This window comes from Thamnophis elegans, chromosome 3 (assembly GCF_009769535.1).
Source record: "Thamnophis elegans isolate rThaEle1 chromosome 3, rThaEle1.pri, whole genome shotgun sequence".
Taxonomy (NCBI): domain Eukaryota; kingdom Metazoa; phylum Chordata; class Lepidosauria; order Squamata; family Colubridae; genus Thamnophis; species Thamnophis elegans.
This window is the reverse complement of record NC_045543.1, coordinates 128,769,596-129,303,224: the sequence shown is the minus strand read 5'-3', so window position 1 is coordinate 129,303,224 and position 533,629 is coordinate 128,769,596. Positions and strand designations below refer to the sequence as shown.

Below are 533,629 nucleotides of genomic sequence, written 5' to 3'. Positions count from 1 at the left end.
AACACAAACACAAACATACACCCAACTTAAATTTACATGAAAGAGAAACCAACTTTCAGCCAATTAGAATTTTTGGCAAACATTTAATCAAGCAGTTCATCATCACCATTGCAACTCTCCTGAATTGAATTTAGCAACCTAAAGACCTAGATATGAATTTTAAAACATCCATATTTTAAAAACAACCCAAATGAAATAAAAATCCCTTGTTTCCAGGCAGACTTTGCTGGGCGTTATGCGCAATGCTAAGCCATCCTTATACAGATGAGCAAAAAGATCTCAAAAACAAAGAGGTAGCTCACACAGAGGTGATCTGTTATGATCACACTAAGAAATAAATTGGGATTTTTTTTATTTTAGCAGCTTGCTTGCTTGTTATATAGGAACTAGAGATTGAAGCTGAAAAGAAACTTACTATAACCTAGCAAAAAACACGAGACTTTGCTGTGATATAGTTTATTTAATAATAGATTGCAAGTTATTTTAAACCACAATTCTTGATTGCACATAAAGGCAAGCCACCAGGAATCTGCTAAAAATTGGGGTTGATTTGTCCTTCCTTGTTGTGTAGGAATGGCTCTCCCCAAAGTTCTTTCTTCTAGTGATGTAGTCCTTGACTTACGATCAAAATTGAGCCCAGAATTTATGTTGATAAGTGATAATCCGTTAAGTGAGTTTTGGCCCATTTTATGACTTTTCTGGTCATGGTGGTTAAGTGAATCACTGCAGTTGTCAATTTAGTACCATGGTTGTTAAGTGAATCTGGCTTTCCCATTGACTTTGCTTTGTCAAAAGGTCGCAAAAGGTGATTACATGATCCTGGGACACTGGAACCGTCATAAATATGAACTAGTTGCCAAGCATCCAAATTTTGATCCCATGACCATGGAGAGGCTGTAATGGTTGTGTGAAAAATGGTCACTAAATGAGTGAATGTAAATCAAGGACTATCTGTATTAATTTGTAATTTATACTGCCTGCAATTATAGCTACTATGAGTTTAAATTAAACTTCTGCAGCTAAATTGTCTGCCAATCCCTGTGTATAACCCTCTAGCATAGGGGCGTCAAACTCAAGGCCTGTGGGCCGATATGGCCCACAGCTTGCTTAGATCAGCCCGCAGGCCCACCCTGGATACAGCAAAGGACTGGCCCATGGTGCCTCTGCCAACGAAAACAGAGCTTGTGGGGGGGGGCATATGCATGCCTCCTGGGCTCCATTTCCGGCCACAATGGCAGCCTCCCGGGCTCCATTTTCACTGGCAGAGGGCTGCAGGAGGCCACCATGGCCAGAAATGGAGCCTCAAGTAATGTCAATCTGGCTACGCCCACCCTTGCCACGCTCACCTGCCCCCCTGAGGTCAAATGCAACCCTGATGTGGCCCTCAATGAAATCGAGTTTGACACCCCTGCTGTAGCAGGAAAGATTTGGGAATCTCTTGACACTGTTAAATATGGACATAGAGATGGAACTCTAGACAGCAGTGCCTATAAAACATGACAAGGTTCAGCTACATTTGTTCTTTCATAGTGAAACTACAGAGCCAAAAATGCTTTCAGGAAGGGGAGTCTTCCAAAATTTGGTTAAATACATTTTTAAAAAAACTGGTTTAAAGACTAAACTTTCTATTCCACTACCACTTTCTCTGTGTTAGCAGCATCTATCTGATAGACCCTGCTCACAGAGAGGAGATGACTTTGTATAAAAATAATACTAACCTGGTGCTTGATTATTTTTTATTAAGAGAAAGAGTATATAAAGAGAATAATGAAAACATTTAATAAATATCGAAAATATAAAAGACCCTTTTTTTAAAAGAGGTCTTCGGGACTAAGAAAGGACAGTTTTTTAAAAAAACAAAAATTGGGATGAGCTTGTGATTTTTGTCCATTTGAAGCTTGCTGTTTCACAGAGCCCGTTTATTTTTTAAAAAATTTAGATTTTTAAATTATATTTTGCATGCATGGTCATGGGAGACAGGAAGGAAAGTTTTAGGCAAGCAGAATAATCTCTGCAATGGGATGCTTGAAGGAAGAGATTAGCCTTTGTGACCTGTTACGTTCCATATGTGGGGACAGGGGTGTGATCCTACCAGTTTAACAACCGGTTCGCTGAGCATGCGTGCACACGTCTTACATGCCTTCCATGTGCTGCACACACGTGCACAGTCACAGGAAAACAGAGTGGATTGCCGTGCCTATCAGCTGGGCTAAAAAACAAGGAAATATAGGTGAGTATAGCCTATAGGACAGGCCTACCTGAAGGTTGGAGCGAACCATAGCTGATCTTTGGAGCTACCCGTTTGCCCAAACCGGGCCGAACCTGTAGAATCCCACACGTAATATGGGGCTCCTAAACCATTATTCCTTTTTCTGCTAGTCAGCAATAATGGGAGAGAGTCCCATGTTTGAAAGAGTCTGACTTCATAGGATGGTGTAAATATAAACATACATTGGTTGTATAGTTGTTGGAACAGTATTTTAATAGCATCTTTGTAAAATAGGACTGAGTTATTCCTTATAGCTGCCAATCTGATATTTCAAGGTTCATTCATTTGTTTCCCAAGATTGTAAAACTACCGAAAGCTACGTTTCATCCTGGCTAATCCTCAGAATTCTGCGGTTATGCCCTGATTTTTTTATTTTATTTCTACAAAATGGTTATTTCATGTAAAATTTGACATTATCCAGTTTAAGCTAAGGTAGCTGGCATTGTCTGATGAAACAAAAGACATTTTCAAGGTTCAATCTCTCAGTTAGATTCAGAGCCACCAAACACTACAGACAAATCTAGGCAGATTAAAAGAGAGATGATTTACAATCGAATTCTCGGATTCAGTGCTGAAATCTTAAGTAAACTGCTGGTCTGAGGGGGAAAGGTTTAGGTTTCTGAGTTTTGACGATCAAATGTGGGAATTATATTTCGATTTATTCAGGCTTATAGCAGACCAACTCATTTTTCATCAGCTGCTGTTCAGAGTTTACAATAGATCTTTACTATCCATCCCCTCTCCCCTTTATAAACCAGTATAGTAAACACTATACTATATTGCTTAATAAAGGGGAATAGGCTCCCTTGTGCTTTTCTAATCTCTCAATTTCTATTCCTTTTGCCTACTCGTGGAATAATTCTCAATGGAAGTAGTTTACTAACGAACAGTCTGTGCATTATGGCTAGTGAAGAGCCTTTCCTCACTTCTAAGTAGATTTAACATAAGCGAGGCCTGCCTTATCTGGGCTGTGGAAATCCAGACAATCACAAGACAGCAGCAAAGAGTTGGAATTTTGTATACTTCTTTGTTTTCATTGTGGATTTTTATAACCCAGATCCAGTAATCCTAATATGAACCACAAACCACTCACAAGCCTGTATTTCCACTGGATGCCTCCTGTCATGTTCCAGGCCAGGGATGGGCAATTAATTTTCCCAAGGGGCCACGTGAGAAACAGACTAACCAAAAGGCCTGTGGAAGGACCTACCCAATAGGCCTGTGAAAGTGTGTAGGCATGCCCGCACGCACATACATAAACTGGGGGAGAAAATAGCAGCCACTCTCAAAATAACAGCAATGAAGTTGTATTGCATGCTTGGCATATACTTATTTACATTTCATTTCTAATTTCCCATTGATCTCATTTGAGCTGGACAGGGACAGCCAAAGGGCCAGATGTAGCCCAGAGGCCATAAAGATCTGTTCCAGACTATATTACAAATGCAAGAATGATAGACTTCCACATGATAGCAATAATGCCCTTTCCAGAGGTAAAACCACCACTACCCTAGATTCTTGCTGTTGCTCAATGGCGCCTTTTGAGGGACATTGTCAAACTGATAACACACACACAAAAAAGCTGGCTTGAAGTTTCTGAAACACATTGAGGATTATCTTAAAAGTGCAACAGGTGAATAAAACCCTCAAAGATTTAAAATTTCAGATTGTTAAGTGGAATTGTTGAGGTTGTAGTGCAGGTATGAATTCCTCTTACCTTCGCTCCCGGTTCAGAACCGGAGCGCTCGCCTGCGGCGCTTCTACACATGTGCAGAACCTTCTGTGCATGCGCACAGCATCTGTGACAGTGGTGGGTTCCTACCTGTTCAGCCGAACCAGTAGTAACTTGGTGGCCTGGGTCACTGGAACCGGCAGTGACCCAGACCTGCCATGCCCCAGAACTGCTTCTTCTGGTGACGCCTCCATCTTGTTTTTTTTCTTTTGCGCATGCACAGCAATTTTTGTTGTACCCTGCATGTGCACGCTGTGTGCATCAAGCATGTGTGCATGGCACGTCCCTTAGAGAACTGGCAGTAACGGCTGATGGAACCCATCCCTGGTCCGTGATGATGTCTGGGCGGGAGGGCGGAGCCTCCCACCACTGCCACTACTGGTTCACTTGAACCGGGGCGAACCGGAAGAATATCTCCTCTGTTGTAGTGACAGTCTCTGAATGGTGAAAGTAAGTAGGCAGGACACTCGCTTAGCTTCTCCTTGGAAAAAGAATAGGAATTAACTCAGTGTGTCTGATGGTGTTTAAAGTAATGCAAAGCTCTTATGTAATCTCTGACTGTACGCAGTAAATGGATGTGCCTTTTTTAATTATTTGTTTCTTGTTTGCGCTAACAAAAAGAAAATCTAGATTAGAGACTGGTGTTTTCTGAAATGTAACTAGAGATATTTTTTATAGCGGTACTGTAATGTGTACAAAGTTAATATTAAATTGTATGGAATAACTTTTACTGTGGTTTGCTTTTGAAAGGATACTATTTTTGGAAAGGGGCTGAAAAGATTTTCATGTAAAGGACTATCATTCCGTGCTGTCACTTTAGGAGGAAATGGTATTACAAAGGGTGACAGTTCTTTAACTTTATACTAACTCTGTTTCTTACAGAAATCATGAGCCATAGAATATTCTCTCTTTGGTGCCTATTCTGAGTTGGCAATTGATGCACCCAGGGTGTGGCTTGAGAAATATTACTTTGTAGGTGTATTTTCAATTAAAAAGCAAATAGTTTTACATTATTCTTTTTGAACAGTGTGGTTTTTTCCTCCTCGGTGAATAATGAGTCTTGAGGTCTGCTAGAATCTACTCCAGGGGTGTCATATTCAGGGCCCGAGGGGTGCTTAGCTCTGGCTTGCCGGGCTGCCATGGAAACAGCGAAGGACTGGCCTGCGATGCCTCTGCCAGCGAAAATGGAGCTCAGGAGGGCTGCATGCTGGTCCTCCCGAGCTCCGTTTTCGCTGGCAGGGGTTGCAGGAGGCTGTTGCAGGTGAAAATGGAGCCCAGAAGCCCGTTTTCGCTGGCACAGCATTTGGGCCACCACAGGCACCCCCAAAACGATTGACGTTGAGCTGGCCACACCCACCCCGTCCACACACCCAATCCGGCCCCCTGAGGTCAAACACAACCCTGATGCAGCCCTCAGTGGAATCGAGCTTGACACCTCTGATCTATACACTTGCTCACACTTAGAATAGTTATTTATTATACATGTTGGCCTTGGTACTAAGAATGCTCACCCAGACAGAAACCTGATTTCATCCAGGAAAGATAAAGGTAAGGATGCTCTTTGTCAACTGATTGCTACGTTTTAACGGGTTTTTTTTGGGGGGGGGGGGCAGAAATCATTTAGCACTGCAGTCTTCCAAAATGTTTTCTTTCAACTTCAGTGTTACTCTCATCATAGCTGAAAAATAACTCTACAAAATGCAGAAAGCAGTAAAAAAATTGCCTATGCCTGTGCTTCAAAATATTATTTATTTGCACCCAGGTAAGAGACGAGAGAAGGTGGAATAATGTGATGTATGTTAACTTACATTAAGCTCTGTTATCTGCCATTTCCCTTTCCATATGCATACACAATCAAACACAATCTTATATTTACACATCACAAAAAGAGAGTGAGCCAGTTTATATTGCATTCTAAGCCAAGATGAAGCAATTAACCATGATTTTACTCATGATTTAGTTGTTAGCTTACCTATAATCATGATCTTATACGTGTTCCAAACTTGAGGAGTTGATCTATCATTAATACCTTATTTCAGTGTCTGGACAGAATCAGTAGCTGAGACTATTCGAGGTGCAGTAGTAGTTTCATTTCACTGGTTCTATTTTGAAATCCTTGGGCATTGGTGGGCTGCAAGGAAATGGAAATCCCAAGAGTGTACAAAGATGCTGGTTTCATATGTCATGACTCCAACTTGATTAAGTTAAGTTCATTCATGAATGGGGGAGTGGAAATATCACCCTATCACCAACCATGAAGTTGGCATAGATTCCGGAGTGGCCAAAAACTGCAACTGAACTTGAGTTGCTATATCATCTGGCATGGAGCCAAGAATAAATCTCTTTTTTTTTTTTTTTTTTTTTTATATAAAATATTTTATTCAATTTTCACATTCCATTTGCAATCATTTATATACAGGGTATTTACTATAAGAAAAGAAAAAAAAAGAAAAAGGGAATAAAACGAACAAATAAAAAGGAAACACAACTCATCATTCACAACCCCACCTAACCCTTGCATCCTCCATACACCCCATCTACCCCCTCCAACTTTCCTTTCTCCCTCTAACACTCCCCTCCTACTTCCCTTTCCCCTCAAACCTTCCTTCTCCCCTTACTCCCCAGACACCCTCCCCTTACTCCTTACATTCCCCTTACTCCTTCCTTACTCCTCCCTCTTCCTTCCCTCTACCTCCCTCCTTGGTGTATGCCTTTATTCGAGTATTGTTTGATCTGATAAAAGTAAAGTGAACCAAGGAAAATAATAATAATAATAATAATAATAATAAAAAAGAACCACCGTATATAAATACATTCTTGTTCTTATTAAAACTATATTAACACCCCCCACCCCACCCCCCACAATCCCCATCCCTAATCCTCCCGACTTCCCAGGGCCCACACCTGGCACTACCTTCTATCTAAAATATCTTGTATACATATGGATTAAAAAATAAAAGTAATATATCAAAAAAAAAAAAAGAAAAGCAGAGAAAGAAAAAAAAAAAAGGAAAAAAAGAAAAGAGAAAAGAGAAAAAAGAAAAAAAAGAAACCACTCTTTGTGTTGATCTCAGCCCCCCATCTTTATCTATGCTTAAATAGTATAAATCATTCTATCTATATTTTATTCTCATCTCTTACTTCTTTGCTATTTACCCCGACCTTCTGTAGGCTCTCCCGTTCCCTTCCTAAACCTCATGATCCCTTCCAATAAGATTTAAGCAACGTGGTTCATGCCATATATTCAAATATAACTTTACAGACAAGTAATCAAACTTTCCCTTCTAGTAAAATTTAAACAACGTAAGTGATCTTTCTTTACCCCTTTTTCAAACAGTAATTCAAAATAATCTAACCAGATTTCCCCTTCTTAGTAAAGTTAAGCAGCGTAGATCAGATATTACTTTACACAGGAATCAATTTCTATCTTAAGATAATTCCAACCGACTTCCCCTTCTAATAGAATTTAAATAACTTAGTTCATTCCACATGTATTTTACCCTCATCCCCCACTTGTCTGATATTTACCACTATCAAATTTATACTACCATTTGTTTAAAATATAACTCAGAGCAATTTGTAGCATAAATCATTCCACATATTCCAATAATACTTTCAGCAAGAGTCAGTTAACCTTCTATTTTAAGGTAGTCGCTTCTAACAAAGTTTAAACAACATAAATCATTCCGCATTCTTTTTACAGTTATCTTAAGATAATCCCAAGCGGCTTCCTATTCTAATAAGCTTTAAACAACATAAATTTTGCCCTCTTCCCTTGCTTGTCTGGTATTTACCTCAAATAACGTAGTTCATTCCACATGCATTTTACCCTCATCTCTTGCTTGTCTAATATTTACCACTATCAAATTTATACTAGCGTTTATTTGAAATGTAACTCAAAACTATTACAACCAACTTTCCCTTCAAATAAAAGTTAAATAGCATGGATCATATTCAAATAATACTTTCAGCAGGAGTCAGTTAACCTTCTATTTTAAAATAGTCCCATCTAACAAAGTTTAAACAACATAAATCATTCCGCATTCTTTTAACCACTATCAAATTTATGCTAACGTTACTTTAGAATCTAGCTCAAAGTAGTTTCACCCAGCTTTCCCTTCTGATAAAAATTAGTCCACTTTTTCTACCGGAGAGAGGTCTCAAACCCCCATTCAGTCCTCAACTTTAGGAAGTCTTTTGAAGTATCTAAATTCTCGATCTGCGTTCTTCTGCTTCTCCGAGGGAGGAGGGGCTACCCCCTCCATCTTGCAGCCGCATGGCCAGCCGTTTGCTTTCTCCTTCCGCTTGTCTCTCCTCTCTTCCAAGCGCATCAGGAAGTCCCGCCTTCAGAATCCTACAATAGAAATCTTGAGCCTCTGAAACAGAGTTAAGACGAAATCTTTGATTCTCAAATGTAACCGTGATGCCGGCAGGGGCCTCCCATCTGTATCGAATCTGTTGACTCCTAAGCTCTTTAGTTAAAAAGGTGTAGTCCCTTCTTGCTTTCAACATCTGGGAAGGTATATCTTTGAAGACAATCACGTCCTGGTCATCAACTCGGAGACTGTTATTATGAAACTTTTGCACAATCGCGTTTCTAGATTCTTTTGTAGAGAAATGTATAATTATATCCCTCGGGAGCTGTCGCTGTTCCGCTATCAATGAGTTCTGGCGATAGATTTTCCGAATCTGCCAATCAAAGTTAAGTCCCGGGCTTCCCAGCGCATGGCTGAAGGCTTCAGCAAAGGTCTGTTTCAAATTCTCTTGCTCCTTTTCACGGAATCCTCTGACTCTTATTGAAAATGCCTTCCTATCAAAATTTAGCATCATAAGCTGTTCTTCGTTATTTCTAATTTTTTCTTGTAAAATTTGAATATTGGTAGTCAAATCAAAATTAGCCTTCTCCAGACTTTCCAATTTGTTCTCTATTTCAGCAGAGTAATCCGACAGGGCAGACACGGCTGCAAACGTATTCGCCTTCATTTGATTAACTTTAGATTTTAGATCATCATAAAGTTGCAATACAAATTCCTTAAGTTCTTGCTTAAAGGCATCAAAGATTTTAAAGAGATATTCCTGTGTTAAAACTTCTCCAGTAGAGGGCGTAGGAGACAAAGGCTGTATTTCCAAAAAAGATTCTTTAAATTCTTTAGACACATTTGTAGCAAGACGCTTCTTTGATCTGGGTGCCATAATAAATAAACAAGTAAGCAGCGCTTCGCTCCCCTCTATTTCCAAAGAAAAAGAGTTTATTTTGTTAAGGAGCGGTCTGCAGGAAGATAAGCCCGGCTAAGTACATCCAGTAATCATCCACGGAGAGAAATCGCCATTTTGAAGTCTATTTAAACAAAGAAGTCTTTAAGACGAATGGTGCTGGTATTTAAGATAGTAATAAAAGCATAAATCTCACAGGGGTGGTACCCTCCCGTATCAAATCTAGCTTGAAAAAAACTTTGTTTTGTCCTGGGGGGGGCTAGCCTGTCTGGGGCTGCCAAAAAAAAAAAAAGGCAGCTGAGAAGAACTGGCCGGAGATAAAAGCTCCGCTTCGGCTGGATCTAATCTCTTCCACAGCCAAAAAAAGAAAAAGGCTGTGGCTTACGAATAGACCCTAGTCTACGGAGCTACCCACCCTGCCCCTTTCTTAGCCAAAAAGGGGTGCTATCTATGATCTTATTTAGATATACAGACCAGATCTCTGAGGAGCTCGGTGGAGCCCTCCTCGGCAACAGGCCACGCCCCCAGGAAGCGCCAAGAATAAATCTCTTAACTATGATTTATACTAAGCTTGACATGTAAACATGCCTTGAATGCATTTACTGTGTTTTTCTGGAAAAATGCATCCCATATATATAATATTGAAAGGAACGTCTTGCCTTTTATTAGCACAAAACCCTATTTCTCACCATAGTCCAGAATAATGCCCTATTTTCATTCCAGTATTTTATCAGAAACCACATGGGAAAAGGTCTAGATTTTGTAGATTGCCCTACAAAAATCCTGATGACTGCTAGATGGCAACAACAATGCAGAAAGTTCTAGCTCCTTACTGTCATCTAATAATCATTTGAATATCTGCAGGCAACCTTACCATAAGATCTTCAGTTAGTCCATATAACCACCCGGAGTTCTTTAGAAAATGACTTCTTCCCAAGTCATGTACCAGCGAGCATAATGCAAATATTCTATCGATATGCAGTCAGTGAAGTGTCTGAGCTGAATCTGATCTTGGTGATAACATTCTTCCTGTTTTCTTAATAAGTGTTTTGCTATTTTCTTCTTCCAGGTTGATTTTTCACATCTAGCTTGATTGTGATAAAATATAAACTTGGTTGCTGGCTTTTACAGAATATTAATATCTCAAACTTTATTAGGTGTTAGGAAATATTAAATTAGTTAAGTACCAACAATATTATTAACTATAGTATTAAAGCATCTGCAGTATTGTATTCTAGTAAAGCAGATAGGTGTGTCCAGATATATTGGATTACAACAAATGTCATTTTTTCTGGCTGGAATTCTATATTGTCATTACATCACATTTGAAAGAAATAATAGTCTCCCTTAAGAATAGCAAAAGACAACTTACAAGATCATCTGCTATTTGCATATATGGAAGAATAGAGAACTCCCCCTGGAGTCCTAGAATAGCAATAGCCCTTAGACTTATATAGCGCTTCATTGTGCGTTACGGCCCTCTCTAAGCGGTTTACAGAGTCAGCATATTGCCCCCAACTATCTGGGTCCTCATTTTACCGACTTCGGAAGGATGGAAGGCTGAGTCAACCCTGAGCCGGTGGGACTTGAACTGCCAAAGTGCTGGCAATCAGCAATCAGCAGAAGTAGCCTGCAGTACTGCACTTTAACCACTGTGCCACCACGGATCTTCCCTCTGTGCACCAATGTCTGCATCTCAAAAGATCCCTCGTGTTAAAATACTGATGTTTGCAGATGATACAACAGTGATTGATCTCATTCGAGAAAACAATGAATCTGCATACGGACGTGAGGTTGAACAACTAGCCTTGTGGTGCAACAGAACAATCTTGAACTAAATACACTCAAAACTGTAGAAATGGTAGATTTTAGGAGAAACCCTCCTATATTACCACCTCTTACAATACAAGACACCACAGTATCAACAGTAGAGACCTTCACGTCTCTAGATTCTATCATTCTAGAAGGATTAGAAGGACTCCTGGATTCCACAAATTGTAACATTCTGTTTTTTCAACTTTATTGCCAAATAGTATATATTTACTGTATTTTCAGAAGCATTGAATCCTGTTCATCCAACTTGTCTTCTTTCAAAATAACAATAGATTTATATACTGCTTCATAGTGCTTTTTCAGCCCTCTCTAAGATGTTTACAGAGTCAGCGTTATGCCTCCAATAATCTGGGTCCTCATCTGGGACCTCAGAAGGATGGAAGGATGAGTCAACATTGAGCCATTCAAAACCGAACTCCTAGTGGTGAGCAGTGAGTTATCCGGCAGTAGTACATTCTAACCACTGCACCACGCCACCAAGGGTTTAGGTTTAGGTTTTATTTGACTTGTATGCCGCCCTATTCCCGAAAGACTCAGGGCGGCTAACAATCAGAAGGGGAGGGGGTACAAAAATAAAAATAGAAAACAGAAGTTTAAAATACAACAACAGTCATAACCTCGAAGGGGGCTGGATAGTTCAACAGCCCCAGGCCTGCCGGAACAGCCAGGTCTTAGTTGCTTTGCGGAAGGGTGGTAAGGGTCCGGATCTCAATGGGGAGATCATTCCAGAGGGCCGTAGCAGTCACAGAGAAGGCCCTCCCCTGGGGAGTCGCCAGCCGACATTGGCCGGCAAAGGGTGCGGTAGGAAGTAGCTATTATTCCAGTGGTGGGTTTCCAATTTTTTTACTACTGGTCCAGGCAGGTGGGCGGAGCCTCCCACCACTTCTACTACCGGTTCGCCTGATCCAGGTCAAACCAGGAGCAACCCACCTCTGTATTATTCCTATAAGTTTTAGAACTTTTTATAGCCTGCTTTCGTAAAACAAGAAAAAGCGTATTCAAAAGAAGTGATTTCAGTGGGACATATTCTGAAGTAGATTTTCATGCAAGGAAACGTATATAGGAATTGATGGTAAGTTGTTGCAGTACAGACAAGTTCATACCAGCTTAAATCAGAGCTGAGCCAACAATTCGGTGTTCTCAATGAAGAACATCATAAACCTTTTGTTATTCTACACACACCCCAGCTACCCAATAAATGCTAATTTTATTCATATTGACTGCATTCACTCAACACATTGAACTCAGTTGTGGAATCAACCCCGTTTCTGTATTCACAAAGTACACTGAAACATAAAGGCAGAGCTTGTACACAAAAAAACAAGTTTTGCATTAATCTATGTAAATAAAAGCAAAAGCCACTCACACTGCGATCACAAAATCTCCAGAACTGTAAAGCCTACAAATTTGAAATGTGGCACGTATGTTCCTCTTGGCTTCCTCTTGGCTTCTAAGAAAGGATTTTTTGAAATGACCATCAGACCATGAGTATTTCTTATATTATTATTAACACGCTCTGATGCTAAGGAGTTACACATTCTACTCCCTTTCCCAACCTGAAAATAACTTGGAGTGAACGGGATAAGATAGGAGAGGATTCTTTGGGGCGCGCCTGAGGGAGAGAACAGGATAGGGTAGGAGAGGCTTCTGGGGGGAAAGCCTGAAGGAGTAAATGGGATAGGATAGGAGAGGTTTCTGGGGGGCAAGCCTGTGGGAGGGAAGGGGATAGTTTGAGTTTGAGTTTATTGGTTTTGTATGCCGCCCACTCCCGAAGGACTCCGGGTGGCTCACAATAAACAGGGGAGGGAATAAATAAGATAATACAAACAATTTTAAAATCCACAACAGTCACAATTAAGACGGGGCTGGGTGCTTTAACAGCCCCCAGCCTGCCGGAACAGCCAGGACTTAGTAGCTTTACGGAAGGCCGGGAGGGTAGTAAGGGTCCGGATCTCCACGGGGAGCTCATTCCAGAGGGCCGGAGCAGCAACAGAGAAGGCTCTCCCCCGGGGGGGTCGCCAGCCGGCATTGGCTGGCAGATGGAACCCGGAGAAGGCCAAGCCTGTGCGATCGAATTGGTCTTTGGGAGGTAATTGGCAGGAGGCGGTCTCTCAGGTACCCAGGTTAGGATAGGAGAGGCCTCTATGCAAGTCTGAGGGAGAGAAGGGGAAAGGATAGGGGAGTCTTCCGTGGGCAAGCCTGAGGGAGAGGCAGATCATAACTACCCATTAATTTTCAAACTGTAAAGTGTTGATTTATAAAGCCCAATCACATAGTTTCATAGCAGAGCACTGGTATTCAGCTAGTCAAACATATTGTGTAAATCCTACTGGGTACTTTGTCTTATTTCAGTAAGTGTGTTGCCTTTCCCCCCTGTCTTTATTCTAGTTTATGTGCCACTCCAATCTTGAAAGTCTGAGGGGCTGTTCATGATTATACAATAAGTATTAAGTTCATTTACTTTCCCCAAGCTCATTTCATTCACTTCCTATTAAAACCCCATTGTTCTTTGTAGTGTGCCCAGAAAACCTGAAGGAAAAATAGAGGGAGTTTACACTGGGCAGAGAATGGAACTTATGCATTGGGCTGTATCTCTTCTTCTCCCCAACCTGCTTATGTGCCTCCAGAGAACAGAATCAACATGAATTCTTCCTATCACTATATATATACAAAACTTCAAAACATCCCAGAATATTGAAGAAATAACAAGGAGTGGACCATTGTACTAAGAAGTGAACAATACCGAGGAGTGAACTTTCTACATCAAACCTAATAATTACTTTTGCCAACACTGAGTGTCATGGAACATGTTTCAACGTAGTTCCATTAAAGAACATGGGATGCTTTTAGTATTTTAGATGAATCAGAGCAGTGCCTCTTTTGACAAGGAATACTATTAAAGTGGTTGCCTAAATTATCCTTTAAATGTAATATAAAAATTTAGATCAGTTGTAATATACACTTTTTTAATTGCCTCACTACAAGAGAGGCTCATCCCCATTAAACAGATTAATATTTTAAAATCATTTGTGGCAAGTGGAAACCCCCTATTTGTTTTGTACTCAAAATTCCAGATTCGGTTACTGGAATGTTAACTATGGATGCAAACAAGTGGCAACATATCTATAGAATATTCAATTAACCTTTGTGTAATTACATACATACATATTTTTTAAAGTCTGGTCTAAGAAAGACCAGAGGGAATTTAAATCTTAATTTCAAATTACACAAACCTTCAGGGAGCTTTTCATAAGTGTCTGATCAGCTGTACATTTATTTTACATGATTCGAGTTACTTGTTATTTATAAAATTTATAGCTCACTTTTCACCTTAGGCAGATTTTTAAAATGATTTAAGATTATGAATATCATGTAAGTAGTTGGCAAGATCATTTTCATGTAAATAACCACTGAGAGTTGCCAGATTACAGTAGGATAAAAATAAAATCAGTGCAGCCAATCGCCTGAAAGGGTATAAGGCAGTGATGGTTAACCATTTCGGCACTGAGTGTGTGTGCTAGAACCCAGAAGAGAGCAGCTGGCCAGTGTGCATATGCGCTGGACAGATGGTCTGGCACACATACACACCAGCCAGCTCTTTTCTAGGTTCCAGCTCGCGCATGTGCGATGGCCAGCTGGCCTTCATACAAAAGCCAGCTGACCAGCGCACATGCATGTGCCAGAACTTGGAAGAGAGCAGCTGCCCTCTGCATACATGCACGCCAGACCAGCTATCCGGTGTGCATGTGCGTGACAGAACCCAGAAGAACAGCTGGCAATGGTGCACGTACCGTCAGAAAGGGCTCTGCATGCCACCTCTGGCACACGTGCTAAAGGTTTGCCATCATGGGACTAGGCCACCAAAGTCTCTTCCAACCTTACGATGTTTCCCCGAAAATACAACAGGGTCTTATATTTTTTGACCCATGAAATATGGCCTTGGGTTTATTAGAGGGGGAGGGCTTATTGTTTTGGGGTTGCCGGGCAGCTGCTCCCTTGTAGCTGGGCTCCCGAAGAACCGGGCACAGCCTCAGGGGCGAAGCATGAGGTGACCATGCTCATGAGCAGCCACCCAGCAAACCCCTTCTCCAGCTGGGTAGAGCACCATTCACTGACCTTGGGAGTATCCCTAAGGCACCAAGCCATGTGGCGCTCTGCCCGCCTCCCAGCTCCCGTGGCTTGACACATTCAGGATAGCCCCTAGTTGAGTGCATGGAGCTCTGCCCGGCTGGAGAGGGGGGTGTTGCACAAGTGCCTGCTCCACCCCCAGCTCTCATGCCTCCAAGCCTCACCATACCTTGGGCCAGCTGTCCTTGCAGCTGCCACCGAGCTCTGAGCAAAACTTCTTGTCCGGCTCCCAACTCGGCTTCCGATTCTTGCAGCAGCGGCCGTTCTAGGAATGTTTTCTATGGTTATGGGCAGGCTGCCGGAGCGGCCACTTCTGGAAGAATTGGAAGCCGAGTTCCAGAGTTTGGAAGCTGGACAAAAAGTTTTGCTTGGAGCTCGGTGGCGGCTGCAAGGACAGCTAGCCCAAGGCATGGTGACGCTGGGAGGCATGAGAGCTGGGGGTGGAGCAGGCACTCACACAACTGCCCTCTCCAGCCGGTTAGAGCACCATTCACTGACCTAGGGCATATTCCGAATGTGCCAAGCAGTGGGAGCTGGGGGGTAGGCAGAGCGCCACATGGCTTGGCGCCTTAGGGATACTCCCTAGGTCAGTGAATGGTGCTCTGTCTGGCTGGAGAGGGGCTTTGCCAGGTGGCTGCTCATGAGCATGGTCACCTCATGGTTGCTTCACCCCTGAGGCTGTGCCCGGCTCTTTGGGAGCCCGCTCGCAAGGGCACAGCCGCCCAGCAACTCCCCCCTCCAGCCAGGCAGAATGCAACTCCCCATCCTACCAGTATCCCGAAGGTGCCAAGCAACCTGAGTGCCTTTCTTCCGCTTCCCCCTTGGCTCTTGCAGCTTGGCGCCTACAGGATACCACTAGGTCAGTGAGAGATGCTCTACCTCACCTGAGGGGGGAGGGTTGTCCAGGGGACTTATTTTGGGGGCGTGGGCTTATATTTTTCCCCACCCGAAAAATGTGGCAAGACTTTAGCTTCAGGACATGTTGTATTTTCAGGGAAACACGGTATTATTCTATGTTCTTTATAAAATCCATAGATAAGCAACCACTCCCACAATTAACTTAGAAGACAACTGGTTGATGTCTGAAGTTGGTCCCAGCAGCAGAGCAAAAGGCACACGATACAAGGGTGTTTCTAAATGGAAAATGGGATTGAATTCTACAGATCAGGTGGCAGCAAAATTGTTGTGGTCAGCAACCAGCAGGTAATTGTGAAGTGAGATTGTGCGTGTGGGCAGGGACACAGTTTTCCAGCGGTGTGTTTCCTGTGCTTTGGCAGCAGAGAGTGTGGGGTTGCTTTAAGCCTGTTTTAGAAAATATGCTGCAGTTGATGGGTGTTTCGTAACTCAGTGGTTGAAATCTGCTGCCAATTAATGCAACTGTTCCCAGAAGATCTGAGGTACTCAAATTGGATTAGGGCACTTTTTTTCCTCCCTGGAGCCTCTGCTTGACTATCTTTTTGCCAGAAACAAGAACTCGGTTATAGAAGAACCCGGGGAGTGGGGGGGAGGGATAGCCTTTCATCTATTATGACCGTGATGGCAAACCTATGGCACGCATGCCACAGGTGGCACACAGAGCCATTTGTTAGGGCACAAGAGGCGCTGCCCTGTCAGCTGGCCAGCGTGCATGCATGCGCTGGCCAGATGATTTCGGCCTTCTTTTGAGGCCATTTTTGTGTGAAAAACCAGACTTACAGCAAACCGGAAGTTTGGGAATGGATTTCCCATTTGGCCATAGGGTCATTTTTTGCCCTCCGGAGCTTTCAGAAGGCTTCCCTGAAGGCAAAAACCAGCCCTACGAGCAAACCGGAAGTCACAATTCCCAAACTTTTGGGTTCCCCATAGTCCATTTTTTGCCCTTTGGAGTCTTCAGGGAATCTCCTAAGGCCTCCGGAAGGTGTCCGGGGGGTGGGAGGTGCTGATTTCACCCTCCCCAGGCTCCTAGAAAGCCTCTGGAACCTGGGGAGGGCAAAAAAACCGTGCCAAAAGCAAGGGGGGGTGTTTGCTGGTCATGCACGCATGCGCGCAAGGTGTGTGTGTGTCACAAACATAGCATTATGGGTATGGCACATCCGCGCACTACCCCCCTACGCTCCCCCCGCTTTTTGGCACTGGATCCAAAAAAAGGTTCGCCACGCTGTTTTATGAAAACTATGCTCTCTAGCAGAGGTGATATTCTGATGGTTCGGACTGGCTCACCCAAACCGGTAGCAGAAATCGTGGCTCGCTCCACCTGCCCACCCCGGCTTTATAGCATCCCATTTAGTCATTTTTTTAGCCAAATCGCCTGCGCGGAAGGCTGAACACATTTGCGGACGTAGCACAGGCGAGCAAAGCGTGGGCATGCGCACATGCACTCACATTTGCGAACCGGTAGGGAAGGTAAGTGAATACCTCTCTTGCTCTCTAGCTATTCTTTTAAAACAACGTTTTAAAATCAATTATGCAGCTAAAAACACCTACAATGCTTTTTTTTTTTTTTTGCCAGAGTTCGCATGGAAATAGAAAGGATCTGTCAGCACTATATTTACTGTTTCTATGTTTTACAAGTGGATGAGGCTGCATCCAGGTATTTGTGAACAAAAGTTATAATTAGCTTAATTAACACAGAGGCTCACCTACACCAGACATTCTCACTGTGCAATTAATCACTAAAAACAGTAGAGCAGAGATTCAGAAGACTAAATATAAAAGCTTGGCTCTCGCTTCTGACACACTTATCCATTGAATATATGTTTTTTTGTGAAATAATAAAAATAAACATTGAATACCATTTTATAAGCAATGTTTTAAGAAATATCCTGAAAAAAGTGCTGTATGGAAAATACATCTCCTGGAAAATATGTTGTAATCGTCTTCAAAATGTAGACATGTTGACTACGAAGGAAGAGGCTAGTGTAAAGGCAGTTGGATTGTAGACTTGTACAAAAGGTAGGAACACTTTCACTGATGTTCTCATCCCAAATATCACTAAAATAACGAATGCTGCGATGGCAATAGCACTTAGACTTGTATACAGCTTCACGGTGCTTTATAGTCCTTTCTAAGCAGTTTACAGTGTCAGCATATCGCTGATACCCCGAGTCTGGTTCCTCATTCTTTCCCTGATGAGATTTTTGGCGAAAGAGGAGATTTGTAGCTCAGGTTTGAAGTGAAATTAGCGCTCTTTGAACTTGGTTGTTTTCTTGCAGATGTTTCATTACCCCAAACTAGGTAACATCATCGTGAGCAATGATGATGTTGTCTAATTTGGGTAATGAAACGTCTGTGAGAAAGCAACCAAGCTCAGAGAGCCTCCTAAAGACTATTCATGCCCTTTGTTTGATGAAAATGGGCCGGTTTTTGCTTGTTTTGGGGGGGCACAAGCCTCCTAAAGGCTATTCATGCCATTTTCGTGAAAAACGGGCCATTTTGGGGAGGTCTGCAGAATGCAAAAACTTTTTTTTTAATTTGCCTCTTCAAAATCTTGGTGCGTCTTATACTCTGGTGCATCTTATATTCCAAAAAAATACTGTAGAATATGCTTCTGCCAAACAATCAGTGCCTCTTTCGGGTTGTCTTGCATTATGAGTTCCTTTTAGGGAACTAAAAACAATAATCAAGTCAAAGTTGGTTTTTGGAGACTACTTGGAGATTTTTCAGCAATGTACCAAATGATTTGCCATTGAACTATCATTATAACTGATAATAACTGGTCTCATAATTGGAGGGGACGAATCAACATACAGGGAAGAAGTCCAGAAGGTATCCGCAGGGTGCTCAAAAAACAACTTCCATCTAAAAACTAGTAACACAAAGGAGATGGTGCTAGATTTCCGGAAGCACAGAGAGGAACCTGCCCCACTGTATATCAAGGGGGGCTTTGTGGAGAGGGTTTCCTCTTTTAAATTCTTGAGAGTGCTTATCAGTCAAGACCTCACCTGGAAAAACAACACATCTCTGGTGATTGGCAAGGCCCAACATTTCCTTAGAATCCTCCAAAAAAATCAGGTGGAACAACAGCTGATGACCTCCTTCTATCTGTCCACCGTAGAAAGTGTCCTCACATACTGCATTACAGTGTGGTATGCTGGTTTAACTGCTGCAGACAGGAAGGCACTACAGAGAATGATCAATTGGCACAAGAAACCATTGATTGCCCTCTAACACCACTGGATGACATCACCAGGTCTTGCTGCTTTAGCAGAGTAAGGAAGATATTCAGAGATGAGTCACACCCTGGTCAGTGTCTCTTCACACTTCTACCATTGGACAGAAGACATCAAAGCATAGACAGAGAAACAAATAGGTTTAAAAATAGTTTCTAGCCTTTGGCTGTCAGACTCTTAAACACAACCACAATCACTCCACACACACACACACACACACACACACACACACACACGCACAGTTGGTCTAAAACCAATTTTATTGCATTTACTTTGTACAATGACAATAAAGGCTATACTATTATAAATCACACAGAACATAAAAAGGTCTCACAACAGAGTTGCACAGCACGATATAGAAAAAAGTGAATGTGTGGCTGTTTCACACAAGGCACTTAAGTCATTATTGCTTCATTCTGGCTTGCCAAACAAACCACAGTTAGCTGGGATCACAAATCATGCTACCATATCCGTCATAATGCAGTGTTGGATTTCCCTGGCTTTCTTCTGTTTGTGTCTCCCACAACAACCATAAACCAACATGCAGCAGGACAACACTGGATCCAATACTCTGTTTTCACAAAACTAGTAAGCTGACCTATGGTGCCCCACATGCTGTTCAATAGCTACATGATACCACCACATGGATATCATCCAGAACTTTGAACTGAGTCGCCTTTAGTAGACTGGTTACACATAGCAACAACTCTCCTTATTATCCAGTCCAAGGAAGCAATTGGCACATTTGGCACATTTGAATACTACCCAAGTTTAATAATTGGATAGATGAGGAAGAACAGGCTGAAATAAAGGAAGGAAGGAAGGAAGGAAGGAAGGAAGGAAGGAAGAAATTTTCAGTCTTTAAACCACCATATAGTTACTATTTGCTTTCCAAGAGCAATATATGTGTAAATATTTACGCATGATAGTTTACCTAGATCTTTTAATTGATTCATTTTTACTTTTGTTGAACTTTTTAAATGCTTTAGTCCTATCCCCTCCACCCCCATGTAGAAATAGTACTTGGAGTTATATACCGCTTCACAGTGCTTTACAGCCCGCTCTAAGCAGTCTACAGAGTCAGCCTATTGCCCCCAACAATTTAGATCCTCATTTTACCAACCTTGGAAGGAAGGAAGGCTGAGTCTACCCTGAGCCTGGTGAGAATCGAACTGTTGGCAGTCAGCAGAATTAGCCTGCAATACTGCATGCTAAACAGTTTGCCACCACAGCTGCACGATTTACTGTTGTATTATTTGAATAATGTTTTAGAATTTCTTGCATTGCCTTCCTGCAATGCCAATTACCTCCCTACGACCAATTAGATCCCACAGATTAGGCCTCCTCCGAATACCATCAGCTAGCCAATGTGACTGTCGACCCCTCGGGGGAGGGCCTTCTCTGTGGCTGCTCTGGCCCTTTGGAACGATCTCCCCATGGAGATTCGGACCCTCACCACCCTTCTGGCTTTCCGCAAAGCTGTCAAGACCTGGCTATTTCGGCAGGCCTGAGGCTGATGAGTTCCCAGCCCCACTTGAATTGCTGTGACTGTTGTGTTGTTTTTAATCTGTTTTGTGTATCTTGTTTCTGCCTTGTTTGTTTTTTGTATTTCCCCCTTCCCCACTTGTTTGTTAGCCGCCCTGAGTCCCTCGGGAATAGGGCGGCATACAAGTATAATAAACATCTAAACATCTAAACATCTGCTGTTTCTGTATATCACCTTGACTTCTCACGCGAATAGCCAATACCCTAAATAAAAGGATAGCCAAGTTCATTATGAAGTCATTTGTAAGGCACATATCATAATTGGTGGTAAGTGAAATGTCTCAGTTCTATAAGGAAACTGTACAGCATTTTCAGTTTAAGACAATTGATTTGTATTGGGTAGTTTTGAGATCCCTCTGGAGTGGCGATTCTGCATGGATTTAAAATGGCCCACAAGATGGAAATTCACCCAAAATTTCTTGCACAAGAAACCTGGGCTGATGAGAACAAATCTCTCTAGCTTGGTGAGAACAGGTGCTGTGTGTGTTCCCATCGGACTTTTGCTCGCTATTTATCGTCAGCTTTGGCCTCCGCATCTTTTCTAACGATATCTGTGCCAAGCTGCACAGTCATTCTGTGAGTTGCATGAATGAATGAACCAAATAAAAAGAGACCACCCATTAAGCCTTCATTTAGCAGCTAAAGCAGGATGTAAAAAAAAAAACACATTCCCGGAAGAATAAATGCCACTGTAGTTCCTGCAAAGAGATCAGGGAGACTTTGCCAAAGTTTTGTGCTTCTCTCCATCTGTGAGTATTGAAGCCTTAGTTGCTAGAAGCCCTTAACAAATCACAGGCATACTTCCTTTAGAAACTGCTAGCTTCTACTGCCACCTTGTGGAAAACAATCTTTTCTTTTATGGAAGGACAACCTGAACATTAAAAAAGATGCATAAAAAGGTAAAGGTTCCCCTCGCACATATGTGCTAGTTGTTCCCGACTCTAGAGAGCAGTGCTCATCTCTGTTTCAAAGCCAAAGAGCCAGCGCTGCCTGAAGACGTCTCCGTGGCCATGTGGCCGGCATGACTAAATGCCGAAGGTGCATGGAGCGCTGCTACCTTCCCACCAAAGGTGGTCCCTATTTTTCTACTTGCATTTTTATATGCTTTTGAACTGCTAGGGTGGCAGAAGCTGGGACAAGTAATGGGAGCTCACCATCTTTACCTTACTTTTCTATCTTCATGGTGCTAAACACAACCAAAGTGTAACTTGCTAGTCAGTGGATGCTGTCATAGTTATGTTCATAAGCCATATTGGGTACTTGTTTTGACTGCTATTTTAAATTTGCTCCCCTTATTTCCCCACAAAGATTTATACTGGACAATTGGTGGGTTTTTAAAAAATTAATAAAGCAACATGTGAAAGATTAAAAATTTGGGATCTTTGAATGGCAATTAACTTGCATAGCTTCTGATCCATCAACCTTGGCTGCCGTGTGGTCCTCTCTCACAGTGCTGGAACTTAGAAGTCCATCAAAACAGAACATGGAGAAATTCAGGACCAAGAAAAGGAAATACTGTTATATACAATTCATTAAGTCTGGAATTTGCTGCTATCATATTTCATATCAAGTTAGATGGGCTTAGAGAGATGAAATCATGTTTGTTTCGTTCATTGAAATGGACACTAAAAAAACTAGATTTATTAACCTCACACTTACAACCCCATAGTCATGTGATCAAAATTCAAGCACTTGGCAATCTGAATGTATTTATGATCCTTGCAACATCCCAGGGCACATGTTCAGAGGTGGGTTGCTCCTGGTTTGACCCGGATCGGTTGAACTGGTAGTAGCGGTGGTGGGAGGTTCCACCCACCCACCTGGATGTGTTCGTGGGAGCAAGCATGGGAGCTCACACCAGAACCGGTAGTAAAAGAATTAGCAACCCACCTCTTCACGTGATCATTATTTGCAACCTTCCCAGCCAGCTTCTGACAAGCAAAGTCAATAGAGGAAGGTAGATTCACTTAATGAATGTGTGCTTCATTTAACAACTGCAGCGATTCGCTTAACAACCATGGCAAAAGAAAAAAGGATTGTCAAATTGGGCTCAACACTTTAACAAATCACCTTGCTTAGCTATGGAAATGGTGGTCTCAGTTGAGGTCCTATGTCAAAGATTACCTATACTAATCATGAGCGCCCTTTGCTACCCCTGAAATCCAGGTTGCATTTCCTATACAGGTATGCCTCAACTTACAATGGCATTTGTCACACTTATGACCATTACAACATCCCCATGGTCATGGGATCAGAATTCAGATGTTTGGCAACTGATTCATGACACGGTATTGTGATCCCATTTCCCAACTTTCTGACAAGCAAAGTCAATTAATGGGATTCCCTTAAAAACCATGTTACTCATTTAACGACTACAGTGATTCACTTAACAACTGTGGCAAGAAAAGTCCTAAAATGGGACAACATGCACTTCACAAATGTCTCCCTTAACAACAGAAATTTTGGGCTCAATTGTGGTCGTAACCTGAGGACTACCTGTATATCAGCTCCTAAGCAAGCAAGCATAAAAGACAGCTATGGCTCTCATGTTCATTTTGCTGAATGAATCCACTTCCCTGTGGTGTAAAGCAGAATGCTAAACAAAGATTGTGAGGTTCTCCTTCTGCTCTTACAGATTATGCCTACTTAATGAAACACCCTCCAATAAGTTATCTATGTATTATATATTTCAGTTAAAGCAACATGTTTCTAATAAAACCGTGATGACGAACCTATGGCACGCGTGCCACAGGTGGCACAAGGAGCTCTCTCTGTGGGCACACGAGCCGTCGCCCAGCTCAGCTCCACCATGCATGCGCATGCGCCTCCCGCTAGCCAGCTGATTTTCAGATCTCTGCTACGCATATGGGAGACGTTCACGCGTGCGTGAGGTGGTGGTAGAGTCATGCACGCATGAGTGGAGGGCAAGGGGAGAACAAGGGGTGCAACACACAAACACCCGCGGCCCATTTTTGGTCCCAGGAGGCTGCAGGGAGGCCTGCTAAGTCCAAAATGGTGCGCGGGGGGAGGAGTCGCACAGGCATGTGGAAGGCAGGGGGAGCACGGGAGTGTCGTGTGTGCATGCGCAGAGGATGGCATGCGGGGCAGTGTCGCATGCAGGGGATTGTCACGCACGCATTGCATTATGGATGTGGGCACGCGCACACACTCTGTTGCACACGTGTACATGCTTTCGGCATGTGAGGACAAAAAGATTAACCATCACTGTAATAAAACATCCAGTAACCTAACTTTTGCAATGCCATGGTTTTTTTGTTAAGGCCACCGTGAGTTGCTTTACAAGGCGGCCAGCGTGGTGCACTCATTTTAGTGGTGGTTTATGACCAGTACGCCCCAGTACTGGCATGATGCTCCGGAGGGCCCACACGCCCGCCTGCTCTCCTTACCTCTATTAGAGCCGGCCGGGGCATTTGCGCCTGCGCGCGGAGTGTACAGCGCCTGCACAATGCTCCATCGAGCAGCTGGAACGTCACTGGCGGTGGTTATACATGCGTGAACTGTACACCTGCGCGTGGTGGGTGCCTGGCCCCGTTGCAGCGTACTGGTTACAATGGGATCCGGAATCTACCACTGACTCATTTATACCCCACAGACTGTGTTGCTTGATGTGACTAACCATAGGAGAACTTGAAGCACTGAATTATGCTACAAACATAGAAAACTGTCTATGACCCATGGTGTTTTGTCAGCCTGAGTTCTAGTGTTATGAATTCATGATTATTAGTCATGGGAATACATCTTTCTCCCTACAACCTCCGGGACTTAGCTGAAGGGTTTTCTTCCCTTAAGGTCATATTACTTGATCAAAGTTAAGTCACAAGTCCACCGGCTATTTAGAAAAATGCAATTGCAGGATGGGCCTCCTCTTATATCGCAGTCCTTTTGTTTCCTCTCCTCTCATATTATGCCAGTTTTAGCTTTGGAAATTGGTCCTTCCCGTCCCTTTTACCGCAGAGGAGCTGAAAGACTATTTTGTTTATAAACCTTCCTTTTCTACCATTGCTTCCCAGAGGAAATGGCAAATTCCCTTGCTATCTCCTTACAACGGCTCTTGCATCAGTCTTCATCTGTAGTTCTATTGACAGAATGGAGTGATGAAATGGCCTATGCATCTGATGCAAGGCTTTAAGCCCTAGGTGGATGATTTGGTTTGAGACTCTGCTATTATAGCTTGCCAGACTGGAAATAGCCCTTCCTGGACCTGTGGTTATCATTTGCTTCTCATTAACCAAATTTGCAGCGCTTTTAAAGCACTCCCTTTGGCAATTGGCTGACACTTAGAGATGAAGTTTCCCCTATTTTTTTAAAATGTGCTATATACTTCCTTTGGCAGCTGAATGCTGGGCACATTTAGTGTAATAATATGCATGGTTTCATATTTAGCAAAAGAATCACAGTTCATTCAGCCCAACAGAGCTACTATCTAAAAGGATAACCGGTTTAGAGTGTCCCCACCCCCACCCCGAGTTAGGTTGTGTGATGGTAAAAGTTTCAAATGGTGAGATTTCTGAAAATATAAGGAAGAATCCTTTACCCATTTTTGATTGTCAGAATGGACAGAAATGCTGGATGTATTAATTCTCTGATCATATAATATCACATTTTTTTCATCATTAATCCTTCTGAGCTTTGAGATAACACAGAAGACTAATAGCTCCAATTCGCACCTGAAAGATTAAACAGGGAGGAAAGTGTTACTCTAAGAAAAAGGCATTGTACTGTGATTTAATTTAAAAACAAGTTTCAAGGATTTGAGTGATTAACAAGAGTGATATACATGACAGAGTTTGTCCTTTAAATCAATTAAAGCTGAAACCGCTGGGCGAGATCATTCGGAGGCACGGGATAAAATACCATCAATACGCGGACGACACACAGTTGTATCTGTCCGCCCCGTGCCAACTCAATGAAGCGGTGGACGTGATGAACCGGGGCCTTGAGGCCGTTAAGAACTGGATGAGAGCTAACAAACTGGTACTCAACCCAGACAAGACCGAGTGGCTGTTGTGCTTCCCTCCCAACAATTTGGCCAGCGTTCCATCACTCAGGCTGGGGGGTCAAAATTTACACCCCTCAGATAGGGTCCGCAACTTGGGAGTCCTCCTGGACCCACAGCTGACTTTTGACCATCATTTGTCAGCTGTGACCAGGGGGGCATTTGCCCAGATTCGCCTGGTACGCCAGTTGCGGCCCTACCTGAATCGGGAGGCCCTCACAACAGTCACTCGAGCCCTTGTGATCTCTAGGCTGGAATACTGCAATGTGCTCTACATGGGGCTGCCCTTGAAGAGCATCCGGCGACTTCAGCTAGTCCAGAATGCGGCCGCGCGAGTGATTGTGGGTGCACCTCGGTTCGCCCACATAACACCTATCCTCCGTGAGCTGCGCTGGCTACCTGTTGATCTCCGGGTGCGCTTCAAGGTGCTACTTACCATTCATAAAGCCCTCCATGGTAGTGGATCTGACTATTTGAGAGACCGCCTTCTGCCGATTACCTCCCTTCGTCCCATCAGATCGCATAGAGTAGGCCTCCTCTGAATTCCATCCGCCAGTCAGTGCCGACTGGCGACTACGCGGAGGAGAGCCTTCTCAGTAGCAGCTCCGACGCTTTGGAACGATCTCCCCGTGGAGATTCGTACCCTCACCACCGTCCAGATCTTCCGCACAGCCCTCAAGATCTGGCTATCCCGTCAGGCCTGGGGATAAGACCCTAATCTCGCCCCACCCGAATGCTGAATGAATGTTGTGTTTTATTGTTTTATTTTATTATACTCCACATTTGCTTTTTGTGTTTTGTCTTGCACTCCCTTCCTACAAATTGTAAGCCGCCCTGAGTCCCCTCAGGGAAAAGGGCGGCCTATAAATGTCAAATAAAATAAAATAAATAAATAAATAAATTTACAAAGCACCAAAATTAACATTTTCAAAGTTTGATAGCAACAATTGAAAATCTTCATTTATAGATAAAGGTACACATATACCTTGTACATATACTCTAGTTGTTCCTAACTCTAGGAGGCAGTGCTCATCTCCATTTCAAAGCCAAAGAGCCAGTGCTGTCCAGAGACATCTCCATGATCATGTGGCCAGCATGACTAAACGCCAAAAATGCACGGAACGCTGTTACTTTCCTACCAAAGGTGGTCCCTATTTTTCTACTTGCATTTTTACATGCTTTCAAACTGCTAGGTTGTCAGAAGCTGGGACAAGTAATGGGAGCTCACTCCATTACACAGCGCTAGGGATTTGAACCACCAAACTGCTGACCTTTCTGATCGACAAGTTCAGCATCTTAGCCACTGAGCCACCACGTCCCTCTTTCCATTTATAAATAGTGTGGATTAAAAAGAATTTTTTTCTTTTTTTGCATTTAACTGAATTACAGGAGAAATATGATAAAACTATTATCCCAGAAATAATTACTGCAGCAATTTTAAAAAAAACATTGACTGAGCTAAATGAAGCTTAAATGAATATTTCCATCCAGTTAAACACCAGGAAAATGTGAGTTAAAAGCCCATTTACTGCTGACACCAAAAGTGAAAAACAGTTAAATGCACCAGAAGCAGATTCACAGTTTTCTTCTGACCCTGTCTTTAAAAATGTAATGAACTCTTCTTGATTATTGTTGGGCGAATTGTAAAAATTGATATTGATATCTTGTCTGAAAAAGCAATTTAGCAGTGTCTTTTGATGCAACGTGTTGTCAAAAGTGACGAACTGGTTTCTCATCTTCATTTCCCCCCCCCCCAAAAATGTACAATAACTAAACTGAATGCCAAATCAGATTTGAGGATAAAGCTCTTTCTTTTGCTTCTTAAATGAAGTTGTCATGTAGTACGAAACATCTTCCTTCTTATAATTCTGCTCTTAGTTAATTAAAAACGGCAAAGTGTGCACATTTAAAATAGCTTCAATACCGAAAATAAATTCATTGGTTTGTGCGTGCGATTTCCTTTTTTAAAATATATATATTTAGTATCACAAAAAGCTATTTTAAAAAAAGGAGGCTTCAAGCTATAGGAAGTTTGACAAACAGTCCTATAAGTTTTAACACTATGAGAACACTGGGGGGGAAATGATAAAGCTCTAGGCGTAAATAGTGTAACCTGAGTAATCTTGGTATCGAAGTATGATGTGCTCATAGTGTGGCTCTGTGACAAGTTTAACGTGTGTGTGAAATTACACCTATGCCTGACAATTAGGTAGAGTGACGTGCAAAGGGAATAGTAGCAAAAATGAATGCAAAAACTTTGGAGTAATTAATTAATTGAGTGTGCCTGGGTCAAAGAAGGAACCATAAAGAGCAGTTTTAAGACAGGATATACGCAAAGCAGATTTTTACTCTTAGACATGTATAGAAGTTTATTTTAAATTACTTGATTTATTTTAAGATTAAGTGAATAAGAATGGCTTTTGGAAAGTTTTGCACAATATGCAGTAGGAGGTTGATTCCTGGTTGCAAAAAAACATTTATCAGCTTTATGTCATATGATGGAAATAAAAAAAAGATTGAAAATAAATGGAACTATGAAAGGAGCATTGTAGTTTGCTTGATTAGGACGCTGGGAGGGAGGTTCGCAAGCTTGTGTTGGAGATCCAAGTGCTCTTGTGGGGCAGGGTTGAGCTCCCATCCTTTGTTCCAGCTCCTGCCAGGATCATGAAAGGCGCTCTCAGCTGGGTATCCCACAGACAATGGGTTGTTGGTTTTTTTTGGCTTTAAATGACCTCGTAATCCCTTGCATGGGGGTGGAGTTGGGGCAACTGAATGTTTATTGGCCGGATGCCCTTCCAGTCGCCAATGTGGAGTTTACGGCAGGTATATTCTCATTGTGCCCAGAGAGAGAACTATCTGCTTCTACCTAGGATCGAACTCACAGCCTCCTGATCATGTGGCGAGAGCTCCACCTCTAGGCCACCGCGCAATTCTCCCAGACCACAATGATGACACCAGCTAATCCTTTCAATCCAGAAGCACCTTGATTACTAAATGGGTAAACACTAAGCAGTGAATGAATGTATGATATCGTCATGGTTGCTTAAAGTTTTTAAGGGCAAATGAGTCACAAATAATGGAGGTGACTTTAAAAGTGTATTGGTTGGGAGTATGAATTATAATTAATTGTGCCCACTCAAAATGTAGCATTCATTTACTATACACATTTGTGTTCAACTCAGAAGATCTGTCTTCATGCATTTTTACTGAAAGGCAAGAAGGAGTTAATCTTCAGTTTGAACTAATGATTCCCAGAAGCTTAATTTACTCTCAGTAAATATTGTTCAGGAAACACACCTCCTTGAAGCATCTGTCTTCCTCTCCACCTCCTCTTCCTTATGCCTCCCACACACCTTGCTCGGCCCTTAATCTTCACGATATTTCTCAATCTCCTGTATGCCAAGCATGAAAAGCTTACCAAATGCCAGTTCAACTGTGTTTCACTGAGTACCAATCCATAATGAAGGAGAATATTGAAATGGACTAATTAACAAAAATAATCGAGACACTAGGCCACCATGTGTCCTTCATTAAGACTAAAATTTGAATCAAAATGGTAAAACTTGTGAACACGGTTACATTTACCTAGTAACAAGAAGGAGAACTGGCTTCCATTAATTAAATTAAGAAAAGTGATATCCCACCTGTCTTCCAGGTGGTGTATGTAGTTCTTCTCCACCCCATCTCTCTGTGTTTAATTTTATAATAACTGGGCTTAAGTTGATTAGGTTTAGAAATAATAATCATCCAATGAACGTTGTGGCTGAATGGTAAGCCTAGGATTTCTCTGTCATATTCAAATATTTCACAACTATGCCACACGGATGCTTTTATATTTTAATTATCATTTCAAGAAATTAGATTAGATCAGAGTTCCCCAACCTTTCTGGCTTTGCAGACTGGTGAGGGGAGGGGGGATGATTCTGCGTGAGTGGTGGGCCCGCAGCTCCTTTTGCATGTTTCCACCACAAAACCGCGTTCGACTAAAGCGCGCTCGACGAAACCGCGTAGCTGACGTCATCACAGGGTGACAACAGTGCGGAGACAGAAGCACGCTGTAAACGCTAAACCTAAAATTAACCCCTAAACCTAACCCCCCTAAACCTAATCCTAAACCTAACCCTAAACCTAACCCTTAACCTAACCCTAAACCTAACCCTAACCCTAACCCTTAACCTAACCCTAAAGCTAACCCTAAAGCTAACCCTAAACCTAACCCTTACCTTAACTTGAATCGGCTTGCTTTCAAAGCGCTGTTTAAAGCGCCCTTCTTTCTCCGCGCTCGCTGTTGTCGCCCTGTTGATGATGTCAGCGATGCGGTTTAATCAGGTGCGCTTTAGTCGAGCGCGGTTTTGTCGTGCCACGCTTTTGCATGACCAGTGGGCACGTATGCCCACTGCTTGCACAAATGGAGGACAATCACCTGATGTTCATGCAAATGGGGATGCAACCTGTATGCATTTGCTCACCCCTACTTCCACAGTCTAGTTCCAAATGGGCCAAGGGCCAGCAATGGGTTGTGGCCCAGGGATTGGGAGCCACTGGATTCAGTGATGAGATACGACCGGTATGCTCCGGTATGGGCGTACCGGTGCCTGCTGGGAGCACCAGGTACCATTCCGGTTCGGTACCCTGGAGGACCCGCCCGCCCGCCCTCCTTATTTGAGCTGATCAGGGCTTTTGCACATGGAGCGTATGGTGCCTGCGCAACGCTCCACCAGGCAGCTGGAGCATCACGGGCAGTAAGTACGCATGCGCGTGCTACACACGTGCAGGTGGTGGACGCCTGGCCCCGTTGCAGCGTACCAGTTGCAACGGGATCCGGAACTCATCACTGACTGGATTAGATTATTTTAATTCTTAGTTAAAAATAACAGCTTTTGTACAGTATGGTAGAAATGGCATATCTCATTTAACCATTGTCAGGGTTCCCAATAACACCCCCAACAAAAGAAGACTCCGAGCCTTGAGTTTCCTCAAAGTTCAATTTTATTAGAGATGTCATATTGGCACATCTGGGAAAGCACCAATCTGAAAGCTTCTAGGTTTTCCCCACCCAAGTGACAGTTCAAGTCCCCGCCCAGCACTCATATGTTCATCACATGGTCCAATCAGGCACCATCCAAAACTGGAGATGCCTCCCAGTCACCTCATAGCTGAATGCCACCTCATGGAGACATTCAAATAAGTGACAGTATGTTGCTGTTGTTATCAGCAGTTTAAAATGATGGGGCTCCTGAAGATTCATTGGAAGCTACAAAGGCTGTCTGGTGGGGATAGAGAAGTCAACTATTCAACGCAATGCATTTAGTTAAAATATAAAATAGGACAAGGATAGGAATAGTAACACAATGGTAGAAGACATACTTTGGATTAAAAGAAACCCAAGATCAATCTTTGAAGGATCCAAGTAAAAAAAGGAAGCAGGTGATTTGAAAGTCCTGGGCCTAAAATCCATGAAAGGCAGTGATTAACGTGATGTAGATTTAAATCAGTACATAGTTTAACCTGATATTCTATGTACTTATTGTTTATCTCAGATGAAAAATATTATACCTTGTCTTTTAGAACAGTAATATTTTTACAACCTGGAACCTCAATCCTAATACGTAGATATGGCAATATCCCTGAATCTGATATCCTCTGGACATGTATAGACAAACTGCCTAGATAATGTAGCAATACGGAGAATTTTAGATATTAATAGTACCATCTCATTGGGAAGTACCAGATTGGAGAGCATTCACATCTCTCGGTTAATGTAATGATACATAATAGCATGACAATAAGACCACTTGGAATATTATATCACACAATTGTAGTCAATCTTAATATACCCATAGGAATTTAGTCCTGTGTAAATATGTTTAGGATTGTGCATTTTATATCCTTCTATAGGAACCGTGTAATATATTGCTTATAGTTGAAAATGAATTAATTACACGTAATCAACCAATGAATGAACACATTAGGACATTTCATTTGTCACTTTACAAATTTGGAATCTCGTTTTTTCATCATATTTCAGATAACAAAAGCTACATTGCTGATTAAGGCATACTTAGTAGAATATATAAGGTAACTGATAAAATGAGGCTTCTATAGTATACATCAAAAAAGGCAGAAGCCTTGCTCAGGCACAGTTACATAGAGAATTAATTGAATAGAATTCTGACTAAAATGGAATCTTAGTTTTTAATTCTGGTTGAGAAAAAAGATTATGGGGTTTATTTATGTGATGTTCCTTTTGCTCTGCTTTGCAAGTATGCAACATTCCCCCCCCCCCCCCCCCCGATTTAACATCAGTTATAAAATACTAAATTATACCACCAGAGGGCAATAATCCTCAAAACTCAAAGTAGGTTTTAATCAAACAGAGCTTAACTTTTTAGAAAAAAACTGAGTACCAGTTTGTCACTTATTCAGCTACTATAAAGAAAACTTCACCTAACTTTGAAAAAAAATCAGATACCACCTTAATGGTATACCCCAGTGGTGGGTTGCAATATTTTTACTACCGGTTTGGCCAAGCAGACAATGTTTCTGTGCATGTGCAGAAGTGTCTGGCAAGTGGGCGGGGTCTCCCACCACTGCTACTACCGGTTTGACCGAATTGAGAGAAACCCACCACTGGTACACCCCACAATGTGACAGGTGCTTCCGGCTAATAAGTTCTCATTTTTTTGTATTTTGTGGGGGACAATAATATCAATACTACTGTTTCATTATTTGTTTATTTACATTGCAAAACCAAGACACAAACATTTATTAGTTCTCTTCTTACAAATATAATTTATTTATATTTCTAAGAAGATAGTGATAAATGTTAATAGTTAATAGATAAATGTTAATAGTATCTATAAGAATGTATATTTGCGAATGTATTTGAAAGGAAATTTTTTTTTGAAAGGTAAACAAAACTTTCTCAATCCTCATAAAATAAGGTCTAATAATAAGAAGCTGAAACATGCTTCTTTGATTTTCTTAATTCCATTATGTTTCAGCCTGATTAGTTTGTTTCAATTTTTTTCAGAGGTTGCTTCCACAAACTACTTTTATTCTTCATTGTACATATGCCTCCCTTTACTCTTTCTCCATTTTGGTTTAAATTAGCAACTGTCAAGGCAGCTTTTCAGGGTACATATTTCCAACGCCATTTAGAAAACAGCAGAAAAATGAAAAATAAATTTCAAAATGTAAAAGCTGCAGGTGACAACTACTGATATTTCAAACCTGAAATATACACTCCAATACACATTTAATTTAGGGAGAAATAATGAATAGTTAAGAGTTTAGCATGAAGGATTAAAAATCCTCTTTAGCTGAACACATCCTAAACTGAAGCTGCCTATTAAGTTTTATCCTGCTTCAATGAACAGCTTTGCTATTTGACGTCAGTATTTTGCAATTGTTAGCTGGCACAAGGACAATTTTTGTAGACTTGTCCTTGGTAAATCTATTTCCTTTCACTCTATTGAAAAAAAGTTGAGGAATAAATATGTCTCATTTTATTAATATACTTACACATGCACTGTAATTCTTTGGGTTTTAACATTTTCCTGCAGTTTTAAATGGCACCAGTTTGACGAATTCATGCTAATTCATGATCTGATTAAACATAATTGAATAATCTGTAATGGATATGTTCATGCAACATATCAGGCTGGATTATCATTATTAATAAACTTTAACACTCTAGTTTGAATCATAGAGTATGCACAAAACGTGGCTGAACAATAATTTAGGGGAGAGTAGGTGATACATTCAGGGACATGGTGGCTCAGTGGCTAAGATGCTGAGCTTGTCGATCAGAAAGGTTGGCAGTTCGGTGGTTCAAATCCCTAGTGCGCCCGTTACTTGTCCCAGCTTCTGCCAACCTAGCAGTTCAAAAGCACATAAAAATGCAAGTAGAAAAATAGGAACCACCTTTGGTGGGAAAGTAATAGCGTTCTGTGCACCTTCGGAGTTTAGTCATACCAACCACATGACCACGGAGACGTCTTTGGACAGCGCTGGCTCTTCAGCTTTAAAATGGAGATGAACACCGCCCCCTAGAATCGGGAATGACTAGCACTTATGTGTGAGGCAAACCTTTACCTTTAGGTGATACATCTCAGTATCATTACAAATTCAAACCCTGTTCTCACAAAATGCAGGGTCAATAAAGGGTTAGTAAGTTGTACAAACATCAAAAGAGATTAATTGATCCAATGAGTTAATTTTCAGGGATTTAAAACTAGTCTCCAAATATATCCAGCCCTACACTCACCAAATGGAGTTACATTAACTCCATTTAGTCAATTCTATCATGGGAACGTAGAGCCGGTTTGATGTAGTGGTTAACACATTCGATTAGAAATCAAGAGACGGTGAGTTTCTAATCCTTCCTTGGCACAAAGCCAGCTTGGTGACCTTAGGGCCAGCCACTCTCTCTCAGCTTTAGAAAGGATGCAATGGAAACCCACTCCTGGGAAGAAAAAAAATAACTTTCCCAGGAACCTGTCCAGTCAGGCACCGGGAATCAAGACTGATTCAAAGGCACACACACACACACACACACACAAAAAAAAACCAAGACAAAGACAAAACCAAAAATCCCAAACTCAGTCAGCTAATCTAATTTGCATACAGCCAAATAATAATAATAATGAGAGAAATGGTGACTGAAACGTGAAGTCTCTTAATGCAAAGCTTGCTACCTAAAAGCTAGATGAACACTCTCAAAGCTTGAAACAAACTATGCCTAAATCTGCCTAGCTGGCTTGTGTGGGGAAAAAAGTTAATAACATCATAAAGTTTTTTAGTACCATCCAGATAGATGACCAAATCCTGGAGAAAGCCGTGACCCATCAAATGCGCGCTCGACAAAAGCGCATCAACAACACCGTGGTGAGAAAACTGCGAGTTCGAAATCGCACCCACAAAATGGCGCCGACAATGCGCGCTGACAAAAGCATGATTAAGGTTAAGGTAAGGGTAAGGGTTAGTGTTAGTGTTAGATTTAGGGTTAGGTTTAGGGTTAGGTTTAGAGTTAGGGTTAGGGTTATTACGTTGTTTTCGCGTTATTTCTTGATGTCGCGCTTTTGTCGGCCCACATTTGTTGGCATTTTTCGGTGCCCTTCTGTGGGCGCGATTTTGACCTAGTGGTTTTCTCGCCGCGGTTTTGTCGGGCGCGCTTTTGTCGAGCGTGCATTTGTCGGTGAACCGGAGAAAGCAAGGAGGACAGAAACGAGGACAGATCTTTAAACCAATTATTGGGAATGTTAGTATCATTGGTAGCATCTATGGGCAAGAGAAACGGTCAGCCTGAAAGAAAATAATGTTGCAGCATTGCAACACAAGCGTCACCTCTTTTGTACAGTATATGCATCATGACGCTGCTTGCAATGCTATAATACTTTTATTATTCTGACAAAAGCAACAACATTCTGTAGGTACCCTTGATTGCCCTTATCACCTGTATGGAAATTTGACAGAGTGGCTGATGGGATGGTGTGCATTGTAGAAACCCAGCCAGATAGTGTTCATTTATCTAGTAAATGGGGGGGGGGTGTCAAAGCGGATTTTTTTGAGGGCTGGATCAGCATTGTAGTTCTCTGCGGGCCGGGGAGGGAGCAGGTGGGCAGACAGGACAGATGCCTCCTGCAGCACCCTGCCAGTCAAAATGGGGTATGGGGGGCATGTGTGGCCCTCTGCTCTGTTTTTGGCCTGAATGGCCTCTAGCAGCACTCTGCCGGCCAAAAATGGTCCACGCGGAGGTCTCGCGAGGCCCCCATGAGGCCTGTTTTTGGCCGGCAGAATGCTATAGGAGGCTGAGGGGGCCAAAAATGGGCTGCATTGGAGCCACACATGGCCTGTTTTGGCTGGCAGAGGCACTGCAGGCCGGTTCTTTGATTTTTCCAGGCCATCCTGTGGGCCTTGAGTTTGACACCCCTGAACTAAATCATAAGGCGATTTACTTAATATTGGTTAAATAGGCTGTTGCCATGTAGCTATTGGGGTTTATTCAAATAAGTGCATAAATTTGGCAGGTGAGGTCCAGGAAAAGAGCTCTTTTCCTCTGGAAAGTCTTGCCACTGGAAATGAGATCCATCCCTATCCTTTTGCCTTTCTGGAAGTGTCTCAAAACTTGGCTCTGCCAAATAGCCTAGGACAGGGGTGTCAAACTCGATGTCATTGAGGGCCACATCAGTGTTATGTTTGACCTCGGGGGGGGACATGGCCAAGGCAGGCATGACCAGGGTGGGTGTGGGCAGTTCAACATCACTCATGTGAGGGGCACCTGTGTTGGCCAAGTGCTAAGGTAGAACTTCCCTCAGACCTTCCCTCATATAACTTCATTATAATCTTCCTTCCTTCCTTTTCTTTTTCATTCCCTCTTCATTCTCCTTTCTTCTTCCTTCCCCTGTTTCCTTATTTTTCCTTCCTTGATCTTTTCCCATCTTCCCTTCTTTTTCTTTCCCTTCCCTCTTTCCCTTTCTCCTTTCTTGTCCCTTCTTGCATGTTCAAATGCAAACGGGGAAACATTTCTCCTTTTGTTTTGTTTTTGGTTGGTTTTGCTAGTTCTCTGCCGTGAAAATGGACCCCATTTTTACTGCAGAGGCATTGCGGGCCGGTCCTTTGCTGTTTCCAGGGCAGCTCCATGGGTAAGATCTTTGACACCCCATGGCCGAGGATCCCTCTACACTAGAGATGGCTGATGAAGACACCATGCCCATACCACTCATGTAGTGGTTCCTAGCTTTATCCAACTTCTGCAAATGTTAATGTTTTTAACGTTTTAAGTATTTTTATGTTCTTGCTTTTATGGTGTTGCAAATCATCCATCTATGTTGATAAAGAGATGGATGGCATATCAGTTAACTAAATGAATAAATAAATAACCATGGTAAATTCAATTATCAGACAATGCTTTATAATACCTAACTCTTGGCTATCTAACATGATTTTTTTTTTAATCCATTAACATTTTCATTGAGTTATAAATCCATGTAAAATACAAAATACAAAGTAAATAGGAAAGCAATGGGAAGGGAAAGGGGAAGGAGAGGTGAGGAAAGATAAGAAAAAGAAAGAAAAAGAAGCGTTGACTTCCAACTCTCTCTGTTACTGTAAAATAATGCATTAACATCAAATCACAACTTTTTGCTTTTTCATAATCATATGAACAAGCCATTTCTATAAAGATCTATTGGTCTACTAATCTGTAAAACCCAGAGTTTTATTCTTCTCCACATCAGGCACTAAGTTCAGAAACGGTCTCCATGTGGAAACTAAAATACTTACCATATTTTTCAGACTATAAGATGCACCGGAGTATAAGATGCACCATGATTTGAAGAGGTAAATTTTTAAAAAAAGTTTTTGCACTCTGCAGGCCTCCCAAACTCTCTACACACCTTGTTTTTTGTACACACAAAAAGGGGGGGCATGCAGAGCTTTGGGAGGCTTGTGGCCCATTTTTGCCTTCCCCAGCTCCCAGGAGCACTTTGCAAGCCTCCCAAACCCTCTGCACATCCAATTTTTGCAAAGGGGGCAGGGTTTCAGTAGGACAAAATTGCTGTATTCAATGTATAAGACGCACCCAGATTTTCACTCTCTTTTTTGGGGGAAAAGGTGCGCCTTATACTCCAAAAAATACGGTATGTTCTTTTCTTTAATCAAAGTGGTCAATTTTGCCATTTCAGGAAATTCCATCAACTTCTGCAACCATTCCTCCATAGTAGGAATCGAAGTGTCCTTCCATTTATGTGCCTACAATAATGACATGATTTTTAAGAGAAGCCTATCATGTCACTTGCTGACCTTATATTTGAGCAGGACTGAACTTTTGATGTCCTCTCGCTGAACATGAGACCAAAAGAATGTGCTCTACCATACTGACTCTGTTGGCGCATGAATACATTAGCAATTGTTATCAGCACACTGTTGCTGCTATCTCTCCCTTGTTACTATCTGCCTAGTTAATTAAGATTGCTGAATGCATTTTTGTTGCAGCTGTTTTATATGATGTATAATCAGCCCCATTCTTGAATTAACTACTCCATTAAATATCCTTACATTACAAATGTAATCTGTTATGGTCAATTCATACAGAGCAAATGGGAAAATGTGTGCCTGTGACAACATTTGGATAGCAATCTTTGATATGAATTCAGTTGAGTCTATTTCCCCTTATTTTATTTATTCTATACAACTATCCTGCCTTACTTAGGCATTTTTATGAATAGAATAGAATAGAATTGAGCAGAGCAGAGCAGAGCAGAATATATTGTCACTTGGAAGGGACCTTGGGAGGTCTTCTAGTCCAAACTCCTGCTCAGGCAGGAAAACCTATACCATTTCAACAAATGGTTGTCCATCTTTTCAGAAAAACTTTCAGGCTGGATCATTCACAACTTCTGGAGGCAAGTTGTTCCACTGATTAATTATTTTAACTGTCAGGAAATTTCTCTTTAGTTCTAAGTTGCTTTCACTCCTTGATTAGTTTCATCCATTGCTTCTGTCTTGTCTTCCGGTGTTTTAGAGAATAGCTTGACTCCCTTTTCTTTGTGGCAACCTCTTAGATATTTAAGTTAGAATCACTATCAATCAGTGGTGGGTTTCAAATTTTTTTCGAAACCTACTCTGTGGGTGTGGCTTGCTGGCCATGTGACCTGGTGGGAGTGGCTTGCTGGCCATGTGTTCTCTCTCTCTCTCTCTCTCTCTCTCTCTCTGTCCCTTTTTTCCTTTTTCTTTTATCTCTCTCTCACTTTTTTCTTTCTTTTTTTCTTATTTATTTCTTCCTTCCTTTCTTTCTCTTTCTCTTTCTCTCTCTGTGTGAGTCTGTGTGTGTGTGTATGTGTCAGTGGTGGGTTTCAAAATTTTTTGGAACCTCTTCTGTAGGTGTGGCCTGCTTTACGGGCCCACTGGTGGTACCTCTTCTAACCGGTTCGGTAGATTTGACAAACCGGTTCTACCGAACTGGTGCGAACTGGTAGAAACCCACTTCTGCTATCAATGCATCTATGATAGATAATAACAAAAATCTAAAAGGAATCAGAGATAAAGCCTTCCTCAAAGATTCATATATCGAGACTGCATTTGAACAAAAGTTTTGCTCAACTGATGGAAAGGAGCAAGGGAACTCATGAGAGAGTACATAATTTGGGTGCAGCTACAGACTATTTCCAGGTCACTTTTATCATAGGTGGACACCCCACCCCCCAAAAAAGCATCCCTATCAGATCTGAGGGAGGAGTTCTGAGCTGTTCGAAATGTTCTTTGATCTAAACTTTGAGTTCTATTGAAGGGCTTGTGGGAGGAATAAAAACTCAAGATGGCACCATGATCACACCATAAAGTCCCATCCCTATTTGTGTTCAGGTGATACACATTAAAAAGAGTCAGGGTTCATGTTACATGATTGCTGTGCCATCTTGCCTCTTCTCTTCCAATCCCTAAGATGTCCAACTTGGTGGTCAGCCCCACTTGGGGCCAGAATTTCTGTTGCTAAGCAAGGCAGATGTTATGAGAGTCGTTGCACCCAATTTTATGACTTTGGCTATGGCTGTTAAGCAAATCACTGCAGTGGTTAAGCAAATCACATGGTTGTTACACAAATCCAGCTTCTACCATTGAGTCGGTTTGTTGGAAGCTGGCTGGGAAGGTTACAAACGGCTATCACATGACCCCAGGACATTGCAACCATTGGACATCCATGCTGGTTGCCCAGCGCATGAATGTTGATCATATGATTACAGGGATGCTGCAACAATAGCAAGGGTGAGGTAGTGACCGGTAATAAGTCACCCTTTTAGTGCCATTGTAACATTGAAGAATTGCTAAATTGTTGTGAGTTGAAGTCTACTGTATATCCCAGTGATGGCAAACTTTTTCGGCACTGAGCACCCAAACTGGAACGTGAGTGTGCATGTGCGTGCCGGAGTGCAGGAAACCCAAAGACCAACTGCTGGTGCGCATGCGCGCAGCGGTCAGCTGCTCTTCTGGTTTCCAACATGCACATGCACGCCGGCCAGCTGGTCTTCAGATTTCCAGTGCTCTGATGCCTGTGAAGACCTGCATGCGTGCCAGACGGCTGGTCTTCACAAGCGTCAGAGCACCGGAAATCTGAAGACCAGCTGGCCGGCGTGCATGTGCAACGCTGGAAATCATACTAGCAGCTGGTGATGGCGTGCGTGCCCATAAAGATTCCACCTCTGGCACATGTGCTATAGGTTCGCCATCATGGATATATCCCATCTGTTCTCTCTTTTATAATGGCAAGGTGCCACATTATTTTCTGCCTTTATTCCGAAATTGTAAATACTTACAGGAAGAAAATCTCAAAGACATCACTTCTGTGCAATGGGTTTAGTGCTTTAATTGTAATTTATTAATTCTGAAAGAACACAGATTTCAATTGGGAAAGAGTTTTTTTTTTTTAAAAAAAAGCCTGTCAGTGAAATTAATGTTACAAGAAGTAGCTCTTCGGTGTGCAATTTTCAATCCCTTGACACATGGTATTTCTTACAAAGGGAAAGGGAAAATACTTCATTAGTATAGTAGTTAGACACTTAAACTAATCATTATCTATTGCTGGATTTTGACAGCTGGTACCATGTATTTCTGTTGGTGGGAGTGGAAGAATGTATTAATTTACTAGCCTGAATGCAAAAAGTCATCCATGATGTAGCATGTAGCAGTTACTTATCCCATGGAACATTTTTATGATTAAAGCACTTTTTTTTCTGGCAAGAACAGAGAAGCAAATCAGAAAACTTTGCATTCCACTTCTTGGAGAATGGACTGTTTTCTAGACCATCCTAAGGTGACCTGGTCCAATGCTTGTAATGTTGTCATCTTCCCAACTATTGTATCATTTATTCTTGATGCAAACTAGGCATCCTTTCTAGTTAATTGGCAATCTTTATGCATTGTATGCAGGACGGATGGTTCAGTGGCTAAGACGTTGAGCTTGTCGATCTGAAAGGTTGGCAGTTCAGCGGTTCAAATCCCTAACGCCGCATAACTGAGTGAGCTCCCATTACTTGTCCCAGCTTCTGCCAACCTAGCAGTTCGAAAGCAGGTAAAAAAATGCAAGTAGAAAAATAGGGACCACCTATGGTGGGAAGGTAACAGTGTTCCGTGCACCTTTGGCGTTTAGTCATGCCGGCCACATGACCAAGGAAACATCTTCGGACAGCGCTGACTCTTCGGCTTTGTAATGGAGATGAGCACCACCCACTAGAGTCCGGAACGACTAGCTCACATGTGCGAGGGGAACCTTACCTTTACCTATGCATTGTATGATAAAACTAATGTTTATGCCTGGTTAAATTTGGCAGTAGGTTTTTTTTTTCTTCCAATCCTACATCTAACTCCTTAACAGCAGCTAAATTTAGATGAAGAATTAATCTTAATGTTGCTTGCTTAAGGTCCCCCCTCCCCCGGGGCTATTTTCAAGAAACAAAAATGGCCAAAAGTGTGAGACTAAGATAAATCAAACAAAACTGACCCCTAAAGTCATTTCTATGCTGGATTATTTAGTCCGTTATGCATATTCCAACATTGCAACAACACAGACCCAGAGTAAGATCATTATTCAGTATCTCCTACTTCCATTTAATTTTATAACAATAGAACATCCTTTAACCTGATATACCTGTCACCTATATAACTCTTACTCTTTTGGTGAGGGACTTTTGTTGTGAAGGAGAGGCTCAGTCTACTGCCAGAGGGAGCACACCTGATGGGGACAGGTGGCTCTCTAATCCTCTTTCATCTTTCAAGGTAAGCGGACCCTGGCCTACAGAATATCTTCTCCATGTAAAAGCCCATAATACATCTGACCTCTACTCAGCCAGGCTGTTCACAGTCCCTCTTTTGCTCTTTCACATTTGAGTCTTTAGGAAGAATGCCAGGGGGGAAATGGGAACAGGGATGGGGGAATGTCTGAAAGCGAGAAAAATGAAGTAATTTTTTGTTTTACCAGTCTTGCCATCAATCCAATCTAGACAGATGGATGCTGTATTTGTTGATATGTAAAGATGAATGGGCACTGGATAAATTATTTTCTTTCACATGCTGAATTCTCTAGGTATGCATATGTGGACTATAGTTGTCATTCTTTCAAATAATTCACGAGGCATATTTTGCATGAATATGAAGAGCCCTGGAGGTCATTGCTCCAATTGGGTTTTTGTTTTTGTCTTATCCAAGAACATTGGCAGTAGAGTCTGGATACCAGTTTCCAGATATTTTTATATAGGTTAACTGGGTAATGGCTTAGTCTTGAAATAGGTATCTGTTTTTATCAATTTTCAGGGACTTTTAATTTCATTGAAGGAAAACGCAATTCTTGTTTAATTACTAGAGGAAATGGAAAAATAATTAACTCTTCCAATTCCACTGGGAATAACTCTTATTTCTACTATTTACTCATGCCTCCTGTCCTGCTGCTTTTTCAAAAACTATGAATATTTAAGCCAAGATATCAAAATAAAAGGGCAAGATATGATGATGTTGTCCATCATGTTCAAAGAGGACCTTGACATCTAATTGAGGGGATGTCAAGACTTGTGTGGAATTGGATTGAAGTAAAGGAGAGTGCGCAGAGTCAGCCTCACTCTCTCTTCCCAGATTCCATCTTGTTTGAAAAGCAAGACAAGAATCAAGACAGTTGGAAATGGGCTGGGTGCAGTGGTTGAGCAGGGCATCTTTCATGTCTTGCCATGCTCTTAGCATACCCACATCACTTGCAGAGCCTGCTTTCATGACTGCTGTCCTATTCTAGTAGGTTCATCCGCTCAATCAGCTGGAATCTGTCTTCACATGCTCGGGATAGACAAGTCCCTATCTCACTAAAGGTCAATGACCCAACGGCTACTCTCAACTTGTTAGTATTTCCTGTGTCAACCCTTGGTGTTAACTTTGTATAGAGATCATCATCTTCTTTAGTACAGAAGTGATTGACAACAATACTGTGCGTCAACAGTATTATGATTATTACTACAATGAAAATATGTTATTATAATTTGGGAGAAGAAATAGCAAACTGAAGACTGCTCCATTAAAGGCAGAGCTGAGGACCACAGCAGAATGAAGAGCCAGTGAGTAAACCAGCTCTTCGTAACTCCTTTCTGGACAAGGAAAGGATTTGAGATTGCTCATAAGTGCTCCAGACAGTTGCTCTTGGTGCAGGGGTGGGTTTCGACCGGTTCGCACCGGTCCCTGCGATCCGGTTGGTCGCCCGAACCCGGAAGTAAGTAACTTCCGGGAACGGCGAAGCCCCCCCGCGCCCGCGCGCGCCCGCACACCCGTGCCCGCTCCTTACCCGGTTTTTACAAATTCTGCGCTTCCACGCATGCGCAGAACGCATACAGCGCCTGCGCGATCCTCCAGGAGCAGCTGGAGCATCGCGCAGATGCTAGTACGCATGCGCGCGCTACGCGCGTGCGTGAGGACGCCGCATGCATGCGCGAGGACGCCGCGTGCATGCGTGAGGACGCCGCGTGCGTGTGCGAGGACGCCGCCGGCCTCGTTCCAACCGAACCGGTTGGAACGGGGCGAGAAACCCACCCCTGTCTTGGTGAGAAGTCTGCTAAACAGCAGTATCAGGTAAGTTTAGAGCTGTGGAAGACAAGGGAGTAGCCATCTTTTTGTTCAAAGTATGGTCTGTGCTTTAAAAAGGATTTCAGGTTTGCATATTGCCATTTCTAATCAAATGTGGAAATTATTGATTGTTTGCTTTTCAGCTATTGGGAACTTTTGGATCAATAATTTGTACAGCATGAGATCAGTTTCTTTTAATGCTTAGCAAACTTTTATACAAGTTTAGGGTTTAAAAAAACAATTTGAATAAACAGCAAAAGGGTCATTAGAATTTTGGTTTTTGGAAAATTACAAATTAAGAGTCCAGATGGTTTTGAAATAAGATTTTAAAACTAAGAATCCTTGCTAGGGGAAATGCTTTTGTTTTGATTAAAACAAAACCATGGATAACTTTCCTATATTGGATTTACAAAAGAGATTTGCTAAACCTCTGACAAATTTATGAGAAGGAAAAAAGAAAAAAAAGAAAAGAAATCAAATTCTGCTATATTATTTGTATGGACTAAAGATCACTTTTGTTAAAAGTAAAAGTAAGGAATATAAAAATAGTTTATTTGATCAAAGTTAAAATAGATGTGTTGTCATGTCCGGTAACCCATAATAGTCTTTTGCTGATCAGGGCTTTAAGGTCTGATTTATAAATAAGAGATTTGATATGGAAAGACGACATCATTTTATTTTAAGAGGTGATATTACTAAAATTGTTTATACTTGTGCTAGAAAAAGTCATTTTTTCCTTTGCTTTACAATATGCTTTTTTCTTTTCCATTTTTTTGGTTTCTGCACTATTTTTTAAGAATATTCTATTATTTTTTTAGTTTGCATTCATTTTTATCTTTTTTAATTGTAATGTTCTAAAAATAAAATTACTATAAAAATATGTTCTTACTGTATGCAAAGATTAATCTTGGGTCTAATCCTATTGAAATAAACAGGCTATTACATCAAACAAGTTAAATGAAATACTTAGTATTTTGCTTCTTAATAGGATTATTAGGATTATCTTTTTAGTAATCTAATTGAGCAGAGATACTGCCTTTTCCTGTCATAAATGATCTGCTAATACATGGCCAGCTATTAAGAAAGTACAATGTTGTTGTGTGCAAATTACAATCAGAATTACAAAAGAAAATTGTAGTAAATTTATATTGCACAACATAATCTCAAAAGTGTTTCATTTCCTCAAAACATGTTCATAGTTCACTGTGACATGATGGAAATACTATAGATCCCACTTCGCTTATTAGCATATTGCCAATTGTAAGCAAGAAGCCCAATCCTCTATATATTTACTCAAAGTATATTGTTGAGTATAGTACACTATTTCCAATAAGTATACGTATCCTAAGTAATTTAGAATTACATATATTTCTTTAGATAAATAGGCAGTCATATTTCCCACAAATTTATCTGTGAATGTAATAAAACAAGTCGTCTGCCATTTGAAAACAATGAACAGTTAATGTTATCTGTTTTCTAAATTACAGAGAATTGAATGATATAATGACATTTGTGGGTAGGGATAGTATCAAAAGCCTAACTTGAAAAAGCTCTCCTTGGCAAATAGTATTTTGTTTTCTATTTGTGTATCAATTTATCACAGTTGATAATGTACAGTAACTCAACAGCATCTACTGTTCTCAGTTGCTTTCAAGAGTAAGACTACCCAAAATATAAAGTAAATGAATTGCATCCTTAGAAAGAGTTCCTGATAACTACAAAAAAAAAACAACACATTAAGGAAAACAAACAACCAACCAACCAAGCATTTGTATATTATGGATTTTTTAATGGGAGAAATTAAGTAGACATTACTGAAGTGCAAATAAACTCAAACAGATGCTGAAACCAAAGAATACGGATGTAATTCACTGCAGGTGTAAAACTAGAAGACCAGCTGCAAAACTCATCTAGATGTCTGTCTGTCGGTCTGTGAATCCTTAAAATAAGAGCAAAGATGGGCATCCTCTGAATACTGTTCTGGGCAAACCTCATCCTGATATATGGGGGACATTGCATCTGCGGTCATAATTCTAGAAGGAAGACACACACAACATCCAATTTTTCTGGTGAAACAAATCACAGCAAGTATCCCTGGTAAACATAGTGATGCTGTGGCTGTCCTTTTGTAATGGCTGGAGGCTGTGGGAGCCTGGATGGGGGACCACGCACAGATATTCGGCATTGTCCAATAGCTATGGATTCTTACTATAGTATCATTTCACTGGGAAATAAGGATTATGATCAGAAACACTGGACACCCCCCCCCCCCCCGATGTTGTAAGATAACATAATAATAGAGTTGAAAGGGACCTTGAGGTTTTCTAGTTCAATCCCTGCTCAAGCAGGAACCCTATACCATTTGAGACAAATGTCCAATCTTTTCTTAAAAACCTCCAGTGTTGGAGCACCCGCAACTTCTGAAGGCAAGCTGTTCCATTGGTCATTCCACTGATTAATTATTCTGTCAGGAAATTTCTCCTTCATTTCTCACTTGATTCTCTCCTTGATTAGTTATGGAGATAATGGTGATAATGGTGAGCTTGCTTCCATAAATAGTCTGGGTTCAAATGTCATACTGTAATGCATTTCTTTGGGTTTCGCTTTCGCATATTGTATTGATCTGGACCCGGGAGGCTTTAAGTTGTGGTTTATGTTTTAACACAGTGTGTGAATAACTAAATTTATATAATGTATCATGATTAAAATAAACAATGGTTAGTGAAGGTATGCTTAATTTCCACTATTTCAAAATCATAAAAAGTGTGATATGGCCAAGATTGTGTGACAGTGTATAAGCTCCCCCCCCCCCTACTTTCCATTCAATCATATACAATTTTTGAAGACTGCCTGGATAAGTCCTGCAATTTTCTTGGCAATGTTTTTCAGAAGTAGTTTGCCATTGCCTCCTTTCTAGGGCCTAAGGTCACTCAACTGGTTTTAAGCCTAAGGCAAGACTATAACCGTTTCTCAGTTTCTAGCTTGTTCTATGCAAACTGCTTTCGTATGTGTTTTAATTTATTGCAATAAACACATATGCGATTTGTTGATCTGGCCCAGTTAAAATAGATATCAAAGTTAATGGTTTGTTTGAGCATTTATAATTAAAATTAGTCTTTGATTTTCTGTTGATTGAATGTTCATGCATTTATTTATACAGTAAGCGCATCAGAAGATGAACATCTGATAATATATACTTTGATGACATGCCATGGAATAAAGAGAAGTAACATCCAAGCGAATAGCCAAATTAAATGATGCAAAAATGGCATACTGCAGTGTGTTAAATTAGTAATTTTAAAACTGTTCATAGGAATCCTGTGAATGATTCCTCAGAATCCTTTAGGGATTTCTCCCTACATAGTGACAGAAAAACATCTGACATTATCTCCTTTCAATCTGTTACCGAATCAGCTATGACAGGGATTTTCAAATTGTGGTGCTACTGACCCACAAAATGACAGAAAAATCCCCTCTGCCTGAACACCCTCATAGCCAAGTCTCAGTTTATACACCAAGTGTATCTAAGTGATAGAAGCCTGCAATCTTGTGAAACAAAATTGTGCACAAATCTGAATTCTGAAACTCACATTCCCTATCAATTGTATGTCCCAAACACATACTGGATTGCCATTTGCAGTAGTTACTGCAAAAAATCCTGACCATAGTTTTCCTCTGTTATTGTTATTATTGTTGTTTTAATTTTAAGGTTAGGGCTTTATTAGAACAACATTAGGGTCAGTCAATCTTTTTTTTTTAAAAAAAAGGAGAAAAGTTTATTGCTGTTTTTCCAATGTGGAGAAAAAGCACTTGATGAAACATAATGAACAATTTAAACTGATAATAATTTAAACCATCAATACACTATGTTGGTATCAATATCTAATAGCAAGCTTGCTGTTGAATTCTGGGAATTGAAGTCCACACATCTCAATGTTGCTAGATTTGAAAAACATTGCTCTTATAGGAGATTCCATTAGACAACCTGGAGGGGGGGGAGTATTTCTTCTATCAATACATTTCCACTTTTTCTGTGGCTAAAATTATCCATTAATCTGCATTAATTTAATAAAAATGGAAGATATGCATCCATGAATGAGAACTATTAAACCTGAGGTAAATTTTGAAGGGCAACAATATGTTTTGGATGGTAGGGTTCAAGTGAACAACAATGACAGTAGCCTGAGGTAAAGAAAAAAAAGAGGGGATTCTTAAAATCCCCACGTTAGGAATTGTGTCATAGGTAAGTCTTAGTGATATTTTTAATAAACTCTGTTATTATTTGGAGTGTGTAAAATATATTAAATTATTTTGGTGATAATGAAGTAAAAAGTTCTTCCCGTCTGTAGGAAAGGTAGTTTTTCCTACAGTCCCAAGTATTTTCTTCACAGTAATGGGAAAAAGGACAAAGGAGTTTAATTTTAAAAATTCCACCCTTGAGGCATTTTTTCATTGAAAGGGCACTTCTTTAACAAATATGACTGAGGAATAAGTGTATTTTGATGGGTCAGGTAACCAACATTTGGTCACTGACCACAATAAAGAATTTTGATTTGATGCCTCAGGGACATAATCTCTCTGAGAGATGGCAACCACCCCTATTTCTCAGTAATTGATAAGTCACATTTTTAAATTTTAATTTTTAATTCAATTCTGAAAATTATGTAGCCGCCATCTCACACACACACTGGATAGCATACAAGAAAATAAGCTGCGGAAACCATCATAAAACCTCATTTAGAAATCATTTAAACACAACTAAGGGTGAGGGGAGGGTAATTTCTAAATGTGCTAAAATATAAGTGCTAGTCAAGCAATCTTGTCATGTGGTACTTTATTTCTCAGCAGTGTATGCTGCTGAGGTACTTAGATATTTACAAGTAAGTAAATGCAACTTTTGAATTTACTCTAACTTTTCAATGGCTTAAGGTTCTTCTCAAGATATGAAAGATGGTTTTTAAGGAAGGATGAGACCTTTGCCCTAAATCTCCTGTGAGATTTAGGCTGGGTCCACACATTGTGCTTATCCCTCATTTGACTCATTTGGTTTCATCTTATTGTAATCACTACAGTATCACTACAGTATATACAGTATACTTTATTAGAAAGGACAGACCTATTTTTCAGAAAGCTGTCATTCAGATTTATTTAATAGTTTATTTTTTGGGGGGATGGGGTTTGCTATTGAATTTTGCTTTGTAAAACAAGATTACCGCATAAATGTAAACAAGTAAGTTTTTTTCCCTTATGAACAACATATTTTCCCCTTTTTCGCGTTTGTCCTTTATTTTTTCCAAGAAAATAGTAGTTACATAACCCCCCCTCCCAAACCAGTGTTGCAGGTCACACATTTGTGTGACCCTGACCAAATTAAATATGAATTAATTTAATACAATGTGGCTAAGGAAACTAGGGCTAAATGTAATGTGTGAATCAGGTCAGGGCAATCTTATATAGATCTACTGTGATGGTGAAACTATGGCACGTGTGCCAGAGGTGGCACGCAGAGCCCTCTCTGTGGGCCCACGCATGGTCGTCAGCTGTCCTTCTGGTTTCTGGCCAGCTGGTATTTGCATGCACCGGAGCGTCGGAAACCGGAAGATGCACCAGCAACTTGGCCTTCAGGCTTCCAGTACTCCAGCGTGCGCAAAGACCAGTTGGCCAGCATCCACGCTGGCCCGCTGGTCTCCGGTTTCCAGCACACATTCCTTTTGGGCACCGGTGCTGAAAAGATTTGCCATCACTGCCCTAAAAGAAGCCCCTCAGTTTAAAAGTAATGCGCAGAATTACATGTAAGCAGGGAAAACATTTCTGCCATTTTTGGTTTTTTAAAATGTTTCTAAATAGAAAATAAGAATACATTCCCACAAAGATACATTTGGTTAATTAAATATTTGGGGACTCTTTTTGAATATGTGGATAAAAAGAACAGAAGCATTATCACATGGAAATCATACTTGGATTTTATTAATATGGTTTGGAAATAAAATGTTTGAAAACAGTTCCTATCAATTTAAATTAACTATTAAAAGTAAAGTCAATTTAAATTAACTATTAAAAGAAGGGTAAAGCGGGACACCACTGATGGGGGGGAGGGGGCCCGGAGCACCTGAGCTGTAAAAAAAAAAGCCTTCCTCTGATTGCCTTCCCCCAACGCCCCCCAACCCTTTCAAAAGCCACCCCCATCGCCAGCCTCTCCCAACCGGATCCCCGCCTGCCTCCCCTCGGCTCACACGGACCAGGTTGCTGACGGCGGCTTGCACGGCATGGCTACAGGGAGAACGGCGCCCGAGAGAAGCGGGCAAAAAAAACCCTTCCGATGGCTGAGCCGCTTGGCCCGGGACCGAGCCTCCTCCTTGCTGCGCTGCTGACGCCGGAAAACCCCTCCACCTGCCGGATGGCTGTCGCAAAAATGTCACACATCGGCACGTGCAGGAGGGAGCCTCGCCCCTCATCGGGCGCTTTGAGCGAGCTAAGCGGAGGGAAACCACTGCCCTCTAAAGGCCACATCGGGAACGACACTTCAGAGAAATACAAACTTTTTTTTTAACGACGTCCTTTTTAAAATTGGTGATTCGGCGTCTTTTCTTTCTTTTGGAAAATCGGGACACGGGACAAATTTTGAAAAATTGTTCCAAAAGCGGGACAGTCACCTTAATTAAGGTGACGTCTGGTCATCTTAATTAAAAGGTAACTAGTAACTCAAGCTCAAGGGATCTATCCCACATGGAACATCATTAAAATCAGACTTATTTTTATATTGGAAAGATAATGTCTGATATTTCTAGTTCAAATAAGTATTTATGTGGAAATGCCAAGTCCAAATGTTCTTGTTAAAGATTAGTGAAATTAGACAAACTGGATATATCAACTTTTAATAAACTGTTTCATTATAAATTATTTGACTGAAAATTTCTATTAAATTATTATTTTACCATCAGGTAAAAAAATGTCTTAAAATGTATTGTTATGAACAAATAATTAAAAAAATTGAAAAGAAACAAGTAGGAAAAAATGGTCATGGATTATTTTTTAAAAATCAATTCTTTATTGTTGGTTGTACTGTCTGAAATAGGTTGTGGTACATTGTTTTTCGAAAAAGAATAAAGGATCACACATTCAGAAAGAGAGGATTTAGTAAGGAAGGAAAGAAAGCACAGTAAGAAAATATTAATTTATTTCTATAAATATTGATTTATCTACTGACTTATTTAAAATATTTCTAGCCTGCCTTTTATCCTGAGGATCTTGATGTAAGGATTGCAGTTTCTTTAATAAATAAAAATAATTTTGTATACTATTGTAAAACACCCCTTGAAAATAATTTTGAAAACATTACATCTAAGATTCATGGTACTGTTCTATAAGGTCTTCAGTATTACATTGCTCAACTTCATCTATACTTTTAGACTGTGTGTGTTATAATATTCAGGAGAATATATTGATAAACATATTTTGAAACTTACCTAATTGTTTTGAGTTGTATAATGCAGTTAGAATGAACATGAAGAAATGAATTGATTTGTCCAAAAAAGAGTCTTTGAAACAAGTAAGAGGATTTGCTATACTTTTTAATTTTTTTCATAGAAGAGAAAACTTTCTATATTTATCATAGTTGCAACATCTGCATGTACATGCAACATATACACATTTCTTGTGCAAGGTATTTAGAATCCGTCATTTTAAAAAGTATGAGTATAATCTAGAGATGTTTAATTAGATATTTCGTCTAATTGATATTTGTTTTAGTAAATTGCTTTTAATAATGTATTAAGTCTTCTAAAACTGATTTAGCCTGTTTCATTTTTTGAGAAACTTGAAAAGGTTTCAACAGAGATAAGAAAATAATAGTAAAGTCCACTTGAAAAACTGTAAGATAAAAATTGATGAAATATTGGAGCCATACATATAATAATATAGTGTTAATCAATTTTTAAAGAAAACTTTCATTGAAAAAATTGCATAGTTGGACACAGTCCAGAGAAAAGTGAGGTTAAATAGTGGTGAATAAGCTTTTGGGACCTAAGAAATCATTAATGCATTTTGGAGCAGATGTATACCAACAGTTCATAATGTTTTTTTATCAACTATGTACTGATTTTACTAATGATATCATTGACAGCTATGTGATTGGGCTGCCAACTCCCTTGATCTTCACAGTCCCCACCTTTCTTTACCTTTCCTTACCTGCCATATGCTGACCCTATGCTTGGCTTCAACTACCATCCCTGTTGAGTTTCCCAGGCCTTTTATTTCCTTATCTCCCTTTAGCCATCCTTCAAGGGCATCATACATTCAGGTAGTTCTCGACTTACAACCACAATTAAGCCCCAAATCTCTGTTGCTAAGTGAGATAGTTATTAAGTGAGTTTGGTCCCATTTTATGTTCTTTGTTTCTACAGTTGTTAAGTGAATCACTGCAGTTGTTAAGTTAGTATATGGTTGTTAAGTGAATCTGGCTTCCCCTTTAATTTTTCTTGTCAGAAAGCCACAAAAGGTGATTACATGACCCTGGAACAGTGCAACCGTCATAAATATGACTTAGTTGCCAAGCATAATTTTGATCAGGTGACCATGGGGATGCTGTAATGGTTGTTAAGTGGGGAAATGATTATAAGTCACTTTTTTCAGTGCTGTTGTAACAGATGGTCACTAAGCATACTGTTGTAAGTCAAGGACTACCTCTCTCTATATATACAACTTCAAGGGTAACAAAAAATGACAGAGAAATTACTGGAACCCAGAGTGGCCTGGCTAAATATGCTGCCCTTGAAACCAAGAATACCGAAGCTTCCTTTCCTTACCTTTCCATAGCTGCTGATGTCCTTGGCTCCCCCCACCCCCCACATTCTATTGAAATATATATGGAACACACATATGTTTATTCAATTTTGTCTCAGAAGACTTTATAAAAAAATCTACAGCCCTAAGACTTTTAAACATAACTACCATTTTACAATCTACTTTCCATGTTATAATTCATAAAATAAAAATCTTTTTGACTACAAACTCATAAATTTAAAATATATATTGCAAAACAAAATTAATTGAGGGCATCAGCTACTTTAAGATTTGCTTTTGATTGTGTAGATTTTGTCTAAATATAGCAAAGCCATTGACTATAATCAAAACTAGAGGCAAAACACTAGCAATCTGAGATATGAAAATGATACCTCTTTTTTAACTGAAAGTACAAAAGACTTCAAAGAGTTCATTATGAAAGAAAAATGGAAAGTTAAAATCTGTATTAGTGCAGAAAGAGGACACATATAATGCCATCCTGGATATTTGGTGAATGTTACAGGCGACTATAGAGAAGTGAAAGTGGTAGAAAAGTAGTTGTGCTCAAGTACAGATAAGATGGACATTATGATGGAAAAACAAAGAGATTATTTACTCTACTGAAGAAAGCAGTGACAAACTTAAACAAGATCCTGAAGGAAAAAGGACATTTCAGTGATAGCAAAGATAAAAATACTTAAAGCGACAACAGTTTTCAATGGTAATGTATCATTAACCTGGACAAGGAGTGAGAGAATTAAGATAAGGCCCTTGAATTATGGATTTGGAGATGATTCTATATTATAAGGAGGACTAATGATCAAATCCTGGATCAAAAATTGACTGCTCCTTAAGGCAATAATTGGGCATTTAATGTCTGTATATGAAAACAAATAAAACTATGTTTGGTGAGTCTAAGAAAATAGATGATTATAGATAACAAAGGATGGATAAGAACAAGATCAAATAATATTTGTAGAGTAAGGACAGGTGAACTTGGTAAGCATTTGAAAAGAAGCTGCCAGAGATTGAGACCAACTTAATGACACCCAATGACTAACTGATTAGTGAGTTTGGTTTAGTGGTTAAGGCATTGGGCTAGAAACACAAGACTGTGATTTCTGATTTTGCCATATACATAAAAGCCAACTGAATGACTTTGGTACAGTCATTCTCTCTCAGGCCAACTCACCTCAGATGGCTGCTGTTTTTGGAAATATAGGAGGAGGAAGGAGTATTAAGTATGTTCATCATCTTGAGTTATCTAGAAAAATAATAAAGGCAGGATAAAAATGCTGAAATAAACTCATTTTTGCTTTAACTAAAATAAATTAAATCCCATTGGAGTTAATGGAATAAGCCAGAAGCAACTAGCAGCTCTTTTTATGAGATGCGCAACCCTATTCTATCCAGGTTTAAACTGTAAAAAAAACCCTTACTCTATTCATTCAGATTTATTTCTAAATAATTGTACAATAATGGCAGCCATATTTGTGGTTTGGGCTTTTAATTTTGGAGTAAATTTATGCTTCTTGATTGATAAGGGTTATTGTACAAGAAGCTTTAAAAGTACAATGGTCAGTATATATTTAATAACAGTTTTCTTACATGCAGTTAATTTAGTTAGAAATCTGAGCAAATCTAGTGTCAGCATGGTTCACGATTAAAGATTCTGGATTGTGGACTGGATTAAAAAAAACTAGGGATTTAAACATTAGGGAAAATTGATGCAAGTGAAATTGCGTTTGAAAATTAGCAATGCTCTACTTCCATTTTTACTATGGATTACAGTATTCTAGATTTCTTATCTTTCAAAATAAAACACCAGGATGTGCTGCACCACAATAAAAGCCAAAACACTGAAACAGAAGACATTTAATTAAGCTGAAATTACTTCCTTTTGATTCATTGCTCCCAAAATTTACATGAATACAAAATATCTTTACAGATTGTCACTATCTTCCCCAATGCATAATGTATGTCAGGAATCAACAAAACCCCCATTATCTAAAGAGGAATGCTTTCACTTCACATTACCTAAAAAAAAAAAAAAGGTTGGGGCAAAAAGCACCTCTATTCTAAAAATCAGAATGTAATGGAAGCTTCAAGTCGTCGAAACCCGAATCAGGCACAAACGTTAATGGGACAGAAAAGCAAGGTACTACAAGGGCGAATAACCTTTCAGCCTTCGAGTTGTGAAAACCCGATGAACAGACTTTCCCAAGAACGATAAGTATTTTTACAAGAAAATATCTTCTAAGATAAGTATTTTTATAAGACACATTTTCTCTTCTATTCTCTTCCATGATACCAAGAGTTTACAAAGAACCTATTTAAAAGGCAAAAAAAAAAGAGGCAAAAAGATACAAGATCTTTACAAAATTATCTCAGGCACGTTACTCATGTTGACAGTTCGCAGGAGTTCTCTTCAGCAGGTCAGACTTTTATCTGTACGCTCCGGCTTTCCTCCGGCACTTCAGAAAGAGAGGCAGGGAAGAAAAAAGAAAGAGAAACTGCGAGGAAGAAGGAAGCCAGGAGCACAACGTTCCGACACGCGACGCAGGGCGGCCATCAGCTGTCGCGAAGAGGCAGCGAACTCCAGATACGGTCCAGCTGTTCTCCTCGGAAGGGAGAAGCCAAACGAGCGAAGCCGACGGCCGCGGCGAGCAAGAGCGAGAAGGGGGAGCTTGTTGGTGTTTGGCGCCGGTGGAGGGAGTCATTCCTCCAACTGCACTTCCGGTCGGCATTTTGTTCTGAGAGGGAGCGAGAGCGACACATTCACGCAGCCTCTTATTTTTTTCCTCCCTCTTCCTTTCCTCCCTCCTCGGTACCGACTCACCGTAACCCAAGCGATCCCCTCCCTGCCCCGCCCCGACCGCGTCCACAGAAGGAGAGGCGGAGGCGGTGACGGCGGCGGAAGAAGAGAAGGAACAAGCCGCGGCCGAGGAGATCCCCCTCCCCTCCGCTCGCTCCTTTCCTCCCTCCCCTCCCGGGGTTGGTCGCTCGGTGGGTGCGTGAGGTGTTTATCGAATCCGGTTCGGCCCGGCCTGTGTGGATGTTGGGGTGAATCAAGCTCGCTGGGAGGACGACGGCAAGAAGGAGAAGGAAGAAGAAAAATAAAAAGAGGAGGAAGAAGAAGAAGAAGAAGAAGACGGTGGCGGCGGCGACTTCAGGGATTCGCTTCGGCCGCTCTCCTCCCCTCCTCGGCTCTACATGTTCGCTGCACTGAGGAGGAGACGGAAGAGGAGCCAGCCCCCCTCCCGGCCCGGATTATTGTTGTTATATTATCTCCCCTCCTCCTCCTCCCGCTCCGCGGCGGCCCAGTGGCGGATCCTCTGAGGAGGGAGGGGGGCGGATTTTTTTTCCTTTCCTCCCCCCCCCCACCGCTTGGTTTTCGGTTGGATTCAGACGACGCTTAGCTCAGGTAAAAGCCCCCGCTCGCGCTTTCCCGTCTCCGGGTTTCTTCTATTCGCTTCAAGATAAGCGGCGAGTTGGGCCTTCTTTCAGGCGAGGCGGCCCAGTCTGGAAGCAGAGCGGGGATTAGCCTTTTCGGCCGGTGTGGGAGAAAAGAGGGGGGGGGTGAATAATGAGTGGCAGCCAGGGGTGTTTCACGTTTCTCTCCGCCTCCTCCTCTCGGGGTTTGGCGGATGAGAGTGGTTTCTGCCGAGCTGCTGGAGATGCCTAGGCCCGGAGGAGGGCGCAGGCCCAGCGGCCAGCGCTTTCACTCCAGCTCGGGGATGAGAGAGTCGAAGTGGTTTCACTGTGACAGGCCTCGGCGCCCGAGAGCAAAAGTGGGAGGAGGAAACAATACAGTTAAACAGCGACTGGGCACCGAACCTGTGCCATATTTACAACTTCGGGAGGGGGGGGGGAGTGCGGAAAGGAAAGAGACGAACGTAATGGTCCTAGTTAGAATAGAGGAGAGACGGGCGCCCGTTTGTTTTCCGTTTGCAACAGTTGCATCTTTTATTTGTCTTAGTTTCAAATTTGTAGTTGGATACGTATGGTTAATATTGTATACATCCCCTCAAATGCGTTGTAAAAGTAAAACTAGTTCCTACTGAATAATTTGCAGAACAAACATATCCAGTTCACTAGGAGTCCATGGGTTGCCTAGTACCATTTATGACATACTTTCTACATACACAGTGAACAGCTATTTTGGTCCTTAAGAAGAAAGAGTTATTTTGTAAGAACAGGTATCCTATTTGAAAAAGGGTTATCTATGTAGCTAGTTGACGTTTTAAAGGTCAGGCCACTGCTATTGTAATTGAGCCTGCCGTTTTAAGTATGTTTATATGGGAATACGTTGTATTTAAGACCGTGATGCATACCTCTGAATAGCCTATGTTATTGGGTTGAAAAATATTCTTACTTTCAAATGTGTCTAGTTTGTGTAACTTTGAATCAGATACCTGAAAGTTAATAATCCTGTAATACTCACAAATAAAGAATGATTTTAGTAAAAACATTAGGATTTTTGAGAAACCAGATAGATAGATGCCTGTAATTTTTTTCCAGTGTAATTCTAATTTCTCATATAGAGAAATCTATATTTCTCCGATATAGAGGTGTAAGGAATTGTGATATTCAGCTGGTCTGATAGCTATTTTTAAAACCAATTTAAATCCTGGGGTGGGTAAGACAAAGTGACATTTAATTGTGCTCAGTTCTTACTAAGTTGTAGATGTTCCAATTTTTTGGGAAGTTAGTCTTACATTTAATATTTCTCAGTAATGTAACTTTTGTTAAGAAAGTACAATTGTGCTTTTATGGCCTGATACATGTTTAAAAGGATGAAGTTAATATAGCTGTCACATAGGAGGCGTGTTTTTAATGCTGTAAATCCATGTAGTAGTCAGCAGTGTGTCCGTGATTTGTATTGGTCAGGCAGCAGTTTGAATTTTAAAAAGCCTGAAGATCCTGCTGAGCCCCAAACCCGGCCTCTCTCCCTCCCTCCCTGTAATCTGCCATTCCTGTCTTTGTGCTGCCTGGGCCTGTTAAACACTGTTTGCAATAGGGCCTCAGGCCTATATGCAAGGGAGAGAAACCATTTTCAGTCTGAAAAAGTAGCTTTTTATTTTTGAACTTTATTATTTCAAGCATGAGCTACAAGTTGCTTTAAAATGCTCTTGTGTGGGGGAGGTTGAGTCTGTCTCTCTGTGTTTAACTGTTTATTTAAAGGTCTGGAATAGTTCTAATTTGCAGAAAATGAGGGTCTGTTCAGAGAATAATCAAATACAGTATTATTCATAATCAGAAAGTAACATATATGAAGATTCTTCTGTTGCTTATATTAAATATTTGGGATTTTGCTTAAGTTGAAATGAGGTTTATCTCATATCTTGTGTCTTCAGTAAATTATTTTAATGTAAAATTTGCTCTTGAATCAGTTTTCTTATAGGTGTATGGGTTTTTCACTGTTCCTTTGTATTTCATTTAAATGTTTCATGTATTTGATAATATCCATACAATGTACTGTGTATTAAAAAGAACTCAGTACATTCAATTTGAAGTGTTTCTAAGATGCCTGAAATTATTTTGATAATAGCCTTGGCATATTTCAGTGTATATAATAAGAAACTATGGTGCCAAAACTGTTGCTCTCAAGCAGCTTAGAGAAAATTGCTAGGACATTTCTTAAAATATAAAATATTTTATTATTCTAATATTTCCAGTGTTTACCATATTTATTAAGTTATAAGGTAAAATACAAAAGTAAATAGGAAGAGGGGGGAGAAAAGGGGAAAGAAAAGTGAGGGACACCTGGAAAAAAGAAAAAAAAGAAACATTGACTTCCGACTCCCTCTGTTGCAGTAAAAAAAGGCATTTAACATCAAACCACAGCTTTTCCCTCTCATAATAATATAAAGTAGCCATTTCTATAAACACATAGAACATAATACACTGTATTTCTCATAACAACCCAAGTAATATAACACTTACTCTGTATTTCTTACACTGTCTAGTCTAATATTTGATTAGAATGCTATAGTTATGGCAATTTCCCCATAATTTCTGAGTATTTATAAAATGATGCACACTTTCAATTATTTGAGTTCTTAAACAATATTTTAAAAATAGGTGAATGGTGTATTGATATATAATATTTATTACAATTTCATAATTCCAATTATACTAATTTTAAATGAAAGCATTGTCTTCCATTAAAATAAATGATAATGAGATAACAAAAGATTGGATTCTTGACAGGAATTTAAATAGATTATTATGTCTGAGAGAGTTTGTTTTGTAAACATTTGAAATAATTTCAGAAACAAAGAGGAATGCATTTAAAAATTAAGTAAAACTTGAGTTTGTCTCAAGTGTAACAGTTTTATATGTCTATTCAACATAGCCACTTTTAAAGTAAAATTTAAGAAGCTGCTCAAAAATTATTCTAGATATTCCTTCTAACAATGGATCTACAGAAGGTGGCATTATGACTAAAAACTTTTGCAATTGTTTATTTTGGTAATGTGTGATATATATATATATATATATATATATATATATATATATATATATATATATATATATGGCAAATGTAGCTTTTGTAGAGCATGTCAACTTACTGAGAATGCAAGAAAATTATTTACAAATTTTGCAGTGATGGTGAAAAAAGTGTCATATTTTATTATAAGAAGCCTCAATGTATTATCATTTTATAATATGTCTTAATCTTTCTATAAAATAACAAAATTAATAAAAATGAACAATATTCAGTGTAGGAAGAAAGGAACTCTAAACTATGCCTTATGTCTGATAAAAAATAATGTATATTTAAAATTGTTTTTTGCTTTTGACTACATAAATTCATTGCCTTATGAAAACAAATCTGATTCGTAATGGTGAAATTTGCTTCCATATATTCCAAGCAGGACAGGAATGCTCTGTTTGTAGGACATTTTGTATCTATGTGTCTATAAACATACAAACACAAACTCAGTAGTAATGGCAAGCTGTATTTGGTCCTGCAGTTATTTGTTCAACTAAACTGAAGACTTGTTTAAAAATGGTAATGATTAAATTTTGTTTGGTTTTACAAAAATTTTGTTACTAAAGTTTAAGAAGAATTATTTAATAAAACATTTTTCTTTATCATATTTAAATGTATCAGATTTGCAGTTGTGTGTGATTTTAAGATGTTAAGATGTATTTTTTGCTTCATTATCGATATGCTTTCAAGTTTTTATTTTAAATCTTTTAAATGTATCTTTTAAGAACAGTCAGTTGAGGTCTTTGAGCTTCTTTTGTAAAAATCACTTGCTGAACATTAAGTTTTGCCAAGATACCTTTGTTAAGAAACCAAAGAAGTTCGTTTCGAATATTGGTGACATGTTTCAAATACTTGGGGATAGTACTTTATGCTAGGACATAATACGCTATATTTCTCATAACAAATCAAATAATGTAACACTTACTTTGTACTTCTTAAACTGTACTAGAGGAGCCAAATAAGTCTCAGCCAGGTTAAAAGTAATTGAGGCAAACTCTTATACGAATTATAATTAAGACTGTACATCAATTTGCCTATGAGTTCATTCAGTGAAAATATCTGCAAAAACTACTCAGATAATCTGTACTTTACCATGCTGAGATCAACTTAACCAGAACTGAGATAAGATCCTGGCTTACTATGTTTAATTTTTGTTTAAAACTATTTTTTTTACCTACAAGGATAGGAAATTAAAGATAAATTATGGCTTCTCTCCTGGAGCATTCTGACTTTGAATGCTGAGCAGGGTGGAGCTATGTTCAAAGAACCTTGGATGTAAATCCCAGATTGAACATAACAAAATGCTTGCATATGCTGAGTTAGGAAATTGATAGAACATTCTCAATTAGGTCTTTGTTTATCTTTATGTACTTATCTGTTATTATACGTGCCGTTGTGGCACGGTGGTCAGAAGGCAGTATTACAGGCCAACTCTGCCCATAGCCTGATGGAGTTCGATCCTGACCAGTTTTTAGTTGATTCAGCCTTCCATCCTTCCAACGTCGGTAAAATAAAACCCAGATTATTGGGGGCAACGTGCTGACATTGTAAACTCTGCTGTAAAGCACTAAGGAGTAGTATATAAGTCTTAAGTGCTATTGTTATTAGGCCAGGATATTGTAATTGTTTATTCTCAGCAAATTCTTGAGGTCTGCTTTAAGAATACAGTACTCCTTATCTGAGAAGATTGTTTGATTGTGATGATATAATAGGTGAATCATTGGCCAATGTTTCATTATACTATATTTTGTTATAATGAATGGTCTTGATTAATTTTATATATGCCACATTTTGTTCAACCAGGCTCTAGTATAATATTCACTGTAATATAATACCAGGTAGAATTAAACAATAATTAATGTGCAGGTGAGATTTATTCCATTTTCTTTATCTTTTGCATACTACTCTATTTTGGTTTATATCAAGATGCAAGTTTAAAAGCCTAAATTGACTTGTGGTCTATCTTTTATTAACTTGTAGTATCAGTACGTTTTTGTTTGCAATTATTGCTACATGTAATACGTGTAATATCATTGAACAGTAAAAATATTTGATTTGAAGTTATTTATCAATTTGAAAAGAAAGCTAGCTTTTGAATGGGTTTACTATGAAAATAATACACATTTTTCTTACAAGTTTTTTTAGGGAATGCTTGAATTCTACATACTAAATGAAAGCTAAAGATACATTCTTATATATCCTTAGCTCTGCATAAATTTTAGAACTTCTTAGTTTCAGTTTTAGAACTCAACTCTACAAGTTAACTCTGAAGTATTATTAAATAATTATCCTTTGTGGGCATTACTATGGTTGGTTTCACAGTCAGCCAGGTGTACAGATAGCATTTGGTATTTTTATCTACCGGTAAACCTATAGATGTTCTTTGATTGCACCCAAAGTGTCTATTAATCTTTGGTACTATTTTTGTTTTCTTTTGCCACAGTACTTTTATTTGCAGGTCTTTGTATTTTGTGATTGTTTTTAGTTGTTTCTCTTCTATTCTGCTATCTCCAACTATTGTAACATCCACTATTGCTATTAATAATATTGTTCATCGTTGAGTCATCCATTTGTTTGGACTGGATATGGCATTTTTATTTACCTATTGAGCCCTTCTCAAGATCTTGAGTTAGGCAGATGTGGTTTGTTAAGGGTGTTAAAGGTATCACAGGATGTAAATGGTTGCAAATAAAGCTGCATTTTACAGTTAATTGATGGTGATTTTATCAATGCTGATGGTGTTCAAGTGGTGCTCAGAATGTTTTGGAGTTGCACCCAAAGTGCCTATTAAATATATTACTATCGATACTATCTTTGCTTTTTTTCTTTTTGCCCCGGCCGTTCTACTATTTTTTGCAGGTGTTTTGCAGGACAGTTGTAAGTTTTAGAGTATTATGTGGGAAGTGCCTTCTGTTTGGATTTTAAAATCCTGCTGCACTTTAGCTTCTTCATTTTCTATTTCTCTTGTGGTCCCATCAATTTTTGCTAGCAGTTCTTCCAATGCATTATTGTTGCTACTTTGTCATGTTGTTGTCATGATCATCAGTCTGTCTGATAATCTTGCTGTAGCTAACTACCATAGGTGGTCCACTGTTTCTTCAGCTTCTTTGCACAGACGGTATTTTGCTCTCTGTTGTTGTCTTCTCAATTCTGACCTTGTGACAAGGTTTGTTTTTTTTAAAGCTTGGTCGTGTGCAGCCAGAATTAGCTCCTCTATTTGTCTCTTCAATTTCCTACTCTTAGCCATTGCCAGGTTGTTATCTACTTTGCCTGCTTTTAAAAAATGTACTGGTCATGTACATTATTTTATTCTCCATTGTGCTGACAGGATAATACAATTCATGGGTTTCTCTCCTTCCTTGCTTTGAGGCTGAGTCAGTCATTTCTTTAGTCCCGCCTCTTTCTACTGCGCATGCCCAGTTTTTGATGCAGCCTTTCATGCAAGAAGAGGCAGGGAGAGGTGCTCCAAAATGATAAGAGTGTTTCCTGCCTGAGCAGAGGGTTGGACTAGAAGACCACCAAGGTCTTTTCCAACTCTGTTATTGTCCTTCAGATATTCTCCCAATGTCCTCCTTTCTTCAACTGTCAGGTTTACTTCGCAACATTCCACACCTGCTACAGGTAGTCCTTGACTTACAACAGTTCATTAAGTGGGCATTCGAAGCTACAGTGGCATTGAAAAAATGACGTTTGACCATTTTTCACACTTATAACCATTGCTGCATTCCCATCATCACCTGATCAGAATTCAGATGCTTAGCAACCAGGTGGATTTGATTTAAATCAAGTGGATGTAAATCATACTTTTTAAAGGGCAACTGTCATCTCTGTCCTGCAGCAGCTCCTCCTCTGACCTGTTGTTGACTCATCGACAGTCCCAATATTGCAGAATATACAGCCTCATGCTACATAACTAAGCCCCATTTCATGCTGAATAAACTAAATTATTAATGTATCTTAAATAGAAAACTATCTTTAGATAGATTTTTTTACTCCAAAAGCATTTTATTAAAATAAATTTGATAAAAATAAAAGAAATTTAAAAAATTGGATTTAAAATTTAAAAATCTGATTTTTTTATTTTTTTCAAAAAAAAAACCCATCAATTTTTATCCACCATGTTAGCAACTGACTCATATTTATGAATCTCAGTGTAGTGCATTGTCCAGGCTCATGTGATTATCTTTTATAACCTCCTGACAAGCAAAGGCAATGGGGAAGCCAGATTCACTTAACAAACATGTTATTAATTTGACATCTGCAGTGATTCACTTAACAACTGTGGCAAGAAATGGGACAAACTTAATTTCTGTCTCATTTAGCAACAAATTTTGGGCTCATTTGTGGTCGTAAGTTGAGGACCACCTATATTCTGCACATGCATCTTCCATAATTCAGTTAATTAACTTAGAGCCAGGAATAGCTTATTATTTTAAAATTAAGGAAGCAGTAAAAGCATAAAGTAGTTGCAGGATATAGTTAACATGCTGTGCCACTATTTCATTCTGGGGCAGCTTCTGTAACAATGGTTGAAATTTTGCTTCTGACACTCAAATTTGAACATACTATGTGTGAGTTTGAAATGTATATTTTATTGTCTGTTGTAATCCAAAATAAAATTTAGATCATCATCTTATATTCAGTTTTAAACTAAACATATAGAATATAGTATTCGTTACAGTTAAGAAGCTGGCATGGTGATTGTGCAGATTCTGGTGACAAAGTCAGAAACTATGCCTTGGTCCCATAAACCACAAACTTATAAAACATAAAAAACTAAAGATTATAAACATGAGATACATCCACCCTAATTAATAGTTGAGGTAATACAGGAATAATAAAACTAAAGTATAAGTGAACTGGTGCTCTTAACAATAAAGATGGCAGAATAATCATATGTATCCCATTGATTCTGCCACTTATGCTTCACAAAAAATGCACGTTCAGTGATAAAAATAATATATTTTCCATTCAAAATGAACTAGAGTAATCTTTCCTGATTTTCCTGAATAATGTTGAACAAGGAACAGGCACAGTATGAATTGCACATAAGTAACTTGTAAATATATTCATAGTATAATTAGCAGTGATTGGCCAGCATTCAATTAAAAAAAACATTCTACCAAATAAAAACACAGATCTTTCTCCCCCCCCAAAAAAATGCATTTCATGCGCCATTGGCGTTTAGTCATGCCGGCCACATGACCATGGAGATGTCTTCGGACAGCATTGGCTCTTTGGTTTTGGAGATGAGCACCACCCCCTAGAGTCGGGAACAATTAGCACATATGTGCGAGGGGGACCTTTATCTTAGAAGAATATAATGTTAATATACTTAAAACAAAAAGTGGAAAAATAACTATGCCTTTCCAAGGACTATCAGTTAAAAATGCTGTGTATAATTACAATTTTTGCACTTAGATGCATCAATATGGAACCTGTAGAGTAATACATTGGTAGTTAGCAGATAAGATTAGGATGTTTCTGTTGGCTGTGATGTGCATCGGCCAAGAATGCTAATATTAGCAGTGTGAAGAAAGTTGAAATATTTCTAAGGAAGTATTTGTGTGTGCATTATGTATGTGATCACTTGTTCTCATAACTCAGTATGGAGGTTAGGCAGCAGCTTGTACCTGCAAATAAATTTTTGGAAAAAAAAGTTTCAATACGTCCTTGCTTTTTTATTTCTCCTAATTCTCTAATTTATTTCCTCTTAATTGTTGTATTCTGTTAAGATCAGATTTTAGCTTATGTGATGATATTGTACTACTGAAATTAGTTTCTATGAATTATGGATAATTTTAAACTTTCATTTGATTTTTTGTGTAATACAAAATAATCAAGTTTTGAGATACTGAGATTCAAAAGTATTGTGCTTGAGTTTTCTACCTATAATATAGCTCCATAATCCTATTTATACACAAATTTGAAAACTCAGCAGGTAATAGTTGGGATACCTCTCAAATATGCTAGGCAGGTGGCTTCAGCATGGAATTTGCCTGCATAACTACATATCTTTGATTATTTCTGCTATATGTGACTGCACATTTCACCTTGGATTTTAAAGCTGTTCTGTGATTTTAAATGTTGGACTCATTGCTGCTGCTATAATATCGCAGGAATACAATTATAATTCAAAGTAATTGATTTAATTCTGCAGTATTTTTGTCCTTCAGCAATAAGTACTATTTTCAGTTTGTTAAAGCAAGATTCATGCAGTTTAAGAACAGACCAATTCTGTTGACTTTAATTTTAGAATTCTTTCTAGGTACAATCTAAGTTTAATAAAGTTATTATCTTTTCCTGAAAAATAGAGCTGCAGTAAAATGAGTAGTTCTGCTTGGAGAGTTATGGTATTGCCTGGGATCTGTTTTTGTGGAAATACAGGGAACTGCTGGCAAAAAGAAAAGCAAAGTTCTATGATTTACTTGTACAGTGTGGACATTATACCCATCATAGTTGCCAAAATAACTTGAAGTTAAATGAAGGTTTATTTCAAGTTAATTCTCAAGTAAATTAGTCAATATAATACTTCTCTAACCTAGCTACAATATTTAGTTTGTAGTTAACATCAGAGAAAAAGCAAGAATTGGTATCAGAATTACGTCCCATCTCTTTTTTCTTTCTTTCAGTGGTTTCTTAGATAAAATGTGTATTATCTATTCTTACATAATAGAACTACACTGCTTTCTTATTAGAGCACAGTTAGAATATGAAAATGGATAAATCTGTTCCTTTAGCTGGGAATCTGTTGAAGTTTATGTTGCAAATTGAATCATATATCAGATTTTGAGTCACAGGGAATGAGTTTAAATGCTGATTCTGAGAAAAGGAATGTAAACATTTTCAAGATTCAGATTCAGTTTGTTTGTGCTTAGTTTGAAAAAAACCATAATTAGAGTTTCCAGGAATGTTTTCATGGACTTGTTGATCATCTGAGACATAGAACTTATAGATTAAGCATATTTTATTTGTGGTCAACATTATTTCTGTTTCCCTCATCCTATACTTTAATGTATAGGCCACATGACCACAGAGACGTCTTCGGATAGCACTGGCTCTTCGGCTTTGAAATGGAGATGAGCGCTGCCCCCTAGAGTCAGGAACAACTAGCACATATGTGCAAAGGGAACCTTTACCTTCTCCATAGTGAGGGGGGAGGAGTATCCAGGATGGGTTGACCTTATCCTCTCGTGATTGGTTTGAGTCAGATAAGCTCTTTGGGCTCCGCCCCCTGGAAGTGAGCCTGCCCAGTTTTCTGACTCAAATCCATCGTGAGAAGTTGCTCATTCGAGAGCTCCAGGAATTTACTAGGATCTAAAGGAAAATTCATTTGGACCCGTCGAGTTTGCCTCCCTGCTTCACACAAAGCCTCCTCCTGCAAGATTGGAACTGCCACTACCCCCCTGGGGCGGCAGGCTGCCCTGGACACTGAGGAGATCCGAAGACTCTCAGTGAGGAGCTTGACCAGGCAGCAGGAGAAAGGGCAAAAGCCTCTAGCAGGCAGCCCTAACCAGGAGGACGGGCACAAGCCTCTAGCAGGCAGCCCCAACCGCTGAGGCTTGTAAGTCGCTGGAGCGCTCCGTTGCTCCCCTCAAGGGTTGAGCGACGAACCAGGGCTTTCAAACGCCCTGGAGCGCCCGCGCTGCCTCCACGTGGCCAGAGGATCGTGAGGAAGCTGAAGAAGCTGTTCCTGGCCACAGCGGCATCGGAGGAGAGGCAGGAGGAAGAGAATCCGGCTGGGAGCGCACGGGGCAAGCTCTCAGGAGCTCAAGCCTCGCTTCAGGCACTTTTAAATTTCGCGCCCCTTTGCAAGCCGGTCGGCGCCATTTTGAAGCCGGGAGGACCCACGTGGTCCAAGATGGCGGCGCCCAGCAACTATCAGGAAGGAGAATCCCAGGCAGTTGCAAGCAGGGACTGCAGCCCCACCGGAGGGGCAGAAGAACAAGCACCCAGGTCAGTGGCTTCCCCAGAGACTGCCCGAGGAGGGGGGGGAAGAGGAAAGGCTAAATGCAAAACCAAGCACCTTTCCCCCAGGGCAGATCCAGAGGAAGGGAGGGGTCACAAGCCTCCCAAGCCCTCTAAATACGAGCGGAGGAGGCATAAGGCTTTGGAGAGGCTTTGCAACCAAGCAGCCAGCCATCAGAACGCCCCAGGCAAAGGGGGGGAAAATTCAGGCACTCCCTTATCCAGCGGAGGCTCAGGGGAGAATCCAGCCCTGCCAACAAGGATCCCTATAGACACCTCGGGGCTTTGGGGCTCCACTCAGGGGTGGCAATCCCCTATCACCCCTACTGTGGGGGCAGCCTTGCCTACTGGCTTTCCCCTTTTGGGCAGCCCCCCCCTGCTCAGGGGGGCTTCAGCCCCAACCCAGCGCCTCCCACAGGAGCCCCCAACTTCCAAGAATTAATGATGCAGGCCTTTCAGCAATACATGGCTGCAGCATTCCAGCAGCCACAGCCTCAGGGGGCCCCCCTCCCCCCCACCCCCAGGGCCCCTGAATTCCCAGAGGCCCAGGAGGAAGAGATTCACAGCTCCTCAGATTCATCCCAGGAGGACAGTGACAATGAAAGTGAGGAAGGCGAGATCAGAGAACTCAAGCTATCAGAGGATGAAGGCATGCCTCCTCCTAAACCCACATTCACTGGGTTGTTCCAGCCCTCACTGTTTGAGTCCCTGCTCTTCAAGGCCAAGGCAACGGTCAAGCTAGGCAACAAAGCAGCGGAAGCCACACCCCAACGCCAGGGCCTCTCAGCAGAGAACATCTTTGATGAGCAGGCCATCGAGGCAGACACTGTTCCTACGCCCAAGACCTTCCTAGGCCTGATAAGGCGCCAATGGGCATCTCCTACAAAGGGCCCCTCACCCTCCTCTTCAGACAGGATGTTCTTCAATGTGGACCAAGAGCTGGCTAAGCTACTTGCACAGCCCACCATAGATGATCCAATCGTGGCTCTTCATACATCCACCAACATGCCTGGGGAGCCAGAGGATGCCTTGAAGGCGGAGGACAAGAAGGCAGACCTCACCTTGCAGAGGGGCCATTTAGCAGCGGCCTGGGCTGTGAAAGCATCCACCACAGCCTCTTTCATCATCAGATCGTCCTTGCTGTGGCTGCAGGAGCTACAGCAACGCACCCCCATAGCAGATGCCCGGTCACATCAGGACATCAACAGGCTGGCAGCGGCCATCCAGTTCTCATCGGATGCCACCCTGGCTGCAGCCAGATTCGCTTCCAGGCCGATCGCATCGTCGGTGGCATCACGCAGGCTGCTGTGGCTTCGACAGTGGCAGGTGGAGGTTCGTCACAAGTGGCGCCTGGCTTCAGCCCCCTTCACAGGGGACTCCCTCTTTGGCTCGGCTCTGGACCGGTTCCTGGTTGAGAACAAGGACAAGAGGAAGGTCCTCGCCACTGCCCAGAAGAAAGGCAGCTTCAGGTCAACTCCATACCCCAGACGCTCCTACTCCCGGGGTCAGGACTCTGGTTCCTTCTTTCGGGGTCAGGACTTCCTTAGGGGGTCAGAGGCAGGTTTCTCAGGAGGCAGGCAGTATCAAGGGGGATTCCCTGCTAGACAGAGGTACCCAGACAGACAGCAAATAGGCAGGCAACAGAAGCGGCCCTTTCGAGGGGGCGGAGGAGGCGGAGGGGGGCGCTCCTTCCGCAAATATTAAAGCTAGGTCCAGCGTTCTCCCCATTGGGGGGTGCTTAGCGCACTTCGCTGACCGCTGGGACCTCACCTCCTCTGACAGATGGGTGCAGAAGACCATCAGGCACGGCCTTTCACTCGAATTTCTTTCCAGTCCCCCGAGCTTCTTCCGGATATGTCCGGTTTCTAAGAACCCGACCCGGAGGCTGCTGATGCAGGAAGCCATCCAACACCTGTTGGAGATCCGGGCGATCCAGCCAGTGCCTCCAGAGCAACAGGGTCAGGGGCACTATTCCATCCTGTTTGTCATCCCCAAGGCCTCTGGGGGCTGGAGAGCGATCCTTGACTTGAAACGCCTGAACCGTTCCATTCGCTATAGGAGGTTCAAGATGCACTCCCTACACTCTATCTTGGAGGGGGTTAGACAAGGAGACTTTCTCACTTCCATAGACCTCACTGAGGCCTATCTGCACATCCCCATTGCCCAGGATCACCGTAGGTATCTCAGGTTCTGCTACATGGGTCACCACTATCAGTACCGGGCCCTCCCCTTCGGGCTGTCTTCGGCCCCGAGGGTATTCACAAAGGTAATGGCAGCGCTGGCAGCGCACCTGAGACAGGTCCCGGTGCGCATCCAATGTTACCTGGATGATCTGCTCCTGCAGTCATCTTCCTTTAGGGGCGCTCTGCGAGACCTAGACATCACCATGTCAGTCCTGAGGGACCATGGGTTTACAGTGAACCTAGCCAAGAGTCACCTCCACCCCTCTACTAGTCTGATTCACCTAGGAGCCAGAATAGACACCCAGGCGGGCATGGTCTTCCTGTCACCCGACAGACAGATAGCGCTTAGACAGCTAGCCTCCTCGATAGCCAGGAAGCGCAAGGTGTCCCTAGCCACTCTGTCTAAACTACTAGGCACCATGGTCTCCGCCATTGGCATCGTCCCGTGGGCTCGCCTCCACACCAGAGATCTCCAATGGTTCCTCTTGCCGTTCCAGCGAAGACGCACGAGCTGTTCGCAGACCAAGGTACTTCTCCCGCTAGACGTCTCCCGCTCCCTGGCTTGGTGGACATCCCCAGCGATCACAAAGGGCGAAACCTTCTGGACACCAGACCGCTTGACGGTAACGACGGACGCCAGTCTGAGTGGGTGGGGTGCCCATCTGCTGGCTCAGATGGCGCAAGGAGAGTGGACTCAGGCGGAAGGGACTCACAACATAAACTGGTTGGAGCTCAGGGCGGTCCGCCTGGCTCTGTTACGGTTCCAGAATTCGGTCAGGGGCCAGCACATATTAGTCCTCACAGACAATATCACCACCAAGGCTCACATAAACAGACAGGGGGGGACAAGATCAAGGGCCCTCATGAAGGAGGCCAAACGTCTGGGTCAGTGGGCCGAAAGGAACCTCCGGTCCTTGAGGGCAGATCACATAGCGGGGGTGGACAACACCAGGGCCGACTGGCTCAGCCGGGCCGAGGTGGACAACTCAGAGTGGAGGCTACAGCCTGCGATATTCGAGGAGGTGGCCGAGCGCTTCGGGCGCCCGGAAGTCGATCTGTTCGCCACTCCCCTCAACACTCAGCTCCCGAGGTTCTTCTCCAGGTACCGGACACGGGGGGCGGAAGGGACGGACACTCTGCGGAGCTCATGGCCCAGGGGTCTTTTGTATGCCTTTCCTCCCTTGCCCCTGATTCCCAGGGTCATCCGGAAGATCCTTCAGGAGGGGGCGGAAGTGGTTCTGTTGGCTCCTCATTGGCCCCGGAGGCCTTGGTTTGCAGATCTCCAGTCTCTGTCGGTGGAGAGGCCCTGGAGAATTCCCCAGGAGAGGATATCCCTCAGCCAGGGGGCGCTGGAGCACCCGGATCCTCAATGGCTCCAGTTGACCGCTTGGCGGTTGAGCGGAGCATCCTGAGGAAAGACCTCTTCTCCCCCAGGGTGATAAGGACTATCCAGGCCGCCCGCAGGCCCTCCACAGAGCGCATCTATGGCTCCACGTGGCGGGCCTTTGACTCTTGGTGCAACTCCCAGGGGTTCAACCCCATCCAGGCTACGGTGCCTCAGGTCCTGGACTTCCTCCAGGCGGGCCTGGATAGAGGGTTAGCTCCTAACACAATTAGGAGACAGGTCTCAGCCATCTCATCAGTTCTCCTGTGTGGCAGAAACCAGAGCCTGACGCACCACCCCATGGTCAGGCAATTCCTTAAGGGGGCCTCCAACCTCAGACCACCTACGGTACACAGGTACCCTTCCTGGGATTTACACAGGGTATTGGACGCTCTAACGGGCGCCCCATTTGAGCCATTACAAACAGTTTCCCTTAAGTTCCTGACCCTGAAGGTGGCTTTCCTGGTGGCCATCACTTCCGCCAGGCGGATATCCGAACTGCAGGCGCTGTCCACCAGGGAGGATCTCTGTGTCTTTCACCAAGATAGGGTGGTGTTACGGCTGGATCCATCCTTCATTCCCAAGGTGTGCTCCTGCTTCCATCGGGCCCAGGAACTGATTTTGCCCAACTTCTGTCCAGACCCTTCTCACCCATTGGAGAGGAAGTGGCACACTCTGGACGTTAGGAGGGCTCTGAGGATTTACCTCAGGAGAACCAGGCCAAACAGGAAATCCGAAGCCCTGTTTGTCTCCTTCCAACCAGGATCCCTGGGTAATAAGGTAACTTCCACCACTATCGGCAGGTGGTTGCGAACCTGCATTGCCACTGCTTACCAATCGCAGGGGTTACAGACACCAAATCATATCACAGCCCACTCCACACGGAGTGCAGCCACATCCACGGCCTGGGCCACACAAGCATCCCTGGCCAAAATCTGCAGGGCAGCCACGTGGGCTTCCCCCTCTCCTTTTGTTAGGAACTATAAGTTGGACTCCTTTGCCTCGGCAGAGGCCTCGTTCGGCCGCAGGGTGTTGCAGGCGGTTCACAGGGCAGGACCCGTGCCTCAACAGGCCTGAGTGGGGGACATATGGCCTCAGGGATCTCCCTCCCTAGGGACGTGCAGGCTTTGGTACGTCCCATCCTGGATACTCCTCCCCCCTCACTATGGAGAAAGGGCGTTGGTACTTACCTGATACGCCTCTTCTCATAGTGGGGGGAGGAGTATCCAGTCCCTCCCTGACTATGTTTGTACAACTAAGTGTTATGTTCATGGTTTATATTGTTATTTAATTATTGATGTTGAAGACAATAAAAGCAAAAAAACTGAATCAAGAGTCTGGAGTGAATGATGCAACGAGTCGGAGAGAGTTCTTTGTCATAAAACTGGGCAGGCTCACTTCCAGGGGGCGGAGCCCAAAGAGCTTATCTGACTCAAACCAATCACGAGAGGATAAGGTCAACCCATCCTGGATACTCCTCCCCCCACTATGAGAAGAGGCGTATCAGGTAAGTACCAACGCCCTTTTACCTATACTTTAATAGTTTGCGAGTTAAGAGAATTTGAGTTGACAGTTTTTGAAATGAGTCTCCTCCACATCTGTAATTTGAATGTATCCTCTTTATTTTAATACAGCATATTAATATTTTTGGTCACTGCTGGTTACATAGTTGTTCAAATTGTTCAGTTCTTTGCTACCACTATCTGATAGAGATATTAAGATGAAATGTGCAGTTGTTTGTTTGCCAAATATGGACTGCTACTGTAACTGCTTTCAAAACGTGTTCTTTAGTAAAGAATCTATGCAGATTGAAGCTCGAAAATTCACTAAGTGTCAAATCTTATAAAAAAATCTGCAAAGCAGGTTAATATTTATAGAGAGTCTTATTTTAATAACATGTATGTGATAAGATTTGAACTTGAGAGAGATACTGATAGTTCTGAAATTGCACTACATGAAAAAGAACAGCAGTTTGTAATACAACTAAAGAAAAACCATTTTTTTAACCAAAATTTATATTATGTGGAACTGTGGAAAGGGAATACCATAGATACCTGGGCCCTCTTTGGGAAAGGTGATCCAGAGTTTCATCTCCAGAGCCAGGTAGAGGAATTTTTAAGCATTTAGAGGATAAAATCACTTGGATTTGTTCGCAATTGGATGCCAAGTATGGTGCAAGTTCTGTGGAATGGCCAGGGAACAGACTTAACAAGTTTCCTGGGAATGGTTTGATTCTGTTAGACCTGAGAAAGTGGACAGGGTCCTGTGGAACTCAAATGCTGTCATCTGCATATTAGAGCCATGCCTCTCCTGACTGGTTAAAGCCACCTGAGAGATGTGGGTGAGTCCATGCATTGGTGAATTCATCCTTGTCAGAGGAAGTGTTTCTGGCTCCTTTTAAAGAGGCTCCTCTACATAAGAAACCATTGCTGGATCTTGTTGCACAATTTTTGTCCAGTCTCTTCCTGTTCTCTTTTTAGGAAAGGTCAGGAAAGTGGTGGTGTTGCAACTTCAGAAGCTCCTAGAGGAAACAGATTTTCTCCATAGTGAGGGGGGAGGAGTATCCTGACTAGGTTGACCTTGTCCTCTCATTGATTGGATTGAGTCAGATAAGCTCTTTGGGACACGCCCCTAGCCACCAGGTACTCCCCAGTTATCGACTCAGTCCACTCACTGGACAGTTCACCATTCTTTATCTCCAGCAAGTCGCAATAAAAGCTAATAACTGGAATAAGAGTCTGGAGTGAATGGTGCAACGAGTCGGATAGAGTTCTTCGCCGATAACTGGGGAGTACCTGCTGGCCAGGGGCATGTCCTAAAGAGCTTATCTGACTCAATTCCAATCAATGAGAGGACAAGGTCAACCCAGTCTGGATACTTCTCCCCCCACTATGAGAAGAGGCGTATCAGGTAAGTACCAACGTCCTATCTAGATCAGGGGCCACCAACCTTTCAGACCTCAGGGACTACTAAATTCATAATTTTAAATCCTGCGGAACACTAATATGATCTGCCTAATGACCAGCTGGGTGAGTGTGGCTAGGTGGTCATGTGACTGGCTGGGTGTGGCCACCTTGATGGTACTCACATCAAGGTGCACCTCACAAGCCTGTACTCGCCCCTCCCCTCCCAGCTATTCCTTGCCTGCCCACCCAGGCTCCCTTGGGCCCCAACAGGAAGCAGTTGTTGGAGCTAAGCAGCCACCATGAGAAAGAGTTGGCAAAACAGCTGGCTCAGTTCAAATTGGATCTGACCAAGAAAGAGGCTCATCAGAAGCAGTCACTGATGACTAGGAGCATAAACTTTCCAAGCAGAGGGAAGACCTGCAGGAGTGTAAGGCCAGATACCAGCCCCTGGAGGCTCACTGGGCTGAGATGGTCAGCCAGTTCCAGGCCATGATGTTGTCCCATTGGAACAATGCCTTTAGCTCTTTGCTACCAGCGGCACTTCCCTCCAGTCTTCGCCCAAAGCCTCGCACTAGGAGAATGAAGCAGGCTCCAAGTCGGAATTTCTTCCCCCCTCTACCTGCACAAAAAGACCCCAAAGAGAGAGACTCTGCAGCAACACAAACGTTCATTGCACATATCCAGCCCAGGGCCATAGTTTGAGGACCCATTATTTAATGCAATATAAAAAATGCAAATAATTTTTCTGCAGACCACCAAAATTTTTCTCACGGACCACCAGTGGTCCATGGACCACCAGTAGGTGACCGCTGATCCAGATTATTTTCAGTCAGGTTTCAGGGCCAGATCATCACTCATGGATGATCTGTGGCAGGAACTCCATGGAGGTGATATATCCATCAGTGCTCTCCTTGACCTCTCAGTGACTTTTGATACCATCGACCATAGTGTCTTTTATGGCTGACCTGAAGGATTGCGTGGCACAGTTTTGTGTTGGTTTACCCCCTTCCTCTAAGGCCAGTCCCAATCAATGTTAATAGGCAGTGAGAGGTCCAGCTCATAGTTCCTCCTTTGTGGGATACTGTGGGACCCAGTGCTCTCTCCATTACTTTCCATCATCTACTTGAGACCTTTGGGTGAGATCATCCATCTTCACAACATGAGGTATCACCAATATACTGATGATACCCAATTATTATCTCTGTCCTGGGTGAAATTATGTTGCAATGGATAGTCTTTTATGATGCCTAGAGACTGTGGAGATCTGGATGGAAACAGCAGGCTTCAGCTGAAACCTGGTAAGACAGGTAGGTCACTCTATCCCAGGAGTTTATAACAATAATAAAAGCACTTAGACTTATATATCACTTCATAGTGCTTTACAGCATTCTGTAAGTTGTTTACGAAGTCAACATATTGCCCCAACAATCTGGATCCTGATTTTACCAACCTCAAAAGGATGAAAAGCTGAGTCAACCTTGATCTGGTCAGGATTAAACTCCTGTCACTGAGCAGAATCAGCCTGTAATACAGCATTCTAAGCACTGTGCCACCATGGCTGCTTCTATCATCTTTGGTCTTGGGTGGGGTTGCACTACCCCAGACCGGGTGTGTAACTTGGGGTTCTTCTTGGAAACGGCTCCTGCTTGAAGAGCAGGTGGTGGCCCTAACTCCATGTTGTGCAACAATTATGCCCTCGACAGGGAGGCTCTTCACTGTGTTACTCATGCCCTGTATCATCTATCAGTTGGACTGTTACAACACTACATAGGACTACCCTTGAAAAGTATTCAGAAGCTTCAGCTGGAGCAGAGTGTGGCTGTACAAGCCATGCTAGGTGCCTGAAGAAGGGCACATATAATAATGTTATAAACTTCAAAAGAGTTAAAAATAACAAAACAAATTGGCCATTTACATTGGTTATTACAGCTAGGCAGAGGGAACTCTCATGCGGCTAGCAAACTCCACGACTGTATGGTCCTCTGTATCCCCACATGAGGCCGCAGAGCAATGTTTGGACCTCTTTAGGGAAGACCAAAAAAGTGGAGGCCTTTCTCACTTCTGGAGGCAGGATGTTCCACAAGGCAGGGGCAGCAGTACAGAATGACCGTTGGCTTACCTGAACGGTCGTTCTCTGGGCATTGCAGGAGAGTCCAAGCATGGGTTAAATTCAGTCTATTCGCCCAAGGACTGAGTTAATTTTCTTAGCCACGCCTCCTCTCCTCATTGAGGACCAGTTAAAAAATGAAGTCGTTGGTCTGTAATGGACGTGTGCACGAAGTGTCTTCTAGTTATGTTCTAGTGTCTTTGCTCCACACCGCTGAAGCAATCCCGAAGAGAGGGAGTAAACCACATGGCGGGGTTGGACTCTCCCGCAGCGTCCAGAGAACGACCGTTCAGGTAAGCCAACAGTTATTCTCCTGTGAGCTGCTTGGAGAGTCCAAGCATGTGACATACCCAAGCTATGCAGTCCCAGGGAGGGAAACAGAAACATCCAAGGTGCGTGGAGTCACTACAACTTGTTGTAACACCCTCCTCCCAAAAGCGGCCTTGGCTGCGGCGTAGGAGTCAATGCGATAGTGTTTAATGAATAAGGTTGGAGAAGTCCATGTGGCTGCCCGACATATTTCCTCCACAGGAGCCTGCGTCTTCCACTTGGCTGTGGTGGCAGCACTCCTTGTAGAGTGTGCCGTTACCCTGGGTGGTACTGCTTTGCCCTGTTGTAGGTAGCCAACTTAATACAAGCCCTCTGCCAGCGAACAGTTGTAGGAGAAACTTTCCGTCCCATTGAGCCTGGCTGAAAGGAGACAAAAAGTGATTCGGATCGGCGAAAACACTCCGTCCTTTTGATGTACCTGCGGACTGTCCGCTGAACGTCTACCCTGTGCCAGGTGTGCTCTTTGGGATGCTGAGGATGAGGGCAGAAGTTAAGAAGCACTACTTCTTGAGTCCTGTGAAACAGAGAGTTCACTTTCGGCAGAAAGGCCGGATCTAACCGGAGAATGATACGGTCAGCATGAAATACACACAAGTCCTCACGAACCGAGAGACCTGCCAGCTCCGACACCCTCATGGCCGATGTAATGGCTATGAGGAAAACAGTTTTCAAGATCAGGTGCCGAAGACCGATGGACCGGATCGGCTCAAATGGAGTTTGGGTGAGAGCTCTGAGAACAAGGGGAAGGTCCCATGTGGGAAACCTATGAACAGTAGGCGGATGTAAATTGGAAGCCCCTTTTAGGAAGCTTTTCACCTAAGGATGCTGCCCCAAGGACACTGAAGAATGTCTAGTTAAGATGGTAGACAGGGCAGCAACTTGACAGCGAAGGGTGTTGGGTGCCAAATCCTTGTCCAACCCCTCCTGCAAAAATTCAAGCAGCTGTGCTACTGTAGCTGAAGCTGCGATGATGTCATGAGACCGGCACCAGGAATCGAAGGCTGCCCAGATGGCGTCATAAATGTGAGTCGTGGAAGGATGACGCAATGCCTGTATGGTACGAATGACTTCGTCAGACAAGTTGTCTTTCCTGAGGAGTTCCCCCTCAAGGACCAGACGGCCAACTGGGATCTGGATGTACTATGGCCCCCTGGCTGAGGGAAAGCATCTCCTGAGGTATCCTCCATGGCCTGAGAGTGGAGAGACTGACAAGGTCTGCGTACCAGGATCTCCTGGGCCAATGAGGTGCGATGAGAAGAACCTCTGCTCCTTCTGCCAGAATCTTCTGGATCACTTGTGGAATGAGCGGCAGTGGTGGGAAGGCATACATGAGGCCTCTCGGCCAACGGCAGCACAGAGCAACGGTCCCCTCTGCTTGCGGAGTGGTGTACCTTGAGAAGAACCTCGGGAGTTGAGAGTTGGCCAGACTGGCAAACAGATTGATCACCGGAAGCCCAAACCTGAGCATGATCTGGTGGAAGGTGGTGAGATGAAGACACCATTCCATGTTGTCGATGGTCGTCTGGCTCAGTCAGTCCGCCCTCACATTGTCCACTCCTGAGATGTGGTCCGCTCGTAGGGAGGCCAGATGATGTTCGGCCCACCTCCCCAGCATCTCTGCTTCTGCCATGAGGGTCCTGGACCTGATGTCCCCCTAGCGGTTTATGTGGGCCTTCGTTGCTATGTTGTCTGTAAATAACAATATGTGGCGGCCCACAATGTCCCTTTGAAAATGGCGCAGGGCTAGCCTGGCTGCCCGTACCTCCAGGAGGTTGATGCTCTGTGTCGCCTCTCTCTGCGACCACTTGCCTTGTGTCACCTGTTCCTGAAAGTGCCCCCCCCCACCCTTGAAGGCTCACATTGGTTGTGACTACCAGCCATTTTGGTTCTCTGAAGAGGCAACCCTTCATTACTGCCCGCGATTCCCACCACTGAAGGGACTGCTTTACCTTCAGGGGGAGCTTGACACGTTTGGGAGTGTTGCTGGCCTTCACCCTCTGGATGGGAAGAAGGAACCATTGTAGTTCATGGGCATGTAGACGTGCCCATGGAAGTATGTTTATGCAAGAAATCATGAGTCCCGGAAGTTGAGAAAGTGACACGATGGATGCCAGCTGGTTTACCCTAGCAGCCTGAGCGTGGGTTGTGAGGTTGCACTCTGCAACATTTCGAATCTTATCAGTGCACTTAGATGCAATATGCGGGTGGACGGCGTAAGCTGACTCTTTTCACCGAGAACCCGTGATGTTGTAGAGTGGAGATGGTGTGTTGGACATCTCTGACGGCTTGGTCGGAGGATGTTGATTGGATCAAGATATCGTCGAGGTAACAGAGTAGTCGTATTGGACCGGAGCGTAGGTGTGCCATTATCACCGCTAATATCTTTGTGAAAGTCCTCAGTGCTGACAACAGGCCAAATGGGAGAGCCCTGTATTGGTAGTGCCTGCTGTTGAAGTGGAACCTGAGGAACCTCCTGTGGGGCCTGCGGATGGGGATGTGCAGGTACGCCTCCTTCATGTCTATAGAGGTCAATCTGTCCCCTCGTCTGATGCAACCCAGGATGGTCTGTAGGGATTGCATCTTAAAACACTTCTAAGCCAGATGTCAGTTTAGAGCTTTGAGGTCCAGAATGCCCCCCCCCCCGGAGCTTTTGGGAAGAAGAAATAGAATTGAGTAGAACCCCTTCTTTTCTTGCTCTACGGAGACTGGCTCTATAGTGTTTATCTGTAGGAGATGTTGAATCTCTGCCTGCATGCGTTCCCTCTTGGGAAGAGATGAGGGGACGGGACACCGGACAAAGGTCCTCGGGGGAAGGGATAGAAACTCCAGGGTTAGGCCCTGCCTGACTGGGTTGAGGACCTACGCGTCCGTGGTGATCAACTCCCAATGGGCGGCATTTAGTTGGAGACGGCCGCCTATAGGAGGATCCAGTTGGTTGTCACTTGGACCTGCGGTAGGAGCGGTTGTTGGAACCACCGCGAAAGGGGCGTCGAAAGGACTGCTGCTGTTGGTGACCCTTGCCCCTGAAATTGGCTCTATCCTGTCCACGGTCATGTCCCTGGGGATATGACCTCTGATAAGAGGTGCCCACATAGGAATGTGAGGAATCAGACCCTCGAAAGGACTGCCTCTGAAAAAAGGAACCCCCCTTCTTGTCTGGCTTCTTAGTGGTGGCAGGAAGAACTTTCCTCTTATCCTTGGTTTTAATTAAGAACTTTTCCAAGGGTTCCCCAAACAGTTGTCCGCTTTTGAAGGGGGCGGAGGCCAACTTCCATTTTGACTTCATGTCTGCCTGCCAGTGACAGAACCACAGCAGACGGCGTGAGGTCACGTTAGATACTAAGGCCCGGGAGGCAAACTTGGCTGCATTGAGTGAAGTGTCAGCCAAATATTCTATAGCCGCAATTATCTTATTAAGATCGTGCCTCAACCTGGACCCTGTTGAGGTGGGGTGAGCTCTCAGCTGCCTCAGCCACAGTAGCGAAGGTCTAGTAAAAAAACGACGCTGAGGAAGAAGCCCTTATGGACCAAATGGCCACTTGGTGGGTTTTGTGGCAAGCTTTCTCTGCCTTTTTGTCCTCGGCTTTGAGGCCCTCAAGGAAGTCAGCGGGAAGGACCGAATTGGAGGTAAGGGAGATAATTGGGGTATCCACCTGTGGCAGTTGCAACAAGTCGTCTAGTTTGCTCTCCACAAAGTAAAGATTTTTTGTCTACTCCGCTGGGATTGGTCAGGGAGCCCTGTTGGGCCCACTGGCACTGAATCACATTTCCAAACATGTCTGGCACTGGAACTAGTTCCTGTGCCGGGGTGGTCTCATCAAAAAGCCCTTCCTTCGGATCCTGAGATTCAGAGGTATTAGTGGAACCCTGGGTAGTAATACCCAATTGGGTAGAAGCCTTGGCCTTATGCAATATTGACTTAAATACGGAAGGGTGAAATAAGCCAGTAAAGGCAAGTTTTTCAGGAGGAGGATTCTCATCCTCTGAAAATTTCTGCTCCTCTGCATTGTCCTCCTCCAGGACAGATTCCTCTGTGGCGATAGAGGTGCCTGGAGAAGGGGGACCTTGTACCTGGTCCTCTGGGACAGGCTTCTGGATAGTCTTGGCAGAAGTGGCTTTGGAGGCCTAGAGCTTCTTTCGAATACCAGCCTCTATGTCCTCTCAATGGCCCTTTTGCATCTGAGAGGACAGGTTGGGGCCCTAATCCTCAGGGCTTCTTGATGTTTCCGGTCCCTCCCTGCCAGCCTGTCTAGAGGGAACTGGATTCTCCTCAAGAGTAGAGCAGCCAAAAGGGCATATTTCTTCCTGGATGGAGGAAGACTCTGGATACCCCAGGGAAGCTGCAGGTGAAGAGGCTTGAAATTCCTCCTCCATAACTGGGAGAGAATTACACTCCCTTGGAGAATCCTGGGGAAAAACCTCTTGCGGCTGGGGCAAGGGACTAGGATTCCTAGATGGCTGTCCAGATGAAATGGACAGTCTTCTGGCCCTTTCAAAGGTCTTTTCTAGAGCCCTATGCCTGTGGACCTCAGCCTTGGATAAGGCCTTGCCACCTCTGGGATTAGGGGTCCTCTTCCCTTTAGTGCCCTTGATCCCCTTTTCCACCTCAGGTGGATCTGGTCTGCTGAGTTTCAATGAGGGTTCTGGATTGTCCTCTGGCGCCCTCTTGCTTCTTTCAGCCTGTAGTCTTCAAGGCTGCAAAAGAAGTAGGCGTGGCACAGGCGTGAGTTGATAGAAGCTGTGCACCATGCAGAAATGTCCCTTGGACGGGAGTATGACCTAGGTGCCAAAGCTCTCCCACGCCGCTCGCTGTAGGTCTTCTTGGGGGGAGGAAGCCTTGCCGGCGCCCCGAACTAAGGCTAAAAAACTCCCCTGCGGCTATCTGCTTGCTGAGAGTGAAAGCGCGGTAGCTGCAGTGGCCGGAGCTCGATAGCGCGCCAAAGCTGCTTCAAAGTGGCTGCTGCACTTCTTCCTCTGGACGATAAGGGAGCTGCCAGACGCAATCCGGAGCCTCTGCTGAGATCTCTGGGCAATAAACAGTTAAATGACAGCTTGGGGGAGGGGAAAGGAAGCCTCCTGCCAGCCCTGCGCTTTCCAGCCGCCGCCGAACAAGCATCCCAATGAACCTTGGCTCCGTTAGCAAACAGAGAGCCAGGAATCTCTGAAGTCCTCTCAGCAGTTTAATAGGAACCTTGTTTTAAAGCATAATTTTTCTCCTGACTATGATGATGACAAAAATAAGAAAAAAACTATCTAACTAGGAGAGTCCCAGTCTGTTCACCCAAAAACTAAGGAACTCCCCAAAAACGCATCCGAACTGGGCTGGACTGAGTTTTTGAACTGGTCCTCAATGAGGAGAGGAGGCATGGCTAAGAAAATTAACTCAGTCCTTGGGCGAATAGACTGAATTTAACCCATGCTTGGACTCTCCAAGCAGCGCACAGGAGAAGGCTTTCTTCCTAAACCCCACCAGATGAAATTCCTTGACTGACTCGGTCTGCAGCAAACCTTCCCTCTCTGAATGAGACAAGTTGATGTGTTGGTGGGGAAAAGCTGGTTCAGTAGGTAACCTGATCCTATGCCACTTAGTGATTTATAGATTATAACCAATATCTTGAACCCAGAAGCAAACTAGTATCCAGTGCAATTTGTAGAACAAGGGTATTCTATAATTTTATTTTTTAAATCTTATCTTAATTTTAGGGTTAATTTTTATATGTTTTATTTATTGATTATATTATATTGTACGCCACCCAGAACACTTCTTTGAGGGAGAGAGCAGTTTAGAAATCTGAAGTATAAATACATTTGATTATTGGTTTAGTACATTCACACACACACACAAAAGTATATGCTGAAATTTCATTCATAATCCAGAATCTGTGGAACTGGAGCTGCATACAGAATGAAGCAATAAATACATATTTTCCCCTGTTAAGTAGATTGTTCTCAGCTAAATTACTGTTGCTGTTATAGTAGCTGCATTTATCAGAATTGGAAATTCACTAGAGTGAGTAGCTATATTAAATCTAATAAGTATAAGCACCATATTTGGGCAGACCATCAGTATTACTAATATTCTGAAACGTGTCAGGATTTTGATTCTCTTAATTTTGTTAGGGTTGCATTTATTTTCCTATGCCCAGCTATGAGTAAACTAATGTTTTATGGGAAATCTGGAGTACAAGTCTCAATACCCAGCTGGTGGCCAAGTTTTTAGTGGACTGATTGCTTCATAAATTTTCTGGGCACTTAGTTGCTTGTACTCTAGCCAAACTCTTACCTTAGATGGTACAGTTATCTATCTTAACTATTCTGATGCAGTGTATGTAATGTAAAATCCCAAAAGTACTGTCTTCTATTACTAGGTGTAATTCAACTTTTATTGTTAAAACTGTTATTGTTATAAAATCTGAATTGTTGATTTGACTGAATCACTAGTGAGGATGTCTCTGTGCTACTTCTGAAGTTTGAAAGTGACAAGTCACTGAATATAGGGAGATAAAGTAGGAGATTACTATTATCCTCATATCTCATTAAACCATTATAGCTCTCAAGAAGCATTATTACATAACATTTGCGCTCATCCAGCAGAGTTTATATCAGTTTGTTGGCTTTCCTCTTGTATAGTCAGTTAACATAATTGAACTTGCTTATGAATAGAACAAAAATTATAGTTAAGGTGAACTAGTTTATTGCTATTGCTATATAAATATTGCTAGCTGAATCTAATATAACAAATTATAATGAACTAAGTGTAGCAGAGACAGGTAATGAATAATATAACATCAAGTTTTTGAACTACTGTAGGCAAAAAATTGTAAGAATTTATTTTACTATTTAGTTTCATTATCGTTTTTGCTTAGGGTACTTAAATATTCATATATATTTTTACCAAAAGCAATTATGTACTAGCTATTTTATACAAGTATAGAAGTAATGACTTGTATTTTTTGATCACATTTTAAAGTGATGTTTCTTCAAGACAGTGACCATGATAAAATTATTAAAAAGTAGAATGTAAAATATTGTCAAATAGTAGAGTAGCATAAAATGCTTATAAAATTTTAAAAGCAAATGCTAGAATTATTTATTTAAAAAATGGACTGAGCCATCAAGGTGTTTAGGCTCCTTTTAAATTGACTGGTGAGATATTTCGTAAAGATGGGGGCCATGCAAAAATTTTGTGGTTTTTTTTATATCACAAAATCCTATCATCCCATTTGATCTTATTTGTGTTTATTAGGCCAAGCTATATTTCCTATTTAAGAATCTGGGCAGTTCGTTCAAGAATGGCAGATTTTCAAATATCCTAATCTCATCCTTATTTAAAGTTTTGAAGGTAGTCATCAATACATTATACTGAACCTAGACATTATGTTTGTAAGTTTAATTAATTAAAATAGCTTAATCATAATTCTGTTATTTATTTGCTATGTGTTGTTGCTAGAAGTTATTTGTAAATTGTTTTTGCATTTTCAAAAAGTCCTTTTTTATTATTGCAAAGAATTGAAGGAAATTTGTGGAAAAATTATTAGATTCTTGTAAAATAATGAATAAAAGACTAAGTCAAGGTAAATTATTAACTGAAAAATTTTATTTTCTCCCAAAATGATATCTAAAAACTATGTAACAGAGCTTTTTAAAAAATCCTATGGTCATTTCAGTTCCTATACTGATAAAAAGCGATTTTTGTAACAGTAAGATAGTTGACCAGCAGTGGTGTTTGTGGTGACTTGATCCCTCTTTGCAATGGCAGAACCGGAATCAGACCTTCAGGACTTTTCTTAGGACAAACAATAAGGGTGATAATGAGTCTCTCTGAAAGATATCTCTGTTAATGTTGACACACATATTTTTCACTTCCAACCAGTAGTTCTGCCTTCCACTCATTTTTTTTCTGTAAACATTTTAATGCTTTTATTAACACTAGTTCTTTCCAAACATTTGATGATCCAACCATGTGGTAATGAATCAAATGCCTTTTTATAATAAATTCAGACCATATATAAATTATTTTTTTGCATTTTGCAATTCTTCAAAACTATTTTATTAATCAGAAGTTGATCTTGCGTACCTCTGTTTTATCTTTTATTTGCTTTCTGTTCTACTGGAATGATGTTACCTTATTCTAAATAATCTTAGATGTTATCTGCTATTATTCCTGTGAGTATATTAAACATTGTAGGCAAGCATGTTATTGGCCTGTAGTTTTCTGATTTTGTTCTTTTTATCATTACTAACCAGTTGCTGATTTTTCTACAGTATGCATTCATTAAGGTGTGTAGCTATAATTGGATATAATCCAGTCAGAATTGAAGCCAGAATTCATGCAGTTGATCATTTCCAGCAGATATTCAGTTTTTAACCCCTTTCAATTTTTAACACTCTGCTGCTGTTATTAATTCTTCCATTTGATTTTTACTAAATTCGATTTGATTCTTTTAGCCATCCAGCATTTTTATTATATTTTTTTTGAGTTTCTGATAGATCTTTCGAAAAAGGATTGTTTCTTTTTGTTTGGTTTTCCATTCTCAGAATTTGTATTTGCCATTAATACTTCAGTAGAATTGCCTCTGGTATGATTGAAATAGCTGATTTTGCCTTAATTGGAGGATTTGTGCCTCATAACATTCATTTTTTCCAGTTATTGCTTGTATTATTTATTGCTTTATAATTCCAATGCTTCTTTAAATTTTCTGTTGCAAAGCCAATATTTTTTTTAATTAGGTTGCCTTTGATCCTTACATTTTTCAATTTCTGGACCTTTATGTTCTTTAAATTCCTTGTATCTGATCTTAATTTCTTTTTCTTGGCCTTATTCTGTAATCTACTTTGGGATTAAAAAGTGATTTTGCTTTGGTTTTTATAATTTTGATATTCAGTTCTTGTATAACCACCATTGTTGTACTGTAGGCAAGCTGATCCAATAAATGGATACATTTATTTTAATCCTTGTAAGTGCCAGCCATAGCTCCTATGTCTCCTGAGTGCTTCCGGGAGAGTGCAAGAATGGGTTGACTCGTCTGTTCCGCTAAGAGACTGAGCTGTCAAACTTGTGGCTGTGCCCCGTCATCACCTTATCTGGTCCAGTTTTCAGCTCAGTCTACACTGAGAAGAAACGTGTCAAATGACTTTGGAATTCTTGCACTCTTCACAGAAGCAGGTTTTTATTGTGATGCGGTGATTTCTGCGGTCAGGGAAACCACTATCAGTGCCGGCTTCAGTTGCACGCTATATAAACGTGCCAGAGCATCGGTTTATTTCCTCCAGTCCAGCTAACCGCCCCAGCCCGACTGAGAAAGCTCGGATCGGCATCGGTTCAGGCAGCTGTGGCCAAAATTGCTAACTTTAAGGCCACTGATCTCAGCGCTACCTGACTCCGACGAGGTGTGCTGGCTAGTCTGGTCTGCCGACAAAGCCATTATCTGTCAAGCAACGGAGTCCCTGCCTAGTTTCGGTTAGGCATACCCTCTAAAGAGGCAGGAAAAAGGCAGCAGCTCAAATTCCAGGCTCCCCTCTGCTTGTAATTGTGACTGACTCCCAAAATGGCTGGAGAGGCTTCAAATCCCAGACAAGCCACAACCATGTCTAAGGCTCCAATATCAAAGAAGTCCACTAAGGCTTCAGAAAAAAATGCAAAAAGAAGACGAAGGGCTTTAGAGAAACAATTTTCCAGGGTTCAGAAGGATCTGACAGAGCAAGCAAGTCAAACTGCTATCACTTTGACAGGAGCTGTCAGTTCCCGCTCTTTTCAGACTGAGCTGTTAATTCCCCCAGCAGGTGTAATTCCTCAAGCCTGGTCAGTAGAGGGAGCTAGGGAGCAATCTCCTCTCTTGTCTCCAAGGCTGCAATGAGATGGGGATAAACCCTTTTTTCTTCCCAGCAACAACTGAGTGGCAGTATGGCTCCAGTGACAGAAGGTCTGCCCCAGCAGCTACCTTCACTCCTACTGCGGCAGGGCTTCGCCAGGACAAAAATTTAATATCTCACTTGTCTGGTAGATATAAAATCATTAATCTCCCAGGCTATTTCATAGGACATTGCTGCAGGATTACAGCAATCTCATGCCCCAACAGGGCTGGCCTCTGAGCCCACTACCATTCTCCAACAGAGTCCTCAGTCAACAGGGATTGGTCCTATTGGCATGGCCCCCTCTTCATATAGTGAGGATTCACTACTTCAATATGAGGGACAAAGAGATGTAGATTTATCCGAGGATGAGGGATTAACTCCCGATATTCCGGCCTTCAGACTTTTTCCTCCTGCCATCTTTAAGTCACTTTTGTGTAAAGCAAAGGCAACATCTGGAATGAGAATAGAATTCAACCCAAGACCCACGGGCCTTAGTGGTCTCAGCGAACAACTTTTCTCTGAGCCAGCCATGGAGCAGGAAGACATACCTGCACCACAACTCTTTATAGATGTGGTTCGGAAACAGTGGGCACAGCCCGGCTCCTTTCCGACTCCAAGCAGAAATGACATGCGCTTTTATGACTTGGCTCCAGATCTGGATGAAGCTCTCCAGTTCCCAGGGCGATTAAGGCGGCCACAGCGGCCTCATTTTTCAATTGGACTTCACTGCTCTGGCTTCACCAGATGCAACAGAGGATCCCACCGCATGAGGCCAGGCTCCAACAGGACTTCAATAAATTAATAGCAGCTACTCAATTATCGGCAGAGGCCACTTTGAATGCTGCAAAATATGCCTCCAGAGCTCTTTCCTCCTCCATGACATCTAGGAGGATGCTTTGGCTCTGTCACTGGCAGACTGTTCCAAAGAACAATGAAAAGAGGGCCCTCATGGGGACTGCCATTCAGCACCTGTTGGATATTCAAGCCATTGAGGCGGTCCCAGAGAGCCAAGGAGGGCAGGGAATTTATTCCATTCTGTTGGTTGTTCCCAAAAATTTGGGGTGGGGTGGGGTGGAGAGCTATTTTTGATCTAAAAATATTAAATGTACATCTGGTCTACAAGAGGTTCAAAATGAACTTGCTCCAATCCATCCTGTAGGGCATTCGGGAGGGCGACTTCCTCACTTCCATTGATTTGACACCCTACCTCCATGTGTCAATTCTATCGGCCTATCATCAGGTTCTATGTTTTTGCTACAGAGGAACTCACTTCCAATACCGAGCATTACATTTCAGCCTGGCATCAACATCCAGAGGCTTCACCAAGGTCCTGGTGGCGCTGGCGGCCTACCTCAGATCAATATCTGTATGTCTGCAATGCTATTTGGAGGATATACTTATCCAGGCATCCTCTCTCAGGAGAGCAACATAGGACTTACAATGATCAGGATCTTACAAGATCACGGCTTCTCCGTCAATTTCCTACCACACGACTCTTGCATCTGGGAGCGGTGATCGACACCAGATTGGGCGAACCCCCAAAAGCTTTGAAGTTGCCTGCAAGTGTGCATGGATTGCCAGTTGAAGACTATTTTAATCTTTCCTGGATCCATTTCCACCCCTCAGCTAGATGTCCGATAGCCCAGGTAGTCCAGACAGGTTTTGTGGAATTTGAATGTCGACAGCTTTGTGTACAGTTTGGTAGCGAGAAACTTCTTCAGTACTTGTTACACTAGCGTCACGTGTTCCTGTAAAGCAGTGGTAGTCAACCTGGTCCCTACCGCCCACTAGTGGACATTCCAGCTTTCATGGTGGGCGGTAGGGGTTTGCTGTAACTCTGCTTTATAAATTTTATAAAGTAAACTTACTTCCCTACTTTATAAATCACCATTACTGTGGAACCGGTGGGCGGTTATAAAATTTTACTACTAACAGAGATACAAAAGTGGGCGGTAGATATAAAAAAGGTTGACTACCCCTGCTCTAAAGTCTCACTGAATATGAGGATTTCATCAAGGTAGACTAGCACCCCTTGGTACAAGTGTTCACGTAGCACTTCATTGATAAGTTGCATGAATACCACAGGGGCTCCTTGTAAGCCGAATGGCATGACTTTGAATTGGAAGTTACTAAGGGGGCAGTTGAATGCAGTTTTCCACTCATCCCCTTCCCTAATTTGAATGCAGTAGTAGATTTCTCTCAGGTCTAACTTCATGAAGATTTTACCCTTGGACAAGTGGTTCAGCATATCCTTCATGAGGGGTAAAGGGTAGTGTTCTCCACGCAGACAGCGTTAATTCCACAAAGGTCAACACAGAGCCTCATCCCCTCCATCCTTCTCTTTAAAGAGTACTGGTGCTGCCACTTTGGACTTTGCAGGTTGAATAACCCCCCTTGCTAAGTTGTCATCAATGTACCTCCTTAGTTCCTCCATCTCTCTTGGAGTCATGGAGTACATCTTTGGTTTTGGTAGTTTGGAACTTTATTGCGCAGTTGGTGGAATGGTGAAGATGGAGAAGGTTGCAATCTTCTTCCCTAAAGACACCTTCAGTATTTGCGGGCAACCGGGCGGGGCCTCCGTTGCAGGGGCAGCAGCCTGTGGCCCATTATTGTTGGTGTGTCTTACAAAGAGTTGGCCTGGGTCTGACTTTACAGGAGGCAGTGACCCAACACCTATAGTCAGCTTTCTATAGCTGCTCTCCCAAGTGATAGTTGGTCCCCACTTGTCTAGCCAGGTGAGACCCAGTATGACGGACTCATTTATTTTGAAGGCTATGACAAATCTGATTCCATGACTAAGGTGGCCAGTACTCTACTGATTAGTATGCTATTGACCTGCTCAAAGCAGATGGGTCACTTGAGGGACCTTGTGCGAATGCTTAGCTGCTTGACCATGGGGAGGCTGATTAGGCATCTGGTGCAACCAGTGTCTATAACAGCTTCTACTTCACCTTGAGCTCCGGTTCCCAGCACTACTATCCGGGTTTTGATAGTAAAGGGAGGGATGGCTACACTGATCATTGGATCGTCCTTCCCACTACTTCCTTCAACCTGTTTTGGTAAGTCTTCCTCGGCTGGAGCATCCTCAACTCTTGGAGACTGGAGTGGAGCCTCCGCAACCTGCTTAGCAAACCTCCCCTTTTCTGCTCTTACGGCTCTTGATCTTAGCCAGTTAAGTGGGGGAGTTTTTCCTTTGCTACAGGTAAAGAGGCTGGTGAGGGAGATAAAGGCTCAGTTGAGGGTGGAAAGCCTCCCCTCCAGATTCTTACCTTTAGAGACCCATTCCGTTCAAGCCCTGCTGGGTGGGGGCTTTTGTGGCCTCAGGTGGCACGCCTCATGCCTGGGATGGAAACTTCTCCAGGCCGTAGTGGAAAATGGATTCCACAGGGTCCAGGAGATCATTTTGCCAGGAGGGCCATCTGCAACATCCCCATAGTCATGTGATTTACATTCAACTGGTTCATATTTATGATGGTTGCAGTGTCCCAGGCTCTGGAATTTTGTGACCTTCGGACAAGCAAAGTCAATGGGAAACCCATATTCACTTAACAACTGTATTACTAATTTAACAACTGCAGTGATTCACTTAACAAATGCTGCAAGAAAGGTTGTAAAAAGGGGCAAAACTCACTTAGCACATTTCTCACTTATCAGCATACATTTTGGGCACAATTGTTGTAAGTCGAGGGCTGATTATCTCTACTCCTGTTTGCCTCCTTTCAGTGTTCTTTTTGTTTTTTTTATCTCCCTTATGCTTTTTGTTTGTCCAGAGTGGTTTCTTTTTGCCTTGCATTTTTCTTGATAGAAAAAATTCTTTTAGAGCTAATACTTTGGATCTGATCTGTTGTAGATTACGTTTTATTTTAACAGCAGTGTTTGCAGAGGGCACTTTCCTAAGTACCCAGAGGTTTTGCTTTGATTAGGTTTAGTTTTGAATTGGGTTTCATTTTTGTCATACTTTTATGCTTTGTTTTGCTTTACTGTACTTTTCTGTATGTTGAATTCACTGCATTGATAGTTACAGATATGCTGATTTTGGAAAATCGACATTTTTGAGGAGATATTTGAATAAAAACCTGGATTCTTGCCCATTTGGCTTCATATAAATAAAAGTGGTCCAAGATTTTACTGTGATACTTCTTACTAGAGCTCTTAACAGACCTTTACTGTGCATCAAAATATGAGGAGGAATATGGAAGAATATGTTGGGAGTCAAAGCCAGTATGCTGAAAATGCTAGTATTAAGCAACAGAGATGAAAACATGATTCTTGTTAAATCATGAGATAATTGGAAGAAGAAGATATCAAGTTTAAACTTGAGAGTTGTAAGAAGAGAGTATAACTCAATTCTGACATGAAGAAACAACTGCTTGGTAGTTTCAGTCTTTGTGTATAATAAAGATTCTTTTACTAGCTGCATATTAAATGTCTGAAATGTCTGGGAAGTTTCACTCACATTTGAATCAATTAAGGAAGAGAATTTGTGATTTTAACAATTTACTTTTATGGGATGAGAGATAAATAGCATTTTACTCAGTTCATCCTTAAATTGTCAGTGGAGTTTGAAACTGAAACTATGAGTGGTGATAGAATAGACCAATATTTCTCAATGTTGGCAACTTTAAGATCTGTGGACTTCAACTCCCAGAATTCCTTGGTCAGCCATGATGTTTCTACTTTTGCCTGCAAAACTTCATTTTTAGTAACTATGTTAAGCTGCATGGTAAAGTCATGTCACCATGCTGAACAGACATGTGAACTCAGTAATCTACTAAATTAGGTTAAATAACATAAAGTTCATTTGAGATAACATTGCAAGGCTTTTCTTTCCAAAGTTAATTCTTTCCATTATTAAAATCTACAAGTCTTGCATCTAATATTTTCAAAATTACCAACTGAAATTTTGACAATCAAAACACAAAAATAGGATGGTTGCATGACTGCAAAGCATCTGTGAAGCTTAACTCAGTAGTTTAAGACAATTAGAATAATAGAAAGAATATAAATAATATAATGGAAGTTATATATAAATAATATAAAGTTGTGTCAGGAAGACCTTGCTTCAAATTGTTCTCAGTCATTGAATTAGGTAACATTTTGTCAGATAAAAGAGGCTATTGCTTCCCTTTCATCATCGTATTTTATTGCTGGGGAGATTTAGCTCTTGGCATTAAAGTTTTGTGTTCAGGTTTTACAGTATTTGTAGTCTTTGTTTAGTGACCACAATTAGGGCCAGCAATTTAGTTGTTAAGCGAAGTGGTCACTAAATGAAACATGAGTGTGTAATCTTTCTTCAACTTTGGTTTTCTTTAAAGACTTGTGAATGTTGTAAATGTGAGGATTGGTCGCAAAATTACATTTCATCACCACTATAATTATGAACAGTCACTAAATGAGGTGTTATTGAATTAGGACTACCTGTGTTATACTTTTGCCATAAATGTGAGCATTATTCATCCACTTTTTTGGGATAAACAATTACATAGAAAAAATTGTTACAAAAATGTTACGAAATTGTTACATTTGCTGTTTAAACATGTTTTATACCTGAAATAATCAGATAGAAATTTTCATCTACTGAATATGGCTCTTGGCATACTACTCAAAGTCCAAATACTAGTTATGTGCAAAATTGAATTGTGTGTTTGTGGAAAATTCATTTTCTAGAATGTTTTTCCCCCCTCATAGAAAGAGTGCTTCTCTAAGCATTATGGAGTAGCTCGTTATTTAGGGGAATGTTTTGTCTGGAAAAGGATGTGGCTCATGATGTTTTCAATGCAACCTAGCCCTGAAATGGAATCAGCCCACTTCGTTTTGCACACCCATACCAAGTGTGAACCGTGATCCGGAAACGTTGTAATTTAGCCTATGGGCAAGTAGTCTATTCACATAGTGCAAGACAAGACATTCTAAAAAGGTACCACTTCTTAGACTAGACTGCCTTTTTGTCATAATCCTTGCTTTCCTCTCTCAGAAGTAGCTTTTTCGGTATGCAGCATCTTCCAGGTTACAAAACAGAGATGAAATTTATTTCTAATTGTCAGATTACTATTGTTTGTCACAGAAGACTACTGACTGCCAGGACTCTGCAATGTATTCGAAAGAACTATTTTGTAAAGCACACAGAGTGAATGAAGTAATTCTCTACAAAGGACTAAAGCAGCCAAATCTTCTAGAAGTCTTTGAAGGCTTTTCCCAGCTATCTTTCTATGAGTATAAATTCACAAACATCATTTCCATTCAGATAACTAGCATTGTGAATTATACGCATATACATGAACTTGGACCTTGGGAAAACGTTCAAGTTGTATGGAGTCTTCTAGAGGACTCTACTGTTTTAAACTTTCAAAGAATACCACTTTGCATGCAACAATATACTCTGGACACTGTCCTTTTCAAATACTTTGTTAAATAAGCATTGCATAGAAGAAATGCTCAAAAAAACATGCTCGTACTAATTAAAAACTCACAACTGCACTTTCAGTGCATTCATAAGATGCATTCACAAAACAGTAAAAACTGTCACAACACAGCCAGAACACATAACACCACAAAGTTCACAGAGAAAACAAACCCTGATTTTAAAAGGTTCCTAAAGGCCTCCTTACCCCAGTGTGTGTACACAAATCTAGAATTAGCAAAGGAGTGTCCCCTGAACTGGCAAATCCTGAACCCACAGCCACTTACTGTTTCTCTGATTGAACTGAAGTCTATTGTTCCCCATTTAAAATTCCCTCCCCATACCTTCTAAACTAAAGGGAAAAATACTGATGGTATCACTTGGTTTTGCAAGGATGGAGTTGAATAATCAACATATTGATGATATTTGACCGTTTAACAGCAGATGACCTCATTCGGTGATTCATATAATTGTAAAATAAGAATGGAGAGAGAGAGTCCTGGGAGACTCTAGAACTGTGATGGCGAACCTATGGCGTGGGTGCCACAGGTGGCACGCAGAGCCATATCTGCTGGCACGTAAGCCGTCAGCTTCAGCGCACATGCGCACTCCATCCAGCTGTTTTTCAGCCTTCCGGAAGGCCGGGAGAGGCCATTTTCACTCTTCCTGGGCTTCAGAAAAGCCTCTAGAGCCTGAGGAAGGTGAAAATTGGCTGCCCCGCCCCCTGAAGGAAATACCAAGCTCAGCTTGGAGGCGGGTAGTGCGGTGTGCCTGTGTAGGGGGTTGTGCGTGCATGCACATGGGCACTTTGCATTATGGGTGCCAGCACACATGCATGCTACCGTGCGCGCACCCTCGCATTTCGGGCACCCAACAACAAAAAGATTAGCTGTCACTGCTCTAGAACATGGGTGTCAAACTCTCCGTGTCATGTTGCTGTCATGTGGTGTTTTGCAATGTTTTTCCCCTTTGCAGAGCTGTGGTGGGCATGGCCTGCATGTGATGTATCTGGCTCGTGGCCACCAGTTCTATACCCCTGCTCTAGAAAGAAGGGATTTCAGGTTAGATCTCTCCTCGCCTACAAACATTGCCTGGAATGGATTCTGGGAGAAGGAGGAGAGCCATCACAATGTCATCTTTCCCAGTCCTAAAGTTTGAAGCTAGCCCTGAAGGATACTGTGATTGGTGATATAAAAAACTGCAGAGATCAAAGAGCTATGTATGTACCACCCCTGTCTTGGTCTTTGCAGACAGCTTTTATAAATGTGATCAATGTTGACTCAGTAATATATTTCTGTCTGAAACCTGACTGAAAGGGATTCAAATAAGCTATTTCTTCCAGCAATTTTAGAGCTGTAAACCAGCCACTTTTTAAACTACCTTTCCTAATAAACTGATGAAAATTGTTCAGTATCATTTTATTGAGAAATGGTTTCTTGGGCAAACAACATACCATCACTTTTTTGCATCCTTAACCAATCAGGAGGGGTGTGCAACTAACATACAACTGGGGTGGCAGTATTTATAACACTGAGGATTCTGTCCATATAATGCCAACAGGTGCAAACTCTTTCTAGAGCTGAATTGGAATATTCTTTCAATTATGACAGAAAGGCAAATAAAAATGAATTCGGCAAATCACTTATAGTTAATTAGCTTTTTGCCAGGTAGACTTTTCTTTGTCTAATCAACAAATTTTATTTAGCATTATAAACAAATATAGTATTGCTAGGAAGATCAGAAGAAACCATTTATTGTTGTCATCCAATAACTTTGCATATTGTTTTGTAAGATTTTAATGAATAAAACAGGTTTTTCTCACATCAATTTCACATCAAGAATAAATGCATCACTCAATTCAACACATTTCTATGTTTTCGTTTGCACTCCAACTTAAGTGAATTATTCAGAACAATGAACTCAAAGGAAGTTCGTTATTTAGAGATTTTTACTGGACAAAATTGTCAAGACGTTGTCAAAGCAAATAAATGTACTTTTTCTAAGATCTCAGCATCTTATTTGTATTGTGGTCAGAACTGGACATAGTATTTCAGATGGGGTCTCACCAGTGCAGTATAAAGAGACACTGCTTTTTGTCATGGTCTTGATGCTATCCCTCTTTTGATGCAGCTTAGGACTACATTGACTTTCCTGACACCTGCACCACATTGCTGGCTCTTACTTAAGTGGTGGTCCACTAGAACAGCTACTACTGTTGAGGCAGGTACTTCCTATTCTATACCTATGCATTTGGGTTTTCCTGCCTAATTTCAGGACTTTACTTTTCTTGCCACTGAACTGCATTTTGGACCCTGTATTCAAGACTGTCAAGATCCTTCTGAATCTAGAGTTTATCTTCCAAATTGTTAGCTACTACCCCTAGTTTGGTGTCATCTTTATATTTGATTAATTCACTCTTGTCCCCTCATCTAGATCATTTATGAAAATGTTGAAGAGTACTAAGCCTAAAATAGAACTTTGAGATACCCCACTGCATGCGTCCCTCCATATAAATGTAGTTCCATTAAGGACTACACTCTGAATACACTTTGCTTTTCAGTAAAAAAAAGTATAATGTGGGGTGTCCTTGATAGTCTGTGAGCTTTGTTGTGTTTCTTGCAGATGTTTTGTTATCCAAACTAGATAGCATCATCATTGCTGTAATCATCACTAACACTGCTGATGTTACCTAGATAATGACATGTCTGCAAGAAAACAAGCTCAGAGAGCACCAAGGACACTTCAACTCTGAGTTATAAATTTTCTTCTTTAAAGTATATGATGTTTTCTTTTGGCTATTTTGTGTTGCCCTGTTTCTTTGTAGTCTTTGGCTTTCACAGAAGAAGAAGAAATAAATATTCCCAGCTCAAAAACTTTCATTTGATGTTGTTTTAAGGTACTGTTTCAAGGTGTAAGCTATTCATGTAAAGCTGCCTTTTGCAATTGACTGATTGTGATTTTGTCAATGCTGATGGTATTCAAATGGTGCTCCAGATGTTTTGGGATTGCACCCCAAATACCTAATACTATTGGTACCATCTTTGCTTTCTTTTGCCACAGTTCTACTTCCATTTGCAGATGTTTGCATTTTATGATCTTTTTTCTAGTTCTTTCCTATTTTGCTATCTCTGGGTACTGCCATGTCCACTATCCAGTCTTCTTTGTATTTATCACCAAATCTGGGATGTTATGTGAGATGTGTTTGTCAGTTTTAATTATAAAGTCCTAGAGCAATTTAGCTTATACATTTTCTATTTTTCTATTTTATGGTACTACCAGTTCTTGCTTGAAGGGAAATGGTATTTCTTACAGATATTCCAATGTACCATTGTTGTGATTTTACTATTGTTTTAGTCATTGTTCGATATTATGGTTTATTGCATGATCAGCCATATGTTGTTATTTTAAATTATAGGAACTGGAAAAAAGGTTTTTATTAAATAAATCACTTCTATTTACACACTTCTCCTTTATCCTGCCACCCTCCAAAGTCTAAATTCATGCAGCTGTAAATGATCTTGTCAAGCCGGCCTCCCTCAGCAACCAAGAAAGAAACCACAACTCCATTTTGCAGAATTAAGAGTACTTTTACTGGTTATGAAAAGATAGCAGCTAAGCAAAGCAAGATCTGAGGCAAAAGCGGGTGAAATCATATGTGACCAACCCCCTCCCCCCGGTAACTCTCATCCAACTGTCCAATCTGCAAATCCCTTAGGTGTCATGTGAGTTTCATCTTCAAGGAGCATCATCAGGTTGGTATGCAGGACGGTTGGCCTTGACCAATACCAAGCACTAATCTCCAGCATGCGCAGGAGATGGTGAGAACAAAACTCCCTTTTTACAATCTCTCCTGTACTTAACCTTTCCCTCCCAAATACCAGCCCCCCCCCCATTTTAATGGCAGCCGATAGCAAATAGCAAAGCAGAGGCTGACATCCGGCTCTCCTTCAGGAAAAGAAGTCATCATTGCAAGAAAATAAAACAATAGAAAAGACAACATAAGATATGTACATTTCAAATATGATCAAGGCTTATCAAGGTACTTAGCGTAGAACTTCTGTAAGAGTCTAGGAGCTCTAACATGAGATTTATCAACCCACTCAGCTTGGGAGGGGGGGAGGCTTCCAGGATACTAGATATTGAATTTTATTCCTATGCTTCCTGGAGTCCAGTATTTCCTTAACCTTAAAATATTGCTCTCCCTCAATAAGAAGAGGGGCAGGGGGTACAGGTAGGGGCGCACGAAAAGAAGAAGTGTGCTCTGGCTTCAACAGGTTTACATGAAACACAGGATAAATCCGCTGAAGATGCTTTGGTAACTCCAATCATACAGAAACAGGATTAATGATTTTCACAATAGGGAAAGGACCGACATACTTCAGCCCCAGTTTCTTTGATTTCTGGATGGTTTGTAGAAACTTGGTGGACAAAAACACTCAATCTCCTACTTTGTACTTCCTTTGCTTCACCCTCTTTTTGTCAGCCTGTTTCTTGTGCGCCTGGTGAGCAGCCTCCAACGTCTTGTGGGTCATGGGCCAAATTTGGCGAAGCCGGTCACTTCACTCGGAGAGGGACAAAATTTGCTTTTTTCTCGAGGCAACTTGGAAATTGGTACAAAGTCCTGCCCAAACACAACTTTAAATGGGGTCAAGCCAGTACTGCTGTGCACAGAGTTGTTGTATGCCACCTCAGCATGTGGTAACAGTTCAGCCCAGTTATCTAGCTGATAATTGATGAAACACCAGAGGTACTGTTCCAAAACAGAATTAGTCTGTTCACAAGCCCCGTTAGTCTGAGGATGGTGAGCGGAGCTTAGCCCCTGGGCGGAGCCAATTAAGTTCAGAAACTCCTTCCAGAAGAGGGAGGTGAACTGGACCCCCCTATCCAAAATTATGCGTTCAGGCACTCCATGTAACTGGTATACATGTGAAATAAACAACTTAGCTAATGACTTAGCTGATGGGATTTTGGAACCGTACAAAATGAACTTGTTTGAAAAACAGGTCGTTACCCAAATCACGGTATTTCCTAGACTCTCTGACAATTCGACAATGAAGTCCATTGATATCTCCTTCCATGGGGCCTCAGGGCGGGCCACACCTTGGAGAAGGCCCTGGGGTTTTCCCGGTGTCACTTTGCGGCAGCACAAATGGGACAACTGGCTACGTAGGACTCAATGTCTTTTTTCAATGAAGGCCAGCAAAATTATCTCTTAACCAGATGTAAAGTCTTTACAAATCCAAAATGGCCTGCCATTCTAGAATCATGGGCCCATTGATGAACAATAGTTTTCAGGTTAGCAAGAACATACAATTTAGCCCGTACCCAAGCCAGTCCATCCTTCATAGTACATTCGTTTGAATGTTACTTGAACCAGTCATCGGACTCAAGGCCTTCCTTGAGTTTGCACATGAGGTCCATCGTGACATCTAAATTCGAAATGCCTTGGCTTCTAGTAATCACCAGGGCAGCTAGACTGGGTGACCTACGTTCAGCTTAGAGCTTTTGTATTGGGGAAGCCTAGACAAAGCATCAGCCATGAAGTTCTTCCCCTCTGGATTGTACTTGAAGGTAAAGCTGAAACAGTTGAAATGTTGCACCCAACACACCTGTTTAGGAGATAGCTTATATGGGATCTTCAATGCTTCCAAATTTTTATGATCAGTCCATACTTCAAAAGGATGTTTCACCCCTTCTAGAAAATGTCGCCAGGTCATCAAAGCCTATTTGACCGCAAAAGCTTCTTTTTCGCATGTAGCCCATTTTCTCTCCATTTCTGTCAGTTTGCAAGAGGTGTAAGCGCATGGCTGCAATTTTCCATCAGTGTTCGTTTGAAGTAATACTGCCCCCACCGCCACATCACTGGCATCAACTTGAACAATAAATGGTACCTCCATATCTGGATGTTTCAAAACGGATTCAGCTGCAAAGAGTCGCTTTAATTTCTCGAAAGCGGCTTGACACTCCATAGTCCAATTCAAAGGCTTACCCGTTCTCCCCTTTTGACTTTAGGAGATTTGTAATGGGCAGAGCAGTGCTGGTGATAAAAATTCACAAAACACAAAAAACTTCGTAATTGTAATTGTAATTATTTGCGGGTGCAAGGAGGTGCCCACTCAGTTTTGCTGGGTCCATTTCGATGCCATTGTGGGAGATTCGGCAGCCCAAGTAATCAATTTTCTCTTGATGAAATTCACATTTAGACAATTTGGCATAAAGTTCTGCAGCCTGGAGTTTCTTGAGTACTGATCGTACTAAAGTCACGTGTTCATTACGTGCTTCCGTGTAGATAAGGATGTCGTCAATGTAGACTGTCACGCCCTTGTACAGGTGTTCATGTAAAACTTCATTTATTAATTGCATGAAAACAACTGGCGGCCCTGTAGGCCAAATGGGAGTACTCTGAATTGAAAACACCTGAGTGGGCAGTTGAAAGCAGTTTTCCATTCATCTCCCTCTTTGATTCTGACTCTGTAGTAGGCCTCTCTTAGGTCCAATTTGATGAAGATCTTCCCTTTACCCAATTGGGCCAACATATCCTTCATCAGAGGGAGGCGGTATACATTTTTCACGCACACACTGTTAAGATTTTTGTAGTTAACACAGAGACAAAAAGAGCCATCTTTCTTTTCTCTAAACAACACAGGGGCGGTACTTGTCTCTGGCTAGATCGATCTCCAAGTCTGCTGCCAGTTCGTACCAGCGTTGCAAGTTATGCCCCCCCCCCCGTTTACACAGTTTTGGTATATATCTTTGTTTAAGCCATCCATAAAACTGTCCATTAAAGCTTCTTCCGACCACTCCCGCATATAAACGGAGCGGGTCATCAAAGCATTTCCTCAGGGCGGCCATTCCAACCTATTATAGTCTCTCAGCAGGGGGGAGTCATCTTTATGCAGGGCAACCATCCATGCCGCTGCCTTGTTCTTAGGTGTCATGTGAGTTTCACTTCCAGGACGCATCTCGGCTCACTCCACCAGGAATGCAGCCACATCAGCTGCTTGGGCCACACAGGCTTCCCTGGAAGAAGTTTTTCGAGCCACCACCTGGGCCCCTTCGTCGCTGTTTATCCACCATTATAAGATAGACAGTTATACATTGGTGGATGCAGCATTTGGCAGGTGGGTTTTGCAGAGAGTTCACAAGCCAGGTGACCCTGGCCCAGACATCTCTCCACCTGTGAGGACAGTCCAGGCTATGGTATGTCCCGTTCCTAGATGCTATCTCCACCAACAATGGCGAATGGGCCTTGGTCTTACCTGAGACACCTGTTCTCTGGGCAGGTGGAGATAGCATCCAGCCCCACCCTGAGGGAGGTCTGGTCCGGTGTTAGCAAGGAGAGAATTTCTACTCATCACACGTCAGTCTGCAGTAATACCTTTGTCAAAAGCTGGGAGGAGCTAGTAGAGGAGGCGGGATATTGAAGTTTGCAGACTTAGTCCGATTGGCTACAGGCGGAGTTAACATTCCTGGATGCTATCTCTACCTATCCAGAGAATGGGCGTCTCAGGTAAGACCAACGCCCAGTCTCCTTCTGAATAGGGGGTTGAACTAGAAGACCTCAAAGGTTCCTTACAATTCTTATTCTGTTTTATTATCCTGTTATGCCAAAAAGCACTTTCTTGTCTCTCTGCACAAGAAGCTTTTTATAGATCTAAAATAACAGGCAAACACAGAAGTTTAACTTATGTGATTCCAGAATTTTGTCAAGGGAAATGTAAAATAAAGTTGAAAAGAATTGGTGATTGAGAGATAGAGTTGTCAGTGGTCTTCTAGTGCACAATTATTAGAAAGATTTGAAGTAGATAAAATAATTTATTGTTTTGAATGTTGTAAGACTGAGTTTGAAATAGAATTGTGTACAAATGATGAACATGTATTTACTAAAATATATACATTTTTATTGAAATTTGAAACAAGAACTAATGAAAGATTATATAATAAAATAGGCCTAAGTTCTGGTTATACACTGATGTAACAATGGGAAAATATAGCTAAAAGGATTAAGCTTTACACTATGTTATACTCTTAAAAGGATTTTTTATAAAATGATATATGTATGTCATTAGATAAATTGTCTAGTGTGAATAGTTTATGCTAGTGTGTTGTATGCTGGAAATGTGAACAAACCAGGGCATTTGATCATGTTTGGTGGATTTTATAAAAAAACTGAAAAATTCAGGATATAAATACATACACTGATTCAGAGGATTTTAAACAGTAATATACATTTGAAGTCAGTTATTTTTATTTTGGGATTGATGGACAAGCAGTTGGGAAAAAAAGTTCTGGATCTTTGTTTTTGTACATGATCCAGATAGTCCTCAAGTTATGGCTATTGTTTTATCATTTATTAATGACCCTGAATGAAGGAACTTGCAAACAGCTATCAACATTCTACTTTCCCATTCTTTCACTCACATCCACCAATGTCCTCTTCCTGGTCTCCCTGCATTCTCACACATGCACTCCCACCCCTCTTTCCCCACTTCCTTGAGCTTGCACTACATAGCAGCAGCACCCCCCCTCCCAAACTCCTTGGGCTCCGTTGCTCATTATCTGGGATTCCCTCTTAACAACCCCTGTATCTTGGGGTTATGCTAAGCTAAGCAATGTGGTTGCATGACATTGTGCTTTACAACAGCATCACTTAGCAACATCAGTCCTGGTCCCAGTTGCTACTGTAACTCAAGCAATACCTGTAGCTACAGCAAGATTATGCCCAAAGATTCAGCAGCACCCACAATTGACAATGGTTGGTAAGGATGATGGATCTTGCTGAGATGGCTAAAATGACTTCTTTGATCAGAGAAAAGAAAATATGTTTATTTCTGACTGAAACCTATTATAATTTGTGTGGAACAAAAACAAATGGACTTATGATTTATGCTTTTGATCATTTGACAGGATATATTATAGAAAAAAGAGAATTAGGTAAATTTATAAATTACTGCTGTAAAGAACATCAGACACTACTTTTTTCTTTTCTATTTTCCTTTTCTATTTAGATTTTCTTTATTTTCTTTATTTCTTTTTCTTTACTTTATAATAATTTGTATTAGTTTCTTTCTATCTTTAAAAAAAATCTTTAATAAAAATTATAAAGCACACAAACATACACAAAATAAAGCAGAAATAAATGCAACACAATATATTTGCCTAATATTTTTCTTTCCCCTTTATCTTGTACCAAAATGGAGGCCTAAAGCTTTTCATGTCAAAAACTTTCCCTGATGTTTTTGTAAAGCAATATAAATGTTATATAAAATATATATTTTTGCAGGATAAAGTGTCTTTGTTCATTATTTCAGGTTTTTGTTTTGTTTTGTATATGGTATCCTTTTCCCTTACTCATCCCAGTTTTATTATGTTTTTGCTGGACTTTTGTGGTGTTAAATTAGTCAGAATTGGCATTTGATAGTGTTCCTTAATAAGAGTAATCTATACCAACTCCTAGGAAGCCGTCTTTGCCTACATGGATTTTTTTTCTAAAGTCAGAGAGATTACTGGTTTGGAAAAACAAAAAACGTTACTCCTTTATGAGAAGAGAATAGAACTTTTGGAGAAGTAAACTGTAGAGATTTCAGTATAATGTATAAATTGCATGAAACAGTGATATGATGAGTTGTTCTGACCTTGTATTAATTAAAAATAATGTGGAAGTTAGTTTTTATAAACCAGTTCTGATTTGTCAGATTAGTAATAGGAATTTCAGTTACACAGCGTGTTGGTTAGCTAGGCAGCAATATGATCTTGGCTGATCTAAAAAATAAGCAGGTTTAGAGCTGATTAATATATGGGTGGGAAGCCTTTAGGAAATACTATGAATAAATGCTAGTCTGAGAAATTGGGGAAAAAAATCTGCCAGAAGGCAAGAGCAAACCACATCTGTGTTATTGTGAAGAAAACTCTCTCCTTTCATTGCTGTTCAAGGGAATATTTAACTTGGTTAATTGGTTTAACTTGTAGTGTAATTTGTTTATTCCTTACATAGAAAGGCCTCTTTTCATACATGTTTTTAGTAGTATTCATTAGGATAATTATAGGTCCAATATATATTCAAATTATTTTAATATATTATTGTCTATATTACTATCTGTGCCCTAGGCCTAGGATATCAACCCATGTAGCAGGGCTGTATTATTAACCTTCTTATCTTTCCTATTACATTATCTATTCCTTTATCATCTTATGACTATCACTTGTTTGTATCTTATGATTTATGTTGATTGCTTTTATTTAGTACCTCATGACTATCACTGAGTTTTGTCTCCTATGATTTATGATGATTGCATTTTATGATTATGATCATGATTTATCACTTGTTGCTTGTATGTACACTGAGAGCTTGTGTACCGGGGACAAATTCCTGTTTGTCCAATCACACTTGACCAATAAAGAATTGTCATCTCCTCTCCCCTCCGCCCTCCCCTCCCCTCTCAAAATTAATCCAATTTAAGTTAAAGTCTGAAGTTTATTGTGACATACAGTTTCATAACCAGTGACAGAAAATAGGATTATATCTTCCATGGCACCTAAAGTAATTTTTATCAAGTTAAAGAAAAATGATAAAAAGGTTGAATACTACTAATAAAATAAGCCTTTATCATCCTGCACTGTGATCCTTGATACCCCAGCTGAACTTAGCTGTCTTCTTGTTCCTGCTCCTGCTGATGAGGTATATCTGGCCTGCTTCCTGAGCTGGTCTGGGCTTTGGCAACAGGAGGGAAAAAAAGGCCAAATGCAACCCTAGAGACATGCTGCAAAACACCCCTTTGTGTTGCTCTCCTGGTTCAGTCTGTTTTTTGAATGTGAAAAAAAATTCCAAACGCAGCCTCTGAGCTGCAGCACGCCAAAAAGCCCTTTGCAAAAAGTTTCTGGAGTGTGGTGCACCAACATGGCCCCCCCCCCAAAAAAAGTTCAGTGGGTTGCTTTTGGCTTTTTTTTTTGCACTGCAAGACCCAGCTTGGCCCAGAAGCATAGTACAGAGAGGCTTTTTGGCATGCCACAGCTCTCGATCTTTTATTTCCCCATGCCAGTGTGAAATCCAGACATATATCAGAACATAAGCAAAGGTAGCTGCCCGGTCATCATTGGATTTTGGTATCAGATATCTACAATATTTAAAAGAAAGTGCCAAGAGCAAAGGAAACAAAGCCACAAAACAAATACAGCTTCTGACCTCTCACGTTTATAAGCAGGTCTCTCTTGATGACCTCACAGAATGAGCAGAATGATTTTGAAAGGCAGTCCTTGATGTAATCTGATACTCATTACTGTAAATAAGAACTTGCAGATAAACATTGGTGTATTGAATTGGATTTACAAATGTACTGATAGTCATTGGAACTACTACAAAATACGTGTTGTGCTATAGTAGCCTCTTTCTTTCTCTCTCTGTCTCTCTGTCTCTGCCTCTCTCTCTTTCCCCCTCCCCCTCCCCCCTCTCTTATCCCATTTATGTTCCATTAAAGGCAGTGTACATGTTTCTGCCTCCTGTTTCCTGCACAACTGTGTGGAGTGAGTTGGTCTGAGAAACAATCATTGGTCTTTCATGTCTAAGCAATACTAGAACGCACAGTCTCCCAATTTCTAGTATTAAAAAACTACATTCAACTATATTTGGTCTTAACTGTCAGTATCACTATAAACCTGGTATTCCCATTAGTGCACTCACATAATGAAGTCAAGCTTCTTCCTGTTCTGTTACTTTATTCACTATCTGTCAGTAGGGCATCAACATCTTCTCTAATTTTCTGCAATTTCTTTTAAGTAGCTCTTATTATTATTTTCCAAAGTGTTTTCCAAAACCATATCTTGGCTGCTGTCTTGGAGTCTCTGAAAGTTCCTCCTCTTCTTCTTCAACACTTATGATCTCCTTTTTGACAACCCTCTCTTTGTTCACAAATCCCTGTGGGTATTTTTCGGAGTATAAGACGCACCAAGGTTTTGAAGAGGCAAATTAAAAAAAAGTTTTTGCACTCTGCAAACCTCCAAAAACAGCAGAAATGCCCCCCCCCCAGGCATAAACAGTCTTTAGGGGGTTTGGAGAGTGCTCCTGGGCGGTGAGCCACCCCCCAAATGAGCAGATAATGGCCCATTTTTCACAAAAACTCACCCATTTTTTGTCAAAAGAATTGCATGCATAGCCTTTAGGAGACTTATAGAGTACTCCTGGAGGCTGTGGGGGCAAAATTGAGTCAAAAACAGCCTGTTTTTCACTCAGTATTTTACCGAGTAAAAGCTAAGTATTTGATTATAATAACCTGCAATCAAAATTTTAACATTTGAATTTACCACATAAGTGTACTCATAATAAAAATAAAAAAAATCAAATTTTCTATTCATTATCACTTTCACAATTGTCTTTCCTGGATATTTGTAAACATTTTTATTACTTGTCTTGGTAATAAAAGAGAGGACTGAAAACATTTTAGTTTATAATCAAATTCTGTAAACTATGTATGCTCATCAATTAGCAAACAATATTTTTAAGGAACTACATTGTTTTTTTTAAATTATTCACTTGCCAGAAATATTACCTCAAATTCAAAGTCACCACAGTAACTTTAAAAAAAAATCCTTATTTTTTGAAATAAAGATACATATGGTCTTTCCCACCAAACTTAGTGACTCAGCTGTTAGTTTCATTAATAGTGTCAATCATTATACACATGCCACATAGCTCTATTATCTCAGTATCTCATGAACAGAATAAGTTTGCTTTCCAATGTCTATGTTTCTGCTGACGTATTGATATTACAGCAGAGGTGTTATTATTATATACCTGTTATGTAGTTGCCCATCAAATTATCAATAAAAGAGAACTAGCAATTAAAGAAGTCTAGAATCCTGCAATGTTATTACCAAAAAAGGGCTTTTAAAATTTTAAGATCTATACAAGCAGCTTTACAGACACAAATGGCAAGCATATCTGTATTTCATATTAGGCCAGCAATATTGACATTTTTAATGCCTTCAAGTCAGTATTGACTCCAAGTGACTTCCCAAAACTAGCCACTGCAGTTTTCTTGACAACATTTTCAGAAGTGGCTTTTCCTAGAGCTGAAAAAAGTACGATTCAATCAAAATCATTGAGCTAGCTTTATGTGTAACACAGGACTAAAATTCATGGTCTCCCAGTTTCTAGTGTCTGATCCGTGAGTCACTATACCAAGCTGCATACCTCATATTAAATACAGTATTTGGCTCTGTTTTTGAAAATCATGAGCTTAAAAATAGGCAACATATTATTTTACAAGTTCTTTTATTAATAAGGAAACATACAATTTCACAATATCAAAAAACTACAGATACAACAGCTAATGTCAGAAAATTGTTTTCTCTTCCCTGTGGCAGCCTTTCAAGTATTGGAAGATTGCTATCAAGTCTCCCCTGAGCTTTGTCTTCATTAGGCTAAACATTGCCATTCATTAGGCTAAACATTAGCAATTCATCATATGATTTAGCCTCCAGACCCCTTATCATCTTTGTTACCCTTTTCTCACCAGCTTGAGGTCGTCTGCAAATTTGATGAGTTTCCCTTCTGTCCCCTTATCTAGATCATTTATGAAGGTGTTGAAGAGCATAGGGCCCAGGATCGAACTTTGAAGTACCCCACTGCATGATTCTCTTTTATGTAGGTATAGCAATAGCAATAGCAATAGCAGTTAGACTTATATACCGCTTCATAGGGCTTTCAGCCCTCTCTAAGCAGTTTACAGAGTCAGCATATCGCCCCCACAGTCTGGGTCCTCATTTTACCCACCTCGGAAGGATGGAAGGCTGAGTCAACCTTGAGCCGGTGAGATTAGAACCACTGAACTGCAGATAACAGTCAGCTGAAGTGGCCTGCAGTACTGCACCCTAACCACTGCGCCACCTCGGTATAATTCCATTGAGGACTACCCTCTGCGTGTATTTGATCAGCCAATTGAAAATCCATCTGGTGGTGGTACTATCCATCTCATATTGTTTTATCTTACCACACCTTAGGTTGTGGACTACTTTGTCAAATGTCTTACTGAAGTCCAAGTATACTATGTACACAACATTTCACTGACCCGCTAATTTAGTTACTATATCAAAAAAGGCAATAAAGTTTGTTTGGCATGATCTGTTTTTAATAAATCTATGCTGGCTTCTACTGATCACCTTCCTTGCTTCTAGATGCTCACGTATTCTCCATTTGAGTATCTTTTCCAGGATTTTTCCAGGTATTAATGTCAGGCTGATTGGCCTATAATTTCCTGGATCCAAACTCTCTTCCTCACCTCCCCACTTTGTAGATTGTTGCCACATCACTTGTTTTCCAGTCCTCTGGTATTTCCCCTGTGCTACATGAGCCTTGAAAAATTACATCTGCCAACTTCTTCCAAACTCTGGGTTGTAAACCATCTGGTCAGGTGATTTGTACTCATCCAAGGTGGATAGCATTCTTTTACTAATTCTTTGCCTATTTGCCATATACCTGTTCTATCTCTCAGTGCTGCTTTTGATAGGTTGGGCATTTCTTCCTTTTGCGGAAGGACAGATGCAAAGAACTAATTAAGCAATTCTGCTTTCTCCTTGCTGCCTATCATATTTTGGCCATCTGTTCCCATTAGTGAGCCTATCGTTTCCTTGACTTTCTTCTTGTCCTTACATAGAGATAGAACTTTTTACATTATTTTTGCCATTGGTTGTCAAAAATATACCATCATTATGGCAGAATCTAGTGTTAGGAGTCCTGATTAGTACAGGAAGCAGAATCCTTTGGAGTTGAACAACTAATAAATTATGAATGAATGAATGAATGAATGAATGAATGAAAGAAAGAAAATGGGAAAGTGGCTACCATTAAAATTCAGAATTTGATTGTAACAAAAGGGCCAAAGCAGCCCAGCATCAGAGCACTTGGGAAACAACTGCTCTCTATTACTGTTTGTCACTGCAACAGAAGAGTTGCAGAGAAGGAGTATGTGGCAGGCAGATAGACCAGAAGACATATATTAGAGGATGAACAGAGCAGTGATGTAATCAACATGAAAGCCATGAAAATCATATACTGAGTAAGGCCTCTCCACATACCTTGATATTGCTTCTATGGCAAGTCATAATTTAGATATAAGGTGGAGAAAATATATGTTTAACTAATATGCAGAGCACTTTAAATACTTTGATTTATAAATCACTTTCAAAGCAGGGCAGTACAGAATACCTGTTTCATGAGCTATCAGACTCTTTCTTTGACTTTCCAGCCAGTCTGGTCATGGAATATAGGCAGAGCTATACAGACATGTAGTACAAATGAAGAATGGGCTATACAGTACTTATGATATTGCAAGGGAGATGTGTGGATCTGGACTACATGAATTTTTGTTCGTTTTCCCTTACCCATAGGCTTATATGTGTGTTCCTGTAATTTGATATCGCGTTTGTCTTGAAAAAGTTAAAATGAGTTTTAGTTTGAGTCAAAATTGTCTTCATTAGGCAACATGCATCTTTTAACTGCATATTCATACTTGAAACACTTGCTTTTAAAAATAAGTATTACTGTAAAGTTTTTGGTTGCATTTTATAAAAATTAATTCCACAACATATAAGTGTTTCTGGCCTGATTTCATTTAGTTATTTATCAAATTTAGATATTGCACATCTCACACTCATTTAATTTGTAGCTTATTGTAACATTGTAATTTGTCAGTTTGCTGAATAATAAAATTATTTTCAACAAATGTTCATTCACATGTTACAGTGGCTGTTTGAACTTTTAAAACTAATCTGTGTGCAACTTAATAAATTGTTTTGAAAAAGTTAAACTTCAGATAATTGAATGTATAAATGTTTTTCAAAACAGAATATTACCGGTAATGCTTTTGTGGTTCTTCAATGTGATATTTTGAAAAGTTCTCTATAAAAGACATGTTTTTGTTTTAGTATAGTCTACTTTAACTGATTTGATTTGCCTATATTTTACATTGATTTTCAAGCTTCCAGAAGGTTTATTATTTATAATGAATCCATTAAAGCTAGTCAGTTAACTAAAATAATAACTATAGTATAAAAATCACTGAAATCTTAGAATAAGCAAGAGCATTTTGTGTGTAGAAGGAACTGAATAAAAGGAACTGTCAGTGTATACAATAGGCATCCTAAAATATTGTTACAGAATTTGTCCTCAACTGTTGAAACTGAAAGAATTTTAAAATTCACTGTTAATAAAACAACATAATACCACTTCAAAACCATAAACCTATGTCAGTATATTTTTTACAAATCACTCAGAGAAGGCAGTAAATGCTACTTACTTGCCAGATAGTGTAAGATGTCCAAGGGGAGACTTTCTGCAATCATTTAGCTTTTGTTATGGTGTGTTAGTTGTGCTTTTAATACTGTAAGTCCCTAGAAAGCATTTTAATGATACAATCATGTGAATAGTTATAACCTTATATAAACAGTTTTTAACTTTTTGTTTGTGAGTTTTACTTCTATGTATGTGCAACTTTAACATTTCTCCCAAATTCCTGGTTACTCCTTGATACTGTGTGTGTGTGTGTGTGTGTGTGTGTGTGTGTGTGTGTGTGTGTGTGTGTGTATGTATGTATGTATGTATATATATATATATATATATATATATATATATATATATGTTATATTTATGCTGATAAATAAATAAAGGGAGACTAGTATAGATCTATATATATATAAATATATATGTGTGTGTGTGTGTGTGTGTTTATTTGTGCTGATAAATAAATAAAGGGAGACTAGTATAGATCTATTTCAAGCTATTTAGCTCTCATCAGCTAGCCATACCCTTACTGGGATTCGAACCTGTGCTGTATTGCATCTTAGGCAAACGTCTTAGCCATTAAGCCATATATATATATATATATATATATATATATATATACTCAATGTACTTTATGCTGATTTTATCTTTGTGATTTCCTCAATTTCTTTTTATGTCTTGGATATAAACATTTCACAATTTCTCTCTTGTAGTCCTTCAGACTTCATTCTGCTTCTTAAACTTAAACTGTTTGCAAAAAATAATTCAATTTGTTTTTTAAACACACTTTAATTCTTTTTCTTTAATTTATGGTTGGCTTGTGTTCTATTCCACAAGGGGGCAGACTTCTCTTATTATGAAAAGCTTAAAGAACACTTGCTTTACATTTTAATTACAAAGATGTTTTGGAGTTGAGCTAGATTACAAATCAAAAGCAAAATGTTGGAGGAATTGAGGATGAAAAGCTCACTTTCATTACTTTGACATCATATGAAAAGTACTAATTCACACATAATGATAATGTGTATTTATATAATTATTTTCAGTTTTAATACTTGTATGGCTACTTTTTAAAAGTAAAGTTAGTTAAGTTAATCTAGTTGGCAAAAGAAATTCATTTTAGGTCCTTTTTTATTAAGAAAATGCAAGTTTTTAACTTTCCCTTATTTTTCTGGATGCAGATAAATCTTCCTTAATGATGCTTCCTATTCCTATAATTTCTATAATTCAGTAAAAGCTGCAGACCACCACATTTGAAGAAAAATAACATTGTTATCTATGGAATATGAAATCCAAGGAGCTCAAAAGATCTGCCATAAACCTTAAAACATTTTATATTAAAAGGGAGTCATATATTCCTGCAGCACTTAAAGTTCAGCCACAATTATAATTTGTTGCTCAGATTGTTATTGTTCAGTCACTAAATCAACTCTTTGCAACCCCATGGACCATAGCACAACAGGACCCCTTATCCTCCACTGTTTCTTGGACTTTGCCCAAATTCATGTTCATTGTGTCGATGACACTGTCTAACCAACTCATCCTTTGCTGTCCCTTCAATCTTTCCCAATATCAGGGTCTTCTCCTCATTAGATGCCCAAAGTATTTGAGTTTCAGCTTCAATATCTTCCCTTCCAAAGGGACGGTCAGGGTTGATTTTAGAATTGACTGATTTGATTTCCTTGCAGTTCAGGGGATTCTGTAGTCTCTCCAAGTACCACAATTCAAAAACCTCAATTCTTTAGCACTTAGCCTTTTTTATGAATGGTCCAACTCTTACAGTCATACATTACTACTGGGATAGTGCTCAGATAGGCCCAAATAATTTTTTTGCTGCTTTGGAAAGGGTACATATTAAGCTCTTCAGGACTTTATTTCAAGCCCCAAAGTTATATTTCAAATGTGATCCTACATCATTAGCTTGGCAGTTGTAAGATTAATTCCATTGCTCATAGTTTCATATATTGTAAATTAAATTGCTGTAATTCCCTGAGACGGTTTTTTCTTGGACTAAAGTGATACTTAAGTCAAGTGAACATACTAGGGTAAGGACATAATGATAGTCCTTGACTTGTGACTTTTTATTCAGCGACCATTCAAAACTACCATGTCACTGAAGAAAGGGACAATTAGATGTACAAAATTTAGGTGTCTTGTAATCTACCTACTCTTATGACTGATTCAGATGCAAATGATTTCATTTCATTAAAAGTAACCAATTTTTATTATATAATACGTAAAATACACAGCAGTTTGACAGATTTGTTAACCTAATAGGTAAATTTTATATATGCAGTGTGTTTTATGGATTGAAATTAACTCAAATAAAGATTCCTCCTCTTCCTCCTCTTCCCCATTCTGTTTTGGATAATAATCCTATGACTTCATTCTAACCCTGGGCATTGGTTAGTTTTCAATTTCACTATGTTTGTGTATAAACAAACTCTTTGTGTGTGTGTGTGTGTGCGTGCGTGCGTGCGTGTGTGTGTGTTTTGCTGGCATATTCCCAGAAGTATTAAAACCTTTATTAGATTTTTCATAGGCAAAGTTTAAAATCATCGGATCTATATTACTATTGCAATCCTAGAGTATGTGAACTGGAGCCACCTGTAGTTTACTGACTAATTGTGCATATATAATCTATGAATTCCAGATAGACTGGGGTTTTATTTTTAGTACCAGTACAGATCTTGCTGTCCAGACTCTTGAAAATCTGTCCTGATTTTCTTTCAAATATTTCAGTTTTAACAACTAATTAACATAATATACTGACTTGATTGACAATAAGTCATTAAGGAAAGTGGTACTCATAAGTAAATATATATAACAATGCATGATTGCCACTGTTAAAAAGTCACAAGCATATTTGCTGGTATGCCGAAAATCATCTTGAGACCTACTGGTAGATCATTATCTACCTCTCCTCATCTGAAGAACTTGGAAGCAATCCCTTTTGATATTTTAGATTGCAATATGAAACCAAAATGTTTACTATGTTTACTTTGGAAATTTGTATCAGATTAATTTGTGAAAGTAATATTAGCAATAGCATGCTATCATGCTTCTTTTGAAAGTAGCACAGGATATAATGCTTTTAATTAAATGGAAGAAGCAGCAATAAGAAAATAAAAAAACAATAACAAAATAAGAACTTTTGATGTATGCATATCAGATTCTAAACAATTTCAATAAAGGATGACCTCATTACATTTATACATAATCTGTCTGACTGCAAATTGTTCATAGACTGCAAGTAATATAAAGCCATCAATTTGGTATATAATTGGGGCCAGGAATCCAGACAGCATAGAGAATCCATTTCTGTTGTCCATTTGTTAATTTCAATGCAAAGTAGTTGAAAAGAATATGGATATTCAAAAATATTAAGTCTTGCACCAAACACAAATTAATGCCTTCTCACAATATAATAACTGAAACATATTTGAATGAAGCATTATTTTCATATCTCTACCAACATGCAATTTGGTCCAATATTTTCAATATACCATCTTCATTGATTAAGCCATAATCTAAAACTGCATTTTTTAGAAGTTCATTTAAACAGCCTCACATTATTTAGGCAAAATCTTGAGTTCTTTAATGCATTCAGTCTAGAGCAATGATGGCGAACCTATGGCACGCATGCCACAGGTGGCACTTGGAGCCATATTTGGTGACATGCCAGCTGTCAGCTCTGGCGCACATGTGTGTGCTGGCCAGCTGGTTTTTCACCCTCCCCAGACTTCAGGAAAGTCTCCGAAGGCTGGGGAGGGTGAAAAACATCCTCAGTGGACCAACCAGAAATTTGGGAATGAACTTCCATTGGGGCCGTTTTTTGCCCTCCCCAGGCTTCAGGAAAGCCTCTGGAGTCTGGGGAGGGTAAAAAACGGCCCCAATGGCCCAACCGGAAGTTTTTCTGAAGCCTGGGGAGGGGAACCCGTTTCCGGGTTCCAGAGAGCTTCTGGGGAAGGTCCTTTTCGCTCTGTCCAGGCTTCAGGAAAGCCTCGGGAGCCTGAGGAGAGGTCGCCTGCGCGGGATGGTGGTGTTGTGCGCACATGTGCAGGGGGGTGGAAAATTGAGTGGATGCGCAATAGTACACGTGCACGCAATTTTGTCATGCCGTAAGAAAAATGTTCACCATTACTTGTCTAGAGCATGATGCATTTTATAGTTTACCTGAGAGCGCATCTGCTGGCCGATCTCAGGAACCAGGTACATATGTAGAAGTTAACATGGGAGAAAAATTGGCTTTGTATGATTTGACGGGTAAGAGACTATGTTTTGCATCAATTCCAAGTTCTTATCTGTGCAAACCAATCCAGGAAATTTCCTTTTCCTAGTCATTGCTTCCATTCCTGAAAGTCTGTCTTGATTGCTAGGAACTCCTTGTTAAATGTTTTTTAGTTTCTTTCTATGAATGACAATGCAAGAGAAAAAAGCATACAGTAATATGTTCCCCCTCTTTCTTTTATAGCCTGGAGTAGTACTTCTCCAACAGCAGTATTGGTCTGGCCATAAACTGCTGGGAGTTGTCAGAGTTGGGGGGAGGGAGGGTTTGAAAGAAAAAGTTGTTTTAATTCTTGGAATGCTGATGTCATGTGTTGTCCAATCAAACTTCCTTCCCTTCTTTAAAAGTTGTGAAGAGCGGCTTAAATATGTTAGCAAATTGAATGATTTTTTTGTAAAAGTTGGCAAGGCCCAAGTTGTGCTGTATATCTTTCACAGTATGAGGAGGATGCAGTATTGTGCTTTAATTATATAGGGGTGTCAAACTTGATTTCATTGAGGGCTGCATCAGGGTTGTGTTTGACCACAGGGGGGCCAAAGGCGTGGGGGCAGCAACATGGCCAGGGTGAGAGTGGCCAGCTCGATGTCACTCATTGAGGCTCTATTTTTGGCTCCATTGACCATCCTGGGTTCCGTTTTAGCCCACGACAACCCTTCTGGACTCCATTTTCAGCCGCAATGATGTTCTGCAGCCCTCTGTCAGCAAAAATGGAACTTGGGGAGGCTGCACACAGCCCGTCCAAGCTCTGTTTTCAGCTGCGATAGCCTCCTGCATCCCTCTGCCAGCGAAAAGGGAGCTCAGGAGGGCCGTGCACGGTCTCCCCGAGCTCCTTTCACTGGCAGAGGCACCACGGGCCAATCCTTCACTATTTCCAGGGTAGGCCCGCGGGCCAGATTTAAGCACGCTGCTGGCCAAATCCGCCCCCCAGGCCTTGAGTTTTATACCTCTGTTATATAGTTTAGCTACTGTAGCTCCTTTATGCCAGATAATCTAACTTTTGCAAATCAAATGCTCACTTTTTCAACTTGGAAAAAGCTTATTGTCTCTCAGTCTTTGCAAAACATTTCTAACATGTGTAACATCAAATGCAGCATCTTCGAAATAGATTACGATGCATCCAAATAAACTATACCATATTTTTAGTTATGTCAAAAATAGCTTTACTTAGTAATCATTCTATATATTTGGAAATAATTCTAAATTTTACTGTTCCCCAAGGCTTTCAATGCACAGTTTTATTAACTTGATGTATTTCCATCAGCCATCCCTATAACTTGGCTATATGTCTGAATTAGGTCTCAATTTTTCCATTGGTTAATGACAATTTTAAATATTAAGTTTTATTGGTATGTTTATTGATGTCTAAACTGATAATTGCAGCATAAGGCTTTTCATTTCTTTTTGTCATTTTTGTAAATAATCACCTTTTACTTTGTGTTCAGAAAGTTAAAGTGAACATATCTATAACTATTTTACTGGATAACGTTTCCTGCTTAATTGTCTAAGTATTGCGTTAAGCAGACACTACATTAAAAATCATAGCATTAATGTGAAAAATGTGGAAAATACACATTAATTGCATATTTGTTTTTATTAAAATAGTATCAATGTTATTCATGCTTGGGCTCTTCAGGGACTACTACAGGTAGTCCGTGATTTATAACCATTTATGTAAAGATAGTTTAATTACAATGGTGTTGGAAAAACTAGCTTATTCTAGTCATCATACTTGTGATTAGTTAGGGTTAGGGTTAGGGTTAGTGTTTTCTGATGAGTTCCCTTCTGTGCCCAAGACCAAACCTTGAAATATTCCACTGCATGCTTCCCTCCATTAGATGTAGTTTCATTGAGAACAGCTGAGTGCTGTTGATTAGGCAGTAGAAAGTTCATCTGGTGGTGGTTCTGTCTATCCTAAATTTCTTACCAAGAAATAGGTTGTTGTGGTCTACTTTGTCAAATGCCTTACTGAAATCCAAGTATACTATGTCCACAGTATTTTGCTGGTCCAATAATTCAGTCACTTTGGCAAAGAATGCAATAAGGTTTATGCCATGATCTGTCTTTGAGTAACACATGTTGGCTTCTAGTAATAGCCTTGCTTCTTTCTAGGTATTTGAAGATCCATTGCTTGGTTATCTTTTCCAGGATCTTCCTAGGTATTAATGTCAGGCTGATTGAGCTATAAGTTACCTGGATCCATTTTCCCTCTTTTTTGAAGATTGGAACCACATCAATTCTCCCAGTCCTTTGATAGTTCTTCAGTGCTCTAGGATTTTTGAAAGATATGGTTCTGGGGTCATCTGCCAGCTCCTTCAGAACCCTGGGATACAAACCATCTAGTCCTGGTGATTTGAAATAATGTAGAGTGGATAGATGTTTTCTTATCATTTTCTTCCCTATTTTGATTTGTATTCCCAATCTGTCTTTTATGGTACTGTTTTTTGTTAGGTCAGACTATTTTTTCCTTTGTGACAGATGCAAAGAATTAATTAAGCAGTTCCACTTTTTGTTACCATTTACCTCCTTGCCATCTTCTCCCAATTGGATCAATTGTTTCCTTGACTTTTTTTCTTGTTTTTTACATGTTGAAAGAAAACTTAAAGAATTTTTTTTTACATTTGTAGCAAGTCTTAGTTCTTTAGAGATCTTCACTTTCCTGACTTCAGTTTTGAAGTTTTGGGCTATTTACTGGCATTCTGCTTTAGTTATGTGTCCCTCTTTCTTTCTTTTTTGTTGTTCTTATTGTCTTTCAGTTTATCAGACAGTTCTTTATGCAACCATGCTGGTTTCATATGGGAGCTCTTATTTTTCTTTCTCAGTGTAATATGCAACCTGGGTTTTTATAATCTGATTTTTCAGAGTTTTTCAAACTTCTTGAATTGTTTTCCTCCTTAATATTTCATCTATGGAATCCTTCCAAAGCTCCTTATAAATTTGTTGGAATCCGCTATCTTAAGATCTAAAACACTGGTTTGACATGCTTGTATTATATTGAAGTCCAATATGATATGGTCCCCAAAGTGCCTGCAACTTCAACCCCTTATACCACTTCATCTCTGTTAGTAAGGATTAAGTTTGGTATAGCTGACCCTTTAGTTCTCTCTATCTTTTGGGTGACAAAGTTGTCTTCTATATTTCTGAATAATCTGTTTTATCTCCCATTGGTGCAGATCTTGTTTTCCAATTGAGCATAATTAAAATCACCAATTACTATTGTAGCATTGTGCTTGCACACCTAAGCTAACTGATTAGCAAAAAGTTCATCTATTGTATATTCTCAGTTTGGTTGGGTGATCAACAGTATTCAATCATGGCAATGCCATTCCTTTTTCTTTTTATATTAATCCAAATACATTCAATAAAGTTTTCATCCTTGTTTTTTTTTTTTTTTCATTTCTATAATGCTGTAGTTGTTTCTCATATACTGGATGTGACCTTATTGATTGCCAGGTTGATTCGGATGATCTGAGGTGACTTACAACCGGTCCTTGAACCTACAACTGCTGCAGCCTTTCCATAGTCACAAAATCAGAATTTGGGCTGTTGGCAACTGCCATGTATTTATGATGGTTTCAGAGTCCTGGGGTCACATGATTGCCATTTGCAACTTTCCCAGCGGCTTTTGACAGCAAAGTCAATGGGGCAATCTGGATTCACTTAACAACCACGTGATTCACCGAATAACTGCAGTTTAACAACTCTGGTCATAAAATTAGGCACAACTCACTTAACAATTGTTTTGCTTAGGAATAGAAATTCTAATTGTTGTCAAAAGTCAAATCAAATCAAGTTTATTACAGTCAAAGACCAGAGCCAGTAGCTATCTGTATGCAAAAAATACTTTGTTTATAGTTAGGTTTATAGTTATTCAGAGGATTTCCAATACATTTAAAGATGAAAATTTAAGAATTTACCATGAGTAATATTAATTTGTGAAGCTCTGTGATGAATGATGTCAGTAGTCATTATGAGAGTGGACCAAACAACAAGAGTATTATTCCTTTGTAACAGGATTGCAAAGCAGATTATTACTTTTCAGTCACATATTACAAAATATTTACTGTATTTTTCGGACGATAAGATGCACTAAATTTACAGGAGGAAAACAAGAAAAAAATAGTTTTTGGCCTCTGCATGTCGCGTTTTCAGCCTCCCCAGCCACCAGAAGGACTCTGCAGTGCTTTGCATGGCCTGTTTTCACCAAAAATGGGCAGTTTTGGGGCTCACAAGCTCGCCATGCATCACATTTTCACCCTCCCAGGCCCCTAGAAGCACTCTGCAGTACTCCGCATGGCCCATTTTTGGCAAAAACATTTTTGGTGAAAACGGGCCATGCGGAGCACTGCAGAGTGTTTCTGGGGGCAGGGAAGGGCAAAAATGTGATGTACAGAGGGCTTGGGAGCCCACAAATGGGCTCATTTTTGTCAAAAATGGGCATGTTTTTGGCAAATGGGACATGTGGAACACTACAGAGTGTTTCTGGGGTCCAGGGAGGGTGAAAACACGACACACAGATGGTTCGGGAGGCCACAAATACCCATATTTGGTCCATTAGACACACCTAAATTTTCACCCACTTTTAGGGGGCGAAAGGTGCGTCTTATACTTTGAAAAATACGGCAAATATATGTGTTCTTTTTTTTTTTCTTGAATTAAATATATCCCAATTTAGCATCCCCCACTGTACACATAGAGAGCAGGACAATTAATGCAAATAAGGCAGGCCTCCTGCATATATACAGTCTTCTGTCTTCCAGGATTCTGCTTCCTTTATGCAGTTTTAATGTCTTACTGTTAACCATGGTTATAGTATTGGTAGCATGCCTTTTAGTGTGTGTGATTTTAATGAAGTTGCACAGCTTTGCATCTAAAGGCAGACAGTTAATATAGTTGTTTATTCCACATAGATTTTCTCATCTCATCTCTTGTCATTTTACAATATCCTCTGTTTGTTTACTTAGGAATAATTTGCTCAGTTCAGTGTAGCTTACTTTTATGTAGTCCAATATAATATGAGGGAGATGAAATATTAAGAAATGTGAAATATAAATAAATTATTTTATGCACAGCAGTAGTTGGGCATAGCAGATTATTCGCAAGCTGCCTGTACCTGAGATAATTTTTTGAGCTATTTCTCATGTTTTGTATTTATTTATTTTATTTTTCTCAAAATTCTGTCTTGCATTCAGCCAAAAGCAAACAACAACATACAGCTAATTAGGAAGGAGTTTTAGCAAGATTACAATTCTAAGACATAGAAAAGGCAAAGGGATGAAAAGACAAGACTTGGTGGACCTGGTGTTCCAATATAACTGGTAGAAAATAATATCGTAATTAATATTTATGATAGGAAAATCTTACTTGTCCAACAGGTAATAATGTATATATGTTTTGCTGAAGTTGTGCCAAATCAAAGGCAGCAGAAATTCTTATTAATTAATTTTCTTTAAAAATACTGTTATTTCCTATATTTATTGAAATTTTCATTATAAAGTTCTGAACATTTTGTATTCAAACAACAGAATTTGCATTATAAACAAATGTAGGTAAGAAACAATTAACTACATTTTTGCTCTTCATTAAAAATAGTTGAAATGCGAAAACTAATGGGTTAGTATCAGAATGTTCACTAGCACTTAATTTGACTGTGTATGTGTTTTATTGCATTGTGTCATGTTATATTTCGTGTGTTTGTATATGTGATTTTATTTATTGTATAAACTCAACCACAGAATTTAGATTTTTTTATATATGCACTCTGAGCTTTTGTATTAAGCTGCTGTTTACTATTTTTTTACAAAACTGATTTAATGCTGACTTTCATTAAGTTTGATCAAATGTATGATGTATTTTCTATATTTCACCTGTTGAATTCTGAATATAATACAACAAATATTATGGACAAAAAGTATACTTTATCTGAAAGTATGTTCTGCGCCCTCTTGTGGACAAATATACACATAGACAAATTTTATCTTATGAATGTGTATAGTTACGTTGTATAATGGGATGGGAAATTAGTAATTAGCCACTAACTTACTACAAATTAAGTTTCATGAGTATTTTTAATATTGCTACTCTTAAGCAAGTTTCTTGGATCTTTATCCTTTTAAAATATATATATATACTACTTGTTTCTTTCTTGTTCTACAATATATAGTGAAAGATGTTTAAGCACATTTAAGCCGATATTTCACTAATCCACAAGAACCTATTCCTGACTTTTCCACTGACAAAGAAAACAATCAGATTTCACACATATATTTTCACCTTTTAAAAATTCTTAATTATTATTCTAGTTATTTTTTTTCATAATATGCCATTGCTGTGTGGAGGAACTATGCTGAGACCAAATTGCCATTCAATAATGGAAATCATTGAGCAATATTTCATCATTGATGATCATTCAGTCTAGCATTGTTCATCAACGGAAGAATGTTGATAGGGGGATAAAATGGGAAGACACTATGGCATATGACACTTTTTGCTCACCAAAGAAAGCATGATACCAATGTAATAATAGCTTCCTACCTGGAAGATTTATCAAGAACAAAGTAAAAGTACCCACAAACCTTTTATCATATCATATTCTAATATTTAATATATGTTTTGATATATGTAACATATTTTAATATAGGTTACAATATTACTGGTATACACGTAGTCCCCACTTAACTACCACAGCAACATCGCTAAGTGATATAGTTTTTAAGTGAGCTATCATATGATTGTGACAGATATAGTGCCTCAGTTCCACTGCTGTCATTAACCAATCCACTCATGGCTGTTAAAGCGACTTGTTATTTTACTGCTGTCTCCATTGACTTCGCTTGTTGGTAGCCAGTTGTAGCCAGCAAACAGCAATCATGTGACTGCGAGATGTGATGCTTGTAAATGCCTGCCAGTTACAAAGCACCCAAATTTTGATCACATGACCACAAAGATGTTGCAATGATTGTAAGTGTGAGGACTGGTCAGAAAGTTATATTTTCAGCAGTGCTGTAACAGTGCTGAAAGTTTGCTAGGGCACTAGTTAAGCAAGGACGACTTGTACTTTTGAATTAAAATTGTTTTGTTCCTTTTTAAAATTCAGCCTTAAAATAGACTAATAACAAGCATATGATTTAGAAGTTAAACAATGTATTATCAATCTTAGGTTTGCTTTTTCTTGTATCTAGAATGGCCAATGGTTATGTTTCAAAAGCACCACTAGAATCATTCAACAAGCTGTAATTATGTCATACAAAAGTGATTCTTAGACTTCTAAGGTGAAATGGCCAAAATGAAAGTGATTATATTTTCCCAAGCTAGAATTGATCCCAAATCTATAGAGTTTATTTAGAGTTCAGTAAATGAACGCTAAAGTGTAAAAACTGTTTTTAAGTGAATATATTTGGTGATTCTATAATAATCAAACATTTCCTAGACTTCTTAGGCTCAATTAGAAGATTTTTTTTCCTTAATAGGAAGTAGCTCTTGTTAATTGCTTTTAATATAGCCCTCAGATTTCACAGCATGGATGCTCTGTCAGCAGTGAGTTTGCCTTGGCCACTACCTCATCCATCACCAGGCAGCAAAGTGGAGACTTTCCATGGTAGGGAGATTTCAGTGATGGGGCAAGGCACCCTACTTAGCATGGTCAACAGAATTCCCATGTTGTAGACTTTGAGGCTGGCCAATGTCAGTATGCCCAGCAGAGGAGAGGCAAGGCAAAGAAGACAGTGAAGAATAGCTGGGGTGATAGTGGGGGGAGGTAATAATAGTGGGTAATGACAGAATACACCAGCTTCTTCATCTCAAGTTATGCTGTGCAGGAAACCAAAAGAGGGCAGAGATTGGGGGGGGGGGATATAGGCAAATGGAAGGAGTTGAAGTAGAGACAGTTTGCACAGAGCACTAGAAAATGACCACAGGATGCTGCCATGTTCATAAATGCAAGCTGGTTGCCAAGTACCCAAAGTTTGATCGTTTGATTGTGGGGAAGCTGCAACAGTTGTATGTGCGAGGATCGATTGTTAGCCCATTTTTTCAGCACACCATTGTAACTTTGAATAGTCACTGAATGAATGGATGTAACACAGGACTGTATATTAACAAGCCAGTTTATGTAAGTAACTTACCCAGATATTGCATCTGTTCCCATAGTGTAGATAGTCTGCTTCTGCTCAGATAATTTCTTGGATTGTTATTGTTGTCTAACAGGCCAGTCTGATAGGAAGTTCATCCTCATCTGGATAAACTCTCTAGCAGAATTAAGAGTAGAAATGGGAGCTACATAAGTAGTCCCTGAAGTTCAGACACATTCTTCTTGGATCAATATAATTTAGACTGTCATCTTGAATATTCAAATGGTTATCATATTTCAACATAGAGTAACTCAGACTAATTATGAAAAAATAGATAGAAGAAACTTTGCATAATATCCTCAGTTCTTTGAAAGAATTCAACAAGGTTCATCAGCATGATCCTAATTCTATCAAAGGGTTCCTGTGCATGCATTCAGTAGCATTTGATCAGTGTTTTAATAACTAGAATATCTAATCCACAAATTATTTGACATCAAGTCCAACCATATTTCTGGAGTGCTTCTGTCATTGTTTTCAATGATTTTGCCTTGCTTCACGCATGCCACGAGACCAAGTCTATATCCATCAGGAAGTCAATATAGGGACCATGATGAATACATAACCCATACAATCTAATGTAACTGCAAAACATGTTGATGAAGAAGTGCACACATCTGTTTTATGATCATCTAAAAGTATTACCGTATTTTGTATGTTCCTTGTTATAGAAATTTATTTTGAAGAATAATTGCTTTTACTATTGAATAATTCAGTTCAGAGATCCTTGAAATACAAGACCAATGAGTTCAAATAAAATAAAAAATTTAATAAATTTTAGCTGCAATGATTTGAATAATACAAAATCTATTTCTGCAGTACTGGGACCACCATGATTCTAATTATCTGCTAGTTAGTTATCTGCTATCATTCTAATAGATAACAGGATTCTGGTTATACAAACGCCTAAAATAATGTACTGCACCAGATTTTTATTGAACTTTCTCTTACTGCTGTATCCAGAAGGGTTAGTAACATCTTATAAACATCTACATGATTGCCCCAATTATTTTTCTTATATTGATCATCTAGACTACTCACTTTATGCAAACTTTACTTTTTTTAGTCTTGTTTATAGTAAATATTAAATAAAACTCTGCTATTACATTTTTTTAGACTTTAAATTTTGTTTTGCTTTGCAAATAGAATCTTTCTTTCTCATTCCAGTGTGTGGGAGATGGGAAGTAATGTTAGCTGGCACCCGAACTAAAATCTGTGTGTAAGCACCACCATCCCAAGCACTTCAGGATGAATGGGGATATGCCTCATGTTCCCATCACTACTCTTGCAGGGATCGCTAGTCTTACTGATCGTAAGTATCTTTCTAAGTTTTTTAAATTAAAACTTAATATAAATTATACTTAATATAGTTATCTTAAGTTATTTATATCAAAATATCTTTGGAACATGATTATCTAAAGAAATGTGTATGTGTATATGAAATAATAAGTTTGAGTGTGTGTGTGTGCAAACACCCCCCCCCCAAAAGATCTGTACCTTATTTTTCTTGGATGGAGGGATGAATAATTTTAAATTTTAAAATCTCAATTTGGCAACAGAGCAAAATATGCAACTGTGTTACAACACAATATTCTTATCCCCAGATCCATCTTGGCAGAGAAGTACTATAATTTGAAATTATTTAATTTTTCAGTTATAAAATACAATTAAGTTGACCTCCTATCCAATAAAAACCTTAGAAATTATTCAGTGGAAATTGTGAACTGGATGGTAAAGAAGTCTCAGCCTAGTATTTTTAAAACCCTGTTCAAGAGGGCACCGATTCAAGCATAACAGATAGCTGGCCAATTCTTGATGCATAATAGATAATTTTCTGGCACTTGATTTTTATACACAAATAAGCAAAAGAAGAGAATAGTAATGTGTAATATGGAAGTAGAACAGGCTTCCTTAAGTTGATGCTCTGTAGGGACATTGGAATTACAACTTCTGGAATTCCTAGCAGGAATATCAATTTGGAAAAGGTGTGGAGTATCAGAAGTATCAATACAGGTAATCCTTGACTTACCGTATATACTCGAGTATAAGCCGAGTTTTTCAACCCACTTTTTGGGCTGAAAAAAGCCGCCTCGGCTTATACTCGAGTCTACAACTGGATCCGGCAGTGCTGTTGCCTGTTGGAGGAGGAGGAGGCGAACCAGCCTGCCATCGCCAGCCACCGCTAGCCCTGCCGCTCTTCCCACCCCCTTCCAAGCCCCACAGTCCAGCGGATGGAGCAGCGAAGCCCCAGGGCTTCGCTACTGCTCCCCGCATTTTCTGCACGGGGATCCCTTGGAGAGGGGATTCCAGCCTGCCATCGCCAGCCACCGCTAGCCCTGCCGCTCTTCCCACCCCCTTCCAAGCCCCACAGTCCAGCGGATGGAGCAGCGAAGCCCCGGGGCTTCGCTACTGCTCCCCGCATTTTCTGCACGGGGATCCCTTGGAGAGGGGATTCCAGCCTGCCATCGCCAGCCACCGCTAGCCCTGCCGCTCTTCCCACCCCCTTCCAAGCCCCACAGTCCAGCGGATGGAGCAGCGAAGCCCCGGGGCTTCGCTACTGCTCCCCGCATTTTCTGCACGGGGATCCCTTGGAGAGGGGATTCCAGCCTGCCATCGCCAGCCACCGCTAGCCCTGCCGCTCTTCCCACCCCCTCCTTGGAAGGGTTAGGGTTAGGGAAGGGGGTGGGAAGAGCGGCAGGGCTAGCGGTGGCTGGCGATGGCAGGCTGGAATCCCCTCTCCAAGGGATCCCCGTGCAGAAAATGCGGGGAGCAGTAGCGAAGCCCCGGGGCTTCGCTGCTCCATCCGCTGGACTGTGGGGCTTGGAAGGGGGTGGGAAGAGCGGCGGGGCTGGCAGTGGCCGGCGATGGCAGGCTGGTTCGCCTCCTCCTCCTCCAACAGCACTGCCGAATATCCGCCCAACGCTGCGGGGGCGCCAGCGGGAGCTTTGGCGGCTTCACCTCAGCCGTAGCGCTGGGCAGCAAATGTGCTGGTGCTGTTGGAGGAGGAGGAGGCGGCGGCAGCAATAGCACCTGAGGACAGGACAAGAAGCAATGGAAACTTGTCAGAAGGAGACTCAAGCTGGAAATAACGAGCAATCTGACAGTAAGAACAATTAAAATCCTAGGAAAATGTCCTTTCATGAAAAATTACTTTTTCAGTTAACTCTGCCTGACATTAGTTGGGTGAACAGAAATATTAGTTGGCCAATTCTAAAAGGGAGCACCAGAAAGAACTTAAAATATTTTTTAAGAGAGCTGGGTTTTTCATTTATATTATATGTATGAACAGAATTAACACAAATTGCAGATACCAATCAAACATAAAGAAAAAAAGGATGAAATAATGCTCATTTTAAAAAACTCAGTGAAAATAAAAACAATATACCAAGAAGGTGGCATACTGGTTGTGATTTGATCTCTTCGGGGGATCCCGGGGATCCCCTATACAAGTATTTTAATATTGCAGACTTGCAGTATTATAAGTCATACTGATATTATAGAACACTTTAATTAAGCGGGTCCCTTGAATAAACATAACTTTGAGTTTCAAATAACACTGATTTTTTATTTTTGAAATTTACCGTAGCTGCTGCATTTCCCACCCTAGGCTTATACTCGAGTCAATAACTTTTCCAGCTTTTTGGGGTAAAATTAGGTGCCTCGGCTTATATTCGGGTCGGCTTATACTCGAGTATATACGGTACAACCACATTTGAGCCCAAAATTTATGTTGCTGAGTGAAAAAAAGTGAATTTTGCCACATTTGTTAAGTGAATCACTGCAGGTGTTAAGTTAGTCACACGGTTGTTAAGTGAATCTGCCTTCCCCATTGACTTTGTTTGTTAGAAGTTCGCAAAAGGAGATCATATGATTCTTGCACACTACAGCAATCATAAATGAGTCAATCGTCAATCATCAATCATCTGACCTTTGCTCATGTGACTGGGAATGCTGCAATGGTTGTGAGTTCAAAAAACTTACAGTGTGGTTATAACTGGACAGTCACTAAATGAACTGTTGTAAGTTGAGCACTACATGTAGTTACTAGTGTCACAGGCATCATTACCAGAAGTGGTCTGAATCACAGTATTTAATATTGTAGGAATGATATATGGGAGAAAAAATAGTTTTCTGAAATGCTGATTTTTAAAAATAGAATAATGTTTTATTTTAAATCTTTTTAAACAGTTTTGAATCAGCTGCCTCTTCCATCACCTTTGCCCGCCACAACTACAAAAAGCCTGCTCTTTAATGGACGAATTGCAGAGGAGGTGAACTGTCTTTTGGCTTGTAGGGATGAAAATCTGGTTTCACAACTTGTACACAGCCTCAACCAGGTGTCAACAGATCACATGTATGTATTTAAAGCAAAGCATTTTAAAATTGACTATTGTATGTGTAAAATTATTAAAGACACTTTATTGATACCACTAGGTTGTACAAACATACAGTTCTAATCCACTCTCACAAAAAATCTTATTTTCATGTTGGGCCAGTAAGATTTTTTTTTTTGCTCAATATAGTTAATAGTGTTGTTGTAGAGCAGTGTAGGAGGAGGGAGCACTTAACATGTGGTGCCTTGAAGTCCTGATGAAAGGCTATACCTTAGTGATTTAGTGAAAAGTGAGTAAAAAACACTTAACAAATTGAGGAAAGTAAAGTAATAGATTGCAACACCAATGTTGTAATTGTATGATTACTTCATGATTTTCAGCATCTTTTTCTGCTTTTGGTTTATGAATAATGGCTTAAAAATACTGAAGCATTGGATTTCAGAAAATTGTTAAATGTGTAGTTTTTAGAGCTCTAAAATGGACTACACATTAAGATGTTAATTTATAAATAAGAAATATATAATGTTTTCAAAAGAGTTCAAAATCATATTAGAGACATAAAATTATTTATATTCCTTCTTTATTATTTTTACAAATAACTCAAGGAAGTGACTGGTCGAAAGTAACTCAACAGGCTTTCATGGCTATGGTGGAACTTGATCTTATAATCTCCTGCTTTCTAGCCTGGTGCCTTAACCATTAGACCAAACTGGCTCTCTAGATTGCTAGAATCACTAGTCTGAAATTATTCCAGATAGCAATAACAGAATAGATTGCAACTCAGATTCGGTTAACAGCTGGGTAAATACACAGGTTTCATTCTGCAGTTGTGACTTGTCAATTATGGGTTTCTTCAGAGAAAAATCCCCGGCAAATGTAGTACCACACAGGAGACACTAGTGCTGTTCTTGAAACCCAGACAAATGCACAAAGTACAGAGTTACTAGTTAACCAGTTCCTAAAATATGATACCTTTTATACAACAGAAGTATCTTAAATTTGCCTTAGTAACAATTGTTAGATCTTGAACTCCTTAAGAAAAGTTGTAGTATGTTCCTGGTGAGTTGCTTCCCTGAGTAAGTTAGATGGGGGATTTTGCACCAGAGTTAGCTTTTGGACCAGTTTCAAAGACAGAACTATTATAAAAGAATATTACAGTAATCAAAATCTGAAGTTAACCAATCCTTATATTCAGGAATTACCATATCCTTTGTAAGGGTTAAGGGATGTGGTGGCTCAGTGGCTAAGACAGTAAGCTTGTCAATCAGAAAGTTGGCAGTTCGGTGGTTCGAATCCCTAGTGCTGCGTAACGGAGTGAGCTCCCGTTACTTATGCCAGCTTCTGTCAACCTAGCAGTTCAAAAACATGTAAAAATGCAAGTAGCAAAATAGGAACTACCTTTGGTGGGAAGGTAACAGAGTTCTGTGCGCCTTCGGCATTTAGTCATGCCGGCCACATGACCATGGAGACGTCTTTGGGCAGCGCTGGCTCTTCATCTTTGAAACGGAGATGAGCACCGCCCCCTAGAGTGAGGAATGACTAACACGTATGTGCGAGAAGAACCTTTACCTTTACCTTGCAATATGTGTATTGATAACAATAGCTTTAGGAGGTTAAAGATAGATAGATAGATAGATAGATAGATAGATAGATAGATAGATAGATAGATAGATAGATAGATAGATAGATAGATAGACAGATAGACAGATAGATAGATAGACAGACAGACAGACAGACAGACAGACAGACTGATGTAGCTCCCAGTCTTTTTTATATTGTCCTGAGATTGTACGTTGAAATTTGGTGACAAAATAGTAACTTTCCGGTGATACTGTTTACTGTCACTTTATTCCACTCCAGCAAGAGAATAAATGCAAAATTAACCAAATTATTTCCAATAACTTGCTCAGGGCCCTTTAAAAAAACACTAAAATTCAAAGGTCAAGTTCTTATCAGCTGCATGCTAAGCATGGGTTTCCTGAGTTTCTAGGCAACAACTGTATCTCAGCTACATCTTTTGGAGACTTCAGAATCTGAACGTAACCCCCCCCCCCCAAAAAAAAAAAACCCACACCAAACTTTTGTCTGTCCCCCAAGCCAAAAATATTGCCATCCCTGATTTGGAATCAATACAGATTGAACAACTATCCTTTGGAGGAAAAATAAAGCTTGTCCAGAAAGAACAGTATTCATAATAAATGGATAAAATCTTTTCCTGTGCACCTCTTGGAGAGTCCAAGCGATGGCTTAAATCAGTCTGGTTGCCCTGGGACTGAGGAATCTTTTTCCTTGGCCACGCCTCCTGGTGTTACTTGGCGCCAGAATTTTTCCTCAGTCTGCCCGTTCAGGACTTATATTTGTGAGCTCTAGCGTAATTTATCTAGGCTTGGACTCTCCTTCTAGTATTTCCTTTTCTTTTTCTTTAATTTTTCCCCCTATAATTAACAGTTCATTTGTCTCCCCTTTTTGCTTCATGTCGTTTGATTTCTCTTAGAGACTCGGAGGTAGCCGTGGTGGTGGGGGGGTGCTCCGCTTGCTGCACTGCCTTTAGACAGCAGCAGAGAGCTGCCACTTTTGCTTTAAAGCGCGGCAGGAGCGGCGAGGTTTCCGGCGGCTGCCGGCGTTTCCCTTTTTTAGTTGAAATTGATATTTTTTTGCGATTTTCTTCCCCTTCTGAGGGTGTAGCCTGCCGTGGAGGGGTGCGCGGCCACTTTAAATATCGCGGCCGCCATCTTCACCTCCTCCTTCTCCCTCGCACCGGAGCAGTGGCCAATTGGGAGAGCTGGAATTCGCGCCTTTTTTCCCATTAGTGTTCCCGCTCATCCACGCTTCTGCAGATAGCCGCAGGGTGGTTAGATGGCCTTGATCGGGTCTCCGGCTGGGTCACCTCCACCCACAACATTTCCCCAAGCGGCGCTGGTGTCTTGGCCACCTGATGGTCATACACCAGCACAGGGAGGGTTTTTATGTAAATTTTTTTGACTTTTATCCACTGATTCTCCCTGATCTATCTGCCTGGTCTTGCAGCCTCGGCTGCTTTTCCACCTTCTCACCTCCCATTGAGTGGCTGGATTCATTGGACTCATTGCAGAGCCCCAGTTTTTTCCCACAAACTGTTCCTGCTTCCACAAATCTGCGTGTCTTCTCATCCAGCACCAGCCACCAGAGTCTCCTTCATCTCCTGACCTCCACCTGTATTGGCCTATTGTCTGAAGTCTGTGCCATCAGGCCATGGAGCATCCTGGCCCATCTGACTCCCCTGATGGTAGACCAGGTCCCTCTCAAGCCCCTAGCAAGGGAACTTCTGCAGGCAGGGGTAAGGGGGTAAGGAAGGGCAGGGTGGCCAGTCAGGATAGCCATCCTTATAAGGCACCTTCCACGGCGGCGACTAGGGATGCAGAGAGGCGGCAGCAGGCTCTCGACAAACAATTCGAGAAGGCTCAACGCCAGGCTGTGAGGGAGTGCTCTCAGCCTACCCCTCCTGTTGGGACAGTCATTCCACCACTTCCATGGGGGGATCGCCTGTCCGTAATTGGTGAGGAAGTGGACTCCCAGGAGCTCTCCCCGGAGAGGTCTCTGGCTGAACCTGCTTTTTCATGTGTTTCTGAGTCAGGGCCCGCCCCCGAGGACCCTAACCCTGGAGGGCTCGCTGATCCCATCCTTGCCCAGCATGTTCCTCCTGCCAGGGACCCCGTTGGTTCGGACTCTGCCATAGCTCAGGTACCTGAGTTATCTGCCCACATGCAGGCATGGCCAAGGAAAAAGATTCTTCAGTCCCAGGGCAACCAGACTGATTTAACCCGTCGCTTGGACTCTCCCGCGGTGCACAGAAAAGGACTCTTCAGCTAAGCCAATGGTCATTCTCTGCATGTCTCTCTGCAGTCCTACCTTATGGTTTTTGGAGCCTCATCCAGGCCACTATAGCATTCAGACACCTGTCAAGGGGCTCTGATTCAGATGATGTTAATGTATAGAGATGAGTAGCATCAATTATTATCATACCTTAATTCCAGCACCTTATTACTCCCCCAAGAGCTTTATATAGATATTAAACAGTAATGAAAAAGAATGGAACCCTGTAGAACCAGGATGGCGAACCTATGGCACGCATGCCACAGGTGGCACGTGGAACCATTTGTCAGGGCATTGCCCTGTCAGCAGCTGAGTTCAGCCTTTTTTAAAGACATTTTTCGCCCTCCCCAGGCTCCAGAGGCTTTATAGGAGCCTGGGGAGGGTGAAAAGAGCCTCCCCCGCTTCACCCGGAGGCCCTCCGGAGGCTTCAGGAGCTTTCCTCCGGAGCACAAAAAACTGGCCCTACGGGCAAACCGGAAGTTCAGGAATGGACTTCCGGTTTGCTCGTAGGGTCAGTTTAAGCCCTCTGGAGGCTTCAAGGACCTTCAGGAGGCTTCCCTGAAGCCTCTGGAGGACTAAAAATGACCCTTCGAAAAAACCGGAAGTCACTTCCGGTTTGCTCGGAGAGTGGGTTTAAGCCCTCCGGAGGCTTCAGGGACCTTCCCTGAAGCTTGCGGAGGACTGAAAAGGACCCTATGAGCCAATCGAAAGTCATTTCCGGTTTGCTCATAGGGTCGTTTTTTGCCCTTCGGAGGCTTCAGGGAGGCATCCTGAAGGTCCCTGAAGCCTCCGGAGGGCCTCCAGAGGGAGGGGGGCTGTTTTTGCCCTCCCCAGGCTTCTATAAAGCCTCTGGAGCCTGTGGGGGGCGAAAAAAGCATGAAAAAATTGAGGGGAGTGCCTCATGCGCGCTGGGGGGTGTCACACATTGCATTATGGGTGCGGCACACCCACGCACAACTCCCCTGTGCTCCCCCCTTATGGCACGCGAGCCAAAAAAGGTTAGCCATTGCTGCTGTAGAACCTCACTGCTTAATTGTCAATAGCCAGAGGTGTTTTCCCCCTAAACATGGCCTATGTAAGTACTATTCAAAGCATAATAATTTAATACATAAATTCCCATTGGTTAAGGCTGATGCAGAAAGATAATACAATCAGTGTATTAAAAACTACTGAAATATTGACAGTCAATCTTCCTTTTAGTTTTAAAAAAATTACAATCTTTGTAAATATTGTTATTTAGTTGAAAAAAATTATAAGTAGAATCTTAAATGTCACTGAAAGTTCATTGCTCTTTTAAAAATTGTGAAATTAAATTGTTAAACGAATTAGTCAATGTTTATCTTATAGAAGTTGTGTGTTATTACATGCTATTTTAAACACATTTTTAGAACAATGTAAAATTAAGAGGAGCAATGTTATTTCTTGATCAAGTGTTTTATTTAACAGGAGAGTTAATAATGGTGAGACTGTTGCTTCAAGTTTGAGAGCCTTTTGTATTAAGATGAAAACAATTGTGCTGTATTTCAGAGAATTTAAATATAGACAGTTCTCAGTTTATGATCATTCAAAGTTACTGTACGACTTAAAATAAATTACTTATGATTTGTCCTCAAAGTTATAACTTATTTTGTTGCTAGGTCATCAGCTCGCATTTATGACAGTTGCAGTGTTTTGTGGTCACATGTTCAAAATTTGCTATTTTTTTTGTTAGTTTCCAGCAAAAATTACTAATGTGGGAGAATGGATTTGCTTAATTACCACACAGTTCGCTTAATGACTCTGTGGATTTATTTTACCACTGTGGTAAACCAAGTCTGGTTTCATAATGCCCCAATTTATGACTGCAACAATTTGTGACCAAAATTCCAGGCTCCTGTATATTTATTTCATGCTACAGACCATGAAGAAGAAGAAACCATTTCCATCTCAGAAAATTTTTATGGGTGTCCTAATTAATAGCTTGCATGCTGGAAAATATACTCATGGATTCCTGTAACTTTTGTTTTCTGTATCTTACATCAGAGAATTGAAAGATAACCTTGGCAGTGATGATCCAGAGGGAGATATACCAGTCTTGCTGCAGGCTGTCCTGGCAAGGAATCCTAATGTTTTCAGGGAAAAAAGCATGCAGAACAGATACGGGGTACAAAGTGGTGAGAGTTTTTATTCATTTCACTATATTTTCTAAAGAAAATTAGAAACTTTCTAGTTTGACAGCACAAATAGATTTTAGGTGTAATTTCAAATGTGTTGGTTTGTTTTGTTTTCAATACATGAGATGTGTATTCTAGCCATTTAAGCCTAGGATTTTGGAAAAAACCTTATTCACACGAATAACAGAATAATAATCCCTTTCAAGCAAGTGCAGTACTCCTAGAAAAAGTTGCTTTGACATGGTCTTACTGTGTTTCCCCGAAAATACTATATGTCCTGATAATAAGGCCATGCCACATTTTTCTGGTGGGCAAAAATATAAGCCCCCCCCCAATAAGCCCCTGGAAAAAACCCCACCTCCGGCCAGGCAGAGCGCCGCTCACCAACCTAGCAGTATTCTGAAGGTGCCAAGCCGCAGGAACCGGGGGGAGGGGGGAGGCAAAGGTGATCACATTGCTTGGCGCTTTCGGGATACCACTAGGTTGGTGAGCAGCGCTGCGCCAGCTGAAGAGGGGGGTTGCTGGGCGGCTGCTCTCTTGCGAACAAGCTCCCAAAGAGCTGGGCACAGACTCATGGGCGAATGGCTGTGTTGTGCTGTCACAACGCGCTCACAAGCAGCCACCCAGCAAACCCCCTTTCCAGCTGGGCATAGCGCCGTTCACTGACCTAGAGGTATCGCCAAGCCGCGTGAGCACCTGTTCGCCGCCGCCCGGCTCCTGCGGCTTGGCACCTTCGAAATGCCAGTGAAAGGCGCTCTGCACGGCTGGAGAGGGGGGTTGCGCGATCAGCTGTTTCGCTCCCACTTGCGCGCCTCCCAGCCTCACGATGCCCTGGCCCAGCTCTCTCTGCAGAGCCAAGGCATCTCCACTGCCGCTGCATGGCTTTTTCGGCGGCTTCCAAACTGAGTCGGCAGTGGCCACTCTGGGCGTACGCTCTATGGTTGTGGGCCAGCTGCCGGCAGAGCGTATTTGACTATGATTGATTGTGAAAACTAAATGGAAAGCACAGAGATGGAAAGATTGAGTACTACTCGCAATGAGAAATGGAAAATACAATATCTATACATATTACTAGAATTCTCTTATAGACACCCCCCCCCCCCAAGAAACAGAGAAACATGAGCTTATGAGTTATGGTTTTGATGATTAGACCGAATAGATTATATAAAAACCATAGAGCAATACATAAATTTATAATTGTTCTTATAACTGCTTTAAAAAAAATCAAAGGCTATGTAGCCTTTTCTTTTTCTTTTAATTCTTTGTTTTCTTTTTCTTTTTTTCACCCTATTTTAATTTCTATTAGTTTTTATTTTCTTTCTTTAACTTGACTGTGCATGGGTATGTACAAAAACACACAATTATTTATCATATATATGTATGTATATATACACATACACATACACATACATATACATATATACATACACACACATACATACACACACATATATATACATATATATATATACATATATACATATGTATATATATATATACATACATATACATACATACATACATACATACATACATACATACATACATATATATATATATATATTTGTTATATTTATGCTGATAAATAAATAAAGGGAGACTAGTATAGATCTATTTCAAGCTATTTAGCTCTCATCAGCTAGCCATACCCAAGTTTTTGGGAATCGAACCTGTGCTCTATTGCCTCCCAGGCAATATATATATATATATACACACACACACACACACACATATACACACATACATATACATATACACACACACACACACACACAAACTTAAATGGACAACTAATCACAATTAATCTACTGGTGTCTCTATATAAGTCCCTCCTATTTGCATTAAACGATTTTAAGAAGTGTCTTCCAAAATTCTGCTAATATTCTATGACTATCCTAGAGGAGAGATATATATTATTGAAAATGAGTCATGCTAGAATTATGTGTATGAACCTTTGTATTCATAAGAATTTGCTCTACATTGGTTGTATGTGCTGCCCATACCTTTTTGCATAATTATTGTTTTTAAATTATGTTATAAAGCTAACAGATAGGGAGATAATTCAGAACAACCTTCTTTTTTTATAGGAATGATGATGCCACAGTACAAACTTTCTCAGAATTCCATGCATGGTAGTCCTGCATCTTCCAATTATCAGCAAACCACTATCTCTCATAGTCCTTCAAGGTATATATAATCTTTTTAGATTTTGTAGTGTGATTTTTTTTAGTCTGTAACAAAAATATTTGTTTTGTTTTGTTTTGTTTTGAGATGATTTAATACTTCACTGAAACCATGATACAATAATTGGGATGGACCTTTAATACTTTTAGCAATGCAATATAATTAAATCATAATTGTTTAGAGATAGAAACCTTATACACACAAACACGCAAATATGCATATGAGGATTTGTACAATATATACAATATAAATATAAAATTATACAATAATATCAATAAAGGATAATCAGGTTTCTTTGTGATTGTCCATCCATAATCTATATAAGTAAACTGTTAATAAAACATATGTGATATCAGGCCTTCAAACCCCTGAGTAATTGGAACCATACATTTTATCTTTTAAATGTTGAAAGACTAATCTCTTAGTAATAATGATGGCACAGAGAATCTTTTTCTGTTGTTCAGCTGTTAGTTTCTCTGTGATACGCATGCAATTAAAAATGAATGTCCAAAATTATTAGTATGAATGTTAAATGATTAACATGATTCTTCTCAGAATATAATAACTATAGGATATTTCAAAAAATATGTTTTTGAAGTATGCCTTCATTGGATCACCAAGAACAAAGTGATTTATATACTTTTTTTCCTTTACAAAATTCAATAAGATCCTAAGGCTGATCTTTTAAAAAAATAAAGAAGACTCTGTTAGTTACTTAAATTTATAGACTCACATTAAGATAGTTCCCCAATATTCAGACATTGGGGTCTTATTACTTACTCCATTCAGTCTGTAAAATTTGCATGTCAGATTGATTTATCAATGACAAATATTTGTAACATGTTATTATAGTTATATAAATGCATTTGCTAGTAAAAGGCAAAAGATTTATGCAATTTGAAGAGAAACCAGAGTAGGGTTGAAAGTTTTAGAAAAAGGATTAGTTAATGCAGTTTATGATCATGCATAAATGTAGTTTTCTAGACAGAAAGTTTCTGCCTTAAAAATGTAGCTATTCCTGTTTTTTCTACACTCCAGAAGTGTTCATAATAAATATTAGTGAATACTTTTTAAGTAAGTAAATTTGGATTCATATAGACACTAGATTCCCTATTTTACATTCTGTTCTGAAGTGTGCTGATTATTATGGTGCAACAGTGTGATTTTATAAACTGACAAACTACAATGCTACATATATCTATCACTAAATTGCTTTGTTGTTTAGTTCTCTGTTCATATCATTTGACTGATTTACCAAGAATGAGAATATTGATAAATGGTGGCTTGGACCCAAGGAACCAAGCACAATTCTTTAGATTCAAAGAATCAAGAAGAGTTAGAGTTACAGAGCTACAAGATAATGACTCTTTATGATACTGTTTTATGTATGTTGTTAAATTATAACAGTACAATTGAAATATGATGTTTAAAGATAGAAGATGTCTAAGGTTAAGTACTATATGTTCTTGAAAAAGGATTTTCATATAATAAAAACTCTGAATTGGTATCCCCTTATTTGGAGACAACAAAATTAATCCTAAATAATGAATTCAGTACTTGATATTTTAATATAATACACTTTTTGTCTGCTTTTGCTGATCAGTATTCTATGATCTATGATTCTATGAAAAGCTTTTTGCTATTCCAAATTCAAATTAATACTCCCAGTTACGTTGACCTATGCCACCGGGTCAAGCAGGGAAAGCGTGCTCTGTATTTCATTGAAGTATTTCAACTGGCAGGATCTAGAAGAAGGACCTTCTCTGCTATTGCCCTTGCTCTGAAATATTTTATCCTCAGAGATGAGGCCAGCATTTACTCTTCAGGTTTTCTGGAAGAGTGTAAAGACATGACTCTTCCCATCAACAAGGAGGTCTAAGTATGATGTAACTCAGGAAATGCTTGGTGACTTGTGGGTACTCCATCTGCCTTATCAACTTTTTACCTTTTTGAAGTTTTAAATTCCACTTTTATAAGTTTTAATTTTGTTCTTAACACTGTCTTTAATCTAATTTTTATTCATCTGCTTATATTATTTTGTTATAAACTGCCCAGAGTCACTTAGGTGAGTTGGCCAGTGTGGAAATGTAATAAATAAAAAAGTAATACAGTAATTAAATAATTAGGGAGACATTATGTTTATATTGGTGCTCTTACAGTATTTCTTTGGATTTTATTTGCAGTCGATTTGTGCCACCACAGTCAAGTTCTGGTAATAGATTCATGGCACCACAAAACAGTCCAGTGCCTAGTCCATATGCTCCTCAGAGCCCTGCAGGATATTTGCCATATTCACATCCTCCAAGTTACACGCCTCACCCACAGATGCAACAAGGTATTTTTCTTATTTTCAGAACATGCTAAATTGTTCCATATGCACTTGGTTAAAGGAATAATTCCTTGATTAAGTTAATAGTTTTTAATAGTGCCAATTGTTAAAGAATTGGAGTTTGTGTGAGAGAAGTAACAGATTATGTGCTATGCTCACTTTAGCACCTACCTTATTCAGTGCTGTCATGCAGTCTATGGCAGATTATTAAAATGGGAATCCTGACTCAAAAATAATACAATTTTCACTGTTCCATCTTAGGCAATGAAGATGTCTAACCTGATAGTTGTTTCCATTTCTTCCTTCCCAGATGTTTCCTTTCAATGTAGTGTACTATTTCTATTACAGGGTTGGAAAGGATATGTTCAGATTATGGCTGACATTATTGTTGGTCGCACAGTCAGCCAGAAGTTTAGACTAGATTTGGCATTTTTATCCACCTATCAATTTTTCCCAAGGATAAACATGTTATTTGATGGTGTTAAAATAATTGCAGAATGTAAGCTGTTTCAGGTTTTAATTATATCATAGTTGGTCGCACTGTCAGCTAGAAATTTAGACTGGATGATGATCATGATGATTGCTTTTTGGAATGGCCTGCTGTTGTCTTGCTAGGTCTGAGAGAGTGACTAGCTGAAGCTGACCTTGTGCTTAAGGTAGAAGTGGTTTTACTTTGGATAACAATACACAAAACCATTACCCATCACAACACAGACGTTTAAGCTGACTTAAAGTTTGCAGTGTTAAAATATATCTGAAAAACTCTAAGATAAAAATCAAGGAAATTACCAATGATGATTTCTTGAAATGACATAAAGATCAATGAAACTGTTTTTATAATACAGATAATCCTTGAGTTACAATTATTCATTCGGTGACTATTCAAAGCTATGAAAGTGCTGAAAGAAAGTGCAAAGTTATGAGCTTGTCCTTGAAGTGATAAGACTTTCTGATAAGCAATTTTGGGTGATGAAGGAGAAAATTTGGGAAGCAGTGATGTAATTTGCCAAGGCAGTGGGCAAGACATGGGTAGTCCCCAAGTTTTATCCACTTTTGGGTAATTTACCCAAATTTCATAAGTATTGCTCTTCCTCCTTCCCTCCCTCAATTCTCAAAATTGCACATGCGCAGTGAGCATTAGAAAACTGCGTGCGTGAAGCGAACCAGTTGTTAAATCTCACCTGGCTTTCATATAAGGAGTTGAATTGTCATGTAAAGAGTTGAATTGTTCAGAATGGAAATCAGACAGGCCTGTAAGGTAAAAAAACAGTGAGGTCTAATGCAAGATATGTAATGTGCTTGCAGAGCTGTTAGAAAATGCTTATATATGTGTTTGTATAATCTTACTTTCAGCTTCAGTATCCAGCCCTATTGTTTCAGGTGGGATGAGGAATATACACGAAAATAAGATTACAAGTCAGTTGGGCAGTTCAACCAATCACCATCCTGATAACACCAGGCATGGCTCTAGTGAAGACTACCTACACATGGTGCACAGAATAAGCAGCGAAGTAAGAGATATTTATGTTAGCCTTTAGTTTTTCTATCTCTTAATAAGGTTAATCATTAGGTAAGTGTTATAAACAAGAAAGAATTATTTTCAGAATTAATTATGTCTTTGTTTTAGTACTTGTATTATTAATTTAAGGTCAGTTTTATCTTTATGCTTTTGCTCTGTGTCCCATTTTATAAATTAGTTGACTAATAGCACTGCTGCTATTTGTCCTATTAAGCATTATATTCCAACAAAATAATCAATCTTTGTCTGATGTTTCTGTGTTCCTATATTATTTAATCATAAACATTCCACTGTATGATAACCTGAATTCTAATTTCCCTGTGCATGTTCAGAATGTTTATGCACACTTTTATTTTCATTGTGAGGCAACTTATAATTGATTTTGTTAAGCCTCATCAAATGTCCTATGAAAAAGTTTCGTTTAAATCTTTCCATGGTACTTTTCTTACTAAAGTCCTAAGTTATCACTAATAACTGTTTCAATCTTTGGATGATACAAAAGGGAATGCAGGAAAAAATGCACAAAATTCTGTAAACTGTGTATATAAATAATATGGGCTAATATTTTCTGTTTTCACTGAAGTATCTCAAGTGGTAGATGAGTTGGCTGTTTAAAACCTTTCTTTTATGTATATGTATTTCTAGTTCTACATTAGATTAAAATTGCTAGCTTTGCCAAAAACCTCTCCACAGAGCAATTGGTCTGATCTTCACATGGTTTTCAGCCTTGTGAATCATCTACTAAGAATTAAGGACAGCTCCTTAATAGCATTCCCATCCCTGTCAAGAAAGATCTATCAGAAGGTTTCATGGCTGCCTAGAAAAGTCTTAATTTTAGTAGCAACAGTTGAAATAAAGTACGGCTGAGATATTTACAAATATTATAAATGATTGTTTAAATAATAATTTTAAAAGTTGTTCATTTCTAATTATCATAGGATGGTGATTCTTCAATAAGGAACACTACATCATTTTCCTTGAGATCACCACAGTCAGTATGTTCTCCTGCTGGAAGTGATGGAACTCCGAAAGGTACTTTTATAGTTTTGTATTCTTCTAGTTTTACTCTTCTAAAAATTCATATAAAGAAGATACTTGATATTTTCAGGAATGTGCAGTCTTGTTTGGGCAGGGTATTGCCCCTCCCTCATGATAAGACTATGACAAAGATATTAGATGGGCCAATACAAAAGAAAACAAAATATGATATTGTCAAATGGCAGTGAAATTAACCACTATTCACTTTTTATCTCCTTAAGAATTAAGTGTCGGCATCACCTTTTGGATTTGGATCCATAAGCGATCCTTGACAGAGATAAATATCTGGTTATTTAAGAAGAATTGATCTTCTGAAATGTAAAATTATTACAAATATTTAAATTCAGTATTAATTTTGAAAAATGGGAATTTTTAAAATTAAAATATTTGAAAATAAAGGTGCAAATTCCCTTTTGTCTATAAGAGAAAGTAAAATTTCATACTCTTAATTGCAGTGCCATTTCAAATTTGAATATATTTATAATTTTGAACAAACTAGCAAAATATACTTTTTCCATTGTTTTGTAATTCCAATCATTCATTTTACATTGAGGTTCTGAAAGGCTACTTTGTGGGCTATTTTTGGTTCTTTACATAGTTGAATACTACAACAATATTAGAAGTGGGGATTATTGTATAAGTGAAGAAAAAAATTCCAGTTTAAAATCATAGTTCCAATTGCTTGCTCAAAGTAGATGAACCACATACAATCTTATTCAAATAATTTGATCATTAACTTCAGTATATTATATATTTTATATTCAGCCCAAGACAGTTCCTCTTCACTCAGTATAGCCCAGGCAAGCTGAAATATTGAACACTCATGATCTAATGGAGGGGTGTCAAACTCACATCATCATGGTGTCATCACATGATGTATCGGGACCTTTCCCCCCCTTTACTCAACTGGGCGTGGGCATGGACAGCACGTGACACGTGGGCCGAGAGTTTGACAGCCCTGATCTAATGAATCAATGTGACCTGACTAAGAATCTGAACAGTCAGTTTACTTTGACTATTGAGTCTATTTGATTTGAACAGTTAATTTGATAAAAAGTTTGTCTTTACATATGCAATTTTCAAGTTTTGAAGCACTGAATCATTTTAAAGGGATGATTTGATTCAACTGCCTTTCAAAGTTTCAAACTGTTCTATCACTTATAGGTGTTACAGAGAGATACAAATCAACCCCCTCAGCAGGTAGTCTGCAGATCTTTGTTCTGCCTTTCTCTGAAGTCGTAATGTTATTATTCAGCAAATGTAGTATTTAAAAACCAAAAAACATCTTTAAAAAAAACTGTATGCCCCTGATCACTGGAAGATTGCCCATCCTTGTTCTAAAAAAAATGGACGTCTGATGTTGTTGATTTTATGGATGAAACTTTTATCTTAAGAATTAATAATTAATATCATAATGCTATCTTAATTCTTTCTAATTAAATTTTATTAACAATAGTAGATATTTATTTTCTTTATTACAATAGCAGATGATAACAAATATAGCATGACTTGTAAAGACTTGTGTCAGCCTTCCAACTAAATGGATCTCTAAATAAACATGTTATTCCTGTGAGGAAAATCAATTGTGCAAGCTAGTTCTACTTTAAAAGAAAGGTATTTTCAACTGGAGAATTAATTATATACATATTTAAAAATATACACATATTCACTTTGGCTTTGATTTTCACTTTAGTACATGCTAAGCTGACAATAGTAATTACAGGAAAAAAGTAAAAGGGGAGTTATCTTGATCATTCATCTACTTCATCTAGAAAACTCTTCTTGGGTGGTCTGAAAGAATGTTCATCGACTAGGCTGCTATATAGAAGATAAAAAAATCTTGGATTACTTTATTGTGTTCATTAAATATTTAGAGAACATTCAGATTTTTATATCATTTTTTATGAATTAAAAAAGTATGATATTTAAACATTCAATAGCTCAACAAATTCTTAGCTTAAATTATATTCTAAGTATTTGTCCCTTAATATGTTTTTGGGTGTGGTATTTGTATACCTATTAACCATTGGTATTAAAATGTTAGTGGAGATGATTTAATTATATTAATCACTACTAAATTAATTATTTTAATTAGTTATAGAATGATAGACATTTTTGTGATTTTTTTGGTGAATTTTCTATTTAAGCATACTGATTTTGTTTGACACATTGGATTTTTTTATTCTTTTCTATAATAAATGCCAGAACTAACATTAGTACTGCACTTACTTTATAAGAAATATCATTTCAGAAAGGATGGCTATTTACTTTTTGGATAGTAACTGATCTTTTCTTAGAGCCTTCAAAAATGATTCATTTCCATTCTATTTATCTCCATCTTGTTAAACCAGAAGTATGCTTTTGTTGCTCAGAAATGTGTACGCTTGTTATTTTTGGTATATTAGGATTTTGTGTATTAGAACTTGTGTATTCATTCTAAAAGTCCTCTTGATTTTAAGAAAAGTCCAAGATTCTGGTACAAATTTTGATAACTTGCTACAGGTAAGTATTTACTCTTTTAATAATCATTGTCACAGAGCTATTACGGTACATTAATCTACATTATGGTAGATTAATTACTGATAAATCCAAAAAATAACACGAGTATTTATACAGTAGAATATGATCATATGATCAGTTTCTCAAATTTGAGTTTATTTTCCTTTGTCCTCTTCCAGGAAGTGAGAGAAAAATATTGAGGGCAGATTATGTATAAAGATATAAAAATGTTTGTGGGGGTAAATATGTTGAATTTTCGTTTGTAACTTACAACTTGTTTCTATTTAATGGAGAAGAGAACATTTAATACTTAAAAGACTGAATTGATTATATACAGTATGCGGCATCAGGCCAAATTTTAAATATTTGTCAGTTTCACTTGTGAAGTTTAATTTATAAAATACTACCTTGTTCTAATATTTCAGTATAAAATTATTTATTTATTTATGCATTCAAATTAATTATGTTACAACTGTATGTCCTTCTTTTAGATCCTGTTGTTGTCAAACCTAAAGTAACGGCTTTGAATAGATTTGAAGTTCATTAACCTGTAAAAGTGTTTTAAGATTTGCATGCTGTGAAATCTCTGAATTGCTGAACTTTATAGATTTCTACAAACCATTCTATTTTGGATAAAATTATTAGTGAATTTATTTAAAAAATCAACTATGGACTGGAGTTCAATAACTAAGAATAGTATTAGTGAATAAAAATGAAGAATGTTGAAATTTTTAAATTATAATAAACAAACATAACTTTTGTGAAAAGGAGGAATTTGGGTTTGGGAATTTAAAGGCGGGGGGGGGAGAATTAAGACGCAATAAGACAGCTCATGATCTGGAACAATGTATTTTCTAGGATTTCCTAAATATATACTAAGTTATCAAACATAAATGTATTGTGCTTTAGAGTGAAATTGACTCACCTGTAAAAACAGTTGAACATTTATTTTAATGGAAGGAAAGGCTATAAGGATCCAATTAAGAAAAGATAAATTAGTGTTTGTTTAATCCACCAACTCCTGGTTGGGAAAAGAAGTAACAAAATGGAATAATAGATTTACTATTGGAATAGCAAAGCATCTCTTGATGAACATTCTAATAGAGCAACCTGAAAATTGCTGATACTAATCAAACTGAGCTATTTATTCAAGTTGCATATGAATCACTTGTTCAAGGCTTAAGAAGCAAAACAGATATAATTAAAAGACCTCTTATTCGCAGTAGGGTTCTTTTTTAAAGATAATCAATCAAGGAAATTTTCAGGTAGATCAAGCTACCTGATAAAATATTTGCAAAAATGTGTTTTTTAATCTAGATAGAGCTGTAGTCTGTATGCTTGTCTTCCTGTATATTTTAGTTGTATTTATTTGCAAAATATTTTTCAAAAGATTGCATATATCAGAGCTTCAGGTTCAGTATTTCCTTTGCTGATTTCTATTTTGTAATATCTCAAAGTTAGTTGGAAGTAAATGGTTAATGTAACTGAAATCTTGTCCAGAATAACTGTACTCAAAGAAGATTTATTAGAAGCTTGTTTTGAAAAAATGTAGAAGAGCAATTCCATAGTCCTTTTATGCAATTTGCTTAGTGGTGTAATTTATTTTCAAGAAAGTTTTCATTAGGAATTCTTACCTCTCCCATCTCCCATTGAGATGAATGCATATGCAAATGCTTTAGTGCTGTTAACATAAATTGCATATTCTTTTTTATTCTTTAAAGAATACCTAATATTCTAATTAATACTGTGTTCTGTAGGTAATTCATTTTTAATGCAAAATAAATGAAAAAAAATGAAACTTCCAGCTTAAAGTTCAAGAGTACATAATGTTTCTTATGATACTTTTTATAAGAGACTGTTCACAATTTATTTTGTACTTTATCTGGGATCCTGAAAACGTGTTGTGAACTCCGTATCATATGCTGGTGTGATTGCTTTGGACAAGGAAGAAATCTACTATACAATTGCTTATATATTAAACTATAAAAATGAAGGTGACAAATACGTACCTGTGTTATATTTAGATTTTGTTTTCCAAGTGTATATATGGAAAGTCACAACCTCTGGTATGCCCAAATATGGGAGGAAGTTCACTGCTTCCATTCTCTGTCCATCGGCTTGTCATAAGAGACCATCCAGACAGAAACCCAATATTTTTACTGTTGCCTTTGTTACATTTGTGTTGTATTTGTGCTGATAGTCTCCCTTTATTTATTTATCAGCACAAATACAACACACACACACACACACACACACATACACACATAATATTATTAAGTAGTGCTTCCTAGTTGCTTCACAGAATATGATGTTTTAAATCAATCTTAAATTTTCATATCTGTGATGCTAGTTGAAAACACAACAGCATCATATAAATTAGCAATCTGTTCCTACCTTATTTCTGAAGAACAGGAAGACCTAACTAAAAAAGCAAAACATTTTAGTTGACAAATAACCATTTGAATAATTGTTTGTTTTTAAATTTTATTTATGAATTTTATCCCCACTTGAATTGTTTAATGGATTCTGGATGATATCCCAGTATTTTATTGAGACAAAAATAAGGTAAAAGTTTGTCAGAGAAAAGAAATGCATTTGTTTTATTAAAAGATGTGATAAGAAATCTACTTTGCTTATTCCCTTGAAATACATTGTCTGAACATTGGAGAGGATGTGATGCTTATAAACAATAACATAATGTACATAATGTTATGGCAACTACTCTCAAGTATGTAAATTTGCAACAATTTGTATGTACAAATGATTTCAGTTAATCACTAAAAAAAGCAAAGGCACGTAATCTGCTAGCCATTAAAAAATATTTTCCTGTGTATAAAATATGAAAGCTTTTTATGTTTGATGTTATGTGTGTATATTGTAATGGAGTTTTATTGTCTATATTTGTGCTTTCATCATTATAGTGTGTGACTAACCATTTCAGGGCTAACCTTGCATTGGCTGATGTTTGTTTAATATTTGTTTCTAATAGCTCACATCCGGAACTGAAATGTGAATGTATTACATCAAAAGTATTGCATTTTTTTTTAGAATGACTTTTCTGCTAGATGTGGATTGCCAGATTGGTAGGCATAGATTTTGTTGTAGTGGTTATTTTCAGAACTCATTTTTTATTTTGTAAATACATATATATGTATTAATATGAATTGTTAATAAAGGTGATTACATTGTGTGTGCTCTCATGAAAATATGAATCTACATAACTACTCAGTTTTTCTAAATTATTGTTCTAGGATCAAGACCACCTTTAATACTTCCATCTCAACCTCCACCTTATTCATCACCTAGAGATGTTCCCCCAGACATATTGTTAGATTCTCCAGAAAGAAAGCAAAAGAAACAAAAGAAAATGAAATTAGTCAAGGATGAAAAAGACCAGACTGAAAAAGCTGCAATGTATGATATTATTAGTTCTCCATCCAAGGACTCGACTAAACTTACATTAAGACTCAGTCGTATAAGATCTTCAGATATGGACCAGCAAGATGACATGCTTTCTGGTTTGGAAAACAGTAATGCATCGGAAGGGGATATTTCTTTTAATGTGCAGTATCCAGGACAGACATCTAAAACGCCAGTTACTCCACAGGATATTAATAGGCCTCTAAATGCTGCTCAGTGTTTACCGCAGCATGAACAAACAGCATTCCTCCAGGCGCAACAAGTGCCTGTTTTACAACCGAACACTTCAGTTTCTGCAAAACAACCTCAAAATCCTTTGGTACAGACACATCCACAGGTTTCACAGCACGGGACTATTACGCCATATGATGAAGTAGAATTGGATGCATTGGCTGAAATTGAACGGATAGAACGGGAATCAGCTATTGAAAGGGAACGGTTTTCAAAAGAAGTGCAAGACAAAGGTAAAAATGCTTGTAGTCTAAAAGATAGTTGAATATCCTTGGTGTGGAAAGATACTATACAATTGCTGCAGGAATACATTTTTGACAATGCACAGCAGGTAGTTTCAAAATATCATAATTGTAGAAGAGTATTATTTCTTATTACATACTGGCAGTTACAAAGAAATGGCCTGTTGCTCAAACCATATCTGTTCACAGTCTACATTCCTAAATCACAAAAAGCTATAGTACCTAAGCGTGCTTTAGCATATACAGGCAGTTCTGGACTTAAGAATACAATTGGGATCAGAATTTCCATTTCTAAGCAATGTGATTGTTAACTGACTCAAACCCGGTTTTACAACTTTTTTTTCCCTGCGGTCATGAAATGAATCACTCTGGTTAAGTGAATCAGATGGTCATTCAGTGAATCTGGCTTTCCCCATTCAATTTGCTTGCTGGAAGCAAGCTGGGAAGGTCATAAATGGCAGTCATGTGGCCCCAGGACACTGCAACTTCCATAAATGTATGTCAATTGCCAAGAACCCAAACCTCAATCATGTGACCATGGGGATGCCGTGATGGTCATAAGTGTACCAATCATAAGTCACTTTTTTCAGCACCGTTGTAACTTCAGACGGTCAATAAAGAGTCATAAACCAAGGATTACATCAAAACTGCCTTCACAGCATCCTAAACTAGAATCAAGCAAAGCCATATTATGGTTTAGTGTGGTGTATGAATCAGGGCAAAGACATGTTGTAAAGATCTATGTCAAACCAACACTAGAATTATGATTGACTAATTCCAAATTCTTAATGTAGGAATTGTTATAGTTTCAGAATTGTAGAGCAATTCCACTCATGTTTATTGAGAAATCTCATTGTATTTGAATGTAGGGATTGAAATTGCCATAGATTTATTACCTCAGATTTTTGAAGAGTAACATCTTCTGCAATTGATCTTGTGGATGCAGAGAGATTTAAATTGTATTTTTCCCCTCAAGGAAGATGTTTTAGAAATACTTCTTGAGAAAATATTAAAACATTTAAAAAGCGCATTAAGAAAAATAGGACTTCCAAAAAAATAATTGTAGATGAATTGAAAATGAATGAAGACAGGAGGAAGGAAAAAAACCCCAAATGACTGGTCCTTGATTAACACCTGCAGTATACCATTATGTAAAATAGTTTTCTCTAATCTGGAACAAAATAAGTTCTATCTGAAGAAAGGTGGCAGATGAAGCTTCCTAAATCAATCCTGATCAGAAGAGTGTGAGATCTATTTATAACAGAAAAAAAGTGTGAAGGGAAAACTAATAATTTTATATTTGAACTCTTGATTTACATTCCATAAATTTATATTAAATATAGTTGAGAATGGAAGAAAAAACATGATCAAATAATTGATCAGTACGATCTAGAATCCAGATAGCAGTACAATAAACAAAGATATCTCTATGATCTGGAACCATTACAAACCTGGGAACATATCATATAATAGTCCCATTTTGATGAAACTATTAAGTGTTGGAAATCAGAGGAAGATTATTCACAAAAATTCCAGGTAATTTCAGAAAAGAAGACAATGCATTGCATAATTAATTCAAACAACTGAATTGCAAAATTGATGATACAGGAACATACCATATCTGAAATCTTAAATTGAACAATAATTATGATTTCAATTCCTCCTTACATGTGAAGAAAAGTTTCAAATAGTCAATCTTATTTTATATGCTAGAACCGTATACCAAAGTACTTGTCATTAAATAGTCATTTTCAGTTAGATTGAATAGTTACTTTAAAGATACATAGTTAATTATTAAATGTTACTAGACTTGGTTCATCCTCCTCTTTTTAGAAATATACTGTGTTGCATCTTCGCCTAAATGACAAAAATACAGACTTGGTAATTTATATCCTAAAACTTTACTTTGTTGCTTGTTCAAAGTACAGTATATTTTAATAATAGATTTTTTAAAAAATTCTGTATAGTTTTTTTTTTTACTTGAAGAGAGCTTAGTAGACAACATGGATTTATTCAGAACAAACCTTGCTAAATTGATTAAATTGTCGTGGAAGAGGCTTAGTTATACTGCTGAACTGAACATACTGAGATTGTAGCAAGGTTTTGTGAAAGTATCAAGATATAATTTGAGAAATGTGAACTAGAAACCTTTGAAGGATTTATATGATATTTGAACATTCATATCTGGAAATAACAGTATTTATCTTATTGTTAAAATTAGACTATTCTTAGGCATTCTTCATGAGCCATACAGATTTTATTACATTTAAATATTTTAATTCTTACTTGGAACAAGATAACATTATATCTATAACTTATATCTAAGTTATACCAAACATAGGTTGAAATTCATCATGAAAATGTAAAATATGATTAAAGCTTATGCAGGTAGTCTTTGACTTATAACCATTTGTTTAGCAACTATTTGAAGATATAATGGCACTGAAAAAAGTGCCTTATGACCAGTTTTGGCAGTTATGATTAATGCAGCATGTCCATGGTTACATGACCAAAATTTGGGTGTTTGGCAATAGGCATATATTTATAATGGTTGCAGATTCCAGGATCATGGGAGCCCCAGCTGTCAAGATCAATGGGGGACAACTGAATTGACTTAACAACTGCATGATTTACTTTATAACTGCAGTGATTTGCTTACCAACCATGACGAAAAAGGTCGTAGCCAGGTGTAACTCACTTAACCATTTTACTAAGCAATGGAAATTCTTGTCCCAGTTATGGTCATATGTCAAGGGCTACCTGTAAATGATATTGTATATTTGAGACTTATATCTGGCCCACATTTCAAGAGAAGGTTGTTTAGAAGGTAGTAGTTGGATCATCAGTACAGGTGCTCCTCAAGTTACAACCATTCATTTAACAAATGGCATTGAAAAAAGAAATTTATGACTTGTCATTGCACTTAAGACAATCACAGCATCCCCACGGTCACATGGTCAAATTCAGGTGCATGGCAACCAGCATGTATTACAATAATTGCCTTATCATTTGGCATTTATAATCTTCATCAAAATTGATGAAGGAAGCTAGATTCTCTTAATTCCCATATAATTCTCTTAAGAAATCTACCAAAAAGATCATAAAATCTGGTGTGTCTCACTTAATAACCACATCAATAATGCAAATTCAGGTCCCAATTATGGTCGTAAATCGAGGACTACCTTTAATGTATACAAAATATCACTTGCTTTGTTACAGTGGCATAGTTACAAGGCTACATGAAATTTTATTTGTAGCATCTGTAGCTAGTGAATTATGAAATGAATTTAATCTCTATAAATCTATTAATTGGTTAGAAACTGTTCAAGGTTAAAAGCTGTTCAAGGTTGTGAACAATCTGATCATTGGAGAGCATGAGCAGATGATGTTTTTCATATCATATATTTTATTTCATGGATTGAGCCAGTGGCTGGAGTTACCTATTGGCTTTCTGCAGATCAAAAATTCTACTCTTCTATTTTAATTTCCAGTTTCTGCTTCATATAAGCCAAATTATGCTCATTAGGTGTTATTTCAACGATATGTCAAAGTGAATTTGTTATTTTTATTTAAAGTGCACTGTTACCTGTCTTGCTTTTGTCATATAGAAATTTTGAAGAACTTTGTTTCCTAGGATTTTATATGTTCTTAATTAGATAACTAATATATTTTAGTAGTGGGCTCTTTAGAGATCTAATTCTAAACTTTAATAATTTAGTACATTTTTACCTTTTGAAATGCAGATTGGGGGGGGGGCAAAAATAAAATTTAAAATATCTCAAACTTGTGGTCTACTCCCACAAAATGTAAGAATGTCTTGCATAAAACCTTTCTTCCTGGAAAATCAAAAACAAATAGTTTGCTAATTAACTAGCAGGCTACATGATATGGGGGATTGTCTTAATCCTGATAGTATTTTATAACTGGGTAGTGCTTAACCTATCAAAAATTGTACATTCACAGCCGTCTACTAATTACGTATTATTTAACACAACAGTAAGTTAATAAATCCATATGGGTAGGTTTCAGTTTATTAAGGATATTTATTATTATTTAATTATAAAATGTATACGCCACTCATCTCGTGTGAAGTGAGTTGAAATATGAACTTTGCAACATTCAGTCCTATTTGAAGAGTTTTAGAGGAGATTTCTAGTCATACATTTGTACCAATCTATATGTTTCTCCTTCTCCCCTTTGTATTTTTTTTTGAGGAGGGGAGCAGTTAGAACCCATGTTTATCATCTGTTTTAGACTTTGTTTAGAACACTGTCATGAGAGAAATGTTCTGTCATTATCTGCCATGCTCAGTATCTTTTCTGCCTTGGTAAGGTTCATCTCATAGATGGTAACATTTGACTACAAATACTTGATACACTTCTTTTCTTTTTTTCACTCTTTTTTGGGAAGATGTTACAGGCCAGGGATCTCTTTCCATCTTTTGGCATTATTTCAGGTATATATTCAGGCCACTTCATTGTACTCAGGAGCTGTTAATCAAACTAGATTCTGGTAGCTGCACAATTCATTGATCTCTGTCCAGCTGGATCCCCCAGCATAACAATTTGTCAATTTCAAACTTAGCTATTCAAGATTTGTCCATTCCCTGCCCAAAATTTCATGTAACCCTGATGTTTTGTCCACACCTAGATGGTCTTTGAATTTTCAGTGCTTTTCCACTGAAAATGTGTTTTCTCATGGAAACAATAAATAGTAAGTGCTATTTATAGTATTTATTTATTTGCTCTAAGCCAAAAGAAGTTGCATAATACTCTCTTAATAGGATATATAATTTTCACCCATTCTGATTATTAATATATTGGAAGACCCATGCTACAGTTATCAGTGTCAAAACTAATATCACAACTTGTATGAAGAACTTCAGATATTAAGCTCCTATTATTTCCTTCCTGCTTCCTCCAATTCATACACTGAAAAATGATGCTAAAATTGGGGCAATACTAGCTACACAGATATGTTCCTTGTAGTGTTTAAGTCTCAACAAAAGACCGCTACATCAATATCAATTTTGCAACCATTGTTAACTTTAAATGTTAAATTAATCTGTCAGTTACTTTGGTATCCCAATAATTCTGGCAGCATTATCAATTCCATTGCTGTATTTACTATGCTTTCAGCCATTGTTACCTCTTTTCTTTTTCCTCTTGCTTTGCCTTCTTCTGAGTAAAATAAAATTTTCTTTAAGCATCTTCTGACTTGGAAGAAGATTAATCAGACTCCAATTGTGATAAATCTTCCTTCCCACCATTGGAGTGGTTAATCAAAACCCAGTATCACATTTAGAGAGGATGTAACCCTACACTGAAAAGTTACTCAGATACACATTTTCCTGCTCTCAGAAAAGTAATAGCTGCTATAGGTTGGCTTGATGTTTCAGCTGTAATTAAAGGTCTACTTGTCTTGATAGGAGTATTAGTGTTCCAAGTGGCCAAGGATTTCTGCAAAAACAGGACTCTGTAGTACCCCTTCCCTCGCTTATTCACACTTGGTCTATAAAAACAGATAACTGATTGACAAAATGAAAAATAAATAAATGTATTTTATAACTATGCTATCATCCTGTAGAACAGATTTACTGGATATGCATAGAATAATAATATATGCATTTTCAATGGGAAGAATGTCTCTACATTTGTGGAGAAGCTTTCTAAAGTTAACAGAGTCAACATTTTTGAAATTAAGATGCCCATCTGACAAAGGAACAAGTCATATTGCTCAGCATATTACGAATTGCTGTAGTAAAATTAGATTATTTAATTGTTCTAAAGTATCATGTATGGCTTTGCACATTCAAATGGACAGTTAGCTAGAATGAGATGAAAAGAATTTCTTCTAAGCAATGCAAAGGTAGGCTGCAATAATTAATAACAATATATAAAATGGTCTTATCTTCTGAACCATCAATTTTATTTATTTACCGGTAGCAATGATTCTATTACATATCATCTCAACGCTTTTCCTAAGGATAAAAAAATCATTGTCTCGCTCAATTTTAAGGGATCTATTTTTTAAATTTTTTTACATATATTCATAAGTGCCATCTTTATATCAATTTATCACTTGATATGCTATACTTTTTATGCGTTATAGGTCTTACAGAGATGCTAAAGAGGATAAATTTCTTCTGCTTATGGGAATCTTTCTTTCAAATGCCCCAGCATCCATTCTTGATAAAGTGTATATTGTCCATGTCTCAAAGGCTATAGAAGGGCTACAGCTTGGCCTTTTGGAAAATATAATAGATTTTGTCAATTAATTTCAGAGCTGCCTGAATTGAGTTACTCTTTTTTCAAACACAAGTTTTCTTTAATAGGATTTAGTAAGATGAAAAGACTAATGGTACAAGAACCCCAGTCTTTTTTTTTACAGTGTTATAGTAGACTAGAAGATGGTGGCTCTTTTTGTAAACAACAGGAAGTCTGCAGTGGATCATTTACATATCAGTAGCTTGAATCCCTATTGGACTGAGAATTACTAGTTTTTACACTTTTCCTTTTGTATTACATGTTGAATCAGAGCTGAAGATGGAAGCCAATTCTGGACTAGAGGCATCATTGTTTTATTTTCAGATAGCAATTGTACTCATTCTGAGTGTCTGGTAAACAGCTGTTGGTCTGAAAAACTCTTAAATTTTTTTTTTTATTGTTTTAAATAAACAAAAACACACAAAAAAGAATCATCCTTCATTACATCCTGTCGAAAGAGTGTTGATTGGTTACAAACAGTTTTTGTGCATTTCTATCATAATTATTACATATATTTCTTTCCCATTGAATAGTACATTTTACATCAAAAATCCAAGTATTTTACTATCAATACACCGCCATTCTCATTTAACTGAAATTATTTAAACGTGCTTTTATCTGATATCATTTGCATTCAAAAACACAACCACCCTCTGGCATTCATTGACAATCTCAACAAATCTTCTATAGCATTACATCATAACATATTCTAAAAGAAAACTCAATTAATAAAATATCTAAGCATTTTCCCCCCTTTCCCCCCTCCAATTCACAATTTAAAGCTTTTATACAATTGCCTTTACCAATGCCAACACATATAAATATCATTGAACATTATCCGTTAACATTTCTTTGATTATTATTGTAGCTAATTAAGAATTATTTATTATGTATATCACATCTTCTCTCATCCGACCCAAAAGAAGAAAAAAAAACCCTACATTTTTATGCATAGTCTAAACAAGAATTTGTTAATAAGTTTTATAAGGTTTTTTTCCCCAGGTCCCAATTTGCAATTTATATCCAAATGGCTTTTACTAGTCATAATCATTATTTCATTACTATTATCATTATTATTATTATTATAAGTAACTAAGGATTATTTACTGTTTATATCACCTCTCCTCTCATTAGACCGAAGAAAAATTTACTTCTTTATAACAAAATCTAAAAAAAAATTATTGATAACATTCATAGTTTTTCCCCCCCTGGTCCCAATTTGCTATTTATATCCAAATTGTTTTAACTGATTTGAGTTATTATTTCATTGTTATTGTCATAATGTATTACTTTTTAATGAATAAACATTTAAAAACAATCTAAGAAAAGTCTATAAAGTATTAAGGTTACTAACTATTAATCACCACAAATTAAATTTTTTATCATCAACGTTCATTATCAACCTGAATCTTTCCAGTAAAAAAGAATCTTGTCTCTTTTGTCAGTTGTTGTGTCAATCTTTTTACTAATTCCTTTATAAAGTTTTTATAAACTTCTCTCCGCACTTTTTTGCTTGAAATATCTCTCAAAAGACCTTGTTGCCCTTGAACTGGTATTAATATTAGCATGTCTTTGATTAAACGTATTTCTGAAGCAGTTTCTCTTCTTAGTTCTATCATCATCACTTCCCCCCCCTCTGTTTTTTGAAAAAAGGGATAGAACTCCTGCATATCAAGTTCACTTTTCCATATTCTTCTATTTCCACCCAAGTTTGCTCCATCATTAAATTCATTTGTTATCTTACCCTTGTCTTCTTCATCTCATTCATTTCTTTATTTTTTGGAACTCCATCATCCTTTATTGTAGGAAATAGCAGTCTATCCAATTTCTTATCAAATTTCTCAGATCTTTCCGATAACTTTTGAATTTCAATCAGCAAATCTTGAAGACTCAGTGTTCCTTCATCTAAAGATTGATGCATTTTTCCAAATGAAAAAGAAGCAAGGAGAAGAAAAAAAATCCTTCCCTTGCCAAGAGTGTTTTAAAAAAGGCAGCTGTAAAAGAAAACTCTAGTTGGTCTGAAAAACTCTTATTTTCTTAGCACCATTTCCATTTGCCTATGTCTTGGTGATGCTCCTTAACTCTTACTAATCACTATTATTCCCCTTAGATTTGCTATGTTACTGCATGTCTTCATTAAATGGGAGCTGTTGCTCACTTCCAAGTATCAATTATTAGATACTATTACATAAAAACTGTCTTTAGAGGCCTCTCTACACATTACAAACTCTTGCTCTATGTTGAAATCACTTTTCACAGGTGAGCTACTCTCTGACTCTGTTTCAGTGCAGAGAAGTTTTCCTTAAATCTGACTCAGATCACCAACTTCATTGGAGTAATGCTGAATATGATAGAAAGTCTCATGGTCTTGCTCCAAGACAAGCCTTGAGCTGAAGTGGACTCTGCTCATGCCTTATCCTGGACCAAGTTCATCACAACAGTTTGAGTGCAACAGATGTGAGTCCAAATGATAGCACAGACTTGATTTCCAACCTTTGCATGCATCTCTGAAATCTTGATTTTTCAAATATTTCATCATTGCCAAACCCAAGAGCAGTTAGAATGTGTATTTGCATCTTAGTGCATTGATCTGTAGAACAATAAACCAGAATTAGCAGTTACTAGTTGAATTTATCTTTGAGCAGATGCAATCATATCATAATATTAAAATAGATGTGTGTTTAAAAGATTAAAAATTTGGCACAGAAATATCAATGAAATTCTATTGTAGACAATACAGCTTTTCACATCAGGATTGAACCAATCTATGTCTGTATTAGATACTGTAGCTTCCCTTTGGAACACCCCCCCCCCCCAGGACATTCTCTTTGTCTGGAAGAACCCTACTCTAATGATTCTTTGAATTGCATTCTAAGCATTCTTAAGAACTGAGATCTTTCAGGAATTTTTTGCACATGTAGAAAGCACAGATGAAACTCATTATAGTACAGCCAAAATTAATGCTTTTGTATTGCGGGGGCATTTTTCTAGGCAAAGTCTTTTTACAGAAATAGAAAAGAATTTTATCTGTTCCTGCAACTCTTAATTATTAGCAAGTAAAATGATTCTGTTCCACTTGGTGAAAGAAGACTGCATTCAACAAGCAGATAATCCAGATTTAAACACACTAGAGTTTTTGGGCACGCCAGCCTTCTGAGTCTTGCGCTGATTGTATGAAACAATCAAGTTTTCACTTATTTTCCCTACAGATCTATGATATTTTTCTTTAGTTTTAAGCGAAGCATATAAAATTGCTATAAATGTAATCCACCACTTCCTTAAGTTCAAACAAACATACATTTGATTCTACCTCTCATTATTCTCCATTAGAGTTCATTTGTCTGCTCTATCTTCTAAGTGGTGTTGACATTCAACTTGAGCCACAACAATATCTGTTGTTGCTGATATATGTGTGCATTTGTAAGATGTGTGTTTAATCTACCTTTCTATGACTGCCTAGAACTTTGGGCATACTTAGTGCACACTCTGGAAGAGTATGTTCATTGCTTTGAAATAATAGTTTTTTATGATGTATAAATTGGCTTGCTGTTCACCATGTATATATACATATGATCTGCAAAAATCATGGTTAACAACAATTTGCTTTTGTATATTTTGGTTCTTGAAATAATTCTCTGTTCATTATAAAAGCTGCAATCCTTATTCATTGACTTGATATTTAAGGTCAAATATTTCCTCTCTTGGCCATCACTGAACTGGAAGAAAACATGAAGCTCAAATTGGTGCCTAAAGATTTCAATTCTAGAATATCTTAACTAAGAGGTTGGTTATGCCAAACTCATAAATGAATAGTCAGGGGATCACTCAACTATTGAAGATACATGTAAGCAACTTGCTTCTTTGGTTTCCTTGATACATTCGAATAGATTTGTGAAACTCAGAATTGAGGAAGTATGATAACTGAAGTATCTTTTACAGTTTCTTCCACAATTATCCATGTGTATAAATTGTTTACAAAGAAATTAGCAAATAGTTAACAAATAATGTTCCAGAGCAATCAAAGTATATAATTGTGTATGAACATATTAAAATACATATGTTTTCACGTGTCTACATAAAGTGTTCTTATCATAAAATGATAAGCACCTTTTAACATTTTTTTCTTTGATCTGCAGATAAGCCTTTAAAGAAACGAAAACAAGATTCCTTTCCACAGGAGGCTGGAGGTGCTACAGGAGGAAATAAACCAGCTTCTCAGGACACAAATTCTGCAGGAAATGGGTCACGACCAGCCTTGATGGTTAGTATCGATCTACAGCAAGCCGGACGGGCGGACTCTCAGGCAGTTCTAACTCAGGACTTGGACATTATCAAAAAGCCTGAAGAGATAAAACAGTGTAATGATGGTTCTCTATTCATTGCCCAAGATGATGTAATTGGAGTACTAAAACTAAAAACTGAAAACTTCCCTGAAACTCTAAGGAAAAAGTCAGATTCTGAAGGTATAAAAATGGAAGTACAACATAATGAGAACAAACAAACAGGAATACAACAAAATGAGGGTAAACGGATAGAAATTAAACACTGTGAAAGCAAGCAAGCAGAAGTCAAACATGAAAGCAAACATGAAAACAGACAGGTGGATGTGAAACAAAATGAGGGCAAGCAAAATAATGGCAAGCAGGAAGCAAGACAAAGACCTGAGACTCCAAAACAAAAAAATGAAGTGAGGCCAGATACTCCAAAACAGAAAAATGAAGGCAGACCAGAAACCCCAAAGCAGAAGAATGAAGGCAGGCCAGAAACCCCTAAACACAGACATGAAAACAGGCGTGATTCTAATAAATCTTCATTGGAAAAGAAGCTCGATGTATCTAAACATAAAATGGACATTAAATCTGATCCATCCAGGGTGAAATCTGAAAAGTCTGACTCATTAAAACAGAGGACTGATGGGCGTTCAATTTCTGATTCTGTAAGACGGGATCATGATGGCCTTAAACAAAAAACTGAGGATAGAGGTGAATCAGAACGATATAGAGGAGATCCATCAAAGTTACGAAGACCAGAATATTTGCGATCTTCAAGTAAAAGCGAACATGATTCTAAACATATCATTAGAACTGATAACACAAAAGCAGAGAGACTAGACAGGAAACACAGACATGAGTCTGGTGAGTCCCGGGATAAGCTGTCATCTGGAGATCAGAGATCAAGACCGGACAGTCCTCGTATTAAACAGGAAAGTAAATTAAGAACTGATAGACCAAGTTTTAAATCACAGAACAGTAAGGATGATCGGAGGACAGATGGTAATAAAAGCAAAATGGATAGTAGTAAAGCACATGGAGATAGTAAAACTGAGTTTCCCAGTTATTTGTTGGGGGGAAGATCTGGGGCTTTAAAACATTTTATCATTCCAAAAATAAAACGTGATAAGGATGGCAATGTCATGCACGAAGTAAGGAAATCAGAATTTAAAGGTGAACCGAAGAATAAGGTTGAGAAGATTGGGCTAGTAGAAGATCTAAATAAAGGAGCTAAACCAGTAGTTGTTCTGCAAAAGCTTTCTTTGGATGATGTACAAAAATTTATTAAGGATAGAGAAGACAAATCAAGAAGCTCTTGTTTCAGATCTAATAAAAACAAGTCATCCAAATCAAGTAAAGGTAAGAGTGCAACATTTTATCCTACGCTTAATGTCTTGATGAGTTTGACTGTAAAAAGTTCCATCCTTGACAATTAAGTTATTAATTACTTGAAAATAAATTGTAAAAATATTAGTTGATTCAACTTATTTTGATTTTTAATTCATATTTCCATGAAAAAATGATGATTATTGTTGTTAGTTATGAAATCTAGTTCTGTGAATCTAGTGAAGTAGTATCTAGATAGCTGCTCATTGAAGCTGTTTCATTTGGATTCCTATACTGAACTGAGAGTTGAATTCAGTGGTCCAAATGGTTCATTTTAATTCAATGACTCTAGTTTTTGGTGGAATAATTTGATCTCTTAATAATCAAGATTTCCAGCTTGCATTTGGCCCACTCCATTTTCATAATGGTTAAAATATTAAAAGTTGCTACATTCATACAAAAAGACAGTGTTGTGGAAATTGCTGTTTATTGTCAATGAGAAAGCATTTGGTTCATGCTACTGGATTGTTCCTGCTTTGTTTTGTTCAACCAGCAGAAATTCAGGCACTCAAACTATGCCAAAGTTTGAATGAAAGGCATATTAAATAATGTGAGCAGCTTATTTTGTATATAAAGTGGAAGAGATAGCTCTACGTTGCTTCAACACAAATTTTTGGGGAAGTTCAGTTCCAGTTTATTGTTCCTGAACAACAAATGCCAGAACCTTGCAAACCACTCCTGGGAGGAAACAATTCAGCTGCATATTTTCTCTTAGAACAAATTAGAATTTAAAATGAGATCCTGAATCATTGTCATGTCTAAGCTTTCTATAGGAAGCAAAACAATGTAATGTGCCACAGCAAAACAAACATATACAAAATGTCTTTGTGTTTACCAGAGTGAATTAGGCATAAAGACCCTATGTAGATAACAAAGTTATAATGTTGACAAGGTAGTTGCACTCAAAAATATCCACCACTCCTTAAAACATCAGTCAGAAGGGTCTCAGGTGAACAATTTACATTTTGTCTTACCTTTGAAACTAATCATTTTAGTTAATCATGTAATCATTTTTTTTCTTTTTATTGGCTTTGTATCTTCTTTAATTTAATTTTTTATAAATGCTTACCATGACTTTCATAATAGCTATTCTATCTAAAGATGTGAATTTAAAAAAATAATCAGAAATAAATATAAAAATTAGGTAAATGAAGAAAAGGTAGTCTGCTAATATTACCACTTTTATTTCTCATGACCACTAGAATTAAATATCTCATTTCTAACATTCAGCCATTATATTCCACAATTGAATTTTTCAGATTTATTTTAGATGGCATTTTATCTTCTATTTTCATATAATTCTTAAAATAAATGTAAACTAGATACGTTCTGAGAGAGATAGAAACATTTTAGACTCTTTTTACAACAGAGTTCTTGTCATGTTTACATTTACTTTCCATTTTTAATAAATAGAAACAGATAATACTGTGTGTTTTTAAGTTACTATACCATTATTAATAATTTATAAATTGGCTTGGGGGTTTGATGTGAAAAGCAGTATAAAATGTTAATTTGTCTTGTAGGTTTTAACAATATTTGAATTTATATTCACTTACATACTCTTGCTTAATAGGTAGCATAGATCAGTCAGTGTTAAAGGAATTACCTCCAGAACTACTAGCAGAAATTGAATCCACCATGCCACTTTGTGAACGAGTGAAAATGAATAAACGTAAGCGTAGCACAGTAAATGAAAAACCAAAATATGCTGAAATTAGTTCTGATGAAGACAATGAAAGTGAAGAGGCCTTTGAAAGTAAGTAGAATGGTGATTTATTTTGATAATGGTAATACATGTATTTAGTAATATGTTTTCTAGCAATTTGAAAGTCAATATTGCTAATTTGATTAAAGCAGTTTACACGGATGAGACCAGGATAGACTGCTGCAATACATGCACACACATCCACAACCACTCACTCACTCACTCACTCACTCACTCACTCACTCACTCACAGACACTTTATGTTAATGGGAATATTAAACCCAGCAAGCTATAATGTTTATTAAGTAATCTGATAAATAGTTTTCTACACTGTGTAAAAGCATATGTAATTTAGTTAAGTAATAGTCAATAATCTCACTTTTTTTTAAAGGCAAATGAAAGAGGCTACAAAGGTGTAATGGGACAGGAGGCTTTAGAGTCAAGTTTATGTGCTGTGACTGGAATACATCAAAAAGAAAAACACTAGGGCTGAGAACTTGAAAATGTAGAATCAAAATTGAATATAAAGTATTTGAGCTAGGGCTGCAAATGTTAATGAATAATTTTGTATAGATATTGGTACAAGGTTTCAAATTAACAAAATAAATGAACATGTGATCTGTAAATGCAATGGCATATTGCTTATATTATTTATTTAAAACTAAGCTATTTACAATGAACTGGTTCTAGCAGCAAAATTATAAAATGAAGTTATAGGGTTTCCTTTATGGAAAATAATAATTTCCTGTGAGATTTATTACAAAGGTTTAAGTAACTGAAATTAGAACTGGGAAGAAAACATTTTAATAACTAAACAAACCATAAAAAATGAACAGGCATTTTGTAATAAACTCTGAAATGATAATTTTAAAATATTGAATATTGAAGCTATTTTTAAATTTTTCATTTAAGATTTACAAATGGGTATTTCTGAATTTTTTCCTCAAAAAGTGCTGCTGTGCCAGGAAAGAACTTTGCATGTTTAATTTCTCATAACTGAAGCCTTGTAGATCTCCTTTGCACTGATAACAGTTGTTATTTCTAGCTTCTCGGAAAAGACATAGAAAAGACCGAAATGATGACAAAGCCTGGGAATATGTAGAACATGACAGACGTTCTGGAGATCATAAAAGGAGTGCCCATTATCATGAAGGAAGGAGGAGTTCTGGTAGCAGCCGATACCGCGGTCGAAGTCCAGAAGATTTCAGACGTGGATGATTATTCTCCTCCTCCTAGTCTTAGTGAAGGTAGTAGGATTGCCAATTGTTTTTATCTGCTAGTGGGTGCACGCCAGGTTTCCTCTCAAGCATTCCCGTTTTTGGGGACCAAGGAAGTATGCCTTCTCTGTTGTGACTTTCACACTCTGAAACAGCATCCACCCAGATATGCAGTTAGTGCCATCTCTCCTGGGATTCCAAAAAGTCTTTAGGTTCTGGCTTTGTTTTCAGATCTGAAGTTAACGTTTGTGAGGTCCTTATTGTGTGGTGTGTGTGTGTGTGTGTGTGTTATTGTTACAGTTCTTTTAGCCCAGTCTGTCTATGGCATATGTTTTTTACTGTTTTATGATTACGTAAGCCTGGACAGCTTACGTAGCTTACGTAATCATAAAACATAAACGTCCTTTTATTAAATTAAATGGGTTAAATTAAATCTTCCACATGAAGATCTAGGATGTATTTACTTGAACAAAGAGGTTGAGTCTGTAATTAGAGCTAATATCACCAAACTTGAGTCTGATAAATTTTACCTGTAATGAGGAGATTCAGACACATTAAATTACAAGGAGAAAGCCTCAGATATGAAAGTAGCTAAATTTTACCAGAATTGGGTCACTAATAAAGGAAAATTAACTCCTTACTATTAATTGGCTTGTTTTCAAGATACAGCTTCAGGTCAAAATTGCATCAAAATAATTCAAAATTATTAGGGGGATGTGCGATTATGCTCCATAACCTTTCTGCAAAATGTGATAAAGCAATGAGAATGGTGCCACACCAATCATTATAAATTTATATTTTTATTGATACCAATAACATAGCTTTCCATTCATTTACTGGTTTTTCATGTAACATTTTCATGCTTTTTGCATGAAAAATTGACCAGCTCTAACATCAGATTAAACGACGAGGTTCCATCTTTATTCAGTATTTAAACTGTGCTTTTCTCTTGTGAATTGCAGTAGGATCATCTCTGGGATGATTCCAACAGTAATCAACAAGTATGGACCAACTCCATTTCCCTTGGTATCTTTTCTCCATGTCTGTGATGTCCTGGAGGACTCTCTTCCTGGAGGACTCTCTTCCCATTCTCATCACTCTGTTCTAAGGGAAATAGTCTAAATGCGAGCATAAGAAGGGAATTTTCAGTAACATGTTTGCATCAAGTGCTTTATAGGACCTAAGCAAATTTTCCACATGTTTTTTCATAATCATTTGCTTTGCTATTTTCAAGAAGTTCAGTTGCCATTCACTTGAAGGCTTTGTACTCTTTCGTGTGGTACCATTTTCATTATTCTGCCATACTTTGTTGAGAAGTTATGGGGCATCATCATCATTAGACACCTTCCTCCCTTTTAAGCAAATATACTCACCTTTGTATAAATCTTTATTGTGAACTATTTTGAAAACTTCAGCCAACCAGCACCTTTATCACCTGTATTCTAATTCATCTAATCAAAATATGTAAGAATTAACACATTTTATCTTGGAAGTTGATAATTTCCCAAAATTTATACACCGGTGTTATCAATACCCAGGTGTTTTGAGGGCAGTAGAAACATTTTTATTTATAGTCTTACCTTATAGAAATTGGTGCTTTCAATGAAATGTTAACTTAAAGGAGTTCTTCCTGTAATATATGTATGTACTATTATTCATGAATTAATGGTGTACTGTACAGTATTTTAAATTCTGTGACTTGTTCTTCAACTATAAATAAATACATATTTAATGTATTTTATACTATTTTAGATATATTATAAACCAACTGTTGAAAAAGCATTTGTATAGTTATAATATACTCTACAGAAAATAACATTTCTTTTAAATATCTAATTTTATAAACTTTATATTTTTAATTTAAAGTGGCTAGAAAAATGAAGAAAAAAGAAAAGCAAAAGAAAAGGAAAGCTTATGAACCAAAGTTAACTCCTGAAGGTATTCTGGCTTTCTAATATTTTTGACATGTCTCCGTTTTGATTATTGCAATTAGTTCTTCATGACTCAAACTATATTGCCTGGTTTTGTAGAAATGATGGATTCTTCTACATTCAAGAAGATTCAGTGCTTCAGTTGAAAATATTTTGGACAACTTGGAGGACATGGATTTACTGCATTTGGTAAATATTTTTAAAGCATAACATTCTCTTGACATGTCTTCCCATGACATTGGTATTTTCTGGTTTAAACTAAGCTATGTACTTTTACTTTTTAAAACATATGTTGTTCCTCAAGGCATACATTTATTAGAAATGTCATATTGGCATATCTGGAGAAACCCGAATCTGAAAGCCCCGGGTTTTCCCCGTTCCCACAGCTTGTCCATCCACCACTGTGACAGCCTGAAGACTCCCAATAAGATGGTTTCAGGCCTCGCAGACACTTATTTAAGATATGTTAGAATGATTGAATTTTGTTACAAAGTGCAAATTTCCTAAAGTATTTTTTCACTTGCCCAACATCTAAGTGCTGCTTAAATGTTGTTGTGGGAAATTATAATCCCTTTGTAATTAGCAATTCATGTGATATGTGAACTCACATATTGCTTGACACGTCAATTTAACTTTTTGAAGTGTTTCATTAATAATAATTTAATAATAATTTATCAGAAATACATATTTCTCTATAATAAGCAGTACAGCTAGTCCTTGACAAGTAGACGTTCCAATAATCACACTCCATGGTCACATGATTGTACTTTGGCACCCACCAACCAGTCTATTTATGATAATTTGCAGCGCCCTACGATCTTCTGAGTGCAAATTATGGTCAAATTGCTTGAAAACCGGCATATATTGTATTTTCGAAGTATAAGATGCACCCAGATTTTCAGACTCTTTTTTGAGGGAAAAGGTGTGTCTTATACTCCGAAAAATACAGTAGTTCCACTTTTAGGCAAAACCATGCCCATAGACAACCATTGGTTTACTTAACCTGTTGTTGTTGTTATTGTTAGTCGTGAAGTCGTGTCCGACAGATTGCAACCCCATGGACAATGTTCTTCCAGGCCTTCTGTCCTCTACCATCCCCTGGAGTCCATTTAAGCGCATGCCTACTGCTTCGGTGACTCCATCCAGCCACCTCGTTCTCTGTCCTCCCCTTCTTCTTTTGCCCTCAATCTTTCCTAGTATTAGGCTCTTCTCCAGTGAGTCCTTCCTTCTCATTAGGTGGCCAAGTATTTGAGTTTCATCTTCAGCATTTGGTCTTCTAAAGAGCAGTCAGGGTTGATTTCCTCTAGGACTGACCTGTTTGATCGACTTTGCAGTCCAAGGGACTCGCAGGAGTCTTTTTCCATCCACCGTAGTTCAAAGACCTCAATTCTTTGGCGCTTCTGCCTTCCTTATGGTCCAACTTTCACAACCATACGTTGCAACTGGGAAAACCATAGCCTTGTCTATACGTCTTTGTTGTCAGGGTGATGTCTCTATTTTTTAGTATGCTGTCTAGATTTGCCATAGCTTTCCTCCCCAGGAGCAAGCGTCTTTTAATTTCTTGGCTGTAGTCCCCATTGCAGTTATCTTGGAGCCCAGGAAAATAAAATCTGTCACTCCCTCCATTTCTTCCCCATCTATTTGCCAGCCATTGAGAGGGCTAGATGCCGTGCCAACTTTTGCACTCTCCTCCTTCACCCACATCAAGAGGCTCTTTAGTTTCTCTTCACTTTCTGCCATTAGAGTGGTATCATCTGCATATCTAAGATTGTTGACATTTTCCAGTAATCTTAATTCCAATTTGTGATTCATCTAGCCCCGCCTTTCTCATAATGTGCTCTGCATATAAGTTAAATAAGCAGGGCAACAGTATACAGCCTTGCGGAACTCCTTTCTCAATTTTGAAACCAATCAATGGTTCCAGGTCCAATTCTCACTGTTGCTTCTTGACCCACATATAGGTTTCTCAAGAGACAAATAAGATGGTCTGGTACTCCCATCATTTAAGAAACTTGCCACAATTTGTTGTGATCCACACAATCAAGGCTTTAGCATTGTCAATGAAGCAGATGTTTTCTAGATTTTTTTTTCTGGATGTTTTTAACAACTGTAGATTCACCCAATGACTGCAGTTATTAGCTCAATGACCACTACAATACGGGGCATAAAATTGGATCAGTCATATCATTGACCTGTTTTATAACTGTCACTAATTATGATCATAATGAGCAGGCTCCACTACTGTCGTTACTCAGGGACTATTTGTACTCTGATATCTTCTCTTTTAAAACTTTAATATACATATCAATAAAGGAGAATATTTGTAGGTCAGGGTTGAAATGAGGGTCCTTGGTGCTCTCTGAACTTGGTTTGTTTTCTTCCAGATGTTTCATTACTCAAAACTAAGTAAACAGAACTGATGATGTTACCTAGTTTGGGTAATAATGAAACGTCTGCAAGAAAAGGAGCAAACTTAGAGAGCAAAGTTTCCCTCATATATATATGGAAACAAATATATAAATTTATATTTATTCTATTACACTCTAGTTTTTATTTTTGTTCTTATTCTGATATTCATAACTTTCAAGTTGCTTTATATCTTTCTTTTTGGTTTAACTCTATCCTATTTAAACAAATTTCTTCCTTGGATTCTTTATTACTATATTTCCATTAATATTGTTACCTTCTGTGTCAAGATTCTGTCACACGCTGGTCTTCCTGATATGGCTTAGCCTCTGGACGTGTCCATTGTGAATGGTTGGTGAATGGTTGGTAGGGAGAAGTGGGAAGAGATGTTTTCCCATACTTTGTCTGGACATAATCCTTCCTCAGCCTCAGCCTATCACTGCTTAGCTACTTAACCTAGCATTGGATGGACAGGGAACTATCTACCATCCTCATTACTTACCTGCTCTCACAGATCTCATGCTGCCATTACCAATATATTTTGCTGATGCCATTCTCCAGTCATTTGACACTGCTACATGGTTCTGGTGGCTCTATACGCAAAAACAGAAGACAGAGAAATCATTTAACATTTAATTTATATATTTTTGTAATGATGCATTATTTAAGTACATCAAAAGGAAAGTGAGTGTATTCTTTTGTTTATTTTTAGGTGACGATGATGAAATGCCTCAGGAGTTATTACTGGGGAAGCAATCAACTAAGTGAATTGGGCAGTGAATCAGCTAAAATTAAGGCCATGGGCATTATGGATAGGTAAGTTACTGCTTCCTTAAAAATGAAGACATAGCAGATGTTATAAGAGACTCTTGTAAAAATCTTTGGTTTGAAATACATTTTGATATTGAGGCCACATGGGAGAGACTGAGAAATACACATCTGTTTTTATCCTTATATTACCAATATGTATGTGTGTGTGTGTGTGTGTGTGTGTATGTTGTGCTTCTCAAAGAATCCAGAGTGAACTCTTGTGAGGTCCTTGGCAAGCTGTTTTTAAAAGTTTAATTCTGAGCAAAATTGAATTAAGCTATTTGCTTTCAATGTTGCATGATGCATAATCTTGGTTTGTCTAATGAATCTAAATGTCAAACAGAAAAGTATTAATTTCTGTTCATGTATTTATTTATTATTTTGGATTTTTTAGCTTTCAACTGAAAAAACAGTGAAAGTCCTGAACATCTTAGAGAAAATATTCAAGACGGCGCAAAGCTTTCAACTCTGCTTAATCATGTAAGCTGTTAAATAGGTTGATGATAGCATATTAATATCACAGGTGCTTTTATTGGAATGTGTAATTATTTTGACATAGGTTTTAAGTCCATCAAGTATTAAATTCAGCATTTAGTAATAAATGCTTTCCAAAAGTACTTGAGAATTCAGTTTTTAACAGCAAACAAGACAACCCACGATTCCTTGGGATGTAGTTTACCTGATCTGTCAGTGCCTTCAACAACAGCAAAGTTTCTAATATAATGCTTTCACTGAAAAAATCCTTAAAAATTCAGGGAGGTATCAAAGATCTATCTATTTTGAAACTAACTGTTGTTGAACTGTGATCATTAGGAGTTGACCATAATAAATGTTTATAATATGTCATAAAATCATTTATGATCATTGTTATATTATAAAATATTTTATATTTTTTTTCCAAATCCAGTTCCATGGATTTGGCAATTACTGTATTCTTGGGATGCTGCAATTCTCATAGATACATTGCAAGTGCCCAAATTTTGATCATGCGAGTGTGGCCATAAGTGTAAGATCTCTGATTTTTACACTGAAGTGTAAAAGTAACTTTTTTTTCAATACCTTGTAACTTAGAATGATTGCTAACAAGGGTTGTAAGTCAAGGACTACCTTTAGTAGCAAATTCCGTCTGTGGTTATCCAGAAGATTATACAGATGTGACTGAAATATTTGGTGTGGATAATGAGATCCCGGATTGCAGGACAATCCTCTTCTAGTTTCCGGTGAAGAGCTTTTTCCAAGTTCACAGATTAAAACTACAAGGAGGTGTCCAATTGAAAGATGTGCATATTTTTACAACTGTGGTTTGAACTAGAATGTGAAACAACAGCCAAAATAATTTTAAATTGTCAATGTGATAATGAAGCATACAGGCTGTCCTCATTTAGTGATCGTAATTGGGATCGACAACTTGGTTGTTCAGCATAAAGTCACTGAATGGGGCAGTTGCTAAATGATTATCTAGTTAGACACCTGGGAATAAATGAATTTAGCCATTATATAGAAATCAAAAATTGTAGGAGAAGAGCAGACAGAACTGAGAGAATCATCAGCCAAGAGGATTCCCTCAGAATGTTAAGGAACTTAACGTTCCCACAAATGGTCTAACTCCAACCTCTCTTGAAATTCCTTTGACTCTTATCTGGCACCAATTTAGTGTTGAACTTTAGTTGACTAGATTCTTGTGTATAGGAACTGCAATTTAATGTTTGAGCCTGACAATACTAATGTTACTTTAGATATAACTAATGGGACAGCACAGCTAGTAATAAGCTGGAAAATATATTTGAGGATTTTTAAATTGAAAACATGAATATTTCATTAAAGTTTATGAAGTGATTTTTTAAACTTTATTGAGATTTTTCCATATTATTGCTGAAAGAGATTTAAGGCTAATAATCTTATTTTTGACAGAATAATGATACTGAAGATGAAGAAGATTGTGGAGAGACTTGATCATGGAGAGAGTCACAAAATCTGCCGATGCCTGTCTTACAGCTATCAACATTATGACATCACCCCACATGCCCAAAGCTGTATATATTGAAGATGTAATAGAAAGAGTTATTCAGTACACTAAGTTTCACTTGCAGAACACAATTTATCCTCAATATGATCCTGTTTATCGATTGGATCCACATGGTGGTTAGTATAAGAATAAATAAATATATTGATTATCCTGAAAGCTATTGGCATTTAAATTGGAGGTAGAGATGTTACTATCTGCCCATTTTAACAAAGAAGCATGGAATTAGAGTGGCTACTTCAACATTTGCCTTGAGCCAAACTTTATTATGATCTTATTTTCATTTTTAAAGGCCCAATTTCTGGGAATTTGCTATAGCTTTTTCCATTCATCAAATGTTCTATAGCTTCTTCTTTGCTATACGGCATCATATTTAATTTTCTTTAATAAAATTTAGCTAAATCCCTATCCTCTTGAGTTGCTGTACCAATTTATATACTAGTTTCCTCAAGTTAGAGCTTTAATTTTTATCTTATTTAAGCTTTCACTTGTTCTGTACCAGTGAAAAACTATTAGCAAAGTTAAGATTACTAAATCTTAATTCATACATGCCTGTTTTACAGATTGCCTTTCTGTCATCTATAATAGTAGTCATTCCGTTTTAAATCATTAGTTTAGTGACATTATTTTAGTTAATTTTATTTCATTCTCTCTTTTTTTCATGAAGACTTTTGATTCCTTTTCCTAAAAATATGTGATGAATTATGATTGGTGAAAGGAAAAAATATAAACCTTAATAAAAATTTTTTGTCTCTCCTCTGATTTGTAATATTTCTAAAATGCAATTTGATTTGTTTTTTTTTAGGTGGTGTGTTAAGCTCAAAAGCAAAGCGTGCCAAGTGTTCCACTCATAAACAGAGGGTAATAGTGATGCTGTATAACAAAATTTGTGACATTGTTAGTAGTTTGGCTGAATTACTAGAGATACAGCTTCTAACTGACACTACAATTCTTCAAGTAAGTTGGATTCATGTCATTCTGATTCCCCCCCACCCCCGCCGCACTTTCCCTACAACTTTACCCTTCAGTAGGTATTTTAATAACTAGAATAGATCGTTCCTCACTGCTTAACAATAAAGCTTTAAACTGTTAGTCTGCTAGAGTAATTCAATATAGTAGTGTGGAAAATCAGTTCTGAATATAATAAGAATAGACAAATATAATTTTGAAGATTACTAACTTCTAGTAACTTCTATATATTCTATCTAACATATATAACAGCATTCTGTGCGCCTTCAACATTTAGTCATATCGGCCACATGACCATGGAGAAGTCTTCGGACAGCACTGGCTCTTTGGCTTTGAAACAAGATGAGCTCCATCCCCTAAAGTCGGGAACGACTAGCACATATGTGCGAGGGGAACCTTTACTTTACCTTTAACTTCTATCTGACTTTCTATCTGGTCAACAATCTGGTAAAAAATTTGGTTTTCTAACCATTGCCAACTCTCTAGATATTTCCAGTTGCCTCCTGTTAACTTTCTAAATGTTCCTCTTATAAAATGATTATACAGGGTTTGAACATAGTTCCTTGTAATTGTATTTCACTAGGCTAATATGGAAGCACAGAACTACTGTACAAACAAATATAATTTGTTTTTTCCCTTCCAATTTGACACTGAACATTTCTTTAAACTTAGCATTATGTTTGTTTAATTGTAACTGTAAACTACTTCATTTAAAAATATACAAATTTAAAATATAAACAATGATTGTATTTAACTTAAAACGTTTTTTATCAATTCGTCAGCCATAATGAATGTATTTTTCCTTTTTTTCTTTATAGATTTCTTCAACGGGAATAACACCTTTCTTTGTAGAAAATGTCAGTGAACTTCAGTTGTGTGCCATCAAACTAGTCACTGCTGTAAGCATACTATTTAAACCAGTATTTCATTTTAAAAATGATTTTGTATTTTCTGTATTTATGTATGTAAAACAATAAGGAATTTCATGAGTTACTTAAATTATTTCTTTACCAAAGCTTTACCATTTAAAACCTAAACTGTAAGTCCTAAAAGCAATTGTAATTTTTAAAAATGGAGAGTGCAAGTGCCAGAATGTACTCTGTCATTCGCATATATTTTCCATTCAACAAAGAATTCTAGTCATTGCTGCATGTAATGTAGATTTCAATCTGAATTACTTTAAAACATAATTATACAATATCTAAATCATCTATAGGGTAATTGGCAATAGTAAGTTAGTTCTACAGGGATGGAGCTAGTTAAGACCATGCAAAATAGGATTGGTAGTTTATTGGGCGAAAAACAGAAAAAAACTGTAATGACATTTTCCATTGTATGCTTTTTCTTTATAAAGAACAATATTTTTTAAAAAAAACATTGATTTTAAACAGGTTTTCTCAAGATACGAAAAACATAGGCAATTAATATTAGAAGAAATTTTTACTTCACTTGCAAGGTTACCAACCAGCAAAAGGAGTTTGAGAAATTTCAGGTAATATATAACAACAAAACACCTATTTGATGCAATATGTATCTTTTATATACATATATATTAGAATTTTTGAGGGTTTAAAGTGTGCTTACCTCTTTTACTGGAATATGGAAATTAATATATGTTTAACTGCATTGGGTCAGTATTAATTTTTGATGAATGGACAGCATAAGGATTATTGAATTATAGTGGTGCAATAACTAGAGCATGGCGGTTATAGAAGAAAAATCAGATATGTTGGGGTAAAGAACCATACTTTGATTGTCACAGAATTGGGACATATTAAGAGATTTTTTTAAAGAAACAAAATAAGTTCTACTTGTACTTTACATGAATTAGTCAATAAAATCCCAAGTGATTTGCTTTGCCAGCTAAATGGAAATTCAGTTAAGAATGACCGATTCTATTAGTGCAATGTAGTCAGTGGTGGGTTGCTCTTACCATACGTACCGGTACACTGCTCACGGGGCCGTGTATCCTGTTCGTGCATATGTGCTGCGCATGCACTGCCCCTGCAATACACAGCTGCTTGTTGGCTCAGGCGTTGTACACGCATGCACAATTGGCTGGTTGCTTTAAAAACAGGTATAGAACGTGGGTGGGAGGATGGACCAAACAAACCACAGTGCCAGTACACTCTCAGTTGCTCCCGGCTACTACCGGTACGGCTGTACTGTACCGTACCTGGAGGAACCCACCACTGAATGTAGTAAATACAATGTTACCGTACAACTGCCCAGACTGGTTCCACTTTTCCTATTAGCTAGTTAATAGGTCTATGTCTTAGTTAAATCTACATACGTACATTGAAAAAATGAAAAGGAGGAGAGCCATGTATGAAACCTAGCTTTTCTACAAATGTACCATATTTTTCAAATGTACCATATTTTTGTGAAAAACGGGGCATGCAGAGAGTTTGGAAGGTCTGAAAAGTACTCCTGGGGGGCGGGGAGGGCAAAAATGCAATGCGTGGGGGGTTTGGGAGGTGAAAAATGGGCCATTTTTTTGTGAAAATGGGGCGTGCAGAGGGTTTGGGAGGCCTCTAGAGAGCTCATGGGGGCTGGGGATGGCAAAAACAAGCAAAAAATGGGGCTTACAGAGAGTTTGGAAGGCCTGCAGACTGCTCCTGGGGGCATAGGAGGGCAAAAACACGGGCCTGTTTTCACTCATTTTTGCCCTCCCCAGCCCCCAGGAGCACTCTACTGGCCTTCCAACCCCCCTGCACACCTCGTTTTTTTGCAAAAAACCAGGCTCGTTTTTGCAAAAAAAGGGCACATTTTTCTCTTGTTTTTGCCCTCCCCAGTAGCACTTTGCAGGCCTCCCAAATTTTGCGAAAAATGGGATGCGTGGGGTGGGGTGGGGTTTCCAAAACTGCTGTATTCAGTGTATAAGATGCACCCGATTTTCACCCTCTTTTTTTTGGGGGGGGAGGTGCGTCATACTTCAAAAATATGGTATTTTTCAGAAATATAAGAAAGAGTTGAGGAAAATATTTTTAATGTGAAGAATGCTTGAATTTCATTGTGAATGAAAACATTAATTTTTTCATAAATTAATATTTGTTCCAGTCATATTCTAGTTTGTGAATATTTTACTCTTCTTGGATTGTTGGATACATTAGCTTTCTATTTACAAATCAGATCTGAAGTTTACTCATAGTAATGGGATGCAATCTTTTCCCCAGGGTTGATTCTGTCTGAACGCAGTCACTATCTGAAAATTTGTCATGGATTCAAATGTTTGTTGTTGATTTTACTTTTGATAAACAATAAAGAGTTTTATATTTGTTCCACAGATTGAACAGCAGTGATACAGATGGGGAACCTATGTATATTCAGATGGTGACTGCATTAGTCCTACAATTAATTCAGTGTGTTGTGCATCTACCATCAGGTGAAAAAGATTCTAATTCTGAAGAGGAATCAAATAAAAAGGTGAGTCAGTTTTGGAAACATGTAACTGTTCCTATGATTACATTAGCTATTGATGTGCATAATGAAAATATGATAACCATAGGAACACATAACAAAGAAGAAAGTTGAGAAAGAAGACAGTGAAGACACTTTCAACAGAAGGAAACAAACTAGAGAAAGTAGAGAAAGAAGGATATGGGAAACAGAACTGATTGATTAAAGGAAATATAACTGTAGTGAAGTGAAACTTATCTTTTCCAACCTTCAACTCAGTTATCTCAGTTTAGCTATCTATTGTTAACTGACACTAGGCCATATGTCCTCTAGAAATTCTGTATGTCTGTCCTTTCTTCATATTTATAACTTGCCCAAGTTCTGTACAATTCTGGGACATGAATAATAACAAAGAACAAAATTATAACACTGTATAACAACAATATAAATAATTATAAACACAAAAATCCTTGACAGAGCCTCTCAATCAAATTTAAAAGGGCTGAAGATTCCCAGACAATGTAAATTACAGATTTTGTTTATGAAATGCTAGCAGGATACAATTGCCTATACCTCTGGAATAAATTGCTCTAAAGATTGGAGGCTATTTTGAGGAATGGCTGTCATCTGGTCTAGTCCTATTTGCTGTTCACAGAGTGGGTGGGGGGGATTACAATCAGATCCTCTTCCCCATGACCTGGCAAATTTAGTTCTGATGTATTTTGCCTAAAAGGGCTTTATAGGTAAAGCCTAGAGCTAGCACATTGAATTATTGCCATTTTGTTCCTCGCCATCTATTGTGAGAACCATATATATTGTATCTGCTATTGCATAAATTTCAATACACGTTTTGTAACTCTGTTCTGTTTTGTTTTAGATTGATCAGGATGTCCTCATTACAAATTCATATGAAACAGCTATGAGGACAGCACAAAACTTCCTTTCTATTTTTCTCAAGAAGTGAGTAGATCTCACATTGTATATTGTAGGACTTATTTTTATTGAATAATTTTAATTTATCCCCATGGAGTTTTTTTATATTCTTTAAGACTATGTGGAAATGAGAAACAAAATAGAGATAGATCTTAATTCTAATCGCAAGGCTCATTGCATATGTTGCTAAAAGTAGTGTAGAAAATTAAGATGATATCTTCAGAGAAAATATTAAAGCTGGAGAGCATTTAAATTAAATACTTAGAAATAACATTCTAACTTGTAATTATTTTTCTTCTTACTCTAAAATTGGAAATATTGTTGTAGGTTTTGATCATTTATCAGAATACTTTTTCAACACTATTTAAACAGTGATCACTGTTAGCATGTAAAAATATTCAGAAATTGATTGGCTGTATGATTCTGTAGCCTAAATATTATTCCTGTATTTTCCCACTATTAAAATTCTAAGTTATAAAACATACATACAGGTAGTCCTCAACTTACAACCATTTGTTTAGTGACAATTCAAGGTTTGATCCCATAGTGATGGGATCAAAATTCTGGCACTTGGCAGCTGACATGTATTTATGACAATTGCATTTTCTGGGGTCATGTGATCATCTTTTGCAACCTTCCCATCCGGCTTTGAACAAGCAAAGTCAATGGGAAAAGCCAGGTTCATTTAACAACTCTAAGATTCATTTAACAACTGCAGTGATTTGCTTAACAACTAGGGCAAAAAGGTAATAAAATGAGGTGAAACTCATTTAACAACTGCCTTCAGCAGTTGAACTCAATTGTAGTTGTACGTTGAGGTCTACCTGTATAGTATTCATTGAGAGATAACGGTCATTTATAAGTAAGTATGATTCAATAAATTAATCAAGTGAAATGGACACCACTGAGTTTTTTCTTTTCTCATTTTTGGTATAAGAATCTTTCTGCAACAGATTGAGTGTATCCAGAAAAGTTCCTTTGGCAGTGTGAATAATGAAACTGTTGTTTTTTCCTACATATGCACCATATATTTGTTATACATCACTTCAGGACCATTTGGAACTTTCTCACCTAACTTTCTTACCATACCTACAGTTGTACCATATGACTAGATTTTGGGTTCTACTGATCAGATTTTTTTTTAAGTGCCATAGTATTAATATATTCTTGATGAATAAAATTTCTTTTTTTAATTGAAATTCTTCATTTTTTACTACTTGTTGGCAAGATAGAAAAATATAGGATAGACAGCATCAACACAAAATGGATTCTTAACAGGCTGACCAACCACACTTAAGGTGTAGTCATAAATTGAATTATATCTACATGGAAGGAAGCACTCAGTGGGATACTGTCTTAGGCCCAATATTCCTCAACATTTTCATAAATGACTAATTGCCATAAATGGCAATTCTCTATATTCCTTGATTCTACTACCATTCAATTGTTCTGGACCTTCTGTTCTATCCCCATGGGACTCTTCACTGGCTGCCAGTTCATATACTGATGTCTATGTTTAGGCCTCTCCACATTTCCCTTGTATCTGTCCTTTATTTATCCCTACAATTCTGCTTATTTGTTACAGGTAGCACTGGACTTACAATCATTTGTTTAGTGATTGTTTGAAGTTACAACAGCACTGAAAAAAATGACTTATAACTGTTTTCACACTTGTGACAGTTGTAGCATCACTGTGCTCACATATCAGAATCGTGGCACTTAGCAACTGGCATGTATTTATGACTGTTGCACTGACCTGGGTTTATGTGATCACCATTTGTAACTTTTGTTACAAAACCTTTGTTACAAAATTAGGACCTAGCTCTTCTGAAGGAAGGAACTTTCCAGAAGACAAGTACTATGACAGAAAAGGCCCATCTATTTAACATTTCTTAGCTGGATGAGACCTGGGGCATGCCTATCTTGCCAGACTGGGTAGGATAGGTAGAAACAACTGGGGAAAGGTTATCCATTAAATAATTCAGTCCTAACTCACGAAGGGCTGTAAATGTGAAAAACATCACCTTGAAATAGATAAGAGAAGCCAGAGATGGTATTCTACCGATTCGGACCAGTTCGCCTGAACCGGTAGTGGAAATCACATTTGCCCCCGCCCACCCCACCCAGTTCTATGGTATCCCATTTAGGCCCCTTTTTCACCAAAAGCTCATGCATGGAAGGCTTAGTGCATGCACGGAGGTGGCGCATGCACTCACATTTGCGAACCGGTAGGGAAGATAAGTAAGTACCACCCCTGCTGGAAGCAAACCAATAACCTGTGCAACTCACAAATCTGTGGTGTCACATACACTGAGTAAGATCCCTGGCACCAGAAGGTCCAAACACCCAAAGCATCTCAGCCTTGTTTAGGTTGAACCATGGGAAAATTGGGAACAGGACAATAAGATTGAAAGTAGGACCTTGTTATATTATCCTACTCTCATTATGATTGGTAGTTTGGGCAGTATTTTATTTTATCATAGATACATGCACACTTTGCAATAGAATATTATGTTCTTTTGTTTATTTTAGTTTTAAACATTGGTTTTATTGATTGTTGTGAACTAATTTTATTGAATGGATTTTGGAACTTATGATTTTTTCTTTTTGCCAGTATAGCGATTTAGTAAAGAGTTGTTACTACTATTTTAATTTAATGTCAGTTTCAACCTCCTATTATTTAGTTCACAACAGCTCCTCTTCACCCATGGATATTGAATCTTGGAGGGGAAATTCAGGACATATTTTAAGATCTATTCATCTGAATTGCCCTCTTTACCATAGGAGTAATGAAAACTAAGACCTTCCCCTTTGTCCATCTCAAGATCACCAAGAGTGGAGCTGATTACATTCTTTAATTCATTTGCTGTACATTTTCCCAACAACAACAATCCAGTGAAGTAGGCTGGCCTGAGAGAATGTGAATGGCCCAAAATCAACCAATGACCTTCCATGTTCAAAAATGAACCTGTGACTTGATCCTTACTGTCTCCCAATAGGTCCCACGTGATTTTCGAGGATGTATCATTGATCTGCTTGATGTTCAACCTTTCATAAACTTAGTCCATGGAGCTCTACTGTCTAGAACGACTCAAACAATTATTACACACATTGACTTTTTCCGTAATCGGGAATTTCATTCATTAAATATGCTTTGGCCTGATTGCATGACATACAGCTTTTTGAAATACTCTCACATCCAAGATTTTTTGTCTCTTTGAAGATGTTCACATATGAGTTGTTAACATCTTCATCATTTTTCATTTGTTTTTTTTTTTATGACTTGAAGATTGCAAAGATTTTTGCCTTTGCCTCTAAACTCTAGGACCTGCTGTCCGTATTAATTTCCCAATGGAGCTTGTGTTCTGAACCTAATTATTTTGTTTCTAAAGCCTCTTTGGTCTATTTGACATCTAATTTTCATTTTCACTTGATGCTAAATTTAAGGATTTTGATACTTTGCCTTATTTTTTCTATATGAATAGTGTATATAGTGTTCCTCCACCAATAAGGTACAATTTGCCTTTTAAATAACTGACTTCTAGTTGTATAATCTCATGGTATCTCATCACAAAGCTCAAGCTGTTCTATTCAGTCCATAGAGCACCTTAGCTTCTAGATCTATTACAAGAAATATTCCTTTATTCCTTTTCAGATTTTCTGATTCGTAAGGACAGTCGATACACACAGAGGAGTTTAAGCTCTATTGCTTATGTGATTCCATATGCTTGAGGCATTTTCAATTTCTTCCCTAATAAGAATCAACCTGTGTGGTTTTCCAACTGCTATTTAAAGGCTACAACTTCACTTATTCTGTCCGTTTTTGGATGTATCTTCTATAGGATTAGTACCTCTATTTCACTTTTCCAGGTATGGACATAACACATCTACTCCTCTCAGTTCAGCCTTGAGTCAAAGAATTCTACTAGTGGCTGATTTCAGAAAATCTCTCTGGAAATGTTCTCTCTGCTTGTTCTCACCACTGATACATCCATGTCCAGGTGAGATGCTCACCTCTGAACAGCCTGCATCTGAGGTGCTTGATCAAGGCATAAAGCATTGCAACACTTCAGTGAGCTTGAGCTCCTTGTAGTTTACATTACATTGGCAGCTTTTTAAGGTTTGTCCCTATGGTCAGCTTTCCATGTTAGACAGTTCCTTGGTAAATATGTACAAGATGACACAAAGCCTGCCCCACTTTTTGCATCTTACAGCATTGATGTATCTGACATGCCATCTTCATCTTGGCAATTCATATGCTTGAAAACAATAACATGTTCATCAAGAATTACAGCTTTACTAGAATAGTGACTTACAAATGAAAGCTATATTGATGATGACCATTATCAGATGCCATATGGTTAACCTGTTTACAAATTGAGACAAGTAATGTGTAATATTTTGCAATAGGCGGTTAAGGAGATCTCTAGACTCTTGGTAATCCATTTTTTCTTGGAATGGCCCTGTTTTAGACATGTTTGTCTAAACATCATCAGTTTCCTGCTGATCAGAATCCTGACAAAAATAAAAATAGATTAACCTGCCATAATGTCATCACACCATGGTGGTATTGGTAGCCATGGTTCACCATTTGCTTTGTCTTGTTTCTACAAATCTCACTGCCTTCTCAAACTCCTCTTGTGGCATTGGGGCAACATTTTCATCCAGTTCTTGAGATACAGGAGAGAATCTTTCTCTTCTATTCTGATATGTGGAAACAGTAATTCCATCCCATGAAATTTCACATCCATTGTTTTTTGTCTTTTACTTGTATTGAAAGAGCAAATTTGGTTGTATTGTCTGTTAGGAGCTACCTTGTAGCTTACCTTGTTTCTTTTTTCTAATCCTTTGGTAAAGTATTTCATGAAGAGTTTAGCATATTTTTCTTTTCTTTTCCTGTACTCCCATATATTTTACAATACCTCATCACTGCTTCTTCATAATATCTCTCCGTTGCTATTGCCAATATTCTCCTCTCATGAAATGTAATCTTTCTAGTAACTGTGACATCAGTTTGTCCAACTAGGAGAATTGTTCGACTAATGAAGAAAGCTTCTATTCTATATTATATTTAGAGAAAAATAGTCTTTTGCCCTGATATTTCTTTCCTTCTGAATCAATGTATCGTATAGTATAGTCTCTTTCCTCACCATTGGAAATGATCACTCCATACCTTAGATGGTTATTATGCTCTTGCTTTTTACGTGTACCACGTGGCACCATTCCTATAGTGAAGTTAAATAAAGTGGCCACTTAGGCTTAGTCTTCCACTTTTTTCAATAGCTACAGACTGGGCCTCTATTCCACTTTGGCATTTGTCTTCAATCACTTCATAATGACAACATAGTCTTCTAGACATGAATCTGTTTTGTTACTCATAGGTGTGGATCACAGAGATCATGATGGTGGAGAATTGGTTACTGAATTGTCAAGTGGTCATTTGGGAAATCAGAAAATTCACTTCCCATTCCTTGTGGTCTCAGATGACCCCATTGTTCCTTCGGATTTTCTGTGTTAGAATTAGGAAGTGAAGAATTTTTGTGACATAGTATTGTCCCCAAACAATTCTGTAAGCACTGGAATGGTGTTTCTCAATCTTGGTGACTTCCAAATGTATGTACTTCAGTTCACAGAATTCCTCAATTAGAGTAGCCATAACTGCCATAACTGGAACTTGCAAATATTGAATTTTCCCAGCTTGAAAACTGCTGTAGAATGTTGTAAGAAATGAACAGAACAGAACAGAATAGAATAACAGAGTTGGGAGGGACCATGGAGGTGTTCTAGTCCAGTGTTTTTCAACCTTTTTTGTGCAAAGACACACTTTTTTCATGAAAAAAATCACGAGGCACACCACCATTAGAAAATGTTAAAAAAATTTAACTCTGTGCCTATATTGACTATATATAAGGTGTTTTTCCCACGGCACACCTTACACTATCTCACGGCACACTAGTGTGCCGCGGCACAGTGGTTGAAAAACACTGTTCTAGTCCATCCCCCTGCTCAGGCAGAAAACCCTAAACCATTTCATACGAATGTTGTCCAATCTCTTCTTAAAAACTTCCAGTTTTGGAGAATTCACAACTTTTGGAGGCAAATGCTTAGCTCTGACTCATAAGTTATATATATGTTTACAGATGATCACTTGAAGAATTGTAGTTATAGACAAATAACACATTTCTTATGAAAAGAAATTGACTTATGTTAGATTTAGCCTAGTCACAAATGTTTGTTCAGCTCAGAAATTGGATAAAATCAAATAATGTTGCTGGTGTTTTTTAAAGCCCTGAAGTAGGACAGTGATATTGGAAGGGCAGCCCAAATTCCTGTCTTACAGAGATCTTTAGAAGCCCTCTGTTACACTTCAACCATACATGACATTAAAACTGAGCTGAGGGTACTTTTTACTGCACTTAAACTGTGAAACTTGTTTTAAGAGACCCATCTTTTTTCCTAATACTCTTTCAGAAGTAATTGCTGTTTTCTGCTTCCTTTTTTTTAACCAGTTATTTTTATTTAAGCTTTAAAATGATTGCTATTGTACTATTCTACTGGTTAGTTTTATATATTGGCATTGAATATGCAGGTATTTTACTTTTTAAAAATGAGTGCCTTTTTATTATATGTTACCTCAAAAATTAAAAAAATAGCAGAATAGAAATATTTTAAATATATAAATAATCTTGCCATGTTCTATATCACTACCAAATGGCAGAGGATTATTACTTGACTCATTTAATTGATGTATTAAATCTTTTTCTTTTTTGATGATTTGAATTATTTAAATTTCCAATTTCATTTACCTCAACAATTCCAAAGTTTATAATGTAGTTTGTGTTTAATATAATTCACATTTCATTTTTTTTAATCAGATGTGGTAGCAAACAAGGTGAAGAAGATTATAGACCACTTTTCGAGAACTTTGTTCAAGATCTTCTTTCCACTGTCAATAAACCAGAATGGCCAGCTGCAGAATTGCTACTTAGTTTACTGGGAAGATTACTGGTAAGTATATGGATTTTTTTTTTTAAGTTTGAATTTTAACGAACACTTGGCTGGCCAGTGAGGAGGTTGGGGAAGAATATGGGCCAGTCCTGAAGTCTGGGGAAGGCTCTGATGAGGACTTTGTGTCGGAGGCAGAGAGGGGGCCAGAGCCATATGCCAGTTATCAGTTCCTTCAGAGTCAGACATCAGTAAAGCAGACGAACAGCTGGAGCCTGTTCCCAGTGTGTGCATGCGCAGAGTTGCCAGACAAAAGGAAGAGCTAAAGAACAGGGGTTGACTTGGGAGTAAGGCCCAGGTGGGTGATGAATGGCACTCCCAGAAGAAATAAAAGAGGAGCGAAAGGGGAGTGGAGTTTGCAGGAGACAATTAGTTCGCTTAATTGGTTTGTGACTTTCCGTGACTCCTTGCCAAATTTTGCAGATACCGGCCTGTCAGCTTTCCAAGCCAAATAAGGTCTGTAACTGTAAATCCTCCCTTGAAAGACTTTGCTGGATGTGAATGAGCAGAATTCACAGTAAATTAATAAAATGGGTTTTTGTCGGGACAAGGAGTTCCTTCATGTTCTTGGGAAGTCTAGATCAGAACAGACTTTTCCTTCATCACAACTTAATACATCATTCTGAACTTCAGATGTTTTTAGTGAAAAGCACAGTCTCAGTGTGCATTTTTATAGGCACATCTTCTACTTTTTTCTTAATTCTGAACAATTGTCTTAGCAGCCCCAGATCCCAGAATATCTATAATCATTCCTCAAATGTAAGGAAAGTCAGTTTTGTGAATGCACAGATGAACACTCATAGAACTATAACAATGGGTAAATTAAAAGTTCAATGTTTAGGAATTTATTTAACAAAAAAATATTAAACAAAGTTATTTACCAAGTTGTAAATATATAAGAGCCAATATTTCTAGTTAGAAAAAAGCCAAAATTTATCTTGATTGGGGAAGAATAGTGCGAGAATTAACTCAATTAAAAAACTTTTTAACATGCAACTTAATACACGCCTGATAAAATATTAATGAAATACAAGATCAAAGACTGCATGTAAATAGATGCAGAATTTGAATATTGTAATAAAGAGTATGTAGCAATAGGAGTTTAAGTTAATATTAAATTTACTTCCAATGTTGTATTCAGAGAAAATTGGTACAAGAAGTTCTATTGTTGGCACATTATTCCATTGTTGATCACCAAACTAAATAATTCATTTTCTAAAAACTATAAAAAATGCAATGAGTAAGCTTGGTCATTTGTTGATATTTGGTAGCAATGTAGAAATGCTCAACCAAATGCCTAATTTTAGAAAATAATTTATATTAGAATTTATATTAGAAAATCTTGAAAGTTGAACTTTCCCTGCAACTTCCCTTTTTACTAAATGTTACTGAAGATATTTTTTATTAAATTTTATTTATCTATCCTGAACTAGCTTCCTATATTTTAGCAGTGGTAAGAATATTAGTACTTCTCATTGAAAAAAAAGTTTTTGAGCTCTTTCTTGGTAGAATGGCTAAACTGTATTATAGAACTATGCTTTGAAATATAAAATAACCTCATATTTAAAAAATAAATCTGTTATGCAATTCAATTTTAATTGGAAAGCATCATCTTTAAATTTTTATGTTTAGAGATTATTTCGGTTTTATAAGAAATTAGATTCTTAGTTTTGATTAATTTGTTATGAACATTTAATCAGTTAGATAACACTCTTTGAAAAGATGCATCAAAATACAAACATTCATCCAGAGTAGCAAGTAGCATTTGTGCAGGTAATAAAAAAGAATATGTTGTTTACTTTTAACTGTGGTTTTTAACTGTGCTTGTCCTTATGTACAACCTGGATATGGATGCATAATCTTGTAAAACTGCCTTTTAGCATATTTTTTGGAAACAATCAGGCAATATACAAAGCATATTGAGGGATATAAGATGGGTGTGACAAAAGTGTTCTGTTTTTGCTAGGTTCATCAATTCAGTAATAAATCAACAGAGATGGCTTTGAGAGTGGCATCACTTGACTATCTTGGAACTGTAGCGGCACGATTGAGAAAAGATGCAGTTACTAGCAAAATGGATCAAGGATCTATAGCTCGAATTTTAAAACAGGTTTGATGCTTTTCTTGGTTCTAAGGAAAAATGTTTGAATAATTATTGTAATAAAATATTTTATTAAGATGTATAATAAAGTATAATAAAAAGTAGCATGATACTGAATATATGTGTTGCTGGAAGAAATTATTTTGTACTTGTATTATTCCAACACATCCATGTTGTCAAATTATTCTTAGCAGAGAATTTAAAAAAAACAACTTTTTAATTTCAAAACAAACATACAAATCCTCCTTCTTTACATACTGTAGAAAGTGTATCAGCTGGTTACAAAAGGCTTTTGTGCATCTCTTCCACCATCATCAAATATAATTCATATTAATTCAAGTATCTTAACTCAAATATTTATTATATTACCATCATCATACCTCCACTTTTATTTGACTATAGTTATTTAAATGTCCTTCATCCTAAAATATACCAAGATTTAATACATAACCACATGCTGACATTTCATTTACTTATTTATAAAACCTCCATTAACATTAAATCCTCATATCCTGTTTTAGCTAAACATCCATAATATTTAATACCAAAATTTTCTAATCCTCCATGTATATAATTTATTATCATTATCCTTTCTTTATTTAACTATATCCTATATCATAACATTTTCCTCCTATTAGTTAAAACTTAAATGTGTCTAATTTTGTTTTTTATTATTATTGCTATTAACAATCTTTATATATAGTCCAAAAATATTTCTAATATTTCCTTCTCATATCCAATTATTACTTATCATAACAGCTCAATATTGTATACATTACTATCATTATCAATTTTTATTTAACTATACCTTTTATCACTGGATTTAACTAAGTTTAGTTAATTTTGAATTATACTCTTCCATCTATCAACCTGTATCTCTCCCAATAGCAAAGCAATCTTTTATCTACTGCCATTTGTGGATCCAATTCTCCAAACATCTTTTTAAACAAGTCTGTACAGAGTCCTCTTTGCACCTTCTTGTTTGTAGTATCTCCCATATAATGTTGACGCCCTCCTTCTGTTTCCTTTGTCAGCTTATCTTTAATTCTCAGCAGTGTTATCAAATATTTTGCAAATAGTATTTCATAGTCCATAAGTTCTTTGATGCCTTCTTCTCCTTCTATGTCCTGTCCTTCGAAATAATTTTTCTCTCCATTTAATTCCTCTTGGAATATTCCACTCTTTCCTCCCTCAGAAATAAACCAATGCCTTGATGCCTTCTTCTCCTTCTATGTCCTGTCCTTCGAAATAATTTTTCTCTCCATTTAATTCCTCTTGGAATATTCCACTCTTTCCTCCCTCAGAAATAAACCAATTGCCACGAATATCAACAGGCTCAAACTGTTTATATTTGTCTTCCATTTCAATTTTTTGAATTTCCATCTTCTTATTTTATATTTGATGAACATACTCAGTTTTTTCATCACATTTTGTTGCTAAATGCACCAAATGGTCCAATTTTTTCTCAATTCTTTCCTCTGTATCAAAGACCCTTTTCAAAACTAAAAGTATCGCTTGAAGAGACGCCATGTTTATACGCAGTTATATTTTTTCTTAGAAGCTCAGCAAGATTGAAACACACTCGCAAGCGAAAACAAACTACAGAGGAACAGCTGTACAATCTTATCAGATCTTAAGCCAGAGCAGCCAAGCAATAAAAGTGTTGAGATGTAAGCAGCCAATTTATAGCTTACAGAGAGTCAGAAGAGATGTTAGGGTAATCCATCCATTTGAAAAGGTTTACTTAGAATCAATCCATGTAAATAACATTTAGAAAGTAAGATAACCACTGTCCAGAACCATTACAAAAATCAAATTCGCCGCTAAGTTCTTCTATTCTTTGATTTAAGTTAGTTTTTAAATTTTATAGGCAGTCCATTTTTTAAAAACAATAAAAGTTTCTTACCAGCTTAACACTTCTCCATATTGCCCTGATTTTGTCAGCCTTGATAGACTGGAATTTTTATTGCCAGCAGAAGACTTTGCCTTGCTTTTCTCGGAGATTTTGCGATATCCCCGAGATCAGCAAGATGTAATCTTCCTGTTCACCATCTCTTCGGGATGATTTAGGTCCATTGGAACCCCTCAGAAATAAAAGTGTCGAGTGCGATCTCAGAGCTTTGAGATCGCGCGTCATCTCGTCATGGCATCAGCCCCTCCCCCTTAGCAGAGAATTTTTGATGTTCCTTATTTCAATTAATTTAACAATAATAATATTGAGAGACGAGCCAGTTTAATGTAGCTGTTAATGCATCAAGTTAGAAACTGGAAAATTCTGAGTATTGGGGGTGTTTTTTAGTGCCTTTGAAGTTATTCTTGACTCCTGGCAGTCTGGACAAGTTTCTGCAGTTTTCTTGGCAAGATTTTAGAAATAATTTGGAATTGCCTCCTTCCTAGGACTAAAAGAAAGTGACTGGCCCAAGGTCCCCTGTCTGGCTTTGCCATCTCCTTAGTTCATTGCAACCTTCTTTTCCCCTTCATGAAAAATCAGGATATGAAAAGAACTTACCTATTTTCTACCAATTCACTTCTGTGAACAGGTTGATAAGTTTTGTTCATTCCCTCACAATATAACTTTGTTAAATACGTGGAGTTTTCCTCTGATTCTTTAAATATCATGGGCATATAGATTGAATTCATGGATGTTTGTTCTCATTTGGAAATTAATTTTTTTAGGGCGACTGCAGTACCGGAAAGACTGATTTTGAGCCCTTTTTTTAATGAACAAAAATGAATTAGTATTGCATTCCAATATCTCATTTCTATCATTGATTAAAATCATAAATGTATTGTATTCCATAGAACCAGAAATTTCCTATGTAGGTAAGATTTTTATAAGCTATGATGCTTATCTTCAGTAAGCAACTTTCTTCAGGTAGTCCAATTGTGTAAATTATCTACTTCTGTTATGAACTGGTGACACAACCGTTAACAGGTTAGCTGCAATATCTGCCAATTCCTTAAAATTGTCTCCTTTCTGGAACTATCATTCCAAGCTTTAAGATTCATCAACCTTACTAGTATTTCTTTGAGTGTAGCTAATGGTAAGAGAGGGAAGATTCATTTCTAACAATATTGGCAAATTGTTTCAAAAGCGATGAAATGCAGGTTGCAGGTTTGCACTCGTGTCAGAAGCACTGAGACTATTTCTGGTTGAAAGGAATAGCCAGTGACATCACCATTGCTCAGGGGATTCCCAGTTAGGGGCTCCTTTCATGTCCCTGGCGGGAGCTGGATTAAAACACAAGCTCACCTGCCCCACAGCAGCACTTGAACACAGGATTGCTAACCTCCAATCTAGCATCTTAACCATAAGAGCTACCATGCTCCAAATCGCAAATTATGCCTCTCTAAATTTCTAAACATGCCTCTACAGCCACAAGTTACTCAACACAAGTAAAAAAAAAAAAAGTTGAAGTCTTGAAATTTAGATAGGCATTGCAAGTTATGACTGTCTAAATTTCAAGACTGCAACATTTATTTTATCAGCGTTGAGTACCTTGAGGCATGTTTAGAACACACAGCCATCTTGGTCTTATGTATTCTGATGTTGGGAAGAATGTCAAATGTATATTTCTATATTTTATAGGTCTCAGGAGGCGACGATGAAATCCAACAGTTGCAAAAGGCATTATTAGATTATTTGGAAGAAAATACAGAAACTGATGCATCATTACTGGTAGGTTGTTAGAATAAAAGTTGATTTAAAATATTTTTCTCAATAAAACTAGGTAGTGAGTTTTTAGACTCATGTATTCTGCTGTTGGGTTTCACTTAAATGGAGGCTGGTATTTTCCTTTCACACTGCTCCTTACTAAGGCCACTTTGGTGGGCTTTGGGTTTATTGTGTCTACTTTTGAGTCTACTGTGGAGGAGGTTCCAGTCATTTATTATTTTTCATTTATTTTGATTATTTATATCCCACCTTCATTCTTTATGCAAATAAATAATGCATAAAGGTGCCAAACATATTACACCTTCCTCCTCCTATTTTTCCCACAACAACCTTGTGTGATGAGTTGGACTGAGAGCCCAATGAGGCTCAATGACCTCAATACTAGCTCTCCCAGTTGCAGTTGTTAAGCAATCATGTGGGTTGTTAAGTGGAGTGCTGAAAAAATGGCCCTTTCCCTGTCTCACAACACCAGAGTGACCCGAGCCTGGGCCCTCTCCCTAACCCACCATGCCTGGTTTCACTTACCTTTGCCTTTTTCTGCAGTTGCAGCCTAGCCAATGCGAGACATGGCCTTCCTACTGAGGCTGCCTTGTGCCATCCTGCAAGTGAGCCCCAATCTCATGATTGTTGGAAGGCTCCTTCTCCAAATTGTATGATTTGGAGAAAGGGCCTCCCAAACAATCATGATAACTAACAACTAATAAGAACTAGCACTGATGATGTTGCCTAGTTTGGTAATGAAACATCTGCAATAAAACAAGCAAGCTCACAGAAAGCTACAAAAGCTACTGAATGCGATATTTCTAAAGAATTAGAAATCTGTTTAGCCTTCAGAATGATGTCATTCACAACACTTGGCAACTGGTTGTAAGTGCACGTGAAATATATTTGTGTGACCATGTTGGCAGCACTGTTTTTTAGTGTCTAGAAGTGCTTTACAGGTTATAAAACACCGATTCCAAGGCTGTCATAATTTTGAGTGATCATTTAAATGACTCTCAAAAATCAAGAACTACCTGCATGATACATAATGCCGCCTTTCCTCTAGAAAGTTCCAATTCAGTGATTATAGGAATTTGCCTTATTTCCAATGAGCACTAGTCCATTTCATGCAGTGTTGTTTACAGCTGATTTTCCCAGTGTAGATTTTTTTAGATTGAGAAAGTAACTTCCATCTTTCCTGACCAGTGGCTATGCTGGATCAACACACGACCTGATTTTACAACCTTTTTTGGTGTTGTTATTAAGCAAGCACTGCAATCATTAAGAGAACCCATTTTCTTCAATAGATGTTTTTTTACTAGAAACCGGAAGTAATTGCTTGAAACCAACAAAAACTGCTGAAAGTTATGGTAACATGACTGTGAAATGCTGCAAATGGCCATAAATGCAAACTGGTGCTGAGCACTCAAAATTCATATAACTGGGGTAGTAATGCTGCTGTTGTAACTACAGAACTGGGTGATAAGTAGCACTGAGCAGGTCCATCATAATTTTGAATGGTCATTACATGAGGATTACCTGTATCTGCTTTAACTGGTAGCAGCTCTCTTGAATTATATTAATATTTTTAATCCCAGGAAATAATATAATGTTGAAAACATTTTTTTAATTGAACAGCCTCTGACTTTTTTCTTTCTTCCCATTCATGGTCCTATTATACCAGTTTTCTCGGAAATTTTATATAGCTCAGTGGTTTCGGGATACTACTATGGAGACTGAGAAAGCAATGAAGTCTCAGAAGGATGAAGACTCATCTGAAGGAACTCACCATTCAAAAGAGGTTGAGACAACAGGACAAATTATGCATCGAGCAGAAGGTCGCAAAAAATTCCTTCGAAAAATCATTAAAACAGCACCATCTCAGTTCAGTACATTAAAGTGAGTTTTCTGGATTGTTCAGTAAAAACAGGTTTATTTATTTTAAGGTCCTTTTTGGCTTTCTTTGTGTCCTGTACTTTTTTCCTTAAAGTCTAAAGTAACTATGTGCAAACTTTGTTACAGGATGAATTCTGATACTGTGGACTACGAAGATGCTTGCTTGGTTGTGCGCTATTTGGCCTCTATGAGGCCGTTTGCCCAGAGCTTCGATATTTATTTGACACAGGTAAACTCTGCTGGAAGTTTTAATGCAGTGAGGATTGTCTCCTGATTCCAAGCACTTAATGCAGTAATGTGCAATATCTGTTCATTGTTGAGCATAGGTATTTAATAGGCTGTGATTACACCACGTTTCCATGGTTCTTTTTATCAGTTACATGAACATTTTTATTTATTCTGCATGCCTTTCATACCTTCCTAAAATGTGATACATTCTATGCATGAGACCATTCAATCGAATCATTGTCTTAAAAGGATAAGGAAGGATAATACCTTTTCATGAACTTCATCTTTATTGATTTGCATTTATTATTAGGGATATGAGCTGTATCATGTTTGCAATTGTTATAGCACTGTCATAAATATAATCTGAATTTAACGAAGTGATTGCTCACATTTCTTGGAGAATGAATTACCAGATATAGACGACCAATATTTTCCCCCATCTGAACTCTGTTTAATCAGTTTATACATCTGCCAAACTTGATTGAGATTTTGAGCATTGAATTAAGAACAAGTGAACAAAAAATAACTGAATCAAAAGGGAAAATATAATAGTTGAGATCAACCATAATAATTCTCTTTCATCTTTAGAGCCGCAGTCCCCAACCTTTCCTCCTCTGCGGACCTGCAGTGGCTGGGGGGCAGGAGAGGGAATGCTTTCACCTTCATACCCACTGCTTGCACAAATGCAGTTTTGTGCACTTCCACGTCATTTCTGCGGCCCAGTTCTAAAGAGGCCAAAGCCGGCACTGGACCACAGACCAGGATTTGGGGACCCCTGCTTTAGAGAATATAACAACTTTCTCCAGTGCTCAGAGTAAAAGTCATGTTTTCAAAGTCTAGTAAAAGGCCATCAGGGTTACAACCTGTTGCATCCTGAGAATGCTGTTCCATAGGGCAGGTCCCATAACAAGAAGGCATGCATCTTACATCCCATCATGTGGTATGACTTCATAGAAAAGACTCAAAGCATGTCAACCCTATTGGATCTTATGGGACATTCAAACATAATTAAAGCCCGGTGGTTCTGTAAATAATCCTGTATCATGTAGGATTTTGTAAATGGTAAACAGTACAGACCCTTGAATTGCACCTGGACGTTTTAAGGATATATGCAGTTGGCAGATCAGATGGATTTGTGCAAAGGCCTTTCTGGCTGCAGCTGCCATCTGCTAAAAATCAGGTGCCAAAGATCTCTCAAATTGTGCATCTTGTCTGTCTGGGGGAATGATACCGTATCTAGATTTAATGATGGAAGATCACCATATTGGGGGCGTGGGGGTGGCTAAGACCCACAGCATTCAGTATGATTAAGTCTAAATCTGTTCTTCTCCATCAGGACTCCTGCAGCCTCCAAATGCTGGGAATTTTTTTTTAAGTATAACTTTATTGGCCGGGGTGGAGAAGCATAATATGCTTCATCCTTACATTAATGATACTTATACCATGCAAATGGATAATCTTGCCAGGAAACCTCATGTAGTTGTTAAATAGAAGTGGGAAATTTTGAATCTTGATCCTCTCTTCTGGGGTGTTAGCAGTTCCTTCACCTCAGACTTTGTATCTTCTGTAGATTTTTATGAATACTGTCTATTCCCTTAACTAAGACATTTACAAAGATAATAAACAGTGCAAGGCTCAAAATCGAATGCTGTGATATTCCACTGCATTCCTTCTCCTATGTGGACATAGACCCATTAAGGATCATAGTTGTTCAATCAAATGTGAAACTATCTGATAGTGGGATCATCCATCACACATTTGGTCTAACTTATCAAATTTTTTACTAAAGTTTAAGTACGCTACATCCACTGTATCTCCTTAGTCTACTAATCTGGTCACATTGTCAAAGAAATATCAACCCTCTATAAGAAAACAATAAAAATTTGTCTCGCACCTATTTTGAACAAATCAATGTTGGTTTCTGATAAACTGTTAGAAACGTAGGGTTCACAAGCCCATTCCTTTCAAGGATTTTGCCAGGTATTGATGTCAAACTATTGTTATAATTCTCTTTGCAAGGTTATGACAGATGATTAAATAGCTACTTTTTATTTTGCTTTAATCTTGGAATGATTCCACTGCATGTTTGTTTTCAGAAAGTAATAAGTAGTGATTAACAAATGCCATTTTTTAAAAATAGATTCTGCGTGTGCTTGGTGAAAATGCAATAGCTGTTCGAACAAAAGCCATGAAGTGTTTGTCTGAAGTAGTTGCTGTGGACCCCAGCATTCTAGCCAGGGTAAGAAAAAGAAAAGGAGAGACAATATCTAACCAGCCATTTGTATTTATTCTCTCAAGCAACTCTTCTGGTTTTGTTTATTTTGCTTGTTGTTTATAGTTGGATATGCAACGAGGTGTTCATGGACGGTTAATGGATAATTCCACAAGTGTGCGAGAAGCAGCTGTGGAGTTACTGGGTCGGTTTGTGCTTTGTCGACCACAGCTTGCCGAACAGTATTATGACATGCTGATTGAGCGAATATTGGTATGAATAGTTTTACATTTTCCTCTGTTATGTATGAGCATTTATAGACTGAAATTTGAAACATAGTTACAGTTTTTGTTAATCCAAGCTTCTTGGATTTTATTATGGTAGATTAGGAGAACTTTGTCATTTGCAGAAATTTTTTAAAAAAGTGCACCATATAACCATAATGTATCAACTATTGGTTGCTATTAAAGTTTTTATATCTGTTTTTTATTTTTATTTTTTAGTTAATAATATGCAATGTTGTAAATTATAGAAAATATGTTTGTCTTCTTTTTCCTCCCTTAGGATACTGGTATTAGTGTCAGAAAAAGAGTAATAAAGATTCTTAGAGATATCTGCATTGAACAACCAACCTTCCCCAAAATTACAGAAATGTGTGTGAAAATGATTCGCAGAGTTAATGATGAAGAAGGCATTAAGGTATATGCAGCATGTGTTGCTTCTGTTATAGCTTGCTTTGATTTTACTTTCCCTTGACTTATACATTCACGTTAAATTGAGCTGAGCTCTTGTGAGCAATGTTACTGTAGCTTGGCTAGTAGTGGTAATAATGCTGCTTATTGAAATTTATACTTACTTCTTTTTCAGGTTTAACGACTTAATTTTCTTAATAGATATATTTTTTATTTACAGAAATTGGTAAATGAGACATTCCAGAAATTATGGTTCACTCCAACCCCACATAATGACAAAGAAGCTATGACCAGAAAAATCCTGAACATCACAGATGTGGTATGAATGGGACTATTTGTAGTAAACATTTATGTCTGTGTTCAAAAGTATATTTTCCTAGTATTTCTTTTTCATCTTTTTAAGACTAAGTGTTACTTCATTGGTGTCACTCAAACAAAAGCAATACAGGTAGTCCATGAGCTTCAACAGCAATTGGGAGTGAACACAATGTAAGTTGTCAAGTGTGACAGCATTGCTTAGCTACAGAAATTCCTATAGTTCCAATTGCCATTTTTAACGGAATCTCACAGTCCTTAGATGGGGTAGCTTTCTGCTGGCACTACCAGACTTCCTGATGGCACAGCCAAAGTCACTGAGGAAGCCGGCAGGAATTTATAGTCCCAGACCCGCAGGCAAGTAAATGGCCATTAAATCAAGGAGGAAATGAAGGAGCGCAGGAGGAGGAAAGGGAGGATGTGTGAGAGGTATGGGAAGGTTGTGAAGTTGGTTTGGGGAGGTTGCTAGGGGATGGTATAGGTTGGAGAGGGTTAGGGGATGCAAGGAGCACCACATGGGAGAGAAGGAGGGGGAGTGCAAGAATAAACTTGCAGGTGGGGGGGGGTGCATAAGTGCAGTGTGTGCTGGGGTGTTGGAGTGTGTGAGAATGGATCAGCGAGGAAGTATGAGAGAAGTTCTACACAGATCATTGAGGATATGAGGGGGTGCATGAGAAAAATCTTAGGGATCAGAAAATTTACCCTGGATGTGACTCAGGGAGGGTGTGAGGGAAACATAGAATCAGGGATGCTGCCTAGGAGTGCACAAGTGGCCAATGCAGCATCAGCATAGAGGGGTTGGGGCAGAATTTGTGCCCCAGCAATTCGTAACCTTCCTTTCTGGCTTCCTATTGACTTTCTAGGGAAGCTGACAGGGAAGATTGCAAATGGTGATGATGGGGCACTTGTCAACTGGTCATTTGAATGAATTGCCAAGCTCCAAGTTCAGAATCACATGACTACAGGAGTGTTGGGTTAGCTGGAACTCCAAGGACCAGCTGTATTAATCATTAATTCAGTGCTGTCATTACTTCAAATGGTTGCTGAATGAATGATTATAGGGCAAGGGCTTCATGTAGTACAAATATTTTATTTTTCTGGTTGGGTTTTGAAAAATCTGAAAAATTGTTTTATTGCTACATGTGCTAAGTAAAGGTTGGCTATTTTATAAAAGAAGGGTAGAGATTTTATTGAATTGTATCTCTCATTAGCTCTAGCTGGCAAAGGGCAAAATATGATAAAAAGGACAGTCTGCCAACATCTGGAGAATTACGCATTATGCACTGCTATTTTACACTCTGCTTTGTTGGATTTTGTGTTTGTGTAGTGTCTGATCCCAACCACTTTGTCTAAGGCATTGTGTTATGTGCTTTGTTGCCTAACAAATTATAGTTGGACCACGATTTAGCACAATATATGTATCCAAACTTTTAGGCACTTATCAATATATTTTAAACATTTGTTTTTATTAGCTAGATTAATATGATGTAGAACTTATTTCCCAATAGGTTTGTGTTTATAAAACTTATAGCATATTTGAATTTTTTAAAATTAGTGAGAAAAATTGGAATAGCATAATGTGGAAGAAAAAAATATATATAATTGCATTATATAATGCTATCAAGTTCAGCTAAGACCCTAATTAAGGATTCTTGAAAACAATCCATTTTACTTGGATATCTTGTTTATTAGGTATAAACAATTAACTTTTTTTGTATGAAAGTTGAAGATGTACAAATGCTTCAGTAGATATTTAATCTGTTAAATGTCAATTAAAATAGTGTTATGAAAATAGCATTGATATGTGCATAGACCAAGCTTCTGGAGGAAAAACATTTGTCCTACTATGTATTAGTTTAGCATTCTATGTTCAAAATTACAGGTTTCTCTCCCCTAATTTGGTGGTTTTCATAGATTATGAACAGCTTTCTGAGAAATTGATGTATTTTATAGATATTCTCTGTGTGTATTAATATGTGAACTCAGAATGTAACAAATAAATTTATTTGCAAATAAATTTTACACTTCTTTTTCATAGGTTGCAGCTTGTAGAGATACAGGATATGATTGGTTTGAACAGCTTCTTCAGAATGTACGTAATGATTCAGATATTCTGGACCTTGATTTCATTCAAATACCTTTTATTTTTATCTTTTTTTCAAACAGAATTGATGCAGCTTTTTAGTAACACAACAAATAGAAAAAGGATATTCAAATTAATCAATACAAAGTGTAAAAATCAATTAACAATCTAATAAGAATTTAGGAGGTCCCATTATCAGTAAAAAATGACTTTCTTACTGGTTTGTAGGTAAATCAAACGAAAGAAATGAAAAGAATCTCTCCCCAATGTATTGGAAATATTGACATGCCTCCTCCATCCATTAGGCAAGACACTATGATAATTCAAAAATGAATTACATTATTTCATGGATGAATATCTTCTTCATATTGCTTATTCATTAATGCTTTTTACATATTATTCTTAATTCTTGAAAGGCTACTTTGCGTAGCTTAGTTTTCTTGACATATTTATTAAGGCATGTATCCTAGTTCAGTTATAAATAATTTAAAAAGCTTTAAGACTTGTAGCCCAGGTTTATGATAAGCAGTAAATGAATATACACATGAATAACAAGCAAAGTGAGTTAGTTCACATTTTTTTTAGAATAATGTATACTATTTGATAAATATTTATTGACTGTTTAAGCTTCTAAATAAAAATCAATTTAAATTAACACTTTAAATAAGTTTCCTTAAAATGTATTTTGGGGTAATCTGTTCTCCATTATTACTTCAAATTAGTGGTTTATTTTTGTTATATCCAGTTAGATGCTGTCTTTAATTTTCTTTTACAAAAGACTATATTCTGTTTATTTTACAGTTGTTAAAATCAGAAGAGGATGCGTCATACAAACCTGTCAAGAAAGCCTGTACTCAACTTGTGGACAATTTGGTTGAGCATATTCTGAAGTATGAGGAATCTTTGGCAGGTAAAGCATCTATGACCATTTCAATCATATACTATTAAAATAGCTTGTTGGTAGCAATTTAAAATTAAGATAGCTTGCTGGTAGCAATTTTTCCTCCTTTCTTTGTGTGCACAGATTTCTCTTTTCCTCTGTTTCTTTTAAACCTGTTATTTTCTGTCTCTTCCTTTATTTCTGCTTCTTATAACATCAGTAGGGAAGCATTTCTGAGCAAACTTATATTAGAGCATTTAGGCAATGTCACTCTTACATAAACAAATCTACCTAATTTGTTAAAAGCCACCAACAGATTAGCCCCTCAGAGACAAGGAAATTTATATCAGTGCAACGAATTAATAGAATGGAGTGGAAGGGAAAGGGAAAGTGGGAAGGAAGGAAGATAAAGAAAGAAAAGAAAACCTTCATCCAGCCTCTCCAGTCTTCTACAAAAAATGCTTGCATAGTACTCCTACTTAGAAGCCACTAGATTTCCTGCGGAAATAGAAAACAACTTTCTTACAAGCCATTGGGTGGCAGCAAAGATTCTCTTCTGGGTGGTTGAAAAATGCCTCCAAAAGAGGCAAAACTTTTTTGATACGCCTATTTTCCTCAAGAAAAGGTTTTCCTTTGCAATTTAAGAGACTAATTTCTCACTGTTTTAATTCGTTAAAAAGTTAAAATGACCACTAATATTAATGGACAGAAGGAATAAATACTGTAATGAATTTTAGACACTTTCTTGTGAGAGTGGACCCTTAGATAAAGGGGTTTTACTTTTCATCACAATTTCAGTTTGTGAGGGGAAATGCTCAATAAAGCATGACATGATGGTTTATCTCAGCCTTGTTTGACATCACAACTTATTTGGTTATTTTATTTATTTCATTACTGCCTTTATTATTTTTACAAATAGTTCAAGGTAATAAACACGTCCAACACATCTTAGTTTTTCTGGTGTAATGTGTTACAGTATCTTGAAATTACATTCCTATTAACTTGGAATGGCTATCATTTGTTGTTGTTCGTTGCGAAGTTGTGTACGACCCATTGCAACCCCATGGACAACGTTCCTCCAGGCCTTCTTGTCCTCTACCATCCCCCAGAGTCCATTTAAACTCATGCTGACTGCTTTAGTGACTCCATCCAGCAACCTTAGTCTCTGTCGTCCCTTTCTTCTTTTGCCCTCAGTCTTTCCCAGCATTAGGCTCTTCTCCAGTGAGTTCTTCCTTCTCATTAGGTGTCCAAAGTACTATCCTTTATGAATAGACAAACTAGAAGTAATTGCATAATTTTTCAGAATTGCAGTGCAAAGGAAGGCCAAATCACATTCAGGTTTTGTTTTATTCTTTAATTATGCTCTTAGTGTTTCTGCCTCAGGCTCTTAGCCACAGTATAGAACTGGAAAGCTTTCAGGAATAGGATATAGTATAAAAAAACTAGATCACTTGATTTGCAGTCACCCAAGAAAGTAGGAGTTCAATCACTTAGGTACTTCTGCTAAAAGTTAAAAGGAACTGTTATGTGAAATATCCATTATCTTTTTGATTCCTTGGGGTCATTCTGAAGAGGAATATGAAAAAGTGGGGGTCTGTCCAGATGAGCTCATATTATTATAATGCAAAGGATCACAATTAAAGTGAGACTTTATAACTATTAAAATGTGCATTGTTAGTTTAATTTACATTGGGAAAATAATATTGGTTTTCTGAATATAGTGTTTCCTATTGCTATATGATTTATTTATTTATTTAAAATATTGTCATGGTGATAATATTGAACGTAAGACCGAATAATATCTGAAATCTATGATAATAGTACTAGCTTTAAGACTGGAATCAGGTTTTGGCCTGATCAATAATATTTCTGTTTGGGCTATCATAAACAGTGGCTTACAAAGCACATGAAAGGATAAAGGAACTGTGTGGTGCCCAGCGCTTTCCCAGTCAGCAATCATTTATTTTTGCAGCACAATATGATGCTACGCATAATCAGGCCAACTATAAATATTCTCACTTGAGAGACTTGATTCAGCTGGCCATTTAGATTAATGATTGATTGGCAGATGAGTGTTTGTGTGGGCTTATATAAATAATGATATTTCTTTTCCAGATTCTGACAACAAGGGTTTGAATTCAAGTCGCTTGGTAGCTTGCATAACCACTTTATTTTTATTCAGCAAAATCAGGCCTCAGTTAATGGTCAAACATGCTATGACCATGCAACCATATCTTACAACTAAATGCAGTGTAAGTATTAACATATCCAGATTGCTTATCTTTATAGTATCTGTTTCAGCTGAAGTTAAGATTAATGTATGGGTAGAAACCACTAAAATCTGCTTTGAGACTATTTAGTTGTCCGCTTCTAGGGTTGTTCTTACTACTATTTAACTTTTATCATTCCCATTGTTGTGTTTTAATAAGCTGCTTTAAAATTCTTTTTGAATTTATTACATCTATTCTTCTAGGTTTTAAATTTGCTTGTTAAATGACTTGTTTTGAAGAATTTTTAGACAATAAGAACAATTTGATAATGGAATTGATTATCCAGAGAGAAGTGAGTTTGGAAATGTGGAAAGTGGAGATGTTCAAAGAGAAACTACGTAGCTTTTTTCTGGGACTTCTTTCATTCATATTCTTGCACTGAGCAGGGGATGGACTTAATTGCCATTTCCAACTTTGTGTTTCTACGTTTTGTATGTTTTTATTTTCATTCTAACATTTCTGCCCCATTTTTCATCATTTAAATGATTCAAAAGTAGGATAGAAACAATCCAGTCTATCAGCCCTTTAAGATTTTCTCAGGTACCTTTTGAGTAATGAGAGTTGCACACTAAAAAAAAGGTACTAGTTCATGTACACAAGTTGTGACTGCTGAGTTGTTATTCCATGGTGTTGTATCATTCAGTAGCATGGATGCTTTATTCTAATGTTGAACTTGAGCTTTTCATGATATAGTAAAGGATCACAATAGACATAATTAATTGAATGCAATATTTTCTATAGAACCAAAATGACTTCATGGTCATCTGCAATGTTGCTAAGATCTTAGAATTGGTAGTGCCACTGATGGAACACCCAAGTGAGACTTTCCTTGCTACAATGGAAGAAGATCTTATGAAGCTCATAATCAAATATGGCATGACAGTAAGGTTTAATTTCTACTTTAAAAATCACCTTGTTTTACTGCGGTAGAAAATGCTGTATTTCAAAGGGAACATTGAAATTGTAGTCATTATGTTGATTTTATGAATATAAAAATATGGTTAGCTAATTCACTTTTTTATTTTAACTATTCATATGCTACTTGAATATTGTTTAAGTAAAACAATATTTTACTTAAAACTATTTGTTTATTTTTGTATACAAGTAAACAAAACTTTGCTTGTTTAAGTAAAGAAGATAGAAATTATTAAAAATAATAAAACTATTTTTAAAATAAAAACTATTTTTATGATGGCCTTGAAGTCTAACTAAATCTGTAAAATAAGAGCAGAACATTGATTTCTCCATTACTCTGCAATAATTTCCCCCCTTTGTTTCTAGGTAGTGCAGCACTGTGTCAGCTGTCTTGGAGCTGTTGTTAACAAAGTCACACAGAATTTTAAATTTGTATGGGCTTGTTTTAATAGATACTATGGTAAGTTAAATATTTAGATTTTTTAAATGAATATTCTTTTAAAGATATACAATGTTTATGAAAACAGCATTATAAAATAGGTTTTCTAATTTAGGTGCACTTTCAAAACTAAAAAGTCAACATCAAGAAGATCCAAATAGCACTATACTTACAGCAAATAAACCAGCACTCCTAAGATCCCTTTTTACTGTTGGAGCTCTATGCCGGCATTTTGATTTTGATCAAGAAGATTTTAAAGGCAACAGTAAGGTAATACAATATTTAAAAGTATATTTGGATGGATGGAAATCTCTAATACAACCATTATTTTTCTGTTTTTAGATATTAATAAATGTCTTTAAATGGAAATGAAACTTTCCTTCACTTTTTAAATTATTGTACCCTTTTCCTTTTTAAACAGGTTAACATAAAGGATAAAGTACTTGAATTGTTAATGTATTTTACCAAACATTCAGATGAGGAGGTACAAACAAAAGCTATCATTGGTCTAGGTAAGATTTTATAACAGATTTGAAATACATTATGTATATCAGTAGTTGCTTGTGATCATTGCAAAATGACTGCTGCTTCAATAAAACAGTCCAAGATAATTTATTAATATAGTTTGGATTATTGTAATAGTCTCTAGCAGCTATATTCAGAAAAGGAAAGATGGTGCAAATTTGCTAGCATGTATTTTTGTATATCTAATTGTGTGCCTTTGATGCAGCTTACTATTGTATAGTTCTGTTTTTTAAAACATATTAATAATTTTGTATTTGTGCAGTTTGCAATAACTATAAAATGTAAATAAGCAGTTGTGGGCAGTTACAGGTATGGCACGAAGTACTGGTACAATCTTTACAAGAAAAAGGTTGCCTGCACTTGTGCTAGTCCTCCTATGCCTAGGTGATGTCAGTGTTGTTAGTTATTGTCAAGTCTGTATTTAGTAAGACCACATTTATTCATCATGAGCGTGTGTGGACTTGTCTTACTTCATAGGAACCTGATTGGGAAGGATGGGGAAATTACCAGATTCAAGATTTATTCACCACTATTCTTTGTGCATCATAGCCCCAATACTGAAATTGGATGGGGTTGAGGCAATAATTTATTGTAAGACCTTTAACTGTCACTAGAGGTGCTGCTATGATTGCCTTCTTGAGGTCCTGATTTCATATTGATAGTGGTATTGAAATCATCTAAGCTTTTATTGGTGAAGTGACTTCTCCATATCTTTGGGTATGAATTCTAGATGGTTTCATGATTTAAAAGCCTCTATAAAAATCAGATGCTTGTTCCAAGTTATTTAGCATGTTACGCAAAATTGGCATTAAGTGGTTTCTGCTTTAACATATGTCCTGGAGAACTTCTTGATATTCTGAAGACCTCTGGGAATTGAGATGGCTCAAGAGATGGCCGGAGTAGTACTAGGTGAAAAACATAAAAAGTGAATTAACTAAACACAGTTACACATCCATGTTTAATACTAAACCATGGTAATAATAGTGGCAAACTGTTTCTACTTGTCTGCTCTTATTACACCTGCAGATTTGCATTCAATAGCCTTGTTTAGGGTTGCCTATATCCTTTTGATAGAGAGGTGGAAGAAGATCTAACCATTAGCTAATGTGACATTTTTGTGAGGTTTGTCAAAGATAAAATTGTCCACATTTCTTCAAATTATATACCAAATGGACAGAGTTTTTCATACCGTTTTGGATTGTTTTTCCAGAGATCAAGGAGCAGAGTTCTCCATAACAGGAGTTGTGCCACCTGTGAGCCAGAGCCTTGCACTGGTTTTTTTCAGTACTTGGTCATAGTATGTGCAACAGTATTCTGGAGTGATAAATGCCTCTTTAAAGGAGGAGAACTATCACATACAGTGAGACCTCGGGTCCCAAACGGCTCAGATGATGAACAATTCGAGTGCCAACCAAAAAAATCTGCTAACACTTTCACTCAAGTCACGAACACATCCTTAGGTGCCGAATAAACACAGCCACAGCAATTTCCCCTGCCGCAGCATTTTTTTTGTGTGTGTGCATGCGCAGTCAGTCTTACTTCTGGTCACGACCAAATCGGGTGCCAACCAAAGTCCTGGAATGGATTATGGTCGGCACCTGAGGTCCCACCGTGACGCGTCAAAACCGCGCTCGATTAAGCCGCGCCCGATTAAACTGCGTCGCTGACGTCATCAACAGGGCGACAAAAGCCAGCGCGGAGAAAGAAGGGCGCTTTAAATAGCGCTTTGAAAGCAAGCCGATTCAACTTAAGGTAAGGGTTAGGTTTAGGGTTAGGTTTAGGGTTAGGTTAAGAGTTAGGGTTAGGTTTAGGGTTAGGTTTAGGGTTAGGTTAAGGGTTAGGGTTAGGTTAAGGGTTAGGATTAGGTTTAGGGTTAGGTTAAGGGTTAGGATTAGGGTTAGGTTTAGGGTTAGGTTTAGGATTAGGTTTAGGGGGGTTAGGGTTAGGTTTAGGGGTTAATTTTAGGTTTAGGATTAGGTTTAGGGGGGTTAGGTTTAGGTTTAGGGGTTAATTTTAGGTTTAGCGTTTACAGCGTGCTTCTGTCTCCGCGCTGTTGTCGCCCTATTGATGACGTCAGCTACGCAGTTTCGTCGAGCGTGGTTTAGTCAAACGCGGTTTTGTGGTGGAACCGAGGTCCCATTGTACCTTGAAGGAGGTAGTGATGTATTCTTTCCTGAATTGAATTATCTCTTGAGCCAATCACTAACCTGATCTCCAGTCTTTCCTTTCTGGGGCTTGAGTTACAGAGGAAACAGATTTTCAGTCTTTCTTTGGATGGAAAAAAGCAGTAGTCACATAGTCAGTGAAGTTTGTTGGTTGGAGGGAAAACACTCTCAACTGATCTTATTAGATCTCTCAAAAGCATTTTATATTATCTACCATTGTATTATTTTAGACCCATGATGGGAAACCTATGGCATGTGTGCCACAGGTGGCATGCAGAGCCATATTTTCCAGCACGCAAGCTGTCAGCTCCAGCGCGCATTCATGTGCTGGCCAGCTTATTTTCGGCCTTCCAGAGCACTGGGGGAGGTTGTTTTCGCCCTCCCCAGTCTTCAGGAAAGTCTCCGTAGCCTGGGGAGTGCCAAAAATGGACCCAACAGGCCAACCAGAAGTTCGGAAACGATCTGTTTCCGGCTTCCAGAGGGCCTCCGGGGGGCTGGGGGAGGCTGTTTTCGCCCTCCCCAGGCTCCAGGAAAGCCTCCGGAGCCTAGGGAGGGTGAAAAAGAGGCCCAACGGGCCAACTGGATGTTTGAATCATTTTGAACTTCCGCACGGGGTGTGTGTGTCATGCGCACATGCACAGGGGTCACATGCGCAGGTAGGCGGAACGCACAATTTTGGCACACATTTACAAAAGGTTTTGCCATCACTGTTCTAGACTATGAGAACTAGAAGCAGAAAACATTCTTTTATGGTGCTTCAACTCCTTCTGGAGTAGAAAATTCTCTTTGGTATTAATGCAAAAAGGTCTTTGTGCTCCTGGCCTCTCTCCAGTGTGGGTGTTTATGGTAGTTTCCTATACTATTCAAAATCTACATGAAACTACTTGGAAAGTTTATTCTGTTTGGGTTGAAGTATCAGTATATTGATGATATTCAATTAGGGAAACTGTAGAGATTCATTCCCCAAAATTCTGTTATGGATCTTAATTCCATATGAGGCAAGAAGACTTTGGCCCTAGAAGCATTCCTTATTAGTGGCATCCACCTGACAATATAATATTTTGGGTCATAAGTGATAGGAAGCCCTCAATTTGCTTGCCCTTTTGCAAAATCTTTAATGCTGCAATACTCCACTGGATATTTATAGTAACAATGAAGCTACTCTTGTAACTTACGTTTATTTGTACCTGGTTTGACATTCTTAATTCTGTTACTTTATGAATAAATCTGAAGTGTTTTGAAGCAGGATAATATCAAAATGTTTGTATAAGTAAGGAGACAATAAAATACAAAGAAACAAAACATTTCCTGTGGTAGAAAGTTAGATATAAAGTTAAGAATTCAACTCTGCAACAAGATTTATTCAGTTGCATTTTCTTATTTTCCTCAGGATTCGCCTTCATACAACACCCAGGTCTAATGTTTGAACAAGAGGTGAAGACATTGTATAATAATATTCTCTCTGATAAAAACTGCTCAGTGAATTTAAAAATCCAGGTGTTGAAAAATCTCCAGACATACCTTCAAGAGGAAGATACACGTATGCAGCAGGCAGATAGAGAATGTGAGTGATAAATACAATTGCATTCAATAAATATTTTCAGTGTAATTGATTATATAGTATCAAGCTAATATTAAGTACCACAATTCAGGGTCCATATGTCTTTTTCAAGAGTGAGATAGGTAAAATGTAATGTTAATAAACTTTCTGTTGGCAACCCATCTAAATATTTCACCTATGTTGAGCTTTATTCACAGTATTCCAAAGTTAAGAAAGTTTGGCAGAAACCCACTCTTTCCTCCTAGTGTGTGTTGCTCAGACTGGGAGGTGTGCTACTCTACCTGATACACTCTTTCTAAAAATTTTCTGCAGCAATATTATAGAAAACATTCTTCATATTTGCCATTACTGAAGACTATTGGAGCATATGTCATCATTTATTTATTATATTCTTTTTTTCCTTTCTCAATTTCCTATTTTCAAATTATGTTTTTATTTTTCCAATATACTTTCCAAAAGGACTCTGGCTATGTGAATATATAATTCTCAACTCTATGGGTTTTGTGATTTAGAAAAGGACATTTGGTAGAATTGACAATTGATTTCACGCCCAAGGAAACCGCTCTATTCTTCAAGAGCACATAATGCAACTGAGCTATTTGTCTCAACCTTGGGTGAACCTTTGTCTGAACCTTGGGTGTGTGACCTTTTGGCTACCTGTGCTGCATTGAGTGAAAAGGAATTGTCTTGGGCCACATATAAAATATATAACATACTTAATGTATATAAATCTCAAAATAATACGGAACCACATTACCAACTGTCCAAGGCAGCATGCAGCTCATGGGCCACAAATTGAATAGATCTGATCTAAATAAAGCTAATCATTATGTTGGTTGATTCTAATGCATGGATAGAAAATCTTGTACCTCTGACCATTTTAGAATTTCAGTTCTGTTTAGAATTCTGGGTTCTGTTTCCAATTTTGGTTTTGAAAGTAAACATATCTGGCAATTCTTGAAACCATTAGAGCATCTCTTTCCATGCATGCATGCATGCATGCGTCCATCAATCCATCCATCTAATTTTATGCTGCCCATCTTCCTTACAAGGTGACTCTGAGTGGCTCTTCCCTAAACTCTTTGCCATAGAATGTTAAATGAAACTAAACTAATTAAATTTAACTGGCCTTCAGTTATTAAACTGAAAGAACTACAGAAGGGTTAAACATTGAAATATGATATTTATTTTTATCAGAACTGGTATTTATGTTGAACTCAGAAATATACCACTATCCAGTGCGATCCCACAGAGTTGGCCTCCTCAAGGGGCCGCCGGCCAGACAGTGTCGGCTAGCGACCCCCAGGGGGAGAGCCTTCTCTGTGGGAGCGCCTTCCCTCTGGAATGAGCTGCCCCCGGAGCTTCGCATAATCCCCGATCTCTGGTCCTTCCGACGCGCCTTAAAAAATTGGCTTTTCCAGCAAGCTGGCCTGGCCTAAATAGAATAAAATATAGGATTAATTTGGTTGTTAATTTAAATTCAATTTTTAAATTTTTATTGTAAATATCAATTGGGTTTTTTTTGGATACTTTATTTAATGTCCCTTTTAATTTTTGTAATATGTGTTTTCTTTTATGTTGTACGCCGCCCTGAGTCCTTGGGAGAAGGGTGGCATATAAATCCAATAAATCTAAACCTAAACCTAAACCTATACCAAAGACCTCAGTTTTGACTGTGATTATTATTTCTTTAACTGACTAAGGCTTTGCATACAACCAGAGGGCTAGGACTTGCAGTTCATACTATTTATCACTTGCTTTGCTCATTTTAGTTGATTCCTTAGATTTATTTCTGACGGTAAAATTTTAGATTGATCACTGTTTTCTGTTCTCTGTTTTCAAATTATGACATAGTTGCTATTTTACAGTCAATCCGTATACTTGTTCTAGAGGTTCGGAAAACGACTTCCTGAAAATAGGAGGGGGGATTCTTCTTGTTTCACTATCTATGTTCAGATACATGTTATACCTATTTGTATTTGATGATAGTTGTGGCACCCGGTATCTGATGCAAGTTATACCTGCCTCATCTGTAATCCTGATTTTTACTTTTAATGGTATGCACAGAGAAATCCTCTTGGATATTTTTGGTTCTTAAAAAACATTTGGAGATATTTCACTAGTGCTAGCTCCAACTTCTTTTTAGGTAAGATTTTTGAGAAGGTAGTCTCAACAGGTAGAGAAGGCCTTTTGCACTTGATTGATGTCAGTGCACATATTTTTTTAAATTGCCATCCAGGATTTTACCATTCTGGCACCTAGTGTGCCTATAGCCATTAGGACCACCATGGCTAGTTTTTGCCATAATCTCCCAATTTTGATTTTCATATTTTGATACTTTGTAGTCTTCTTAAAGACTCATATCTCCAATTATTTATCTTCTATTCTACCATCCCCTGGTATTGCCACCTCAATTATCCCCTTTTTCTTCTCCATTTCAATGCACAATTGTTTCTACTTTGTTATGCCATTGTTTGTAAGACTCTGCAATCTTGCAGCATATTTTATTACTATTATTAAGGGTGGATAATCTATAGTTAGATTCACAGTTTAAAACTGGTGGAAACATAATAAGAATTATTAAGGTAGCATCTAAAAATATAGGCAGTACCAAGCTAGATGGTTTTTTAAAAAATAAAATCAGTGTGCAGATCTGATAAATTCCATATTTCCAGATAGTGAGGATGTCCTTTAGGAATATCTGTGCTTAGATAAAATGAAAAGCTAAAGCACTGGTACTCCATTGCAAAATATATGATACATCCTGTATGCCATCAATCATTAAATGTGAATATTTGTAGTGCAGGGTTGAAATGAAGGGTCCTTGATGCTCTTTGAGCTCGCTTGTTTTCTTGCAGACGTTTCATTATCCTAACTAGGTATCATGAGGCTAGTCCTCAATAATTTCCATTAAATATCTGGACAGAATCAGGCAGATTCACTGAAAGAAGCGTTTCAGAACATGAATGATCAGAGGTTCTTCTTTATGTTTCCCTGCAATTCTTTATTCCTTGTTAACGTCAAACTTTCACTGGGACAACTGGAACAATGCAAACTGCATCCTAATAATGGACAGTGGCCATATGAACCTTGGTTCAAGTTGTTCAACTTGAGCAGAACTGTATTTTCTGTCACTCGAGTAGAGTCTTGGCACCATGATCAAATAACACTATTTTGATATTCAGATTCTTAGGGTTGGCAAATATGATACTTCTGACTCTTTTTGCTGGAAATTTTGAAGCACATTGACATTGCATAGAAAACCAATTGCTTATCAATCAATCTTTGATAATTCTGCTAGCAATCAGCATTTTTATTCTTTTAACTAGATGTTAAAACAATTGGAATATTTCATCAAGGATGTATTATATTTCTAACATCCAAATAAGCTTTTGGTGGTCTTCTCATATTTATTTCACTCCTTGTTTGTTCTGTTATATTGATTTGACCCTAATGGAGCTTCTTTTCAATCAGATACTATATTTATGGAAAGCCATCATTTTCTTTATTTGAATCAAGATACTGTCCTCCCAGTATTCTTTTCACTTTTTGGATGCATATCAGAGTATTCGCTTCTATGTTTAGTACATCATCTATTTTTTCTCTTTTTTCTGCTGTATTTATCTTAATTGTATACACTTATATCTAAGGACACTAGAAGACCTGTTTGCTTAACATGTAATATGCTTCTTCAGGCAGTTTTCATTATAATTATACAGTCTACCCTTCTTTCCCGGGCACATCTCACACCTGATCCCTTTTTCTTGCTTCTTATTGCTGTGACAGATGTTGGGAAGTGAGCACATCCTTTCCCTTAGAAGAAGGTTTTTAGGGTATGTGCGTGCTTTTTTAATAGGCAAATTAAAACTATTTATCTTTACCTACAGCCTTAAATAATCCATCCTATTCAATCTGTTATCTGAAATGGTACAGCCCTTCTGTATTTTTCTTCATGTGTCTAGATTGGTGACTTATGGTAGCTCTTCAAATAGTTTATCAGTTAGTGGAGAATGGTATGTTAATGTGGATGACTCCATCTTTATTAAGTGGGTTTCAATTAGGTGGCACTCCAATTTCTATTGTAAGCAACAGAAATGCAAAATATACATTCAACATGTACACAATATATAAATAATAGATATTATGATAAGATTTCTCCTTTCTTTTCTATTTTTGTAGGGAAGAAAGTAGCAAAGCAAGAAGATCTGAAAGAAATGGGTGATATTTCCTCAGGGATGAGCAGCTCCATCATGCAGCTATATCTCAAACAAGTCCTAGAAGCATTCTTTCACGCACAATCCAGTGTTCGTCATTTTGCGCTCAATGTTATTGCACTCACGTTAAACCAGGGTCTTATCCATCCAGTTCAGGTATATAATTGTATATTTAAGTTCACAATTCTGCAAAATATTGACTGGGAGCAATATACATATAGTTCTTTAGAGCTTACTAATGAGTAAGGAAGTACAGAAATCTGTTGTAATCACTATATTTTTATACTTAAGATGTGGATATTTTTCTGGATGTTCAGCAAAAATTTATTTAAGTATTTATTTTACTTACATAGTTTATTTGGTTTGTTTGTAATGTATCTAATCTGATTTCACAAACTCCAGACAATTCTTATTATTATGTCAATCAATTCAACTTAAAACAAACATTTTTTAAAAGCATAATGTAATGAGCTCCTCAGGTTCCAAAACCTCATCAGATAGGAGAGTATTTATACATCCCATGAATTCTTAATGTGAAATACAGACTTTAGGGATTATTTTAGAGTTAGCAGGCTACAACAGAAAAAAAACACCTTCTGATTCCAGACTTCTAGAATCATTTCCTGGGCTGATTACCCAAAAGCGGCAGACTCTGTTTGGAGAAGATTGGCTTGTAGGTAACATGGCTCCATGCCCAATATTTGTAGTTATCAATTTCTTTTCCCCCTGCTTTTCAGTATCATAAACATTTCCAAGGAGTCTAATAATATAGTAAATAGAAAAAGGCAGCAGTGGTATAGAGAGAACAGCAAAAGGCAGAAGCAATGTAAAATAGTACTGAATTCTTTCTTCCTAACCTTGAGTCTTACTAGATGGGATTGCAAAATATTTTGATGCTGGGTGGCCTTTCATTTGGTTTATGGCTGGGAATACTTTAGAAAGCTCTTTGACCATATTTGCTCAGAGGAAATATGAACTCTTTATCTATTTTCTGAAATTATAGGCTGGGGATCATTTGACATATAAATAAAAGACTCATCTGCTATCCATAGGAGGAAACTATTCTTTCTCATCCTCTTAGTAAGGAATAGTAGATGGGAGAAGAATGTAATTGAGCAATTTATATACCAGAGAGATAACATTTATACTTTTTTTGTTTCCCCTTTCTCTGTTTCCTTCACAAGAAGAAACATGGAATTCTTTCAATGATGTTTTTATCTCTTTTTGCAGTGTGTACCATATTTAATAGCAATGGGCACAGATCCAGAGCCTTCTATGAGGAACAAAGCAGACCAACAGCTGGTGGAAATAGACAAAAAATACGCTGGGTTTATTCATGTATGTTGGCCTCTATTTATCTTAATAAATTAAATATCATTTCTATCTGTTTCCATTTATATAAAAATACACACAATCAGAAGAAGCATAGCATTATCAGTAGGTTATTTTCACAATAAAAAGGATATGGTAATTCAGTTTCTGCAGCTGAAAAAAATGAAACAGAAAATATGTTTCCATTAATATACAAAAATTAAGCACATGCCATTTTATGTGGGTTTTTACTAAAGTTTGCATGTTTCTTCTTGAAAACAAAAGTTATGGCATGCGAGAGATTATGTTTTTAGAAGCAAGGAATATATATACTTCCTTGTAGGAGAAAGATGTATTTCAACCAGACCTGCATAAGTTAGACATGATGAGCCAGTTGTGCTCAAAGAGAAATGTTACATAGTCATTGTTTATCAATATTGGATGTAAGATTTTACTATATGCAGTTGCTCATCCCCTCATGATTAAGAGGTACAGAGTTGAATTCTTCTCTACAAGCCAGTTTTGTTTACATTTTTTCAACCTAAGAGTTTCTTTACAACAAACTTTGTCTATTCTTGTTAATAGTTACAAACAGTTGGAATAGGAACAGCAAGAATCAAAATGAAATTTCGGGAGAGAAGGATATGGAATCTGAAGGGCGGAATAGGGAGTCATTTAGGATATGGCACGGAAGTTGTTTGGCAATAACTTCATTCAGATTGGAGTAAGAAATATGTAGGCATTATACATTTTGTTCAATTTCAGATGAAAGCAGTGGCCGGCATGAAGATGTCTTACCAAGTACAGCAGGCAATCAATACTTGCCGAAAAGATCCTGTGAGGGGCTTTAGACAGGATGAATCTAGCAGTGCTTTGTGCTCCCATCTTTACTCCATGATCCGAGGGAATCGGCAACACCGGCGAGCCTTTCTTATTTCTTTGCTCAACCTCTTTGATGACACAGCTGTAAGTCTTACGCAGGCTTTCCGGGCTTCTCTAGAATGTCCTCCTTGATGGATGCTTTTTCTTTGGCTTAGAATAGCTTCACCATTGGATTTCTATATTTAACTTTTTTGTTGTTAGTTGCGAAGTTGTGTCTGACCCATCACTATCACATGGACAACGTTCCTCCAGGCCTTCCTGTCCTCTACCATCCTCTGGAGTCCATTTAATCTCACACCAACTGCTTTGGTGACTCCATCCAGCCACCTCATTCTCTGTCATCCCCTTCTTCTTTTGCCCTCAACCTTTCCCAACATTAGGCTCTTCTCCAGTGAGTCCTTCCTTCTCATTAGGTGGCCAAAGTATTTGAATTTTTTCTTCAGGATCTGGCCTTCTAAAGAGCAATCAGGGTTGATGATCTCTAGGACTGACCAGTTTGATCACCTTGCAGTTCAAGGGACACACATATTTATGGGTTCATTTATTAATCTGATCTAATCGGATTTGAATTTATTGTGATTATATGCTACCAAATTGGTAGCAACCATATAGATAGATGTTCTCCATGACAACCAGTCCCTAACCTGGTCCTTCAGGCCTTCCAATTTTGCATTTCTTGCCATAGTAATTAAGTGCATCCACCTCACTACTGGTTGTCCTGTTTTCTCTTTGCACCTGTTCCAGCATGAGATGCCTCTTTGGAGGTCTTTGCATAGTAGCTCAAATTATATTAGGATAATTTAACCCTGATCATTTTTACATACATTATAACTGTATACAGGCAGTCCTCAACCTATGACCCATTCATTTAATAGTTCAAATTAACAGTGGCCTCAGAAAAAGCAGTCATGGCCTAAATTTGACCTTGAACTTGCCTTACGGTCACATAATTGTAATTTGGTTGTTTATCAACCAGATTACATTTATGACCAATTGTAGCATCCCATGATCACATGATCCCAATTTGTAATATTTTTTGCTGGTTTCTGCCAAAAAAGAAAACCAGAGGAAAAAGCTATTGGTTAAACTGGATTCAGATTTACAACATATGACTCAACTTGCATCCATGGTAAAAACAGTCATCAAAGACATTCTACCAACCCTGACCCTATCACAAGATGACTCTGTATGATTGCAACACAACACAATTCCAGTTGTCTTTGTAGGACAAGAACTACCTATGTAAAAGTACCTTGCAAATCCCAAATATGTACCAGCAATGTGTACCAGTTTCAATGAATTTAATCATCATTTGTGTAAGATTAATAGAACAGTTGCTCAGAAGGTTCTCTGCTGCATTTTTGTTTGATTCTTCCCTTGCTTAGAAATTGCAGGTAGTCCTTGTTTAGCAACTGCCTTAGATAATAATAGTTTACAAATAAGATGGTAATAAATGACAATAAATTAATTTTCCAACTAGTGCAAATTTAGGATAACAAAAGCCTTCAGTATCAAGCTAATCAGCAGACTTTAATCAATGTCTGCTCAGTTTCAGACAATATTTGGGGTGGATTCTAATCAACTAATTAAGGTGACAGGTCTGAGCTTGTTAACTTGTTAACTTGTTAACGTGATATCACTTTTTAGGGAAGCTGCAGTGTTGTAGAGAAAAGCAGCTGAAGAAGTGATTGCTTCTTTTCTGCTTTGGAAGTGGGGCTGGTGGGGAAGGAAGAAAAACTAGGTCAGGCTCAGGAGGCTGTGTGAGATAACTTTATCTGAATGAATGCGATAGTATGATAGTACGTGGGAATGACTTGGTCCACAAATGGCGAGAGGAAAAACCTGGAAAGTGTTTCAGAAGGAACTCTTTTCTGAAGACTTAAAAGAGAGGAGGGGGAAAACTGTTTCCAGTTTTGTAACATTCTATTTAATGTAACTTTACAATAAAGATTTTGGTAATGCCCCTGGTTGTGCTTTTTGTCTGCTTTACCTTAAAGGGCTAGCAATGAGACAGTAGCCACCAATGATCTCCATGGGGGTCCCTCCCCCTACCCTCTCTTAATAGAAGCTATTTAATTGGAACTAATTGCAGTCACTAAACGAGCAATACCTATTTCAGAATTATCTGTTGATCTCTGGGTCTAAAGAAGTTTCCTCCAGTGCTTGCTGTGCCATTGATACACTATCTGGAAAGGTATTAATAGAACAGAGAATTTCATCCTTGCAGAAGTCCCAGTTACTTAGCGTTAAATAAATCTAGCCACTGTACGTAAAATGTGGATTTGAATGGTTATGTCTTTTATATGCATATCTATATCTTTTTATTTTAACAGAAAACAGAGGTGAATATGCTTTTGTATATAGCCGACAATCTTGGCTGTTTTCCTTATCAGACCCAGGAAGAGCCACTTTTTATAATGCATCATATAGATATTACATTATCAGTTTCTGGTAGCAACCTTCTACAGTCATTTAAAGAGGTCAGTGAAATTCTCTTTTAAAATCTTTATTTTTGATAAGTTATTTCTTACACGTGTATCTTTAATAATTCAATGTGTACTGAAAGATTGGACAGATATTTCCCAAGTGGTCCAAACTAAGGCAGTGCACCTGCATTGCTACTGGCTACAGAGTCCTAGAATAATTTTAATTTTGTCTGAAATTTGACCAAAAGCTGTAATGGAGAAGATGAAAGGAGAATAATATCTTTGTATAAATTTTAAGTCTAAAAAATAATTAGGTGCAGCCTTTCAATCTTAAGTTCTCCAAAAGTTATAATTTTTAAGTTTATAAATTTAATAGAGGCAGTCTTTTACTCATAAACTACATTTTTTAAAATGTTAATTCAGACCCTTCATCTGCTGTCAGGAAGGTGTCAGGAAGAGCATCTGGTCAGTAAACACACAGCTCCATCCAATCACTCCAACTCTATCCCAAATTAAGAGATGTTAAGAAATTAACCCCACCCTTATTTGAGTCCCTGTCTAAAATATATAGAATGTTTTACATGAATTGGTTATTTTTCAATAGGAATATTTAATGTTAAGACACCAAAACTATTTATTTTATGTATTTTTATGATTCAAAACTCACAAAAAATGACTCTGGGCAGCAAATAGTAATAATGACACTGACAAGAAGTGAACAAAAATCCTCATCAGCAAAAAAATATAATCAAGACGCACCAACAAAGACTATACCTCTTATGCTAACATGATTAGGGCTAATAAGCTCTAAAGTCTCTCAGTCTCTCCCTCCCCCCCTCCCCCCCTCTCTCTCACACACACGAATGATTACTCCCATGTAGTGAGACCCATATAGTATGTAGAGAAGAGCCAGCAATATGGATTTTTCTCGTGGAATCCATCTCTCAAACCCACAAGAGGCCAACTTCCTCATATGTGCAGTTTGCCTCTCATAAAATTTACAAGCAATGTGTAAAGCAAAAAGTGAGGAAGTATCTTGTGATGAGTGAAATACTATGCTAGATGTTTTACTCAGAGCCTTCTTTTATTTTTTCAGAATTTGTTTAATAATACCTGCAGAGAATTCATGAGGATTTTAATAGTTATTTTTCTGATGGTTCTTAGATATAAAAAGATAGATGTATTCAGTGAAGAGGCATGCTAAGTGCTACAAAGGACTGCCAGTAACGAAGTTAAGCAGTCTCCTTAGTGGAACATGTCAACTATATTCCAAATTGAAAATGAAATCACTGAGACCTCATGTATATATTTCAACATTGATGTGCGGTTGCACAAAATGTCACCACATTTCTCATAACAAGTATTTCAAACATGAGAAATGTGTTAAAATGACTGTGAAATTATACAGAAGGTATTGTATTGTTAGTAGTCTAAAGGACATGTCTCTCTTTCAGTCTATGGTAAAATATAAGAAAGAAAAAAAGCCTTCCTCTGATGAAGAAAGTGAAAGTGAGAGCAATAGTGAAAGTGACAGTGAGAGCGAGGAGGAAATTCAGAAACCCCGGAAATCATCACGAAAACGTGCAAATTCTGATTCAGACACTGATGAAGAAAATGATATCAATGCAGTCATGAAGTGTTTGCCAGACAATTCAGCTCCTTTGATTGAATTTGCAAATGTCTCCCAGGGCATCTTGTTGCTTTTGATGTTGAAACAGCATTTGAAGAACCTGTGCGGATTTTCTGATACGTAAGGACCATTTTAGCTTATTTTTTTATAAATTGGTAAGATTGTATGTGGGGGATTGAACTCTTGGGAACTTGAATCAATAATACTTAAATATGTACGTTAATATTTGTTTTTATAAGGTTAAAAAAGTTTGACTGATTCAGAATGTCTGTTGTTATTATTTCCTTTAAAGCACACTGGAATTTTTCTTAACAACACTTATTTTATTTTATTAGTAAAATTCAGAAATACTCACCTTCTGAGTCGGCAAAAGTTTATGATAAAGCGATAAACAGAAAAGCAGGAATTCACTTCCACCCAAAACAAACGCTGGACTTCCTTCGAAGTGATATGGCTAATTCCAGGCTCACGGAAGATGTGAAGAGGAATATAGTGAAACAATACTTAGATGTAAGTTTTCACTATTTAAAACATCACTATTTACTACTGGCTGAAGATAGAATTTTTCCACAGGTGCGAAATGAGATAGGTATCAAATTAAATGTAAAACCCATAAAATACTTTTATCATTATACAAGAAAAAAAAGTATGTATGCAAGTAGTCCTTGACTTATTAGGAGCCCAAACTTTCTGTTGCTAGGCAAGACAATTGTTAAGTGAGCTCTGTCACGTTTTACCTTTTTTGCCACAGTTGCTAAGCGAATTACTGCAGTTCTTAAGTGAATCATGTGGTTGTTAAGTGAATCTGACTTCCCACATTGATTTTGCTTGTTAGGCACCAGCTGGACAGGCTACAAATGCTGATCACATGACCCTGGGACACTGCAAATGCCATAAATACAACTGGCACAGTTGTCAAGTGCCTGGATTTTGATGGGGATGTTGCAATGTTTCTGTGAAAAACGGCCGTCCATCACTTTTTTCAGTGCTGTTGTAACTTCAAAGAGTCACTAAGTAATAGTTGTAAGTCAGGGTCTACTTGTAATTGTAGTACAGGAGCCACGGTGGTGCAGTGCTTAGAATGTAGGACTAACTCCCTGCTCACTCCAGAAGTTCAATCTTCACCGGCTCAAGGTTGACTCAGCCTTCCATCCTCCCGAGATTGGACCCAGATTGTTGAGGGCAATAGGCTGACTCTGTAAATCGCTAAGGGAGGGCTGTAAAATATTGTAAAGTGATATATGTCTAGGAATAGCAATATAACTTATTGTAGTCTGTTATTGCTAGTGCTATTGTACAGGTCTGTGCCATTAGATAAAATGGTTTTAAGTAATTAAAGTAGATTATGTTACATATATTTAACACACACACACACAAACACACACACAAACGTGTGTGTGTGTGTGTGTGTATACTGCTTTAAGAACTGCTTTAATCATACAACTCTGGTACTGTATATGAAACATAAAAATCTGTTAATGAATGAAATATAAAGTATTTTAAATAAAAAATATATTAGAATCCATTTCTAGAAGCAGTGACAGAATGATTTAGTTCACATTTTCTGTTTTAAAGTTTCGTGACACATAATAAATTGGCCTTTTCATTTTTCTTGTTATGCAATATTGTCCAGGAATAAGCCAACTAAAATCTTACCCCATCAGAAACATAAAAATTAGGAATATACAAAGCAGACTAGCTGGTTCCTGCACTATTATCTTTCCCCCTAGGATGTTTTTCCCTCCAGATTCTTGGCATGTCTGTTTCCCAAAGCAGAGGTTTCAACAAGGAAGTTGCAACATCACTTAATGTGTGCAGATTGACATATGTCTAAATGTCCCTGATTATAATTTAACAACCATTTTCTTGGATCAGCCCATTTTTTTAGTATCTGGAGGAAGACCAGTGAGAACCAAGTGTTGCAGGGACAAACCATAGTGTTTGGTGTATAACTGTTTTTTAGAAAGACAAATTTTATGTTCTGGAATTCTCTTCATCTGCTACATGTCCATATATCATATACCTTCCATAATTAGAGCGAATTATTTTATTTTGTTCCCCAATGTAAAAAAATTTCTGCACATCATTAGGCATAATTTTTGAATTGCAGATTGTCTACAGATGGATTGAGAGGAAGGGGCAAGTTGCTCCAACTATTTGTGGTTTGGTTGGAGCTGCCGACTAGTTTGTCTGAGGAAGAAAACAAAATTTTGTAACAAATCACTTCTGCTTAAAAGTTTTGACCAAAGGGACTTTATGTAGCATATCTCTTCTGTTTTAAAACAGTTTCTCCTCTCCCCTCCCACCTTCTTTTTTAGTTCAAGCTTCTTATGGAACATTTGGATCCTGACGAAGAGGAAGAAGACGGGGAAGTGTCAGCAAGCACAAATGCTCGTAACAAAGCTATTACCTCGCTGCTCGGAGGTGGCAGCCCTAGGAACAATGCAGCTGAAACAGAGGAGGATGAGAGTGATGGGGAGGATAGAGGAGGAGGCACTTCAGGGGTGAGGCGGAGGAGGAGTCAACGTATTTCGCAGCGTATTACGTAAAATGATTTTATGTGCTTATAAATGTCAGTCTATAATAAAATGTACATTGAGTAATGTAATGCATATAAAAATTGTAGATAGAAATTCTTAACCGTTTATACAACTTTTTGTAGAAAGTTTTAACAAAAACAATAAAAAACATAGAGATTATATCTAGTATAAAAATTTCCTTTGGAATGTATTGTGTGTAACCTTTTTATTGTTGCCAAGTTTTTATGTAGCTTTATGATTCATTTGTACATATAATTTTATATATCAATAAGAGTTTAAAGAGACGGGTACAAATTAAAATATGTGATTTTGCAAGGATATGTTAACCCCTTGGCGCTGGCGGTCGCGTCTCATTGCCGGCAATGGAATGTGTGCCGGAAAATCCCAACTCCCGGCGTCAAGGGATTAAAAGCAATAAAAGCAATAATTTCAATCAAGTTCTTTTGTGTAACACTTGGTCTTTTTTCCCCTCCAATGTTTTAGTCATTGAGAAGGTCAAAACGAAATTCAGACTCTACGGAGTTGGCAGCACAGATGAATGAAAGTGTTGATGTCATGGATGTCATCGCTATTTGCTGTCCAAAGTACAAAGATCGACCACAAATTGCAAGAGTAGTGCAGAAAACCAGCAATGGCTTCAGTGTTCAATGGATGGCAGGCTCCTACAGTGGCTCCTGGACTGAGGCTAAGCGCCGTGATGGCCGCAAACTGGTGCCTTGGGTAGACACTATCAAAGAGTCAGACATTATTTACAAAAAAATTGCTCTAACGAGTGCTAATAAGCTGACTAATAAAGTTGTTCAGACTTTACGATCGCTGTATGCCGCCAAGGATGGAACTTCCAGCTAATAATGCATTTGTACACATGCAGCCAAATTTTACAGGAAAGAACAGAAAAAAAAACTTGAAATTACCAACTTTCTGGCAAAAAATCAATTTAATGAAGAGTAAGAATGACACCTGGGATGCAGGAAACAGAAGGAAATGTTTGGTAAACATTTTTGTGGGAGCTTCCTTCGCTGTTGTGCAGCAGAAACTTCTCAGTTCATTTTTACTCCCACTGTATAATAGTTTAACGAAAAAAAATGTTTATATCTTGAAAAAAACCTTTCTGTTTAAAAAAAATAAACAAGTGAATGTTGGAAATTAGTCTGTTAATGTTCTTAATAAAGTGTTCTTGGAGTTTAACCTAGCAGCGGATGGCTTTCTTTAGCTTAGCCCAGTTTCAAGGAAAGCATCGTTTTTCCAGGCTGTAAAATGGCAGAATTTCCTGGATATATAATTTATTCTGTTGGGGGAAAAAAGCATGCAGTATCTATGACCTACCTGCAGGAGGAGTTTTTGTAAATGTAGATTTTTGATGTATTAGGTCACCCTGAAATAATACAAGAAAAGGGATCCCCAGCAAATCTGGTGGAACGAATACTGCAATAAATTTTTTTACTTCTCTTTGTTACTTGTCTGTTTCCATTTGAATTTCTTATTGTAAAGATCTGTTTAAATCCATTTATATTCTTTTTCAGTCTTTTATGTAAAATTTACTATATCAGTGGTTTTCAAAGCAAGACATAAATATTGTTTATACAGTTTGTATAGGCTGATTTCTGAATAATTGGTATCTTTATCCCTTACAAGGGTGTAAACACACGTTAACTCCAGGGTTTTATTGTATCCTGCAATATTTAGTATTAACTATATATGATTTAGCACTGTGCCAAACACATTTTCAAGAGTACATTTTGATATAAAAAGAAACTATAGTTTATTTCTTGTATGCTTCAATTTCTTTCTAATGCTGTTCATATGGCAATGTTCAAAACATAGGGGGAAAAAACCATCATTCTGTTCTGAGTAAAGAAACATGTATATTTCGTTAGGACATCGAAGTGCATTACACTAGGACATAATGCGCAAAGGCACCCCCTGTATTCTGCTGTTATTGCTTTATGATCCAAGTGGTACTCCCTTACTGAATCAGTTGGAGCCTGCAAATGTCAGGAATCAATATGGATTTGTAACTTATAGTTGCACTAACGTAACCGTTTTCAATGATTTTTTAAAAAAAAGCTGGACAGAAATGGCTGTATTGTAGATAGGCTTTTTTAATTACTTGAAATCTGTTTTCATCTTTTATACACTGAAAATGCTATTTTAAACTGTCTCTGGAGTGGTGCTTCAATGTGTACTTGTCACCATTCTTTCAGAAGCTGTTCTATTTCTGGGTAATAACACAAAAATAATTTTTGCATATTGACAAAAGCAGAAGAAATGAATAGCATAATAATTAGCAAATAACTATTTTAAAGTCTACATTATATTTAAAAGTGGATGTTCATCAAAGATTTTAGATGCATTCAATTCAATTATAAAACTAATATATGGTGGGCTGTGTTTTTATTACATTAATTTACAGAATTCTAGTGTTACTTGATCTGTAGGAAACAGTAACACAATATTCAAATTCATTATCTTGTACAGAATTGAAAAATTAAACTTATATGACTAAAAATTTACCATAATCTAATTGCTCTATGAAATAGTTTTCATTTCCTCTTCTTTGTCGTAGTTGCTGCAAATATTTCTGGGCAAAATCTATTTTTAATGTTGTGAAAGCAAAAGCTGTGCTGCATTCATTCAATTACTATATTTTGCCTAATTCTTTTTTGTACAATACTGAGTTTATTGAGTTTTAAGTTTGAGTTTTATTAGAATTTGTAGGCCGCCCTTTTCCCTGAGGGGACTCAGGGCGGCTCACATAAAACTGGGAAGGGGGGAACACAAACATCAAGATAGAAGACATATAATAAAATGGTAGGCAACATACATTCATCATTCGGGAGGGGTAACTATCCTTATCCCCAGGCCTGACGGGCGAGCCAGTTCTTCAAGGCTATGCGGAAGGCTTGGACGGTGGAGAGGGTACGAATCTCCACGGGGAGCTCGTTCCAAAGGGCCGGGGCTACTGCTGAGAAGGCCCTCCTCCTTGTGGTTGCCAGCCGACACTGGCTGGCCGATGGAATACGGAGGAGGCCTAGTCTATGGGATCTTATTGGTCGCAGGGAGGTAATTGGCAGAAGGCGGTCTCTCAAGTATCCAGATCCACTGCCATGTAGGGCTTTATGGGTGATTAATAGCACCTTGAAGCGCATCCGGAGATCGACAGGCAGCCAGCGCAGCTCGCGGAGGATGGGTGTTATGCAGGTGAATCGAGGTGCACCCGCAATCACTCGCGCGGCTGCGTTCTGAACTAGCTGAAGCCGCCGGATGCTCTTCAAGGGCAGCCCCATGTAGAGCACATTGCAGTATTCCAGCCTAGAGATCACAAGGGCCCGAGTGACTGTTGTGAGAGCCTCCCGATTCAGGTAGGGCCGCAACTGGCGCACCAGGCGAACCTGGGCGAATGCCCCCCTGGTCACAGCCGTTAGGTGGTGGTCAAATGACAGCTGTGGATCCAGGAGGATTCACTCAGTTTACCCCCTGGGTATCTACGAATTGATTTTATTATGTTATATTTTACCAGAAAATTAATCACGTAGCTCCATATTAATTGCTGTGAAATACACTAAGGAGAAATAAGAATTTCTTGATAATGCATTACATGAAGAATTATTCCTATTCCTTAGGGTGATGGGCCCAAAATGTATGTAATTCTTTAAAAAAAATCTAGAGAAAAGTGTTCCAGAGAAGGGGAGTACTGTTGGTGGTTAGTAAATTCTGTTTCTAATTTTCTATGTTGAAGATTCCAGTTCATTCCACTGATTCATATTACATAAATAGATGGGACTTTTTGCCCTATAAACACATGGTAGTTTGTAGACTGAATCTCTGCTAAACCGGAACATTTTAGAAAGGGATATTCCTAAATACCAATAGTGAGATGGGCAGCATATATATTTAATATATAAATCAGCAAGTGGATCCAAAGCCAAATACATTTAAAATGGACATAATTATTGGGCTTTGCTATCTCATATTATCAATATCTTACAAGAAATATGATTCATTCCGCCCGACATCTGACAGTCATTCTAGGGGGATGGGTTCAATTGAACGGGATTATTAGAACCCTAAAAACTAAATTTTAAATATAAATACTGTATAAAATACTAGCTACATGCCCTCAGCTGAATGTTTGTCTGTTATTGTACATATGCAGAATCATTTATGAGTGGGTGACCATTACGTTTGAAATTTTTGTCCAAAACGGGATGGAAACAAAGAATCAGAGTTTAATGGTGAAAAAGTCAAATGATTGCTGGCACCGTGGCACAGACCTATCAAGCAGAGGGCATGTTCTTGATGCACGCCTGGTAGCTTCTCCATCGTGGCAGGAGAGATACTTGACACTGTATCTAAGTCTTCAAGAATTCTGAAAGTTAATTTGAGCTTTTGCAGTCACCTAATCACAATTCACCCATTTGGCCATATTACTCCCAAAATTACCAATTTTCAGCCAGTTAATCTCTTCATTGACTTCTAGTTCCTTCTTGAATAGCTAATCCAGTTGCTATGACTAAATATTTGCCCAATTACCCCAACTGCTTGTTATCCCACATCCGCAGAGGTTACTAAGATGGCAGGAATAGCTAACACTCCAGAAGATAGGCTTCAGATACGGGAAGAATCATGACAGACTTGAACATTGGACGCTATCTAACAACATGAAATTCAATGGTGAAAAAAGTAAGGATCTACATTTAGGCAAAAACCAAATGCACAGGTACATTTGGTACCTCACTCAGTAGTAGCAACTGTGAGAGGGATCTTGAAGTCCTAGTGGACAATCATTTAAATGAGCCAGCCGTGTGTCAAAAAAGCCTTCCATCCTTCCGAGGTGGGTGAAATGAGGACCCAGACTGTGGGGGCAATATGCTGACTCTGTAAACCGCTTAGAGAGGGCTGAAAGCCCTATGAAGCGGTATATAAGTCTAACTGCTATTGCTATTGCTAAGCCAACACAGTACCAGGCTGAGTTAACAGATAGAATCAAGATCACGTGAAGTGTTAATACCACTTTATAATGCCTTGGTAAGGCCACACTTGGAATACTGCATTCAGTTTTGGTCATCACGATGTAGAAAAGATGTGGCGACTCTAGAAAGAGTGCAGAGAAGAGCAACAAAGATGAATAGGGGACTGGAGGCTAAAACATGAACGGTTGCAGCAACTGGGTATGTCTAGTTTAATGAAAAGAAGGACTAGGGGAGACATGATAGCAGTGTTCCAATATCTCAGGGGTTGCCACAAAGAAGAGGGAGTCAAACTATTCTCCAACACGCCTAAATGTAGTAGAAGAAGTAATGGGTGGAAACTAATCAAGGAGAGAAGCAACCTAGAATTAAGGAGAAATTTTCTGACAGTTAAAACAATTAATCAGTGGAACAACTTGCCTCCAGAAGTTGTGAATGCTCCAACACTGGAAGTTTTTAAGAAGAGATTGGATATCCATTTGAAGTGATTTAGGGTTTCCTGCTGAAGCAGGGGGTTGAACTAGAAGACCTTCAAGGTTGCTTCCAACTCTGTTATTCTAAACTGATAATTAAATATAGGATGCAAGCAGATGGACTTGCTATGTATGACTGTAAACATCCATACCTTCCTGCCTCAACTTTGGCTTCAGAAAAAATGAAGCCGACTTAAAGTTTGAAGCTGGTTAATTCTGAGTTAAGAACTGGCAAAATCAAATGTAAAATCTAATAAATTGAAGTCTATGATTTCTCTTGTTCAGAGAATCCTTGTAGGTGTTCTCCTTCTGTAACATTTATCATAAGGTTGTTTTCAATCAATCTCATTTTCAATCAAAGCCAACAAAATTATCTTCCTTAAAAGTTCTAGATTTTCACAGATGTTTCATGGAAATTTGAAATCCAGTTTTAATTTCTTACCTATCTCTTGCTATCTTGAGGGAAATATAATGAGGTCTAAGGGTGATTATAGAGAAGCCCACAAAGGTACATAAATTTTAATATTTTCATTGTAAAGCACTACTTTAGTTAACAAGTCAATGGTAGTTTAAAATCTGCAAAAATAAAACCACACTGTGAAAGTCATAGTTTTAAGAGAAATCATTGGAGTATGCCCATTCCATAAAAATAGCCATTCTTAGCAATTTGATGTATTAACTGGAATTAACATAAGCAATGCTCTCAAGATATGCATTAGTCTGAAGCCATGTTAATCCACTCTATACTGTACAGGTAGTCCTTGATTTACAATCATTTGTTTAATGACCCTTCAAAGTTATAACAGCACTGAAAAAAGTGATTTATAACTAGTGCTTGCAGCTACAACTGCTGCAGCATCCCCACGATCACCTGATGAAAAGGAGTAACTTGGCAACCAGTATGTATTTTTGATGGTTACAGAGTTCTCGGGTCATGTGATCAGAGGTGGTATTCAGTCAGTTCTGACAGGTTCTGGAGAATCGGTAGCAGAAATTTTGAGTAGTTCGGAGAACCATCAAATAGCCTGACCCACGACCCCCCAAACTGATTTTTTGTTGCCCTGCATAGGAGAAGGGAGCTGGAAAGCAGCAGGTAGAGAGGGAATGGGGATTTTGCAGTAACCTTCCCTCAGGAGGGGGGAGGGAATGGGGATTTTGCAGTTTCCTTCCCCTGCCATGCCCACAAAGCCACCCCCACAGAACTGGTAGTAAAAAAAAAAATTGAATTCTACCACTGCGACATGATCACATGTGTGACCTTCCCATTCACTTAACAGCTGCTTGATTCACTTAAAATACAAAAAGGCATACAATTGAGAGGGACTCACTCAACAATTGCCTTGCTTAGGAACAGAAACTCTGTGATCGTAAATTAAGGACTACCTGTATTTACCCTATTAGATACATAAGCATTTTCCATGTCCCCACCAAACTCTAATTGGGACTGGAAACTCTGTTGCTAAGTAATGTCATAAACTGAAATGTTACAACTGCACGGATTTATGTCAGTGCAACAACATATTATTGTGACTTGCAACTTCTCACTGACTTTGCTTGCGGAAAACTGGCTGTGAATGTATCAAATGGTGATCATGTGACTGCAGGATATAAATGCATGCCAATTGCCAAGCATCCAAGTCATTATCACATGACTGCAGGAACATGACAGTTGCAAACTCAAGGACTGGTCATAACTATCCTTTTTGGCATCCTTGTAACTAGTCGTTGAATAAGAAGTCTCTAAGTGGGAACTGTGTATTTCCCTATCCAAGCTCTACACTAGGGGTGTCAAACTGGCGGCCCATGGGCCGGATGCATCACGCACAGGCCATACCTACCCCAGCTCTGTAAAGGGGAAAAACGTCCAATACATCATGTGACGCCACGAGTTTGACACCCGTGCTCTGCACTTTTTTTTTTTTTACAGAGTGTTTTTGTAATAACAGTAATTAGGAGTAGTATTAGGAGAGCAAGGAGGAACAAATCATAATTTTACACTCTTCCATAGATATCTTATTATCAATACGTTAAACAATTGATTCAGTCAAATGTATTGCATATCTAGAATATTGCTGTACAACATCTACAAATACGGATAAAGATGTAATCCTGATTTACAATGTTACATCATCCTGGTATCACAACGTCCATCTCATCCTGCTGTCCGAATCTCCTGAACGGCACCAGATTATCTAATTCTCTTTATCTAAGCACTCTAAAGGTTCTTTCATCCCATTAAAATATAATGGGGGCGTCTTTATTTACAAATCTCATCTTAATTACAAAAGGAATCATCTCACTAGTAATTAGGCAAAAGGATTAGAGTTCATTTCATTACCAAATATAGTAGAAGGAGAATCGTTTAGTTTACAATAGCCCAGTCTAGCAATGTCTGTTCAAAATAGCTATGAAAAGGCACCAGCTTTTGTGAGTGATAGTTAGCTTCATTAGAATCCTCTTCCACCATAGTTTGGAGGCACAGCAACAACAATAGACAAGAAATGAAGAAAACATTAAAAACTCAAACTGGCTTCACCCAAATTCCCAGAGGAATAACAGGTAAAAAGATAAAGTTCCCCTCACACATATGTGCTAGTCATTCTCGACTCTAGGGGGTGGTGCTCATCTCCGTTAGAAGCCAAAGAGCCAGCGCTGTGCGAAGGGTCTCCGTGGTCATATGGCCGGCATGACTAAACGTCAAAGGCGCACAGAGCGCTGTTACCTTCCCACTAAAAGTGGTTCTTATTTTTCTACTTGCATTTTTACATGCTTTCAAACTGCTAGGTTGGTTGGCAGAAGCTGGGACAAGTAACGGGAGCTCACTGAGTTACGTGGCGCTAGGGATTCGAACCACCAACCTTTCTGATTGACAAGCTCAGCATCTTAGCCACTTAGTTCCTCTATAAGAGGACAGGAAGGCAAAACAGCCTTTCAAGATTGTTACTACAACCTATCTACAGCCTAGTCCAGGGGAGTGCCAGTCGTTCTCGGAAGCCTGTTTCCTTAGCTAACCTGTCTCAAAGGGCTGACAATCAGCTACTGTCCAATGGAGAATTTCAGTGTGTGAAAGGGATCCCAAACTAGGAGCCAGAACATGCCTTTATGATAAACTATAACATTGGCAAATTTTGTAAAATGAGTATATGAAATACCTGTTATTTTCTTAGCACGAGCATAAATATTTATCCACTCAGAATGTTTCAACATCTTGCATTTTAAAAGAACTCAAAATTGCTCGAAGGTTCTGATGGAAGATATATTCCGGAAATTTCAAGTATTCCACCAATAAGAATATTAAGAACTAAAAACAAGCCCCTTGTATCCACATTTTCATCTTAAGGTTCAAAGTAGATATGCTGTTAGTATAGCAGCCATCCTAATGAAAAAATTCACCAAGAAAATGAATTTAAAAAATGAAACTGTTTTAAATATTTACATAGTAAAAGAGGCAACATATTTTAAGGCCTGATTATCTTTCACAGACTACCAAAAAAAATAACACAGCAAGAGATACTGGATATCAGCAAAACCTTCAAAACAAATATAGAACACAAACTTATGATATAAGACAAACTTATGATATAACACAAACTTATCACCCACACCAAAACATTTTTAAATGTAACAAAACAAGCCCAAAACATTTTATTATATAAAAATATTTAAATGTTCATAATTTTAAGCAAGATTCATTGAAATTGAGATGCATTCTAATTCTAAACATTCTTTTAGAAATACAATAACACCCGTAGGACCTTATTTGCCAGATTTATTAAACATCTACATATTCTACAAATCCTAAAACGCCATCCTGTGGAACAGCACTACCACCATCAATCAAATTATTCTGAAGGTAATTGTTTTTTTTTAAATTCCTTGAATTTTTCTGTAACATTATGCAGAATTTCCTGAATGGATGAATGTTGTCCCTTGATGTTAATTGTTGTGCCATTGGTTGATGATCTTCCAACTTCACCACCAGTCATTCATTTGCATATTCCATTTAATGTCCTTTTAAAAACCAGAACAGGCAAGATACGTTTTTACTTCTCCTCCACATTTGCTACCATAGCCTCTATGGCATTCCAGTCCAGCTTGCTAAGGATGCTGCTGGTACTTTCACTCATACTGTCAATATTATTAAGACTGGCAATGGAGCAAGCATCTTCTGGAAGTGATTCCTGGAGAGAAAAAGAGAAGCATGATGGAGATAAGAAACAGACCAGTCAAGAGACCTTTTCAAGCCCCAAAAAGTCTTTTCCCGCTTGGGTTAAAATTAGACCACCTAATACGAAAGTATATACTGTATTTTTTGGAGTATAAGATGCATCAGGTTTTGAAGAGGCAAATTAAAAAAAAACCATTTTTGCACTCTGCAGATCTCCTAAAAACGGTCTGTTGTTCGTGAAAACGGGCCCATTTCCCCCCCCCCCGCCAAAAGGGCATGAATAGCCTTTAGGAGGCTTGCAGAGTGCTCCTGGGGGGTGGGACACACACACACACACTTTTTAAAAAAAACTCTGAGACTACAGTCCTATATTTTTTGGAGTAGAAGAGTCACAAGAATTTATCAATTCCAAAAGTAGATTTGGGATCAATATGAAAAAGCACTGTAAACAATGAGACTCTGATCCTTCTCCCAGGAGAGATATAAATACCAAATAAAATGAAGAAGCAAACAAGGAACTATTTCAGAGCTATTGCCTGATTTGTTCTATTTTTGCCATCCTCACCTTCTTGAAATGTACATTCGATGTGCCGTACAGTATTTGTTGGATCTCTTCGGGGACACTCCAGCCACTCACAGTATTGTCATCAGTCTCTTCCGTAGCCTGAGATGTCATAGTAGAAGTGAAGAACCTTTTCTCATTCATTGACTCTCTTGTCTGATCAAAAGCTGGAGGGGAACAAATGATTGAAAGATTTTGTATTTTGGTTTATTTAAATTTCTTACTATTTAAGCATTCAGTAATTTGGACCTAAATTTTGAACCCAATTTGATAAAAGTAAGTTTTAGTGCTGCTTTTTTAGATCTCTTAAACTATCTAAAAGGGACCTTCTAGTTAAGCATTTCTATTTGACTTCAGGTTATTCTCCCATGGTTGACCTTGGTATCTATCCTGCATCTGTTAATCAATGACAGAAACAGAGGACCACTGAAGATCTCACAGGCTTTTCCTCCCAGCTTCAACATCCCAACAATTATGGAGCCATAAAAGGACTGCAAGAGTCCTTGAGCATGAATGGGGGTGGGGGGAGGCTCACTGTCAAGGATATTAGTAACTCTGTCAATCTACATTTTCCTGTTCCTTAATATATGTGTGACTGAATTGGCATCCTTCTCATTCAGGTGTGGGGCATCAAGAGGCAATCCCATATGTTCCTGTAGTTCCTTCATGTCCATTAAAAGAAGACTATGAGCTTCAAAACAGCGTCAATGCTGCCAAGTTATGTTAAAAAGTTATTATAAAGTATGAGTCTATACTGCTCATAATATTGGGATAGAGTATATTTTCCCACAAGCGTTCACAAGCTCAGAAGAAAAACATATATATAGGCTTTGCATAGAATTTACTGTCAGGCCTGCAGCCATCTTTTCTTTTGGATCTTTGGCCTGCCACACTTTCTATTATTCTACTATGCATTTTCTATTGTGGGAAAATGGGAGGGGGGATTGTATGGAGTTAGATGATATGTAGCCATAACAACATTCTTTCTAGAAAGCCAAGGTCATCCTTTGTTTTTGTACCTCTGCACCTGACTGGAATTGGATGGGTGGAACTGCCAGCATTGTAGTGGGAGATTGGACCATGTGATGGACTTGTGGGTGTGGGGGCAAGATCTTGAACTTTCAGCTGGGTGGGGAAAGCCAGGAAGCTTTCAGATTCGGATTTTCCCAGATGTGCCAACATGGCTCTCTTAATAAATTAGAACTTTGAGGAATGCTTTGCCGCATACTCTATTTTGGATGGTATTTGGAATCCTGACGTTTATGTCTATAGCTATCAATTTTTGGACTACAATTATTGCTTGCAGAACTTATTTTTAAATCTCTTTATAATAGTGGTGACTCTCTTTAATGAGGCTTCCAAACAATGTAGGGAAACAGCCCACCCACGCTCCCAAGTTCTGGAAAGCATTCCAACTAAGAAGAGAGGAAGAAATTTATACTGTAAATTCTGCCAATGATCCATTTTGATAAATTTTGACTTCTTCAGCTCATGAGATAAGGTCTTCTGTGAGCTACCTCAGTTCACCTAATGATTGGATTTGTACTAAATGATCACTAAAGTACTCAAAGCCAGTGAACAAGAAAAATTAAAATCTGGAAAAGTTCCATCACTATGAATTCATCCAAACTGAAAAAGCCTAGCAACAGGAGAAGATCTTTTTTCTAAAAAACAGAAGGCATCTAAAGGGACCTTGTAGAGATGAGGGCCAATGAATAGCATTGAGTTTTGTGCCATTACAAACCATGGCTTCTCAGGTCCAGCCTGTTACTCGGCCATTGCCTCTGGTTTCTACGGTTTCTCCCATATGCTTCACCTTGATGGGCTTCTAGTGACATTCTTCTGTAAGGACTTTGGCAGAGTCGACCTTAAGCAAAAAAAAGGCAACAAAACTGTTCCTTTCACATCATGGATTAGGAACTTCAAACAAAGTTACCAGATTACAATTCAGTGGGATCTAGCAATCTTTACTATCTTCACACCATGGCAGAAGTCTAGAGTTTCTTTGCTATATATTTCTGTTTGCATCACCCTAAAATTTCAAGGTTCTATTGAAATGGAATTAAAATAGAATAGAATAACAGAGTTGGAAGAGACCTTGGAGGTCTTCTAGTCCAACCCCCTGCTTAGGCAGAATACCTTATATAATTTCAGACCAATTGTTATCCAACATATTCTTAAAAACTTCCAGTGTTTTGGAGCATTCACAACTTCTGGAGGCAAGTTGTTCCACTGATTAATTGTTCGAACTGTCAGGAAATTTTGTTCTAAGTTGTTTCTCTCCTTGATTCGTTTCCACCCATTGCTTCTTGTCCTACCCTCAGATGCTTTGGAGAATAGCTTGACTCCCTCTTCTTTGTGGCAGCCCCTGAGATATTGAAACACTGTTATCATGTCTCCCCTGGTCCTTCTTTTCATTAAACTAATGTTCCATTTCTCCATAAAGCTTGTTTGCTTATTTCTTTAAACATTATGATGCAAGATATATGTGTAAGTATTACAGTCTATAAAATGCACCATGCACTTTGTACTTACAATTTTGATAACTGGCATGATAAAAAGCAGATCTTTGTTTCTTACCCTTTTTCCGATCTGTGTCACAAGACAGACTTGAGAGGGATCTTGCTGGACCCAAACCAACTTTGGCAAATGGTTTGCTCCTCCCATGGAAACTTCAATAAAAAAATATATTTTTATAATTGCAACGATTATTCTAGAACTTTTTGAAAATACATAAACTGGAATACGTAGGCTGGTTGCAAGGCAAAGGGTGAGGCACAAAAATGAGAAAAATGCCCCGTTTTTCACAAAAACAGGCCCGTTTTTCATTAAAAAAGGGGCGGGGCATGGATAGCCTTTAGGAAGCTTATAGAGTGCTCCTGGGGACTGGGAGGGGGTGAAATTGAACAAATAACAGCTGTTTTTCGCTCATTTCTGCCTTCCCCAGCCCCCAAGAGCTCTCTAAAAGCTTCCTAGAGGCTCTGCACAGCCATTTTGGTGAAAGGGGCGGGGTTTTGGGAGGCCAAATATGCTGTATTCCGTGAATAAGACGCACCCAGATTTTCAGCCTCTTTTTTGAGGGAAAAAGGTGCATCTTATACTCCGAAAAATACGGTAGTTTTTGTCTTTTGCTCCTCTTTTTTTTCTTTTTTTTTAATAAATGTTTTTTAATTTTAGTTTAAAACAGGTACACATCTTTCTTTACATCTGTAAAAAATATATCAATCAATTACAGATAAGTTTTGGTACATCTCCTCCACAGTCAACCAACATAACTCATATTAACTAAGGCATTATTATATATCCATTTTCATTTAACTGTAATTATTATTTAGCAATATTAATGAAAGTAATAATCTTGAACAATCCCTGCCCACACCGGTGGGAGAGGAAAAAAAAAAAAAGAAAAAAAAAAGGACAGATAGAAAATAAAAATTAAAAATAAAAATAAAAAATAAAAATAATACAAAAAGAGACAAAAACGACAAGAGACAAGGCAGGAAAACGAAACAAAGCACAGGTGTCTATCATGAGAAAAAAAAAGAAGTATATCAACTGGTTACAACATGCTTTGGTGCTTCTCTTCCATTAACTCATATTAATTCAAATATCTTAACTCGAATATTTACCATATCAACATCATTATACCTCCAGTTTTAATTACCTATGGTTATTTAAACATCCTTCATCCTTAGCTATGCATTACATAATTAATCCATAACACATGCTGACAATTCATTTACTTATTTATAAAATCCTCTATTATCATCAAATCCTCATATCCTATTTTAGCTGGACATCCATAATATTTAATTATATCATATATCATAACATTTTCCCAGTATTGATTAACATTTGATTGTATGTATTTTATTTAGTTTTTAATAGTGATAATTATTGTAGTTAATACTCTTTATGTATAATCTTCCAATTGTTAGTTATCATATCAACTCCACATTATATACATTACTATCAATATCAATTATTATTCAACTATATTTGTTACAAGAAAAAGCAATTAGGTTTAACTAGTTTTCAATTGTGTTCTTCAATCTATCAGCCAGTTCCAAATTATATATATTACTATCCATATCAGTCATTATACAGCTATATCTATTGCACATTAAGGTAATCAGATTTAGCTAAATTTTAAAATACGTTCTTCCATCTATCAGCCAGTGTCTCTCCAATAGCAAGATCCTCTCCAGCCAATTGCCACACGTTGGATAAATTTACCAAATATTTTCATAATCAAATCCAGACAAAGATATTTTGGCACCTTTGGACTCTGAATATCAGTGATGAAATAATAATAATGTTGTCCTGGGCTTGTAAGATTTTCCAAATTAACTTTAATTCTCAAGGCTGGATTTTCCATTCCTCCTGCACTCTGTCTTTTTAAATGGGTCTTCTTTATAGCTTCCCCCCTCCTTTCTTCCTCTGAGATAGACCAGACACCATTTCTCACATTTTCCGTTTGTGTTTCAGGAGCATTTAAACATTCAACAATCTCAGTTTTTGCTTCATATTTTAAAATCAGATGATCCAATTTTCTTTCCAGTCTTTGATAAGAATCAAAGAGTCCTCTACATGCGGAAAAAAGTCTCTGAAATGAAATCTTAGAGGTATTTTGGGACGCCATGATGTGTGTCGCAGTTAAAAATTGCAAACTCCCTTTTTTTTTTCCACAGACTTCTTAGTCTCTCACAGGCTGTGATTGTAAACAAAGCCGAGTAGTAAAGTAATAAAAGTGTCGAATCGTGACGGGCTAATTAGTAGAAAATAAATTTTACGATCCACTTAAGGAGATTCAGAGGGGGGAGGGTGTCGAGGAGTTTCTTGAAGCATTTAAGAAGTAAAGTAACCACCAGCCATAAATCCATTAGAAAAAGCCAATTCGCCGCTAAATTTCCCTGTTCTTTGGTTTCAGTTATCTTAAGTTTTTAACGCGAACAGTCTCTCTTGGATAATAAAATCAGCTTACCAGATGACATCACTTCTAGCATTCTTAGGGGCAACCTGCAGTTTCAGTTAGCACGCAGCTAATCCAGAAAGGAATTGGCACGAGGAGTTAATACCCCCCCCCCCAAGAGATTTGCGGGTATCTCTGAGGTCCTGGGTCTCTCCTCACCTTCACTGTCTTCTCCGGGACAGCTAGGGTTCAAAGAACCCGTCCAAAAATCCTTCGGTATAGAGGAATTTCAGGAGTAGCCTGAAACTCCATCTTCTCACTGCTAAGCCCCGCCTTCTTTCCTTTTTGCTCCTCTTTCTTGTTTGTCGCCCTTTGACTACCTGACTACCTAATTTGCTTTCTCTGACTCTTGAAATGTATTGGGACTATTTTACTACTCCTTGGACTGTACCGGCATTTTTCAGGCAACCATTCTCTGCTAGGCATTTGAATTACCGTGTTTTCCCGAAAATAAAACCAAGTCTTATATTATTTTTTGCTCCAAAAGATGCATTAGGGCTTATTTTCCAGTTAGGTCTTATTTTGGGGGAAATACACTACTAATTGCGTCCGTCTGGCTGATGATCTTAAGTGGGGCTTATTTTTGGGGTACGGCTTATATTATGAGCATCCTGAAAAATCATGCTAGGGTTTAATTTCCGGTTGGGTCTTATTATTGGGGAAACGGAGTACTTTCCTGTTCACTGCTCACTTCTTAAAACTGTGGTAAATATTTCAACTTTGAAATACTGTGTCTACACCTGCGTGCCAGCAATTTTGAAACAGAACACCCAAAATAAGTGTGTCAACAATCTATCAGTACATTGCCATTGCTATGATACTGGACTACTGTGAAGTTAAAAGTTAAAATTAGTGCTCTAATTTGGCAATACTTTTTTTCCAGGAGTAAGAGCAACTGTGTTCAGAAGCCTTGCATAGGATTGTCACATTGGTAAATCTGAGAATGAAGCAAGAAAATTAATATCAGTACTACTTTGCAATAAGTTACCCTCCAGCAGAAGCGATGCGCGGCTGCTTAAAATCGTAAGTTGATTTTCTTCCAGATGATGGCTTATATTGACTGGAAGGGAGCTGCGCAGTGTCAGACAGCAAGTCATGCATCAGACTGAGAGCTTCGTTGACTCTTAAGTTATGATGTTCAGCTAGCAAGACCCTTCAGAGAAAGCAAATGACCCAGTTTAAGTACTAGCTACTCAACAATTGCAGATATATACATTTTAAACAAACATCCCTTCTAGGTTATTTAAAAGCAATCTAAGTTTGTCACTACTGGGGAGAAAAAGAGACACATAAAAATATTTTGTATACAAGAAAAACATACTAGTAGAAGTACAGGTAGTCCTTGATTTACAACAGCTAATTCAGTGACCGTTCAACTTGACAACATCACTGAAAAAAGTGACTGATGACCATTTTTCATAGTTATGACTGTTGCAGCTTCCCATGGTCATGTGATTAATTAGATGCTTGGCAATTGGTTCATATTTATGATGGTTGCAGTGCAAAACCAAGTCAATGGGGAAGTCGGGTTCACTTAAAAACTGTTACTAATTAACACAACTGTGGCAAGAAAGGTCATAAAATGGGACAAAATTCATTTAACAACTGTCTTACTTAGCAACAGAAATTTTAGTTCAACAATAGTCATAAGTCAAGGACTACCTGTAATCTGTAGGAAAGAGACATTATTTTGATTTTGTCTGTTCTACTTTCATATAATGAAGAAGTTCAGAGACAAGAGGACCAAAAATGTCAAATACTTTAGTAACAACGAAAGTTGCTGAGGAAAATCTGTAGAAAAGTTTTGGTCCATCTTCATCAGGTTTGCATCAGTGATGTATGTTCTCTTAAAATGTAGAAACATGCCAAACAATATGGAATTTGGAATTCCCAAAAGATTCAAGTCTATAGAAGAGTAAATTTACCCACAGAATGAATACAACATAATTGTTTTATAGTGTTCCCAACACAAAGTTTCTCTTTCAACTGGGTTTTAATAGTTCTACTCAAAATGTTCCCAAAATTTTCTTTCATCTTATCCCTGGGGCACATAATTCAAATGCCTTATCCTAGAATTATTTCATTCATAAAATTTGATAGACCAGTGAAAGATATAGGGTGAGATGTAGACAATTTACACTTAATAGCTCAATTGCCACATACAGTGGATTAAAAGTCTAGAAAGTTCCCGAAAAATAACATACTTATCTTTCTCCTTTTTCTTTTTCTGTTGTAATTTAATCTCTCGTGTTGACAGTCCAAGGGGCTATACAAAAAATGCAAACAGATATGTATATCAGTTATCTGGTCTGTAACATTAACTATTCTAATTGAGAACTGAGAGAGTTTAATATTATTTAATATTTACTGATGAAATGCTTACTGTTTATTACGTACATTGCTAGATTTTACTCTGTAACAATTAACATTTGAAACAAGTAAGAGTACTGGGTCTAAGTAATTTTACAGGGAAATAATTCTTTAAATTTCTCTATTTTTTAAATCCCTTTTTTCAGCTTCTGAGTCCCTTTTCCTTTGGTGCATACCCTTAACATTAATATTAAGATGTGTTTACAGAGAGATTTGAATGTTTTAGAATTATAATACTGGGTTAGTAATCCTAGCTTTTAGTCATTGTATATCTCTTATAAGAGAAGGTGTTATTATTAAACGGATGTAATTTTTCTTGATTGTATTTTATGTTAGACGATGACTGAAATAAATATTTGACTCCTAAAGAAAAGCTCACTTTTCAAGCTCATATCAAGATTATTTTTTTAAAGTTTCCCTTGTCCTTAGAGATGACAATTTCTAGCTGTTTGATGTTATTGTTTCATGCAGAAGAATTTTCCATCATGGTCTTGCAGATTTTAAAACTTCATAAAGATTTTAGCAGTCTAAAGTCTCCTGGCAGAACCTGTTCTTCCTGGATAATGGCCATTCCCTCTGAATCATGCTGTCAAAGATTGAGACCTAGAGAAATGTTGAATTACTCTCACTTAGGCTTCTAAGGACAAGGTTCCAGGGACGCGTGGCTCAGTGGCTAAGACATTGAGCTTGTTGAATCCCTAGTGCCACTTAACGGAATGAGCTCCCGTTACTTGTCCCAGCTTCTGCCAACCTAGCAGTTTGAAAGCTTGTAAAAATGTAATTTTTTAAAGGAACTTACAGTGGGTAAATTCATGTTCTAGAATTGTTACTATTATTCATCTTCATGCTTTTTTTTCACATTTGATTTGATAATCGATATGTCATCTTTTTGAAGAGGTAGCCATCCAGATTTAAAAATACAATTTTAGAACAGAGAGATTCATATTGATAAAATTTCTCCTTTTAATCTACTTTTAACAATTCAACACAAATAGCCTTACCATCTTTCTCAAATGGAATGGATTGTGCTCTTTTGCCCGTTTCTCAGACAGAGTTTGCATATATTCAGCAAGCCTCTCTTTTCGTTTTCTTTTCATCCAAGCATGTAACTCTTTTTTATCCTTCTCAGCTTTATAAGTCTGTTTATGTGGTTTATTTGAAAGACTGAAATAACAAAGTCAGAGTCGATGACATTATTGTCTTACATCATGATTCTTAACTAAGATAGGAATAGAGCATCTTTTGCTACCAAATATTTAATGACTCCAGAATCATATAGTGAAAATAAACTATTTGTGAATTTGTAATAACAGCCAGAAGTTGCAAAGGCCATTGTTATTTAAAGTAGGGGGGGGGGAACCAAGTCAAAGTAAAAATATTACAAACTGCTGAAATTTACAGGAAAAAAAGTATGGCTGCTAATCATACATAAAGTGTTGTTTTCCCCTTTTTCTGTTGTTATTTAGAGCAGGGGTGTCAAACTGACGACAGTGTCATGTGACTTTCTTCCCCTTCGCTAAACTGGCTGTGGGTGCGGCCAGGGCGTGATGCATCTGGCCCACAGTCCATGAGTTTGACAGCCCTGATTTGGAGATAACCGCTAGTCCCAATTATTTAATTGACTGGTGGAAATCCTAGGTATGGAAACTAGCAATTCCATCTTCCTATGGATATTGATTCATTCATAGTCTGTCATTGGAGGCACATGAGGTGAGCATCCCTGATCAGAATCACCAGCCACTAGTAGTGGCCACTACACAATTAAAGTTGAACAGTGACTCTCTATGCATCAAGATCGGTGCATCTACAACGAAGTTGGTTTCTTCATGTGTATATAACAAGAATGACTACAGATAGTAAATGCATCAACTTCCTGTTTTTTGCCCTATCCAAAAGCAACTACTGTTTATCATGTCTAAACACCTGGGTGCATCATACAACCTAACATAGGTAGATCAAAGTTATTAAAAGTATCAATGTAACACTACCTGGCTATTTTTTTAGCTTGGATTTCTGAAAGGCCCAGCTCTAAAGGAGAAACCCCATTCTCCACTATAAGATCATTAATGATGTCCAAAACATCACTGAAGCCAGTGATTTGAAGGCGATCGTCTGAACATCTATAGGAAAAAAAAAAAACCTAATTAAATTGCTGCAAGCAGGAAAGCTACTTTTAAAAATATACACAGAGATCAAATAATATCACAATGACACTTCTAAACCTTTACACAAAACAATAACTGGAATATAAGGATGCCATGAATATACAAGCAAAAGATGGATTTTAATCATTTTCTCACACTGCAGGTCATTCTTGCTTAGTGTCTGTTCATTCAGCAATTTCTTGAACTTACAAGGCACTGAACAAATGGATGTTACAGTTGTTACAGCGCCCCATCAGTCACATGATCAGAATTTTCTTGGCAACCAGCCTGCATGTACAACCAGAGCGTGGACTCCAGCTCCCCCACATGTCTCTTTCTTCTGTCTTTTCAGCCACCGTGCATGTTATTGTGGGCTACTCGACACCCCCCCTCCCTGACATTGCCATCTTCTTCCTCCCACTGCTGACCTGGGATTGGGGACTAGGCAAAGGCACAACCCTGGGATGGACACGGTGAGCTTGACAAGGCAGCAGAACCCGATCTGCCAAAGGGAGCTCGCTAGGCCTCGCTAGGGAAGTGGCAGTGGGACAGAGTCAGCAGGCCATACAGGCCAGAAGAAGCATAAGGGCTGCTGCAGGCAGGCGTCCAATGGTGGAAAAAATGGTGGGAGCGATTTCTGATTTCCTACCAGCTTGTCCATTGCTTTTGATTGTGGAAAGTTGGAAAAAAACGTTAGAAATTATGACATGACCATGGCTTGCTGCAACACCAAAATCAGGACTTGTGCACTGAACATCCAGATCGTGATCTGATGACCCCAGGAAAGCAGTGATGACTGGAATCTCTGAACTGATTATAAGTCCCCCTCGTTCAGTTTTATCGTTATCTATGAATGGTTGCTGAATGAGTGATTGTTTGGCTCTTCAACAAAAACTTTAGTAAATGCTCTATAATCACTATAAAAGAACTTCTTCCTATATTTTTGAAATCTGCCATTAAATAGAAGACAGAATCTATTTTATACTGATAACAAAGTGGTAGGAACATCTCCCAATATGACTCCAGTAAATGCTTCTGAAATATTTTCTCATACATACCTCTCATATTGTTCTTCCATTTTAAAACTAATATCTATAAAAACAAAAACAAAAATCATCACTAACTTTTAAGGTTAATAAAAATAAACCAACTTTTAGCCTGGTTTATTAATAAAATTAATTAAAATATTAATCACTTAAAATAGTATTTTCCTTTCATAAGAATGTTATGAGTCAGTGACAGAGACTTCCTTATGCGATAAAAGCTCAAAGGTCCCTTACAGCTCTATTCTGATTGAATTTAATGTAAAAATATGGATATGCTACTAGCAAATAACATATTCTAAGGTAAAGGTTTCCCTCGCACATATGTGCTAGTCGTTCCCAACTCTAGGGGGCGGTGCTCATCTCAGTTTCAAAGCCAAAGAGCCAGTGCTGTCCAAAGACGTCTGCATGGTCATGTGGCTGGCATGACTAAACACCAAAGACACATGGAACGCTGTTACCTTCCCATCAAAGTGGTCCCTATTTTTCTACTTGCATTTTTTACGTGCTTTCAAACTGCTAGGTTGGCAGAAGCTGGAACAAGTAACGGGACCTCACTCTGTTATGTGGCACTAGAGATTCGAACCACTGAACTGCTGACCTTTCTGATCGACAAGCTCAGCATCTTAACTTCAGAGTCCTACGGGATTGGGCGGCATACAAATCTATTAAATTTCAATTTCAATTTCAACCACTGAACCACAGCGTCCCAACATATTCTATAAACAACTAAAAAGATGGTTTACAAAATTACCCAATAAAATGCAAAAAATAAGAAAGAGTAATACCAGCAAACAACTCATTAACCCTGGGATGATTAGCAGCTGATCCTGAAGGTGAAACAGAAGGTGTTTTTAAGGCAATGAAATCCTTTGGGGAAGATTCTGCTTCTAAGAAGTCTTTTTCGTCTGTAAAATTCTCCACTCTTACACGGGTTGAATAACGTTCTAGTTGAACAGAAGAACAGAGTGAAACCAAAGTTAAAAGGAAGATCATATAAAAAGTTATGCGATGTTCAGGATAAAAGCTATGTTCCTCTCTTACAGCAAATACAACAAAGAATTGAGTGCAGATTTATTATGGCATTTGGGTTGATGGGCAGTAAAGGGGTGATAATCCTTTAAAACTCAGGACATGCTTATTGATACCATAGCATCACTTAAAAAAACCAAGAGATTTCAGTAGCATAACAACTCTTATCAACTGCAGCCGTAATGTGAATCAGTCACTCAAGATGAAACTGCAGTCGTTATGTCAATCAGTCACTTATCTTCCATTGGTAGCTTCCCAAATATTTGTGATCTACAACAGAGTTATAAGACTGCTGGTTGGAGTTGGAAGACTAAGTAACATTATAACCAGAATTAATCAGTTTCCATAGCAAATTTCCAAGTTCAGTTCCAGTCTGGCTTTGATCTTTAAAATCTGTCCTGGGATTATGACCATTTGTTCAGTTACTGTTCAAAGGCATGATGGTGCTGAACAAATAGTTCTTATGACTGCTCCTGAGAGTTCCATCTGCTGCAACATCCCTACTGTCACTTGATCACAATCAGGTGACTGATTGTAAAAAGGCAGTCACATGATCATGATTTCTGACATTCCCTGCTTATTTCCACAAGCAAAATCCATGGGGAATCCTGCAGAAAATCATAAATTGCAATCATGTGAACTTAAGGACCCACCTCATCCTTGGGTTATGTTAGGAACCGGTACTGCTTATTAAACTGCCTTTAATAAGCAATGCAGTCAAATGACATTGTGATTAATGACTGCACTGTTTAGTGACGGAAATCCTGATCCCCATTGTAACCTAAGTCCAGACTTCTCTTCTTCCCTATATAGCTACCAAATCTCCTCTATGTGTTCCTATTATGTAAAGGGAGATATATTCTGAATCACCTATTCCCTTCCATATCAAACTGCCATATAGTCATAATATCTTCAACCCAACCCTCGGTTAGTAAACTCACCTGCTTTGCAAAGCTGAACACCTGGTGCAAAGAACAATATGTCATCTTCTTCTTGCTCAGGTATCACTCTGACATCTTTTGAGGTTTCCCCAAACTGTAAAAAAGAGACACTTGTGACATGCAGCATTTCTCACCTACATCTGCATATAATAAATATTACAATTTATATGTCTTTTTCTGAGCATCTCTTTTCCATTTCAATTAATACACAAGTCTAAGGTTAACTCAAATATACTGAAAAAAATACAATTGTTAACATTTTAAAAAAATCTCTCCTTTGCTGATTTTTGTTCACACCTGCAGAAGTTTCTTTTATAAATTGGAAAGTACATCTACGTTTTTAACACTGAGTTTATTGCAGTTTATTATTTTTGTCAATATCTATCCTCACAATGAAAGTAGTAATAAAATTCTACACTTTACATATTGGTTTGCATTTAATTTTCCCCCCCATTAAAATAAATTAAAATTAATTAAAATTAAATTGATTACTGATCAATGAACTATTTTCTTCAATCACAGTAAATTCATTTACATCCCTAACTTTCACACAGTTTTCTAAGCAACTCACTACCAGCCAGAAATCTTGTATCATATCAAAGACATGTGCTTTCTCCTCCAGTTGAAAGTACATACAATTACAATCTATTTAAACAAATACCCTATTCAGGGGTGGGATTCAGCCACCCTTATGCTTCTTCTGTCCTGTATGGGCGAACTGGATGCTAATTTTACATCTGGTTCACTGAACCAGTAGTTGGAAGGATTGACTGGCCCCACCCCACCCCTCCCAGGAGTCTCCATGCAGCCCATTCATCATGCCAGGTAAGTCCAGGACCCACGAAGAGGCTCTGGGAGGCAGAAACAGGCCTCCTGAGAGTTCCAGAAGTCAGGAAATGGGTCTGTTTCCAGCCTCCGGAGCCCGTTTTCACCGTCCCGGAAGCTTGAGGAAAGCCTCCGGAGCCTTGGAAGGACTAACACACACACACTATCATGGTGCAGCAGGCTGAGTAGGCCATGCGCCCCATTGCCATGCCCACCCAGCAACTGGGCAGAGAATTGGTTAAATTTTTTCATCCACCCTTGAACCTGTTACCAAGGAGAGAAGGATTTAAAATAAAAACATTAAGTAAAATATACCAATTTAGTAGTGCTATATTCTTTCTCCATTCTTTCTGTCAAATTTTGTAAGTACGATAGTTGTCTATCCATTTCTTGTAGTTTTCCAGAAAAATGCTCTCTGCTGATCTTTTGCCCCGCGTAAATACTGGAAAAATCTTCATGAAGGAGACTTGACGTAAGAGGATCGCCAGCATTTTCCTCCTCTGTTACACTTGGTGGTAATAGAGATAATTCCATTTCGGGACTCTTGTCTTTCAATCAAAGACAAAAAAAGCGCAAAATATTTCCAAATGCAGATGACTACAGGTAGTTTTCAACATACAACAGTTCAGTTAGTGACCATTCAAAGTTACAAAAGCACTGAAAAAGTGACATCTGACCTTTTTCAGTTACAACTTTTGCAGCATCCCCATGATCATGTGATCAAAATTCAGAGGATTGGCATCTGATTCATCTTTGTGACTGTTGCTCTGTGACCTTCTGACAAGCAAAGTCAATGGGGAAGCCATATTTACTTAACAACCAGGTTACTAATTAATCAACTCCAGTGATTCACTTAACAACTGTGGCAAGAAAGGTTGTAAAAGGGGGCAAAACTCACTTAACAACAGAAATTTTGAGCTCAATTGTGGTCATAAGTTGAGGACTACCTGCAAAGGGTTTAATTGAAAGTCACAATAAAGTTTTATTTATCTACAAAATTTCAAAGCGTACTCACAAAGTGCCACCAAGCTCTCAGTCTAGAGAGATACAGATAAGTACATTTTAAAAGCAAATTATTACGAAACAAAAATTGTAGATGTTTACCTTGTCTCTCAAATTCATCCAGTGGTAATACACTGGCAAAAGAGACTGCTGGATAATACAGCTTTGTAGAAGCTGGCAATTCAGACTTCACAGGTTGCGTGACAATAGGCTGTGCAGTGGGCGCAGATTTAACTGGCAAATTCTTGAGAAGATCACCAGACTCTATATCGGTCACACTGATATATCTCTGTTCAGCCTATACCATATATTAAAACAAACCAACAAACCAAACTGTAAGTAGCAAACATGTTCAACTATGAAATATTTATAAAACTTCGTTGAAGAACTGAACCTCTCCCCTCCTGTAACTGACAAATTTATTGAACAGTTTAGACCAGGGGTGTCAAACTCGATTTCATTGAGGGCCGCATAAGGGTCGGGTTTGACCTCATTGGACCAGGGTTGGGCATTGGCTAGGGTGGGCATGGCCAGCTCGATATCACTTGTGTTGAGGGTGCCTATGGTGACCCAAGCGTTCTGCCAGGGAAAACAGGCTCCCAATCTACTTTTTCGGTTGGGACGGCCTCCTGCAAACCTCTGCCACAAAAACGGAGTTTGGGGGCCCTTTTTTGGTGACAGAGGCACTGTGGGCCAGTCCTTTTCTCTTTCCAGGGAGGCCCTGCAGGCCAGATCTAAGCACCCCGCAGGCTGGATCCGGGCCCCAGGCCTTGAGTTTGACACCCCTGGTTTAGACAGATGGCTGCATTTTCAGGAGACGTTTCTCATTGACTGACCAAATCAGATGAAGATGGCAAAGGTGTCCCTGTCGTTGCACTGGCTGACTTAAAGTTGAAATACAACTCCGGCGGCAAAGTCTGAGGAACGCAAGAAGGCAACAGTTCTAAAGAAGAAGAAAATATGGTTAAAAGTCACCCAAGGTTCAGATGCAACTCGGAGAGCTGAAAAAGACTACTTGGAAAGATGAACAGCATGGCCATGACTCCTGAAATGCTAAAAATGTAATTGCAGAGCAAGGGGCTTTTTTTTTTGACAGCCAAATAAAGTGTAAGCAAGCTTACTTCTAAAGTCATGTGTTTTGTTAAGGCCTTTGAAACATCTTATTTTCGTTTAAAGTTGATGGCTTGGTTTAATTACCATTTAGAAGTTGGAAATACAGGTACATACAAGGAAAAAACCCCACTGTGATGGGAGCCTTAAGCTAAATTTACTTAAAAACAAATGAGCCTCACTTGAAAAAAAAAACTAGAAAATCTTGCGTTTGGGTAGCTGCTTCCTTGTTTCATCCATGGTGACCTTCACCCTCCTTACAAAAAAGATTTGGGTATGATTACAACTATCAAAATGGATGTAGTGGCTCAGTGGCTAAGACGTTGAGCTTGTCGATCAGAAAGGTCGGCAGTTCAAATCCCTAGCGCAGCATAACCGTGTGAGCTCCTGTTATTTGTCCCAGTTTCTGCCAACCTAGCAGTTCAAAAGCATGTAAAAAAGCAAGTAGAAAAAAATAGAGACCACTTTTGGTGGGAAGCAGTGGGAATTCCTACCGGTTCGGATTGGTTTGGCCGAACCGGTAGTGGTTTGGTGGCCTGAGTCACTGGAACTGGCAGCGACCCAGGCCTGCCACATCCCTAAACTGGTTCCCCGGTCAGTGCCATTGGCACCACCATCTTGTTTTTCAGTTCTGCACATGCGCAGAACGATTTTAATTGCACTGTGCATGCACATGCAGTGTGGATCAAGCATGTGTGCATGCAAAGCGTGCACACGAGTGAACCGGCAATAGTCCTGGCTGGAACCCAGTGTTCCATAGTGTTCTGTGCACCTTCACCGTTTAGTCATGGCGGCCACATGACCACGGAGACGTCTTTGGACAGCGCTAGCTCTTTGGCTTTGAAATGGAGATGAGTTGGGAATGACTAGCACATATGTGCGAGGGGAACATTTACCTTTCAACTATTAAAAAGTTTATCATTCTGATCTTAACCTTTAATAAAGATAACAACTGTCGGTATTCTGTTTATGTCTACAAGTGGAAGAAAACTTTGAACATATATTTTAAGTTTTAAACTGCAGGAATAAAACAAACAATACTAAGCATGCTTTGGATACACTAAATTTGTATGCACACCTGTCATTAAAAATTTAATATTAATTTTGAAGAACTCTATATTTTGTACAACAATCACAACTTATGCAGCTAAGAGAACAGTAACATCTAAATTAATGACAGCATTATATAATAGTAATAAAAACAGTAGCCCCACATTCATTAGATAAAATAAAATATTCCTTTACATAATATTATAAAAACTAGTATATAATGTCTATCTTTTAAAATTTAAAGACAGTGAAATTTGGTGATGTATTTTTCAGAGTAGATAAGCAGAATGCACACCTGGTTCAGAAGCAGAAGCAGAAGCGGAAGCAGAAATGATTGGCTGGTTTTTATTAGTTTCACCAATTATTTGTTCTGAGTCTGTTATAACATCCTGATGTGATTTTTCAACTTGATTAATAAGAAAAAACATATATAGTCAGAAACTTTAGCAGAGAAACGTTCTATTTTTCATACACCAGAGATACTTCTGGGAATAATTAGATTTTATAAGAATTTTGAGTATCTTCTGGATAAATTTAAAGTCACAAAAAAAAAATCAATTTAGACCCGCTTGTTTCTTGAATGGATGATCTATCTGCCTTTGATGACTATTTAGAAATATTTCCTGCTCCCAGACAGGAAGGTTGTTTTAATCAGTTCCCCATATAACAGCAGTTGGGAATTTCTCAGGCAGTAGACTTCACAAAATAAACATTTTAAAAGAAAAATCTCAACACCAAGGTCTCGTGATATTGTGAAGTTTTGGCATTTTAATCTAAATTGCTAAATGTTTGTCAATTGCAAAATTTCTGAATTCTCACAATATCTCGTCATTTTTCGCCTTACTTAATTTTATGGCTCCATGTTTTTTATAATTCCTATACAGTTTTCTTCAGTTCCTCTTTAATTCACCCCGGGGATAGCTTTGCAAAGAATAGTAACGAGAGAATAAAACTCAATAAAAAATATTTTTGTCCTTTAAAGTCAACAAAATGTTCATAACTCAGGTCTTGAAACTCTGGAGACCACCAAAATATTTGTTTATTTCTGAAACACAGATTTTTGTGCTTTTTCAAAAATAATTTGAAAGAAAACACACCTGTTACAGACACAGAAGCAGAAGTGACTGATTGATTCCCAACAGATTCATCAATTGATTCTTCTGATACAGTTTGTATATTCTGAGATGATTTCAGAACTTTATTGCCATGAGAAAAAAATAAGATCAAGATAAATCAAGAGGAGAATGTATCCTGCTAAATTATTATAAAGGCGCTTATTCAGGAGTGAAAGGTTAGATAGTTTTTCAGGACAGAACAAATTTGAAATGCAGAAATGAAAGTGTTTGAATGGGCATTAATCTTACACAATTGTTACTTTGCAATCTACCATTCTACACAACCCTACCAGTCAATGTTATTTGAGAAAATGGACATACATTGGTTCTCTTAGAGAACGCAAATTATGTTCGCGGGAAACCATTTCATTATCAAAGCTTTAAGAAAACAGTCACAATAATTTCTTGCAAGAGTTTTACCAGTCTCTGTATTTGTGCTGGCGTCCTGAAGCTCTGCAGTCTTTTTTCCTACAGAAGCCAGGTAATGTAGCGCCGCTGATGAAATATACGTATCTGATTCTAAAATAATAGAAAGATAGGATTATTATTCAATTCAAAAAAACAAAAATACTATTTCATAAGCTATTGCTAATTGCATCACTTTAGCCATTTGCATGAAAGCAGACAAAATCTAGTTATCTGCTTGGACGAGGAGGGGGGCAGAGGTGGGATTCTACAGGTTTGGCTGGGTTAGGTTATGTATCGGTAGCTCCGAAGATCAGCTGAGCACAAACTAGTTTGCTCCGATCTTCAGGGGGGCCTGCCCGCCCGCCCCTGGGCTATATTCACCTATATTTCCTTGTTTTTTACCCCAGCTGCTTTCCTGTGAACTGCGCATGTGCGCTCAGCGAACCGGTTGCTAAACCGGTAGGATCGCACCTCGGGGGGGGGGGGGGGGTTATGAAGAATATGAGCAGAACAGTACCAATGCTTAATTTCTTTCCTCTTCAGGTCTGCCTACCAATTGTGTTTGTCACCTGCATTTTTTCCCTTAATTTTCTAATTCTGAAAACAAGTAGATGGGATCCAAGAGCAAACCTTCTGATGCTTCTCAGAACACTTGTCTTGACGTACCATTGTTCCGAAGTTCGTTGAGGTCAGTAAAGCTCAATTTGGCAGGGTGAGAGACTGAGAGAGGAGAAGGAGATGGATTAAAAAGAGAGACGAGGTAATCAAGCTTTACTGTCCAATGCTAATTCCTCCCAAACCTGGCTGTATTTATGTCCTATGAAATCACTCAAAACGCTTCCCATCCACTGCCTGTGAAGGGAGTTTAATTACTTGAGCTACAGCAATAAATCTGGGAATTACAGCCAGTTTTAAGATGACATTTTATGCATCCTCATTACAAGAGTAAATAAATCTTCATTTCTCTGTTCCGTCCAAGCAACTAGCTGATCAGTTGAGGGTGAGAATTGCTTTTCCTTGTTGAAGAAGCACAGGAAGTATTTTTCCTTCCCATCAACAAAGGGAGTTAGTTGGCCCTCACTCCTCATGTTCAGGAAGATGACAAGCTTTCTAATTATTAACTAATAATGATGATTTTTAATTTAACCTATGCTTTAAATTACAATGTACCATATTTATTTTTATTTTTTATAGTCTGTATTAGGGTGATGCATGGACAAAAGAAATGGGATATGAATTCAATACATGCATAAACAATAAACACTTACTCTGTTCCCTCCTACAGTGGCCCCAATGCTGTTCTAATAAGCATACTTTAAGGGGAAATTAGTAAAACTTATAAGCACAATTGAAACACTAGAACTCTAAGCCAGAACCTGTTTAAAAACCCATCTTACCAGCAATTACACTATCAGTAAAAATAACTTAAATATAGATAGATTTCTGAAAGTTTTCCATGAATCATTTGAGCAAAGGTTAAGGGCTGCTAGTAAGAAATTCCATACCCAGCCTATATAGGTAACCATCACTATTCAACATAAACCTATGATATCCTGGAAAAAACATTCAATCTTTCAAGAGAATTTTGCTGAAAAAACTTACTCGGTAATGAATTGGTATCACACGGGTCAGCACTTAAGTTAGTTTGGGATTCCTGAGGGAAGAACAAGTATGATTAAACGTATACAAGTGATTTAATGTTAGTCATATACTAATATGACTAACTAATAGCATTTTCCAGTATTTATTGCTAGGGAATAAGAAGATTAAGCAAAATTTAATTACAGTCCCAGACCAATAAAACAAATTCAGAATTTAAAATACAGAAACACCAGTAAAACACAACATTCAAAATACAAACAGACACACACACACCATCAAATCTGAAACAATTAATAAGAAGAGGTGCTGAACAAGGGATGCTCGGGAAAGGTATATGAGTTGGAAAGACGTATCCAAGCAACTTCCAACCTTCCCAGCTGCTTTCCCCATTGACTTTATTGTGGGAAGTTGCCATAGAGGGCCACAAATTGTGGTAACTTGATTGTAAGTTGCTGCAATCATAAATGCGAACCAAGCACTCAAATCACAATCATGTGACCATGGAGATGCTGGAATGGCTGAATTTCAAGAATCGGTTATAACCTGCACTCATTCAGCGCTTCAAACAATTGCTGAATGAGTGACTGTTAACGGAGGACAACTTTTTTTTTTTCACTTAACAAAGTTACCATTTTCTATAGCAAATCATTCCACCGCATTTAATCTGCTTCGGTGAGTCCCATCATCAGTCAAAAACAATGCAAAAGGAATATATGAAGCTGCCAAGTTCAAATGTATATACTGCATGCTGAATAGTTTTCTTCATTTGGAAAGTCTACATTCTAACAAGATATATTTGATGCATCTTTCTTAAATAAGGATGATAGAATGTTTTGCTATAGAACTATTATGTATTGACCATATTAAATTTGTATTTACAGACAAATTAGGTTTTTTTTTTCCGGAACATTAGCAAGCACAAATCAAGTCCAGAGTGAAAATGAATGAATGAGAAAAAATGTGGACTAGTGCATCACTTAGTCCACTTCCATACAATATTTTACTATATTGTTATTTTTTTACTACCTTGTTATTTTTCTATATTTTACTTTAAAACCAAACAATATGAGAGAGATAATTATCAATTACCATTTCCTTAGGGCTTGCCTTTGTTGGCTTTACAGTATCAGGAAGAACAGAAGAATCATCTTGTTGATTAGTCACAATGGCTTTTATTTTTTCTTCCTTCTCCTTGATCCGATTTTCAATACGTCTCTTTTGTCTAGTGTGATGATGATAGAGAAATAGGTTGTTTGAAAAATTCCCAGAATGCTCCAGACTGAGTCCTATTTATCTGCCATAGGGCTTCCAAAGCAGTATGATAATTTTGCTTAGACTGGAAGATTGGAAGATGGTGCTAGACATATAATAAGCTGGTGAGACAATACGAGAATAAGTTCCCCTGCATATGTATGCTAGTCGTTTCTGGCTCTGGGGGGCAGTGCTCATCTCAGTTTCAAAGCTGAAGAGCCAGCGCTGTCCAAAGACGTCTGCATGGTCATGTGGCATGACTCAACGCCAAAGGCGCATGAATTGCTGTTACCTTCCCACCAAAGTGGTCCCTATTTTTCTACATGCATTTTGTACATGCTTTCAAACTGCTAGGCTGGCAGAAGCTGGGACAAGTAACGGGAGCTCACCCCATTACGCGGAGCTAGGGATTCGAACTGCTGAACCTTCTGATCGACAAGCTCAGCATCTTACCTATTGAGCCACCGCTTGCTACAATACGAGAATAGAACTAGCTATATCAACTATCAGGTCACACAGAAATGTAATCAATATTTTCTCAACTACACCAGGGGTGGGTTGCAGATGGTAAGCCCCGGGTACACGTGTACCGGAGCCAGCCCAGAGCACCGCATACTGTTCTGGTGCTCTGGAGGGCCCACCCGCCTGCCTGAACGCCTTACTGGAGTTTAAAGGCTTTTGCGCTTCTGCGCAGGCGCATGGCACATACAGCACCTGCGTGACACTCTGCGGAGCAGCTGGAGCATTGCAGAGGCACTTGAACGCATGCGCGCATCCATGAGGACGCTGCTGGCCCCGTTCCAACCGCATCAGTTGGAATGGGATTTGCAACCCAACACTGAACTACACCTACTCTAATTTGCAGCATTTGTTACTTTACAAGAAAAGTTCTCTCTTTAGTGCAAGAATTGCGATAAGATTTTGGTACATAGGATTAAACATTTGGTCTTTACCTTTTCTTATTACTCCTCACTTGTCTTGTTTCATTTACTTTAATGTTAGCTTTCAATAACTGGATCTGCTTGGGGTGATCTTTATACTGTGGGTACTGAACAGAATGCTGGCTTTGTTCAAAGGCAATCAGATCTTGAAGAGGAATGAGTTTCGGTATATGAAACTGTTCATAAAAAGGAAGAGATCATAAATAAATCCCAGTTTCCCTTTCAATATTTGGGGAGCAAATCAAATTGAGAAACACTTCATTTATGAACTTGAATGAAAGGGCTGTTAGGACATCCACACTAAAATAATACACGTATTTTATAAAACCATTACCTTGGTTAGTGGAGGCAAATTAGAGTGTAGCAATGGTAATCCTGTCTGTCCAAGGGATGCTCTGCAATCTGTGTTTTTTGTTGTAAATGTACTTAATGAACATTTGGATTGTGGGCTAGTCTTCAGATATAACAAAGGGATTTCAGTAAAAGGCCCATAGGCTTGATGTGAACTGATTGCATGGTCAACCAATGGTTTTTCTGCCCTCAGACGTTCATGGCAGGGTTGCAACGGTGCTGAATCTTCCTTTGTGCCATATTCATCTACAGGAAACTGTTTGGAAATCCCTGTCTTGACCTGTTCTGCCCAACGCTTTGTCTGCTCTGGTGCCTGGTTTATAACATTTTGATCATAACGGTTCAGGTTTAGATGTGCTCCTGTCTCATTTGTGGGTTCTGACATCTGTAAACCGGGAGGATTTTGTGCCAGAGAAGATGGGAGGCCCCAGGCTTCTCTTGGTCCTGATGATGGTCCAGAAGATCTGCGGGGGGTTACCGGGCAGAAATTGAGTGCCTGAAATTGATAACTTGTTTTTAGCTTAAGCAAAGGAAATCCCTCTGCATTATTTAAGGGTTTTGCCAATGGAATAAGCTTTGGTTTCTTCTCAGCATTAAGGGAAACAGTCAACAGAGGGAATGGCCTGGCTGGATTCTGATGAGGTGAGCTTTGAAGTGGCAGCATCAGTCTTGCACCAACAGACTGACTCTCTCGTAATGCTGAAGGATCATTAATGTGCACAGATCTCTAATAAGGCAAAAGATAACAATGTAAGTTTTTTTAAAAAAAAATATTATTATAGTACTACTTGATGATCAATTATGGCATCTTTCAGAAACCTGACACACATTCAACAAAAACCTGAAATATGAGTTTTAAAGCTTTAAAAATCTCAGCAACTCACCTGGTTCTGATCAGGTAAGTTCTTTTCTTCCTGAGAGCTGTTCTTTTTCTGACCAACATTCCAGCTGTTTTCCAGAGTTGGTATCTGATGGTCAGTAGGTATTTGAACACCACCTGCTGGCTGCACAGGGGGAGATCGATGGATATTATTCCCTTCCGTGCTTGAAGCCCAGTTTCTTCTTAATGGGAAGGGTTGAGGTTGCTGTATCTGCTGTGACGTATTTGGCAAATTGGCAAATCCAACTATCTGCATGAGGCTCAGATAGTTAATCTGCTGTAGCTAGAATATAAGAAATCAATACATTTACTAAAAATGTGTCTTAGCTAAAATCTATTACCAAAAATATTTACAACTATGCAGTTAACATATTAAAACAGGTAAAAGCCAAAATATTATCCTTCTTCAATAATCACATTGTTATGACCCTTGCATCAAGTTTCAGGAAATGTGACCAGTAATTTAAGAATAGGAGATAATTTAAAGGGCAGTAAAGTTAGGAGACAGATAAATACCAAATATTTTATTCCAAAGCCATGTTAGGCATAGTTTTAGCTTATATTTGAAGTATGGGTAGCATGTTTGTGGAATTTTCATTGTGTTTCACTCATCTGTAAAAACATTTCCACTATTCAGAAGTCAATTACTTGTGTCAAACTTCCAGTTGTACATCTAATGAACAGAAGGGTAAATAGGATTGTTCCAAATAGGCTTACTTGCAACTATACCTCTAATCTCTATGAAGTCAGCAGATTATTTGAAGAATAAAGAAACTCTGGCTTCAAACTCAACTAACAGAAATGTGCTATTCTTGGAAGCATTACTGAATCCGTCTGTCATTATCTTCTGGGATGTTTCATCAACCATTGTCTTCCCAGTTTTGCCATCAGCTAAAATACCCAAACACGTACCAACCAAGCTTGATCCTGCCTAGTTTTTAAAGTGGGCCATGGTTGGCTGATGCTGCAAATTTCTGAGACATAATACAGGAGTAGAGCTGTATTGGGCAAAATATTTAATACAATACAATACAATAGCAGAGTTGGAAGGGACCTTGTAGGTCTTCTAGTCCAACCCCCTGCCTAGGCAGGAAACCCTACACCGTTTCACACAAATGGCTATCCAACATAAAGACTTCCAGTGTTGGGGCATTCACAACTTCTGGAGGCAATTGGTTATTTCAAACTTACTGGAAGCATTCTGAATTCAAAGTAGACTTTTCTGGACTTGAAAAATTTCTAATAAGGTGGGAATGACCCTGGAACACTTTTGGTGAGAGTTTAAAAGTCCAGTTCAAGCTCAAAATATTTCAAACTCAAAATATTTACTTCTTCTGCAAAGAAATGTCTTTTTCTATGTTCTGAATTTTACAGAAACATTAGTTCTGGAATCCTTTGGTCTCCTAGGTTCGCCATCCGGCCTTATACAGTGCATCTAATTGTCTTATTTTAAGGAGGAAAAAAATGATAATTTTGTTTTTATTTATGAGGATTTAATTTTTAAAAAAATACACCATCTTAAGAATTTTCAGTTCTTCAAATTCAAATTGAAACGTTTTCTTTGACCAAAGCAAATTACTGATCAAACCATATCTTTAGCAACATCAATGAAGCCACATCAGCTATTCATTAAAAAAAAACTGTGAAATTGTGTGTTTGTAGAGAGAATGATACATACAAACAGATTGACTCCCAAAACAGGTTTTACGCCAAACACATAGAAGCAGAGATTCAAATTGAGAGGCAAAGTCAAGAGACAGTCTCAATTGCTTTTCTATGTATTCGATTTTTTACTGCTTCAGCATCTGCCATATATTGCAAATTGCCTCTGATTTCTATGTATGTCTTGCGAGTATCTCCATATAAGTAATCCATAAATAGATATGAATGAATTATTTATACTACAGAATTTAAATTATACTACAGACATATAAACATCCTTAGACCATTCAATGAATTTAATACATTCTAAGGCAGGGGTCCCCAAACTGTGGCCCACTAGTGGCCCATGGCCTATTGGCCCTTGGGCCATGCGAATAGCTGGCCAGTGCATGAAGGCTCCACTTGTGCAGGCACTTGTGGCCTCACTCATGCAAGCATTGCTGCAAGCATCAAGGGCATTTGCGGCACCACTCACGCAAGCAATGGGTGTTTGGGCACACTCGCATGCGTGCGCCTACCCCTCCCACAAAACCATCCAATTTCCCCTTCCCCCCACTCCGGGCCACCAACCAGGAAAGGTTGGGGAACTCTGTTCGAAGGCATATGCCTATATTTTTCATAATGTTATATTTTCACCTGAATCAGCTTAAACATTTCGTCTTGTAGCATTTGCCCAACAACCTCTGAAGTGTTTGGTGGTTGTGCTGTCGTTTCTCTATTGATCATCTCTGTTTTTACACCAGCATCATTTGAAGGAATGTCTGAAACCTCTGTGAAAGAAAGCTGATCATCTGAAACAGTGATGTCTACACTGCAGATATAAAAAGGGAAATTAGCTGTGATAAACAGAGAAATCAGGAGTCTTAATTTTTTTCTTAGATATGTAATTTATACATAGTTCTGTAGAGCTATACACAAAGTCTGAAATAGCAGGGACAAGCTACTCTAAGGAAAATTGCACATTTAGGATGTACTGTAATTTGCTAATGGTTGAAGACTATGAAACAAATAGTTCCTGCTTAGGAAGTGACTACTCAGAGGGGATCATAGGAGTAGCTGACTCTCTGAAACAGCTATCATAAACAATCCTTAAATAATAAAAGGTATGAAAGTCTGTTTGCTTTGAAAGTCAAGCTGTGGAAGCTGCACACTGGTAAACCCAGATATAAAATTACAAGAGGAACATGAGACAATAAAGTTCCATTACATCTGATATCTCCTTATTATGTCCTTATTTAGGTTCCCCCCTCCCGCTCTGCAAAGTGATAGTGACATTCTTTTGAGTAGTTACAGACATATCTCCAGTTACTCTTTCATAAATCAACATTACAGACAATAATCTCTGCTCTTCAGACACAATTCCAGGAAGCTTATAATAATTAGAAATTTATCAATTTAAAATTTCTCCGTCTGGAATTATTCTTCTTCAAACATTCCATTTTAGGAGAGGAATTAAGTACTGGCACCGCTGCCATGTACTTAAATAACTCCCAGTCTTCCTGGGGCTGCCCAGTCCTTCAAAGGCAGTTCAGAAATAAATCTATGGATAAGCAACCATGAACTCATGACAATGGATTAAATTTCGGAAATAGTGATTTTCAAACTAATAGTAAAATGCTAGAAATTAACAGAATGGGTAAAGGACAGAATTTCATAAATTTTAGAAAATAATTTAGTGACACTTACCTAGTTGTTTCCGCCCTCTTTTCAGAACAAAATGAAAGGGGAAAATCACTGGGAATTACTTCAACTGTAGTGCTGGAGATACAAAAAATATTTATCTTTAACGTATGATAAATCTTGATTTGAATGCATGCAAATGAATTTTAACTAAGCAATTTTAATTAAAAGTTTTTGAAATGTATTACTTACTATTTATTCTTTATCATAGCAGTAAGCTCTTTTGTAAATTCTGTTTTTAAACAAACATTGTTACCCTGTGAACAACTTTGGACTGTTTACATCTGGTCTCTGTAACCAGTAGTAACTAAGTCAACAAAACATCTTGTCAACATCTAAGTGACAAGAATGCTAGGTTGAAATAATAAAAGGTAACTGCTCAAAAAAGAAAAGGAAACCAGTACTATTAAAAGATCAAAAGTTAAATTCTAAAGGGAGTTCCTATATACTTTTTTTCAAGGACAAATTATTCATTTAAATCATTTACAAAAACATCATTAGTTATGGAAAAACAATTTAAAGAGGCTAAAATTAACAAAGAGCATTTTTATGAACCATTTTTGAAATATGTCTTATTACATTGTATATTAATATTGTTAATGATATGTTAATATGTAAATATACTGTATATTAATAGTATATTAAAATTCACAGCTCTCACCAATAAATGTTACATTGTAGGTACAAAAGGACAGAATCCAAAGATGGAAGAGTAATTGTTCTAACCTCTTTATTTCCTAAGCAGCTGAAAGCACTTTGAAGTAAAAAAGCAAGATTTCAGTCATCTTTACTTCCTGGTCTACTTCTAGATTCATGTGGGCTCCAGAACTTTCAAGAAAATAAAGATGTCAATCTGGAAGCACTTCACTGTGGAGCACTCATGGATATTAAAATGATGTACTGTTATTTATTAAGAAAGAAACCCTCAGATATATCAGCAGATAATATGTCGGAATAGATCAGGGCTTCCTACTGCTGATGTAGAACAAAGCTGTGAAACTATTAACCTGCTGGTTAAATTCTGATACATACTTGTAATAATCAGCAAATAAAAATAAAGCGAAGAATGAAACATGCAGACAAGTTATACAGAGTATTAATTTCTCTCACCCATCCAGTTTTGAACATTTTCCCTCAGACGTTTCCATTAAAGGTTCATCCTGTTGACATTCTACTTTTAATTCAGAGAGATGCTGTGATTTAAGGAGTATTTAAGCATATATTAACATGTTATCATTCCACCACTTTAAAATGATAAAATTTACTACTTATTTATTCCAGTAATACTCTAATTGTCAGCCAATTGTTAGAATTTCTTAAATGGTCAATCATGTGATGTGGACATATAGCCAAGGTTATTTGTGCTCATATAATATACAATATTGTTATGAGTATCTTGTAAAACATACAGCTTGCAGTGTCATTTTGCACATTCAATATCTAACAAGACTGAAAAAAAATGAGTTTGAGTAACCTTTTTTGGATGGGGGAGGAAAACCACTTTCAGTCTGTTATACAAGGAATACATTTTTTAAAAAGTTAGAAAAAAATGGAGCAGGGACAAGAAATAAAATATCTGCAAATATTAGTTTCTAATCCATTACTATATTTTATTCAATAGAAAAGTACAGGTCTACCACTTGACCCCCTCAGAGAACAATAATTAAATGCAAAGAAAGTAATCATATTATCAACTTAATTAATTGTAATTTACTGAATATGTATATGTTTTTGATAATTCGAGTCCTAGAAACCAACTACTCAAAAACTGATTATGTTTGGAATTCAAAAATTATTAGAAACAACAGGGAGAATTGAGAAGAGATGGGAAAATATTGAAAATATAAATTTTAATGTAGTAAAACCTGATGGAAAAACAGAAAAAGTGGAGGCTAGAGTCCTAAAACCCCAAGGGAAAAATGAACAAAGAGGCAAGATAACCGTAGATATTGATAGTGAACTGAGTGTGTTTGGAGATGGAAAGAATGGAACAAGGAAAGGGAAGATAGATGGAAAGGTGCTTTACTTCAGATTTCAAGGTATAGAAGAAGAAAAAAGAGAAGAATTGATGGACTTAAGGAGAGAAACTTTGACAAAAACACTACTGATAACCAAAGGTAAGCTGATTAAAGAAGCTGATGAAGGGTTTCAAGATTTTACAAGATATGTAACAAGCAGCAAGTTGCGAAGAGAAGTGCAAATAAATTTGATTAAGGAAATAACCAGAAGACTAATTCCACAAATGGCAAAAAAAATAGAACTACACTATTACTGGAAAGACATAGGTTGAGATATGAAAATCAATAATAAAACACTAGTTAAAGTTAGTTAAAATTAGAGCATTATGTTAAAAATGTAGTTATAATGGATAAAGTTAGGTGAATAATTGATAATGATAACAATGTATACATATGTATTGGTTTGATAAGAGGAAATTTGGTATAAATTTTAAATGGTGAAAAAAGGGGAAAAAGTTCAACTTAGTCAAACTAGTGTTAAATAAATACTGATAATGATAATAATGTAATAATTTGTATTTACATGATAAAAGGGAAATTGGATATAAATCGTAAACAATGATTAAGAAAAGAGGTCTAAAGATTTTGTTAAAATTAGAGCATTATATTAAAAATGTAGTGATAAAATTAAAGTTACATAAATAATTGATAATGATAACAGTGTATATATATATGTATTGGTTTGATAAGAGGAAATTTGGTAAAAATGTTAAATGGTGAAAAAAGGGAAAAAAGTAAGTTAAACTTAGTCAAACTATTGTTGAATAAATGACTGATAATAATAATAATAATAATGTAATAATTTGTATTGACATGATAAAATGGCAATTGGATATAAATTGTAAACAATGATTAAGAAAAGAGGGCTAAAAATTTTGTTATTAAACATAATTAATTTTTATTTTGAATGTGTTATAAAAGTATAATGTGGCTGGATGATATTGAAAATAGATAAGGGAATGCCACTATGTGGTTTTGTTTTGAATTTTGGAATGTTTGCTATAAAGGGACATTAAAACAACTATAGTCATATGAGGGATGAGGTATGATGATAGCAATATATATAAATATATGTGATGTAAAATATATAACTTGAAATGAATCTTAGGTGATGACTGTGGAAGGGATGCACGAAAGTTCTTTGTAACCAATTGACACACTTTCTACAATATGTAATGGAAGATGATTTTAAGGTGTTTGTGTTTATTCAAAAAATAAAAAAATTATAAAAAAACCCCCTGTTTCCTCAGTTTAAAACAGCTTGTGAGTCCTAGCTAAAAATTAAAATTCAAGGACAACCAGTAGCACTTTTCAGAGTAATTTCTGAAGAGCCTCAGAATATAAACTCATGAAATCAAAGAAACTCTGAGAGGCAAAATTGAAGCAGAAAACTGTACCAATTTTAAATTTCGATAAAGAATGAGGAACACTGTTGTGATGAAAAAGTTATTGGACATGGAATATTTGAAACAAAAAACTATAGTTCTTTTTCCCAACTCAAAGAAATGTCCATGATACTTCATTAACAATCTATACACTATCACTCATCATTAATCTGAATTTCTTTTTATTCAGAGTTTATGTTTTTTATGCTATCAGAGAAAGCATAAGTATAGGATATATGTTTCTCCTGATTATTATATATGAAATCTAGACCAAGAATTGTATGAATGAATTTGATTTTGCAGTAACAAGACATGATTCTATAAAAGCCAAGTTAAACAATGCTGAAGGCCTCTGGAATGCGGACGTATTCTAGCATAGTGGTTCTCAACCTCTTCTTCACCATACACCTCCTTTAAATACCTTTTGTGGCCACAGAATATGGCCATGACCCCCAAAACTTCAGTCAATATTTAAATAGTAGCGTTTATTGAAGCTTTTGTGGACCCCGGTGACAACATTATGCCCACCTCTGGGGTCCACAGACCACAGGTTGAGAACCACTGTTGTAGCATATCTACTGATAATGTTATATGTGATGTATAAAGCACAGGTTTTATAAACTGAATGGAGGAAAATACACTTATTTTGAGAACCACTTACCTCTTTTTTCTTTTCTACTGATTTAATACTGACAGAGATGGTAGGATTTATTGAAACTGGATCTTCATTATAGACTTCAAAACAAGCACAGCATTAAAAAGAACAATTAAATAAAGAGAACAATGTATTTCTTTTCCATATCTTCCCCTTTCTTTTCACTAACAATCCTTTTCATTAATTCTCTTGTGTTTATATAAGAGACGATAAACATTTTAACAGTATTTGTTTCTGAATGGCTCTTAAACTCTGATTCATTGAGCCTCTTTAAAAAGGTTGAATTTATTTTCCTCACCTAAAGCACCTATAGCTTTGTAATATTGTTCAAGTTTCCAGAATGAGAAATTTCCAGAATAGAAACACAACTTTCTGATAAAGTTCTCTTCAGCATATACCCATTCACACCTTTATTTTAGGATGTTTATTTACTGTAGTATATTATAATGGTATCAGGTAATAATAATTCACCATTAGGATCCAAAATGCCCAACAATACTGTAGCTGCCAGCAGGTACTAACCATGCTTTTCCTAGATATATACAGGTGCCATGAAGACTAAAAAAAACTGGTGTTTGAGGTAACTCAAGGGCCTACATTGCAACTATGGTTGCCCGGGAGAATCTGTGACTTTTTAAAGAAGATCCTTACCTGCTTCAGATCCAAACATTTATGTCATAAGGTGTCAGAAGAGTGTCTGCCTCAAGCTTACCTATTTATGGCTATCCAGCAGAAAACCCAAAAGAAAAACCATCCTACATAATTCCACACCCTCACAATATTCTAAGTTTCAGAGACCTCAAACAGTTCAATCATTTTATTTGCTTGAGCTGACAAACTGCCAACACCTCAAACTGCCCCCTATTTTGAGTTGATTGATATATTCTCACAAGCTCCATTTAACTCAGCCTTTGTTCTTGCTTCTGTTTTTGTTTTTTAATCCCCTAATCAACTTTACATTTATGACCTTACATTTTCTTCTGTTAATAAGCATCCTGCTCTGGGAAGCTTTCTAACCCCAAACCAATCCTCAAATTTTAAGCTTTTTTACTATCTGGATTTCTTAACCTATTAAAACCTTTCTGTATTCAGCTGTCATTAACACACTATTAGACTTGCTGACCATTTTCTGGTCAGCAAGGGCGTCCCAACATTTATTTTTTCTTTCCTTTACAAATACATATTTTAATTCCTTTGGGAATTCTTCAAGCATAAAGTGACCATTACTGTTTAGTGATGCATCTGTTTTGCCTCTAAATTAGAATCTGTCAATAAGAAAAATATTTATCAGGGAAATACTTAAGAGCTGATCAGCTGCTATGATGCTGTAATGCTGATACAATGGTAGTAATGAGTCAGCAGGGCTATTTAACTGTTATCACTTTAAGAGGCTGTATATATAAGAGAGGCCCTGTGAGGGCGCCCCTCCCTCCCTCCCCTCCCCCCTCTCATATAGTTGATGACTGTTTGCCTGACTTTGCCTAGCATGTGTATGTATATATTCCTTGTAGATAAACCATTACTTGTTTACTGTATTTTGCTCCTGGGTAGTCTAAAAACAGTCACACTATGTGCACTCTGACAATATTAAACACCATTCTGAGGGATCTTTGTTGCTGTCTGAGTTTGGCTGTTCACTTCCACATGACTGTTGCCTAGTTTGGGTAATGAAATGTCTGCAAGAAAACAACCAAGCTCAGAGAGAACCAAGGACACCTGAGCTACAGATATTCTTCTTTATCCAAAACATTATATTTTATGAATAATATGGGCCTCAAAGTGAAGTAAAAGATCTTTTCTTAAAGTGGTCTGTGAGGGCAGAGAGAAATTCCTGTTATAATTTCTCTCTATTCGTGAAAGGGTATCTCTACTTCATCCTACCTCTTCCTTGATTTTATGGATCTAGGGTGTGGCTCTGATCCCTTTGCTTCACTTTAGCTATATATAAATTACATCTGTAACTTTTATTTAGTATCCTATTATAGTTATGCTGATTGCTTATTTAGTACACTATGATTATCACTGTTCTTTCTTATGATTTATGATGATTGTATTTTATGATCATGATCATGACTTCTTGTTTACATGTAAACTGAGAACTTATGTACTGGAGGCAAATTCCTTGTGTCAATCACGTTTGCCAATAAAGGATTCTAATTAAATATGAGAGAACAAATTCTGAAAAAACAAACAAACCATAAGGTTTCAAAGTGATACTAGAGGAAGTAAATACTACATATTCCATGCAAAAATCTCTTTTATTTTACATCAATGGCTTCATATGGATGAAGAAAACATTTTTTTTAACTAACCTTCGGTTTCAGATGGTACAACTATTTCATTTCGTAGAAACTTTGCCACTTTTTCTGCCAGACTGATATCGATAGCTGTACTCCAAGTTTCTATATCAGGTATTATAGAATGATCCCTTTGACTTTCTTTCTTCTTATTTTGTTTTTCAGGTAATGTTCCGCACCTTTAAGAGTGATATTTAAATATATATATAAGATTTTGGCTCTACAACATAATTTTTTTATCCCTTTGGTAATCTATGCCCTTACATCCAACTGAATGATGAATTCTTACCTTGGAATATTTTTAAATGGTTCACTGTATGCCTGTCCATTTTGGATATCAGCTGGAGCTCCCTCCGATGAAGAACTATTTGTACACTCAGCACCATCTTTCTCCAGTTTGGGTATGATAGTGGAAGTTTTTCCCCGCGGTTTCTGTGATTTCTAAAACAACAAACCCCACGTATAATTTTTAAGTTTAAAAAATGATTGGTATTCATGGCTTTGCATTAAAATCCTGTTGTGCACCCTTTCAATAGCTGCTATTGCATCCTAGGAAACCTGTCTGCCTAAGAAAATCCTCAACTGCAGAGGCTATATATTTTTGGATTTGGATTAGAATGTTAAATCTTGTGGGAAAATATGCCATCCTATAAAATAGCCTTTAGTACAAATTACAATTTGATAATATAATTGTTTTGAAAAATTCTATATCAAATTTTAAATTTTCCCTTCACAAAAATTGTCCTCTACCGTATTTCCCCGAAAATTTTCTTTTGCCCCCCGAAATAAGCACTTGGTCTTATTTTCAGGGAGGTCTTATTATTTTTGAGGAGCAGGGGGCAGCGAGTGTAGTCACCTCATGGCTGCTGCTGTGTTGCAATATTTTCGGGGAGGGCTTATTTCAGCACACGCGCTCAAAAGCCCAATTGGGCTTATTATCCAGGGAGGTCTTATTTTCAGGGAAACAGGGTATTAGTTATCCAAAGTCTCCATTTGGTTTTAATTATGTTTCTCCTAATAAATTATAGGCCAAGGTTTCATGAGATAGGTACCATTCCTTAGTATTTTTCAGTAGGTTTCTGCTACCTTCTAAATGTACTACATTACAAAGAATGTCCATGGCTATGGAATGTTTAATGCTGCTTAGCGACTGCTCTTCAAGGAGGTTCATTACTTAACATTCTAAAATCTTGACCTCCACCCCTAACAGTGTGCTAATTAATCAGTAAGAAAACACAGAATGATTGCTACAAATATTTTGAATTAGTACTTATATCTGGTAAAGCAAAACTTTCATACACTGTTTCATACTAATTTTAATTTTTCATATAATTGCATGATCGTAAAATAAAAATGCTATAGAAATTTCATACTTTTCAAGCCCAATTAATGCACATTTACTTTGTAAAATATAAAGTGAAGGAAACAGACAGTTCTTGTTCTAGGAGCATAGCAGATCTTTGGATTCATTTTCCTTACGCCTCATTATCCTGAATAAAAAGCAAACACCTCCAAGACATATTTAATATGAACCTTCACCTCTTATACAATCACAATGCACCAATAATTTAATCTGATGCAGGTAAGATGTGGACATAAAGTGCATAACTTTGTCATTAACCATTGCCTTCTCTGGATGCTAAAAGCTTACAGTTCATATTTTGATATCCCTATGTAAAGTTAAGCAACACAGTGGCACAGTGGCTCAGTGGCTAAGACACTGAACTTGTTGATCAGAAAGGTCTGCAGTTCGAATCCCTAGTGCCACGTAACGGAGTGAGCTCCTGTTACTTGTCCCCGCTTCTGCAAACCTAGCAGTTTGAAAGCACGTAAAAATGTAAGTGGAAAAATAGGGACTTTGGTGGGAAAGTAACAGTGTTCCGGCGTTGAGTCATGCTGGCCACATGATCAGAGACATCTTCAGACAGAGCTGGCTCTTCGGCTTTGAAATGAAGATGAGCACTACCCCCTAGAGGACCTATGTAAAGTTAATATATTTTTCTTTTTCAAAAGTAACTATTTCAAAGCTCACTATTTGCACTGTTACTTAGTGGGGAAAGCTGAGGATGAAATATGTTTGTTCTATCTATGCCAATTTTCAGAGATGATACTGAGAAAAAAATAATTTATTTCCTTTGCTGAGTTGGGAAAACAGCCAAATATGTTCAAATGTATGCAGTTATCAAGTTACAGCAGTTGCATCTCTATATGCCGAAGAAAAGAGAAGGGTATAATTCACTAAAACAGCTTTCTCCAACCTTTCTAGGTTGGTGGCCCGGTGTGGAGGGGCAGGGGTAGGGAAAGGGGGGTAGGTTTTGTGAGAGAGGAAGACGTATGCATGCAGTTTCATTAGTATTGGTGGTGGGCAATTGCAACTGCACGTACTTGCCCACCACTCATGCTGCCCAGTTGCGAATAGGCCCCGGCCTGGTGCGTGGCAGCCCACAGGTTGGGGACCACTGCCTAAAGTACAATAGCATTTAGATTTCTGTTGTGACTCAGCAGATTTCTTATACCTCTCCATAGTGCTTTATAGCACTTTCTGAGTGATTTACAAATGTCAGCAAATTGCTCCCTAGAATATGGGTCCTCATTTTACTGACCTCGGAAGGATGGAAGGCTGAGTCAGTTTTGAGCTTGTCAGAATTGAACTGCAGGCTGTAGGCAGAGTTAGCCTGCAATACTGCATTCTAACCACTGCGCCATCACAAACCACACCACAATAACAACAGACAAGATACTATGAGTGTACAAAATCCTAATAGATAGTAACAACCTTATTCTACAAACAATTTCTCAAAAATAAATACAAATGATTTTAAGTGTTTGTTTATAAGCAAACATTCATATTCATATGCGTACATACTGTATTATACGTAAGAATAAAGTCTCCACTATTTTACATATATTAACACACTATTTGCTTTCCTAGAACTCCCAGAAGAATGGAAGAGTGATTGATTCACTTTATGTATATTTATTATACATATATTCACTATGACTCTGAGCATTTTTATTGCTCTGTCAGGCATTTATCTGAGCTGGGAGATATCCAATTTAGAGCTATTTTCTTTCTATAGGCAGATTTTTGTTTGTAGGCATTTTGAGACACTTTGGCCAAGCTCAAAGATTAGCTTTAGACATGCTCAAAATGATTTCAGTTGCTTACCAAACCGCAATTTTGGTCTTGAAATGTGTTGCCGTAACGTCGCTCTAAAATCCACAACGATGAAAGAATGGCAGATGATGATATTTTCACATGCATCATTGGTTGGCAGTCCTGAAGTGTTCCTGTTGTGATGGGATCCTGAATCATTCTTTTACCGGACCATCTGATCATCCATTCAAGTAAGCGAGAGATATTGTTAAATTTAAGATGTATTTCTGGGACTGGTTCATCTTGTTGGGTGACGTCATTCACTGGTCCAGTTTTGCAGATGTATTTTTGAAAGAGAGCTGTTTTAGGGGTAGACCAACATTGAGCAAATGCTGGTGTGAATGTTAAGGTCTTATTGGAATCATGTGAGTCACTGGCTGATTGCTGGCTTTGCCCAAATAAACCTCTTCTTTCAGTAAGTCCCATGACTGAATCACAATCTGAAAGCTCTAAGGGTTGCTCATCAGCTAAAGTTTCTTTTTCACCATCTTTTTTCTTTTTACCCCATACAGGAGCTAGTTTGCAATCACTAAATCCATAACCAAGGGTGTAGCAAGAACCAGCTCTAAAAGCATTTTGGACTTCAGTTCTGAACTGTCGACGTATCAGGGTTGTGTGAACATCAAAAAGAAGAGAATGGAGCTCATGTTCTCTAAGGAGGGCTGAAAAGCATGTCAGAAAAGGAACAGCCGATTCGCTGTGGTTGAGTGGATCTCTTTCAAGCACGTAAGTTAGGAAGAGGTCTATAAACTTAATATATTCATCATCATCCCGTTCAAATTCCCATTCGCCGACTAGAGGCATATGGAGTTCATTGGGAAGGTCTTTATGGGTCCTTTTTTTAACATCTCCTCCCCCACCGTGGTCCTTTAACTTTTCAGTCCGCTCTTTACGGTTGGAAACATCTATACACGAAGGTAGATCCCTACAAAAAAGTGTAAAAAAAAAACCATATAAAAAGCAAATTCTTTTCCTTCTACAAGCATACCTTCTGTATATCCATAAAGGCAAGAAAGGGGCTTTCAATCCAGGAAAGAAAATTAGTGTTACAAAGTAGCTAAGAATAAAATAAGCCTACATGGCACAATGTCAATCATATGCTAAGTCTTATGAAAAATATTAACATACTGAAAAAATGCATTAAATATGATTTTTATCACAATTTCATGCTTATTGTATTCTTCCACTTTAAGGATTTTCTTATGTGAATTGTGTCAGTCCACTACTGCTTTGCTCAAAAATTTTAGCAAAGGGTTCTCTGCCTGGTTACTGGGTGGGCATGGCCATGGTGGGCATGGCCTAGTCAGCCTCCTGCACCACGGTGGGGGTGGCGCATTTTTGTCTCCCTGGAGGCTCTCCTCGAGTCTCCGGGAGGGCGAAAACAGCCTCCCCAGGCTCCGGAGGCTGGAAACTGGTCCATTCCCAGCCTTCCCAAACTTCTGGTAGGCCTGTTTTTCGCCTTCCCTGAGCCTCCATGCACGCCATGCACTTATCTGCATCCAAAACGGGCTGGGTGGGGACTCCTGGGGGGGCAAGGCCAACCAGGAGTGGGATTTGGGGGTTCTCCAAACTGCACAGAATCTTAGCTAGTTTCGGGAGACCCCCCAGCAGCCCACCACTACTTCGCTCTCACTTTGCTATGGGATTGCCCAGCATAAGAGAAGCAGAACAAGGACATGAGGCTTTTAGGTTGTGATCCAATGCACACTTAAATCCAAGTGAGCCAGATGGAGCTTGATGCAAAATAAATGTGCATAATTTCACAGAATTTAAACAAGATGTTACACAAAATAATATTTTCTCCGATTCAAGACAAAATGTTACAAACACCAATGGTGGGTTTCTGCCGGTTCGCACCGGATCGGGAGAACCAGATGGTGAAATGGACCCGGAAGTAACTTCCGGAACGCCAGCCCCGGCCCTGTCACGCTCCACGCTCACCCCCGCCTGCTGGAGAGGTCCAGCGGCACAATCCACCAGACAGCAGAGGCAAGCTCAGGAGTTTTCTCCTGGATTCCCCTCCGTCTTGCCTCCTCCAATCTCCCAAAGTTCTTTCCCCAGCGTGTGATAGTTTTCTACTGGATTCCCCTCTGTCATGTCTCCACCGATCTCCCAAAGTTCTTTCCCCAGCGTGTGATAGCTTTCTACTGGATTCCCCTCTGTTTTGCCTCCTCCGATCTCCCTAATTTCGGCCCTTAATCCTCCAGTTGTCTATTTTTGGGAGGTTTTCCCCTCTCTTCCTTCCCCACTTTCATAGGATTTCCAAAAAAATTTGCCACATGGCTGGGAGCGGTCATGTGACTGAGTGTGCATGAGTGATGTCAAGTTGGCCATACCTGCCCGGTCACATGAGTGCCAAGCCACACCCACAGAATAGGTTCTAAAAAAATTTGAAACCCACCACTGACAAACACTTACTTGGGATCTTCTTGCCTCAGTTTTCTGGCTTCTTCTGTCACCCCAAACTCAGAAAATGAGTCTGTTGCTTCAGCATTGTTACACCCCTGAAAGTTTCTGAAATCTGAAATTGTGCTTCTGCTTAGAGTAGTCCCCAAAGACAACCGGTCATAGCAGGAACCTCCGGAGTCTTGGATGTCTTCTTCCGGTGGCTCCCAGATATTGGTTTGAATGGGCCCTATGTTTCTTATCACACGTTTCATAGTTTTCACATTCTCTTTGTAAGTAGCCTGTAGTACAACCGACATAATTTCTTCACAATTGGGGCCTAACCATAAAGACAGAAAATGTGTTATTGTTTCTAAAGTGGATCACATTAACTAGTCATTTTAACTGAGATTTCAGATAATTCACATTGTATGATAAATTTTATAGGCAGAGGGTGGGTAATACTATTTTGGGCGTATACAGTATATAAAATTTCCCTTAACCAATAATCTAGAGTAATTTATATTAGTTTTCCATTGATAAGAATACTGGATATTATTGTTCACATTTCTTAAAGGAAGGGTGTCAAACTCAGGGCCTGATGGCCAGATCCAGCCCGTGGGGTGCTTAGATCTGATCCATGGGGCCATCCTGGAAACAGCAAAGGACTAACCCACGATGCCTGTGCCAACGAAAATGGAGCTTGCAAGGGCCGTACACAGTCCTCTCAGGAGGCTGTCCCACCTGAAAACGGTGCTCAGGAGCCTATTTTCGCTGGCAGAGCATTTGTGCCACCACAGATGTCTCCTCCCCGACATGAGTGATGTCATGCTGGCCATGCCCACTCTGACGCAACCCTGATATGGCCCTCAATGAAATCGGGTTTGACACCCCTGACTTAAAGACTAGCATTCACACCATGAATTTATATTTTCATTTTTCAAGGTACTTTCTTTTAAAGAAAAAAAATACTGCTTTGCTTTTATTATTTTGATCTTTGTCATACACTGTACCTTTAACTGTGCAATGCCTAAGTCGTTGGTATAGATCATTATATTTATCCCTTAGTGAGATCCTCACATCTTCAGAGCTAGGGAATGCTTTTACCAAAATTTCTGCCACCTGTACAAAATAAACCAGCATGAAAATAGTTACAATTGCTTCCAGATATTTGGTAAAGTTTCCAAAAATCAGTTGCACGCTTGTAAAAACAAACATCCAAAGGTATATAGATCGTTCACAACTTACAAGCACACTGGGACACGGATCGCTGTTGTTGTTGAAGCAGTTGTTAAGCAACATATCTAGAATTGGGTTCGACCGAGTAGGTAGTAACTCGGCCTGCCACGCCCCCGAACCGATTCCCTCGGAGGCGCCATAGGCGCCATCTTATTTTTTGCTTCTGTGCATGCGCAGAAGCAATTTTTTTTAGTACTGTGCCAGAGGTGGGTTCCTACCAGTTCGTACCTATTTGGTAGAACCGGTTCGTCAAATCTACCGAACCGGTTAGAAGAGGTTCCACCAGTGGACCCGGAAAGCAGGCCAGACCTACAGAAGAGGTTCCAAAAATTTTTGAAAGCCACCACTGGTCCTTGGATATGATTATTCTACACTATCATACTCATATTTATAAAACTCAGTGCTCTGTGAAAGGTAAGGATGACTACTGCGTTTGTGGTGCCATCAGAACATTGCGTGTGTTGAAGTTGTTTTAACGCAAACCAAAGATGCCTTTTAAAAAACAAGTTTACATACATGCCAGTGCTGTGTGTGAGGTAATTTAAGGTGGTTCTGACAAGTGTTGTCGGCATATTCATATCCGGTCACATGGGTGGCAAGCCACTCCCATCCGGTCACATGAGCAGCAAGCCACTCCCACAAAGGAGGCCACACCTACAGAGTAGGTTCGAACAATTTTTGAAACCCACCACTGTACTGTGCATGCACACGTAGTGTGTCCCTGAGCAAACTGGCAGTAGCAGCAGCTGGAACCCGCTCCTGAACATTTCCACGTGACTACTTCACTCAATAACCATAATCTTGGCTGCAACCTCCAGTGTTGCTAAGCAAAAGAGCTGCCTACTGAAGGAATTCAGCTCCATATGGAGCTTGAAACCCTCCTGGCAAGCAGCCTTGTTGTTCTCAAACATTTCTGTGAAGGTTTCCATGCATGGAGGGTAAACTTTTCGACGAACTGCCAAAAGAGATGAAATCCTGACAATTTCAGCACTTTTCCTGCAATTCCACAAAGGATTGCAGCTCCCCTCTATCCCGCCCCCCCACTTGCAACCTTTCTTGATGGCTTCCCCATTGACTTACTGGGGAAGTTGGCAGAGAAAATTGCAAATGATGATGACATAATTGCAAGTCACTGGGCAATTGATTGTAAATGTGAGCCAAGCACCCGAAATATAGCCACATGACCAAGGGAGGGGTTGGTGAAAAGTTTTACAATGGTTGGAAGTGCTTTATGGACCATAAAGAACACTTTCCAAGATTGTTTTAACTTTCAATGGTTGTTAAACAGATTAGGAATACCTGTATAAAAAATGCTAAACTCCTCAATCCTGCATACCTTTTTAATTGGTGGTAATTCCCCAATAAGGCTCAGAATGATATCCTGCACAAGTTCTTCAATGTTCATGAACCGAGCAAAAGGAAGAATTCGGCAAGCCCACTCCAAAGCATCGACAGAGTACTCAACTATGCAAGCATCAAATTCGATCCTGTTGGATTCCTAAAGAAAGAACATCTTGTAATTGGCCTAAAAAGTTAGGTACATGAGATCTAAAGCAGAGGTGGGTTGCTCCCAGTTCTGCCCAGATAGGGTGAACCAGTAGTGGCAGCGGACGCTTCTGCGCATGCGCCGGGAATTGCAACCCACCTCTGATCTAAAGCCATTTTTTAAAACCCTAGTCTCCCACAAAAATATGTGAAATATTAAGAGATTTGAATAAAGCTAATATCAATATTTAATATATGAATAAAAGTAAAGATTGATACAGTTCATCCTCCTGTACTTCCTTTTATGAGTAATTCAGGTAAGTTGGATTTAAATCTACAGATCTGCCATTGTGGTGTATTGTATAAACTTTGACTATTATTATTAAAAATATTTCTGGACAACTTTTAATATAAAACCACTCTCAGGGCTCCTTACAAAAATGGAATATAGTATTAATAAATCCGATATGAAAATAAACATGATTATGATCATTTGTAGGTGAAATCCCAAGTAAAGTAGTCAGATATTTTAAGAGATAAACTTAAAAAGGTAAAGTCTGTGGAATTTGAGGTCAGATGGTACTTCAAATAATTGGGGGATTATTACAAAAATGGACCTCTTTCTCATTTAAACTGACTTAGCTTAAAATTTGTAATTAGAAAGAAGAAAAAAGGTGAAAAGATCATCTCCTATACATGCCACTTAGTCATTTGTGGAGGTGGGCAGCTGTAGAAATCAAGTGATAGATGGATAGATGATAGATAGATAGATAGATAGATAGATAGATAGATAGATAGATAGATAGATAGATATGGGGAAAACGAGAGCAAGATGAAGACAGAGAGAGAAATATGACTTAAAAGGTTCATATTATTTTAATTACATTCCAGTTTTCCAAATTCTCCCTTGCCCTTTGATACCGTCTGCAACTATCAGACAATCTTTCACGAACATGAAGCATCCAGCACAATACACATAATTCTCGAAAGCATCCTGCAAGAGAGACATGGAAAAAATTCAAAGTGGAACAGGCAGTACATCAGAAAATAATTCACATTTCTATATTTTCTCTTAAAATTGTTTCTTTATAAGTAACAGCATCTGCAGGCAATCAGTGTATTTTTTTAATGGCTATATCGTTTACTATCATCAGCTTCTTCACTTTCCTTCTATCAATTAAACTTAACTTGGGGCGGGAGTGCTTTAAAGTAAAATGAAAGGAGCATTATGTATGACACCATGACTTCCTAGAAGATGGTATAGAAATTTATCATATGAAAATAAATTTTAAAATGCGTCCCCAATAGATAAAACCTTATTGTATGAGGTAATCAGTATGAAAACTAGGACTGAGAAAATATTTTCATTTTATAGCAACAGAACCAATACATGCTAATTTACAGATATTTACCCTGTCAACTTGATAATAAGCATAATAATAAGCACTTTGTCTCGAGGCTCGTAAATTAATTAGGGCATCTTTTGTAGACCTGACATACCCAACATATTAGTGACAAGTCACATGAACATTTAAATGTTGCCCTTTCACAAGTGTCTTGTGTCAGGAGATCAATAAGATATACTGAAAAGGAATGGAATATCACAAAAATCAGCAACTAGATTGCTTTCATCTTACAACCCAATTTAGTTCTTAGCTTATTAAAATGGAAACCTTCCTTCTTTTAACACACAGACTCTCTACTTGAATGGGCCAGGAAACTTATTCTTCGCCTGATAGCAGAGGAATATGCAAGGAGCCAGATGGGAATCTCCCACAGGCTCTAAATATACTACAGTGATTCCTCGAAAATAAGACAGGGTCTTACTTTCTTTTGACCCTCAGAATAAGTGCTTGGCTTTATTTTCAAGGAGGTCTTATTATTTTTGAGATGCAGGAAGCGGTGAGCATGGTCACCTCATGGCTGTTGCTGTGTTGCAATATTTTTGGGGAGGGCTTATTTTCAGGGGAGGACTTATTTTAGTACATGCACTCAAAAACCCGATTGGGCTTATTATCCAGGGAGGTCCCTTTTCAGGAAAACAGGGTATTAAACATAGATAACACTGTCCTCATATAACACCTAAACATTTTTTAAGTGCTGTTACAGAGAGACAGGCATTTTTTGCTTTGCATTTTATTCTTTTTTAAACATGTATTGGAACTTTTGCAGACACACACCTATAGTTTTACATGACACAGCATCAAAGGTATGGTCTCCAAAAGAAGAAGGCCTTAAGAACACAGTGTGATATTTGGAATACTTAAGCAAATTTTCTGGAAGATCATTTAAAGGAGGAAGAGCACCCTTTTTGTGAATCTGAAATGAGAAAGAGGGACAAAAACAACAGAGGAAAAAGGAAGACACAATATAAATTACAACATGGCATTGGACTGTTTTAGGTAAAACCAACCTTATTATTATTTATTCCTTCCTATTAGGTCAGCAAGCTAAGCAAGGCATCTTTATGGTCAGTAACTATGAACAATCTGGTTTACTGGGACACAAGGTCCTGGCTCAATCTGATCTTCACCACTCAGGGTCAATTCAGCTTGCTGCATATATTTTCTTACAAGGGCAGTTTGTAAACAGTTTGCATGTGTAAGGGGGAAGCAGGAAGGCATCTCATAGGCTTGACAGTGAGTGCAGCTTACGTGTGTGTGTACCTATTACTACTACACTAGAGATTACATTATGGCAATAAAAGTGGCAAAGCATACTTGTTTCTTCTTCTTCATCTTCTGAATCTGCTAATAGCTAACCAGTGGCTTTTTTGCTGGTGACCCGTTCTTTATTGGGGACGGACAGCACTCATGACCATTTAGTGGGACACTGAGAATGTTCTAGGCCAAGGGTTGGCAGTCTTAAACACTCAAAGAGCCATTTGAACCTGTTTCCCACAGAAAAGAAAACACCGGGAGCCACAAAACCCTTCCCATGCCTGACTATTTCCTGAGCGGCCACAAAACTAGTATATGTACTTGAAGTAAGCATTCTGTTTTCTTCTGAAACTTTTCTTTTCTTGAATTTCACCATGTTTGGCCTACCAAGGGTTGAAAAGCTCAAGAAATCACGTTCCAGCGGGTGTCGCACATTGGCGGGTGTAACGCATATTTTGAGCAACAAGGAGCTGCAGCAGAGGGATAAAAGAGCCACATGTGGCTCCAGAGCCGCAGATTGCTGACCCTTATTCTAGGCAATATCACTGTATAAATCTCTTAGATCCTGTAACTTCTAATGAATTAGACAGGTTTCTCAGGATTACTATCTGGCCAGCTTTTGTCAAGCCTAGTTTGTGAAGATCATTTGGAAAGGGAATATGGTTGGGCATTGGCCTTTCTCAGAGAGGAAGCTGGAAGGAGGAGCCAATGGCGCGACGATATGGATGTGCGGTCTCGATGCTCCAAGATGGATTAAGCTTTCTTCTTCTATTTTTTCTTTTATTGTTTTCTGTAACCTATGGACTAAAGTTTTCCTCTTTCATTGTTGTTGGTGTTTTTCTAACTCATTTAAAGATTGGACTCTTTTTTCTAACTTGAAATACAAAAAAGATATTTTTAGAAATACAGAAATTATCAAATACATATGAGAGGATAGAAAAGAAGTTGGAAGACTTAGAGCACATAATAGCAAAATATGATGAAGAAGTTGAAGATGTTTATCAAATGCAAAATGTGGTGGTTGAAACTCAAAAAATCGAAGTGGAAAATGACTATAAAGAGATTAAATTTGCTGATATTTATGGTGATTGGCTGGTTTCTGAAAATAGAAAGAGTGGAATACTCAAAGAGGAATTAAAGAGGAATTAAAGGGAGGGGAAATTTATCCCAGAGGGCAAGATACAGAAGAAGAAGAAAACAAAGAATCTATGGATTTAAAGAGAGAAATCTCATTAGCAATAGCATGGATAACACTACTGACAATCAAAGATAAGCTGATTAAGGAAACAGAAGAAGGGCATCAAGATTACATGAGAGATCTTATAAGCAAGGAGTTGCTAAGAGGAGTCCATACAAAGTTGATCAAGGAGATGATTAGAGGACTGGCACCACAAATGGCAGAAGATATGAGACTGTTTTGCTATTGGAAAGATACAGGTTGATAGATGGAAGAATATAATTTAAAACTAGTTAAACTTAGTGAAATTTATTGACAATAGATATAGTTTAAATAAATAATTGATAATGTTACTAATATATACAATGTGTAGTGTAAGGCTGAGTATAATTAGATATGAATATGGAATGGTACTCATGTAAGAAAGATTAGAAATCCCTTTGGATTATACATAAAGGTTAATAAAAAAGCGGAACCAATTTAGATACAGTTAAAGTTTTGATTATTAGGGGGAAAATGTTATGATAGCAATAGTAATAGCAATAGCAATAGCAGTTCGACTTATATACCACTTCATAGGGCTTTCAGCCCTCTCTAAGCGGTTTACAGAGTCAGCATATTGCCCCCAACAACAATCCGGGTCCTCATTTCACCCACCTCGGAAGGATGGAAGGCTGAGTCAACCTTGAGCCGGTGAGATTAGAACCGCTGAACTGCAGATAACAGTCAGCTGAAGTGGCCTGCAGTACTGCACCCTAACCACTGCGCCACCTCGGCTCATATGATACAGGATATAGTCAAATAAAGGAGGGATAAGAATAACAACATATTTATAGAAATGGGTATAATACAGAAACTGGATGTAAATTTTAAACAGTGATTCGGAAAGGAGGATTAGAAAACTTGGTTATTAAACTGCTAGCCTTGAAGGAGGGAGTTTTTCTTAAGAGAGCATCGTCAAAACCAATCATCCACAGCAATCTAATCTACAACTCTCCTTTTTGGGAATGGTGTAAAGAAGGTGATCAGGCTACAGCTACATTTCTGCATTAAGAGAGGTGAACAGCTTGGAATTTACTTCTTAAGAAATATAGATGACCAAAAAAGCTTTTGCTAAATTCCAATTATTTCCCACTGTTGGAACAGTCAAGCTATTTCAAGTTTTGCTTCACTGGAACATGGTCAACTTGGAAATATGCCAGTGATTATATGTGCAAACAAATTAGGACATACAATTTGAAGATCTAAATAATAAAAAGCAAATAAACTTCACATGAATCATGGCATATGCCTTCCAGACATTATCATTGAAAATATCACATCTAAAAGAAACATACAAGTTAGCAAAATTCTAGATTTAAGGTAGAGAACAAAAAATAAAACCTAGAGCTGTCATAGAAGCCTATGAAATATATCAAGTCCAAAAAGGTTGTCTTCCATATATTATCATCACTTTGCATACTATTAAAAATAATATGTACCTTTTGCATGACTCTTCGTGCATGTTTCAGCCGCGCAATATACCACTGAGCAGCAGCAAAAGAACAATGAGAAGCCCGGAAAAGAAGAAGAATCCGTTGAATAATTCCAGATATTTTCTGTCTGCAGTCTCTCTCTATTCTTAATGGTACATCACCATATTCTTCCTAGATTATTATAAAATTGAAAAGTTTTACAATATGAACATTCCCAAGGAAAGGGTAAGCCCAAAACAAATTACCCATCCTATTTCCCTAATTCCTTTGATTTACTAAAGTGTGAAAAGAAAAGCACTACAGTTTCCTAGTATTTAAAAATGTGTTTTATGATCATATAAATATAGATAAATATATATACTCAGATCTATATGGTCTATAGCCCTGATGGTGAACCTATGGCACGTGTGCCAGAGCTGGCACGCAGCGCCCTCTCGGTGGGCATGTGAGCTGTCACCCTAGTTCAGCTCCACCACGCATATGCGCATGCCTCCTGCCGGCCAGTTGGTCTATGGGTCTCTGCTGCGCAGGCGCAGGGTGGGTGCGGGGGGTGTGTGTGTGCATGCGTGGGGGGGCAATAGAAAAAATTAGCAAGACAAAAAAAAATTAAGAAAATATTCATGCAACACTGAGATGCATACTTCACTCACAAATGTTGGCTGAGGACAATATAAAGGTGGTGCTGGGAGATATAAGCCATTAGGAACCAAGCTGCAGAATTTTCTACTATGATCCTTGGCAAAATCCATCAAAACCTGAAAGGTTTCTGACAGAATGTCTGCTTCTGCCATAACAGCTGCTTTTAATATTTGTTCTACTGAACTAAAAAGGGCATTTGCATCTTCTTCTTCAATAGGATCTAAGACAAGCAAAAAAGCAATAATAATAAATAATGATAATAAAGACAATAATAAATATAAGATTAAATGTAGAAATATATTTTAGTTCAAAACAATAGCGACTCTGAGTTACTAATATAATTTCCAGAGAGTTTTTCATTTGCATTTTGCAACTGTATACATTTCATTTCATTCAGGCTGCATTCTGTATTCTGAATGTCATGGTACATGTGACAGTTTTTACTTTCAAAGAGCTACCTCACTTATATTAACATGGCTAAGGATCTTTGCTAATGCCAGGAAAATTTTATTCAGAATTTTGATGAGTCTATCAGTTGCTGCATTTGATCCAGAACAAAAAATTGTGGAGCCTTTGTGTTGCCTCTTGCTTAAAATTTTTAACAATAACAATATCACTAGAATAAAAAGATTTTAATATCTCTTTTATAACAATGGCTTATTATGTTAGTTGTAATATTCAGTATATTTCCAGACAAACACTTATAGTGGTGTAACACAAGTATAAGCACAATATTAGTGAATCTAAATATAGAAAAAAAATCTCCAAAAATCATTCATATAGACCAATAAAGTACAGAAAAGGCTTCAGTGAAAAAATGACCAGCAAATTTGATATGTTATTTGATGACACCTTATTAGTAAAAATGAATGATCATAAAATGAGAGCTATTAAACTAATATGTGTATGTTTCTAAAAATCTTTAGAAAATTATCAAAACTTTATTAAAGACATGGCACAGGTATATGAAATACTTGAAGAAATATTTTACCTCTATAAATCTAGTTCAGGAATATATACATTGATAAAAAAATTGTATAAGAATATTTCATCATTTGGAAGAATTGATAGCATGTTGCTCTTGTGAATGTGTATTAAATAAATATGTATAATAAGAAAGGCATAAAAATATTTAAGGATAATTCCAACTTCTTTTAATCTGGAAATCACACATTTGTATAAAGGTATTAGAAATATAATACAATAACAAATTCATATAAAAAACCTGTGCACCTGTCAGTTGTTTGTATCTGAGGTTTCCTTGATTTGTTGTTTCATTGTTGACAGGCTGACCCAAAAAAGATTGTAGCTTTTCTTGAAAAATGTTTGTTGGAGTCAAGTGTAATGGTAGGAATAATTCCACGTTTCCTGACCTGAAATTGTATCAAAAGTACCAGAGTAGCTTACTTCAAACTATTATCTAAATGGTCTCTGCTTAATCATAAAGGGAGTTTACTCAAGGGAATATTTTGCAAAAGAAAAATATTGATTGACGCAAACAATATTTGTCTCATTCAGTATAATATGAAACTCTAAAAGAGGTAATATTGCACAACAACATCAGCAAAAGAAACCTATTTGGAGGGGGGGGAGGGTTCCTTTGAAATCTTAGATAGAGATGTTTCTTACTGACTTGTAAGATTATTGCAACTATCACTTCATCCATTGTAACTGTAAGGACAGAATGCCCAATTGCCATAGATTATTAACACAATATCTGCTGGGTGGCAAAAATAGAAATTATATCCGTAACTCAACAAGGATTGTAATCTCTTAATAATCTGTGTTTAAAACATCAAAATTATTATTCTTTATCTAGGGATCATCTTTGAAGTTTCAAGATATACGATGAATCTCAGACAAGCCAGCTACTTACACAGATTACTACTAAGAGGCCAGTATTTATGGCTGAATCACTACACTGCCCAAAACTATAGTTGCTTACCTATTAGTTACCTATGGTAAGCAACCATAATTGGTTGGTTTGAAATATGCTATGGCAAAACCAAGTAATGTTTATGAGCTACATCACACAATGTGCTAGCAACCTTGTATCATAACATGTCACTAAAATGGAACCAACAGTGATGGGAAAATAGTACAAAAAGAAAACTGCTGTTTTTCTTTCATTTCTATCTGAAGTGGTCCAACAAAAAACTAAGTAGAAAAGTTCATGCTCTATATTTTTAAAAAAAATCTGCTAGATTTGGTAAATATTACTGATTTTAGAGTTACTAACACACACATACAGAGAAAAATACAAAGCTTCTACATCCATCCATCCATCCATCCATCCATCCATCCATCCATCCATCCATCCATCCATCGTATCCATCCAGTCAGCCAGCCATAGTAGTTAAAGTGCTAGTTCATGAGCAGGAAAACCAGGTCTTTGTCCTCCCTTAGGCACAGAAACTAAATTGATGATTTTGGTCATTTTATTTCTTTCGGGATTACACTGATAAATCAAAAAATATCTACCTATCAACCTGCCCTTGACCATTATGGTAGCTTATGTTTCTTAACTTTCAAGTGGAGGCCTTTATCCTGCAATAGATAGATTCAGGATGATAATGATGATGGTATTTATTTATGATAAATATCTATTCATGGTAAATACTATAATACCAATTCATGATAAATAATTATACATTACTGCTTATATATATATATGACTAACCTTGCTAAGTTTTTATTACTTTGACAATATAGTTGATAAGCCACTCCGATTGAAACAGCCATTTTCCAGTCTCCAAGTTTCTGGGCTAGCCACACAGCTTCTGGAATTAGTCCACCGATGAGCAACAAATCAAGAGTATATTCTACAGTCCAAGTACAAGACAGGCCATTATCCCTAACTGCTTCGGTGACTCTGGAATGTTGCAGAGGAATAATACGATGGCACCCATCTATAATAAAAAAATGTACTTGTTGTGAGTTTATTTTATTAAATTGCTCAATGGCCAATCCTTTGCAAGCTTACTTAAAAGTAAGACCAAGTGAGTTCTGAGCCTGTTTTCAGATAAGCTGAACACAACCATTAGAACTGTAGATCATTTGCATCAGATATCCAATCCACCAAACATCCTACTTTTATCACAGAAATTTAGACAGGCAGCTACAATTTTCAGTTCTGCAAGAACAGGATCTGTCACATTGGATGCATTTTTCATTTAGAGAAATGTCAGAGATAAGTATTATGCCATTAGTTTACTTAAAAGAGAAAAGGAGCAGCTAAATAGACTAGATAAATTATAGGTTAGGAAATAACTACAAAATACTATCCAATATCCAATAAAATCCAATCCAGGTTTTGTGCATTTCTATAGGGCAGGAGGAAGGAGATTACCTCTTAATACAGCTGTGTCATTATAGCAGTAAGCAAGCATATGAGACAATATCAAAAGGTACCTGACTTGATATGAAGTGGCGGTAAGATACCAACACTGTGTGGAGGATGTATATAAATTGGCTCATTAGTGAAATAGGCTGCCATGAATCGGGCCAAAGACTGAATCACTGCCAGAGCAGCTTCAGTGTGAATATCTTTTATCCATTCAGCATCTAAAATGAACATTCAAAACAATCTGAGATAACTGAATGAAGTAAAAAGCTCAAAATAAAGTGATTACTGTTCAGCATGTAAGAATCCTTTGGTCTTTCAGAAACAAAAGTCAAAGACTGCAATCTTATACTAATATAAGTCTTACTGATCTTAATGGAACTTACTTCAAATAGAAATAATAACAAAAGTTAACAATAAATGATTTGTGTTGCCCAACACCAGAATAATCCTGAGCAGCTCACAACAGGAAAATAGAGTACACAATGAGTAAGAAGAGAAACCAAGTAAGAACAAGCAAAAATAAAGTTCAAAAATGTCACCCAATATCATAAATATATACATCCTACAAAGGGCTCCAATCAGGTTAGATAGGACTATACTGAACCCCCAAATAGCGACATGCAAAATATTTTGAAGTGAACCATTCTAAATTTCAAATTTCGCCTTGTTTTAATGCATGACAATCAGTGTGCTTTAGGAAAAAAAGAGTTGTAGCAGGTATGCTGGTAGTTATCACAAGATAATAGCCATTTAAGTTTTGAAGACACTGTACAAGTAGTCCTAGGCTTGTTCAAAGTTACAACAGCATTGAAAAAAGTGACTTATGACCATTTTTCACACTTATGCCCGTTGCAGCATCCCCACGGTCATGTGATTTACATTTGGATGCTGGACAACTGGTTCATATTTATGACAGTTGCAGTATCCTGGTCATATCATCTTTTGCGACCTTCTGACAAGCAAAAACCAAGGGGAAGGCAGATTCGCTTAACAACTGTATTATTAATTTAACAGTTTTAGTGATTCACTTAACAAATGTGACCAGAAAAGTCATAAAACAGAGCAAAACTCACTTTACTTTACTTACTTTACTTTAATTTTAATTTACTTTACTTAACAAATTTCTCACTTAACAACATAAACCTTGGGCTCAATTGTGCCCGTAAATTGAGGACTACCTGGTTTCTAAAACCAGATTTGGAGGGAATTTTTGGGAGATTTGGGAGGGAATTTTTGGGAGATTTGGGAGGGAATTATTGGGAGATTTGGGAGGGAAAAGAAGAGTTTAAAAGCAAGCAAATAAAAATGCATAATATAATTCAAAGCAATATTCTATTATCTGTACAGAAATGATGAATAACATATATTTATAACACTAACAAAAATAACAAATTATATGTAACATATAATATGTAATTAAATATTATATATAACTTGAGTGATGAAAGAAGAATTCTACATTTACATACCTGTCATAGCATCTTGGTTTCTTACAGAAATTTGATTTCGTCTTAGGAGTTCATATACCAGGTGATCACACAGACCCTGAGCCTCACTTATATTATAATGATACAGATGGCAATATAAAATAGCAAGATAATATCGAGTTTGAAGAAAGGGTATTCTCTTTCCTCCTATATTTAGAAAGAAAAATAATTGTACAAAAGCTAAAAAGATAAATCTTAATGGTATAAAAATAAACCCCTTGCATATATGAGTGCAAATCTAGTTCTCGGATCCATATTCATAAATGAAAATAGAAATACATGATGCAAATACAATTATTATATTAGAATACATTTCATTTGAATCATTTGATAAACAGTAATTTAAACAAGATTAACTGAATGATTTTTCCACTTGAAAACTCATTAACAGCATTATTGCAAAGAGAAATTAGGATAAACAAACTGTTTTGAATCCCAGTGTTCTAGTTTATAATTATTAAGCTTAACTTTTTAATAATTTTAATTATCTTATTTTTACTTCTGGCTTTTTCTTAGCTGCACCAAATGCTGTATTACTAGATTCTCTGTGTCTGCATACACCTAATAACAAAAGTGAGGGGTAGTTTTAGAAACCTCCCATTCAGGTATGTACACGTATTATCTTTATTTCTATTTCATGCAATCTTTCTCTCTCCCTAGGTTTCCTCAGGTGATCGCAAACCCATTTAGGATAGGAATGTTGTGGTGGAGCTCTACCTTTCTCTCCCTGCAATATAATTACTACTTTAAGAGGCTACATAGGCCGAGTATGAAAGACAGATTAAAGAGAAAATAATATGGTAGGTTGACAAGCACAAAACTATTCTGTGGAAGAGTACACAAAACAATTGCTACGGTGATGATAGGAGAGTGAAAAGGAATTCTAAGGGGTGATAGTATAAGAAGCATCACACATAAGGTACTTAAGGTCTACATGCTGTAAGATTATTAGCTGCAACTACATCATAGTGACAATTTGTACACTTTTATCTTGCCTCGCTATGCTGGATGCAGGCCAATTGTGGAACAGGAGCACGATGAAAAGGCCAGATTGAGACTTGAAATAGAAAGAAATACCAAATTATTAGCTAAGGAATACCGTTCAATACACAATAGCAGATGAATTGCATTGAACGGTATTGAAGGAATTTGCTGAATTCGCTTAACAATGTCAATTGAAATTGGCAACTGTTTCCTTATTCTTTTTGTGCAATAGCACCTTTTTAGATTATCATGTTTCCCTGAAAATAAGACAGGGTCTTATTTTCTTTTGACTCCCTAAATAAACGCTTGGCCTTATTTTTGGGGAGGTCTTATTATTTTTGAGGTGCAGGAGGCCCTTTAACCTTGGCCCATGGTCTGCAGATCAGCTGATCCAGAGAAGGCCAGAAGTTCTGTCTCTGTTTCTGGCACACTCTTGCCAGCCCTAGCATCGCTGGGCCAGCCGTTCTTTTTGCGGCTAGAACTTTGCGGCACGGTAGCTAGTGCGCAGTAGGAGCGGCCTCCGTGAGGTTGTTCCACATGGATGGCAGGTGCAAGTGGGGAGCGTGGTGCATGTTTCCCCCTTTCCTCCCAGAAAATGGCAGGGACCAGCTGTGCATGTGTTTAAATATTTTAGGGGAGGGCTTATTTTCAGTGGAGGGCTTATTTTAGTGCATGCACTCAAAAGCCCGATTGGGCTTAGTATCCGGGAGGTCTTATTTTCAGGGAAACAGGGTTACAGCATAGGATAGAAACAATCATCATAGAAAATAGGGAATATAAAGTCCAAGAAAGGGTATCAGAGTTAGAAAGATCTTGTCACCTACTTTTGGCTTTGGCTGCATTCACTGCTTGCTCTACCTACCATGTCGCTTCAAAGAGACTACAGACAATGTCAGAAAAAAAAGATCACCCATATCTCTTCAAACAAGTAATTTTTGCAGGAAGGACTAACCTTAAAAATGGAACCACTATCTTACCTTTTGCTTTTGTTTCCTGAAAAGCTCTTTCCCAAGCCTCCACAGATTTTCTATATGATCCTATCAGAAACTCTTCCTCACCTTAAAAACAAATTGAAATGTAGCATTTAAACTAATCTTAAACTTCAGGCCAGTTTGCTTGAGATCAGCAACCATGAATTAAGCTTTTAACACATAGATGACATTGACTATTTAGGGGAAAAAATTATCTGTATGAATAAGTTCACTGTGGGTATTGTCAGGAATCAGTTTTGTTTCTCAAAATAGAGTTAATGGGAACTTTAACCCTTTATTGAATATCTCATCCCACTGAATAGGGAATTTAAAGTCAAATCAGTCCCTTAAATTGTACCAATCATTAGCCTTGCAGGTAGTGGAGGATCAATTGCAAATTTACATGTATATATTTATGCAAGGTATATGAAGTGATGGTGGTTTCTTCAAGACACTAACCATTCACCGACTTGAGATTCAGAAGCTGCTCCAAGTTTTCTCCCGAAGACTGTAAGATTGCCTGTATGTGACTTGCAAGTGCTTTGGTCACTGGAATTTCCTGAGCAATTTGGATTTCAGTCATTGATTTGTTTGAGTTATTCATTTTTCTGCTTAATTGTGCCCAATACCAAATCACATGTTTATACAAGTATCGCCAGATTATAGTTAACCTATATTTAAAAAGAATTAAAGTCACAAATTAAAGGATTAATTGACTAATCCTTACATATTCTATGCAGTAGAAGAAATCTTACACTAGTATTTCAAAAGGAAATCACCAGGAAATTCAGGGCTGCAAACCAAGCCCATAAATAATAATTATATTATATTATAATTATTATTATTATTATCAAGATTCAAAGTGTGGATTGTGTGAAGGAACAGTAGATCAGATATTTAGCTCATGCAAGATCACACAAGCTGATTATGAACAATGAGATAACAGTCACCAAAATTATTTAATTAAACATCTGTAAAAAATATCATGGGACACTAATGAAAAATTGGCGGGAACACAGAGTTGAAAAAGTAGTTGAAAATGAGCAAGTTAAATATTGTGGGCTTTCCGAATACAAACTGGTAATGTCTTGGCTCATAACACACAGATATAACTGTGGTTGAAAAAAAGAAAGTGTGATTAATTGATGAGCAATACCAGGAGATAGAATATTGTAGAAGGCAAAGAACTGGAGAAGATCATAAAGTATTAAGATCTGAAAATTGATGTTGAAAGATTATGGCATAAATTGACTATGGTGGTTCCAGTGGTTATCAGCATACTGAGTGTCATACTAAAATCTATTATAGGTGTTAAAAAACCAGAAGGGGTACACAAACTCAAATGCTGCGTTTTACTTGTCCCAGAATTCTTATTTACGATATTTTATTCATGACTCAAGTTACACTATGCATCAAAATAGTAAAATATTTAAAGTAATAATTTTTATACTAGAAGTACCTTTTTTCCTGATTCTCAGTTCGGTTTACCATTGGAAGAGAACACGTTAGCACAGAACGTAATGCACAGTGCTTCTGGTGACTATTCCAATCTGTGTGCCTTTGAAACAGAGGCATATCAATAGAATCTAGTTCCACTTTATTACTACCATTCAGATCTGCTAGAAGAACTTCATACTGTGGTATTGTTTTGGCATTTAAATAATGAATAACCATCTTCAGCAATGAGAAACCTCCCAAAAGATTAGTGGCGAAAAGGTGATCTTGTTGTTCTGTAAGTATCAGTTTCAAGGTCTGCATTGTTAATTTCATTAAATGCCCCAATATTTGTCTGTGTTGATTTTCCCAACTGAGGACAGTCAAAAATTGGTGGAAACAGTTTAAGACACATTGTATCCATGACTGATTCTTGATAGGATGATCTAATTCTTTCAGTTTCACATGCTGGAGAATGTTAAAAAAGTGCACAATACAACGAATGTTAAAATTTAATAATATGTCTTTTTCTTTTATACTTCTTGAAGTGGCCACTCTCCAAGCAGCGATGAGATTCTTTTGAATATGGTTCAGTTCAAACAATGGGCCATCTTTTTTTCTGTCTATCTGTTTTCCGTCATCTATTGCATGAATTGTGTCAAACATTGATGCGAATTCCAGCTGGCCTTCATCACTTAAAGCGAAATCTGCTTTTTGGCTTCCCAAAATGTATGAATTATTTTGAAAAATATTGTCGTCACTGGATTCTTCATTGCATTCCTATATTAAAAATGTTATACATTTGAACTATGATTATTTTGTGACACATGTATCAGTAATAATTATAGATCCACGTATACTAAAATTATATATGTACACACACATAAACACACACACACATACACACATGAAAAAATGGGAAACACAATATTTCTCTAAATGCTGGTGTACAAACTGTTGCAAGTAAGAGATCTAAATAGTTTATCGCTCTATGGCCAGTTTGGCATATGAATGGTTCAATATCTATTCAGCAAAATGTAAATGAATACTGAACCAAGGTAAAATGTTTGATATTTTGTACAGTTTTCTCTAGGTTAAGATTAGGGATCCTGTGTCACATAAATAGCCTTCTGAGTATCAGGAGATAGTAAAGAGTTTTTTAAAAGTAAGATTTATCCTTAACAACGAAAAATCTCAAACATAACTATCTACATTACTATCCTCCAAACAAACAAAATGGCCTTTCTACATGACAATTATTCTAATTCACATTACATTATTAAATATTTTACTATGTATTCATCATGATTTAAAATTATGAACATTAATCATTGAATATTGTAAAGCTATCAGAATACCTGGAATAGTGACACTTCTTCAATTAGTTCAGTGGCTCCCTCTTCTTCTTGTAAAAACTTTGGAGTGCCAGAGAAAGTAGAAAGCTGATTTTCATATTGTAAGAGGTTAGCTCTTAAAGAAGACAATGACTGCAGTGGCTGCTTTTTCCCCTCAGACTATGGAAGAGAACAATAGAACTCTTTTACTGTTAGTATCATCTTTTTTTTTAACCTCAATTTCTGAATGCATTAGTTGAAGCAGATTCTGAAATAATGGTGGATTACAAAATGTATGATTTATATGATTGATCTTTCTGGATATCAGAAACACAAAACACATATAGCATTAACCCTTGCAGAAATGGCAATATGTCCAGAAGAATGAATAATCACAGCACTGCAAATGAAATTGAAAAAGTACGGTATTTTAAAATATTATTTTAAATATTTTAAATTATTATTTTAAATATTTTAAATTATTATTTTAAAATATCTACTAAATAAAACAATTTCCCTATTGCTCTTAAAACAATAAAGGTAGGTCCAAATGTACCCCTCCAGGAGCATATTCTGTAATGACTGTGCTGCTACCAAAAATGGCACACTGGATAGTTACCATGGAAATATTAATTCTGGTGAAGCCGACAAAACCTGTAGTAAATTATCCATTCACTGGTGTAAGAAAAATGGAATAGGTGGTAATAATTCCTGCAGAATAAAAATAGATTCTGTACTCTTGTGATATTTATTTTAAAAATATCAAAGATATCACAGTCAATCCTTCACTTGCAAGAGACGCTGTACTTTTTAGAAATTCTTATGGGATAAAAACGCAGATTCATAATTTTTATCCTGTTATAGTTCTCTTTCTATCTGAAAGATCATGCCAGTTGGTATCTGGAAAATGCCATCTAATTTTTAGACAATTAGACATTAGACAATTCCAATTCTTGGGAAAAGAGAGAGTTAACTCAAAATTGGATGCCTCCTTAAAGAAACAAAAAAAATATTGTACATAGCAACTGTTTTGCGGCCCTTTCCAGAAAGGATTCTATGGACCTTAATTACAAACCAATATTATTTGGTGGTAAAAAATTAAGCAAGCCGTCGTACCTTGTATGTAATCAAATTGTGATGCAACTTTTCTAGTCGTTGGGCTGAATCAAGCAGCAAAGACTTTGTATATGTAGAAGGCGAAAACTCACTGGAAAATTTAAGAACGGTAACCATGTATCCATCAGAGGCAATGAGATAAGGCAAACTTGAGTGACATGTGACAGAAAATCTCTGCCTCATGAAGTCTGCTTCAGAAATGGATGAATCATGAGAATTCAAGAAAGAGTTCTGTGATCTAGCAGACAGAAGAATAAACCAACAAAACAAAAGATTAATGTACAATATCATAATGCAAAAATGTTTATCTTACTTAAAGTATATTAGGCAAAATCCCCACCCTGAATACTAAGCTGTTCTGACCCCCACTTCTCCGTCCAGGAATGAAAGCCAAAAGCCACGTAACTCAAAAGGTTCCTTTTAATCAGTCCAAGCTCTTGCTGGCTGCAAGCCCAAATGAACAAAGATAATAGCTCTGGCAAAAATCCTATAACTCATAACAAAATGCAAACCCGGCTTCTCTATCTCAAAACCACTTATCCAAGTTGGCTTCTCTCGGTTTGTGAACGCAAACAAGAACAATCACTAGAACAGGAATGGAACGTTGACTTCTGCCACCAGGGCGTGGCACCAGCAGTCTCTTTATACTCAAGCGAGTATCCCAATGAGCAACAGCTGCTCGCAATCATCTCCTGTAGTTCCTCCTTTGTCCTTTACGCTGAGTAGACCTAAGCCTGCATGCATCCTGATACAACTCCCAAATGCTTTCAGGAACATTCCCTTTGATCCAATGCTCTGCTGCCACCTGGTGGTCAACCAGTCTCTCCTCGCCCTGCTCGGCGTCGACACCGTGTCCAGGGTCCTCCAAGGCCCACTCATCAGCCCCCTTGCTGTCGGAGTCTGGCGACAGCTCTAACGGCTCCTGCCGGGCCACAACACTAAGCTACATTCATAGAAAATGTGGTCCTTTAAGATGGAGTTAATCTTTCTTGCCGGTAACATTTTTGTTGATTGAGAATACAAGAATAAGTGAAAAAAACACATTTAAAATATGAATATGCCATTGACAAAGAAGAGCAAGACCCCTTGCATATTCCCTCTGGACTATCATGCATACCAACTTTTAATTTTATCTTTTATTTTATTTTATTGAATTTATTGTAATTTCTTTTATTGTTGTGAGCCAGCCAGAGTCAGTGAGGGTTGAGTGGCATACAATAATTAAAAAAATATGGTTACAATTAGAAAATATGTGGAAGAAAAAGATAAAGTTCAGATATTTTTTAAACTGTTTTATTATCTCACCTGTGTGTTATTAATGGATGCAGAGGAATAAATTCTGCTGGTCCAAATTCTACAGAGCAGCCATAAGTAACTAAAGTCATCAATTCACCTAAGCATGTCATTATGATCAGAGATCCACGTTTTAACATGCAAACCAAAAACAGAGTATCGGGAGTCCAGCTCATGTCTGAAATCCAGTAAGACCTTCAACAATACAACAAATAACACCTTCAGGAACATGTAACTAAAATATTCACACTGGATTTCAAAATAACCCCTGGAGGGGGAAATGTGATGTCATACGGACCTTATTAATTTGGATGGAATTTTGGGATACTTGTTACCACAGCCTTTAAGACTCCCTGAAGTAGTAATAAAATTCTTAGTGCTCATAAACAGAATTTGAGATGCCTGAGCATTAGGGGAAAAAAAGGAAAATATGTTTAATATGGACAAATACAAGGATAAAATTTAACAATGTATTAATGTCTCCTCATGTATCTTTATCTTTTTTTAAATTGATTTTCCTTTTATGAGTTATTTGTTGAACATAAATGCTGATTTATGGATAAGATACAAAATTACTCTGTTCCTTGATTACATCGCAAGTCTCTTTGCTGCATATACTGGTTATTTTAAACTTTAAGACGTAAAGAGTCTTAAATTAATATAATTAAATAATTAAATTAAAGACTGCGCTGCCAAAAGGAAGTGGGTGGGGGGTGGGGAGTTTTCTTAAAAATGGGCAGATGAAAGGGTGACTTACCAGTTCAGAGAGATTTCCTTTTTTATTCTATAGCCATGCATGCCAGATAGGTTCTGTGATCATATATAAATGTAAGAAAATGAAGGTTGCCAAGAATTGAAAGGAGAAGGAAATTAAATTCTAGGCATCTTCTTCTACCGGGTTGATACTGGATTATTCAAACCAGGGGTGAAATTCAGCAAGTTCCAAAAGGCTCTGGAGAACTGGTAGCAGAAATTTTGAGTAGTTTGGAGAACCAGCAAATGCCACCTCTGGCTGGCCCCAGAGTGGAGTGGGAATGGAGATTTTGCAATATCCTTCCTAACCCTAACCCTAACCCACCAAGCCACGGCCACAGAACCGGTAGTAAAAAAAATGAATTTCACTACTGATTCAAACTAATTTACAAAGCCAAATTTAATAAAGAGCACAATATTAATAAAGTCACTTTCTCAGTATGCTTTTCACATTGGTACCTGTAGATCCTTTTGATTAAGAGCAACTGCTAGCACAAGTCCATCATGAGAGAATGCAGTAAGCAAAGCACCTCTTGACTTCACTGATTCACAAGAGGGAGACAAATTACGCAAAGAGCATGTTTCTTGTGCCCAATGGATTTGACATGGAACAGAGCTACATTGGATGAAGAAAAAAGTGGAAAAAGGGGAAATAATTTTATTGCTATATATAGTCAAGTTTTCCTTCTTGCTAAGCATGCAGAGGATGTTGTTTTTCAACGCGAACTTCAAAGAATTAAACCAGACTACTTCACCCCCCTCCCATTTTTATTAGCAGTGTATGGAAAATTAAACCTAGATTCTTTGAATTTAAAAGTTACGTTAGTGAGCTGTGCAATTGAAAAATAGTGAAAGAGATGCCATGTTAGGCCAAGGCTTCACTTAAGTTCCTTCTATCTCATCTTCTAAATGTTATGGTTTAATGTAATATCCATCCTAGTTTTGTGGCAGTTGTTACCAACTTTTGGGGAAGGAAACCCAGATTGTACATATTCCTAAAATATACATTCATATGCCAAGGGGAAAATATAATATTTTGTGTCTATCTATTTTTTCATTCAAAATTATGTATTTATCACTCAGTCCCTGCTGTACATGCACACATATAAACAGCAACATTTTCATTCATAAACCAATATGCATTTTACTAAATATCTGATATAAACATCTCCATTTAAAAATCAGAATATTTACCTTGCATTGTTTAAACTGTTCTCCTGCCATTTGATCTTCAAAAATATCAGGACCAGTTGGTCCCCAGAATAAAATGCAAAAGAACCCAAGCAACAATCTCCCAATATCTGTCAATGAAGCAACATTTTTGAAGTATGTATTATCAATTATTTAAATTTATATATAATTATTCATATTTTACCAAGTGGTCAACAATTAACATTGCTTCTATAACAGCAATGTTACAGAAGATTTAATCATTCCCATATTAATCCTTAGAAATTTAAACTGCAGTTATAATGAATTATTTTGCACCATGACCTGTCAAAAGGGCGAATGACAAAACCGCACCTGACTAAACCGCGTCGCTGACATCATCAACGCGGCGACAACAGCCAGCGCGGAGAAAGAAGGGCACTTTAAATAGCGCGTTGAAAGAAAGCCGATTCAACTTAAGGTAAGGGTTAGGTTTAGGTTAAGGGTTAGGTTAAGGGTTAGGTTTAGGTTAAGGGTTAGGGTTAGGTTTAGGGTTAAGTTAAGGGTTAGGTTTAGGATTAGTTTTAGGGTTAGGTTTAGGGTTAGGTTTAGGATTAGGGGTTAAGTTTAGGTTTAGGGTTTACAGCGTGCTTCTGTCTCCGCGCTATTGTCGCCCTGTTGATGATGTCAGCGACGCGGTTTAGTCGGGCGCAGTTTTGTCGTTCGCCCTTTTGTCAGTGAACCACTTTGCACATGCAATATTATGATTAGGATCCTAAGCTCTATTGTGAAAAAAACATGCACAAAACATAGCAGGAAATGCAATAAATTGCCATTGTATACAAGCATGCCAGTACAAATAGGAAACACCAAGATGTTGGGCATTAAATATGTGCCAAGCAGGATCTCTAAAAACTGTTGCCAAGATGGAAGACTTTCTAATCATGTCAGAACAAATTCTTACCATACATACAGGTAGTCTTCAATTTATTACTGTAATTTAGCCTAAAATTATAGTTGTAAGTAGTGCCAAGCTTAGCATTACATTATCAACCTGATTTTACAACACTTTTTTTTGCAGTGATGGTTAAGTGTACGTGTGAGGCAGGTATTAAGTAAACAAAGTGGTTGTTAAGTGAACCTACTGTTTGCAACGGGATTTTTTTGCTTAAAAAAAAAGGAAGTAAAAGCTGTTTTCTGGCAAAAAAAAGTAAATCAAGGTCACATGTCCATGGAATGCTACAAACAGCTCTGAATGTGAGCTGCTTGTTAAGCACCCAAAATATGATCATGTGGCAATGGGGACTATCACTGGAATTTTCAATCCAGGTTGTAAGCATTTTTGTAACTTCAAACAGTTACTAAGCTAGTCATTAACCAAAGACTATTTGTACTTTGTACAAGCCCTCATTTTTTAAAATTGACATGCCATGAAAAATGTGCCACTTGTGGATAAGCCAACCCATCTTTTTCATAGTATTTTGATTAAAAATTCAATGTTTAGCTTATCTGTGGATAGGCTTATATATGTGGAACAGACAGATATTTTAACAAGTATTACCGTATATATTTGCTGATAAGTTCATTGCTGAAATAAGCAAAACCTGGGTTTTTGGGGGTGTATTTTGGCATCTAAAATTCTCGGTTTATCCGAGGTGAGCCTGTCTGGCTGCATAAGCATTATAATTCACAGTCCGAATATGAGAAATACAGGCAACAGACACAGATTCAATGTTAAAACAAATATTTACTTAAGATAAACATATTGATAGTCTTCAACAATAACCAAAATTACATGGCTGTTATAAGAAGTCACCATATATATTTAAAATACTTGACTGTCAAAGAATAAGATGAGATCATATTTATATTTATATTTACCTCATTTTCAATAAAATCAGCACTAACTACAGTTTCCTTCTCTTCTTTGGCTGGTAACATAATTGAAGCTTCAGGAATAATTTGGGACCATTGCCCCTTTGCAGAAATTTGGGAAGGTGTTGCGTTTGATTCTATGCTTTCCCACAATAAGACACAGACTTCTGGAGTAGCAAGAAGTATTTTATTTCCTTTGCCGGAAACACGGAGGCATAACCTCAAGGAATGTTCTAGAAAATAATGCTGTGTTAGAATTATCCTGTTCTTCTAAATCTACTCAAAATATTTAGTTAATTTACAACAACAAAACATATGCTATCACAAACAAGTAGTTTCTTATATGAAATCAGGTAATAGAATAAAAAATTAAAACCAGTATATGTGTTTTATCATGGATGCTTTTACTGCATTAATAAGTAATACACTTTGTGATAATAGCCTCAGTAAGTATACTTTATAGATATTAATGTGTCATTGGCATATAACAAACAATTAGGTAGTTGTCTTGATATTTATGAAAAATACTGTAATAAAAATGACAATTTAAACTACAGTTCTTAATATATATTTTTAAAGTGTTTTTTTTTAAAAAAATAGAAAATAAAAAAAGAAATATTGAACAATCATACCTTGCACTGCCATAGCCACTTTTGTAGATTCCTCAATGGCTGGAACAGTTTTTATAATGTCTCGGTCCTTGTTCCAAAGAAAGAGCTCTCCTGTTTTAAGCATTCCTGCCAACCAAGCTCCTATGTGAAAAAGATTGTGCCATTTCAGAGTGTGATGCACATATACTTATATACAATATAAGCTTCACTCTTTTCAATGAGTTCCCTCTTTCCTTCCCAGTTAAATGTATATTCAACTAATATTTCAAATACATAAGTAATTTTATATCATGAGTGTATTTATGATCAGAAAAAGGAGACCAATTTACATCAGAAACAACTGAAGTAGTGCTAATTTTTGCTATTAGAAACTTCTTTACATTCTATAAAAACAGAAGTTCATACAATCTGGCAGAAAGAATTAACTGTGCAAGACTTACCATTTCTTGAGGTTGATAATACAATAACATTCTTCAGAAAAGTCTGTAATTGGGGAATCTTCTTTTTTGTTTTTCCAGAAAGCAGGTTAATTTCCTGCATGTTTCTGTCATCCAGTAGGAAAACAGCCTCTTTTTCCTATTAAAAGAATGCCAGTCTTTTATTTACATAGTATTATTTTTCTTGCTAATGAATGTCTGGATTAATTCAAGAATTCTGATAGCATTATAAGAAATAAAAGTAAAACATTAAATTGCATAATTGATTCAGAAACTCTTTTTTTGATCTTTACACAAAGATAGAGGTTCGCTGAAAACAAGACTTTTCTGCTGTTCAAGTAGATAATGTTTTTTCTGAGCAAAAAGATGTGATATGGAATTTTAATAACAACAATAACAGTAATAATTTAGATTTATAAGGTATCCAAAATCAGAGATTCAATATAGTTTACAATTAAAAACTCAATAAAAACCAAATAAAAACAAATTGGGTAGTATATAAAAAACAATTTCAACCATCCCACATTAATTATCACTGATTCAGTTATAAGACACCATAATACAAAGCCAGGTTTGAACATATTTTTTTTGCTTTAAAAAAAAGTAGTCAGCGTAGTACAACTCTGAGATTGAAATGAAAAATTCAAGAACTTCATCTTTAATTAATAAAACAAAAGTTTAGATGGGAATGCTTTGTGTTAAGAAAAATCCAAATTTTTGGATTTTCAGCTCTTTTCTAAAGCAAAGTAGATATTTTATACTTCAATGATACATTTTTTCAACTGCTCAGAGAGCTTTTATTGTAATTCCTAATGATGTATAGATTGATTGTTGCTATTGCTATATTACTTAATTTTCACAATGACCTGAAGTTATGCCAGTAATCTTAAATTTTGGAAGAACGTACCTTTAATGTACAATATATTAAAAATTATAATTACCTCTCCCAGCCAGGTGATTCGAGGCCATGGCTTCTTCTGTTTGATACATGTAGAGGCTAGTACCTCTAATTTGATTTTCATGATTAAAACATACGAGAATCCATAAAATTTATCAAAGTTTAAATAGCTTTTAAATGGTTCCTTAATAAAAATTCAACAGCATCTCTGCAAAACAATGTAAAGTCCTTAACTATTGAAATAATCAAACCAGAGATATAATTTCAGTGTGTTCATATAATTATTTCAAAATAACATTCAATATCAGATACCAGCGGGCATGTCAAATAGGCTTTAAGATAGCATCTCAATCCAAAACACCAGCAATCAGGTTCAATGCACTGCCTCAACTTGCATAATTGAATCCCTCTACTACGAGTCTTCCTGCATCTTTTGCTTCACTGGAAAGTGATGGGAACCTGAGCATGCACAGAAGAGTTTTGCCATCTGGATCAAAGCACAGTAGCTGCTCAGACCTGCTGCTTTAAAGGGTACTTGCTCAAAGATTTCTCAAAGCCAAGAAGACTTTTGAATAACTGCATAACCTAGGATCACTGATTCATGAGGATGTTAGGATGAATCGATGATAGCCTTCTTGTGCAAAAATCTGGCAGGTCCAAGATCATATATTATATCAATGACACTATACACAAGATAAAGATATACAAGTCTCCCTTCAACTTCACTGGATGATCCCAAATTCTAGTGTTAGCGATAAGAAAAAAACCTCACTATCTACATTAAGCATACATCTATGAACCTGTACTCCTTTTGCCTTACTTTCCATTTTCCCCTCAATCATTCTTATTGCCAAACTCTGCATTTGTTCAGCTTTTCCAATATAAGATAATCCAAGTATGATCACCATGAAGGCTTATACATAAATATGATATTGGTAGCATCTCTTTTGGTTCTTCTTCAGTCGCCTCCAACATAAAATTTACACTGTTGCTGTACCCCGTTCTTCATCAAACTGCCCATTGCAATTCTAAGATCTTTCTCATTACTCAGTATCTATTTACAGACTTGTATATTTATCAATATATGTGAACACAAACTTGTGAAATTCAGTGCCAAAAGATGTGTCAGTTATCATGGATTTAGAAAGTTTTAAAGGGAAATGTGTCAAGTTCAATGAGGTTTCTAGAGCAGTGTGACTTCCAAGTTACTTCACAATACATATTAATAGAGATCCATTCTTTAGAATGTTAAATCATCAGCATCTCTGTATGACTCCCTTAAAAGCTCTTCTCAGGTGACTTTGCAGGCATGTACATGCAGGCCCATTTTGCTTGTGATGCTATGCAAACAATTTGGATAGTTTATGAAGCAACTGAGAAGTACTTCAGTTGAGCTAACATATAGCAACAGCACTTAGACATATATTGCTTTACAGTGCTTTATAAGCAGTTTACAGAGTCAGCATATTGCCTCCAACAATTTTCACATACTTTTAAAGTCTAGATCCATAAACATATTGGTAAAACTGTACCGTCTGAATGAAGCAACCATGCCTTTGTTTCCTGCCCATAAGGTTCCAAAAAGCATTTTGGCTGGTAAGAATCAGGATGCTTTGCTAGATGAAGCTGTCTTTCTGATCAGGCTGGATGATTCTTCATTTCCAGAACCATTGCTAGTCTGTTGCATATACAAAAATAACTTCTTTATTTACTCTCATTTGTATAGCCGCCCATTCTACATAATGTGACCTTGGGAGATGTACATGGTAATAATCAAGTATATATAAAAACTATTAAAACCACTAGTTTAAATTAAGATGAAAACAAGATAAAAACAAACCAGAAGGAAAACATACAGAAAGGGCATTCCATTAACTGTCATACAACTATCTAACAGATTCCACTCTACCCACAGCTTCCCCAAGCTAGTTGATTTTGTTATTATTTATTTATTTTGATTTATTTGATATTTGTATATCACCTCATCAAGCACATTAACTAATTTAACAGTTGCAAAAAAAAACCTATATCACAATATGAGGTCATCACCATCACTAACAAAATTAAAACCAAACACTAATATCAGCCCAATTGTTTAAGCTAACTTGTCCTAAACTTTATGTTCTCAAGGGAAAGGCACTGATGTAAATGACTAAGAAATTTAATGAAGTTAACTCAGAAATGTACTTCAGACTAACATACATGGCTATTCTCTGTCCCCTGCACAGAATGACAATTTCCACCCAGGAAACTGAACTTACACCTGAGTATCCCAAAGGTGCTTTTTTCAAGAGGCAACTGGACTTCTCTGTTTCTCTTTGAAGATGTTTAGCTTCTCAGCCAAGAAGCTTCTTCAGCTTTGACTGGATGGTGGGGCATGCAAATGACCAGCTGTCTGCAAGGAATATAAATCCTTCCATCTCTCAACATCCAGTCAGAGCTGAAGAAGCTTCTTGGATGAGAAAGGAAACTTCTTCAAAGAAAAACAAAAAAAGTCCAGTTGTCTCTTGAAAAAAACACCTTTGGGATAACCATGATCTGGATGATTGAGAATCTCCATTTACATTTACACTCGAGTGGCAGCATCTAGTTGACTGTGGGTGATCTTAAAAAGCTATACAGTATTAGTCCCTGGTTGACTGGATGGGAGACCATCAGGAAATCAAGGGCAACAGACTAAACTAGGTAATAAAGTATCCTAGAAGGTAATGACATGCTACTTCAATACGGGTAGTCCTCGACTTACAACCACAATTGAGCCCCAAAGTTATGTTGTTAAGTGAGACATTTGTTAAGAGAGTTTTGCTCCATTTTATGATCTTCCTTGCCACAATTGTTAAGAGAATCACTTCAGTTGATAAGTTAATAACCCGGTTGTTAAGTGAATCTGGCTTCTCCATTGACTTTGCTTGCCAGAAGGTTGCAACGGGTGATCACATGACCTTGGGGCACAGCAACAATCATAAGCATGAGTCACTGGCCCAGCATCCGAATTTTGATCGTGTGACCATAGGGATGCTACAAAGGTCATAAGTGTGAAAAATGGTCATAAGTCCATTCAATGCCATTGTAACTTTGAACAGTCACTAAATGAACTGTTGCAAGTTGAGGACTACCTGTAATACTGCTTTAAGAAAAGAACCCACATCACCATGGAATCCCAAGGAATTTCCCTGAATTCATGAAAGAATACTACAGTGTTATTGTGGATGCTCCAACACTGGATCTTTTTAAGAAGTTGTTGTCTGAAGGTGGTGTAGGGTTTCCTGGCTGGGCAGGGAGTTGGACTAGAAGACCTTCCAACTCTGTTATTCTATTCTAACACTTCAGCCTTGGTCCAATCTCAATGAGGCTTCCAAGCACAATCCTGCCCACCTCCTCTCCCGTTTCCTTGTGTGCAATCTGACTTCCAGATCCGTGAAAAATATATATCTATTTAATAGCTTTCTCCCACCCACCCCCCACCCCACCCCACCCACCCACCCACATCTCTTGCTCCTGGAATGACTCGCGCATAGATCCCCAAGCTGGCAAATCCAAATGGAGAAACTGCGGTGCAGTAGATCTAGAGGGCTCCAGGATAGATGGATCCTGTGAGAACCAACATCCTCCTCCAGACACCTTCTCCGCGCGCCCCCCACCCCCCGCCGCTTTCTCGTTATTATGCCTAATTGCCCATCAAGGGCTGCTTTGCAACGGGGCGCGTCCCTCACGCTTCGTGCAGGAGCCTCGCGGCTGCCGGGCTGCCGCCTTTCCTTGGCTCTCCAGTCGCTCGCGGTCGCGAGTTCCCGCGTAAGAGAGAACGGAAGAGAGAGAGAGAGAGAGAGAGAGAGAGAGAGAGAGAGAGAGAGAGAGAGAGAGAGAGACGGGCGCCCCGTTACTCACCGGTTCAGCCCAACGGTTTCCCTTTCAGGACTCAGGAGGCTCCCAAGTTGCCAACCGAGGTGGGTGGAGGAGCGCGAGTACCACGCATGCGCCCCATTCCAACGGTAAACAGGGAAGCTCCGCCCCTCTAACGCGGAGGACGCCTCTTTTTTCGGGTCTGGGCGGTTTTGAGGCGTCTCGTTGCCGGAGCGAAGAGTGGGATTCCGGTTATGTTCGGGTTCCGAACATCTGCTCAAAATATCGGGCGTTTTAACACGACTTAATCCAGCCAAGTACCCCGCAGCCGTCGGTTGAACTCAAGAAGCTAAGCAGGAGACCCAGAGGAAGCCTCAGGATTTAAGATTAGATGGAGAAGTTGGGGCGGGTGTGTGTAAAAGTCCCCTGAAAATGGGAACCGCTACCTGATGATGACTGCCAAGAGAACTAATGGATTTGTTCCTTCAAAGCCATCACTTGACTCGGGGGAAGTCTTAATCTTAAAACAGTTCATCACCGTCAGCAGCCACAGCAAAGAGTACTGGCTGACTAGGATGTGGTTAGTTCTTGGATGGGAGACCACCAGGAAAGCCTAGCTAGCAGTATAAGCTACAACGATAGAATAAAATAAAAAAATCCTGGAAGGAGATGGCAAATTCCCTCAATATTTTTGTATGGAAGGAAAGAAGGAATGAAAAGAAAGAGAACAAAGAATGAAAAGAAAAAGAAAGTTGCAGAGATGTGCACATAAATTTATTGGTAGCGGAGCACAACTAAAAAGACTTGATTTGCTAGCTGGTTTCCTCACTGTGATGGACATCTTGTTCTACATTAGTATGGATGGGAGACCACCAGGAAAGCCTAGCTAGCAGTATAAGCTACAACGATAAAATAAAATAAAAAAATCCTGGAAGGAGATGGCAAATTCCCTCAATATTTTTGTATGGAAGGAAGGAAGGAATGAAAAGAAAGAGAACAAAGAATGAAAAGAAAAAGAAAGTTGCAGAGATGTGCACATAAATTTATTGGTAGCGGAGCACAACTAAAAAGACTTGATTTGCTAGCTGGTTTCCTCACTGTGATGGACATCTTGTTCTACATTAGTATCCTTCAACTGATACATGGGCTTTGATTACAGCTCCACAGGTAAGGAAGAAGGCATAAAGATTTAAGCAGAAACCAATCTGGTGCTCCTAGAGTGGTTGTGCCATCAGCCCCAGCATCTCTAGGCAATTCCTCTGGAAGGCATTTAAACTGGGGAAAAGAGCATAAGCTCTGTGGGTGATGATCTCACCCATAAAAGTAGGTTAGTAAATAAACATGGAGATGGGAGAAGTAGGTTAGTAAATAAACATGGAGATGGGAGAAAATATCTATCTGCTTAAAAGTCCCTGTTGCAGTATAATATATTTGAGGAATGTCATTTTATTTTGGGCTAATAAGTGAAATGGTCTCTCCTTCCTGCTGCACAGAACTGTCAGGACTTCCAGCTAAATGAGATAGGAAACATAACTAGATGAACTAATTTTACTTTATTGTAAAGCTAGGTTGACAGAATCTTGAAAATTGGAAGGAATAAATCTCCCGACACCACTTTTAGCCATCTGATCAATTAGGGTGGGTCATTCTTAGGTTTCTTTCTCTGACCATGAAATCACCATCCCCCATCCTCTCATCTGATCATTTCCTATGCAGCATCCCATTGACACCTAACTATTACATATCTATAGAGGACTGGTTATGAACACGGAGAATTCTAAACCCCAATGAGAATGACCATTGGCTTATCTGAAGGCTCCTTTTCTGTACACTGCGAGAAGAGTCCAAGCATGGGTTAAATTCTGTCTGACTGCCCTGGACTGAATTGAAAGATCTTTAGTCACGCCTCCTCTTCCGGCACCTCAGATTTTTCGGTGAAGGTGTGGACCTGTAACTCTGTTCACAGGTAGTTCCAATGAGTTGTCATAGTTCAAGTCAAGTTTAGATTGCATAAGTCCAATTCAGTAAAGAAGTCACAACCAAGTCAAGTAAGTCTAGATCAAGTTAGAATGGAAGCTGTGAGAGAGACCCTAGGGCGGGCTTGGACTCTCCTCACAGCGTACAGAAAAGGACCCTTCGGGTAAGCCAATTGTCATTTTCCCATACGCTGTTTGGAGAGTCCAAGCATGGGACATACCCAAGCTAAATGTCACTAGGGCGGAAAGAACCTGAGACAATGGTCTCTCCAGCGGCATGAATACCCTGAAGGACCCGTCTCCCAAATGCTGCTTCCATTGATGCAAACTTGTCTAATTTGTAAGTTCGTACAAATTGGGGTGGTGAGGCCCATGTAGCCGTTCTGCAGATCTCTTCTATGGGCGCTTGGGTTGCCCAGGCTCCTGTAGATGCAGCGCTTCTTGTAGAGTGGCCCATGATGCAGTATGGCACCTATTTAGACTGGAGCTGGTAGGCAAGGGCGATACAGGCCCGCAACCATCGGCCGATGGTGGCAGAGATGACTTTACACCCCATGGTAGCAGGTTGAAAGGAAATAAAAAGCGATTCTGAATGCCGCAGTGCGGTTGATACATTTGCGGATGACTCTACGCACATCCAGTTTGTGCCATCTGTTCAGAAGGATGTCTAGGGTGAGGACAAAAGTCCGGGAGAATGACTTCCTGGCTCCGATGAAACCAAGTGTTGACCTTCGGAAGAAAAGAAGGATCCAAGCGTAGAATGACCCTGTCAGGATGCATGACACACAAGTCCTCCCTGACTGACAGGGCTGCCACTTCCGAGATCCTACGTGCAGAGGTGATAGTGGCTAGGAATACTCTCTTGAAGGTTAGATGTTTCAAATCATAAGATCGAAGAGGCTCGAACGGAGGCCCGACTAGAGCCCTAAGTACGATGTTCAACTAAAATGGCCACCAGAAGTTTTCCCTTACTTAAAATGCCCACCGCAATAACTAACTGCTGGAAAAAACGGCGCCAAAATCAAAGCAACAAAGGCGATGGCGCAAATGGCTGGGTCCTCGCATCACTGACCATCGCACCAAAATGCTAAAATATAATGCAAGCGGCTGGGTCCCCTCGCCGCTGACCACTGCGTGAAGAGAAAAGGCGATCACGTTGGCTCTTAAGCCGGCTCACGTCGCCCAGCAAGTCATAAACCGCACACGCCTGGAGAAGCCCAGAACAAGCGCCGGCAACAAACAGCAGCAATAGAATCAATGAGAAGATTTAAAGCAGACCTTTTTTCCTTGCAGAATTAAAATTATTTGGTTGGAAAGTCCAAAATTAAGAGTAAATTTCTGTTGATAGTCTGGAACCACTTAAAACATGTCCATTGGGCTTGACTGAATTGAAAAATCTGAGGTGCCGGAAGAGGAGGCGTGGCTAAAGATCTTTCAATTCAGTCCAGGGCAGTCAGAGAGAATTTAACCCATGCTTGGACTCTCCAAGCAGCATACAGGAAAACTCATTACTTTACTTAGAAATTAAAGGCACCTTATATCAAGCTGGGCTTCTGGACAGATCCATATTGTTTTCTGGATAGTAACATAGTATGGAAATGGTTTGCTACTGTCCTTTTTCTAGGATACTCAATGTTCCCTACTGAATACTAACAAGTGTAAGTAACCCATCTTAGCTTCTTGAGTTGGCTCAGGTTGGCTAATGGCCATTGAACTGAAGACAGTGTAAGTACCATAGTGGATAACTCATGGATTTAACTTGCCTTTTTGGCGTCCCCGAGCAATGGTGATGTCAGTGGTTAATCATAATCATCCTGGAAGCACCTTAAATAGTATCTCCAACAGAAACAGGACAGGAACTTGCATTTTTAAGAATCAATATAGGAATGCAGATTTAGGACTCAGTTATTTTTATAATTGCATGTAGACAGCCTTCACTAATAACTTACTGGCTAGTATAGAAACTGTACTTCAACCCCTTGGATAATCAACAAAGTGCCTACACTAAGATCATAGTAAAATACCAACATTATTTTGATGCTAAACTTAAGTAAAAACCTCTTTGAAAAATTAATTAGTAATGTTACTTATTGCCCAATAGCCTTTCTAAAAAGTTCAGGCCTGCTTCTAAAAAATCCTGATTTTTGAATGTCAGAATATAGTTGGTTTGTTTCTGGGTCCAATTCAAGGTATTGGCTATCCCTTTATATGCCTTTTATGACATGGGACCAGGTTATCTGAGGAACTATCTTGCCCCAATGGGATTGTTCCTCCCCATTTGTTTTGGCAGAAAAAGGTATACTGTAGACCCCTTTGGCAAAGGAATTTTGTCTGGAGGGGTCTAGGAGCAATCCAATTAAGCAGTGGAACAGCTTGCCTTCAGAAGTTGTGGGTGCTCTCATCATGCATGGTTTTTAAAGAAAAGACTGGAGAACCACCTACGGTACTTGAAATGGTATTGGGTCTCCTGCTTGAGCAGGGGGTTGGACTAGAAAACCGCCAATGTCCCTTCCAGCTCTATTCTGTTTGAACCTTCTCTGTTGTCATCTCTGGGCTTTGGAACACCTCACTGCTGGAGATGAGATCTGACCCACCCTTCTGGCCTTCCTTAAACCTGGCTCTGCTGGTGGGCTTGAGACCCTGATGAGGGTGCTCCATAGTAGAGGTGGCTGGAGGAGTAATAGAGAAGATTCCACCTCCATACCGTTATGGTCTTGGTTTGTAGTTTTTTATTTGATTCTTGTTAATTTTAATGTCTTTATTGATTTTACTCTACTGTTAGTTGTCCAGAAACACAGTGAGATGGGTGCATATAAACAATAAAGTATAATGATGAAGAATGTTGATTGAGTAAAAATTATGAATGGCTTGTTTGTTCCCCGGTATTAATTCCTGCTGACATGACCACTGCCAAAATTTCTCATAGTACAGGCAAATAATAATTTGTTTTAAAAGTAAGAGCAGTAGTACACACTGTAGAAACAGAATTTCTGTCTGGAGCATGATGAATTTTAAAATGAAGCACGGTTAATCAATTCCCATTACCTAAACTACCAGCTGGGACTCTACAGAATAATATGGTCAAGCACATTGTACAGATTTACAAAAAAACCAACCCATTTTACAAATAAGTTTAATCGCCAGAACACAATTATACAATGCATCTTAATCCAAAGCATATAAAACAGTTTCACTGTTAGAAAAATTTGGCAGTAGTAAAAAAAAGAACACAATAAAACAATGTTATTTATACATTCTGCTCCGTGTGACATTCATTAAGAAGAGACACTAGAAAACTGATCAGTAGGAAGTTGATTTCCTTTAGTCTTATCAGAATTTTTGCCTTTTCAAGTTCCAGTACATTAACAGCCAATTCACCTGGACAAGTAGACATGCATCACTGTACTTAGTGAAGCCGCTCTAATTTCGCTTGCAGAGATTTAAAGCTCCCTGTAATGGTCTGTACAGCTAGTGTCGGACTTATAGACTGCAATTCAACAAGGTAACGGCTAACAGCATCTAAGCAGATATTTGTGAATCGCCGTCTAAAGAGAAAGAAAACAGATGGATCTTGTTATTATATTCCTTTCCATGCAATTGCTATATAGTGACTTAAAGTCTTGAAACTCATATTCATTAAAAAGTTGGTGGATGGAAGCAGAATAAAAATAAATAGACCTATTAATCCAACATTCATTCTGGGAAGCTGGGTGAAGAGGGACGCATTCAAGAGACACCAAATTTACAATCACACATTTCAGGTAGGGAAATTCCATAATGAAGGGACTACTTCTAAGGAAGCTTGCCTGAAAATAATGCCAAGTTGGCACAAATAATTGCAAGTGCAGTAATTCCTAATGATCCACCACTCATAAGAACATCACGATCCTTGAAGTTATGACTAATGCAATATCCCAGAGTCACATGATCAAAATCCAGGCACTTGAAATTGGTATGTATTTAAGATGGTTGCAGCATCCCAGTCATGTGATTGCCATTTGCAACCTTCCCAGCCAGCGTCCAATAAGAAAGTCAATAGGGGCAGCTGGATTTGCTTAATGACCTTGTGATTCACTTAACAACTGCAATAATTCACTTAACCATGGAAAAAAGGTTGTAAAATTAGGTGTACTTCACTTATTAGTTTGCTTACCAACAAATTTCAACCCTAACTGGTCATAAGTCAAGGATTACCTTGACTTGTCCTTTTTTTGCTAGCTTATTATTCTACTCTTGGCTGATGACATAAATTTTTCAGGTATAAAAATTAACTTGGTTAAAAAAAGAAACAATTTTCTGGGATAGGAAGGTGAAAGACTACTAGATATTTCTTGCCATCCTGCCACATGTCTCTTCTATAAAATGTGTTATTTCAGAAGCGATTGTTTTAAGACTAAAAAATTGATTAAAAATTAGTAAAAGTTAGTAAAAGTCATTACAGGCCTGAAAATGCTCAACATATTGTTAAAAAGCTTGACTGAAGTTTTTTTTTCTTAATTGTGATATGTTTAAACAGGATTGTACGTATTGTCAACATCATCATTCAGCATGTGCTATATTAATAAAACTTCACCTCACTTCCAATGTATATAAACTTTAAAATACCTTTCAAAAGTAGCTACTTTGTTAGGATCTTGCACATATCCTGATAGCAGTACATGTATGCATTCCAAAAGATGTAATGGTTTCTTCATTTTGCTCCAGTAGGGATCCTATAAAAACAAAAATGTGGAAATATATACACATACACATATGTACACATACACGTGTATATGCAAAAATAAAGACTTGTTGGCTTGTACATGTGTTCACTGACCAGTCGACAGCTTAGCGACTGCTGATTCTCCATTGCTACCAAAACAGTAGACTAAACCGTGACAAAGACCAGCAGCCATTATTGCTCAGAAATATACACATTTGATTATCAATCTATATAGATGCTCATCTCAAACAAGGTGACTATGGGCAGTGTACAGTAAAACCTACTATTAAAACATACTACAAAACTACTTGACATACCTGTCAAGTAGGAGCTGAGCCAAGATGAGCTTTCTATTTTCATTGCTATTTTTTTTTAGCAAGAAGTCATTTCCAATAACAATCACCCTCCCCTGCGAACGATCCTGTTTTTGATAGTGGGTAAACACTGCTCTTGCCTGTACCAGCACTGTTGAAAATGTGTTAAACCCCACTCCGCCCAGTGGTCCTTTAATATTTCTCCCATTTGAAAAATTCAATCTATCTATTTTTTTCTGGAACTAAGAAAATCAGGCAAATCCTTTTTTTAGCTCAAAGGCCTCATTTTCACCTAAAGAGGAAAGATATAGCACATCTTTCTTTATACATATTTCTAACTGATAGGTGGCAGAAAATACATTCATAGTTTGGAAACTTAATGATCTGTAACTATAATCACCAAAAAACTTCCTAACTGAGCATCTCATAGTACTGCATTTAAACAGAAGTATTCTCATCCCATGAATTGTTATAATACAGGTCATAAATAAAACGGAAAACTAGATTGTGAACTCATTCATACCCGTGCTTTAAAGAGCTGATCATATACTTCAAGAAGCCGTGGTAGTGGGACACCAATTTCTTGCATTGTATAAGTTACAAATCCCACATCCCAGTTCAAAGAACAAACTTGCTGTTCTAGATATTGTACTAAGAAATCTGAGGAAAAAATAAAATGCAATAAAATATCAAATTCTTGCATAAATTTATGGCAATGATGTTATCCTTTCTTTTTTCATTTTTTTTCATCTATGGAACCAGAGAACATGACAAGACAGGTTGGGACTTAGTCTGTTGGAAAGAAGCTGAGGTTTTTCAACATAATTTCTTCAGTGTCAGTGAGACCAAGAAGTCTTGGGCATAGAAAGAAATAGACATATCTGAGCACATTAGATTAAAAGGGCCAAACCCAGAGTCTTGAGAATTCACACACAGGACACTCTTAGTTGCTACTATCTCGACTAATATCTTTTTTGCTATTTATCAAGGTAATAGCAACTAACAAGGCAAAAGGTAAAATGTAAGTCTTTAAAATATTTGCTTGGATACAATTCCGGAATCGGGTGGCTTCCCTCATTTTCTTTTCCCACTTCTGTTCTGCCTCTTGGTTTTAAATGACAAGCAAAACACTGAAGCCTACAAACAATATTTCTGGATTCTACCATTTGAAAATTTTGAAGCAAGTATATGGCACAGATTCAAGAAAAACAAGCAGTAGGACTTTTTCAAATTTTCTTTCAACTTCCTTCTTGACAACTCTATATTATTCAATATCTAAAATTGACTTATATACCTAAAGGGAAATAGCGTGGTGTTCCAGCATAAATCTTCCCAAGCGTTACCATCTTCAGACTAAGAGACTGCATCCTATCAGGAGCACTCATTGCAAGACTGTCACTCAGTGCTGAAAGAAAAAGGGAAATCTATTACATATGTTCTTTCAAACTTCAACTCAATATAATTAGATACAATAAACTGATGTCCAGGTGATGAAAATTAGATGCCTCCCAATGAGTAGTGATAATACCATGGCAATGACTAACGGCAAGCTTCATTCACTGGAGCGTCTCCAAACAAGGAGAGCCCATTTGTACTCCAGTCGGTTGAAACTAGGTAACCTCATCAGTGCACTGATGACCTTACCTAGATTGGTTAATGAAATGTCTCCAAGAAAAGAACCAAACTCAAAGAATACCAAGGACTTTTGTTTCAAACATGTCCTACAACTCTTCTCCTTTACTGATTAGAACTTTTGCTAAGAGCCCTGAAAAATTAAGTAAATAAAATAACATTTTCATGTGAATGGAAGTTGTTTATTCTATGAAGAAATGCAATATAGATGGAAAGTTGAAAATAAACTTGACAAATATATGAATGAACACTGTAAGGGACTAAAGCTCCAGGCAGGGGAAAAGAGTGAAATTTGCAGAATGATATCAAAACATTTCAAAGGACCTTTGAAATTGGGAGATGGCCATTATTGACAGCAGTGGAAGAGAAAATCTCAAACAGGTAGGAGTATTGGAAAGTAAAGAAACTCTTGCCAAAAGACAGAAATGATTGTTAAAAGTGAAAATATAAATGAGAAATCAAGAGATGAAAAATGATCTGACAAACTTATTCAACTTACAAAAGACCTACCTTTTTCAATTATTTCTTGCCAAAGAGTTTGCACTAAGATAGGATCTGAATGTCCAGCACAATGTATAATGGCCAATTTACACTCAGAGAGTTTGAAAGGATCTGCAAATTCCCCATAGAGCTAAAGATTTAAAAAGGCAAAATAACAATTTGGTCACTTGTAAAAAATGGAAAACATTATTTTACACTAATTAAGTAATGAAAATACTAAATATCATATCTTCACCTGAAATAGCCAATAAGACAGACAGATAGTAAGCCAGCTGCAGTTTTCAAAGTATGAATAGGAAAAATAAATTATTTAAGGTGTAAATATATATTCCAACAAACAAGTTTTTTAGAATTGGAACCTAGAATGGTGAAGTTCAGATACCTTGCTAATTTCCATCAACTCAGAATCCAATTGGGAAACTGCATCTTGCACTGAAGAATGATGAGAACACTGATGGTGTAAGACTTCTTGTATTTGAAACTGTATCCTGGCAACCTGATTAAAAATACAAAAATATTTAAATGAAAAGTTTAAACTTTTTATAATTACTGTGCTTATAATAGTTCTGTGTTTGAATCGCTCCCTTTTGCTCACTTAAAAAAACACCTTTATACTATTTTAACAAATTACTGTTACTGTTACAATAATTTTACTGTTCTGCATCATTTTTATTATCACAAAGGCAATACAAAAGCACAACAAACAAAATTATGTTTTAATTATTGTTTTTAATAAATGAAAGTAATCAGATGAAAGATGTTGATTAAAAATACTTCTTCATTTTTAATTACAACAATATGAAAAAAAAATTACATATCTCCTTCAAGCAACACTGGCATCAATGTAATGTAAATCAGCTTTTACTTACTTCCATTTTCTCTTCCAATTCATGCAAAAACTCCCCATCTGCAGCTATTGGCGATATCGCTGTTGAGCTCTTAGCACTCAAGATGGCACGGGCAATATATTCAAGGCGCTGCTGAAGCGAAATCTCAGTGCTATTAAATAATAAAGCCATGTAATTAATAATCCATAGAATAATAATAATGCAATCATAATTGAAGTCTTGAAAGAAAAAAAGATATATTACCTGTGCATGTCTGCCAATTTTGCGAGCACCCGGGCTGCATTACTAAAACTTCTATTTTTCTCAAAAAATCTCCATAGCAAATCCATATAGCGAACTTTGTTTTGATCAATTTTGGCCATGCGTGCCAAATATGGCTCCAGGAAGGGAGAGTTTACCTAGAAAAATGGAGGTAGGAATCTTATCAATTTGCCATTGCCGTTTTTAATCCATTATTTTTCTGAAACTGAAGCAGAAACTATAGTTATGTGTATCAAGCTGTTCTGTGATCTTACCTGCAGCAGTTTATCTGATAAATCAGCCTGAATCAACCAGCCATAAAGGGCAATACTAAAAAGTTCATCGGTGGACCGTTGAGCCAGTTTAAGCATTTGTTCAAACTAGAATCAGGAAGACAGATACATTTTAAAAGTTATTTGTGAGATCTGCAAGAATGTAAAGCATGCCTTCATTTCTAGAATTAAAAAAGGCTCTTAATAGCCATATACCAAAGTATTAAATACTGAATATGTCAGTATTTACTAAAGTACTAAATACTGAATATTTCTATACTCCAACTAGCTGGATATGGTGAAACTATGTGACCGAGCTATGCAGGATAAATTCGGTTCACAATCCGTTGGCTCAGTGGTGGTCAGTGATTGTAACACATAAGGGAATATCACTCCCCCCCCCCCCCCTTGAGTCCGGAAGCAGTTCCATAGGTGGAAGGCATAGATATTTTGGTGAGGTACCAACGTTTAGTACTGTTAGGAGCCCCAGACCGCTCCTGAATGAAAGAGTGGAACATCTGCCAGTTTGAACTGAGGTAACGGAATATGAGGCAACTGGGAGTTGAAACAGTTCTTTTCAGGTGGGGAGGGGGAGTAGAATGTCTAACTCCTTAGCATCAGAGCATGTTAATATAAGGCAACTGGCAGTTGGAACAGAATTCTTTTCAGGTGGGGAAAGGGAGTAGAACTCCTTAGCATTAGAGTGTGTTAATTACTGTATCAGAATTACTAATGATCTGATGGTCATTTTGAAAAATCCTTTTTAGCGAGCACTTAGAAGCCAAGAGGAACATAAGTGCCAAATTTCAAGTTTGTAGGCTTTACGGTTCTGGAGATTTCGTGATGAGTGAGTGGTATTTGCCTTTTATATATATATAGATTAATCTCTGAAAATCTTGTATGCAAGAAGTTATCATGCTTTAATAAGAAAAATAAATAGATTTTAAAAAACAATCCAAGAAATCCTATTCATCCCTGAAGAACTCCTCAGTATATGACTTGAGTAGCGCTTACATGATGTCCCGCTTCCTCATTGCTCAGCATGTTGGGATCAGAGGACAAAACAGGAGGGCCTGGTTTCTTGGGCACACTGGGAGACTGAGGGGCAGCTTTGCTTTGATTAACCAGCTCCTGAAGGGTGTCTGTGATGCATTTATAACAATTTAACCTGTAAAAAGATGCCAAGTGGAGTAACATGCTCATGAGGGGGGAAAAAAACCAATGTACATCAATGTCTTCAAGTTTTATCATTTTAAGATAACACATATTCCAGGTGACATCTTACTTGAGCATAAGATTAGCAGAGACTGGAATGTATATAAATTTTCTACAATACAAATTTTAAAAAATACTCAATAAATTCAGTAAAGAATTTACAACCTCAATTTACAATTCCTTTTAATGACCATTCGAAGTTACAACAGAACTGAAAAAAGTGACTTGTGAATAGTCCTCGCACTTACAGCATCCCTACAATCATATGATCAAATTTGAGCATTTGACATGTATTTATGATGGGTGCAGCATCCTGAGGTCATGTAATTGCCATGTGTGACTTTCCCAACCAGCTTCTGACAAGCAAAGTCAGTGGGGAGAAGAAGTTGGATTTACTTAATGACTATGTGATTCACTTAACAGCTGCAGTGATATGCTTAACAACCATCTAAAAAAGTTGTAAAATTGGGCGTGACTCAGTTTACAATGGCCTTGCAGAGCAAGGGACATTCTGGTCCCAATTGTGGTCATTAAGTTAAATGTAACCTGTATGTGATGCAGTGGTGGGTTACTGCAAAATCCCCATTTTCTCCCAATCAGCTGGGACTCGGGAGGCAGAGAATAGATGGGGGTGGAGCCAGTCAGGGATGGTATTTACTGATTTCTCCAAACTACTCAAAATTTTTGCTACCAGTTCTCCAGAACTGGTCAGAACCTGCTGAATACCACCTCTGATGTGATGACAACATATCCTTGGGAGTAATATTTCGGTCAGCAGTAATTTAAAGTTTATCCCGTGTATTAGAATTCCCCAATAATATTTTGCTGAAAGTATTTTTTGGGGGGGAAAATCCCTTCTATTTTCCAAAATACTCACCTCTCCTGGAAAGCCTGCCAGCCAGTAACATCCTCTTCTGGTTCATGGTTTTTGTAATAATGAAGTCCGAGGCCCTGGGGATCCTTTTTCTCTGCAGCTGTCAGAGAAAGTTCTACCACACCCTCATAGAAACGCACTTAAAATTAAAAAAAGAGGGAGGAAAAGATATTAGGCAAAATGCCGCATAAATTTAAAACTAATTCAACTATTTGTTTCTCTGTTGTTGTTTTAAAGTCTTGTTAATTGAGTAAATCTGTTTCCGTACTGACACATATCAATAACTGAAATGAAAAAATGTTGATGTGGAAGCTTTTCAGCAAATAACTGCATCTTACCTTGCCTATACTGTACACAGACGTTGGCAAGATCCACCTGAGTGCTAATTTTTTGGTATTCTTTCAATGACTCTCTTAACATTTTATCTTTTTCTGACTTGTTCTGAACTTGTCTGGATCTTTGCAGTAGTTCATTTGCCTGGAATAACATAAGCAGACATCAATTTATTTTCATTCTGTATCTGTCTTTGAACCCCTTGCCTTGAAAGTCAATTTTTCACCACAGGAAATTATTGAGAGAAGATTCTGGTCGTATTCTGTAAGATTTAAAACTGTGAGATTTAAAACAAACATCAAATGGAGAATTAAACATTATTTTACATTACAAGTATCTGTTTTGAATCATATTTGTCATACAAACGTTAAATTTGATTTTTGACCAGGAGAGGGATGTTCTTTTGTATCGGTGTTTTTTGTGTTTCTGTGTGCATGTGTAAGAAGGAGAGAGAGATTGTGCAAAGTATCTTAGCTGCTCCACACACTGCACTCTTCTGGACAGAGAGCTCTGATGTTCCTGGGATTTGTTAGAGTCATTCTCTCAGCTTAGAAGTCACAGGCCCTACGGCTTGTGGTACCACTACTGGGATCACTTTCAGCTTTACCTTCCAATCATCTCTAGTTTTATTTCAGGACCTATTTATTCCAGGTTCTTTTATCTCATGAGACAAAAGAACCTGGAATAAATAAATGACTGAACAAATATATAGTATTCTACATAGTTCATAAAATAATTTAAAAGAAATTATGAATTAAAAAGAAAAAGGAGGGGGAGAGGACAAACTTTTGAAGGTATTAAAGAAATGCAGTGTTATTACACAATATTTGCTGCCTCATCCTTATTGCAGTTAAGGCTACATTATGGGCAATTGTGTCACATACCAGTAATATTCTCCTTGAGAATTCCTTTATGAGAGGCCAAATTAGTACATTGTATAAGTTTTGGGTAGAATTTACAATACAATAGAACATCCTACATGTCTTCTGTGGTTTAGGAATCACAAAGGAAAAGTCATTTGTCGAAGGCATTTTGGAGGATTTACCATCTGTGACTGAATCTAGCCAGTCAATGCAATGTCTATTCTTGATTATCAGCTGGATTGGTGGTAAAAGACAATCTCCCAGAGTTATGCTGCCTTGATGCTAAGCTAATATCTTGTCATCCTAATCTAAAATCTTTTCCTTCAATGACCTTTTGGCCTCATTGTCCATCCTTTGTTTAGAGAAGCCATGGGCTAACTGTTTTCTGTCACATACAAGTAAATGTCTATACAATTTTGTGATAAGGAAAGATGTCTTAACAGTCAACTATTTCTAATCAACTTTGTCTATGAATGCATTTTATGAAAAAACAAGTCATTTTCATAGTATTTATTTTTTTTAAAATATTCAGCCTTATGCATAGCCCGTCCGATAATAAATCTCTTATTAACCTGGATCAGGTAGCATGATGTATCCTTAATTTTAGCTAGTTTAAATAAACTAGATACTCTCAAATACCTTAGAACAGATGGCATCATCTGTGCTGTACAGTAGCGGACAAATGTCTTGTAAATGTGAACTGATGCCATCCACAGCAGCATGGTCTCTGATGTAGCAGTTGATAAGGGAAGCGATAACGGCTCCAGTTAGTTCTTTATCTCTAATGACGAGGTCTCTGAAAGTAGTAATCTTCAGATGTTCTTGAAACTCCTTTAAAAAAAAGCATAATCACATTTCTGCTACACCCCAAATAGCTTGATATACTTTAAGCAGACATTTATGTATTTATGAAAAACTATTTAAGGAAGATGATTTGCAGCACATAGTATGTTGTCCTTAAATATGTACTTGTTTAAAATTGGTTTAATTGTGCTGGCAGAAAAACTGACATAGCCTATTAATCACCCTCTTATATTGTGTTCTGATTAAAATTAGATTTTTATATTCTATTTTAAAATATATTCTGAAAACTTACCTAGATATTTTTTTGTGTGTGTAAATGTGTTTTTATTTTTCATTTTCGTACAGTCACATATATACTGTGCATAACCGGGGCCATATAACATTAAACAATAAACACAGCCATTCCTCTTGTCAACAATACCCCACAAAATAGAAACCCAATGTACCTCTTCGACCCTCCATACAACCTCTTTCGCCCCCCTCCAACTTTCCATCTTCCCTCCATCATTCCCCTCTACCCTATTTCCCCTCCCCCTCTACCACTCCTCTCTCCCGGTACACAATGTACCGGGAAAAAACTTATCTAGATTTTTACAATGGCTTTGTGTTACCCTAATATCAAAAATCACATAAAAAGAAATGTAGCTGTTACATACCTTTGGTAGTTCACCTATAATAATATTGAACTGATGTTCACAAAGAAGCTTCCACAGAGCCAGCGCTTGGCAAGTTTTCCGCACCAGCTGTTGGATGCTTTGTAGGGAAGCTTTCTCAGATAACTGTGCTTCTGCTGCAAAATGAAAACATAGATTGCTGCTTTTTGTTTTCTTGTTGTCTAATCCTTTTCAAGAAACCACAAAGAATATATGACTGTGGGGCTCTCCAAACTCATTCAGTTTTGCCTAAGGGACATTGTCCATCATTTAAGGCAATGTTTCACAACCTCAAAAACATTAAAAAGTATGGACTTCATCTTCCAGAATTCCCTAGCCAACATGACTGGCTAAGGAATTCTGGAAGCTTAAGTCCACACTTTTTAAAAGTTGGTGAGAGTGAGCAGCCTTGAAGGAAATTTATTTAGTTTAGGTCATTTATGTAGTAACGCAATGCAATAAATTTCAACTTGAACACAAATAATTTCTTAGGTTTGGACTGAAGCATTAAAATAGTAAAAAAACATTTAAAATATCTACCGTGTTTCCCTGAAAATACAACAGGGTGTTATATTTTTTTGACCCATGAAATATGGCCTTGGGCTTACTAGAGGGGGTGGGCTTATTGCTTTGGGGTTGCCGGGCTGCTCCCTTGTGAGCAGGCTCCCGAAGAGCTGGGCATAGCCTCAGGGCTAGGGTTAAGCCGCGGGAGCCGGGGGGAGAAGAAAGGCACTCACATTGCTTGGCACCTTTGGGATACTGCTAGGTTGGGCAGTGGCGTTCTGCCTGGCTGGAGGGAAGTTGCGCGAGCGCCTGCTCCACCGCCAAAGAAGAAATTTTGTTCGGAGCTCGGCGGCGGCTGCAAGGGGCATGATGAGGCTGGGAGGCATGCGAGCAGGGGCGGAGCAGACGCTAACGCAACCCCCCTCTCCAGCCAGGCAGAGCTCCATGCACTGACCTAGGGGGTATCCCAAATATGCCAAGCCGCGGCAGCTGGGGGGCGGGCAGAGTGCCACATGGCTTGGCGCCTTAGGGATATTCCCTAGGTCAGTGAATGGTGCTCTGCCCGTCTGGAGAAGGGGTTTGCCGGGTGGCTGCTCGTGAGCATGGTCACCTCATGGCTGCTTCGCTCCTGAGGCTGTGCCTGGCTCTTTGGGAGCCCGCTTGCAAAGGAGCAGCCGCCTGGCAACTCCCCCCTCCAGCCAGGCAGAACGTCACTCCCCAACCTGGCGGTATTCTGAAGGTGCCAAGCAATGTGAGTGCCTTTCTTCCGCCCCCCCCCCCCGGTTCCCGCAGCTTGGCGTCTTCTGGATACCGCTAGGTTGGTGACTGGTGCTCTGCCTCGCCGGGGGGGGGGGGGGTTTGTCCAGCGGGCTTATTTTCGGGCGGGGGCTTATAGTTTTGCCCACTCGAAAAATGTGGCAAGACTTTAGTATATGGGAGTTATTTTATCAATGGTTAGAGAATAAATATGAAAAATAGAAATTAAAGCAGGAGTGAAATAGGACAATTGTATTAATAAAGTTAAATATATTAAGAAAGGGATTGTTATAATAGTATGTTATGTATTAGTTTAAACGTAAGAATAGATAAATAATGAATATGACTGTAATTGTAACTGTCATTGCACAAAATATTTGTACCCAGATGGCACACTGTTTAATGAAAAATGGTATGTTTGTATTAAAATAAAAAACTTTATTAAAAAAAGGATGTTGCATAGCGCAGGGGCTGCTGTAGAAAAATCTGGCCTTCTAGTCCCTGCCAGCCAACATTCTTTGCTTGATAGGATCTGCAGAATGCCCATTCTATCTGTTGATAAGTTGACTTCATTGACCATTATGAGCTCAATATCTTTTGGACAAGACAATTTCTTCTCTATCAATTTTGGGAAAAAACAAACTATTTTTCATCAAGGCGACAACAATTTTTTTTCTCATAACTTTTTCCCCCTAACAAAAATATGATAGTGCCAAAACTCGTGAAAGTTACCATGAAACTTCCTCTGAACTTCTTGCTGCATTTGTTGAGAGCTTCCAACCTCATACTGCATCACTCCAAGTAAACGCTGTTGCAGGGTAGCTGGGTTGATGAAACTTTGTAAAGAAAACAAATGCAACCATGTAAACAACATGCTAAAATTGCAACGAACAAATTGGAGCAGACATAGGTTAACATCCCAATGGCCATGTTGGCTAGGAATGATATCAGTAATCAGCACCCACAAATGTTGAAAACAAAAGGTTGGGACAGCTTTTGTCCCTACAACCCTTCTTACACCAAGTGCTGATCAGCAAAACCAGCAAACAGCAAGAACAGAGCTTGCTTTATCACACTCCAAACTGCCCAGAAATATTTATCAGAATTAGTTTATTATAATTACGGCTGGCAAGAAAATGTATACATTTGAAATGTTTGTTATGGAACCAAAATCAGCTTCAGAAACAGAAACACTCACCATTAAAAAGAACAATTAAAACAATAGCTCCAATGATTTGCTTCAAAATCAATTGTGAGGAATGAAAACCATCTTACCTGGGATTTCTAAGAGATCCTATTGTGGCAAAATGGGAATTCCTGTCCAAAAATTCTTGCAGCCCTTTTAATTCCTGTAGCACTGATTCTAATAGTTGTGGGGGAACACTGCTTTCAACCTATGGTAGAGAAAGGCAAAGGCTTAGGCCCGAATTACTCCTGTTCCCATACCCTTGGTCCCATACCCTTAGGCCAGTGATGGCTAACCTTTTTCTCGTCTCCTAACTCCCTCCATGCATGCGCACAACCCTCTGTGCTCTGTTTTGGGCCTAGCAGGCCTCCCTGAAGCCTCTTGAAACAAAAAACGGGGTGACGGACCCCCTGCGCTCTTGTACATGTGACCCCCCCTCGCATATGCATCCACATCTCTGCATGTGCGGCAGAGACCCCAAAACCAACTGGCTGATGGGAGGGGTGCCCGCATGCGCGGTGGAGTTGAGCTGGGCAACAGTTCTCATGCGCACAGAGGGTTCTACGCGCCACCTGTAGCATGCATGACATAGGTTTGCCATCATGGCCTTAGGCTCTCAAACAGCCACTTTCAGCAGGCCATGCCACAAATAAACACACCATTCTGCTTTTTTCCAAGCAGGGCCTTTAATATATAATGGATATAGAAAGTCTAGACACCTTAGGTTAAAATGCCAGGTTTTTGAAATGTAAAAAAACAAATAAACCCCAGACCAAGAGAAATCACTTCAGAATTATTTCCATCTTTAATATATCATCTCTACAATTCAATTTAAAAACAAACTGAAATTGTTTAGTGGGGAGAAAATAAAAATAAAAAACTGGAATAATGTGACTGCATAAGTATTCATACCCCCTTATAAGTAGGGATGTGGCTGTGTTCAGAATTAACCAATCACATTCCAACTGATGTTAAATAGTAGTCAGTGCATTCCTGCCATCAATTAAAGTGGCTGTGATCAAGCCCACGTAAAGATAAAAGCATTTTGCATATCACAAGTAAAATCTTTAATAAAAATTCTGAGAAGCATGCATTAATACCCATCATCACTTACCGCTACAACTTCTCGATTGCCACTCTTGAAAACTCTCTCCACAACTATACTTCCATCCCAAACGTTTCTGAAAAGCAGGAAAATGCAACTCACCTTTTAATGCTGTCAGAAATCTACTTTGCAAATTTTCATGTTATGTATACCAATCCTACCACCACTTTACAACACACACAGGTTTATTTCATATGCAATAAATGGATGCTTTTTTCCCTAATACTTGCATTGAAAAAGTATTCATGCATTCATCTGTAACAAATTCTGTACATACATTTGACAGTTATTCATTTGAAAAGTTTTTTTCAAAATTTATAAATTCCTTACACTATAAGATGCCCCCCCCTTTTTTTACTCCAAAAGATAACCCATTTGTAATATATGCACTAGTTCCCCTTTCACTACCAAATCTGCAGGCAAACTGTTTTACAGATAATCTTTAAATTAGAAAGGCAATTGGGCTGGAATTTTGTTGTAAAGCATACCAGATGACTATATCGTTCAGCGATGATGGCTTTGGAAAAAACTCAGCCTTGACTCTGGTTTCTGCCTGTGCCTAGCCTTGTGGACTTGCCTTTTGCCTTGTGGACTTCAATTCTGGACCATGCCCCTCATCTTTGGACTTCCCCTCTGTCTTAGCAAATTGGCTTTGATTTGTTGGACTGTGGGTGGCTGTTTTCAGGGAAGTGTGGGGTGAAGCCTTACCAGCTATTGTAGGGCCATTTATTATAGAATTCAACAGAGCAATAAAGGACTCTATTATAGACTGCCTCTGCCCACCCTAGGTCACCTGTGTCATAGCAATAACTAAGCAAAATTTGGATTTTCTTCACATCATTTCAATGAATTATTATAATTGAACTATTAAAATAAAATTTGGAGAATTTATTTTTCTACCATATCAGAGTAATATATTGAAACTTTCACTGAAAGATATTTTGCACAGTAGAGAAAAAATATACGGCTAGTGTAGAGGTCTGCAACCTTAAACACTCAAAGAGCCATTTGGACCAGTTTCCCAAGAAACTGGTCCAAAGTGAAAAGAAATCACTGGGAGCTGTAAAATTGGGTGGGCGTGGTCAACTCAACATCACTCACTCCCACCCAGTTACATGACTCACTTTCTCTCCCTCTCTCTCATCTCTCTCTTTCCCCCCCTCTCTTCCCCATTCTTTCATTTGGGAGGCGAGAGTGAGCCAACAATAACGTTGCTGTTGCCAGGGACAAGTGGAGCAGCGTCACATTGTGGCTCTGCGTTGTAATGGGCTCCAGGAGGAGGGGATCCCATTTTCCCCATTGTAAAGCACGCTAAATTTCACTGTGCTGCACAAGGCACTACTAGAGCAGCAGGCAGGCCATGGAGACAGCAACAGGAAATATATCGTGACAAAGGCGGAATGCTGTTTTGGCAAGTGCAGGTGTACTTTGCTCTCACACAAAGGCTCCGGCCATCACCACCACTGCGACAGGGCAACAGCTCCTTCATCCCTCTGCTGCGACAGGGAGTTGAAGCAGAAGGATGAAAGACACCCGGGCTAGTTTCAAAACTGTTAAGGTTTTTTTCCTCCAAAACAAAAACAATAATGTATCTTCAGCATTTTTTAAAATTAACGTAGAGTGAGCCAATACACATATTATAGCCAAAAATAATTTAATCTATCTAAGACATAGTGTCATGATACTTTAGGTCATGTTCTCCCTGCACAGGCTCATGAAGACTGGATATTTATGCTTTTAACTAAAACAGACTTCATCCTTAAACTTAAATAGGGCTAGTGGAAGGTGAGTTGGTACCACAAACTGAAGCTGCGACTAAACAATCCAGTTAGGCTGAGCACTGTGTGCAGAACTCACTGTTTCAGAGAAAGGCTCTTATTCCACACCTGGAATGCCACAAACCAGATATATTTCTGGAAAACTAACAGACCATCCTCAGAACAGCCAGATACAATATAATCTAGGTGAAAAACACAAAGTTCTGCTGTTGGTGGAATATTCTGTCCTGGAAGAGTGAGTTTTGCATATCCCTGGTAATGCATTAGATTTAGAAGAAAAGCATACTCACCCTATTATTCGGGAAAAGTATAAGCAGACACCATTGTGCTTTCCAGAATATACGATCTCAGGACACATCATCCCACTGATTGAAGCGCCAGGCTGAGTCATATGACCAACTGCAGGATATATTGGAGTGGACATGGTAGGAGGCTGCAAACCTGAAATATTAACCCATTATTTAATGGTGCAGTTTAACCTTAATTATATGCTAAGTTATATACTGTATTTTTCGGAGTATAAGACGCACCTTTTTTTCTCAAAAGAGGCTGAAAATCTGGGTGCGTCTTATACATCGAATACAGTATTTTTTGCCTCCCAAAGCCCTGCCCCCTTCACAAAAATGGCTATGCATATTCTTATGGAGGCTTTCAGAGAGCTCCTGGGGGCTGTGGAGGACAGAAACAAGCAAAAAAGGGCCTTTTTTTGCCCCCCGCAGCCCCCAGCAGCACTCTATAAGCCTCCATAAGGCTATCCATGCAATGTTTTTGACCAAAAACAGTCCCATTTTAGCGAAAAACGGGCCGTTTTCTGCTTTTTCTTGCCCTCCCACCTCCCCAGGAGCACTCTGCAAGCCCCCCCCCCAGGGCTATTCATGCCTTTTATTTGAAAAAAAAGGGCCCTGTTTCACGAAAAACGGGCTGTTTTTCAGAGGTTTGCAGAGTGCAAAAACTTTTTTTTTCTTTTGGAAAGCTCTTTAACTGATGAGAATTACATTGATCAAGTGCTGTGCCAGTGGAAACAGTCTTCAGGTTTGTCAGCGATTTCCTTCTCCAGCACATGGATAAATACACTTGGAAACATCTACCTACCTACCTACCTACCTACCTACCTCTCTCTCCCCGTACCTACCTACTGTATTTCTCTCTATCCCTCTATCTACCTACCTACCTACTCTCTCTCCTTACCTATCCACTTTATCTCTCTCTCTCTATCCCTCTATCTACCTACCTACTCTCTCTCTCTTCCTATCTACTGTATTTCTCTTTCTAGTTCTTTCTCTATTCCTTTACCTACCTACCTACCTACCTACCTACTCTCTCTCCCTACCTACCTACTGTATTTCTCTCTCTCTTTCTATTTCTCTATCCCTCTATCCTTACCTAGACACTCTCTCCCCCTACCTACCTACTGTATTTCTTTCTCTCTATTTCTCTCTCTATATATATCCCTTTATCTACCTACCTACCTACTCTCTCTCCTTACCTATCTACTGTATTTCTCTTTATTTCTCTCCCTCTCTATCCCTCTATCTACCTACCTACTTTTTTTTTTAATTTGCCTCTTCAAAACCTTGGTGCGTCTTATACTCCGGTGTGTCTTATACTCCAAAAAATATGGTATGGATGTAATATGTTTCAATAACTGAAAGAAGTAAAATAAAATACCTTGTGCGGGTGTTGCCAAAAAGCTTGGATTGGAGTAGGGGCTACCAGCAGGCAGAGGTGAACCTAATGCATAAAAATCACAAGGAAACCGCTTTCTGTCAGACATGAATGCAACTAATTTCAGGAGATATATCCCAGGGTTAAGAAGTTTTTGAAAAGCACTATTCTCTTTTGCTTTTTAGTATGCTGTCTAGATTTTACATAGCTTTCCTCCCCAGGAGCGTCTTTTAATTTCTTGGCTGCAGTCCCTATATGCTGTGATCTTGGAGCCCAGGAAAATAGAATCTGTCACTACTTTCCCCCCCATCTATTTGCCAGGAATTGAGAGGGCAGAGACATCACCCTGCCAACAAAAGTGCGTATAGTCAAGGCTATGGTTTTCCCAGTTGCAATGTATGGCTGTGAAAGTTGGACTCTAAGGAAGGCTGAGCACCAAAGAATTGAGGCCTTTGAACTATGGTGCTGGAGAAGACTCCTGCAAGTCCCTTGGACTGCAAGGCGATCAAACCGGTTAGTCCTAGAGGAGATCAACCCTGACTGCTCCTTAGAAGGCCAGATCCTGAATATGAAACTCAAATACTTTTACCACCTAATGAGAAGGAAGGATTCATTGGAGAAGAGTCTAATGCTGGGAATGATTGAGGGCCAAAGAAGAAGGAGACGACAGAGAATGAGGTGGCTGGATGGTCACCGAAGCAGTCGGCATGAGCTTAAATGGACTCCAGGGTATGGTAGAAGACAAGAAGGCCTGGAGGAACGTTGTCCATGGGGTTACGATGGGTCGGACACGACTTTGCAACTAACAACAACAAATTCTTTTTTGAGAAACCCAATCATTCCTTCTCATCCCCAAATGGCCACTATGAAAGCATTGTTTTTGAATTTTAAAGAGATGTGAAAAGTTTTTAAACTTTAAAGAGATGCCATAAGTAAAGGCAGCAGAAAAAAATCTGTGTTTGTACTGAATGTAGGAAAGAAACAGAAATGGAGAGAAAAGTTCAATTTGTACAAATCTGTTGATTGCTTTTCCTTTTTCAATGCTTATATGGAGATGGTATACAAGCAGAGACATGTTAGAGAGAGCGAGAAAGAGGGAGAAATGAATTTAAGCTTCAATTTTTCTTGCCAAAACAAACACTGCCTATTTCTTCTTCTTTAAAGATGGTAGAGAATTCATTCCTTTTTTTCAAAACTGAACAAGAATAAATAGATCCTGATCTCGAGCACTACTACTAATACTTAAAAAGAGAATAAATACAAGATGCTGTAATATAAGATTTAAAAATAAAAAAAAACTCCCAATGAGATAGAGAGACAACATGAACATATAAAGAGTATAAATCATATTTACCACTTACCAGGTAGCAGAGGAGAGCCTAATGTTGTCCCAACATTGCTTGGAGGTGGCAGACTAGAGGGGAACCGCATCTGAGCTTCACCACCATATCTGTGATTGATTAGATGGAAACTCATAATACCACAACCTATTTTTAGATTTTTTTAATAGCATCAAAATGAAGCAAATACGATGCACTTAAATCAAAAAGCAGATTAGAAAACCTTCATATTACAGAGATCAAGGGCAGTAGCATAACTGCCTGGCTTACTGACAGGGAAAAAAAACTCCCAAGGATTTGCTGGAAACTGGGCAGATTCCTTAGACATCTAAAGTGGGCCATCTTAATCAATCCCCATATCCACTGAGATCAGTAGTGGTGAGTAGCTATAGGCTGACAATGTGGTAATGATGAAGTGGGTATGATTGGGGACCAGTCTGCACTGGGAAAAATCCATAGCTACCATGGAGACTATCGATTTCTGAGCCATACTAGATTCCCATACTCAAAAAAGTGGAAGGCTCAGGGGAATCCAACATTAATCCTTTAATGATATTAAGAAGTACAGATGTACCAGCAACAGCCCCAACGTGCTCCTGGACCCCAGCCTTGGGCTTACAAATACATGCCATCTGTAGAGCAGGATGCCTGGTATGCCTATCTATAACTGTCTGGTTTGGTTCTGCAACCCAACAAGACACAGACAGACTTCAGAGGATAATTAGAACTGCAGAGAAAACAATTAGAACTGCAGAAAAACTGCCTTCCATTGAGCACCTGTACACTGCACGAGTCAAAAAGAGGGCTGTGAAAATATTTACAGACCCCTCACATCCTGGATATAAATTGTGTCAACTTCTACCCTCAAAACGATGCTATATAGGGCACTGCACACCAGAACAACTAGACACAACAGTTTTTTTTCTGAACGCCATCACTCTGCTAAACAAATAATTTCCTCAACACCGTGAAACTATTTAATAAGTCTGCATTACTATTACTATTAATCTTCTCATCATTCCTATCACCCATCTCCTCCCACTTATGACTGTATGACTGTAACTTTGGTGCTTACAATTTATATTGTTTCTTAGTATGATTTGATTGCTTATTTTTCCCCTATGGCTATCATTAAGTGTTGTACCTTATGATTCGTGACAAATGTATCTTTTCTTTTATGTACACTGAGAGCATTTGCACCAAAGACAAATTCCTTGTGTGTCCAATCACACTTGGCCAATAAAGAATTCTATTCTATCCTATCCTATCACAAGGGATCATCACCACTACCTTCCCAGATCATAGTGTCATGATAGCAGAAGAACACCAAAATGAGAAATACTTCCCCACCCACTGTGTTTGTTGATTCATGCTAGTCATGATTTTGCTTCCTTCACCAAGTTTTGGAGGCATTTGAACTTATTATATATAGCTCTGGAATTAGCTGTGGGCCTCCAACAAAACAACCCCCAGTTCACTGAGAAGAGTACCAAAAAGGAAAAAAAAATAGCACGAGGAAGCTATGAAAAAAACCCAAAATTTTATATACTCCAGCTAGAAGTCAAAGCAATCCAATTTTGTTGTGATACAACAGATTAACTATCATCTCCCATTCTACTGCAAATATGAACTATTTTTACCTGAAAAATGCTCGAGTAGCCCAGCCAGATACTTCTCTATCACAAGCAGCAGAAGAGCAGGCAAGGATTAGGCAAGTAGCACAAGCTTGTTCTACCTGCAAAAATCACCAGTAAATAATAAGATAAAATGATAGATCTATCTTTATACAATAGTTATGTTAAGAATTAAGAGGCATTTTGCAAGAAAAAGCCTTCACTCAAGCCTTTGGTGAGGACGAATGACAGCCCTTAGGTTCATCACACTTACAATCTTTTACCTTACACTGATTTTAATTACTTTATTATTATGCCCAGTGTCATTGACAGTTAGACCCTATACAAGTTTAAACAACAAAAATAACCCATACTTTTGAATTCCAAATGACTTCAGTGGGACTCAATGACATCGGAGTGCAAATTGAAACTTTTCTCATCAGGTATAAATAATAGGATTCTTACTAAAATTTGTAAATACCTGGTTGTTTATCCAACTATGCAATGTATTTTGTAAAATATTTTTTATAATTATAGTATATTGGGATAAAAATAAATGAATCTATAGAGGAGAATTAAATGCCTTTCTTGCCTTGCTCTACAAAGTAGACTAATATTTATCGCCAATCTTGTAAGAAGTGTTTAGCTGGCCACAACCGTGGTAAAATAGTATTATTTTCTTTAATAACAAATGTGATATTCAACTGGGCTTGAAAATTACAAATATTGTGGAAAGCTTAACACTATTTATAATCTTGTACATCGTGGTGGACTAAAATCCAATATTCTCAGAGCAAGCCCAGATTTTATATTATAGGAATAAACTAAGCTCTGCTAAAATACTCTCTTGCTTCACAGAACGTACTTCTTTTTTCATTATTTTGTGACTTCAGTCACTTATTTATTTGATATGTGCAAATGCATAAACCAACCACTGTAGTCTATAAATCATAATTCATAGCTTCTGTACATGCAAATCAGATACACTAAGACATCAGTATGGCTTAGGGAGAAGTGAAAGCTACTGGACATTTAATGTTTTAGCAGATAAAGATACAATAACTGTTTTCATGTACAAGTTAGCTATCTAGGAGGGAAGGTCACAACTATGATTACTAAACCAGCTACAGTAGCAAGTATCAGATGGATGGCAAATGTTAAAATCCAGGACAGAACACAGGTCTTGGGAACAATTAACAATGATGTGCGAATCAGCTAAGAAGTTAAGAATTCTTACTGGATGAAGTTTAAAAAATCTTTCAATATCTTCTCCATCCCCTCCTGCATTGCACACAAAGAGATGTCTTAGCTGATCCACTGGTCTGAGTTTATGAAACATAAAACTCCCCTAATGGAAAACAAAAGTAGGAAATGGTTGGAAATTTATATAACATTTTTACAGTTCTTATTCAATTTCAGAAAAATTAGGCACCTCATAATTCCATTTTACAAAACTGGAGAATAATGAGTGCAGCAGAAACATCCTCCACATCAATACAGGTCAACTTGAACCTAATATTAAAACATGCAGCTGTAATACCTAACACTTTGAAACTGAATTACTGACAGTGCTTGCGCGTGCGCACGCACACACACACCTTATGTCTATTTGCAGGCATATACCTCTAAACTTTCCCCAATCCTATGCAATTGAGGAACATGTAGAGTTACAAAGCCCAAATCTAATTCTTAAAAGATAAACATTTTTTTTTTTTAAAAAAATCAGTTTATACTATAGACTACAAGCATATTATCTTTATTTTGTACCTATTGTACCCTAAATAGCTAACTATTAAGCAACAGCTATTACATTGAAGGATCTGATAATTTGCAACTCCGACCAAATTTCTTGAGAAATTTGTGAAGCTCAAGGCAGGACATTTTCTTAAATCTAAGTACTTCTGAACAGTTTCAGAAAGCATTTGAGAAACAGATCTTAAAAAATCTTAAAAGCCTTCAAAAGGCTAAGAAACTATATAAAAACAGTAACAGGGTACTACTGCAGAAAATTTATAATGTAGATGAGTTCTTGCACATTACACTATTTCTTCCCATTGCATTTCAATTAAGCTAAATGGAAAATGTCAAACAACTCCATATTGGATCAATAATCACTATGGAACTGTGCATTCTAAATAGTGTGATTAAGTGATTCTGAAAGTGATTCTGAGGAGGACCAGTGTTTCATTTCTTACTATTGAACTTTACATCTTAGTCTTTATAGCATATGTCAGTGGTCCCCAAACTTGGCAACTTTAAAAACTTGTGGACTTCAACTCCCAGAATTCTCCAGCTAGCTCTTCTGGCTGGAGAACTCTGGGAGTTGAAGTCCACAAGTCTTACAGTTGCCAAGTTTGGGGACCACTGGCATATGTAATAGACACACATGCACACAGAGAAAGTTAGATTACTCATAGAAAACAGTAAGAACTGCCTACCTGTGCTGACAGTAGAACAAATTTCTTTGGTGGTAACATATGTTGTTGCACAACCATAGGAGAATCTGTTATTGGAATTAATTCTTTGTTCAGTGGTGTTACAATCTTAGGAACATTTTGTTCATCTATGGCAGCAAGTGCCCAAGAATGCCCATCGACAGCTGTTTTTGTCTGAAACAAAATGTAAAGCATGACGTACATTCCAATTGTTTAGTCTGCCCAAAATGAATTCATTTATTTATTAAATTTATGTCACACATCTCACTATCCAAAGTGAATCTAGACATTGAATCCAGATGAATAGCTCTTAATAGATGTATTTTTCTTCACCTTCTTGAGCTCCTTTTAAACCAGAACTGAATCAAAAGACCTTTTCAACAGGCAATAGTCAACAATCACAGACACACACATTAGTATTAGCAATGAGCAAAGCTGTTTATAATCTGGTATGTGACTACTACACTGTAAGAAAGTTAATGTTAAAAAGGTGCCAATGAATTAGAGCAGCAGGAAAACTTAAATAAACAACCAAATTAAGAAAGATCAAGATGAAAGAAAATGCTAAGTTCTCTGTTACAAATGTTGCTTTCAAAATAACAATGAAGCACAGAATGAAAAATTACCTGGGTTTCCATCATTGGTTTTGGAAAGGGAAAGAATCGTGATTAATACACCACAGGATATCATTATCTTCATTTTCTGAAGCAGCCATAAGGAGAATACCTGGCAGGAAAATAATATTTAGTTTTACATAGGAAAAGAGAAATCTACTATGCCAAGGTAGTATTTAGTATTCCTCTAATTATTAAGTGAATTATCCAATTTTGCTTTTATTTAAATCTGACTTCCCATACCAAATTATCTCCAACTTTTTAAATATAAAAATTCCTATTTCTGATTTCTAACTATTAAAGATCCTCTACTCTGCAGACAGAAAAGCTGCATTCTTCACTGACCCTGTACTGTACCAGATTATACTATAGAATGACAATTAAATGCAGATTCATCACTTAAACATTATCAATTATTTTTCTGTGCACAGCTATATTTATAATCTTGTAAGATGAAGAGTGCTGAAAACTTTTGAGAATTTGTACACTTAGTTGTAAACAAATAGGCTTGATGTTCTTCATATAAGAATTTTGGACTGGATGCAAAAAATGAGTTACCAGTACAAGGATGTGAATGGGTTTACATTTAGTACAATTTGTTTTTATAGCCCTTCTCTTCTATTACTCTTTTCCATACTTTCCATAATGCTGCTTGCATTGAAAAGGAACAATTTAATATACGTATATGTGTATATAAGGATTTTGGGATTTTTCATTGTGAAAATGTGATAGATTCAAATACTGAAATTAATTTTTTTTCCCTTTCTAAGACAAAATAGTTACTTTACAGGGGCTGGTAACTTGCGGCATGTACCCCACTCCAATATTTTATCTGATTTTAATGTGGTTTTCTCCCCAACATTTCAAAAATTGAAATGGAAAACCTCTACTTTTTTCATCCTTGATCCCACTCACAAGCAACATAAATTCCCATAATTGAACAAACTACTTTCCTGCTAAATGTCAATTTGGGGAAGTTGTAATATTTTTGCTCCAAAGATGGTCTGTTCTCACTCCACAATTTGCTTTCTTAAATACTATACAAGCATACATTTAAAAAGAAACTTAAAAAGTTAGCTCCACACTTTCAAAGATATGCCCAGAAAGCTTTTTGTTTAGAGATGCTCAAGTAATGAGAAACAATTCCCACCCCACCCACCCCCCCGGCTTCAGTTCAAAAGAATGTTTCTGCCAAGCAGAGAAGCAAGACAAAAACTTGAATTGTTCTGGATTCAGGCGAAAAAAAAGTTTGGACAGTTTTTGTAGGAAGAGGAGGCCTACTTTACCATCCCCACTGAAGCCCACAAGCATCATATTCAAGCAGCTTGCCTACACCGCCCTCCCCTCTCCAGCCTTCCAGTGACTTTTGGTTTTTCTATTGCCGCGCCATTAATATTTCAGGATTTTTCTGTTCTTGCTCTGCCCCCAAACCTTTGTCTCAGGCACATATCTGGGGCAAAGATTTAAGCCTGAACAAGGACCACAAGAAATTAGTTTTCCATGTTTGGAGTGGTTTGTGCATGGCATCTTTTGCACACTCTTATGACTTTACTGTTAAGAAGGGCAGGAGGTTGTACTGAGGTCCCAGTCTTTCAAATGTTATTCACCCCTGCTCTACTTGATTTACAAAAATGAACATTTGCCAGCTACAACATTTACCTTTGCTATATAAAGCTCGGTGAACCTTTGACGGCTTTTCCACATTAGAAGCTGCAGAAAATCCCGGAGGTAGGCGGATATGAATCAATGTTAAAGTTGAAGGCCGAGCAAAGATGCTTAAATGGACATACACTAAATACATCCGTACACCTGGAGGAAAAAAGATACAATTGTTAAGTAGTAGTGCTAATAGGTTTGACAGAACATGTAAGCTACAGAGATTTATATAATTAATGGCTTTCATAACTTTAATAATGCAGAGATGAGATGTGCATCTACATCCTGTTGTGACAGATTAGGTAATTATTTTTCACTCTTTAAAATATAAAAAGTACACATTTGTTATGTGGATTGTAGCAGGGTGAAGAAAGAAATCAATTACACAAAGGTAAAGAAAGATCAAAGTTGTATTAGGTATTTTTTGAAAGTTGTTACAGAGAAAGGCTGAGGGAGATACCTCATATTATCAAGAACGGCCCAAGTCATATGTTGAACAGATGTTGGAACACAGCACCCTCTAAACAGCTGGAACCATTCTTGCGATTTCTGCTGAATACCCAATATTCACTGCAGAACTTTACTTTATGGCCACAGTTTAGCTTAAGCACCATTTCTTTAACAGAGCTTCCTGCCTCCATGTCTTGCTAGGTCTTTTTTCCCCCTCTCTCAAAATTAATTCACTGTATCTCTGTTTCTTCTAGGTGCCTTGCCACTTAACTTTCCCTTGTGCAAGAGTGTGTTAATGTAGCATTACAGTAAAATACAATTAGCTCATCTGATCATATTTCCTGTCTGGTCTACCTAGTAAGACTGTCATAAATCTTGCAAGCCTGAAAGTACAATTCTTCTGTTGTTTCCTTTAGAGCCCAAGAAACTAGGCAAGGTCCTCTCAGAGCCCCTTGCCCTGCCCATTATCCAGCTACAGGCTACAGTGTTTCTTATCTAATTGTTCCCTAGGCAGGGTTGCTTGGCCATTTCCCCAAGGTCTTTCCCACATACCATTACAATAGCCAACCCAAGTAAGATGTAAGAGCCTTACAAATGCTATACTATTCACAATCACATGCTAGACCAATAAGATAGGATACTGAATTCCTACCTGCATGACTGACTGCCAGTAACTGACAATCTATAGACTCAGAATTTTCAATCACTGCAATCTGGACAATTGGTTTAAACACCGAACGATCGATGTCCTAAGAAAAATTCAAAAGGGCACCTGAATATTTTGTGAAAACAAAATCATCTAAAATAAAACAGTTGGGTCTGTAAGCACATCTTCTTAGGTCACACAATTTACCTGGCAACCCTTCCAGCTGCAGACACAATAGCATTCTGAGAAACAGAAGCAACTCTCACCATCCCTTGGCCATCGGAACCTAAATCATAAACCTGTAATTTAATTATATTGTTTTAGTGGATTTAAAATAAAACCATCTATCATTAATTCCATGCTGCAAAGTGTTGCTTGTATATAGTACTCAACAGAAAGGCAGAATCCATGCTACATGGCTCAATGGAGGAAAGTACGTGAGAGGTTCTTGAATTAAATGCATGCAAGTGTGAAAGAACAAGCATGGGTAGTATAAAAAAAATAACAGGACCAAAGGAAAGGGATATTCAGGATTGATAACACAGCAAACATGGCATTGTTGTACTGCAGGCAAGTCTTGCAAATGAACAGTCAAGCGATGGGAAGAGCATATAAAAATATATAAAAGCATCAGGATGGATAGTAGAAGTGCCTGAAGCAAATGCATACGGTGTATACATTTCTACCCTCAATTCTGCATTAGTTTCAATGGAATTTAGGCATAAAAACAACATGCACTGTGTTGACAATGTGTAACATAAGAAACCCATGAACAATCAGAATATCTAAAAGTCATACCTGTATCACCCCTTTTTCAGAGCGTGTATATAAAATGTTTCGGGAGTTGTCAATGGCTATTTGAACAACTGGGTCTATAAATTAATTTTAAAATTCAGATTATTTGTTGAAGACCTAGAACTTATTTGGAAAAAAAATTATAATATGAATTGCTTCGCTTTTGTAAATCAGCTGCATAGCAAGTCTGAAAAAATATCCAAACTCAGAATCATTATCCAAGGATTTAGTTTTATTATGTTAAAATCAATTAAACTGTTATGTAGTAATAATTTAGGATGTAAAATAAAATCAGTTAATTGGACCAGATGGGCCATACATATTATTGTGTTGTCAACACAAGTATATTTATGCTTTATTGTTACAATAGATTATTCATCACCTACCATCTTCTGAAAACGTGAACTGCAGTAAAGACGGAACAAGAAAAGAAAGAGTGCTCTTCGAGTGATTGATCTTCCTACAGCGCTGACTGAACCAGCTGCTTCTGCCTACAAAAATAAAATTTCATTAGCTACAAACAAGCATGCAAATCCGTGGATTATTTTATTAATTTATTCAGTAATCCCAATTGTTGCAAAAAGCAAATGGTAATTTTAAACAAGGTAAATCAAAATACTTTTAACCAAGGCTGATCCAAAGAGCCTTTGAAGGTATACAAAATAGAATTGCACACTTTGCGTGTTGTGCTTCTCTTTTGGACTCTGCATAAGAAGTTTAATACTTGTGAATTTAAACCATGAAGGCCATTACATTTCTATTCAAAGCTTCAATAGCTTGTCATCTCTGCTTAAGTAGTATTTTTTCTCAGTTGGAAGGTGTAGATTCTTTCTTTTTTTAAAAAAAATAACTTTGTTACATTTCAAGATAAAAAAAAACTACAATCAAGAAAAAGAGTTCATTCCTATCAAAGATGTTTTCAAGCCTGAAGTTTATAATTTTATAAATCCATATTGTTACTTCCACATATCTAATCCTCTGTATATGTGATAATATTTGTGCAAGAAAAAGCAGTTTAATCTCTGTGAAATCTATTAAAGCAACTATTGATATTAAATACAATTCTAAATGTTTTGCAGTTGACAAAGTCTAAAGATTAAGCATAAAATCACTGAAAATGTACTGATGATAATCTCTTAGCACTGTCCATTACAATAAAAAAAATACTCCAACCTTTCTCCTAGGATCCTTAAAAATGCAGTAATTCCTCGCTTTAAACTGAAGAAATGCAACTTCAAACTTGACTTACCTGGTAAGCAACTTCATACAGACAACCATCCTTGCCAGACATAAAAATGCGCCCATTTTCAGCAGAGGTTATAGTCAGCAGATAGGTGTTATCAGTAGGAAGTGAGTAAAGGGGGTCAGGGAGAAGCTGCATTCCACCAGACATACTATCATTCAGCGTTCCAGTGCCTAATGAGACAAAATAAATTATTATTGTTTGGCTTGTTTAAACACCTTCATACTGCAGTAAAGTTATTTTAAAAGCCACCAAGAATCTCATCTATGCACTAGAATTATTAAGTCTTATTTTCTTTCAGTAATCCACTGAAAAGTTAGAACACAAAACCATAGGCTGCAAGGGACTTCAGAGGTCTTCTAGTCCAACCATTAAGCCTACAGGAACAATTTTAAGATCAACGTCTGTGTTAACACACACATTTTCATGTATCAGATCCAATGCTAAAGGCAGCAACATTTAATTCAAAAGAAGCCAAAACAGCCCTATGGATAGTATGTATCTTCCTCAAGGAATGGGAATTTCAGCATTCTGCATAGTATCTTAGTTGTTCCTAACACAGAGCTCCGATGGCATTCCTGGGATCTGTTGGAGCCACTCTCCCAGATTAGAACTCGCAGTTCTGAATGCTTCCTACTAACCACTGGGACCACTTTGGCCTTTACTTTCCACATACTCTCTAGTTCCTCTTTCAAAACCCGATACTTCTCCAAATTATAATTATGGATGGATGGATGAATAGATAGAAAGACAGATAGATAAAATTTATATGGCTGCCCATTTCTGGGTGGCGTACAGAAAGGATATACCTTCAACCTACCTGCTTGCAAGGTAGTATAGCTGAGTCCTAAAATTACTATATCCACAGGAGTAGCTAAAACCAGCAAGTGCCGTATATGTGGCTGAAAGATGCCTGTGAATAAATATATATATATACATAAGAAAACGTGTCCATATACTGATTTTTCACTAATAAAAATATTATTCAAATCTTTAAATAAATAGTGGCCTTTTAAACAAAATTAAAAAGAGGACCCACATACTGCACACTGGTTTGAGGAACAGAACTTTCATAACACCTGGTAGTCTGAATAGAACTTCAAGTCTTGTAACTATTATTTTTCTATCCTGAGGGAGATCCTGTAATCAAACTTCAATCAGGGTGATTATAGGACCATGCAACTCCTTTAAAAAAGGCACACTGCAATGCATGGGAGTGTTTAAAAAGTCTTTTTTTTTCCACCAGTCAAGTTTGTATGACTGCTTGGAAAGCTGCTATCAACTACTTCCATATGCACATATGCTTTTAACCCCTTTGCTTTGAAACATATATAAAGAAGCAACTGGGATAAGCTTACGAAGCAGACACACACAAGCCTGAAGGGATGGGTTTGCTTTAATGATTAGAAGAGAAGCATTGAAAAGTGTCTGTTTGAAAGGATTTGTGCCGCTCTATTAATGTATACAGTACTATCAAAAGTTCACATGACATGGTGAACAAAGCTTAAGGCTTCTTTGGAAATACCTGCTTGAAGCTGCTGGCTTTTTTTTTGCGCATGAACAGAGCTGCAGAATTATCCCTATTAGTTCAGCCTGGTTTGGCACTTCCAAATGTGCTGTACGGCTTGCTCTGGGCAGAAACTATAGAACACCCCCTTCCCCTTCACACTCACAAAACCAACAAACCATGGTGTCTTTATATTGTTCTTGCTACTTTCAAATATGTAAAAAACATGCTTATAACATGGAAGATACTCTGCCAGCTGTGTTTCCATGTTCAGGAGAAGACAGAACTTCTCTCAAAAAATAAGAACACTCCATTCTCTGCCCTGTCCCTTTATGGGCTTGTTTATATAATCCTTTACCTGCTTTGGTTTCACCAATCCAACTGCAAGAATGGTTTCACTGAGACCATCAAATAAGCAAGGTCTCCCCTGTAAAAAGCAACACACACAAAAAAGCTGTATTAAAATATAGAGATTTAGGACATATTTCTCAAGGAACTTGAACTGATAAGTGTAACATTTTGATTTTTATGCAGATCGTAAATACACACCACAGTAAATTTTGAGTTGAATATCTTGTGTATGTGTGTATGTAAACATGTACACAAACATACATTCATTGCAAGATACAAATTCTTCATCTACATACCCATCTTCATAATTCACATAAAGATGTCACTATCGATGGTCAGCCATGCCCTACTGATCTCAGGAAACACTCCCATCATACAATTACACTGCATATCTGAAATACCAAGATTTAAGGAATATATGGAACTTAGAAGACTTTGCCTGATATAAGAAGAGATCAGGGAAACTATATAAATCCAGATTGCAATATTGTGCTGGGCACTCAAACCTGAGAATACAATTTTATGCTACACATATGTTCAACTGCTAAGAGTTTAACATTATGTGCACAAATTTAAATAAAAGTACTTTTTAAAGTCTATTCCAGTGAAGAAAAATTATCCACAGGACAAAATGTCTTATTTTTAACTATATTTTTTAAAAAAATTACCCATATTTCATTCTTCAAAATTAATAAAAGCATACTTTTCTAATATATTTTTCAAACTTTTGAGATAAAATTTGTGTCATTTTCAAATAAAATGTTTTCCATAAAATAAACATTTACAACAAAAAGTGTTCTCTTATGTTTATGTAAACTACTATTGCAAACACTATAAGATTTCTTTACATAGGGTAAAAAGTATTGGCAGTGGCTTTATGTATGTTTAATTCTAAAAAATTGAAAAAACAGAAGACAGAATAAATAAAGGCAACTAACACTATATGCAGATGCTGGTGAAAATATACCAGAGTGAAGAAGAGCCAGCATTTCTCCGAGTCACCCTCCAACCCACCCACCTCACATAATAAAAATCGCATAACATTCACTAATATCAAAACGAGGATACGTCCAAATTGCTCAACAAGTTCATGGGGTAAAGGAACTCTTCGAATTGAGCTTATTTCTGGAAGGCAGGGAATTGAAAGAAAGCCAGGTCCCTGTAATGGATAATCCATATCTGACATGCCAGAAACAGAGGGACTACCTGTAATTGAGGGAAATAAAAAAAGAAACAGTAAGACACAAAAGTACTGCAATATCAATATGTACCTCTGGTAAGATGCATAAATGATTTTCTCAATATTTTTCTGTGTGTTTCCCTATTGACTTCTAAGAAATTATTTCTGAAAAGTCTGAGAGAAATTAGGTGGGGTGGGATGGGGAGACGACACACAATTCACAAAGAAATACATTTTTAAAAAAACGATTAGATCCTTCTGAAACATTAGCCAAATACATGTTCTAAAAGCATGCCACAGTCATTGATACTTTTGAAAATCTGGATCTTCCTTCAGGTATTGGAAGCAAGACATTAGGTAAGTTATTTTGGGAAGCAATAATATCTTTTCTTGTTTTGACTGTGAATTTTGTTCTTAGTTTTGGAATATTTTGATTTGTTTTTATGGCTGCATGCTTAGAGTTACATTTTTGCTAGAGGAATTCACACATACTTGAACAGAATCTTTGATCTGCTTTTCAACTGACTAAATTTGTTTTCTCTCATTCTACTAGACACTTATTTTACCCTAGAAGAGCTTCCTTGGATTAAGATTAAAAAAGATGACATACCAACCATTCTGATTTGAATTGCCCTCTATGATTGATCTTGAAATCAGCCAAAGTTAGCTGGCATCTGTTTAGAAACTGCTTGGCTACCTTATTAAAAATGGCAAATTTAAATCTGGAACATATTTTTATCATATAAGCATGGCAGGTCGGCTGCAAGATAACAGAGGCTTACCTGACATGTATCTTACTCCTTTTTCAAAGCCAAATTAAACTTCTTCCTTCAACCGAATCCTTTAGGTTTTCAAAAGTGAAATTATGTTTTGAAAATCTTTCCACACTGTGTAAATTTTATACTGCAGTTGCCTTGGAAACAATATATTTGCAATCACTTTTAGCTTGCAGCCTAACTATGGTTACCCAAAAAATTAGACCTGACTACTTAGCTTTATAGCTACAGTTGTTAACTGCTTTTATTTTTAATATAGCCTATTTTCCATTCTTAAGTTTCGTAGGATCATTCTATTTTGTCAGACAGCAGAGGAGGGACGGATTGTTTTCCCTGTGTCCCATTATAAAAGTGACTTAAGGCCATTTTTCACACTTATGATCGTTGCAGCATTCCCACCAGTTTGGATGCTTGACAACTGGTTGATATTTATGAGAGTTGCAATGTCCCCGGATCATGTGATCCTCTTGCAACCTCCTGACCATCAAAGTCAATGGAGTCAAAGTCACTTAACCACCACAGTGATTCACTTAACAAATGTGGCCATAAACAGTCGTAAAACGGGGCAAAATTCATTTTAACAAACTTTTCACTTAGCAACATACATTTTGGGCTCAAATGTTAGGGCTACCTGTACTTTTGCCATCGGCAAGTCTACATTAACAGTCTCGGAGAGGCACCCCCAGAAAAGACTTGTGTTGGGAGGAGTGGACACTTAACCATTAGGCTTTACTGCCGGGGAAACCTGGAGGGGCTTCTGAGGTTTCCAATGAAGCGATTTAATCACCGCAAGTCAGAGGTGCGAGAGACTGAAACGGGGTGCCGCTAAACAAGGCGGACAACAGGAAAAAGTGTGTGCCTTGCACAAAACGAGATTACGGGATTCCCAGGCAGCAGGCATTCACCCCGGCCGAGAATTATGGGCGCTGTAGTCGGCCAGGAGACAAACAAGACCTTCCTCACCGGGCGCGGGCACGTTCAGCAACTCCGAGAGGTCCGGGTAGCAACGGTCTTCTGGATCTGCCGCTCGATAATACGCCCCGCGTTTTCCAGGGCTTCCTGCAGGGCCGGGGCGGCCGCGGGGTTCAGAGCGACCGGCATGGCCGCGGCGGAGAAAATCCCGGCCTCTTCAGAGGGCCAACGCGGGCCACTAAGGAACCGCGCGCCTCGCGGGCAATCCCGGCAACCCCCGCGCGCTCGCCCGCCCGCCGCGGCGAACTGGTCAGCGAGGAGCAAAGCCTAGATCGGAATCACAAACGCACACTTCCGGCCTGTCGGGTCGAAGATAGGCGAGGAGTGCTCTCTGACTGGAGGGCGGGGCTGCTGAAGGGCGCGATGGCTTCTTGCCGGGAGGAGCGCGAGACGCCCAGGAAAGTGACAGCAGGATTGGGGGGGGGGGGGAGGGGGGGCAAAAGAGTGTCATTCCCAAATGTTGGTCCCCTGTGGAAATATACTGTTCCTCTTCACGCCACTCAATGCAGATTTGGAGATATAGGTAATCTTTACTATCTATATCTCCAAATATAGAACTCAGAAAGCTGCCCCAGGAGCTGCTGAAGCTGTTCTAACAGAGGAGTTATTGGGACTATCATCTGCACCTCTATAACTGTCTGATTGGGTTCTGCAACCCAATAAGACAGACACAGACTTCAGAGGATAATCGGAACTGCAGAAAAAACAATTGTTACCAACCTGCTTTCCATTGAGGACCTTTACACTGCATAATTCAAAAAGGGGGCTGTGAAAATATTTACAGACCCCTCACATCCTGGACATAAATTGTTTCAACTTCTACCCTCAAAACGACGCTATAGAGCACTGCACACCAGAACAAGTAGACACAAGGACAGTTCCCCCCCCCCAAACGCCATCACTCTGCTAAACAAATAATTCCCTCAACACTGTGAAACTATTTAATAAGTCTGCATTACTATTACTATTAATCTCATCGTTCCTATCACCCATCTCCTCCCTCTTATGACTGTATGACTGTAATTGTGTTGCTTGTATCCTTATGATTTATATTGATTGTTTCTTGGTATGATTTGATTGCTTAGTTGTACCCTATGACTATCATTAATTGGTGTACCTTATGATTCAGGATGAATGTATCTTTTATATACACTGAGCGCATGTGCACCAAAGGCAATCCCTTGTTTGTTCAATCAAACTTGGTCAATTAAAAATTCTATTTTATTCCATTCCATTCTATTCTATTCCATTCCATTCCATTCCATACCATACCATACCATACCATACCATACCATACCATACCATACCATACCATACCATACCATACCATACTATACTATTCTATTATACTCTGGTCTATGACTTTAATAAACTGAATTGAACTCGCTCTCTCTGGTCATTTTCTCCGCCGGCCACTAGAGGCCTCTATACTCTCCCAAGAAGGGAGACGCCCACTTCTTCTACCAAAGCGCCGCTTCCTCCCTGTAGTTTTCTGTGGTGGCTCCGGCAGAGTTTTAGTCTGCGTTTTAGGATGCAGCAGCCCGAGATGGAGAACGGTGAGTGGCGGGGCGGCTTCTCTTGCCTCCTCCACAAAGGCTGGCAGGAAAGAGCGCTGAATGTTTCTGTCTCCTTTCAGAGGCCGAACAGGTGGCAGGACCAGATCCGGAGCTGGCGGCTACGATGGGTTTCTCGGGCTTCGGTAAGTTTTGGAAGAGAACCGCGGAGGACCAGAAGGAGACGGGTGGGGATGGGATGCAAAACGTCGGGCAGATCTTTACGTGAACCGGGGCTCCCATCCGGAGGGGGGGCTCTGGGGAGTGGGGGTATCCTGCAAATCCTGGGCGCCCTTGCTTACCTTGCTTGAAAGTTGCAGGGGCAAGGGTTTTTTTTTAATGTCCCCCACCCCGAAACAGCAAGACTTGGTGATGCTCAAGGGCTCCTGGAGCCCAGGGATGCATAAGATGGAGAGGAGAGGGCTTCCAGATGTTGTTGAGTCCCAAGTTTTGGCAATTTATGGCTGAAAAATATTGTGAATTGCAATTCAGTAACATCCCGAGACTTCAGATTTCTCAGCTTGGCAGCTGTATCTCTGCAGTAATTTTGGAGGCTTTTTTATTGCTCAGATTCCAATTTTAATTGTACTGTGCATGCGCCAAGTGTACTGTGCACGCGCATTAAGTGAGCGCATGAGTGAACTGGCAATAGCCCCTGCGGGAACCCACCCCTGATTGTGTGTTGCACAAAGTTAAAAAATGATTTTTTTAAAAACATGATCTCGCAAAAGCTAGTATATCCCAAAGGTGCTTTTTCAAGAAGCAACTGGACTTCCTTGTTTTTCTTTGAAAACGTTTCGCTTCTCATCCAAGAAGCTTCTTCAGCTCTTTAGCTTGTTGAGTGAGAGTTTTCATCTGATGGTTTGTTTCAGAAATCCAACTGATCATCCTGATTTACTATCTTTAATATTTTAGGCTTGCAGAGATCAAGCATTTGGAATAATATAGCAAAAGTTTTTAATCTGTCAGCATGTTTCTGTTTTGCATATATAATTAACAAAACAATAATGTACTTATTGGGAAGCATTATTTTAAAGTCCATAATTGAGTCTCTTTGAAGTTTCTGATTGCAGGAAACAGATTCTCAGAATCTCCTTTGGTTTGTGAGAGTGGGGCTGTTCTAATAAAAGTTCCAATCTTAAATATATTTACCCCATAATAAGTCCCTTAACTTTGTATGACTTTTTCACAGTATGCAATATAGCAGTGATGGCTGCCTTTTTGTCGTCACGTGCTAAAAGCAGGCAAGTGCGACAGTGCCCACGCGCATGCTCACACACATAATGCAATGCATGCGTGATGCCCCCTCTGCTTCCCTGCACATGCACGTGTGACCCCCTATGCATGCATGCACATCTCCCTCATGTGCCCCCCTGCACATGCGCAGCAGAGACCCAAAAATCAGCTGGCTGTCGGGAGCCATGCGCCCATGCATGGTGGAGGTGAGCTGGTGCGATGGCTTGCATGCCCACAGAGAGGGCTACGCATATCACGTGTCGCACGCATGCCATATTTGCCATCACGACAATATAGGATTGCATTGTAAAAATATATATTATTTACCAGAGCATTCCTTAATCTCCAGGTGTGCTGAATTATTATGTTTGTAATTCTCAATCAGTGTGGCCTGCTGGAAGGTTGTGGGATTCATCCTGGCAAGGAAACCAGTTCTCACTGTGTTTCATAGATTGATTTATATTTTGAGATTAGGGATGTTTTCTTTTAATATAATATCACTTTCTGGGAAATTGGATTTTTTCCCCTTCTATCTAGGAAAGAAAGCTCGAACATTTGACTTCACTGCAATGTTTGAACAAACCCGAAGAACTGCTGTAGAGCGAAGTAGAAAAATTCTCGGTGAGATATGCTGTACACAAAATAATTTTACTTTATTTTGTTTTGCGTATTAAATGTATATTTTCCTGCCTGTATTTACACTGAAGTCCGAGAACCAGGAACATCCCTGGACTGCCACATTGTTAAAAATAAGTTAAGAGTTATCAAAATAAATATGCACCCATATTGTATGAAAACCACAGTGTCTGTGAAAAGCTTGCTAGCATGTTAGATGGAGGTTTAAGTTTTTTTTTCCATTCTGTAATATAAGGCTCACTAGTTATGTTTTTAAAAACTAAAAATATAAATAATTGCATTCATTATTGATCTAGTCCCATTCTACTCCTCTGGCTCAAAGAAAGTACTGAAAATAAAATAAAAATTGCAGCAATGAATAAACAGCAGATCATGGCTAAGGTTTACTCAGCTTGGTGGGTGCGTCTTAGATTGTTTTACTATCCAAAATAGTAATCCAAAATTCTATCCAATTAAAATTTGTGAATATTTGAAAGACTGGAAAAAAATAAATTGAGATGTTTCGGGTTTTTTTTTTTTTAATTGATCTTCTGATAGTTCAGTTCTAAAAACTCTGGGCTGATCTGTTTAATTTATATATTTGGAACAGGAATTTGCAGAGATTTCCCTGAGTTTTTTTTTCCAGTAGGTGGCAGTATTACCAAGAAAACCAGGACTTCATCATCTTTGTTCATGTAATACAATAATATTTGACCCTGTGACTGTATCAATCCCTGTTTCTTTTTGGTAATCCTTTATTATTCAGAAGAACGTGAGAAAGAAGCAGCTGAGAAAGAAGAAGAATTTGCAGGCCAGCAAGGAGGTGCCAATTCATCAGGGGGTGCAGGATCACAACCATTAAAAAAAGTATCTTCCAGGTATAAATAATACAATTTTTTAAAGTTTTGGCAGCATGTGCACTTCATAAATAAATGTTTTTCCCCCAAGCTGAAAGAGAGGAAGCGTCATTCCTCTAATTGCATTCAGCATGTTTTAGAGACAAGATAATTCCTTTTTTCTTAGGGAGATTAGCAGGTTGTTATGGCCCGCCAGTGGCCAGCAGAGTTGGCAGTGAGGAGGTTGGGGAGGAACATGGGCCAGTCCTGGAGTCTGGGGAAGGCATTTAAGAGGGCTCTGTGTTAGAGTCAGAGATGGAACCACGGCTGTATGCCAGTTATCAGCTGCCTTCAGAGTCAGACATCAGTGAGGCAGACAAACAGCTGGAGCCTGTTCCCAGTGTGTGCATGCGCAGAGTTGCCAGACGAAGGGAACAGCTAAAGAACAGGGGTCGACTTAGGAGTAAGGCCACAGGTGGACAATGAATGGCCCCTCCCAGAGGGAATAAAAGAGGAGCAAAAGGAGGGTGGAGTTTGCAAGAGGGAATTAGTTTGCTTAATTGGTTCCTGACTCTCAGCGAGACTCCTTGCCAAGTTTTGCAGATATCGGCCTGGCAGCTCTCCAAGCCAGATAAGGTCTGTGACTGTAAATCCTCCCTTGAAAGACTTTGCTGGATGTGAATGAGAGGAATTCACAGTAAATTAATAAAAAGGATTTTTTGTCGGCACATGGAGTCTGCTTCATGGTTTGGGGAAGCCTAGGTCAGAACACAGGTTACCACAAAGCTCCCAAGGAGAATCATTGTTTTCCTCTTTGCAGAAATGTAAGATGTTGCATAGGGAAACGTATTGCAAGATCAGTTATTTCATTCCCCCCCCCAAACATTTAACTATTTGACAAGCATCACGATTAGCCCATTCGTGTTTGCACATCCCTCTATGCTCTGGCAAACCTTAGGCCGGGGGTGTCAAACTGGATTTGTTTGAGGGCCGGATCAGCATTGTAGTTCTCCGCGGGCTGGCCAGAGGGAGGGAGGAGGTGGGATGGATGCCTCCTGCAGGACCCTACCAACTAAAATGAAACACTGGGGGCCCACATTTGTTCCTCCCTGTGCCCGGTTTTGGCCGCCAGAGGCAATGAAGGCTGGTCGTTTGTTGTTTCCAAGAACTCTGCGTTCTGAATCCGGCTCATAGGCATGGATTTGTCTTGGGTCATCTTTCTTGCCCATTCTCCTTATTTCTTTGCACAGACATCCCCCAGTTCCATTCCAGGCTATCTTTTTTTCATTAGGCCCCTTTGAGAAGCTGAAGCTCCAATGCTTTGGCCACCTAATGAGAAGAGTGGACTCAGTGGAAAAGACCCCAATGTGGGGAAAGATAGAAGGCAAATGGAAAAGGGGACAGCAGAGGATGAGGTTGTTTAAATAATGTCACCAACACAATGAAAATGAATTTGGGCAACTCCAGGAGATAATGGAGAACAGGGGTGCATGCTATGATCTATCCGGTTGCAAAGAGTTGGACATGACTTAGCAACTGAACATAAGAACAACAACAAAGAGAAGGGACAGGTTAGGGCACTGATAGCTAATCTTTTCTGGACTGAATGGGCAAAGCGCAAGTGCGCACCCAAATGTGCACATGCATGCCTGAACTCCCAAAATCCAATGCATGCACGGTCCCAGTGAATGCACCCAGTCCCTGCATGGTCCCTGGTCTAGTGCACATGTGTGCACACGCCCTGGTACTTGCCCTTCACAAGTGCAACAGAGACCTGAAGACCAGCTGGCCGGCAGGAGGCACGTGTGCGCGGCAGAACTGAAGTGGGACAACGGCTCATGTGCCCAGAGAGAGAGTGCTGTGTGCCACCTCTGGCACGCGTGCCATAGGTTCACCATCACAGAGTTAGGGACTTCAACACTTAATAGTCAGAATACCTGCATCAGCTATTTCGTTTCTTATGATTCTTCCATTCAGAGAAATGTCTAGTAGCGAAAGTGAAGACAGTCTGGATGAAGAACTTGTTGGTCCTCCTTTACCACCCAAAGAATCAAGAGATGACTCTGATGAGGAGCTGATTGGCCCACCACTTCCTCCTGACTACAAGAACGAGGAGAAGGAGGACGACGATGATGACGATGATGATGAAAGTGCCCAGGAGGAAGATGAGGTTAGCATTTAGTCTCTCAATCATTGCATGGTGAGAAACCATAATTTCTGCCTCATCCTGTCATCACTCATTATGGGTGTGCCCCTTGCACGTAAGGAGAACATATGATACATAATTTGCTGCAATTACTTTTTCTTGTTCCTAAGCATTATGAAGGTAACCATACATATAAAGAGTAACATTTTATCAATATAAGAATATTTGTAGCTCAGGGTTGAACTCTAGGGTACTTGGTGCTCTCTGAGCTTGATTATTTTCCTGTGGATGTTTCATTACTAAACCAGGTGCCATCATCAGTGTTAGACGAGAGTGGGTTATTTTTAAACAGAGCGGCTGATAAGGTTACCTAGTTGGGTAATGAAATACCTGCAAGAAACCAACCGAGTTCAGAGAGCACCAAGGACTCCCACAGTCACATTTTATTTAGGGCAGTAATCTCATTCCCATTAATTGAAGGGAATGCATGATCTTCACTTGCAATGATCACTTGCTGGATAGAGAAGATTCTGCTGGGAGCATATGGGAGCAACAATATAGAGTTCCAGTATCTTGGTAACTGAATAAAAAAAATAAAGTCCTATCAGGATCTGAGATGTGTTGCATGGTACTAGTTCACAAGAAATTGGACCTATTGTGTGCAAGCTCAACGTATTTTAATTCTCAGTTTCATTACTGAAAGCACTGAAAAGTTTTACATTTGTTCTGGCTACACAGTCCCTGCCTTTCTGCGGCAAAAAAGGACAGGTTCCTTAGCCTTAGAACTTTCTACTCCAATAAGTTGGCTGTCAGGAGACTGCAAACCTTTTCTAGCTCTTGCTAGGCTTTGGGGAAATGCAGACCTTGCATTGTTCCAAAGATACTTTTTCAAAAGGCAACCCTTTGAAAATGTTTTGCTTCTCATTCAAGGAGCTTTTCAGTTCTGACTGAATCAATAGAATAGAATAGCAGAATTGCAAGGGACCTTGGAGGTCTTCTAGTCCAACCCCCTGCTTAGGCAGGAAACCTTATACCATTTTTCAGACAAATGGTTATCCAACATCTTCTTAACAACTTCCAGTGTTGGAGCATTCACAACTTCTGGAGCCAAGTTGTTCCACTGATTAATTGTTCTAACTGTCAGGAAATTTCTCCTTAGCTCTAGGTTGCTTCTCTCCTTGATTAGTTTCCACCCACAGCTTCTTGTCCTGCCCTCAGGTGCTTTGGAGAATAGCTTCTCTCCCTCTTGTTTGTGGCAAGCCCTGAGATATTGGAACACTGCTACCATGTCTCCCCTAGTCCTTCTTTTCATCAAACTAGACATACCCAGTTCCTGTAACCACTCTTCATATGTTTTAGCCTCCAGTCCCCTAATCATCTTTGTTGCTCTTCTCTGCACTCTTTCTAGAGTCTCATTTCTAGAGATCCTTCCATCATCCACCATTCAGTCAGAACTGAAGAAGCTACTTGGATGAGAAAGGAAACATCTAAAAAGGGTGGGTGGGAGTCCAATTGCCTTTTGAAAAGGCATTGGGACAACCATGATCGGAATGACTAAGAATCTCCATAAGACAGACACTATATTCTAAGGCTGCAGCAGTGGTGAGTTCCAGATCCCGTTCCAACCAGTATGGTTGGAAGGGGCCTGGCGGCGTCCACATGGACGTGCACAGTGCGTGAACACACACGTGCAACATGTGCATGTGTCTTAGCGCCTCCGCGAGTCTCTGATGCTCCAGCCATGCATGGCTGGCTGGGGAATTCTGGCCGTTGAAGTCCACAAGTCTTAAAGTTCCCAAGTGTAGACACCCCTGATCTAGATGGAGATCGCGCATGAGAATATTTTTTTTTATTTTGTTTAATTGTGCACAAAAAGTGGTACAAGATGGCCAAGTTTAGTTTCTCTCAACAGAATATTGCTGGAGATATTTTGTCTCAAAGTTGCTGGAACTTCGCAAGTATTGCATCAGCAAATGTAACAGTTTACCAATGTTCATTGGAACACTGAATACCAATGAACATTGATAAACTGGGGATATTGTGCATGTTTACACCAAATTTCATCGAAATCTGTAATGGTCGAGCAGGGCACTTTTCTGAAATCAGACCACTTGACATGGAATGACCCCTTGAGGAGTTACAGAAAAAAATCAGCTCAAAGTTTAGGCTACAGCACAACACATGCAAATGGAGACATGCTGTGTCCTTGCGAACCTCTTTGTTGTTGCCTTTAAGACCCAACTGGGACTTGCTTTTAGAGGGATAGAGATTGGAAAACAAAGGTAGGGAGTTTAGTTTAAACCTCTAGTGGGTGGGTGGGGATTTATGTGATCATGTGATGATGGAGACAGTCAGGTGACCATGGAGATGCTTTGATGGTTGTAAGCACAAGGGCTGATGAGAAGTCACTTTTTTCAATGCTGTTGTAACTTCAAAGTCGCTAAATAAATGGTTACAGGTCAAGGGCTACCTCTAGTTGCATGCAAAGGTTTAGGCACCTCTGGTCAAATTATATATGTCAGTGATTCTGAACCTTTTCTTCACCACGGTCCCCCTTTAAATATCTTCTGTGGCCACTGACCATGGTCACAGACCCCACAAGACCTAACTCATTATTTACCACATTTTCCGGACTTTAAGTCGCACTGGTGTATAAGACGGACCAAGATTTCAAAGAGGTAAGTAAGAAAAAAAGGTTGTTGACATCCCTGGCCCCCAGGAGCACTCTGCAGGCTTCAGCAGGGCTGGGGGAAGGCAAAAACACCCCCGTTTTTGCAAAAAATGGGTGAAAAACATTTCCACACTTTTTTTTGGGGGGGAGGTGTGCCTTATACTCTGAAAAATACAGTAAATCATGACATTTCTTCAAGCCATCATGGACCCCCTGTGATGACATTGTGCCCCCCTCCCCCACAAGGGGTCCACAGACCACAAGTTGAGAAACACTGATCTATGCCAATGAATCTTTCATTGAGTAGAAGTTGATACAACTTCTGCATGGTACAAATTTAAGAAAGAACTTCTTTCTGCAAACATGAATGCCTGCTCACTCCATCTTTCGCCTCAGTAGCAGAGAACAGGAAATTTTACCTGGTTGTGGTAGATAATTCTGTTGTCCCCAGGAGGCCAGTGGTTCTCTTCGCTAATGAAGATGTATTTCTCTTGAGGGGTCATCCCAGAGCAGATTTTATGTGTGGTTTCTCATTCAAGAGGATACGTTTCTCCAAATTATACATGCCGTTTTCAGTTTTTAGATAGGCTTGTTTTAGTTCTCTCCTCAGAGACCCATCCAGTGATCACAGCTCTGTGCTGTGCCAATAAAGGTTAACAACTACTGTATTGTATTGCAGTGGTTTGGAAAGAGAACAGGACTTATGGAATGAAATAGTATGCTGAATACCCGAGATTCATTCCAGTTTGCTGTAATGCTGATTTCTAGCATTGGTTTGTTTCCAGGCATTCAATAATATTTTCTTGGCAGCTATGTTTATGAGCTGCTTTTAACAATTGAACGAAGAGATGAGTGAAGCAACTAAAAAGAATTGGAGATAAACAAATGTTTGCTTATTTATTACATTTATATGCTGCCAAAGGCCTCCCGAAGCCCCGCCCCTGCATCCCATTTTTGTGAAAAACGGAGGCGTTTTTGCCTTCCCTCATCAACCAGCAGGATTCTACAGGCTTCCGCAGGGCTGGGAGAAGGCAAAAACACCTCCATTTTGCGAAAAATGGCCCATTTTCCTCCAGTTTTTTGCAAAAACGGGGGCATTTTTGCCTTCCCCCAGCCCTGCTAAAGCCTGCAGAGTGCTGCTGGGGGCTGAGGGAAAGCAATTTTTTTTCTTAATTACCTTTTCAAAATCTTGGTGCATCTTATACACCGATGCGTCTTATAATCCGAAAAATATGATAAATAAAATTAGGAGCCAAGTTCAGGATCTTCTCAACTATTAAACTAAAATTTTAAATTAGGGCCACATGGGGTCAGATTTAGCCATCAATGCCAGTAAAAATTCTAAAAGTTTTAAAAATAACAAAAAAATTCTCATTATTTTTGTTAGCTTGCAGTTGTTCACTTACATTTCAGTGTATATTACTTATACAAAAGTAAAATTGCTTTTTTTCCCCTCCTGCTTTCTTGGAATGGCAATTCACATGGCTTTTTCAGACGAGCAACATTTGAAAATACTTTAAAATATTTTCCCTTGGAAACCAAAGATATGTATAGAGAAATATATTGCTGGTGGTTGTGTTTTTAAGTAAAACTACAAAAGCACCACAGGCAAAAAATAACATTTTAACATCCTTTCATAAATCATGTTAATTTGTTTTCTCCAAGGAAACAGAAAATCCAAAAAGTTAAGAATCACTTATAAAGAGAACATTTTTGAGATCTGTTTCTCCACCTAACCATATATAAACCTTTCAATTAAAGATAATGTTAGCAAATTTTAAAAATATTAGTATTAATTAATATTTTTTGTTTCTTTTTAAAGTGCAGCTTTTATGAGCACTTACTGGCGAGCTATTATATTATGAAGATATTGTATCAGCAGTGTTTCATAGTGTTAAATGCAATGAAGTTTAAAGATTTAGCCATTCACTTTACTGTATTTTCAGAGCTTTATAATGCAATTCGGGGAGATTTCCATTTAACTCACTGGAACATAGTTCTGAGTGCAGAAGATTGTACTATAAAAAGGAATCGCTTGTAATATGATTGGAACCAAGATCAGTGTTCAGCGTAGCATGGCTTAGTTGTTGTTCTCTTCCCCTACATGTTTCCATGCTTTTCTATATAGATTTCTTTGATGTGAAACTTTTCTAAAAATAAAAGGAAAGCAAATAAGACTTTCTATAGTATTCACAAAACTAATGATTTCTCTCTTAAATTTTTGGATGCCATATGATATAGATTGTATAACATGTAATTTGACATTGTGTCCTTTCGGGCTGAGAAAGAAGGAGTGACCCAAGGTCACCTAGCTGGCTTTGTGCCTAAGCCAGGACTAAAACTCACAGTCTCCTGGTTTCTAGATTGATGCCCTAATTACAATAACAGATAATGTCTCTTTGTTAAGTTTAATGGAAAGAAAAAAAATGATTAGCCTACAGAATCATAGCTATATGGATTTGGGGTGTTCTGGGAGTTAAAAGTCCACACTTATTTCAGGAAAAACAAAACAACAGCTGCTTGAAGATTTCCTCTGTTAAAATCTTGTATGAAGAATGAAAATTAAGAAAGCCAAGTGTCTATGGAGATCCTCAGTCATCTAGACCAGGGGTCAGCAACCTTAAACACTCAAAGAGCCACAAAGGTCCTAACTGGAAGCCCCCCTCCCTGCCCCCATTCAATTCTGAAGCTGATGGGAAGTCCGGTTCCCCTCCTAGGAAGTTTCCTAGTAGCGCGGCCTCCTTTTTCCTCTACCTGTCTTAACTGAAAGCCCTATCAATTGTGGAGCCGACTGGCGACAGGGAGCCGCAGCAGAGGGATGAAAGAGCCATATGCGGCTCCAGAGCCGCAGGTTGCTGACTCCTGATCTAGGTCATGGTTGTGTCAAAGGTACAAATTTTTCAAGAGGCAACTGGATTTTCTGGTTTTCCTTTGAAGTGAAACGTCTTCAAAGAAAAACCAGAAAGTCCAGTTGCCTCTTGGGGAAAAAAAAGCAGCTTTGGGACAAGAAAGCCAAGTGTTCAGAACCATAAAAAGTCTAAGCTGAAAAAAAATCTAGAACGATATTTTCAAAACTTAATCATTAGAAGAAGTATGGACTTGAACTTCCAAGGCCATATAGCTATGATTCTGTAGGCTAATCATTTTTTTTCTTTCCATTAAACTTAAGAAAGAGACATTATCTGATATTGTAATTAGGGCATCAGTCTAGCAACTAAGAGACTGTGAGTTTTAATCCTGGCTTAGGCACAAAGCCAGCTAGATGACCTTGGGCCATTTCTTTTTGCAGTATCAATGGGCCAGTGCATAGTCCTTGTACAATCTAAGCTATCCATTGGATCTTGGCTTTAGAACACTAAATCCACATTTTTGCAGCCCCTCCAAACTTTTTAAATTCTGAACGTGATGGGCACAAATGTCTTCCATGTTGAGGTGGAAAAGCATGCAAACTAGAACGGGAGCCCTAAGTTTGACTTTCTTTAAGCCACGCTGAAGCCTAAGATAACCTTGGCTTTATTTAAAAAGTAAAAAGAGCATGCCAAGAAAACCAGGAAAATCCACAGGTGTCTTGTGGCTCTGTCCACTCTATAGCATTAGCCCACCTATTGTGGCTCTTGAAACTTCCCCTCCCTCACCCTCTTAAAAGAGAGAGCCCAGTCGCTAAAATATTGTTCACCATTCCTACCCCCTCCTATGTGTTTCCTGCCCCCCCCCCCGACCAGTAAGACAGAGGCAGAACACAACTATCTCACAATTTATATTCTCCATAAGTTTTAAAGGCTCTTTGATTAATTGTCCATTAAACTATTAGCCTTAAGGCTTATTTTGAAATTGACAGGCAACCTATGCTTTTCCAACTGTTGCTGCTGGGCTTGTGATGTGAGGATGAGAGAAGAGAAAAGTCATTAAATACATGGGGACTAATCATATTTACTTGTAATTAATTAATTAAATTTTGACAAAATTAAATTAAATAAAACATTGCTTTGTTCCGGCTTCTGGTCTACCTGAAAGCAAAATAATTCTGTACAGGGACCTATTCAAGTGCTGCATGTTAGAGATGTATGTTCTTTCCAAGTCCTTGGTAGATTACATTGATTTTTTAGAAAAACATGTTCTCCACGAGAACAAGATTAAATTTCTTGCCACTCAAAATTCTTCAATCATCAAAATAGATTCAGATTGACCCGTTTTTCCTTGCAATTGACTCATCTATTTGATTTTTTTTAAGTTAAAAGAGCTCACTGAAAAAAGGAGGCTTACATGGGTTTTGTAGTCAGCTGTGCCCTTTTGATCCTGTTATGAAGGACATAGGCATTGCAATAATGAGATCAATTCTTGTTTTCTGTTCCCCAGAAAAAGGCATTCATTGAATGTAAATCAGACAGGCAAAGGCCAGCAGTCTAAATGACTGATGGATTGAATTCTGCATTCAGTGGAGCAGTTTACAATTAAAAATTATGGTATGATTGCATCATTCAGCCAGATGACAGGGTTTGAGCTATACTAGGGAGAGCTGAAGATGGATTTGTGTTCATTTATATATTAAGCTGCATATTTGTGTATATTATTAGTGTATTATATATTTGGATGCCTAACATTTAGAGGGAAAAGTGCTGGCCTAGAAAGCAGGAAACTGGGAATTCTAGTGCCACATAGACATCAAGGCCAGCTAGGTGACTTTGGCTCAGTCAATCCCTCTCAGCCCAGCCCACCTCGCAGAGTTGTTGTTATGAAGGAAAACAGGAGGAGGAAAGAATATTAGGTATGCTCTCCACTTTGAGTTATTTATAAAAAGAATAAAAGTGGAATAAAAACAATAAATAAATGGGTCTAAAAGGAATTGCTAGGGTTTCTGATCCCTTTCCACATTCACATGTAGAGTAGTACTACCCTCTACATGCAGAATTACAGATGCTCAGGTTATCCTATGCAATTGCACTGAGATTTTTTTATAATACTAGTTGACAGCCCAGCACTGCCTGGGTATTTATTTATCCCAACCCTCCTTCCATGAATGTCACCGCAATATCTAATGTTGGATTTTCCCCTTTATCAGAGAGAGCCCCCTTGTGAAGTACTGTGAAGCCATTACTGTGGCAACTCCACAGCACTGTACAGTAGAAGCCATTTTATGGCAGTACAGTAGAAGACATTATAAAGCATAACAGGCTGTATCTTAGTAGAACACACACCCCGAGGGGTGTTAGGAGTGTCTTCCCTCCCCCCCCCCAGTATTTGTTTCCAGAGGGTAAGTAATCTGTGTACCAAGTTTGGTTGAAATTGCTCGAGGCATTCCAGAGTTATGCTAGAACATACATATACACATCCATTTTTATATATATAGAAGAAAGATATAGATAGGCAAGTTGATCTGCTCAAGATCTATCCTTTTGCATCTAGTTGCACCAGCAACCATCTTGAACTTGACTGAAGCTGATGGGCCCTAAAGCTCCAGCTACCAATATAAACAACAGTTTCCATGTATCTGTAGCTTGGAAGAAAGAGCCTACTAAAGGAATGGCTTACTCACTGTAAGGGAAGTCAAGCAATTTCTGGCGATTTAAAGTCTTTTTCAATGGGCCACTTGCCACCCAGAATTTTTAGAATCTTTAAACACCATTATCACCAAACTATCAACTTCTTTTTCAAAACCACAGATTTTTATTTACACAGTGAGAAGAAATATCTGTATACAAGATCGGTAGGTGGACTCCGTGTTCAGAGTTTCAAAACAAAAACGTCTGGAAGAAGAAAGAAAGAAGAAAGGAGAAGGAGGAGGTAGGGGGGAGAAAGAAGGAACTGAGGGATGGAAGGAAGTAAGGAAAAAGCAGCGAGAAAAAAGAACGAAGAAATAGAAAGGAAGAAAAAGAAAGAGGAAGGAGGAGAGGGAAGGAGGTAGGGGGAAAAGGCAGGCAGTGCAGTGAGGAAAGAACGAAAGACAGGAAAGAAAGCAGAACCGAAAAGGAAGGAAGAAGGGAAAGACGTGGGAAGGAAGGAGTGTGAAAAGCAGAAAAAGAAAGAAGAAAAGTAAGGGAAGAAAAAGAAAGAAGGAGGAGTAGGTAGGGGGAAAAAGCAGGCAGGAGGCAGGAAGAAGAAAGAAAGAAAGAAAAAAGGAAGGAAAGAAGGGAAAGAAGACAGGAAGGAAGAGAAAGAAAGAACCTTAGGAGAAAGAAAAGAAAGAAGGAGATAGGGGAAAAGGCAGGCAGGAGGAAAGAAAGAAAAAAGAAAGAGAAAGAAAAGGAAGGAAAGAAGGGCAAGAAGACAGGAAGGAAGAGAAAGAAGAAGGAAAAAAGAAAGAGAGAAAGAAGAAAAGGGGGGAAAAAGAAAAGAATGGAAGGAAGAAAAAGAAAGCCATAATAAATACCTCCCCTTTTAAAAATTTTGATGGCAATATGAGCAGCCTAAAAATTTAATAAATAAAAGAAATCTGCTGTATGACTACTGGAGGCTCTGTTCTTATATATTCATCAGATTATTTTCAATTGATGAGTTTATGTTAGACTCAATCATTAAGCCCTAAGAAAAACTTTGTGGAGCCAAACAGTAAATTCTTGAACATTATCTCAGATATTTTTGAAAGCTTGAGAAACTTCTTACAGGAAGGAAGGGGCAATTTCATATACTGCATGCACAGCTGGTTCCAATTTGATCATTGTTTTGATTAGTGACTCTCCCATGCCACCCATAAATTGCTTTCAAAACATTAATATTCAACCTTCTTATAAACCATCATACAATAGTGCATTTTTATGTAATGCAATATAATAAAATAAGTCACTGAGTAGCTAATGTTCATGCAAAGGAAAAACATGGGGAATGTATGAGACTAACTGTGTAGATGATTCTTTTGTAAGTTAAGGCAGTAACTTCATATGTGCTTTCCAGTAAAGCTACCACATTGCTTTCAATGGGACTTTTTTTTCTGAATAGATATAAGAAAAGTGAAACTGCTCGGTATCTAGCATATCCTCTCTTTGCAAATCTAATCACTATCATCCTCATCATGAGGATGTGATATATTAAACTCACAATGGCTTCAGTTTGGCATGGAGCACACATGGATGCAATTCTATTGCTTGTTGAAACAAGGAATCAAAGGTTTAACACGTCTTCCAACTTTTGATCACAAACAATCCAATTTAATTAAGGAGGAAAAATGGTGCTTTAAAGTAGATTCGGGCTGCACATCCAGTTGGAAAGTGCATCTTCCTGGAATACCTCAATTATACCCCTCTTCTTTTCCTGTTACCCTCACATAATAGAACTGAAATATACTGAAAGAACATCAGATGAACCACACTTCTGCCTGCAGAGTTTCAAATCCAGGCAGTAGAAATAAAATAACACAAAATGAAATAATTTCCCCAGGACTTGAGACCGGGTAAAAGACAATTTTTTGTTTGGTTAGATAGGGATTTGTTGCATTTCAGAAAGCATGTCATCTCTATATTTTTAAACCACCTTTTTATTAGATGAAATAAATCTGAGTGTTCCTTAAATCAATCTAAATAAATAAATAAATATGGAGTGAGAGGTAAAAAGGCACCATTTGGAGCAGTGTTTCTCAACCTTGGCAACTTGAAGATGTCCGGACTTCAACTCCCAGAATTTTAGGAGTTGAAGTCCGGACATCTTCAAGTTGCCAAGGTTGAGAAACACTGATTTGCAGCATATATATGTGTGTGTGTGTGTGTGTGTTATATTTATGCTGATAAATAAATAAAGGGAGACTAGTATAGATCTATTTCAAGCTATTTAGCTCTCATCAGCTAGCCATACCCTTGCTGGGAATCGAACCTGTGTGACCTTCCTCCCATATTTGGGCATACCAGGGGTTGTGACTTTAAATATATATATGTGTTTGTATATGTATATCTAAATGTATATGTATATGTATGTTTTCTGAGGTTTTCGCGGGTGTTAATATGTAGGTCTCTAGTTATTCGGGTTTTCTCCTGCATAAAATTGGAGATGTCTTGGCGACGTTTCGACGAAGTCTCATTCGTCATCTTCAGGCTACTTCAGGCTTGGTGCTTCCAGGAACAATGTGGATTGAATGGAATGGATTGAAATTTCGATTAAATTATAATCTGAAAAAAAAACTTTTATAAAGTGCATCATTGGTACTAAATGGCTGAGAAACTCAAAAATATATAAAGGTGTTTTCAAATATCTGCGGAAATGGAATTTATAAAGAAGATAATTTTTATCATGTTTGATGGACTTGTGATAAAGCAAAGAAATATTGGGGCCAGACTTTGTCGTAATTCAGAAGATTCTTAAAACAAATATAAAACTGAAACCAGAAATTTTTCTTTTAGGACTATAGGATAAAGAACTTTAAAAACAACTTGGAACTTTTTTATTACATATCACATATATTGACTGAAACGAAACTCCTATGTGTGAAAAAATGGAAAAATGCATTAATTTTCACAATGGAGAAATGGATGGAAAAAATGATGGAGTTAGCAAAACTAAGTGCTTTAATTAAAGAAAGGAATTTATCCAGTTTGGTTTCCACATGGAAGCCTCTTCTGGACTTCATGCTCAAAAGAGAAAAATAAATGAAAATTTGATTTTAAGTTTTAACAATAAGATTATTATTTTTTTGTTATAGAAAGGGTTGGTATTTACTAAATAGGTAAAGCAAAAAGTTGAAGTTGTAAACAGTATTTTGAATTTTATTGCACCAAAGAAATTGAAAGTCACTGCCTTTTTAAATTTTCCTTTCACCTTCCTTCTTTACCTTTCCTTTATTCCACGTCATTTATATTTGTATTTATACTAGAATAAACTTTGATTAAAATTACATTAGCATATGAAAGACCAATGACACTTGAAGAGGAGGAAATCCCTTTCTTTCGTGGAAGAAAACCCTTGGATATGGTTCAAAGTTTTTTTTTTAAAAAAACTTGTGCTAAATTCTAATTGTTTGTTGAGGCAGAAGGGGAAATTATTAAGTACATGGGGAATAGTCATATGAACTGTATATATTTCAGTTTAATAATTAATCAGTTGTCGTTGTATATTTCCCCTCCTGCCCGAGTCTGACCTAGTTATCACAGCCATTATGTAGTTTAGTTGAATGTTTAATACAATATATGGCTCCATTCACTCTAGATCATAAATCATTGTCTCTGTTGCAGACCATTGGGTGAGTCTAACCATTATAGCTGATTAAAGAATCCACTGTTATGCAAACTATGGTTAGCACAATGAATGATCCAAGCTATCTTCTTAAGATACAGAATTCTGTCAATGCTTCACCTTTATTCTTCTCCTTAAATGCCAATTAATTCATTTGTTGCTTAGACTTTTGATTAGTGTTACTGGAAATCTTTACCAAGCATCAGTTAAGCCTGATAAAATGGAGCACTTATTGGCCTTAGAAATATACAAAATATTGATCGCAATGCATACTGAAAGCATTTCATATTAGATTTGATGTTAGTGCAGCCTCACAATTAAATTTAATATAAGTAAATAAGGCTGGAAAGAAACCAGCAATTATTTGGATGCACAGAATGGAAAATTAAAAACAACCCAATTATGTGAGTGAATGTAGCTTAGTGGCTTAGAGAGTGAGCCATGAAAGCATTTTTTGAGGTTCAAATCGTGCATCCATCTAAAGTTGTTAGGTCTTCAAGGCCATCTGAGCCATTCACTTGAAAAACAAAAATGGTAGTAGTGATTTAACTAGTAATTCTTTCAAGAAAACAATTGTGTACTAACCGTTTGAACATTTTAAATTCTGTGTTAATGTTTTACTGTAAAAGCCTGGCAGATGTAGAATTTCTGGGAATTTTTAAAGTAACAAAAATGTTTGGAAGGGAAATGAAATTGAGGGGAAATTGCTGTGTGTGCATGTGCGCGCACACACACACACACACACACACACACAAAATGGTACCTTGGCACTCAACTGCTTTGAAACTCATCAAAGTTTGTACCCAATGCATTTTGATGTGAAAATTTTGTCTTGGTTTTCGTTGTTTATTTGGTATTCATACTAGCTAGAAAACAAAGAAATCATCAGCATTGTAGTAATGCAAAAAATTAACATATTTGGAAGTTTGTCCTTTACTATATCAAATATTAAAAGCTGTAATTTTAAGTGGGGGGGGAATTACTTTTTTTGTAAAACCCAGAGTGGAAATATGAAATGTTTGCATAAATGGAAAGATTGCAGATTTTGTGGTTATACTTTAACAAAACATAACCCTCTTTAACTCTTCTGCTTTCCAAGAAGCTTATTTCGCCATAATAACATCAGGCTAATAAATAAATAATAAAAGAATAAATAATTATTTCAAATTTATTACTACCATAGAAACATTTTGAGGGGTCTAACAGATTTCAAAAAAAAAATTTTTTTTCCTCTGAACTAATTGAATTTACTCATAAGAAACATATCTAACATTACTTAATGTCTGAAGCCATTGATTGGGCAAAAAGGACCCCTTTGTTCTCTCTTCTAGATTTCTTATAAATGGTTTATTTTTATCATTTAAAAAGAACTATTTTTATGAAAGAGGAATGCGGGTGGCTAAGATGCTGAGCTTGTCAATCAGAAAGGTCGGCAGTTCGAATCCCTAGCACTGTGTAATGGAGTGAGCGCCTGTTACTTGTCCCAGCTTTTGCCAACCTAGCAGTTGGAAAGCATGTAGCAATAGCAATAGCAGTTAGACTTATATACCACTTCATAGGGCTTTCAGCCCTCTCTAAGCGGTTTATAGAGTCAGCATATCGCCCCCACAGTCTGGGTCCTCATTTCACCCACCTCGGAAGGATGGAAGGCTGAGTCAACCTTGAGCCGGTGAGATTAGAACCGCTGAACTGCAGATAACAGTCAGCTGAAGTGGCCTGCAGTACTGCACCCTAACCACTGCGCCACCTCGGCTTTGTAAAAATCCAAAATAGAAAAATAGGAACCACCTTTGGTGGGAAGATAACAGTGTTCCGTGCACCTTCGGGTTTAGTCATGCCGGCCACATGACCACGGAGAACATCTTCGGACAGCGCTGGATCTTCAGCTTTGAAACCGGGATGAGCACTACACCCTAGAGTCAGGAACAACTAGCACATATGTGCGAGGGGAACTTTTACCTTTACCTTTATTTTTATGAAGTAATAAACCAGCCTCAATAACAGCCTTTTCCAATACGCTCAGTGCTTCTGGAAGAACCTGCAAGGGCATCAGTATTAAATAGTTCTTATTTTATATGTAACCTTTATTATTTTTTTATAAATAACTCAATGTGGCAAACATATATAAATACTTCTCCTTCCTATTTTAGCTACAACAACAAAAGAAAATGATGGGCCCAAAGTCACCTAGTTGGCTTTCATGTCTTAAGGTGGGACTAGAACTCCCAACTTGCCATCATTTCTGAATATCACAAATGAGTGAAGGTCTAAGATTGAGTGCTTTGCCGAAATTAGTGAAGCTTATGATAACACTCAGAATTGTATAGAGTGCCTTCTATCACATGATACATCACTTTTTATAATATACTATTTAAATGTTTTCTTTGGATCTTCAAATGTTTTCTGATGTTCTTAATTTTGTGGGAATAAAACCATTGGGGACATGTCAAATTATAACTGGGTTTGTGTTCATATATAGGCAATTTTTGGGGCGGGTTTGGGATATTTATAGTGTATTCTACAACTTAGGGCTTTTAGTGATATTAAAATAGAATGGGGTCACATTATGATTCTTTGTAAGTATTTGGCTGTTTTGAAGAAATGTTATGCCAAGAGTAGTCCCTTGAGGTTGTTATCTTAATTTTATTTTGGTTAAACAATTTTGTTGAAGACTCAGGAATCCCTTGAGTTGAATGGCTAATAATCTCTCTCCAAAAAGTACTTCAAGTAGTTTGGATTTGGAGTTCCAAAGGATGAATCTGCACTTTTTAAAAAAATGTAGCACAGATAGAAAAAACATTAAGCGTGCTCCTTGATAATGGCCTACATGATCCAGCCCATGAACTTGCCTACAAGTAATTCCGTTAGCTTGGTCAAAGATACCCTAATTTCCCTCTGAATCTTTATAGCAGCACTTTATAGCACTTAGACTTATATACCGTTTTACAGTGCTTTACAAACCTCTCTAAGCAGTTTACCGAGTCATCATATTTCCCCCAACAATTTGGGTCCTTCTTTTACCCACCTCGGAAGGATGGAAAGCTGAGTTAACCTTGAGCCTGGTTAGATTTGAATTGCCAAATTTCAGAAGTGGTCTGCAGTACTGACTCTAACCACTGCACCACCTTGGCTCATCTGATAGACCTCTTTTTACATTTCTTTTCATTTGCCCCATAACTTTCTTGGTTTCCTCCACATGCTCAGTTATTTCTGTTATTAAAATACGTGGATCTTTCTAGTGCTAATCACCCATTTGCAAAATAATTACATCCCATTGTCACCGTACTGAAGATGGATAAATTGGTGGGCTAAACTTTATTCCTTTAAATTAGAAGCTTCATGGCTCATGCATTTTTTGATTTTCCTGTTTACTATATTTTTTCCAAACATTATTGTAAAGTAAAATGGAAACAACTCTACGAAAACATGATACAATACACGGTTCTTTTTTATCCTTTTTATCATTTAATGGGACTTAGACCAAGCTTGGCTCACAGTGCTGGACCCAGTTAAAATAGCAATAACACAATATCATTCCATAGTGTTTTACAGCACCCTTGGGGCTGTTTACAAGTATCAGCCTATTGCCCCAACAATCTGAGTCCTCATTTTACTGACCTCGGAAGGATAGAAGGTTCAGTCAACCTTGAGTGGTCAGGATCAAACTCATGGCTGTGGGCAGAGTTAGCCTGCAATACTGCATTCTAAACACTGCATCAAATCTGTGTAACTTGCTTCTTAAGCAAGTGAAAGAGGATTTTTCCTGCTGTAATCCTTCCTTTTTCCCATTTCTAGAATTATTGTGGTTATATAGATGTTATATCTGTACTTAAAAGTTATTCTGAACAATATTATTTCTCTTAGGATCCTGTGAAGAGGATTCCTGACTCACATGAAATTACTCTCCACCATGGCACAAAAACAGTAAGCATCTTGATATCTCTCTTTCTTAGGTTTAGGATAGAATATGTTGTTCCTGAGAAGAAAATAAATTCTGTGAAAAAAGTAGAAGGAATTAAATCCAGATTTTATCATACATAGAGTAGAAATTTATAAGAATCCAGTTGGTTAATTTAAGAGAAAAAAAATACCGTATTTTTCACACTATAAGATGCACCACTCCATAAGACGCACATTAGCTTTAGAGGAGGCAAACAAGGGGAAAAAATCTGTCTCTGCCTCCCAGCATTCATCTGGCTAGCATCCTTGCAGCAAACAGCCTGGTCAGCTTCAGCATGTTATTGTAGCCCCAGCATGTGGCTTGTCATGGCTCCGCTCCATTGCACCCACCATCAGTCAGCTGAGCTGCCGCTGCCGGGGAATGCTGAAGCCTTTGCTGCGGAGCAGCTGATTGGTGGTTGAATCAGCCTCCCAGAATACCACCAACCAGCTGTTCTAGGCCATAGGGATTAGCGCCTATTGCTGCCGGTTGCCATTGCCACCTATCACCACCGCCATTCAGCCACAATTGGCGGCGAGCAGTGATGGTGATCCCTGCTGCCTAGAACAGCTGATTGGCGGTATTCCAGGAGGCTGATCCAACTGCCGATCAGTTGCTCGGCAGCAAAGGCTCCAGAGTTCCATGGCAGCAGTGAACAGCAGCAGAGGTGACAGGTGGCGGCTGCACCAACCCCCCACCACAATATTCGCTCTATAAGGCACACAGACATTTCCACCCACTTTTTTTTGGGGGGGGGGAGTGTGTCATAGTGAGAAAAATACAGTATATGCACATAGTCGTGAATGAGTGTGTGTGTGTGTGCATACAGTATGTATACTTGACATTAATTTGGTTCACAGTTCATTTTCACATCTTGATTTATAGGTCTCTGCTTTAGGATTGGATCCATCGGGTGCCCGTTTGATAACTGGAGGATATGACTATGATGTTAAATTTTGGGATTTTGCTGGAATGGATGGATCTCTTCAGGCTTTTAGATCTCTGCAACCATGTGAATGGTATGTCATGATGCTTTCCCCCAAATGTATTAATAACTTACTAGAATAATATGCAGGCCAACACCTTTGAGATAAGAAGACTTCGAAATAGGTAGGCATATTTGGAAGAATCTGGACAGCATCACCACCAGATGGATTTATAACTGGCTGACCAACCGCACTCAACGTGTAGTCCTCAATGGAACTGCATCTACATGGAGGGAAGTATGCAGCGGAGTACCCCAAGGCTCTCTTTTAGGCCCACTACTCTTCAACATCTTCATCAATGATTTGGATGAGGGAATAAATGGGGAACTCATCAAATTTGCAGATGATACCAAGATGGCAGGAATAGCCAACACTCCAGAAGACAGGCTTAAGAAGCAGAAGGATCTTGACAAACTTGAACACTGGGCACTATCTAATAAAATGAAATTCAATGGTGAAAAGAGTAAGGTTCTACATTTAGACAACAAAAACGAAATGCACAGGTACAGTATAGGTGGTACCTTGCTCAATAGTAGTAACTGTGAGAGGGATCTCGGAGTCCTAGTGGACAACCATTTAAATATGAGCCAGCAATGTGCAGCAGCTGCCAAAAAAAGCCAACACAGTTCTAGGCTACATAAACAGAGGGATAGAATCAAGATCACGTGAAGTGTTAATACCACTTTATAATGCCTTAGTAAGGCCACACTTAGAATACTGCATTCAGTTTTGATCACCACGATGTAGAAAAGATGTGGAGACTCTAGAAAGAGTGCAGAGAAGAGCAACAAAGATGATTAGGGGACTGGAGACTAAAACATATGAAGAACAGTTGCAGGAACTGAGTATGTCTAGTTTAATGAAAAGAATGACTAGGGGAGACATGATAGCAGTGTTCCAATATCTCAGGGGTTGCCATAAAGAAGAGGGAGTCAAACTATTCTCCAAGCCACCTGAGAGTAGAACAAGAAGCAATGGGTGAAACTAATCAAGGAGAGAAGCAACTTAGAACTGAGGAGAAATTTCCTGACAGAACAATTAATCAGTGGAACAGCTTGCCTCCAGATGTTGTGAATGCCCCAACACTGGAAGTCTTTAAGAAGATATTGGATAGTCATTTGAAACGGTATAGAGTTTCCTGCCTAGGCAGAGAGTTGGACTAGAAGACCTTCAAGGTACCTTCTGAGTCTGCTATTATATTGTATTGAATAACAGTAAAATGACAACTCAACTTATGCTATTTATTTCTCACATATTTATATTTTTAGGTCGTAAAACTCAAAGATGCTTACTTATTTGTTTCTCAAGAAACATCTAGAAATGAGAAATGCTCAAAAACAATAGTCATCGAAATCTTAATGAAGTTAAGATTACAAATAGTTTTGAAATGAAGATGTATCATATAGGTAACACCATTTTGTGAATTGTGGAAAAGAGGAGGAAAGAGAAGGATAAAGATACCCATATGGGTAGTCCTCATTTAGCAACCACAGTCGGAACTGGCAACTCAGTCATTAAGTGAAATGGCAGCTTAACAAAACAGCAACCATGCTTATGATCTTACTTCAACTTTCCTTTGCTTTAGAGACCTGCAAAGGTTGTAAATACAAGGATTGGCCATAAAAGTTACTTTCCATTATTACCATTATAATTGCAAATGATCCCTACATGAAGCAGTCACTAAACAAGGACTATTTGCATTTGGAAAAAATGGATTAGAAATTGCTGTGCATCTACCAAAAATGGATCTGTCAATTATTATTCCACTTGGAGATATTTCATATATTTCCAAAATGATGTAGCATAAAATATTCTGCCATTTTTAAATTTTGTAAGCAAAGACTTGGCAATTATGTATTTAATTGTTAGTATTTAACTTTGGTTCCGTAATTTTTCAGTCACCAGATAAAGTCTTTGCAGTATAGCAGCACGGGAGATGTCATTCTTGTTGTTGCGGGTAATTCTCAAGCTAAGGTCCTTGACAGAGATGGCTTTCCTGTGATGGAGTGTGTGAAGGGGGACCAGTATATTGTAGACATGGCAAACACTAAGGTAAGGAGATAAATTTAGAGCTTGAATAATGTAATTTTAGAGATGTTTTCTCATGTTTTTGTGAAGTATTGTAGCATTCATTGAAAAATATAAAGCATATTTTTCTAAAATATATAATTGTTAAATAAAGCAAACAGATAATTTTTGTTTTGACCTCTGCTACATTCATGTCAAGAGCTCCAAAGCTCTGAGTTGAAAGGAGTGAATCATGACATCTCCAGTGCCCAGGGATGTCCAGTTGGGGGCTCATGATCCCATTAAGTTGCTCATCAAAGTGGTATCCATCTACCTACCCGCAGTCATTTACTTTCAAACTGCTGGGTTGGCAGGAGCTAGAGTGTGTGATGGGAGCTCCCACAGCAGCATATACAAAATTAGAGTGGCATGTTGACTCGTGGGAATTTAAAGCGTTGGGTACTCTCTAATGAACTTATAGACTGAAAGGACAATCATAAAAGCATCTGAGAAGGAAATAGTAATGGGCAGCTTCAGTTGTAGTCACATGGACTGACCAAATGCATATTTTGGACTTGACAAATGATTAAGCCTTGAAACAGCCAGTCTGGAAGCCAACATCACTGTTAACATTGGCCTTAATCTTCAGTATTAATTATAGTCTTGTCCAAAACAGATGAACTAATTGGAAGCAGTGATAATAATTTTGTAAATATAAATGTGGATGTGAATTGTGCTTGCCAATAAAGTGTAGACATTTGACAGCAGAAGAGCAGATCTGCAAAAAATTAAAGAATTGTTGAAAGTAAAGTTGAAAGGGAAAATAAAAACAATCCATTATTTGAACAATGTTTGGAGATAGTTCAGAATTATAAATCTAAAAGATCAGCTCCAAAGTATCCCTGAGACCAAAAATGTTCCAAGAGGTTCAAAAGAACACAGTAATAACTAAGGCGCAAGAACAGATACCGATAAAGTCTAGATAAAAGTCCTCTAAACTTGTTTTCCACATTCAGAACATGCAAATCTTGCCTGAATGCGGGAAAACACAAAGGAGCATAAACGTTGGCAAAAAAAATATGCAAAGAATTGATAAAATATATTTTAAAAAAGAAAACCTCACTTTAAATTGCCCACGGTAAAAGATAAACTTGTACGGCCATTGGACAACTGGCTAATGGGTCTGGCACAGAAGGAATAGCAAAGAGCAGCACTGAAGGGAAAATTAGGACTGAATAAGGTGTTTTATCTCTTAATAGCATACAGGTTGTTAAGTAAGCTCCCCATTGGGAGAGCGAGTACGTTCAGCGAAGCGTTGTGAGAGTTGTGTTGGGGAACACACAAACCAGCATACAGAGATACTGCAGTTTAAATAGGCTTTTACTCTCGTGGAAATAGAGGTATCAGAGTCCATCAAACAGTCCAAGTCATACACGGATAATTCAGTCAGTCATCAATGTCTTTCAGTTAAGGGATAATCCAAATAACATAGTCCAGTATCATATAATCAGTTCAGTACACAAAGTTTGCTAACAGTTGCAAAACTTACAATAGCTCACAGCACTTTCTAACAGCCAGCTTCCAATACACTCAGATCAGATCAGCCCAGCATCTAACAAACAGAGAAAGAACTAACAGTCGTTCTGGCTCCCTCTTATGGCCGATTGAGGAAAACAGCAATCAATCACATTTTACAGTATGCTTTAAAGAAACAGTTACAACATTGTTACATGATTTATATATTGCCAACCCAACCGTTAGAATTATATTCTTAACATTCTCCCCTTTGGAGAATATATAAATCTTACAATCTTAATCCGTATTCCTCGCAACAATGTTTATGCTTTATATTACCTTGGGCCTTGGTAAAGTGGTCTGCAATGTTATCCTCAGACAGTAAAATAGTAACTAATTTACTATTCACACTTTGCCATACATTCAGATATCTTATATCAGTGTGTTTCGAACTAGTTTTTACAGCAAGATTGGATGCCAGCTGAATTGCTGTTTGATTGTCTTCGTAAACAATAATAGGCTCTCGTATGTCAATCCCCATATCAAGTAGGAGTTGTTTATAGCAAACCAAATCCGTACATAATAATGACAGACATGAGAATTCAGCCTCCATAGTCGATAGACTTAAATGTTTTTGTCTAATAGACCGCCATCCAATTAGTGCCTTTCCCAGGAATACAACAAATCCTGATGTTGATTTCCGTGTAGACATCTGTAGCAAAACTTGCATCAGCATATGCAGTTAAGCTCAGATCATCTCTAGGTTCTAAATACAATGCATAATGCACCGTTTGCTTAAGATATCTTAATATCCTCTTAGCAGCTTGCCAGTGCCTTTCAGTAGGTTCAGCATTAAACCTGGCTAATTGATTTACACTATATGCAATGTCGGGCCTTGACCAATTACTCAGATACGATAAGCTACCGATTAATGATTGATAAATACCCTTAACAAACACAGGGCTTTTTACATCATCATGGCTAAATTCCAGACCCATTGGAGTTTTAGCTGGTTTACACAGTTCCATCCTGAACGTTCTGAGTAGCTGGTTAATCTTCTTGGTTTGTGAGATTTTGTATCCTCCCCTAGTTTTATCTATTTGTAAACCAAGATATTGCCTAATCTCACCGAGATGTTTTATACTGAACTTTGTTTTCAACAATGTTATAATCTCAATAGCTTCTTGCTCGGTTTTAGCAATTAGTGCTATGTCATCAGTGAACAATAGCAACAATGAAATCACACCATCACTTTCTTTCTTAAACAAACATGGATCAGCTATGCCAGCTTTAAACCCCATCTTAGTTAACTCCTTCACTATGCATTGATTCCATTCATAGCCTGATTGCTTTAAGCGATAAAGACTCTTTTTTAACTTCCGGCAATCAGTGTTATTACCAGTGTTTAACCCTAAAGGCTTCTTTAAATATATAGTATGTTGCAACGGTGCATGGAGATATGCCGTCTTAACATCTAAATGATTCACTACATATCCATGCCTAGCTGCCCAAACTAATGATGCACATAATGTTGTAGCCTTTAGACTAGGTGCAAATACTTCATCATAGTCACTGCCTGACTGAGCAAACCCTTGTGTTACCAATCTGGCTTTATGGGTAACAGTCCCATTTACACTTGTTTTAATCTTGTAGATCCATTTGCATCCTATGGCATGTTTACCTGGGGGTAACCTTACATGTTCATACACCTCTAAGTTTTGTAAGGATTTCAGTTCCTTTTCCATTGCTGTTTTCCAAACTATCTGCTCCTCCTTAGGATACAGGGTTAATTCATGATAAGTAGCAGGAACTTTATCTACTTGACATGCTATAGTAGCTTGATATCTGTCAGGTGGTTGTGTTACATGGGTTGAACGTCTAGGCAACTCAGGGCTTACCAGTGGACTCTCCTGTTTCACCTGCTTCTGTTCTAGTTCCTCCTGTACCTGCACTCTCCCTTTAATTGCTGGTTTTACTATTTCATCACTAGGGACTATCTGGGTGTCAATAATTACATTGTCAATTGGTTCTAATTTATTTCACCCCATGTGTTCTATAAACATAGCACTAGAGCTATAGTTGCAAGAAAAAGTATGTGAACCCCTTGGGATTACGTGGAGTTTTGCATGAATTGGTCATAAAATGTGCTCTGAACTTCATCTAAGTCACAACAATAGAAAAACACAGTCTGCTGAAAATAATACTACACAAACATTAGATGTTGCCATGGTTTAATTGAACATAACATGTACAACATTCACAGTGCAGGGAGGAAAAGGTATGTGAGCCCCTAGCCTAATGACTTCTCCAAGAGCTAATTGGAGCCAGGAGTGAGCCAACCTTGACTCCAATCAATGTGATGATATTGGATGTATTGCTGACAGCTGTCCTGACCTTTAAAAACACACCTGTTTTGGGTTTACTGGTTTCAAGAAGCACTGTCTGATGTGAACCATGCCTTGCAGAAAAGAGCCCTCAGAAGACCTACGATCAAGAATTGTTGACTTGCATGAAGCTGGAAAGGATTACAAAGGTATCTCCAAATGCCTTGATATTCATGTGTCCACAGTAAGGCAGACTGTCTACAAATGGAGAAAGTGTAGCACTGTTGCTACTTTCCCTACGCATGGTCGTCCTGAAAAAATGACTGCAAGAGCACAGCGCAGAATGCTTCATGAGGTAAAGAAGAATCCTAGAGTGTCAGCTAAAGACCTACAGAAATCTCTGGCACATGCTAACATTTTTGTTGACACATCTACAATAAGGAAAACATTAAACAAGAATGGAGTACATGGGAGGACACCACAGAGGAAGCCATTGCTGTCCAAAAAAAATATTGCAGCACGTTTGAAGTTTGCAAAAGAGCACCTGGATGTTCCACAGCACTACTGGCAAAATATACTGTGGACAGATGAAACCAAAATTGAGTTGTTTGGGAAAAACATACAACACTATGTGTGGAGAAAAAAAGGCAGAGCACACCAACATCAAAACCTCATCCCCACTGTAAAACATGGCGGAGGGAGCATCATAGTTTGGGGCTGCTTTGCTGCCTCAGGGCCTGGACGGATTGTTGTCATTGATGGGAAAATGAATTCCAAGGTTTATCAAGACATTTTGCAGGAAAACGTACGACCATCTGTCTGCCAACTGAAGCTCTGCAGAGGATGGGTGATGCAACAGGACAACGACCCATAGCATACAAGTAAGTCAACAAAAAAAATGGCTTCAACAGCACAGAATACACCTTCTGGAGTGGCCCAGTCAGAGTCCTGACCTCAACCCGATTGAAATGCTGTGGCATGACCTTAAGAGAGTGATTCACACCAGACATCCCAAGAATATTGCTACACTGAAACAGTTTTGTGAAGAGGAGTGGTCCAAAATTACTCCAGATCGTTGTGCAGGTCTGATCTGCAACTACAGGAAATGTTTGGTTGAGGTTAGTATTGCCAAAGGAGGGTCAACCAGTCATTAAGTCCAACAGTTCACATACTTTTTCCTCCCTGCACTGTGAATGTTTACATGTTATGTTCAATTAAACCATGGCAACATCTAATGTTTGTGTAGTATTATTTTCAGCAGACTGTGTTTTTCTATTGTTGTGACTTAGATGAAGTTCAGAGCACATTTTATGACCAATTCATGCAAAACTCCACATAATCCCAAGAGGCTCACATACTTTTTCTTGCAACTGTACAGTGAACCTTAGGTGTGCCTTTTTCCCAAATCTAAACGATCTATGATTGGCCTCGTAACCCACGAAAAATAACTGTCGAGCCCTATGTTGCCCTTTCATTATTACTTGTGAGGGAATATGCCACCCATGCTGGGGCTCCGAATGTATGTAGGTAACTCAAATCTAGTTTTCTGCCATGCCACCTAGTGAATTGCAATTCACCGGTTGTTGTTTTCACCACATTATTTAAAGCATGGTTACTACACATCATAGCTTTACCCCACAGTGTTTCCGGCAAACCTGAATCAGGTATCATAGTTCGAGCCATGGCCTGTAATGTTTGCCCCCTTCATTCTACAAACGAGTTATGTTGTGGCCTATAAGGAGCAGAACGTTTGTGCTCGATTCCAGCTGATCTTAACATCGTTTGGAATTTATAGTTGGTAAACTCCGTCCCATTATCAGTAACTACAGTAATGACCTTGGCTTTCATCTTTCTCTCCGCAAACCTCAGCCAATTAAAGAAATGCTGTAATGTTTCTGTTTTGTTTTTCATGAAATAACAGAAACCGTATGGTGAATAATGATCCATGATACTTAAAACATAACAGGCACCACCCAAACTGGGTTTCTTAGGTCCTATTATATCAGCAAAAACAACCTCCAGAGGTTCCTTTGTTTTAAAATCTGTTTGCAGGAGTAACTTTGCTCTTCTCCTGATTGCAAACATTGCAGTTTAAATATTTACTGCATGGTTTTAATTGTACTCCTGTCAATGTAACATTTGGCAGCATTTTGAAATTAATGTGCCCCACGCATCTATGTAGTAAATGCATACATTCGTCATGGGGTTTAGCATTATCATAAACTGAGTTAGCTATCTAGGCATCAGATATAACATATAAACCGTTCTTTAAAGTAGCAGTAAACCCTGTTATCCTCTTTTTCAATTATATAGTTATCTCCCCTAAAGGTTACTACATAGCCAATGTTAACTAGAGCCCTTACTGATAATAAATTAAATTTCAGTTTAGGTACATATAACATGGATAACTTCTCCTTTAGGAATGAACAACATGCATTACCTTCACCAGCCGCCTTCACCTTCCATCCATTTGCCAAACATACAAGTTCCTTGCTCATGGTCATTTTTACAAACCTTTTTCTATCTCTACCAATGCACTATGATGCTCCACTATCAACAATCCACAAATCATGGGTTACTGGTGCATTGCTAGACATAGTCAAAGTAGACATAGCTAAGTTGACATTAGCATTTTTTCTAGCTCTTCCGGCATTCTGTTGTTTTGCCTTTTTACAGAACCTAGCTATATGTCCCTTAGCCCCACAAGAAAAACATTTTCGAACAGTATAGGCAGTAGACAGTGACTCCTCATGTTGTGGTGGTTTCTCTCTCAGTTGTTCCCTCTCCATCCTTCCCCTTGACTCTTCCAACAGTCGTGCAGTAATGTCAGTCAATGTAAGTTCATTTTAGGTTAGGACCTCAAGAGACGACACAAAAACACCATAACTCTCATCCAGTGAGGAGAGTATGATATAAACTTGATGTAGCTCAGAGAAAATTAGTTCTTTTTCATGTAGATCCTGAAAAACCCCTTTCTTATAGGTTATAGGTTATGAGCTAACATATCATCTCCACCTTTCAGAAGATGCACCCTAAACAGTTTGCGTGTAAGATGTATGTGCACCTTCAGTGTCACGTACATAAATCCTCTTCAAATTCTCCCAGCATCTTGCAGCAGAATTTTCTCCACGAATATGAACTAATTGTTGGTCATTCAGTGTTAGACCAATAATACACAATGCCCGTTCGTTGCTTCGCTGAAAATCTGCTATCTTCTTGGCATCTTCTTCATTATCTGGATTCCAAGCAGTTACATCTGGTGGATTCTGTACAGCATCCCATAAACCTTCCCTACGCAGGAGTAGACTGCATTTCAGTTCTACACCCCCCCCCATCGTCAGTGCAGGAGCCCCTTCCCTTCCCCAGTATGGCAAACTTTGAGGTTTTGGGGTTTGACACCTTATTCTTCAGTTTTCAATGATGTTTATAAGGGTATTGGATTTTTGCATTTGTGTTGGAGGTACTGAAGTACTTCCAGATTGAAAGGATTACCCGGTGACATCACCACTGCCCATAGGGATGCCCAATTTGGGGGTCCTTTCATGTCGCCAGCAGGAGCAAAGGACGGGAGCTCACACCACCCCAGGACAGTATTTGGGTCTCGAACGAGAGCTTGCTGCTGGTTAAATTAGTGTCCTAGCCATGCAAGCCACTGTGTTCCTACATACTATTGGATAATAATTATGTTTGTTTGTTGCACTATTTGGAAAAGAAGAGAACAAATAAATTGTTTGATTAAACATAAATTATTATACATTATATTCACACCTTCTGTTTGTCAATCTAGGGACACACAGCAATGCTTAATTCAGGCTGTTGGCATCCAAAAATAAAAGAAGAGTTTTTAACATGTTCCAATGATGGGTAAGTAATTTTTCAAGTATTCAAAAATTAGACTTTTTATTTTGAATTCCTGCCATTTATTTACTGTTAAAATGTTTACCAACTGGGTCTAATCTAATGCTAAAATATGCTAATTATCTCTAAAGCTAATTTATGAAAGATTCATAGGTTATATCTCTTAATTTGGGAAGCTCAGTTCATATTTAACAGCAAATACAAAGGCTAGGCGTGGTGAAGAAGAACTGCTACTTATTTTGTTTTATCTTTTGCTTAGCTTCTTTTTCCTTGACGTAGTTCTTAGACTTATCCAGTAATTATTATCCATAGAAATGATTGCTCTAAAATAAGATATGTAACCTTTTTAAGATTAAAGATCTTGGCTTACAAATAACATTTCAAGCTGCATTGTTAAAGGATTCTCTGTGGGTGTAGCCAACTTTAGAGGGCTCTGCTTCATCTCTGCTTCTTTAAGCTATTGAGGCAGTTTTGTCCAAATGTTTCCGTGGCATGTGAAAATATGACATCACTCCACAGTGCAAAGCGCATGGCAAAATATGGAACCCTGTTTAACTTTCCTACCGAAAGGGTACCTGTTTATCTACTAGCATTTATATGCTTTCGAACTGCTAGGTTGGCAAGAGCTGAGACAAGTGACAGGAGCTCACTCTATCTCAGAATGGTAGGGCTCGAACTGCCAGAGTTTAGACCCGTGATGGCGAACCTATGGCACGTGTGGCACAGGGGCACACAGAACCATATCTGAGAGCATATGAGGCGTTGCCCTACGTCAGCTCCAGCGCACATGTACACACTGGCCAGCTGATTTTCAGGCTTCCAGAGGGCGGGGGGAGACCGTTTTCACCCTCCCCAGGCCTCAGGAAAGCCTCCGGAGCCTGTGGATGGCGAAAAATTAGTCCAATGGAAGTTCGGAAATGAACTTCCGGTTGGTCTGTTGGGCCGTTTTTCATTCTTCCCAGGCTTTAGGAGGCTTTCCTGAAGCCTAGGGAGGGTGAAAACGGCCTCCCCCAGCCTCTGGAAGTCTGAAAATCAGCTGTCCAGCGTGCGCATGCGTGCTGGAGCCGACATAGGGCAACGCCTATGGTCCTACTTACAGATACAATCAAGGTTTGCACAGGATAGAAATAAGAATGTTATTGCCAAAGATTACACAATATTAGATACAATATTGATACAGACAGAAAACAGGTTGATCAAAGTGTTGTATAGATTTTTGTTGGAACATAAGCTAGAGGAGGAACATGTCAAAGAAACTATGGTCACCTGGGTGAAAAATTTCGGTTATAATGTGGAATTGGCTAAATGGGAAAAACTTTGGAAACTTCATCAGAAACTAACAATGGCTACGGCGTATGAAGAAAATCTTTATAAGATGTTCTACAGATGGCATCTCCCCCCAGCACGGCTCTCCAAAATGTTTAAAAATCTGGCCCCAAATTGTTGGAAGTGTAAAAAAACACCAGGCACTTTTTATCATATGTGGTGGACATGCAATGAGGCAAAAAAATATTGGAAAATGATTCAATCATATTTAGAACAAATGGTGGGGGACCGAATTCTGTTTAAACCAGAAATTTTTCTCCTAGGTAAAATACCGGAAGGGTTTAAGAGGTTCAAGGTTCAAGGTTCATTTTATTTATATGCCGCCCTATTCCCAGCGGGACTCAGGGTGGCGCACAAACCCAAAGGAGGGGAAGGGAAACACAAGGACTACAACAGAAAGTACAGGGAATTTAAAACAAACAACAGCCACACGCTTCAAGAGGGGAAGGGAACTCATCGACCCCAGGCCTGCCGACACGGCCAGTTTTTAACGGCTTTTCAAAGGCCTGGAGAGAGGTGAGGGTCCGAATCTCTGCGGGGAGCTCGTTCCAAAGGGCCGGAGCCGCCACAGAGAAGGCCCTCCCCCGGGTAGTAGCCAGATGACATTGGCTAGTAGACGGAACCCGGAGGAGGCCTAATTTGTGTGATCTAATGGGTCTTTGGGAGGTAATTGGCAGCAGGCGGTCTCTCAAGTACCCAGGTCCAATACCATGAAGGGCTTTATAAGTGATGACTAGCACCTTGAAGCGTATCCGGAGACCAATCGGTAACCAGTGCAGCTCGCGGAGGATAGGTGTAACGTGGGTGTACCGAGGTGTACCCACAATCGCTCGCACGGCTGCATTCTGGACAAGCTGGAAAGATACACTTTATCTAATTATACATGTACTAACTGTGGCGCGCATAACTTACGCACAATATTGGAAAAAAGAAAATGCACCATCAAAGCTAGATATAATTAGAAAAGTATTGGCCTGTGCGGAAGCAGATAGGCTCACTCTTGAACTTAAAAATAAAGGGAAATCAGAATATTTTGAAGTCTGGAACAGATTTTATGATTGGTATAAGACAAGGTGACAAGATTGGAACAAACTGTATATATTGTGATTGGACAGAAGGATAATGTATTAAGTAGGCTAATAGTTAATGGTTGAGACTAGTTGTATATAATGTGAATGTATGGTCACTTTGACTTCGCGGTACTGCATTGTTTTAAATGTAAAAATAATAAAATATATATTCCAAAAGAAAACTATGAAGTTGCTTGAAATGCAAGAGGAAATCCTTCAGACAGAAGTTTTCCATCACTGAGTACTTTTTTCTTGTGTCTGATTGACCAATTATTTAAAACTTCCATGATAGGAAATTAAAAAGATTGATGTTTAGACAATTAAAACAGCAAAATCAAATGTGTCTGGAGGATTTGTTATTGTTTCTAAGCCCAATAAGATATTATGAACGTTCTGTTCTCAGCAGAAAAAGACAAGAAAATTCTTAACATTTCAAAACCCATTAAGTTTCAAACTAATCATTTTTACCACTTAGGATTACAAGCGTTTAAGAATGTTATTATTCCATCAATTTAAAACTTCGAAGGGTTTTTTTTTTTCTTGGAAGATAGCTTTTGACATTGAAAAAAAATTATAAATGTCCAACCTTTCCTGTGTTTTTTTTTCTATATGTTATACCAAATATGGGTTCATTTCATGCTGAAACTTCTACCCTGCTTAATTGTCTAAAACTCAAGTAAACACGAATGGATATATAGTTATATTCCCCAAAACTCCAAATTGCCTTACGTAATAAAAAAAATATTTGAAGCAATTCACTGCTGGCCGTAAGATTTGTATGTTCACATGCCAGAAGTTAGGACTTAAGGTGCAGCAGTGCAGTACCAGACATTTTATAGATTAACAGGAGTAATTTGTCAGAATGACAGAATTACTTTTCATGCTAATTGAAGTGAAAACTTACTCAGACGTTAGCTGTACTTTAACAACGTTTTTTCCAAGCACTCTTTCACTGTGTGTGAAGTTCTTGGAAGGTAGAAGTTTTTTTGTTGTTTACCAAGTTGCAAATGATTTGTTGTTTGGCCAAATAAATAGAAGGTTTTGTAATCCTGCCAAGGATTGGATATGGATATAGGGACAGATCTTCTTGGAGAAAATACGTCTATGTAATCATTATGTAATCACTATATAATCGCTAACCAGTACCAACTTGAAGGCGTATAACCAATCAATAAATGAGACCAATAAACACAAAAGCTAAGCTTCCATGCTTTTCTTTAAGTGTTTGTGTGAATGGCTGGGCCACAAAACAACCAAGGTTATGAGTGCTGCAGCTTCAGTGAATGCAAAAAAAGATTGTATCACTGTTATTTTAGCTTTTGGGAAGCACTTAATGAGTCCTTTAAACATTTGTCTGCACAGCCTAATTTGACAACACAAAGGGAATCAGTGAGACCCCCAAATAAACATGCCACAATGTGCCACATTTAAGCAAATATAATCTGCATAATGTGGATATGGATGTGGGGATAGATCTTCTTGGAGAAAATCTGTCTATGCAATCACTATGTATTCACTATGTAATCACTATAAAATCGCTAACCAATACCAACTTGAAAGCATAAAACCAATCAATGAGACCAAGTCAGCCACGCAGAATCAGTCTGTTACAAAAGATGACAGGATACAATTTCACATCCCAAAGTACATTTAATTTAAAACTGCATGGAAACCTGAGAATCCCCCCCCCCCCCCAATGCTATATGTACACTGTGGCATACTGATTTTTATTCAAGCACATTGCCCCACTAGAGTATGTTTTACTTAGACAGATCCTAGTTGATAGTTTAATATATTCAAATTTCTTAATGCAGATCTTCCATCTGAGGGATAGAATCTCCCGAACTCTTAAACAAATTAAAGAAATTAAAGAAATTGTTTCAGAAATGATGAATTTTGTAAAATAAGATATATATAAAATTCAGCATACATAAATCTCAAACAAACTAAAAGGTTTTTTTAAACAAGGTAATTATTCTTTCTCTGTGAAAGCAGAAAGAAAACATAAGGTTAAGTTTTCTAAAACAAACCTGAAACAGTATTATGGATTAAATTTATATAGCTTTACCAATCCTATTTACTTTTCTTTTTACTTGGGGAGATAGATCTTAAAAGAATATGGTGTACAGATAGTCTTCAATTTACAACCTTAGTTGGGATCAGAATTTCCATTGCTAAGCAATATGGTCGTAAAGTAAGACATTATGTTCCCTGCGCTCAGTTATTCAGTCCCTAGTCATCTCATGACTGGAGTACTGTAATGCGCTCTGTATGGGGCTACCCTTGAAGAGCATTTGGAAGTGCAGAGTGCAGCAGTGCAGGTAGTTTTGGGGATCACAGGTTGTACAGCTTTGTATCTAGAACTTAGTAGTCATAAAATGGGCTTTCGATATCTGTATCAATCCCAATACTTGTGAAGGTGATGGCGATAAGACCTTTTTTGTTTCCTTTTAACTAGAAACATAAATATATAAAATTGAATTTTTGATTTATATGTTTCCATTAGTTGCTTCAATCTTTCTCAGTTATTTTTCACATCATCCATTTTCTTTTTGGCTACATGTTGGTTTCTTGGTACCGAATAGTTTACAACAAATGCTCTTACATAGACGATATTGCCAAAAGTATTCGCTCACCCATCCAAATAATCAGAATCAGGTGTTCCAATCACTTCCATGGCCAGAGGTATATAAAATCAAGTACCTAGGCATGCAGACTGTTTTTACAAACATTGGTGAAAGAATGGGTCGCTCTCAGGAGCTCAGTGAATTCCAGTGTGGAACTGTGATAGGATGCCACCTGTGAAACAAATCCAGTCGTGAAATTTCCTCGCTCCTAAATATTCCACAATCAACTGTCAGCTGTATTATAAGAACGTGGAAGTGTATGGGAACGGCAGCAACTCAGCCACAAAGTGGTAGGCCACGTAAACTTGTCCAACATCAGTGTGTGACCTCCCAAATGCGCTTCTGGAAGAATGGTTAAAAATTCCGATAAACAAACTCCTGAACCTTGTGGGCAGCCTTCCCAAAAGAGTTGAAGCTGTTATAGCTACAAAGGGTGGACCAACATCATATTGAACCCTATGGATTAGGAATGGGATGTTACGTACGGTAAGTTCATATGCGAGTAAAGGCAGGTGAGCGAATAATTTTGGCAATATAGTGACTCCTGGTTGGTGGTGCTCATATGCTGTGTAATATTAACAGCCTTTTATGTTTTTAGAGACAGAATTGGTCTCCCAAAGATTTCTGGTTTTCATCACCTTCAAGAATAGGAACTCCAGGGTTATTCCCGAAGACTCTGTTTTTTTTGGCAGATTGCTTTCTGAGTAGCTAATGGAAACACATTCACCATATTCTTTTAGGGGATATATTTAATGCCCGAGGAAATAATGCATTGTTATTACAGGTACCCAATAATCTATGAGACATGGGTTTTGTTCTGAGGAACAATCAATTTATCTCATTTTTTAAAAAGGTAACTATAGTTTTGAGTGTTTGTTTAAAAAGCAGTAAAAACAAATGAGGAATCAAATCAAAATGAGTACATATTAAATATCCATTTATTATTCCAAAGGCAGATTTGGGGATGATAAATGTGAGTATTCACAGTCATGCAAAGCAAACATAATTGCTTTTGTTGCTGTTGTTACTTTGCACTGAGGAGAAGTTGCAGATATTTTTAAATAACTTAACAAATAAATACAATAGAAAGATGTTCTTAAAAGCTACCCAGTGTAGTTGCAAAATATTATAATCAGTTCTATAACTTATGCAACTATGCTGCTGCAGTTAGAAATATTGACTGTTTTATATAGGTAAAGATTGAAAGACTGAAATAATACAGAGTTCAAATATTAAGTGCTGTACTAAAACCAAATTGAGAGAGCTAAGAGCTGGATGGGATGAGGATGAGGTCTTCTTATCCCATCAGCTATCTATTTATATTGGCACTATATTCTCTGAATCACCATAATTATTTATTTATAAATAAGGCAGTTATTAATTATAAGGCAAATATTTATTTAATAAATGAATAAAATAATAAATGTATAAAATATGTATATAAGCAGATGCTTAGATTGGAAAATACAGATCCATATTCTCTAAGGATTATTCCTCTCTTTAAATGCTTTAAACTCTAAATGTGTTGAGCCTGTATTGGTAGTTTTGAATTAAGTCACATGTGTGTGCTAGACATGAGGAATCCATGAAACTCCCAAGTAAGTTGTCTCTTGTCATTTATAGGATCTCGCATCTTAGTTCGAGCAATAGGAGAGTATTATGTCCCTTCAGATTGTTATCTATGGAGATTCTCAGTCATCTGGGTCATGGTTGTCCCAAAGGTGCTTTTTTCAAAGGCGTTGGAGACGTTTCTCTTCTCATCCAACAAGCTTCTTCAGTTCTGACTGAAAATTTTTCAGTCAGAACTGAAGAAACTTCTTGGATGTCACTTTTGAAAAAGCCCCTTTGGGACCTTCAGATTGTTATGTGAGTGAAAACAGGAGCATCCTAAGTGCTAGTCAGGTGGTCTCCACGTTTGTAACAAAACCAGCATGTGGAAGTTAAGATTTCATTGCCTTTGCACCCCGAAAGTGATACTGCCATAAATCCTATTTTACCAGCTCCATATCTTGATAGGTTCTACTGTTTTATGTACCCAAACCTTATGGGCCATTCAATCTGGCAGCAGCTGAATTGTCATTAAGAAAAACAGCGTTCCTACCTGATAATGTGGTTTAGGAAGACATATTCATTGATTAGTCTTGTTTCTGATATTTTTCTACTCTTTGGCTCCAAATCTTCCTAGTGCTTTATAACAAAAGTTATAGCGAAGCCTTCTGATTCCAAATCAGGCTTTTAATGTTGGAAGTAGGACAAAATATTGCTGTGATGAAATATGCGAAATAAAAAACTTTTGTCTATGAAAGGCTAGGCTAGTATTCATATGAACTCAGTTTAATAGAAAATCTGTTTCTTTACTACTGCTGTGTAAATGTGTAAATTCTATCCAGTAATGAATAAAAATGCTCAGAGAAGCTCTCACTGCCTGTTTCACTAGGCCCATGATGGCAAAACTATGGCATGCGTGCTGGAAGTGGCACACAGAGCCATCTCTCCTGGCACGTGAGCTGTCGCCCGTTGTTTGGCCACCTGGTCTTTACACATATGGGAGCACCAGAAACCGGAAGAGCAGCCACCCAGTACGCATGCGGCTACCTAATCTTCTGGTTGCTGGCGTGCATGCGCATGTGAAGGCCACCTGGCAGGTGCGCCTGTATGTGCCGGAAACTGGAAGATCATCTTTCTGGCGCACACATGTGTACTGTGTGGCTGCTCTTCTGGTGTCTGACATGTGCGCACTCCCCATTTCAGCACTTGGTGCCAAAAAGTTTTCCCAATACTGCATTTAGCTATCTGAACAGCTTCCATTCCGTGGCACAACAAAACCGCGCTCGTCAAAATAGCGGTGATAAAACCGTGTCGCTAAAGCCGCAATGTCATCACCGCCGTGACAACAGCGCGGCGACGGAAGGGCGCTTTAAAACAGCGCGGCGGCAGAAAGCCAATTTAAATTAAGGTAAGGGTTAGGATTAGGTTTAGGGGTTTGCTTTAGGGTTAGGTTTAGGGTTAGGTTTAAGGTTAGGTTTAAGGTTAGGTTTAGGGTTAGGTTTAGGGTTAGGTTTAGGGTGCTGAGTGCTTCGGAAGGCGCGGATTTGCCCTCCACGATTATGTCATCGCGGTAGGGTCGCGTTTTTCCTTAGCGCTTCGAACGGCGTGGATTTGCCCTCCGCACTTACGTCGGCGTGGATAAGGGCTTCGTGGTTTTGTGGTGGAACCCTTCCATTTTAGCAGTTTGCAAGACCTGTAACTGCTAAACATTAGAAAATTGGTAAACCCCTATGGTAAACACAATCCCTTGTGTTTTTTCACTGACTCCTAGTCCTAGATCAAAATCTTTCTTTCCTTAAGTCCCACCAATTGCCCTATGAAAGGTCATGAAGCTGACCACTAATAAAACTCCATAAGCCGCTTTTTCTGAGAAGGAAATTTTATGTTTTACCTGTTTTCTATTTTTATAGCTATCATTTAAGAGGTTTTAAAATGTCATTGACTTAATCCTATAGTTGGACTATTTTGAGTCCCATCTGTATTATTGGTTGATTTAGCCTTTGAATCTGAGGTCTGAGGAGAAGGATTAGTGATGATATCGCTAAATTGCTCCTAATGCTGTTTAGCTAAAGGACATGTAATGCTTTTGATAATGAGTATACAAGCTAGGTAAGAGGAAAGAGGAAACATAATTTGTTTGTTTGTTTATCTTGAATAGGGAAGAAGCAGAAAACCAATTAATAGCTGTTAATTCCCCCCTCCCCCTATATTTGTGGCCAGCAGGGGGTGAACTTAAGTTAAAAGTTATCATGTAGTGATAACTTTGGTACTAACTCTGTTTTAATTAAATTGAGTGACCAAGGCAATTCTTTAGTTAAAAATCGCTCAGGAATTGGTGCTAAGCATTTGGAGCAAATGAATAAGGTAGGTGTAGGGGAACAAGACTTCAAGTTGTCTGTTATTGCCTAAATAATTATTTATAATAAATAAGGCTGATATTTTCCTGTATTTTGCAAGAATTTAAGATGTCATCTGTACCTTTACCACTAAGTGGTTTTAGTATCAGATTGAATTGTCCAAGAAGATGGAACACTAGCTCCTTGACATTAGCTTTAAATCTACCCTGTAGATTTAAACTTTCTAAATTGTGCCAATTGAAAATATGATCTTGGTTTTGACACAAATGATCATTTGGTCCTGTGGCTAAAAGTCCTTTCCCCAAATTAAAATTTATTAACAAAATGTAGTGTGCTATCAGATTTGTGTATAAAGACGCAGAAAAATTGCAACAGAGAGAGGGGGAGGGGGTTGTCTAATTGCTATTCGACAACATGAATTGTGTTGTGCTTTATCTGGCTTTGAAAAGGAGATTGCAAGCTAATGCTTATGAAGAGAGTTTGAGTGACCTGGGTATGTTTAGAACTGAAAAGAGACAGCTGAAAGTGATATTATCTTCAAATCCCTAAAGGGGATGAGCTTCAGGCTGCTATACACAACTCATTCACTCCTTCATTTCTACTTTTGTGAAAGTAGATTAAAAAGTTGATCTCAGAACCTAAGACAAAGTAAAGTTGGAACAACAGGCTGTATGCATCAGGCTGTTTACCCATTCAGGCTGTGATTTATTAAGCTACAAACATTGTTTTAAAATGCCATATGAACATGGCTCATGGGTTGTCACTGAAGTAATAAAAGAACATCTGAAATTTAACATCCAAAGGCTAAAATTGCAAACCAGAGGCATTGCAGACACCATTTCTGTGTCATCAGAGTTTTAGGAGGCAGTAAATTATAGCAAATAGCTAATTTAAGCTGAAACTATTCATACATTCTTACTGATTCTATGGAAGGCTAATATACCATAGTTAACTGTGGAAAGCATTCTGAGGACTTTCTCCTAATCATTGATTTTCTATGTATTTGCAATAAACCTGGATTTCAAATATCCTGTATGACTTGGCCTAATTATAAAATAAAGAAAAATGTAGAGGAAAAAACATATAAATAGGCCACAAAACTGAAAAGTTGGACTGAAAAGCATTTATAAATGCTAAATGAACTGAAAAACATTTATAAATCCTTGTATTTTAGGTTAGAGCAGTGATGTTTCTGCATTCTTTTTTTGAAATTCAATAATAGGCAGAAAATAATTTATGGGATTCCCAAATTCTGGAGCTTTCACATGAAACCAAAATGAGAATAAGAATTGAATTGTCAGGGGACTTCGGTCTATCTGGATTTTTTCTTACCACACGTGATAATTTTTCTCGTGAATAAGCAAGATGGAACTCAGTGATATTAAATTCCCGCACAGCAGGTGTTCTGTGTCCCTAGCCTCTCTCTTCCACACCCCACAGCCCCCCTTCAGAAATAGAATTGCAGCCAATCTTGAAATGTAGCAGTCTTGTGTTTTGTGATTTGTCATCTGAGTCAGTATTGTGGTTTATCTTACAGTTGGTTTATTGTAGAAAAGTCCTTTATAGGATCTGCCTCTTTCTATCTCTTAGATGCCCAGGTTAGTACTTGGACAACTTTTCAAAACAAAACATGTTCTGTTCTACTTCCAAAGGCTGTCTTAGTAATAGATCTGAAGCTAGGTTTTCGGTTTTCACTGACACATGTTTTATATATTCCATTTTTACTTCACTTTTCTCTGAAGAATTCAAGGCAGCAATTTCCTCATCTCCCTATATTCTATCTTCATGTTAACCTTATGAGGTAAGTTAAGCAGAGAGATGAGAAATGTTTTAGTCTCAGCTAGTCTTTTCAAGGTCAATGGAAATAGGATTTTTAACTAAAAGGTAGAATTTATACAGATGACATTTTGGGGCTATGTATACAGGTAGTCCTCGATTTACGACCCAAATTGAGCCCCAAATTTCTGTTGTTAAGTAAGACATTTGTTAAGTAAGTTTTTCCCCATTTTAAGACCTTTCTTGCCACAATTGTTAAGTGAATGACTGCGGTTCATGAGTTAATAACCAGGTTGTTAAATGAACTAAACTTTCCTTGTCAGAAGGTTGCAACAGATGATAACATGATCTTGGGTGACAGCAACGGTCATAAATATGAACCAGTTACCAAGCATCTAAATTTTGGTTACATGATAATCGAGATGCTGCAAAGATTGTAACTGGAAAAAACAGTCACAAGTCACATTTTTCAATGGTGTAACTTTGAACAGTCATTAAAAAAAACTGTTGTAAGTCAAGGACTACCTGTATTGATGAGAAATTAAACTTCCTTCAGTTTTTGACCCGGTAATGAATAATGGCATCATAAGCTGCCTTGTGCCAGTTTTTATTCATTAGGCTAGCAGCCTCTTTGGAGGTTCTCAAACATCACTTGTAATTACTTTGTCATAAGCTGTTCTGAGCAGTTGTTTTGAAGGACATCTCTAGACACTATATAACTAAAATAATGCATTTTAACTAGGGAGGCTAAAATTATACTAAGGAATATTTGGCATGTCAAACACATATCTTAACATTAGCTAAATACTCCTTTACCAAGTTGGCATTCCCATTGTTGGAGAAATATAGAACACTCTATATTTTGACATAGTCTTATCTTGGGAATACAATTTAGCTGACATCCCTATCAGTAACTTGATGGCTTTCGTGAACCTTTCCATCTAAGAACATAAGATAACCCTGCTTGATCAGGCCAAGGCCTATCTTAGGTCAGTGCTTTGTTTCTTGTAGTGGCCAATCAGAAGTTTCTGCAGTGTTCTCAAGCAGAAGATAGAGAAGGTGCCTCCATCCCGTAGCTGTTCTCCTGCAAGTACTATTTGAAGATCTTGCCCCTAATCAGGAGGTATGATGGTGGTCTGTAATCCTACTATCTTTAGAACTATCTGTAATCCTACACCACCACAATATACAGTATGGTCAAAGTTTTGTCTAAAACCTGAGGATAGGTAGACATTTTGGTGAAAGAAACAATATACAAAACTGTGTACTGGCTGTATCTTTAATGAAAACTGACATTTGCTGTTTTTGGTTGGAAAAAAGTTTGGGAACATTTAATACCGTAATGTTTTAAATGCACTTGCTTTAGCAGCAATATTTGTTGATGAATCCTGAACATTGCCGTAGATATATTTTGGCTCATACTTTACAACTGCTTTACTTGATGATATTTGGAGGCTATCCATGAACTGCTGTCTTCAGGTTATACTACACATTTCAATTTGAATAAGGTCAGGGTTTAACTTGGTCATCCCCAAAAGTGATTTTTTTTCCTAGCTATTCTGTTGTTGATTTTGTTGTTTGTCATTGTCATGCTTTATTATCCATATCTGATTAAGCATCACCTCGTGATGCTGATATGCTCCTATAGAATTTGCTAGTTCCATCAATGACAGTTGTTCAAGTCCTGAGGCTGCAAAGCGGTTCCGAACGTCCTATGCTATGAAGTAGGAATAAGGTTCTTTTATTAGAATACTTGGAAACCACTTCTGGACTTTGTGCTTAAAGTGGAAAAAACTGAAACTTAGTTTTTGGATTTCACCAATTGCATAGATTTGTTGATAGAGAAATTGCTAATTATCTCAAAGTAAAAAGTTGAGGTTGGATGCTACTATCTTATTTTACGGCACCAAAGGGAGTCAGGAATCAATGCCTTTTCTTTCTTTTTCCCTTCTTTTCTGCACCCTTCCCTTCTCCTCCCCTATTTTTCCTACTATATTACATAAAAGTTTTATATATATATTATAGACAAGTTTTTTAAACAGTATATAGCAATCGCTCCAACTATATTTCTGAACATTTTAGAAATGAACATTTTGTTAATTGATTTTAGAGCTCATCTTTGAATTCAGGCCAGTACTCAAGGTAGTAATGAAGACTTCATGCCTTCACTTTTAATAACAGTGAGATTTTGGAACAAAATAATTTGTCTTATTTTTTAATCTCTTTTTTCCCCCCAATAAAGTGCTTTGGAAGAATATTCTCTTAAATGAAAATGTTCAAATTATATTCAGTACCAATTGCTATTTAGCCTAAATTCTTTGTCAGTTTCAAAAAAATAGGATGCAAATTTCATGATTCATATACAATTATTCTAAATCTGCCTTATTCCAACCCTTTGTAACCCTACAAATTAGATAATATAACAAAATAAGGTGGGATTATTTTTTTTAGAATTTTCTCACTATTGTCCATCAATTGCTGTTGCTGTGGTGCAGAAAGCTAAAGATGGAATTATTAGCTGAATACCTTCTGCGTCATCGCAGTGGTTGTACAAACATTTTGTGCTTTGTACACAGCTAATACTGGCCAGGCTGAGCAGCTGGAATAGTGGACAAATCACGCCAAAGCGAATATGAGACTTTTGAATAAACACCATATATCGCTGTAGTTTTGCTTAGATATATCATTTGTTTTCACCATTCAAAGACTCCAGAACAGAAAATTAAGCCACTAAATCTTGGTTTAGTTGTCTTAGATTATTTGTTTCAGTGGAAGATCTTTTATAGTTTTGTTATTCTTTCCTGTATCATTCCGTTTGACCTCAGGGTAATAACACGATGAATTCTCTAAACTAAAATGGATTATGTTTAAGGCCGAAAGGTTTATTAGAAAGTATGTCCGACTTAATTGTTCTAATTTTAGAGAAAAACAATGATTTAATGAAGTTAGATTCCAGATTTAATAGATGGGTTTGGAATGTTAAGACATATATTTTGAAATACAGTAAGGTAGTTTGGCTTTCCTTGGAGGCTGCATTTCAGAATTCAATTCAATTCAATTTGCTTTATTTGTATGCCGCCCTTTTCCCTGAGGGGACTCAGGGCGGCTCACAGTTCAGGGGGGGGGGGGGGGACAGACAAGTTACAAACATGAAAACCATACACCGTTAAAAAAGCACAACAGTCATACCATTCGAGTGGGGTTGCAAGTCTTTTAGCCCCAGGCCTGTCGGAACAGCCAGGTTTTAAGGGCTATGCGGAAGGTCTGGAGGGTGGTGAGGGTACGAATCTCCACGGGGAGTTCGTTCCAGAGGGTCAGAGCAGCCACCGAGAAGGCTCTCCTCCGGGTAGTTGCCAGACGACATTGGCCGGCAGATGGAATTCGGAGGAGGCCTAGTCTATGGGTTCTTATCGGTCTAGTGGAGGTAATTGGCAGTAGGCGGTCTCTCAAGAATGGGGCCCTGAACTCTCTAGGAATACCCTTGATCCACACTTTGGTTCATACTGCTTTGGTTCATATTGCATAGGAATCTGAAAGGGCACAGTATGAAAGTATCCATTTATTACATATTTGTCTTTTATTTCTTTTCAGATCTGGGTAGCAATTAATCCTCTTTCTCTGAATACATGTTTATCATCTGGCAGTTTTCTAGGTGTGATGGAACGTGCAGCTGAAGAAGGATTGGAGGAGGGGGGAGGGAATGTCGGCAGTAGCACTGTGGCTTCCCAGGGAGGAGGCAGCATGTTCCAGAAGAGACAGTATAGTCTTGAATTAAATGGAGGAGGAAGGAAAAGGTTCAGAGTAGCCACCTTCTTGAATCTCCCAGGTTATATCTTTTAGGTTCGAAATCTGTAGCTTTACTCTGCCAAGATTCTGTCTATTAGGCATAAGCAAATAAAGAACTGGACTCAATTGAATCTCACTTTGTCCTCTCTGGGCTTGACACTAAGTTAGAGTAAGATGAAGTGATTTCCCCCAAATTATCCAGTAAGTGTCGTAGCTGTTGAGATATGAATCTGGTGCTCCCTGAATCTAGAATTATTGCAGTAATTCTTTTTAAATTTGATTTATCACATAGACAAATGATAAATTTCACTTTAATTCAGCAATGAGATCCCTTGTTGTGCCTTTAATAGTTTGGATCTATCTCAGGAAATGCTGAAAGATAATCAGGCATTGTTCCGTGACATTGTTAGATGCCAGAAAAGCGGCAAAAACCCCAACTACCATTTCTCTGGAGGAGTGTACAACTTTATTGGGATAATTTTTCATTTATTTTAAGTGCTTACCAGCATGTCCCGCAAGCAAGTAAGCCACAAGAGTGTATCCTTACACTTGCCAAATAGACATCCAGCAAATTTGAAACAAGGAAGAAAAATAATGTTCACTTCCTTGAAAAGAAGCCTAATAGAGAGAGAATGACCTGGAACCCGTATTACTAATTAGTTAAGAAGGGTAACCAAAAATGCTTTCCTCTTTGCGTTAGGAAATGCACAGGAGAGAAGGAGAGAGGAAGTCAAACTTCGTCCCTCCCATACCTTCTTTGTCATTTCAGTTCCTTCCATGCATTATCCAGACCCCGATAGAGATGAATTTTGCTGCTTCGCAGTAGTCAGATGAAATACTGCTTGTATATTTCCCTCTGTTATTGTCACCATAAGAACTGCAAACGCTTTGTAAACAAAAACCAAACATTTGGCGAATGGGTTTGGGAATTTTAGTGGTGGGCCCTGCTATTCTCAGCACTTGGCTAAAGCCCTGAGACCAAGAAACAAGCTAAGTGGTTAATCCAGCTGCACTGCTGAGCCTCTCTGCTCTTCAGGCCCCCAAGATGTCTGGAATTGAAAACATGTGCCTTAACTACTGAGTTACAGCTTCTTTGGAGACCTAAAGGATATGAGTCTTATATCTACTTGCAGAAGTTATTCAGAAATCAAGGAAGGAATATATATTATTGCCATCTGCAATGTTTGAAAGATTTCAATTTTGAAGCCTTCCAGTGTAGGATTCTCTTTTATCTTCTCTATGTGTGCATTTTAAAATGCCTCTCATCATACAGGACTGCAAGCAAATTATGCACCACAAAGGCAATGCCCACTTTTCCCTCCCTTTGGATGCATATGGCAAAATGCAAATCTGAGACCAGAGTCCTTTATTGAAATGGGTCAAAAAGCCTTACACATCCAAAGCCTGCAGGGTGAGTTACAATTCTAATCTGCTCTGCTCGTTGCCTGATTTTGCCCAGCTGTATCTATCAATCTAGAACTGTTTTTTTTTAAAGAAATCTGTCCTCTTCACTACAATTGAATTTAACAATAATAAGAAAACTACATTTGTTTTCTTTCTTTAAGAGGAATCCTCTTGAAGCATAACCTAATTTTAACCTAGATCCTACATTATTTATACGTTTAAATTGAAAACGCTCTAAAAATGTGGCTGTGAGCTATGTGAATTTTCAGAGCAGGTGCATGGTATTTATAGTAAGGCTATTTGCACAAAGTAAAAGTTTTCAGGTAATATGAAATGGTATTTGTGGAAACTCTTGTCTTAATACTATAAAGTTTTTGTGTGACTATGTCAAGCTTTTTACCCTGGTTCTCTTACTATTGCTTTATGTTTATTGTATGTTTTAATTTTGTACATAAGAACATTTTCCACCCAGTACTATAATTTTCTAGTATCCCTAAAAAAAGTGTGCGTGTGTACATTTTTAAAGGGGGGAAAAAAGAAGGGAATTTCAGTGGGGTGCACTGAACAAGGATGCAAAGAACAGGAATAGTTCACCTAAGGGGTTGTTATTTTCTCCATCTGTGGATTTTCTTTTTAAAGGCTGGATACCTACCTTCCATGGATAATTTAATTTGTTTTCCTACACGTTTGACTAGAGGAGCCTTGTAGTCCCTTCCAATTCTACAGTCTTTGGGTTCTAACTTGTCAGTTCAGGTTCCTTCTCAGTCACTGCCATATCTGCAAAGCAAGCTGGAATATTTGGGGTATCTTAGATTTTATACAGGCCTACTATGTAGCTTAGTGGTTAAGATGCTGAGTTTGTCGATCATAAAGGTTGGCAGTTCGAATCCCTAGCACCACCTAACGGAGTGAGCTCCTGTTACTTGTCCCAGCTTCTGCCAACCTAGCAGTTCGAAAGCATGTAAAAATGCAAGTAGAAAAATAGGAACCACCTTTGATGGAAAGGTAATAGCATCTGTGTGCCTTTGGCGTTTAGTCATACTGGCCACATTACCACGGAGACGTCTTTGGACAGCGCTGGCTCTTTGGCTTTGAAACGGAGATGAACACCGCCCCCTAGAGTCAGGAACAACTAGCACATATGTGTGAGGGGAACCTTTACCTTTTTACACCAAAGAAAGGAATTACGATCTGATTACATTGAAATACATGCAAAAAATTTAACATGTATGTAATGTTTTTAATATACATTTTGTTGTATAATACTAAGCAATTATGGTATATTTAGCTATAGGAGCCATGGTGGCCAGTGATTACAATCCAGTATTGCAGGCTAATTCTGCCCATAGCCGAGTTCAATCCTAACTGGTGCAAGGTTGACTCAGCCTTCCATCCTTCCGAGGTTGGTAAAATGAGGACCCAAATTGTTGAGGGCCATAGGCTGACATTTGTAAACTGTTCAGAAGTTTCTCTAAAGTTGCCTGAAGCTTTGCTGTTCACAGTGCCTTATATTTGGGGATGTAACTGGTTGATTTTATATTTAATTTTAAAACACAGTGCTAAAATGCTTTTAAAAGAATTCTGTGTCTGACTTCACTTTATTGTTATTCATCCACTTATTACCACTGAAGCTGTTAGAGAGATTTTTTTTTTTAAAGGTTTAATGCATTTACTTGTCTTTCTGCACTTTAGGAAGTTTCTAGTCTGAAACCACAAATTTACATTATGTTATACCGGCTATTTTGAAATGAAAACATTATGATAGATGATCTGCACTTTAGTTCATTTTGCGGTTGTGGAAACTTTCTGCTCAAATCTCTCCATATTGAGATGTACATGGGCTACATGTCAGTGTGATTTAGCATTTACTGGCAAATGTTCTGCTCTTCCAGGGTTGAACTCTAAGATAATATGCAGGTAGGTCTTCCTTTGCCATCATAAAACGACTAGATCCGTGACGGCGAACCTATGATGGCATGTGAGCCATCGCCCCAGTTCAGCTTTGCTGCGCATGCACGCAAACCTCCCACTGGCCATCTGGTCTTTGAGTCGCTGCCGCGCAGGGGGTGGGAACACACACATGCACAGGGATGGCAAGGCACATGTGTGCATGGGGATGGGGTGTACGCAGGCAGGGGAGTTGTGCGTGCATGGGGAGGGTAGGGCATGTGCGGGGGGTTGCGCTTGCTTGCACGAGAGCGGGGCACCATGTGCGCTTGCATGTATGGGCCCATACATGCATTGCATTTTAGGAGTTCGGGCACGTATTCGCACACACGCTTTGGGCACTCAGTCCAGAAAAGGTTAGCCATCACTGTACTAGACCATGTAGATTCTGTCTTCCATAAATACATACTTTATTTGTAATAGTTTGTATCACATTTTGGATTGGACAAAGAATCAGATTAACCAAAACTGTATGAATTCCAAATCAGCAAGAAGTTTTTAAAGGCCTTGTATTTTTGTGCTAAAATGCCAACATTTTACACATGCATTGCTGAGAATTCAGTTGAAAGTTAAGACAGTTGCAGCATCTGATGCTATGGCTTGCCTTCTAAATTTATTACCCAAATCCAAAAAAAGCTCAGAAGTGTTGAGGACAAGTAATTTATGGAAAAGACAGGTGCACAATTAGAAAACAAACAACCTTTCTTGCCTGAAAGTAGAAATTTATTCCCCTCCTCCCTATCCAATTTTTGGTATTCATTATGATTTATTAAATTTCTACATCACCTATTTCATCTAAGTAAGTTTGGGGAATTTTATAACATTACAGTGATATCAAAACAGAGTTAAAAACAGAGTTAAAAGCAGAATTAAGAATAAAGTTAAAAATTAAGATGTAAATAAAATAAGAGGCAGAGAAAGCACCCTCAAGCCACCAACCACTCCCAAGGTTGCATGTCCCTCTTAGATTGTTATACCAATTTGCAGACTTATGTTCGAAGAACAGTCAAAAGATTTCCCAGCAAGTCAGCTAACCTGTTGCACAAAACTGTGAAAAATGGTTCTCACTGTTCTGGCCCGTGTTGAGTGTTATATGTTTACAAAAGGCTTAGTAAAGCTATTTTTGTCTTTATAAACTACGTATGTTTATGTTAATTGCTAGGGTTTGTCTTGATTAAAATGCTAGCTGCTAAGTTGAAAAAGTCCTTCTGGAATCCTTTTGCACTTTAAAGGTATTTTAGTCTACATGAAGAGAGAGAGAGAGAGAAGGCTTTTTTAACATATTAAGGTAGATGAAAACACAGAAAGAATTTTTATGTAGGATTTCCCCCCCTAAACACAGTAATGCAGGAGAAGGTTCCAGAACGATGAAAAAAATGTTCAAATTGAATCATCCTTCTCTTTTCTGATTCTCTTGGCTGTATGTTCTCTCATTACATTCTTTCACGCACATTTGCAGCTGTGTAATTGTAAATACTTATATTTTAAAACATAAAGTGCGGGAGGAGGAGCCAACATCCCAACGGTACGGACGTGCGGTCTCAATGCTTTGAGACTGCTGCCAATACTTTTGCCGCTGGGTGGTCCAATCGGACCTAAACCGTCCCGAAGAGAAGACCATGTCTTGCTGATCTCAGGGAACCCACAAGTCTCTGATCGATCCAAGAGAAGGCCTTCAAGCTGGCGACAAAAGGCAGCCTAGGCTGATGAAGTTGGGACGGCTAAGGAATGGAGGAAATGGAGCTCTACCCCAAATCTCAAGGCACAAAGGAAGAAAAAAGAGAAAAAAATGATGGTTTTAAAGAGAAAAATATTATCAGAAGCACGATTGATAATCAAAGATAAATTAATTAAAGTAGCAAAAGGGTGCTGAGATTACCTGAGAGATGTAACAAGCAACAAGGTGCGGAGAGATGTCCATAAAAACTTTACCAAGGAAATAAACAGAAGATTAACTTCACAAATGGCAAAAGAAATAAGACTATATGCCTTCTGGAAGGACACAGGTTGATATATGAAAATTGATAATAAAAAAATAGCTTGATGATTAGTAAGTAGGAATTTAGTAATTTTTAGTTTTGCTTTGTTAAATAAATAGTTGATAATGGTAACAAGATACATTTCTATGTTGGCTGGAGGTGAGGAAGTTGGATATAAGCCAGTTAACAAATATTAATGATAACAATAATAATGAAATGATAAGGGCAGGGGTGGGTTCCTACCGGTCCTTGCCAGTCCTTGCGGACCAGTTGGTCAGTGAACCCAGAAGTAATTAACTTCCGGGAACACCGGTACCGGTCCTGGCCCCTGTCGCTGCAAAGCGCCCTTGCCAGCGCGTCACAGCTCACTCGCTCGCTCCCCCGCCTGTCCGCACTAAGCCAGCCCAGCCTGCTGCTCACTGATTGGCTGGAGTTTGAAACCCACCACTGGAGAAGAGATATAGTTAACAACATATATATGTACTGGTTTAATATAAGGAATTTGGATATAAATTGTAAAGCGTGACTTGGAAAAAAAGGCTCAGAAATTTTGTTAATTGTTATTTTGAATATGTTATAAAGGTGCAATGTTATTGGATATATGAAAGTTGATAACAAAAAATTAACTAAATCTTATAATAAGTAAGTAGCAATTTAGTAACTTTTAGATTCTTATGTTAAATAAATAATTAATAATTGATAATAACAATAAGATACACACATGTGTTGGCTTGATGAGAAGAAAGTGGATATAAACAGTAAAGGATTTTCGTAAAGAATTTTGTTAACAAATATTGACAACAATAATAATGATAAGAGATGTAGTTATGTATGTATGTATGTATGTATGTATGTATGTATTAGTTTAACATAAGGAATTTGAATATAAACTGCAAACAGTGATTTGGGAAAAAAGGTTTTGAAATTTAGTTAATTAATTCTTATTTTGAATATGTTATAAAGTTGTAATGTTATTGGATATATGAAAGTAGATAACAAAAAATTTAACTAAATGTTATAATTAGTAAGTAGGAATTTAATAACTTATAGATTGTTATGTTAAATAAATAATTGATAAGGGCAATAAGGTACACATATATGTTGGTTTGATGAGAAGAAAATGGATATAAACAGTAAAGGATTTTTTGTTAACCAATATTAATTATAACAACTAATAATGAAATAATAAGGATAAGGGATACAATTAATTTGTGTGTGTGTGTGTGTGTGTGTGTACTATCATAACCTGGAACCTGGACACAAATTGTAAACAGTGACGTTGGGGGGGAAAGGGCTTAGAAACTTTGTCAACTAATCTTTATTTAGAATATGTTATAAAGGTTATTGGATGATTTTGTAATAATTAATGAAATGCCATCAGGTGGTTGTGTTTTTAACTATGGATTATTTTAGGCAAAAAGACACGGAAACAATTTCAGAGGACTATGCTATGTTGATAGTAAGACCCATTAAGAATCTTTGACATTTGATATGAATGTAAGTAATGCCTGTGGAAGAGATGCACGAAAGCTAATTGTAACCAATTGACACACTTTCTACAAGATGTAATGTAAGATGATGATTGTGTGTGTGTGTGTTGTTTGTTTAATAAAAATAAAAAAATTCTTGCAAAAAAAAACCCATAAAGTGCACAGTTGGTCTTCTCTCTGTTGGCACAATTCTTGGTATCTGCAGGTAGTACTGAACCCAATATAGTGTACCCTGCCTTTCTCCCAATGGGAAAAAATGTGGTTTCCCATGGAAGGTTGGTGTCAGGCCTGGAAGCCATCTTTTGCATTGGACCTTCAGGCCTGCCACATTTATTGCGGTGGGAAACTGGGAGTGGGGGATTGTATGGAGTGGATATAGATATAGTCAAAATAACATTCCTTTCTCAGCGAGTCAAGAACATCTTGCCCTGCACCTGGAGTGGCGTGACTGGGAGGCATCTCCAGTTGGGATGGCGTTTGATTGGACCATGTAATGGACATGTGGGTGCTGGGCAGGGACTTGAACTTTTGTTTGGATGGGGAAAACCTGGACATTTTCAGATTCAGGTTTTCCCAGATGTGCCAATATGACATCTCTAATAAAATGGAACTTTGAGGAATCTCAAACCTCGGAGTCTTCTTTCGTTAGGGGTGTTACTTGGAATCCTGACAGTTGGAAGATCCCATTCTCCCCACAGCTACATTCAAGGATGTGTTCAGTGTGAAGAACACAGAGTGCTGGATATATTGTCATGCACCTAACACAAACCATCTATCTAGAACACGAATGTCAAAGTCGATCGTGTCATGTGACGTGACATTTTTTTGCCTTTGCAAAGCTGGGATGGGCGTGGCCTGCGTATGATACATCCGGTCCACGGTTTGACACCCCTGATCTAGAAGAAGGGGGCATAGTGACTGTAATTGTGACTCCAAAGAACAAACCAGCTATGTATCTGCTGAGATACACACATTTTATTTAGACAAAATATGGATGCTCGTCAGTGCCATCTGTTCTGATATAAAACTCTTCATTGCCACAGAAAATAAAATGAAGAGGCAATGATTATTCCTTTAAATAATTAGGTACGTAGAAAAAATGAGAGTACACACCCTGCACCCATCTTAATACATTACCAAACTTTTTATTGTTAATGGGAATGAGAGGTATTTGATCGATAAAATTGTTATCTCTTATGTTTGGATGTTTTCATAATAATTATGTAATTATGTTAGTCTAAGGCTAAGAATAGAATTGTTGGACTGCTAAGAAAGTTATTTCATCCAGCCTCTTGAAATTGTTGTAAGAGTTATGAATCCTTGTAGCATGAGGCTAGCTAACAAAAGCCACTGTTAGGTGAGATTCTTCAAACTGTTAAATTAAGATTTGATGTTAGTTACTTCATTTGCAATCTAATAGCAATAGCAGTTAGACTTATATACCGCTTCATAGAGCTTTCAGCCCTCTCTAAGCAGTTTACAGAGTCAGCATATTGCCCCCAACAATCCGGGTCCTCATTTTACCCACCTCGGAAGGATGGAAGGCTGAGTCAACCTTGAGCCGGTGAGATTTGAACTGCAGAACTGCAGTCAGCTGAAGTAGCCTGCAGTGCTGCATTTTAACCACTGCGCCACCTCAGCTCTAATGAAACAATTTTCTCTCTTCACACACACAACATATGCAACGTAAAGCCTTCTCCTGAATGTGATGTTCTGGGCCTTTGGAGATTATAAGCTTGATTTTTGCTTTGCACGAAATGTTTCTAGCAAGTTTGTCAAAAGTTATTGTGTTAATCTTTTAACTTAATTCAGATGTCTAATTTTAGCCATGTGTGTTGATTTCATGGCTAGCCTCATATTGTTTTGCTGAAATGATAAATGTGGGGTGAAATGGTCTTTTAACCCATGTTCCTAGTTTACATATTTAGTACTGTTCTGTTTAGCAACAGTGCATCAGATAATTATCGTTGGAAAATATTCATTGAATCCAAATCATGAAATGAAAGTTTTGCATCGTGTATCCTGAAGTTTTCATTCCTAGGTCTGAAAATCCTTCCTAGAATTTCTATAACATTATCACTGATCAATCATAGACTTAATAAAAAGCTATCACTGATTTTTTTAAAAATGATCTTGATTTTTTTTAATGTCAGAATTATTATCAGCGGCTCCAAAGGTCATTGAGAGTTCAGCATCATGCCAGTTTAATAAATAATTATTGTCTTCATCATCTTGCATTAAAATGATGTTTAGAGGTAGTCCTTAACTTACTATCATAATTGGGACCAGAATCTCAGCCATTGAGCAAGAGGTCATTAAGTGCTTTGCTCAACGACTGCAATCCCAGCATTCTAGGTTGTGGTAATTAAGCAGTTTTGTGGGTTATAGACAGCATCCCAGGAAAGGAGTGGGGGAAGACCCTAGGAGACTATGCTCATGAGCTGAAAATCTTCCATGCCAAAATCCAAGCAAGATTTTCAGCCCCCTGTGGCCAGCACTGGGCATCCAAGGCTTCCTACCCATTGTGCCCTTTTTTTCCTGTGCTACCTCTTAACTCTGTTTGTATTTCAACTCCCTCTCATCTTTGAAGGATGACTGAATGAGCTGCCTTCCGAAGGAATTCAGCTCCTCTCTGTTTCCAGAAGGGAACTCTTTGACAGGGTGCAGGAACAGAGCTCAGGTCTTCAGAGTTTAGATCCATTTCTGTCCTAGCTGAAGTCGTTCATTTCCCCTCCATGTGTAGAAGGGAACTCCTTCAGCTGGATATAGAAAGATTGCTCAGGATTTGAGCTCCATTATTGCACCCCACTAAATAGTTCACTTCCCCTCACTCACGGAAGGGAATTCCTTTGGCCAGGTGAAGGAACAGAGCTTGTTTCTGCACCCTAAAGGAATTCAGCTCCTTTCAGATGGCAGCTCTTTCAGCAAGTTTGCAAAGAACAAATATTGACTTTCTGGGGAAGTCGTCTGAGAAGATTGCAAATGGTGATCACATGATTGCAGGACATTTGGCAAGTGTTCATAAGTGCAAAGAGGTGTCCAAGTACCCAGAACCCAATCATCTGACTGTGGGGGCAGCGGTGCAACTTTTTGTGATGGCCAGAAGTGCTTTGTGGGCCATAAAGCATCTTTTCCAAGGCCATCTAATTCCATACTATTGTTAAAAGTTGAGGTTTACTTGCAGTTAATGCAGCTGCATTGTTGAGAAAACAAGAAAACAAGGAAGTGGAATCATCTTGGATACAGGTGCAACTAATTATCCTGACCTATCAGTGGGCCATGATTAACTTACATAGGGTTTTTTCCCCCAAATAGCAATACCCAACATTCAGTTCCCCTATTGCCAGATTTTGGCAGCCATAACAAACTTTTGGTGAAATACACCTCATTGTACATTGACAACAATAACCTTACCAAAGAGCCTTTCAACCTATTGGGAAATGTATCATAAAAAGCCGCTCTATTTCCTGAAATGTTAATTATTAATCTGCCCTGATACTAGGGAATTCCATTCTACTTTCCCTATAATTAGTAACAAATAGGAGTCCAGCTGAGCTTCATCCATCAGTGGAGATGGGATATGGAAAGAGAAAGTGACAACGTCAAATATTTCAGCTCAGGAGATTCCAGAACAGTGGAGTTTTTACAGTGTTTTGTTATTGGTGGTTTTGATAAATAAGGTATATGTTCAATCTTATCTTGGAAGATGCCAAATTATTTCCTCCTTGGTTCCAAATTTAATAGATAGATATATAGATGGATGGATGAGAGAGAGAGAGAGAGAGAGAGAGAGAGAGAGAGAGAGAGAGAGAGAGAAGAGAAGAGAGCGTGGGAGGTAGGGAGAGAGAGATAGAGATAATGCAATTCTCCCTAGTTCAGTAACTGAACCAATATATAAATAACGCTCTCAATTTAGCTAATTGGACTGGAGTATTCCAGCAATGTTGACATATGCTTATGTTGTTGGTGCATACCTAATTGCTTTAATGGGCAATTTTCTAGTAAGTTTTGCTAATGCAGTGATATACATGGGTTATAAGTATTTATCTTGGTTTATGTTACTGTCAGCATTTCAGTGGCATTAACCTTCTTTAATTATTATTGCTGCCCAAGGCGTATGTTTACCTACAGTGTGCGTTAGTGTGTGTAGAAATAAATGGAAGTAGAAATTTGCTTTTAGTTAATGGACAAAAATAAGAGTAGTGTCCTGTCCTGGGATGTATGTCAGTTCTTCAGTGCAACTTGGAAACCAGAAGTTGACCATGTTTTATGCACGTGGGTTAGTGAGATTCCCACTGGCCTGTGAGCAATCAACTGCCTTGATTGTAAACTATTTTTGGCCTTCAGAGCATCCGCATGATGTCTACAATAGAATATTAAGGCATTCCCAAATTAAAAACATCTTAAAAGCTGGGCTTTTTACAAAATCTAAATTTGAAGTTCAAAGGCAAAAGGAGAAGGGGACAACAGAGAGATGGTTAGATAGTGTCATTGAAGCAGCGGGCATGAGTTGGGCAGAATCAGGGAGGACAAGGGGACTATGGATACAATTTAGTGACTGAACAATAACAAAAGACGGGATAATGTTCTCTGTTTTAAAAAGCTGTTGAAAGCTAAATAAAACAAAAAAAAATCATTTTTCATTGCTTGACAAAAATTCAGCAAAAATGGAATCAACCTAATCTTTCAAAGGAGGTAGATAATTCCACAATTGAATGCTACTGCAGAAAAAACTCTGGCCAGATTTCCATGAAAATCTCCCTAGTGTCAATGGGATTTTCCGTGGATCACCAGACAAAGTTTGCAAATGTTAAACATGGAGTTATAGGAGAGGAAGTGGCCCAGTGGTGGGATTCAAATAATGTAACAACCGGTTCTCTGCCCTAAAGATTTCTTTCAGTAACCAGTTCACCAAACTGCTCAGAAAGTTAACAACTGGTTCTCCCGAAGTGGTTCGAACTGGCTGAATCCCACCACTGAAGTGGCCTTTATGCTACGGTATCTTCCAACTTCAGAGCTTTATAGAAAAAAGAATCTGAAATTGTATCTGAAATCATAATAGTGGGCTGGAATAGCTGGTTTAAAATCAGTGTATTGTGGTGTAAATCGCATACCGGCTCTTAACTTTTTTAAAACTGCTGTCAAAAAGTCTTCAAGGAAGCATTGTGAGAGTTGTGTTGGAGAACACACAAACCAGCATACAGAGACACTGCAGTTTAAATAGGCTTTTACTCTTGTGGAAATAGAGGTATCAGAGTCCATCAAACAGTCCAAATCATACACGGTTAAGACAGTAAGTCATCAACGCCTTTCAGTTAAGGAATAATCCAAATAACATAGTTAAAATATTTAGACTGACTTTTTTTCAAATATGCTTCCTCCCTCCCTCTTGTTATGTTCCATTTCAGTCATTCTCTTGCAGTAACCCAGTAAATTTCAAATTTGGTTTGCTTTTTAGCAATTGAACCAATAATTAATCATAATGCTAAATGATTCAGCTTGAGATTAAAGCATAATTATGATTCATTCAAAGCCCAATCATAAACTATTTCATTTATTTAGTTAGACGGGATATATAGTACTCCACCTTTTTCAGCTGCATAGAACTTAAGGTGGGTTTGGAAAAATGAAGACAATGCAGTCATAAACATTTTCTAGATTTGGGGGGTTGGAGAGGATATAGCAACCTAGCAACCTCTTAAAACAAATTCTGCATTTGGTCTTATCATGGTTAAAATTGTGAGTTAACATCTGGCTGACCTGCATAAACACACACATCCTCCAAATGTTGAAAGTGACCTATTATACAATTGAAGACAGGGTGTGCATGTATGCTTGATTCCTGTTTAATAAAAAGCATTAATGCTCTCCTGAGTGCCGAATTAAATACCGTATATACTCGAGTATAAGCCGAGTTTTTCAGCCCACTTTTTGGGCTGAAAAAAGCCGGCTCGGCTTATACTCGAGTCTACAACTGGATCCGGCAGTGCTGTTGCCTGTTGGAGGAGGAGGGGATTCCTTCCTGCGAGACCCCGTCCAGAAAAATGCGGGGAGCGGCATTTGTGGGAACTCCGGCCGCTGCCCACCCGTGGGGAGAGAGGGAAGAGCCCCGAGCGAGCCGCCTCGGTTTGGCAACCAAACCCATCCAGCCTTTTACCTCCCGTCCCCCCGCCCGCCCGCTCGCAGCCCCCTCCCCGGGCTGGCGCCAACTCCTCCCCATGCCCGGCCTCCAGCCGAGGCAAGTCGGTGTCTCTTTAAGCTAGAGAGAGGAGGGGAGGGAAGGCAGGGACCAGCCGGCTGACAATGGGCCGGAGCGGCTGAGTTGGAGCAAATTCCGCGGTGGAGGCGGCGTCCCAGCTCCAGCGGCTCCGAGGCGAGCGGCTTGGCCCTTCCGCTGGGCGCTCGGAGATGAAGGCGCGCTGGCGCTGAGTTGAGCGGCAAGCTTGCCGAGCGCGCGGCTCCGGGAAGCCCCCCTTCTGCTCCCTGCTGGAAGCCGAGCGAGCCCCGCCGCCCACGGACTCCCACGGCCGCCCCAGGGCTCCGGGAGGCAGGACCCGGAGGCAGCCCAGCCCTGCCGCCGCCCCGCGCCCTCCACCCGCTGCGCGAGAGGGGACCCCGCTTTCCCCTTGCCGGATGCGTCCCTGGCGGAGCTGAGCCATGCGGCGGAGGCTCCCGCTCTGGTTCCGGAGCTTGCTGTGCCTCTGGCCGGTCCTGGTGGGACCCGCGGCAGGTAAGAGGCGCCGTCGAGCGCCTCGTACAATGATTTATGTATGAGGTTTAAGTGACTGAGACACACTCCTGGCTACGCAGCAATGTTATTTCTGACTTAGTATACTATGAAATCCCCCAAATCCTCCCCACTCCAGGGGTAGGATACTATGAAATCCCCCAAATCCTCCCCACTCCAGGGGTAGGATACTATGAAATCCCCCAAATCCTCCCCACTCCAGGGGTAGGATACTATGAAATCCCCCAAATCCTCCCCACTCCAGGGGTAGGATACTATGAAATCCCCCAAATCCTCCCCACTCCAGGGGAAGGATACTATGAAATCCCCCAAATCCTCCCCACTCCAGGGGAAGGATACTATGAAATCCACATTTCCTCCCCACTCCAGGGGAAGGATACTATGAAATCCCCCAAATCCTCCCCACTCCAGGGGTAGGATACTATGAAATCCCCCAAATCCTCCCCACTCCAGGGGAAGGATACTATGAAATCCCCCAAATCCTCCCCACTCCAGGGGAAGGATACTATGAAATCCCCCAAATCCTCCCCACTCCAGGGGTAGGATACTATGAAATCCCCCAAATCCTCCCCACTCCAGGGTAAGGATACTATGAAATCCCCCAAATCCTCCCCACTCCAGGGGAAGGATACTATGAAATCCCCCAAATCCTCCCCACTCCAGGGGTAGGATACTATGAAATCCCCCAAATCCTCCCCACTCCAGGGGAAGGATACTATGAAATCCCCCAAATCCTCCCCACTCCAGGGGAAGGATACTATGAAATCCCCCAAATCCTCCCCACTCCAGGGGTAGGATACTATGAAATCCCCCAAATCCTCCCCACTCCAGGGGTAGGATACTATGAAATCCCCCAAATCCTCCCCACTCCAGGGGAAGGATACTATGAAATCCACATTTCCTCCCCACTCCAGGGGAAGGATACTATGAAATCCCCCAAATCCTCCCCACTCCAGGGATAGGATACTATGAAAGCCACATTCCCTCCCCACTACAGGGGTAGGATACTGCAAAATCCCCAATTCCTCCCCACTCCAGGGGAAGGATACTATGAAAGCCACATTCCCTCCCCACTCCAGGGGAGGAAATAAATATTCAAAAACATTATTGGTATCTATTTTTATTTTTGAAATTTACCGGTAGCTGCTGCATTTCCCACCCTAGGCTTATACTCGAGTCAATAACTTTTCCAGCTTTTTGGGGTAAAATTAGGTGCCTCGGCTTATATTCGGGTCGGCTTATACTCGAGTATATACGGTATGTGGTGGTGCTTTGTCTGGGTGCTGGCTTCAAGGAGTATTTAAGGCATTGTTATGTTTATGCTGTGTACTCTATTATGTAGTAGAACTTGCAATTCAGGCCCATAGTTGTATTTCCATCTGAAAGTGAGCATCAACAACTGTTTTTCAGAGGTCCTCAGATATCTCCTTTGCTTGAGCTATGACACACTTCCCCTTACCTGTATTGTGAAGATCAGACTTGAGAGTGAATTTTGTTCTATAAACTAAGATAAGTACTCCCCCACATATATCTGAGTATCAGCCCATTGATTGAAAGACCTGATTCTGATTTCCCCTTCAAATAAATTGATAACCCTATACAGGTGCTGACTCCACCCACGACTGGTTTAGCGAAGGGGGGAAAAGTCCCGATATGTCATGTGATGGCGCCGTAACGGTATAGTTTGACACACCTATCCTAGAGGTTGGTTTGTTTATTACAAGAGGGAGTTCATACTTTTGCTACACACAAATATGAGCTTAGGGACATTTTCCTGAGTAAATAAACATCTATAACATTTTTGACTCATTTGCTTAACTGGGTTCTCTTTATCTAGTTTTAGGATTTGTATGGATAATAGAACTTGTTTTAACTCATATTTATACAGAAATATAGAAAATTCAAAAAGGTTCACAAAATTTTAGCCTTGCTATGGTTTTGACCTCTAAGAATACCAGAATGAAACTGAGGTCTATGAAAATATATAATATATATATAAAATCTTTATTAAATTATGGAAGTATTTCTCCATTTTTGGAGTAATTCTTTTTTATATTGTCAGCATTCTTTCTGTGTGGTGAATAATAAGATTTTAGTGAGTATCACATATTCTTCAATCAGTTTCTCACTAAGGATAATGGGCTTCAACACAGCTGCTTACAAATAATGGAAGCCCAACATATTTGAAGGCATCAGATTGGACAAGGCTGAATTATATCAATTCCATGGTATTTAGTGATAATATCACCAACATAGTGGTGTTTTTTTTAATTTGGATACATTTATAGAAGCTTTGCAATACTGTGAGAAATATTGTAGGAATAATTATTAGCTTTTTATACTTAAAACATGTTCATTCATTTTTTTTTCCTTGGTGCTGCTGGCAAAAATTTTGAATCTTATTTTTGAAAATAGAATTTGATTTATGGACTATAGACTGGATACAGGTAGACCTCTACTTACGACTAGTCACTTAGTGACTGTTCAAATCTATGACAGACCTTGTAAAAACTGCTTGCAACTCGATTTTGAAGTTGCTTTAGCCACTTCACTCCCGCTAAGTCGCTTGGCAATCAACTCACCTTGATGGTCATTTGCAGTGTCCCATGACAGTTTCTGGGGGGAACGTTTGGGTAAAATGTTTTTGCTTAATGACCACAGTGTTCGCTTAACAACTGTGGCATTTCCTTAATGACTGCTGGAAAAGTTCCAAAAAATTTGATCTGGTCATGTGATGCCTTGGCTTACAACTTATGACTTTAATTCTGGACTCAATTACAATCATAAGACAAGAGCCGAGGTGGCGCAGTGGGTAGAGTGCAGTACTGCAGGCCACCTCAGCTGACTGCTATTTCAGCAGTTCAGCGGTTCAAATCTCACCGGCTCAGGGTTGACTCAGCCTTCCATCCTTCCGAGGTGGGTAAAATGAGGACCCAGATTGTGGGGGGCGATATGCTGACTCTGTAAACTGCTTAGAGAGGGCTGAAAGTCCTAGGAAGCGGTATATAAGTCTAACTGCTATTGCTATTGCTAATTGTGTATTTGATATTGAGCTCCTGGTGATGAACACGTTCAAGGAGTAATGTACAGACTGAAATAACGCATAACTTTGATGGTTGTTTTAAAGTGCAATAACCATTAGTTTCTTAGCAGCATTCCTATTGAGTTTGAATGTTTAATGTCTCTCATTTGGGGGATATTGAAGGGATTTGAGAACTTCCAGCTTAATAAACAAATGGTCCCACTCATTGTAAAAGGGAAAGGAACCTTTAATATTTCCTTTTCTCATTTCCTATTACAATAACAAACTGGTTCCCTAGAAGCCTCACAGAGGAGTTAAATAAACATATCACATCCAATGTGAAATTGTTCTTTTTCTAAAAAAAAATAATGAATAAAAGGATTGTGTTAAGATTCACTTGTCTTTTGGTTGTAACAATATCAATGTGTGCATGTATCCTGGCCTAAAGTAAAGAACATGGAAAATCTAGCACGGAATGTCCCTGCCTGTTTTATTTTGTTCTGTTTGCTGTTGGAGGGCTTTGATTTCTGTTCATTGTTAATTTAATTGCCTGTGATGGTGAGAAATAAGATGACAGTATATCGGTCTATGAAAGCAAATGGCTAATGCTTACGTTTGCCATTGTACAGATTTCCTTTTGAGAACCTTATCGGGGTTTTTTTAGGTAATGGCTGTTTCATGTCAGTCTCAGTCCAAAGTCCTGATTTCGGTGGAGATAATTCTAAACCCAAATAAACTACAAAGTTATTTACAGCCTTCGCTAATTAGGATCTTCAAGGACTGTTCAATTTTCTCAGTCTTTCACTCTTACTTTCTTTTGTGCAGTGCTGCATCAGACTAGTTTATGATTACTGTATATACTCGAGTATAAGCCTAGTTTTTCAGCCCACTTTTTGGGCTGAAAAAAGCCGCCTCGGCTTATACTCGAGTCAGTGAAAAATTTGCCCGAAATGGAGGAGAAAAAGGGGCGGGGCCATGCCGCTGGGTGACACTCGTGAATGGCCCAGTGCCCCTGTGAGTTTCCCCTCCCTCTGTGTCAGTTTGCCGCGCAGTGCGCACCGCACCATCCCCCCTCCTCACGTTCTAATGTAATGCAGGGCTGTCTTACGATTCCCCTTCCTCCCCCTCCTGCCGCTCTGCAACGATGTCCCACCTCCTCCTTGTTATGGCAAGCAGCCACATAGCGATGTCCCACCTCCTCTGGTACAGTGATCCAATGATAGGAATCACTGTGCCGTGTGTCATAGGAGGCGGGACATCGCTCCCGCGGCTGCACGGGACATCATCATCACAGCGGGACATCAGCATCATGAGGTGAGTGAAGTATTTCATTGAATACACCGCTAGTTTACTGTTTTTCTTTGAAATAAATATTCAAAAACATTATTGGTATCTATTTTTATTTTTGAAATTTACCGGTAGCTGCTGCATTTCCCACCCTAGGCTTATACTCGAGTCAATAACTTTTCCAGTTTTTTGTGGTAAAATTAGGTGCCTCGGCTTATATTCGGGTCGGCCTATACTCGAGTATATACGGTAAATGGTTGATGGTCACTCAAAGTAAACTTCTCAAATGTCCCCTTAATAATAAGGAGACCCTCTTCAAAACTCAATTGCCTGGTATGTCTCTTCATATCCAGGAGAATAGTTTTAAGTAATTTGTGCCTTTAACAGTAGTACACTATTGCTTTGGCTTTTTCCATTTTCTTCATGAGATTAGGGAACAGAGATTGAGTGGTTGAAGATAGCCATTCTGTACTATGTTGCTGAAACTTTAGGAAATGCAGGTAGTCGTCAACGTAAGACCACAATTAGAATTTGGATTGCTAAGCAAGGCAGTTCTTAAGTGAGTCATTCCAAATTTTACCATTTTTTTTTTTGCCACAGTTGTTAAAAGAATCTCTGCAGTTCTTAAGTGAAACATGCGGTCATTATTTTATTTTACATTTTATTTAGTTGGTCAAACATCTACGTAAAAGACAACAGATATAAATATAAATGTAAGTATACAGTAAAGAGTACGAATAAATGGAGAGAATAGGACAGGGAGAGTAGGCACACTGGTGTGCTTATGCATGCCCCTTACAGACCTCTTAGGAATGGGGTGAGGTCAACAGTAGATATCTTAAGTTAAAATTATGGGGGTTCGGGGATGTAACAACAGAGTCAGGTAGTGCAACAGAGCCAGGCACTGAACACTCAGTTGCTGAAATCGTATTTTCTGCAATCAAGTTTGGAGCAGTTTACCTTGAGTTTGTATCTATTCTTTGCTCGTGTATTATTGTGGTTGAAGCTGAGGTAGTCATTGACAGGTAGGACGTTGTAGCAGATAATTTTGTGTACTACCTTTAGATCAGACGATAGCCGGCATTGTTCTAGGTTTTAATTAATTAATTGAACCCTGCTTTCCCCATTTTCTTTGCTTGTTGGAAGCCAGTTGGGTAGGTTGCAAATGGTAGTCACTCTGAGAAGGTGCAACTGTTGTAAATACAAGCCAAATTTTGATCACATGACCCTAGAAATACTGTGATGTGTGAAGACCAATTGTAAGTCACTTTTTCAATGCTGTTGTAATTTTGAACAGTCGCTAAATGAATGGTTTTAATCCAAGACTACCTGTATCCAGACATGTCAATGCTTGAATTATTCTTGTAATATCAATAATGTACTAAAACAAATTTTAAAAAAACCTCAGGGTTGAAACAAGGGGTCCTTGGTGCTCCCTGAGCTTAGTTGTGTACTGATGATGTTACCTAGCTTGAGTAATGAAACATCTGCAAGAAAACCACCAAGTTAAGAGAGGATCAAGGATCCACTTAATAGCGGTATTAATCCTGCTGAAGTCTGAAAACATATGTGATTCCTGAAATACTGAGTTCATCACTGATTAATGGAATATCAGCAAAAGTATTTCCATATTTTGATTTTCCAGTATCTGATGCTAAGAGACATTACCTTTACCAGCAAGCACTCGTATTAAATATAAAAAAAATAAGTATACCAATGATAAGTTATATTTAATCAAAGAAACTATTGGAGAATGATAAAAAAGAACTATGATGACTGTGATGGACAATGATGAACATGATAGCAGTCTTCCAATATTTGTGAGGGTATCACAAAGAAGAGGAGATTAGTCTATTCTCCAAAGCACCTCAGGATAAGAAGTAACACCAGATGGAAGCTTATCAAAGAGAGAGCCGAGGTGGCGCAGTGGTTAGGGTGCAGTACTGCAGGCCACTTCAGCTGATTGTTATCTGCAGTTCAGCGGTTCTAATCTCACCGGCTCAAGGTTGACTCAGCCTTCCATCCTTCCGAGGTGGGTAAAATGAGGACCCAGACTGTGGGGGCGATATGCTGACTCTGTAAACCGCTTAGAGAGGGCTGAAAACCCTATGAAGCGGTATATAAGTCTAACTGCTATTGCTATTGCTATTCAAACTAGAATTAAGAAAAAAATTCCTGACAGTGAGAACAGTTAATCAATCAAATGGCCTACTTTTAGAAGTTGTGGGTGCTTCAACAATGCAAGTTTTTAAGAAGAGAAGCAATTGGGTCTCCTGGTTGGGCAGGGGGTTAAACTAGAAGACCTCCAAGGTCCCTTCTAACTTTGATATTCTGTATTCTGTAAGAATAAACTTGTGTCTCTATTCTTGCCTTTGTAAAAGAAAAAACACTTTCCTTGTACCTAGGGACTCATAATTCTTTAAGAGTGCAATTCTCTTTGGTTCTAAAATGTGTTTGTGGTTTTAGGTTAATTAGTGGTTTTGTGCAGAGGAATTCCTTGGGAATTTATTGGCTATTCCTCCAGTTTGTGAGCACTTTGAAACTTTATGGCTCTCTTTAGTGTAGTAAAGTTAATTAGATAAATTAAACAAGTGGATGCTCTTTATAAAGCCTGGTTGACCTCTTAAAACAGCATGTGGTATGTTCTCTGTGTTTTCCTACAAATAAATGTGAAAGACTCTTGGTATTGTCTTTATAGTAAGAATATTTCTCTCCAAAATTCTATGGAACTCAGAATTTGAATAACAAACAACAGATTTGGACGGGACCTTGGATGTCTTCAGGTCCAAACCCCTACTCAGGCAGGAAGCCTTATACCATTTCAGACAAATGGCTGTCCAATCTGTTCTTAAAAACTTCCAGTGTTGGAGCATTCACAACTTCTGGAGGCAAGTTGTTCCACTGATTAATTGTTCTAACTGTCAGGAAATTTCTCCTTAGTTCTAGGTTGCTTCTCTCCTTGATTAGTTTCCACCCATTGCTTCTTGTCCTGCCTTCAGGTTCTTTGGAGAATAGCTTGACTCCCTCTTGTCCCTCTCTCTCAATACTTCTTGATTTGATAATTGGACTGATGTTGTTCAGATTTTGTCACTGATCTAGAAATTGTGTAGTTGTTTTATGACTTTTTTAAGAGCTGCTTTATTGTTTTATAATTTAATTGCATGTTCACCATATATACCCCAAAAAAAAGTGCAGGAAAAGAATTAGCCTGGAATCCCTTTCATATTCTAAACAATAGTGGTATTAGAACTCTACCATGCTGACACCTCTTTGCACTGTTTGATGAGTTCAAAAGTCTGGATTTTTTTGGCAGAAGGCAATATCAAATCATTCTTCAAGTTAATTTGCTCCAGTTTTTGTAGGCTTATGCTCTGTGACTCTGAACATGATGTTCTTGTATATTAAAGAATTTAGTATGTGTTAAGTTGAAAGTTTTGTAAATAAACTTTAAGAATCTCTCTCTCCCTCTCTTCTACTGCCCCCCCCCCGTGTTTCTTTTATTTATTCCCTGCCTTTATTATTTTTACAAATGATTTAAGGCAGCGAATATATACAACATACCTGGTATTCTGCCGGTTCACCCTGGTTCGGACAAATCGGTAGCTGCAGCGGTGGGAGGCTCCGCCCACCCATTCAGATGTCATCACGACGCTCTGTGCATGAAAAGATAAGAGGAAACCATTACTGACCTTCCTCCTATTTTCCCCACAACAATCCTGTGAGATTGATTGGGCTGAGAGAGAATGACTGGCCCAAAGTCACCCAGCTGGCTTTTATGGCTAAAGTGGGACTTGAACTCACAATCAGCTACTATCTAGTTTGATGTCTTAACCACCAGACTCTGTCTGTCTATCATCTGTCTATCATATATAAACCCATCAGCATGTAGAATAATCATGTTTGAAAATATTTAACACACATGGATGCCTTGATGGTGGACTATGGTGACTATAACCTCTGGTCATTAGTCAAATAGGTTGAGGACACTAGGAACCATAAAAACAACATTGGGGGATTCAGAGTTGATTGATATCCAATTCAGAGACAGTAAATTGCTTAGAATGGGGAGACAATGGCTCATATTTAGCAACACCTCCATCTCTCTCCAACCTCCATATATTCAGATAGGAACTTTAGAAGGACAGAGCAAATACAGCTGTCAGGGTAATCCAGAAATCAAGCTCTTCCTTAAGAGAATATTCTGGAAGTTAGAGAAATATGCGCATAGAGCTATGGACATTCCCTGCTTGCTTCTCGCTTTCTATACTGTGTTTGCTGACCTGTATATTTGAAAGGTTATAGATTGTTCATAATTAGGGCTATGCGACTTCTCTTAGCTGAAAGAGGATATCAAGAGACTAAAAAGTACAATAGACCCCATAAGTTCTTTTTATAGGGATATTCAACATCCCCAACACTCTGTAACATTACAGATTCAAGTCTTGATTATCCAAATCTACCAAACTGAGGCAAAGAATGAGTAAAATACTCTTACATATAGATTTTAATATTTATTAGTTGAGGTTCTCTCTTCCAGTTTTGCTTTATTGTTAATCTTTAACATTTTTCAGTATACGATTAAGAATTCTTCTGTTGCCTGGACTATATTATTGTAATTACATTCAGATGCATAGTTTTCATGTATGAAAATATTTTGCCAAACAAGCATGGCAACAGCTCTGCCTTTCATTGTTGTTTTGGGGTTCTTCTGTTTTGGCCTTTTGTGTCTTTATAAAGCTATAAGGTTTTGTAACACTACAACATCTTGTGTTTCTAATGCATCAGACTTTTATTTTAAAAAGATGTTGGGAATCACCTAATAAAATCTTTTCTAACAGTGCAAACATTCATAGAGTTTCATATTTAATTGGCAAAGACACAGAACTGAATATTCAGGGTTTACTATCTTAGGCTGGCCTCTCATTTGCCTATAATGGTAGATAAAATAATTAATAAAAGAATTGGAAGTGAAGAATTGAACCCTAATTATAGTGATGTAACATCCTTTTTCCATTCATCTGCATCCAGTATTCAACTAGTGTCATTAATTTTGCTTATTGTGTATATTAAATTTATCTTTTTTCTGTTTACTAGTATCAAAGCATTTGTAGTTTTCAGTTTCATCATACAAGATAGTCCCTGACTTCTGAATGGTCATTTAGTGACCATTCAAAGTTACAACTGGCCTTCCCAGGGCTACTTAAGACCTGGATTTGAAGTTCTCATGGCAGTTACATGATTACATTTTTGGCACTTAGATACTGACCCTCATTTATGGCCATTTGCAGTGTTCTGCAGTCACATAACAGCAATTTGCAATGTTTCTTACCAGAAATTTGTATACTTCCTTTTTTGGCAAAAACTGTCCATGGATTCACTTAATGACTGCTTAACAACTGCCACAAAAAGTGTTGTAAAATCAGGCATAGTTACGTGGTGACCTGCTTAACAACCAGCACTGCTTACAACTGTAATTTTGGATACAATTATGGCTGTAACTTGAGAACTACCTGCACTTAGTCATACATGAGGGATGAGTTTGTTATAAATCCTGACTTGAAGTGAGATGTATTTTGACAACAATAAATGTAGCTCTTTTAAATCCCATGATCACTCGTAACAGTAAGGCTGCCTCTGAGTTTTTTCTTTTCATTGTACAACTGATAGGAGGAACACATTGTCTACGAATTCTTCCAAATCTAAAAGGAAATGCAAATTTAGGGGACCTAAAACTGAACCCAGGAACATTGAGTTGTATTCAAAAAATATTTACATTCTCAGGTCATGAATATACGCTTATTGTCTTCCAAAAGAGTATTTCCATCCCTTTTAGAAGTGCTTCAAATCACTTCTTGGCATTCAGAAGCATTTCGAAGAATCTGCTCCACAGATGTAGAACCCACTACTTAAAAAAAAAAAAAAAAAACCAAGTTACATGTAAACAGGGTATGTATTGTGCATTACGTGTCAGCCTTCTGAGCTGAGAAGTGTTGTATAATCGTCAGGATTTTGTTTTTAGCCCTGATACAACGCTGGATTTAAATGCACTTTGTCTAAGGTCAGGGTTTTAGACTGTCTTGTGTTAAAATTTGATAGATCATTTTAATGTTCGGTTTCTACAAATGCTAGCATTTTTCTAATTAGTCCAAGCAATGCACATCCTTCATTGTGTAAATAAAGAAGAAAATGTCAAGTATTTCATTTTCCAATTCTGTTTATAAAAAGAGCAAAGTGATGGATTAATCCCCATCTATTAGATAACATACTTTGCATATTTTGGGCCCTTTTATCCCATTTTTATTCCCACATAGCAAGAATGGGGATCCTATACTCTCACTACTGAGCCAGCTGATAGTAATTCTGGGATTTGTAGTTTCAAAAGCCTCTGCAGGCTAGAGATTCTCCATCTTTGCCATAAAATTGCAATATAATATCTGTGAGGTTCACAAGCAATTTTTCATTCAGGCACTGAGAAGACCTGATTAAGTTCAGGAGATGGTTCTTTCCCATTGTTCTTAATCCACCACGTTTCACTGGCTAAGTCAAGAGGAATAGTTATGCATTAAACAAATAAAGAAATGTATGGAAAAGCAGAGGAAAAGTGAAGTGAAAGATAAATTACTTCATGCTTAGCCATTTTTTTTTATTTAGGTCCCACTTAGGTCCCATTCATTGTTTGACTATTCATCTCTGAATTTTGTATCAAATTCTGGATCTGGAACATTACTTCCATGTTTACTGCCTTCTCAAGACAGCAGATTAGACAGGTGAATCATAGGTACTTTATGCAGAGTTAAAGCTAGCTAGCTAGCTAGCTAGCTAGCTATCATCTATGTTTACTGCCTTCTTAAGACAGCAGATAAGAAAGGTGAATCATAGGTACTTTATGCAGAGTTAAATCTATCTATTTAGATATCTAGTGGGCGCACGGAACACTGTTACCTTCCCACCAAAGTGTTCTCTATTTTTCTACTTGCATTTTACATGCTTTCAAAATGCTGGGTTGGCAGAAGCTGGGACAAGTTACGGGAGCTCACTCCGTTACACAGCATCTGTCTGTCTGTCTGTCTGTCTGTCTGTGTGGCTGATGATGGACTTAAACTGGGACTCTCTAGTCCCATTAACCATTGTACTACCATGATTGTTTGGGCATTTTATTTTTGCTTATTGTAACTTCTTTTTATTTTTATTTTTTTAAGATTTTCAGAATTTCACGAAAGACCTCAGTAGTTTCCCAGTTAAAATTTAGCATTGGATAGAATTTGAAGCAAAAATCCACTTGAAAAAAGAATTTGACAGATTCACCTTATAGCTGTTCTCTCTGTGGCTCAACAAGAGGGAGATACATACGTATCTCTCACTTTTTATTAATTTGATTAATTAAAAGTTAATTGTATTTATGGCTTGCATCATAAGGAAAATCAGATATTTGTGTGTGTGTGTGTATGTGTGTGTGTGTGTTATGTATAGGTATGTATTAGAATGTACTTACCGTCACATCTATACATAATGCATAATGCATTTGCATTATTTCTGTGCTTTTTCCCTAGGACTGTAAGAACATGGGATGTCACTAATGAGAAAAAACATAAAACTGTATTTAAACCACGTTCAGCTCAAGGCAAAAGGGTGATTCCAACAAGCTGCACCTACAGCAGAGATGGTAAACTAATTGCAGCTGGCTGCCAAGATGGGTCCATTCAAATCTGGGATAGGAATATGAATGTAAGTAATCATATTTTCCTAATTCAAATTGATGGTATGATATGCTAAGTGAATTCCTTGCCAGCTTCCACATTTTATTTAATTTTAATAGCTTTACACATGGTCCTCAATTTGTTAAAACTGGAATTTCAGTTGCTACAGTAAGTGTTGTCATTAAATGAGTTGTCATGTGACCAGAGCCAATTTTACATTTCTTTTTTATCATGGTTATTAAGAGAACACAGTTTCCCCAATTAGTTACCGCTTGTTGGAAACTACCTGTGAAGGTCACAAATCACAATCACATGACCACAGGACACTGGTTGTAAATGTGAGCTGATTGCTAAGCATCTATATTGAGATCACATGATGGCGCAGTGGTGTGATGGTTGTGGGACGACAGATCATAAATCACTTTTTCTGAGGCCTTTGTACCTTTGAATCATTGTTAAATCAATGGTCCTAAGTTCAATACTACTTCCGGGCCAAATGTTACCCAATTTATCACAAATCTATGTGATTCAGTGACTACTTTGGGGTCTTAAGCTGAAAATTGGTCCATATCAAGACTGGTTTGTTAGTCCAAGGACTATATTACTGAAATCTTTACATATATCAATAGAAACATTTTAAGTCAAAATGAAGACTATTACAAATATACTGCTAAACGTTTTTTGAAAACCCTGCAAACAGCTATTATATTATTTCATCATTCTATTCATCTACCTAAACTATGTTGATACCTCTGCAATGAAGTTAGGGTTACTGTTAACGTAGAGTTGGAAGTGTTGTGAAGAGCATGGAGAACATCTAGGATCAACCAAACTGAAAAAACTGTTGTAATCCAGCGGTACTGAAACTCCAGGCAGGGTCATCTCTCCTCTCCCACCCTCCATAGTTGAGCTCAGACCCTATCCTGCTATATACAACCGTATGGGGATTCCTTCTCTGCCTTAGGTACTCTGAGAAGGCAAGAACGTAAGAACAGAACACATGCAGCTACCTGGAGTAGATGGGCATCCACCACTGGGAACAAGAAAATGCTGGAGTAGTGCCAGGGAGAATAAAATAGTGGGGATGAGGAGGTCCTGCCCCTTATTGTGATAGAACCTTGATACAAGGTGCTGTCTGAGCCTTCTTTGTGTAGGCACACAATCAGCTGTCTTTTCAGCCTGGAGTCATTGGTTGCAACAACTGTAAGGAACCTATTGAGACCACCAAGCCAAGGAGATCAGTCCCAAGCAAGATCTGCAGTATTTTCCTAAAGAAGCAGCTGCCCTACTATCTTAATATGATAGATCTACATGCATTTCATGATCTTCCAGCATTACCGTTAACAGACGTGCAGAAAGGACGCAGTGCCACTTTGTGTACTTTTGTCAACCACACATCTCTTGGTTGAAAGGAATTTAGCACATAAAAATATGGAGCAAAACAAGTTTATTGCCACTGTCATGGTTATGAGCTCAATTCACATGTTGGCATTTGCACAGTCTTATTTTCTGGGAAACACAGTAGGAATATATAGTACTCTTCTACTAGATCAGGAGTGTCAATCTCAAGGCCTGGTGCTGTATCTGGCCTGCGGGGCGCTTAGATCTGTCCTGAAGGGCCGGCCTGGAAACATTGAAGGACCGACCCAAGGTGCCTCTGCTAGCAAAAACAGAGCTCACTTTTTTACTTTTCCCCATTTTTGCTGGCAGAGGGTTGCAGGAGGCTGTCAGTGCTGGAAACAGAGCACGGGACCCCGTTTTCACTGGCAGAGCACTCGGGCCACCACAGGTGCCCCTGACAAAAGTGGAGCCACACCTACCCTGGTCATGCCCCCCAAAGTCAAACACCACCCTGATGCAGCCCTCAATGAAATCCAGTTTGGCACCCCTGTTCTAAATCATATTTGTTACTATTTGGACTATATATGCCACTTGAATCAATGAATTGTTTTGCCTTTTTAAAAGAAATGTTTCCTTTAGAGTTTTGCCTTGTATTATGCACTTATAAACATTTTGTGCAATTCAAAATGTAAATTCACTGGGTATTTTACTATGGTTATCAATCTTTACTTCTTTTCATATGACAAATGAATGGTTTCATGTGAACCTTTGAAGAACATTTAGCTCCATCTGGAAATTTCTTGAATAAATATAAGATGAAAGACATCCAAATAGACAGTATTTTTTTTTGCAAGCTCAAGATAAAGTTTCCATACCCATAAGTATTCCATATTTTTTTATTCCAGAGGTATGTGTGCCAGACCTCTGCTACAGAACCTGAAAAAAAAATCACATACAGCATGCCAGAAGCAAATATTAGCTATCTCTCTATACACATCTAGTCCTGCCAGTAATTCCTAAGTTCTAGCCTGAAGTTCTCCTCCCTGTTGCTAAAAAAAGACAAAAATGAAACAGTCTTCTATATAAGTGCTTAGATCTTCCATTAATGTCTTTATTCAAATGGATGCTAACAATAATTAAATAAAAAGTTTTTTTTTAAAAAATACATTAAATATATTGTTTATAAAATAAAATCAATTAACAAAATCTGAGGTTTATCTCCATTAAGAGTGGAGGAAAATATTACTTTCTAAAGAATGTATTCTATTGAGTATGAATGAGGCAAGAAAAGGCTGTCCCCCTCCTAGGCCAAGTTATGGGCTTCTGACAAAGGAGACCTCTTTACAAGAGGAGCTACCTAAATTTCCTTGATTCAACTACAGTTTGAAAAAAACAAGGCCAGTTAGTGCTCAGCCTGTTTTTTCCAGTAATAGCTAGATTGCATGCTCCCATTTTTTAAAATATAGCAGTAGACTTATATACCGCTTCATAGGGCTTTCAGCCCTCTCTAAGCGGTTTACAGAGAGTCAGCATATTGCCCCCAACAATCTGGGTCCTCATTTTACCCACCTCGGAAGGATGGAAGGCTGAGTCAACCCTGAGCCGGTGAGATTTGAACCGCTGAACTGCTGATCTAGCAGTAGCCTGCAGTGCTGCATTTAACCACTGCGCCACCTTGGCATACAATACACACAGACACACACACACCCCTACAGAGGTGAGCTGCTGTCGGTTCAGACAGGTTTAAGTGAACCATTAGTTCTGACCAGCGGCTGCTCCCCCTCCCCCCGGTGCTATCCTGTCCTATATAATCGTGGTGTGTTTGCTACCGCACGCATGCACATGCTCACATTTTCGGGTTCTGGGTGAACTGGTTGTTACAGTATGTGACGCCCACCTCTACACAAACACACGCACACGGACTCACGAAGAGACAGACATTGTGATCTCCGGAACTTAAAATATATTACCCACTTAGCTTTCATTAGCCTTTGCTAACATCATCAGAGTGTAACAACTACTATTAAAGAGATAGCTGCCTTTATACATCATTAATCAATTTGGCTATTGCGTGTGTTGCATCCACCCACCTTCCACCTGTAATTAACTTTGTCATTTTTACTTCATACATATTAATTAATGGAGGCTTAGCTACTATTCCTTCCTCCTCTATCGAGCACAGCTTGGACTGCTCATCCCAAGGGAATGAATATACATACATACATATTCATTCATATATGTATATGTGTATGTATGTATGTATGTATGTGTGTACATATATATATATATATATATATATATATATATATATATATATATACATACATACATACATACATACATACATATATACACACACACACACACATACATACATACATACATACATACATACATACAGGTTATTATATACATACAGGTAGTTCTTGACTTACAATAGTTTGCTTAGTGACCATTCAGTTACAACGGCATTGAAAAAAGTGACTTATACCATTTTTCTCACGACCGCCGCAGCATCCCCATGGTCACATGATGTCCCCATGGTCACGTGATTTGCATTGGGATGCTTGACAGTTAGCTCAACATTTATCACGGTTGCAGTGTCCCGGGGCCATGTGCTTTAGCAAAGCAAAGCCAATGGGGAAACCAGATTCCCTTAACAACCATGTTACTAATTTAATAACTCCAGTGATTCACTTAACAAATGTGGGAAGAAAATGGGGCAAAACTCACTTAACAAATGTTTCACTTAGCAACATAAGTTTTGGGCTCAGTTGTGGTCATAAATTGAAGACTACCTGTACTCATTCTTGGGCTACTCCACCTTGACTCCCTCCTTCCTTTTGTCCTTCCCTTCTTTCTGGAACCCAACTATACATAAAACAAATCCTCCTAAGGGGCTCCCAATGGGGCAGCCCTTTTCATGACATCCTTTCTGTGCCAACGCTGTCAGCAAGCAAGTCATCCCTGTGAAGCTTTCCTTTTAAGCATGAGCCCCAGAAGACTAATGTCTGGTGATGAAGTCCTTGGCACAATGCCTCTGCTGGGAGAGCAAAATCTTGATGCTGTCCCTGCAAAAAGATGATGTTTTCTGCAACTTGAGGAAACTTTTGGCAGCTGCAATTGCACAGACAGACAAGATGTAAGATGGTGAAGTACTTTGTGTTTTTTTCTCAGTCTATCCGGGCAAGGTGTTTTTCTCCTTCACCTCAAGTCATCAGAGATGCTGCAATATTTAAAAGCCATCACTCTTCTATAATAAACAACTTATAGTAATACAGTACCAGGTTGTTTGCATTCGCTAATTCAGAGACAAGAGACATAACACAGTTCCATATCTATTCTTCCTACCAAAAATAACTTGCTGAGTTCTTTTTAAATCTGTGAGATTTAAATATATACTTTTGCTAGTGCTTAACCTTTTGAAGACAGCAAAATAGTACTTGTGCTTCTGCTTTTGCCCTTCATGTGCAGGTAGTCCTTGAGTTACGACCACCAATTGAGCCCAACAATTATGTGGCTATGTGAAACGTCTTTTGTGAAGTGAGCTTGCCCCTTTTTACGGATTTTCTTGCCACAATTGTTAAGTGAATCATTGCATTTAACTTAGTGACATGGTGGTTAAGTGGATCTTCTATTGATTTTACTTGTCCGAAGGTCGCAAAAAGCTGATCGCCTGATCCCAAGACACTGCAACTGTCATAAATAAGAACTGTGCAGTGGTTAGAATGTAGTATTGCAGGCTACCTCTGCTGATTGCAGTTTGGCAGTTCAAATCCCACCTGGTTGACTCAGCCTTCTATCCTTCCGAGGTGGGTAAACTGAGCACCCCAATTGTTGGGGCAATAGGCTGACTCTGTAAACCGCTTAGAGAGGGCTGTAAAGCACTTGTAAAGCGGTATATAAGTCTAAGTGCTATTGCTACTGCTAATTACGAACCAGTTGCCAAGCATCTGAATTTTGTGACCACAGGGATGCTGCAACAATCATTGTGAAAAATGGTCATGTCACATTTTTCAATGTTGTTGTAACTTTGAAAGGTCACTAAATGAGCTGTTGTAAGTCCAGAACTACCTGTAGTTTGAAGTTGAAGTTTGAAGTTTTATTTTATTTATATGCCGCCCTATTCCCTAAAAGGGACTCAGGGCGGCGAACAACTCCAACAGGAAGGGGAACATGCAAATACAAAATAGACGTTTAAAATAACCAACAACCACACCTGTCGAGAGGGGAAGGGAGCTCATCAACCCCAGGCCTGCCGACACAGCCAGGTCTTAACGGCTTTTCGGAAAGCCAGGAGAGAGGTGAGGGTCCGAATCTCCGCGGGGAGTTCGTTCCAAAGGGCCGGAGCTGCAACAGAGAAGGCCCTCCCCCGGGTCGTAGCCAGATGGCATTGGCTGGTGGATGGAACCCGGAGGAGGCCGACCCTGTGCGATCTAATGGGTCTTTGGGAGGTAATTGGCAGCAGGCGGTCTCTCAAGTGAAGTGGGGGGGGGGACAAAAGGTAAATTCTAGTTATAGAGTTGCTGCTTTTCTCTTTGTTATAAAGATAACACTATCATCATACAAGGAAAAAGGGAGACTTCTATAAACTGCATGATCCCCCAGGGAATAAGAAGACAGATTATATCCCATTTCCCTCCTCAGAAAATTTGATTTATTTCACTTTTCATTCAGAGTCCTGTCAAAGTGATTAGGCATCTCTTCTGTTAGTAGGAAATATGAAATCCTTTTGAATCAGTGAACGCTTTTAAAATTTCGAAGCGGTGAGCATTTTTACAGAGATGTCTGCTGTGGAGGACATGCTCATTCGCAAAACAGCTGCGGTGCAACAAAACACCAATTTACTAAAAGCAAAACTTGTGGAATGGTTTCCCACCACTCCATGTGGTCTCAAGCCTTACCTTTCTCACCTTCCTTAGCAGGAAGATACATTTTTGAGCAAAATATTTGGAGCGCGTTTCCCTCAGCCGGGGAAGCATGCCCACAGCAAAAATGTTTTCTTCCAATAGAGATGTACACAAAACAGAAACACAGGGGAATATATTTAACAAACATACTGGGACTCAGAAATTCAGCCAGACTATTTCAGCCAAACAAAAGCCTGAACACTTGAGCTTTTACGAGGTTCAGCTGAGAAAAAAATCTGGAAGTATCCTATCCATCAGTCTTTCTAGAATTTTAAACCCTCACCACCATCTTACCTTCCACTCTTAAATTCAAGCACAACATATCTGACTAACCTTCCTCTCTCTGACAGAATGGAAAAGGTGAAACATCTGTTATCTTGTTGTATTATCTGCCACTCATACAAAGCTTTGCTTGTGGCTGATAACTTGAGGCTGGGCAAATAGCTGGGAGAATAAATTAAAGTCTCATTCTCTCACTCACACACATACACACCAGAGATGGGTTCCTACCGGTTCGCACCAGTTCAGTAAAATTGGTTCGTCAAATCTACCGAACCAGAGGTTAGAAGAAGTTCCACCAGTGGACCTGGAAAGCAGGCCACACCTACAGAAGAGGTTCCAAAAATTTTTGAAACCCACCACTGATACACACAATCTCACGGGGAAGGAGAAGTTGAAATAGCTAAGGATCTAATAAAGGAGCATATTTGTGGCTCAGGTTCGCAAACCAAGGGCCCTTGGTCTGAGCTTGGTCTTTTTGTTGCAGATGTTTCATTATCCAAACTAGGTAACGTCATAGTGTAAGGAAACATCTGTAAGAAAACAGCCAAGCTCAGAGACCACCAAGGACCCCTCATAGCTAAGGATCTGGCAAGAAGTATATTATTCAAGATGAGGTCAAAGGAGAAGGGGAAAAAAGGTGAGCAGTTTGGGGTAGCTGGCAAGATGCAGACTGAATCGGAAAATGGTGTTTTCATAATAAGTAGATAAGTTTCCTTAGTGAAGCTATTCCATGTCACAAATGTATAAGATGAAATGATGTTAAATAATCCATTTATTCTTTAGAACTTCTGCCTTCTTCCATTGTTTACTTAAACAGAATAGCAAATGGGGCTTGCAAAATGTTGCAAAATGGACCATTTTAATTTGCTACTCAACTGTATCATCATCTTTTCTCAATCTAATTCCTCTTTCACTAAATTTAGAATACAATGGGCACTTAGCATGCTCCATTTTCACAGTTAGCATGTATATCCCCCCCCCCCAAAAAAAAAACTGACAACCTAAAGAAGTATAGGTTACCACTCCAATGCTATTGCCATGTTGGATGTACTGTACCGTGTTTCCCCCCAAATAAGACAGGGTCTTATTTTCTTAGGATCACTGAAATAAGCGCTTGGCCTTATTTTCGGGGAGGTCTTATTATTTTTGAGGTGCAGGAGGCGGCGATCATGGTCACCTCATGGTTGCTACTGTGTTGCAATATTTTCTGGGGAGGGCTTATTTAGCGCAGGCGCTCAAAAGTCCAATTGGGCTTATTATCTGGGGAGGCCTTTTTTAGATATTACTGTGCCAGTGCAAAAAATTTTGTAGTTTCAAGTATTTTGTTTGTTTTTAATACTTAAATGTAACAACAGGAACTGAATAAAATACAGATAATTAAACCAAAAGCTGGATTTTGGGGGGAAATGCTGTTGGATGATTTTCTCAATTGCTCTAAAATAAAAGTGTCAAAGTCGCGGCATCGCAGCGGCATCACGTGACGTATCAGGAGTTTTTCCCCCTTCGCTAAATGGGTGTGGGTGTGGCCAGCATGTGACGCATCTGGTTCGGGGCCACAGGTTTGATAGACTTGCTCTAAAACATTCAACCCAAAAGAATGAATGATTGGACATTGCCATCAATTTGCACAATCAACTGAGCCATGATGGCACAGTGGATATAATGCAGTATTGTAGACTGATTACTGTTCACAGTCAGGAGTTCAATTCTGACTAGCTCAAGGGTGACTCAGTCGTCCATCCTTCCAAGGATAACCCAGATTGTTGGGGGCAATACGCTGACTCTGTAAACTCCTTAAAAAGGGCTACAACACACTATGAAGTAGTAGAAGTTGCAATTTATATAATTCAATTTATGAATTATCATCATGGCTGATCTTGATGACCTATTGAAAGTTAGGCAAAACAATATTGTGCCAAAAAGAATTCCAGCTAGATTCAAATCCTAAATCATCCTCCCAGGTTGATTTTTATGGTATTCAAGGGAACCTCTTATGCTTAATATGAGAGTTATAAAAATAGTTATGAGAGTCTTTTGATTGTAAATGAAATAGATGCATACCATTCTTAAAATGTTATTGATAGCTGTAATTGGTATGATCTTAGATAGTTTATAACAGATGGTTAAATGAGATGTTAACCATTCAACACAATTACAGTATGTTCAGCACCAACAAGATTTTCTATGAGATTCAACTATTTATCTTTTTGTATTAAAATGCACCTTTATACTTATCAAAGATTGCTTCTTTGATTTTGCATGCATGTACATTTTCAGAATACATACATACATACATACACACATACATACATACATTATTTTACTATCCAGGAGTAATTATCAGCCTAAGCAATAGGAAATTCAGTGCTGACCCAATTTTCCTATCTAGATTTGTCCCCAATTAGTTTCTCATAGTCACTTTAGCTGATATGACCTTAAATGTGCCAGACTTTGTACTTAATTTTTAGTGCTGTGTATACATATGTGTGTGGTCCCAGCTAGCTGCAGTTTGAGGGTATTTTTTTTATGTCAACCAAAATATTATTGAGAAAAGACCCCTGGCTTCAAAATATTCTCTGTATTGTGATTTTGGAGCATGAGGTTTCAGTTTCTTAATTATTTTTGTCCCTCTTGGTTTTCTATTTTCTGAATAATTTTCCAAAATAATACACTACAATTAGCTGCTAATCAAGACTGTTTGTTGAAGAGGAAAGTCAATAAGCTTTTGAGTTTTTATAGTAGAAATTGGTGCAAAAGTACAGAAAATTACGAACACTTAATTCAGATACCAATTTAATTATGAGAGTATGTATACTATACATCAATCTGAACAGAAATCAAGTAATTTTAAAGCTAATTATGTGGCTCTCCGTCCTTCTGAAGTTAGTAAAATGATGACCCAGATTGTTGGGGACAATATTCTGACATTGTTAACTGCCCAGAGAGTGCTACAAAGCACCATAGAGCAGTATTTAAGTGCTTCTGCTGTGTAAGCTATAACAGAGTTGTACAGTTATAGTTACAGATAATCCTCGACTTATGGTCACAATAGAGTCCAAAATTTCTGTGAGTTTTGCTGCATTTTACAATCTTTCTTGCCACAGTTGTTAAATGAGTCACTGCAGTTGTATGATCAGTAGCAATAGCAATAGGACTTTTATATACTGCTTCACAATGGTTTACAGCCCTCTTGAAGAGGTTTACAAAATCAGCATATTGTCCCCAACCATCTGAGTCCTCATTTTACCGACCTCAGAAGGATGGAAGGCTGAATCAACCTTGAGCTGATCAGAATCGAACTGCCAAACTGCTGGCAAATGGCAACCAGCAGAATTAGCCTGCAATACTACATTCTAACCTAACCACTATACCACCACGGCTCTTAACATGGTTGTTTTAGCAAATCTACCTTCCCCATTGACACTGCTTGTCAGAAGGTGACATAAGGTGATCACACAACCCCATTGGCAAGCATCTGAATTTTTATCACATGAGTATGGGGATACTGCCAGGGTCATAAATGTGAAAAAAAAATTAGTCACTTTTTTCAGTGCCCTTGTAACTTCAAACGATCATGGTTATAAATTGAGGACTACCTGTAAAGGACAACCCTTGTCTTGTTTAAAATCAACAATTTTAAGGATACCAGCATAACAGTGATGGGTTCCGGATCCCGTTCCAACCGGTACATGTACAGCCACACATGCATCTTACCGCCTCCGCGACACTCCAGATGCTCAGCGGAGGGTTGCGCAGGTGCTGTATGCGCTGCATGCATGCGCGGAAGCCCCAAAGACTTGAAAGACCAGTAAAGAGCTCGGGCAGGCAGGTGGGCTCTCCGGAGCACCGTACTGGAACGATATCCGGTGCTCTTGCCAGGCTTCGGTATGCCCGTACCGGGGTGTACCACCTGCAACCCACCGCTGCAGCATAACCAGTATAGTACTTTCTGCAATTTCTGTAATTTGGCAGGTTCCTTAGCAGTAAGACCCCATATGCCATAGCAGAAAACTTCACAGTCCCAATCTCTCTTTTTCTTTTGCATCTGATTAGAATCAGGTAGCCACTAATTTACAATCTCAAGAGAAATCAAGCAATTCTAGAGTTGTTTATGTGGCTGCATCAGATCCTTATAAAATTGCCTGTCCTGAAGCAAGACCATCAATCAGGTTTTGGAAAATCTGTGTTTACCAGCTGGCTTTTCAACAAAGCTAAAATAATGATGCTTTGGGTGAATCAAGTCTAAATGAAATATAGCAGTTACTGTCCATTACTACTGATTGTGTGAGATGAGTACAAAGGTAATGCAATTGATACCCTTAAAATGGTTTAGAAACTGAGAGTACCATTAGGACCTTCTCCCACATACCTTCCCTTTCCTGTTGGCTTGCAACTTTTTTTAGACATACCATACATTCCAATGGATTTAATTTAATTTAATTAGGTTTGAAGATGCCAGTGTGAAACTCAATGAATACAGAAGAAATTTGAATACAAGGTGTTGTTTCAGCTGGGAACTGTCTTTAATAAGGAAATATCTCTGTATTAGATTAAATTTTAGCCTACTATGATAGTCCTCCCTTTCACCTTTTTAAATATAGTAATGAGTTTCTAATTATTTCTTAATCCTGTAAAGTTTTGATCAGGTGCAACATCATTTTAAACTTATTGGCAAGATTTGGAGGGCTAGCAAGACAATCAGCTTTCTAAAGCACTACATACAAGAATGAGCAATTTCTATGCATGCCTACTGATACAGAAGTCTCAAGAAGATTTTCAAATTTAGAGAAGCAGTTAAATATACTACTAAATCATGCCATGTATTAGGACTGGCACTTGCAAATACTAGCCAAGTAACAGATCAGTACTTGCCAACTAACATAATTTATACAGAGTGAGTGGTGAGAATTTAATATTTTCAAGTCTATTAACATTTTTCATACTCAACATAAAAATAAAGGGAGGGCAATTGAATTAAATCCAAATGCTTTGTTTTAATTAATGATGTTTATTATTTCATGCTGGCCAATTTGTATTATCACTTTCAGATAAAACAGCTTAGCAATAAATCCAAATGTTTCACATGGGCTTTCTTTTTTAAAAAAATAATATTTGTCATAGCTGAGAATATTTTCCCAGAGAGCAGTTTTGGCTTCTTGATTTTCAAAAAACCAATTATTCTGGATAAAAAAATTGCAGAATGGTGATTTTGTAAGACAAAGGTATTTTATCTTTTTCTAATAATTTTGTTTAGGCTGCTGGCGGGTGTTATTTTTTGTCTTCTATTTCATAATTTTACTAGAGAAATATGTTACACACATTCCCAGATTCCGCTTATAGCCACTCACTTATAGCCTATTTGATCTTGTAAGACCTCCTCCTTTCCCACTCTTTCTACCTGGGTTATCCAGAAAGGTACAGCTAGACCAGATAAAACACAAACTTTATTACTTTTCATTTTTTCTTCTCCCAAAATTCTTCAAAGTTTTAAGAAGCGTCTTTTGTAAATTCAATGTAGGAAGATTATCCAGGTAACTCTCTTGGCTTGTTACTTGCATATTTATTAATCAAATTTATATGCCCATGAAAAGTGTCTCTGAATGGTGTACATTCTCTGCTTATTATGGTGTGGTATAATAAGAAATTTGGTAGCATTTCACTTACTTTGCTAGTTATTACAGTATACAATCCAATAAAACAGTAAATAAATAAAACAATCATCTTAAACCATTATAAAATAATTATTAAAAGAGCGTTAAAAACTATATCGTATTTCTCAGAAAATAAAACCGAGTCTTATTTTCTTTTAGAGTTGAAAATAAGCACTTGGGCTTATTTTCGAGGCGGTCTTACTTTTTTTGAGGTACAGTAGGCCAGACTCGGTGAGCTGGACCTACCGTCTCCTCCATTCCAAAACTTCAGCGTTAGGAATGGAGACTTTTTGGCGAATGGGAGGAAAATGGGAATCCATCCTTCCCTCAGTCTGTACTGAGCTTGAGGAATAGATAACAGGCAGGAAAATCCCCCCTCCCCATTTTCCTCCTGTTCCCCGAAAAGCCTTCCGCGAGTCTCCCCAAAAGAAGGAAAAAGCAAACCAGCTGGCCATGGATCTCCCGGCTTCGGGGAAGTGGCTCAACAAGCAGAAGCGCTGCGTCCAGAGAGAGAAGGGCAAAAGCGGTATTTGCGCTGCCCTTTTTGATTCGTGCAGTGTACAGGTCCTCAATGGAAAGCAGGTTGGTAGCAATTGTTTTTTCTGCAGTTCTGATTATCCTCTGAAGTCTGTGTCTGTCTTGTTGGGTTTCAGTATAATACTGTACTAACTAGTAAAACAAAGTGAAATGCAACCACATTTTTTATTATAGCACACCGTAATAAGCAGAGAAGGATCAGATGCCAGTGAGTTCTATTCCATTCTCCTCATAGTTGAAAATCTTGAAACATCTCTAAGGAACAAAAAGAGCATATTCAAATGAAGAAGGATAAGCATGAGAAAATTTTTCAAATGACTGGTTTGTGTCACATACTTTTGAGTAACCTATAGTTCGATCTGGTGATTAGAAGAAGAAAAAAGAGGATGGAAGATTTCTGTAACTGGATGAATCTGCTTGTAGTGACAATATATTTTTCTCTAAATCAGTGCCTACATCTGGAGAAAATATTTGCTGGGCTGCAGCGTCTATTCATAAACCTAATTGCTTCCAACCTGCCAGGATGAAGGAATTTCTATGCTGTTTTGAACTTAAAAAGTTCTTACGATGAATCAGTTGTCTAATCTAATGGCCAAGGAGTTTCCAAAATTTAAATCAAGAGCTGTTCCAGGAGCTCCTGGAGATGTCAGAGATTTAATGTCTTATATCCTTAATACCTTGGAGTTTGTAACTAAAAAGTCACAGCAAGAGTGCGCCAATGGTAGTCCAGACCATTGGTAATGACTACTACTGCTATTCCTTATAAGTCTGAAGTGAGAGTAACTGCACCTTATTCTGAAGGAAGGGTGGATGACAGTGATGGGTTCTGGATCCCGTTCCAACCGGTATGATTGGAACGGGCCTTGTGACGTCTGCATGGACGCGCGCAGCACGCGCATGTGTCTTTGTGCCTCTGCAAGCCTCCATAATGCTCCAGCTGCTCAGCAGAGCATTGTGCAGGTGCTGTACATGCCATGCACGTGTGCGGAAGCGCCAAAGATTTAAAAGACCGGTAAGGAGTTCAGGCGGGCGGGTGGGCCCTCCGGAGCACCGTACTTGAACGGTATCTGGTGCTCCAGGCAGGCTCCGGTACGCCCGTTCCGGGGTGTACCGCCTGCAACCCACCACTGGTGGACAACCAGTTCAAAGTCCAGTTCTCAAAGCCCAGACCATCCATTCTTTTTTAAAAACTCTCCTGTGATCAAACTTGGAAATGGGGCTTCAAGTAAAAAGTAAAAGTAAAAAAGATGGAAAGATCTATTAGTTGGTTCTGTGGGAAGTTTCTTTCAAAATCACAAATTCTGACTGAAAATTAACCATTTATAAATGCAAAAATAGAGCATGGGATAAAAGATTGGTATTTTGAAAACAAAACTCATAAAAAGATGCAGAGCTGTGCTAGTATCTTAAAAAATGTAGCATATAGAGTACTCTGTGGGTATCCTAACCCATTCTGTAGCTTGATTGTTGGCTTTATATGGAGTTTAGTGCGAGTATCAAAAGAACTGAAAAGTTGCTAGAGATGGTTCTTGACTTTACAGCTGTTTGCTTACCGTAACAACCATTCAAAGTTACAATGGCACTGAAATAGCATGACCGTTTCTCACATGACTGTGGAGGTATCCCCGTTCAGATGCTTGCCACCAACATGTGTCTATGACAGTGTCCCAGGATCATGTCACCATCTTTTGCAATCTTCTGACAAGCAGAGTCAACGCGGAATCCGGATTCACTTAATAACCATGTTACTAACTGGACAACTGCAGTGATTCACTTGACAACTGTGGCAAGAAAGCTTGTAAAATGGAGCAAACTGTAAAATGGGGCAAAACTCAACAACTGTCTTGCTTAGCAATAGAAATGATGGGTTCAATTGTGGTCGTAAATCAAGAACTACCTATAGTCATTTATAATTTTGATTTGGTATGTGTGAGAAATGTGTGTGTGATTGAGGCATTCAGTTTCACAGATCAGAAAGAAGAGTATATTTTTTCCACTACAGTATGAGCTTTGTCATTTTTCCTTCATTTTCCCAGTAAGAGATATGGGGAAGTTATTCTAATATTTTAAAATGTAATCCACATTTATAAAATATATTTCCAAAACATTGCCTCAAAAGGAAAGAGCTTACAAAAAATTGCTCATCTTTTACCCTGTTCCCCCGAAAACAAGACCTCCCTCGATAATAAGCCCAGTCCCAAAATGCATTTTCATAGCAGCATGTAGGAAGCCAAATGACACTCAGATTTTTGGGACTTTAAAAAAAAACTTTAACCCAGGCTTCTTGGCATTTTTCAGGCTTGGCATCAGGGCCGGATTTAGATGAAAAGAGGCCCTAGGCTATTCCACTTATGAGGCCCTTTCACCTCCCATTTTTAAGTTTGTAAATTACATGAGAGACAATAAAATACATCATTACTGTGATTTATATCAATATATATCAATATATATAGCCGGCCTCCTGACGGAGGGCGGCTCTGCTCTGTGGCAAAGGCAGCGAGGCCAGCCACTTCCCCTGCTGCGCTCAGCTGCCCGGCTCGGCCCGCTAGCCCTCACCTGCCTGGCCGCTGGTGGGCTCCGTGTCGACGGGGCGGCTACTGGGAGCGGCCGCGCCTCTTGCCCGACCACCGGTGCTGGGAACGTGGGCGGGCTCCCCAACTTCCACGGCACTGGAACGATCTTAACCAATACATTTTTCGAGTTGTGAGTCCCCCCAGGGAAAAGGGCGGCATATAAATAAACTTCTCAAATATTCTCAAATCTCATTTTTATGTTTGTTTATTAGTCATATGCGTAGAATTTCTCCTTATTTTTGGTTCAGTGTTTTAGTGTTCACTGTTTTTAGAATAGTGTAATTTTAATTTTGCTAACAATTTGAATGTAGGCCCTTCTTGATCTTGAGGCCCTAGGCTGAAGCCTAGTTAGCCTATAGGAAAATCCAGTCCTGCTTGGCATCCAACTTTTCCAGATTTCTTTACTTTCAAGATACATCCAGAAAAAGATAAACTGTTTTGTGGTTTTGAATTTTCTATTCCATAGAAAGGATAGGAATGTTTTCTCCCGATTAAAAATATTTTTATACTCATACATATTTGCCTCTAACTCATATAAAAGAAAGAGATGCATTTACATTACTATTGCATGGTTACATTATTTTAGTTTTGTATCCTAAAGCTAAATATTTGGAAGTGTAACAAATCCTTAGCCTTGCATATACAGTTAAGCTGTTAAATGTATATAAAAGGGGATGAACAAGAATAGCTGAATGTCAGCTGTCATGTTTTCTCTTAATACCCGAGATTATAAAACTGCTTACTAGTTGTTTAATCCAAGAATGCAATAAAAAGTGTTTGATGTTCTCAAAGAACCAGGTGCACTTTGTCTAAAATTAGCAAACCTTTGTAATAATTCATTTGCTCCGCACACAGGTTCATACCAAGTTTCACTGCAGACAAGCACATGCTCCAGGCACCGATACATCAAGTTTGACATTTTCTTATAGTGGTACCGTTCTTGCCAGTCGGGGAGGTAAGTGTCCACATTGCCTTCTATATATAGTGCTGGGTACAAGTTGGTCACAGCTAGTGCTGAATTCATAAAGCAAAATTGGGTTGCCAACCCCGGGGATGGGGGAAGAGAACAAAGGCACTTCTATCCCGCTTTGAAGAAGCTTATGCCTAGTTCCCATTGCCCATTTGCCTGAGGGTGGTTATATGCCTAAAATACACGAGTATCCTCAGTCAGGATATGAGTATGTTAATCAAGCACGTTACAACTTAAGTGCTTAAAAAACGGTGGGGGGGGGGACAAGGAGCAGAAACAGGACCCCAGTAATAGCAGATGTGTTGTCAACAGTCAGACACACCTGCCCAAATGCAAGGGATCAAAGGCAGAATTCTTTTTGGGGTGGAATAAGAACTTCCAATGAAATCCTGGTAGTGCAGACTTAGTCAAATAGTTTGACAGTGTTGAGGGAATTATTTGTTTAGCAGAGTGATGGCGTTCAGGAAAAATCTGTGCTTGTGTCTAGTTGTTCTGGTGTGCAGAGCTCTGTAGCATCGTTTTGAGAGTAGGGATTGAAACAGTTTATGTCCAGGATGTGAGGGGTCTGTAAATCTTTTCACAGCCCTCTTTTTGACTCATGCAGTGTACAGGTCCTCAATGGAAAACAGGCTGGTAGCAATTGTTTTTTCTGCAGCTATAATTCACCTCTGAAGTCTGTGTTTGTCTTGTTGGGTTGCAGTATAATACTGCAGTAACTACTAAAACAAAGTGAAATGCAACCACATTTTTGATTATAGCACACCATAATGTTTGCCTGTTGGAGATGTGAGACCAAAGATGGCTCACTTACATGGACAAAGGGAAAGGAACAACAGAAGAATTGCTTATATGCATTCCTAATTTTATTCCTATTGAGCATGTAAGAGAAATGTAAGAAAGTGATAGTTAAAGAAACACTTCTGACCCTGAAAATAGCTCTTAAAACATTCATGGACTATATAAAATGTAGTATAATAAAAGATGACTAGAAATGTATGCTTATGAGATGTGGTGGCTCAGCGGCTAAGATGCTGAGCTTGTCGATCAGAAATGTCGGTAGTTTGGTGGTTTGAATCCCTAGCTCCAAGTAATGAACTTGTCCCAGCTTCTGCCAACCTAGCAGTTCGAAAGCGTGTAAAAATGCAAGTAGAAAAATAGGAACCACCTTTGGTGGGAAGGTAACAGCATCCCGTGTGCATGACCATGGAGACATCTTTGGACAACGCTGGCTTTTCAGCTTTGAAATGGAAATGAGCACAGCCCCCTAGAGTTGGGAACAACATATGTGCAAGGGGAATCTTTATCTAACGTATGCTTGGCTTGTTCATAAAAATAGGTTGAAATTAAGCTGTAGAGATGTCGTCTTGTCTTTTAATGTGATACAAATTTATGCAGTCAATATATTTTGTTTTAAAATGATTTTACATGTGCAAGTTTTTGATGCCACAAACTGGGTGTAGCTGCTTATGAGTATCTGCTATACTAGGGTTCCACTACCTTTTCTACTCTTTTGGAAATGATGTTAGAGCCATATAAAAAAACGCCAGTAGAAGGGTGAAACGTCTACTTGACATGGTTTGTCACAACAGGATCAATATTGTAAGTTGATTTTTAAAATAGAAAGTTGAAAGTTAAACTGGAAAGTTAGTGCTAAAAGGAAAGAACTTGTTTTAGTGGAGATATGAAGTAAACTAAGAAAATATTTAATTTATATATTAATGATCTAAATGAAGTAAAGGAAAAGAAAATGTTACTGTTACTAAGCGTAAAGAATAGAGAAGAACTGCAATTTGGGGGTTACACTGAATTTGGCAATTAACTATACAAAATTTCAATTTAAGTTTTAAGCCAGAACATTAATAGCAATAAAGCCCTCTCTAAGTAGTTAACAGTGTCAGCGTATTGCCCCAACGATCTGGGTCCTCATTTTATGGACCTCGGAAGGATAGAAGGCTGAGTCAACCTTCAGCTGATCAGAATCAAACTACTGAACTGCTGACAGCCGGCAATCAGTCAGCAGTATTGCATTCTAACCACTGTGCCATCACAGCTCTTAAAAACATTGTTATGGCTATTCACAGATAGCTTCATTTTATAGAAGTAGACTCCAAGTAAAGAAAAGAAAGAGAGGAAAATATTTTCCATACTTGACAGACTTTGGTGATGTCTCTTTTTCTTTTCTTTATTTTAAGACAAATGGTTGCCAAAATTTAACTTTTTTCTCTAGTCCTTAGATTATTTTTCTTTATGTCCTTCTTTTCTACTAAAGCTGAAAGATTAAATATTTATTTCCTCCAATGTTCTCCTTGAGATGTGTTCTCCCTTTGATGCAGGGGTGGGATTCAATTTTTTTTTACTACTGGTTCTATGGGCGTGGCTTGGTAGGCTTGGCTTGGCTTGGTGGACGTGGCAGGGTAAGGGTACTGTAAAATCTCCATTCCCTTCCCACTCCAGGGGAAGGTTACTGCAGAATCCCCATTTCCTCCTGATCAGCTGGGACTCAGGAGACAGAGAATAGATGGTGGCGGGGCCAGTCAGAGGTGGTATTTACCAGTTCTCCAGACTACTCAAAATTCCCGCTACTGGTTCTCCAGAACTGGTCACAACCTGCTGAATACCATCTCTGCTGTGATATGCTGTGAGAGACCGCCTCCTGCCATTTACCTCCCAGAGACCAATAAGATCACACAGATTGGGCCTCCTCCGGGTACCATCGGCCGGTCAATGTCGGTTGGCAGCTCCCCGGGGGAGGGCCTTCTCTGTAGCTGCTCTGGCCCTATGGAACAATCTCCCCGTAGAGATCCGGACCCTTACTACTCTTCTGGCTTTCCGTAAAGCTACTAAGACCTGGCTGTTCCGGCAGGCCTGGGGCTGTTGATTAATATCCAGCCCCACTCTAAGCAGTATGCATGTTGTGTAATTTTAATTATTGTATTCTTATTTTATTTTTTATATATGTCCCTTGTCTTGTCTGTGAGCCGCCCAGAGTCTCTAGGGAGTGGCCGGCATACAAATGTCAATAAATCTAAACCATATAAGATGAGTTGAAAGATGGTATTTGTCAATCACTCAGTGAATATCCAAGGCTGAATAAAATTTCCTGATTCTGGTCAAAGACTTACAGACACAAAAAGAATAGATAAATCTAATTTTAACTATCAGGGAAGAAATAGCAAAATAATCCCTCCAGTTTTGGTTTACAAAGGCTTTTCTATTTACTTTATCTCATACTTTAAAAGTTTTTGAAATATCATCTCTAGGATCAGTTCTGATCAGGATTTTCTATTAACCACACAAACTAGTTTATAATACAGATTTGGAGGAAACTATGATGAACATTAATAGTCATGGTTAATGATGATGATGTAATATTAACTATGATTAAGGCTGGCTGGTGGGGAAGTAGGATGGAAAGCAGTGAAGGAAGAAAACATTTGCTAACATATTTTTAAAAATATAAACAAGAGTCATCTGCCTGAGTTTCTCTCTTTTAGATCATCCCTCCAGAGAAATGATCATGTCAAGGCCTAGTTTGTCAAGGCTGTAGGGACCTTGATTGCGATTTATTTTTTGTGAAAGATATTTGAGCATTTGCCAGATACAGTTGTTCTTCTGCATATATTTCTAAAGTTGAGTTACTTAGTGTTTGGACATAGTGTAGAACTTGTGACTTGAGCACTGCAGTCTTGGTTTGTATTTTTTTTTAAATTTATTATTCAGTTTGCATAGCTACCCATTTCAGATATGTAATACTTAACAGCTCATACTGCCAAAAAACATGCATATAAATAATTACGCAATAACAACAAAAAAAAGCATTAAAACCATTAAAAATGAGTGTGGTCAAGAGATGTATTTCTGGTCCGATTTGCATATTATGTGTTCTCTGTCATGTAGACAGTAATTAAAACAGTTTTGACCTCTCTCAGTTAATTAGAGGAATTTTCTCAACTTCTGTGTACCCATAGAATCATTCATGCCCTCTTGTAACATTGGATAGAGAGCAAATGTGACCCCCTAGCATTCCATTGGATAGAGGATAGAAGTGGCCCTTAATATCCCCTGTAATTTTCAGAGACCCATCAAGTGGATGAGGGGGAAAATGACTCTTTCTTTGATCTTTTAAAGTTTGGCAGGTAAGTTAGTAAACCATGTGTTCCTTTAAATGACCTAAGGCAGTGATGGCTAACCTTTTTGTCATTGTGTGCCGAAAGCACACGGGTGGGGGCACAACAGCATGCACGTGCGTGCCCACACCCATAATGCAATGCACACATGACACACCCCTCTCCCTGCGCCTGTGTGTGAGACCCCCCTTGCCCCCGGTTTTGGGCCTAGCAGGCCTCCCTGCAGCTTCTTGGGACCAAATGGGCTGCAGGGAGGGCGCTGTCCCCCACGCTCTCCCTCTCCACCATACATGCATGCGCAATTCCACCCCCATGCATATGTGTGCGTCTCCCACATGCACCCCAGCCCCCGTCCATGAGTGACAGAGACCCGAAAACCAGCCAGCAAGAGGTGCGTGCACATGCATGGTGGAGCTGAGTTGGGGTGACTGCTTGCGTGCCTGCAGAGGGGGCTCCACATGCCACCTGTGGCATGTGCCATAGGTTCGCCATCACGGACCGAATGTGTTTCGGTATTTTTTTAAAAAAATCCCCAAGACCATCTGGAAAAGGGAGTCCTGGGTTTCATTTCATTTCATTCATCAAAAATACATCGCTGCCCACTTGACAAAAAATGACTGATCAGCAAGAAGTAGAACTATAAAATTGTTAATGTATAAAAAACTATTATTCATTTTAAAAAACCACAGTTAAAAGATAAGAGGGGCAGCAGATGTCAATGATAATGGAGATACTTCAGTAACTTATGATCTCCATACATGATGGCATAACCAGACGTTGAGGGATGCCAGAAAATTAACAGGGATTAATTGCAATTTGGGTGCTCGGCAACCAGCATGCATTTATGCATATATTTAATTTATGTACTTATTTAGCATCCCTTGGTCACATGATCCAATCACGCGAGTGATTGTGGGTGCACCTCGTTTCACCCACATAACACCTATCCTCCGCGAGCTGCACTGGCTACCTGTCGATCTCCGGGTACGCTTCAAGGTGCTACTTGTCACCTACAAAGCCCTTCATGGTAGTGGATCTGGGTACTTGAGAGACCGCCTACTGCCAATTACCTCCACTCGACCAATTAGATCCCATAGATTAGGCCTCCTCCGAGTTCCATCTGCTGGTCAATGTCGACTGGCAACCACGCGGAGGAGAGCCTTCTCGGTGGCAGCTCCAACCCTATGGAGCGATCTCCCCGTGGAGATTCGTACCCTCGCCACCCTCCAGACCTTCCGCACAGCCCTTAAAACCTGGCTGTCCCGTCAGGCGTGGGGTTAAAGACCGTAACCCACCCGAATTGTATGAATGTTGTGCTTTTAATGATGTACTGTCTTATGTGTTAATCTGTTTGTTCTCCCTTCCTTCCGAATTGTGAGCCGCCCTGAGTCCCCCCAGGGAAAAGGGCGGCATATAAATAAACTACTCATACTCATACTCATACTCATACTCATTTGCAACTTTCCCAGCCAGTTTCTGGCAAGAAAGTCAATAAGAAAACTAGCAGGAAATTGGGAAGTGAGGACTACCTATAGATTACCTGTATATTTTATCAAAATCTTACCCACCGTCAAGCAGTAGAAATACAACTTCCTCTTTTCTACCTTTATTCAAAACAATCAAATCTACTGCCAGACGAATATTATTTGATACATGCCTAGTTTTGAATGAACTCAACTGAAGAATTTTTTGCTAAAGAGAACAGTTAAGATTTTAATAGTTAATCAATGAAGTAGGATTACAGTGAACATATAATGTATGATCTTTTCTGGGTTTTGGTGTGACTGTTATATAAACTTCATTAAATGAAGAAATGACATACCATTTTCAATATTTTCTTATAGAGTTGATAGAGCTTAGGAACAAATATACCAATTCTTCTATACCATTTCATAAGAAATGCATTAAATTTCAGTGTTTATAGCTAATATAAATTTTTTATCTCTGCCACAACTGAAGGAGTATGTACAATAATATTATTGAAAGCACGTGCTGTTACTAGTCTATGGAGGAAAATACAAGTTAACTATGATTTGAATAATTTCACAATGATCTGAATACTGTCTTAACATGCTTACCTGTAAGAAAATAGAGAAATGATGAGGAATATAGCGGAAACTTGGCAAATAGTTTGGGGACAAAAAAAAAGAGTAAGAAATCAATACAACCATGATGTGAAGAAGACATTTATATCTGTTGAAGATACCATTTTTCTAATTCAAAAATTGTACTTGACTTACATAGTAAACTTGAAAACCTGTCTGTCGAAGCTTTTAAAGCTAAAATTAGCGTCTCGCATTTAGATCTTTGCCTGTATAAATTCTAATAAATTTTTCAAGAGTTGAATATTTCCTTCAGGCTTGGTTTGTCAAACCACATTTAGAATCATTTTGAATCCCTTAGATTCACCTTTCACTCCAGAATTATCACTGAAAAGGCCAGAGTAGGATTCGTAAACTGGGACATTTCCAATAACACTGAATGACAACCCTCAGTTTCCCACTGTTGGCTGTGCCATCTAAGGTTGCTGGGAGTCAGCCCCCAATACAGTATTTGGGGGAGATTTTACATCCCATTTGAGCACAATGAGAAATTACAGCATTTATAATGAGCCACGGTAGTGCAGTGGTTAGAGTGCAGTACTGCAGGCTACTTCTGCTGGCTGCCTGCAATTTGGCAGTTCAAATCTCACCAGGCTCAAGATTGACTTAGCCTTCCATCCTTCTGAATGGGTAAAATGAGGACCCAGATTATTGGGGGCAATAGGCTGACTCTGTAAACCACTTAGAGAGGGCTGTAAAGCACTGTAAAGCGGTATATAAGTCTAAGTGCTATTGCTATTTCTGCTCTAAGAAAAAATCTTCATTTCACATGAATACCATTTTCTCCTCTTTTGCGCTGGCAGGGGAGGCTCAGAAAACATTTTCTTTTAATTTTAAACTAATCATAATCTTTTGCAAATTTTCAACTAGAACTGTAGTTCATTTATAAGTGTTATTTTGTTTATTCTCTGGAATTGCTCTAGGTCTATTATTTACAATTCTTCTTGGACCAAAACATTTGATGGAGAAAATCACTGAAAAGGTTAATATCTATGCTTTTTAATATAATAATTGCATTTTAACCATTGGATATTTAATGCTTGTTATTTACTAGGTGATGATACCTTAAAAACCTGGGACATCAGACAGTTTAAAGCACCTCTTAATTCTATCAGTGGCTTACCAAGTTTCTTCCCCATGTAAGTAGCTTTTATTATTTTTAGTGAAAAGTGATGTGCAGAAACAGATCAAGATTAGTTCACTGGAGAAACATTTTCTGAATTTAAGTTTGCTTGGCTTGAACTCAACATATCTGCAATTTTGGCTTACCAGTTTTCAAGAAATGGATCAAATTGATAAAGTGTTAAGCTTCCATTTAAAACAGGGATGGGGAACTGTGACTCTTTTACAACTTAACTAAGTATACTGGCTCAGGAATTCTAGGAGTTGAAGTCCATAAGTCATAAAAGGACCATAGTTCCGCATATCTGATTTAAAACATTGGCTGAGTAGTTATGAAATATGAATTACCTTGCAAGGCAATATTTCATAGGACTGTTAAAAGTTGTAAAAGTTGCACTCAACTTACCTCAAGGATCCAAAAATCTTTTCACTTGAAAGAATTCTAGTTTACTTTTTTTTAATAGTATATATGCTCCCCGCCCCCTAAATTGTTAATAGTGAGTTGCATGATGACATAGATTTGAAGGGCTTTTTGGATTTAGTAAAGATGAGCCATATTAATCCAAATAAGGATATAGCACAAGTGGTGTCCAGCATAAGCATGGCTATAACTATGAAACAGTGATAAGTTTGGCCAAGCTGAATGGCCTTGGTTTATTATCGTTTGGCTCTAAAACGTATCATTGCTTCATGGATGATAGCTGTGAAAGCCTGCACCACAGTGGTGGGTTGCAGGTGGTATGCCTCATTACGGGCGTACCAGTGCCTGCTGGGAGCACCCGGCACCGTTCCGGTACGGTGTCCAGAGACCCCACCCGCCCACCTGAGCTCCTTACCTGTATTTGAGCTCTTCAGCGCTTCTGCACACACGCACGGAGTGCATGACACCTGCGCGACGCTCCGCCAAGCAGCTGGAGCATCACAGAGGCATCATGGAGGTAAGGATGCATGCGAGACCGCCTCCTGCCAGTCACCTCCCAAAGACCTATTAGATCCCACAGACTAGGCCTCCTCCGGATTCCATCTGCCGGCCAATGTCGGCTGGCGACTCCCCAGGGGAGGGCCTTCTCTGTGGCTGCTCCGGCCCTATGGAACGATCTCCCCGTTGAGATCTGGACCCTTACTACCCTCCCGGCCTTCCGCAAAGCAACTAAGACCTGGCTGTTCCGGCAGGCCTGGGGCTGTTGAATTATCCAGCCCTATCTGATGTTACGACTGTTGCTGAATTTTTAATTGTTGTTTTCATTTTTGTACCCCCTTCCCTTCTTATTGTTAGCTGCCCTGAGTCTCTCGGGAGTAGGGCGGCATACAAGCTAAATAAACCTAACCTAACCTAACTTCACGCTGCACGCGTTCATGTGGGGGACACCAAGGCCTGTTGCACCGTACCAGTTGCATCAGGATCCGGAATCCACCACTGCTATACCATTATACTGGCTATAGCCACTTTAAAGGTTTGCAAGCTGGGTGAATAATACTTTGCAAGGTCATATGTTTATGGTATTAGATCTCCTCAGTTCCATATCTACTTTGGACAGGAATCATGGTGAATATTAAGCCTTAAAACTTTGATGAACAATGTCACACTACACCTTTTTCAACAATAAACTTCAGATGGAAATTGGCATGGGATGAAAGAAAGGGGGAGAGACCAGGTTTTCCAACAGGGCTTCATTCCAATTTGCTTAGCTTGCAGAGAGCAAGAATTATATCTCCCCCAGATTTTAGGGATAATGCTGTAGCTTTTAAAGCTTTTGATAGAAATTGATTTAGCATATTGCTTTTACTTGCTACTTGTCTATAAGCTCTTAGCTTTCACCTCAAATTAATTTTAAAGAATCTATGTGTTTGTTTATTGCTTTGAGAGGAAATATGAAAAACGGTTTTGAAAATGGGTCTGTTTACCATTTGTCATATAAAATGGTGGGGTATCATATTGCTAGAAATAGACATTATGGCCCACTGAATTATTACTGAATTATAGATTTCAAAACTCTATTTATTTTGTAAAGTAGACACATGACACTTTTTTATTCTGGTTGGTGAAATCTTCAGGAGAAATCTCTATTTGTTCGTTTTTTTAGTTAGGGTTAGTTGGAATGCCGCTTTGATTTTAATTGCCAAATGCAATTATCATTTTAACATAGATTTGAAATATTATATAAATTGGGTTTCAAAAAGATAAACTAATCTGTATTCTATTGTCTACAGGACCGACTGTTGCTTTAGCCCAGATGATCAATTACTTGTTACTGGCACTTCTGTTAAGAAAGGACATGGCAATGCAAAACTTCTCTTTTTTGATCGTGACACGTTTAAAAAAATGTATGAGATTGATGTCACTGATGCGGTAAGCCAAAGTTCAGTATATCACTTATTTTATTGCTGTATGAGAATGATAGTTATTTCTCAGGATGATGAATTTTGAATTTTGTTTATTAACTTTTGATTGCATGCAATTTAAAGCAATTAAATGCAACCTTGATGTTCTAGAAAATTCAGTTAAATGGAGGGATTATAGACATGGTACCAGTAATGGAGGAATTATCCAATTCCTGTATTGGATAATTATGTGATCCCTTATAACAAATTCATCCCATCAGTCAGTAATAATAATGCATGTTTTCTGTAGGGTAGGTGAGTTATGCAGTTCATTAATAACAATACAGTCTGCAAGAAAAATTATTGGAGATTTTAAAGAAGAGATTGGGCCACCATTTGTCTGAAGTGGTATAGGGTCTCCTGCTTGAGCAGAGGGTTGGATTAGAACAGTGTTTTTCAACCTTTTTTGTGCAAAGGCACACTTTTTTCATGAAAAAAATCACGAGGCACACCACCATTAGAAAATGTTAAAATGTTTTAACTCTGTGCCTATATTGACTATATATAAAGTGTTTTTCCCACGGCACACCTTACACTATGTCACGGCACACTAGTGTGCCGCGGCACAGTGGTTGAAAAACACTGGATTAGAAGACCTCCAAAGTCCCTTCTAACTCTGCTATTCTGTTATATTCTGAATTGTATCCCAGTCCCTGTTTGTCCTGGATATCCGACGTTGCATGTGATTGGACTGGGGGTGAGCTTTAAGGCTGATAATGACACCAAGATAGTAGTTTACCATGGAGCTAATGAAACAAGAGAGTAATTAATATTACTTAATGACTTCTGGATCCCAAGTCTTGAAATAGTTAAAGGTTTTAAGGCAATGAACATCATAGAGTCTTCTCATTCCCCTCCAGATACTCTGGGCCAAGCTTGAGGGATCCCTAGCTTAATTTCTCCATATAAAGTTTTTCCTCTTTCACCGTTAGTCTTTTTTCTTAAAGTAGCAATCGCAATAGTACTTAGATTTATATATTGCTTTATAGCCTTCTCTAAGTGGTTTACAAAGTCAGCATATTGCCCCCAACAATCTAGATCCTCATTTTACTGACCTCGAAAGGATGGAAGGTTGAGTCAACCTTGAGCCGGTAAGAATCAAACTGCCAGCAGTTCGGCAGTGAGCAGAATTAGACTGAAGTATTGCATTCTAACCACAGCGCCTCTATGGCTCTATAGTAAATAGTGAATTGATGTGACACTGCCTTGAGGAAACTTTTCAAAATTACCTTATTTCTTTGAGGCTACTGGTAGCTTAATTCTGTTCACAAGAGCAATTTTTCTTTGGTAAACTGCATTAGAAGTGGGGTGGACAACCTACAATGAGTAGTACAGTTGCTTGGAATCATTATATTGTGGCATATTGTAGTTTGTTCCAAACTCCACTGCAAAATGAAGAAATGCGTATTATATCTTTAAGGATGATTAATGGATTTTCCTCTGTAAGCTTTGGGAATAAGGACAACTGGTGAATATTATGAATCAATCAATCAATATGTTAAGAAAGTGAAAGTGTATTTGGATGTTACATATTCAAACTCTATCTGAATAGGATGATGAATATCCAGACAGATGGAGAATATACTAGATATGGATTAGAGCACAGCATTCTTTAAATAATTTGGTCTGAATAATTTTGGAGCACCATACTTATCTCTGTCCCTTGTACTCTGAATGGCTGTTGTCCATCTGTATATTGCTGAGTTCGCTTGCTAGATTAATAGGCATTATTAGGTTCTGTGCTTTGCTTATCTTGCACTTTGCTTTTGAGATGTGATATTATTTGAATGGTTTAGGCTGCAACATTTCAATTATCTGTTTTGGAGTTGGAATCAAAGTCTTCTTGTAGAGGAAATGCAAAAAAAGAAGAATTCAATATCCATTTGCTAACTTTTACAATAAGTTTGGCATATATCCGTGATGGCGAACCTATGGCACGCGTGCCACAGGTGGCAAGCAGCACCCTCTCTGTGGGCACGCGAGCCATCTCCCCGCGTATGTGCACACTCTTCCTGTCGGCCAGCTGGTCTTCAGGTCTCTCAGCGCATGTGTGTGGGATGGGGAGGCATGTGGGGAGGCCGCATGTACATGCACAGGGGGGACAGGCCACATGCGGGGAGGCTGCGAGTGCATGCATAGGAGTGGGGCACATGTGCAGGGCTGCACGCACATTGCATTTTGGGGGTTCCAGGGGCGAGTGTATGCACACACACACTCACACACACAAACACACACACGTACGTGCTTTGGGCATTCGGTCCAGAAAAGGTTAGCCATCACTGGCATATATAATTAAGAAATCAATGGAAAGAAAATACTCCATGCCAGCCAACGAACACTTGTTGCTCCTTAATCATATTTTTAAATAAAAATCAGATGGTTCCTCTGAAATTGAAAGAAGGATAGAGGAATGAGCTTGGGTCCCCCGTTATAGCTCTGGACAGACTAATAACACTTATTGGGTTAAAGGATAAGCTACCTCTAATTGGTTCATTACATGAAACAAGACTGGTAAGCATGTAAAGAAAAACACTTTTTACAGCTGTTTGGTTTTATTTTATCAGACAGCGGGGAGGGGGCTGTCCAGACAACAGAGATAATTTTAAATTGCTTTAGGGCTGTAAACTTACTGTTTAAAACTGCTTGGTAAATAGCCAGTTGATTTTGGCCTGTGAATGAACCTGATGCTTAATGGAAACTTAATGGCCAGTTCTAAATGTTTGACCAAAAAGATGTCTAGCATTTCTTTCTATCTTAATCATGATAGCCTTTGTTCACCAACCCCCACTCCATAGGTTTTTATGGGAAAAGTGCATTATTATTCCAAACTTTTTTCTTCTTCCAGATGGGGTAATGTGAGAACTTACTGGGTTATCCATGGGCATTTAGGCAGTACAGCCCATGCTGTTTTGCAGTCACTAAGACAGCATTACAACTTAGGCGACATCGTGAGATTTATAGGAAAAGAGGTGCAACTTTATATGTTTACTTTTATTTATTAAGAAATTTATGTAGCTGCCCCGCTCATGAGAAGCTGCTTTCATTGTCCCTCCTTCCCCTTCAGGGACAACTTTACCCTCCCTTGTTCCAGAAGTCTTGTTATCAAGCCAGATTTATTTATTTATGAACACTTATACGGCGATCCAACTCCCTGTCAGTGACTCAGGGAGGCTTATAAAGATATAATCCCAATATAAAAGCAATAGTGAGCAATACCCATTCCTTTTACCTTCTGATGACAGTAATCAGTTCATCAAATAAGCCAGATGAGGGGCTCTATTTGAGGTTCCCCAGGCCTGTTGGCAAAGCAGTTCCTCAGGGTTTTGTGAAAGAGTGTCATAGTGGGAGCCAATCTTAATTAGGCAGGGAAGATGTTCCACAAGGATAGAGTCACCACAGGGAAGGCCCTTCTTCTTTGTCCTGTTACATGTACCTCGGGATGAGGAGAATCGTTTTTTGCCAGTTGCAAAAGATCTCACAGATGAAAGTTGGCAATTTCCTGCAGACTTTCGGCAACACAAATTTCCACGTCGAGGGCTTCTATAAACAGGAAGGCAGTTGGTAAATCTAATAAAATGAATCAGAGGAGCTGCAGTTTTTCCCATCCCTTCTCTTCAGAATGGCGTACATGGTGCAGTCTACTTTCAGCCTCACCAGAATTTTGTCAGATAGGTAAAGGTCACATTTGCACCATTCCTACGGTAGTAATTGGGAACATCTTACATCATCATGCATCCTTCCCTAATGGCAGTATATCAGTAATAAAGACAAGCTGTATATTGCCACAGTGATTTGTACGAAGCTACAAATCAACACGTTGGAAAGCTTATGCTGTGTAATTAATAAATGTAACGAGATGTATCACTTTGGCACCAAATGTTCTAATTTACCTACAATATTGGTACCATGTCTATGTCGTAAGTATCCAGTTATAATTTAATAGATGCTAAAACAAGTTATATCAGGGACACAGTGGCTCAGTGGCTAAGATGCTGAGCTTGTCGATCAGAAAGGCCAGCAGTTCGGCGGTTTGAATCCCTAGTGCTGCATAACAGAGTGAGCTCCCGTTACTTGTCCCAGTTTCTGCCAACCTAGCTGTTCAAAAGCATGTAAAATATGCAAGTAGAAAAATAGGAACGACCTTTGGTGGGAAGGTAACAGCATTCCGTGCACCTTTGGTGTTTAGTCATGCCGGCCACATGACCACGGAGACGTCTTGGGACAGTGCTGGCTGGCTCTTCAGCTTTGAAATGGAGATGAGCACCTCCCCCTTGGGAACGACTAGTACATATGTGCAAGGGGAACCTTTACCTTTAAAACAAATTACAATATCTTAGTCGCCTCTATCTACAAACATTTCCAACTCAGCCTTTGTAGCTTTGATGTGTAATGTTACATGCATATTGCTAAACAAATATATACAACTATGAAATTGCAGCCTTTAAAAAGGGGGGAAATATTGGCATATTACTTCTGTAATGTCAAGTTTAGAACCAGTGGCATTTGTCAGGGTTTTTTTTTGGGGGGGGGGGGGGTGTTACTATTTCCCTGGGATGCATCCAAAGTTTGGCTAGTATAGAATAAACTTATGTGGAGTTTTACTAGCTTCTCCATTTTATTTCTTTTTGTAAAATAAATGATGACGTGATGTAATATATCATGGGTTGTTGTTCATCTGAGATTCTATTTATCTACTTTTAAGAACTGTTAAGGACTAAATGATTTTTAGTACAGTATGTCTTGATACGTAGAACTATAGAACTCGAAGAGGGTGTACTTCCTTTTTTACATGTTTGTAATTGCTATGCACATAGTTTTCTTTTGAATCCCTACCTTAAAAAAATAGTTTTAAATGAAAAGTACAGTAATGGGCAGTCTCAGGTTAGCTATAGTAAGCCCACTTTGTGGGCTCTCTCTCTCTCTCTCTCTCTCTCTCTCTCTCTCTCTCTCATCTATCTATCCATCTATCTCCCTTTCCCTCCCTCCTTCTCCCTCCCCCACTCTCTCTTGCTCTCTGTCTGTTCCTCCCTCTCTCCTTCTCTCTCTCTCCATCCCTCCCTCCTTCTCTCTCTCTCTCCCCCTCTCCCTCCCCCTCCTCTCCCTCTCTATCTCCTTCCCTCTCCGTCCCTCCCTCTCTCTCCTCTCTCTCTAGAATGTCAACATAAAGTCCAACTGTCCTTGAACATCTCTCCGTATGTGTTCAGAGCCTTTCTTGCTCATGATCTTCTTATCTTACTACAAGGGCTGCCAAGTACAACAAATCACAACAACATTCTTCAAGCAGTCCCATTGTACAGCTTCACCAGCAGGCAAAGAGTAACTGGTTCTTGAGAAGCAAGCATTTAAAGCCATAATGGTTTCTTAGCAGCAGTTCTTAGTCACTGTTCTATATCATTCTGATCCATGTTGAACTCCACAAGTAGTCATTTTAAAACTATAAACAGGCAGAATGTCTGGGAATCCCAAGGGACCCTGCAAGCTAGTGATATATCTTCTTTAACATTCCTTCATCTGTTATTTCCTTCTTTGTTTTGGGGTTTTTCATAGCTGTTAATGTTTTTATAATTAATGATGATTGCGGTTTTACTTATTTATTCATTTTTCTTAGCTTTATTGTACACCATCCAGAATTTTTTTGGGTGAGATTGGCAGCTATGTAAATTAGATAAATATTAGGGGTGACAGGATAGCAATGTTCTAATATCTCAGGGGTTGCCACAAAGAAGAGAGAGTCAAGCTATTCTCCAAAGCACCTGAAGGCAAGACAAGGAGCAATGGATGGAAACTAATCAAGGAGAGAAGCAACCTAGAACTATGAAGAAATATCCTGACAGAAGAATTAATCAGTGGAACAATTTGCCTCCTGAAGTTATAAATACTCCAACACTGGAAGTTTTTAAGAAGAGATTGGACAACCATTTGTCTGAAATGTTATAGAGTTTCCTGCCTTAAAGAGGAGGGAGGGTGGTCAACCTATTCTCAAAGATCTGAAGGCAGAACAAAAAGTAATGGATGGAAACTAATCAAGGAGAGAACTTGAACTAAGGATAATTTTTCTGACAGTTAGAACAATTAATCAGTGGAACAACTTTCCTCCAGAAGTTGTGAGTGCTCCAACATGGGAGATTTTTAAAAAGAGATCTTACAAGATTTTAGAGTTTTCTGCTTGAGCAGAGGTTGGACTAGAAGACCTTCAAGGTCCCTTCCAATTCTGTTAATCTGTTCATCCACTGCCAGATAAGTGCTGTGTTAATGAAGTATTTTAGCACTAGACCCATTAAGGCATGAGTCAGTAGCCTGTAATAAATAGATGGTGTAGTTAAAAGTCACAAATTTCTTTGTCCCCCCCCAAACTCAAGAGAGTTATTTGGCCAAAGGTCGACTGACTATCTTTAGTGCCTCATTCAGACAGGACAGAATTTCTCTGGAATGGCTCTTTATATTCCTCAGTCTGCAAATGGAAGCCTGGATGCCAGTAAGATGCCTCTTCAATGCAGTCCTTATGTCCTTAAGATGTGTTGGACTTCTACGTCCCTCATGTGCAGCCAGTATTACTTTTCACATTGTCCGTTTCAGATATTTTCATGAAATTGTCATTCCCCTACAACAGCCTCACACTGTATACTTTCAGAGTTAGAAATACCAGTTGGATGTTACAGTTTTCAGATAGTTTCACACTTTTCTACTTCTTCTTGGTAAATGCTGGCCTTTATGCAGGGGTGAGGTTCACAGGGGTTGGGGAGAACCTGTAGCTAAGATTCTGTGCAGTTCGGAGAAGTCCAAAATCCCACTCCTGGCTGGCCCTGCCCATCCCTCCCCTCCCAGGAGTCCCCACTCGACCCATTTTGGATGCAGGTAAGTACAGGGCGCGTGTAGAGGCTCAGGAAGGGCAAACAACAGGCCTAGCAGAAGTTCAGGAAGGCTAGAAACGGGTCCGTTTTTGACTTCCAGAGGGCTCCCGGAGCCTGGGGAGGCCACTTTTGCCCTCCCGGAGGCTCAAAGAAAGTCTCTGGAGCCCGGGGAGGGCAAAAATGCTCCCCCACCATGGTGCAGGAGGCTGACTAGGCCACACCCATCCAGAACCCCTTGCTAAAATTTTTAAAGCCCACTCTTGCCTATATGTGACCCATATTGCTATGATTATGTGGTTTTGCGGTGTGTGCAACCATTTACAACAGTTCAGGTGAATTTGTTTCTCACGGGTAGCAGTTTTTTTGCTGCCTTTATTCCCACAGAGCATGAAAACCCGATAGGACTGGATTTCTCGCCCAAATCCTTCTCCCCTCAGTGAATTCCTTAATATGGGAAAGAGAAGGCATAAAGTCATTGCTGGCAGAATCATTCTTGGAATTTTGGAAATCCTCATTTTGAAAGCCAAAAAAAAAAAAAAAAGCCACCTAAAAACCTGCACATGAAAGGATGCATCATACAAAACTAACTTTCAAGGAATTGATTTGTTTTTTTAAAATACATATCAGGGACCCAATTTGTGCTAAAAGAATGAGTTTGATCTAGGGAATAAAGCGCTGAACAAGGAGCAGGAAATCCTGAGTTCTAGACCTTGTGTTAGACCTAGGAGCTAACTATGTACTTTGGGTCAGGCATTCTCTCTCAGCCCTTGGAAGGTGGTAAGACAAGCAATTTCTGAAATGTTGCTAAGAAAACTACGCAGGTTTGTCTGTGTAATCAACTGGAGTCAAGATTGACATGAAGGGCACAACAACAGCATCAAAACTACTGAAGCTCTTGGATAGAGAAGCTTCTGAAAATCCAAAGAGAAAGCTTTGGATTCTTGTTGTCTAAACTTACACACAGACTTATCACACACCACCAATATCACACTTCATGATAGCAAAACAAATTTGCAATAGGTCCAAATTAATGGAATATATTTAGGTCCATTGCAATATGCAATGAAAATGTTTTACAATATTTTATTTTTCCATGTTATGAAATACATCCACCCTGATTTATAACTCCTGTGGTCAGCAAACTAAGCAGTAGTTTAATGCTAAGCTCAATCAGAATTATAGCACAAAAAATTGTAATTCTGTTTATCTCAGTTTATATGGATGCACAGTATAAATCTTGCATAATCTTCAAAGGTGCTGAGCTATGTATTTTGTGCACTCCAGCAACGATTTAGATCTTCAGACTGTTTACCTGACCTGGACCAAGGCCAAATGTATAAGTGTGACAGAGAGAGATAAGTCTTAAAATCACATCTCCCCAAAATAGATAGCTTTGGCAGTTTTAAATCTCATTCGTAAACTCCTTATAGAGAAGGCCTCACTTTTTTGAACCAATGAACCAGTCACCTTTGTAGCATTCATATGACTTAGTGGAAGAACTGATTGCCATCTTAAAAGAATCAAGACATTTGTTAAAAAGGCAAACAAACTTAATGAAAGTTTGCAGTTCTTCACAGTGTTGTTGTGCTTTCATTGCAAATCAGAAAACAAAATCGGATGAAATGACGTGATTTCTGGCTTATAAATATAGACGAGTCCATGTTTCCCACTGCTGGGTTTGTTTATTGTTCGTATGGGTTTTCCATGGTTGACATGCAGAGAATTTTTCTACTCTTTCTTCTGCTCCCTTTTCCCTTCAGCTAGAATAGGGGTGTCAAACTCAAGGCCACATCCAGGGAGCAGGGTGCTTAAATCTGGCCCATAGGGCTGGCCTGGAAATGGCAAAGGTCCGGCCTGTGGTGCCTCTGGCAGCCAAAACAAGGTGCCAGGGGGGCCCACACGCAGTCCTCTGTGCTCCATTTTCGGCCTGGACAGCCTCCTGCAGCACTTTGCTGGTGAAAGACTCTCTTGATGAACACAGCCAATACAATTATTATATAATCCATATAGGGGCTCATGTGGTAAGACACTGCACTCCGCTGAGGTCGGCAGCTCGGCAGCTCAATTCCCATGAGCGAATAAACTGCGTAGGGACAGGAAAGTAGCATCCCCCGATTGCCTACTGGCATTCAGGCATCCCGCGGACAAGATAACACTGTCTGGAAAAATTCCTTTCACAGAGGCAGCCAGCTACTTCAGTGATCCCTGGCTAACACGTGCCATACGCTAAAAAAAAGAGGGGGGAGGATCCTACAATAATTCCCAAACTATCTTGTTCTCTCCAGCCCCCCCCCCCAATAATTAGTTAGTCATCAGCAATCAAAATATTACACACATTCATCATGTAGCATCCTTTAGAAATGAAAATACTAGTGCAAACCATTTTTTTGCCTCAGCCATTGCTTAATCTTTTCTATCTGCCCAGGGTCTTCTTTCCCCATCTTTGCATCTCTTCTATCAAGTCTCCAAATGCCAGATATATACATTGCTTTCCCCCTATAATTTAGCATTAAATTAATTTAAATTGAATTTCCAGAGTAATCATGAACTATTACTTGCCAGTTTATTTTTTAATGTGGAACTAAAATCAGAAGTGGAAGCCAATAAATGTGAAAAAAGAAAAGTAAGTGATTTTGCTCTTAGGCTTGTGCAAAGCATTTAGGGCTAAATTTACGCCAGCCTTTCTTGAAAGGATGCTTTCTGAATGTGCGTGGCTGTCTCCAATGACAATTTTTTTCCCCCCAAGTACAAAATAATCAACGTGCTGATGCAGTTTTATTGTGTTACAGAGGGAAAAGCTATTTCCCTTTTTCTGCATTTTACAGTGTTTTCCCCTTAGCTTCCTACAGCTTTTAGAAGTAAAATAACACAATGTCAGAAGGAAGGCACATTAAATGTATCACCCTTGGTTTGATCCTTATCATAAATAAGTTATTTTCCGATTACGGTTAGTATCGTTTTCTGTTGCTAGCAGAATTGCAAATCAATTCCTTCAGTCGATCTGTTTTTAAGAAGCAACTGGTAATACTTATGTACAAACCTATACTATGTTGATAAGAATGGTGAAGCATCCTACAGCCTGCTTATCATATGCAAAGATTCCCACCTTGCATCTCTGTCTAAATGAGTTTGCAAGTTGTTTTACAGATAAGGATGTTCTTCTCTGTTTAGGGTTTAGGCTCTTTTAGACACTGTGGTATAAGAGGTGATGTCATGTGTGATAATCTGGGATTTTGTTGAGCTTGTGGAGCCTGAGGAAATGGAAAGCTTTGTGGCTTAACCTCTGCCAGCAGCAGACTTGATATATCCTTGACTCTCAAGAGAGAAATATATCAAAAATATATGCCTTCAGCAGTTGGTTCCGGGAGATAACATTGTATTCATGGAAGATATTAAGCTACCTGTCTTGAAAATTTTCACCCAGTTTCCAAATGTCCTTCTTGGGGAAGGTTGTTGAGAAAATAATGGGGAACCAGCTATAGAGGGCTCTAGAAAAAACAAACACAGAATATCACATTCAAGCTTGATCATGGGACAGAAACAACACTGGCCATGCTGTTGGGTGATGGTTTGTTGGGTCCCTTTTTTATTTATTAAATTTCTTGGTAGCATTTAGTACCATTGACAATGGAGTCCTTCTAGTGTACCTACAAGAGTTGGGTGGTCACTGGCTTTATTTTATAGTGGTTCTCCTCCTACCTAACCAGATGGTGGTGCTTAGAAACACCTGAGCCCTTGCTCCACTGGGAGTTTCCTCAAGACTCAGGGTCCCATCCATCAGTTTGGGATGAGGCGTTATCAGTACATTAATGTTGCTCAGGTTTACATTACAACCTCAGACTATGCCAGAGATGCCGTAGAAGTAAGGTTCTACATTTAGACAAGAAAAACAAAATGCACAGGTACAATATAAGTGGTATCTTGCTCAATAGCAGTAACTGTGAGAGGGATCTTGGAGTCCTAGTGGACAATTGTTTAAATAGGAGCAAGCAGTGTGCAGCAGCTGCCAAATAAGCCAACACAGAGAGAATCAAGATCACGTGAAGTGTTAATACCACTTTATAATGCCTTGGTAAGGCCATACTTGGAATACTTCATTCAGTTTTGGTCACCACGATGTAAAAAAGTTGTGGGGACTCTAGAAACAGTGCAGAGAAGAGCAACAAAGCTGATTAGAGGACTGGAGACTAAAACATGAAGAACAGTTGCAGGAACTGGGTATGTCTAGTTTAATGAAAAGGACTATAGTAGGGGAGACATGATAGCAGTGTTCCAGTATCTCAGGGGTTGTCACAAAGAAGAGGGATTCAAACTATTCTCCAAGGCACCTGAGGGTAGAACAAGAAGCACTGGGTGGAAACTAATTAAGGAGAGAAGCAACTTAGAACTGATTAGAAATTTCCTGCCAGTTAGAACAATTAATCGGTGGAACAACTTGCCTCCAGAAGTTGTGAATGCTCCAATATTGGAAGTCTTTAAGAAGATGTTGGATAGCCATTTGTCTGAAATGGTATAGGTTTCCTTTCTAGGCAGGGGTTGGACTAGAAGACCTCCAAGGTCCCTTCCAACTCTTGTTATGCTATTCTAAATTCTGAATTGGTGCTTGGAGGCCATAGGGCAAAACAATTTCTGTCCAAAACAATTTTAATTCCTGTCAAAACAAGGCAGTTGTTCATCAAAAGACAGCATGACATGCTAATAACACCAATCCTAGTAGATACTTTGGGCAGGGCCACTCACCCCAAAAGGCATTGGCTGTTTACTCATGCTTTCCTGGACTCATTGTTTCTGCAAGTAGAGTCAAGAAATACCCTGAAGACTAGCACTTCTTAGTGTGTGCATGACAGTCTTGGAAAATATTTTCAGATGCTGTGACCTGCCTTTGCCTACCAAGATCAGAATTTTGCACTCTGTATGGAATTTGAAGATGCAAGACAGAAGGAGTTTTTATTGTTTTGAACTTTGTAGGAGAAGAATCTTGGGAGGAAAATTAAGAAAAAGGAATAAATGAATTGCAGAACAAATCAATCCAGAGTTCTTGCTTGAGGGAGAAGTGAGCAGGTTTAGATGACAAAATTTCAGATTTATTATATGAAGAACCAGCTTTTTTTTTTTTTAATAAAGTCCACAATGCTGGGAAATGTGGAAGGAGAGATAAGGAAGGAATTGCTAGAAGTAAGACGAATGGATCTAATTGCTGTGGTGCTTGGTATCTTACCGGGAGATCTGAAGAGTCAAGCTGAGGATAGATTATCTTGGAGAAGGTCTATATGGCTGGCTAACGGTTGACACCAAGTTGATGCCCCTTAATCAATTAATTTAGTTTGCAAACTTATCCTCAAATATAAGAATCACCTTTTATGGTTCTCTAAAGATAAAAGTGAAAGGCTTTTGAAGCAATTTGCATTTCCAAAGTTACCAAGTTTTACATTTTACCTTCAAATGATCAATGATGTTTTTCACAAATCAAAAACAAGAATTTTCAAGTTCACAAACTTAAGAAGCAGGGGCAAGGGCTAGCCCAACATTTTGTACTGACCGAAAAATTGTTTCTGTATGTTGACTTTGGGCAAGAAGCAAAATCTGATTAAGACGTATTTCAAATCCTATAACTGGTGTTTAATTATAGCACTTGCAACAACTCTGACTCAATTAATTGTCTCTTGGGTGCAGTTGAAATATAAGCAACAGCTTTCTCATTTGGAGCTTTGTTGTAAAATATAAAAACGAAGAAAGCAAAGCATTTAATTCATCCTTACAAAAAGGCATAAATGAGAGCCCAGCTCAAGGAAAAGTATGACAGTTGCGATTTTTTTTAATCTCAGAAAATAAGTAGCTTTGCTTTTAGCATTTGTTGATGTCTTTTATTTGGAGATTTTAATTGAGAATCCTGATTTAAGCAATATTGACGGCATATAGTGGTACCGTGTTACTCATTGCTTCAAAACTCATCAAATTTGGTACTCAACACATTTTGACATTAAAATTTTGTCCTAGTAGTCATCATTTGTTTGGTATTCAACACACAAGCTAAAACCTGTCAGTGTTGGCTGCCTTGTGACTCTATATTATTCTTTATGGGAAAAATTTGTTTGTTACTCATCTTTTTTGGTACTCGTTGCACCTCCCGGAATCAATTAATGATGAGTACTAAGTTACCAATGTATAGGTTACACTCTTTTTTTTCATTTTTACATGATGTAGAAGCACTAGTCTTACATCAACTTACAAAATCTGTTGTTGAATACTTTTTGGTGGATGCGATACTTCAAGTAAGTGTTCAATTCCTGGTGACTACTTCGACAACTTCCTACATTTTCTCTGGCAAGATTTCAGAAGTAGCTTGTCATTACTTCTTTCCTAGGGCTGAGGGGGAGAGACTGGCCAAGGTCACCCTGGCTTTGCACCTAAGTTGGGACTAAATTCCCAGTCTCCCAGTTTTGAGCCCGATGCCTTATCCACTACACCAAAGTGGCTGTTCTGATAAATATTAATGGTTTAAAAGGAGTAGAAGGGATGAGAAAGAGATAAACGACAAGAATGCAATAAAGATCTATTTAGCTTTTTTTGTTCTTTTTTTGTGCTTGTTCTTCAGTTTGAATATTAAAATATTTGTGTTGTGCACAACCAGGAAATGTGGCAAATTTAAAATCTAAATGCACAAATAAAATAAACAGCAAATCAAAAGCAATCATTTCAGATATAAGAATTGTTTTTTTTTTCGTCCTCAATCTCATCTTAATATGCCAACTTTGGGCAAAAGGGTTCTGCCCTATTTGCAAACACAAAATAGCAAAAAAATGAAGTATAACATAATGAAGAAAAGGAACACAAGGAAATATGTCCATTAGTACTTACAAAAAGACAGGCATAATAGAATCAAGCAGAAGTACATTGGTTTTCAATACTTGTATAATTGTTCTTGTATCTCTTATGTCCTAGTAAACTGACCAATTCTGTCTTTACTCTTAAGAGGAAATTCTACACTGTTAAGAGCCCAGATACAAATGAACCTGATAACTAAATCTATATTCTCTATGTCTGTGGAGATTCTCAGTCATCCAGATCATGGTTGTCCCAAAAGTGCTTTTTTCAAGAGGCAACCAGATTTTCTGATTTTTCTTTGAAGATGTTTTGCTGTTATCCAAGAAGCCGAAGAAGTTTCCTGGATGAGAAGCAAAACATCTTCGAAGAAAAAATAGAAAGTCCAGTTCCCTCTTGGGGAAAAAACGACAACACCTTTGGGGCTGTATTTTCTATCTTTCTAAATAGCGTTATAGGACTCATGCTTTGTATGTGGCTGTCTCTGTTGAGGGCACAGAATGAAGTGTGCCAAATGCAGGGTGAAAGTACATACAAATCACTATGCCCAGATTTCCTTGTGGCATTTGCTGAAGGTTATGCAATGGCAGCCATTTTCATGTTGTGCGCCATTGTGTTATTAAGATCCGAAACTCTTCTGGACTAGGCTATCCAGGGATGGGATTGAAAATTTTTAGCAACTGGTTCTCTGATTGGTTGCTGGGTAGGTGTGACCACAGGGCTGTGGCCTAGTCGGCTTCCTGCACCGCAGTAGGGGGGGGGGTGTTTTCACCCTCCCCAGGCTTTCCTCGAGCCTCTGGGAGAGTGGAAATGATCTCCCCCAGGCTCCGGAGACCCTCCGGAGGCCAGAAACAGGCCCATTTCCAGAACGACTTGGAGACCCGTTTTTTGCCCTCCCAGAGCCTGCCCACAGGCCCTGCACTTACCTGGCATCCAAAACAGGGCACATAGAGACTCCTGGGAGGGATGGGGCTGGGTGGGCAGGGTCAACCAGTCCTTGAAATTACCGGTTCAGTGAACCAGATTAAGATTAACATCTCGTTTGCCCGAACCGTCTGAATCCCCCCCCCCCCCAGGCTCTCTGAAGAACTACCCTACTTTTACAGACTAATCCCCCTTGCATACTGGAGAAAATATCTAGCTGAAATGTATCACAGCTTGCTAATATTCATTAGTGTGGTGTGGAAGTGAGAATTCTTTCTTGTAGTCATTTCCTCATGGAAATAATTCCAACTGGAGATTAAGGAGTCTTCCAGCTGTGCTAGGTTTTTATTGCAGGGCTGGGCAGTTGATTTCTCCAAGGGGCCACATGAGGAACTGGGACTGTTGTGGAGGACCACTACTGCCCCACATGCTGCTGATGCTGCTCTGCCTCCCTGCCTCCTGCCATTGCCTGTCACCGCAGGCCAGACAGCCTTATGGGCTACAGAATACCCAGGTCTGTTGTATTGGAACTGAAAACCTGTGTGTCCAGATCTTCTGTTGATTTCCATTGTCATCTGACTTTGCAGAGTGTTGTTCGGTGTCTTTGGCATCCCAAACTGAACCAAATCATGGTTGGAACAGGAAATGGATTAGCAAAAGTATACTATGATCCCTTCAAAAGTCAAAGGTAAGTACATTTATTTATTTTTCTCATTTATATGCCACGAAAATGTTATGACCCCCCCTGTTGGTTTAAAACAGGGGTCTGCAACCTTAAACACTCAGAGAGCCATTTGAACCCATTTGTCACAGAAAAGAAAATACCGGGAGCCACAAAACCTGGGTGGGCGTGTCCAACTCAACGTCACTCTCATCCAGCCACATGACACCCCCCCAACATGCCTACTCAGGTTTTATGACTTCCAGTGTTTTCTGTGGGCATTGGGGGTCTCTCTCCCTCCCTCCCTACATGCATCTCCGGAGCCATGGGCTACCGACACATGGTTTAAAATCATAAAACAAAGGTAATAAATTACAATAAAAATCCAGATTACAATTAAAATCTTAAGCGTATGATGCACTAATCCACCTTGCATGGTATCATCTCTCAGAGCCCAGCAGAACAACTTCTGTCCCTGCAGCTTTTATAAAAGCCCCAGGAATTATTATATTGCGATCTGATTTCACAGAAAGTGTGGGATCCTGTTGAAATCTGTTTGCGGTTTTTATTTTATTTTTAAATAGGTTTACAATTTGTGATTCAAAAATACATTGGAACTTCGCATTATCTGCATTAACATTTCTGGAATGCTACATCTAAAAATTGCAGAAGTGTCACCAGTGCAATGAACCAAAAACAACAACTCTATCTGCTGGGTGATTTATTAAACGGAGAATTAAATATCCAGTCCAGGCCCAGCATTCTTGTCCCCAATTGACTTTGGTGCTTGTGAGCATGATAACTTTATTTTTTAAAAAAGAATTTCCCATTATGTCTAAAGTAGAAGATTATGTTTTAATCTTCATTTTTGAGATCAAATCACGTATAGTTAGTTGCTGTCCAGAATAAAACCACTGTTTTTAATTTCAGCATTAATGGGATTTTTTTTTCTGCAAGTAGCAAAGGCAAAAAAGGATTGTCTCTGAATTGATAAAAGCCTGATTCCCAGGTAGTCCCCCCCCCCCAAACATGCATTTGTGTAATATATTTAAGCAGCTGGGCTCTTTACTCAGACAGTAAAGAAATAAAAACAGATTTATGGTCTGTCCCAACTGTTTTTGCAGCTCCTGCCCATTAATGTTACAACAAAAAGTCAATGTGAAAATGAAAAATGTCAAATAGATAGTTCTCCCCCCCCCCAATCTTCTTTTCTTAAATGTAAAACAATTCTATCGTCATTGAATTTGGACACTTGATTTGATTTGATTTGATTTTATTAATATTTGTAGGCCGCCCTTTTCCCTGAGGGGACTCAGGGCGGCTCACATAAAATCAGGGAGGGGGAATACAGACATTGACATAGTGACATATAATAAAATAGTAAGCAACATACACTCATCATTCGGGAGGGGCGGCTATCCTTATCCCCAGGCCTGACGGGCTAGCCAGTTCTTAAGGGCTGTGCGGAAGGCCTGGACGGTGGAGAGGGTACGAATCTCCACGGGGAGCTCGTTCCAAAGGGTCGGGGCTACTACTGAGAAGGCCCTCCTCCTTGTAGTTGCCAGCCGGCACTGGCTGGCCGATGGAATACGGAGGAGGCCTAATCTATGTGATCTTATTGGTCGCAGGGAGGTAATTGGCAGGAGGCGGTCTCTCAAGTATCCGGATCCACTACCATGTAGGGCTTTATGGGTGACTAATAACACCTTGAAGCGCATCCGGAGACCGACAGGCAGCCAGCGCAGCTCGCGGAGGATAGGTGTTATGTGGGTGAACCGAGGTGCACCCACAATCACTCGCGCGGCCGCGTTCTGTACTAGCTGAAGTCGCCGGATGCTCTTCAAGGGCAGCCCCATGTAGAGCACATTGCAGTATTCCAGCCTAGAGGTCACAAGGGCCCGGGTGACTGTTGTGAGAGCCTCCCGATTCAGGTAGGGCCGCAACTGGCGCACCAGGCGAACCTGGGCGAATGCCCCCCTGGTCACAGCCGTCAAGTGGTGGTCAAACGATAGCTGTGGGTCCAGGAGGACTCCCAAGTTGCGAACCCTCTCTGAGGGGTATAGAATTTGACCCCCCAGCCTGAGAGATGGAATATTGGTGGAATCTTTGGGAGGGAAACAAAACAGCCACTCGGTCTTTTCTGGGTTGAGCACAAGCTTGTTAACCCTCATCCAGTCCATAACGGCTTCAAGGCCTCGGTTCATCACGTCTACCGCTTCATTGAGTTGGCACGGGGCGGACAGATACAGTTGAGTATCGTCCGCATATTGATGGTATCTGATCCCGTGCCTGCGGATGATCTCTCCCAGCGGTTTCATGTAGATGTTGAATAGTAGGGGGGATAAGACCGAGCCCTGAGGCACCCCATAAGTTAGGGGCCTAGGGGACGATCTCTGCCCCCCCACTAACACCGACTGCGACCTGTCCGAGAGGTAGGAGGAGAACCACCGCAACACGGTGCCTCCCACTCCCACCTCCCGCAGTCGTCGCAGAAGGATACCATGGTCGATGGTATCGAAAGCCGCTGAGAGGTCAAGGAGGACCAGGATGGAGGAATGTCCTCCATCTCTGGCCCTCCAGAGATCATCGGTCAATGCGACCAAAGCGGTTTCAGTGCTGTAACCGGGTCTGAAGCCTGACTGGAAGGGGTCGAGATAGTTTGCTTCCTCCAAGGACCGTTGGAGCTGGAAGGCCACCACCTTCTCAACAACCTTCCCAAGGAAGGGAAGGTTGGAGACTGGGCGATAGTTATTAAGAACAGCTGGATCCAGAGATGGCTTCTTTAGGAGGGGTCTCACCACCGCCGCTTTCAGAGCGGCGGGGAAGTTCCCCTCCCGAAGAGAGGCGGTCACAACCGCCTGGATCCAGCCTCGTGTCACCTCACTGCTGTTAGTAACCAGCCATGAGGGACACGGGTCCAGTACGCAGGTGGAGGCACTTACAGCCCTCATGGCCTTGTCCACATCCCCGGGGGTAACATCCTGAAACTCAACCCAGAGATGTTCCACCTGATCCTCTTGTGCCTCGGCTGGAACTGCGGGGATGGAGTCCAAGTCCGACCGAAACCGAGCAATTTTGTCCGCTAAGAATTGGGCATAATCCTCAGCTCTGCCCTGCAAGGGTTCCCCCGCTTCCCTTTTATTTAATAGGGAGCGGGTTATCCTAAACAGGGCGGCTGGGCGGGACTCAGCGGACGCAACCAAGGTGGCTATGTGAGATCTTTTCGCTGCCCTAAGTGCCCTGGTGTATTCCTTGGTGCAGGTGGTTACCATTGCTCGGTTCGATTCGGACTTATCGGACCTCCATCGGTGCTCTAGGCATCTCCTCCGGCGCTTCATCTCCCGGAGTTCCTCGGTGAACCAAGGAGGTCTCCGGGATCCGCCGCCTCGGAGGGGCCGTAGTGGCGCAATCCGGTCGAGGGCCTCTGATGCCGCCGAATGCCAAGCGGCAACCAGAGTCTCTACCGGACTGTGGGTGAAAGTATCAGGAATGACCCCAAGCTCTGTCTGGAACCTTAACGGTTCCATAAGTCGCCTGGGGCGGAACCACCTGGTCGGTTCCTCCTCCCTACAGTGGGGGTTTGGTCTCCGGAAGTCGAGCCTCAGTAGGCAGTGGTCTGACCACGACAGGGGTATGATGTCGTTACCCCTCAGACCAAGGTCACAAATCCACTGCTCCGAGAGGAATACGAGGTCAAGCGTGTGACCTGCCGAATGGGTTGGGCCCCGAATTACTTGGGTCAAGCCCATGGCTGTCATGGAAGCCATGAACTCCTGCGCCCCATCAGAGTTTTCACCGAGCGAAGGCAAATGAAAGTCCCCCAGGACCATCAACCTAGGGAACTCAATTGCCAGCTCGGCTACCGACTCGAGGAGCGAGGGGAGGGCTGCTGCAACGCTGTTGGGAGGCAGGTACGTTAACAGCAGACCCACTTGACCCTTGAGGTCCAACTTTATCAGCAGAGACTCACACCCGACAAGCTCCGGAGCAGGGACCCTACGAGGAGCTAACGACTCCCGGATAACAACGGCCACACCCCCACCCCTTCCCTGGGCTCTCGGCAGGACACTTGAACATCTTGCTGTCATTTTGTAGTAATCTAATCATTGCAGAAATATTTTATAGCACTTTCATTTTCCCGAGGGTAGAAAAGGACTTTTTATAGGATAAAATGTAACTTTCCATCTCAAAATAATTTTTAAAAATGCTTATGGGGCAATTAGAGTCATATCTGTGGGAACAAATATAAAACAACTTCCCCACATATGTGATTCTGTAAGTGAAAGGGTGGAAGATTTTCAGAAAAATTGAATGGTTTTGTGGATTAAGATGATTTATTTTAACCCTGCATTGAGAGCCTTATCATTTTCAAAAATTCTGCAGTGGGGGAAGAGTGGTCAAGATGGCTACTGTAGCTTCTTAATTGAAGCCCCAACTTATTTGCATGCATGCCAGTCTTCAATGGCACAATCATTTCAACTTTTTGATTGTACTTCCATTTGTCTGAAATGGTATAGGGCAGGGGTATCAAACTTGATTTCATTGAGGGCCGCATCAGGGTTGTGTTTAACTTGGGGGGGGGGCGGGCATGGCCAGTTTGGGCATGGCCAGCTCAACATGCGACCCTCCCAAGCGCCACTTTCACTGGCAGAGGATTGCAGGAGACCGTCACAGTTGAAAACGGAGCTCAAGGGGGGCACCTGCAGTCTCTAAAGCTCCATTTTCACTGGCAGAGGCACCACGGGCCAGTCCTTTGCTGTTCCTAGGACGGCCCTGTAGGCCAGTTCTAAGCACCTTGAGTTTGACACCCCTGGTATAGGGTTTCCTGTCTAAGCAGGGGGATGGACTAGAAGACCTCCAAGGTCATTTCCAACTCTATTGTTCTGTTCTATTCTATTCTACTAATTATATTCTATTTCATTCTATTCTATATTTTATTCTATTCTATTCTTGGCTTGAAAAAAAATTATGAAAATAAGAAACTAATGTTGTAATACAAAACATGCCAATTCAGAGATCAAAGTCATGATGTTGAATTTATTTTTAGAATCAAGTTGCTAAGCCTTTTCTCATTTGTGAGATATTTAATGCACTCATTCTAAAAGAAGGAATCTGAACGAAAAAGCACACAAGACATATAGAGGTAGTCCTTGGCTTACGTCCTTTTGTTCCGCAACCGTTCAAAATTATCATTAATAAGAGATCCAACCTGAAACTAAGGAGAAATTTCCTATCAGTGAGAACAGGTTAATGAGTAGAATAGCGTGCCCCCAGAAGTTGTAGATGCGCCATCAGTGGAGGTTTTAAAGAAAAGATTGGACAACCATCTGTCTGGAATGGTATAGGATTTCCTGCCTGAGCAGGAAGTTGTACTAGAAGACCTCCAAGATCCCTTCCAACCCTGTTATTCTATGTTCCCTGTGCATCCCTGGTCCTTTCTCTGTGCTACAACGTAGGAAATATAAATAATAAACCTTATTGCTGATTGTCGGATTTTCTCCAGGCATTTTCAGAATGGCACTATGAACCCTTGCTGATTAGGAAATTATAACAATAGGAAAGGCTGTTTTGACAATCTAGTTCTTCACAGATAGACCATTGCTTAAATGACTGCAACTCAGAAAGCCGTTTGGTCAGTAAACGTGGCACCACCTCTCAAGTCTTTGCAATGCCAGGGACTCTTAGAGCTAAGATGGGGTCTTGGGGTAGTCCCCATCTTAGCTCTAAAATATAAATTAGTATCTGATTATACTGTGTCTGATTATACTGTGACCCAGGCAGAGGTGGGTTGCTCCCGGTTCAGCCTGGATCGGGCGAACCGGTAGGGGTGGCGGTGGGAGGCTCCGCCCACCTGCCCGGACACTTCTGTGAATGCACAGAAGCGTCGCACGCACATGTGCACAAGCAAACCAGTAGTAAAAAAATTACCCATCTCTGGACCAGAGGTGGGTTCCTAGTGGTTTGGACCGGTTTGGCCGAACTGGTAGTGGTTTGCCAGCCTGGGTCACCAGAACTTTGAAGATGGGTGGACTTCAACTCCCAGAATTTCTCAACCAGCTTTGCTTTGCTGGCTAGGGAACTCTGGGAGTTGAAGTCCACTCATATTCAAGGGGCCAAGGTTGTGAAACACTGCCCTAGAGCAGTCTTTCTTAACTTCAACAACTTCATGTGTGGACTTCAACTTCCAGAATACACTAATTTGGTCCCCGAACTTGTTAGGCAGATTCTGTGCCAGCAAAAGGCCACATTCCAGCTACTCTTGGTAGAATGTTTTTCCTTGAATCATTAAAATCACAGATTTTTGGTTTTGTTCCACCTAGCTTAGCCAAGGAGAGGAACTTCAGAGGCATTTGTTTCTGCTTTTGAGAAACTATAAACTGCAGAAAGACCCAAAATTATGATTAATCTAAACAAGCCAGCTTCTCTAATGGAAGCTGACTTTCTTTGAAACTAGCGGTGGTAATTATGACCACTGTTCATTGGTCCAGATGACTCAATTGACCATAACCAAACAAAAACAGAAATGCCATTTCTGTTTTTGGACGCACAACTGGAAAAAATGTAGAAATCCTAATTCTTATTGTGTATACTTTGCAAACAGTCCAACTCTTCATTTTAAATTAGTGTGACCTATAAATCTGTTAAATAAAGAAATAAACTGTCCTTTATTTTTGGTGCCTTCAAGTGAGTTTTTGGTGCCTGACGACCACCTGGACAAGTCCTTGCAGTTTTCTTATCAAGTTTGTCATCAGGTTTTTCATTGCTTCCTTTCTGGGCTGAAAGAGGGATTGGTCCAAGGTGACTAAGCTGGCCTTATGACTAAGGTTAGAACAGAACTCACCGTCTCCTGGGTTTTAGCCTGATACCTTAACTCGGGTGTCAGCAACGTGCGGCTCCAGAGCCGCATGCAGCTCTTTCATCCTCCTGCTGTGGCTCCCTGTTGGCTGAACCTACCACTGGCTGGCCGCACCCCGCCCCTCACCCTCCCCTTCCAGTCACTCCTCGCCTGATCTGAGATGAGAGAGGGGGTGGGAGAAAGAGAGACAGACAGACAGAGAAAGAGACAGAGAAAGAAAGACACACACACATACACACACACTCACACACAGATATCCGTTTCCCACAGGAAACACAGGGAGCCACAAAACCTGGGTAGGCATGGTGGAGAGGGTCATGTGACTGGGTGAGAATGAGTGATGTTGAGTAGGCCACACCCAGCCAGCTTTTGTGGCCCTTAGTGTTTTCTTTTCTATTGGAAATGGTCCAAATGGCTCTTTTGAATGTTTAAGGTTAACCACTATACCAAGGTTGCCCTCTTGCTAAGTCTCTAAGGTGGTGCAAACCACCATCATGTTGACCCCCAACACCGAAATCAGGTTAAGTTCATGCATAAATGTTCCAAAGGTGCTTTTTCCAAGAGGCAACTGGACTTCCCTGTTTTTCTTTGAAGACGTTTCGCTTCGCCTTTGTCTTTTAAATGTAGATGGACTGCTGAATAAACACCTGGTAAAACATAGGAGAACACTCATCACGATAAGATTCAGCAGTCCCAACTGCATTTAAAAGACATTCTTTTGAGCAAAGTGGACAGAAAGAACCACTGGTTTGAAAGAGGGGTCAAAGAGGCCATCTACGTCAAAATTGAACAGCCCTCTCTCAATAGAGGGGGATATTATCTCTCTCCAGTCTACAACATAGTCCTTTCAGCAATTCCAAGAAGGCGCCATACCCATTTGCACTACTCAAGTGACCCTGAAAACATAGAAAAACCTCCAACAATTCTCTAAAAGAATGCAAATGACCATCTGTCTGCAAGGAATATAAATCCTTCCACTCCCCATCATTCAATCAGAGCTGAAGAAGCTTCTTGAATGAGAAGCAAAATGTCTTCAAAGAAAAACCAGAAAGTCCAGTTCCCTCTAGAAAAAACACCATTGGGGCAACCATGACCTGGATGACTGAGAATTTCTATAGACATTCATGCATAAAGCCATCTATAGTCTTTGATTGATTACATGCCATCAAGTCATTGTGTCTCTAGACCTCTAGGGATTACATAGATAAATTGGTTGGAAACTAGGCGAAGAGAGAAGCAATCTGGAATTAAGTGGCCTTGGCAAGATTTTTGGGAAGTGGTTTGCCATTGCCTCCTTCCTGGAGTGGAGAGATTTATTTTATTAAAGATTTTTTTAAAAGACCAGCCAATTATAAAAAAAAATTAATATAAACTAGGGGGGGGGGAATCAAAGAGAAAGCTAAAAGTGCAAGAAAGAAAAAGGTAAAAAGAAAAGAAAGAAAACATACAAACAAGTAGTTTCAGATCTTGCAGTTACAAAGACAACTGTACGTTTATCTCTTATTTTATGGTTACAATATAACTCTCTTCTTTCTATAATCTATCTTGTCTAACCCTAAATCATATATTTTTCTTTTTTATGCAAAAAGTCCACAAGAGTTTACCAGTCAGTAATAAATGTAAATACTGCCTTTTATGTGATAAAATAAACCAATTTAGCTATCTCAGCATAATAAGAGAATCATTGATAACTATATCACTCTCAATCAGTTGTTCTCTTAATTTTATTTCACATTCACCCTGACAAAATTGCAGTATTTCATAATAAATTAGCCATTTGTGTTTGCCTGTTATGTCTTGTCGACAAAGTGCTTCTTGTGCTAAAAGAACACCGTAGTGTTTTGAGGTACAACTTGGGTTTCTATATATTCCATATTCTCAATCTGGCATTCTAACATAATGATTTTTAAAATCCACATTAATTTACTTCCTTACAGTTGGTTAGACTTCTCTTATGGATATATACTGTCAATTTTGCTCTTGCTGCATGTTCTTCAATTTTGATCTCCAAAGTCCACAGTTTGCAAAATTTGTCTTCTCCAATGTGCCAAATTTGTTCTTGCATCTTTCAACATAGTAGATCTGTCTGATATTTTTCATTTATGGTTTCTGGAATTATACCTAATTAGACCATTTGTGGTTTTAGTTCAAATGTTATTTTTATGACCTTTCTAAATATTTGGAAGTCTTTCTTCCAATACTTTTGGGAGTAATTTTGCCATGTATGATAAAACATTCCTTCTTTCTTGTGGCATTTATAATAATCTTTTTTTTATTCTTTATCATCCCTAGGGGAGCAAAGCTGTGCGTTGTGAAGACTAAAAGAAAAGAGAGACAAGCAGAGACTCTCACACAAGATTATATTATAACACGTAGGTTCCTTCTGAATCCTTAATAAGTATAGAATTTTTATCTTAATGCATTAAGACCCTAATACAAAGGGTCACAAAATACTTTTTAAAAAGAACTAAAGTCGCTTATCAGCTGTTGGGTGGAGAAGGAGAGGGAAGTGGGTAGCTTTAATCAGCCACTTGTACCACTACTATGTGCTAAACTTTTAAAAAAAGATTCTGCTCAATTTGTCCCAAATATAAGTCCGGAAATGGAATCTTCTCCAAAACCTTTGGCTCGATTTTTAGGGCCAGCTACTAATCCTTACTGGAATACTTTGCTATATTTTGCAAACAATGGAGACCATATGTGGTATTCCAGTTTTGCAGATCCTTTAAAGATACAGTATTTTCCCTTCTGGATGTTGCCTTAAACATGCTGCCTTAAACATGCTGCCTTAAATTAAGACATAGTTACTTAAATTGATTTTTCTCAAAAAGGCTGGCTTAAAGAAGGAATTTCTCTCTTTCTCCCACTTCTGGAGGTTTGCTTGCAACAGTAGCTTATTGGTATGGAATGCATTGGGTTTACAATCCCCAAACACTTGATAGCTATCCTTCCCTTGTTTTTGTTTTCGTTCTTCCAAACTAGAGCAAAATCACAATAAAGTTGGAAGTTCTTTGAAGAATGTATTGGTTTTACTCAGTAGTTCCTACCGGTTCGGACTAGTTCGGCTGAACCGGTAATAGATTGGTGGCCTGGGTCTCTGGAACTGGCAGCGACCCAGGCTTGCCACGCCCCTGAACTAGTTCTCCAGGCAGCACCATAGGCGGCGCCATCTTGTTTTTCGTTTCTGAGCATGCACAGAACATTTTTATTGCACTGCGTATACGTGTGCATCACACCCACAAGCAAACTGGCAGTAGTGCCTGCCGGAACCCACCCTTAGTTTTACTGCTATCACCAAACCTTTCCCTAATTTGAAAACACTTTTGTTTTTCTCTCCTATTTGTATGCAGGTGAAATAGGGAACAAAAATCCTCTTTTTTAATATTTGAAGGGGTGAAGTAAGGTTGTCTTTTTTTCTGTTTTTGTTTTGTTGGGGCTTAAGTCCATTTTGACTTTTAGCAGCTCCCTGGACAAGCCCCCAGATTTTTCTTGCCATTTTTGGAAGTGTTTTGATGCTGTTGCCTTCTTCCTAGAGCTGAAAGAGAGTGACTGTCCCAAAGTCCTTGATTGGCTTTGAGGCCAAAGTACAAAGACACTCTCAGTTTATGATTTGGTGTTAGTAACCACTATGTTACACCGGCTTTCTAACTTTTACTAATATGAAGTTTGTGAAGAGGTTTGGACTAGAAGACCTCCAAGGTCTAGTCCAAAGTTTGGACTAGAACAGTGGTCCCCTACCTTTGCAGCTTGACCTAACCTGCCGGCCTGCCATTCGCACAAGTTGAGCAGTGCGTACACATGTGTTCCAGTCCAACTCTGAATAGGCACAGCCTAGAAGTGGCCTGTGGCCTGGGGATTGGAGACCCCTGAACTAGAAGACCTCCAAAGTCCCTTCCACGTCTGTTATTCTGATTTCTGAGACAGGTACCCCTTAAATTTACAATTTAGGTTAACTTCTTAAGAATATTTTCTGTACTCTCAGAGCAAGACTATACTTAGTAATTTCTACTGTACGAAGTAATTCCCTCAACACTGGCGGCATTCTACACTAGTCCCATGCCTAGACATTATGCCTTGCTTAATCCAGGCTACTCAACTGAATATTCTATGTCTAGAAGACTATGAGACTATCTGCCTAGTTCAAGATTTTCATTTCATGAGGAGACGCAGCCTTGAAGCAGATTTCAATTTCCCGCTCAAAGGAGCAGGAGAAAAAAATTCAAGTAAAAAATCAATTTAATTTAATTTAAAAATTGGGGGGGGAAAATGCCAATTAGTGCTAAAAAGCCAAAATTTGGAGGAGAGATCAATTCTCACAGCTAGTCCAGGTTGGACTGAGTCTAAACTGGGAGGAGTCACCAAGAGCTCGATGGCATCATAAGTGTAGACTCAGTCCAATTGGTTACTGGACAGAGCAACCTAGTCTGACTGCTGTCTCCACGATCAGAGAAGAATGATGGACATTGTGTAACATTTAAAGCTCTTTGCTTTTAAATATGACATTTTCCTTTTTATCCGCATGAAGCTCATGCACTTCCAATGTTTCGTGAACCACGTCAGCGAAGTACAAGAAAACAGCTGGAAAAGGACAGAATGGATCCTGTGAAATCTCACAAACCAGAGCCTCCAGTAGCAGGACCAGGTAACCAGATTTTTGAAATCTGTCAACAAAATAGTGCAAAAGCCATTAGATGCTTACTTCGTACAATCATAGAAAGCAAAATTTGTAAAGTACCTGGGCGATTATCTAATTCAGCTCTCTTTCATGCAAAACCCAATTACTAAAGTACCCTGGACAGATGTCCATCCAATCTTTATTTAAACTTCTATTGCACAAAGTGATTCTACCATCCTGTAGGACAGTCTACTCTGTTGTGGCATAGTTGTTAATGTTGTGGAATTTTTCACAAAGATCATCTGTTCTAATTTATGTTCTAATTTAATCCCATTGTTTCTAGTCTTGTCTTCTTGAAAAATTCTGAACAGCCTTTCCTCATCTAGTTTATTTATTTAATTCATGTATATGCCACTTTGTGTCCAAAGTCTTGAAGCAACTGACAAGTAACAACAGATTCATAAAGTATATTTTATTTCTGTGATAAATAATATTCTCATTGTAGCTGCAAAATTGGAACTTTCTATATGACAGTCTTTCAAATTCTCGACTGCAGCTACAATATATCTCTTAAAATTAAAATCATAATTTCTATTCTCCACACTGAACATGCCCAATTTCTCCACCGATTCCTTATACATTTGGCTTTCCATGTTGCTGAATTAGTTTAGCCATGTTCTTCTTAAAATGGGATGCTAGAACTAGACTGTATATTCTAGGTGCAGTATAATCGAAGAAGGGTTGAGAGGGATAATGACTTTTATGGGGGAAGATCAAATCAACTTGATAAAAGCAAGCATAAACTATATAATATAAAAATTTGAAAATGCTGATGTACTATAACAGGGCCGCATGCGTCACATACTAGCCACGCCCACTCCCGTTTTAGCAAAGGGGGAGAAGTAATGATACGTCATGTGATGAGCCCGCAAGTTTGACACCCCTAGAATATTCACTTTTTCATATCTATATGTATATATAGATATTTTCTTAATGTCTGTCCTATTTGTTCTTACATTTTTCACAACTGATTATTCTTTGTTCTTATTAGGCCGTGGTGGTCGTGTTGGAACTCATGGAGGTACTCTGTCATCATTCATAGTGAAGAATATTGCATTGGATAAAACTGATGATAGTAATCCCCGAGAGGCTATTTTGCGGCATGCAAAAGAAGCAGAAGAAAGTCCCTACTGGGTTGCTCCCGCATATTCCAAGTAAGTAAATTTCATAGAGAAGGGATTGGATAATATGCCTTAAACTCTGGTGAAGAGTATAAGAATATAAGAAATATTAAATATATTATATATAAAATGTATTAAGATATATTATATATAAAATATATTAAGATATATTATATATAAAATAGATCATATATAGATAGATAGATGATAGATAGATAGATAGATAGATAGATAGATAGATAGATAGATAGATAGATAGATAGATAGATAGATAGATAGATGATAGATAGATAGTGTCACAACCCCTGGTATGCCCCAATTATGGGAGGAAGCTAACTGCTTCCATTCTCTGTCTATCGGTTCATCACAGAAACCCAATATTTTTACTGTTGCCTTTGTTACATTTGTTGTATTTTTTCTTATGTTATATATATATGTATGTATGTATGTATGTATGTATGTATGTATGTATGTATGTATGTATATATATATATATATATATATATATATATATATATATATATATATATATATATATATATATATATATATATATATAACATAAGAAAACATTTGTATAACATTTGTATAATTGTACTTCACAGCGACCTGCAATGTGATGGCAAAGAAGCTATTATGAATGAAGGCAAATATATTTGTCCCTGGATAATGTTGCAGGATGCAATCTGGGTGGGTCACTGAGACCAGAGTTTTAGTCTTCCGAGCTTTCGGACTTATACTACAGCCCAGTTTTAGGGAACTTCTCTGTACCGGAAGATGTAAAAGATTCTGGTGAGAGAGAAGTTCCCTGAGGATGGTTGGAGGAGATGATAAAACAACAAATTGAAGCCAGAAATATTTTTGCTGAAACTTATAACAAAAAGAGCACACCTATTTAATTATCCATGTATTAACTGCAGCTAGAATTGTATTTGCACAACATTGGAAGAGTGAATAGATTCCTATTCATGAGAAGGTGATTAAGAAAATATTAGAATGTGCAGAAATGAATAGATTAAAATTAATAATGAAAAAGAACAAACTACCGTACATATTATATGATATGGGAAGTATTTTATCAATGGTTAGAGAAAAAAGGGGACTTGGGAATAGAAGTAGAAGATTAAAGAAGAATAGGAAATAAGTTAAGATGGAGGTATAAACAAGATGATAACTTAATATTATGATGAGGAAGATAATTATGCTTATTATTGTATTTTTATTAGAAGATATGCTAAGAGGAAATGAATAGATTAATCAAGTTCAATTGTTTAATATACCACAATTTTAAGATTAGAGAACTAATATTAACATGAATAATGTTGTAAGTGCTGAAAGCTGTTGCAGAGAGATATTTGTATCCAGACAATGCACTGATGAAATGTTTATATATTGGGAGAAGAAAACTTTTTAAGAAAAGGATTAGCTCCAGCACAATTCCAAAAGCTCAGAAGACTAAACCTCTGATCCCGGTGACCGACCTAGATTGGATCCTGAAGCTATTATGATTTTACTACTGTAAAATAGGCTCGAATACTAAAGTTTTATAAACTACATACTACAGGAAAAGCATAGCCAAGTGGTTGTAAGCATACTTTAAATTCTGTGGATAAAAAGTCGGTCACCAGTCATTATCTTGAGTGACGCCCTATTAAAAGAGAAGAAGGAGAAGGCAGGGGATGGTCATGATGGAAAAGAAGTTAGAAAAAGGAGAAAGCCCAAGATGGAATTAGAGAAGGGCGAGTTAGAATCAGAGCCATCTAACACTGAAATTAGAGCTCATCTGAATGCCAAGTATTGGATTAAATATATTATACAGCCATTCTTCTCGTGAATTATTTTCCCCTTTAGTTAAATACATACAGTAAATGTATACATTAAAAATAAGTAAATATAGACAGCATAAAATTTATAAGAGATTTTCAGCCTTCCTTTTCCATAGGCTTGTACAGTGTAAGGATAAAGAGCTCGGCTTCATGACAGAAATTAGATTAAACCCATTTTACTCCCTGTAGCTGGTCATTTGCATTCTTTTAGAGCATCGTTGAGGTCACCTAGAAGTTTATCTCTGTCCTCAGGGTCACCTGAGAAGTACAAATAGGTGTGGAGTCTCTTTGGAACTGTTGAAAGGACTGTGTTGTACAAAACATATGACCAGCTGTCTGCAAAGAATATAAATCCTCCCATTCCCCACCATCCAGTCAGAGCTGAAGAAGCTTCTTGGATAAGACAAAGAAAACAAGAAAGTCCAGTTATTTCTTGAAAATACACCTTTGAGATAAAAGAGAGGATAGTTAGGTGCTCCAGGGATTCATTTTTCTAAAATTTTGGCCTGATTACAGTTGTGTCACATGAAATATAACTGGAACAAGAATTCCTCAAAAGAGGCAGGGAAATCATTATTTGAAAGATTAAAACAAGATATAATTTACTTACAAGTAAGACATATTAGAAAAGAGGGTATAATATATTTCACTTTAAAAAAAAATTATTGAAGAATTTATTTCAGCAGAAATTAAAAAAAGAAAAGAAATTGTTTTGCATATAAACCTTCAATAACAACCAGATCAAATATTCACTGATAAGTATAGCAGCTATGTTGGGGTTGAAATTACCATATTTTTTGCACTATAAGACATCCCACCCACCCCCACCCGCCCAAAAAAAGTAGGTGGAAATGTCTCTGAATCTTTTAAAGCAAATATTGGGGGGGGGAGTGAGGTTGGTCTCGGCCACCGGAGAACGCTGGTGCCTTCGCTATCAAGCAGCTGATTGGCAATTGGATTTACCTCCCGGAATACTGCCAATGAGCTGTTCTAGGTGCCGCCCATTTGCTTTCGCCCGGTGATTGGCGGCGAATGCATGGTGGCAATCCCTGCCACCTAGAACAGCTGATTGGTGGTATTCTGGGAGGCAAATCCAATCATCTGCTCGGCAGTGAAGGCTCAGGTATTCCCTGGCGGCGGCAGCAGCTCAGCTCAGTTAATCGGTGGTGGGCGCAACAGAGCAGAGCCCTGATGAGCCACGTGCCAGGGCTGCGATAACGTTCTGAAGTTGACCAGGCTGTTTGCAGCAAGAACGTTAGCCAGATGAATGCTGGGAGGCAGAGGGAGATTTTTTTTTCTTGTTTTCCTTCTTGAAAGCATTAGTAAAGTGTATCTTATAGTTCTGAGGATCTTATAGTGTGAAAAATACGGTGTTTGGGGTTAAGACTCTGGTATTGGGAATTTATGCCACAAATGAGGCTAAAGCAATGTTCTACATTAAACCCATGGACAGATTAATTGGCATTTCTTAGGAAAATTGGTGCTAATGGGAGATTGGAATGGAATGATATCCTCAAATTAGACAGAAAAATATTAAAGTTACACAAAGTAGCCACTGTTTCTTTGTTGTTTGATGAACAATTTAGAGCTTGTTGCATGGAGCATAAAAACGACAATATACTTATTATTCAGAAATTCATAGATCAATACTTCTCAACCTTCCCTTCACTACCCTTTAAAAACCTTGTACCACATACAAGGTTTAAATCAACATTTCTTCAAGTCTTTGCAGACCCCCTGTGATGACATTATAGTCCCTCAGAGGTCTGTGGACCATAGGTTGAGAATTATTGATGTAGACCTGTTACAAGAATAGACATGATTTGAATTTTGAAGAATCTGATTACTAAGCTTCATAAAAAACAAAGGTTTTTTTCCAGACCATCATTTGAAATATACCTGAAAAGTAATTGATTTCATTGTCTTTAATAAACTTATTATGGTTATAGTAACACTGCCTGGAGTTTCTTGACTACTAATTAATAAACTATAGTTAAAGTATTGAATAAAATGGAAAATGTTTCAGGAATAAAGAACATCTGCAGTTTGTGTCTAGTAAGGTGTAAAGTTTGTATTATATGCAATATCGTGATCAGACTTTCAGTGTCTTGAGTTTTTCAATTGGATTCAGTTTATGTTCATATGAAAATAGTTATTAGGATAATGTGCAAACATTCATCTAGAGATTTTTCTACTTGTATAATAAGCCTGGTGATAAGATGTACTTTTTTTCCCTGTCAGTTGCCAAAATACAAGATCCCAGAAATTTATTAATAAATGTTGTGAGGTATGTACATGCCTTTGATGTATGTTTTCATATGTCCCCTTAGTTATAATCCAGGTAAAAATCAGATTTCGGTAGATGTGAGCAGAAATTTTCTTAATCAATCAGTAAAGGAGTGATGGAATATTTATTTGGGAGTAGGTTTTTTTTCTCATTTTAAGAGCAAACCTGAACACTTCTGCAGAGCTCTTGTTTAATCATTATTGCTCTTTAATGCTTTTTTAGAACCCAGCCAAAAACAGTTTTTGCAGAAGTAGAATCGGATGAAGATGAAACAGATGACAAGCCAGAGTGGAAAAAACGTAAAATTTGAAGAATTTAAATTGGAGGAGCTTCACAAGGGATTTTGAGACAGATGAATTCTTTTTCCTTATGCAAAAGAAGTCAAATTACTGCAAGCAAAATTGCTTTTACGCACAGGAATATTTCGCCCCTTTGAAAGACTATAATTGCCACAAAGTGAAATAGGGTTGCTTTAGCATAAAATCTGTATTTTATTAAATAACTGAAGTCATAAATAAAAAAGAATTATTTCTTCAAAGGCCTTTGTTTATGTATATGTGTATATTTAGAAGAGTAGATCATATTAACTTTAAAAAATCCCAATTCTCTTTTTTCCTTCCTTAAATTATTTTTTCATTTCTTGCTATATCACCTAAACATTATGAGGAAGTAGACTTTTTTTTTATGATCTCGAATGATTTCTGCTCCATGTTTGAATTCCATATTTTTTTTGTTCATGTATGAAAGCCGCAGGGTATGCCAATAATGTGAATTGTAAATGGTGTGCAGAATCTTATAGGGGGGTAGGCAAAGCATTTATAATTGGAAACATTTCAAATTAAAAATGATTCTTTTGATATGCTGGAAATGCCCCAATGCAATTGTAAGCATTCTGGAATGTTCCAAGTTAAAAAAAAAAGCCGTATGTGGATCTTAAACCATAGATGTTTTAAATGCAGAACATATCTGGAACACTGTACGAATATTCCTGGTGAAATTGGAATGGTCATTTTCAGCTCAAAAAGTTTTGCACAGTGCTAATCTTCTATTGCCAACTTATTTCCACCTGTTGATTGCAGAACAGATATATATCACCCAGATGTCATTTCATAGATACATAGCTCCTTTTTTCTAATGGTATGCAATAGAGTCCCTTTTTAAGGCCAATAGATTGTTAACTTCTCGAAGAAGAAAAATTGCTATCGATGCATTTTATCTCTGCATTTCTTGATTCCTGGTGTTTAGATGTTTGCTGATAATTTAAAGTTCTGGATTGTAATACAGAAATATTCATTTTAAAACCAGTCAATGTTTCACAAAAAAATAAATTGCAAGATACTGGTGAAGAATAGAAGGAAAAAGAAAAAAACATGGTCTTTAGAGTCTATCTTATCTTCTCCTTCTGAAAGTAGGTATTCTTTGTTCTTGCTTCTTAATCAAAATTGTACTGTAACTTCTTTACTATTCTATAGCCAGAGTATTCTGTGTATCCCTTAAATATCACCTTGTAAAGGACCTCATTCATAGCCATCAAGATAGATATCTCTGGGGACTACAATTTTAGCAGTTTAATCCCATCCTATTTGCTAGCCACCATCAATCCCTCTTTTGATTCCTAGCTTGTTCCCAGATGTTTGCTAGAGTGACCTGATTATCTTCTTCAGGACAGTGATCACAACTAAGAGAACATCTGTGTTGAGCTTCTCTATTCATACAGTAGAAAGGGTAGGAACTATTGCCATCATTCAGGTGTTATAAAGTACTAGCCGATAACTTGGCATTGCCCGGGTATTTATTTATAGGGGGAAAATGTCCGAATCAAATGTAATTTTTAATGTTGGATTTTCCCCCTTACCAGAGGGAGCCCCCTTGTGGAATACTGTGAAGCCATTACCATGGCAGCTCCACTGCGCTGTACAATAGAAGCCATTTTACGGCAGTACAGTAAAAGCCATTTTAAGGCACAACAGGCTGTATCTTAACAGAACACACACCCTGAGGGGCTTTAGGGGTGTTTTACCCCCAAAGTATTTGTTTCCAGAGGGTAAGTCATCTGTGTACAAATGTTTGGTTGAAATTGCTCGAGACATTCCAGAGTTATGCTGGAATACACACACACACAGACACAGCCGTTTTTATATATATTTGATGAGAGAGCCTTTTCTAAGGCATTATATTTATCCCTGCTTTTATTTAAAATATTGTAATTTTTTATATTTTTGACTAAGAATAAAATAGAAATCTAATATTTTACAGTATGCATCTTGAGGAAGGTATACGTTATATGATAGAAAGGTAAAGAACAACATTGCATATTTTAAAGGGTTAACGTTTTATTTAAGTGCTTGCCTTGCTGTGTCTGTCACAACTAATGTTTTATAAGGAATTATTGATTTGGAAAGTCATTTGCTTAGAGGAAGTTGTATTTCCTTTTCTAAATAGTTCCAATCCATCAAAATCAAATATATTTAATTTTGTGACTCTTTCAAAAAGTGAAAAGATCATAATGATCTTGATACTTAAAACATTAGCATATTCTAATATTATTGATTTGGAAAGTCATTTGCTTAGAGGAAGTTGTATTTCCTTTTCTAAATAGTTCCAATCCATCAAAATCAAATATATTTAATTTTGTGACTCTTTCAAAAAGTGAAAAGATCATAATGATCTTGATACTTAAAACATTAGCATATTCATACACTACCATGGGTGCTTCATAAACTGCCCTTTTTTTCCTTTCAGAGTAGTATTCTTTTCTAGCAGAGTGCCTTCCAACTGGATGAATATTCAATTTAAAAAGCTGTATCACTTAACTCAGCCTCTTCTTAATCTTCGGCAAGCATAAAATTTATGGCCCTGAAGCTGAACAGTGAGATCAGTAAAAAGTCAAGTGAATTGATGTCAATTTTACTTCTCTTAAGTTCTGAAATATGTGTATAAGAAAATCGCAGCATTTAACTAGGATTCCCAGTTTACCACAAAAATGGCTTTTTCCTCCATAATTTGCCCATTATTTGTAGTTGAAAGCAGTGTGAAAATTTAAAAACTGATTGAGTAATTACTCTGCTTGCCTAAAAACTTTCCTTATTTATATGAATTGTGTTTTATCTAATGATGTTACCTAATTCGGTAATGAAAATCTGCAAGTAAATAGCCAAGTCCAGAGCACCAAGAACTGCATACCTGAGTTAAAGGTATTTTCTTCCATTAAGATGAGAATAATAAGATGGAAAATAAAATGGCCATGAGCATTTTGGATAGAATGGGAGAAAACTAGTAGGATAATGTGGAATGCCATGTCCCCATTTACATGGCATTGTCATCATACATCTGCTTCCCAAATCATTACAACTACATAAAAATATAATTAGCAGGTAAAAAATGAACACTGCATATGTCATTATGAATAGGAAGAGAAGGAAATGAGCAAAAGGATGTATCCATTACAAATATTGGACAATGCAGCTGCAGAAAAAAATATTTAACACCCACCCACATTTTCCCCTTAGGAATGCAGTTTGTACTTCAAATAGAAAATAAGACGTTTTCCAAAATAAAGCTTGATTTACCTTGCACAAATCTTACTATTTTACCTACAGTAAGGGGAAATGGCTACCTTAATTAAAATAGAAATAAAGCCTACAATTCCAGTGTCTGCTGGTTATTAATGTTTTCTTGAAAGAAAATATTCTCTTCCAGTCTTCTGCAACTCAAAATCTACAAATACTGTACGATAGTGTAAGAGCCTTGTCTGTTGTTTCAGTCCTGTATGGCAACAATAATCACCATAGAGATAGACAACATGGGATAAATGAATTTTAAAAAATGTATTTCCTTCCCGTTGGTGGGATAGCATATGAAATATCCTGAAGAGAACAATGAAATCTCTTAAAGAAAACTTGAAATCATTTTCTTTTCCAATTCTTTCCTCCTCAAACACCACTCTTCACAAGTTTTCCCAAGATGTCAATTCAGTGGCATTTTCAGGGTAAAGGTAAAGGTTCCCCTTGCACATATGTGCCAGTCATATCCGACTCTAGGGGGTGGTGCTCATTTCCATTTCAAAGTCGCAGAGCCAGCACTGCCTGAAGATAACTCCGTGGTCATGTGGCCAGCATGACTAGATGCCGAAGGCGCATGGAACGCTGCAGTGGTGGGTTCCGGATCCCATTGCAACCAGTACAGTGCAACGGGGCCTGGTGTCCCCCACATGAACGCGTGCAGCCCGTGCACACACACATATACAACATGCGTAATGCATCCTTACCTCTGCGACACCTCCATGATGCTCGGCGGAGCATTGTGCAGGCACCATAAACCCCATGCGCATGCGCGGAAGCGCTGAATAACTTGAATACAGGTAAGGAGCTCGGGCAGGCAATTGGGCCCTCTGGAGCACCGTACTGGAACGGAACCCGATACACCTGGCAGGCATCGGTACACTTGTACTGGGACGTACTGCCTACAACCCACCACTGGAACGCTGTTACCTTCTCATCAAATGTGATTCCTATTTTTCTACTTGCATTTTTACATGCTTTCGAACATCTAGGTTGGCAGAAGCTGGGACAAGTAACAGGAGCTCACGCCATTATGCGGTGCTAGGGATATGAACTGCTGACTTTTTTGATCAACAAGCTCAGCGTCTTAGCCACTGAGCTAAGTAGAACATAGTAGAAGGGATCTCTATATCTTCAGGGTAAGGGGAAACTAATAATGCAGTCAACATGATGGTTATGGCAGATTGCTAGAAGCCCTGCCCTTTTTGAGTGTCAACATCACAGATATGAAAAAGGGCGGGGCTTAACTTGACCCTACAGCGCAGACAGCATTGCTAATAGCCCTCTAATCATATTTTAAATCAAAACTAGTTTCCGGCAAAGTCTACAGTTTATCCTGTCTACTCAAAGTAAACCTTGTTGGTTTCTCAGCTAAGCTGTAGCTAAGCCCAGAGTTGCTCTGTGAGTGAGAAGGGCGGTTTCTAAATTCAATATAAATAAATCATCTTAAAAGTGCATGTATCTTCCACTCTTCTCCCCCCTCCCTTCTGAACTGTAAGCTATTTGGGGATAGAGGATTTTCTGTTCATACATGTTTGTAATTCTAAGCACCATGAATGCTGTGGGTGTATGCAGCATAAATAAATCATTACTCTGAGTGAAGTGGTTGTGTAGAAAGTTAGAAGCAGTTGTAGTCGTTTGAACATAGTAGAAGGGGTTTTCTACTGCCCACTTACCTTAAGTAACCTAAAAAGAATTTAGTTCCCATCATATTTCATGGATGAGCAAGGCCATCAATTTTTCACCAGTGTGCAATTTTGGCTGACATCCCGCTTGTTCTTAGTTGCATATATAGTTTGTGACAAAATAGGATCCAGAAGGCATTTCCTAGATCCCCATCCATGCTTCACGAGTACTTTCATTTCTAGGTTAATGGTTTCTCATGATGCTGTCCATACTACATGTGTTACTTATTGTAGAACTTCCCCTGCCTGTTTTAATTTTCTTCTCGCCCTAGGAAATGAGTTCTTTGAAGCATTAGCTCTCAATATGTAAACAACTTATTGGATGTTTCAAACAAAATAATACAAGGGCATTTCAAAGGACAACTGGCCTGCCATTCACAGAAAAAATAGCACAACTGTTATGGGAAAGTAGATTTTTACCCGTAAGATCCAGGACTAGCAACATGGATCAGCTGCCCTTGAGCTATGGCTTTGATGCTGTTTGGATTTCAATAAAGTTAATTGGAACATGACATTCATGCTGACAAAAATTTGTATGAGGATGACATGGGATTGTGAGATGTTTCACAAGTGCACTGCATTATAGGTAAAGGTAAATATTCCCCTTGCACATATGTGCTATTCATTCCTGACTCTAGAGGGTGGTGCTCATCTCCGTTTCAAAGCCGAAGAGTCAGCACTGTCCAAAGACGTCTCTGTGGTCATGTGGCCAGCATGACTAAATGCCAAAGGCGCACGGAACGCTGTTACTTTCCCACCAAAGGTGGTTCCCTATTTTCCTACTTGCATTTTTACATGCTTTCAAACGTCTAGGTTGGCAGAATCTGGGGCAAGTAACGGGAGCTCACTCCGTTACACAGCACTAGGGATTCGAACTGCTGATGTTTCTGGTCAACAAGCTCAGTGTTTTAGCCACTGAGCCATCACGTCCTTTGACTACGAGAGGAATGAAAACAAAGGTGGCTTACTGATCATGGATGGTCACCCCCTGCATGCAATTCAGTGCCATCAGTTTTAATATCTTAAATTGTCATTTCTTGAAGTACTATATTAAATGCAGTGTAATCCACCTGGCTCTGAGCTTGTTAGTTTCATATGAATCATAAAAGAATATATAGGGAATTCAGCATATTTTCTGCTATCAGATGAATTTCACAGTATCAACCTAGTGCTGGTACCTGCTGAATTGCTGCGGTGAATTAGTCACTGCAATGGACATAAGGATGAGTCAGTTGCCAGGCATCTGAATTTTGATCATGTGACCATGGGGATACTACAATGGTTGAAAAATAGTCATGTCACTTTTTTCAGGGCCATTGTAACTGTTAGGTAAGCTCCCCGTTGGGAGAGCAAGTACGTTCAGAGAAGCGTTGTGAGAGTTGTGTTGGAGAACACACAAATCAGCATACTGCGGTTTAAATAGGCTTTTATTTTCATGGAAATAGAGGTATCAGAGTCCATCAAACAGTCCAAGTCATACACGGATAAGTCAGTCAGTTATCAACGTTTCTCAGTAAAGGGATAATCCAAATAACATAGTCCAGTATCATATAATCAGTTCAGTACTCAAAGTTTGCTAGCAGTTGCAAAACTTACAATAGCTCACGGCACTTTCTAACAGCCAGCTTCCAAAACACTCAGATCAGAACAGCCCCTAACGCAGCATCTAACGAACAGAACAGCATCTAACGAAACAGAGAGAGCTAACAGTCATTCTGGCTCCCTCTTATGGCTGATTGAGGAAAACAGCAACCAATCACATTTTACAGTATGATTTAAAGAAAAAGGTACAGCATTGCTGTATGATTTATATATTGCCAACCCAACCATTAGATTATATTCCTAACAGTAACTAAATGAACTGTTGTAAATTAAGGATTACCTATAGTAAACTAATACCTTTTCCTTATTCTCTTTTTGTCTATTGGCTTCCTTCCTTCTTTCTTTTTTTCTTTCTCTTTTGATTTTTTTATCCCATCTTTATTACTTTATAGGTAACTCAAAGTGAAAACATACATAATGCTTCTTTCTCCTATTTCCCCCACAACAACAACTTTGTGAAGTTAGCTGGGCTTAGAGAAAGTGACTGGTCCAAAGTCACTCAAATTGTTCTTGTGCTGATGATGGAACTAGAACTTACAGTCTCCTGGTTTCTAACCTGATGCCTTAATCACTTTTTGCACCTATATCCACTTTTTGTTGTTCTTGTTTTGCTTTCAGACTGTCGCTTTTTCTTCAACTACATTTTCTCCTGATGTTTCCTTCCCATATCCCAAATTTAGTAATTTTTCTATTTCCCTTTTAGCATATCCTAGGCATTCATATTCCTCTGAGTCCTTCTTTTCTGGCTGTATAATCCTACTTAACATTGGTGTAAATCAGGGGTGTCAAACTCACATCAGGCACTGGTCATGCCCACCCTCCATTTTAGTGAAAGGGGAAAAAGTCATGATACATCACTTGACGAAAATGGTTCCACCACAAAACCGCGGTAGACTAAAGCGCATGTGACTAAAGCGCGGTGACAAAACCGCACCGTCAAAACCGCGCGACAACAGCGCGCCGACAACAGCGCGCTGTAACATAACCCTAAAAATAACCCTAAACCTAACCCTAAACCTAACCCTAAACCTACCCTAAACCTAACCCTAACCCTAACCCTAACCCTAAACCTAAACCTAACCCTAAACCTAACCCTAAACCTAACCCTAAACCTTACCTTAAGTTAAATAGTGCTTCTGTTGGCGCGCTGTTGTGGGTGCGCTGTTGTGGGCGCGCTTTTGACATCGCGGTTTTAGCACCGCGGTGTTGTCGGCGCGCTTTTGACGTTTGCGGTTATGTCGTGCCACAGACAAAAATGTGACGATGCGAGTTTGACCCGCCTGGTGTAAATTAATTAAAGTCCACAGATTTGACTTCACTCAGATTAAGGTGTGTATTTTTTTAAAAAATAAAGAATATCAGCATTACATGGCTATTTTCCTCCAATGCCGCCACTATTCCTATTTCCTCAGGTAAGTCTTCCCTGTTGGTTAGCGTCAAGTTAAGGATAACTGATCCTCTTGTGCCTTCCTCCGTCCTCCAAAGGAGCAAGTTGTCAGCAAGACAAGTCAGGAATTTCCTGTAAAGCCCATGCTTGGCAGAGTTTATCCCCTAACAGATGTTGGGTTAATTAAAGTCCCACATCACTACTACTTCATGACTCTTTGAAAGAATTGCAGTTTACTTTTGGAAAGCAACAATACATCTTCTCCTTAGTTGGGCTGGCCATAGTAGCCCTCTGACAACATGGCTGTCATTTTTTCTTCTTCTTTTTTTAACCTAGATACTCATCACTTCAGTATCACCAGGTCTGTTCGCTTGGATTTCTATTTTTAACTTACAGTACAAACCCTCCTCCCTCTTTATACCTTCGGCTTCTCCTGAATAAATAATGTCCTCCAATTCCATTTGGAGGAGTCATTCCACCAGATCTACATTATACCTATTAAATCACATTTGTTTTCCTGTACTAAGAGTTTAATCCTGCCGTGTTTATTTCCCATACTCGGGAGTTTTAGCATGTAGACAGTGAAGGCCATGAACTTTAGGAGGCTTCCCCCCACCCCACTGAGTGATTTAATAGGTCCCACGACACTACAAAACACTCCCACTCCTTTCTCTAGTGCACAAGCATCTGAGGTTTTCATTCAAGGTTTGTGTCTCCATCCCCCACAAGATTCATTCTAAAGCCTTTCTGGTTAAACTTTGCCCTACTTCAGGCAAAATATTTTTACTAGTCATGAGAGGTTCAACCAGTTGTGGGATTCATTTTTTTTTACTACCGGTTCTGTGGGCGTGGCTTGGTGGGCATGGCAGGGGAAGGATACTGAAAAATCCCCATTCCCTCCCCACACCACTAACCTGTTTTCCAGCTCTGTTCTCCTGTTCAGAGCAACAAAAGAAGATCATCTGGGAGGCAGCGGGGGCGGGGCCAGCCTATTTGTCGATTCTCCAGACTACTCAAACTTTCTGCTACCGGTTCTGCAGAACCTGTCAGAACTGGCTGAATACCACCTCTGGGTTCAACCCATCTTATGCCATTTGGAGCTCTCATTCCCATAGCTTAAACTACATGCCCAGAAACTAAAATCCTCTACCAAAATCAAAATCTACTGACTTGGAAGGTTGCAAATGGCAACCCATGTCCCCATTGCAACCATCGTAAATACAAGCATCAAAATTTTGATCATGTCACCATGCTTTAATAGTCATACATGCCATAACTGCTAGTAAGTTACTTTTTCAGTTTTGTAACTTCGAATGGTCGCTAAACAAATGGTTGCAAGTCGAGGACTACCTCTATACCAGGGGTGTCAAACTCGCACCGTCACGGCGGCATCACATGATGTATCGTGACTCCCCCCCCCTTCATTAAACCGGGTGTGGCCAGCGGGTGATGCATCTGGCCCATGGACCATGAGTATGACACCCCTCCTCTATACATTAGAGTACAAGGCTTTCCCTTCCCTCTCCCCTCCCTCCCCTTTTGCTCTCCCTCTTTTTCTCTTTCTTCCTCTTCCTGATGGACCAACAAGGAGACGAAGCTCTTCACTGAAAACAGAAAGGTTTACAGCTGGTTGGTTTTTTTAAACACATTTTTCAATCTTATCAATCTGGAAGCCAATTTTTAGTTCAGGTAGATACAACAGTGGGTAAGAATCTGACTGTATTCTTCCTTAGCTACATATTTTTGTATGTTAAAAATATCAAAAGTGCTGCAATGGAAAGAGGAAGAGGTTGACAGTAGAAAATTTCAAAATTCATCTTGGGGCATTCAGTAATTTCCTTAGTGTTCAACTCAAAAGCAAAAACAAAAACGTGTTCTATGAGCTTCAGATATTATTATTAAACATGATTTTACAAAAAGCAGGATAGTAAAGGAAGGAAAAGAAGGCAAAAAGACTGATTTGATATTCAACAGTCTTTGATGACCTGGAGACTTTGCCACCTCATCTAAATGCAAGTAAAGTAACATTCAAATTAATAAACTAGCAATACGGGGCTTGTAATGCATTCTAGTATACTGTGATCACTCAGAACCTAAAATTAGTATATTATTTAAAGGCCTCACATTGTCCATTTGAATAGTTGCAGTCTTGGATTACTGATGTCACTCATCTCTTGTGAGTCTTTCATTATTGTGGAGTTTAGTCAGAGATCGAGACAGATTGAACAGTCATCAACTCATAACCAAATAAAGCATCAGGAATGAAACAGAAGGCTGTAGCCAACCAGGAATGAAGAAACAAATAACATTGCCATCTCGATAAAAGAAAGCATATCTTTTTTATCAAATTTGAATTTGTAGATACACACACAAACACACACACCCAAATATCTATCTATAAAATTTGCAATTTCTGTGAGCATATATGAAAACTTTTCCTACTTTTATCCAATAAAATCTAATGATGTGCATTGATATAATCCATATGTCTCATAGCAGCCAAGCCGAATGTAAGCAAACCCTTTCCAATAACAATCTGCGCACGCATACGAAGAAGAAATGAAATTCGTGCATCAGACGGCACTCCTACTGCACACTTTCTCTCTTGTTTTTATGCCCAGCTCAACTTCTCTTCCTTTTCTTTTGTTTCCTACCTGGGTCCATTTGAAATTGTGCAATTTGACCAATTTCAACTTTGTGATCATTTTTTAAAACCAGTTGTCAGTTGTTGAGGATTAGTTGAAGTTCTATAGGACAATTTGCTGCCCTCCAGATATGTTGGACAATAGATTCTAGACATGCCAGTATGCAGAAATGACCAAATGGTGGTAGGGAGGGCCGTATAACACAGGTAAGAAAGGGGCAGGGCTTCAATGATGTAGTGGCAGCTGCCATCTTGACTTTTTTGACTCACTGTGCAGATACCCTGCTAGGCAGCTTGACTATTGTATCAACTTGGAATTACATTTAATAAATCTCTCTATATAAAAGACAATCACCACTCACTCATCACAAAATCTCCAGAACCATAAAGCCCACAAACTTGACATTTGGCATCTATGTCCCTCTTGACTTCTAGGTACTCGAAGAAAGAATTTTTTGAAATGACCATCAGGTCATTAGTATTTCTTATACAGTAATTAACATACTCTGATGCTAAGGAGTTCTATTCCCTCTCCCCACCAGAAAAGAACTCTGTTACAACTGCCAGTTGTTTTATATTAAAACACTCTGATGCTAAGGAGCTAGACATTCTACTCCCCCTCCCCACCTGAAAAGAACTCTGTTCCAACTGCCAGTTGCCTCACATTCTGTTACCTCAGTTCAAACTGGCAGACGTTCCACTCCTTCACTCAGGAGCGGTCTGGGGCTCTTTATATTACTAAACGTTGGTAACTCACCAAAATGTCTATGCCGTCCACCTATGGAACTGCTTCCGGACTCAAGGTGGTGGGAGCGATATTCCCTTATGTGTTACAATCACCAACCACCACTGAGCCAACAGATTGTGAATGGAATTTCTCCTGCATAGCCCACTCACATAGTTTCATCATGAAGCACGGGTACCCAGCTAGTAATAAATAAACCTCATCCAGTACATGTGGATGGCAGGAGGTTGAAGAAGAATGTCATAGGACAGATCAGTGGATTTTATTTTTAAATTGCAGCTGAGACAATAGTTTGATAAAAGACATGCAAAAGAGGGATGAGGTCAGAGAAAGCATCTCAGAAAGGATCCTCCCTGGCTCTCTGAAAAGTAGAAGCAAGGGACAGAAGAGGTGTCTTCACACTTGGGAGATTCTGTTACTATGACATACAACAAAGGTAATGTTAGTATAAATGGTTTTAATTTCCTGTCTGGACTATCTCAAAGGGCTGACAGCGAATGGAAAAAGATCTGTCTTTTTCTAATTTTTTGAATTGAGCTTTCCTCTTCTTGTTTCATTTTGGTTCTTCTTGTTTTTTCTTTCTGAAATGTTTCCAGGGGACAGTCGCATGTTATATTCAAGGAAAAGGTAAAGGTTCCCCTTGCACATATGTGCCAGCTGTTCCTGACTCTAGGGGGCACTGCTCATCTCTGTTTGAAAGCCGAAGAGCCAGCGTTCTCCAAAGACGTCTCCATGGTCATGTGGCTGGCATGGCTAAATGCTGAAGGCACACGGAACGCTGTTACCTTCCCACCAAAGATGGTCCCTATTTTTCTACTTGCATTTTTACATGCTTTCGAACTGCTAGGTTGACAGAAGCTGGGACAAGTAATGGGAGCTCACTCCGTTATGCGGAGCTAGGGATTCAAACCGCCAAACTGCCGACCTTTCTGATTGACAAGCTCAGCAGGTTAGCCACTGAGCCAACGCATCCCTTGTTATATTCCAGCAGACATCCCAATTAAAATGCTTTCAGCCCCGCCGCTTAAAGACATTTAATTGTAGAACCACAGTAGGTATGTAGATGCACACTCAATGTTATGATAGTTAATGCCTCTCAAGAGAGAAATTAAACACTGTTTTTCTGGGAGCAGTTTTCATTTTAAAACTTCCTGGAAATAACCAACTTCTGTGCATACATACCCATATTAATGTTTAGCATTCCTGTTTCCTTGAATATGCTATTCCACTCACAAACATTTCAAAACATTTTCAGCTGTCTTTCTTTTACATTAGATGGCCAACTTCTACCTAGTGTGCGAACCTTGGCCTGCGCATTGCCAGCTATAAAACATGTTTCAAGAAAGAGAAAAGCATTTACAGTATAACCTTATGGTAAGTGCAGAAAGAGGAATAAAATCATCGGTACCACGTACGGAATGGGGAATTGAAAATAAATTAAGCCCGTTCCTCATTTCCTCTGGAATGACATTTGACCATTTCAAAAGACCTGGCAATAAAACATATGATTGAGTGATCACCAGAGAATGCCTTTGCTATAAAGCAACACATTAGTGGTGTGTTAGGTATGCCACAACTGTACTTGTGGTTAATGCTATTGCGGGCAGCAAATGAGCTTAGACTGAGCCCCAGGGATATCCCAATGGAACTATTTATACTTTTAAGACAGGTGTTACTGTACATTATATAAAGGTTTGATGTGCAGTATTAAACTACATGTTGGGGTTGAGGATTTGTAGAAGAGCTAGAAATGCAATTGAGAACTGATTATTTGGATTCTTTAAAAAAATTCGAACCTGAAGATCCTTTTAAATAGCAATAGTGCTTCGACTCACATACCGCTTCATACTGTTTTACAGCCCTCTCTAAGTGGTTTACAAAATCAGCATTTTGCCCCCAACAATCTGGATCCTTATTTTACCAACTTTGGAAGGATGGAAGGCTGAGTCAATTAAGCCGGTCAGGATCGAACTTCTGGCAATGGACAGAATTAGCCTGCAATACTGCATTCCTACCACTGGACCTGTCTTCTTAAACGTGAAATACAGTATTTGCACAATATTTTCCTTCCTTTTGCATCCATCTGTACATCTTTAAAAAAATTGAGCAGGAGGTGCTGGACATTTCCCTGAATGAATTGGGGAATTAAATACACTGTCCATAGGGTGATATAAGACCAGAGCTTATATTATTTGTTCCCCGACCACAAGTTCCTCTATTTAGTCTTTAACCCTTTGAGTAGTATTTGGAGCATGTGTGTGAAGAATGACAGTTTGATGAAGTCTATTACTGCCAATTCAATTGTATCTTACCCATAAGAAGGAGAGGCAGAAAGGAAAGGAAAAAGAAAGAAAGAAAAGGAAGGAAGGAAAAAAGAAGGAAGGGAGGGAGGAAATGTGCTATCCGTAAAGCAGAAAAAAAAGGCTGCAAATCATGAATACTTGGAAATCATTTATCAGGACTTATTTATGCAACAGAAGGATGGTTGCTGCTATTCCTAGCTAAGGACAAATGCAGATGTGTTTGGCATTGACCTCCTCCTCTTCTTTTGATAGACAGAACAAAGTAGCACTTGATGAAGGTCGATTTCATAAGAATAATATCCAAGGGCTTGACATTCTTACTAGCCCTTCCACTTCTGCCTTAGTGCTTTGAAACTTGGGACCAATTATTTTTCTTGTTGCTATTTATTTCAGAGCTGTCAATGGCCTCCTACCCTGCCCAAAATCTTGGATGACTCGCTCCCACTTCTCTGAGCAAAATCATCTGAAGCTTCCCAGGCTAACATTCCAGGTTTCTTCTTTTAGTTGTCCCTAGAAAGTAGCACATGTCTGAAGGCAGGATCAGCCTTCCCTCTAAATGAGAGAAGAATTGTGAATGTATGTTGTTGAATGTGGCAGCCTTTCAATTCCGGAGCGTGCTCTCTCTCTCTCTCCCTCTCCCTCCCTCTCTCTCTCTCTCTCTCTGTTTCTCTCCCCCCCTCCCTGTTTCTCTCTCCACCTCCCCCCTATCTGTTTCTCCTCTCTCTCTCTTTCTGTCTGTCTCTCTCTGTTTCTCTCCCCTCCCCCTCCCTGTCTCTCTCTCTCTTCTCTCCCCTCCCTCTCTCTTTCTCTCTGTCGGTCTGTTTCTCTCTCTCCCTCTCTCTTCCTCTCTCACTCCCCCTCCCCTATCCCTCCCTCCCTCTCTCTCTTCCTCGATCACTCCTTCTCTCTCCCTCCCTCCTCTCTCCCCCCTCCCGCTTCCTCCATCACTCTCTATCTCTCTTTCTTTCTCTCTCACACACACAGAACTCACCTCTTGCCAAATAAAAACCAGAGCAAGTACATATATCATATCACAAATGCAGGAGGCATGTGGATCATTTGAACAGGATGTTTCAGTCCTATCGTGGTTTGGATCTCTCACTACCGCTAACACAGAAATGTTTGCGCATCCCAGCCTCCAGCATTCTTGCTGTTAAGCTTTCCCTCCAGGCTTTAATGTGGCTGCTTCTGTTGATGGATGAAATTAGCCTCTGAAGTATCAGGAATAGGATGTGCAAAAGATGTGGCATTGCAATATAAATGACTTTTATCCTTCTTCAGTTGTTCTGACCTAATCTGAAATATGGCCACAAAAAGCCATATTTTTAATCTCTAGTTTTAAAAAAAAACAGCTCATAGGTAGGTGGGAATTTAATTTTTTTTATAATTTAGGAAGAATGGTGGGAAAGTTGGCAGCTTTCCTCAAGAATGAAATGGAGATATAAAAAGGATAGTGAGGAGGGAAAAAGACAGCTCCAAAAGAAATAAAACTTGTTGGGTGGTTGAGCTCAAAGTTGGTATGATAATAGATGGGGCATTGTGCTGGCAGACTAGCCAATTTTTTTTCTTTGAGATTTAGTGAGGGTGTGTGAGAGAGATAGAGGCAGAGAATATGAACCCCAAACAGCATAAGTGTCACATGGGATCAAAATCTGTGAATTAGTGCAATGTTTCTCAACCTCAGGAACTTTTAAGATGTATGGACTCCAACTCCAAACATCTTAAGGTTCCTGAGGTTGAGAAACCCTGAGTTGGTGGACAGAACATTGGGAAAGCCACCGAAGCTTTCATGGTGACACTCCACCTGCCACCTTGTCAATTTTTTAAAATAACATTTTATTTGAATTTTAAATCTATATATATATAAACGGCTGTGTGCGTGTGTATGTTCCAGCATAACTCTTGGAACGCCTTGAACAATTTCAACCAAACTTGGTACACAAATGGCTTACTCTCTGGAAACAAATACTGTGAGCGTAAGACACCCCTAAAACCCCTTGGGGTGCATGTTCTGTTAAGATTCAGCATGTTGTGCCTTAAAATGGCTTCTACTGTGCAGCGCAATGGAGTTGCCATGGTACCAGCTTCACAGTACTCTACAAGGGGGCTCCCTCTGGTAAGGGGGAAAATCCAACATTAGAAATTAGGTTTGGTCCAGACATTTCCCCCCTATAAATAAATACATGGGCAACACCGGGTTATCGGCTAGTACACAATAAAATCTAACAAGAACTAATATTAGACTCTTCTGCACCCACCCATTGACATGAAACAAAAAGGGGTGTAATCTCCATTCAGACAGAGGACTTTTGTTAAACTTCCAGCCAATTAGAATTAGAATTGCCAAGAGCTTCCTTTCACAAGGTCCTCTTTAATAGCTCTAGGTCTTCTCCATTTTGAAAGGCATTCCATTTAAATTTCAGCAGGAAAAAACTATTCAGTGGGATCTTATATAACTTTGTAAAAAAGATCTTTCTGTGTCTTTACCTTTGGAAAATTCATAGGATTCTCCTATGCACTGCTACAGTCAATCACATGTGACAGGTAAAATGTCTTGATGAGTGCATGCCATCCCAAGAGCCTCATGAATCAGCGCTCGGGAGAGTTCGTTGGCTTTTGAATTTATCTTTCACGTGTGCTTCAACTAGCTGATTGTCTACAAGTATGTAAAACAAGGCCAGTTGATGGACAGAGGCAGAATTGCCATATATTACCTAAGAAATCAGCCATCAGTCATGTATGTAAGTGGTCCCCAGAGCAATAGATTCCCTCAGCTAATATACAATTGTTTCCCAATAAAGAGATCTGTACTAAACCAGGGCATTTGCAGGGAGAGGTAAAAAAACTCAAGATGGTACCTACAGTGGTGGGATCCTGCTGGTTTAACAACCAGTTTAACAACCGGTTTACCTTCCACATTACTTCTGGGGAGTAACACAGCTGAGCCGCGGCAATCAGCTCTGCCATACAAATCAACTGAGAGGATATAGGTAAGTAAAGCAAAGGGGCGGGTGGGCCAACTTGATCATTGGAGTGAACCGGTTCACTCCCAGCTGATCATAGGAGCTACCGGTTTGCCCGAACTGGTCCGAACCGGCTAAATACCACCCCTGGGGCAGCTACAACCATGTGATCCAGGTTCTGTATGAGTGATGTCACAGGAAAAAGGGTGGAGTATAAATTGCGCAATTGTAACCAACATCTTGGCTTTTTTTCGAGGCAGACAACCCAAAGCCTTAGCTGACTTTGAGATTCCATTCCAAAAAGTCCAGACAAAAGCCATCGTTAAAGTTGTGCAACAATGATAGTAAATTACCTCATAACAATAGAAAGAAGCTTTATTTCATAAAAAGTTTATAAAATGCATATTGTACAAAAATAAAGTCTGTAGAGAACTTTGCTTAACACAAACGGCTGAAATGTCAATTGGAGGTGAAGTAAAAATCCCCAATAACAACAACTATCTGTTTTAATTTTTTTCTTTCAATTCTTATTTCCAGAGTGGGCAAAAATCACCAACTTTACCTTTTTGGTTTGTTAGCATTAGGCTGCCATTAAAGGATGGGACAGGCTGGGGAAACAGGCGGAGGGAAAGCTACTGGTTGCTGAAAGAGGCTCACAGCAAAGGCCAAAGTGATTTCTGTAAAGGTGCTTGAATGACTCATGAAAAGAGATGGAACCTATTGCCCCGGGTTGGTTGGGATTAATATTTTTGAGGGTATCATTTTGCCTTCTGCAGACTTCCCTGTCTGAAAAGATAACTGGACTCATGCATATGGAAAAACTTGAGAATAGGACCCATGATGTTCTTACATCATCAAATCCATTAGATTTTTCCCATTGATGACCGCATAGTACCATATTATGATTAAGGATAAACCAGTCATATAACTACAACCTAGTCCAAACGTGACAGCTAATTGTTCAGAATACATACCAGCCGAATTTATGTCTTGCTGATTTATCTTACAGGGAACAGTACGAGGTTCATGCATTGCACTAAACCATAAACCATGGTTTTAACACAGCAGATAGATAGCTTCACAAAAGCCAAAAAATAAAACATTTAGTAAATTGTGGCTTAATACAAGATGTGAAACTGCTATTGGTCCTGACTTGCCAGAAGCAATCAAGATTTAACAGACTGATTGGTTTGTAACGCAGCCTGTTTGGTAATATTCTTTCCACATTAAGATTCAGATTGTGGAAACTCATTAAAGGATAAACTTTCATGCAGTCTTGTATCCTGTCATATGACCATTCTATCACTATTCCTTCATCATTCCACCCCACCCCCCTTTTGGATAAAATCCAGTAAAATTCCTTTTGTTTCAGTGGGAATATTAAACAAATGTTTAAATCCTCTCTACGAAAGCCAGACTTACAGGAAACATCAAAGGTTCCCTGGAAAGGAAATTAAAACTGGAAGTCAATGTGACAATAATTCTGGCTGAAAGAGTGTTAGGTTGCTCTCCGGAGTAAGTCCCCTTGAATGCAATCAATTTTACTTCTGAGTAGATAGGCATCGATGCCATGAATAACTATTTTTTATGTAGAAATATAGGGTAGCAGCTGGCTGTGTTACTGTAGCTCAATAGTTTTGAATTCAGTGAGTCTTGATCCTCACCAGTGTGGCTGATGGCAAAAGACCTGGCATATTGTAAGTCAAAATATCTGGATGGTCCTAGACTACCTTCCTCTATGCTAAGCTATAGGGCTATGGATGCTTCAAAAAGTATATCAGAAAAGTCCTTTGAACCTTGCACAGTTGCACAAGTGTGAATGCAAGACTGTTAGACAGTAAGGCAGCTCATACGTAGTTGTTCAGGTTACTACCTGAACTTGAAGAAAAGTTACAGCTGCTTTAAGAATCACATACGTCAACTCCTTAAAGCAGTGAGATTGTTCTAGAGTACAGGTGTCAAACTCGCCATGTCACGTTGGCGTCATGTGACGGTTTGTGACGTTTTCCCCATTCACAGAGCTGGGGTGGACGTGGTCTGCATGTAACACATTTGGCCCACGGGCCGCTAGTTTGACACTCCTGTTCTAGAGGCCTGCTAGAGGGGGAGGTGCAGAAAGATTTTTAACAAAAGCGGAGAGCTCTCAAGCTTGTATAAGACATTTGAAGCCCCTTGCCTGAATCATTTTTGAAGCAGGCGCAGCCCTTTTAAACAATTAAAACTAGGGGGATGTGTTCCTTTTCATTTTAAGCGGGAATGCTGCTGAACACAGCAGAATATATCTTTCTAAAATGAACATGGATAACAATAGCCGCACAAATTTCTGGAGCAACATAATAAAAAGTGGCTTCAAGACAAGCATTAGGCAGGCACGTAAGATGTAATCCACAGAAAGGTCAACATCCCTAGGACAAAATCAAAATATTTTGCTGGAAGCTTTAGAAACCTTTTCCCAAATGGATGGAACACATTCTCGATGACAGAGATATACTGAACTGTTGGCTTAAATCCCGCTCAGATCCCATTCTTGCAATAGATATTTCTCAAATGCAAAGGCTGCATGAATGAAGTGTATGCAGAAGCACAGCAAATGTTTCTCGACATTTCCAAAAACAAAGTGCTTGGAATTATTTTTAATATAATTCTCATATACCCACTCCAACTGAATTACTTGACGTTACTTCATTTCAGTGGAATACTAATTTGATGTTCCATTGATTTCAGAAATCTTAATTTTCAATGTTAATAAGAAGAGAGTTATAGCCTGGGATATGATATACAGTGTGTTCTCTAGATTACAGTCATTTATGTTTTATTGGAGACCAACTGTATATAAAAAAATAAAGTCAAAAAGAGATAGAAATTGCACTTAAAATATTTGGATGAAAATTATAGTGGTCCCATGTCTATTATACATTAGTAATGGTAGCAGAGTCAGACATGAAAAAACTGGCATACTTGCAGGTTTAGTCAAAGTTTCAATAACCTCCATGATAATGTAATCAAAGTGCCACTTGTATTTTTATGTGCGCACATAACATGCATAAAAAACAGCTAGGACTTGGAACCAACTATTGTGGCTGCCACCTTCAGGTTATCTCTGCAGGCAAATGATCAGGAACATCAATTCTTCTGTACTTGCTTTCTGGTGTGAAAAAATAAGGCTACATTTTCATAAAACTTTGACTATGGGTTAATTGGTGTCGAGTGTGTTTTTATTTTATTTTTTCATTACTTCATAATCCACATGTGCTCTGTAGTTTTTGGCAGAATGAGATAACATAGTTTCTTTTCTCTTTGGTCTTTATCTTATCAAATTCTGAGGGTTTTTTTCAAATTCCACATTAATTATTATGGTGTTGCAATTCCAATAAATATTCTACCTGCTACATCAAAGTAGTTGTTGAATTTCTACCAAAGAGGTAGCAATAGCAATTAAAAGACAAAGGATTTCTTTTTCTTGGAAGAAACCTCTGAACACTGTAGGACTGGAAGAATTTCTCTTTTGGGTTGTCTCCACATAACAGATTTAACTTAAGAGGGAGATTGTGGAATTCTATTTTATAGTTCCTAGCCATCTCACCTTGGTAAACTGTATATGTTGAGACACAGGTCTTCCTTGCCTTCATAGTCCAACTGAATGAAGGTGGGATTGGCAGATGGTTCAAGTAGGAAATGATGAACATAAAGTTATGTGTCCCAAGAAGCCATAAGTAATCATCCTATGAGATAATATATTGCATGAAAAAATAAAGGTGTGGCAGGAAGAATGGAAAGCTTAATTCAAGAATATATTAAGATTCATGAAAAGTTCCTTTATCTCAGTATGTCTATGGAAATTCTCAGTCATTCAGGTAATGGTTGTCCCAAAGATGCTTTTTCAAAAGGCAACTGGACTTTGTTTTTCCTTGAAGATGTTTTGCTTCTCACCCAAGAAGCTTCTTCAGTTCTCAGACATTGCACTTCAGAACTGAAGAAGCTTCTTGGATGAAAAGCAAAACGTCTTCAAGGAAAAACAAAGTCCAGTTGCCCTTTGAAAAAAGCACCTTTGGGACAATTATATCACAGTAGTAATATGGTAGGCAATAGCAGCAGAAATAGCAAACCAGCTTCAAACATGTAAGATCTTCATTCTCATTTCCTGGGAACTCTGCTTTAAGAACATTAGATAAGAAGCCTTGGAGATCAAACTCTTTTTAGCTATTGTCAGTCAGAATAAAAAAACAGGACAAAATTATCTGGCTTATTATGAACTATTGTCATAAAGTAATAAGGATCCTAAAATTTGCACAATTTAAATCCCCCCCATGCTCCTCTTTAAAAACAAGGAGAGCTCCATTAGAAACGTTGATTCAATTGTTAGGTGTATTTAAACAAAGTTTTAGCAGCTTAAGACCAATTCTAGAAACTAATATCTGCCAAAGACTACAGAAACACTATATACCATATTTTTTGGACTATAAGATGCACCAGAGTATAAGACGCACCTTAGTTTTTGGGGAGGAAAATAAGAAAACAATATTCTGCCTCTATCTACCAGCATCCATGGTATTCATCTGGCTAGCGTCCTGTCAGTGTGTGAGAGAGTTGAGGACTGTTTGGAAACAAACAGTATTTTCTGTGTGAGCAACAAGGAGCCTGGGCGTGGCTTGTTCTGTACTAAAGCTGCATGCTGTGCTGATATCTGAAACTAAAAACTGAAAGTGAAACTTCTCTCCTCTGCTGAACTACCATGTTGGAAAACCTGCTTTTGGTATTGTATATTTACTTAATGTGTTATATTATATGTAAAGGGAAGTTATTGAATCCTGCTGAACCAGTTACTTGTGTGTGTTTTTTGAATGCCTCATGTTTTTGGCTATATTTGGTGTATAAGATGCACCCAAATTTTCACCCTCTTTTTTTTGGGGGGGGGGGAGATGCGTCTTATACTTTAAAATATGGTAATTACTTTTTCATAATGGGTGAAATGTTCAGATAGTATGAATATCTTTCCAGGTGTACGATGCTCTTGACCAATGCTATGCAAGGACATAAAATGCTTCTTGGGAGAAGGGTTTGAGATATGCATCCCAAGAAACATTATGTTCCATCTGAAGTAGAAACAATGTAGAAAATTAAGAGTCGCCAAATTGGGCACTATCAAATCTTGTTCGCTTCACTGAGACAGCATTAAACAAATGCTTAACTTTCTTGTCTTAGTGACCAATGACTAAGCCTTTGCTGCAATGGGTTTGCCTCCCCTCTAAGCCCCTTTCAAATAGATACTTTTATAGTTGCTATTTTAGGAGTAGTGTCAAACAATACAAGCTTGGGCATCCAACAATTTGTATGCAGATTTCCGCTGAAATGCACTTCTTCAGATAATTTAAAAGGACATTGTATTAAAAATGTATGCATGCATGCAGATGATCATCTACTGCAGTGCTTCCCAACTTTAGCAACTTTAAGAAAGGTGGACTTCAACTCCCAGAATTCCTCAGCCACCCTGGCTGAGGAATTCTGGGAGTTGAAGTCCACCTTTCTTAAAATTGATACGGGTGGGAAACTCCGATCTACTGCATCAATTGACCCAGTGGCTTCTTATGGGAGATGATGGTCTTGGGAATGAATATAGCTCAGTCGTTTGATATTTCAAATAGCTCATCTTTGATGGCCTCCAATCACTTCCCTATGCTCAATGTGGCCAAGGAAGAGACATCTCAAAATTAAACCCATTAACATCTGACAGGATATTCAGCTATTAGAATATTATTGATATTTTCTGGTGTTTATGATACTTTGCCCTCTCCCCCACCCTCAAAGGTAACAAAGAATGACATATCCTGAAACGTCAGAAGTTAGGGAACCTCCAAACTTTCAACTAGTTAAAGAAGATGATGAAAGTTTTATCAATGATAAAACATATTGCAATGAGTTTGATGAAGTGCTATCCACCTGGGTGTCCATGATTTTTGTTCAAATGGTAAAGTAAGTGATTTTTTTTAAAAACAACAACAACAGTTTGAATTCCTGATATTAATTCTTAATACTTTTTTTTTTAAAAAGAAGAAAAACTGTATACCTTGATCCCAGCATCACTATCCCATTGTAACTTTGGCACCTCTTTAGAAGAAAGAAGCTTTAAATAAATAATGAAACTGAAACTCATGTCTGAACCATAATAAATAATAATAATAATAACTTAAAATCTCAATAAATATTTTCTCTAGATTTGACTTTAGACAGGATGCATTGCATCAAGTAGTCTTTCTCTTCACTCACGATGACCGCAAATAAAAATGTAGTTCATTAAGTAAGTGATCTTAGTCCTTCTTTAAACCAATAAAAGATCCACATTTTTTTTTAAAATGGCATTTTGCTAGACAGGTGATTAAAAACACAGCCTGCTATGTTGGGAAACAGAAAAGGTACCATCCTTCTCCCTCTTACATTAATCCTTCTTCAGTTACATTCTAAATTAATTAGCTTTTAGAAATCCTCCATCTTTTTCATCATCATTTGTTTAGAATTCAGCAATATACTTAAAAGTTGAGCTTGACTTCTTTCCTATACAGGTACTCCTTGACTTACGTCCACCATCGAGACCAGAAGTTCTGTTGCCAAGCAAGATGGTCGTTAAGTGAGCCCCACTTGATTTCACAACCTTTTCTGTCACAGTTGCTAAGCAAATTACTCCAGTTCTTAAGTGAATCACACGATTAGGTGAACTCGGCTTCACCCATCGACTTTGCTTGTTGGGAGCCAACTGGGACAGTTATCACAGATGGTGATCTCCTGACCTCAAAAATGCTGCAACGGTTGTAAATATAGTATATGCCAGTTGCCAAGCAAGATCATGGGGATACTGCAACGGTCATAAGTGTGAGGACCATTTGTAAATCCCCCTTTTCAGAGCCAATAACTTCAAAAAGGTTGGCACACAAATTATTGTTAATTGAGGACTACCTGTATATAAAAATATGAAATTGCTTTCAATTTACAGCTAGTCCTCAAATTAATGTTGCTAAGGGAAACATTTGTTAAGTGAGTTTGCCCCATTTTATGACTTCTCTTGTCACTGTTGTTAAGTGAATCATTGCAGCTGCTAAGTTAGTAACATGGTTGTTAAGTGAATTTGTTTTCCCCATCGACCTTGCTTGTTAGAAGGTTGGCAAAAGTTTATCCCATGACACCGGGACACTGCAACCGTCGTAAATGAGTCAGTTATCCAGCATCTGAATTTTGATCACATGAAGCGTAGGGATTGCTGCGACAGTTGTAAGTGTGAAAAACGGGCCTAAGTTACTTTTTTCAGTGCCGTTGTAACTTTGAACAGTCATTAAATGAACTATTGTAAGTCAAGGACTACTTGTATGTGTAACTCTACTTGAAGCTTTGTAACTGGAGGACTCTGTTGTGAGTTTCCTTTCTGACCGATTGGTATGGGTAGAATAATTCTGCATTATTCATAAGGCACAGGAAAAGAAGCTTGTTAATGTCTTCACATCACAAAAAAGAGGGATGTTGTGATGTACAATTTAGCTAAGTGGTCTGGCAAATCAAGGGCAGAATTTAAAGTTTAGATTTCGGTGAAGGATTTCTAAAAGAGACTGTTAGCAACGGTAGACAAAACTCTACAATTGCTAGGCTTTCCATAAACAAGTATCAAAAAAGTGCTGAGTGAATTGTTGGGAACTGTCAGTTCTCAAGCTGGACAAATTTAGCCAGCAATTTGTATGAACGCAGAGTTCTGCTAGGATAATTTCCTCCTTTCATCAAGTGTGTTTTCTCCATTATAACATTTCTATATATTCCACTCTTGCATCTCAAATATCCCAATAAATTCCTCAGGATTGCTCACACAGTGGCCTTCTTCAACCTGGGATCTCAGTTTTCCGAATGCTTCAGCCAGTATGGCCATTATGAAGAATTCTGGAAACCCAGTTCATATTAACTGGAGGATGCAAAGCAGGGGTGGGTTCCGGCCGCCATTACTACTGGTTCGGTGCCCGAAAAAGTTTGCACACGCGTGCTCGCTTTGCTCACGCACACACCAGACACGCACTCCATGCGTGTGCCCATTTGCACTTAAAATGATCTGTGCATGTGCACATTTAAAAAGGAATAAAAATTACATTTTTTTCAATGAAGGTTGTTCTGCACATGTGCAAAACAGAAAATCAAGATGGCACCACTGAGGATAGAACCGGTACGGTCACATGTCCGCCAGAGTTACTACCTATTTGACCGAACCGGACCGAATAGGTAGGAACCCACCTCTGATGCAAAATTAGGGAAGGTTTGGATCAGGGGTGTCTACAAGGGATGAAGGTCAACAAGACCGAAATCATGGATGTGGCTGGATAACCGAAGCATCGTTCCTTTTTAACATGCATCAGACATATTTAAAAAGGGTTGGCACTCCAGTCATCATCTAATCATGGTGGCCATTCTGACATTGTTGATTCCATCCCCGGGAGCCCCTGCACCTGATCACAAAACACATTCTTCTCAATATGAAAGACAGATTATGCCTCCAGATTGGGATGAAAGCCTACGATCAATAGTTTAACTTCCATTTGGGGAGGATGGTGGGTGGTAGAAAACAAAGAAGGAAGAAAGGGGGCTTGTGTTGATAAGCACCTGTTCGGCTAAGTTTTATGCCAATGGTGGATCACCTCAAAACCAACGGTGTAAAGTAATTCCCATTCATCCTGGATCTCAGCCCCTGAGCATTGATGTCTATTTGCCTTCCTGTAGAAACCAAAAGCTCCATCATGTTGTAGCTTCACCAAGTATCCCGTGCTGGATTTCCACCAACCAGGCTCGCACAGCTGTTGTTCTCCTGTATGCTTGGTCCTCTTCCTTTATCTGAAGCCAACCTTTTTCCTTTCCTCGGGAGCCTTGGTCCCCTTCTTTGCCCATTTTAGCAGGAATGCAATATCGTAGCCCGTGTCCAAACACACAAGGACATCAAACGCACCCACATTTTTTAGCGGAATGTTTCCTTAGTATGTGATAAGTTGATAGGTCATCGTCCAAAAACGAAAGGTCGTCATCGTAAGCAATGGGTCTGCAACAAGGCTGTGGCCTGATTTTGTCACTGACCAACTTTTTATTTTGGGTTAAATTGTTTAAAATTTGGTCATACAGGGTTACAGCAGTCTCGCACGAACCACTACAATAACGGAAAATCAATTCTTCTTTGGTTGTGTATCCCAATCCCAAGTCAGTCACATTTAAGTGAATCTCACTTAAGACACAATCCCGAGATTTGAGTCTTTGCGCTCTCCGTCCTTTCTTCTTGTTGGAATTATTGTTCCTTCCGGCATTTTGCCGGTTTCTTTCCCGTTTGGAGAAATGTGGTTTATCTGGTGATCTCTTCAGTCTTTTTAAAGTGGTTTGAATAAAATTCATCACCTCCTCAAGTTGGCTGGGATAATCCACAGGCATGTTAGCTGTTGGGAAAAGGAGAAAAACAACTTGTCAAATGATTGCGTATCCATCTTACTTCACATGGAGAAAATGATCTTACTTACTGAAATTTCTAGCAGGCACATGGTTAAATCTGGGAGTGACAACTGCATACGTTAAAGGCTGCAAAATTCAATTTTTAAAATTTGATTTATTACTGGATCCAACTCAACAGTGACACTCGGAGTGATATACACTAACAAAACACAAGCCATAAACCATAGTGTTAAAACAGATATTGTACAATACATAAATACGACATACAGAATATAAATTGATGAAACAATTACCATAATGTAAATAACCAAAAGAAAACTCTGCTCAATTAGACCCAAATTATCCCATGATCATGGTGTTGTGGCCTGCCAGTGGCCAGCAGAGCTGGCAGCAGATTCGGACAGCGAGGAGGTTGGGGAAGAACATGGGCCACTCCTGGAATCTGGAGAAGGCTCTGATGAGGGCTCTATGCGGGAGGCAGAGAGGGGACCAGAGCCGTATGCCAGTTATCAGAGTATGCCTTCAGAGTCAGACATCAGTGAGGCAGACGAACAGCTGGAGCCTGTCCCCAGTGTGCACACGTGCAGAGTTGTCAGATGAAGGGAACAGCTAAAGAACAGGGGTTTATTTGGCATGAATGGCCGCTCCCAGAGGAAATAAAAGAGGAGCGAAAGGGGAGTGGAGTTTGCAGGAGACAATTACTTCGCTTAATTGGTTTGGGACTCTCTGAAATTCCTTGCCAAGTTTTGCAGATATTGGCCTGTCAGCTCTCCAAGCCAGATAAGGTCTGTGACTGTACATCTTCCCTTGAAAGACTTTGCTGGATGTGAATGAGCAGAATTCACACGAAATTAATAAAAGGGTTTTTTGTCGGGACAAGGAATTTGCTTCATACTCTCGGGAAGCCTGGGTCACAGCACATGACAGTTTAACAAAATGTATGTTCTATAGGCATGATTTCAAAGTTCACAAGGATTAACACATTTTTATCAAGACTAAAACCTCCATTGCTTCCTTCTTCTTTTGGGTACAGATGTTGTATAAAGCGATTGTGAAAATTCCAACATTACTTTTGATGTTGAAAGAGGTCCATAAGATAGGCTAACCTATTTAATACATATCCATTGGTTGACTAAGTGTTTCCATGGAAAACTAGATTAAGTGAAATATTAGACTGTGATGTATTCTCACAGCACCTAGTCACTCCTGAACAGACAGAAAACTTCCTTAACTTGATATTCCCAATGCATTGGAGTACAACTGTAATTTCTATCCAGGGGAACCACTGGGAATTATGAAAGTGGTGATCTGATACATTTCGAGGGTTCAGATTACAGAAAATTGGTCTATTCCTTGTCTATGACACTCTATAAGTTGCCTATTCATAGTTCTATCTCATTTCCACAACTGTCTGAGTATTGTTACCCACCTTTTAATGTAAAAATGGGGGAGGAGGACATTTTTATTTGGAGCATGGCAATGACAGAGTGAACAGGATTTAAACGTTGGCTTTCAAATTCATTCAGGTTGGGTTTACAAACAAAAAATGCACTAAGCCTCAAAATATAACTGATCATATTTAAAGTTTGAACACAACTAATGCAAAGAAAAATATGGGATCTGTAAAACAGGTCTTCAGGCCACATCTAGCCCATGGTTCACAAGATTATCATAGGATTACCACTCCTGATTTACTGGAAAATATCTTCCTGGATTCAAGCCACTTTCAATCTATCTATGTTGGAATGCATCTGCTCCTTTGAGTGATACTTGCCCTGGAGAATTGCATTATTAACTAATGCAACTAACTAACATTATATGTTAGGATATGTTTTCAAACTTAAAAATAGTGTAGATGGGACTGTAACCCATAAAGCCAGGTTAGTTGCACAAGGGTTTGCTCAGTCAGCCAATGACTATGATGAGGTCTTTGCGCCTAGTTTAAAGGCTACAACGTTACGTGAAGCATTAGTGTGGGCAGCTAAGAATGAATATATAGCTAATCATTTAGATGTAGAGACAGCATATCTTCATGCACCGTTGCAACATACTAGATATTTACAGAAGCCTGCGGGATTTAAAACTGATAGTAAAACTGATCGTTGGAGGTTGAAAAAGAGTCTGTATGGCTTGAAGCAGTCAGGATATGAATGGAATCAATGTATAGTTAAAGAGTTAACTAAGATAGGTTTTAAAGCTGGCATGGCTGATCCATGTTTGTTTAAGAAAGAAAGTAATGGTGTGATTTCATTGTTGCTATTGTTCACTGATGACATAGCATTAATCACTAAAACTGGGCAAGAAGCTATGAGGATTATAACACTGTTAAGGACGCAGTTCAGTATAAAACATCTGGGTGAGGTTAGGCAATATCTTGGTTTACAGATAGATAAAACTAGGGGAGGGTACAAAATCTCACAAACCAAGAAGATTAATCAGAATGTTTAGGATGGAACTGTGTAAACCAGCTAAAACTCCAATGGGTCAGGAATTTAGCCATGATGATGTAAAAAGCCCTGTGTTTGATAAAGGTATTTATCAATCATTGTTTGGTAGCTTATCTTATCTGAGTAATTGGTCAAGGCCCGACATAGCATATAGTGTAAATCAATTAGCCAGGTTTAATGCTGAACCTACTGAAGGCACTGGCAAGCTGCTAAGAGGATATTAAGATATCTTAAGCAAACAATGCATTATGCATTGTATTTAGAACCTAAAGATGAACTGAGATTAACTGCATAGGCTGATGCAAGTTTTGCTACAAATGTGACTACACGGAAATCAACATCAGGGTTTGTTGTATTCCTGGGAAAAGCACTAATTGGATGGTGGTCTATTAGACAAAAACATTTAAGTTTATCAACCATGGAGGCTGAATTCTCATGTTTGTCATTATTATGTACAGATTTGATTTGTTACAAACAACTCCTACTTGATATGGGGATTGACATACAAAAGCCTATTGTTGTTTATGAAGACAATCAAGCAGCAATTCAGATGGCATCCAATCTTGCTGTAAAAACTAGGTCAAAACACACTGATATAAGATATCTGAAGGTAAGGCAAAGTGTGAATAGTAAATTAGTTTCACTGGAGTACTGCATGTCTGAACATAACATTGCAGATCATTTTACTAAGGCCCAAGGTAATATAAAGCATAAACGTTGTTGCGAGGAATACGGATTAAGATTGTAAGATTTATATATTGTTCTACCCAAAGGGGAGAATGTTAGGAATATAATCTAATGGTTGGGTTGGCAATATATAAATCATGTAACAATACTATACCTGTTTCTTTAAATCATACTATAAAATGTGATTGGTTGCTGTTTTCCTCAATCGGCCATAAGAGGGAGCCAGAATGACTGTTAGCTCTCTGTTTGTTAGATGCTGGGCTGATCTGATCTGAGTGTTTTGGAAGCTGGCTGTTAGAAAGTGCTGTGAGCTATTGTAAGTTTTGCAACTGCTAGCAAACTTTGAGTACCGGACTGTTTGTATGATTATGGACTAAGTTATTTGGATTATCCCTTAACTGAAAGACATTGATGACTGACTGTCTTATCCTTGTATGACTTGGACTGTTTGATGGACTCTGATACCTCTATTTCCACGAGAGTAAAAGCCTATTTAAACTGCAGTGTCTCTGTATGCTGGTTTGTGTGTTCTCCAACACAACTATCACAACGGGGATCTTACCTAACAACATCCCATATCAAAGTAGTTTTAGCCTGCTTGTAGAGTTGATTTCTTGGTCTGGTCTACATGATAAGGTAAAGGTAAAGGTTCCCCTCACACATATGTGCTAGTCATTCCTGACTCTAAGAGGCAGTACTCATCTCCGTTTCAAAGCTGAAGAGCCAAGGCTGTCCGAAGACGTCTCTGTGGTCACGTGGCCGGCATGACTAAATGCCAAAGGCACACGGAACGCTGTTACCTTCCCACCACAGATGGTCCCTATTTTTCTACTTGCATTTTACATGCTTTTAAACTGCTAGGTTGGCAGAAGCTGGGACAAGTAACGGGAGCTCACTCATTACGTGGCACTAGGGATTCGAACCGCCAAACTGCTGACCTTTCTGATCGACAAGTCAGCGTCTTAGCCACTGAGCCACTGCGTCTACATAGTAGGCCTATATAAAACCAAAGATAACCCAAATATTCCAGCCTGCTTTACAGATATGGCAGTGACGGGGAAGGAATCTGAACTGACAAGTTAGAACCTAAAGATTGTAGAATTGGAAGGGACTACAAGCCTCCTCTAGTCAAACCCTCTGCAACATGTAGGGAAACTAATTAAATCATCCATGGCAAGTAGGTATCCAGCCTTAAAAAAAAAAATCCACAGATGGAGAACCAACAACCTCCTTAGGTGAACTATTCCTGTTATTTGCATCCTGATTAAGTATGGAAATCTTCATTGCAAAATGTGCAAGCTTTGGAGGAAATGGAAACATGTTCAGCAATGATGGATGATCTATTAACACTGCTAAGGAAAAACAAACGTTGAATGACTCAAACCCTCCTTGTTCACATACTAAACTAGAAAAGACAGCTGGCCAGCAATCCTTCCTATAATATAAACTAGTACTGTATTTTTTCCCCCATCAAGACGAAAAGTTGCTTCCAATTTCCGAGGCACTGAAAAAATAGGCAGCACAGGCCGATTTATTTGACATTTTTGGTGCCTGTTATAGTTTCTTCTGTGAGACCATCTATGACAAGGCCTGTGGGCCGCAGATCTAGCCCATGGGGCCACCCCGGGAACACCGACGGACCGGCCTGCAGTACCTCTGCCAGCAAAACCAAAGCTCTGGAGGGCCACGCGAGGTCCCCCGAGCTCCGTTTTCAGCTGCAACTGCCTCCTACAACCCTCTACTAGCAAAAACAGAGCTCGGGAGGACTGTGTGCCACCCTCCTAAGTTCCGTTTTTGCTGCCAGAGCGCTCGGGCCACCACAGATATCCCTGACAGGAGTGACATCAAACTGGCCATACTCATCCTGGACATGCCCCCCCCGCCCCCCCAAGGTCAAATGCAAATACTTTTCTGGTCGGAGTGCCCAAAGCGGATGTTCGGGCCAGGACCCCCCAAAATAGAATGCATGCACCCCCCCATATGCGCCCACCCCCATACATGCATGGGAGAGACCCAAAGACTAGCTTGCTGTTGGGAGGCATGTGCACACGCATGGCAGAGCTGAACTGGGGTGATGGCTTGCATGCCATCAGAGAGGGCACTGCGTGCCACCTCTGGCATGCATGCCATAAGTTCACCATCATTGCCCCATACCATTCTAGACAAGTGGCTATCCAGCCTCTTCTTAAAAGCCTCCGGTGATGAAGCACCCACGATTTCTGGAGGCAAGCTGTTCCACTGGTTAATTGTCCTCACTGTTAGGAAATTTCTCCTTAATTCCAGGTTGCTTCTCTCTCTGATTAGTTTCCAACCATTGCTTCTTGTCCTGACCTCCGCTCCTTTGGAGAATAATTTGACCCCGTCTTCTTTGTGGCAGCCCCTCAAACACTGAAACACTGGTATCATGTCACCCCTAATTCTTCTTTTTCTTTAGAGTGGCCAAACCCAGATCTTGCAGCTGTTCTTCATATGCTTTAGTCTCCAGCCTTTTGAGCATTTTAGTTGCTCTTCTCTGAACCTTTTCCAAAGTCTCAACATCTTTTTTTGTAATATGGTGACCAAAATTGGTTGCAGTATAAAATCAGCAACCACAGGTAAAGGTAAAGGTTCTCCTTGCATATATGTGCTAGTCGTTCTCAACTCTAGGGGGCGGTGCTCATCTCCATTTCAAAACTGAAGAGCCAGCGCTGTCCGAAGACGTTGTCTGTGGTCATGTAGCCAGCATGACTAAACACCCAAGGTGGTACCTATTTTTCTGCTTGCATTTTTACATGCTTTCGAACTGTTAGTTGGCAGAAGCTGGGACAAGTAATGGGAGCTCACTCCGTTACGCGACGCTAGAGATTTGAACCACCAAACTGCCGACCTTTCTGATCGACAAGCTCAGCATCTTGCAAAAGAACAACAGATTTTGACCTGCCTTTTTCTATTGAACAGCTGATTTGCCACACCTGTGCAGGGTTGCTGTGCAACTATGACAGAACGCAGGATTTCTCCTACAGAAGATACTGTCTTTTTCCTTTCAGATTTTCTCCCTGACGTATGGTTATATCTAAAGCTGGACATGTTAGTTCCATCAATATCCCTCATGGTTTGCTTGGTGCCAGTAAGGATGGAGATAAAATACTGAAGGAATGCTGCCACATTTGCTGCCAATCTATTGCAGTGTGATGGGGTTCCTTTTTTCGAACTAGAGTGTATTATTTTACAAGGGGGCAGTTGACACACAAAAATATGCATTTTGCTATATAGCGATATTTACAGCATGTATTTAGAGCAAGTATATAACAGTGTTCCGTGCGCCTTCGGTGTTGAGTCATGCCAGCCACATGACCAAGGTGACATCTTCGGACAGCGCTGGCTCTCAGCTTTGAAACAGAGATGGGCACCACCCCCTAGAGTCGGGAACAATTACCACATACACTATATTGCCAAAATTATTCGCTCACCCATCCAAATAATCAGAATCAGGTGTTCCAATCACTTCCACTAAGGGCTTGGCCCCTTAGTTCCAGTGAAAGGAACTCTGAATGCTTCAGCATACCAAGACATTTTGGACAATTCCATGCTCCCAACTCTGTGAGAACAGTTTGGAGCTGGCCCCTTCCTCTTCCAACATGACTGTGCACCAGTGCACAAAGCAAGATCCATAAAGACATGGATGACAGAGTCTAGTGTGGATGAACTTGACTGGCCTGTACAGAGTCCTGACTTCAACCCGATAGAACACCTTTGGGATGAATTAGAGCCGAGACTGAGAGGCGAGCCTTCTCGTCCAACATCAATGTGTGACCTCACAAATGCGCTTCTGGAAGAATGGTCAAAGATTCCCATAAACACACTCCTAAACCTTGGGGACAGCCTTCCCAGAAGAGTTGAAGTTGTTATAGCTGCAAAGGGTGGGCCGAGGTCATATTGAACCTTATGGATTAGGAATGGGATGTTACTTACAGTAAGTTCATATGCGAGTAAAGGCAGGTGAGCGAATACTTTTGGCAATATAGTGTATGTGCGAGGCAGGGGTGGGTTTCAACGCAGCGGTCCCCGCGAACTGGTTGGTTGGCGAACCCGGAAGTAAGTAACTTCCAGGAACGGCGAAGGACCCACCCGCCCGCCCGCACTCCTTACCGGTTTTTGAAGGCTTCTGCGCTTCCACGCAGGTGCATGACACATACAGCGCCTGCGCAATTCTCCGCAAGCAGCTGGATGGCACAAACAGCGCCTGCGCGATTCTCTGCGAGCAGCTGGAGCATCACGCAGGCGCTAAGACGCATGCGTGAACTGTGCGTGTGCACAAGGACGCCGCTGGCCCTGTTCCAACCAAACCAGTTGGAACAGGATTAGCAACCCACCACTGGTGCGAGGGGAACCTTTAATTTTGCCTATAGCACAATACTGGATCCTCCTAAGTCCCCAGAGACTATCCATCTGTGTCTCTCTTGCTTCCTCTCTTTTTCTCTCAATTCCTTCCCCCTTTTACAATAACATGCTAAAGATGGCTTGATCTTCTCCTGCTCAGCTGAATATCTACTGAATATCTTTGCTGGGAGAAGAATCTTTCTCAGGGTCATCTGCCCAGTCCTTCCCCCAGAGACCAGGGCTTTGCCACAAACAGCTGATCATCTCCCCCTTTCCAACCAGGAAATTAAGTGTGTGGTCCACACGTTTAACTTCTCTCTTCAACTTTCTTCTCCTGCCACTCGGTTAATTTTATGCACAGACTTTTTCTCTTCTCTCTCCTCCTTCCCTCTTCTATTTTTAGTCAGACTAGTAGCATGGCCCCCTCAGTGGAGGTGGGTGACACCCCGCCCCAGCTATGTAGCAGACTGGAACAATGGGACTGCTGTCTCCAAAATCTCCTCACAAAAGCTCTGGCCAGCCAGAGCAGCTCATCAGGCCTTGTGATAAGTGCAGTTTCTCTTCAAGGCCGACACTGAAGTTTCTTTTCTCCTTTTTTACTCGCTCCAATAGCTGGCTCATGTCATCAGAACAGCCAACAGGCCAGCCAAAGTAACAACTGAAATTTTACCCAATTTCAATGTAAATGGGTCAAGTTCTACCTGTGCAGAGAAAGAAAGATAGAAGGCCTTATATGTCCTTAATTGTTCTGAAAGTTCCTAGACATTTTCCTACATAGTATCTCTACAACAGGAGGATTGAAAGATTCAGAAGCATACTTTGGTGTACAGGGGCAGCAGTATCACTGTGCACATGAGCAATCATTGAAACAGCAGCTAATAGAGACAACCGCAATCCAAACCAGTGGTGGGTTTCATTTTTTTTTTAGAACCTCTTCTGTAGGTGTGGCCTGCTTTGTGGGAGTGGCTTGCCGGCCATGTAACCAGGTAGGAGTGGCTTGCCGGCCATGTGACCGGATGGGAATGGCTTGCCAGCCATGTGACCGAGTGGGAGTGGCTTGGCAGTCATGTGACTGGGTGGCCATGGCCAACTTGGCAAAACTCACTTAACAATGCTCTTGCTTAGCCACCAAAATGTTGGCTTAGAAACTCTTGCATTCGAAGCACGCAAGTCTTAAAGCTGTCAAGTTACAACACCCTTTCACCCCTAACCCTTTAGAAAAAAAAAAACCCAGGGGTGTTCAAACTTGACAGCTTTAAGACTTGTGGACTTCAACTCCCAGAATTCCTCCTCTCGCTCTTCATCTTGATGATGTGCGGATGGGCGGGGAGAGGGAGCTGGAACCGGTTCTAAACGGCACTGTAGATTTGTGGAACCTCTTCTATAGAAGAGGTTAGAACTGGCAGGAGCCCACCCCTGATCCAAACCATACATATTGTGAATCAAAACCTACCTCAAAGCTTATATAACATTAAATAATAGTTATTCCAGTTTATGAAATATTATTTGGGAGAACAGATCAAAATAGCAATAGCACTTAGACTTATATACCACTTCACAGTGCTGTACAGTCCTCTCTAAGCAGTTTACAGAGTCAACATATTGTCCCCAATAATCTAGGTACTCATTTTACTGAACTTGGAAGGATGGAAGGCTGAGTCAATCTTGAGCTGGTGAGAATCGAACTGCTGGCAGTCAACAGAGTTAGCCTGCAATACTGCATTCTAATCACTGTGCCACCATGGCTCTGTCTCCCCTTAGTGTTTGGGGAGGCTTAGTGAGAGCAACTAGTTATGTTATACTGCTGTTTCATTAGGTTTGATTCTTGTTCAGTGATGTATATTGACTGAGCATGCCTTATCTATCTATCTATCTATCTATCTATCTATCTATCTATCTATCTATCTATCTATCTATCTATCTATTGTGGAGGAAGAAAGCAACTGCAAATATGACTGATTGTGGTTGACTAGACAAAAGAATATCAATGACTCTGTTATATCACATTTTCTAAGCATATTCAACTTTCAAAACAGCAATACTGTGATAAACAGAAACTTGAAGTTTCAGAAGATACTAAATTAATTTTAACCCATTCCCGAATTTAACTATAAAGAAACACCAATGTTAATTTAGATACAATTTTTTTACGAAAACTATTTTTGGTTATTGATAAGCTTCTTTGCAAATACTGTACTTTTCAGAGTATAAGACGCACCAAGATTTTGAAGAGGCAAATTATTTTGCACTCTGCAGACCTCACCAAAATGGCCCATTTTTTGCAAAAACGGGTCCGTTTTTTTAAAATTAAAAAAAGGGTATGCATAGTCTTTAGGAGGCTTATAGAGTGCTCCTGGGGGCTGGGAGGGGCAAAAACAAGCAAAAATGGCCCATTTTTTGGTTATTTTTGCCCTCCCCAGCCCCCCAGGAGCATTCTGGAAGCCTCCTAATGGCTATGCACAGCCATTTTTGCAAAGGGGGCAGGGTTTTGGGGGGCCAAAAATGCTGTATTCAGTGTATAAGATGCACCCAGATTTTCACTCTCTTTTTTGAGGGGCAAAGGTGTGTCTTGTACTCCGAAAAATACGGTAATTGTTTCCTAGCCCAACCTTCACAATGTTAGGTTGATGTATGAAGAAATTAATTAAGATTTGCTAATAGCAATGATCATAATTGACTGAACAATGACAGTTTATTCTGGCATTTATCGTCAGAAATTTTTATTTATGATTTTTCATTATACTACCATATTTCCCTAAAGCAACTAGAGAGGTTCTAAAGAAAAGAGAAACTTGAGACTTTCTAGAAAGTCTATTTGGGTATGAATGCCTTCATCATACAGAAAAGAATCAACAATTGAGTCAAACAGTCAACAATTGAAGAATTATAGTAGTTAGTGTGGTAGAAGGAAGAAAGCATGACAAAAGTTTAAACATTTTGGCTAACTTGCATCATTCCTGTGGCTTCCTTCCAAAAAAAGTGAAGAGGGAAACCCAGGAAAGATTCCAGTGGAAAGACAGAGAAGGAGGAACAGGCAAGGCAGAAAAGTGGAAGAATGCAGATGTGGTTTTGCATCTGTTGGAAAGATGCTGAAGAGGCAAAAATGGCTGAGAATCCCTATGTCACCAGAAAGCAACAGTGGAAGACTACTGTATAATTTGCTACAAGCACAATAAAACCCACCCGAGGACCCCAAGGGGTGGCTACAATTCATGGAGTACATCTCATTTGCTCATAAGAAGCTGCTTTTTGGTCCTCTTTGTGTTACAACAGAGTGAGGCACATCCATTGCAAGGCATAACTATCCGCAATAGTGTTTCACAACCTTGGCAACTAAGATGTGTGGACTTCAAGCTCCATAATTTCCCAGCTTGTAATACTTCTAGAAGTTGAAGTCCACACATTTTAAATTTGCTAAGGTTGACAAACACGGATCACTAGAAAAGCATTATTCTTTTAAAGTTTTGAGGGTGGAAAGGCAAATTGCTGCCACATACATAATATTAAAATCTCATGCAATGTAGTACTCTAGGAAACAGAATCAAGTGCATTGTGCGCAGGTTGCGAACCAGTAGTAAAACCGGCAGCAAGCCATCCCTGATATACATCACCAACTGCATGAATGCTATAGAACAGGGGTGTCAAACTGAAGGCCCTTGGGTGGGATCCGGCCCACGGGGCCAGCCTGGAAACAGCAAAGCACTGGCCCGTGGTGCCTGTACCAGCAAAATGGCCATTTTCGCTGGGAGAAGGCTATCAAAACAAACTAAAAAGAAAACAAAAGGAGAAATGTTTCCCTTTTGCATTTGAGCATGTAAGAAGGGACAGGAAAAAAGAAAGGGAAAGAGGAAAGATGAAGAAAAGAAAGGAAAAGAGGAAAGATGAAGAAAAGGAAGGAAAGATGGGAAGAGAGCAAGGAAGAAAAAATAAGGAAAGAGGAAGGAAAAAGAAAGGAGAATGAAGAAGAAAGGAAAAAGAATAAAAGGAAGGAAGGAAGGGAGGGAGGAAGGAAGGAAGGAAGGAAGGAAGGAAGGAAGGAAAAAAGGAAGGAAAAAAGGAAGGAAAAAAGATTATAATGTGAGGGAGGATCTCTGGGAAGCCCTGCATTAGCACTTGATCACAGCAGGTGCCCCTGAAATGAGTCCCACGTTATGCCCACCATGGCCACGCCCAACCCCTACCCCTCCAAGGTCAAACACAACCCTGATGTGGCCCTCAATGAAATTGAGTTTGACACCCCTGTTAATGAACATGGCCTTCCCTGGATACAGATCACAGTACAATCCTGTTCCCTACTCTATCCATACTTCCACATACATGTGAAGGGAAAGTGAATAGAAAGCTGCACTACGTTCCAAGACAGTCAGCAGTGTATATCGCCAGTGAAAATATTTCATTTCATCATGAAAATCCCAAGATTAATTTGAACTTTGATTTCAATAAAATCTGACTTTCATTCGCAGGATGCAACTCAATGCACATGGGAATTGGCCCAGCTGAATTCGGTAGGTCTTTTTTTTTGTAATAAATTTTTTTATTTTTTCATTTTCATACAAATAACCACATCTATACTGTTACATAATCAACACTATTTTGTATTATTAAATATTTATGTCAATTCTTATGTCTTACCATCAACCCCCAAGAACTATTATTGGCTCTTCTGCTCCCCATACACCATATTTCTACCCTATCCATCACTTTCTTCTCCCTCTCTCCTCCTCCCTACCTCCTTTCTTCCCTCTGTCATCCTTCCCTTCTCTACTTCCCCTTCCTCTCTCCTTCTCCTCTCTCCTCTTTCCACTCCTTCTTTCTCTCCCCTCCTGCCCTCTCTCCTAACCCTCTCTTACTCCTCTTGTCTCTCCTCTCTTCCACACTCTTCATCTCATTTGCATGGTGTATTTGTGTGGGCTCCATTTTATGTTAATGGTATTTATAATTTCATTTCAACAAACATCTTTAATTTTAACATATGTCCTCCTTTTTTTGAAAGAAAAAATTATATTTTTAACTGCCCCCCCCCCCCAACTTATTTTTGGCCAGAATGTGGACCTGGTAACAATTTCCAGTTATTCTCATCATAATATTGTATAGTTATACATCATTATACGCTCCAAATTTTTAGTTCTTTATAATCTCAATAATTTTCCATTATAAGTATGTTTCAAGTTCCCCCTCCATTTTTCCATATCTTTACTTAGCTTACATTTAATTGTCTTTAAATTACAACCTTGCTGTTCAATGCTTATTACAATTCCGTTGATCTGCTATATAAAATAACAAGCAATACGGACCTCACTTTTGTTCATCTTCTTAAAAGTTCTATATGTGTCCATATTTCATATATTTTAACCTATATTTAATTATATTTCCATTATCATATTTAATCAATTAGCAACTCAGTTTAATTATCATGTAAAAGAGTAAATCACATACCTCTACTTTATATTCTCCACATAGCAATTTATAAATATCTGATTTCTTCCTAGTGAGCCTTTTATCCCAAACTCTAAACTACTTTTTCTACTGGGTATATATTTGTTCTTTTCCATCCACTGCTGCATCTTTTGGCATATTCCCTGTCTCCCTGTCTTCTCTTCCTCTTTTCTCTTATCACTCCTTCCTTTCTTCTCTGTCTTCTCTATTCCTGTCTGGCCGTTTCCTTTTCTTTTAATCCTTTATCTATTCTTTGTTGGGACATATCCTCCCTTGACAATTTTCCCTGTGCCACTGTCAAACTCAAATAAGTCTTTTGTCTGCTTTTTATTTTCCATTGTTTCTACCCTTTCATTATTCGGTAGGTCTTGAATAAATAAGACTAAACCTATAAATTGTAATGCTCTTGATCTGAAGCCAATCTCAAGGAAACAATCTCTGCAAGGTGGCTTCTGTTTAACAACTTATACCGAAGACCCAAGCTTCCTGACCAACCCAACTTGGAAAAGATTAGTTTAAAAAAAAAGATATAGGAAGCTAATCTGCTGAAAAGAATAGAATTACAGAGTTGGAAGGGACCTTGGAGGTCTTCCAGTCTAATCCCCTGCTTAAAGGAAACCCTACACCACTTCAGACAAATGGTTATCCAACCTCTTCCTAAAAACATCCAGTATTGGAGCATTTACAACATCTGGAGGCAAGTTGTCCCACTGATTAATTGTTCTAACTGTCAGGAAATTTCTCCTTAGTTCTAGGTTGCTTCTCTCTTTGATTAGTTTCCACCCATTGTTTCTTGTCCTGCCCTCAGGTGCTTTGTAGAATAGCTTGACTCCCTCTTGCCCCTTTGGGGCCACCCCTGAGATATTGGAACACTGCTATTGTGTCACCCTTAGTCCTTCTTTTCATTAAACTAGACATACCCAGTTCCTGCAACTGTTCTTCATATGTTTTAGCCTCCAGTCCCTTAATCATCTTTGTTGCTTTTCTCTGCATTCTTTCTAGACTCTCCACAACTTTTCTACATTGTGGTGACCAAAACTGGATGCAGTATTGCAAGTAAGCAAAGCGGCAGCAACTTGCATCATACTGATTTGCAGGAATGCCTTTAGCTCTAGTCTACCTTGTGCTATGGGGCAACAATGGCAATCCCTTGACTGTTTCTTCCTTAGCCCCCATCTGCCCATCCCCATCTGAGTCTCTGTTGGAGGGCAGAGCTAACTGGATCATCTCAAAAGGACCAAAAAAGAAAGAAAAGACAAGCTGAAGGCCAGTAAGCTACTGTAAAAACAACAAGAAGTGGCAGCAAGAAAGTGGAATGTGTGCTTACAATCCATTGGGCCAGCGTAGGGATTCGGCAGCCTGCTGGTAGTGTGGTCTTCTTCAGCTCTTCCTAGCACTGAGCGGGCCTTTTCAGGAGGTCTCTTACCAGCGGGAAGCGGAAAGGTCGAGATCGAGTTGAGTAGCACCACGCAGACAGTCATCATATCCCATAAATTCATCTTAGAGTCCCTTCCAGCACAAGACCCTGGCAAATGGGAGACATACATTAGTTTTCACCTCTTCTTCCCTTGGAGTGCCATGTGTGTTCAACTCCACCTCTCTTTCCTATCCTGGCCTTCCCTATCTATTGTAAATATATATACTGTATATATATTTATATATAGGGCACTGCACACCAGAACAACTAGACACAAGGAGTTTCCCCCGAATGCCTTCACTCTGCTAAATTCCCACACTGTCAAATAATTTACTAAGACTGTATTACTATTATTCTTCTCATCCTTCTAGTACCTATCTCTTCCCACTTATGACTATAACCATGTTGCTTGTATCTTTATGATTTATATTGTTTTGTTTCCTAGTATAATTTGATTGCTTAATAGTAACCTATGACTATCACTAAGTGTTATAACTTATGATTCTTGATGAATGTATTCTATTTTTTTTTCATGTACACAGAGAGCATATGCACTATAGACAAATTCTTGTGTGTCCAAACACACTTGGCCAATAAAGAATTCTATTCTATTCTATTCCATTTCTATTCTATTCTATTCTACTCTTACTTTACTCTAAATGCAACCATTTTAATGATCGATATAATAGCAAGCACAATGCTTGGCATTTAATTGTTTATTAAAAGTGAGCCATAACTTTTCTTGGTGTCTTTCATTCCAAGACACCACAGCTCTCCATAAAACTGGAGTTCATGTATAAAATCTAGGGGAAACAATGGTTTTAAAAAAAATCTGGAATGGGAATGAGAACTTGATAATAGAATAGGTCAAGATTCTGGAGCTCCATTTATTGTCCCTACTTTTTGGATCCCCCAAATTTTCTGCAATGTTGTCATGGCCATAAGTCCTACTTTATTAGCATTTGTTATTTTTATCTCTCTCTCTCTCCCTCCCTCCCTCTCTCCATCATCATCATTTATCTATCCATCATCATCATCATTACTCATCCATCCATCCATAACCCAATTAATTCTTACTTAAAAATGAAGACCAAAAGAATGAAAAGTTGATCCCTAAAATTGTTCAGCAACCATTTCCATTTGGACAGCAGCAGGTTCCTGGTCACAATTTTGCCCAGTAAAGTGAAAAATACTGTATAAATATCTCTCTACCTTAAAATTATGTCTAACACGTAATATCAATATACATAAGTGGAAAGCATAAATGTGTTCCTTTTTTCTGGAGATGATCTCCTCCTAGCATCATTTAGAAATATGGGAACATTTAGCTGCATGTACCCTTATCTAGTGAATGGTTGTTCTTTGCTATCTGGTAAATCAGAATTCGTCAATGGAAGACAGAAGCCCAGCAGAATAATTGTATCCAGGTTTCTCTTGAACCAAATGACATGCTTTCAAGGTCCTGTCTATTTTGGCAAGACCCATAATCCATATTTTGGATAGTGTATCACAATTGCCTGTTACAAGAGTGTTTTGTTCCAGCAGTTCTTTCACTGTCTAGTCATTAGCCCTGATGAAAAAACCTGTCTGTCTGAGCTGCACCATTTCATATCCTCTTAAACCAGGGGTCCTCAAACTATGGCCTGCGGGCTGGATACGGTTCACTGAAGCCATTAATACGGCTCGCGTGGGACTACAAGGTTGCCCTGCCCACATCACCCCGTCTACCCATTGGCCCTCACCCGCCTTCTGGAGGCCATAGAGGCCAAAAACGGGATGTGTAGAGGCCTCTGGAAGTCAAAAACTGGCCTGTTTTTTGCCTCCCTGTCCAGAGAGAGAGGGAGGGAGGAACACACACACATGCACACACACACAAGTCCCTCATACACAATCCAAGGCAGCCACATCCCTTCCTGAACCTGCTTTCCACTCCCAAGAGCATTGTATATTGTTTGGACTGCTAAATTGGCTATGCTCACCCAGTCACATGACTACTTAGCAATGTCCACCCAGCTTGTCCGGCTCCCCCCAACAGTTTGAGGGACCGTGAATTGGTCCCCTATTTTAAAAGTTTGAGGACCCCTATCTTAAACATTGCCAGAACCTCACCCAATAGTTGCCAATGAAATGCTCCATTTTAATCCTTACAATCCAAAACACTTCAAAATATAGAATTATACCTTGCACACTCAATGATATTAGAAGCACAATTTCTTTGAAGAAAAATCTTTATTGTAGGCAATGATCAGTCCATAAAAACAACTTACATGCATACCAATTCAGTAAACGGGTCAATCAAACTCTCTGCACTTCTTGCATACTGCATGACAAAATTTGGCTATGCTTTAGGAAATAGAATCATTGGAATTTGAAAGGAAAAGTTTTCAATAAAACTAACCTGAGAGACAAACATATTTAATTAGGTGTGGGGTTAACAATTCCCAGTGAAAATCAGTATAACATGGATCATGCCTTTTTCATCGCATAGGCAGAGTCTGGATTTAAATGAGTTGCCTCTGTATCTCCTTCTAAAACCACCAATGGAAGACTATGCCAAGGTTAGGGTCTTCCTTAGCTTGGGAACAGTAATCTGTTTCGGGTATTTAGCTGGACTATATGGAGTACAGGGGCTACTTAAAAATACTACTTTGAAGATGAGATCATTCTATTTTATTATCATTATTCTTGAATCATTGGTGGCCTTAGCATCTGCTCTTAAGGAAAAAAACCACAAAGTTCAAGTTTTGTTATGTACAGGGGTGAAATTCAGCAGGTTCTGACAGGTTCTGGAGAACCGGTAGCAGAAATTTTCAGTAGTTCAAAGAACCAGCAAATGCCACCTCTGATCGGCCCCAGAGTGGGGTGGGAATGGAGATTTTGCAATATCCTCCCCCCAGGAGTGGGGATTTTGCAGTATCCTTCCCCTGGAGTGGGGTGGGAATGGGGATTTTGCAATATCCTTCCCCCAGGAGTGGGAAGGGAGTGGGGATTTTGCAGTGTCCTTCCCCTGGACTGGGGTGGGAATGGGGATTTTGCAATATCCTTCCCCCAGGAGTGTGGATTTTGCAGTATCCTTCCCCTGGAGTGGGTTGGGAATGGAGATTTTGCAATATTCTTCCCCCAGGAGTGGGGAGGGAATGGGGATTTTGCAGTATCCTTCCTCTGCTACGCCCACCAAGCCATGTCCACAGAATGGGTAGTAAAAAAATTTGAATTTCAATTTTTTTTTACTACCCGTTCTGTGGGCATGGCTTGGTGGGCGTGGCAGAGGAAGGATTGGCCCATGTTTCCTTTCCCTCTGCCCAAGAGAATTATCTAACTTAGACAACAACTAATTTTGAGCAGTGGGAAGTATAGCTGGGGGCAGCTATGAGTTCATGATGGCTTCCTGCAATGGATCGGAGGTGGAAGTCACTCCCCATTTGACTGTCGACTGAAATGGTATAAGGTTTCCTACTTGAGCAGGGGCTTTGACTAGAAGACTTCCAGAGGCCCTTCTAACTCTGTTAATCTGTCAAGTTGTTACTCTGCCCTATGTTTAATTAACAATGTTTCTGGGCTGGCACTGCCAGGAGCCTTTGCCACTGCCTTTTTGACCTTCTAATCTGCCACATATACAATAGCTGAGTAGTGATGCCTGAATTTAGAAGAGGATGGTTCCCATTTGTGACAGCTATGACAGACACTAGATTACAGCTCTCTTGCAGAGGATTTCCAAAACTTTTATAATAGAATAACAGAGTTGGAAGGGACCTTGGAGGTCTTCTAGTCCAACCCCCTGCTTTGGCAGGAAACCCTAGACCACTTCAAACAAATGGTTAGCCAACATCTTCTTAAAAACTTCCAGTGATGGAGTATTCACAACTTCTGGAGGCAAGTTGTTCCACTGATTAATTGTTCTGTCAGGAAATTTCTCCTTAGTTCTAAGTTGCTTCTCTCCTTGATTAGTTTCTATCCATTGCTTCTTGTCCTGCCTTCAGGTGCTTTGTAGAATAGTTTGACTCCCTCTTCTTTGTGGCAACCCCTGAGATATTGGAACACTGCTATCATGTCTCCCCTAGTTCTTCTTTTCATTAAACTAGACATACCCAATTCCAGCAATTTTAGTGACAGTTTATAAAAGGTCATGCATCCCTGGTTCCAAAAAGTACGGTAAATCATCTAAACTAATAGCATTATGTCTTAAGAGCCTTTCCATTGACAAAAGAATGAGAAGGTGATAGAGATACCTGTGAATGAATTGGCAATTTATTTTGCAAGGCAGTTTGCATTAATTGATTGTTTCTGCTGTGTGCAACAGATCAGTTCCTTTCAATTAAAGTATTTTCTCCCCAGTGAGGATAGTGAGTCACTAAGATTGAGTTGTGTGGATTATTAGCTTGACTTGGAAGAAAGCAGCTTTTTTTTCCTTCTGAACTTAAGTCATTCGTTTATGCTGCAGCCTCTCACATTCCATTTCTCCTTCATGGACATAAACAGAAGCAGATGAGGCCCATTGAGTGAGCATCTGGATCTACCTTTGCATTACAGAAGAAATACAAAATGCCAAAAAAAAAAAAAATTACAAACTCACTTATGCAAATACCACCATGTGTTTGAAAACTCACCAAGAAAGAAACATGAAAGAGAACAACAACAAAAATAATCTTGGTCACACGTTATAACTTGACACTCTCCTGCAGACTCAAGGTAAAATTAACCTGGTTCCAGGTCAGACCATACAAATTAGTTGCAATTCATAGGATTTCAGGATTTTAACCCAAAAGCACTTTTTGAAAAACACTTCCAATCAGAGGTCGGATTCAACTGGTTCGGACCGGTTCAGGTGAACTGGTTGTTATGGTTTTGCACAGTTCAGAGAACCAGTAAAATTGACCACTGGCTAGCCCCGCCCTGCCCACACCACTCCGCCCCACCCTATATATTATCTTTCTGTCACCACGTGGTCCAGACAGTCCAGCTAATCTCTGTGCCTCGCCTGCTCTGCTCATGCCGCTTGCTTCCCCTTAGTCTCGGGTCGGAGCCCAGGGACATGCCATTCCCTGGCTCTGGCCTTGCTCTGGAGCCGCTGCCCTCGCCACCCACCTCAGCCGGGTCAGAGAATGCACCATTCCCCAGCTCCAGCCTTGCACCGGAGCGGCTGCCCACCTTGGCTGGATCAGGGAATGCGCCATTCCCCAGCTCCAGCCTTGCATGCCATCACCCCCCTCTGGCCTCAAACTACTGGGTGGTTATTATCTAAAGCTCTGCAGCAGAAATCTTGCAGCAGTCCTTTGCCAAAGCTCAATTGCTCGCAGAAATGCTCCATGTGGTCTCCAGGTCAGCAGCTGCTTCTCTTTGCTGCTGCTCTTGCTGGGAGAGAGAGCGTCTCTTGTGTAATTTAGCAGCGGTGAGTCGCCACTTTCCTCTAAGTCCCATCCGGAAAATGCGCAGTACAGATAAGCAGCATTCAACATGGCTGCCGCTTCTCTGTGCCCCGCGCTTTCCAGATGGGACTTAGAGGAAAGTGGCAACTCACAGCTGCTAAATTGCACAAGAGACGCTCTCTCTCCCAGTAAGAGCAGCAGTGGAGAGAAGCAGCAGCTGCCACAGAGAGCAGAGATGGAGCGGAGCAGGCCCCAAAAGGCTGCTCGGTCGACCTCTGCCACCTGGCAGAAGCCGCGCATGCACATGCACTCACATTTTCAGCGAACCAGTTGTTAAGTGAGTTGAATCCCACCACTGCTTCCAATCCAAAAAACTCCCAGATTTCCCACCTTGGTAATAAGGTGTGTGTAAGAAGGTTTACAAGTAAAAGGCAGCAGCAACTCCCTGCTGCCCTGATCAAATTCTGCAAAATAGATGGATTGACTGTCCATAAACCTTAATGCTCAAGATTTCCAGAGTCATTTGCTTTGTTTCCTTCCAAGGAGGAGAAATTCTATTCTTAGCAGGACAACTCCTGTCAGGGAAAGCTATTACAAGCAGCAGAATGGGAGAGCCATTCTCTCATTTCCTTTAGAAGGTTCATCAAAGGTACAGCTGCACCTCTACTAAAGATGCAGAAACCGTACCTCCTTTGCAGATGTTCAACTAATAATATACAACTCGCAGGGTGGAGGGAGGGAGAGAAGAGAGGCTTTAGGATTTTAAATACATCTGTAAAAAATCTCATCTGGGCCCCAGATGTGTGGTTACCTGGTTGGGCGAAGGATAAAACCTTCTGGGCTTGCTCAAACAAAGATTATTATAAATGCCCCATGGAGCTGACGTTTCTTATGGTCTTCGAAATGCACTTCTCGTTCGTTCTTATTCAGTTCAGAGTGGGTTACAGTTTAAGGGCCTCTCGCTTGTTTGCAGAAGAAGGTTCGTCTGCCTTTCACATCAAATAAAGCAACAATTGGGCAACTTCCAAGCATCAAATGTTGTATGGGTACCATGCCTGGTAAGACTGGGATCGGGGGAGTGGTTGAGCAGAGACAAGAACAGGAAAAAGGAGATAAAAAGTCATCTGCAGAGTTGGAAGAAAACGTAGCTTTTTGGCTGAATTTTCCTATCCCCACTGAAGCCATTATCCGCCTTGCAAACAGGCAATCTGGGACCAATCAAGACGTTTCCCATCCTTTCAGATCATTTCACCAGAACAGGCTGGTGTGCAGACTGCCTTAAATTCCACTGGAAATATTTCAAAACTGTCCTTTGATTGGAGACCAGTTTCTTTCATTTGACCCCAGTTTTGGATACGGCAAGCAGTTTGGAGGTCATGGGCAAAGTAGGCAAAAGGGTTTGCAGGTGCTTAATGAGATCCAGCATGCAATACTCCCCATCCAATTTTCCCCCCATTGTCAAGTCTTCAGTCTTTCATGGCAAAAGGCCATGCAGGTAAATCTGCAGCATGCTTATCTCTTAACACTGAACAATTATAAACAGTTTATCAACACGACCTGGATTAAGGCTTCTAAAACAAGGGAACAATAGATTCAAAACAAGCTGGTGAGTGAAGTTCTCTCCTAGTCACTTTGGTTTCAATGGGAATAAAAGCCACAGCCATCCACGATCCACTCAGCACGAGGTTTTAGATTCAACCAGACCAGTAATACTTCCTGAACAAATTACATCATCCTAAATTACGTAAACACTTAAAGGCAACCTCTTCCTGTGCAGGGTTTTTTTAAAAATTATGTATTCCTTCTAGGCTTAATTCTTATTTCTGGATAAATTTTACTTCGTGTTCTAGGTCAGTGATGGCAAACCTTTTTCACATGCTATCACACGGGCTCACGTGCCCATCCCCATAATTTAATGCGCCCCATGCTGTGCCCCCTGTGCACGCATGCATACCCCTCCCCTCTGACCCATGCATGCTGCACGGCTTTCTTGGAGCCTAGGGAGGGTGAAAATGGACCAACACGCAAACCGGAAGTCTGTTTCTGAACTTCCAGTTTGTGCGTTGGGAGGTTTTTCGCCCTCCGGAGGCTTTAGGGAAGCTTCCAAATGGTGACATACGTCCGAAAATCAAGGCCAAAATCAGCTGGCCAGTGCCTGCATGTGCTCTGGAGATGGCGGGGCAACCTATGGCACGCGTGCCATAGGTTCACCATCACGGTTCTAGGTTGAGTCCTGTTATTTTTCCTGACTTAAGCTATCAGAAAGTTAAGAGTTCTAAGCATCTTTAATGCTTGGTCTGGGCTTAGACGGCACTCCAAAATTCAAAAGGACGCCAGAGCTTCAACAACCATCTTTTCAACCAACTTTTATCTGATTGATACCACAAACTAACATGGCCCTTAGATATACAGATCTGTGCATCCTTCATCACAAGTACGCTCCATGGTGTCTGTCTAAGGCTCCAGTGGTTCCCAAACTTGGCAACTTTAAGACTTGTGGACTTCAACTCCCAGCAGAGCTGGCTGGAGAATTCTGGGAGTTGAAGTCCACAAGTCTTAAAGTTGCCAAGTTTGGGAACCACTGGAAGCCTATACAGAAAGTTCCACGGGTTCAGAAGGATAAAGCAAAGGACGCTTAGGAGAGTTATAAAAGAATAAAGTACCAATTTATACTCCTACAGCATTTTGCAAACAAATGTGCATGTGTGTATCAGTCACACTTAGTTGGACAAGACCGAGGGAGCAAGAACTGCACAGATTTCAGTAAGGTATCCTTAATGCCAGCCTTGTGTAAATATTATATCTTGGAAGCAAAGAGGAATGTCCAGTGTTCATTTATAGTGTGTGATTAAATGATTTGAAAAGCTTCTTCCAGGATTTCTTGCCAGCTGGGCTGTGTTGCTGTTTATGAGATAAGCTGCCAACAAAGTCATCCTCTGTGTCTGTTTGTATCTATTCTCCCTTCCATTCTTTGCTCAGCCTTCCCACTCCAAAATAATTGTATGCTAGAAGACTTGTTCCAAAACACCTTCACCACCAGGGCTATGGGACAATTCCTTTCTGTTGATCCCTCAGCTTTTATACTTATTTAATTTAATTTATTGTCATGGTACATACACAGTGCACCCATACAACAAAATTCACATAACATCCAGAGACCAGGCCCAACACACAAAAAAACCCAAACACACCCCCACCCACCAAAAATTCCCCGCCCCTAAACCACCCAAGCATCCACACAACAGACCAAGTAGTGCTGTCCAACAGCCCACTGATGGTGACCCTTTAGTTCATTGTTGAGTGCAATTATAGCTGTGGGATAAAAGCTATTCAGAAGACGTGTGGTCCTAGTTTTAATTGTTCTGTATCTTCTGCCAGAAGGCAGCAGTCCAAAAAGATTGTAAGCAGGATGGGAAGAATCTCTGAAAATGTTGTGCAACTTATAGTATCCTGAACCATGGTTAGCCATGGTTCAGTCACCTAAACCATTTTACTAGCTTCTCATGCTATCATAAGACAAAGAGGTCCTTAAGTGAAGTTTTGCACTTTTGTGTATTTTTCGTGGAAGTATTATGGAAAAAGTTTTGCTATAGCCTTCTTCCAGAATATATATATATATTTATTCCAGCTTTCTAGTCTATCTACCTTACAGTCCTGGAATTCCTTCTTTCAGGTGGTCTCCCATCCAAACATTTACAATCCTGACCCTGCTTAACTTCAAAGCTCAGATGAGGTTGATCAGATACCATCATGGCTGAGACTTATGTGACGTAAAACACCACAAACTAATTGCATACACTGTGTCCATGAAGTGGGAGTGTACAGTCTTGGTCTAGTAATCATATTCTCTCCTCTTGTCCCCTTCCACTTTTGAAAACTCCTCAAAGAAGAGGCTTTTAAATCTTCTTCCTCTCTGGTAGTTCTGTGCTTCCCAAATGCTTTGCCATCGAAGAAAGAAGGGGCAACATCAGTTGTTCAGTATGAATAGTGTGGTACCAGTGGTGGGTTTCAAAAATTGTTCGAACCTACTCTGTGGGTGTGGCCTCCTTTGTGGGAGTGGCTTGCCGCCCATGTGACCAGATGGGAGTGGCTTGCCGCCCATGTGACCGGATATGAAGATGCCGACGACACTTGTCAGAACCACCTTAAAATTACCTCTCACACAGCACTGGCATGCATAAGAATATGATGTAAACTTGTTTTTTAAAAGGCATCTTTGGTTTGCGTTAAAACAACTTCAACACAGGCAATGTTCTGATTGTACCACAAACGCAGTAGTCATCCTTACCTTTCACAGAGGCACTGAGTTTTCTAAATATGAGCATGATAGTGTAGAATAATCATATCCAAGGACCAGTGGTGGGTTTCAAAAATTTTTGGAACCTCTTCTGTAGGTGTGGCCTGCTTTCCGGGTCCACTAGTGGAACCTCTTCTAACCGGTTCGGTAGATTTGACGAACCGGTTCTACCGAATAGGTGCGAACTGGTAGGAACCCACCTCTGTGTGGTACCAAATAATGGTTTGGTACTAGCCAAAGGTACACAACCCACCAGAATCCTGTTTAGAGGCTCCCCCTTCAGTTGCTTCTCTTCACAAATGCAATCTAATTGTTGATGTATTTCTTGCTCCCTGGGCCTCACAAAGATGATGATATGAAGGAAGAACACTAAGCTTTTTATGGTTGGTCTGTTCACCAACTATTTTAGGCAAAGAAGGAGAGGGCAATGATGAGAAAGAAAGAGAAGCAACAACTAGAGTGAAGATTGATTCATGAGTACATTTGCCAGAGGTAATAGAAATAGCAACAGCACTTAGACTTATATACCGCTTCACAGCCCTTTCTAAGCGGTTTCAGAGTCAGCATGTTGCCCCCAAAAATCTGAGTCGTCATTTTACCGACCTCAGAAGGATGGAAAGCTGATTCCATCTTCAGCCTGGTGAGATTCGAACTGCCAAATTGCAGGGAGTCGGCAGTCAGCAGAAGTAGCCTGCAGTACTGCATTTTAACCAGAGGTGGGATTCTACCAGTTTGGGCGAACCGGCAGCTCCAACGATCTGCTGGGAGCGAACCAGTTAGCCCCGATGATCAGAAAGGCCCACCCGTGCTATTTTCCTACCTTTACCTCCTCTGCTGATTCGCCACACGAATCAGCTGTGTTACTCCTCCAAAGAAACCCAGAAGTGAAGATTTCTTCAAACTGTGCATGCGCACACAACATGCGCCCCCGCACAAATTGCGCAATCACTGAACCGGTTGTTAAACCAGGAGGATCCCACCACTGATTCTAACCACTGCGCCACGGTGACTCTGAGTTAAAGACACAGTGGCTATGTTCACAAGTCACATCGAAACAGCCACAATGAAGTGTAGCTGTCATGAGATTCTAGATAGTGGTTACTTTATGGCTGAATGTGTTGTGTAAGTCCTAAAAATTGAGTTATGTAAACCCTGGGTCATGGGTATCTCTAGAGTCCAGTCACATTCAGATCAGAATTATAGCCAACTAATTTCAAAGTATCCAAGGGTAATTGTAAATAATGTTATCGTATCCTTGTGTTGTCTTGAGATCAAAAGACAAAAATTAGCTTGAGGTTATTTCTCCCTTATGGCCTCCAGTTCCAAGGGACTGAGAAAGGAGAGGCCCTGCACAAACTCGTTGCTGCAGACACAATTTCCCCTCCACTTTTAATCTCTTGCACTGTTTACTTATTTATGATTTAGCATAAATATATCAGGGAAGCCTATCAAGAGTCTTACCTAAAACCCATCCATAATACGGAGCAGACATTAAGAAAGAACTGCATTGACACATTTCAGCAATCAAATAAATTTGGACTGAAAAGTACCTATTTCCTTCCCCACACCACAGTCTGCCAGCCTAGAGTCTAGACTTATTGCTTTAAATGAGCTCTAAGGTCCATTTGTAAAAAAAAAAAAAAGTTCAACTACTCATGCAAGGGATGGGATAATGCAGTTAGCATAATCTGAACTTGGACCTTCAGGGATAATATGCCCAAGAGATTGGCATTCAACTCCTCAATGAAGTAGGAAGGAAGGAGGGCTGCTTGGTTCACCTGTTCATTCATACCTTCCCTACTCATCACATAAACAAGACTCTTGAATACCTATGTTCCAGGGTGTGCCTGAAGAAGCATGTGCTCACGCTAAAGTAGGAAGCAAATGTTGCAACATACCCATATTATGAACGTAAAGCGCTCCACTTCTTTTTTTGCAGACAAAATTTATTCCACCTTATTTCAACCCTGGCAATATATCATGACCTTCTCGAATGGGTCTTCTCCTGGCTGGCCTGATTGTGGGACATCAAGTTAAACTTTGACCACCAAACTCACAAGAATATCAATATTTGATATTGATATTGTTCTTCTTCTTTGCTTCCTCTTTTAAGGCTTTGGGTGATGAGGGAATCAATAAGTTACAAGCAAAAAAAAAAAAAAAAGCTAGAGAAAGATGAAAAGTAATTGAGAAGAGGCAGACTTGCTTCCTGGACTTCAGAAGGCCAGATTTTGATGAACTCAAAAGGAAGGAGGTTCAGGCAAGGGTGGGCTGCTGGGGGTTTGCAGGGATTCGGGAGAACCTCTAGCTAAGATTCTGTGCAGCTCAGAGAACACTCAAGTCCCAATCTTGGCTGGCCCCGCCCCGCCCACCCCTCCCCTCCCAAGAGTCCCCACCTGGCCATTTTGGATGCAGGTAAGTGCAGGGCACACGCAGAAGCTCGGGGAGGGTGAAAAATTGTGTACTGGAAGTTTGGGCCCATTTCTGCCTCCGGAGCCTGTGGAGGCAATTTTTGCCCTCCCAGAGGCTCAAGAAAAGCCTCCAGACCCCCGGAAAGGGCAAAAATACCAACTAGGCCATACTCACAATGGCCATGCCCACCCAGCAACCGGACAGAGAACCCCTTGCTAAAATTTTTGAAGCCCACCCCTGGGTTCAGGTGTAATGGCTTCAAATATTTCAGGGGAACAGGCATAAAGGAAATTGCAGGGCAAATAAGGTGCACTTGGAAGCAAGCCCCATGAGAGGTAAAAGCTAGAGAAATCTGAAGATATATAAATAATGCAAAGTTCTCTACCATAGTGAAGTGAAAAAGGAAAGAAATGTGCAAGAAATGGAGAGAAACACAGCCAAAGAAAAATACAAGGTTATCCCCTGAAAATGTAGTAACTTTACCAGAAATATGATAATCAGAAAGGTGATAGCCTCAGAAATCCTGAGTTTTGTGAGACACAGCAAACCCCCCCCCCCGCAAAGAATAAGTTTGGGTTTGCAAGAAATAAAAGAAAGTCAAACATAGTGTGGGTCCATTGTAAGAAGAAAGTAGTAAATGTGTGATGAGGAGGAGGCATCTCTCTCAGAAGAATGACTCAAGCTATTCTCCAAAGCATCTGAGGGCAGGACAAGAGCCGAGGTGGCGCAGTGGTTAAATGCAGCACTGCAGGCTACTTCAGCTGACTGCAGTTCTGCAGTTCAGCGGTTCAAATCTCACCGGCTCAGGGTTGACTCAGCCTTCCATCCTTCCGAGGTGGGTGAAATGAGGACCCAGACTGTGGGGGCAATATGCTGACTCTGTAAACCGCTTAGAGAGGGCTGAAAGCCCTATGAAGCGGTATATAAGTCTAAAAAAAAAAAAAAGGACAAGAAGCAATAGATGGAAACTGATCAAGAAGAGAAGCAACTTAGAACTAAGGAGAAATTTGCTGACAGTTAGAACAATTAATCAGTGGAACAACTTGTCTCCAGAAGTTATAATGCTCTAGCACTGAAAGTTTTTAAGAAGAGATTGGACAACTATTTGTCTGAAATGGTATAGGGCTTCCTGCCTGAGCAGGAAATGTTTTGGGGTGAATAAGAGGAATTACAATTTAGAAGACAGCTTGGATTTTTAAAATCTCCCAAGGCCAGAATGATGAAGGAACCAAATGACCTTCTGAAGTATTTGAGAACTCCTCCTTCAAAACAGGGGAAAAGGAGGATCCCCAAAATTACAGTTCTGTCAGGATGACTTCTGTATGGGCCATCAACTTTAAACATATTACCAAGTTGTGCTGTTTAACATTTTCATCAATGACTTGAATGAGGGAGTGGAGGAGATACCAAACTGGGAGAGGCAGCAAATATTTTGGAAGAAAGAGATAAGATTAAAACAGATCTGGGTAGGCTTGAGCAGTGGGTAGAAATAAACAGGATAGAATGTAATAGGGAGAAAGGTTAAGTTCTGCATCGGGCAGGAAAAATGTAAGCACAAGGACTTGGCAAACACATGAGAAGTGAACTGGGTGTCCTTGTTAACGACAAGTTAAACATGGTCCTACAACACGATGCAATTGGCAATTCTACTTTGAGGGACATTAACAGGATCATAGAGTTCAGCTAAATAGGAAATGAGGAATTGTTTTCACCCAGGGCAGACCTCATTTGGAGTAAAGTACTGATTCTGAGCACCACACTAAAACAATGACAAGATCTGGACCAAGTTGAGAGGAGAGCTGAAAACCAGCCTGCGCATGCGTGCTGGCCAGCTGACTTTTGAACCAGCCATGCATGTGTGCTAGAACCTGGAAGTTTGGAATGCGGCCCCAACGAGTGCACACACGCGTGCGACATTTCCGTGCAAACTTTTCGGCACTTGGTGCCAAAAAGGTTCGCCATCACTTTTATAGGACGTAGTCATATTTGGACTAAGCGCCTCTATGACTCAACAAAGGATGTTGGTGAGAAGAACATCTTGAAAATTATGACCTATTCAGAAATAAGCTACTATTGCTTGAAACCTGTGCTACTCTGCTAATTCTATTCTGAGTGTCTCTAAAACCCCAGAAATGGGATTGTCTGCTTGTTAGATAAAGCCATCGGGAGAGGACGGAAGACTTGAGTCTCCTATTGCACCTAAAGACAGCAACTACAATAGAATTACAAAGTATGTTTTAAGCAAATCTCTGCCCCTCCCTATCTTTCTACTTCTCAATACCCTCCAGCCAGTGGTGGAATTCAAATAATGAAACAACCGTCTCTATGCCCTAATGGTTTCTTCCAACAATCAGTTCACCAAACTGCTCAGAAAATTAACAACTGGTTCTCCCAAAGTGGTGCGAACTGGCTGAATCCCACCACTGCCTCCAGCTTATTTGGTCTAACAGTTGAATTTGCCTTTCTTCTGTCAAAGGATGTAAAGGTACATTTCAGACTAGCAACCCCGAGAGACCTTGCACTGGAATCAAATTGACAATGTCTAAGCAATGTGGAGGCCCCTTGTCTATTTCTTTCCTGGCACCTAGCCTTAGACTTTGCCTTGAGTCTTTGTTTAACTGGCAGCCAAGTGAAACAGACATGGGATTTTTCAGTACAATAAATCATTTCCATGTTGATAGAACGTTAGAAAAAACATTTGCTTCTCTCTTGTGCTATTTGTGATGACTGTCACTGTTAGAGAGGAACAGAAAACGGAAAGAATGCCTAATACATCCTAAGTAGATCAAATATTGCATGCAAACAATTTTAGATCTATTTAGTTCTACAAGTTGAAAAATCTCAAGCACGTCCTTGAGGAAAATTGGGTCTTGCTTATGCTAGTTTACCTTAAAACAAGGGTGGGAAACAAATAGTATTACAAATGTTGATGAACCAGAAGTTAGGAGAACTCTAATCTGCATGGTTAGTAATAAAGTTACTACTTTGCTACTAAAGTAAGTAATAAAATTACTGAATGGTTAGTAGTAAAAGATGCTGGGAGGTGTAGTTCATAAATATTAACAGGCTGCCCATCAAATTAATTTCCATTCTTGCTATAGGTCGGTGACGTGGAAATGTTGCGTGCATGTTTACGCTTGTCAGGGACGCACTCTGGAAAAGCCGAACTTCCAGGTTCTAATACGCATGCGTGTCCAATGGTCAGCTGGCCGGCACGCATGTGCAGACTGGTTTTTGGCACTGCTGTGCACACAAAGGGATCACACTTTATAAAAGCTGAACTTCAGGGTTCTGGCGCGCATGCGCACACTGGTTTTCAACACTGCCGCACTTGTGAAGACGGTTGATCATCAAATACACATGCACACCAGAAAAGCAGGCACGGCCACACGTGCTGGGTGACATGGCTTGTTGTGTCACTTTTGGCACGCATACTATAGGTTCACCATCACAGTTATAGGTCTTTCTCATATCTTCAGAAGCAGAATCTCAGGAAGGTAATAGTATTTTTTCCTCAAAAAGACAGGAGATTTGGCCAGATCTTAACCAAGATATGTCCTGAAAGATCCCAGAATATAAAATTATTCATATTTTTGTAGCACTCAGTCAAGGGTAAGGATTGGATTGGATTGGATTTATTCGATTTGTATGCCGCCTTATTCCCAGAGGGACTCAGGGCGGCTGAACAAAAGCCAAGGGGAGGGGAACAAATACAAAAAGTAAGACAAAAACAAGACAACAATACAAAACAATTTAAAAACACAACAAGCACAACCAAATTCAAGAAGGGGTGGAACTCAAGACCCCCAGGCCTGCTGGGACAGCCAGGACTTAACGGCTAAACGGAAAGCCTGAAGGGTGGCGAGGGTCCAAATCTCCATGGGGAGATCATTCCAAAGGGCCGGAGCAGCCACAGAGAAGGCCCTCCTCCGGGTGGTCGAAAGCCAGCATTGGCCGGCAGATGGAATTCGGAGGAGGCCTAATCTGTGGGATCTAATGGGTCTATGGGAGGTGATTGGCAGAAGGCGGTCTCTCAAGTACCCAGGTCCAATACCATGTAGGGCTTGCTTTATAAGTGACAACTAGTACCTTGAAGCGTATCCGGAGACCAATAGGCAGCCAGTGCAGCTCGCGGAGGATAGGTGTAACGTGGGTGTACCGAGGCACATCCACAATCGCTCTCGCGGCTGCATTCTGGACCAGCTGTAGTCTCCGAATACTCTTCAAGGGCTGCCCCATGTAGAGCGTGTTGCAGTAGTCGTGATTATGGTTTTCAGAGGGATAGCCATGTTTGTCAGCTGTAGAAAAAAAATGTGATTCTTTACAGAGTAACAAATTCATGATGACCTAAGCTTTATATATTATGTACAAAATCTTACCTTGCCTTTAAGATCAATAAGCCTCTTCGCTATTTTTTCCTTTTAGTATGATTTTATTAGATATAAATTTTAAAAGCAGATATAAATTTATCTACTTTTACTTCCACTTTTTCTGTGCTAGGGAATGCTTCTCTGTCCTACAAGTGCGGTTTATATAGTTAATATATTTGTGTTTTAATCCCCCCCCCTTGCAATCTTCAGTTAACTCTTTCCAAGGAAACCAAATTCTGAGTCTTGTGTCCAGAAACATTTCACTGTTAGCCCTGGAATGCACACCATAACAACTTACTACAAACAGGTAACTTTCTGATAACTCACTTTTCTTCTTTTCCATTCTCTGTTCTCCCTTCCCAGAGCCGCATTTTTCTAATCTTATTTCAGTGAATTAATCACGTTATTCTAATAAGATTCCTTCTCCAAGGATGGTGGTGGTGAAGGAACTATAAACCAAAGTGTAGCTCTATTCATTAGAGGCTCTAATAGACTAGAATTGCTCTATGGAAGGAGCAAAATAAATCATTTAGACTTTGGGGGTATAATAGTCTTTCATGGGTCAGGTGGCAACGTTGAGCAACATTCTATCATGGAGAACTGAATGTGCAAGTGATAAATAAAGTTCCTTTATTGTGAGTCACAATTTGGACAATTAAATCCACTCCAGTCTACTCAGGTTGGCCAAGATTTTACCAGAGCTGCAACAGCAAAGACTGTTGTCAGGCTTCCGAGTAACATCCCCAATGAAAGAAGACTCTGAGGCTTTGAGTTTCCTCAAAGTCCCATTTTATTAGAGATGTCATATTGGCACATCTGGGAAAACCCAAATCTGAAAGCTTCCAGGTTTTCCCCACCCAAGTGAAAGTTCAAGTCCCTGCCCAGCACCAACATGTCCATCACATGCAACTGTCCCAACTCGAGATGCCTCCCAATCACGCCACTTTAGGTGCAGGGCAGGATGACCTTGACTCTCTGAGAAAGGAATGTTATTTTGACTATATCTATCCCGCTCCATATAATCCCCCTCCCATTTCCCCACAGTAGAAAATGTGGCAGGCCTGAAGGCCCAATGTAAAAGATGGCTCCCAGGCCTGACAGCTGTTCTTGCATTTATACCTGCCTTTTTAAAAAGAAGCTAAAAATCCAAAGTACTTTATTTATAAATGTCTTGTTTCTCACCAAACCCCTGACATGCAGTGTCTAAACTTCTACTTGGATTGAGGAGTCGGTTGTTTTGATCCACCAGCCTATTTTCCCTGCACTGTGTTCAGCATCCAGAAAAGGGGAAGACCAAATTTCACTCGTTCTCAAATAATTCACATATGAACTTTTCACCGAAAACAAAAATTATTTGAGAGTAAATAGTTTGGATGCAGTGAAATGGGCCTTCCAGTGCTCGTAAAGGCATTAAGCAGGAGTTCCAAGTTTGCTTCCTTTGTAGGAAAAAAAAAATGCAACAAGTCGTGGGGAAGGATGGGATCAGTAACAAACAAAACATCATTCTTAGAACCCCATCCTAAATGCCAAGAATAAAGAAGTGCTAGTGTACGGCACTTACAGGTTTGCCAATAAATTCTCCCACCACTATTAAACCACCAATTTGGACTTCATTCATCTTGGTTTCTATTGTGCCCCTACTTGGATGCTCCAAACCAGATCTGGAGAGCAATTAAATCATGCCACGTCTCTGATTTGGCTGGTGGATCACCATCTTTGATTAATTGTGCACATTTCCTTTTAGGAATTTGAACTAGTTCTGTCTTCCCCAACACATTTGAGGACACCAGGCTAGGAAAGGCTGAGATACTGATTTGTGTAAAAAAAAAAAAACCAACTGTTTGAAACTACCACTAGAGGGTAGTAGAAACCAATTGCTTCTTCCAGTCACTGCACTCAGCTCCTCCCCTTTGTAAATACATAGAACCCGTTAGTCAGTTTGGGATGGATCATGGGTATGCTAACCTATATAGAACTTTAGAAAAGGCAACTTCATATTGCTATGGATACTGTCTTTCAAAGCCTAACCCAAATATGGCAAAATGGTTTAGCAGGGAGAGGGAAGTACTTCCCTCCATACCAGTGGTGGGTTATGGATCCTATTGCAACCGGTACTCTGCGACAGGGCCGGGCATCCACCATGGGCACGCGCGCTGCACACACATGCACATGCCCCCGCCCTGCGATGCTCCAGCTGCTTAGCGGAGGTTGCGCAGGCGCTGTACGCTGCGCCTGCGTGTGCAAATGGCCCGCTAGGTTAAAAACAGATGAGGAATGAGGGCGGGCAGGCCCAGCGGAAACACTGTTCCGGTACAATGGCCACTGCTCCCAGCTGCCACTGGTATGCCCGTACCGCCCGTAAGCCACCACTGCTCAGTACCCATTTCTGAATGTGTAAAATTGAAGCAGTCCAGATGTTCTTCCCAATGGAGGAATCCTGCTTATGTTGCAATATCAACCAGGTAGTTTAGAAAGCACCTTTAATATATTATGAAGAGCTGTGCTGGCGCAGTGGTTAGAATGCAGTACTGCAGGCTAATTCTGCTGACTGCCGACTGTCAGCAGTTCGATTTTCACTGGCTCAGTGAGGTTGGCTCAGGCTTCCATCCTTCTGAGTTTGGTAAAATGAGGAGCCAGATTGTTGGGGGCAACATGCTAACCCTGAAACCGCTTAGAGAAGGCTGTAAAGCACTGTGAAGTGGTGTATAAGTCTATAGCTATTGCTACTCAAGCATTTTAACTCATCTGGCAATAAAGGTTCAGATTTAATTTGCTACGGGTATTAATCATTGCTGCTGAATTTAATGGGCACGTTGAGTGCCTGATGAAATGATAGATTCTGTGGGTCTCTTCCCTTCTGAACCTTAAAATCCCCCAAGATATGACAATAGTTTTCACATAACATACTGAGTCACAGATGACTCAGCCTTGACTCATGGGGCAAACCCAGCCCAGGTACTCTTAGGTCCTGAGGCTCATGAGAACCCAAAAAATCACGTTCATTCTCTAAATCACAGCTTAGGTAACCATGGTTTAACTTGTCATGGGAACAAGTATCTCTTTTTAAGTCAGTGCAAAGTCCCTTAATCAAAGAGGTCAAAAGGGTTAATATTTTGGAAAAAGACCGGCTCAACTTATCATCCAATCTTAGAGACTGTTACTCTGCCTCATGATTTACACAAAGCTGCTCTGAGATATGCTAACTCCATATGAAACTTTTTATTACAGACATAGAGATAACATAACAGGGTTGGAAGGGACACCTAGATCCTTCTCACAGTTACGGTTAAACCAGGTACTACCTGTTCTCTATGTCTATGGAGATTCTCTGTCATCCAGATCACGGTTTTTCAAGAGGCAACTGGACTTTCTGATTTCTCTTTGAAGACTTTTTGCTTCTCATCCAAGAAGCTTCTTCAGCTCTGATGATGAAGGAGTCCAGAGCTGAAGAAGCTTCTTGGATGAGAAGCAAAACGTCTTCAAAGAAAAACCAGAAAGTCCAGTGGCCTCTTGAAAAAGCATCTTTGGGACTACCTATTCTATATCTTTCCACTGGGTTCTGCATGATGCTATTGCCTGCCTTAATGCCACACATAGGACAGGCTTTCAAGTATGCACACATACCTATTACATACATACACATACATCATATTCCTGCTTTGACTAGTCTCCGGGAGGCCCAGCCAAAGTATCTCTCTGCATACTTGGATCTGATTACCTTTTCTAGTGCAGATGCAACAGAGCATATTTGGGCTGGGATTTCCAAGAGACTGAATAAAGGCAGTGAATGGCATACAGGAATGTCTTCCTGTTTTCTGCAAATGGAGGGGAAAGGAGATCAAGACATGTTGGGGGATCGGTGTACTCAGAGAAAGGGGGTATTTAGATTCTTCTCCTGAATGGTTTTGGCTTTTGCTTAGCACAGAGGGCTGCTGTTAATGTCTATCTGCTTGCCTTGGGAAACTCCTTAACCTTGGCAACTTTAAGATGTGTAGATCTTCAATTCCCAGAATTCCCCAGCCAGCCTTGGTTTCTGGGAGTTGAAGTCCACACAGCTTAAAGTTTCCCAGGCTGAGAAACGCTGCCCTAAACACACTTTTAGGCATTTGTCTTTCTCCTCCCTAGCTCTGTTGGGCTCTCTGAAAAAGAGGGGGAAAAAGAGAACATCAAGAGGGAAAAGTCAAGCGGGCTAGAAACTGTTGATGCTACGTTAGCAAAAGCTTTCAATTCTAAACCTTTTTTGACAGGTCTTTAACCTGGTTACCCTAAAAAGGTAAAGGTCCCCCTCGCTTATATGTGCTAGTCGTTCCCGACTCTAGGGGGCGGTGCTCATCTCCGTTTCAAAGCCGAAGAACCAGTGCTGTAAAAAGACGTCTCTGTGGTCATGTGGCCGGCATGAATAAACGCCGAAGGTGCATGGAACGCTGTTACCTTCCCACCAAGGTGGTCCCTATTTTTCTACTTTTTACATGCTTTTGAACTGCTAGGTTGGCAGAAACTGGGACAAGTAACGGGAGCTCACTCCATTACGTGGCACTAAGGATTTGAACTACTGAACTGCTGATCTTCTCATTGACAAGCTCAGCTTCTTAGCCCCTGACCCACCATAACACCGTATATTGTTTTTTCGCCCATCACCTGATCAAGATCTTGAAACTTACAAGCAAGTTTATTGCTGATCCTTAACACACATTTTTTTTCAAAGCTTAATTTTGCAGGGGGGGGGGAAATAAATAGGCAAACTGGGCTCAGTCACGGCCCAGTATTTCTTCTCCCCAAATCAGAAACTAAGGCTAAGAAACAAACTACACACATGTTCCAGATCAGCGCCTTCATGAAAGAATTTGGCAGAACAAAAAAATAAATAAAAAGGAAGCTTTGATGCTAGACTTATTTGGGAGGAAAAAACCCGGAACGGAATCAGTGTTATTTCTGAATAGACAGGGAAGAATGTGATTAATGCACTAATCCATGACCCGATAGCCCTTAACACAAACTCTTCCAGAATATAGAGCTGAAACACCAGATTGGGGGGATGGAGGGGGGGAAGACCCGGTTCCAAGTTCCAAGAAATTCATTGGGTGATTTAGAACCAGTAACCCATCCCTCAGTTTTATCTACCTTGCATGACTGACCCAAAGATAAAAGTAGAAGAGGGACAATCTCAACTAAGAGGGACAGAAATGTGACACGTATGTACCCACCCTTGCAGGAATTGATTCTTGGGATTTAAGGCAGAGAGCCAGTCAGTAAACCATTCCAGGCATTGAAGAAAAGGAAAAAGAAAAAAGGGAGCTAAAGTAATCTTGCTACAGTCATCTGGATCAGTGAATTGATTCTGTTGTATTAAGAGGTATACATGCCAAATTTAAAAGAAAGGATGTGCTTTGGCCAATGCTGCCCATGCTGGAGACGGAGCAAAGAGAAGGAGGGGCAGACCTCACCCCTGGGGAGATTCCATTGGAGGATACCAACTCCTAGTATTTCTCAATCCCTTGGTCCTAGATTAACCATCTTTCTAAAATTGTCCCCCAAGTCTTTGGGAATCGCTTGGTACCTGGGACCTGTAGCATTCCTTCCAGGAGAGCAGTTAACAAAACAAAACAAAAACTTTGGGTTGTAATATTCTGAAGCTTCTCTCTCTCTCTCTCTCTCTCTCTCTCTCTCCTCTCTCTCTCTCCTCTCTCTCTCTCTCTCTCTCTGTGTGTGTGTGTCTGTGTGTGTGTGTGTATGTTGTTCCTCCTCGACTAACCATAACCATAACCAACCGGTTACCAAGGCAGAAACTTCTAGGATCCCCTTCCCCACCACAAAACCAGGCGGGCAAAGCGTTGCGAATAGTGGATCCCAACAGAAGAAGAGTTGTGGGGAGAAAAAGAAATCAGCCCAGATCGAATAGATAAGGTGCACGCTCAACTCTGCTAAAAACACTTTTGTGGATAGAAAAGAGGATAGGAGAGAGAGAGAATAAAAGAGAGGGGAGGGAAAGAAAGAAAGAAAGGGAGAGAGAAATAGAAAGAAAAAGAGAGGGGGAGAGAGAAAGAGAATGGGAGAGAAAGAAAGAAAGAAAGAGAAAGAGGGAGAGAGAGAGGGAGGGAGGGAGAGAGAGAAAAAAGGGAGGGAAAGAGAAAGAAAGAGAGAAAAAGAGAAAGAGAGAAAAAGAGAAAGAGAGAGAAAGAGGGAGAGAGAAACAGATCCTTCGCACTTAGTTCACAAATTCTGCCCTAGCAGCAAATCCCAAACGCCGTCCCTCCCCAACCCGCGGCGCACAACCTGTCCCCAAACCCTCGAGGCTTCCCCAATCGAGCCTTGGGTGGGTCGCTGCTTGGCTGGCAGGCCGCCCTTCTCCTCCTCTTCCTCCTCACCTTTGAGCTGGTCTCCTTCCCAGGCCCCGAGGTGACATGAACGCCAGACTTGCCCGCTCTCCAAGCTCCGAGAGATGCGAAAAGGAGCCCCGGGCGCCCGCGATCCTCCAAGTGGGTGGGCGCGGGGGGTTGGGTGGGTTGGGGTGGGAGAGAGAGGTTGCTTTCGGCTGACTTGACGCTGGCGATCCAGGCGGGGGAGGGAGCTTCTGCTGCGGCTCCGCGCCCTCCCCCCGCAGGTGCAGCCGGGGACTCCCTCCTTCCCCCCCCCGGGGGGGGGGAGCTGGGGCTCTGAGCGAGCCGGGTTTCGCGCACTTCCAAGCTCAGGACAGACGGGGCGAGAAGCCCGCCTGGCCGCGCCGGGCGCCGCCTGACAGGAAAGCCTGGCTCGGGATCCTACCGTTGCCAAGGCGCTGGTTGGAAAGCGGAGAGAGACACCCCATCAACAGCGGCGGGGAGTCCCGTGGAGACATCAGGGGGGGCTTGCGACGCCAGCTGGTCCAGGGAGAAGCGGGCGGCGGAGGAAGAGGCGACTGCGGGGAGCCCTGGAGAAAGCGAGGCGGGCCGGCGGGAAGGGGATCCAGGCAAGGCAGGGCTCTTCGGAGGTGGTACTAGAGCGGGGCTGCGACGGCCAGCGGACGCCCGAGATAGATCCACGTGCGACGCCGTGTCGCTCCCAAGGGCCGGTCAACGGCGGCTCTTGCAAATCCACCCTGGTGGCGAGGCGGACGGGCGCTTCGGGCGCTTCTTTCCTCGCCCAGGTAACTCGGTATAAAATCCGCAAGAAATCGAAGAGGACGGGGAGAAGAAAGCGGGAAAGAGCGAGAGAGAGAAAGAAAGGAAGGAAGGAAGGAGAAAGGAAAAGGAAAGAGGGAAGGAAAGCTGTCGATCTCCTGCCTCGGGAGGTGTAGCTCACGCGTTTACACCAGGGGGCAGAAGTGGTCGCTCCAGCCGTCGAAAACACACGCCTGCCCGGTCTCTTTGCAAGGGAAAAGTGAGACTGGAGGTGCCTTTATAGGGCTCGAGGTCGGTGACGTTCTTGCAGCGGCGCCTCTGATTCGCCCGCGACCTAAACACACACACACACACACACACACACACACACACAGTCAGAGTGAGAAAGAGACAGACAGACAGACAGACAGACAGACACACACACACACAGACAAGAGTCTCTCTCTTTCTCATTCTCTCTCTCTCTCTCACACACACACACAAACACTAACACACACAGAGTGAGAAAGAGACAGACAGACAGACAGACAGACAGACAGACACACACACACACACACACACACACACAGACAAGTCTCTTTCTTATTCTCTCTCTCTCTCTCTCTCACACACACACAAAACTAGCTGGTCTCTGTCTCTCTGTCTCTCTGTCTCTCTCTCTCCCTCCCTCCCTCCCTCCCTCTCCCTCCCTCTCTCTCATACACACACACACACACACACACACACACATCAAACAACGCTAGAAGCTCCAGCAAATATCTCTCGGCTGAAGTCAGCGGCTCGACCTATCGTGTATTATTTACATGGCAAGCAACGGAGAAGGCTTCTGAAGTTGGCCCCGCATCTTAGGCTTACATTTTCTTGGCTAGGTAACCTAACACCACACTTTGGTGGAAGCCGCCCCGCTACCCCCCCTCCCCCCAATTCCAAAGAGCCGGCATCACTAAGAGCTCAAAGGGCCGGTCGACCGGAGGCTGGAGCACAGCTGCGCTCGCTCTCGCCCGCCTTCCCCATCGACGGGCAGGTGAAGTCCAAGGAGCCGAGTAGCAGGTAAATCGGGGAAACTGTGGAGGGAGATGCTCCTTTCTTCGAAGCCCCGCCCACAGAGCCCCGCCTCCCAGCCTCAGGTGTAGAAACCTCTCGCCTGGACCTGCTGGAGCAGCCCAAGGACGAAGGCGAGGAGAGGAACTCTATCCCGAAGGCTTGGGTCGAGTGGCCGAACCTATTCCAGCCAGGAGTTTTGGAAGCATCTTCAGATGTTCTTTGCCACAACTGAGTTTGAGAAACACTGAAATTACACGAACTTTAACTGACGTTCATCACTGGCAACAGAAGCAACAAACTTTCTGGCCACAGTTGAGCCTGCTGTGGTGGCCAAGCTGGTAGGGTTGCTATTTCATGGTTCGGCACATTGGGGAAACTCAGCCACAGATTTGTAAAATCCAGCCAAAATATGTTGATGTGAGGTTTTGTAAAAATGTCAAGCAATTGGTGCTTTTATCTGAAGGATGACCAAGAGATACAATTCAGAAGCCTACTGCGATATCTAACATTCACTTCTAAAATTGCATTGCTGGACTTTCATAAACTGTACTGAATTGTGAAGACGGTCTACATTAAATTCTGCAGCACAAACATTAGTTCAGAAGAATTCTGTTGATCTGGATAGATTTGCTCTCACCATTTGTATTTCTTTTCCTTGTTCTTCAATATACTACCACATTAGTGCCATTGTGACACCACAAAGACAGTCTTCCTGTATGACAAAGAATGGAAAACTGAAAACTAATGTAAGCTGATTTATTTATAAATACATACTAACTGTATCCTGCTGTCCTAACAGCTTTGGATAGCTAATATATTGTTTGTAAGCTATCCAAAACTGTTAGGATAGCTTTGGATAGCTTACAAAGAAAATCTCTCTCTCTCCCTCCCTCCCTCTCTCCCTCCCTCCCTCTCTCCCTCCCTCCCTCTCTCTCTCTCTTGTGTGATGTATAAATTTAAAAAAATACATTTTGGAAATATTAAAATTAAGCATGAAATCATCTAAAAGATTTAACTCCCTTTCTTAAAATGTAACATGGAAGAGGCCAGTCTCAACTGCAGTGACAAATATTTGAGTGTATGGTCTCTCCATAGATAGAATAGAATTTCCTGCTGATATTTAAAGTACTAGAGGTAGCTATCCCATTAAGGACCTAAAAGGACAGGCAGATAATACAGGAGTAAGTTGTTAACTTTGGCATTAGATCTTTGGACTAAGCTCAGATTTTATAAGAGACAGCAAGCTAATGGGAGACAGTGTAAATACAATTTATAAATTAATGCAAAGTACATATTATATAACACATGTATAATTTATAGAGTTCCCCCCCTTAATTGGTACACCTGAATTTTAGACGTGCGTGTCTGCAATCTCTCTTTTCTTCTATGTATTCTAACAATAGGGAAACATAATTCAATATGAACAATGCCCTTAATGTTATGGCAATATTTTAAGTATTTAAAATGTTTAAGTCTTAGAACAATCTCTTAGGAAGCAATGTAAGGATTTCTGAGTGATTGGGGATAAAATTGGAAGGATAAAAATTCCAGTGGGTATTTCATGGGTTGGAATTGGAAGAAATATTGATGGTCTGGGATTGGAGACAGTAGTAGAGGCCAAATAAGAATGAAATTGACTACATAAACCTGTCCTCAATCTAGAACTAGATGGATCAGAGGTAGGTTTAGGATATGATGTTGAAAAAACCCTGGCAAATCATGGGCTAATAATACAATATTTTCACAGGCATGGGAACGTGAGATTTTCCAGCTATTGCCAAACTACTGCCTTCAACATTCCTCCCAATTGGCTATTCTGACTCAAAACTCAAGGAATTTTAACTCAGGGATGTCTGTAAGTCTAAAGCTCATAATGCGTACTATGATAAAGAAAATAATCAGTGTTTGTGCATCTCCTATTAGAACATTAGGGATTTAAAAACAAATATCTGCCCTACTCACTTTTGTGGGGGTGACAACAATTTTTTTCGGATTGATCTCAAATACAAATAACAATATAGGTTCACAGGAATTTTTGTCTACACTTTTCTGCTTAAGTTCAGATTCTTCTTTCATTTAGGTGACTATATTAATTAAGGGGTTTCATGCATTCCTCAAACTTACCAGAGTTAGCTCACAAAATGTGGAACTCTTTAAATGTTAGCTATTCATTGGTGTGGGTTCCAAATATATATTTCTAAAAGAAGCAGAACAATTTAAAACCTTCTAACTCACGTGCTGCAAAAATCCCAGTGACCTCAAGATGGCAGCAAAGAATTTAATTTTAAAGAAGTTCTCTAAAGCCATCTTCCAAGCCATGCTAGCTCTATTAAGTTTGTTTAATAGGACAGAACTATGTAAGAATAGGAGAGAACTTAAAGGCGCTTTTTTTCTTCAAAAGGCAACTGGATTGTTTTTTTTTCCTTGAGGAGGAAGAAGAAAATGTTTCACTTCTCATCCAAGAAGCTTCATCAGTTTTGATGGTGGGGAGATGGAAGGATAGGTTCTCATAGGATGGGGTGAGGTGGGGAATGGAAGGATTGTATTTCTTTGCAGTCATCTGGTCATTAGTGCTCTTTCTGAGAACTGTTGAAGCCACTTGGGGGTTTATCTGTGCCCTCAGGACAGTGGTGGGTTCCGGATCCCAATGCAACCGGTATGGTGCAACGGGGCCGGGCGTCCACCACATGAACGTGCGCAGTACACGTGCATGCATACTTACCGCCTGCAATGCTCCGCAATGCCTCAGCAGCGCTCCAGCTCCTCAGCGGAGCATTGTGCAGGCACCATACTCTCCATGCGCGTGCGGGGAAGCCGCAAACAGCTCAAATACAGGTAAGGAGCACAGGTGGGCAGGCAGGCCCTCTGGAGCACGGTACTGGAATGGTATCTGGTGCTCCCAGCAGGCACCGGTACGCCCATACCGGGGCATACTAGTCGTATTCCACCACCGTCTCGGGGTCACCTGAATCAAGGTTCAATTGGTTGTGGAATCTTCTTGGAAAAAAATAGCCCTTGCTATTTTTTTAACTGGAGATAAGTGGCATCTTATTCCTCCCCCCACTGTTGTTCAATTCTAACAGAGATAGATATATATTTTACCCCTCTTTCAAACCAATTGTTTTCTCTATTCAAAACATGGACAGTGGTGGGCTGCTATGGGTTCGGCCGGGTTTGGGAAAACCTATAGCTAACATTATGGCCGGTTTGGAGAACCTCCAAATCCCAGCCCTGGCTGGCCCTGCCCACCCCTCCCTGCCCCTCCCACCCCAGGAGTCTACACACCTCCCGTTTTGGATATGAGGTAAGTGCAGGGCCCGTGTGGAGGCATGAGGAGGGGGGAAAACAGGCCTCCTAGATGTTCAGGAAGTCCTGAAATGGGCTCATTTCTGGGCTCTGGGTGGACTCCAAAGCCTGGGGGAAGCAATTTTCATCCTCCCAGAGGCTCAAGGAAAGCCTCCAGAGTCTGGGGAAGACGAAAACTGATCCGGCCATGGTGCAGGAGACTGACTAGGCCACGCCCACCCAGCAACCGGGCAGAGAACCCATGCTGAAATTTTTGAAGGCCGCCCCTAGACATGAGCTATAAAAGGACAGAACTATATCGGGAAATAACTTATTTAATGAACTATGGTTACACAAACGATTAATGTCAAGTGTTGTGTTATGTTGTTCTTGTATACTTCAAGCTCAGTCCTCCAACAACTGTTTAAACTTAGTGCACTGAATTATTTTCACTCATTTACAGTATCAGAATGCCTGTTCTAGCCAAATACTTCAAGAATGTCTTACTAAAGAAATGTTTTCAAGGGCTAATTGGATGTAATTGTGCATGGCTACCACATGTTGCTACTGGGTTCATTGACACGTGGCTTGGCAACATCTGTGCCTTTTTCATCAACACAAATCTCACTGGGAGTTCAGCATAAATGTTTGTGGTAATCTCCAAATATCTCACCATCTTCCCAGAGGATAGCTGTTAAGGTTGCACTGGTTCACAGAAGTTTGGATAATATATTCCTTACTTGATAGTGATCACAAAGAGAGTAAGATTTCAAGGGAGGGCAATACAGGGGGATATCTGTAGAATAGGTCAAAAAAATAAAAATAAAGATGGAATCCGCCCCTGCATGGTCAAAGCACTGACTATTTTTATGAAATACATGAAAGCAATTGCAATAGCACTTAGACTTATATACTGCTTTGTAGTGCTTTTACAGCCCTCTCTCAGCGATTTACAGAGTCAGCCTATGGCCCCCAACAATCTGGGTCCTCATTTTACCCACCTCGGAAGGATGGAAGGCTGAGTCCACCTTGAGTCTGGTGGGATTCGAAATGCTGAACTGCAATTACGTTGCAGAAAGCAATGTAAACCTGCCAAATCGTGGTTTGCTTAATCATTGTTCATTGAGTTGAAGAAGCTTCTTGGATGAGAAGTGAAAAGTTGTTCAAAGAAAAACCAGAAAGTCCAATTGTCTCTTGAAAAAAGCACCTTTGGGACAACCATGACCTGGATGACTGAGAACCTCCATAGACATGCTCATTGACTAATTGACTGATTTTGAAACACACAATTGAATTGACTGTTTTGGACAGACACACACACATACCCACACCCTTTGCAGATGCTCCTGATCATTATGGATAGTTCTTATGCTATTTCATTGGAATGTGACTTGGGTAAGTAAGCTGTCACTTAAAGGAGGCTGATCAAAAGTGTGTATCAATCAAATCAGTCAACAGAGTTGTTGTGTTTCTCCAAGTCATTTCCTTGAATACAACTACCATATTTTTCAGAGTATAAGGTGCACCAAGATTTTGAAGAGGCAAATTTTTAAAAATGGTTTTTGCACTTTGCAGACCTCCCCAAAAGAGCCCATTTTTCACGAAAGCAGGCCCGTTTTTTTAAAAAGGGCATGAATACCCTTTAGGAGGCTTGTAGAGTGCTCCTGGGGGGTGGGGAGCCAAAAACAAGCAAAAAACGGCCCATTTCCCCCCCCAAAACCGGGTCTTTTTTTCAAAAAAGGGGCATGAATAGCCTTTAGGAGGCTTATACAGTGCTCCTGCAGGTTGGGGGGGGGGATTGAGCAAAAAATTGTCTGTTTTTCTCTTATTTCTGTCCTCCTCAGCCCCAAGGAGCACCCTGAAAGCCTCATAAAGGCTATGCACGGCCATTTTGGTAAAGGTGGTGGGGTTTCAGGAGGCAAAAAATTGCTGTATTCAATGTATAAGACACACCCAGACTTTCACCCTCTTTTTTGAGGGGAAAATGTGCGTTTTATACTCTGAAAAATACAGTAGTTCTTGACCTATGACCACAATTGGGACCATACTTTCCTACACTATGACCACCTTTCTTTCAGAACTTTTAGTGGTTAGTACAGCACTTTCTCTGCTGGCTTCAACATCCCTGTGGAATGGAGGACAGGTGATTGTTCCAAAACCATCCACAAGCAAACGTTGGCTGAAATAGACCTGATTCAGGTTTTCCTAATCCTAGCCCAGAGACACCATCTGCAGGAACACCTAATCACTCTGCTGAACATCTAATTCCCACAATCTTATGTTTAAGAATCGTTACCTATATAGTAGGGCTGTATTACTATTATCCCTCTCATCTTTTCTACTTATTGGCATCATTATTATGATTATTATTACTCAGTTGTTTTGCATGTACATCAAGCGCTTATGCATTGGAGAACATTTTCTTGTGTATCTAACCACACTTGGCCAACTAAAGTGTTCTGTTCTGTTCTGTTCCATCCCATGCCATCCCATCTCATCCAGTGGTGGGATTCAATTTTTTTTACTGATTCTGTGGGCGTGACTTGATGGGTGTGGCATGGCTTGGTGGGCATGGCAGGGAAAGGATACTATAAAATCTCCATTCCCCCCCCCCACTCCAGGGAAGGTTACTGCAAAAAACCCATTCCCTCCCAATCAGCAGGGACTTGGAAGTTGGAGAATAGATGGGGGCGGTGTAAGTCAGAAATAGTATTTACCGGTTCTCCAGACTACTCAAAATTTCCACTACTGGTTCTCCAGAACTGGTCAGAACCTGCTGAATACCACCTCTGGACATTATCCTGTAAATGAGGCACATTACATATGTGCAATATTTGCAACATATGATTATGACCCAACTGCTGCAAACTCTATATAATTTGTGTCATTAGTCTGATGATTTTTGACAGCCATATTGCCACTCATGAAAGGCATCTTGCCACAACATGGGATATGATGACTTTGTAACTTCTGTTGGATGCCTATGATTGCTTAGTTAACAGTTAACAGTTGCACTTCAGTTACCTTATATAAGGTTCCTGGGGTGACTGTATAGTCAGAAATAAGCCTCAATGAGTTCAGAGAAGCTTACACTCTGTCAACTGTGCATAGGATTACAAATCGTGCTCTGTAATCTTAAACATGAGCAGTTTCTTTGTTTGACATGGCTCTGTGTTATAATGGATTCTTAAAGCAAAGGATAAGCCTCATAGAAAAATATTTACATATTTCACTAGGATGCATGCAATCTCTCCAGGTAAAACCTTTTTCTTTCAAATCTCTTTGACTGTGTGTGGGTTTGCGTGTCTGGGCTATCACAAAGTATCTATATATGAGCCCAGAAATGTCTGCCAGTCTTCCTGTGGGGAAATAATACAATTAGTCCTTGCATTTCAAAGTTTATTGTTCCACTGTTTCTCAACATATAACCAGCAAAGGATTGCAATAAAAATATGTAATGAAATAGACCAAGCAACTAGTCATAGGATGTTTAGCTGGTGTGAAAATAACCTATGAGTTCATCACAAGAATGCTTTATGTTTTTAGAGGTTTAGTATTAAAACAGCTTGGTTGGATGTGTCTAAAAATGATACTGGCGATAAAATCACATCTGGGAATGTGATTTTGAATTCTGGCATTTTACTTGACCAGAGACAAAGAGACTGGGGCAAAAGAAAAAAATATACAGACTATGAGCAATCGCAGACTACCATGCCACTTTCAACTCACTGAGAAAAATCATTATTTTTCACCAGACAAATTATGAATGCAACAGATTTTTGAGGGACACAGGAAACAATAGAGGTTGTGAAGGGCAGTATGAAGGGTAAAGGTTGAGAACCAGGGGGTTACACCATAGTAAGCTAATTGTCTGTAGTTTGTAACCATGTTGTCTGGGAATTCTGCAAATTGTTCCACGAGATCTGGACAATACCAGGTTAGGGAAATTAATCTAGTAAGGTTCAAACATTGCAGTACACCATCATTTATTAAGCAAGCATAGAGTATCACATATCACAATGAGCTGCAAACTATAGTTTACAATCCACAGTGGA

The 533,629-nt window shown here is 39.0% G+C and overlaps 5 protein-coding genes across 12 annotated transcripts; 2 read left to right on the top strand and 3 right to left on the bottom strand.

Annotated features, from left to right (window-relative positions):
- The first annotated feature begins 55,174 nt into the window (after positions 1–55,174).
- Positions 55,175–215,096, top strand: NIPBL (NIPBL cohesin loading factor). The gene is given in 52 exon segments (XM_032214687.1): positions 55,175–55,683; positions 121,743–121,887; positions 124,764–124,929; positions 130,784–130,914; positions 133,002–133,101; positions 135,282–135,433; positions 136,781–136,938; positions 137,885–137,978; positions 143,735–144,367; positions 154,779–156,272; positions 157,873–158,055; positions 159,050–159,207; positions 159,209–159,251; positions 161,088–161,159; positions 161,252–161,277; positions 161,279–161,334; positions 164,248–164,311; positions 164,313–164,378; positions 164,763–164,802; positions 164,805–164,848; positions 166,280–166,298; positions 166,301–166,510; positions 167,197–167,348; positions 168,179–168,259; positions 168,752–168,852; positions 170,648–170,786; positions 171,637–171,719; positions 178,568–178,700; positions 180,664–180,807; positions 184,388–184,477; positions 186,141–186,355; positions 186,479–186,581; positions 188,721–188,819; positions 188,919–189,065; positions 189,357–189,491; positions 189,705–189,803; positions 191,838–191,891; positions 192,684–192,792; positions 194,878–195,014; positions 195,774–195,914; positions 196,314–196,407; positions 196,502–196,656; positions 196,808–196,898; positions 200,467–200,640; positions 204,817–205,007; positions 206,082–206,189; positions 206,928–207,128; positions 209,378–209,524; positions 210,925–211,220; positions 211,436–211,610; positions 213,419–213,604; positions 214,124–215,096. Coding segments are annotated over 51 exon segments (8,319 nt in total). The 5' UTR covers positions 55,175–55,683; positions 121,743–121,823; the 3' UTR covers positions 214,490–215,096.
- Positions 215,097–221,964: 6,868 nt separating this feature from the next.
- CPLANE1 (ciliogenesis and planar polarity effector 1) lies at positions 221,965–292,433 on the bottom strand. 6 transcript variants are annotated; one of them, XM_032213230.1, is made up of 55 exons: positions 292,338–292,433; positions 289,985–290,130; positions 288,496–288,660; positions 287,558–287,693; positions 287,139–287,258; positions 286,513–286,739; positions 284,677–284,783; positions 283,942–284,098; positions 283,028–283,131; positions 282,742–282,924; positions 281,437–281,674; positions 280,345–280,500; positions 279,012–279,766; positions 278,012–278,223; positions 277,559–277,639; positions 275,580–275,744; positions 274,176–274,328; positions 273,445–273,673; positions 271,998–272,137; positions 270,776–270,984; positions 270,132–270,296; positions 266,994–267,132; positions 265,698–265,807; positions 264,665–264,826; positions 263,103–263,211; positions 262,123–262,429; positions 259,717–260,629; positions 256,837–256,988; positions 256,563–256,726; positions 254,257–254,330; positions 251,303–251,385; positions 250,199–250,270; positions 249,149–249,323; positions 246,855–247,133; positions 245,954–246,697; positions 245,632–245,795; positions 244,517–244,649; positions 243,428–243,479; positions 242,492–242,545; positions 241,838–241,936; positions 241,400–241,498; positions 238,979–239,085; positions 238,245–238,440; positions 237,456–237,688; positions 236,316–236,409; positions 235,131–235,289; positions 234,358–234,391; positions 233,144–233,275; positions 232,157–232,319; positions 230,990–231,051; positions 229,774–229,938; positions 226,394–226,485; positions 225,558–225,680; positions 223,817–223,980; positions 221,965–223,264 (listed from the first exon to the last, which is right to left on the bottom strand). In XM_032213230.1, the coding sequence occupies exons 3-55, from the start codon at positions 288,574–288,576 to the stop codon at positions 223,127–223,129; spliced, it is 9,564 nt and encodes a 3,187-aa protein (XP_032069121.1). In that variant the 5' UTR covers positions 288,577–288,660; positions 289,985–290,130; positions 292,338–292,433; the 3' UTR covers positions 221,965–223,126. The 6 variants fall into 6 exon arrangements, 5 of the variants coding, with proteins under 5 accessions (XP_032069121.1, XP_032069123.1, XP_032069122.1 ...); XM_032213232.1 differs by having other exon boundaries at positions 244,535–244,649; XM_032213231.1 differs by having other exon boundaries at positions 289,944–290,130; positions 292,338–292,421.
- A 4,951-nt stretch (positions 292,434–297,384) lies between these two features.
- NUP155 (nucleoporin 155) lies at positions 297,385–328,369 on the bottom strand. Its single transcript, XM_032213731.1, is given in 37 exon segments — positions 297,385–297,813; positions 298,874–298,980; positions 299,808–299,944; positions 300,579–300,689; positions 301,427–301,547; positions 301,800–301,913; positions 302,287–302,416; positions 302,509–302,663; positions 302,781–302,885; positions 303,792–303,945; positions 304,870–305,005; positions 305,205–305,343; positions 306,702–306,893; positions 307,523–307,656; positions 309,512–309,615; positions 310,055–310,173; positions 311,080–311,146; positions 313,139–313,289; positions 314,517–314,579; positions 315,875–315,963; positions 317,494–317,588; positions 318,704–318,814; positions 319,905–320,075; positions 320,528–320,550; positions 320,553–320,627; positions 322,175–322,324; positions 323,274–323,370; positions 323,468–323,566; positions 324,066–324,139; positions 324,449–324,553; positions 325,308–325,478; positions 326,126–326,222; positions 327,174–327,223; positions 327,226–327,239; positions 327,460–327,475; positions 327,478–327,555; positions 328,232–328,369. Coding segments are annotated over 37 exon segments (4,011 nt in total). The 5' UTR covers positions 328,350–328,369; the 3' UTR covers positions 297,385–297,674.
- A 3,192-nt stretch (positions 328,370–331,561) lies between these two features.
- WDR70 (WD repeat domain 70) lies at positions 331,562–461,553 on the top strand. Of its 2 annotated transcripts, none has more exons than XM_032214340.1 (18): positions 331,562–331,647; positions 331,728–331,790; positions 333,418–333,501; positions 334,265–334,373; positions 336,309–336,501; positions 352,166–352,225; positions 353,127–353,260; positions 355,126–355,279; positions 362,861–362,937; positions 402,849–403,023; positions 419,145–419,244; positions 426,543–426,627; positions 428,822–428,960; positions 444,177–444,277; positions 453,399–453,478; positions 455,632–455,748; positions 456,773–456,935; positions 461,238–461,553. In XM_032214340.1, the coding sequence occupies exons 1-18, from the start codon at positions 331,623–331,625 to the stop codon at positions 461,323–461,325; spliced, it is 1,947 nt and encodes a 648-aa protein (XP_032070231.1). In that variant the 5' UTR covers positions 331,562–331,622; the 3' UTR covers positions 461,326–461,553. The 2 variants fall into 2 exon arrangements, with proteins under 2 accessions (XP_032070231.1, XP_032070229.1); XM_032214338.1 differs by having other exon boundaries at positions 334,262–334,373.
- A 24,822-nt stretch (positions 461,554–486,375) lies between these two features.
- Positions 486,376–501,806, bottom strand: GDNF (glial cell derived neurotrophic factor). 2 transcript variants are annotated; one of them, XM_032214441.1, is made up of 2 exons: positions 501,614–501,806; positions 486,376–487,344 (listed from the first exon to the last, which is right to left on the bottom strand). In XM_032214441.1, exons 1-2 carry the CDS (start codon positions 501,783–501,785, stop codon positions 486,860–486,862), a joined length of 657 nt encoding a protein of 218 aa, XP_032070332.1. In that variant the 5' UTR covers positions 501,786–501,806; the 3' UTR covers positions 486,376–486,859. The 2 variants fall into 2 exon arrangements, with proteins under 2 accessions (XP_032070332.1, XP_032070333.1); XM_032214442.1 differs by having other exon boundaries at positions 501,713–501,806.
- Positions 501,807–533,629: the final 31,823 nt, after the last annotated feature.

Bases quoted from the DNA above. Each gene is read 5' to 3' on its own strand.
- CPLANE1 (XM_032213230.1), bottom strand. From the start codon at position 288,576: ATGAAAATCAAATTAGAGGTACTAGCCTCTACATGTATCAAACAGAAG. The intron at 281,675-282,741 runs GTGAGATAATAA...TCTGTCTGCTAG, and splicing joins CATCCATTAATAACACACAG to ATCACAGAACTCTTTCTTGA. The intron at 279,767-280,344 runs GTATTCTGATAG...TTTTTAATATAG, and splicing joins AAGAAGTGTCACTATTCCAG to GAATGCAATGAAGAATCCAG.
- WDR70 (XM_032214338.1), top strand. From the start codon at position 331,623: ATGCAGCAGCCCGAGATGGAGAACG. The intron at 333,502-334,261 runs GTGAGATATGCT...TTTATTATTCAG, and splicing joins GCGAAGTAGAAAAATTCTCG to AAGAACGTGAGAAAGAAGCA. The intron at 403,024-419,144 runs GTAAGTAATCAT...CTCCGCACACAG, and splicing joins TCTGGGATAGGAATATGAAT to GTTCATACCAAGTTTCACTG.
- GDNF (XM_032214441.1), bottom strand. From the start codon at position 501,785: ATGAATTTATGGGATATGATGACTGTCTGCGTGGTGCTACTCAACTCG. The intron at 487,345-501,613 runs GTAAGCACACAT...TTTTCCCAACAG, and splicing joins CTACGCTGGCCCAATGGATT to CTAACATGCCTGTGGATTAT.